Raw genomic sequence first — 572,310 nt, 5'->3', positions numbered from 1 at the left:
TTTTTTAAAAAACAATTTTAGCTCCTCACTGCCCGTCCCTGAAATATCAGCCACGAGCAGGTAGCTCAGATTGTCACTGAACAAAGTTAATTATCACCTGCACTTTGCTAATTGTGGGGCTTTGTCTTTCAGGCACAAAAAGAAATTAATTACTCCATTTAACTTTCTGACTCAAAGAAGTGAGTTGACGTAAAATCCTGCCACGAGTGGAGATGCACACAAAGCCTTTTCCAAAGTACACATTCCCTCAGTGCTCTTGGAATAAAGCTATTTATATGCAATGCATGTGATATATGTTAGCTCACTGATCTTTTGTAGTGTATGAAGGGATGTACTTTAAAGGCAGAGTTTAATTAAGTTTCTTAACACTCCTTTGTGAGGATAAAATAATCATTCCCGTTTTGCAGGCAAATGCTAAAAAGTTAATTAAATTACAAGATCCAGACAGTGACTTAGAAGCAGAGGCAGGAAAAGAGGTTGGAAGATTCAGTTCCAGTCCCAGCTGACAGGAAACTCTCCCCAAAGATGTTCTTGACCAGAACAAATTTCACCTGACTTCAGATCACACCACAAGCCTCATATTTTACTGAAGAGACAACTTGAACTGTGAGAAATGTTGCTTTCCTACAGAAAGCACAAAATAATCTGGGTATTGCAGAATGGTAACAATGATAAAGGAATACTTTGGATTCCAGATCTCAAAAGCTCAGGGAAAAACCCCAAAATTAAAACTTCAATCAAAACTGCAAGAACCTGACAAAAGGCAATACAACACCTGATTTCTTTGGGTTCTGTAGTTTCTGAAGGGTTCTGTCCTGTTTGCTATCTTCATCAAGTCCAAGATAATCCGAATTAAATGAACAAATAATTATTACTGGATGCAAAGATGCTGTTTGAGAAAAAAAATGAGCTGGAGGGCAATCATTAAAATAATCCAGGTAGAAAGTCCCATGATTTCCATAGAAATGATTTGTTATTATTGTATTAATGATGTCATTTCTTTATCAAGTCACGATACAAACCAAGTCAAGTGCTTGGCAGGGGAATAAAGGAAAGCTGCAACCCAATGAACATGCACAGCTTCATTCTTGTAGAAGAAAGCCTGAATATTCAGTTCATTGCACCATCACTCCTTTGATTGGGCTAATTAAGTCAATTATGTAAAAATATTCTGGTTTGCCAGGGTAGGCAAGACTTGAAGAACAGTGGAAAAGAACAGAGGGAAGGAGGGTGCCCCAAAACTCTGGAGGAGCTCCAGCCAAGAAGGGAGATGGGAAAGCAAAGGCAGCAATTTGGGAACACAGGAATTAGGGAAAGCTGGATGGGGCTGGGTTTGAGACATGGTGATGCCTCAGTCCTGTGTGGATTCTGGGATGTTTAACAAGATGTGAGATCTTGTCAAAGCCAAAATATTCACGGCATGTCCCTTGGCAGGGCAGCTTCTCTGTATCACAGAACGTGGGGAGCGTTCAGTTCCTACAGCTTCAGCTCTATCTGTCTGTAGGTGCACAAACAAAACAACTTTTCCTTGGAAAAGCAGCTCCCAAATACACAGAGCAGCAGAGAGCAGCTGTGGGGAGAGTGAAGGGACTCTGCATCCTGCAGTCACCACTGGAATGGCTGGGAAAGCTGCAGGGCTCTGGAGACACCAGAAACCCTCCTGGATTTAGGGCTCTGGGCAGACACTCAGGGTATTTTGCTGCTTTTTGTGAAGACCCTGCAGAACTTCCTCTAAATTCAGCAAGTCTCATAGCCTGACCTGGTTTCCTGCTGCTTCTGACATCACCCAGCTCAAAATGCCCTGTAAAAATGGAGCAGATAAAAATGAAGAGTGGTCCTCATCACAGATCAACTTTCTGTTCCATAGGAGAGTAGTCATGGCTTTGCCTTTCACTGCTTAGGTACAGTGGAGAAAATAAGTTTTACTTAATGAAAGGAAAATGCAATCTTGGTTTTTTGGGTTTTTTTGGGGGGTTTTTTGGTTTTTTTTTTTTGGTTTTGATTTTTGGGATTTTTTAAAAGATTATTCTGATTTAAAATCAACCAATTTTAACACAAACAAAAAAATGACTCTGAAAACCCTGCTTGGGCCAAAAAGGTCATTCTTGTGACTAACAAAGCTGGCTTGATCTGGTTGGGATTGTCTCTGAGCACCTGCTGCCCTTCCCTGCAGCAAAGCTCCTGTTTTGTCCCTGCTGTGACCAGGACTCTGCACGGGCAGGTGACAGAGCCTGGACACCCCCACAGCAGCACACAACAAAGTGCCAGCGCTGGAACACGAGGTTTGTCCTGGAATCAGGGACACCCCAGGGACTGTCCCCTTTGGGCAGAGCTCGCTCTGGGCAGCCTGACCTGCACCAACCCAAAGCAGAGCTGACACCGAGGTGCCCCTGCCCTGAACTCGTGCCCTGCACACACTGAGGCAGCCAGGAGCAGCAGCTCTGCTGGCTCTGCCTCTCTGCTGGCCTCCAGTGCTCCCCAGGTGCAGAGGTGAGCATGAGGTAATCACACCTCCTGAATGGGAGGTTTAGTCTATAGGAAACCAGCGGAATTTATGTAATTCTGGCACGCAGGGTGTTTCTTCTCTGTAAATTTAGCAGCCAGTAGCACACTGAGCTGCAGAACAGTGTGTGCACTATGCTGCACATGGATCCCCCAAAGCAGTGCTCTGTGACCTGGGGCAGCACACCCTCCTCACATCCTCCTCACCACCCACTCACTGTGGCCTCCCCATCCCTGGAAGTGTCCAGGGCCAGGCTGGGAGCTGGGACAGTGGAAGGTGTCCCTGCCCATGGCAGGGGTGGGATCAGAGGAACTTTAAGGTCTCTTCCAACTCAAACCACTCTGGGATCTACAGTGCACACTGGAAAGTGCCTGTGTTTGTTCCCAGAATCTAAACTCTCTCTTAGGGGTGCATATTCCAAATGATGCAGCAGGTCGCTGCATTTTCAGCCTTTTATTGATTGCAAAATTCTTTGTACATACAGCTCCTTTACCAAGTTTAAAGTTTGAATTCCAGTTTGACTCCCTGCCTTAGAAACGAGCAGAGCCCTTTCAATGGATCAAAGGCTTGCCCTTAGAGGAACAAAACATATTGTTCTAAAGGTAAATACATTTCAGTTTATTAGGTATTCATCCTCACGATCCCAGACAATGAGTTTTTAAGGTTTTTCAAAGTCATTGAGCTGTCCTGTTATTAGACTTTTAAAATGTATTAAGTTCCTCATTAGGTGGCCACACTGTGCTATGACACATGTACTGTATTAAAAACTGTGAACTTCTGCATGCCAGTGCTTCTGAGTTCTTTATTTTGTTTTACCAATGAGAAACATTTTATATGAATACAAGACTTTATTGTAAAAAAAATTATATTTCCCCAGTGCCTTTTTGTGTCAACAAAGGACTTTCCTGGAGAGTAATGAGTTTGCACTAAGCAGGCAAACACAAATAAACCGAGTCTATGTGGATAACCAAGTGTGGTGTATGTATATATTGTATCTCCAAGGATTTAAAAACCCAACAGCCCAAGGAATCTGCTCCTTTTGGAAAACAATAGCCATTTATGAAACATTTTTGGCAATTAAATTGCCAGAGAAAAAAAATTAACCCTTATCACTGCAGACACTCCCAAAGAGATCCTAGCTAATCTCTCTGCACTTTGCAGAGGGAAGAGGGTCTGGAGCTGCCTTGGGCTCGAGCTTGGCCTGCAGTGACTGCAGTGCTGGAATCCCCAAAGCCACTGAGAGGTTTAGGGGCAAACATCCCCCTGATCTCAGTGGAGACAAAGGGTTAAACTCCTCCCAAAGTTTAAAAACCCCAGCACAGACCAGGACTGGCTTCACCACCACTGTGCTGGAACTTGGCAGTGGGTTAGGAGGACACATCAGCACTAAACAACAGTTTGGAACAGGAAGAGAAGATGAATATCTAATCCAACTGAAACTCCAGAGGAAATATCACGCAGGCTGCCTGGAAGGGACCCAGCAGGCTCAGCCTAATGGCTCTGGGCTTAGGAAAAGCTCTGCTCTGCTCAGGGTCTCACCACCAGCCATCCCTACCCCACGTCAGCAGCTGGATTTGGAGTAGCCAGAACCTGCCTCTTACAACACAACTGAAAAAATCACTCATGTATCTTCTAAAACCCAAACCAGTCCATTAATATGGATGTACTGATGGCCAGGGGTGTCTGGGAGAAGGTGAAGGATCAAATTCACCCTTGTGTTTCTTCTATACAGAATACATGAAAAAAAGTCTTCCAAAACATAAACACTTCCTATTTAGGATACAAGTAGGAGGAGCATTGCCTTGTTGCTTCAAATGGAAAAAATAAATAAATATCTCAAATTTTTCACCCAGGAGTCCCAGAAGACTCCAAAATTTCCTGGTTATCTAGGAAACCCCATTTACACAAGTGCAGTTTCCCAACACACCAGCTATAAATCACCTCCAACCCCTGCTCAGGGACATCCCAAGAACTGAAACTCCCGAGAGCTGGGACAGCAGCCAGAACCTTCGGGAGCTGCTCGGGGCTCCCTCAGCAGAGCTGCTCCTGTGCTGTCTCAGGCTCTTCCTCAAGGCTGTTCTCATGCAGATCCAGGAGAATGTGAAGGAACCTGTCTGTCCCAGGCTGAGCCCATGGAAAAAAATGTTAATGCAGGGCAGCTCCCACGTGGAGGAACCGCTCTGGTGAGCGGCTGTGGCCACCTTGGCCAGGGGAGCAGGGCAGGGAGCAGCTCCTTTGGGAAAGAAGCCAAAATTCCAGTGATCCATTCCTTAGCATGGCTCCCTCCTGCATCTTTGTGAGTAAAATTTAAATTAAATTTTAATTTGTGCTGCTGCAAGTTGTAGAGGCTTCAGCCTGGTCTAAAAGCAACTTGGGAACTTATTTATTTATCTATCTATCTATCTATCTATCTATCTATCTATCTATCTATCTATCTATCTATCTATCCATCTATTTATTGATCTATCTATCTATAGTCTGGCTAGCTCTTAGCTGGATCAGTCTTTCAGTCTTCATTGCCCTGAAGCCTGATGCTAGAGCAAGGGAGGCAGCAGCAACAAACATCTGGAAGATGAAGAGATTGGGATGGGATTTCAGGATGAAGTGACACCTAACAGCAGCCTCACTTGTTTTTGGGAATATCTTCTGGACACACCACCACAAACTGCACTCTGGGCATTTTTCCAATGGGATACATCTTTTTAAGGAAGAGAATATTCCAAAGGAGAAATGGATTCACATGAGAAATTTGGGGATTGAAAAGAAGATGATTGCTGGTGCTCAGGAGTGCTCTAGAGAATACTCCTGTATTCCTTTCTCTGAGATTCCCATTGGTTCACTGTGCTCTATCAGCTCATGCTGCACTTTAGAAGTCCCATTTAAAGCTCATGAATGGTTTTCCAGGATGAAGCAGGGAACAAAGCCTTGGCAGCACTCGCAGGCACAGCTCAGTGCCGCTGCCACTCGCTGCTGCACGGCTCCCCCTCGTGCCTCTCCCAACAGGAGATTCCCTCCCACCCCACATGGACACTGCACACGTGTGAGGAATCCCTGATGTGCAAGGATGGCATTTCACACGGGACACTGAAATCTCAGCTCCTTATCAACACGTAGTTCATTATTAGAATCACGTTAAATGTGGTTTGAGCGAGGTGGTCCCGTCAGGGTGAGGCCTCACATGGTTGTGGTTTTGATTTACTGGACACAGTAATTGCTTTCTGAGATGAAAGAACCAAAATATGTGTCAAAATATTAATGGCCACTGTCTAAGGAGGCAGAAGGCTTGTGCTGGCTCTTGGGTGATGTGATGAGTGTTAACTCTGTCAGTCCAGCTGAGCAGCTGCCCCTGAGGCAACACAAACATCACCCTTCACTCATTTCCCATCTCACTCCTTGCACAAACATCCCCCAATGGGAACCTGTTTGCCCTCAAGATTTCAGGGGTCCATGAATGCAAAAATAAATTAATCAGAGGGAATAGATGTGTGCTCAATCTGGATATCCCTACAGAGGAGCTGTTTGTGCAATGATTTCATCCCGAGCCTGCACGTGGCAATTCTGCACACAGAAAATCCCTAAGAAAGGGGTCTGCTTTAAACCAGAGACCTGGGCAGCTCCCTGAACAGAAAGAGCTGGCCCAAGTCATGTTTGGATTATTCCAAAAATGATCCATCCCAGCAGGACTTCACTGAGCTTAGCTGGGCACTTTCTATTTGGATCCCAGTGTCAAGGTCCAAAAAAAGATCTGCACTTAATAAACCTTCTTTATGCTGAGGGTTCAAACCCTGGGATTTCACTTCTCCCTCTCCACACACACATCACTGTGACCCACAGGACAAGTTTTATGCAGCCTGCAGTAGAGCACAAACTCAATACTCCTGACAAATCCATTTTTTGCCTAACCCACTTTCTCCTCAATCCCACTTGAAAACACTTTGAACTGGACACCTACTAATTAACAGCCCCACAGAAATCTGAATAACTGAAGATCTGCAAAACTGAAGCATCTAAAATGAAATGGAAAAAGTCCTGTCTTTGAAAGACCCTCAGTCTCCAGATCCAGCTTTATTGCCAAAACCTGCCACACTCAGGAAAGGGAAGAAATAAGGATATTGCAGCCTAATTCACTTTTTAAACATTGCCACTGGTATTATTTCATGAAGTTTTGTCGAGGATTTAACTTCTCCCTAGGTCTCTATCAGCACTTTTTCAAGTAATGACAAATCTGATTTGTTACAGGAAAAAGCTGAGTGTATCTCAAGCCCTGAAGTACAGCTTAGGACCAAAGAACATCGACTTCCCAGCTTCCAGATCCCTTTGGAAACACTGAATCCATTGTACAGGACTTTTTCACCTCCACTGCACGGAGCCTGTGGAGGCTGAAATGGGCTCAGTGGGATTTGTGATGGAATCCTGACTGCCCTGAGGTGAGAGAGACTTGTGTCAGGGATGTCAGGGAAGTTGTATTTCACTGCTGGAATGTTCCTTGTCTCCAGGTACATGCACAGGGTCCTTCCATGGGCTCACACGGGATGGGCCCTCCACAGGCATGGCTTTCAAAAGTTTTGATGGCTTTAATTGCTATTTTTTTACACAAATTTCACCATCTATCCCAGAATTTCTCATTTCACCCCCTAGTCTGGTAGATTTACACAAGCAAACCAGTACAACTGGTTTGGATATAAATTCCAAATTCTTTGGGATTTTATTTGCTATTGTACACAGGCTCCAGAAGGTACAGACTGCATCCTATGTGTGTGAACACAGGGCTGTGGCCTTGGGAAATTCAGAATATAAGGAACTCTGCACCAGTCCCCAGTTCACAACCTGCAAACACAGGAAGCCCAGCTGAGGAAAGATCTGAGACATGTGGGACTCCTCACCAAGGTACTGACAGCAAGTTTAACCCCAGAGCCCTCACAGGGACTTCAAAATGAAACCAATAGGAAAGGCAAAACACCTTTTTCCATTCAACTTTCCCAGGGAATCTAATCTTTCTGCTTTTAATCCACTTCAGTTGCTCAGCTGATGCAGAGGGATTTCAGTTTTTTTGCTACACTTTGGACACCAGCATCAAAGGGAGAACTTGACTTTCTGGATGAAAAGATGTGGATGGAAAGAGTGCAACACTGAACCCCAGGCTCTAAGGGGAGAAAATTTCCTCCCTCTGCTCTCCTCAGCAGTACTGTAGCTGGTGTCTGTTCTCCCAGTCAGGTGGGGAATACTCTGTGGAGAAAAAAAGCCTTTTTTCTTACACCAGGAGATAAAAATCTGATAGATTTAAGCCACCCTGGTGTGCAAAGTAATACCTGAAACAGAATTTCAGCTACCAAGTCTCCCTCTTGCTTTCTCCTGGCTGTTATCACTTCCCTGCACAGTTCCTTCCCATAAAGATGCAGCCAGAGGGACACAGGTGACTCCATGGCCACCAAGTTGTCAGGATAAAACCAGCTCCCACTAACTCCACAGGCCATAAATCAGCCCAGACCTTACCCAGGGATTTTAGGTGGCACCTGAGTGCAAATGACAACCCATGGCAATAATGGCCATTAGCACTTTTCCTGGGCACTGCCCAAATTCCCATTTCCTTGAAGGAGATGATAATTATGGACAGGAGCCTGCCAAGGCCCTTTTGTGCCATAACTATTCTGTTTGCTCACTCCCAGTCAGATGGTGGGAGATTTTTTTTTTGAGTGCCCCTACTGTAAATTGCCAAGAATAACTGTTGCCTCCCCTAAAATGGGAGTGAAAACAGCCCTGCGGGTTCCCTCTGAAGTGACAGCAGCTCTGACCGACTTCAAAGGAGACTCGAGGTTTTTAGTGAGGGCTGTTTGTTGATTTTTTCTCCAGTGAAGTGATATTACATGGCATTTCCAACCCTCAATCCTATTAAGTGACAGAACTACCTAATAGCACTCATTAAATAACATAACTCGGTGTCAGAAATTCACTGACAGGTTCCTGCAATTGAAGTGGTAGATTTATGCCCTAAAAAAAATACAGGTTTGGTGTTATTGTGACTGGGGTTTTTAATAAATGTCATTTATTTTAACAGGTGAGAGTGTAAGAGCCAGGACAGTTCATGAAAAGGTTATCACAGCTCAGAAGCTGCTGTCTGAATTTTATATTTAGAGGGAAGAAAGCACTAAGAAAATGTTCATTGCTGCTGAACTCCTGCAGCTCTGGGAGATCATTTCTTGGGTGACATCACCCTTGTCTGAAGTGTTGTCACAAAGCACTCAGATGCTCCAGCACTGTTCAGGAACTTTCCATCCTTCTGCCCAAGGAAATGCTCAAAGTACAGGTGAAGTATAAGATAACCAAACAAATATAACAAATAACCACCTGAAGCTCTCAGGGGGCAGAACCAGAACTCAGAAGGATCTGTGCTCTCAACACTACAGAACTCAGAAGGATCTCTGTTCTCAGCACTACAGAACTCAGAAGGATCTCTGTTCTCAACACTACAGAACTCAGAAGGATCTCTGCTCTCAGCACTACAGAACTCAGAAGGATCTCTGCTCTCAGCACTACAGAACTCAGAAGGATCTCTGTTCTCAACACTACAGAACTCAGAAGGATCTCTGTTCTCAGCACTACAGCTCAAGGACCGTGTCCATCCATCCTGCACAGGACAGGGGAGGTTTGGCACAGCCAAACCCAGAACAGGGGCAGAGCTGAGCTGCTCTGGCAGCTGATGCTGCTGGAAGCTCTGTCCCACAACCTTCTCTCCTTTTTTTTCCCACCAGCACCTCCCATCACCCAATCACTCCTTTCCACCAGTTTGAACTCTTACCAGCCCTTCACTGCTAACTCCACAAATCCTCAGGTGTTTTTCCTCATTTTCTGCAGGTGCAGTGAGATGAGTCTGCTCAGACAGGAGCCCAAGTGCCAGAGCAGCACAGGGAACCCTCCAGGACCATGAAATAATTTAGGTGTAAAGGGACCTCTGCAGGTCACCAAGTCCAGGACAGTGAATCTGTCTTGGCTCTGCTGGATCAGAACCATCCTGCAGCCTTCTGCATCTGGCACCAAAATCCCAACTCTCACAATCATCCAAATAGATTTAAAGCTTTTTTTCATGCAACATGAATGTTGTTGCAAAAAACGACTTCTTTTTGTACTCTAAAACAACAATAAAAAGAAATCTTCCTGGAAATAACAATTACCAGTTAAATCCCTGACTACAACATTTTGACCAAAGGCAGAATGCTCTAAGGAATACCAAAACAATGCAGTGAATATTTGTGCAGCAGGAAGAGTTTGGAGGTCTTTGTTTATCATAGTTTGTTCCTACTAGACAGAAAGGTTCCTAAAAAACTCATATAAAGAGCTCTGATTATTAATAGAGTCATGAAATGGTATTTCTAACCTGTTTATAAATGGTTTAAAGGAAATCACAAATACATAAAAAACAAACCCAAGTTTACAGTAAAAGGGCAGAGAACTAAATTGGTTGTTCCAGTAAGCAGTATGTTATATGGGACTGAGCTGAGCATGTCTGCCATCATTTTACCTGGAAAAAAACCAAAATGGGGAGAGGAGGAAAGATTTTTAATTTGCCCTTTTTTTTTGTAGAAGCCAAACAAAAGGGAAAAGCCCAAATATTGTATTACCCTACTGTACATATGGACAAGCAGTTTGAGTAATGCACACAAAGATTTCACAACGTGCTATGAAAAGATTCAATAATGGTTTTGGAAATATGGGAAAGCAATTTTTAACACCACATAAAAAAGTAATAGAGGGCCCAATCCTGTCACCACTAACTTAAACTGGGGAGAGCTGAACTTTCAGGATCTTCTGGTGGATTCAGAACATTTTTCAACAGCCTAATTCAGATATTAGCAAAGCCCAGCTTGGCTGGCTCCCATCACATCCCCACTTTCGAAATTATTCCCTTCCTCACTATAATTTAAAACAAAGATATTTTGAATGTGTTGAGTCTTTGTGTGTTTGGACAGTGCCTTTCCCTGTCACTGTGAGTGCCCTGAGCACTGCCTGAGCATGGAGAGCTGCAGCCCACCCTCAACAGCAGCCCTGAAACCACCAGGGTCTGGTGAACTTCTGATTTTCTGCACAATACTGCCACAAAAACCAATGCCTCCCACCCAGTCAGAGGGCAATCCTGGAAATGCAAAAGGAGTTCAGTTTCCAGAGATCTTTAGGTTTGAAATCAATATTTTAACGTTGCCTACACAGTAAGGAAAATGCCAAGCAGGAATGTAAGGACTGAGGTTGTGTTAGGGACCAGCCACCCTCCCCATCAATAACATCAGAATATTGCACATTTCACAAGGTGAACTTGCACCCAAGAGCCTTCCCTTCCTCACCCATCCCCTCTGCACTGTGAGGTGGTGCTGGAAATCCAAACCTCTGCACGTGGCACAAGAGATTTCAACCATTGTCTGCAAACCTGTTGCACTTCCCAAGATGCAGCTGGATCAGATCAAAATCCTGATGCAAGTTATTTTAAAAGGGAAAAAACCCAAACAAATGAATATTTAGTTACTCCTTCTCATGCAATCTCACTGGCCAAGTCTGTGCTACAGGGCTCATCCATTTCTGCTCCTCTGGCTCCCACCCCGGACACACCCGGCACGCTCTGATCCAAAAGCATCCTGTCATGCACCAGGGAGTTTGTGCAGCAAATACAAGGGCAATGACCCAGAGTTCTCACTCACCCTCTGCTTGTCTCACAGTGTTTCCAGTAGAATTTCTGCTTTAAGCATCTAAAACCTTTCAGTTTCTGTCAACCTTGAAGCTGCACAAACACAGAAGGGCCCTGCCCACAACATGCACCAGGACTCAGGAATGCTCTGGGGTGCCTCAGAGCCAACTTCCCCTTCAGTTCCAATTTTTTAAACCCTACAATTCAGCCCAGATAACCCACAGACTCTAAAAGATCCAGTGGTTCCTTCTAGCCCCCTAATTTGAGTTTATATGCAGTGCTGGCTTTAAGTTCAGCTCTGCTGTGAACGCCTCCATCAGTGCCTGGCAGCTCTTCACATCTCCAAGACAGCTCATCAGCTTCATCCAGGCTGTTTTGTCTTTTCCTTCCAGTTTGGTGTCACCCACAAACAGTAAAACTTTTCCTATTCAATTCTCTTGCTGCTCTTGAAGGGCTGAAACAACATGGTAAGAAATTCTACCACGGTAAAGTTGGTCTTGAGAAGGAAAGTTCATTTCTCGTGCTTTTTATGACCTTGCTGACATTTCCTAGCCCTAAGCTGGAAATGTGAAATGATAAAAAATACAATATTAATCAACCAATTGAGTTGCCAGTTCTAATTTTGGATAGAAAACTGGACAGAGAAATAATCAAAGACTCACCAGAAAAGCAGATGGCTGCAGAGTGCTTCTGGCAGTCATGCTACTCACACATGGGACCACTTGTGTTTAACAAATTGGACAACAGAGAGAGAACTGCAATGGAAATTGGGGCTCTACTCCATTCAAATTCTTCAGAATGTTTGTTTTGGATTTGTACCTCTGCTGCAATTTACAACTCTAGATTAGATAGAGCAAGAGTAATATTCTTGACTAGAAGAAAACCAGAATGGCTGAGCTGTTTGCCAACTCACACACATTGTCTCCCTGTGTACAAATAATACCAACATATAAATGGGTCTAAATAAAACCCAGTACTAAACGTGTCTTTTACTACACAGCAATAAAGTTGCATGAGACATTTCCCTGAGTCAAACTGCAGGGCCCATATCAGTATGGAAAGAGGATGGAAGGAAAACCCAGAGCAACCTGAGATGTCACAGCTGTCCCCATGCAGCAGGGACTTCCTATTGCAACTGAGAATCCATCCCAAAACACACTGCTCAGGAGTTAAAGGGGCATTTGTTCCCAGCATGAACCACTTTTGAGACACAAGGCAGAATTCAATGCTCCTTAATTGATCAGGAAGGTAACAAACCACAAAACCAATGTCATCTGCATCAATACCAAGGCACACAGGTAGCAGATGACACCAAAAAAGGAAGAAAAAAGATTCATTCTGGCAATCTTCCTGTCAGAAATCAGTTGCCTCAGTGTTTAACAGGCAAACATGAAGGTTTTTCTCAGTGAGATGCCAGTTGCAGCTTAAGGAAACGTATGGCCAAATATGACATCACCTACCACAACCAAAAATTCAGATGAAAGTTGTGCTGGTCTCAGGGACCAGTCACTCACCAGGGAACCGCTGGTTTTATGTGCACGCCTTCCTGAGGAATCCAAAAATAACATTTTTCCATGGAGCAGAAATTCCTGCAGCGTTCACGCTTTTCCTTTCAGCAATGTTGCAATCCAACGTGCCAGCCCTGTGCAGTGAGGTCATTAGACAGGGTAATTTGTAGTATTTCAGTCTGTCAAAATTGATCCTAGTGTTTCTATGGCAACTAGATCCAAACAAAAGATGGAGCAGACAGAATCTGTCTCTCCCTGCCACCACCCAGATTTTTATATAAATATACATGTGTATATATATAAAGCATTACACATATATAAAGTTAATGTTCATGATTCATCATTAAGCAGAGCTAGAAAACTGGCACTGGAGAAATAGCAACACACAAGGCTGACATTAAAAAAAGGTAATAAATGTATAAACTGACATCAATAAAATACATTAAAAAAGGGTAATTCTTCAATTCTCAAACACCTGGGAACACAACATGCTTTTCCCCTAAAACCCAGTCAGGAAAAGGTATTATCCATTTCTGGTTGGGAGAGATGGAAGGGGATCCTGGCTCTGCTGCCATGAGGTGAGGAACATGACACCTTCCCCCCAAAAAAACCACCCTTCAACCATTACTGTTAACATGGTCATGCTTAGGAAAGCTTGACTGTTATCAGCTTCCTAAGCTTGGGTTTGGAAGTTCTTCTGCAAATCTTGTATGTCTGTCAAGTTATTTTAGTGCCCTTGAGGAGCTGAGCTGGGTCCAGTTGTTGGATGTGGAACCCAAAGTCATTTCCAGCCAAATAATATGATTAAGATCAACACCAGCCTGTCTCTTCCTTTTGAAATAAAAAGGTGGCATGAAAAGCTTGATTGTCCTTCTAGGAAAGGAAAGATCACTTCTTGACATTGGAGGAGCTTCTGAACACTCCTCAGGAGATCTCATCTGGGTCCTGAACACAGATTGCCAACACACACTGTGTTCCTGACTCAATTCCTGACCAACCATGCAAATCCCAGAACAGCCACAGGGGTCCTGACTTGGCTTTACAGAGAGGATGAATCTCCCCTAAGAGGTGACATGTACCTGCCTCCAGAAATCTGTGTGCAGTCCATGAGTGATCTCCTGACTCCTGTGCAGTGTCACTTTTGGAGTAACAACATGGGACAGTTTGAGCGGATCCCTGAAAAGGGTGGGAGGGAGTTTCTGAGAGCTGATGACAGGAGGGTGATATATTGATTTTTGTTGTGCTGTGGGTTTGCTGCTGGCTGCCATCTCTGGAGGTCACCATGTGCCTGATTCCCAAGGCTCTGGATCAGCCATGGGATGGGATTGTGGCTGCAGGGCAGCTTGTCCTCTAGGCCAACTGCTGCTCCTGTCAGGAAAATGAGAGAATGTACAGTTAGAGAAAAATTGGCCATTTAAAAGAAACAAACACACACAAAAGCAGTGATCCCAAATTAATCCCAAATTCTCCTCCTGGAAAACAGAATTTCCCCATCAGTTTATATCTGATGGACCAAAAATTAATGATGAATACAGGAATAAAATGGTGTGCACGCATAACTTGAAGCACAGGAATATTTCCACAGTTTACCCTTCTAAAATTAAACACACTCAAGCAAAGACCCTGACCCCACAAAGCTCATCCACTCCATGGCAATTCTCTTGAGTAATGAAAAGTGAAGAATCCAACCCTGGCAGAAACTGAACTATGTATTATACTGAATTACAGATGCTTCTTCAACAACTTTTGTCTTTACAGAATATTGGCATTTCACAGTTTATCTTACAGCTGACCCAGACATGTCTTCAGGTGAATATATTTATAAAAATGTACACAATGAGCTGTAACCTCTTCATAACTTAAAAAAAAATCATTGCTCTGCTACTGCAGCAGAAAATGTAAAATGCTTGTTTGGGCAGGAGTGTTTAAAAAGTATAAAAATAAATGAAACCGTGAATTTCTTCGTAATTATCACCAGTTTATGACTGTCAGAGAAGATGAACCTTTTCCATGTGAAACCCCTCATTACCCCTCCTTCCAATAAAGGCAACCAACATTGAACTTAAAAGTTCCCGTCTGCATCCACTTTACTGGCTGCACCATCCTGCCCTTTGAAATGGAGTCGTGTACGAGGCCCATCAGAAAAACTGGAGGAAATTGGAGATAAAAAAGATTTTAAAATAAACCCAGTATTTATGTCTCCCAAATGGGAAGCTGGGAGCAGCGAGGGCAGGAAACGCGCCGCTATTTAAGCTGATTACCCAAGCAAAGTCCTCTGCCTTTTCAGCAGAGCCACGTCCCTCAGTAAAACCCCTTCAACTAATTGGAGTTTGGGGCAGGGGGAGCGGGGGGAAGATGTCAGGTTTGATCGGGAGTGTTAGTGATGGCTGGCTGGAGAGGGGCTTGCAGGGATGTTAATTGGGCGGCTTTGCTGGGCCAGGCCCGGGCGCTAACGAGGCCTGGGCGCTAACGAGGCCTGGGCGCAGGTGGCCGCGGTGGCCGCGCTGTCGCAGCCGCTCAGGGCCCGCTCGGCTGCGCCCGCCGGTGAAGGCCCAAAGGTCCTCCCTGCAGAGGCAGCCACAGCCCTCCCGTTTGGAGCAGGAATTCGCACAAATCAAAGTCTTTCGGGCCACGCTGGCCCCGCGGACATGGATCTTATGATGCGTTTTACCTAATTATCCGGCGGGGTTTTCTCCCCGCGGGCCGCGCTTCCCCGGGTGTTTGCACACATGTGAAAACTCCATCTCCTCATTCACACTTGCACATAACTGACGAGACAAATAATATTATCCTAGTGGGAAGAGCCAGAATTAGAAAGGAAATACTGCAACGTTTAGATTTAATCTGGTGAGCGTTAGATCATGATTCACTCTGACATAAAAGCTCAAGAGCACATTTAGCCAGGGTGAAACGCATTACTGTGTTTTACATGAGAAGGAAATAAGTCTGATGTTTCATGGGCTGCATTATTTGCTGTTGAAATCCTAATGACTGCCCACGCTCTACACCTACGTTGTACCTAATGAATTGGGTTTAAATTTCAGAAAGCTCCAGCAACAAATTGGACGGTCGTATTTGCTTCTGGCTCTCCACCACAGAGGAGTCTTTTAGTAGAAGAGTACAGAAAAATGACAATAAATTAAAAAATAAAAGAGGTTTCAAATGTAACACTTCATTTATCTTCCCCATATTTCACAGCAGCGTTTTTAAAATAAGCATCTTTTTTGATAAAATATTTTTTTAACAGGTTTGTCTGACTCAAACAACGTAAGCAGGATTGGTATCCCTGGTTTTCAGCATCCACAGTTAAATATCCTGCTCAAGGCTCAGGAAGTTTTGCTTTATCAAATAAAACACTGAATTAATGCTCCATATGAAACAGTGCCTGCATCAACACAAGTTTTAAAATATCCTTCACCCAACCTTCTGCTGTCTTCTCACCCACATCCACAAGAGTCCATTGCTTCCCTCCCATCGTGTCCTGCTTTTTGGTGGCCACAGGAAAGAACAAATCCCTGCAGCCTCCTCCCTGCTCATTCTGTCTCACATCAGTGGCAGAGCCATCACTTTGGATGCAATCACCTGCAGCACAGCCCAGGACTGGCAGGTTCCAGGACATATATCCTTTTTCCTGGGACGTATCCAGGCCCAGCTGTTTCCCAACCAAGGCTCTCCATCAGAACTCCCAGCACTCTCTCAAGAGGACAGAATAGAGTTCACTTCACAGAATCATGGAGTAGTTTGAGTTGGAAGGCACCTTCTAAAGGCCATGAGCAGGGGCACCTTCCCCTAATTCCCATCCAACAAGGTCCTGGACTCTTCCAGGGAAGGGGCATCCACCACCCCTCTGGGCAACTTGTGCCAGTGATTTAGCACCCCCATTGTAAAAACTCCTCTCTTATGTCTAATCTAAGAATTTCACCTCTCTGCTGTTTATGGGAGGAATTTATAGTTGAGGTGTGAGCCACAAGGGGTGCAGTGCCTTCCTCAGCCTTTGCCATCCCAGTCTGGGTTTCCAGTATAATCTGGGTTTTACTTGGGCCTGTGTTCATCTCAACACATTTCCTTCATGTAGCAACAGGAATGAATAAATCCAAAAATCCCAGGTACACAGAATGAGCTGCTGATTCTTTCTCACAAATGCCAACTCCAGGAGCTGCTGTGACTCCATGAACACCATTCTCCTGCAAACCCAGCTGAGGGTTGCAGGGCTCTCCAAATATCTGCAATTTCAAGGCAGATAAATGTTATGTAAACTTAAATTTTGCAACTTTATTGCTGTGTATTTCTCCACGCCAAGTCACGCTTTACGTAGAAAGCAAACATCATTGCATTTATTTTCTGAAAAAAGCAAAATAAAGTTTACAGTTCTGCCTGGCCTCGAGTTTGTTTATAAACACAGGAGCAGACTGGCCTTATTACAATGGGGATGGCAGAAAAAAACCTTCTTCAAGCTGAACATGAGCCAAGAGTGCTCTCAGCAAGTGAGGGCTCCATCTGAGCGTGGCCTTGGCCTCTTGGGCCTGATGAAGAGATGGTGATTTAATAACAGGTTATCTGAGAGGAGATAGATACAACTCCCTCACTTGGAGAGAAATTATAGTGATGACAGAGCCAAACTTCTTGTTTGAGACAGATGCTGGAATAAGGGGCAACATCAAAAACTGCGCCTTGGCGGGCTCAGATTGGAGATTAGCAAAAAGGTTTTTCAGCAGAAAGCTGGTGCAGCCCCCAGACAGGTGCTCAGAGAGCCACAAGATGGTGATTCTTGGAGATATTTCATGCTAAATATGTGCCCTTTGACAAAATATGTTGCAAAAAATTCTTCTTGATGAGGTATTGGAGGAACCTGGGATGTTTGGCACTTCTCAGAAGCACCTGTCCCTCTTTTTTTAATCAACAACCACCTTCAGGAGCCTTATCATAAAATGCCTGATGAATTTTGCTCCATGCCCTGTCTCCCCAGAATACCAGAGCATCTGGGGCTTCCAAGACATGCAAACCTCCTTATGATGGACCTTTCCCTAGAAACACAGACTTAGGAGTAACAGTGCAGGATCTGTTCATGCCAGTTGTGTCACGAGAGCAAACTCCACATATTTGAGAAGATTATCAGTCAACTACAGTTCTTTCCACTGGAGAAACAGTTACTCAGTTAAGATAAACAAAGAAATTCCCATGCACTGAAAAGGAAAACCTATTAACTGATTAAACATGTGAATCAGTTGATAAACTGGTTATCAAAGTTCTGAAAACATTTTTAACAATGACCCTTCCTGCCATGTTTAACAATGACCCATAAAAGCTAGAATAATTCAGCCCTTTACAGGAAACCAGCTGGAGAGAAAACAGAAAGTATTTCTGATCTAAAAGCTGCAGCTATGCCATATGAGCTGACAAATTTAGACACTAATTATGAGTAAAGTAGCAATAAACATTTTAAATGCCAATTAAAAGCTTTGCACAAAGTATTTTCAAAGGTTTTTAACTCTTTCCAGCACACATCAAAATTGGATGGATAAACATCAATTCTCATTCCTCATTTCAGGTTTTTCAGGTAACTATAACAATGCTTATTAAAAACCAAACTAAAACACCCCTTAATTTTTAGGACAAGTAGAAGATCTGGAAGTGGAATAGGAATGTAAATACTTTTGTTTTTCCTGTAACTGACCATGCAAATCTCATCTCAGAAAAAAATCTCCACCTCAGAAGTATTTGCAGACATCTGCAAAAGCAGACTGTAGCATGTCTCACTTGATAGAGAATATAATTTTACTTCTCAGTACATTTTAAAAAAGGTAAATTGGAAAAACTGTTAGACCTGGCCCTTGGGAGAGTTGAAAGATCCTGTCAGACAAGTCCAGATCCACAGAAGAGCAAAAATTTGGGTGCTGGCTAACCAACAATTGTTCACATGCAAAGCATGGACAGAACCTGCTCCATATCAGGTGGAGATTTACATTTGCCAAAAATCAGAGAAATATTCAGACCTAAGACACTTTTCAGAGCATTCTATTCCAGTGCTTATTATTCATTCCCTTTCCTCCTAACCTTTTATCAGACACATAAAACAAAAAGCAGCCAAACCCTATTTCTGCATGGCTTCATGGCAAGCAAATTGCCTACAGGTTTATTTTTCACTATCAGAAAAGTCAGTCCAGCTAAAAGGCAACACCACAAATCAGAGAAACCCCAAATTGCAAGAGATTTTCAGCAGGGTCTTGTAAACCAAGTTAGCCAAGACTTTGACAAAAAACTTTTCAATCAACTAGGAACTTTTTAAGAAGTCACAGAAAAAAGATTCAGGCTTTCTACCAATTACTGGAGAGTATTGGAAGTAAGTTAAAACAGTCAGTATTTAAACATTTGGCTTTAAAATGATCTTAAAACAATCCAGTCTTTTAAAAAAAACATCTCCCTGCCTTCTCCTAAGCTGAAATAATAACACATACAGAATTAAATGCCAGTATTCTATTTTCATTCCAGAAACACAACATTTAAAAGCAATCAAACGAGGCATTTGTTAACAGAGGAGCATAAATAAAATGTCCAGAGGTTTTCAATTTTGAAAAGCCTGCTACCATTTCTGGGAACATCATATCTCAAGAGTGTGGCTTGCTCACTGTATAGAAAGACCATATTTATTTGGCTACAGCCCTGATGGCTCTGCTTTTGGAAGGGGAAGAAAACGAGAAGTTCAGAGTGTTATTTTGAAGTGTATTCCAAGTCTATAATGGATTTGGAACGTGGCTGAGCCCCATGCAGACCCAGGATGTGGAAGGAGCATCTCTGTGAAGAGCTCCTCAGTTCACCAAATTTAAAAAGAGATGAATACACCAAGGATTTGAGAGTTTCAGTTCTGTAATTTGAAAAAGATGTCAAAACTGCCCACTTCACATAATTAAGGTCATGCTGCACTTCCCTGGTGTCCAGAAACAAAGCAGGGGCAGAACAGTCTGTCCTGCCCATCATCTCCCTCTCAACAGAGCTGCTCCCAGTGGGAGCTGCTGCCTTGCAGAGCTTTAATTGTGTGTGAACAGAAAGTCAGAACAAGTTTCCCCACAACCCCTGGCTCAGGCAGTGTCTCCTCAGAGCTGGACTTTGTGTAAAGCAGAAATGCATCTTCCCCTTTGCCAATAATCTGAAATATTCCTTCAAACAAGATGAAGCAGAGAAATGTGCAGCCAGGTTTGCAACCTTTCCTTTCTCCTGCTTATCTCTTGCTTTGGAGCAGCCACGCTGACATCAGCACTGCCATTTTGTCAAACCAAACCCTACATCTTTACAGAAACTGCTTGATTCCAAATGTTTCAGTTGCCAAGTACTCAGCTTGGATACCTTGAAGAATCTATAAATGTTCAGGTGGTGAGAACACAGAACTTCCAAGTTGCCTTTCTGCAGTCCAGAACCACAAAGCCCCCAGTGATCATCAAACACTTGCAGTGTCTGTTGAAGTTTGGTTACCTGTAAATACATTTACAGCTATGGCTACTTCAGACATCCCAGTTATGTCAGCATTCAATTCAATGGTTTTTCCCATTCTACTTGGATATTTTTGCAGTTACAGTGACATGCAATGCTTGATCTTCTTCTGGGGTGAAATTTGAGTTGTAAAAGCACAACAAAGTGATGTTGAGATTCATGGCACTGCTTTCAAAGGAATCTCCTTTGGAACCTGTGATACAATGGAGCATCATTTTCATGACCAGGTTTCAAGCTTTGCAGATGAAGGCAAAAGTGTCAGACAAATAAAACTCAGGTCTGGTGTGCCAGGCTTCCTGCAGCTCTTCTGTCCCACTGGAATTCCTGCCAGCTCCAGGGAAGGTGTTTTATTGCTCACACTCAGCCTGACTCATCGCTTGATGCTGCATCAGGCATCCCTGTGAGTGTCTCAGCACAGCAGCTGGGGATGTGTCCCACGGAGTGCTGGGGTGTGAGGGCACATCACCATGTCTATGGGTGGGATATGCTCAAGGCCCAGCAGTTCAGCCCCTTTTGTGCCTTTCCTAAGTGGGGGATGAAGGGAAGAGAAGGCTTTGGGACCATTCCTTGGCTGCCAGGCAGTGATTCCCATGGCAGAATCCCCTCCCTGACATGGATGCTGTCTCCTGTCCCATGTGTGCCACTCATTTCCAGCTCCAGAAGGGAGCATGATGGGAGCAGGTTGGATCAGAAATTAAAACAAAATATTTCCTGATGCAAAGTGTGACTGCAAATCCTCAGTTAGAACAAGCACATCACTACAGTACCAATAAAAGGGGACTGAGCAATCTCAGACTAGCACAGCCCTGGCCAGGCAGGAACTGTGCTCAGTGGAGGGAATGACAGCAAAACTTCTTCAGTTCACTATGAAATATTTCTACTCTCTGCACTGTTGACGCAATTTTTCAAATTGAGTAATTCAATGAAATTGCCACACACTGATAAAACAAAGCAACTGTGTCAAATCTGCAGTTTCCTTGAAAGACCTGAGGGAGAAAAAGAGTTAACAACGACCCTGAAGGGCTTTATTTCAAAATAAACCACATGTTAAAAAAAAATAAAAGAAAGAAAAGAAAAGGAAAAAAAATCACTGTCTGTAATATTATAGTTTTCAAAGACTGTGCAGCCAGGAATTACAGATAAGCCCTCTTAAGACCATAAAGAAAAATCTTTTGATAGTGCTCAGCTTATTGAACTGGCTCCTCGGTGTATTCACAGCAATAAAGCTGTCAGGCACACAGAAGAGGAGAGCTAAGTGTTTCAAGCCTCAGCCACATGAACTCCTATTAACCTGCATTACCATGCAATTGGGCTGTGAGCAGAGTGTTCCCTGTGTCAAGTGCTTGTAAAGGACACAGGGAAAATCTCCCAGTGACAGACAAGGTGACTGCTCTGTCCCACAGAGCTCAGAGCAGAGCCTGCCTGGCAAGCACCACACTGAGCTGGGAGTTATTCCTGGAAACTTCCTGCCTGCTGAGCAAATTTCAGGATGGGAAGAGATGTGATTTCACTGTAATAACTTCCATGTTTTACATCCCACCAAGGCCTTGGTGGTTTGCAGGAGTCTGAGGGCTGAATGAACTGAAGCTCTGAGACACCCTGACAAATCCAAGGTGAGGAGACAGGAGCACATCCAGGATACAATCCCAACATTTTCATCTTCGCTGCAGCTGCTGTGTCTGAGCTGAATGGGAACACACCTGGAATTTCCCTGGACACAAACCCGAGCTATGAAGCATGGACAGATTTTTGGACCTGGCTGCAAAGCACATTCCCCATCACCTGGAAGCAGTAGCTTGGAATTGTCTGCACCACTCCCTCAGGCACTGCAAAGATGCACCTTTAGGATGCTCCAGAAGTGGGGCTGAGAGGAGACACCCAGGGCTCTCTGCAGATAAATCAGAAAGGCAATCAGCAGGAAGAACCCATCCAATCTGAAGGAAAACATTTGCACAACAAGCAATGGCTACAAGCCAGCCCTTAATAAATTTCTGCTAGAAATGAGAAAAAGGTGCAGAAAGAGTCTGGCACAGCCTTCCAACAGGATGGGAGAAACCACACAAAAAATGTTGCTGTGGTTTAAAATGGTTGTTTATAAATTCACAGAGAAGATGAGAGGCCATAGTGACCTGTGACTGCAGGGACTGAATTTTCCCAGTTCTTAGCTTGCATTTGTGCTTCATGGTCTCCTAAATTCCCCTCCTTTTCAGCCAGGGTGACATCCTGATATTTGATTAATGCTTGTGAACTTCAAGGGTGTCACTAAAAAGGTGATGTGGGAATATTCTCAGAGGGAATGTAAGTGCAGAGATGGATGTGCTTGTGCTGGCTGATGGTTTGCTGTGAGCATTGCTGGTGCAGGTGAGGAGGTTGCTGTGTCCATTGGGCTGCTCATGAAGGTCTCTGCCCTTCTCTGAAGCCTCACCAGACTCATTTACAGGATTACAGATGCCCTGATGGATCAAATGGGGGAAGGAAGGGTGATGGCCCTCACCCAGTGCAGGGGTGCCAGAATAGGGGTGGTTTGCTGAGGTAACAGAGTGGTGATAACATCACTGCACTGCCCTCCTGAAATATTCTGTGGAATTGCTTCTGTGAGTCCTGCTGTGCTTCCCTGAAGAGGTTGCTCCTGGACAGGCCTCTCTGATTAAATTTCAGTGTGTGGAAGTGAAGGGCAGCACACCAGCACACACTGAGTAGGTAATTACGGAGCTGACTCCGTAGTTTCATAAAAGCACAGAGGATGTTTAAGGTCCATTTACTCCCCTGGGTTTCATTCCAGGCATTGCAATGTGCCTCCCTCACCTGTCACCATCCTGCTTTAACAAAAGTAGCCTGGGGGGATTTCAGAGCCTGGATCCTCAGCCCGGGTTAAAGTGGCTGCTGCTGACAGACAGAGCTGAGCAGCGCACGCAGAACCTGAGCTCGCAGGCAAGCAGCACGTAGCTAAACTTTGCCAAATTACTTCAGAAAAGCCCTGGTTGAAAGGAATCTTCATTGTAAAATGCTGAAAGACACAGACACACGTGGAAAGCCCTGAAAGCACTGAAGAGATGAGCAGAAGGCAGGAAGCAGCCTGGGTTTTCTGACTCTCATGGACCTGCTGGTGTTCACCACATCAGATTAAGGCATGCTAGAGAAAATGCCCTTCACACACAATCCTACCCAAGGCCAGCCGAATTTCCACTGCAGTTAAATGGCTGAAGACCCTTTAGAGCTGGAGGAAGCTTAGCTTTGCTGAAATCCATGCCAGCAGTATCCATGGAATTCCATTGAACCAGTTTTGCTCTCCCATTTTTTCTCCTGTCTAAGCACAACTGCTGAACAGAGATTCACTCTTCAGGCTTGTTATAAATCTGGTTGTCCAAAGATCTCCCATTTCCTGCTTCATACCATCCTCATCATGGGACACTTGTGGAGATGCTCTGGAGATGTGGTTAACAACCAAGAAATAAAACACACACCTCCCCACATCCAGCAGGGCTCTCCTCAAGGCACTGGCAGGCTGGGGGCTGTGGCAGCTCCCTGCTCTCCTGGTAGCCACAGCAACCACCAAACATTTTGTAAGAGAGTCTCACTCCTGCCTCTGTCAAGTGCAGATCCAGGTGCCTTTTCCACTCTGGTTCCAGCATCCCTGCTGAGTGAGAGCTGCAGGAGCCTTGGCTGGGCACACAGGGCACAGAGCACGTCGAGTGGTGTACACCCAACTGGTTTCACCTTCATTCCCAAGACATGTTTCAGCCTGACTGACCTACTTCTCCAAATCCTCTGAGAAAAAGGACAGAACAGGGCTCCTTCCACACAGTAGCCACTGGAATTCACCATCCAACAGTTCCCTTTTGTAATGCATGAGCTGTAACCACGACAGCAAACACGATTTAGGATACGGCAGCGTTCACCAACCATTTCATGGAATTGAATGTGTATGAGCAGCAAAAGGAAACATCAACAAATTCCAGATGCAGAATGTAATTATGTTTGGATGGCAGAATGTTTCATATTGTTTTCTATAGGAAAAAAAAAAGTCATCATTAAAGCAGTGGAATTTCAGTAAACTATGTTTTGGGTTACAGCCCAGAATAGTTCCACTTGGCAGTTCAGAGGCTTGGGTAAAATATTCCAAAGTTCATAAATCCTTGACTTTAATTTGTAGATATAGGTTACAGCTTTAGTATCACTGCAAGGGGGTAAATCATGCTCCCACCTCAGCAGCTGCCAAAGGGCACTGGACCAAGCCTTGGGCTTGGTTGGGCAGGGTTTAGGAAAACCACACATCAATGTCTTTGCCTTTCCCATGGCACTCAGATCCTCTGTGCTCCCTGAAGGTTCTTTGGCTGCAACAGGCTCTGCAGCACCTATTTTTAAGTCACACTTTAGATGCTGGTGTCCTGTGAGGGAAAATGATACCTGGAGGTGGGCTGGACATGGACTGGGTGATTTCTCTCTCACATCAGCTTAAATCAAGTGTCTTAGTACTGCAGGCAGTTTGGAACTGGGAGGAATTAATTTGTAAACCCAAAAATCCAGCAGCATTCCACAGCCAATAAATAATTGCATTTACCTTGCATTCTCTGAAACAGGCTAAAGAGTTCCAGCAGTATTGGTTTCTTCAAAACATTCAAAGTGACACCTGAGTTAACCTGGCTCTCACACAGTGCCAAATTTCTGGAGAAAGGGAGTCCTTTATAATCTGGCCAGACTTGCTTTGTTCTTTGAATTCCTGCTCACCCACAGCAGTCTGCAAATACAGTCTGAGGCTGAGCCAGACTCCTCCAAGCCACCAGTCCTGCCATTGTCCCAAAGAGCACCAGGAATTTGGGTGGCTGACCCAGGGACTCTGTCTCCCTGCTGCTTGTTTTCCCTGGCAGCCTCCTATTAAACTACAGCAACATGTCCACACAGCAAACATTCAATAACCAGGTCACCATCTAACATCCAGAAATTAGAGAGCAGCTCCATTTCCACTGCTGAGCCAAACCCCAAAATGAAGTGCTGGCCCAGATTAAAAATTCTCCCAGAAAGGAGAAAATTGTGGCCTTGTGTCTTAGAGTCTCACCATGGCTCCATTTTGGAGGGTTTGGAGGCTTGGACTGGGCTGTGCCAGACACTAAATCTTCAGTGGAGACAGTCCTGCTTCTCCAGAGACATCTCCTCTCCTGAAAGCAAACCCCAGTTGTCCTGCATCCCAGCCTTACCTCCCAGGCCAAATGCATCTTCTCCAATAAAAGTCCCAAAAGAAGTTGAAAAATAAGCAAAGACATTTCCCATAAATCTAGATTTATATATAATATATATTAAACTGCAGATGGCAGAGGAATGTAAAATGCTTTGCTAATGGAAGAATTCAAGGAAAAAGCCAGAGTTTTAACATGCAAAGAATGCAAATATCCAGCAAAGTCTGCAGATCCATGGCCTGAGGAGTGGACAACCCCAACTGGGTGTGCAAAGAACGTGTGGAAACCCAAGAGCTGTCTGCACTTTTATGTTACTGACTCCCTCAGTGACTATAATGTCTCACTCTGGGTTTTCCCAGACCCAGATTCTCCAGCATATTCAAATCTGGGAGGCTTGGGACTCATCTTGATGATGCACAGCACTGCTGGTCATAAACCAGGCACTGAAACTGTGCTTTCCAAAATGACAGCTCTGGCTCCAAAGGCTGTGTTTGGAACAGGAACAGAGATGGATACAAACAGGCAGGAGAAGGCAGGGGAGTGCTTCCAGCTCAGGAGGATGGGCAATGTTGGCAACTCAGCTTTATAAACCCATGCCAAGCAAGTCCACAGCCAAGGGGAGCTGAGCCAGGGAGCTCTGAGCTCAGCCCAGAGCACCATCCTGAGAAGGTGCCTCAGCTTCAGCGATTGTGATGATTCCAGAATTACAGAGTGCTTAGGGACCTTGCAGACCATGTCACCCCTCCCTCTGCCATGGGCAGGGACATCTTCCACCACCCCAGGGTGCTCCAAGCCCCTCCAACCTGGACATTCCAGGGATGGGACAGCCTCAGCTCTCTGGATATTCAACCATGAAGAGCAGAAATTGTACATGACACACATTCCAGGGATGGGACAGCCACAGCTCTCTCATATTCAACAACCATGAAGAGCAGAAATTGTACATGACACAAGGAGGGAGGTTTGGGTGATTTGCCTGCAAATCCAGGCAGGCATTTGCACAAGCAAAGGTCAGAAGCAGGACACAAAGCACTGGAAAAGGTCTGGGCATCTCAGCTCACATCCTGCCTACAACAATTTCTGGTTTGTATCTTATTTACATCTTCATCTGAATAGAACCAGTGAATGAGGTGAAGCTAAAATGGTAAACAAGAATTTCAGCTTTAAGCTTTGGTTTAGATGATCTGCTTTCTGATAGTGCTGATGTGAATTGTGCCCCTCAGTTATTTCTGGAGGCTGAGTTTATAAACAGGTAACCTACAACAATGTTTCTTAATCCCCCACCCTTAATAAAGTGAAGGATCACCTAAATTTAAAACAATATATTTAAAACACCAAGAACCATTTCCTGGAGTGTTGCCTAGTTTGTTTGAAACTTTTTTTAACAAAAATAAAAGAGAAGTCCAAGCTGTGAATGTTTGTTTATTGCTTTTATGTTTCAATTGTACTTATTTCTGTGCTCCTACAAGTGGAAGAACATAACTTTTATTTTTACAGCAGCCTTTTTAAAAAAGGGAAGTCACTTCTGCTCCCAATTGTGTGTGTTTTCAACTAAGGACCATAAGATATGAGAAAATGGACCACAGAATGATAACAAAGATTAATTTTAAAGGGTTTTTTGATACATCCTAATGAGTAACTTGCAATCATGCTTGATTATGGGAAGCACGTGATGCCTGTTCCAATTATTTAAAAAATTTCAGACTTCCCTAAATTCTTAAATCCCCTAATCTAAATCTCTGGGGAGTTGAGAGTCTCCCTCCCACAGCTTCCCCAGGGATATTTCCTAAAGCTGAGAATGGAAAGATAAGCATTCCTCAGTGTTCACACTGTTTGCTGCATTGTTTCATTTCCCCCCAATTTTCAAAGAAATCGATATGATAATGGCAGCACCGGTCTTTCTGAGTTCTCATGGCCATGGATGGCAAAACAGGCAAGGAAATGATTCCTGGAGTGTCTGTGCAGGGCCAAGCAATGCCTGAGGGTCCCTTTCAGCTCAGGATATTCCACATAAAACACCCAAAGCACAGCATTCCCAAACCGTGTTCAGGGTGCAATCCTAAATGTTATGATTTTCAAAGTATTTACAGTTTGTTGCTAGAATAGAACCCCAAAATTTCTGCAATACCTTCACCTCAGACTGAAATGATTTTTTAGAAGGTTTTTCTTCAGGATTTGGTAACAGATACAAAGCTGCACAGTGGAATCAAGAGGAGAGGAACAGGGATTGTCTCTCCCTTATGATTCCTTCAGCAGATGTTCCTTCCCTGGCATGGAGGACTCTGTGCTAAGCTCCATGAAGACTCTCCTTCCTTTAAAAGCTGTCAAAAAGCAGCTGTGGTTGGGCCACCTCTACCATGAGATTGACCCCTGGCCCTGCTCTATCCAGGCTCTGCTCCCCAGGGACACGCAGGGCAGGCTTGAGTTTCCCGGCTGCCATTCCAAAGCAAAAGCCAGAAATCCAAGAGTCTTTGCTTAATAAATAAAATTCCAGCACTATTCACAGCACTGGTGGCTCAGTTTACAGGGAGAGTTGACAGAGTTTTCTCCTTGCTTGGGTTTGAGTGAGTTACAGCGATGAAGGAAGACCCAAGAATGTTGATTAATAGATACTGGAATCACCAAAAAGGAGGCCCAAAATCCACAGCTGGAAGAGCAGAAGAGCAGGGCTGAGAGGCAACCAGAGCTGCAGGAGGATGGGGCAGCAGTGACACTCTGGCCAGATCAAGCAACACTTTGTTCTTTGCAAATCCAGGGACGACTCATGGTAGAAAAATTCTAAATATCAGCACTTCCAACTGCTCAGAGCCAACTTCCAACTGCACAGAGCCAACTTCCAACTGCTCAGAGCCAACTTCCAACTGCACAGAGCCAACTTCCAACTGCACAGAGCCAACTTCCAACTGCACAGAGCCAACTTCCAACTGCACAGAGCCAACTTCCAACTGCTCAGAGCCAACTTCCAACTGCACAGAGCCAACTTCCAACTGCACGAGCTGCAGGGCACGTGCTGGATTTGAGGCACTGACCAGAAGCAAGATGCACATTGCTCATTGTTCCATATTTTTTCTCTCAAACCCATTGGCAGGAGCACTGGTTAGGCTTCTCATGGGTTTGGTTCCCAGAGTTTCAGGGCTAAAATAAAAAAAAAAATGAATAATAAAATTCTGCTGGCTGCCAGGAAGCTGCTGGGTGAAAGTCTGGCTTGATCCAGCTGGGGAAGCCTTGAGCTGTAACCATGGGAGGTTTGAGAATGACAAACAGCTGTCAAGAGTGATGTTGGTGATCATGGCAAGGCACTGGGAGATCTTCTGAGGTCCTTCCCAAGCCTCTCTTCAGTTGCTGAGCACTTCCACATCACCAGCTGTTGTAAAGCCTTGGAACAAACTGCCCAGGGAAGTGGTGGATGGTGGTGGATGAGGATTGGTTTAATGGTGGATTTGGGGGTGCTGCTGGGTCACAAACTTAATGATCTTAAAGGTCTTTTCCAACCTTAATGATTCTGTGATTCATTTGATTGCTATTCCTAGCTAATTTTACAACAAATTTCTATCCAACACCCACACCTTCACTGATTACTGACACACTTGCTAATAAATCTTCTAAAATCCAGGTTTCTCTCAGGTGCACTCCCAGTGAAGGAGGAGCAGGACACACATCTCACCCTGTCAGAAATCAGCTGTCAGCCTCAGCCAGCCCAGCACAGATCACTCTCCACAATCTCAGACAGGAGTATGAGGAGCAGTTTTACAAATTCCAGACAAATGGCTCGTTCTGGCATCATGACAATGCAATAAACACATTTCAAAGCCACTTCTGTCAGGTTCCTCTGTTGTTCACTGGACAGTTGCCAAAAGGAATGAAAATGTTACTCAGGGGTGAGCTCTCTGAAGGCACTGGAGCTGGGGCTGATGGATCTTACAGAATCTCAGTTAGGAGGATGCTGGATATTCTGAATTCCTTGTTAGATTTATGGAAAACAAGGTGATACTTAAAAAAAATTTACTAGATAAAGCAAAACACAACTAATGCTGTGATACTGTGATGGGAGATTTCTCAAAAGGGTGGGGAAAAAAAAAAAAACAGAACTAAACCAAACCCCACACTCATGGGGAAGAGAGTAACCATCAGTTACTGTTAAATGAAACCTGTTCTTTCTTTCAGATTAGCTACTGTCTAGTGGTCCATAATTAATATTGATTTGAAGGCAGCCTGCCCAGGGGACCCAGAACAAGTGAGCACAGCACATGCTGACAAATGAAATATCATAATGGTCACTCTGCAGCATGCCTTGAATGAGCATCTATCAGGAGGAGGGGGATTTCCCCTCCCAGACTTCCAAAAGGCAAAATTCTAATTTGACCAGATCTCAGACACTGGAAAATGGAACTGATACTTGAGGAAACTGGAAAGTACTGTTCTATTTTTTCAGCTACTTTAATCAGTTTTTCATGTCAAGCCCAGACTGTGTGTCTGGGGGAAGGAATTCCTCAGTGAAAGTCCATGGCCTCAACGATGGCATTAAAATCTGCATTCCTGGGTGGGTTTGGGGTGAGCAGGGACCTCCCCACGAGTCAGGGGAAGGAGGGGGAGAGATCAGAGTTTCAGCAACCTGAATTTCATTTCTTGCCCTGCCACAGACTTTCTATAAAACAGGGGGTAATTCTCTCAATTTTTCTTGGGTTTATTCCACACCTGTGATAAGGGAGTAACAGGATCACCTCACAGAGGCACAGAAAGGATTAAACCAAAGAGCTGAGGAAAGTCAGGCCTCTGATAAAAGTGTTATTCCCAAAGGTTTAGGAGACCATCACCTTCTGCACACAGCTGATAAAAGTGTTATTCCCAAAGGTTTAGGAGACACCTTCTGCACACAGTATTTCCTGAGAGATGCAGTGGAGGGACCAAAATTCAATAAACTGAGGGGGTTTTGAGCAGTATTTTGATTTATAAATGCAAACAGTAATCTCCCCAGAGGTAAAACATGAGGGAGGGAAAAGGGTTTTGAAGTCTTTCCCTCAGAGGCACACCAAGGGGACTCTGGAGGGAGGATGCAGTGAGTCCTTGCTGCCTTCTGCCTCTCTGCAGGTGGAGGACTCGGGGAAAGGGTGGGAGCAGCCTCAATGATCATTAAAAGGATAAAGCAAAAATTGGGAAAGCAGCTGCTGTGTGAGAGCTCTCTACACCTTGCACTGGGCTTGCTTTCATCTCTGCAATGACCTGTGCAAGGACCAGGGCTCAGTGCAATTCCTGCCCACAGCAGAACATCAAATCCTGACATGCAGCCACTCTGAGGATGCAAGACCCAGTAAACATTACATAATTCAGTAAAAGCTCTGCTCATGACCAGGACAGGAGCTGGAAAGGTTTCCTATGTTTCCATAAAACATCCCATTTCCCTCTATACAATCCTATCTCAGGAAACAAACACAACAAAACAAAATCTATTAATTCTAGCTTCTAAGACTAAAGAAGGAAATGACAAGTTATATTAAGAAAAAACAGGGTGGCACTTAAAAGAAAAACCAAGATGTCCCCAATTGCTAAAAGCAGATTTGTGTGTCTCCTTTGATACTGAAGCAAAACTGAAACAATTCTAAAATTACTCCTTTTCTTTCATTTATTTTTAAACAAGGATGCTGACTGGTAGATAGCACTTAATTTAAAAAATAAGGAATCATTAATATATTTCAGTAAGATTATTCAAACTCCTTAAACTGTTTGTTTCCAAGTCCAAAAGAATTGAAAGCTCACTGTGTCAATACTGGGCTCCTGAAATAATTCAACAGCACAGAAAAACCTTCAGCATCATTAGAAATAACACATTGTTTGCATTTTTCATAAAGACATCAAGTGTATTTCATCCCTCTGAAACACAATCTCCCCCGGGGAATTATGGATGAGCAAAACCAGAACAAGTGGAAGTTTAATTTTTTTTTAAATGCCAAGAAGCCAATGGGTTAAGCTCTCAATTTATCTTTGTTTCTCCAAAGATACAACACTCTCACAGAGACATTAAGAGCGAGACCACACCTGTGTTTCTTTAGCGGTGGCCTGCTGAAAATATTTGTCAGGCATTGTGTCAGGAGCCAGAGCACATTCCTTCACTTTATGATTAACCTTTGCAGAGATTACGCTGGGAAAGGCTCAAAGTGACATTCAGAGTGAATTAAGGGCGCTCAGGCTCAAGGCTCTGCCCTTGAAGCTGCCGTTTCAAACAAAGCCCAGGGCAGACGTGCAGTGAGTGTCCAGAGGAAACAGAATCCACACTCGAGTGCTGAAAACGAGCCAGGGATTTTGGTATTTGGGCAGTGGTAAATTCAATACTCCATAGGAAAAGAAAAAAAAAAAGAGACAGATGAGAGAAAACTGACCCTTCTAATCAGATCTGGTCACAGGGATGAGCAGATCAGCTTCAGTGGAGTAAAAACCCAGCAGATCCCTCAGCCCACATCCCACACCAGCCCAAACATCTGTAACAGGTTCTGCCACCTCTGCTGGGCTTGGCACTGCTCCCAGCCCTTCCTCCTGACTGGGTTTGCTCCCTGGATCTGTGTCAGCTGGGGCAGCTCCAGCCTTGTTTCATTGAGAGTTTATCTCGAGACTAAAGCAAAAGTCAGAGGCTGCCTGAGTCTGGGCACTCAGCCAAATCTCCAAAGACAAAGAACTTTGTCCAGCACAATGCTAATAAATGATTACACCCTCCTTTTACAAAACATTAATTCACTTGACTCGGGGCACAGGATCCCTTTTCCAAGTGTACAGTAGGGGTTGAAAGAAAAAACAAACCCGTGGCAAAGCAACAGCAACCAGCCCTGAGCAGAGGGATTTTCCTGCTGTACACTGAGCAGGCTCTTGGTCCCACAGCAGTGATTTGAAGCAGGAATGAAGTGGCAGGAGCGAAACAGGAGTGAATGGAATGGGTGTTCCGGAGGTGTCAGGAGCACAAGGCTCTGGTCAGCAGGAGAAGGGGATCCCTGAACACCCAGCTTCAATTATTGTGCTGGGGCTGTGCCTGGGGACCGTCCTGTCTCAGCTCAGAGCCACGTTTGTCCCATCAAAGCCTGGATGCAGAAGAGCAGCGAGTGCCCCCAGGAGAGCCAGCCCAGCCCTGCAGTGCCCGGGGTGACAGAGCTGGACCCGGCATCCCAAGGCTCTGAGAGGAGAACATTCCGTGTTGTTGAGCACCATCTGCTGGTACCCTGGCCATGGACACAGGGGCAGCCACCTCCACCTGGAGCTCCCTTACCCAGCTGCTCATCTTCCCTTTATTTGTTATTCTTACAGCAGTGCTGCGATGTCAGAGCCTGACTTGGTTTTTCAGGGTGGCTGGGGTTGGTAAAAGTGTTTCTGCATCGGTCAATACCTGTCTGAATGCAGCTTCACCTTCATTTGATATTTATTCCATCAGCTAAAAATCCTTTTCATCACTTGAGGATGAATAGTTAGCAGCCTAATGTCACACAAAAAACAGATGACACCCCTCCTGAGAACTGAAAAACTCCTGGCAAAGGACCTCAGGACAACCAGAGCATGGTTTCATCTCCACCCCTCTGTATAATTCCTGTTGCTTCCTCATGAAAGGCATGAGGAGGACAAGAGAAATTGTTCACTAAGTAAATTTTCAATACTACTTTGATAAAAGCTTTTCCCACGTGATTGAGAATAAATGTCTTACATTATGAAAAGACCTGTGATGGGGTGGTTTGAGTGCTCCAGCCTCTGCAGTCTGTCCCTCCCAGTGTGCTCCCCTTTTCCACACTGCTCCACAGCAGTTTGCTTCTGCCCTTGGAATGCAGCGAGCTGGCAGCTACACCCATGCATTCATCAGGAGTCTGCAAAGCCCAGATGGGAGCACAGGATTAATCCCTGCACGTTCCTAAAGCAGCTGATATTCAGGAACATCTGGGATTTCTGCAGTGTCCCACAGAACAGACCTTTCCTAGCACCACAGCATGAAACTCAGCTTTCCCAGGTGGAAAAGAAACAGCTAGGACACTGGGTCTGTCCCCAAACCCAAGGATAAGCCTGGAAGTTGTGGGGTTTGGGAGAGTTGTGGGGTTTCAGTTAATCAGAAGGACTTGATATCAAGTAAATAATGAGGTTTGCAGACATTCTTTCCTTGTTAAGGAACTTCTCAATACTTGGACTTTGAGGCTGTTCTGTCAACATCAAGGATTTCTGTTTTTTTCTTTCTTTAATAAATTCCAAAAATCCTTGAAAAACACTAAGACAAAGGCATGACTCACATTCAGAATTTCCTGTTGATTTTTTTTTTTTAATGACCAGGATGTCATTGGACAGCTTGTCCTAAAATAAACTGATTACAATGATTTTAAGAGACATGGGATATAGAAAGTTTAAAGTAGCAATTCTGCATTATGAGCATTATGAGTGCTGTGAGTGAAGCCCCCAGGGAATCTCTGGGATTTTTGCAGGTACAACATCCCCCAAAAGAGGTTTTAGAGGTCCAGTTCTCACCCAAGACTGACAAAGCTCTTCCTGTAAACTGAGACTCAACAGAAACCAAACCCAAAACCATCTCCAAAATCAGAAATGCACTTCCAGGTTTGTCCTCCTGAGGCTGACAGGGACACCAAGGGCTGCAAAGCTCCTCTCCCCCTGGAGCAGCAGGGAATGGGGAGGAATGCCCAGCCTGGAGCACTTTTCCCCATGCTCCAGGTCAGACACAGCTCTGTCTCCCTGAGCTGTTTTCTCTCCTGAGCTGCCAGCAGCAGGGAGATGAAGATAAATGGGAAGGAAGTGTGCTAGCAAAACATTAAACAGAGAGGAAGTGGCTTGGGATGGCACTTGGAAGTGACCCAGGAGCTCCAGCCTGGCCATGGGTCCTGCTGGAGCCTCTGGAAGTTGAGGTGATTATGTTCCTTACATGAACCAGAAAAGGCAATTTTGGGGTTTTCTCAGGCTCTTGCATCCACCCAAAGCATTGCTGTCTTGGAAAAGCATTCTGTTTGCTGCTGACCAGAATCTGAATGCCACATGCTCCATAAATCCAGCCAGACAACGCTGATGAGCTGGGAGTTATTTCATTAGCATCATGCAGCTCCAAAGGGGGAGAGACCACTCCATAAAACTTTTAGAATTTTTTTAACTCCATAAAACTTTTAGAATCCCATGGAGGAGGGGTGGTGGGGAGAGAAGGAGACTCTCATAATCCAAATAACACGTTATGAAAGTCAGTTTTGGTCAGGCTGACAGGGTTTGGTGGTGAGCAAAGCCTTCACACGTGCAGATTTTGTAACTGCAGAGAAAAACCTTGGAAAAATTAAAGATTTAAAGGTAAGAGAGACTGTTCCTTGATCCATTCTGAAGTGGGGCTGATCCCAGAGTGGGAATCACAGAGGCAGCTGAGCCCAGGATGCTCAAAGACAGGAGCAGGCTCCTGATGTCAGAGCAACAACAAACCAGGGTGGGAGGTGGCAAAGCCCGGCCTGGGAGCACAGCCTGCATGACTCATTCCCCAAAAAACATCTTTGAAAGCCTCACAGCTGAGCAGCAGCCAGCCAAGAGACTCTTGCTCTCCAGAAATTTAGTATACAAGGAATAAAAATTTGTTATGGAGTTACATATGGCACCGCATCTGCAAATATTTTACATTTTCAAATGTTTAGAGAATTACAGAAATACTAACTCCTCCAGCCTCCCTGTAAATGTTCTGAACACATTTTATAGGAGCAGCAGAAGCAGGAAAGTAACTTTCTCCAAAGCCAGACAGTCAGTAGGAGTTTTGAGGAGATCCAGAGCTAAAATATTTAATATGCAGAATATTTAAGAATGCTCATTTCATGGCACACAGATTTACTACAACAGCATTCACCCTCACTTTTATTCTTACAGTTTGGGGATCATCATAAAACTTTAATTAAAATTCCATCACATATTTATGGAAAGGAGATTGGTGGCACCACCACTTTTACACCAGCTATGATAAAGCAAATAAAGGGAATCTTTTAGTTAATTTTAGTTCCTTATTTTCTCTGCATACATTTTGTGATATTAATGAATATTGACAGATGTTATGTTAAAAAAAACCCTAAGGACTATGTGGAGGATTGACAACGAAACATCCAGAGCAAAGGTTCCTTTTGAAATCCTGATTTAACTTTTTCTGCTTATAAATTCCCAGCCAGCCTTTCAGGATGCAGAATCATCACCGGACAATTTAGTTGCTCAATCAAGTACCGCACATAAAAAATGATGGAAGAGAAAACAAAAAGTTTAGGAATATCTTATGAGCTCAAATCTGCTCCAAGGAAATCAGATTATTCAAGTGAACCAAGAAAAATGAAATCCTGGTAAAAAATAGTCAATGAAGAGGAGGAAAAGTCAGTAAATTACTGACTGCAGGCTCTGCTCAGGAGCCCAGCTCTGTCTCCTAACCCACACTGGTTCGTGCCACACAAGCTCCAGCTGGAAAAGGCTCAGTTTTGGGAGTGCTGGTTCAACAAAAGGCTGCAGCCAGGGCCTGGCTCCATCCCAGCTGGGGATTTTGGCATCCAGGGCGTGCAGCTCTCTGCTCCCCGCGCTCCAGCGTGTGCGCAGCCCCATTAATAAACACGGGATGTGCCCTCCAGGGAGCAGCCAGAACACTCCAAAGTGGTGACCTGCTGTTAGTGCAGCCCAGCTGGGATGGACCTTTCCTCCTCCTCCTCCTCCCTTTCACTCTCCTCACACACTCTGAGCCCAGCTGGCCAAAGCCAGGCGTGGTTTGGGGACTGCCACGGCCGCGCTCCGATGGAAGCCGGTGTTTGTGTGTTTGCTGAGGACACAGGAACTGATACAACACATCTGCTCCCACAACACTATTTCTTTCATCTGTTGGAGTTTTGGCTTCTCCGAGAGGAAGTAATTGGCTGTTAATTATGGGGGCTGAGAACTGGTCACATCACAGAGCTGTGTTTGCAAGCGTGATTCATGACAGCATCATTTCTCAGCAGCTGTCAGCAGTAAAGGCTTCAGCACTTACAAGAAACTATTATAATATTATACCAGCAAAGGATGAAGACAAATGCTGTGCACAGCTGAGAAAGCAGCAAACAAAATATTTTTCTTAAACCTTTATTCGATAGAGAATCAACTTGAAACATGCTGTTTCTCAGGAGAGATAAACAACAATGCTGCCAGCACGGCTTCCCAGACCGTGAAACTGAAATCCAAACTCTTCAGATGTCCTCCCCAGAGCTGGATGAAAAATGAAAGGCCTTTTCTCATTAATAGCTGGAAATTTTAAACTTGTTCTTAATACTCCCCAGACTGTCTCTGTTCCTGTGTCTTTCTTGTCTTGTGCTTAAATTGTTTGCTCCTTGGGGAAGGGATTTTGATTTGTTATCTTCATATAGGCCCCAGGAGATCTGGCCAAAATCCAGTTCTAAAGTATTTAAAAGCAGAAAAACAATCGACCTGCATCAGATCAGAAGTCCATATAGAACAGCATCCTGTCTCCAGTGACTCCCAGTAGCAAACACTTTGGGGGAGAAAATGCAAATATCAGAGCATTGTGGACTGTACTTCTTCCTGACTGTATTTTCCCTGCTCCCTGCAGTTAGTAAGAAACAAACAATAAGAAATAAAATGGCAATTATGGCTCTGGTGCAGAACAGAGATCTAAATGTCATTTATTGTTGTTTTCTCTGTGCTTTCTTTCTGGGGGAGCTTTGGCAAGCCAGGGGAAATTTGTCCTGTCAAGTGTTGCCTCATCCTTGCAGATCCCATCAGCTGAGGCAGCTCCAGACCTGGGGCAGGTGGGCTGTGCCCATCCCATTCCACAGCCCTGTGCAGTGAGGAGCTGAAACCAGGGGCACTTCAGGTGAAAATGCTGGGCTGCACCCTGAGGTGATTTAGCCATCCCTGCTAAATCTGCCCACACAGCACACAAACACTTTTATCCCTTCACACCAAGTCCAGTCTTGAAAAAATTTCTTCCTAGAAACTAACCTTTAGTACACTGATCACTGGAAGGGAGATTTGAACACAAACAGTTTGTCATCTCAGTTCTAGGTTGGGTTTTTATGGCATAAATAAAAAAGAGAAACTCCACAGAAGCTGTGGAGAACTCTTTTCTCCAACAACCAAAACTCTCCTGTTTGCCAGTGCAACCACCATGAGGAAGAAGATGGTAAAATGAGCAGCACCTCTGCCCCAGCATAGTCATCATCATTGAAAAACAAGGTGGCCCAAAGACAACACACACTGAGGAACAGGGGCTTTTACAACAAACTCCAAATTTCTGTATGGGCTCCCAAACTTTTGGTGTGGTTTCACATGCGCAGTTCCCTTCCGGATAATTGATGCTGGGGAAAAGTCTGGTTTGCAGTAGGCAGGAAAAATTAAGGCTTCATGTTGTTTGTGGGCAAAACCAAAATACCAGGACTTGTATGTAAAACACAAATGAGAAGAAAGGAAAAACAATGTTATAAAAATCCCTCAAAGGAGTTTAAAGAGAGCTGACAGATAACGACATCGCCACAAAGCGGGGCTGAGCCTTTTTCCCACTGAATTCCTGAGACTTTGGGGGAGAAACTGAGCAAAATGTTTGTTTCTTAATACTCAGGAAACTTTCAATTCAGGACTACTTATACCAGGAAAAGGGAAGCTCTAGGAATTTGAAGATAATGATATACTGCCCTCAAAAGTCTGATTTTTCACATCCGAGAAAAGCAAGACATTTCCTTAATTCCATGAAAACCGGCTCTCCCTGGGATTAGAAACAAAATACTGCAGTTTTATTGATGGGCAAGTGGCTGCCAGAAAACAAATCCTTTGTCCAAAACAGAGAGTGAGCATCAATAAGAATTTCTTAAATGTGTTTTAAGGTTACACAGGGGCAGAGCTGTGGTTTCACATGCAATGATTGTATGGACAACACACAGGAACGTGAGCAGCTCTGCAGTTCAGGTTTGGTGTCTTGCTGAGTAGGAGCTGGAAAAACTGAAGGTGCTCTCAGCCCCAAAGAGTCAGGGTGACTGAGCTAAATCCAACAGTGACCAGTTCCTGATTCATAAATCTTTGTGTAACTTTTCAGGTTGAGTTACTCAGCTCCAAACCCAGTCCCTCTGCACCATCCTCCAGTCTGGCCAAGACACTGAGCACAGACACAGAAAGAAATAAAAAACCACCTCAGACACCCCATCCTCACACCTGCTCAACACTCCCAGTCCCAAGATAAATTAAGCCAGGCCCTGTTGCCAATGTTAACAAAAGTTGTTCAAAGAAAAACAGTAGGTAAGTCCTGAATTTAGAAGTTTGGAGGGCACCAGTCTCTGTTTCTTCAAGTTTTGCAGAGCAGAGCAATAGTTGTGATGAGAGTTGAGAATTTAGTCTGCAATAAATGTGCCACAGACCATAGAACACAAGCACCTGAGCCAAAGGCAGTGTTACCTGACTGATCAAAGCTCAGTGGTGAAGCTTTTCAGAATCCACACACTTATCCAGTTTGTCTTCCTAATTCCTGCACCTCAGAAACATCCAGAACAGGGTGAGCTACCCAAACTTATCACCCACACAAAGGATCCCAAGCTACTTCTGCCTTTTGATAAAAGCTCATCAGCTCTTTAAACACTTTCTGGTGGTACCTATGGACTAAAAACGGTTCTGCCCACATTGGCATCACCTGTGAGGGTTTGAGTCCCAGCCTGCCCAGCCCAGAGCTCACAGCTCACAGCTGTGTGTGGCTGCTCCTCTTCTCACCAGGTCCCTCCCAAGCACTGGCAGAGTTGGTGGCTTTTGTTCCACCACAACTGGAGCCATTCACCCTCATGTGACTGCAATCAGAGAGCCAAAAATCTGCCTGGGAACGGCCCCACCTTCCAGAGCTGCAATCCTGGCCAAAATCCCCTGCTGATGTCTGTGCCAGGAGGGTTCTGATGGGGTGGGGAGTGTGGGAACTGCACCCCAGGAGCAGAGCAGCTCTGAGGGTGGATCAGCTGATTCCCTGAGTCATTCCTTGCATTTCTCCTCGGGACACCCTGAGCTGGCTTTGCCATCCAGGATGGGGATTTGAGGGTTGCAGTCAGAAAGGTGCAGGGGTCCTGCCCATCCAATGTCCATTGCTACTCCACTTCTGGAGAAATGTTAAAGATTCACCTAAAAACTAAATATCTCAGCTGGGTAATCTTTAACCAACTCATCACAAAGAAAAACAGCATCTTTTGCAGGACTCAGAGGAAATGTGGACAGTTCCCTTCTGCACAGATTTATTGGAAAGGTTTTCATAAACACAGATGTTGGGAACGGATGGCTACTGTGTAATCATGTGTAGAAAAAGCCAAAGGACAAAATATCCCTTAATGAAGACCCACATACCATGCAATACTCCAAAACAAGGGAGGAAGAAATATGGGTGGTGTTACAAACACACAAATTGCAAGAATCCAGATGCCAATATTTATTTCTTTTTTAAATTATTTATTCTCCCACTCTATTTGTAAGCAAAAGAACCTAAAAAGACCTTGCTCTGAGCAACACACAAGGCAGCTTAAAAGACCTATGTGGCATTTGAGTCAGATTTTAGAGAATTAATCCCAGTTTAAAACCACAGCATTGAGATGAGAAATAACTATCAATATTTCTGATATCCTGATTTAATGCTTGCAAGGATTGCACATATATTGAAATTGATATTTTAATGTAAGGATTTATTGGAAGAGCTTTTTCTGGATTTTATAGAATCACAGAATGCCCTGGGTTGGGAGGGTTAAAGCCCATCCCACTCCACTATCCCAGGCTGCTCCAACCTGGCCTTGGGCACTTTCAGGGATGGGGAAGCCACAGCTTCTCTGGGCAATTTAACATTTTAGTCTGTTCTGTTTTGGTTTTTAGAGGTATAAAATGGATTAAAAATCTTCATGAAATTTGCTTCCTGATCCTGCTGTGACCAGGAATAAACCTGCATTAGCACAATGAATTCCCAAAGAAGAGAAGAAAAAATAGCTGGACACTGAAGCAAATAGAAAGCCCAAATTTCTGGTTTTTAGCAGTTATTAGTGCAAAAATATGTCTTTTAATTTTTCCAGAATATCTCCACAGCATTTTTTAGGGAATTTCACTCTCCCTTCCCCCTCTTTCATTTGTGACTTTCATTCACTAGTCACAGCAAACTAATAACCAAGGAGAAAAAGTTATTTTTGCCAGTCCAATATCCCTGCTATGCCAGTGAACTTTGCAGAAGAACCCCAAACTCAGGCAACTTAAGAATATATTTGTAATATTCAACAAAATAATAAATTCTGCACATGACACAGGAAATAATAATCAGATGATCTCAGCCCCAGAAGCATTTCACTGCTGTGGAAATGCCAGGTTGGAGAGTTCATGTGGAAAAGGAAAAGCCTTGTAACTTCTCCAAACATCAGTCATCACTTCCAGATACCTCTAAATACATCCATTCATTTCACACTGCAGGATATTGTATTGAAAAGCAAGGCAGGGCCAACACAGCACCTTCTACCACTAAATATGCACTGCACAAACCTTAGCTAAGTGTGTTTTTCCTATTTGGAATAGGGCTCTTTCATTTCTAAAAAAGAGCTTCATGCTTCTCACAGAGAAAAAATATTTATAGCCACATGCAGGAAAAAAAAAAATACAAAAGAGCTTGAAAAGGCAAAGCCAGAGGTATTCCAAGATAGCTCCGTGTCAGAGTGACTCATGCACCTCTTTCAATGAAAATGTTCATCCCAGATAGATCAAAGGCCCTGAGTACACCAAGCCCTTTTTGCTAAACCTGGCAGGAGAGTAAAAAGGTTTTCAATCAGCAGCCACTTGGTGGGAGGTCTGGGAACAAATGAAAGCCAGAAGACGCTGGCATTTGAGAGAGACCATCCCCTACAATGCACAATAGGGACAATGTATAGAATGTGAGCACAGTTTGTAAGAACAGAGGAAAGCCTGGCTGGATGTTTCTGTGCAGCTCTACCAGATGGATCTGATACGAGCAGTTCTGCCTTATTTTTGTACAGATTTCAGATCCTCCCCAGTGCCCATCACCCACGTGCTTTCACAGCCACGGCTTTGAAGGCTGGGCTCTTCACTGAGGATTTATCTGGAGCCTGGATGGATGCTGCCAGCCTGCCCAGCTCCGGGGATGCTGTGCAGTGGAGGAGCCTCTGCACACTGAAATATTCCTGTGAGCTCCCATTTTACCGCTTGGGCTTCCACCTCTTCCACCACCCCCACAAAGGTTGGGCTGCGGGGGAAGGGAAACCACAAAACACAGGAAAGCAAAATGTCAAAGTCTAATTTAAAATAACCCTGACCTGCTGCAGCGGCTGCTTGCAGCGGGAGAACACAAGGCTAAAGATTATCTTGCACAGTGGCGTTTTGTGCTGAGCTGCGGCTGCAGCCTCTCCCTGCCGGAACCCCCGGGATGGTCCCGGCACGGCCCTGGGTCTCCCCGATCCTGGAGATTCCCTGGTTCCCCCGGGATGCTCCTCAATCCCCATCCCAGAGGTTCCTGGTACCATCGGGACGGTCCCGAATCCCCATCCCGGGTGTTCCCGGTCCCCTCGGGATGCTCCTCAATCCCCATCCCGGTGTTCCCGGTCCCCTCGGGATGCTCCTCAATCCCCATCCCGGGTGTTCCCGGTCCCCTCGGGATGCTCCTCAATCCCCATCCCGGTGTTCCCGGTCCTCTCCTCAATCCCATCCCGGTGTTCCCGTCCCCTCCCCAATCCCCATCCCGGTGTTCCCGTCCCCTCCCCAATCCCCATCCCGGTGTTCCCGTCCCCTCCTCAATCCCCATCCCGGTGTTCCCGTCCCCATGGGATGCTCCTCAATCCCCATCCCGGTGTTCCCGTCCCCTCCCCAATCCCCATCCCGGTGTTCCCGTCCCCTCCTCAATCCCCATCCCGCTGTTCCCGTCCCCATCCCTGTGTTCCCGTCCCCTCGGGACTCTCTCCAATCCCCATCCCTGTGTTCCCGTCCCCTCGGGGCTCTCCCCAATCCCCATCCCGGTGTTCCCGTCCCCTCCTCAATCCCCATCCCGGTGTTCCCGTCCCCTCCTCAATCCCCATCCCGGTGTTCCCGTCCCCTCGGGGCTCTCCCCAATCCCATCCCGGTGTTCCCGTCCCCTCCTCAATCCCATCCCGGTGTTCCCGTCCCCTCGGGGCTCTCCCCAATCCCATCCCGGTGTTCCCGTCCCCTCCCCAATCCCATCCCGGTGTTCCCGTCCCCTCCGGACTCTCCCCAATCCCCATCCCGGTGTTCCCGTCCCCTCGGGGCTCTCCCTGCCCCGCTCCCGCAGTGCCGATCCCACGCTGCCATCGTGCGGTCGCTGCCGCTCCGCTCGCACCGCTCGTTCGCCTCCGAGCCGGAATTACGGAATGGTTTGGGCTGGAAAGAACATTGAACATCATCTGGTTCCACGGGCACGGACACCTTCCCCTATCCGGGGTGCTCCAAGCCTGGCTTTGGACACTGCCAGGGATGCGGGGGGCTCACCCTCCCAGTCAGGAATTCCTTCCCAATTTCCCATCCGACCCTTCCCTCTGGCACTTGAAAGTCATGATCCCCTCTGCCAAACACTGCTGGGGCTTGGGCAGACCCGATTTCCTCGGGATTAATTTTGGGGACCGTGAGCTCTCACAGGCAGGACACAGTGCCCCTCTGCGAGGGTTAAATAAGAATGAACATTTCTGGGTGTGCTGCATGCCCAAAGCCATCATCCCATATTCCTCTCACTGTGGCAAATGGACAGAACTGTAAATGCTCCTTAACTCCTTCCCAATTTCCTTTGTCCCTGCTTTCCTGGCTGTTGTTTCCCAGCAGCAGAGACCAATTTCCATGCTGCAGCCATGGCCAACAAACGGCCAGAGGGACCAGGAACACACAGACTGCCCAAATCATCCCTGGGGAAGGGAAGGCAGCACTGCCAGACCACAAGGCACAAACTGCAGCTCACTCCACACTGGGATACTCCAAACACGAGCACAGGGATGGCACAGGCTGTGTTAGCACCACACTGAGCAGGGCATGGGCTGCTCCAGCTGCCTCAACTTCCCATGCTCAGGAATCATCCGAGCCACCTCCAGCCCTGCCCTGCAGTTCAACACGGTTTTTAGCAAGCCATGACAGTGAGAAAAGCTAAGTTGCAAGTTCCTTGAGTTTTTCTGCAATATTTTTGTAACTCTTTTTAAATATTAACTGTGCAGAATTGACGATTCCTAGAGAAGGGAAAATCCTGACACTAATATGCTTCTCAGTCATAAAGAATTCATGCATTTTACCCTGGTTTGAAACTCATTAACCAAGCTTCTGGAAGCAATTTTTCCATGACCCAAAGTAACAAACAGTTTGAAAATTTCTCTGGGTAACAGTTGCCTACAAAGCACTTAAAATTTATAAACTTCTCGTGCAGTTTGTGCCATTTATCATTGCTAAAGTAAATGGAAGCAGTGGAATCGACTATGCATCATGAGTAATATAATGCAATATTAAAGGACACCCAGTGGAGCACTTTGGAGGCTGAAGGATCTAAATCATACACTCAGTGCTGGGAAACCAGAAGGAAAATGTGCAGCACCATTTGTTGGTGGTGGAGCTGTCAGTGCTCAGGGTTCTGTGAGCACAGGGGTGCAGGAGTGACAGCAGAAATTTACTGTTTGTGTGACTGAGGAGAGAAGGGAGCACGGCAGAGAATTCCTGAGGAGTGATCACAAGCATTTCCATGCTGCTCAGGCTACACAAAAGCTTGCAGGGAGAGATGGGAAAGGAAAAGCACAACTCTTAGAAGTGGAATTACACTTTGGAATTATTTTCTTTCATCCTCTGTTTTTTAATGTGTTTTGTTTTTTTATCTTTCACTCATTTTCTTTCACTTTTTTTGATTTTTCCTTCAGTCCCACTGAAGATGCACAGAATCATGATGTAAGAAATAAGTCACCTTTGCCATTCCTCTGTTCCTCCTGCAATAATCTGCAAATTCCATCAGCTGGAGGATGTGGGACAGGGGTGGATTGGGGCAGACAGGGAGGCACAGACACAAATCCTGCCTGGTGCAGGGCTGTGCTGATACTGGGGAAGAGTTTTAGCAGAAGGATCAGGACAAACCATAATCATCTTACAGAAACTGTGAGATGAAAATGAAAGTTTAAATTCCTTAAGTGTTTATCTTCATTTGTCCATTTTTGGCTCTTCAGATGGACACATGGATATTGCTATCCCCAGCCAAATGATGAGAGGATTTATGAAAGATGAAGCAATACAAACTTCATCTCAAAAGTCTCAAAATGCTATTTAATTCATGTTTGTGTCCTTAATATCAAAATATTCATTATTTTTCTGGTATGAGGGTCAAACAGTTCTACTGCTCTTCTGAGATAATTACTTGTATTATGAGCAAATGAGCAGCTTCTGAAACCATAAAAGTGATTTTCAGAGTGCTCTGTTTTCAGAGTTTTTAATAGGAAACTTCTCTCCATCATAATTACAGAAAAAATTTGGAAGAAAATAGATACAAATATCCCAATGACTCAAAAATACCCAGGAAACAATTCATTTTGAAAGCTTCAAGCTTATGGTCTTTAACAAAATCTCCTGACCTTAGAAAGCATTTTTGCCTTTTGAAAGCTACCACTTGGATCTACAAAGCTGCTCTCACAGCCACTTCCTTCAAATCTTTGCAGAAAACATCTGGGGCTGACACAGGGAGCAAACAAGGCAGCAGGAGTCACATCACAAGTGCTTTGTGCTTCCCTGCCCTGATAAAGGCACAAATCAAGCACCTTTATTTGTAAAACCAGCAATGTTTTATCAGCTACCCAAAACCAGGGATCACACTGTGCAGCCAGTGAGCAAACCTGCCCCAGGAAAACCTGGGATGATTATTTACACCCAGGAGTCCCTGGAATCTCGATCTCCAGTGACAGCTGGGCCTGGCTGGGCTGGGGGGCTCTGGTGGGAACATCCCAGGCAGGATGGATGTGCCAAGAGGACATTGCCCCTGCCAGGACATTTTCAGGCTCCCACTTACCCAGACTGATGCTACCAAGAGTAAACTTGGGCTGGGGGCACGTGGCACCCTCACCAGCATCCCCAGTTTAGTCTGGAAGGAACAGATTTAATTCCCAGCTCTACCTGACATCCTGGCCAGCTCATCTCCACCTCCAGATTCAACAAAGCCCCACTGCATTGTCCTCCCATAAAACCCCACCCTGTCCTACACGGGGAGCTCATAGAATTGTAAATCAGGCTCTGGGCTTCCTGAGGATCCTTTGGGAAAGCCTTAAAAGGGAGGCCATGTTCATATTCTAATATTGCAGCTATATTCAGTGCAATATCAAAGTCTAGTCCCCATGGCTCTGATTTCCAAAATGCCAAGTCCCTGCAGGACACACACACACACTTCAGAAACAAAACACCATAAAAAGATCAAAGATCCCTCTGGGAATACATTCTCTGCACTCTTCAAAGCCAAATGTCCCCTCACTTGCCCCCTTGTAAACTGATTAATTTCAGTGGGAAGAGTGCTCACAAAATCAGCAGATCCACGCAGTGAGGAGAAGTGTTTGTACATGTTAACTCCGCCAGAAAACCCTCAGTGCTCTCCTCTGCTCAACAGAAACAACAGGATTTACACTAATTCTCATTTCCAAGCTGCAGTTGGTGTTTCATTTGTTAGCAGGCAGCTTTTCCTTGAGTGGTTTTGCACATGGATGGGATGCAGCCCCTTTCCCTGGATAAATGAGAGCACCATCTGGCCAGCCCTGCCTGCTCCAGCCCAGCGCCTGCGGTGCAATTCCAAAATGTGAGGAATGCTCACCCAGAAGACTCCGTTCACATCCTCCCTCCTATTGACTGAGGCTGCTCTGTCCCTTCTGGGCTGCTTCAGAGAAGAATTTGGTGGGAAGACGAAGGCTCTGAAATCCAAACCATCCTCAAACGTGCCTGTGTGTGGTCTGAGCAGGCAGCTTATGCAAGGAGAAATGGGAAGCCACTAAAATGATTCTGCTTCTAAATATTTTGACCTTTATTGACATTTATAAGTAGCAGGCAGCTTAATTACCAATTAAAGGAAGTTATTAGCTACAAAAGGAGCCTGTTCTTTTTTTTTCCCCCTCATGGCTCCTTTCCCAAAGCAGGGCTGTTAGATGAGATGTCTGTGGCAGGACAAGGCTCAGGAGCCCAGGAGACCTCGGCTACTTTATGGCAAATCCGAAGAGAAATCCTGAAAAACCTTCCTAAAGGGGATATCCATGCAGAACAACAGCCTCTCCACTGCTGCTGGGGTTCAAGCCTTGTTTTACAGAACTGTCCCATTTTCCTACATGGAATTGCTTGATGGACATTATTTCTGGCTGATTTTCTTTCAAGCACACCCATAAAAAGGCTTTTTCAAACTGGTGTTTTGTGGGGTTTTTTCCTCTTTTATTTTTTTTTTTTCCATCACAATATGCATTAGGGGTTGGCCTGAGGAGCTGAGAATATTCAGGACTTGACTGCTAATCCTGACACACACTGTTAAAACAACTGGAAGTCCTGCCCCAGAGATGGATGAATTCCTAGAGCAAACAAAGCAGTTCCTTTAAAATCACCCAACTCTTCATACAGGATTACAAGGGCTGGGAGCTCTACACATATTTATTGTCCCACTAGAGCACTGGGATTGTTTGCTGGGTGATGGCACTCGTGAGAACATCTTAATTAAAAATATATATTGGAATGATCAATGCTCTCCTATAATTTTAGAGTAAAAATAAAAATTAGGTCCAACAAATACCAAACCTGTAGGATGAGCAGAGCTCTGATACTGACAGATGCAGGTATGAATTTTAAAGTAAATTAGTGCTAATATGAATTTTAAAATAGCCTTGTGGAATAATTATCCTACACTTGTATTATTTTCAGTTCTGTAACACACATTAATGTTGTTTTAAGAGTCTTTATGTATGAAGGGAGACACAATGTAGAGAAGACATGGAAACCCAAAGATACTTTAAACATTATTTCCTCCCTGGGTGGATAACCCCAAGGTGTGAATTCCCCAGTAGCTGGGAAGGTGGATGAGTGGTCCAAACCTCATTTTGGAGTATGATGTGGAAGATATGAAAGTCCCAGGCACAGTGATTTAGCTTTTCCTCAATTCTTCTGCTTTTATCCAAAGAACTCTCACAATCCTTTCCACCAACCTCAGCTTCTGGTTTTCTGACAAACTTCTGGACTCCCAAGCAAGACTTTCAATGCTGGTTTTTTCTTTCCCTGAATTTTTGCTCCAGATCTTCATGACTTTTTCTGCTCTGTATTCTTTTTTTTAAGTTGGTTATTCACCCTCAATTTCAGAGGGAAAAGAAATTTTACTTTCAAAATATTTGAACTTTAGGGTTTGATCCTACAAGCACTGAAGTCTAAGGCAACAAGGGTGTTCTGTCCAGAGGGACAGAACAGCCCCAGCTCCCTGGATGTTGTGTTTTCAGTCAGGGAGCCTTCACATTTAAAAAGAAATCATTTGCATTGTGCTCATACTCATTGTCCACCTACCCAGATGGGAAATGTGCAGGACTGGAAGGTGAAATGTGCTGATGGCAGGAGGGCAGAGCTGGACCTGCTGCAGGAAATGCCATCACACCCCTCTGCAGCCCCAGCTCAGGGGAACCAGCCCTGCAAGGTCAGCTGAGATCCTGGGTGGGGATTCCAGCCCAGAACAGAACCAGAACCAAAGCTCCAGGGAAAGGAGGCACCACAGGGCAGCTGCTGCAGCCTGGCACAGACACCCAGGTATCAAATACCTGAGAAGAAATTCTGCTCACATATATTTAATTTTCCTGCAGTTTAATACCAAGGAAAGCTTGTGCAAATATCAGCTGCAAAGTCTTGGGAAAGCAAATCCAACCCAAGCCTGCAGCAGGGAACAGGTATCAGTAATAATGAAATATTTGCCTGGATTTTGACAACCTTGAACAATTCAGTAAATCCTAGCACTCCACATGCACAGCCTGATAATAATAATAATTATTATTATCAGGCAGCTGCACTGCCCTTGAGAACTGGGCAGTGGGTTCTGGGAGGAAGGAAATTGCTGCCACATGCAGTAAATAAAAAGAAGTTTAAAAAAAAAAGAAATACACCCAGAGTTGTGCTGCAGAATCATTCCATTGAGCCTGGCTAGAAACAGGCAGCTACAAACCAATCATTCATCTCCAACATAAACACAGATTGGGCTCAACTTGCAGTAACATAGGTTGAGATTTTTAGTAGATGACATAAATAAATGTATTTTTATATTTCCTGACCACATTAAGCTTGAAATCAAGAGTTCTAAAATGTGAGCCATGCACTGTAAGGCTTCTAATAGCCAATAAATTCAGACAGTCACACTGCAGCAATGTTTTCTCCTTAAAGGTACATTTTGCTGCAGTGTACACAAATGTAAGGGGACTTGGTTTTTTATGGATTTGTAATTCTGTGTAGCTGAACATGATCATCCAATAAAGGTTAAAGTTCTCTTAGGAGGACAGCAAGATGGAAACCACTTCAGAAGGCACAATCTGTGATCCCAAATATTATTTCTGGATGGAAAGGCATTAGTAAGGAGATGGGGAAGGCTGAGGAAAAATTGCCTTCTCCCAAAAGAAAGACCAGTTGAGGAAAGGTAAAACAGTGGCTCAAGAACATCAATGTATTCCTCTGCTCCTGCCCCACTTACACTAAGAAAGAACAAAACCCATTCTTATCCTACTCAGTACATCCACTTCCCATGTGTAAAGTAGGGATCAGAGTGCTGGAATTCCTTCAGGTGGTGTTAAAGGGATGAACAATCCTAGAGAACCACCAGTAATACTTAAGAGCTAAAATACTCCCTAATCAAAAATCATTTTTCATCTCCAGCCCTTCAAAGTGGAGCTCAGCACTGTGGAATACAACTGAGCAAGGGATTTTTCAGCTTCTCAGGAAGGGCCAGCAGCAATGGCAGGAGTGATTCCAGCTGACAGAAAAGGTGAGATGCACCGAGGCTGATGCCCAGCAGTGAGAGAGCTCAGGGAGCTCAAGGCTGAATTTCAGCTTTGCTCCCCACACAAGCTGTGGCTGAAGGACACAGTCACTGCCCAGGCTTGGAAGGCAAACCTGGTTGTGTTTTGGACCCAGAACTTTCAGTGGGTCCCTCCCAGAGACGTGTTCCCAGTGGGGGAGCCATAAAGAGTCAGTGTGTGCTGGCTGCAGAGCCCCTCATTGCCTGCATGGGCTGGAAAAGCCAAGTGGAAATGTCTGAGTGCTGATGTCACTGCAGCACAATCGCTCGGGAGGCTGCTCAGCTTTCCTTGCAGGAGCCTCGCTGAGCTTTGTCTCCTGCCCGGGGGTTTGTGAGCAGACAGAAGTGAAGGTGGCAGCTGAAAGTCTCACTTCACAACGAGGCAAATCATCCTTTTCAGGGAGAATTTGTCATTCCCAGCCCAGTTTAAAAAGCAGCAGTTGAGACTGAGTAAATGGAATGGATGAGCAGAATAAAGCTGAAATCACCAATGCTTTCAAGGGGCATTGAGACAATTATTAAGAACCTCCCCACCCACCTAAGTCAAGGTTGAAAAGTCAAGTGTTCAAGGGCTGGAAACTAATTCACATCTCCTGTGTGACACAATTAAAAGCTACTTTTCCCCATGTCCTCACCCCATTTAGTGGGCAGGATGAACAGAGCTATTCAGTATTTCTGGTTGGGTTTTTTTTTTACCTTTTTGAGTCCATGTGTGGCCTTGGCTTTATTTATAGCATGCCATTTAAACTCTTCACTGAAAACACGATTATTCACATCCTTGTGGGTTTTAATATAACACTTATCACAGAAATATTTGCTTCAAAAACATAACAAATGTCTCATGACAAAACCCCTGCCAGTGAGGTAGGATGGTAGCACAGTCCCTTGAGCCCAAATGCTTAATCAGAATCAGAGGTCCCACAAGCTTGTTTTGCTTAGGATGAGATCATCTGAATGTAATCCAGTGTATAATATATTCTTGGGTTTTAGCAAAGCAATGGGAACAAAAACCCCATTTCTCTGGGACAGAGCTCCAAACCTTGCAGTGCCCTGAGTTCTGGCTTTGGGAAAGCATCTGTTTCCTCTCAGCAGTGCCCACAGCAATTGCAAACCTTGTTCTCTGTGGTTTAAAGCACCTCCTTCTAAGACCACGGGGCAAACAAGGCCTGGTCTGAAGCAAAGTAGCATAGTAAAGTAAAGCTGGAGTGAAATTGTTCCTGGCTCACTTGGTTCTGGAGGACTCACACTGAAATTTGCCACTTAAAAGGCAAATTAATTACTCCTACCTCTGTCTGCAGGCCTCTGTACATGCACGTGGTTATGTAATATACCTAAACACAAAAAAATTGTCATATCTGATTGCAAAAATCCTGAAACATCTTAGAATGTGCAGCACACAGTGCTAATGTCCTTTTTCAGCAGTTAATCAAGCATCAGCAAAGGTTTAACAGACTTCAGGCACTACACAACCATTCCTCTCACACAGTTCACATTTGCCCTTTTAATTTGGATCTGGGTTACAAATCAAGTAACTTTTCTTTTGAGACATTGTAGAAAAAAATGTTGCTTCAGGTTCTTCCACAAGTGTGAAACCATTTGATAAACACAATTTTCAAGTTCCTACAAGTCTGCAGTCCCACCTGCACATCCTGTCAGGGAAATCAATCCATGATCCCCTGTCCTGCTGCTTGTTTTACAGCACAGGCTCAGAGACAAATGCTTGTTAGAAACATTTTTAAAACATTTACTCATTGTTCTGACAGCCCTTAGGATCTTTTTTCCTTCTTCTGGTCTGTGGTGCTTATCTCCACTGTTCCTCCCTGATGCTGTCTTCAGAGGCCAGCTGAAAGAAAAATCACAATGCCAACAGTTTATATCCACCAGACTGGAGACCTGGCATATCTGGAGCATTGTTATTATTATTTTTATTACAAATATGTTTTGGAATTTGTATTTTTGGCATAATGGGAAGATTCATCCTAAAGAATGTAGCTTAGCTTTTTAAAAACATGCTAAATCAGTTTGGATCATATCAAATTGAACTATTTCAGAGATGACTGGGACTAAGATTATTTCCTGATTTGTTGTAGCAAAAAGAAAGTTCACAAATACAATCTCAAGTACCACTTAGCAGCATCATAAATACTGCTGTTAAAATACTGCTATTATTATTGTGTTCAGACTGTATTTAACCCTTCCCATGGCTCTCAGAACTCACTAAGCCAGGCTGTAATTTGCTGCACTTTTAACTGATTTACCTTCAGCTCATTCCCCAAAACCATCAGGAGGCTGTGATGGAGCAAAGCACTGGGACAGATATTTCATTTTAAGAACACATTAAATCTCTAAATCATTGGTTTAGGACTTGAGCTGAAGTTGCTAAGGAGCATTAATGAGGCCTTGTGTCTGAATTTATCCCTGAGAAAGCAAAAGTAAATGGTTTTTAATTTTTTTTTCTTTTTGCTGGTTTTGTTTGTTTGATTTGATAAAGCTAAAAGAAGGTCAGGCCATGACACCAAACAACTGTCACTGTAAGAGCTGTGAAAGAATTTAGATTATCCCAGTTCTTATTCAGTTTCTCCATTAAATTTTAAATTTTATTTAGGAAATAAGGAGCCTGGCAGTTTAGAAAGGAGCTTTCTCAGGCTGTGCTTATGTGAGCAGAGCCCTCCTGTCCCTGGCAGCCCTGACACTGCAGCTCCTGAGGCTGCACAGACCCTTCTGCTCCCTTTGCTGCCCTGGCCAGGCAGAGATCCCTGGATGTTCAGCCAGAAATCAGAGTTCCCAGCTCCCTGGTGCCCTGTGCAGAACCTTTCAGTGGCATTTTTCCAAGCTGCTCCCAGCTGAAGGGCAGAGGAAGCCAGGGAGTGCCCAGGCTGTCCCAGGCTCCCAGTGCTGCCTCTCCCTGCGGCACAGCTCCGTGCTCTGCAAGGCTCCAAACTCTCCTCTCCAGCCCAAACCTCCAGCCCTGGGCAGAGGCAAAATTAGTCTGAATGTCTTTAGTTATTAAAGTGTTTTATCTGTTCACTCCCTGACAATTTGTGCCTGTCTGGTGCATGAGCAAGGGCCCTTCTGGGGCAAAACCACAGATAAAATGTGTTTTAAAACTGAATTTAAAGCCCTGAATGTGGATGTTTCATAATCTAAGCTGAATATCCATAGAAAGAACAATTGTATGTTTTCAGTAATGACCTAATTCAACTAATTCAATAATGAACTAATTCAACCCCTTCCAAAACAATTCATGAACTCTTACTCATTATCAACTGACAGTGCTTGGGGACCTCCACTAATTACCACTATTCTTTGGTGCTGGATGTATTTATGTCACTGGTGCAGGGTAAAGATGGACATGGAAAGAAAATAAAACTGTTTCTTTCTGACAAACAGTGATGGGAAAACCTCCAAAAGCTTCCTTGCTGTTTGGTGGTTGTCAGGACACTTCATTTTCTCTCATTCCCAAGCTTCAGAAGCTTCCTCTTTGTGATTGCAAACAGATGATGGCAGAGGCAGCAATTAGAGTAATCCAAGTAAATTCCAATCACTGGTAGCCTGCAGCAGCTTGCAGGGCTCACATCAAATGCAGGCCCACCCTTAGCACCAAGCTGTCAGCAGGAAAAGAGAAATTAAAATTGATTTTTAGAAGCAAATTTCTGTGACCTCCCTCCTTGCACCCAGGAGTATCTGGAACATCTGTCATTTATTAGATATCATGGCTGGGATTTTTAACCAGCCACTGAGCTTGGGCATTCCAAATCCAGTGTGCACCTTTGACTGTATCAGTGCAAAGTCTCAGGAGTTTTGTCCATCTGGGAGTTCCACAAAAGGAGGAAGTGTCTGCACCTCTCTGCACACAACAAGAAATTAAAAATATCCAATTTAGGAGCTTGTTTGCAAGTGACACCTTTAAAATTGGAGCTTTTAGTACAACCAGAATAGATCCTGCAGATTTATCCTGTCCTTGCCAATCTTTACAATCTTTCTATGCAAAACAGAGGTGGCAGGTTCCTAAACAGTTTAATTTATTTTAAATAATGACCTCAATAAAACCAGTGGTTAGTGATAGCAGCTACTCAGTGAGCTCAATGAGCATAAAATATGAGAGCAGGGTTTTTCATCACAGTGCAGGAGCTGCTAAGGAAATTTAGTGTAAATTTGAGAGTCACATCTCCATCTTCTCCCAGGAGTCCCAGGTCAAACACAAGCTCTCCCAGACTCTGGAGGTTTCCTTGCAATGGAGACTCTCAGAAGCTGCCCACAGATTTCCCAGGATACCAGGCTGGTGCTCCCCACAGTAAAGCAAAGCATCCTCATTTCTCTTCCTTCCAATGTTCTTCCATAATTCCAACGTTTTTCTCTGAAAAGCAAAACCAGGTCATAAACCCAGTTGAGCTTTAGACAAAAACTTTCCAAAAGCAGCAAATATAATGCAAGGAAAGTCATTTTGTAACACAGAAAAATACAAGCACAGTTATACAAGTGTTCTTGTTCCAAGAACAATTGTGAGAGGGTTTTGTTTTGATTTGGAAAAAACTCCAATATCTCAGTGTAGTTGCAGCAGACCACACACTGGAAAAATTACGTGGTTTTCTGGTGGCTGTATAATAAGAAAGGATTTTTCTCTCTGAGACAGAAAAGGCCTATTCAAGGTTGGGAAGGGAGTGTAGCTTGGAAGGATGAAGAATCAGGAAGCTGAGGAGATCAGAATTGTGTGAGGATGATGTGGTCTCGTTGTCTGAACAGCTGCCAGGGAATTAGGAAGGACAGCTTCTCCTTTTCCATCAAAACATAAGGGCTAAAGGCAGAAACCCAATAAAGAGCAGTTTTGGGTGTTTGCTGCTGGGGGTGGCTCCATCCCTGGTGTCCAGCTGGAGATAAGAGGTTTTGCAACACAAAGTGGCACAGATAGAAAATAAAGTGGGAGGATGAGTGTGATGGTTTTTGTGGTGTGCTCACATAGAATCCTGCAGCAAGAGAAGCCAGAAATGTGTCCAGCATTTATGGGTGAAGATCCACTCCAGACATGTGAACAGCAGATAAAGCACTCCCAGAGTCAGGCCCTGACTTCACACTCATGGAGTGAGCCCACTGCAGAAGCTGCTTTCCAGGTTATTTTACTGCATTTTACTTCATTGGACAATTTTGGATGGACTCCAATGAGTAGATTTTTTAAAAAACATTCTTTTTACCAATAAAACACAATAAAAGATTTTATAGCCTTGATGTGTTTCTGGCATGGTTTAAAAACTGCTGCTAATAAAACTTTTCCAAGAGGAAAAAATGACCAAGCTGTCACAATGTAAATATGATCTTTTAATTTATTTTTTTTTTAAATTTGGGGTTTTATGCAGGAAACTGGGAAACAACATCACAGGAAAAGATTATGTTAAGAGAAGAAAACCTATGCAAGCAGAGCTTAGCATGGAACAGTGTCATGTTCCTGGCAGCCCATGCTCAATGCACTTGGAAAGAATTGTGTTTTCATGCACACCAAGGGCTGGCTCCTCCTGACCACTGAGTCAGTGACAATTCACCAAGTGACTTCAGAGATGCCCTAAAGCAGCAGCCTGGAACATGAACATGGCAGCAGGCAGAGCTCTGAGCTCAGTCCTGGCCTGATCCAGGCTCCCTGTGGGAGATCCAAGCAGCTTTCACATGGAGAGGGAGGTGATCTGTCAGGCTGCTCCCCCTGCAGCTCTCTGAGCAGTGCCAGCCCCTCCTGGCACACCAAAGCCTTTGTTCTTGAGGTGTTTTTAGGTGTAATTGTGATTTAACAAGGGATGAGTAATGCCCACCCTTAATCATCACAGCTCTGGCATCGTTCAGAGCTGTGGTGACTCTGGTTCTCTGCCCTACCTGGTTCTGCAGCAGACAAAATGTGTCAAATGCCAAAAGAAGTGATAAAAATGTGCTTCAGCACCCAAGTCCCCTGCAGCAGGAGCTGTGCAAACAGCACTGCCCTTTGTGTGCAGAAGCTGCTGGATTTTCAAGGACCATCCCCTCTGTCCCTGAAAATGAGGAGCAGGAGGGCAGAGAGACCTGCAGGGATGAACAAGGAGCTCCTGGTGACATTCCTGCTCTCATTTCAGTGCACTTCTAACCTCTGAGATCTCTGTAAGATCTCTGAGATCTCTCTTCTGTGAGCCTCTGGAAGAACTGCAATGTTGATGTTTATTTTATGCTACCAGGCAAATTCTCAGTTATGAAATTGGCCACGCGAGGGCACCAGCGCTGCTCAGGAAAGAAAAAAAAAAAAAAAAGGCTGAAAAAGACAAAAGTGAGCAGCCAAAAGAATAAATAGGAGTTTGTTTACAAGCTGTACAGCTGCAAAAGCACAGTGTCCAGGCAGGAGTGACCCACCCAGAGCATCCAGAGCTGCAGGGTGCACAGCAGGGAGGAGGAAACCCCCCAGCACCAAAAGCCAAGGGAGCTGAGCTGCTGCTGCTGCCCCTGCCGGGCTCCCCTGCCCAGAGATGCTTTTCCTCAGGGGGAGTGTAGGAAAAGCTCCCACACCTTGGTTCTGTTCAGTGCCCAGAGCCTCCCTCTGCCCTGGCCCAGGGGCAGCAGTGACCTCCAGCTCCTCCCCCTCTCCCTCAGCACAGAGGTTTTCTCACCTCCCTCAGAGCCAGGTGAGCAGAGATGTCTGAATTCACAATTTCAGCCCAGCAGTGACCTCGTTTGGTGCCTTTTCAATGGACATTATCTGGGAGAAGGACTGAATGTAACTCCAGAAGTAAAAGAAATGAGGAGTTGTTGTTTGAGCTGAACATGCAGACTGGGTGAGTCCTTTTTCCACAAAGACACTCTAAGGAATTCCTTTAGAAAGAAAAGAAGCAGCAGGTGATTTTTCAGGCTAGCATCTTAATTATCTGATTTTAAATGATGCCATGTACAGACAAACCCTCACCAAATCTGTCTCTGAGTTCTCCCTGCCAAACTCCATCAGGACACAGACATTTGCACCAAGAGAAAATCACAGAATTCAGAATTCCAGGATGCTTTGAGTTGGAAGGGACATTAAAGATTATCTGAGTCCATCCCTGCCATGGCAGGGACACCTCCCACTGTCCCAGGCTCCTCCAAGCCCCATCCAGCCTGGCCTTGGACACTTCCAGGGACCCAGGGGCAGCCACAGCTGCTCTTGGAAACTGCTCCAGGGCTTCCCCACCCTTACAGGGAACAATTCCTTCCATATTTCTCACCCAAATTTCCCCTTTCAGTTTGAACCCATCCTTGGCCCATCACTGCAATTCCTGATGAAAAACACCCAGTCCAAGAGGCAGTGCTGTATGGATGTATAGATGAGTGCAAAGCTGATTTTGCTTACAAAGGAAAATCCTCATTGCTAACAGATTCTGTGTTAAGCTAAAGCTTGTCCTGCAGCATTGACTGTGGATACAAAAGGATTGTTCTTTTTTGTTTTGACTGTAAGTGAACAAAATGCTGTTTGCAACTAGATGTTTCTCCCGAGGTTTTGTGATAGCCTGGATTAATTCCATGCAATTATTCTGGGAAAGTAAATTTATTCTGAATGCCCTGGTAGTTTGTGGCAGTTCAGAGGAATCTCCCAGATAGGACACATCTGTTGTGAAGAACACCAGGTAAGGCAGGAATGGGGGGAAATTAAAAAACAATCAGGGCAGAAGGGTCACAGCTGCCAGACAAGGGGGTGAAAAGGATTTTACAGTCTGAACTTATTAATCCTTTTTGCTATTATTAAACTATTTGAAAAACTGATTCTTCTGCTGTGTTTGTAGAGGGACATGCCAGAAATCCAGAGCAATGAAGAGCTGCAAAATGCACATATGAATTTGAAAAGTGTTTGACTGAATACTCCACAGCAAGCTGTGTATGATTGTTTTATTCAATACAGGGTGCTGTAAAATCCTCAAGTGTTTCATTGTGCTTGAGCAGTTCTTGAGGTACTGAAATTGTTTCTAATTCTACTGCTAAGAATAATCAATCCCAAGGTGCCAGACCCCATGGAAGATTTCCTGCTCTCCTGGCTCCTTTTCCTGGGGCTGTTGGTCAGTGCTAACAAGAAGATGAAGGGCAATGCTAAATTTAAATTTACTGACTAAGCCAGAGAGCTACTGGAAATGTCTAAGATAAACTCACAACCTTTTATATTCAAAATAAAAGCAATTCTAGAGTATTTAGACCTGATTTGAAATGTTTGTAGTCTGCTACAAGGTTTTTTTAACCCTGTAATCTCAATGTTCCCATTTGGAATGCTGAGGTGGAGATGTCTTTAATCCAGGACTGAAGCCTTTAATGCTGAAATAATTACATTTTCCCAGCTGTGTTAATTAGGAGCTATGGGATGGTCATTAATAAACACAGGAACAAGAGGTCTCTGAGGTTGTACATTTCTGTTCTGAAAAGGGGGTCAGTTCTTTGCCTTTTGTTTTTTGCCAAATCTGGGAGCTCATTTTGGTGAGGAGCCAACCTGCAAAGCAGCTCAGGTTCTCCAGTGCAAAACATGATTATTTAAAATATTTGTTCTACTTTTCCTCATGGTCCAACCCCATCTTCAGATTCACCAACAGATGCTCAGGAATGTAAAACATCCTTTGGGGACTGAATCAATTTGGGGAAAACTGCTTTTCTGAAAAGCTCTTCTGAAACTTTATTTAACTCTGCTAAAATGTCTCTCTAATAGTTTAACTTGATGTCACAGTTTTAAATTGATGTCAGGACTGGATAAAAGCTGCAATTAATTAAAACTGCAATAATTGCAAGTATTACTTTTCCTTTTCAACTTCCACAGGGTTTGTTGCCATGACAGGTGGGACGAGGCTAGCAGCAGAATCACTTTTCTTGTCATGTTTGGAGGGTTTTACTTACTGAGATTTGTGGGACAGTTTGAAATTCAGAACAAAATAGGTGCCAATAAAGGGACCTTTAGGATAAAGTAACATTATAGAAAATATGTGGCTTCTAATAATGCTAATTTTGCACCTTAATCTTCCCTCATTTTCCCCACCCTGTCAGAAATTTTAACTGCTCCTCCCAATCAGCCCAAGCTTTCAGCAGAAAAAAAATCAGCTTTTCCCTTTGGAGCCCTGATGCCATCGGTGGAGCAGCAAGCCCTGACAGAGCTCTTGTGTTTTCCCTGGCAGAGAGCAGCTGCTGGGCATGAGGAGGCACATCCTGAGGTGCTGGGCTGTGCTGCTGGCACTGCTGGGACTCAGCGTGGCCGAGGATTTCCCCTGGACCAAGAACAACCCAGGCTCCTTCTACTACGGCACCTTCCCAGCTGGTACCTCCCAGCCCGGCCCTGGGGCTTGGAATGTTCTAGAGCTGCTCCCAAAGGTTCTCCTTGTCCTTCCAGGGAAATGGCAGGAACAGAAATGAGGTGGCTGCAGAACAGGAACACTTTGGGATGCACTTCAACAGGAAATCAGAGCACAGGCTCACACATTATCAGCTCACACCCCTGATTAAAATCAGTGTAACACCTGAGAACTCTTCTCCTTTTTTATAAATTACCTACAAGTGATGGAATAAACTAAAATACCCCTTTTATCATACAGCTAATTTAAGAAATTAGTGTAATAACTGCACTGAGTTTGTTTGAATTTCATTATCCAATCCATTCTTCAGTATGGATTTCTGAACCTTATCCTTTCTTAAACACATATTTAAACACATTTCATCCAAGCAAAATCAAAACTAGAAAGATGAAACCACTGATTGGTTTTCATGCTCAAGTTTTTAAGTCATTTATGATATGGTATTTTGTGTAACAATAGGAAAATAATCCACAATATTTCTGTATATTTTACATAACATCTAAAGTTGTAATTGCTAAAACTACCATGGACACCAGCAGGGAGAAATGATGTGGAAATCTAATTTGTTTTTTTCAGTAAGACATTTCTGCCACACTATCCATGCCCTGCCTTATCCCTGTAAAATGCAGATTTTTCAGGTTTAATAAATGAATCAAATCCTTTCTCAGTGCATCACAACAGGACACCTTCAGTTTATTACCCATTTTCAGACCAATTCAGACACATTTGGAATGTAGAAAAGCTCAGCCCCTCCAGCAGTGCTGACTGTCACCCCCAGTTCCTTCCTGCCATGAACATTTAGCACCAAGACCAATCAGCAGGAAAATGTTTCAATAACTCCCCTGGTTTCACCTTCAGGTTTCCTGTGGGGTGTTGGAAGTTCTGCCTACCAGACTGAGGGGGCCTGGGACAAGGATGGGAAAGGACCAAGCATCTGGGATGTTTTCACTCACAGGAAAGGGAAAGTGCTCAGGAATGAGACGGGAGATTCTGCCTGTGATGGCTACTACAGAGTCAAGGTATTGCTCAGCAGGAATTCATTACTCTGCAAAACTTCTGGGGCCATTCCTTGATGGTTTCCCATTTTGGAGGACCAGCTTTAGCTGCTCTAAAGGCTTATTTAACTTAGGAATTCAAGACTGATATTTTTAATCAGTAAAGTCTTCTTTCCCTATAATCTCATAGAACCAATAAGCCCACAGTGGTTCCCAAACACATCTCAGCTTTTCAGGAATTTTGTGTCCAAAAATATTCTAGATGGTTTAGGAAGTCCAAGTGCTTAGTTAGTAATACAATAAACACATTTGAGCTTTAAATAAAATTAACTTTTAGTGTGTGTGTGCGTGTGTGAGGTTTTCTATTTGAAAACCTCCATTTTCTATTCCATGAGGTATTTTTAAGAGGCTTTAAAATTCAGTCTGGATGTTCCCCAGTTTTTGAAAGGGTAACAAACAAATAATTAATGCAGATCTGGTCACAACTTGTTGCCAAGCCTAAAACCATCAAAACCAATTGTCAAATTACTGTGCTGGAGGAAAGACAGGTACACAGCAAGAGGAATCCAAAGGGCTGTGAGAAGCCAGGGTTATGTAACTGGAATTGCACCTAATTTAATAAAACTTATATTCCACTGAGGTTTCTCCACATACATGAAGTCCAAGGGAGAACCAGAGGTCTCAAGAAGAACTAAGAGAAAAGAAACTAATTCTGCATTACTCTTCTGAAATGGGAAAATGCAGGAGAGGTCTCATTTGAGCTCTCAAACCAGAAGTTTGAAAGAATTTGTATTTGTCCAGTTACCTGGTCCTCTTTATGTCAGAGCACTCTGCATTCATCATCAGAATTCTCTTTGCATTGGCACAAATACCACCAATTTCTCATTCCATTTAACACTGAAGAAATGCAATTTCTTATTAAAAGAACATATGTTCAAATGGGATTTTTTTCTCATTCCAGTATAAGAGTGTGAAGGAAAGTCCAAGTAATTGTTGTTGAGCCTGAGCTGAAATGCTTGAGGTCAAGATTTACAGGTTTCTGTTATTTTCTAATACAAATTCTGACATAAATATAATTGTGTTGCAAAACCTCAGCTGATTTTTCTGCAGTGCAAATCTTCAGTTTCCACAGTTACACAAAACATTACAGGAGTTCTTTGGACTGTCAAAAAAAAAAAAAAAAAAAGGGGTTAAAGAGGAAGGCTTCAAAGATCAGAAAAGAACAGATGGAACCCTCTTTTGTGCAAATCTTCCCAAGATTATCTGCATTCAGAATTATTTAAGACAGGTGAGGAACTGAAGTTATTCTGCTTGGCCTCAGGATGTGTTAATTGGATTTTCTTCTCACAGGATGACATTCAGTTGCTGAAGGAGCTGAAGGTGAATCACTACCTCTTGTCTATCTCATGGCCCAGGATTATGCCCACAGGCATCAAAGGTGAGCTCAGTTTCACCACAATTCCTCCCAATATTCTCATCTGTAAGGAATTGTACTCCTGATTAACCCACAGCTGTTCAACATTCCTGTTAAACAGATTTCTGTGTGTCTGCATTGAACACTGCAGAATTCACAACACTGTAATGTAAAATTTTAGTTAGTATTTTCAGATTTCTGTTCTTCCAGTTATTTGGGAACCAATGCAGGTAATTCCTTGTCTGTGCTTTTTATCAGCTGAGCAACTGAATGAGAAGGGAATCCAGTTCTACAATGACACAATTAACAGTCTTCTGGAAAACAACATCACCCCTATTGTGAGCCTCTACCACTGGGATCTGCCACAGGTCAGACAAGATTTAAATCAGTGAAACACCTCAAAAAAAGCCTGAGAGAAATAATTTCCTAACTTAAAAAATTAGAGAAGCCTGCATGATTTTAAGAACTTGTGAATATTTCCTATTCATTTGCATTTTGTATGCATTGAAGTCTTGAAAAATCTCTGAGCTAGAAGTAGAAATAGAATGAAATAGAAATAAATCTTTTTTTAAGCAGCAGATGACCTTCAAGTACAATTAGTGACTCTTGAAATTCTTATTTCCAAAGGTTCTCCAAGAAAAGTATGGTGGCTGGCAGAATATAAGCATGATTAATTATTTTAATGATTATGCAAATCTGTGTTTTGAGAAGTTTGGCGATCGTGTGAAACACTGGATTACATTCAGCAATCCTTGGGTAAGTCATCAATGCTTTCCTTCCACACACTCCCACTGCACTGCTCTGTTCCCAGAATTCTGTGGAAGTGACACTAGAGGAGAGTAGGTGAAAAAAACGGGGAGAGAGAGGGAAGAGGAAACATTTAAACCATTCATCTTTGTGGCCAAAAATCTCAGCAGGCAGATTTTGCACAAGAGCAGTTTTAAGACGTGAAATTAGAGGAAAATTTTGAAAATTCCTCAGCTGGAGAGACACCAGGAATTGGAAAGGCAGCTGTTATTGACCCTTCCCTGCTCCTCAGCTCACCCCACCAACCCTGCTCACCAACACCCTGCTCCCAACAGGGCACAGCTCAGAACCAGCCAGGCAGGAAATGGGAGCCAAGGAAGGGAAAAGGGGATTGGAGAGGGACAGCCAGGCAGGAGAGCACAGGATGCAGAGGATGGAGCACATTCCCTGCTCTGGAGCCCAGAGGATGGAGCACATTCCCTGCTCTGGAGCCCAGAGGATGGAGCACATTCCCTGCTCTGCAGCCCAGAGGATGGAGCACATTCCCTGCTCTGGAGTTCAGAGGATGGAGCACATTCCCTGGGGATGGAGCCCAGAGGATGGAGCACATTCCCTGCTCTGGAGCCCAGAGGATGGAGCACATTCCCTGGCTCTGGAGGTGAGGATGGAGCACATTCCCTGCTCTGGAGCTCAGAGGATGGAGCACATTCCCTGCTCTGGAGCACAGAGGATGGAGCACATTCCCTGCTCTGGAGCCCAGAGATGGAGCACATTCCCTGGGGATGGAGCCCAGAGGATGGAGCACATTCCCTGCTCTGGAGCTCAGAGGATGGAGCACATTCCCTGCTCTGGAGCACAGAGGATGGAGCACATTCCCTGGCTCTGGAGCCCAGAGATGGAGCACATTCCCTGGCTCTGGAGCTCAGAGGATGGAGCACATTCCCTGGGGATGGAGCTCAGAGGATGGAGCACATTCCCTGGGGATGGAGCCCAGAGGATGGAGCACATTCCCTGCTCTGGAGCCCAGAGGATGGAGCACATTCCCTGGCTCTGGAGCCCAGAGGATGGAGCACATTCCCTGCTCTGGAGCCCAGAGGATGGAGCACATTCCCTGGGGATGGAGCCCAGAGGATGGAGCACATTCCCTGCTCTGGAGCCCAGAGATGGAGCACATTCCCTGGCTCTGGAGCTCAGAGGATGGAGCACATTCCCTGCTCTGGAGCTCAGAGGATGGAGCACATTCCCTGGCTCTGGAGCAGAGAGGATGGAGCACATTCCCTGCTCTGGAGCCCAGAGGATGGAGCACATTCCCTGGCTCTGGAGCCCAGAGGATGGAGCACATTCCCTGCTCTGGAGCCCAGTGGATGGAGCACATTCCCTGGGGATGGAGCCCAGAGGATGGAGCACATTCCCTGCTCTGGAGCTCAGAGGATGGAGCACATTCCCTGCTCTGGAGTACAGAGGATGGAGCACATTCCCTGCTCTGGAGGTGAGGATGGAGCACATTCCCTGCTCTGGAGCTCAGAGGATGGAGCACATTCCCTGCTCTGGAGCTCAGAGGATGGAGCACATTCCCTGCTCTGGAGCTCAGAGGATGGAGCACATTCCCTGCTCTGGAGGTGAGGATGGAGCACATTCCCTGCTCTGGAGCTCAGAGGATGGAGCACATTCCCTGCTCTGGAGCTCAGAGGATGGAGCACATTCCCTGGGGATGGAGCTCAGAGGATAAAGCACATTCCCTGGGGATGGAGCCCAGAGGATGGAGCACATTCCCTGGCTCTGGAGCCCAGAGGATGGAGCACATTCCCTGGCTCTGGAGGTGAGGATGGAGCACATTCCCTGGCTCTGGAGCTGAGGATGGAGCACATTCCCTGGCTCTGGAGGTGAGGATGGAGCACATTCCCTGGCTCTGGAGCTGAGGATGGAGCACATTCCCTGGGGATGGAGCCCAGAGGATGGAGCCCAGAGGATGGAGCACATTCCCTGGCTCTGCAGGTCAGAAGATGGAGCACATTCCCTGGCTCTGGAGCCCATTCCCTGGCTCTGGAGGTGAGGATTGAGCACATTCCCTGCTCTGGAGCCCAGAGAGCTGACTCTGTGTGTGTGTTTGCAGGCAGTGGCTGAGAAGGGCTATGAAACAGGAGAACACGCGCCAGGACTGAAGCTCGGCGGCTGCGGCGCCTACAAGGCTGCTCATCACATCATCAAAGTAAAAAACCTCCTGGAATTGTGCTTGAAATCATGGGGCAATTAAGGGGTTTTATCAGATTTCACTCTTTAAACAGAAATATAATCTCACAACCGTGTAATTTCCAAGTAAAACACTGAAATTATCATCTGGCTTTAAAATTCCAGAGCATAATCCAAGGCAATCCCACTGTTTGGAGCTTGATTTAACACTTGCAACAATTTGAATTTTCCTTATAACATAAATGTCTCTTATGGTGTTTCAAGCTCGTTGAAAAGAAATCATCCAGGTTAGTTTAGAAACAAGCAGTAACATCCTGGCCTGTTGAAATGAACCTGAATGTTCTAAGTGACTTCAGGAAGTCTCTGGTAAAAATTAACTTTCACCTGCCTGAATAAATTGGGGAAAGACATCCAAAGAGCAGAGCCATGGGACAGAACCCTGGCCTGGGTCAGCTCCAGGTGGATGTCCTGGAATTTAGGGAAGGAATCTTGCAGAAAGGCTTTTGTGATGACTTCCCTGAAATGGAAGTTTCTGTAATAAACACAACAGAAATTCTGTGAGATTTTCAGACAGATCTCACCAGCTTTCCATGGCACAAGAGATGAAAATGTGCAGATGATTTATTCTATTTTTACATTATTTTTACAGACTCATGCCAAGGTTTGGCACTCCTACAACAACACCTGGCGCAGGGAGCAGAGAGGTAAGCAGGATTCATCCTGTGGTTGTGCTGTTTCTGTTAAGGGTTTAACCAACTGCAGAATTGTCCCTTTGTTTTAAGGCATGGTTGGAATTTCCCTAACGAGTGGCTGGGGGGAACCTGTTGATCCACACAGCCCAACAGACAGAGATGCTGCTGAGAGGTACATCCAGTTCCACCTGGGATGGTTTGCAAACCCCATTTACAGAGGGGACTACCCAGAAGTTATGAAGAATTATGTAGGTGAGTCCCTGCAACTCTGACATGAACAGATCCACACTTCCAGCACAGCACAAGGGAATAACTCCTGACCCAATGTGTGAGGGCACAGGTGGGACACAGCTGCTAAAGCAGTTTGGGGACACACCAGAACACTTTAAATTGCTGATTCTCCATGTATTAATTCTCCAAACCAAATGGATGAAAGATTAAAAAACATTTAAGCTCAGGTGTCCTCAACATGAACACCAAATTCAGGAAAACCATATTTGGGCCCAGCACAGGTGCCCAGAGAAGCTGTGGCTGCCCCTGGATTCCTGAAGTATCCAAGGCCAGCTTGGATGGGGCTGGGAGCAGCCTGGGACAGTGGAAGATGGAATGAAATGATCTTCAAGTTCCCTTCCAACCCAAAGCATCCAGGATTTTGTATGATTTATTGTTGGTGAGATAAAGAAAAGTTGTTTCCTGTAATTATTTTTGCTAGGTAGGAAGAGTGCCCAGCAGGGCCTGGGGACATCCAGGTTACCAAGCTTCTCAGTGCAAGAGAAAACTTACATCAAAGGCACCTCGGATTTCCTGGGGATTGGACACTTCACCACTCGTTATGTCCTGCAGAAGAACTTTCCCTTCCTCCAGGTGTCCAGTTACCACACTGACCCTGACCTGGCTGAGCTGGTGGACCCCAACTGGCCAGCTCCAGGCCCTAAGTGGCTCTACTCTGTGCCCTGGGGGTTCAGAAGGTTACTCAACTTTATTAAGGTGAGTAGAGCAGATCTTTAATGATAAAGGAAGCAAAAAAATGCTTGGTTTAGATTTTCAACAGTTGCAGCTATTGGTCTTGTCATAGTTGGAATTTTCTTTGTTAAAAAAACCTTAATTTCAGCTCAGAAAACTACAGAATTCAATTTTAAAATAAACCCCACAGTTGACTTAAATTCCTACTACATTTTTCTTACTTAGGTAAGTAAATGCAGAAATTTGCTTTTAATGCACTTTGCTAATTCTCATATTCTGCCAAAACAAAATGATTTTATGTGAGCCAATTGGAACATTTCTGTTTGCAGACCCAGTATGGGAACCCCCTGATTTATGTGACAGAGAATGGAGTGTCTGAAACACTGCAGTGCCCTCAGCTGTGTGATGAGTGGAGGATCCAGTACCTGAAGGGATACATCAATGAGATACTCAAAGGTCACTTAAAAACAGCTCTGTAGGATTGGACTTTGGAGTTTTTTTCACCTTCTGATTGTTTTTTGCTTTGTCATTTCTATCAGAGAAGTAACTATTCACAAGTCAAAATGGACAGCAAACCACTCTCAAATTTTCACCAAAATGTTAAGCAAAGCAATCATATTAACACTAAAAAGTACAATAATCTACCTGAGATTTAATACTAAATAGTTTATAATTATTATATTAAATTATTTTAATAATAAATAATCAGTTTCCACTTTCAGAAAGAAGAAATTGCTATGTCCATAGAGCTCTAGTATCTTTAAGCTAAAAATAATTTCAAAGAATCTGAATTAAATTAATTTGTGCTTCATTTTTCTGTCCTCCTCCCCATCTCCTCCTGCTACAAACCAAAACATTTACAGAACCACACTTTAAGGACAAAAGCCACCTTTATCAGGGATTTGTGTTCTGTTTCCAGCTCTGAATGATGGTGTGAATGTCAAAGGTTACACTGCCTGGTCACTGCTGGATAAATTTGAATGGAACAAAGGCTTCTCTGAAAGATTTGGGCTCTACCACATTGACTTCAAACACAAGAACAAACCTCGGTACCCAAAGGCATCTGTTGACTACTACAAAAAGATCATCAGTGCAAATGGATTCCCAAATCCAAGAGAGGTGATGGCAGCTGCTCATTTTCTTTTTTTTTCCTTTTTCTTTATTCATAATATCACATTGAATTTCAGGAAAGAACTTGGATGAAGATGGTACAGAAGGGACACTTTGGTTCTGTGAATTAGGGATCTGTTTAATACAGAGATATTCACTGAAAGTGGGAACAGCCTCAATTACTGTTTCTAAAGCTTTCCACAAACTCCCAGCTGGACTTACTGATGCAATTAAAAATTCTCCAGAAGTTATTTAGCAGTGCTGACAGATTTCTAGGCTGAAAACTCCACACATGTATTACCCTACTGGAAAAGATCCTGTTAAAAAATTCATTCAACAATTAACTCAGAGAAATACACTGCAATAAAACCCACAAGGAAACTTCCAGAAAATCATGTTTTGGTAGGATAAAGTAGTTTCAGGTTAATTGTAGGGACAAGGGTTGAGGGGCAGGGAGGGAGCTGTGGGAGTGAGGAGGATCTCACAGAGCTGTGTCCCTCCCCCAGGTGGAAAATTGGCATCGCAAGGCCATGGACAGCTGCTCTGCCACACACCAACACCTTGCTGCAGGTAAGGGGGGCTCTGCTTCCTTCCAGAACAGCACATTCTGTAAAGCTCACATATTTAACTGCTCTCTGAATACTGCTAAAAGGAATTTTCTACCCAAAAGCATTACAAGCCTCTAAAGAAAAATGTCTTTATTTTCTGTCTCCAAGTAAAACCCACTGTAGCTAAATGGATCAGCTGTGGATGGGACAGGAATACAGCAACTGGAAGAGCTATAAAAATTGAGGTTGGGGATGAGAGCATTCTCATTAAAATTAAACTGCTGAATGCTTTTTCAAACACAAATCAGACCCAGACAAATCATGACAACCACACAGAAAAGGTCTAAATGTTTGATTTTTGCATTAAGTGGAATTATAAAAATAAATAAAAGGGCCAAGGACAGGCTTAAGATTAAGTTTAGGCTCTGATGCTCCTGGTGACAAAGGAACTCCACAACCTAAAAAACCTCCTGGTGTAATTCAGAACCTTCCAGAATTCCTGAAGTAGGAATTTTTAAAGAAGGCTCAAATAAGCCCTATAGTTCTTAGAAGAGGATGAGCTAAATCCCACATGGGAGGAAACATCCCAGCAGTCAGCCTAAATTAATCCTGCTCAGTCTCTCTTCCAAGTCATGTTCAGCATGAACTGGGTTTACTGAACTCTTCCAGGCTTCTCTGTGGAATAAAGGCCTACAAAATAAAACCCATTTAATTTTTCAAACTGATACAGAACAATCATAAAAAGGCCAAAGCTTCCCAAGGATTTCTCTTTGACAACTTTCTTTCACCTTGGTGTGAGGGGAATAAAAATCAAAGGACCAATAAAATATTGTTAATGCACTGCAGCTAATTCAGAGCAAGGACAATTTCTGCAGCCCTTTGAGCACTGGCCTGTCTTCAGAAATTTAACTTAAAAAGAAAAAGAGAGGGAAAACTAAAGCTCCTGTTTGCTTGCTTTGCTCTTTAAGCCAATGTTAACATTTTTATGTTCAAAAAACTCTTGATGTTAACTCTAAGTTAGGTATTACTGTACTCCAGAGGATCAGATCTCTCACATATTCCTCATTTCTCAAATTTTAGATTCCCTGATTACTCACATGGAAATGGTGACAGAGATTGTTCTTCCTACAGTTTTCACACTCTGCATTCTCATCAGTATTGTCCTCCTCATATTCTACCTCCGAAACCACAGCTCAAATTGATGTTTGCACACATCTTCATTTGCCAAAAGGACTAAGCTACAACTGTTTTATTTGAGAGGTTAAAATTTACCACAAATGCCTCTTTTTATACCCCTGTAACAAAGTATTATTTATCAATCCACCTAGAGCATTTATAATTCTATTCAATTCCCAAAACATCTTTTTGTTTTCACCAAAATACAAAATACATTCTCTTTCCACTGATTCTAAGTAGTAGGTTTTACAATCATTTTTATTTTGGAAACTATGACACATTTTGTTCACCAGAAAAATACTTAAGAGTAAAGTGATCTAAATCTTGTCAGTACAAATTTCAAGTGATTAAAAGCTGCTTGCAAATTCTGATTTCAGTCTGTTCATCAACAGCATTTTGATTACCATGCAATTGCTATTTGAAGAAAGACAGACACATGATTTTAAAATATAAAAGGACTTAAATATTCCAAGAGCACTGCTTAAATATGAAGCTATTCATGTCCAAAAGTTAGGATAATATATACCTTGCTATTTAGGTGTGGAGAAGAGTTGTTTGAAGTGAGTAATCCGAGGTGACAACTTCTGAATCAGATTTAAACCACATCCCTGCAGTTTGGTTTACAGGAACCAGACTTACCTTACACAATTTTATCATATATTCCACACAAAAATGTGGATTTTAAGTAATCCAGGCACTTCCAAAATTAGTATTTCACCTTAAATTCCCTTCTACTGCAGGTAGAAACAAGTATTATAAAAACACAATTCAGCTGGCTGTATTTGAAATACAACTTCCTGTGCTTGAAACCAGAAGTTATAAAAATTATAACAATTATCTATAATTTATAGTTTGTAAAAGCATGAATATTAGGGGTTTTCCTTATTCTTACTTACCCATAGCTAAGTTTTTCATGCAAAATATTTCTGTGTCAGATTATTTAGTCAGCATGTACAAAACTATGGAATTGTTTAAATTAGACCACCAAAATGTTACCTCACTGATGAATCAACATAACACATGCAACTGCCAAAATATTTAAATGATTATGGCCAGCCAATTATACTGCTTTTGTTTTTCAAAAAATTATGCAAAAGATACAAGACAACACTGTTAAAATAACTCACTTCACATTGAAGGAATTAAATAATTTGAAGAGGAGAGAGAAGTATTTCCAAGAATACTCCAAAATATAAATACAGGGACAAAGAAACCCAAAGTAGCTGAAGATGCCAGGCCCTGGATGAAGAGCTTTCCAAATCCTTCAGGATGATGAAGCATCACTTGATCCCAGGAGAACTTGAGAATATTGTTTGGTTTGTTGGTTAAGAGAATTCACACTTTGAATGGTGTCTGATTGCATTTTTAATGGTCAAAAAATAAAATGTGAAAGCCCAAAGTGCACAACTTTGTTGAATGCCTGTAAATATATGAAAAATATCCACCATATTTACAAAATATTTATACTGTACAGTCATAATTGCACTGCATTTTTAACAAATGAGGTGCTACAGGTGAATTGTGGCTGTGGAGGTCCCACTTAAGTGTAATAAAGCAAATAAATCAGTGAAAATGAGCTGTTTGAAGCCCAGAGTGTTCTACTGGGACAGAAAACACTGAGTTTTCTCCCTTTTTGTACCTTTCCAGTCCTGTCTGCTCAGTAACATCAACTTAAGAGAAGTGCACCTGACTGCACTGGGTTGTGGTAATAAAATACAGCCTTTCTTCACTGCTTCCATTTACTGTGGAGTCAGAAAAGAAACCTGCAAGGAAAGAGCAAAGTTGGGATTAGGAGCAGCTTCCAGAACTTTTACTGAAGTACTTCATGACAAAAATCAGTGACAGGAAAGATTCACCAAATCCTCACACCAAACCTCATTCCAAAAAGGCAAATCATTTCTGTACCAGTGTCTCTGCTTAATTTTTCCCCATTCTGATGCTTTTCCTCTTGTTCTACATTTGCTTGCAGCAAGGCAAATCTTCCCTTTGCACCTTCTCTGACTTGAGACCAGCATTAACAACAGGGAAATTCTCTTCAAAACTCCTCTCAGATTCATTGGCAAATATTTTAGAAACAAGGTGCAAGATTCTGGGGTGTCAATCATCCCATATTTGGAACTATTCTGTCATTTTATCTCTAAAAACATAACTCAGCCAAGGTGAACAGGCAAGAAGTCACCACTTTCTGAATATCCTGATTTCTGTAAATACCACCTCACTCTTTTAGCAGAAGGCAGAATATTATTTTGCTTTTGCTATAAAATAAATATAAAGCTCAGACCTACTGAACTCAGGATAAAAACTGGATTTGTTTGAAGTTTGTGCTTTGATTATTCCATTTCACACCAACATTCCCCACCTGAATTATTTGCTGTCCCATGTTCAACTGGAGCACTGGTACTGACTTGCCACGTTGTTTTAACCTCCTTCTGTCCATGGCCACTACTTATCTCCACCTTCCAGACTTCAGGGTTATCACTGAGAGAATAATCAAAAAACATCAGAATTCAGTCAGGTATTCAGTCACATCTGAATTTTATGCTGCAAATGCTGAAGTTTCTCTTACTCTTGATAGAATTTCTTCACCAGAGCTGGTGTGATGGGCAGCTGAAACACATGCTTCTCATCCAGAGGGTTCTCCTTGTAGTACTTCATGCAAATCCTACAAGAGAGATCAGTTACTTTTTTAAAGAAATGCTTGTACAACAGAGCATAAACTTTGTGCAAAATTAGTCTCACATTTTATTATTTCCTTCAGATTTCAGTTTTAGTCCCAAAGCAAAATTTGGCAGGAAGATCCAGTGCTCCTTCTGCACCAGCATTAAGGTGTTTCTTTAAAACTGTCCAACAAACTCTATTTGTGATTGCCATTTAAAGAGCAGAAGTAAAAATGAAATAATTACTGTGTCAAAGGGAAGAGGTTCTCATGTCTGAACTGCAGCAAGCCTGTACAGCTGACCATGATTTCCAGCATATGGTGAAGCTTTTGAACACGGTGCACTTGTTCCTGCAGATCCACTGATGTGGAAATGAAGTAATCCTGGAAGAGCAAAGAGTTTCTGCTCCTACCTGAGCACTCCTTTGCTCCAGACACACAACACACCCTCAGGAAATAAAATCATCTTCCTGCTTCTTTGGAGAAGCCAAGATTTTGAGAGTGTGGGCCCAGCAGAGTCAGAACAAAGCCCCTCAAAATGTGACAAAGGTTCATTGCTTTGACAGTGACCCAGATCAGACATCAAAGGAATTATCTGGGAATAAGGAAACAAAGCAATGACATTTCTGCAGTGTTTGTTCAGGCCTCATGATCTGCAGTTCAGTTTCTCAGCTCATGATTTGTATCCCACCATCAGCTAAGCATGCTCTGCTCTATAAAATAAAAATAAAGCATCTCACCAAGTAAGTTACTGTTGCAAGTTCCTGACCTGTAAAAGAAACAGAAGGAAAAAAATAATTAAAACTTAATACATGGTATCAGAGGAAATATAAGCAATATTCAGGTGATCAAACAGGAAATTCTACTTAAGTACAAAGTCATCAGGAGTGTGGTTATTTATTGATATGATCACTCATTCCAAACAAGAAAACCCCTCCAAAGTGGTATGGTCAAGGAATGGTTTTATTTACCACCAAGGCTGCACAAACTCACCATCCTCAGGACATAGAAGTGTACAAAAGTAGTGAAAATAAAAAAGCAAATAAACAAAGAATTAAAATAGGATGGCAGATGCCAAAACTAAATGAAGGGGTAACAACAATGGTAAAACACAGAGCTATGCTTCTTTTGAAACAAATAAGTTTTTAAAATTTTGAAATTTAAAAGCTGAAAAGCTCCATTATTAAGGAAGCTGGAAACTGCACCTCAGCAGATGGGAAGGGAGAGATGGAGGTTACCCAAGGAGTTCATTATTTCCTGCCTGGAACATGGAACACCTTCTCTCTTGAATTCCTAATGCTGTCACCACCTGTCAGGCTCACCTATGAAAAAACTGACATAATCCTTCTTCATCTTCTCCAAGCCAATCTCCAGGAGCATCTGAATGGGAGTGATGGCACTGAAGGAAACATCCTCCATCTTTCCATGGTAGGACTGCTGGATCAACTGACTCAAGAAACTGCTACTCCCCTGATGAATCTAAAAAGAAACAAATCTTTTTGTGATGGAACTGTGCATGAAACATCATCAATATTCTTCAAATTTCAACACACAATTTAAAAACACCACAAATGAGGGGTAGGGAAGGGACAAGAACTGTATTTTACTTGAAACTATCCCAAATTTTAACATCTAATGTGAAATAGAAATACATACCCATGGCTGTATCTCACCATGTTCCAGGCATTTTATGACCAGTGTGAAACAGTCTATTAACTCCTGATAGGAACTGACACCTGGAAATTAAAACACAATATTTTAATTATCAATCCAGGCTCTTTCTCTGGCTGTGAAGTCAATAACAACAGGCCAACACACCTTGCATGAACAAAACCCCTCAATTAAAGAATGAGAGCTGAAATCACAGCTTTTTGGCACTTTGTCATATGACTTTTAAAAAAGGTTATTCTAAAAAACACAATGATCAACAGAGACCACTGAACTCTATATGCACTGAAAACTATCCCTCAGATCTGGAGAAAAAATAATTATAAAGTTGGGGTTTAGCTTTAGAGCAACTACCAGTGGTTCAGTGCCATTTGTAGTCAAATAAAATGAAATTTTCTTCTGCTAGATGCTGGTCTGCCATTGGAAGGTTGTAAAAGACATTATCCTACACCCCTAAAATGGTTTTTTTTAGGAAGAGACTGCTGGTACCAATTTTCTGAAGAGCTGATGAGTCCTTAAAACTCAGCAATGGACAGAAATTTCCCTGAAAAGGTAACACTGTGTAGCAGATAAAGAAAGGAAAACAGATGAGGTAAATACACTTACTTTTCATTCTGCACCATAATTGCTCAGTAAAATCCAGGTCTCCTCGCTCACCAAAGATTGATTTTATGCAACTGTCCACAGCAGCTGTGTCACACTTGATTTTCTGAAAGAATATATTGGTCTCCAATGAAAAATGGTGCCTGAGAGTCAAAAACCTTCCACATCTGAATTTCCAGAGATTAAAGCTGGCTGTATCACTCATTTTCACCCTTTTCCAGGGGAACTACCAAAATCCAGACACACAAACTCTCAGAGCAGAGAACAACTTCCCTGTAAACCTGACACAGAATAGTTCTGTTGACACAGAAATCAATATATTCTTAGATTATTAACAAAATTCTGCTTCTCTCTCAATAGAAAATAGACCTAAACCTTTCCTTGTAGGCTGAGAGGGGAAAAAAAATCTTTATATAACCAAAAACATTTTTTATAATTTGCATTTGCCCGTTGTTTTACAATATAATAAACCTCTAGATAAAGAGGACACATATTTAGCTGATCACTAAATTAGGCAAAAAAGCAAATTAATGCTAGAATGTAAAGGCACACAGGTCAGAATTCCTGGAAGAAATCAGATCTTCTCTCATTATTTTTACACAGCAGAGACAGAAAGCAAGAGATCCATGCTCCTTTACATCACTATTTACACATATAAACAAGATTTGGTCAAAATCTGAAATAACTGCAGTTAAAAGGGAAGCAAAATGACAAAGCAGCTGTTAGGAAATTGCACACACCTCTGTTTCATTCTTGTTGCCATATATATAATCTCCATCCAGCTTCTTCTTTAAATCTAGTAGAGTTAAAAAAACCACAAGTTCCACCACTATGAAAAGTGTCATCAAATCCATCATTAATCCTCAGGCACATCATAACTAACAAATACACTGAATAACAGAATGGTTTTATTGGGTATAATAGAATTGATTCATTTAAGAAATGGTTTTATGGGGTAAGGATATAGTCTGAAAAGACTTTTAAAAATTTGTTTTATTATCATTATTATTTTGATCCATGACAGTAGGACAAAGGAAAATGAGAAATATGTATTAACCTGTTTAACTACTCTGTGCAGTGGTTACAGCACAGAAATGAACATTTCCAGTTCTGATGTTTTAAAGTTGTGTGTGGAATCCCCTGTCACTCCTGTGAGCCCTCCCTCCCCATGGGACAAGCAGCATTTACCAGTCAGAAATTCCTGGACCAGTTTAAGAGCTGATTCAGACTCTGGTGGCTCAGGCCACTCAGTCACACCCATCCTCAGACCTTCAGCCAAAGCCTAAAGGCAGCAGGAAAATGAGAATAGAAATCAGATCTTCTTGGGACTCCTGCATGTGTCAACTTTCACAGAGAACTTCAGCAAGAATCACAGATCTCTGCACAGCTAACCAGGAGTTACAAATCCTCAGAATTTCCTGGATGATTTCTAAAACTGAACCAAAATTTCAGCTAAAATAAATTCTTGAAGTTATCTTTGGAACACCTGAAGTTTTCAATAAAGCAAATTATTAGCACAAAGAGTCCCCCTGCCATGCAAAAGTGAAATTGGGATTTCTGCCCTGACTCACCAGCAGGAACTGCAGCTCTCTGTACAGAGGGAACACAGGACTTCTGGGGTCCCCTGGCTCCAGGGCAATATTCTGAAAGTTCCACAAGTTTATCTCAGTTTCAGATTTTAGAAATCAAGTGTCCTAAAATTTTCATCAGTGAAAAGCATGTCAGCATAACTTATAATTCAGCTTATGAACAGGTTTCATTGCTTTTATCTTCCATCCTTTATGCTACTCATGATGTGAATTGTGCCAAGAGCTGGGATTTGTCTGTTTTTTCCATCCTGACTTACCAGGGTGGCAGCAGAGATCAGTGGGGGAGTCTCCAGAATCTTTTCCACACCATTCCATATGATATCCACACAGATGTTGCTCCCAGATTCTGCAATGGTGTCCTCTATTGCAGCAGCTGCAATCAGCTCATACTGAGCAAATCCTTTTGTTGTCACCTAAAATGAACAGGTTTCAAAAATAAAAACAGGCAAAGTAATTTTAAAAACATTTCACAAACATGTTAAAAAAAGTTAATATCAGACAAATGCATTATAAACATGACCTGAAATCAGACTGTTATACTATAGGGTGAGTTTCCATAGAGGATTTAAAAAGTTACCCCCAACCAGCATCATAAATCCCAAAATAGAGTTTTTAAACTTCAACTGAAGCCATGACAGAGCACAAAAACCTACAACAGATGAATGATGTCTTATTTTATGTTCCATTTTGAGCTCTTCCAGGTTTGCAAAACGGGTTTTATCAGCTGTGGGACCTAGGAAAGGAAAAAAGTGAGAATCAAAAAACCCCATTTGAAACAATTGAAATGTGGCACTTCAAATTCATTCCCAAAAACTCAATTTAGTGAAGCACAGCTCATGCTGTCCTTTAGAAAGCTGGAACTGTCCCTGCATTTCTGTTATTGATTATAAGAGCTGGAATGAACATAAATAAATGGTTAGGGTGAGTCAGAGGCTGTGTAAGATGCTGAATGGCATCACTTTACATTTCCTGCTGTTGCACCTGAGTTAAGATAGGCCTGCACAACTACAAGAGCATCAAGTAGATTAAAAAGCCATTTCCCTCACACAGCTTTGGTTAAAAACATCTTTTATTTTAACCCCTTCTTGTTCATTAAAACCAGGAACACAGAGCATTTCCAAAGAACAAAGACAGCATTGTGACACTCCACATTTTCTAGCCCTCCTCAATTAATTTTCTGTGCTCCATGATCACCTTACCCTCACATGAAACCGTGTAAATATTGAGTGCTGTGACTTTGTTCCCAGCCTTGAGAGGCTCAGCTCCAATCCAGAGGGTGTGCTGAGGGTCACACCCATCACACCTGGCCCAGAGGGGAGCAAGCACCAGCAGCTCACTCATCCCCACATAGGTCATGTTTGGGTTTTGCACCATGCTGTACAAGGAAATCAACTGCCTAGAAATAGGAACAGGGAGAAAGAAAGATGGCAGCAAATAACAAAATATATTAATGTAGACTGAAGATTCTAAAATTATAGTTGAATATTACATTCTGAGCTAATTAAAGGAATAGATTAGTTAGGTAAACCACATTTGGTACCATCTTTGGTATTTTAGATGCAAATCAGATTCTTAGGGCTTTTTTTAACAGGAGCTTTACCAAAAAAAAATGAGCACTGTAGTCTCAGTGAGCCTTTTTTTGCTCATCTACACCCAGTGAATCCAATTAACCCAACAGCACAGCTCACAAGTGCTTTTCCAATACCTGGATTTTAGCTACTTTTTAAACAATTTTAGCCATTAAAAGTAGGGAGGCCCTTTTGCAGGATGGAAAAGAGTCACAAGTCCTTATAAACTAATGAATAATTTTATTTAGGGGATTGAAAATACAGGTGCTGAATATTAGAAAATGCCTCAAAAGAGGAGGGAAAGCTTTCACACTTACTTGGCTCTTCCAACAGAAAGAGCCAGGGCTCCAGGACTCTCCTTTGGCAAAACCTCAGAGGTATAAAGACCATCATCTGTTCTTGATTCCTCCATGGAGTCACTTTCTTTATTGTGTGTCTTTAAGAGAAATGTGAATGCAAGTCAAAAACTGCAAGGTGTGTGAAAAGAATCTGATGGGAATTCAAAAATCTGGGTTACATTTAACATCTACCATGCACACTTACAGCTTTCTGCAAAATATACACTGCACTGCTTCCATTCCAAAACTTTTCAACAGGATTTTTGCAACTGCCACCAACCAATGAGATCTCCACGTCAGTCTGCAAAAAAAGAGCAACAAAACTTTTTAATACGTTGCACAGAGATGCTGCATTTCAGCATTTTTTATACCAGAAATTGCAAAATTAAATAATTCCACGGACTGTTTTCCAATCCCCTTGCATCCATTCGTGAGTCACTTGCAGCTTTCCTGCAGTACCTGAAGGGAGCCCACAGGAAAGATGGAGAGACATTTAAGAGGATGGAGTGACAGGACAAGGTAGAACTGCTTCACACTGACAGAGTAGGTTTAGATTGGAAATTAGGAAGAAATCCTTCCTGTGAGGGTGAGAAATCTCTGGCACAGATGCCCAGAGAAGCTGTGGCTGCCCCTGGATCCCTGGAAGTGTCCAAGGCCAGGTTGATTTTACCTCATAGATATAGGGATGCTCAGTGATACTGTCCTTTCCTTCTTCATGTACCCTGAAAGAAAAGAAAACGTCGAGATACACGACCTTTCCCCTCAGCATTCCTCATTAAACAACATTACCCACAAACAATAAACACTCCAAGGCTACAACCGGAGTAGCAGCCTCCCCACAAGCCGGGCCGGACCCCCCTGAGCAGAGCAGCGGAGACTCCCAGGCACTGACCCCGGTCCCCACAGGAGCGAGAACAGCCCCGGGAACAGCCCCGGGAACAGCCCCGATCCCCACCGGAGCAGAAGCCCGGACAGCCCCGGGAACAGCCCCGATCCCCACCGGAGCAGAAGCCCGGACAGCCCCGGGAACAGTCCCGACCCTCACCGGAGCAGAAGCTCGCCCAGGCCGCCGCCCGCCCGGCGCCGCCGCTCCGCCGCCATCGCCCCCGCCACAGTCGAACCTCCCGCCCGCCGGCACTAGGCGAGTCCCTGAGGGGAGGGTGACGCGTCACGCGGATCCCTCCGCCAGAACAGAGTCCCCTGCTTTGGCGGGGAACTGAGCGGGACAGAGGCGCCCGGAGGGCTCGGGATGGACACGGCGGGACAGAAGAGCCTCGGATGGGGAGTGGGACCGGGGCTGGAGCTTGGTCCCGAATTTGGGCTGGTGTCGGGGATTGAGCGCCCGGCGCGGCAGAAGCGGCGGTCAGTGGGCGGAGGCACATCCACGTAGTGACGGGAGGGTGACGAGTCCTTCCTTTTCCGGTCGGGGCGCGGTGCGGGCGGGTGGCCGCACGAGCAGCTCCGCCGCCATGGTGAGGGCAGCGCCGGGCCCGGCCTGAGGCAGCGGAGGGCCGGGGAGGGAGCGGGGCGGGCAGCGGAGCCGGCCTAGGAGAGCCGGGCCCAGCGGGCAGGGCCGAGCCAGGCGCAGCTCGGGGGCCGCGCTGGCGGCGTGGGCCGCGCCGCCGCCATTTTGGGCCCGGCAAGGCTCGGCGGCCGCGTGGAGCCCGTGAGGGACCGAGCGGGGCCGGGCTGGGGAGGCCGCGGGCGGGAGCTCGGCGCAGTCCGGCCGAAATCCTCTTTGGCATGGGAAGGGATGGGATAGGTTTCCATCGCCATCTGGCTTTGTAATTTCCTCATGTATTTATATTAAGTAAAACAGGCCCTACCGGGAGCGTGTGCGCCTATGTAGAAGTGGGAAGAGCGGCTTTTATGTATCTCTTAACCTATTTTTTTTTGCCAAGGCTTTAAGAGGCCTTGGTCTAGAATCAGGTTGTAAATGAACAACTTTTATCACCAGTACAGCTCGGATTGTGCTCTGATGCCTTCACCCTGATTAAGTTTGCTGTTTGTGTTGGGGTCTCTGGGTTAAGACCAGGGGCCAGAGCCCTGCTCGTGACCAGTGTTCCGTGCAGAAATGGCCCTTCCATTGCTATTAGCTGGTCACTTTGGCGTTATAAAGTATTTTAATGCCTCTAAAATAAGCTGCACATGGGAAAGGGAAGTAAGATGCTTTGCCTATACTGTTACTATGACATTAATGAACAACCAATACAATATAATGCTTAAATATTGTTTTTAAAGTGTTCATCCTCCGAGTATAAAATCCTTTCATCCTTTTGACAGGCAACTGGTGCTGAGAGCAGCTTAATTTTTCACTGCACAAATTTTGAAGCACCAAAGATTGTTGAGAGGGTCCACACTTCGATGAGCTGTAGAGAAGTTGGTACAGCATTTCCAAATTCAAATTACTTGTTTAGCACCGGTAGGCTTTTTTTAACAGTAGATGAGAAGTAGTTTTGAAGGGGTTTATTCTAGAGCCCAGAGGCTGAATTGTAGAAACAGTTTGGAAATCGAGGTGTAGTTTTAGCAGCACAACTCTGAGTGAAACATTGCTGTGATGACGTAATTTGCGTCTTATCCAGTGCTCAGCGACAGTTGCCTGCTGTCAGCGTGCTGGCACTGCTGAGCTGACGACTCCTTCCTTCTGAGCAATGAGTTAAAAACTCAGCACTTCAATTGTCAGAACCTCCCCTTGCTACCCAAAGCTCTGTGCTCCCCCAGGCTTGCGCTCGGCCGCTGATCTCCGTGTACTCCGAGAAGGGCGAGGCGTCGGGGAAGAACGTGACGCTGCCCGCCGTGTTCAAGGCTCCCATCCGGCCCGACGTGGTGAACTTCGTGCACACCAACCTGCGCAAGAACAACCGGCAGCCCTACGCCGTCAGCGAGCTCGCAGGTACGCCTGGGCTGTGCTCCAGGAATGGCACATCCAGCTGGGGCAGTGCTCAGCAGGGCTATGAAACACTCACCTTAAAGAAATTAAAAGAAACTGGGCTTGAGATAGTTACCTGAAACTTCAATAATTGATTGCCTGTCAGTTTGTGTTTGTTCAGCTGTGCTTGCAATGGGAAAGGATGAAACTGGTAGTTAGGGCCAAAGAACACAAACAATTGCAAGCAGAAACTCATTCCTTGCAAAACTGGAGTTGTCCCAAAAGCCATTTGTATTGTCATTAATAAAAAGGTCAGGGTGAGGAAGACTCGTCTTACTTCCTCCTTTTAAGACCCCTCCCCACAAAAACGACCCCACACTTAATTCAAGGAGCCAACCACACATGCTTAATTGCCATTCCAGCTAATTACCATGGGAAGCAGGGATGGGAGGGGCTGGTATAAATTATGAATATGGATTTATTTAAACCTTTTGTCAATAAATAGACTCTGTGACCACCTGTGATTTCGCAGTGTGTATTAGGGGTTACCCCACGCTGCTGCCCAGTGCTGAATAAACATTCACTCACTAACTTTAAATTGTTAGAGAGTCTTTTGTCCTCACAGTTGAGTATTGGTATTAGACCAATACTCATATTTTGGTATATCACATAGAAGGCAAGGCTTGTTGTTAGAACCATAAAATTGGGAGTTGTGAACTTTCTGTGCTAACAGGCACTGATCCCCAGGAAAGCCTTACTTTGGAGCTGAAGCCATAAAAAAAAATTTACAAAATTAGGTAATAAAATTAAAATCACAAGTGTCTAGTTGGAATAAAAGTGTGTAATTCAGCTGGTGAAAAATTTGAAATTTAAAGGCTTAAAATACAGCAAAATAAAATATAGAACATTAAAAAATAGATCATATGTATCCCATGTGAAGAAAAGTGTATAATGTGAAATTTGAAATTTAGTCTTAAAATATAACAATATAAAAAACTAGATCAGAAATATGTAGTGTGAAGAAAAATGTATAATATGTGGTGAAAAACTGAAGATTTAAAGGCTTAAAATACAGCAATATAAAATATAAAACAGAAGCATCCAGTTTGAGTAAAAGTGTGTAATATCACCTGGTGGAAAACTTAAAATTTAAAGGCTTAAAATATAGCAATATAAAAAAATAAAACACAAGTATCTAGTTTGAGTAAAATTGTATAATAATACATGGTTAACAATTTAAAATTTAAAGGCTTAAATATAGCAATATAAAATATATAGCAATATAAAAAATAGATCATAAGTATCTAGTTTGAATAAAAGTGTATAATATCACCTGGTGGAAAATTTAAAATCGAAAGGCTTAAAATGTAGCAATATAAAAAAATTGATCATAAATATCTAGTTTTAATAAATACCTGATGAAAATCTCTGTTCCTCCTGGACCTCATAAGACTTTCCTGAGGGATTCACCAAGGAAAAACTCTGCAAATGGGCATTTGTTGGATTTTTTATTGTTGTTGGTGCAGATACCTGCTGCTTCCCAAGAAGTCTGTGCTAGGAATGTGCCTTTTTAACCTTATTTCCAAGTGTCACACAAACATTTTAACAAATAAATATGCTAGGTATAGCAGTGCCAAGTCAGACCTCCAAATTGAACATCAAGCTTAAAGTGTCTTAAAGATCTGAGGTGAGAATTAAGTACAGTTTTAGACAAGGATTAAGTTTCCTGATTGAGATTGGTTATGCCGAAATGATGAGATTCCACTTCATTGGTCCGTGTTTCTGAAACACATGATTGTGTGGAAGTTCTGATTGGTCCCTGAGCTGAGCATCCCTCCTGGGAGCACTGCAGTGATGTCACTCTGTGCATGGGATGTCCCTCTCTGCATGACCCTGTCTCTGTTGCAGGTCACCAGACCAGTGCTGAGTCATGGGGTACCGGCAGAGCCGTCGCTCGAATCCCGCGAGTCCGGGGCGGTGGCACTCACCGCTCTGGCCAGGGTGCCTTTGGCAATGTATCCTTCCATGGCAGTGCTGCCTTCAGAAACTCAGCCAGCAGGAAAGCTTTTAATATCTAACTGTGAGATGGGATCTTTTTCTGCAGCTCAGACTCTATTTGATGTGATTCCCACTCTCCAACCACCATGACCCGTTCTGTCTTGCCATGATGTCGTAATTTGCGCCTTACCCTGTGCCCAGGGACAGTTGCCTGCTGTCAGAGTCCTGGCACAGGTGGTTGACGACTCATTAATGCTGAGCAAGCAATAAAAAGTCACTTTGGGATAAGAAAATTCTACCAAGTTGTTCTTAACTGCCCCTCCCAGATGTGTCGTGGCGGCCGCATGTTCGCCCCGACCAAGACCTGGCGGCGCTGGCACCGCAGAGTGAACATCATGCAGAAGCGTTATGCCATCTGCTCTGCTCTGGCTGCCTCTGCCCTCCCAGCTCTGGTCATGTCTAAAGGTGAGAATTCTGCCTCTGCAGTTGTTGTCTGAGCCAGCATTGGGTACTTTGTGGTGATTTAAATGGAGTTTTGCAGTGTAGTTTGATGTCTGTTCATGGAGGCAAAGATTTACTCAACACTCAGGTACACAAAGTCCTGGGTGAGAAAGGCCTGTAAGACACCACGGGAGCTTCACTGCTCTGGTTACTGTTCCTGACTTATTTCATTAATTTCTATCATTTATGAATATATACAAGGCAATAACCTTGAGGAATGGGTCAGTGAGCAACACTGAGTGTCTTGTGAAATCCTCTCTAGGCCACCGCATTGAGGAGATTCCAGAACTTCCTCTGGTTGTTGAGGACAAGGTTGAGGGCTACAAGAAAACCAAGGAAGCTGTCCTCCTCCTGAAGAAGCTTAAAGCTTGGAATGACATCAAAAAGGTGAGCTGGGAAGGTGTGATCTGAATGGCAAAGTACAGGTGATTGAACTCTGCAGCTATCAGAGCAAGAATTCCAAATATTTGTGTATTTTGACTCTGGAGAATGATGAACTTCTCACTGGTCCGTGTTGCAGATCTGCAGTGATGATGGTGAAGTTCTGACTGCAGCAGGGTGCTGGGTCTGCCTGGTGGGCTGGGGGCTGTGGGGATATTCAGGATCTGCTTTTCCCAGGTGGGCTGGGGGGATATTCAGGATCTGCTTTTCCCAGGTGGGCTGGGGAGATATTCAGGATCTGCTTTTCCCAGGTGGGCTCTGGGTATACTCAGGATCTGCTTTTCCCAGGTTTATGCCTCCCAGCGCATGAGGGCTGGGAAGGGCAAGATGAGGAATCGCCGCCGCATCCAGCGCAGGGGACCCTGCATCATCTACAACGAGGACAACGGCATCATCAGAGCCTTCCGGAACATCCCAGGTGTGAACCCAGCACACACTCACTCCTGTGTTGGGAGACTGCCTGGGATGATGAGATTCCACTTCATTGGTCCGTGTTTCTGAAACACATGATTGAGTGGAAGTTCTGACTTGCTGCAGCAGAACCTGTTGGGGTGATGTTTAGAGTGTTTGTGACAAATGTTGCAGCTGTTCCTAACCCTGAACTGTGTTTGGGGCACAAATGAGGCTGCTGAGTTTGCCACTGGAAAAAGGTTGATGATTATTATTATTCATTTTAAAATTCAATCGATCCTCATGCAGAGGTGTGCGTAGCTCTGCAGTGTCAAACCCAAAAACCCCCAATCTCTTTCTGCATCTTGCCCATTATCCTCACATTCCTCCATTTGAATTCCAAACTGAAGGGATTGCTTTGCCTGGTTTCCTGCAGGAATCACTCTGCTGAACGTGAACAAGCTGAACCTGCTGCGCCTGGCTCCCGGCGGCCACGTGGGGCGGTTCTGCATCTGGACTGAGAGCGCCTTCCGCAAGCTGGACGATCTGTACGGCACCTGGCGCAAGGCTGCCACGCTCAAGAGCGACTACAAGTGAGTGCAGCCAGGCTGGGACAGCAGCCCCTCTTTCCCAGGAAAGGGGATACTGGATTTACTCCTGGGTATGGTGAGTTAGCCGTGGTTTTATCACCCACTCACACTCTGAACGTTGGTTTCACAGCCTGCCAATGCACAAGATGACCAATACAGATATTGGAAGAATCATGAGAAGCCAGGAAATCCAGAAGGCCCTGCGTGCTCCAAAGTAAGTGATTTTATTTAATGAGCAAAAGCTTTGTAGGGAAGTTTAAAGTTGGTTTCAGGCTGGGTTGTTTTTTTTAATTTCTGGGTATAAAAACAAGGAATTGCAGTTGTCCAGATTTCAGGGATAATTTAGCCAAACTGAGATTGTAATACAAACATGGCTGTACTTTTCAGGAAGAAGATTCAGCGCAGGGTCCTGAAGAAGAACCCACTGAAGAACCTGAGGATCATGATCAAGTTGAACCCGTACGCCAAAACCATGCGGCGCAACACCATCCTGCGGCACGCGCAGAACGTGAGTGGGGCTGTGACCACTGGGGCTGGGGCTCCTGCTTCAGATGGTGCCCTGACTGATGATCTCTCTCTGTTTCAGCACAAACTCAAGGAAGAGAAGAAAGCCAAGGCTCAGGCCAAGCTGGCAGACCTGGCTGCATCCAAGGCAGAACCTGCTGCCAAGAAGGCCAAGACAGCCAAGCCTGCAGCGAAGGCCAAGGCTGAGGCGTAACCTGCCTGTGCTGCCCTGGGGTCCCTGCAGGGGCTGTGCCCGGGCTCTGTCCCTAATAAACGCTGTTGGAACACAGAAAGCTGAGTGGGGTGTGTGTGTCTGAGCGGGCATTCAAACAGAAACTGCTGGAGGGGAGAGGAGGGAGGAGTGGCTGAGGCAATGGGGAGCTGTTCCTGCTGCAAGGGCCACGAGTGCTGTGGCCAGTGGCAGCTGCATGGTGGCGGGGGGTGCTGTCACCAAGGAGTGGCCAGGGATGTGGTGGCCAGAAGTGACCGCATGTACTGTGACCAGCGGTAGCCATGTGGTGACTGCGGGTACTGTAGTGGGTGCTGTGACCAGAAGTGGCCGTGCAGTGGCCAGGGGTGCTGTGACCGGCGGTGGCCGCAGGTGCTATGACTGGGAGTGGCCATGGGTACCGTGACCGTGTCCAGTAGGTGCTGTGAGCAGAAGCAGCCGCGGGTGCTGTGACCGTGTCCGGTGGGTGCTGTGACCGGCAGTAGCCACACGGTGGCCGCAGGTGCTGTGACCGTGTCCGGTGGGTGCTGTGACCGGCAGTAGCCACACGGTGGCCCCGGTTGCTGTGACCGTGTCCGCCGGGTGCTGTTACCAGGAGCGGCCGCGCGGTGTCGCTGCGGCGCCGCAGTCGCGCTGTGACGTCAGGCGCGCTCCGGTGACGTCACGGGGCGGGCCCGGCCGGACGATGCTGAGCCGGCTGCAGGAGCTGCGCCGGGAGGAGGAGACGCTGCTGCGGGTCAAGGCGGCGCTGCACGATCAGCTCCGGCGGCTGCGGGTGCGCGGGGACAGCCTGGGGCTGGGGACAGCGAGGGGACAGCACAGGGCCGGGCCGGGCCTGCCCCTCAGCCCTGCCCCGCTCCGGCACAGAACGGGCCCGGTTTGGGGGAGCAGAGCTGGGGCTGCTCGGGGTGGGGCTGCTCTGTGACAGGGGGACCCCCCTGCGGGGTGTGACAGCTACAGGTGATTGTGTGCAGCATCTCAAACGGGAAATGGAATTGCGAGGGTGTGCAGGAGCCTGTCAGAGGTACCCGTGATTGTGAGCGTGTGTGTACAGTGAGAGAGAAATGTGTGATGTACACAGGATACAGGGCTGAGAGGTGAATGTGATGTGAGTGTGTGTAGGATGGATCTCCAAGAGGTAAATGTATGTGTACGTTAAGGGAGAAATAGAACTGTGAGTGTATGGAGGATATAAGAGGTAAATGTGACTGTAGCTAGGGCACATTAAGAGATAAATGTAATTGTGAGTGCACATAGGGTACATCTCTAAAAGGTAAATGTATCTTAATATATTAAGAGATAAATATGAGTATGAAGCTACATCTCTGAGAGATAAATGTGAGCATATGTAGGACACATTTACCTTTTAGAGATGTACCCTGTGTACACTCACAATCAAATTTATCTCTTAATGTATCTTAATACATTAAGAGATAAATATGAGTATGAAGCTACATCTCTGAGAGATAAATGTGAGTGTATGTAAGATACATTAAGAGATAAATACAAGTATGTAAGCTACATCTCTTAAGAGGTAAAGTGAGTGTATATAAGATATATTAAATGTTAAATATAGTTGTGAGTATGAATAGGATACATCTCTAAGAGGTAAACTGAGTGTGTGGTTTGCCCTAGCTGATGGATGGAGCAGGGATAGTCTGAGGAGTGGAACTGAGGATTACTTGGGTTTAGGCACTCTGCATATTGCAATAAAGGAGCTTAGAACAGAATTGCAGAAGGTGTGACAAAGCTTTTCCAAGACTGGCAGGTAAAACCCCCAAAGCTGTGAGTCAGACATTCAGCAGTGCCAGCAGGCTGGGGCTGGCAGCTGTGATGTGTCCATGATGTGTTCAGGAGTGCCAGCAGCTCTGTGGCTCCCTGCAGGTGGAGGAGCTGGCGCTGCAGTCCATGATCGGGGCCAGCGAGGAGAAGGTCCCTGTGCCCCTGGCAGCCCTGGCTGAGGACACTCAGCAGGTGAGGGGGTCCCTGGGGGTCCCTGGGGTGGGAGGTGCCAGCATGGGCACAGCTGGCTCTGGGTGGTTTTCCTCCTGTCACCTCACTGATGTTCTCATCCCTGCAAAGCTCACCTGTAAAATGTCCGGTTTGATTCAAGGGTTTCACCTTTTGCCATCCCCAAAAGCAGCACAGTGTTTCCAGGGGGTTGGGAAATACCTGTGTGGTGTGGCTTCAGTTCACCATTCATGAAATATTGTTTTTAATACTTGTGACACTGGTGCACAGGTGCTGCAGCTTTTCACTCAATACCTGAGCCAGCTGCAGCTTTTCCATGGGCTCAGGGCCTTGTTGCTGCCATGGGCTCTCAGATCTTGAATTAACAGCTCTAACAATGATTAGGAGTGTTTGGTGTCTCTGCTCAGTTTGGTAATCAGCCCTTTTCTTGTGACAGGCCCTGGGGCAGATGGACAACGAGGCTGCCATCAATCAAACTGAGTTACACCTCAGTCTTCAGGACAATAAAGAGGAGGAAGAGGAGGAGGAGGAATCTGATTCTTGAGAGAGGAAAAAAAACCAGAGATGGTTTTTAATGCAGACTCAGGAATTTCTTCTTCTTTCATCTGAAACTCACCAAGTGATTTCCATTTTGTGCTGTGTGGATATGAACTATTTGATATATCAGAGTCAAGGGCAGTGACACTGAACACATGAATTTCACAGGCTGGGCACATCTTGACTCAGATGTTGAAAGAATGAAAATCTGCTGCACAAATATGTAGCATAATCCATTCCACATTTCAAACCTATAATGTAGCTCTTAAAACATCTTTGTGTGTGGAAGGGAGAAGTAATTGATCAGCCAGACTAATTAACACATGCACTAAAAGCAATAACTTGTCTGTTCTCACTTCCTGATGTGAGAAACAAATCCAGGTCCTGGAGGCTGGAGCTGCCCCAGGGATGACATTGTAACCTCATTTGCCTAAATGGGAATTTAAGATGCAGGGTGAGAAAAGATGTGTCCAGGGCTGTCTCCAGCCTTCAGCGGCTGTCCTCTCAGTTCCATGGAAAGCTGGAGTTACTCCCAGAGCCCTCCCAGTGTCAGCCCAGTTCTGAGCACAGCAGGGAGGTCTCTCTGTCCCCCTGGTGCTCTTCAGTTCTGTCAGTCTGTCCTAGAGAAGGACTTTCTACTTCTGCTCCTTCAGAGCAGCAGCCAAGGAGCCTTTTATTTCTCCAGAAATTGTAGAGCAAGAAATGATCCATGGTGCTTGTAACAATTGGTGTTATTTCCTTTTTCTCTCATTGTAACCTCATAAATCAAGGCAAGGTCGCCTGCCTTCATGTGATTCTCAAGGAGGAGCATGAGGAGTTTATAAACTTGGTTATAAATGGAAAGTGATGTGAAATCTCCACAATTTTTGGATTTGGAAAAGTGTCTGGTATCCTGGGGGGGGTCAGAACTGACATTCAGGCTCCAGTGAATTCCTGCCACTGTTTAATGAGTGTTAATTTGGCTCTTGTTTGGTTTGTACCAATGGAAACTGTTGGGCTGTAAATGTGGATTCATCCTCTATTAAAGACTATTTGGGTTGTGAGGATCCTGGATGTCTTAATGAAGGAATTTAGAACTGGATTGAATGATTGTTTAACAAAGCTTTCCCAAGCCTGACAGGTAAAAAAGTCTGAGCCAGAAATGTTCTGGTCAAATAAACCTTTCAGGGATGTGTGTGAAGAGCTGGTTTGGGAGGAGCTCAGGAGCCACCCTGGCCTTTCTTGGCACATTTAAGTATTTTAAGTATTGAAATTTTAACTTTGAAAAATGTTATTTGTGCCCAGCATGGTCCAGGGTAGTTTTCATGGACAAAATTGCTGCTGCTTCTGTGAACGAGTCCCTTGCTTTTGGATTTGAACAGCCCAGTTCTAGTGCATGCTGCAATAAAGTTCTTTTCCTGCTGTCCTTACACACAGCTGTGCTTGCAGTGCCCAAATCGTTCCTGCATTGTCTGGGGGAACATCCCAAAGTGGGAGTTCAGCCTCCCCACCCTTGCTGTGCATTTCTTTTAGCAAACAGCAAACGGCTCTGCTGTGGCTGTGTTTGCTGGGTGTGTAAAGCTCAGGGAAGAGTTTAATTTAAACCCTCCCAGCTGTCACTCGGGTCTCATTCCTGCCAGGCCAGGCTGCAGGAAGCCCTGGAGGTGTCAATGAGTCATTTCCTGCCTGCTGGCCCGGGCTGTGCCAGCCCTTTGATACCCGAGCCTTTGGCCATGTGGAAGTTCATGTCCCGCTGCTGGGGATTCCTTTCGGGGAAGAATTTCAGGCATTTCCTCATCCAAAGCATCCTTTCAAAGAGCTGAAATTTATAGTGCAGTGACCAGATTAAAGCTTCGGTCAAGTTTTAAAAAAAGCTTCAAGGAGTTACTTGATAATATATTTATTAAGAGAACCCATTGCTAAACATCTGAGAGAATAAAACAATAAAGGATTTTCATACACTTTTAGACACTAAACACAGTTGTCATGACTCTTTAGGTTAAAAGAAAGCAAAGTGCTTGGATCATTGTCTCGATTCCATAGGACACTTCCAAGAACTAACTTTAAAAAATCAATTAGAAAGACATACATCACTAAATCCAAGGATGATGATATGTTCGAAAAATAAATATAGAAATATGAACAAGTTCTACAATTAGAATATTGCCCTGTGCATTCCAAGAAATGCAGAGCTCTTGCCTTCTTCACCTGCAAAGAGAGAGATCTCTAGACAACAGCAAAATTGGAGCCTAACTTTTGGGAACAGCTGGGCAGCAGCAAAGCATGCTCACAGACAGGCTCGGAGCATCCCGATCCCGAGCCCGGGGAGCTCAGGGAAAGCATGATTGAAGTACCAACGATTTACAAAGTCTTGATAAAGTTCAAACAAGCCAGGGGCCAACCCCTAAGCCCCAGTGATATTTTCATTAAGAAAGAATATCCATAATCACCTAAGATCAGCAAGCACTGGAACTTACACAGCTTACATTTGGTCAGTGAACGACGGAACCCGGAACGATACCAATTAGTTTAGGACGAGATTTAAAACCGTTTTGGCACATGCTATCGAGACATTCTTCCTTAAGAGGTGAAATACATGTTTGAACAGGTACAAGCTGAGGAGAGAGGACCAGGAGAGCATGGTTGTCACCAGAGGTACAGTCCAGGAGCTGCCCCCGGGCTCAGACGCCGGCGGCGTGCGTGGGGGTGCTGGGCTGGTTAAGGCCGATGGTGGAGCAGAGCCACCCCGCAAAATCCACCTCCTCTGCCTCGGATCTCTTGATGAAAGCATGGATCTGGGCACAGGAGAACAGGGTCAGTGTGCCAGCTCCCAGTCTGCTCAAGGAACAGCCCTCAGGAGCACCAATCCCCTTGGAGAAGCGAGCTGTAAAACTTTACAAACCACGTGGAGTGTGTGGTGGTTTGTAAAGGTTTTCTGAAATCTTTTTACACCACAAAGTGTCAAAACCACGTGGAGAGTTTTGCACAGAACTGCCAAACACCCAGCACATGGCAGAGTGTCCCAGAGGAATCCTGGAAGATCCTGCTGCAGAGCTCTTGCACCACAGCAATGATAAGGATGTGACTCAGCCACTCCAGGTAATGCTCTGGAAAATGTCTGCCTGGCACTAAAAGCCTTTTCTTGTAATTAAAAGTCTCTTTGCATTTTGCACCATTATTGTGCAGCAGGGTCAGGGCAGGGAAAACCTGATTTTCTGCAGTACATCTGAAGTCCTGGCATTGCACTTAAAGCCATGAAAAGATGCACTGAGACTGATATGGTTATTCCACACAGGGAAAAATGCAGGATTTGTGTTGAGTTCTACAGACTTTGCAAGACAAAGCTGGTAAAAAAGTTAAATTTTGTGTTTCCACAACAGATGATTAAAATGTATTTAATTAGTCTGTATGGCATGTGGAGCTTTGTTCTTTTGTCCTCCTAAAAGCATTAATCAATACTTTATTATTAACTAATAAACTCAAGAGAGAATTCTCTTGTTACTTAACTGAATCACCCATTATTATCAAATGTCAGACTCCACAACCCACCAGAGTTTTGGTCTCCTTGGCTGTAGGAGGGTGTGGAACCTGCAGCCCTTGATCTGTAGCTCAGAAAAGCTGAGCTGCTCAGGGGCCACCAGCAACCCTGCCTGGGAAAGGGCTCTGAGACCAAATTCCAAACCTTCACTTACCATCAGCTGCTTCAAGTCGGCTCTCTCAGCAGGATTTTTAATTAAACTGGGAAAACACAAAGTGGTGCACAGGTTACACTCTGTTATCTCTTAAAATAAAAGCAGCAGGTGTCTCTCAGGCAGAGATGGGAGCCTGCAATTCCCTTCTGTGGCTTCCACAGCTCCAGGTAAGAAATCCTGAGGAGTCTGAGACTGATGAGTGTCTAAACCAAGTGGGGACACAAATCCCATTCCAACTAAAACAACATGAACCACTTTATCCCTCACGTTTCTTTGCCCCAAGTCCCTTCAAGCTCAGTATCAAGTAGGGCTATCCATGACTTTTGGAAGCTGTAAATAGAGATATTTGATAAAAAAATTGTTCAACTCCCTTAGCACTGGCTCAGTGAGGACCAACTGGGAAAGTGAAGAGGTGGGGAATGGCTGCTGGGATAAAGGTGTTGGTTCAAGGAAAAAGCATCTGGAGGCTGCAGATGGTGCAGCCCATGGCACAGGCACTGCAGGATGAGGTGCCTGAGCCCTGCAGGAGCTCTCTGAGCCTGGGAAAGGACTGCTCTGAGCTGCACACAGCAGCACAAATTCAGTGCCAAAGAAGGGAATTTCCCTGAGCCTTGGGGTTCCTCTGGATGCACATGTTGCCTGTGAGATGAATTTTAGACAATTAACACCCAAAGAGGATTTTGCTGATTGCAATCCTTACATTTGCCCTGGCCTGGAGCAGGGACTGGGATTGCCAAGTGCCTGACAGACAAAGCAGGGCTGAGCCCAGCCTGTCCCTCTGCCACTCAGCCACAGAGAAAACACTCACCATTTGTTAACAAAATCTTGAAATTCAGAACCAAAGACACCATTGGGCAGTTTTGGAGGTGGCTGTAAATAAATAAATAGATAAATAAATAAATGCAATTTTAAAATCAGCAATCAATCATTCAGCATAACTAATACATGATGATGCACAACCTGCCCAGTTACATGTCCCACATCTGAGCAAAGCTGGAAAACCCTGGGTTATTACTCTCAGCTTCAGGAATTCAGGTGTTTCTGTCATAAATCAGACTTTCCCAGGGGTGGGAGGGATTTTGGTTGGTTGGTTGTTCTGTTTTCTCCACACACACACCTGAATGAGGTGAGCACAGCCCCAGCTCTCATTAAGGAAGGCTCAGAGCACTAATTAGCACCTGTCATTCTCCACACTGCTGAGGGGAGATGCCCTGCACATCTTCAGTTCCATAATCCTTTTGATGTAAATTTTCTGTCCCTGGGAATGGGTTTTTCAGGCTCTGAATTCAGAAAGAATTCTGACAAATAAAGAAGGGGAATAAACCTGTATAAATCTGCACATTATTCCCTCATCCTCCAGGACTTTACTACAGGATCAGGGTGAAGTTTCCATCCTTGCACTTTTGTGCCCAGAGCAGAGACAAGGCCTGGACTCCTCCCTGCACAGCCTGTGCTGGATTTGTGCTAAATCAAGATAATAGTGCCAAACTCTCACCTACTGCAGCTTTTCAGCCCAAACTGACCCCCTCCTGATGCTGCAGGACCACAGCAGCTGAAGGAATTCACTGCTAACTCTATTCCCAGAGATAGTGCTGGCAGATTGGGGTGTTATATAATATGCAAAATAGATTTGTAATCTGAGAGAACTGTGCAAGCAGATGAGTTACAGAAGCAATTTATCAATTTATCAGTGGCACAGGCAATGCAGGGACCCAGACACCAACTGTGCCTTTTAAATGGTGAGTTGGACAGTTTTCAGTAATTCATCCAGCTGGAAGAATTGTTATAAATGACAGCTAACATGAGCATGTTTGTTTTGCTTTTTGTTAAGATATAAGCAGTGAAATCCCACAAGTTTCAGTGGTACTTGTGAAAATACTGGAAACCCATTCTAAAATGTGAATCTCTAGCCCTGCAGCTTGGCTATTTGAAAGATAAGAGAATTGTGGCGCAGTCAAAATGCTAAACAGCATTAACCCCACAGTCCCCCAAATTCCAGGATGCTTTAAAAGTTTACAGCTGTAAAGAGCAGACTTTTAAGTTTATAAATTACCTCATTGACGATGTAATCCAGAAGTTCAAAGATTGCCATTGGGGGTCTGCTGTCTGATCCATAGGCTGGGAAGAAAAGGGAGAGCTGGGATCAGTGTCGCCTTCTTGGAGAAAAGCAAGATGGGAAGCTGGGATCTATCCCAGAGCAAGATTGGGATCTCTCCCAGAGCAGAGGCTGGGATCTGTCCCAGAACAGGGGCTGGAATCTATCCCAGATCTATCCCAGAGCAGGGGGCTGGGATCTATCCTAGAGCAGGGGCTGGGATCTATCCCAGAGCAGGGAGCTGGGATCTATCCCAGAGCAAGACTGGGATCTCTCCCAAAACAGGGAGCTGGGATCTATCCCAGAGCAGGAGGATGGGATCTATCCCAGAAGAGGGGCTGGGATCTATCCCAGAGCAGAGGCTGGGATCTATCCCAGAGCAGAGGCTGGGATCTATCCCAGAGCAGGGAGCTGGGATCTATCCCAAAACAGGGAGCTGGGATCTATCCCAAAACAGGGAGCTGGGATCTATCCCAAAACAGGGAGCTGGGATCTATCCCAAAACAGGGAGCTGGGATCTATCCCAGAGCAGGGAGCTGGGATCTATCCCAGAAGAGGGGCTGGGATCTATCCCAGAGCAGGGGCTGGGATCTATCCCAGAGCAGGGAGCTGGGATCTATCCCAGAGCAGGGGACTGGGATCTATCCCAGATCTATCCCAGAGCACAGGACTGGGATCTATCCCAGATCTATCCCAGAGCACAGGGCTGGGATCTCTCAGCACTGGAGCTGCTCTCAAGAACCACCAACAAAGGCTCTCTGATGCTCTACTCTCACAGGGCTCCTCACAGTGAAGCTGAGCCTGGTGCCCAATACAACCCTGATTTTTCAGAACTGAAAGCCCCACTGTGCAGACCAGGACCTTGAAGCAGGGAAGGAAATCAGAGTTGGAACTCACAGCTCATGGGTCGGCCGGGCGCTCTTTGCCTGGGTGAGGTCTCTGTCACTGGAGAATCTCCCTCCACGGGGCAGCCAAACATCAACTCCAGCTCCTTGGAGTCAGGAGGGGGAATGGGGTACCTGCCAATGGCCATCTCCACCAGGGACAGCCCCATGCTCCAGATATCTGACTGCACTGAGTAGTGAGTGCCCTGCAGCCTCTCAGGCTGCAAAACACAAGGGAGGGGAAGAAAAGACAGGTTTGTAACAAGAAATTACCCAAAAAAATTACATTCTGCAATAACCTGGATAAATTAGAGGATGAAACCACAATTTATTAATACAGCATGCCCAAATGAGTGACTTCTTGCTATTTTCCTGGAAATCTGTATTTGCTGAAGTTCCCCAAACATTCCATCACTGTGAGACTCTTCAGAAAGGCTTCTCATATGTGCTGTTTTATTTCTTTATTTCTTCCATTTCTAATGGAATATTACACAAGGCTCTGCAGGCAAGATCAGACTCAGCCAAAAATCTGGTTTGTATTGTCTTTAAGAGATTCACACACTGTAAAGATATTTAAGTATGGGATTTTTTTTGGTCAGTTGAATCATGATCAGTATCTGACTATTCCAGTCCCACTGCTTCACAGATCCTCAGTTTTGAGCAGTGCATCCACCTCCTGCTTCTGCCAAACCAGCAGATGAGTGCTGCACCAACTCCTTCTGCACCTTCATTTCTGCACCTGCTTTGCCAGTCTGTGTTCAGTGCTGAATGTGGCTCCTGAAATTATTAATACATTGATCTGCTGCACCCTTAAATCCATTTTTAACTAAGAAAACATCCACTTTTCTGTCATCTTTTTAAAATCAAGCTCATATTTTACCAAAATAGTGCAGATTCTTTGATTACATGCACATATTGGAAAAATACATATGTAATTTGAAACTCCCTCTCAGAGAATGTGAAAAATGCAGCAAAGCCTCTTCCTTCTGCCATAAGGGGGTGATAGTTTTGTTTAATTAGTTTTGTAGCATTTACTGAGATTACATTTGAGTTTTCTCCAGTGTCCCACCTCAGTCAGCTCCAAACTCCTCTGGACAAACTTCACAACTGCTGGACAGCAAAAGAAATATCCTAATCCCAAGATTTTCAAAAAATGTAAGTGTAAAGGAAGGTGGGTGGATGAGAAAGAGCAGCAAACAGAGACTTGTTATATAATTAAAATCTAGAAATCTGTTCAAATGAAACTATTGTTTTTACACACCTTCATGTGGTAAAAAGGAATGCTTGCATGTAATAATTCTGTTTGTTTTTGCAGGTATAGAAGTGTGCAAAGGGAGCTACTGCAAGAGAAGATCCTTCAGACTCTACCAAGACAAAATCCCCCTCGTGGCTTGGTCTGTGATGCCAGAGAGCAAAGCCAACCCTGAGCAAAAACAACAAATTGAAGAAAACTGAAGGCAGACAGCTCTTGGCTCTCACCCCTTCTCCTGTAGAGCCAGGGAAAGGCAGGAGCTGTGGGTTTGGGTTTGCTCATTAGCAACACCCCCCAGATGTGGGAACTTCAAGGCCAGCCTGGTTTCAGGTGTGTCACCAAGGCAAAGTGACACAAAGCCAGTGCAGCTCTCCTGCTGAAGCTTTTTCCCTCTAAGTCTAAACCCACACATTGTTAATGGCACAGCCAGAGCTGGGAACGAGTGCAGCAGTTAATTGTGTGCTGAACAAGGTGTGTGAGAACAGAGAGCTCATCTGGGAAGTTCCAAGGTGTTCCTCACCCCCAGCACACCCTGGAAACAGCCCCACATTAATCCCTGGCTCACTCCCAGGATTTCCCCTGTTGCTGCAGCCATGCAGGGATGTGGGATCAATCCCAAATCCTACAGAGCAACCCCAGCAAATGCTGCAGTGGGAAGAGAACCACACTTCCCAAGGAAAACAAACCATAAACACTGAGATTTTTTGGGGGACACACATGTACAACCCCCAAAGGCAAGGTCTGACTGGGCTCTGCAGTGCAGACACAGCCCCAGCTCTTCTGGAATGTCACAAATATTCCAAGTTTTTGCTTTTTCTTGCAGCAGTTCTCACCCCACACACACAATCTGATATGACAGCAGAATATTCCTGGAATGCAGGAAGAGCTGAACCAGGAACAGCAACAGCTGGTTCTTGTTTGATCTCCAGAACTGAGAAAACTCAAGCCTAACAAAGTCAGAGCTGTAGAATCTGGATTTAAACCTGTACTTACAGACATGTAGGAGCGTGTGCCAACAAAGGAGTTTGCCATAGAATCTATCAGCTGCCCACTCACACCAAAGTCACAGAGCTTGATTTCACCTCTGGAGTTTACCAAAATGTTGGATGGTTTAACATCTGGAAAAAAAAACAAATGGATGATTTAGGGGATAAACAGGAAATCTGACAATGCAAGGTGAGAATTCTCAGGTGCCTCCTTTTGTTTCCCTTCTGTGACACAATTCTGTCCCTTCTCTGGGAATAATCAGAGATTTGGGTCCTTCCCAGGTCCATCTCACAGCCTCCCTATTTAACTGCAAATAAGTAATATTTGAAATTACACATGCAAAAAAGTTTTTGATTTCACCCTATTTCCTGGCTTTTAAATAACACCCACATCCTCCTTGCAGATAAATGGTCTCCTTTGAGATAAATAAGTGTACAACAGCATAACTCCTCCTGAATGATGATACTTTGCCTGGAAATGATCAATAAAGAGGCCCTACATATTTCTTTTACAAAGGTCAATTAATTACAGCAGCCACATTATCATTCCTTCATATCTACATAGGCATAAATCATCCTAAGGCCAAACACTCCCTGCAGTGGGTTCTTGCTATCTGGGTTTGGGCTTGCTGGGGTTTTTTGGGGTGATGGTCTTGTTGGGGTTTTTTGTTGGTTTAGATTTGGGGTTTTTTGTTTTGGTTTTTTTTTCAGGCTCTGAAAAAATTATTCTCCTATAATTGAAAATGTGTATTTAAAATAATTTGAGGTTGTTTTTTTCCTGTGACAGAGCCCCCATCACGATTTTGAATTCATCACTTTTCCTAAATGGAAATTTAATAAGGGTCACTGGTAGCTTAGCAACTAATAACAGCTCTTTGTGAATGCAAAGGTACAGGGAACAAGTGTTCAGTGTTTCTTTTATGGCTGTAAGGAGGTTTTTCACTCTATCTCACTGCTTAGCTGGTCATTACCAACACATTATCAAAATAAGCAACCAACAGCCCACATTGGCAGAGAAATCCTGCAGAAAAAAGGGAACTGGAAAATCGTTTGGAAGAAAGAGAATCATAATTTCAGAGCAGACTCAGAAGTCTACAGGCTGTCACATTTTCATTTGCTCTTCACTTTTAAGCACAGATCTATTCCAGGAGCTGCCCTTTGGTTGGGATGTCCCTGGGAACAGGACACTGATGTGACAAAGAGCTCCATGCAGGAGTTTATGCCTCCCTGAGCCAGATCCATGGGGACAGGAAAATAAAACATTTTCAGCTGTTTCCCCCCCAGCTCCCTTTTGAGGAGTAACACAAAGTTTGGATAATTCTCTGCTTTGGGAAATTGTGGTTCCATTTTTTTTGTCCCTGCCATCCCTTTCCAGGTAACTGAAAGTGTCCAGGCACATTTTCCTGCTCTGATTTGTGTATGGAAAATCCAGGCAGGAATTTTGTGTGTGCTGTTTTCAATCCCCCAGCCCTGGGAGAGGATCTGGGCACACAGCTGGACCTTCTGCAAGCTCTGCAGATATTATGAAGCTTCTGCCTCCTCTGGGCAAGCCCTGCCTGCTGGGACCTCACCACAAGCACATTTCACTGTGCAAAGGAAAAATCCAGGCTGGGAGCTTGACCTACCAGTTTCAAACTCCAGCAGGAGCTGAAAAACAACCAAACCCAAAGCCCAAGCAGCTGGAGCAGGGAAGCAGAGGGCAGAATGAGAGATTCCCAGCTGCACAGGAATCTGCACCCAAAGCTCTGTGCAAAAGCAAGGTGGGGAAAAACAGTGTTTGCAAAACACACTGGAAACACAGCAGAGCCTGCACAAACCACAGACACCCAGATTTGTGCTGCTCATCAATGCACAGCTACAAATTCAGCTCAGAACAAAGATCTAAATCCCCACTTTCATCTCCAGAGTTCGTTGATACTTCATAATTAAATGGCAAAGAAAATATCATTACCATTCCACTGTCAGTGCACCAAACACAATTCTCTTGGTGAGCATCCTGAAGTTTCAGAATCCCCCCTGGTCTCCTGAAGGTTTCCCTTTTCCCCTCAGTGGTTTTGCAGGTGGCAATGCCAGCTCTCAGTCCAGCACAGCAACCCCATCTCCTCTCTGGATTTCTGCACAAAGCTTCTCCTCCCTGGAGTATCTTCATTTTCCACACAAGGCACCCCATGTGATCAGTGTGATGTTTGGAAGGCTGCTGCCTTTCCACCCCTCTAAATGTAGCACCTATTCTATTTTCACTCCAGAGCCTCTGAGCACTTGAGCAGTTTCTCTGGAAACCAGAGATTTGTACTGCCAGAAGAACAGGAATGCCAAGGCATCCTGCAAAATGTATGCTGGAACTTGCAAGGAACAGACAAAAGGAACACAAAACGTGTTATGTAAGCATTTCAGTTTTAAAGAAGGTGGAAGATATTTTATGTACCATCCCAGAGAAGCCAGGAAGAAAATTCTAGAGAAATTCTGTGCCAGGGGGATGGATTTATGACACTGCAGAGGGAGCTGGGAACACAGAGAAGTTTACAGAATGTCTGAAAATCTCTGTAAGAGGTTCCTTCCTCTGCTCTGCCCCACAGGTTCATTCTGAGAGGCCCTGGATGTTTCATAACACCTTCAGCCCAGAATTGACTCTGTACCTGAGCACACAGGTGAGGACATAAACCAGAGATGTGTCTGCAGCACATTATTGGGATCTCCCAATAAATTCCCATTTCCCAAGGCAGGATCTCACAGGAATCCTCTGGAACAGACCAGAGACACTTCCCTGCTGCCTCCAGCTGGGGCTCAAAACCTTACAAAGCTTGCAAGGAGAGACTTTCCAGAGAGGATTAAACTTCAGACAGCACCACAGATATCTTTATTTAACAGAAAATATTGTTAAAATATCCAGCACAGTTGTGCTCCTCACCCCTTCCCTTCCTGTGCCTGCCTTGGATCCCACCAGCTGAATTTCCAGAGGTTTTGTGATTTCATTTGTCTGTTCAGAGAGGACCAGAACACAAAGCACAGTGCTCCACATGTGCAAACCCTCTAAAAAAGAATTGTATTTTCCTTTCCTGCTCTAACCAGCCCCAGGAACTCCTTCCTTGAGCTGGCTGGAATGACAAGTCAACACTTTTCCTGTCAGTCCAGGACATGGAAGCAGTCTAGGTTAAATATTCCAAACTTGCTGATATTGCCACACAAGTAAGAAAACACAGCAGTGGAATAAATTCCTTCCTGCAAATGAGTTCTCACAAGCCTGGCTGTCTTTAGAGTCAAGAACAGATTTTTTGGCCCTTTGTTGCTATGTTCTCATGTTTACCAGGGATGTCTCTTCATTTTTAAGTCACCCACTCTCCCCACAGCACAACTCCAAGAAATCCTGCTGAAAACAAACCCACCAAGTGCACACATTTTCCCCAGGGATGGCAGAGTGAGAACAAACAGCCCATGTGAGATGCTGTTCTCACCTTGTCAGTGCACTAGAGAAAGCAAAGCACAGAAATCTCCAATTATTAGAGCTGTGTATAAAATAATGCTGACACAGTTGCAGGGAAAGTGCTTTTACCAGCACTGTTTATTTCAGCAGGGATTCAGGGAGGAGGCAGTTTGGAAAAACTGCCAGAAGCAGCTTCACCTGCACTCCAACCTTCCTAAGGGGTGTCCAGAAAATGCACAAAGTCTGTGGCACAGACAGAGCCATGGGCAGCAGCAAGGACAGGAGCTGCAACTTTGGCTCTGCCTGTCCAGAGATGAGAAAACCACTCACTGCTCTGACTGATTCTCCTTTCAGCTGCCAGCACTGGCCATGATCAGCTCCCAAAATGTCATTTTGGCTCCCTCTTTATCAGACATCACAGATGTGATGTGATCACAGAGCAGCTTCTGCAAGAAGTGCACAAGGTCAGGAATTCCTGCTGCTGTCAGAGCACACAGGATGGAAACTGAGCTGAAAAATAAAAACCACAATGTGGACATGGAATTTTACACTGCAGGGCACACTCAAGCCAGTTAAATTGGAAGCAATGTAGAAGAGGAATTTTTGTTGTAGAAGAGAAATTTGTGTTGGTCCATGGACCTGCAGTGTAATCTCTGATGTAGCAAATACCATGGGGTTAAGCTGCACTTAAACAAGATCAGGAAGGTTTCATTTTGGATTTATCAGATTTACAGGTTGTAAAACTGAAAACAAATAAATAAAAACTGCTGTCTCAGCTGAGCAAGATCAACCTTAAAAAAAAACCCCAAGCAACCAACATAGTAACAACCCACTGCTGTGCTGACCTGAGATGAGCAGGAACTCTTCCAGGATGCCCTAAAATAAGGTGATTTCTTTCCCTGGAGTCCTTATGCTCTGAACAGAGACAAATGACTTTGAAATTGTCACCAGGAATGTTTAGAGTCTCCCTCCAACCTCCTTGCTCCACAAGAGAGCTATATTTGTCCATAAAAACCCCACAAGGCAGGGATGTGTGATAAACACAACTCCATGTGTAAGGTGATGCTACAACAGCTTGTGCAAGCTGGGATTGCTGATTCCTCCTGCTGGTCTGGCCACTGAATGTAAATTTAGAGATTTATTCCTGTCTGCTGCAGATATTTTATAATGTGAATATTCTGCTGTGGTTCAAAGCTCCCCAGCAGCTGCTCCAGCTCCACCTTCACATCACACCCACAGCAGCAATAATGGATTTATTACTGTACCAAGGGTCATTCTTCTTCAGTGGAACATGCAGCAGATTAATGGAGGAGCTGGATTTTAAAAAGGGCAACTAAAAGCAAAAAATAATCCAATAATTTATTCTAAGCAACAGGAGAAGCAACATTCTCATTTTACACAGCTTCACCATGGTTTTTCAATTGTTTTAAAGTATAAAAAGGATGCAGGTCTGCATGACAGAGCTCAGAAAACAGCATGTGAAGGTAAGACAGATGGGAAAAAAAAGGTTTTCTTTTAAAAGTTTTAATGGCAATGACTATTGAACAGTCACATGGAATTTAGGTCAGAGGTTTTAATTGCAATCAGACTCAAACACAGAGAAGTTCTGTGTGCACATAAAATGCAAGAACAGCAGTTCAAGCATGGGTTATAAACCCAGATAAGCAGCAGGAAGACAGAAGTTGAAGACACCTGATAGTCATGGTAAGAGATTTGGATTTCAAACAAACAGTTTGCCTTACACTGCCCAAGAAAAACCCTTTGAACCAAAGTCACCAGGAACCATGAAGAACCAAGCATAGAAAAAAAAGAAGTATTTTAGTGTGAATAAAAATTATACTCAAGGAAAGTTACAACACAAACTTTCATCTTACCTCTGTGCATTATTTTATGCTTTTCTCTCAGATATGTGAGTCCTTTTATTACCTAGAGACAAATGGAAAAGAAATGAATTTAGGAAGCAGAAGAGAGAGTTGAATGTTTTGTACAAGAAATCCCAAAATGTAATCACAGCCATCAACACTGAGTTCTCATTTGTACCTCCAGCTCAGACTAGAAAAATGAAAAACAAACCCAACTCCTTCCTGGAAGTTCTGCACACAGATCCTGCTGCAGAATGGGGAGGAAAAGGCAATATTAAAAAATAAGGAAGAGTTAATTCAGCTCTCATCCAGAAGCACCAAGTGCTCCAAAAGCAGCAACTCCAAGCACACACACACACACAGCAGAATGTGTTACTCATCCCAGTGCCCACAGCACAAAGATGTTGAAAAAGGAAACTGAAAAATGAAGAAAGCACACTGAAAACTCTGGGAACATTCCCCTGTCCCTCCTGCTTAGCCCTGGATATGGCAGTGCCACCCCTGTGCCCCCACTCACCGCGATGCTAACTTTGCCCAGGATCTGCTCTGGAATTCTCCCAGCCTTTTTCAGCACTTGATCCAAGGAGCCACCATCCTAGAAATATTATAGAAATATATAGAAATATTTCAATAGTCAAACTTGAATCAAATTGCTCTGGGATGTACACCAAAGCCCAAATTTGTTTTTAAAAAATAAAGTTGCTCTTCGTGTTTGCTTTAACACTGTTGTGGTGTAAATGTGGAACAAGGAGGAATCAGTTGGGTTTGTGTTTCTTTAAACAAACATTTGGCCACTAACAACATCCACTCAAATAAACACTGCACACAATGCTCTTCCAGAGCAGCACTTCCATGGCTTGGATCTCCTTAAGGAAGCACTGACCACAAACAGTGACAAGCAAGCAGGAAGGACTTCACAGCTTTCAGCCCAAAGCATTTTTTTCTTGTCACAGTCATCCATGATAATCCTCCTCCTCCAAAGACAGAAAGAAAAAACATTATTGATCCTGATTATGGGGCTGAAAACTCATCATACTGGAAGAGACATTGAAAATCCCAGAGTGATGGGGCTGGGACAGTTCCCCTATCCCAGATTGTTCAATCCTCATCCAGCCTGGCCTTGGACATTCCAGGGATCCAGGGGCACCCCAGGATCATGAGAGAACCCAAATCCCTGCCCCACTCCTCTCCCAGAGCAGACCCTGCCCAGCAGGAGCTGCCTCTGTCAGTTCTGCAGCTCCAGGGTGACCCTTCCAAGGATGCAAAGTTGGTTTGGCACAGAAAGAACCAAAATAGGGAGAAAATGTTTTGAAGGTTCCCTGGTAAGCCATGGCCTTGTTTATTAGATTAAATAAACTGCCTGCATGCACACACACCCCCAGCAAAGGCAAATATATCCCACTGTTGCTAAGAGCTTTTCAAAAGGAAAACTGGGAAAAATGCTCTTTATTTTTAGCAACTGATTCAACAATAGATTTGTGCATAAGGCCTGGATTCTCTGGAGCAAAGAATATACAACCAAAGAAGAAATGGAGAAGTTATTTTTCAAATTTAAAACCATATCCTGTTGTCTGGATCAGCACTGGGTAACTCCCAACACTTGACATCAAGATCCAACTGCAGTAATTAATTGCATTCTGCCTCAGCCTCCCCTTTGGAAGTTTTCTTCAACATTTACACATGGTGAAAGCAAAAAAACTGGAACACAAAGGAGTAAAATCTACAACTCTTATGAGAAGGGAAGTATATAAATACTTATCTGAGCAGGTATTTTTGTAAAAAACACCCACACTTTGTAAAAATACTCCACACTTGATTAAAAATACACCAATAGAAAAAAAAAATTTCTAGAAATCTCTTGTTAAAGCAGTGTGAATTTCTGGACAGCTGTATCTGCTGAGACACTGCTATATTAACCATAATTTTGTTACAGAAAACCCTTTTTTCCCCTTCCCTGAGGACCAGCTCTGATCCTGGACAAGGCTGGACACAATTCAGCTGCAGGAGCTGCCTCCAATCCTTCTGCCTGTAAAATACCTGCTGCCAAGCAAAGTTAGGCATTGATCTTGAATTTAGGGACCTAAAAATATCAAACACTCAAGTTCCATTCCTCCATTCCTCCTCCAACTTTTTGTTCGTAATCCTACTTAGGTTTTGTAACCCACTGCTAAAAATAAGATTTCTGAGTGGTAACAACTGAAAAAAAAAAGAGACCACAATGGAGATTTTCATCCAATCTTTTATCCAAAAGGAGACCAAAAACTTGCACCAAAGATCTGCATTAATTTAATGCTAAATTAAGGCAATAATTTAAATAATCCACCTCTCTTTTGATTTCATAACTTACTGATCAGCTGTTCTATGTGTAAATTGTTGTATCCAGTGTGGCTTGGAGCACATTCAGCACTGATTTCTCCCTGCCTTCTCCTAAATTGAAAATATTTCCTGTCACACACAATATTCCCTGTCAGATATATTATTCCCTGCTTAGGAACCTACAAACCCTAAGTGCTGCTGGTGATTTTCTCACTGACAAATCAACTGAGACTCTTTAGACCTTTTATTCTCCAGGTGATCTCTTGGAATGTGGTAACACACAGCTGGGCACACCTGTGACATTTAGCAGTGGTTTTTCACCACCTACTTTCCTATTTTTCACTCCTCTTTTCCATTCTGAGAGCTCAACTCTGGAATTCCCAGCAGGAATTTGTGTTTTGGGGGGTGCACCCCTTCCCCTCAGCTCTCACACGCCTCAAACTCGGATCGTGAGCGCTCGTTCCTAAGCAACCATCGATTCCTTCTAAAAATTCTGAGGGACCAGAGAAGCATTAAAACAATCACATGCACTTTCCAGAAAAAATACAGCTTCTCTCCAAAGAAACAGGGGAAAAAATAAAGAGGTCTTCAGCTCTATTGTGGTTTGTGTTGTTAAAAGTGAGGCAACAAATTTGACTGTCCTTTAATTACAGAAAATTCACTTTTCATGTTTGGAGTCCATATGGCTGGAGAAAGGCAAACAGATGTCGAGAAGAATGTGTACTTTGTATTCAAATCAAACACAGTTAAAAATATTTTTTTGGCATTAAAAAAGTTGTGTAAGATCCCTCTGGGCTTGCTCACTATTCTTCATGGTTGCATTTTTCAGTAAAAATTTTAGAAAGGGACAAAATATGGATTTATACAAATAAGAAAAAAATAGAATCTACACAGGTGCAGTGTCAGTGGTCTGGTCCGTTCTGCAAAGCTGAACTCGAATCAGAACAAATGTTTAAGAAGCAGAACTGGGTAAATATTTTGAAATATAAGAAAAGGAAAAAAGAGAAGCAATTGGGGAGCTACATTTGCACAGGGAGAAGGGGATAAAACATCTCCTATCAAACCCCAACCAAGGATCTGCAGAGGAAAATCTGTGGAGTTTCCAAACCGCATCTTCAGCCGAGCACAGCACTTTGGTCAGGGCAGTGCTGGTGGCACTGAGGGCTTGCAGGGAGGCTGAGGGAATAAGTGCCAGGGAATAAATCAGCAGTGAGCCCTCACCATGTGCTCCATGCAGATGGAGATCTCCCCATCGCTGTAGAAGGCTCCATAGAAGCCCACGATGTAGGGGGAGTTGCACTCGTGCAGCACCTGCAGCTCCCGGATGATCTGGTTGCGGATGGCTGGCTTGATCTCCAGGTGGATCAGCTAAACAAATCAAATAAACAAAACAATAAAACCAAATCCACTCTTCAGGATTGATTTGTGCCATTCAGAGAGGTTTTCAGTACCTGGCAGAGCTGATCTCAGAGCTGGCTCTGCTTTGAGCGTCTCCAACCTGAATTATTCACAATTTAACTGTAAAATGATCCACCCTTGTTCTCCTAAAAACACCACAACACAGCACCCATGACAAGGCAGGAATTCCATCCTCTTTTCACAAAATACTACTCCAGCAGAAAGTTTTTGTTCCAGCATATTTCCTTATGGAAATGTGTCAAAGATGCCCTGACTCAAAAATATCTGTGCAGGTGTTTGGAAAGCATTAGTGGAAGGAATGAGCTGAATCTCCAATTAAAAACTCCCCAATAATTTTTCCCCACTAGACTGTTTACCCCATACAAGTGTGTTCCTTATGTGAAAGGAAAGATTATGGAAAGAGAATTACAGAAATTAAATTTTGCTTAATAAAGAGAAGAAAAATGGCAATTCAGCAAACATCTCAGTTGCATCAAATATTAATGAATTGGGTCAAAATTTCCTGTTAAACCCACAGCAGGTGAAAAAACCAAAAATCAATTGAATTGATTTAGTTCAAGAAAACCTCAGTGAATTGTGCATTTTGTAATTCTCACATCTCAGATTTAGGTCTTTGCTTCTCCCCAAACTGCCAATGTCCCCAGCACAGTTTATTCTTAGCACAGGCACATTTCCCTTTACAAAGGAAATTTCCTTTTTCCTTTCTCCTCCTTTCCCCTTTCATTTTTCCTTTCTCCTTTTTCCCTTTTCCTTTCCTTTTTCCTTCCCCCTTTCCTTTCCCCTTTCCTTTTTCCTTTCTCCTTTCCTCCAGTTTTGCTGCAGATTATGCCGTCCCCTTCTTAAAAATAAAACCACCTGAAGAGTTCAACTTCTCAATCAAAAAAAGGGAAGTTCCCAGTGTAGTAAAACAATGGGAGCTGGGATGAGTGTTCAGTTCCCAGGGATTTTGACAGGAAGTGAAACCTTCTCATGCAAACAAAATGAGAATTAGACCACCCAGTTATTTCAGTCCAAAAAAAAAATAAAAATAAAAATCTCAGTTCTCTTGCAAACTAGGTCTCAACTGCTCCAGGTATTAAGCATAAAAAATACTCCCACAGAAAGATGAATTCCTTCCTCCCTAGGATGGACCTACAGAGCAGGAGATGTCACTGAACTCCAAGGTATTCCCTCATTCCCATTTTCTGGAGTTCTTTTCTTCTCCAGTCTCATCCAGAGCCCCTTTGCTGCTGTGTGCCTGTGAAGGAAGCTCTTAAGACAGGTGACACCTTTTCCATTCCTTTAAACTTATTGCCCAGAATACAGAATATTACCACTTTTGTCTAATTTATAATTTCCACTCATTTTTTTAGGCCTCCTACTCCTGAGTGAGAGGGAAAAAGGAGAAACAAATGCCAACCCTTTCATTAGGAACACACTAATTCTGAAAAATTGGGAAGCTCATGTAGGATGAGGAAATGCAACCTTTCCTACTTTTGGAAACACACCCCCTTCTCTGAAAGCTGGCATTAAATGGCAATTTTTGTGTGTCAACAGCAATTATTTCTCTAAACAAAGAGACAAATCCTCTATAAACACCATCCCCAAGTTGCTCTTTCTGACCCCCTCACCTTTCTTGCCATGATGAGGCCAGAGGGTTTGTGGGACACTTTGAAGACCACACCACCATTGCCTGCTCCCAGCTCACTGATCTTCTCAAAGTCATCATCCTTCAGCTCCCCAACCTTCTGTTTCTGGGTGAGGAACGCTTCCAGGCGCTTTCTCTGCTGCTCATCCAGCTCCAGCTCCTCCAGCTTCTTCTGAAGGGCTTCCAGATTCGTCCTGCATGAGCAAGAAGAGCAGGATTGAGCAGTGCAGTGAGCAGAGGTCACAGTTAAATCACTCCATTTTTACACCTGCATTGTTATTTTTTAGTCACCCCCATGAGAAGTGCTGCTGCAGCTCTGATTTCAGTGAATTGTGTTTGATCCCAGATAAAACAGTGACAAACCCACAAGACCAGCTTCCCATGAGTGTGAGGTCCTGCCCAAAGCCATGCTGAGCCTCTCCTCCTCCAGGAGTGGTTCATGACTCTGCACTTCTGCTCAGAGAGCTCCTGAATCACAGCACAGCACTCCACGCTATTTTTAGTTGTGTGTTTTCAAGGTTGTGTTGTAATTTCCTACAGAGTTTGCCTAAATGTTTTATTGACTGATTTTCACAGGGCTGGATAACCAACAATTCATTCAGAAGTTTCTTGTTTAGGTGCAGTAAAAAGTCACCAAGCCCAGACAAACACACATTCAAAACACAGCCACTGGAAATGGGAAAGTCCTTGGCCTAAAGGACTTATTTTTAATTTTTAAGCTTATTTTTAATTTTGTTTAAGGACACATCTGCTGGAAACTCATTTTAACATCTTTAATCAACACAAAATAGAGAAACAAAACTTTCTAAAGGAGTTAAGTTTGGAACTCCAGACACAAGTTCACTTCTCCCAGGAATGTTTTAACAACTCCAGTTCCTATGGAAACATTTCATTCCAATATGACAACTTAAAGCCTCCTTTAAAATTTCCTGCTTCCAACTGCAACAATAATTGCTGCAAGAGTAAATATTTAACAGCAAATACCTGTTTTGGTTCACCAAATGTAATGCAATGTTCCCAGGGAATAGAGTGTTGCTAGGATGAAGATTTTAAGGAAGAGAATCTATTTCTTCAGAAGTATGAAGAACAGAACTACCTTCCATTAAAAAAAAATGTTAAATTTCACCAATAATCAAAATTATTTCTGTTAATCACTTCATAAAATGTTCACTTTGAAAATATGTTGTACAAAGGGACATCCTCACACCCAGTGAGGAGCTGAGAGGATGCATGGCTATCACAACTGTCTCTATCTTACCTTAAAAATGAAGTATTTGCACCAAAACAAAATTATTTTCATACTAACTTTTAAAGAGAAACATCATTTCTGTCCTCAGACCATGTTTTGCACCTGTATAATCACACACCAATAATTCTGGAGCATCCCCACTGAAAAATCCCCCACACAGATAAAAGTGGCTTGCAAGAACACCCAAGTTAATCTGTTTTACTGACTCTGTTTTAAAGATGAACCATTAACAAACACATTTTTTTAATTCAGAAATGCAAAACGGAATGATTAATCACTGGATTAATTTTTTCCCTATCAAATGCACCCAGTGAAGCAAACAAATTCCAGGCTGAAGTCAAAGTGAGGTGTGTCTCCTAGGATATGCCTGAGCCAGCTTTTCTTACACCTTGAGAAAAGCTGAGGCACAGTTCAGCACCCTTTACTTCCCTGCAATAAACTCCAGAGCAACTCAAGGACACAAAATCCAAATGTTTTACCCTGGAAAATCACTGCTGTGAAAAGACAGAACTCAAGTCTTCATTAGCATTTACAAGCTTTGAGAAGAAACTTGCTGTCATTTCAAGGATTACTGAATAAGGCAGGGCTGTCCATTTGGAATTTAAAAAAAAAACCAAACTAGAGACACAGAAACAGGATGCAACAAGGCTTTCCTTGCTGTGCTTTGAAGAAAACAACTATTCAGTTTTTCTCTTTTGAGCACATGACTGCTGGTGTGATGGAACAAACAACTGTCCTGCTGATGCTTTAGGAACAAAAAAACTTGCTAGGATAGCACTTATTACATTTATTTAATGTTTGTCTGGATATAGCTTTTTTTTTATTATTAAGTTGCCTGTTTCAATCTAAATAAACTTGGCATTCACTTAAAACAAGCATTTCCTTGCTTCAAACTATGAATTATTGCTGGGGTCCCTGCCTGAATACAAGTCAGGAGATTCCAAAGGTCTCACACATGATCTTATGAATTTCAGCACCTCAAGTTTCTCCAGTGTGGTCACCAATAAAATCACCAGAATGTTCTAAGCTCTAATGGTAAAACTTGCATTATTTTCAGTGATGAGCAATGAAGTTCTCAGACTTTCAGGACCAATTCTTTAATTGTAAAGTGAATTAATCTGAAAGATATGAACCCCACAAATGCATTGCCAGAATGACTATTCAGAGTGTAACTACCCACATCTCCAATTAGTTTTATGATAAAAATAGAGCTATAATAACTGAATGTCAGGCATCAGGAAAGAATTGATTTTTTTGTTCTGGTCCTTTGCTTGAAGGACTGGACATTAATCAATTTAAAATGCAGATAGGTAAATAAAAGGTGTATTTTTGTCATCAAAATTGGTGATGTAACCTACTCAGATTATTTCCAGGAGGCAGGACTTTGGAAGTTTCAGTTTTTAATTCCAACTGTAAGAACCCTCCCCTGACTGGGAGCTGAGATTGTTACCTGGACCCTCCCCAGGTAAAAGCAAATTGCAAAGCACAGAGAAACAGGTGGGAAATAAATCATTACACAGGAAGCTTTACAAATTGAATGGAACCAGCACACACAGAAAACAGAGGAGGGAATACTTCAGACAATTCAGCACCAGGCACCACAAAAAGGTTCAGGAACTTTGGCAGCTGAAACAGCAACATGCTACTGTGCAAGTGTCTGCCTCCAGGAGCACTGGTACTTACTTAATCTTCTATAAAACTTTTATTCAGAGACAAAGATTCCTATTAAAATTCATCACCATTACCTGCTGCAGTCTTGGAGTTGTGTTTTTCCCTGTCAAGGCACCATGGCTTTGCCAGGGATCCATCAAAGCAGGAAATCATCAAATCAGCTCAGGGCTCCACGGTGCCAAGCACTAATCTAAAGCAATAGGTTATCATTTAATTTATTGCAGCAGTTTGAAAGCCAAGCACACACTAAACTGCACCAGGGATGGGATCCAGCTCTCACAGGGTGATCCTTGGGATGAAGCCACAGGGAGGTCAGTGCTGCTTCCTCCATTTATAAAACCAGAGGAATCCCAGAGAACAGCAGCAGTGAGCACCTTCCCCTCCAGCTCAGAAGGATGAACACCCTGCCCAGCCAGCAAACACCTCTGCACTCAGTCACAACTACTGTGGCATCTCTCTCTTCCTGACTGAATGGAAAATTTTAAAAATACACTCAGGGCAAGTTTTGGGGGAGCTGGTTGTTTCTTCCTCCCCTCCAAGTGCAGCACAAAGTACTAGGTGCCCTAAAGGAGGAATTCTCTGCACCCACATTTGATCAGGGAGGATCTTTCCTATTAACTCACATTGTTTCTTTCCTATTTACCTATTTGTTTCTTCCTTTCTGTGCTCAAGGAAGTGTTCTGACAGGGCAGCATCCCCCTGGCCACGTGGCATCTCTGACCTCCCAAGCTCAAAAAGAATGCAGAAAGAACTCAAACACAGCCCACCTTCCCCAAACAACGACCTCTGATGGGTGTGGAGGAGCCTCATCTCCATCCCTGTCCAGCTGAGACCCTGGGGGAACATCCAGCCCTTCTGCTGCCACCTTGTGCAGGTGGGAAAGCTTTTCCAAGGACAATCACAGTGTGGGAATGTGGGAGCTTTTCAGACTCAGGGACACCTCACCCTGGGCAAGCTCATCTGGGATCTTGAAATCCTCACCTCCCCCCAGTCCCTCACCTTCTGCCAAGGGCCTGGGTGGACACAACAAGCCCAAATAAATGCCCAGCAACACCTGGAGCCACTGCTGCACTGAACATCCTGTTCCTGCTTCCCAGACATGCACAGGATCCAATCCACAAAGCCCTGGGCAGACAAATGTGTCACAAACACCATCCCACCTCCAGGGCACTTTCTGAGCCCATCTCACTGCTCCTTTAAGGGCTGGCTGGAGAGTTTCTTTTCACATTTTCTTTTTGAACATCCAGCCCCCCATGATTTCTGCACAGGAAAGGTGTGCACAGCACACACACACAGCTGGGCACTGCAGGGACAGAGCAGTGACTTAGGGGACAAGGAGCAAACCTGAATTTTCTACGTGCAGATTGTGCACAGTGAGAGCACTCAGCACCCAGAGATGGACAGAAGGCAAGGGGAGATTCTCAGTTCCTGGTTTTTTGGACACCTCAGCATTAAGGAAAGCACTCCTGGAGGAGATACATGAACATTTTAGAACACACCTGTTCTCCTGGAAGTAGCAACAGGAAGAGAAATGCTGCTTTTAGTCTGCTAGCACATAATGACATAACAAAAACCAGAAAATAAGTCCTTAATTAATACCAGTACTCCAAATCCCTGGGAGCTTTTTTTTCCAATTCATGGTAGTGCTAAGTTAATCATACACTCAACCCTAAAGGCTACAGTAAAGTTGTTACTCAACTCTAAAGTCTGCTTCAGAGAGAGAAGGAAAAAAATGTGGCAGGGGAAAAAGAAAAAAAAAATCTGAGTCTTCACCAGTAATTTGTCAAATATCTGTTCAAAGGCATTACTATCAGTGCTGCAAGCTGAACAATTAGCATGAGTGAAAGCATCAAGAAGCACTTTCACTTTCAGATCTCCTGTCGCATGAGGATACAAAGCTTGGGGGTTGTTTTCCAGAACAGTGACATTAATGCTTTCCCCAAGCCCACACAACTGTCAATTTGGAGAAGGAAGTAGGCAGTTCACTACATAATTTCCATGAACAACCTCAATCAGGGAGCTGAAATTAAGTGTTAGGAACATGAAGACATTCTGTGGTTTTGAGAAGACAGACTACTATGTTGTGTGACTCTGCCAAACCTGGGCAACAAGACAAATTCCTCTGAAACTTTTCCTGTAACAAAGAGCAGTTCACAGAATAACATGGGAGATAAATGCAATTCCACAAGTCTCTCAGCTTAGAGCACAGGTGTCTGTCTGAGCTAACTGCAGTGCAGCCTCATGAAACTTGGAGTCAGAGCAACAACTCAAAAAAATCCAAATTTCCCATAAATGCAAAGGAATCTGTTTTGGGAAATACACTGATTTTCAACCCTTGTTGATTTTCAATCCTTGCAATGTGTTAGAGGATCTTTAAAAATTTCCCTTGTACTTATATGGGATTTCTGGGTGAATTTATCACCTGAACATCACAGGCTGGTTTCTTAAAGTTCATCTTGTCCCATTCCTGCTGTGGGACACCTTCCACCACCCCAGGCTGCTCCAAACCCTGTCCAACCTGACCTTGGACATTCCAGGGATGCAGGGGCAGCCACAGCTCCTGTGCCAGGCCTTACCATCCTCACAGAGAAGAATTTGTCCCTAATATCTAACACACCATCCACTTCCACACAGCAGTGACATTGCATGGCATAAGAGTGAGGTTTAATAGTGCCAGGAAAAAATAAATCCAGTAAGAGGCAGACATTTGATTAAAATCCATTTCTCAGTAAAAGGCATGCAAAACAAAACTATCAGAAAAGCACTGCTCTGTCCAAAAGAGCATCCTGCTACCCTAATTTAATGTAAATTGTCATTTTTCTCAGGCTGAAAAGCATGTTTTAAAGTTTTAAAGAAGAAAACAGACAACACAACTTCAAATCTCCTGTTGAGCCTCCCACCAGCTGCAGAGCTGAACTTCCCAAACTCCCTCTGGGCTGAGCTGCTGAGGGCAATCTTTGCTTTAAACTCCTCTTCTTTCTCTTTAGCTCACCCCCATCCCATTAAACATTGCATTTTCCTCACTAAGCCAAAGGCAGAGCTCACCAGGCAGAAAAGGCAGCAGTGGCACAGAGATTCCAGATTCCTGCCCTGGCTCTTCCCAGCAGATTTTCTGCAGCTGTTCCCATCCCTTGGTGTTCCAGCCAGCAAGGCTCAGGCACCCCTTGGGCATATTGAGCTCAGCAATCCACAGAGAGGGACTTTGGGGGTTTTTCTGAGTTAAGAGGTGTCCTCAGAACTTACTGTACCACTGCATCCAAAATTTGCCCTAAATCAATTTGATAATCTCAAGTTAAGAAATTCTACAGAACCAGAAATCCAAGCTCTCAATCTCCCTTTCCTGTCTGTGCACCACTGACTTTTCCCAGCCAACACTACACTTAATCAGGAAAAAAAGGAACCACAGAGCAACTTCCTTATGGACAGAAAAATGAACTTATTGATTGGATATTTAAAGCACAACACAGAGTATACACAGAATTATAAATTCTGATCATCAGCTGACACATTTATTTACCCAAGGCGTGCATTTGCATTGTTTTATGTCTCTAAGTATGAGCTAAACAGAATGACAAAAAGAAAGGATGAACATGCAGTAGTTAGAGTAACAGGATCTTCCCAACTCTCTCATGTGGTAGCTACACAGCCTTTGAGGGACACTACAATAATAAAAAAGATGAAGTTACAGGATCAGCTTCCTGAGCAGAACTGAGACTCCTCTGTGCAAGGGCTGAGCCTGGAGCACAGCAGGACAAACCATCCAGAGCCACAGGGACCACCCCAGGGACCAGGAAAAGAAAGTGCCAGAAACTGCCTGAAAACAGACAAAAAAAAAACATAACTGGGATGCTGAGAAAGCCAGGGATGGAAGGTCTGCCTGTATTTCAAATGCATGGATTGCATAACACTGAACATTTGTCAGCACAGCCATGTAGAAAAAGAAATTAATAACTTAATACATGAATCGAGTGTACCAATACATACAGAAATATTCAGACATCTACATCCAAAGAGAACATTTCTTTTCTCAAAAGAATGTGTTCTGCAATCTGCTGACTCATCTTCCCACCACACTGGGGAAAAAAAAAGTTCTGGAAATGCACAGAACAATGCTGAGTTGTACAAAACCCTGCAAGAAAGGGAGAAGAGTTGCCAGGAAGTTTCAAGGGTTTGTTAGAAAAACCCTAAGGAGGATTTTAAGAAGATTCTTGTTCATCCAAAGCATCCCACACTGTTGGAATATCTCCATGCTGGTGCTCAGGATGCAAAGTGAAATAATCTGAGAGATTGCTGAGCACTGAATGAGCCTTTCCCAGTCCTGTTCCAAAGTTCAAAGCAGGAATCATCTGATTGCTAATTTCTAGTGATTAGAAAAAGAAATCCACTGCTTCCTAAAAAAAATAAAAATTAGGAAGTCTTCAGAAGAAAGAAAATTATTGCCCAAAAAATTCCCCAAAAATATTAGCATTTCTTCCTCCAAGAGACATCCCTGTGCTCAGGCAGTGGAATTTGCACACTTTGCACAGCCCAGCCAACCCCCAGGGCAATGGTGGGAGAACAAATGCAGCTGGAAAAAAAGGTAAAAAGGGGGAGGAGTTTTTTTACTAGAAAATTTATTACTTAGTAATTGAAAGGGAACAAACTACCTAAAGGTGAGATGGAAAGGTTTATCAGACCTCATAGAAAATTCCTTCCTCAGCTCATTTCAGAATGTTTTTCCTGTATACAGTGAAATAAAAACTGGTTGGTGCATTTCCTGCCTCAGGTAAATCCCCCACAGCTTTCATGTTTGGGTTTTTTAAAGTCAGTGCTAACACAAAACCCCTTTTTTCCAGGTCAACAACAGCAGCACTGTTGTTATACCAATAAATAATTCAACTACATGTTGGGTTTACCTCTCAATCCTTTTTTTGGCTATGAGATAACACTGGAAGGTCTTGCAGGTGATTTGTTCCTCTTGAGACAGAGACCTGAGACTACCCAATTAAAATGTGTGCCACTCAGAACTGCTGTAATTCCTGAATTCCAGCATCCCCCTGTGCTCTGCCACTCGACCTTGCCAAGGCAGGAGGTGATGGTTTCATTCTGCCCCAAGCCATGCCCAAATAACCCATTAATAAATTAACTAAAAATACTGCATGTAACCAAGTAACCCATTAATAAATTAACTAAAAATACTGCATGTAAACCAAGTAACCCATTAATAAATGAACTAAAAACACTGCATGTTTTCAGTGGGATTATTTCCCTAAGCTGACCCTGGGGCTGGCCCAGTGCTGGTGGACAGAGCTCTGAAATCTCCTTGGGGCTCCTCTGGTGGGTTCTGAGTTCTCAGGCACAGCCAGGAGAGGAGAGACTTCTGCAGGAGGAGCAGGATCTTGCACAAGCTCTGTTGTGAAATCACACCTCTGTGACTGTCTGCAGTCAGGCTAAAGGACAGGAAAAGCAGCTGGATCCATCAGCACAGCTGCACTTCCCTCACCACTCATTCTCCTCACATTTCCTCAGCAATGTTTATTTTTAACTCCCCTAAACCATTTAAGCTTTGGGGAAAAAAGACACCTCATATAAAATAAAGTATTCCTCCATTACCACCATTATATTTAAAACTGCCAGAACATAATAAAACAGTGTTAAATATCTTAAAATCCCTCCTACATCCATAATTGTCAACAAAAAGCTGCCCAGGTCAATGTGCCCCTTGCTAGTGGTGTACACTTGAGTAATTTTTTTTTTTTTTTCAGCACAAGTCTTTGAGGTGCTGCAGGCTCTGACTTTTCATTATTTTATTAGAACAGATCACATGTTCTATTAGAGTACTTAAGTAACATTAAAATGGTATTTCTAATTCAGTGAAGGGCTATGCCAGGCTCAAGCACATTCAAAGAGAAAGCTGTGCATGAGTATATTTTAATTCAAAATGCACTCTCTCATATCACATGAATTTGGAAGCTTGATTAATCCCTCATTAGCAGGGGATTAAAAAAAAAGTTTCTCTCCTTTTTTTTTTTAAAGTATTTACAAGCTTGCAATAATTCTACATGTATATTGAATGCAACTGCAATCCAACCAGATCAGTCATAAAATTCCAGGGTCTAATCTTCCAGAACACTGCACACAGGCAAAAAAAAGCTCCCTTGATGAAGCCCAAGGAACTCCAAAGGAAAAAAAAATTAAAATTAAAAAAAAAATAAATAAAAAAAAATCCCCCCCAAGCAAGGCAGAAATGACCCTGCAAGCATTAAAGTGAACAACTCTGTAAAAAAATCTTCCTTTCCTTTTATCTAATCTCACATCCAAGAAAACTGATAAAAACCTACTCCATAGAGGACAAATCCTCTTGGAACAGGCTCCACAGTGGAAACTTAGAGCCAAAAACCCAAAGCCCCACAAGCCCATCCCTCTGGTGGGACACAGCCTGCCCTTCTACTCCTCAAAAACCCAAACTGAAGCTCCCTTGAAAAACACAAACATTGCAGGGAGCACAGTAAGTAAGCAATTGTTTACTCTCAAAATTGTAATATATTTTGAAGTGCAAACCAGTTCTGCACAATCCCCAAAGTTTTCTTTGCCAAGCAAACCCAGGGAGTTGCACCAGCCACTCAGGAACTGCCTTAAATGCAATTTAACCAGAATAAACAGCAATAAGAAAGGGCTGATTAATTAATACTCAAACTATGACTGGAATTTGCAGTCACCCATTTTTACAAAATTACTCTCTGGTTTGAACAGTTCTAAGGCACAGATTTACTATAATTAAGGCTTTAAAAAGAGAAAACCCTATAAAAACACTTTGTGCCTGATGACTTGGTTCTACTCCCAGATTGCTTTGGATTTTCTTTCTTTTTTAAAAAGAAATACAGTTGCTAAGGTGGTAAAGACCTATGGACAGCATCTTAAATCCCTCTCAAGGGCCCATTTCTTTTCAGCACATCAGAGAAGATGCAAATTCTGTTGTCTACTCTTTTTTTGCTCTCACTTTTATCTAATCAAACACAAACCTCCTATTGTAGCTGACACTTTACATCTGAGATTTGCAGAGGTCACAGCTCAGGCTTGATCTGGAAGACACCAGTTGTTGCTAAGACACATATACAGTTATATTTTGAAAAGAAAAAAAAATACACTTCAATCCCATTGTGTCAAAGCTCATAAACTACAAAAAAGTCAGTGGTACTCAATTTTTAAAGAGAATTGTTTTCATTTTTGTATTTAATCAAATCCCAGGCACTTCTGGAAGGTTTATGTTTTAACACCAGAGCTGGGAAAGTTGGTTGGATTTACTGAGACAAGGTAAAAAGCAAGGCTTCAGAGCAGTTAGCTTGACCCTTCTCTCTGCCTTTTTTTTAACTTAAAGATGCATTTTAAGAACTTCATAAAGTACCTTTCTTTTCATGTGAACCAAAAACTTATTCTAATACAGAAAGTGGCGTTATCTCAAAACTTGCTTTTTTTTTTTCCTACTTCATGTTCTGAGGTTGGGGTGGCTTTAGAGAAACAAGAATTGGGTGAAAACTGTCAGATATTCAAAACAGCAGGGAGTCAGAAGTTTGAAAGGAATGTAAATCCATAAATTGGAGATTTGTTCTTGTTTCTTTTGGCTATTAAGACACTAAAGCACCCCAGAACGTTCAGCCAGAACAGTTTTCCTTCCATTAATTTTCATTCAGGTTTTCTCGGTTGGGTTTTTTCCCTTTCTCTGCAGAAGCTTTGCACAATTATATCTGTGCAGCTCCAAAAAATGAAATTAAATCTACAGCTGGCCAGTGTCATCCTGGTTTCAGCCTGAGGAGCTGAGGCAGCTCCCAGCAGCAGAAAGGTTCAGCCCTCGCCCTGAAACCGCGACTCCGCGGGAAGTGTCAAAAACAGAAGTGAAGCTCAGGGCACAGGAAAACCTTTCATGAAATTGTCTCTATTGTCCAACTAGGCAGAGCCAGGGATTGGGAAGGCGCTGGAGAAAAATTGGTACAGGATGTTGTGGTTAAATAATTGCTGCAAGTAATAAAATCTGCTGTTGGAGAGAAACATTGTAAAATTTTCCTTTAAATATTTGGGATACGTGTATTTAAATTGTAAGTGCATTTACTCCTCTTTATACCACTTTGCCAGGAAAAATAAACGGATAAAAAAGAGAAATTGAAAGGGAAAAAAAAAAGAAAATAATCATGCACATGAGACCCAGGCCTCCTGAAAGACCTCCTAAAGCCCTACACCATGTGCTGAAAGCTTTCCCTTGCTCCAGTCAATGAGCTCCCATCACCAAATAAGGATGAAGACAGAGGACAGGACACAAATGCAAAGCAGGACATCCTGAATCATCCAGCCCCTTCTTTCATTTCCTCCCTTTCAGCCAGGAAGTCAGGGTGTCAGAAGTGCTCATTCCTAAAAGCATTAATGAGTTACAGAACCTTCCCCCTCTGACAGGGAGAAAGTCTCGGTATTCCAGCACTCAGCTCCCCATGGCCCTGCACATCCGTTTGGGTTGGTGCCAAAATGGCCTTGGGGCCTAAATAACTTCCTTCCTCTGGATGATGGGTCCTTCATGCACTCCCAGACAGGAATTTCATCGCCTCGCTCGGAATCTTCCCTTCTGCTTTGCCAAGTCACCGGAGCTCCGAGCTCCTTCCACGCTCCGCCGCCGCTGCAGAGCAGGGAGGCACTGGCACAAGGACAGGTTTGAGTGTGCACCGAGGAACTGGAGCCTCACACAGCCAGAATTCCAGGAGAGCAGGCTCAGGGTTTTAGGAAGTGTTAATATGGCAGGGCAGGGATGCACGGCATACTTGGAACGCCTGGGATGCACAGCAGCCTCACAAACACCTGACTGGGGAATACAGGCAGTGACCAAAGGGGGAAAAAAACCCAGAGCAGGAGAGGGAGGAATAAACAACCTTACAGATTAAGGAAATGAAAAACAAAACTGTTCTCAACTCAATTCCAAAAACACTTCCAAGTTCTGATGCAAATGTTCTTTGCTGTTTGAAATCTTTCACAACAAGGGGTTAAAATTAGCAGGATGAGGGGATATTTCCATGATTAATTAATCCTGGCTGTATATAGGACAACTGGTTGCTGAATTTACTTTCACTAAGCTACTTCTTTTAAAAATACTTCTTTTAAAAGCTGGGTATAAGGTCCTGTGTGTGACACAATCAGAAGTCTGGGAAACACACACACACAAACCCCAGCCAAATCAACACACAGAGCAGAAAATGAAGCAAGGCAGTTCATCAGTGCAGAAAAGATTCAGCACACCCAGGAGTCCCCAAAGGCTTCCAACAAGTAAATGAGTACCATACATGTAAAAGCAATTTAAAATTAATGACACTTCTTGAGGGAAGAGATACGATATTGAGTATATTGGGAGCGAGGTGATTTACATCAGGTACTACAAGCAGCAAGTGATTGGTGTATCAGATTTATTCTGTAGAACAAGACTAAAATGCAAAGAGATCCCTGAAGACTAAATCAACATATTCCCAACTGCCTTGAGAAAATCGACTGGAAAGTGCTACCCAAGCAAATATAAAAACACAGTATTTTCCCCCTGTCAATCCAGAACAAAAGCTCTGTAATATTCAGATCATAATGCTTAGATACAATCAGTAACTCCTGCCAAAGAACAGTTTTTAAACAGCTCATCGCTCAGTTAATCATCAAAAGAGTTTGCTAGAAATGTCACAGCTGGAGCTGCTAGATGCTGAATTTTTTATTTTTCGGGAGGTATTTGCTTGGTTTCGGGGTTACATTTCTTTTGTGGTTGATTTGGTTTTGGTTGTTTGATTTTTTTTTTAGCTGTTTGGGTGGTTCAAGGAGATGTGAGCCTGTGTGAAAATGTAGCATGGTGAATACAGAGCACTTTAAAGCCCAGGACTCGCACATGTCACTGCAAGGCTGCCTCCCATCCTCTGTGCCACAGCAGCTCCGTTTACATCTCCCAGAGCACCGAGCTGCCCATACAGGGGCAGGAATCTGCTCCTCCAAGCCGCACCTTCATTTCAAAGCTCAATTAAGGGCTAACTCTACACCACCGTCTAAAAATCAAGGTGTGAACACTGACCCGTGAACCTCAAATGAAAACCTTCCGTAAAAATTTCATCACTTGGAGGTGCTGCTGTGGTGTCTGCCTGACCAAGGCCACCGTGCCCACCCACATCCGTGAGAAACGTGCAGCACAGGCTCCATCAGCGACACGCAAACATCCAACATTCTGGGCTTTTTTCCCCAGAAGTGTCCCCGTGATTAGCTCAGCCCTTCCCACATTTACAGAGTCGTGTTTGTGTTGCACACAGAGCAGCTCCGAAGCTGCTGCTCCACACACGCTCCTGCCGTACCCAGCACAACACGTCAATTAGCCAAAACCAGATTTGCTCAAACTAACGATTGTTTGGGTTAAAGCCAAGGACGAGGCAAATCAAAACAAAACACCTTTTCTACAAATCTGCGGCTTCCAGCACAAATTCTCCCACACACACGTTTATGAAATATGCCATCGGAAACGTGTAATTTGGCATTACTAGATAATTATATAAGCTAAGCACCCAGCAGACACCATTACGGACTAGGAGAAAGGAGTTATACAAGTTTCCCCCGATTTTTTCACCAGGTTTTTTTTTCCCCCTCGCGGACATGACAGAAGTTTGTTTATCACCCCCTTGCAGAGCCGAGGAGGCTCCGAGCATCCCCAGCCCGCACCCCGGGAGCGCCGCCCGGTGCTGGCGGAGCCGGGCCGGGAGCGGGGCAGGACGGGCTGGGGAGCACCGCACCCGCGGACAGCGCCCGGCCCGGGCCGGCCCGCAGCCCCCACCGCCCGCACTCACTCTGCCGAGCTCGTCCCGTTCACGGCGGATCCATCCGGAGCGGGGTTCAGCTGGATCGGCCCGGGCTTCTTCTTCGGCATCTTCGCCCGCACACGGCGCGCAGGGGGAGCGGACGGAGCGGCCGCGGCCCCACTTCGGACAGGTCTGAGGGACTTCCTGCGGCGCGGCAAACTCGGCGGGGAGCTCCCCTGTGCGGCGGTGCCCCCGCGGGCTGTGGGCAGGCGGCCGTGAAGCTGCCGGACCCCGCTCCGAGCGCTCCGAGCTCCGGCGGGCACTGCCCGGGATCGGGATGTGCCCGGCCGGGACCGCGCCGGCGCGCGCCGCCCGCACCCGCCGCGCGCATGCGTGGGGAGCGCGCGCACGCGCACGGCGGGGAGCGAGGCCGCGGGGCAGCGCTGCCCTCAGAGCGCGACTGCCTTCAGAGCGGGGCTGCCCTCAGAGCGCGGCTGCCTTAAGAACGCTCCTGTTGCCCTCAGAGCAGAGCGCGGCTTCCCTCAGAGAGCTCCTTGTTGCCCTCAGAGCAAAGCCCGGCTGCCGCCCTCAGAACGCATCTGTTGCCCTCAGAGCAGAGCGGGGCTGCCCTCAGAACAGAGTGCAGCTTCCCTCAGCGCGGGGCTGCCCTCAGAACGTTCCTGTTGCCCTCAGAGCAGAGCGTGGCTGCCCTCAGAGTGCCCTGCCAGCCCGCAGAGCTCCCCTGCCTGCCCTCAGAGCGCCCTGCCCCACGGTCAGGGGCCACAGCCGCAATTTTCCTTCCCTGTCACTGTAGGGAGGGCCTGGCACAGAGCAGCTGTGGCTGCCCCATCCCGTGGAAGTGTCCAAGGCCGGGCTGGACAAGGCTTGGAGCACCCTAGGAAGGTGTTCCTGCTCATGGCAGGGCGTGGAATGGGATGGGCTTTGAGGTCCCTTCCGACCCAACCTATTCTGTGATAACTGAAACAGAACCTTGCTTTAACACCAACTTGCTGCTTCCACAAATCGATAAAGGACTTTTTTTTTAAGAGTCTACCACTTAAGGATGTGCGAGCTGCAGTATGGAAAGCAGTGGGAGCAGAGGGATCGCAGAGGAGAAGCAAGGCAGAGGCAGGACCATGGTGACCTGTGAGAGCTCGGCTGGGCCTGGGCAGGTGAGACAGCACGGGTCACTCAGGACAGGACACAGAGGTGTCACTCAGGACAGGACACAGGGCTGTCACTCAGGACAGGACACAGAGGTGTCATTCAGCCCAGGACACAGGACTGTCACTCAGGCCAGGACACGGAGCTGTCACCCAGGCCAGGACACAGGGCTGTTACTTACCCCAGGACACAGGGCTGTCACCATCCCAGGACACAGCGGTGTCACTCAGGACAGGACACGGGGCTGTCACTCAGGCCAGGACACGGGGCTGTCACCATCCCAGGACACAGGGGTGTCACTCAGGACAGGACACGGGGCTGTCACTCAGCCCAGGACACAGGGCTGTCACCATCCCAGGACACAGGGCTGTCACTCAGCCCAGTACACAGGGGTATATATCAGCCCAGGACACAGGGCTGTCACCATCCCAGGACACAGGGGTGTCACTCAGCCCAGGACACAGAGGTGTCACCAGCCAGGTACCACCATGGCACGTCACCCCTTGGGCAGCAATTCTGGGTGTCCGTGCTCTGCTGGGCTCTTCTGGGGTAGCAAAATTGCTTTTAAAGCAATTTATATCCTTGCTGTGGTCAGTAGAACGTGTTCTTCCATACCAGTTCTCTCTCCACGAGGGAGAGTTGAAATGTAAAGATTCTGTTGTTCAGCTGTGGATCTTGCCGAGGGTTGAGGGCAGGATATGGGATATTAAAGCACCCAGTGACCCTGTTTGGATAACCAAGGCAATCTGCACACACGTGTGCAGTTAGCTATGCAGCTATGACACATACACTACTCATATGATAAGATTCAGGAGATAAAAAGGAGTTCCGTGCATTTGACTTCCGTGAACAGAGTGCACTACAATCCTGCTGCTGAGATCTGGAAAGAACTTTGTTAAAGTTTGAGTTGCTTTATAAGATTAATTTCTTGTTGTGTGAATCCAGCAGAAGTCAGCTGAAAACTCCCTTAAGGCCTGTAGGAGTTACACAGTGAGAAGGGCTTGGCTTTCTTCTCATTCCTGACAAAGGTGAGAAATTCTTTCCATTGCTGCTGTACATTTCTGTGCCACACAATGCTCCACCTGTCAACAAACACGTCGAGCAGAAAACACTGCAGTTACTCATAATTTGGCTTAAGTGGTAAAAGAAACCTCTCAAAGATGTGTGAGCCGAGGAGTGAAGCAGCAGGGAGGAGGAACTCAGCACTAAGGTGGAGCAGAGACTTGGTACTGGTAAAAGAGTGAAAAACAGTTTCTTTGGCAGTTCCATTTTTTCCTGAGATTCCCAAATTATCTTTTGCATATACAAGACATGTGAATACACCACCTGAATGAATAACATCTTTCCTGCAGTGAACTTCCTGCAGCTTTTATAGTCCAATGAGTTGATTCAGACAGAAAAAGAAGTGCAGAGTTAATTCCATAATGAAATTTCTGCTGTGAATACTTTGGATAAAGAACCAGTCTGAAATCTGTATGATTTAAATTGTTGTGGTTTGCAAAAGTACAATTATGTTTTAATTGAACCAATCATTAAAGTTTTTATAGGAACTGAAATGAGGAACAAAGTTCCCCATATATATTGCAAAAATGCTGAGTAGTTCCTATCTTCTTCTCCATTTCTTAAGTTAAAAAATTTTTTTTTTTTTACAGCTTTGCCATGAAAGACATATTCCCTCCATCCAATTCCAGGTATTAAGGGACAGCTCCCTCCTCTGGAGCCCTTTATCCTTGCACTGAGAACACTGGACTGTGAAATTACTGATTTCATCAATCTCTTTTAAAATCCCTTTGACCAAAGCACAAACCCAAAAATATCTTGGATTGGTTGCACCTAGAAATAAATTCACGGGCATATGGATTGATGCTACTGCAGAAATAATTTCTGTACTGTTCTCTGTAAAACAAGTAGGTTTAACTTAAGGGCATTTGTTGCTAAAAATTAAATACATTTCCCCAACCAAAACAGAACACATGATTTGGAAATTTGAATATTCTCCGTGGAAGGAACTGTGTTTTGCTTTACAGGTGTTTGTGGAGGTGAATCACAGAGGAAAAGATGAAAAACAAATGAAGGTACTGTAATTTCAGCAAGAGGCTTCTGAGCGGGGAGACTTTCTGATTTATTGATTTCACCACTGCTTGGAAAAATAGAAATCATTTGTCTCTGTAAATAGAAGTGGAACAAAGCTTGTCTTCATTACCACTTTTTTTCCCCTTATAGAAACCGAAATTTTGCCTAATTTCTTGCATGAAAAGAGAACCACAATTACTATATAGATCAATTGCTTCTAAATTAAACCAACTTTTCAAACTTGATTGCCACATAGAGCTGCACATTTTACTGCCAAAACATGTGCACACAAACTTCTGTTTGCAAGATTTAATACTTCTTAATCTAGTGGTTAGCAAAGCAAGTTAGAGAAATAATTAGTCCCATAAAGCAATGGAATTTAAGAAGTCTGGTTTGAATTTGAATAAAATTGGCCAAGATGATCAAAAATGATTTGAAGGGAGCTGACAGAGAGCCTGATAGAGATGACAACCTGCCTTGCACCTTATTTTCCTCAAGAAACAGAGATTTAAAAGAGCACTGTGGATCACTGCACTATTTTAATGCTTTGTGATATCCTAAAAGCTTAGAAATGAACGTTGAAGTTGGCTGCATAATATCAAACTTAGAGCAGATCAGCAAGGTATAAATGTAAATAAGTATAAATCACAAATAACTGAAATTTGCTTAATCCTTACGATGTTACTTCCCACTAATGCAGCTGCAATGGGAGCAGTTGTGCTGAGGGTTTATGGCATGAACAGCTTTGCCAAGATAATATTTGAATATTTGAATTCTGCTCCCTTAGGAATAAAGCCCTTGGAGCGTGGAAGCAGGCAATTATCCGTCTGACAGATTTGCTTTGCCGTATATTACGTGTAACAAAGCAGGAAATGAGACTGAAATATAAAATAAGGTGCTAATTTTCTGCAGTTTTTCTAATGAAATTACAGTAATCAAACAGAAACAAGCAGTAATATTTCCTTTTCACCTAAACGAGAAACCAGGAGTGTTTTCTAGAATAGAGGCAACCTGTGGGGGGTTTTTTGTTTGTTTTTTCCTGACTTATTATTTTAGCAGCATGTGGCTGGTTATTCATTTCCTGAGGAAAAACCAATAATCAATGCCTGCCAGCATTTGCTTTTTATTTAATTAGGAACATAGGACTGGAAAGAACCACCTAGGTCATCAAGTCCAGCTTCTAATTAAACACTCTTCAAAAATATTGATTAATCAAAGTTGCATAAATGTGGTGGGTTTTATAACCCTGTGTCCTCTGCAGAGATTGTAAGTGATCTTCTGCTTTTTTTTTTTTTTGTTTGTAAGGATTTTTCAGTTCAAAGAGTGACTATTATTTTCAAGGCAAAGAGCTCATCATGTAGATATTTGATTTTCACTAATTTTATATGACAATTGTAATATTTTATGCTGGAAATTAGCAGCGCTTGATCTATGATTATTGTTAAATCTCTGTGTTAATTTTCATACTTCAACTGCCTCAATCGATTGTAGAAATTTACCATATCTAAAAAGATAAGATAAATTAATTCAGTACTAAAAAATCCATTAGTGTGTTCACCCAATATTTAATATATTCTTGACTATAAAAGATGCTGCAGCAATTGGGAATGCACACTTTAAACATTAACTGTTAAAATAATTTTAACCAGAAAGTAACTGCAATTGATTTTGTCGTACTAGAAGGAATACATTAAATTACCAGAAACACTGTTTGTCAGATTTGAATTTATAGAGAAATAAGGGAAAACCAATTCCTTTAATGGATTAATATTTTACATTAATTTATATAGTTTTATTTAAACAAAGAGACTGTAATTTAAGTCAGATACACTTCTATGGATTGAGCTGTAAAAACATGAGAACAATTTACAGCTCCAGCTGCATTGGAGACGGGAGCCTGGAGCCTCTCCTGCTGTCCCTGCAGCCCAGATCCTTTCTTGGCATTTTCTGTGCACAGCTGCCAAACCTCCCAGGGCTCAGCACATTTATTCCAGCCTGGACAACTGCAAACTGCTCAGTTTGAAATTCCCAGAAGGTTCTGTCTGGAGAAGAGCTCAGGATCACTCGCTGTCCTGCTCCTTTCCTCTGAGACAGGGTGGGAATCCCTGGGGAGGAACTGCTCGAGTCCTGGAAGGACACTGAGCTGTCCAGGGAAGGGAACAGAGCTGGGGCAGCTGCAGGAGCTCAGCCTGGAGAAAAGGAGGCTCAGGGGGGATCCCTGCCAGGAGGGGCAGGGAGGGCAGGTCGGGCTCTGCTCCAGGAACAGGGACAGCAGGAGGACACGGCCATGAACTGCACCAGGGGAGGCTCAGGCTGGACAGCACAGGAATTCCCTCCTAGGAATGGTGGCCAGGCATTGGGAATGTTTACCAGGGAGGTTTGGAGAGCCCATCCCTGGAGGAATTCCCTCCCAGGCATTGGGAAGGGTTCCCAGGGAGGTTTGGAGAGCCCATCCCTGGAGGAATTCCTGCCCGTGCACTCTGCTCTGGGCATTGGTCACAGGTTGGACTCCGTGGTCTTGGAGGGCTTTTCCAGTCTCAGGGATTCTGTGATTCCGTGAAGTGACATGGGCTCAATAGTGACCATTTTAAATCCCATTCCTGGAAGTGACTCATTGTGGGGCTTTGCAACATTGGATATTTCAAATTAAATACTAATCCCCAGCACGATTTCCCTGACAAGGTGACACTACAGGCAGCTAGAGGTGCTGGTGGGTGAGACATTGGACATGTCCCAGAAAGCCAAGTGTACCCCGAGCTGATCCCACAGGAAAGGCAGCAGGAAAGGGGCAATTCTACCACTCTGCCCTGCTCAGGTGAGACCCCACGTGCAGAGCTGCCCCAGCCTGGGGGCCCAGCACAGGAAGGGGGTGAGTGCAGAGGGTTCCCCCTCTCCTGTGGGGAAAGGCTGAGAGAACTGGGAGTGCTCAGCCTGGAAAAGCTTTGGGGTGACCAACTGTGACCTTCCAGTTCGTGAGGTGACCTTACAGCACGGATGGAGAGGGACTATTTACAAGGTTCTGGAGAGACAGGCCAAGGGGGAATGGCTTCCAAGTGACAGAGTAGGTTTAGATGGGATATTAGGATGAAATTCCTCCTTGTGACAATGGTGCAACCTTGGTACAGAGCAGCTGTTCCATCCCTGGAAGTGTCCAAAGCCGGGCTGGACGGGGCTCGGAGGAAGCTGGAGTAGTGGAAAGTGTCCCTGAGGACAGCAGCGGGATTGGAATGAGAATGAGATGATCTGAGATGTCCCTTGTCACCCTGAGCACTCCCGGACTCCACAGCCCCGAGACCGCCTCACCCTCCGCTCCTCGCCCCGCCCCGCCCGCCGCGTTTTGGCGCCAAAAGCCCCGAGCGGCGCTCGGGATCTCGCGAGACTCGCGGCTCTCGCGGGACTCGGCGCGCGCGGGGGCGGCCGCGGCCCCTCAGCCCAGCCCGGCCCGGCCCGGCCCGGCCCGCGCTCCCTCACGGCCGGAGCCGCCCGGGAAAGGCTCCCGGAGCCGAGCTGTGCTGCCAGGGCTGTGCTGACCGCGGCTGTGCTGACTGACCGCGGCTGTGCTGACTGACTGCGGCTGTGCTGACCGCGGCTGTGCTGACTGACTGCGGCTGTGCTCTGCGATCAGCCGGGAAAGGGGAATCCTCCTCCAGGCTGGGTGAGCTGTACTTTCGGGGAATTGCCTCTCCACCCCCGAAAGCTTTGCTCAGGGATGTGAGGGGCACGCGGCTCCTTGGATAAGCGCTGTGTTCAGGGATCCGCTTATTTTCGTTAATTCCTGCCACTCCCGAGTAACTTTGAAGAGTTGAAGCAAAGCAAACCCTTATTTTATTCGGGTTGTGTCATCCTGTGTATGGTACTTGCTGTTTAATTTGCCTGATGATCTGGTTGGCAGTTTTCCTAGAAAAGCTGTAAATATTGTATAGAGTTGATGTTTATGTGCTTCTGTAGGAGCCTCGCTGCTTCTCTTTAAATGCTTTTGGTGTTTTGTGCAGGAGGGGAAAAAAGGCTTCTTTGTGGCAATGCTAGATCCTTTAGAGAACAACTTGTTTGATCTTCCTGACTATGAGAACACAGAAGATGAAACATTCCCACCTCTTCCACCTCCTGCCTCTCCGGGAAGAGACGATGCAGAATGGGCTCAGGCCAACGGAGGTGAGCACCCTAAAATTCACATTTTCGTGCTGTGCAGTCGAAATCGGTGGTGTTGGACTTCAGTGCATAAAAATAGGCAGAAAACACACTGTAAATTTAAATTGTTAATCAAGGTTATTTTTGTAGAATCTGTGAGAGTATGTGCACAAAGGAATCTTTATAAAACTCAAACTCTTCTGACAAAATGTTGCTACAAATAATTATACAGCAGTGGTTTGTAGTTACTCTTTATGACTTGGCTTTCAGAAGAGATAAGAGTGTTAGATGCATTCTCAATGCACTTATTAGAAATACAAGTAGAAAATTAAAATGTACACAATTCAATCCTGGGTGATAGCAATTGCTTTGGATAATTAATTTGCTATTTTCTTCCCCAGATCCAGATGGAAACCAGCAGTCCCAAACAAAGGATTCTGCTGTGACCACACAGAAAGCAGTTAAAAGACCAAGGCCTAAATTAGATGCCCAGAGGTAACTTTATAGAGAATATTTCTTTGTGTGCTCAGTTTGGTGCAGGGCTGTGGGAGAATGATTAAAGTGCCTCTAAAACTGGTGTGAGTTCTTTATAATCAACAGAAGGAATCCAAGCTTGAGGCTGTTTCATGTAATGTGAGAGTTTTTTCTTTGTTTGTTTTTTTTTAAAAACTTGTTAATTGAAAGAAGAAAGTGTGAGTTTCAAATAACTCACAAACAAATTTCCTATTCCCAGGTTAATTTCAGAAAGAGGGCTCCCAGCTCTGAGAAGCATGTTTGACAATGTGAAATTCAAGGGTAAAGGGCACGAGGTAAGACCTGGTGGGCTTTGCTTTTGTTTCTTGGGAGGTTAATGTAGATTTGATGGAGTGCTGCCTGTCTGATATTGGGAGAATTGATAGTGCTGTGTCTGAGCAAACCCTGAAGGTGTTGGGAGCAAATTTTAAAACAAACATGAACTGTTTTAACAAAATCCATCTTTTGATCATAAAATTATTTTCCTCAACTCTAAAAGTAGAATATCACATCTGTGATTCTTGTAGTGTCCAAACAAGCAGGGTTTTGAATGCCAAGGTTTTTAAAATAAATTGTGACATAGCACTTGAGCACAGAGAAAGCAGGGCTTACTGTTTTGGATGTGCTTAAACATGCAGAGCCTGTTTTCCTTTGCATGATAGAGTTGGTTGTAGACAGGGGAGTGTCAGTCTCTTCTCCCAAGCAACAAACAATAGGACAAGAGGAAACAGCCTCAGGTGTGCCAGGGAGGTTTGGATTGGTTACTAGGGAAGATTTCTTCACCAGGAGTGTTGTCCAGCCCTGTGTCATCATCCCCAGAGGGATTTAAAAGACATCCAGATGTGACACTTGGGGACATGTTTTAGTGGTGGCCTTGGCACTGCTGGGGTAGTGGACTCTGACCTTTGAGCACTTTTCCAACCCAAACAATTCCATGATTCTCCTGGCACTTGCAAGGACACCTGTGCATCTCTGGTTTACAGAGAGCATCCATGGTGTGAATGTTCTCACTAGCACTGGAGGCACAAAGGAACTGGGCAGTAGTGCTGAAAGGTGCAAAAACCTTTCCTAGATCAGCTTATTTTGATGTATCTGCATTCTGAGCATCAGGATCAATGACAGCTGTGCCCCTGTGGATTTATTTCAGTTCTGGTTGTTGAAGGACAGATGTTTTACAGGGTATGCAAACACTCCCCTACACTTGGTGTTCACAGCCTGAGATTGCACTGACCCTGCACTGTGGGAGGAGGAAGGAAAGGTTACACACATCTGTACTGCTGACATTTTCCAGACACTGTCAAGCTGCAGGTGCTCCATATTTTCAGGAATTACTGTCCTGTTTTCAGGAATTACTGTCCTGTTTCCTCTGCAGTCTCCCTCCTCTGTCAGCTTTAGTAGCTGGGTGTTGTCTTTCCTTGCCTAGGCAGAGGACCTGAAGACACTGATACAACACATGGAGCACTGGGCTCACAGGCTGTTCCCAAAACTGCAGTTTGAGGATTTTATTGACAAAGTGGAGTCTTTGGGAAACAAAAAGGAAGTTCAGGTATGTATTCCTGTCAGTTCCTCTTCATGCTGTTTGGAACAGTGCAATAGGAACATCTAGGGGATTAATTATGCAGCAGAAGAAGAGTTAGGTTGTGCATACTGCTCTAAAGTATATTGTTACTAAATTAATTTCCCTCAGTTTAGAGCTCTGTCTGGTATTTATATTTAGATACATCCTTTCTTTATTTGAAATAATCCTCCAGAGAATTGGCTTCAGCATCTGCAGGACATCTTTACAGAATACTGGTTCAGAGTGCTGGAACTGGTTGGGGATTTGGGGTTTGTTTGGTTGATATTTAATGTTTGAACCTGCAAAAGAAGTCTGATAAAAAATTCAGCTTCACCTGGCTGGGTGACAGAGGAAGGACAGGGAAGATGATCCAGCATTGAAGGTCTGTGTGTCAAATGGACATGAAGTGAAAGGAGTAATAAAGTGTAAAGTGAAATTGCTGTGGTTTTCCAAAGTTAAACATAAAAACTTGCTGCAGATGAATTACCAGAGTTTTAATCTCCCACCTGCAGACCTGCCTCAAGAGGATTAGACTTGATCTTCCTGTTTTACATGATGACTACAAAAACAACGAAGGTATGCTCTCTCTGCTATTTGTTCAGTATTTCAGTGTTAATTTACTTCAGATACTACTCAGAGATTATTTGCTTCCCTTCCTACTGACCAGAACTGAATGATCATGATAGGCTTTTCTAGTGTAGAAGAAATTGTTGATAGGTCTCTGCTTTAAAACCAGGCTTCTGTGAGTCTTATGATGACAAAACTCAACTGGTACTTGCACATATGTGTGTAAAAATAAATAAATTTGTGGGGTCTGCTGAAAGGAGATGGAAAACTGATGTTAACCAGCATTGTTAGAAATAGTCTTCCAAAAAAATCCTAGAAGTGCAATTATTGAGCACACAGGTTTGTGTTGCAGTCTCACAGGAGTGCAGTCTGGGGAACTCTTGGATCCCATTGAAGCAGGAATCACCAACTCATCCTGGTTATTCTCTGAGGGCTGCACTGCAGTCGGGGTGTGGTGCCCTTCACAGGCAGAGTGCTGGGGCTGTGCTGTGTCTGTCAGTGCAGGCACACAGCTGCTGGAGAATTCCTGCTGCCAGGATCAAATCCCAGCACTTACTGAGGACAGGAGTCAGAAATTGGGCATTAACAGCTCTCTAATCCAAGAGGAAGTAGAGTTCACAGGGTAGTTTGAAAGAAACTTCAGCAGCTGAAAGGAGGGAATTTCATTGTCATTCCTAAGGATCCTGCAGGGTTTTGCATTCCTGCATTATCTACCCATTGTCCCATTTGTCCCCACATGAGCCTCCAGCCCAGCCAGTGCTTGGGAACGGTGTGTGCTGGATGAGCTCAGAGTGGTGGCACTGGCCTGAGCTTTGGGGCACCCCTGGGGCAGTTGGTGACACGTGGCTGCCTTCACTGCTGCTGCAGTGTGAGAAGTGCACTGCAGCCAGAGGCAGGCACGGACAGCAACACCAGTGGTTCCTGCCGACAGGGTCTGCAGAGAGATCAGATGTTCTGTGCGATGGTTCCACACAGCAGCCTGTACACGTGCTGCTGAGCTCAGGCTGAGGGCACTGCTGCAGCCTTCAGGGGAAAAACTGGGCTAGGGTCTCACAGGGGTGAAATAAAAACTCAGCATGGGCTGTTGTATGAGCAGCCCAACCTTGTCAGCTCACAGGCTTAAAGTGGGGCAGAGGCCTTGGGCTCTTTCAGGGGTGCTCTGCTGATCTCTGGGTGGGGGAAGTTTGACTGAACTGCCTCCACTTTGCACATTTCAGTGCTGGCAGATGAGTAAATATCTCTGTATTAGAGCACACTGAATTCAGAACTGAGTACTCATGTATGTGTTCAAACTTGTGATTCACAGAATCCTGGAATGGTTTGGGTGGAAGGGACGTTAAAACCCATCCTGTTCTGTCCCCTGCCATGGACAGGGACACCTTCAATTAGTGCCACACAGCCTGGCCTTGAGAGGTTGGAATTGCTGTAGTGACTCCTGCACTTTGTAAAGGACAGTGTTTCACTGGTAGGGTTGGGAGGAAAATTACCTGGCCCTAAGGATTGCCTGGATTTCCTGTCCCTTCTGACCCTTCAAGCACAGCTGTTGCTAACTCAGTACCCAGAGCTGTGCCTCTGCTCTCAGGCATTGATTGGTGTGTGTGTGTGAGCTCTGAGCACTTGCTGAGTCCTTTCAATATTGGGGATGTGGGCCTAGGCAGAAAACTGCCCATTGAAGTGAAGTTATGGAATGAGCTTCAGCTGTCAGTACAAAATGTAGAACACAGAAATGCTTTCAGAATGTTCTCTTGCCTGATGTGTAGTGGATCTCTGTGGGTTGAAAATGCTGATTCTGCCCCTCTTGCCCCTTTTTAAGCAGAAGAAGGGGAAAGCAATGGGCTGGATGCAGCTGCTGAAGATGCACCTCCCCACCCTGGCAGTGCAGAGGAGCTGGACTCCCTGCCTGGGGCCGCTCTGACAGAGGAGCAGCAGGAGCGCATGAAGAGGAACCGGCAGCTGGCCCTGGAGCGGAGGCAGGCGCGGCTGCAGGGCCTCAGCCAGTCCCAGCACCAGGGTAAGGACCCCAGTTCCAGTGGTGACAGTGAGGGCAGGGCCTGGGCTGCAGGGTCACAGCCCTGAGGGCTTTCTTCACTTCGTTGTTTTCCTGTAAACTCTCTGGTGCTTGTACCAAGCTGTGACAGCTTTTTCAAACTCTTCTGTCTGAGCTGCCTTTGCCACAGATTGGCATTCTGGTGATGCAAACATCAGTTAAACACACAACTGTCTGCTCATGGTTTGTGTTTCTCTCAGCAGAGCTCCCCAGTAGTTACCCAGAAGAGGAGTTTGACAGCCCAGTTGCTCAGGATCCCACTGACCTTGCTGAAGACACTCAGGTTCCTGCAGCCAAGGATGGTCCCTCAGAAGATGGAGAGGATGAATTGGAATGTGCCAGGGAAGAACAGTAACTCACACTGTGAATGCCTTTCTTGACCAAAACACCCCCCTGCTCTGAGTACTGCCATTCTACTGAAATGCTGCTGCTCTTGGCACTCCAGGAGCTTCAGGGAAGGTTCCCATGGCATCACTGAAGGACAGAACTCTTCCCTGACAGCTGCAGAGGAGCAGCTCCATACACCAGGAAACAGAACAAAGTTCTTCAGCTGCACTGGAGACATCTTTTCCACCTCCTCAAACGTTTTTTAGGAAATGTTTATGGGTTTTTGGACCTGTTTGCAATACAGTTTATAATTTATGTTAAACTGAATTAACTGGGATGTTGATGGATTAAGTTGCTATTAAAGGTGTCTTGTTTGGGGTTTTTTTAACAGGGGAGCTGGATTTTTTTTTAACCTCTTATCCATTACTTATATATTTTTCATATAAAATGGAAGCTGTTAAATTTCAGAAGTGAAACCTGAGGCTGTTCCAAGGCCAGGGCTCCCACAGGGCTCCCACAGTTCCCATCCCCTGGGTCAGACATCTCTCCCCAGACAAGCAGCTCCCTTCAGGGAATGAGACCTCCCTGCTCCTGCTCCCTGCTTCAGGTTCTGCTTCATCCTCTTCTTAGAGTCCTGCTTTCCTTACACAACAGCTTTTCCCTTTTGTGGAATGAAGAGGAATCACCCAACAGTCAAAAATACTGAATTTCTACACACTAATTAAGCCACTACCCTCAGGGCAACAGGTGTTATTTTATGAAGGAATTTGCTTTCTGTATCCTTGTAAGGAAGAAGGAAGTATTTAGGCCTTTATGGACTACATGAGCAAAGTAATTTTTAGAATTATTTTTAAAAGAATTCACAGCACAGTGTCTCTAGTCTGAAATATGAGCTTTTATCAGGTATAAAATATTTTCATAACTCATCCATACTCAATCAGATAAAAATAATTCTTATTTAAAATAGACATTTAGCTTCTTATCGAAAGGACTCTTGAACATTTAAATAAACTGCTTTTTTTACAAGATCCCCAAGCACTTTGCACAGCCCCAGGAGCTGGTGGCAGCTCCCAGTTCAAGTCCTGATGTCCTGAGTGACATCCAGCAGCGCCAGCTCCCGGATCTCCTCCAGCAGCTGGTACAGGCTCGGCCCCTTGGTCTGGCAGAACTCCTGGGACTCCTCATCCATCACTTCCACCCTGGCTCTCTCTTGGGCACGCTGGGCCTCCTCTGCAGACTGGCTGACTTCTTTCACCAAGTCAGACCTGACCCCGTGGGAGCTCCTGTGGGCAGCCTCTGTGTCCGCGGTGTGGTGCGGCGCGTTCCTGATGATCTCCAGCTTGATCCTCTCGGCGTGGCAGCGGGAGCTCTGCACCAGGATTCTCACCTGCAAAAACACTGTGTTTACAGTTCTGATGGTGCCATGTCCTTTTCCTCCCCTCAGCTGAGATACTCACTGTGATGTGATCGAAAAGGCTCAGGGTCACTGAGTCCCCAGTAGCTGTAGTGGAGGTGATTTTATGCTGAGAGCGATGGAGGGATCCAGGCTTCCACTGGCAGCTCCCAGCCCCTTGACAGGAGATGACCAAGCCCTCTTTGTTTTTCATGTAGGCTGCACCTTTGATTCCATACCTACAAAAGAGCAGAGAGAAGCTGTTCTAACCATTTTCAGGTCTCTTAGTTTCAAAACCCACAGGCTGGCTGGGATTGTAGAAAAGCAACAGGCAGGGGCAGGCACGGCAGCCTGATAATCCTGCCTCAGGAACACTGATAAGTGTTGGCAGAGAAACCCAGACACGAAACAGCATGGAGACAGTGACTGAAGTGTTTTGAGAGCAGTGAAGCAAAAGTGAAATGTCAGTGATCCATTATCTTAGTGCTGGGTGGGGCCTGGAATGGCTCTGATGGGGGAAGAGCAGCTTTACAGGTTTTTCCAGACAGACAGTGAGGAGAGTTCTCCATTAAAACAAAGCTCCTTGAAGAGCAGCAGCGTTTGCCTGTGGGTTCTCTGTGAGGTTCTCCTGGCTGGGGAGGCTCTGGCTCCTGAGCCTCAGAGCCAACCCTCTGGACTGCTGGAGCTGGCAGATGTGACCTGAGCAGTGCAGGTGCCATTCCCAGCCCGGGCTCACCGGGGCACGAAGACGAGCACGCCGTTGGTGCGGATGGAGTAGATGACGCCGTCGGCCACGCAGCGCTCGTCGCTCTCGGCGCTCCTGTCCCGGAAGTACATGCACTGGAAGAGCTCTGTGGATTGCTTCTGAGCACGCTGGGCTGCCTGTGAGCACCCACACACACAGAGACAAAAACCTTGTCAATATTCCAACAAGCAACTCCAGCTTTGATTTCCACAGCTGCTTTTACTCCCTTGCCTGTGCCCAAGAAAAATTAAATCTAAAACAAAATCCTAAAACAAAAATCTAAATCTAAAAATCTAAAACAAAAAAATGTTCAGTACAAGTAAAGTATGAAGAAACTTTTACTACCACTCTCAGAAGAAAATTTGTATTTTAAAAACACCCCAAAGCACTACAAATAAAAGTAAAGTGATACTCTTTACAAAAGCCTCAGTCAGGAGTGGTATCCCGTTCCCCAGGATTCCCACAAGGATGCCTTACCCTGTTCCTGTTATTGATGTGTCTGCACAGCTCCTCCAGGTCCTTGTTACTGGTGATGTTGTCCTTTACATCCCCTGTGGTTCCCCTCAGGGTCGCTGCCATCAGGAGCCTGTGCACAACGATGTCAGCGTATCTCCTGATGGGAGAAGTGAAGTGAGTGTACTTCTCCAGGGCCAGCCCTGCCAACAGAGAGGAACAGACATGAGCAAAGCCATCACCTGCCTCCCCAACAGCTCAGAAATGACAGAAAGGCACAAAAGTGACCAGGTACCATAATGATGGAACTGCTCCTCAGGACAGGAGCCAGTTGAGAAGTAGAGGGCGTTGGACATGGCGTGGGTGGCCATGGAGCGCAGCAGTTTGTTCACAATGGGATCCAAGGGGTCGTTTGCTCTGTCCAGAGACTCAGCCAAAGCCTTGTTGGACCTGGCAAAAAGGTGTTAATTCCAAAGAAAATGGTATTATCACTGGTTATAATGGCTCACAGTTAACAACAGCATAAAACCCACACAGAAGTTAATAGTTATCAAAAATGGCAGAGCGATATTGAAACTTTCAGTGCATTTAGTAACAGCTCACGTCTAAGAAAATGTTTAGAAAAATCACAGTTTTCACCCTGCTGTAACCTGGATATTCAGGAACTGCAGCAAACTTCATCCTGTGCAGTACAAAAGAGTGAGCTGGTCCAAACCTTTGTGTCCAGCACAAATGGGACAAGGTGACACCCAGGTCACAGAGGCTCTACTGCTGCCCTTCACCATGGCCAAGAAATTCTGAGTTATTTTGAGTCATTTAAAAAGACTACAGAATTCACCTAATTTGAACCAGTAAATACAGTGCAAACGAGGTCACTGCAGCACAGAGACCACTGTGCAGTGACTGAACAAATCTTTTATCTGGTTATGTCTAAAATTACTCAGCCATTGCCATGTGCAGTACAGACAGCAGAATGCAGGCAGCTTCTCCTGGTCAGAACATCATCAGAAAGATTCTGATAAAACTCTTTTTAAGAACTGCTATGCAGTGTCACCATTGATACTCACAGCTGGAATTGTTTAACAATAACACAGCCAAACAGTTAATTGCCTAACTTTAATTACAGAACTTTAGTACTAAAAGCTACCGTGTGTCGATGGAGAAGCCTTTGGCACTGGCACACTCCCGAAGCTCGGTGAAGAATTCCTGCCGTGGCGGAGGGTGCTGCCGCAGCAGAGCTTGGTGGGGGAAATCCTCGGAAATCCTTTTCGCCACCCAGTGGTTGGCCAGGATCATGCACTCCGCCACGGTCTCGTGCACTTCCAGCGGCTGCTTGGGGATGAGGTCATGGATGTTCCGTTTGTCGTCCAGCTGCACGCGGATCTCGATCCCCTCCAGCTCCAGCGCGCCGCACCTGTCCCGCTTGGCCCGGACGTGTCGCGCTATGTCGGTGAGCTTGGATATGGCCCAAACCAGCTCAGCCACCTTCTGCTGCCTCGTTCCTTCATCCAGGCCTTGCAGTTCCAGGATGTTCCCCACCACACTGGTGTCCCCATCCAGCAGTGCCTGGGCTGTCTCGTACTCCAGCTTGTAGGCGGAGCGGATCAGGGTTCTGCGGTACTGAACCCTCAGCGTCTCCAAGGATTCCTTCTCCAGCTCCCACAAGACGCTCACAGCGTACCTGAAAGACAAAACCACACTTCTGCAATAGTTCTGGTAGACTTCAACTCCCATTTCAAGCACATTTATAGAAATTTATAGATTCAATTCTGGTTGTGGAAGCATATTTTTCTTCACTAAATAATGCACTTGCCTTTCAGTCTCATGCACAACAAATGAGGACCAGCTACACAGCAGCATTTTCAATTCATCTGCTGCAGCAGAGTAGCCCTAAGGTATAAGGTCTCCTTTATGCTGTGATAGTTATTTTTACACATTTTTATTTTATTAGTCAGCTGCATCCACAAAGACCATCTCTGTACCCTCAAAATCCTCATGCCAGCCTTGCACATCCTCACACCAGCAGCCAGCTGAGCCTGTAAACTGATATAAACTGGTCTATAAAATTCACCCCACCTGTGGTAGAACTGCAGGGTAATTTTTAATGCACACAATTCTTGCAGTAATAATGCAGGATGGCTTGTAAAAGTCTCCCTGGCCAGAAAAATTGCCAAGCCTCACCTGTCCACTCCGCTGAGGAGGGAGCACAGGTCAGCGCTGAGCACCGCGGGCAGCATGTCATAGCGCCGGTCTGCCAGGTAATACGTGGTGGCCCTGCAACAAAACACAGCCAAACACAGTCACTGCTCTGCCCAGCAGCTCTCCTGGGGCTGGGCTGGAAGCACTGCTCCACAGAAATTTGATTTGGAAAGGTTATTCCCACAGAACACTCAGGTGTGATACCAAAGTCAAATTATTTAAACAGTGATTTGTGCAGTACAACCCTAATTTTGTCTTCCTTGGTATTTCAGCTGCCATTAAGGGCAGAACCAGGGCTGGACAAAATTTGCTCACTGATTAAAGTCTACATCAAACATCTCTGCTACCTACACCTTATACTTCTTTGAATCTACAAAGAATACAGTACATTAAGTGATTCAGCAGTTTAAGTTCAAAACAGCAGCAATAAAAGAAAAAAGAGAATTAAATATTTGCACATTAAAAGACAAGATTGAATATTAAAACATAAGCCTGACAAATACCTCTGGAATTCAATTCATGTGAGACTTAATTCAATTTTGTGGGTGTTCATCTCCCTTGGAATGCAAACAAGTGGTTTTTAAAAATACTTTAAGTCACAGATGTTAAATTAAACTATAAAGCAGAGAGGAGTGATTAGGGGAAAATAAACTTGTATAGCTTTCTGGAAAATGTGTCCAAATAAAAGCTTAATTAGCTATAAGAAGTCTTTAGTAAGACATGAAAGTAAAAGGATTTTTCTTTCCTTCCAAAGTTTCCTTAAGGTAACGTCACAAACTTCTGAGCTCCATAAATTTTCTAATTTCCAGAAAATAACTTGCCTTGCTCTGGCCTCGACATCCGTGTAGGAATTGGCTGCCACGAAGTGAGTGACATCTGCAATGTGCACCCCCAGCTCCAGGTTCCCATTGGGCAGAGTCCTGACAGACAGAGCATCATCCACATCCTCACAGCCCTTGGGGTCAATGCTGAATATCAGGTGGCTGTCTCTCAGGTCAAGGCGTTTCTTTGCCTCCTCTGGACTCACTTTCCATGGATTCTTTGGAGAACTCACTGGCATTTCACTCATCTATACAGAAATATTGTTGATGAACACAGATTTTATATATTTTCTACAAAAAGATGCAAATAAATTAGATTTAATTATTTTTTCAAAGAGTTATTTTGTTTCATTTTCCAATCCATTACATTTATTTTATGGAAAATTATATTAAATAATTCTATGTGTATTAGTAACCACTGTTATTACTGTGGTGATACTGCAGCCCTGGCAAATATAACCACAATATATTGGCTTTTTAGTCTTCTTTCAATTAACTGTAGGTATAATCAAAATAGTTATTTATGAAAGCTGGTTCCTCTCCCAGTTGAAAACAAAGTATTTAAGACAATGATTTCAGTAGGATGAGGCTTTTAGGATCAGTAGGACAACCACATACTAAAGAGAGAAAAGTCTTAAAAGTCTAACTCAAATTTGAATTAAGAGTTTGTAATCTTCTCCTCACAGTGAAAGGATTATCTTAAAATCACTCTTGAGTTGAAAATCCATAGTATCAATAGAATCACTGATCCAAGAGATTCCAGAACAATAAAGTAAAACAATAATAAATTTTCAGCTTTCAGAATGGGCTTTCAGAAACCCACTGGCAAGAAAGATGTTGAGCTGTAAGAAAGTCCCTCTCTTTGAGAAACAAGACCCTGGAAATGAACAGAAAAGACTGGATGTGATCACTGAGACCCACCTGGATTTCTGAGAAAGGGGCAGCACAGATGCTGTTCTCCACCAGGATAGCTGCAATCTCCCCCTCCAGGTCTCCAATCCTCCCCAGCACTCTGACAAAGTGTCCGTTCGGGTAGAGCGACGTCGACTCCCAGGAATCGATGCGCACGACAACTCTGTACTCCTGCAGCAAGGAGCTCTGTCAGAACTGCTCTGTGCCCCTGGAAAGCACCACTGACACCCCCAGCACAACTGGCATTTAGCAGAAAAAACCCAAAGCAAGTGCTGTGTAACTGCTAGGGCAGCTGGACTGTGGCTCAAATTCAGAACTCAAATAAGCTTTGTTATCTGAAGTGGTTCTCACAGGAATTGAACACAATCCTTCAAGGCAGGAATTGAACCCTCACAGACTTTAATAGTTTTACCATGTTTTTGTCAAGGAAAACATCATTAGAGCCTGTAACACCCACACAGCTTTGCAGGAACACAGAACAGAAAACCACTTCAGTTAAATTACCTGTAAAGCCTCAGCCTGCTGAGTGCTGATGCGGATTTTGGGGATTCGGTAATCCCAAGGTGTTACAAGGACTTTCTGAGCATTTCTGCCCTGGGACTGGATCTCTTCTTTAGAGGGGAAGGTGACCACATAATCCCTCCAGTTCTTCTGGGTGATTCCAACCACTTTACCTTTAAATAAGGAACATTGTGCATTAAAGAGTTTAACAGAACCAAGAAAGGAGATGTAGGAGATTCATTGCTTTGTAAAATAAACTGATGTGTCCCCAAATCTGTCACAACTGCCAACAGCATATGGTGTGCAGACAATACAAATGTGGTATAAACTACAGTTTAAAATCTGCACAGGCAGATTTTAATCAGCTTTTATTTATGTGGAGACTAACTCATTGTATAGATTTCAATTGATACATGACATAAATGATTCAGAGATTCCCACTGCTGCTGAAATGTGGCCAATTCTAGTAACAGAGAATTTTTAATAGCAAAAAGCAAAATAAAACAAGATTTCCCTACAAAAAGAGAATTAATCTCTTCAAACTTCTAGCTCTGACCTCAAAATTTAAGATGCAGCTACAGAGTAATAATTTCAAACAAGACTCTAAGTTCCCATGGTACCCAGGGATACTTTTTCACCTAACTTTTTTTTTTTTCATTATTTATCAGCAGGGAATTAAAAGGATGCTTCTCCTTACCTGTGGGCATAGGGTCACCTGTGGTGTCTGCAGGTGCTTTGTCCTCAGTCTCATTTTCACAGAGAGCAACAGTCCTTCCCTTCCATTCATGCACAGGGAGCAGCTCAACCACCACCACATCCCCGTGGATTGCACGATTCCGAGCCTTGGTCCCATAAATAAGGATGTCACTTTGAAGTTCTGTATTTAAAATAAAAGGAAACAGAACTATAATCTGCTAAAAAAATTCAAATCCCTCCATTCTTGGCAGCATTCTGCTGAAATAACAGAAAATTACTTTTCCAATGTGATTTCTTCCAAAAAGGACTACTGGCAAGAAATTAATATTGCAAGGAAATGAAAACCTTTTCCTCTTTTTTGTCTTTTTTTTTTTTTAAGGATCTATTAAGGAATTCTGTAAGTGAACTTTTGGCTAAAAAGCAGCATAGGCTGGGATGAGTTCATTGTTCTTAGGCAGCAGCTATAAAAAAACCACAGCATAGTTAAATTGTGAAAGCCCCAGGATTCTGGGGAGGGTTCAGAATAAAACAAGCTTTTAAAAAATAATGAGTATATTGAGTACTGGTTTGACTGCAGGGTCTGTCACAGAATGTTTGAAAGGAGTTTTTAGTGAGAGCTGGGCCAATGTGTCTGTGCAAGGGCAATGGACTGCCCCCTCAAAGGTGCTGGTTAGTCACTCATGCCAGAGACACAACCCTGCATCACTCTGGATCAGTGTGACCCAAAAGACAATTTTCCAGTTCTGTTCACAAAGACCAGATTCCTAAGCCTGCCAACATCTATCAGACTCTTATTGCACTCAAAGGAGTGCTCACCTGAGGTCAGAGCACAGCACAGGGACAATCTGCACCAGCATTTCCCTTCAGAGAGGTGCAGGAAACAGGACAAGAGGCCAGAAAGGTGGTAAGAAAGAGGAAGGAGCTCTCCTCACAAGTTCCACCTTCTGGTTAATCTTCAGCCTCCTTTCTGGCCCATGAAAACCACACAGGCACTGCAGTGTCCCAGCCTTCATCCTGTTTGAAAACTGAAAACTCCTCACCTAAACTTCTCACCTGTGTTTTTGCTGCCAAAGCCCTGAAGCCGCACAAAAGCTTCCAGCTGTGCTCGATGCTTGTTGACATTCAGGGTACCCTGGAAGAGACCAACAACCAAGAGAATGAAAGTGTCACCCTGAAAATACACAACCTGAAAGGATAACTTGGGGGGGTACAATTATTTTTACATGAATTAGTTTTTACTGATCTGTAGGTTATTTTGAACACAATTGTTCCTCTATAGGGGGCAATGCAGGGTGTAGGACTTTTAACTATTAACTTCTGGAAAAGAATGGTAAATTCTTTTAAATGCTGAATTTATTTCTAAGATGGTGAATGACATTTTATTCCAAACACAGGCAGTGGAAGATTACCTTTGCTGCCTGCTTTAGCACAGAATCTGGCATAATTCCAACAGGAAAGAAAAACCTCAGTCTTTCTGTTCATATTTTATTTCTGCCTCACTGCTGGAATTGCCAAGAATGGAACAAATTACTCCTTCTAATTTTTTAAATTATTTTTAAAAGAAGGACACTTGTCTACCAACAATCCATACTAAGGCCCTGAACAGCCATAAACCTGTAAATTCATTGATTGGGAGATCTCTTGCAAATGAAGTTAGAAGTGCTGCCTTTGTGCAGCATTATTTATATTTAAGAATGAGGTCTCACTGCTTCAAATCACACCTGGTCTCTCAATTTACAGGTACATCACATATCAACCTGAAGAAAAATCCATAGTAATCAAATCCTCAACAGCCAATTCTTACTTTAACTTCTCCAAGACAAATAAAAAAAAATCCATAACACAGTGTAGGGGAAATATTTTGAGAATCCTAAGAATCCTAATCCTTTCCATCCTCTTATTTTTTGTTTTCATTCCCTGTTCTCACCATAGCCATATTTCTTTCTCTAATCACTCTAATTCAGGCAACTCAAGGGACCAAGCACATTGCTGTGAGTATGTTCTCTACATAACAAATACCTGCAGGTATCTTCCAGATTTGATCCCAGCCTCCAGTATTTCCACAGGTAAGTGCTCAGGATATTCTTTTCCATGGTTCTCTTGGCTTTCACTCTCCCGCTCCCGCCGAGCTTGGACTATGGAGTCAAAGAGCTCATGGGCAGCCTTCAGGTCAGGCCAGAAGTTATCCAAGTAATTCTGTATGCACAAATAGAAATCAACAGAAAAGTATTCTGAGATCTCTGTTCTTTCAATAATGCATTTGGAAACCCCATAATGAACAAGAGCTGTGTCACACTTAAATAACACAGTGGTAATGATGAGTTTATTCTAAACCAAACAGATGTGTCCCAGGTTCAGCCTAAAGACAACAAAGCTCAATCAGTTTGGTGCTATTTTTACTCTACATCCTTCCATGGATGAACACAAACATGCCATCCCCAGATCCCACTGAGCAGCAGTGGTGTCAGAGATGGACACCAAAAAGAAGAATGGATTATCTTCCCAGACATCCCTGTACCCTCAGCAGTCCAGGCAAAGTCACTGGCACAACATCCCTGATGGGTGTTTAGGTTACAGCTGCTTCTGGACTGCTTGCACTCCAGGTTTAGGCAGCTGCCTGAGGGAACTGATCACTGCTCATCAATGCCAAATTCCTTAAAAACAAGGAAAACAAGGAAAAGGTCTGCTAAGAAAGATGACTTCTATCCTTAGAGCTGCTGTTTATCTTCCCAGCTCTCTGCTTTGCTCACTGCCATTGGTTTTTCTGACACTCCCATAAGTGACATATTTGCTTGCTTTGATAAATGGAGACACGAGTTACCATCAGAATTTTTGTGAATTAAACTCTGACATGATTTGCAATATACTTTAATGCACTTGCTTCATCATTTTGATACAGCATAAAGGAAAGCTTTTATTTTTCTGGCATGTTACCTTGAAGGAAATCACAAACACTCCTTCTGTTTCATTTCCATACTGCCTGATGGCATCTTCATCTTCTGTTACCATAACAACTGGCATCTGACCCAGGCAGTGGTTGTGATACCAGGCTGCTGCATTGTAAATATTCCTAGAAAAGCAAAGTTTGAAATAAGATTTCTGGCATAGCTCATTTGCTACTTGCAAGATTCTGCTGGCTTCGTAAAAACGAGATTTTGATTTAACACTCAAACTTTTGAGAGATGTACACCAAGCTACAGAAACATTTTTCTGCAAAAATGTTCCTGTGCCATTCTCAAGCATCACAAAAAGAAGGAAGAACAAAATGTTTCCTCCCCAGTACATCCACTTGTGGCCTGGCAGCAACACAACATGAAGTTCCTTGAGTGAAAGGTTGTAAAATGCAGGCTGCAGGTGCCAAGACTCTGACGCTATGGTGTGACTTTAAACTGGTCCAGTTTTCTCTTTAGCATGATTGCATTTAATTTAGTGCATTCTGCCTATTTCCCTAAGAAAGCTATGCTGATACTTTTATAATCATAAAGCACAGTGCAGACTTCCAGTGACTGTGAACTGCTGCAGAGCTCAGCAGAGCAAGAGCATGAACTCCCAGCAGCTGGTGCATTCTCACTTTTCTAAACACAAAGTCCTGGTGCTGTGCCCTAGGACACTGCAGAGGTTCAAACAAACCTGGTCTGCCACTTCTCCATGGACTCTCCCTTCTCCCTGGGCAGGTAGCAGTGCTGGTGGAATTCATTAGCAAACACAGTGCAGTCGTGACGGGGATCCTTCAGTAGATTTCGGAGCTTGTTGTACTGTCTGGAATGAAAAAAGAGGAATTTATTCTTGTGCTTTCTTTTGATAATACTGTTTTAACTCCATGTGAAAATACAGCTGAAAAACTCCAGGAAAATTACAGTTATGCACAGAGAAATGCACCCATTAAATTACACCACTGATGATAAATCCTAAACCATCACCTGCAAGCAAACTTCTTTAAGTTCCATTGTGAACACTTCTGATTTTAAACATTCTTGTTTTCCAATGAGCCCCACAAAACATCCTAAGTGTTCAGGAACTTGTTTTGTTTGTCACTTTTGGGGCAAGGGCTATTTCTTCAAAAGCATTTGTGCTTTAGAAATATGGGAAGGCCCTGAGAGCAAATTTAACTCTGAAATGCCATGGCAATGCCCAGGTTAATGTCTGGTGAAATAACTATCACACAAAAATATTAATTGCTCCCCAAAGACAAATGCTCAAACCAAAACCTGTCCATAATCCAGCTGTGGGCACATGACAGATCATTACTGCAAAGTCTAATTCATTCCTGACACCAGCCACTTGATTAGTTAATAATGCTACAGGTTTCATACTGTTCTATCAAGTGAAAACCATGCCAGGCATTGATAGCCATGACCACAAAGGATCCCAGTCCTTCCCCTTCTGTAAAACTACATTTAGCCCTTGAAAACAAATTACACATTTTACAAATTGGTATTTTTACTTCAATCTAAATAAAACCCAAGTTCTTCTGGGATAAATACCTGCGTCCTTTCTGATGCTGCACAGCCTGACAAGCTGTATGCATGAAAATAATTCCTTTCAGCTCTGGAAATTCCAGGATCTCCAGGTACTCCTGAACAACCTTGCAGTCAGGGACAACGTAGTGGGTGACATCATCTGATAACAATTTGCCATCTAGAAGATAATTCAGAGTTTCAAGGTTCAAACTTTCAGTTGCAATATTTGCTTCTTGAAAATATTTCCCAATGTAAGAAAATTAGAGTTGTGTCTCCTGAAATGGGTACATTTCTTTTTCTGATGAACAAAATTAGGGATGTTATGGTTTAATTCTGGTTTAACTCTGTGGTACAGTCCACAAACATGTGGATTTTTGCATCCAAAATGTAGTGCAAATTCTATCCAAAGGAGGAGTGAAGAAGATCCATTTTCATTATGAAAAGGTTATAACTTAAAAGAGTGAAGGTTACAGTTCTTCCTTCTCTGCTTCCATATGAAAAAAGGACCATACATCTGGCACAGAAAATCTTTTCATGGAATTTCCAAAGGCTGTAGAATTATGAGCAGTTCCTCCCACAGCTCTCTCTGTTCAAACACATTTACAGCAGGCTCTTTACATAAAAGAGCACAGGTAAGGTGCACATAGAGAAAACCACTTCTACTGCAAAGAAAAGATGTTTTAAAATCTAAACTATTAACCATCAGTGTTAATTTTCTTTATAGAGACTCTATCCCTTAGGAATATGCCATCAAAATATCACACACAACACATCACAGATGACATCTTAAAATGTACCTCAAAATAAAGAGTTTAACAGCTTTTGGTATTTCAAAGAGCTTTCAGATGGGAGAGGATCTTCATTGTATTTTCTCTTAATACCTATTTATTCTTTATTATAAACACTGAACTGCTGAACTAACCACAGTGCAGGGAAATTACACAGAATGCAATATATAGATAGTGGCAGGTCAGGTTATTTTCATGTATTTCTTTGACAATCTTTGAGCTGTGAGTGTGAATCCAGCCAGCACAGTTGTGCACACAGTAACTTGGCCTCATCTCCCACGGAAGGCTTAGAATGGATGATGGCAGCAGGTGTGCAAGAAAGCTAATATTTATTAATAATTCTGAAGAGCATTAGAAGTGAAGTGTCACTGGAAGATTTATGAGAAGCTCTCCTTGCCTAACCCATCCATCCAGAGCAGGATGACTCCCAGGCAGGCACAGCTCACCCTCACAAGCACCTGCTGATGTGATTTTTGCAGGCAGCCTCTCACAGGGCATGAAATAGATTTGCTCAGCACACTGTGTAAAGTCAGGAAGGAAAACAAATATTTCCCTCACATCTGGGTTACCTTGAGTAATCACACGGGGACACATTCTGACAGTCACCTGTAGCACAATTTACATTTAAGTACAAAAGAGGGGAGTTAGGCACAGCAGGAGAGGTTAGACTCTTTTCTGATACGTGCCTTTAATTCATTCTTGAGGAATTCATAACCAAATGCACCATTTTAAGGAGCAGTAACTATCACAAGTCCTGATCTCCTAGATAACAGCAATACACTGTAATAGTGTAAGTAATACACCTGCCCTCGATTGCAACCTAAATCAAAAGTGAAAACATCTACGCCAATCATAGTTCCAAAGGAAAAAAAAAAAAGAGTTACAATTCTCAACTTTTTCTTTCAGGCAAGTCATTTGGTCGATTTAAACAGGTTGCATATTATGTTTGTTATTTGCCAGTCACTTTCCTGCATCAAATAAATTGTGATATTGAACAACAACAACAACAAACCCAACTGAAACATCAACCACAGCTCGGGTGATGATCTATGATGCACATAACAGCACCACAGTACATAAAAACAACAACAAATGCAGACATCAGAGCCTGGCAGCCTTCCCGTGTCTGAAATGCCCTGATATAACACAGGCAATTACATTTAATTACTGAACAGAAATAGCTGCTGATGGAGAATTACAATGGCTTCAAGATAATGGCTTGGCCCCATTGTAATACTTAACAGGTAAGTATAGAATTCAACTCATGCTATAAACCAGCACCCTGCAGAAATTAATGCATGTTAAAGAATCTTTTAAAACAAGGGAAGTGTAAAAACGGAACAATCCTTTAGCCTTTTATCACTGCCTGTAAACTGTTCACAGTTACACTCGAACAATCAACTCCTCGAGTCCTTCCGCTCTTACCGCCTCGTTGATTTCTAAAAGATCTTGCTTTAAAGGAAAACTATTGCCCTGATTTGTGCAGCACGGTCTGGACACCCCAGGACGGGAATCATCCCTTCTCCTTCAGGAATAACCCTAGAGCGGGGATCGTCCTCTGTCCTCGGGGATCCCCCGGCTGAGAGATCACCCCAGCTCGGGGATCACCCCAGCTGAGAGATCATCCTCTGTCCTCGGGGATCCCCCAGCTGAGAGATCATCCTCTGTCCTCGGGGATCACCTCAGTTCAGGGATCACCCTCTGTCCTCAGGGATACCCCAGCTCAGAGATCACCCTCTGCCCTCAGGGATCACCTCAGTTCAGGATCCCCCCAGCTCAGGGATCACTTTGCCCCCAGCTCTGCCCCCAGCCGCCCGCTCCCCCCATTCCCCTCACGGGCGATCCCGGCTGTGCCAGCGCTCCCGCCCCGCTCCCCCCATTCCCCTCACGGCGATCCCGGCTGTGCCAGCGCTCCCGCCCCGCTCTCCCCATTCCCTCACGGCGGAGCCTCACCGCGGGCGCAGGCGGCGCGGCACTGGGCGCTGCGGCACAGAGCGCTGCGGCACGGCACGTCGGGGCGCAGGTAATGCTCCCGCACCACCCGCACGGCGCGGCCCTGCTGCCCCCGCAGCTGCAGCACCTTCTCCGTGCGGAGCATCGAGGCGCCGAGTACCGGCCCGCAATGGCGGGGACCGGCAGGGACCGGCGGCCCCGAGGCCGCGACTGCCGGGGCGCCTGCGCGGGGCGGGGCGCGGGGTCACGGCGGGGGGAACGGCCCCAACAGAGGGGCGGGAAGAGAGCGGGTGGGGCGGGCTGAGGGAACCGGGGCGGTTGAGAGAACCGGGCAGGAACGAGCTGAGGGGACCGGAGCGGGCTGCGGGAACCGGGGCGAGCTGAGGGAACAGGGACGAGCTGAGGGGAACAGGGACGAGCTGAGGGAACAGGAGCGGTTAAGGGAACCGAGCAGGAACGAGCTGAGGGGACTGGGGCGAGCTGAGGGAACAGGGGCGAGCTGAGGGAACAGGAGCGGGCTGAGGGAACAGGGGCGAGCTGAGGGGACCGAGGTGGCCTGAGGGGACTCGGGCGAGCTGAGGGAACAGGGACGAACTAAGGGAACCAGGCGGAAACGAGCTGAGGGAACAGGGACGGGCTGAGGGAACAGGGATGGGATGAGGGGACCGGGCAGGAATTGAGCTGAGGGGACGCGAGCTGAGGGACGGGCGAGAGCGAGTTGACGGGACTGGAACTGGAGCTGAGGGACAGCAGGGACAAGGTGAGGGAACCGGGGAGGCGTGAGAAGCTCAGGCAGGAATTGAGCTGAGGGAGCTGGAACTGGAGCTGAGGGAGCAGGGACGAGCTGAGGGAACCGGGCGGCCCTGAGGGGGAGCTGGCTGAGGGGGAGCCCGGCCAGTGCAAGCCCTGAAGGAGCCCAGGCTTGTGTGGCTGGGCGAGCACAGAGAGCACATTCCCTTAAAGCGAGGGATGCATTTGTGTCCTCACGGCATCTTCCAGGAGAAATTCCGGGTCCATTCCTCACCCCTCATTTTTTGTGATCACATGCCAGAGCACTCCAGGAGTGGGGGATCAGGGCAAGAGTGCATGAGGAGAGTAAGCAAGCCCTAATGACAACTAATTTTACAGTAATCACCAACAGTGTCCTTCACATTTAGGAGATGATAAAGGCACTGACAGATGAAGTCTAGCCCAAGATGAAACAGAAAAGCAGTGGAAGGTCAGGAGTCCAAAGCAGTATCTCTGGGTCTGAGTTGCTGCTCTCTCTCTGTAATGCTGCAAGTGTGGCATTTTGGGGATGATTTGTTTGACTCTTAGAAAAGCATTCATAGTTTCTTAAATAATAATTGCCTACACCATAACTTCACTTGAACATAAATACATGGTGAGAGCTGTGTAGTGTTTGTCCTTAGGAGGGAAAAATACACTGGGAAAGAGCCAAGGCAGTGTCACTGTATGTTCCTGTTTATTCTACTTCTTATTTTTCACATATTTTATAAAATGTGTGTCTCCAATGACTAATAGTTCTAAGTACCCAATTTGTGCCAGTAAATGGAAGCACCATCTGTAAGGAGCTGATTTGCAGAAGCCAAGTTCTCAAACATCTGAGGAGGAGGAGGTGTTATAACTTAGTGAGAGACGACCAAAGTGTAGACTTGGGTTTGGGAGTCAGGATGATTTCAGATGTATTATGTAAGCAGGATGTGAGAGGAAAAGGGAAATGGAGAGCAAAATGATGGAGCTCTTGTTCAGCAGGAGCAAACATGAAGTAACCCATGCTGATAGAAAGGGTAAGAAAAACACAACATTTGGGGAAAAAGGACATTTAATTGAGTTTGAAATGTAGCAGATGCTGATTGCTGACACAGTGAGGAACACAGACCAGTGTGCTTACTCAGTGACATTCAATGGCTGTAATAAAATGAAGGTTAATTAAATAAAAGTAGCTGAGATCACTGCTCTCACTTGTGCACTGTTTCACAGAGGAAAATGGAAGACCTTTGGGCCAAGTTCACACCCTGCTGAAACTGTGGAGTAGCTGCACGTGTATTTCTAACATCCTCCTCTGAACAGTTTTATCATTCTTGAGTCTCCCCCTTTCCTTCCTCTCTTGGAAGAAACCTCAACTGATTGCAAAATGCCAAGGTGGAGTCACTAGAGCCAAAGAGAACTCTTGACACTTTATCTGACAGCTGAGTTTGTCCCTGTGAGATCAGAGATCAACTTTCATGCTGATCTGGTAACTGTTTTTACACAAAGCAAGAATTTAGTGCAGGGACAGCCAAAGCCAATGGGATAATGTGATGTTTAATTGTTTTAAAATAAAAGTTGCAAAAATGTTGGCCTATCAACAGAAGTAGAATTATTAGAAGTTTTTACACAACGTTGAAGAATAAAGATGGACTGCAGTGGTCTTGCAGAACTATGGGACGTGCATTGCTACATAAAGTACTTTGTAAAGAAAAAAATCCATGGTAGAACACAAAGCCATCAATACAAGTGTTATTTTTATGGAGTATTCCTCACTTTGTGCAGTGCTCCTGTGAATAACAGCAGTGAGTGCTAGATAAACTTTGTTTTACATGGGCAGCAGAAGTCTTTAAAGTTCAATCCCATGTCTGTGCCTGACTGGGATGGGAGATGAGAACCTCTCAGGAGCTCTCCCTGCCTGGAGAAACCTGCCAGGAGATGAAGGACAGAATTTCAGTGTGTCACCTTCTGACAGAAGTGTTTGGGCGAAGAAATTTGAGATCCCTGGAGAACACCAGCACTTGGCTCAAGTTTCCCAAGCCTGAAGCCTGACTCATCTGACAAATGCCACAAACAAGAGGCAGAAAATAAATCTGCGATCCACACAGTCCTGGAATTAATAGAAATTGTATCTTACCATTTGAAAAAGGCCTTTTTATATTTTTCCCCTCCAAGTACTGTATCACTGAGGTAGAGGATGGAAGGTTTTATTATCTTCTAGCATATTTTTGGAGTTGGTTCTCCCATTCTTAAAGCAATTGTGGAGCAGTTGGCAATTCAGCATCTCCTTCTAACTCACCCTAAACTGGATAAATGCTCTCTTCTCTTGTAGATTCCTTCTCCTGCATTGCTGGCTCAGTAGAAACCAAGTATTGTAAAAATTGCACCCACATCTAGAAAGGTCTCAGGATTAATAGCCATTCCTTGCACTCATAAAAAAGAAAGATATCAGATGATTTTAACAATGTCTGTTTTATGTAATCCACTGTGTCCACTGGCATTAATTATGTCACCCTCATTTAATTATTTTTTGTCAGATCTCATGTTAATTAGACTCTGTTATTTTGCTTAGGATTGCACTTTGATCATTATCTCATTTATCCCTTAAAATCATTTATACAGCGTTACAAAGAGAATGCTAATTTTCTTATTTTAGCGAAAAGAAAATTGTTTTATATTCGTGAATTTTTGGGCTTCCGAAAATTCTCTGTGGATTTTGTGTTCGTTCAAACCCACCGCGGTCCTTTGGGTTTGCAGTGCCGGACACCCCCGCTGGGGGACGCTCTGTAATCGATTTTGGGTTGAAATCGGAACTTTCTCTTCCCTGCCCGTGTCTAATGGGCTAAAATTCCACCTTTCAGCTTCCCCGAACAAACTGCTCGGAGTTGTTTATGGCATAAAGAGACAATTTTCTCCACAAAATAAACTAGAAAGCGGTGCTGCTCTGTAATAAAATAATAATAAAAAAAAAGGCTTGCACATCTCTTCAAGCATGTCAGGAATATGAAACTACACGATGTTTACAATTATTGGAAGCATAAAAGCAATTTATCACAATACCTGATATTTACTACAGCATGCATTTGATCTTCTTCCCCCCACCCTTTTCTTCCACGGATGCAGTTCAAAAGTTTACAGCACAGGAATGCAAAGCTGTGTGCTGTTTTGTTTCACTTATTTTCTGTACCTTGGCTTAGTTTATCCAGGGTTTCCCGCTGTAGTTACTGATGAGAAATCCTAAATATTATTTAAAGGCAAACTTTATGCTGAGATAATTAGAATGTTATTCTATGTCTGATCAGGGTTGTTTGCAGCTGATAATAACCTGGTGTAGTCCAGAATTTCTGCTTTCATAGAATTTTATGCTAAAAATTATGAAAACAATTTGGATCAGAGGAGAAGGGCAGTGTCAATCTTTTTGCCATCAAAATGCGTTTGGTTTGGTGGGAGCCCTTGCACTGAATGATGTCAGGGCTGTCTTGGCTCCAGAGCAGCTCCTGCAGGGTTCAGAGGATAATGGTGGTCAGGATGGAGAGACCCAACAGGTCAGGTTTTCCACCCACTTCCAGATTGGGAGTGCTCCCTGTGGTACATCTCGCTCAAGTCTGGGGTCAGTGCTGCACAATATCATGCTCTAAGCTTTATTTATTTATATCCCCCAGTAAATAGAAAACACAATAGCAAGGGTGACTTTTTACCCCCCTGCTTTCCAAATAACAAGAAGTTTCTAGGTGAAGCTGATTAATTCCCTCCTAGGCTCCTATCATCAGGAATTAAATGGGGTTGACTCATGGGGAACTCTGCAGTTGTGATTTGCTCTACAAATGAGATATAAGAGGTTTTCCTTGAGAGCTCAATGATGTATAAAAGGAAACGAAAGGAAAATGTATCACACTGCATTTCTGGGCTGCAGCTGTGCATCTTAGGTGCCTTAAATTCTTCTTAATAAAAGCCCTTGAGAAAAGATTTTATGCCCATAACTGCTGTGTCCTCTGGCAAATCATATTGCCTGGCAGGGCTGGGTAAATAACAGGTTACTCTTTAAAAAAAAAAAAAATTACAGAGGCAAGAATACAATATTTCAAGATACATTCTTTTTTCAGAATTATTGTCAAGAATGAAGTCTCAACCAGCAAGTAAATCAGGAATACCTAATTGTACATAATAATACTTTCATCTGTGCTGCCCAGTTCTGTATGTAGATATTATTTGGGTTTCTTTGATGTCCCTGTGTGATAACTGACCAACAATGAATATTTTTAATTGAATGTAAAAGTCATAAAATGACATATGTACTGCTAACCACTTATTGTGCAATTGGAGGTTTTCATTTGGCAAATGTTCAAGCTTAAAATGTGTTTTTTGTGATTATTCCCCTTATTAAAGCTCATTTGCTATGCATGGAAAGTGAGCACAAAAGAGATGTGAACAGTCAAAAAACGCATTTAAAAATTCAAATGAGTATCCAAGGGAAATGGATTTCAGTGTTTGCCCAACTCTACTGGGACCCTCAGCTGCTGAACGTCTCCTTAATGGGTGCCTTTGTCATTGTCCTCAAGGCTTCCATCACAAATGCTGCATGGTTCCTTACAGCTTCATATCAGTCATTATGCAAAATTCCTTCTTGATATGGTTAAAGTGGTTCACTAGAGAGAGGCAAGGTGAGAGTGTGTTCACCGTGTGCCTGCTGCTTTTGCAAATGAGGTAAAAACGAATTTGTTGTGATACTGGTGACTGAGTTGAGTGTGGAGTCAAAGAAACTCATGGTCCTTGCTAGGAGCTGGGACATCCAATGCTCATCCTGGCCTCAGGGATTCCAGTCATCCCTCTGTGTGATGGGAAGGATCTGATCATCAACTGTGGGAAAAAAAAAACCAGTAACTGATGTTTATTTTCTACTTAGGTTGAGCTCCTGCAATCTAAATTCCACCTTTATTGTTCCCTTGCTTTCCTGGCAGCAGGATCTGCTCCTTCCTCTCCACTGCTTCTCACCCACAAGGTCTAATTGAGGTAAGTCAAGAACTGTCCTCCAGGACCCAAACACTTGATAGAACCACCAAAGTGCTGCTTGTTCTAAATGATGAAGTTCAATTTTAAGCTGAAAATACAAAGTGATGTCAGCAACCACATAGTTTCTAGGGATAGAGGACTGAAAAAAAATAATGTTGCATCATTCAGTCTGAGAGTTTGGAGGTGCATTTACTCATACAAGCTGAGGTCAAAGGCTGATGCTTTTCAGAAGGGTCTTGATTCTCAGCCAAATTTTTAACTGCTTCAATTAAAGAAGATCAGATTCTTTGCCTGGGGTCACATGGCAACTCAGTGGCTCAGCCAAGGTTTGAGCCAAAGATCCATTCTCTTGGTTTGTCACCCTTGAATATAAATAGGAAATTTAATTCTGCTTTATGAAGATATTAGGCAGGTTTTATATGTTTTATAATTTTCTGAAAGAAACAGAGCTGCCATTACAATGAGGAAACAGTCCTATGGGTAATAAAATTTAAGAAAAACAAGACACAAAAAATATTTCTAGAGGAAGAAATTAAACCTTGAATTAGTAGTTTGTGGCAGCTGATAACATGTAGGAGTTTCTGGGGATGTGAAGGACATTAGAATGCCAATCAAATACCAAAATGCTCATTTAACTTAGTGAGAGAATGCCTGGTTTTTTACACTGATCCTTATTTTAGGTATTTTTCTGCTCTTTCCCCAGCTGCACGTTGCAGAATGCAGTGTGTGGAGGGAGTGCACAGCAGCACTGGGAGCAGGTGTCCCCCATGCTGGATGAGCTGGTGCAGCTGCAGGTGAGGAAAAGGTTTTCTGCTGGTGCCACAGGAAAGCCAAAGAGCAGCTCCAGCTGAGGGACAGAGCTGTTCTGGGTGCCAGCCCATACCTGCAGAAGCGTGGGAAAAGTCTCAGATTATTTCTGTCTAATATTTTTGCTTAAAATTGAGTAAATTGAGCTCACCATGTTATTTTCAAGCTTATCTCAGCACCTTTCCTTTTTTTTCTTTCTAGAATGTCCCATCCCTTCAAGTTCCAATTTTGGAATTTAATATCTCCTGTTGATGACTTCTGCTCCTTATCTTCTCTTGATCCATTTCTGCTTCTCTTTTAGATTCTGTCTCCTTCAGTCTCCAACTAATGTCTCCCCATATGTCAGATTAAAAAAAAATAAAAATTTACAAGATGCTGGGCTGTGAAAGGAACTGGGGAATGTTTATGTGGTTGCAGCAGGCTGACCATTAAAGTGACTTTATTTCTACAGCATTTCAGATGCTGGGCTTGACAGTTTCATTTCCGAAACTATTTATACTCACAAAAATCCATAACAGCATTTCCATTATTTCCTTATATGATTTTTTGCCTATATTTTATCAAGTCATCTTCTTCTATTCAGGCCTGATTTCAGACAATAGGAATACAAAGTGGAAAAATCCTTTCTAAAAGAGACTGTAGCTTTTTATCTATTGAAGCATCTTTCTGTGTCCCAACACATTTTTATCTCAGCCTGCTTTTCAGCTTCTCCTGTTGATTTGATCCAATGGAATGACATGCAGGGGAGGCTTAGATGGAAGTTACACCTGAAGAGGGTGTGTGCTCAGAGCTGCACACCTTACCACATCTGCCCTCCTCATTATCCACCAAAGTCCTCTTGCAGCTCTGGATCCTGATTCCAGACCTTGCCATATTAAAGCAAAGGCCAGCTACAGCTGCTGCCTCCCACTGGAAACACAGGAGGAGTCGATGTTTTGCTAAGCTGTCACCACTGGACATCACAACAGGCTAGGATGGATAAAAATGATAGATTTTGTATTCTTGCTTCTCTAAATATAATGCTATCTCAAGCCTTTATATACGTGATGTTCTATTTTTATGTCATTGCAAGAAAAAACAACCAAACCATAACTTGCAGTTTTGAAAAGGAAACTACAGCTAGCATTAAATATTCCTGAACAACATCAGTGCATTAAATTCTGGCACAGTTTGCATAAAGAGACTGTGTGGCAATTTGTAAGAACACGTGAAAAAATACATGTTAAGAGCAGTCAGGTGTAACTTGTTCCTTGCCACAGCAGTAAAATCAGTGATTCCCAGGCTTTCTGCTCTGGCAAACCCTTGCCAGGCCTCAGGACTCCTGCACACACCCCAGACCCCCTCAGTGTCAGTGGCTGCTGCAAACAGAATAAAGACAATGCTTGTTATGATCTCACAAATAAAGTTTGGAAACCACTGGACATAACCATGGCTTTGGTTCCCTCCAGCTCTACACTCCTGTGCCTCTGGACTGTTGCTGTGACTCCAGGGAATGGCAGGGTGAGTTTGTGATGGAATATGATGATAACAACAGTCTGAGCTGCAGAGCACAGCCCCTTCTGCTCGCCTTGGAGAGACGCTGGCCCAGGAAGGTCAGCAGGTTGTTTGCTTCCTGCTGAGCTAATTGGCAGGGTGACAGCCACTGCCTGCCAAACACAGGCATTTGTTTAATCTCTGCTGGCTGGGCATGAAAACCACCAATAGTCAAAAGAGGCCTTCTTTAAAAGAGCTGATTTAGAGCTGGGTGAGGATGGGTTCTCCCCTTAAACCCCAGAGTGTCAGTGCTGGCTGCTCTGTGTGCACAAATAACACACACCCACGCTCACTTTGGATCCCCTTCTGCCCTGACAGTGCAGTAGGAGGAGAGGGGAACTATTGATCTTGGTGTAAAATGAAAAGTTACCAGAACAGGTGGATTTGACATGCAAAGTTATGTATTTAAAAGCTGATGCCAATTGTGAGTGCAAGACTGAATGGATTGCAGGAGAGATGAGGAGCTTCCTGAACTGATTTAAGATGCACGAAGCCGCTGGATAAAGGACACGTGCAAGACCCAAGGGAGTCAGTGAGAACAATCTTGTTCATGTTTATGGGCTTTTGATCAAGGCCTGAAGACTGACTCAAGAGCTGAGATGTTTTGACTTTGAAACAAAGGCCCTGCTGCAATTATATAATTTCTATTATTCTCTTTAAACTGCTATGTGTTATTCATCATCCTGATCAGAACACACTTTGCATCTCTGTCCTATTTCTGGTTTGATGATTGTGATAAACTTGGTAACCTTTTGCAGGCTGTGAAGTTGTACACTTCCTTCAGATCCTCTGTTTGGCTTGTGAAAGTGCTTTTTAAATTTTAAAGGACAAAATTTATGTTTGTTTTTGCCAATTAAGGATTACTAGGGGCTAATCATATTCTAAAACTATAGGAATGATTGTGATAAACTAAGTGACCCTTTTCAGCCTGAAAGCTGTACACTCCTTCATTTAGATTGTAAAAGTGCTATTTAAGTTTCAAATTTAAGAGTTTTTTTATTTCACCAGTTTGAGATTACTAGGGTCTAGTGAAATTCTAAAAATATAACTTCCAGTACAGCTTCATCTTTGCCTGTTGCAGAGATTTGCAGCCTCTGTTTGTATGGAATGTACCTGTTGCTACCATTTCCCTATAACAGAGGGCTATCTCTTTGGAATCCTCAGGATTTGCAGGTTTTAATTAGAATGGATTTATGTTGATTAGAGTTGATGGGATTGAAATGCCATGTAGTTATTAATTTCCTAGTTTTAATTTTGCTACTTAGTCATACGTTACCAAAAATATCTTGGAAATGTGGTTTTTTTTCCCTTGTAAAGTGGCAAACCAGAGAAATAAATGCATCACAGCAGGCTGTCATTTTGAGTACAACTCCTGCTAGATCCTGACTTAGAATTCTGTGAATGACTATGGGGCTGGATGAAAATGAAAAGAAATACGTGCAGCCAAGTTTTATTTGATTTTCTTTGAAAACAGAAATGAACTTTGGAGAATTTCAGCTAGGATTTGCTTGGTTTCTTTTTTACATGTGAACATCAATGAACATTATTCCTGGAAATTCCAAAATTTCAAAATGTCCATTTCAATTTTCATCTCTGTAGCATATGCAAGACAGTTTATGGGCAGAAGTCAATATTATCCAGCACATGGAATGCTGTTTCCACTTTTGCAGGGAGCAAAGTGAGGCAAAAAATAATGTGTGGTCCAGTCCAAGAGTCATTAAAATCAGTGTAAGGTGCATCTCCAGATCTCACTGCAGTGGGATAAGGTGTTGTGCAGGTGGGCTGGCATTGCAGGCTGCTCATCTCTGCAGTGATGAATAAAAACAGTAACAAAATTTCTAGAGCAGATAAAAATTCAAATGATTCTCTTTCCAAAAGTCTCATGCTGAGCCCATTGTAGCAGAAGGGAGAGGACCACAGAACTGAGATACACGAGTGGCAGAGTTTTGGGCTGGGAATGAGGACTCTGGGTTTTGTAGAGAAGGGGTTCAGTGCAGAGAATGTTTATATTCAGTGCTGGCATTCCACTCGTTCCTGAAACTTCAGGGTAAAAATTCCTGCAGAAATCGATCCTAAAGATAAATTCACAGCTTCTTTCAGCTTCTCTCTTCTTTCTGTAATCAAACCCATTCCTCACTGAGTACCAGAGCAGTGAACTCAAAATTTCTTTTGATAAGAGCACAGCTGAGCAGCATCGTTCCACAATGTGTCCAAATAATGCCAATTGCTGTAACACTACATTTCCTGCAGATTTAAGTTCTCTCCTTAATATTCTGTCTATCTGCAGACAGCTGTTTGAAGAAAACAGCTAAGCTTGATCATAAATTTGCCCAGCCTATTTAGAAGTATTTGTAAATAAGATCTGAAGGAATATATCCTATGGGGTTCTTTCAGAATACCAACCACCAACTTTGGTCTGCTCCAGTCTGTATTTTAACTCTGTTTCTGCTATCTCTTGGAAGTCTGGTCAGCTTTCTCCAAATGGGAATTTCCTAAGGTTTGGTTTTCTTTATGAAGGAGCAGAACTTTGGGAAATGTCACTGCATTGATGTAGGCAGGTGGAGAGAATCAGGATTCTTCAGTTCCTGGGTCTGTGCCCCTTTTCTGGTCTGTCCTTGCTCATGGCTGTCCCTGCCTTTGGGTTTAGGTGGAGGTGAAAGAGAAATTCAGAGTTACAAACTCAGGAGATGGGGAATATTCAAATAATTGGCTCAATCACAAATATAGCTGATAATGTTCAACCTGTGAATGCCTGTTTGGTGTTGGAAAGTTGGGAATTGGTTGGGTTTCTCCACAGCCTTAATTCCAGCCCAGGCAGTACTGGAGGGATGTCCTGTAGACACACAGGAACATGACAGGTAAATTGTCCTTTTGCCTCAGAACCAGGTAAAGATGTGCTTGGAAGCAATTGGTTTCTTGCTTCAGTTGCCGTGTGAATTTTTTGAACAAAAGAAAAACATCTCATCTTACAGTTATCCACATAGGAATTTGCACTAAAAAGCCAACACTTGCAGTCTGACCTATATGACATTGCTGTTAATTATGCATTAGAAATGCTGCTTTTCCTATTTCTTCATTGTGAGGGGCCTCTTGGCTTCTCAGTTCATCCACATCACTCTCATTAACATTAATAAGAGTTTAGGTGTTGCAGAGTGATTGTCAATCCATTTGAATATCATTCCCCAATACTCAACCAGGGTCATGTGCTCCAAAAAAAGGCAGAATTTCATTCTGGATACCAGGGTGTACTTGGGATCCTGTTTCCTGCAGAATTCCACCTTGAAGCTCCCAGAGCAGCTGTGGATTCCATGGAGCTCTGTTACCTGCCCAGGCCATTCTGATCCACCCAAAGATCTGATGTGTTCATACAGCAAAGCTGTCCCAGCCATCCTGCAGCACAGTTCCACTCACCCCTTTTGTGGGAGGCTGGTCTCTTTACTCAATTTCCTTTACAATAAAAGCAGTAATAGCTGTGTACAACTGAATTTCTCTGCTGGTTTTGTTGGTGGATCAAATTCCTCCCTGAAATAACCAGCTACAGTTCAGCTGAATGAAGGCTGTGACTTCATTTGCATCATTGCATAATTATTTGCAAATCCTTTGTTTATTTTTAAATTTACATCATACTAAGCAGAATATAATGTCATGCCCTGGAGCAGTGCAGAAACCATGATTAAGAGAAATTGCAGGCACTAAGAATGATGGTCACATACACAGGATTAAGAGCAGAATTTGACCTCCTTGGGTCAAGATTTACACAAACTTGATCACTGGCCAGTTCTTAACTCATTCTTTTTATTATCATTGGGGAGCAGACTTAAAAGCTGTGTTAATGAAAAAAACAATTGATATGATTGAACCAGACCCTAAATACTTAGTGTCTGTTTGAATTAGATGAACAATTCTGTATATTTTGCTACTGTAATGCAGGATGAATATTTTCTGATCATATTTTCATTACTTGTTCTTTAAGAGCACTGGGACAATTTGAGTGAATCTTCATATTTGTAATGGGTCCTTCATGTGGGAAAATATAAATTAATGTGATTCTTGCTATCCTTATTTGGAGAGATCAGGGATGGACTGGGAAAGTCAAACAAAACCTGTGCAGAACTGGCTCTAGTTCAGATTGTGTTTTCTACACTGCCTACAACTAATATGTTTGTATTTGATTTGGACACTTTGTATTGGTAGAAGGGAATCAGGCATAAATGAGGCCAACACTATTATTCAGTGTTATTAATGATGTTGTCTACTCTTAGTTCCTCAAAAACTAGAAAACTAATAAATTTTACATATTGGAAAAAAATCACAGATAAATCAAACAAATACATAAATTCTTTAAAGTATTTAATATGTGTTAAGAGGACAGGATGATGAATTCAATATTGAAAACCAATATCAAGTTTACAATTATGTACCATTTATCATCACTGATTGCACAGACAGAGTATTATTGTGGGGAACAGAATGATGCATAAACTAAAACCCTGATTGGTTTTCTAAAAAAAAAGCAAGTTAAAATTCATGTTATGTCTGAAAAGCTTTGTTTTTCTCTTTCAAGCATTATTTTCAATAGTAATTGTTCATTCAGACACAAATGATGCATATTTAATTTCTCAGGCTTTAATATTAACAGTATAATAATTTTCCAGTGTTGCTAACTTGTGCCTTTACAACACTAGCAGGATTCAGTTTGCTGTTGTTTTCTAAGGCCCAATTTCCCCTTAAAGCAAAAAGAGCATATGGAAAATGAAAAAGTGGAGAAGAACTAGTTTTGAATTGGGCATGTAAAAGCAAACAAATGAAAGCAGCAAAATGCTCTTGAAAGGTGAATGGACTTTGAAGAGAAAACACATACAGGTGGCTGGTTTCATTCAGCAGATCTTTTCAAAGGGTAAAACTCTGCCTCCCCAAAAGTCAACAGCAAAGCCTGCAGTTGTTTCAGTGTTTTCAAGCTCCTGTTGGCTGGGTGAAGGACATACCTGCTCACCTTTATGAAAGAGCTGCTCTTCTTTAAACTCCTGTCACCCCAGCTGAGCTCTGGGAGAGGGAAATGAATTCTCCTCTGGCTCACACTTTATCAGCAGAATTATTAAGCAGTTTTCTGTGCAGAGTCACTCTTGTAATACACTCCTGCCTTTTTTTTCCCTTTTTTTCCCTTTTTTTTTTCAAATTCTTTTCTCATTTTCATGTTGGTGCTCAGGTTTCCTGGGGATAACCAGATATCATTTCACCAAACTGAAGCTGTGCACTCATAACAGAGAGTTATTTTGTCCTTCAGAATTTCAACAACTCATTCTGATTTATGAAAGAATCTGGCTAAGCTTGAAGATTCAGCTGGAGTTTACAGAGTTATAACTCTAGTCTAGACTCATTGAGTCAACAATAATAAGAAAGAAGCCAAACTGTCTTTTTATATCTTTTTTTGTAAACTACATATTTTAAAAACAGAAGCACTGGACTAGAACCAGTGTGCTGCAATCTAGTGCTGTTTGTACTGAATGTCTTTTCCAAGGGGCTTGCATTTAAATAGACACCAAGAAGAAATGAGTATTCCAGTAGTCACCCTCAGATGGAGAAACATCCACAGCCACATTCATTGGCATTTGCTGACATCTACACCCCTGCAAGCAGACAACCAGAGTGCAGAGAATGCCAGAACTTTCCATGGGAAATTACTGAGCTGGATGGGATTTTATATGAGCAAGAAGAGTGGGGCTGAATGCTTTGCCTCAAATATCTGTCAAAAGTCACGCAGCAGAATGGAATATCTTGGGTTTCATTGGTGTCCAGAGCACTCATGGTTTGACAGGCCACTTCTTTGGAAAGTTTTACAGAGAACACTGAAAGACAAAGGGGAAAAAATTGTCGCAGCAGGCTTGCCTAATTCATTTTAAGCAGTCTGGTTTAGCCTCTGTGCATTTCTTACCATTTAAAAAGGAAAATCAGGGATGCTAAATAGTTCCCCAAATGGAAACTGGTGACAAAACTGAGTTCTAAACAATGCCATCAGTGTAGAGCAACTGGTGGTTTTTAATATTCTTAGACAAAGAACAAAACCTAATTATCTTTATTTATTCAATAAATCAAGTTCAAATTTGATCTATTGAATTATATTAAATATTGAAAATAATTTGATAAATAAACACGATCACTAATTTATTATTGATATTCATCATTAGGATTTTGGTAAAAAAATATTTAAAACAACTGGAGAAAAATAGTGAGGAATTCACCTCAGGCACCAGTATTGCTGCAAAACCTGCTTAGGTTGCCTTAGCCATGGGTAATGAAGAAAAATAGCTTGTGGAGCCAGGGAGGGAGCAGAACTGGGCCTGGGAAAGAGGTGGGGAAGGAGGAATCTGCTCCAGCACCCAGGGGTTCTCCCCTGCCCCGTGCTGCTGGCTCAGGGCTGGGGCAGGGTCTCGGGAATGCTGCAAACCTGCACAGCCAGGCAAGGTAGGGCTGGGAACCTGGGGGCACAGAGGCACTGCTGGAGCGAAGGAGTGTTCTGGGAGGCTGGGAGGTGCAGGGAGTCCCTTACAGAGCCAGTGCATGAATCCTGGCCCAAATGATGTCCTTTTTGAAACACTGCCATCACCTGCAGTCATGCACTGGCTCGTGACCAAGAAACACACAGTGCAGGACAAAGGATTTTGGCAGCCTCGTATGGACATAAAATACTGTACAATGTGGGGATTCATCGTGTGGCTACACTGACAAAAAAAGTTCTGTTAATCATTTGGGTCTGATATCAAAAAGGGACTTGCTCTTGGGTTTCTTACACACTGAGATGTTTAAAAAGCAGGATCACAGCCAACGCTGTTATTCTAATTAGAATATAATCAGTAATAGTACATAACACAAGTAGAGCGTTTCATCTTGTGCAAGCATAAGATTGCTGGCTAAGAGCTAAGTTAGTGCAGCTGTTCAAATCACCTGTCATAAGCCTTTTGGTCTAATGATTTTAATCATTATGCGTTTGTAACTTCTGGTACATCTTTCAGGAGGAAAATGACAACCGCGGGGTGCGATTCGTTCCCTGGCTGATGCCTCTCTGAGCATGCAGTGGCACTGAGCCACCCGAAAGCAGCAGCGATGCAGTCGATGTGACAGTGCAAGGGCAGATGCTCTGGACGGTAGAGGATGCTAGAGAAGAGGTAAATTTTCCACGGCGCTTTTCCCCTCTAGCATCCCCTGAACCTCTCGTGGTATCAGCCCGAGCCAGCGTCTCCCGTTCAGGAGCTGCTTTGGGCACTGCGAGCTGCGTGTGCTGCCCGTGTGTGCCCGCTCCTCCAGCTGCGTGCGTGCCTCTACTCGCAAACCCGGCACCTTGAAATGGCTCCAGAAGTTTGCACCATCTCCCTGTGAGCACATCCGCGGGGTCTGAGGGGTCTGTGCTCGGGGGATCGCGGTGTTTGAGGCGCAGGAGGCAGGGAGCCGTGCTTCCCCCATCTCCTGCCTCTGCACAGCCACCAAGTGTTTCTGCCTCTCCTATAGTTTGCTTCCTCATTCCCACACGCTCGGGCGGCAACCTTGGGATGCCGGGGTGGCAGTCTGATTCTTTGTCCTTCTAGGCTATTGAATGTATTTTAATTGAATCGGGCAGAGAAAAACCCCCAAAACACATACACACACAAAGCCCAAGGCATCAGGACTAGATCCCCCTTCCCCGCAACAACAAACGGTTAAATAAATAACGAGATGCCAAACCAGCCATCACCAAACGAACAAGCCAAAAATCGGCGTCAGCGCCGCAGGAAACGGGAAAGTTTCTGCGCTCTGAAGCTGGTACCGCACGTCAAAGCGAGAATCCAGGGGGAGGGGAGCGGAGCGCGGCCTCAGCCCAGCGCCTGCGAGAGCCGGGGATGCGCTGCTGAGCCCAGCCCTGCATCCCGGAGCGACTGCCCGAGAGATGCTGCTGTGACTTGGTTCTGCGCCGCGAAAAGAACGGCTCCGAGCCCCCACCCCCGTCTCCTCCCGCCCTCCTCTTCCTTCCCCCTCCCCCGGGTCCTGCGGGGAGGCGGGTTTAAGGTGGGTCGTGTGGCCGCGGTAACTTTCCGAACAGAGCCAAAGAGGCGCCCGAAGTCCCCCGCAGCAGCATCGCCCGCCCGTCCTGGGCAGCGGCACCGGCGCGGTGCCCCCGTGCGAGCGGCCCCGGCTCGGCCGAGGCTGCCCGGGCTCCGCTCGCCGCCTCCCGCCGCCGCCGCTCGCCGCAGCCCCGCGGAGCCGGCCCCGGGTCCCGCCGAGGTAGGTGCGAGTCGGGACAAGCGCTGGGCGCTGCCGGGGACGCGGCAGCGGAGCCCCGTGCCCGCAGCTGCCGCCCCCCACGCCCCGTGTGTTCCTGGCGCTGCTGCAGGGCAGGAGCATCCTCTGCACCCCCGGCTGCGGGGCACGAAACCCCTGCCCTGCTCCTCCTGGAACTGAACCGGCCAGGCAGCCAGGACGAGCCGGGGGGAGGCAGTCTCTCTCCAGTCCCTTCCCTCAATCTTTGCCTTCTCGTTGGTGCTTTTGGAAGTGCTGAGCTAGGAGATGTGCGCGTGGGTGAGATCTTACGGCTTTATTAGGACTCTCCCCTATCAGCGCTTCTCTCAAAAGCCGCTTCCTCCCCCCCGCGTGGTTTACTGGGGTGTTGTATGGGCACGAACTTTCTTCTGGCTGCAGGAGACGGGTTTGGTCCCCTCGTGTCCCCGCGTGTCCCTGTCCTCGGGCGAGTGGACTCGGGCTGGAGCCTCGCTGCTCGGGTTTTAGTGGCTTCCCTTGTCTGTACCTGCCGGGGCTCCTGGTGGGAGAAGGTGTTTGGGGTAGGGAGAAGTTGTAGGATGCAGTGTGTACGCGACACCTGCGTTTCTGGAGCCTGGGAAGGGGGTGGAATCTCACTCTCACTCTCGCTGGTGCTACTCGCTGCTGCCAAACATTGCCTTCTTTTGCCTAGGCAGGACTCTAGCCACGCTGGCAGATGGTTCCTAACAAAGAGAGAAGTTTGGGAGTGTCAGGACATCAGCCCCCAAATGCAGCGCTCGGCTGAGGTCCGCAGGGACAGCGCACAGCTCTGCCGGCCGTGTTTATCTGATCCGGTTACTCGGTGCAGGCGCGGGGCTCCTGATTGATCCACAGGGGTGGGCACAGCACCCATAGCTGGAAACCACGGCAGCCGTCGCTCCTTTTATTGAAATCTCCAGCCCCTGGGATCACTGCACACTGGGCTTAGCCCAAAGCAGGGAGAAAGTCTGGAGTTAACTAAAAGGAAGGCTTTATTACATGTCTTTATTACTGACTTGGAACAGGAGTATGTAACACATAAACTAGCTAGGATGGAGCAGCCTGTCTGCCTTCCAGACCTGTCAGCTGGGGGAGATCCCTCCCCCTGTCATGCTCAGTCCTGTATTTTGGTGATAGAAATCCCGAGTGAGGTGACTGGACGTTATGTCTCAATTTCACATCACTGGGCTAAGGAATTCTGAGATTTATCCTGGGGTATCCAAATCTCAGTCAGAACCCTTTCCATGCTTAGACATCTCCTAGAGTCAATCCAGAGCTTTGCTGTCCCTCTTGCTGTTTGGACCTTCCTGCCGTGTCTACTTTGTTATTAAATCCCACAAATTTTGCTTCTCAGAGCAGTGCCTGCTGCATGGATCCTCTCAGGTGTATTGTCTTGGTTGTAGTGCTGCTAAATAAGGGTGGCCAAAGGGACTGAACAGCCTCATCTCAGGGCTGGGTTTTAGCCAATCTTTGACAGAGCACAGATCTGTTCTTGTTTATGAACAACTTCATGGGCCCTGCTCTTAAAGTTGGCGTGGGACACCTGAAATTGTCTTTGATGAAGTTAAGAAGTGCTAATAAGCATGTGGGAAATATGTTTGCAACATCAGTTTCAAGGCAAGTGCACGAGTTCTTATTTGTCAGTCACAGCCTCTGGAGGCTTCGATGTTCAAACTCTGAGTTCAGTTTTTTTGTTGCTTCTTGTTGATACCTGGGTGAACTTGTTACAGAATTGAAAAGTTTTATGGTGAAAGTGTTTCAACATATGAAACATTGAAAATGGTCATGATCTGTTTTTCAAAACAGGGTCTCAGCATTGTCTTTATTTCCAGTCACTCCCAGATATCTACTTCATAAAATTTTGTAATTTTAGTTGAAAAATCCAAATTGGCTGATGTTAGATACACAATATTAGGTTGCATTACGTTGCTCCAGCTTTTTACTTAGGAGAAAGGCCTGATTTGATCTCTTGTTTTTTAGAATTAAATAGAAATGAATTGCCCAAAGAATCAAACAGAAGCCAACAGTCCCTCTTTAAGAAGTCCCATATTTACTGTGAATGGGGCACTCAGCCATTTTCACTTTGAACAATCCATCGTGCTTTAAACACCAGGCAGCAGAATTAATATTTAAGCAAATGCATACAGCAAAACTATAAATCACTGAAAACAGTTAATTATATTGGAACTGTGAAAATACCTTCGAGTACAGCCTGCATAAACTATTTCTCTCTAGCATGATCACAATTCTTGCAAACCTTTTATCCTTGTATATGAAATCATTTCTAATTCTGTGTTCCTGCAAAGCATGTGCTTGGTTATTGTTTTCAAAACCATGTGGTTTGGGTTACTATTTAAATATAATATTTATGATACTGCTTTGGTTGTTCAGCTTAAAAAGGGAAGTGCTGCATACCATTGCATATTAAAAAGCTTCTGTGTAATTACTACTTTTTGCAGTACTGCTGTGCCAATCTCTGGGTCGGGAATTTAAATGGAGACTTTACAGAGTTCACAGCTACTTTATATAAAAGCCATAAGTCTTCTTCTTGTAACATGGGGGCTGCAGGCACTGGGGAGTGTTGAGTGTGGTGCCTGCACTGATTTTTACCTTTTTATAATTGCAGATGTATGCTTGCAATAAGGAGATTTGCCTTTGTGCACTCCCAGGTGCATTGAGTGTGGTGGGCTCCCCAAACCATCATCTGTTGGGCCCTTTTGGGTCTGAATTACCTGTTTACACATTCATTGTCATATTGTCATCTTATCCAAATCTGTCTTTTCTGGTTGCACCTTGCAGAGGAGTGCTGGGAGACATGGGAAGCACTTCCCCTGCCCCTCTCTACCTTGCCTATCCATGCAAAGGAGCCTGTGAGGCTGCAAGGGGCAGAGTCTGCTGCCAATTCAAAGCCAAAGTCCCTGGGATTTCTTCAGGGATGGTGTAGAGTTAAGACCATGATGTAGGATTCAGGTCTCACAGTCTCCTTGCATTCCACAAGCTATCCTGTCTGGTCTCCAGTTGCTGCTCCACCAGAACTGTGTTGTCCTGGGAGACACACATTGGATCTGGTGCCCAGTGCAGATATCTTGGTTTTCCTCATGGGTCTCAAACAGAATTTGGGATCCCTGTTAAACTACAGGGTTCTGCCCTATCTCACACATTACCAAAAAAGCTAATATGTAAAACCCTGTATCAAAGAAATAGTTACAATTACCATTGGGAATAAATTAGTTTCCTCCAGAAAGGTTTGTTCAGATGTTAATGGAAAAGATAGAAAAAAATTCCCCCTCATTGTTCTGTGCCCTGCAGACTGACCATGCTGCCAGAGCCACTCGTACATTCCTTTGCACAGAACTGATTGAAACCTCAGTGGAGAAGTTTTGTGTGTTAAGGGGTGAGAGATGAAAAAGCTTGTAGAAAATTAAAAGGACCAGTCTCAAAGGAGACAAATCCCAGACAGAATCAGTTTGAGATTGCCAGAAGAATTCAGCCATATGATACTTCTGTGTGAATCCTGTGAGTGATGTACAATCGATGTGTGCAGGTAGAGAGGAGGAATTTTGTTTAAGAGTTTGAAGAACATGACCCTTACCTTATGAATTACAGATAGAGTACCAAATTAATGAAGACACAATATCCCTCAGTGCTGTGAAGATCTGACTCAGTAGTGTGAGAGTGGGCTGCAGCCCAGACAATCTGAGGCGCTCAGTCAAGATGACCAAAAACAAGTGCAGAATTCTCCAGGATGAGTGTGTTTACAAACACTTGTGTCTGACCAATAGAACTCAGCTCTCCAGGCAGTTTCTCTAGTCTGGCTGCTGCTCTAAAGAGAAACTACTGAAATTTGTATGAAAGCTCCTTTCTGAGCTTGGCAGAGAGGTACAAGATGGTCACCACTTAGCCCGCTCACAGAAACGCAGCAATGAAGAGCTCACCCAACTCACACCACATTGCAAACAAGAGCAGAACTTTAGGACTCACTTTTCCCTGTGCAGTAAGAACCAGCACTGAGAATTTCTCCTGGTCCCAGCCTGAGAACAAAAGCTAATGAATGAATGAATGGGCACGAGGCTGAAGTGAGAGTCACTGCTAAACATCAGCTCTGACTGAGGGAGGAGCAAGAGAGAGTAGCACAGTGATAATAATTCTGTGCACTAACTTCACATAGTTCATTTTCTCTTCTTTTTCCACCAAAAACATTTTCTAAGAGTAGAAGTCAGTCTGAAAAATATTTTAAAGGGTCAAACGACACCATAAAACTTGCCAGAATATGACAGCTGAAAGGTTGCCCAAGTGAGGAATTTGAGAACAAGTTTGTGGATTTTTTTTTTTTTTTTTTTTTTTTTTTTTTTTGCTTGGCTTGTTTTGGTTTTTATTCTTTTGATATTTAACTGGTAGATATGAGTGGAAATAGGTCCAGGTTTTCCTAAGTTCAGATATGCAGCTGAAGTTTTACTTAGCCTTTTATCTTGGATTCCTTGTTAAGATCTAGACTTTTGCTAACCTCCTGCTTTATCACAGGTCTTACAGAACATCATTTTGTGCAAGGTTTATGGAGTGTTGTGAACACATGAAAATCAGATTTCTCTGGAACACAGATACTGGGAAAAAAACTATAGAGAAATGATCATGTGGAGTATTGGAATTCACAGTGGCCTCCTAAAGGGGCCAAACCAGGAAGGTAAATGAAGAGCTTTAAAGCTCTTTAGTTAAAGGCTATAACCCATTTCTCTAGATTGTAGGGGTGGATAAGGTGTTTTGGGAGCATATCTTACTTTTTTATATGCTTGAGTCTTTAACACTCACATCTGGTTTTGAGACAATTACCTGAATAGTAAAAACTATTGTTTGGACATTGCTGTTTTAAGAGCCTTTAAACCTTTGTAGAGGTTTTGATACAAATATTTTTTTGCCAGTATAAAACATGGAGGTGCACTGATATAAATCCAGTGCAAGCATGAGGAGAATCAAGTTCTTTATCATGCTTTTAAAATCTACCAAGTGAGGGAAGCATGGATGATTTGTAAGTAGTCAACTGGCATATGGTACCATTATGATAACATCGTGTTCACAGCACTTTCCAGATTGATATACAACCTTTCTAAAATAAGCTCTGCAGAAAAATAAAGAAGAATGTAAAGTCATTTAGCAGCCAACACGCTGTTGGCACAGCACAGGACACTGGGAGGTGACTTCTGTGACACTCATGTGTCACATGAGTTGTGCATCACAGTGTGGTACCTACAGACAGGCAGTGACTCCAGAGCAGTGTCCCTGCCCCTGGGTGCTGATTCCTGCTCTCTGAATGCTCCAGGAAATGCTGTTTTTATTCCCATTGCACAGCCCTGGCCAAGCGTGGGGCGAGCACAAGGGATGGAATTTGGTTCTCAGAAGGAAGTCCAGTGTTAAACCCTTTGTTAGCAGTGGAAAGAGAGAGGCTGGGGTTACCTGGGGATGGAGACTGAATTATCCTCTAGTTCTGAGTGGAAATATCCAGACTGAGATTGAAACTGTCTTGTTGACCTGCTGTGTCATTTATGGTTCTCGAGGAACAGGAAAATCATAAATATTCTTAGAAGCAGGAGCCCTGACAAGACAAACTGCAGTAATGTTTCACTATTCAAAGGGCTTTTATCTACTTGCCACAGCTAGCCTAATTTTATTAATGAATTAAAACAATGATACTTTATTATAACATAAATTTTACCTTTGTTTGCCTTCATTTAAATGCACAAGTTCTAAATACAATTTTAAAGGAGCACTGGCTGATGAATTTGAACCTGCATTAACTTCTGGGTATTAAAATGGATATGGCAAATCAAAACCATTAAAGTCATAACATCTACCATTCCTCAAAGTGAGGAAAAATGTCTGATGTAGCAATATTCTTCACCTCTTCTCCTCTTCCAATTTCCTTTTCCCTGCATATTCCACACAGGCGTTTTAGCAACCAAACAGGGCAAGTCAGTTATTTTGTAGATACAACTGAAGCATCAGAAAATGAAATTCTTGGTGTTATTAAGCAATGTTTTCTCCAAACACCGTGTGACCAGTCAGCATGCCCTGAAATTCCAAGGAGAGAGGAGTTCCATGCTTGTGTTTATTTGCACAGGATTGGCTTTTGGAGGCTGGTTTTGGCAGGGGATGTCACCTTTAGGAGGAGTTACCTTCTGGATAAGACACCTGCCCATTTCCTCCATGGAGCTCAAGGCAGTCCTTGGCAGTCTGCTGGTCCTGACCAACCAGGCCAGGCATCCAACTTTTGTACTTCAGTGTGGAGAGATGGATGCCATCCTTTCATAATAATGCCTAGTTTTCATTTGATTTGTAATGAAAGATGAAAAACCTAATGGTAGATGAATGAATGAACAAATTTGAAAATTACCATTTGTAACTCTGTGCTTCAGTTTAGACATGAAGGGTTTTGATAGCTGCAGTTACAGAATTACAGAGCTGAGCATGTAGCAAGTAGGAATGATGGTTTTACTGTTTTCTTTAAGCTGTCCCTGATGATTTTTGGATGTAACCCTAACTAATCAAGGTAATCTGTCAGCTGGAAATGTCATTGCATGAGTTATGCAGAACTTGTTTTGAGGGGCAAAGTACAGGAACTGCAGTCACTGACCAGAACTGCTGGTAATAACTTTGCCAGAACACTGCAAAATACTTGAAAATCAAATACACCAACAAATCAGTTTTCTTTGGTGGTGATGAGTGTAAATTACCTCAGGAAGTCCTTTTGGGTTGGATTCTTTAGTGCCTTTATAGTGTGTTAAATTATGTGGACAGGGAAGATATCAGTAGCCTATGGAATTGTTAATAGTAATTGAGGATTGATTAGATGGAGTCTGTGCAGTGAGGGCTACTGGGAATGTCACCAAAACAACAAGAGTGGTGAATTGCATTTACAAAATATTCATTTATATTAAATACTGGAGGTCAGATATTCACAAAGACCTGTGGGCTGCACATGGAAGGAGACTCATTTGCAGTGCCTGTTGCAGGAGGGGACCCATCCACTTGTTACCCAGCACTGGGTTATGAATTCTGCAGGGCAGAAATTGTGATTTATGGCAACTGAGGTCTGTGCAGTGACAAAATACCATCTGCTGCTGTGGTCAGAAGGTAACAAATGAGTGAATGCAGTAGGTGTTCTTAACAGTTGAGGCAGATGCTACATCCATTCCAATCCACAGGAATCTGGAAAAGTTTTATTTCTCTTACTCTATTTTGATTTATATTTTATCACTCTGGCTCATGAAGATGTAAGTGAAATTTATTTCTCAAAATATGTTCCGTGGGATTGTTTGTGGATGATCTGAGCCCAGCCTGGAAACTGAGCTTGTTCCTCTTGCTCTGATCTGTAAGATGCAAAAAAATGTGGGAACTCTGAATAAGGGGCAAACAATGTTAAACAGAAAGGCAATGGGAAATAGCTTGGCAGGCAGAGGTGTGTGGGAAGGAAGGACATAGAAAGTCACTTATATATAGAAAAAAGCGAGAAAAAGAACCACAATAAAGAAAATAAACAAGAAGGGACAACGAGACAACTAAATAAAATTCAGCAACAGATTAAAGGGTCCCTCAGAAATCACAGAGTTGAGAATGTGGAGTGAGGAACCAGATCTGGGTATGGTGTGCAAAAGCCTTGTTCTTGACAGAGATAAATAATGAGCAGGATGCTTCTGCACTGAGTAATGTCCAACATCTCACACTGATGGTTTCTAGATAACCCAAACATCCTCCCAGATTTTTGCAACTGGGTTTTCCCCCTTCTCTCCTATTGTCCTGCAGGTTTTTGCCTTATCCTCCCCAGCCTTCTTTTAGGCTTTCTTAAGGATTAGGTTTCCATTTGAGGGACAGCCTGGTAGAGCATTAATCAGAGGAGAATTTTAGGGTCTGTGTTCCCCTTGTAGTACAGAGCTAAGGTTGGGGTTTTCTTTTGCATGCAGGCATTGAAAGGCAGGAAATCTACTTAAAATAAAGTGCACTGGAAGCTGAATATAAACTCGTAGTTCTGTTGACTTTTGTAAGAGAAACATGTTTGCACAGGTGCTCCAATGAAATAGGCTCTGGTGTTCACACACAGCCCAGCAGTGAGCAGACTGCTGAAGGGGAAAATCCTGGGCTTGCAGCAGTGCTGCTGGGATGGAAATGTTGGTGACATAGCCTGGTGGATTTAGCCAAAGGGATATGGAAATGTCAGGCTCTGATTGCTCTGTGCTGCTGAGCCATGCTCAAAGCAGGACCAGAGAGGGAAGGACTGGTGTGCCCATGCTGCTTTTCCTGCTGCTGATGGAACATGGGCTCACTTTGGCCATTGCTTGGTTTTGCCATTGCCAACAGGCAGCACCATGCCTGGATTAATGCTGGGTTTACTTCAGTGAACCCATTTGAGAACCATAGAATATCCTGAAGTAGAAGGGACCCACAAGGATAATTCAAGTCTGACTCCTGGTCCTGCACAGGGCACCCCAAGAATCCCCCCATGTTCCTGAGAACTTTGACTGTGTTTACAGAAAAGTTACTTTTTTGAATTTAAAAGCATCTCCTTCCATAGTGCTTGCATACCACTTATTTATTCCATTGGATGGCAAAAATCAAAAGTGCTGTCAAGTCTCCAGTCCTGCATTAGAGCTCAGGAGAAGAAATGGTGCAAGTCAGTGTGCATAAAAATAGCCCTGTTAGGAGGGAGGGATGAGCTTGACTCGTTGTGTGTGAGGGTGAGCACATCTGCTCTCCTGAATCATCCTGGTGAGCAGTGTGAGGAATGCAGCTTTAAAAAGTTGTGTCACTTCAGGTAAACGCTCCAGCCACAGGGAGAAAGATGTTTGAGCAGATGTGGTCCCTGCTCAGGCCATCTGACCCAGGCAGGAGAGAGCAGTGCTGGAGTGCTTGTGTTTCACACTGAACCCCCAGCTGCCACTTGGACATCTGGGTAGGAATTCAGACAAGTCTGGTGTTGCATGTTGCTTGTAGTGCAAGGAAAAAATACTTTGATAGAAGTATTTTCTTACATTAGCATAGTAGCTCGTCACTCATTGTGTAGGAATTAATAAGGAAAAAAAACTCTTCTTGCTAAAGCTAATTAGGGTGAGGTGGTCTTCGTGCCATTCCCCTTCCTGCTGTGATATTTTCAGTTGCACACAAGGCTTCAATCTATACATTGCAAGCCAGCAATATATCCTGTGCTGCTCACTGGTGTGATTAACACACCTTATCAATTTGCTGTTGGTTGTTTAAAACCCTCTCAAAGGGAGTTTCAAACCAAGTCCATGATGGTGGGAAGTGCTGGCAGCTGGAAGATTCAACTGCACTGAAGCCCTGTGTTCTTTGAAGATGAGACTTTTCAGAGATATGGAGCACAGTGAGTGTTTAAGGACACACAGTTTCTTTGGGTGTCTTTACATAAAATATAGAGGCCTTCATTCTGCTTGAGACCCTTGAGCACTTTAGTAAATTTGATATTAAGCAATAAACGTTCTGGTGAATGTTGTTTATTTGATAAATCTACTGCCAGAAAAGGTGATGTATTATAGGATCAGGAGAGGAGAAACCTGTTCTTGGCTTTGTCAAAAGCTGCCTCTAATACCAGAGCCTTCTATTTTCTGAGCATACTAATGCTCCTGATATTTTTAAAAATCTTAACGTATTTGTAGAGTGCTCCAAGATCCAGTGCAAAGTTCTTGGGAGCACTGTAGGCATCCCTAGGCAAATTAGTCCTGCATTAGCTATAGATCAGTCTGCTCTGCTCATTCCTCTTAATTTTATGGAGGTGACTGCTGCCAGTTGCTGCTAAATCCAAAGCCAAGTAGTTCTGTTCCAGTTTTTTGCTGTATTTTGTGCAATTGGATGATCATGGTTTCATTCCAGAAGATCTGATTGTTTTCTCAGCTATCTGAAGTCTGCTTGGAAATAGAAATGGATGTGTAAACAAACTTTTCTTCTCTGATAAAATCATATTGGGTTTCCCTACTAATTTCTAATCGAGCAGAAGCTTTCATAAAAAAATGTGAGCAGGAGAAACACTGTTTCATGAAACTAGTGTTAGGTCATCTGTGGCAGCATTGATTCTACTCAAAATGCCTCAGAAGATGAACACAAACACAAAATAATTCTAATTATTTAAAATATTACCTACTAAGATAGAACTGTGTGATAAACACTCCTCTTTTCTTCAGCTGGGACAGGATTGTGTTTGATATCAGCTGTCCAGGTGTCTGTTGCTTCAGCTTTTCTAACACTTGTAAGTCATTAACAGCCTCACTGAAAACCAGCTGAAGTTAATGAGTGTATTTCAAACACTCAGAATTTGGACCTAAATAAAGAGGCACTATGCTGGTAAATGCTACTCAGTGCCATTAAAATATATTTAAATTAAATAAGATCCTGTTGCCTAATTTAGAAACCAAAACAAAACCCAAACTATCCCCTCAAAATGAAACAACTTGTTTCAAAAAGCAGCATCTAATGGAACTCCTAAATGCATTTCTAAATATGTAAATTGTGTTAAAGTCACATTTATGTCCCCTTAGTCAGGCACTTCCTCGTGACATGTGCTGTGCTAATCAATATCCAAATAGAAAGAAATTGAACTTGCAAATGATGAGGCACTGCTTGGGTTTCTCCACTTGCTCCCTAAAGCTTCACGTCAAACACAGCAGACAAATCTTCACATCTAAATAATTCATCTGCAAATGGTGGGAACAAGAGGAGAGGAATAAAAAGACAACATTGTTCCATGCTAAAATACAATAATGCATTAAAATTAATCAATTTCCTCCTGCTGGGGAACAATCATTTAGAAAACATTTTAATTACCAAAACTGAATAATGGGATCAGTGTTTTTGAGAAGGTTGGATTCACCCTACTGAGCACTGGAGAATCCTCTTCACAGGAGCCCATAAAAATATTGCTGTTTTCAAGTTGCTGCTTTCAATCATGGTATTTCTGGGGAGAAATCAGATTTTTTCACAGCAGCTTTTAAGGAAAATGTGGAGTGGGCAGCAGGCCTGTGTTAACTGTTCTGTACCCAGAGCTTGCCTTGCCTGTACTTCTGTATTTCTCTTCCTTTTGGATGAGAATTTATTGTGCATTGCTTAACACATATCTAAAGTCAAATGTTGAAGCCAAAGTGTTTGGCTGCAGCAACAGTGTTGGAAAGTGTTAAAAATAACATTCTTGTATCTATATCCAGCCTCACAAGGAATGGAAATGTGCAGGAATCAACCTGCCCAGTCCCTTGTCTTGGCTGACTCTGGTGTTCCAGGGGAATGGTTGTGGTTGTTCCATCAGAGATAATGACTTTGGCTTTCAGAATTTGCCATGGAAGAACCTGCCTTTCCCTCTGATGCAGGAGGGTCTTGCTCTCCAGCTCTGGGCATTTTTCAGAGGTCAGAATGTTCGTCAGAGATGTGAGTCACTGATTTTAGAGCATATGGTGACTCCCAAGGAATAGCCACTACCTGGCCTTCTGGGAAAGCTGGAGGAGACTGTAACAAAAAATGTGTTTGTAGCAGTAGTTTCTGCCCTTAGATGGGGTATTTTTGACTAATACAGTTTATGTCACTTCTAATTTTTTGTCTATCAAACTGTGGAAGTTTTGCTTTGCCATAAACGTGGCATGGTAGGCACAGAGTCACATTTACAAACAGGTGCCCAGAGAAGCTGTGGCTGCCCCTGGATCCCTGGAAGTGTCCCAGGCCAGGCTGGACAGGGCTTGGAGCACCCTGGGATGGTGGAAGGTGTCCCTGGGATGGGGTGGAATTTAAGGTCCCTTCTCACCCAGATCACTCCAGGATTCTCTGATCTGATTCTATGAGATCCCACAGCTGAGGGGATGGGAAGGGGCTCCTGAGGAATCCATTCCACAGGAAGATGACAGAGAATTTTGCATGGGGTGTTTGTACTGAGGGTGGGTGACAATTGGGATTAGAGTCAATGCCAGTCATGGGGAGGGCACAGGGCTTGGCAGGGGTGTCCTGGAGCTTTTATTCCACAATTGAGGAATTGGTCATCAGCAAAATGATTAAATAAAGCAATTGAGGAATTGGTCATCAGCAAAATGATTAAATAAAGCAATTGAGGAATTGGTCATCAGCAAAATGATTAAATAAAGCATACCTGGGTACCTGCTGAAGACTGAGTCACCTGGAAGATGAGTTTGCTGAAGCTGCCCTGCACGAATTTCAGGGACATTTACACTGGCTGGGGTCTTCAGTGTGTGCTCTGGGTAAACTTCCATCTCAATACTTTGCTGAATCAGGATATTAAGTTTGCAAAGAAAATTAAAATAGATTCACTGAGAATGATGTAAATCTTTATGCTCACAGTAGGGCACAGAAGCAAAGTGAATATCCTGGTAATAAAAGTACCTTGTAACTCATGGAATGAACAAAGTTCCCAGAATGGTTATTACATGCTGTATTTTCTGTTTTTGATTATTGAAATAGAATTACTGAGAATTAAATTGTATAAAAGGCATTTTCTTTTTTATTTTCATAATTATTCTTTCATCCACATAAAACTTTTTTCTATCTTGAAATAGTCTTGGTTGGTACTGAAAATTGCTGTAGCATAAGTAAAACCAGTCTAATTGAGATTCATAAATCCACTTTTTAACAAGTACAATTAGGAATAGTTATTAGAGACCAGCTGGAAAACATTAGGGATGAAAATTTACCATAGGAGGTTTTTTATGTGTTTGAGACATTGTTTGATACCAAAACCTAAATTAGATCACCAGAGAAATGAACCTGCTATTAGAAATCTAATTTGTACACAGAAAGTTAATTCTGAATATTCCTATTGATAAAAATTTTTTATTAGTTCTTGTTAAACTGCCTGTTTTTAATGGAAGTCTGACTTTCACAATGCTTTTCCTATAATTAAAATATGAGAAGTACCAACTTGATTATATTGAGTGCATTTGTGTCCAGTGGCTGTGTAATAAACTTTGGTGCAAGTCAATTCTATTATCTATTATGATTTTTGAAAGTAGAAGAGAAGTTTATTGGGATTAATTCCAACCCAACTCAATTCAAAGGAATTGTTCAGTTGGTGTGGCTGGGATGAACATTTTAGGAACTCAAGCAATAATATAATTAATTAATTAAATATATATAATAATAAATAGAAATATATAAATATATTAATTAAATATATTCACCTACAGCCACTTCAGTATCTCAGACTCACATTTTAAAATCCTATGAAGTAAAAGAGCTTTTGAGAAAATATATTTATTTCTCAAGGATTTAACAAATAATTCATGTTGGTTATGTATAATATTCAATAACAATCAATAGAGGAAATTATGGAAAATCCATTCTCAACTTTTGGTCGAGTTTTCATTTGCCTCCTGTTGCAATTCAGGTTTTATTTGGAAAGTGCTGTTGCCACAAAGAAAGAATGCTTTTAGCCTAATTGAGCTGAGTGTCTTTAAACAACTTCTCATCAGTCAACTTTGAGGCATTTTTTTCTTATTTGTGGTTAATTGTATTTCCCTCCTGGAAAATTGGACAAATCAATGTAAAAGCAAGAAGATAATTATTAATTTTTTAGGATAAATAGGTAAGCCATGTTAGCTATAATAAGGCATTTGTGAACAATCCAAATCAAGGGTGTAAATTCACTGCAGTCAAATGTTTTACACCATTGATAAATTTGACACGTTTATTACTCATCTAATTAAATTGTGCATGCAGAGCAGGCAGGAACCAACAATGTATGCAGATGTCACGTGGATATTTAGTACACTGCTGATTAAGATCAGCTCGTTTACATCACACTGGGCTGATTTGTTATGATCAAACAAAACATGTTCAACAGAAAAGAAAATGATTGAGCCAAATTCCATTCTCTGGAAGTTGGAGACTCAGCGCTTTTTCCCAGGATCATGTGGGTGAAATGAGCAGGAGAGGGCAGGAGCAGGCAGATGTTATCTGCAGCCAGATGTTCTCTTGCAGCCAGATGTTGGCTGGGCATGCTCTGGGAGCACACAGGAGGTGTGGCTGTGCCTGGGGGACACCCCACACTGGGCTGGGGACAGCTCTGATCAGAGGCACTGGGGTGTGGGACTCCTGTGGCCACAGTGCCCCAGGATTTGGAGATGAGAGCTCAGGGGAGCTGGTGAGGAAAGCCAAACCAGCCATGGATTGACACTTGGTGTTTAAATATCTTTGTAACAACAAACCTATTGAGACACACAGCAGAACTCTCTCCATTCCTGTGTGATTTGCACAGATCCCAGTCCCCACAGGCTCCTTGCTCATCTGCTCTCCCAATACCTGCACCAACAATCCAATCAGTCCCTCAGCAGCACCAGCTGGGCTTTCCCTTTCTGTCAGCCCTCTCCCATACCCCATTCCATTGTGAGGTACAAGTGAAGGCAGGGAGCATCTCTGCCTCCTCCTTGAAAAGCTCGAGGCTTCCCAGGTTTGCTGGCAGCACAGGTGGGTGTTCTTTGGCTGGGTTTTATTTCTCTGACTGTACAACTCAGCTCAAGCCATGGCCTGAGTGACATCCAGCTGTCAGCAAAGAAGGTGCACCACAGCAAGGACTTTGTCATCAGTATTTTTCTGCCCAACTTTATGAACTGAGTTATCACCTCAAAAGTGATTTTATTTGTTAGGTAATCAAACTGGCTTGTATTCATTCCAGAGCCATTTATACTGGGCAATTAATTATCATTTTTTATTCCTTCCAAATTCACTTTTTAAAGAATTGCATTGCCAGGGGCTTTCTATTTCTGGCAAGACTAGAGTAGTGCCAGGATTGGGGTGCACACATCCATATGTGTCAAATCCCTGCAGTAGCCTACTTGTTTTATCATGGAATCCTGTGAAGGCAGTTAGCACAAGGATAAATACCAGGGAAAACCTGGGCTTGCCAATAATGGAAAGCAGAGATGTAAAGACTGTGCTCATCATCTGGCTGCAACTCCAGAAAGAGGAATTCTAAATGTGGAGATTTGCTGATTCCCAGCCCTCGAGTCTGTAGTTTTTGGCACTGCCTGAATCAGAGAGAGTTTCAGACCTGGACTGGGACTGTTGAGGGTTTGTAACACAAAATGTGGCATTTGGGAATTCCAAATTTAAATGGACAGATCCAAGGTGCTTTCCAGGGATCTCCCAGCTCAGCACCACCAGAGCTAAAGGCCAGAAAATTGGATGGAAATGATCTAGATGACAGATCTATGTTTAGGAAGAATAATCACAGGTTTCAGAACATTTAGAGATAAAAGCAATCATTTCTGGGGACTTTTGTTTCCTACTTTCAGAACAGCCAAGGAATCTAGCAGGATTTCAAACCTTTTTATTACTTTGAGCTTTGACTTCTTGAGAGTGTAGGGGTGTGCTTGGTTCACTGGGCTGTGTCTAAAACAAGAATCTTCCTTTGTGGCCCTGCAGCCAGGAGGAGACAAGGAGATTGCTGATAAGAACTTGATAATGCTTTAGTTTATGCTAGTATGTTCTTTTAGAGCTAAAAAGCTGATGTAATTCAGCAGAGACACCATTAACTTCAGCAAATTTAAAGCACTTCTGTAAGAGAGCATGAAACTCATCCCATGATTTGATTTTGCTGCTGTATTTTCAATCTGGTTAGGAGATAACTCAATAACATTTTCCAGTCAGCTCCAAATTAAATGCAAAATCTTTGTTCTTCAACTGAATAACTTCTAACTTGGAAATAGCCAGAATTATCCTTTCCTGAACATCCTGTACCTGGAGGAAATGCTGTGCCTCACACAAGGATCATGGTTTTGGCCACTGGTAAAAGCATGTCCTATGGCTTTGTCTCAGAAAATCCACTCATTTTAATCTGAAACTCTGCCACTACCCCTCTGAATTCACTTCCTTACAGAACTTACAAAGCACTTCAGGTGTTTCTGGTTTTTAGCTTCTATTTTAATCTCTTTTTAGTGCCAATTCCCATCCTATTACTGTAAATTTATCAAAAGAAGTTGTACAAATTCCTATACTGTTTGTGTTTCCAGGTACTCCTCCTTCCTTGTGCCCCACACACTCTGAGCCTTCCCAGGCTTTACAGGGCTCTTTAAAATTTACATTTTTGTCTGGTGATTTTATTGCCTCACTGAATTCTTCAGTGGTGCAGAGGAAATGAGCATTTAGAACAAAAAATAAAGAAGGAGCCTTAAAGGAACCATTCCAGTTGCTTTAGGTGTGAGATTTTAAGTGGAAACATGTCATTGCTGAAGGTCTTCCTCTTCTCTGGAGTTACAGTTTTTTTCCCCTGACACTGCTTTCATTTTGTTACAAACTTTATCTTGGTAGTCAAATCCAGCCCAGTACAAGACAGGAGGTTTCTTCTTGCTGTGGCCAAGTTCACATTCATAATTCCTTTTAATACAGCAGCACATCAAGAGGAAAAGACACCACTTGGTGCTCTCAAAAACTCAGCTTCAATATTAAAAACCACATTCCTGGAGCACCTGTACATGGATCTGCCTGGTGTCAGAACATGGAAAAGCAAATTTTTCAGTCATTTAAAATACATCAGTCAAACCAGATCTGATGTACCTGCTGGCTTCATTGACCCTCATGTTTTTAAGAAACAAATGGTTATTTGGATATAAATGTAAAACTGACTGAAGATGAGCACTTCTGATTTACATCATTTACAATTTCCTTTGAAAATGAGGACATACTTTGTAGGGATAACTTGCAGTGAATTATCTTTGAACCATCCACCAGAACCTTGGAATACTCTGAGTGATGCTTTTCTGGTCATCATTAGGAAATATTTCAAATTGAAATCCTCTGTTATGGGAGAGAAATCTTCAGGAAAATTACAGTCTGTAATTAGAAGGACTGTTCTCAGGTCTGTGAACAGGGGAGCTTAGGGAGAAAATAAGAGATGGATACACACCTACAGATATATATATATGTATATGTATACAAAAGAAATTCTATGTGTGTGTAAATATACAAACATTTGATTATTCAATTGATTTTATTTTCTGGAGTTTTGATTCCATGGCACTTCCTATATTTGGTTAAAGAAAAGCCATTTTTTCCATATTGCTGACAAAACTCTTCATGGCAGGTATCAGTTTAGGTATGGATGGTACAATGCACACAACAGCAATGGGAATATCAGCAGCTTCCTGTAGATTTTGGGGTCAATATTCAGTTGTAGGACTAATGTAAAATCATGTCTTTTTTCCTAAGCATATAACAGAATAAAAAAACCCAAATTACACCAGTACCTAAATGTTATAATTTCTACATGAGACCTTACCATCAGCAGCAGGAATTTTCTGGGTTTTGAAGGCTTCTAAACTTCAGTGTGAGGAGCTGGTGACCTTTGCAGTGTGCTTTTCTCAAGCAGCACAGAAAGGTAAATTTGCCCATGACAGCTTTAAGTCATTTCAGATCACAGGGAGAATATTTCTCAAATTTATATGACAAAGATGTGCTGAGATCTTGAAAATGTTTCTCTGGTTACCAAAAGCTCCCTGTTTGAAGCTGCTAATGGTGCTGTGCTAAAGTCTCAAGTTCTCTCTGTGTCCCCTGCACACCCAGGTGGTTTTGTAGAGCCTCAAACAGTTCCATGAAGAATGTGACAGCCAGGGCTGCACAGACCAGCTCAGGGGAACTCTCTGGAACTCTTCAGATTCAGCTGATGGGCTTGTGTTGCTCTGAAGCTTCCTCCTCCTCCTCCTCCTCCTTAATCACCACAAGATGTTTGGTGCTTCCAAAGAAGGCTGAGTGGCCCTGCCTGGTTCACTCAGCTCTTTGCTTCTCCTGCTTTTGATGAAATGTCATTCAATATCAGATCTCGATTCAGCTCACTGCACAGCAAACATTGCACTGCCTTGTTTGGGAGCATCTTTTTTTCCTGGGGCAAATGCACCACATTGTGCAGGATTGGCAGAAGCTCCTGGGTTTTGTCTCTCTCTAGCTCACAGGCATGGTTCATCCCACCCTCTGCTGCTTTCCAGTCTGTCAGAGGCACCATTGTCCCATTTTTTACAGTGGAAGCCACCTCAAAATGCCTTTGATGAGAACAAAGGAAGAGGCAAAGCCACGTGGCTGGGTTAGAGCAGGCTGGATGCAACACAAACCTCTGAGATTGGGATGAGATTTCAGGTGGGATGTCCCATGAGGTCTTTTTGTCATGGAACAGGGATAGAAAAAATTTGGTGAGTCTTCACTGGGGCACAAAACTTGCACTGAGGCAACAGCTTAGGGGAAGGAATGTAACTGAGAAAAAACAGAATAGAGTGTGTTGGTGTCTATTTTGTTTTATCTTCTTCAGCTGATGTACTCAGTGTTATTCCCCATTCAAAATGGGGAATATTTTATATTATTTATATCTATTATATTATTCCCCATTCCAGAATGGGGAATACTCAGTCACTCCCAGATTAGTCCTTACAGGTTCTGAGGAGAGTCCAGACTGAATGAATAACACAGGAGTGTGAACCTGGCAAAGGGGCTCTCCTGGGGTGGATTCTTGGCAATGCTTTGTAATTTTGTAGGTCTACAGGAAAGCTCTTCAATATGTGTTTATTTTTGATAGCTCCATAAGTCAGTTAATGTCAAAGGGAACAGTGTTGTGAACTCCTGAACTGAGCTCTGATCCACACAAAATCTGCCTTGAGAGAGTTCTTTGCAAACTGAGCCATCCAAAATCATAAAGAAATCCCAAGGCCACAACAAAAGATTTGCAAAAGATGTAACTTTAAAATCACAATGTCTTAATCTTAACTGAATGATGGCAACTGTGTCACCAAGCTGCTTGAAGTTTGTTTATCCTTTGTTTCACACGCCCTATCCAAAAAATGTGTGCTCAGGATCTGATCTACCCTTGGCTTGCCTGAGCACTCTATGATAAAAAGCAGCTTCCTGCAAAATCTCTCCATCTCTGTATGTTGAAAGGACATGAATTTATGAGTTCACATTTCTCTTTCTGTCACACATTCCCTGCTTTGTGAAGAACTCCTCTCCATCCTTCATATCCCAGCCTGGAGGCAGCAACTCCCCGGGCCTCTCCAGCAGGGAATTCTGGAGCCTGTGCTGGGAAAAGGGCAGGTTGGGACTGACACAGCTCTTGGACACTAAAGAAATTAATCCTGAACTTATGCACCAAGTGATCCTAGACCAAAGCCTTTCTGTTCCATGCCTTATAATGGTTTGAATGATCAGAATATAATGGAAACTCTGTGATGTATTTATGAATATCTTCCCCCTAATTAATTCTCTTTTAAATATTACTGCCTCCCTTTTTTCAGGCCTGTTTGTGGATGACCTTGCCTTTCTTCTTTTCAGCTGTGCCCATACACATCACTTGTAGCTTCCACTGTAGGGCTGGAAATCCTCAGCACCACTCACAGACAAGAACAGATGATTCAGTCCTAGCTGGTGCATTAATGTACAATCAAGCAGAATTTAAACCACAAAGGAAGCCTTGTTGATTGTGTCATCCCAAGGCATGAGGCAGGAAGTGGAGAGACAATACTGGGCATTTACTTCACAGATGAACAACTTTTGATCTTGCAAATCTTCATGGCTTTGCTTTTGTGTAATTCTTCCATAAAATCTTGCATGGCTGCTGCAGCATCACTGAGTTGCTCTGTATGCTGCACATCTTCTTTCTGTGTTCCCTGTTTAGAAAGCTAAGCACAGCCTTCATGGGAGATTTGGAAGAGCTTCAGTGACTCCTGTGCACCATGAATTTGCTACTTTTTCAGCTTGTATTTTAAGCTGAAATTCAGGAGAAAATATCTTCTTTTATGTGCTCTGTGGTGTCACCTTCAAACCATCTGCAACTGGCCTGTGGAAAAGGATCTACAAGTTTGCAGATACAAAACTTTTCCTCCCCCAATTTCTTTTTTGCTTTTATTGATGATTTATTATGCTGTAAAATGTCCTCATTTGCACCCAGAAATATTCTCCTCCCTTCTCATAAAAAGAAAAATCTTCAAGAGCAGTTTTTAAAATTTATAAGTGGAGGAAAGCCTGAGACTTGTGGGGAACAGGATTTGCTCAAGTTTATACAGTAAATCAGTGTCAAGTGACAAGCAGGACCACTCTAATCCACTAGAATCAGTCCAGATCATTAGTTTATTACAAACACTCTAAAGAAATAAGCAGGATATTTTTCCCTTCAGTTCTTTGCTCTATAATGGCTTATATTTTATTGAGAATATCCAGCTCAATGAAACCATGTGCTTTTAGTGGACATTCCTGGCATAGAAATATGTTGTCAATGCCCTATTGACTGCACAAGCCAGTCCAACAATGCAGTGCAACTTGAATTTCTTTTGATAGTTTGTTCTTTCTTGACTGGCTCTGCATCTTCAGTCTCCATGCCTGATTAGTATTGTAATTCCTATATTAACTTCTGATATGGTGGAAAGTTCAGATACCTGTTAGAGAAACTATGTAAAATCTTTATCTCTCCCTCCATTCCTACAGATCTGACCAATGCAGAACCTTTACACCTTTTAAATCCTTTCTTAAAGACATTATTTACCTTCTCCTGCCTTTCCAATACAGGAACTGTGGGGATTTCAGGTTGTATTGAAGTGATTTAGTTCATGCAAGAGCAAAAGCAACTTTGCAGTCCATTCATTAAACTTTCTTTTTTTTTGTCTCACGTCTATGTAACAAATAGTTGCCATTTCCTTTTCAAGAGAGCAGATGGTTAAAATAAAAGCCATTGAAGATCAATGTGCAATTTTTGGTGTAACTTCACATCCTGACCTAAATGGTGGTTTTGTCTCCTGACACAGCACTTCTTTTATTTCATTTCCTCTGAATATCATGTCATAACAAATGTGATGCTTCTTGCTGCATGCTTTAATGTGGAAATCCCAGTGTTAAAAATCAATGAAGTTAATTAGTGGTGATGAATGAGAGAACATTAATTGCCAGACTGGCCATTAGGATTGCGGGCGGTCAGAGCTGTCAGAGGGCTTTAACTGCTCAGCCCCAGCTCAGATTGTTTGCTGCACTGTAGGCAGTTTGCTTAGTTTTATTATAATGCTAATTAAATGCCTTGAATAGAAACTATTAATGAAGGATGTAAGTTACCTATCACCAGATCTGCAAAAACATACCAGTGTATCTTTTGTCTTTGTTAAATGAACACGGTGATTGTCCCGCTCTGTGTGATGATGGGTCAGTCTGGAGCAGCACAGTTGACTTCATTAGAATTATTTGAATTTACCACAGTGTGACTGAAATAAAAAACCTGTCAGTTGTGATTTATTTGCTGACTTGCTGCGCCTCAGATTCTTCTTACTATTCACTGAGTAACTCTGGAGAGTAAACAAGCAGGGTATGAAAGTCACTTTTCCCCTGCTCCAGCAGCACAGGCAATGAGGCAGAGCTGTGCAGTTGTTTGTACACGGGGATGGAACAGATCCTGGCTCTGCCAGCAATTAATACTGATTTTTTCATGATCATTTCCTGCCTGTCCTTAGCATGGCTGGTGTGCAGGGCTTTCACCCAGCGTGACTGTGGTGAAGTTTGATAATGTCACAGAGCTTTAAAAGGCTCCCCTTGCCTTTCATTATGTCATGAAAGAAGAAGAATGCCCAATCCCAAAGAAAACCCTTTTCTTTTTGCATGACATAACCTCTTTCGTATCTGAAAGTGTAGTGCCAGAAGTTGAATTGCTTGCTATTTAATCTTTACAAGAAGCAGCACAATTTAGCCTTTGGAGGGGAGGAATTGGAGAACAGAAACAAACAGAAATACACGACTGTCTTTCTGCTACAGATAGCTATTAATGGACTCTGAGGCAGGCCAAGCTCTTGCTCAGAGCACAGCAGTTTTTTATAAACCAACAGAGGGCTTTTGGTCTTTGTGGCATTACGCTTTCCTGCTTCTAAACAAAAAAGAAATAAAGCTTGTGTTCAGTTGATGAAATGTAAACTGACTTTCTCTAAAAGGAAAACTCTTGCCCTCACAGTGGGTTGTGCAGTTTCCAAACTGAGTCGAGGTTACCAATTTGAGAGTCAGACAAATTATCAAATATTCTGAGAATTCTGATTTATCCTTTTTTTTTCTTTTTTTGTCTTGTAGCTCCACTTGCCTGATATTTTCCAGCCAATATGTTTGAGTAGAAGGGCATATTTATACTCTGTAAATGAGCCCTCCCCATGTCAGCAGTGGGGCTGGGTGGGCTGTGACTCAGAGCCAGAATTAAGTGTTTGTTCTGAGAAGCTCAGCTCAGTGTGGTCAGGTCACAGCTGGAGCATGTAAATTCTAAATGCAGAAATTATAACTTATTCTTGTGGCCTAAATTAGTTGGCAAAGTATCCAAAAATTAAGAAATCAACACACTTGAATCACTTGCTGGGTTGGAAAATCTTTCTCTGGCTACTGCCTGTGTCCAAACTCTCACCTCACAGAAGAGCTGTCCTTCCACAGCCTGGATAAACAGGGAAATCCCTAGCCAGGGTTTCCCATCAGACTGAAAAAAAGGAGGTTATGAGCTGAGATTTCAGAGATCTCTCATCTTTCCCTTTCCTTGTTTAAAAAGATAAAAAAGGAGAAAGTTAAATATAAAAAATGTTCACATAATACTAAGAGCAAAGAAAATTAAGATTGGGAAATAAAAAAGTTAAACCTATTCCTTGGGTTGGAATTACATGATCTTTGAGGTCCCTTCAAGACAAGCCTTTCTGTGATGATTTCTATGATTCTGATTTTTAATTCCTGATTTGGATTTTAATTTCCATTCTCTACACATGGGTGTGTATGCAACCTCCTGGGCACTGTAAGTGAATGACATTTAATCCTTGGTGCACTAGAGCTTGTCTGAAACTGTCCTATAAGTATTATAATAAATTAATTAGAGTAGACATTTTTAAACCAATCAATTTTGATGTAATTATCATGTTGGTGTTCATTACTCAGCAGACAGAACAATGAATCCTGAACAGCTTTTGTTTTATTTATATCAAATGCCAATATGTTAAAATAGATTCTCTGAGCAGCAGAAAGATTCCCTGTGGTTTCCTTCTGCACGGGGAATTATCTTGGGATGAGTTTTGTTCAGTTCCTTTTGGGCTGGAAATGCACCAGACCCAGCAGTGGCTGTGACAGCAATGAGGGGACCAAGGTGTGAGAGGTGCCATGAACTTCTTCCATCTCCTCCTCCTGAAAGCAAACCCAACTTCTCTGGTCCTTGGCACTCAGCTCTTCTGCTAATGCTGCCACAAGCTCATTTTGAGTAGGATGACCTGGTAACCACACATGTACAGCATTAAAGGACCGAGGAAAAATGTTTTGGAGATGACAAAAACACCTCAGTGTGCTGTGTGTAAGAAAAAGGCATGAAAAGATAAATTTCCCAGTTTAGGGCTTGGAGCAAATCTTTGGTTTGGATGTGTTTGGCTTTAGGATTGTGAGCTGCCAGGGAACAGAGCCAGCAAATTCCTGCCCCAGCCATGGTCTCTGGCTGCAGGAGGGATTACCTGGAGCACATCTGGGCAGTGGCCAAAATGCAGATTTACTGCAACCACAGCATCTTGTCCTGCAAAACCAATCACTCTGTGGGGCCTCATTTCCTCTCCAGTTCTTTGATCTGTCTTGTGCTTGGAGGGAAGGTGAAATGTGTGGTTTAGCACAGACCACAGGAGAGAGCAGCTTCCTCAGCTTTGTCTGGAATGTCTGGGACACAAAGACAAGCAGGTGTGCTCTGTGCCCAAAGAGGATCAGCACTGGTGTCCCTGAAGCCTTCTGCACTTTTTTTTCCTTTATACACAGAAATTGCCTTAAATTGTCCCCCACCAGTGAGAGCCAAAGGGCAAATGTCACAGATTTCAGTGGGGGTGGACAACACTCCTAAAACATCCAGTACTTTTCACCTCCAAGCTTTGGAAACATGGGATGCTTTTGTGGAGCTCTTTTGTCTAATGGCAGCTGGCCAGACTTGCTCAGAAAAAGTTACAGATTCTAAGTTTCTCAGCAGTGAATTGTGCTGACATAAGTAGGCAGTGTAAAAACATGTGAAAGACAAGGCTTTGCTTTTTTTTTTTTTTTCCTTCCTAAGACTGGAGAAAAAACTACAAAAGGATTTCCTACAGCCCTGAGCTAAACTGGGTACTGTGGGTCCTGTGCTGGTTGAGTTGCTGCCCAGAGTTCTCCATCTGTGCCACTGGCATCTACCTGAAAGGAATGAAAAGAGCTGTGAAGGACACAGGAAAGAAAAGCAACCAAGGAGCAATAAAAAGAAAAAAGAGAAATCTGGCATTATGCTAAGAAATATTTTTACAACTCCCACCTGAAAATCTATTCAATGATTTTTCATCTAATTCATCTAATTAAGCATCTAATTAATATATTCTGTATTTAGAGGATTTGCATGTTGCTAAACAGCAAGATTTTGAATAATTTGGGTTTAAAATATGATTGTGCTGGTCAATAATGAATGGAAAGTAGGCAACATGATTAAAGGAATGCGTTTCTTGAGCAAAGGTTGTTTCCCATTCTCAGAATGATTGAGCAGTGCACAATCACAGACATAATTCCAATAATAAACTGCCAATGGAGCTCACACTGTGTGGATATTGCAGTGTGCTTGGCAAAGCCTTCAGATGAGAAAACAGATTACAATCTCAGGTTTGAACGTTTCAGTGGGAAACCTAAATTTTTTTCCCAGAAAAAAAGTGCTGTTGATTTTGGTTTGTGTTTTCACCCCAGGTTTGCACTGAACAGAGTGAACAGTTGGGTGGTTGAGGATGGCCACAGCTTCGTTCTCTTTTGCTGGGTTGAAACTGAGAGCAGGTGCTGGAGGTTCAGCTTTTCTCCTGGGGTAGCCCTGCTGTCCTTTCCCCACAGCTGTCCATGAGTCTCACCCCTCACTGGGTCATGTCCTTATGAGGACAGAGCAGAGCTCTGGAACACAGAGCTCTGGTGTTTGGTGAGGCTCAGTTTGGAGAAATGCCTTTAGGACCAGGGTGTCAGTGCAGCCTCCCTCACTCCCTGAGTGATGGCACCCACTGAGCTCAGGTCCTGGAGACTCTTTCTGGGTGTGCTCAATGTACCTGAGCATGTCACAGCTCCAGGACACTGCCCCCCTCCAGCACAGCTGGGTGAATTGATGCTTTTTAGTGTTAACTTGGTATGGGCTCTACAGAAAGCTGGATGGCTTTGCTGGTGTTTCAGTTTTAGTCTTGCAGTCAAGCACAGAAACACACTCACCTGCTCCATTTGCCTGGTTCCATCAATTAGACAGTGATTGGCAGGTGAGGAAGTCACAAAAACAACCTTTTCAACCTCCTCATTACTTCAGTGTGAAATTGTTGTTGTGGAATGTGTCATTCCTCCTGTGGGGACTCTGGGAAGGAGTCTTTCCACACCAAGCTGTGTTGGGGGTTTGAATATTCTTACACACTTGGCTTAAAGTGATGGATAATTTAAAAAATGGCTTAAAAGTATATTTTTCTTTAAAGCAGCTCCTAATCAATAAGGTTTTGTTTTGCCAAGTGATTCAATATTCAAATAGCATTATTACAAAAACCACACCACTGCTTGAAGTGTCTGTTCCTTGTCGTGTCGAGAACCTCCTGGATGTTTGTTTTGATCATTTTCTTAGTAAAAAGTACTTCTGCTACTTCAGTTTTCCCATACAACACTTCAGTGAGATATTCCATGAGGTAGAAAAGACATCTGTCCATGCAGATTTGAAAGGAGATGAGGTTGCACCTTAAACTTCCAGAAGCTAAACACCATAATTAAATTACAGCATCTGTGCTGTGGAAATATAGATTTATGATAACACAGCAGTAAAGTCTTTTCTTCTGGAAACTAATTCATTTAAAGAGCTCACTCATCTCATCTGGAACAATACTTATTGAAAGATTTGGACCTCAGTTCATACATCATCTTTAATGCATTCTTATCTAAAGTCTGCCACGTTCTGTGGGATAAGGACAGGGAGAATTGGAATGCACGATGCTCCTTCAAGGGTTTGGGGTTTCCTGGGAACCATCACCCACCTGAGCTCCAGATTACAGATGTGTTGTCTGAAGAGCATTGCAACAGCAGCAGAAGAACAGAACTGAGGAACATGTGGGATGTGTCAAAAAAAAAAGAAAAATAGAAAAAATATTCTTGATATTCAGGAGTCTGAAGAATCAAAGAAATATTTGGAGCAGATTTCACAACACAGGAACTCTCCTAAAAAGTATTAAAAATGTATGATTGAAAAGTGGAATGTCAAATAATGAGTCTGTTTACAGCAGGGGAGGAACAAAGCCTGACAAGGAAAGTTGATGAGTCAGCACTTGCTGGTGTTCCACGAGGGGCTTTGGGAGCTGAGTTTCCAGGGCTGAGGAGCTCTGTTGTCAGTGCTGGCACTCGGGGCTGGGTAACAAAGGCACCAGAAAGGCTGATTCAGGTTCCTGCTCCCTACTTTGAAGGGCAAAATGCCTTTATTTTCCTTTTTTTTTTTTTTAATTATTTTTTTTCCCCCAGGACTCCTTTAAACCTCAGATTTTGCAGACAGTGTGAACAGGGTGATAAAATCCCACCAGCAGATCATCATTTATGGATCAGGGAATGATTTCTCTCGTTCCCTATTGACATTTTTTCACTTAAGGGAGGCCAGGCACTTCTGTCCAATACTGATAACCCCAGTGTGGCTGCCAATGGTTTTTGTAAGCAAGGGAAGGAGTGAAGGCTTCATTTACAACAACCTGTGAGGAAGTTCCTTGGCACCTTTGTTGTCAGCAAAAATTACTTGAGCAGGAATGTACATTCTGAAAAGGAGCAAATTCATATCTGGATTTTACTCCTACAGACAGATAATACTAAAGTATCCATTTTTACATAATGATTTTTTGAAATGCCAATTTTTCTTTTTGTTTCTTTGGGGGAAACCTCCTGGAAAGTGTTGTGCACCATTTGAAGCTTCTGCATAAGAGATCCTGGAGGTGTTGCTGTTAAGGGAATTTTAATTTAATTAAAATGTAATTTTGTGATGCTATAGTTTTGATAATAATTTACAATGAAATGTTAGTCTTATAAACCACTAATAAAATCTACCTTTTTATCCCAGAAAGTTCTATTTGTATATGATACAGCCAAATTATATGTTTATTTAGCTGTAAATGTATCTTGCTGTATCTTAGAATGAAAAAATAAATGGAATTAAATTTTAGCCAGTCTAACAAGCTTAACTAGAGCATCTTCCAGCAACATGCTCTAGAGTTTAGTTTTCCAAATAAACTCAGTGTGTCACTGATGTCCAGAGAGGACCAATAGAATGGGAATTGCACTTTCCCTCCAAGTGCTGCCACGTTTTATTGCTCACCCATTTCCAGCCACCCCTCTCCCTGCCAGATGGGGCCCATGGCCATGCCAAGGGAACACAAGGAAACAGAGAGAACATCTACAAATGATGCACAGTTCATGTTCCTTCTCCTTTCTGTCTTCCCCATCCCACCCTGGCAAGGTCCTGAGCTGCTTTGTCTCCCCAGGGAGCAGCAATTTCCCTAAGGGTGCTCAGTGCAAGGTTTGGACTCAGACTTTGAGCTCCTCTTCAAGAGGATGTGATATCATCCCCAGCCCTGCACTCTGTGCCTGCTGCTGCCTGCTGGGAGAAGGCAGGGATGCAATTCCAGCACGGGGGAAATGCTCTGCTGGACCAGGGATGGGATTTGTTGATTTGTCTCCTGAATTCATCACATTTCTTTAAGCTGCAAGTTGTGGCCCAGAGTGCTCTAACCTTGAAGTGCATCTGAATATTTGTGTGTGTTTCTCACCCAGTGGTGCCAAGCTCACCCTCAGCCAGTTTTGGCACAGGGATCAGGAGTTAAATCTGGAGAAGCAGCTGGCAGGAGCTGCTCTGTGGCAGCACAGGCTGCAGAGCAGGGCTGGAAGGGCCCAGACTGCCACTTTGGGGCTGCAGTCTCTTTTTGGTGTGATATTGCTGGATTTCACATTAATGGGAGCAACTTGTGTGCATCAAACACAGATTAGACTTTACAAATTCGTTTGCTGTCTCTCCAGCTTTCCCTCCCCCAGGTCATATTCCATATGCTGGGAGAATTTTGTTTGATTTGTCCCCACACAAACAGAGTGGAGCAATCTCTGCAAGGCTGGGACCAGTGAGGCTGTGCTCATTTGAGGCTTGGTTTCTGGTCTAAAGCAAGTGGATCACATTTCCAGTGCTGAGGCTCTCAGGGTATTCACAGAGTGTTAATGATTTCACATGAAGTTCAATGCAGTCTGAGGGGAGGCTGGGCTCTAATTATTCAATCCCTGCCCAGATGCATATTGAGCATTGTACCAAACCCAGGGAAACCTTCCACTACTGTTAGCTACTCTATTTAGTCTAAATTAATTTGAAGTTGAAGTCAATGCCAAGATTTGAGTTCACTGGAGTTTTTCCCAAACAGAATGAAAATTAAGACAATCACACAGAAATTCTTTTTTTCCCAAGGCCTGTATTTATCATGCATTTTTCCAGGTTCCCCATTGCTCTTGTTGAGATCCAAGCTCTTTCACCTGCCAGCTGCAGTGACTTATTGGAAGAGCACATTCCTGAGCCTTTATCCAATCCTTACTTCAATCTGACATTTATTTATTTCTAGTTTGAAATTGATAGACTTTGGCTTCTCCTTCTAATGAATATTGGATGGGGGGTGGTGTTATTTATAAACCCTTCTGTTTGTTCCAAACTGGGGCCATCTCTCCTGTACTCTGGTGAAAAGAATGTTCCCTTGCATTTTAAGGAATAAGAGTCCCACTGGGAACTCTCCTTAGCTTGGATCCTCCAACCCTTCCTGTGATTCCTTGGGGAACAGCAGCACAGAGGAAAACTGCACATTCCTGTGGCATACAGTGGGTCCAATCCATTTGGAACTTCCCAGAGACCAGGATACATTTTTGTGCTGTGCATTTCTCCTGCAAACTGTGAGATTTATTCCTCAGCTTTGAAAAGCACTCCAGGATTTTGGGAAGTTGGTGAGCTCTGTGTCTGTGCCCCAAGAGTTGCACACCAGCCCTCAGACCCGAGCTGGGAGCCTGACAGGACACCCCTCCAGTGATGGGGAGTCACACTCACCAAAAAACATTTCAAATGTTAGAGATAGGTGGGAGTAGAGGGGGAGAGGCTGCCAGCCAGCACTGTCCTCATTCTTTATGCTGACCAGTGTTTGCATTTTTCATTCAGGAAGAAGGGAGATGTTTAATCAAGTACTGTGCACTTGCTTTCCCTCACTTTTTCTCTGTGTCTTTGAAAAAGTATGAAAAATGCATAAGTTGGACAGTGATGTTTGACAGATTATCTCTGGTATCTCCTGGGAATGAAGAGATTTTGCAGTTGGGCTTCCTGACATGTTATTTAGCAGAACAGACAGACCTTGAGTCGTTTGGTTTTCCACTTCCCAGGCTCCTGGAGTACAATTGAAGCACGTGCTGGAGCAACATTGTTCTCCTCTACATGGGAAAAAGCATTATCAGATAATTAGACTGTGTCATGAAGATGTAATAAAAATCCTTAGGAAATTAATTAATGCACATGTACAATAGCTACTTTACACCACAACACTTGAGCCATTTAAAATGAGGTTCTTTTTAAATAGCAAAAGCAATTAGTCTGCTCGGACTGATTGCTGGCCAATTTTTGTAATGCAAGACTTTTTTGATTTATGGGACTAAAAAATTGAGAAGGGGAAGGGTAAAATTCCATCGTGGCTGTTCCTAGCAAGGAAACTATCTAGCTCTGTAGCTGTTTTTTTTTTTTTTTTTCTGAGCTGAAGCTCTCTCTTGCTTCCTACAGTCCTGAGTTTGAAACTTTTAGTGCATTATCTTCACAAGTATTAGCTCACTGGTGCAATAATGTTTACTAATATCTGCTATGTTCAGACACAGAGTTGGATGATATTTTTTATGGTAAATCTCTTCCTCCTTAAGGAAAAATTATTCAGGCTGAAATATCCACATTCTTTTCAACAGCATCTTGAAATAAAACCTCCTTTAAAGCCCCTGGTGCCATAACTTTTACTTTAATAACAATAAGCCAGAATATCAGCAGTGGAAGTAAAGCAGGAAATGCAGCGTGTCCCTGGAATGGCCACAACCTCCTGGGCTGAAATAAAATTTCTGCTCTGGGGCTGGCTGCAGCACAAATCTCCACACCTGACTTAAAACAGCTCCACTGCTTCTGCTGAAGAGCTTGTACCTGGGTGTGTATTTCAGCATCTGATTGAATCCCAGCTGATCTTGGCAGTCAGGAAGTATTGACAATGTTTTTTGGGGGTTACAAATAACTACAAAAATTCCCTGCATCAGCTGCTGCCTCTCCACAGGTTGGTGTTGTAGTGAGACCTCAAGGAGCTGAAGGGAGTTGTGGTCACAAATGAGGCAGAATTTTAGACAAGTGAGGAGCAGTGAATGCATCATAACTTTGATGTGGTGTCAGGCAGCTTCAGCTGGGCTTCATTCCCCTGCAATGCTCTCCCCTCCCAGCCCACCACGACCTCCCCTGTCCCTCCCTCCGTGGGTGCTCTGCTTGCCTGGGCTCCTTCAGGAGAGAACACATTGACTTGGCTTCCCTCCTCCCTGCCTGCACGACCTGCAGCAAGATTAGGGCTTCACATGTCTTTTCTTTGGTAGAAAAGGAAAAAAATATTGAGTAAGTGACACAGAAGAGGAATTGCTACGCATATTAAGCAGAGAGTGATTGCTGACAGCATGCATTATGTAAAAGGGGAACCTGCACAAAATGAAATACAAACCTTGCTGCAATTTAGCTGTTAATTTAATGTATATTATGGGATTTTCAGGTATTACATTGTCTAGGGACAACCCAGCTTAAATTTTCTAACAGTTCCCAGTATGTACTTGTGGTCTTTCTATTTCAGCTGCATCTAAGAGTGACTTTTTAAAAGCCTGTAGTGACAAGACAAGGGGGAATGGCTTCAAAGTGGATGAGAATAGGCTCAGATGAGATACTGGGGATGTGAGGTAGAGAGGGCCTGGCACAGGGTGTCCCTGGATCCCTGGCAGTGTCCAAGGCCAGGCTGGATGAGCTTGGAGCACCCTGGGGTAGTGGAAAGTGTCCCTGCCCATGGCAAGGGTGGCACTGGATGGGCTTTAATGTCCCTTCCCACCCAGACCATTCTGGGATTCTGTGCTGAACTTTTGCTTGTCTTATTCCTGGTATGGATTGAGAGAGAACTATTCCAGGAAAAAACACTAAACTTTTTTTCAAGGAAAACACGATGAACCTTGTGAATTCTGCAGTTTTCTTTCAGTCCCATGATTTTCTCACTGCTTGTGAAGAGCTCCTGAGCTGCTCTGTCATAGCATGTGACAGGCTGAACTGCTCAGCTCCCTGTAATTTATCCCCTCTTGGAGAACTGTGTTTGATAAGTTTATTAATGCTTTCTGTGCCCACACTGTGCTCAGCAGTGAGCACGTCCTGCTTCAGTGCCTGGTTCCCACTGCTCCCCTGGGGAAGGGAATGCAGAGTCCTTGGGCAGTGCAGGGCTGTGTACAGGAGCCTGTGCATGACAGAGCACCGAGAAATCCTCTGTGCCAGGAAACAAAAAATGTGTCTGGTTTGCTGGGAGGTTAACGAGTCAAAGAGGCTGCAAGGCAGGGAGCAGAACTGAGCCAGGGCTGGGGAGCTGAAAATGGGAAATAACAAAAAACAAGAAGAGAGATGGAGGCAGAAGCTGTTCCATGAGGAGAGGGTGAGAAGGAACAGGTTCTCTGAGCACCCTGATCTGTGTTGTACCAGAGAAACTTGAGATTTGCATCACTGCAGAGCATTGTTGCTGTGACCTGATAGATCTTGGTGCTCCCTATCTGTTATTGGGAAGTCTCCTGTGTGTCACTTTGGGAACACAGGGGCTTATTCAGCAGGAACACTTGACCCAAAATCAATGGCTCGGACTTGAGATTGTAAATTAAACAGCTTTTGACCAGAGCTGAAGATTTTGTGCTGCAGAAGTGAAAATTCAGATAATGGCTATTCTATGAATAATATAAAAATCAGATCTCAACAGACAAGCTGGGGTGGAGGAAATGTAGGGATCATTTCACTGTCACTCCATTCACAGGTATTTGGTTGTGCTGCCTGTCAGGTGAGATATTCCCTGAACACTTTTACTTGGACATTAACATTGTGTATTTGAATTGGTAACAGGGGTGGTGCAACATGTTTAAAAAAAAAAAAAGAAGATTTTTTTTTTTTAGTCTGTGTGGTTGAGGTGAAGCTGAAGGAAGCTGCTGACATATTTGCTGCTATGGATTTTGACAGAAAATTTGCAGGTTCACAGTCTTGGAAAGTGTTAAGTACTCAGATTGTCTCAGCTCCATGAATCTTCCCAGGAACTCAGTGTGCTGCAAGACAACTGTAAACAGCTTCAAGAAACCTTCAAGCCATCAGCTGGGGCATGTTTGAAACCACACAGTGTTTTTAAAGATATTATTTAGTGATGCCAAAATTTAAAAGGCTTAAGTCAGTAATTTAGCTGTAATATTTCACCTGGTGCAGTTCTGTTAGGAGCCATTGGGAAATATCCCACAGAATGAAGCTGTGGGTTGCTTATATGAACTCTCAAAGAAAATCCCATTTGGGTGCTGGGCTTTCCACACCTGTCCTTAGGGTTTGGTTGAAATCCATTAAACTCAAGGAGTGATCACCATGGGATGCTGCAGATGTGCACAAGTGCAGAGCTCTGGGAGAAGCAGAGGGTGAACAGCTCCAGGGCTCTGTCTACCAGGATATTCTTTCCTAAATCTCTTGTTCCAAGAGAAATTCACATTCTATCAAAATGAGGGTGGATTGTCTGCTTGATGCCACTGTCCTACTGTTTCTACTGGGTAAAGGAAAACTCTTTCTTCCCACCCTAAATAAGAGCCTGGATCTTTGGCCTGTAAGAGCTGTCTTCCTCTTGATCTCAAATGATGGATAATGATGTATCTTCAAAGTGGGTCAGCTTCATCTTTTCCTTTCTCCCTCTCAATAGTGTCTAGATATTATTCAAACCTTCAAAATTTTTTTCCATAAAGAAAAAAAAGCCCACCTATTCTCCCTTCCTATACAGAGAAGTAGGAGACTTCATTTTGGTGAAAAAGGTCCCTTTTTTAGGAGTTATTTGCCAGATTCTGAGCTTTCAGGGCAAACTGCCAACCCCACACTTTCTGCAGGCATCTGGGAGGTCACTGAACTGGTTTATAAGGAGTTATCATATAGTGATTACTTAGATGGCTTGTGGTAATGCTATAATGGCAGTTCAATTAATATGATAAGATCTTAATTGGTTGTGTAGAATATTGTCGTTTAATCTATGCAAAGAGCCAAGGGTACAGCAGAGGTGCACATAAATCTGAGTAAAGCCAGAGTCTCTGCCTCTCACTTGCTTAACCCCAGCTTTTAGACCACTGCAGGCAGTGCAGGACACTCGTTTGTACCACTGGTGATAAAAGTGTTGGGGAAAATTCTGCCCACAGAGGGGATAGAGAAAGGACCTGTCTCCAAAAATAGAGGCCTCAGCTCCTGCTGAGAGAAAGGAGATGCTTGATCAGCAAAGGAGTGTCTGACAGGCATATCAAAGGCCAAAAGAGTGACCTGTGGGCTGAAAAACATTTCAGGAGTTTCAGCTAAAAAGTTGGGCTTTTCACATAGAAGCTTTAACTAGTCTGCTTTATTTGTGACTCCTGGACATGTTCACATTTAGGGATGGCTCTCTTTCTCTCTTTATAGCAAATAAAAGTCAAATGCCAGCAGCCTTGTTTTTCTCACTTAGCTTTCACTGGCCCATTAGAAGTGTCTTCAGCCCCTGAGAATTCCCAGACCAGTTTCAAACCTGGGAAGAGTCAGAGTTAGAAACTGCTAAGGGACCTTCCAGCTCTACTGCACACAAATTAACTTGGGCTAAGAGAAGGCACCAATCCTCATCTGTACCCAAGTGGGGTTATTGTAGGAACATGGCATTAAGTAAGACTTGCTTGCCCAGTTTATATTACAATTATTTCCATTGAAGTTTGTATCATCTGGGTGCAATGGTGCATGGGAATGTCTCAGCCAGCAGGGCTGTCAAATCTGAGTTTTTTTCCAGTTTTCACAGAATCAGTTAGGTTGGAAAAGCCCTCTAAGACCATCAAACCCAACCATTCCCCCAACACTGCCAAGGGACACTGACCCATGTCCCCAAGTGCCACATCCACAGAGCTTTTAAATCCCTCAAGGACGGGGCCTCCAGCACTGCCAGGGCTTGACAACCCTTTTGTTAAAGAAATTTTCCCCAATATGGGACTAAACTTGGAATTTTTCTTTGCTACTGGAGATTAATGTAAAGGAGCTGTGGTAGAAAACTTCCTGCAGGATCTGGGAGGGATCAGTTGTGACAGTTTTACACAGGGGAAGGGTATGGAGGAAATACAGGAGATGGGAACCCACAGGGATGAAAAGAGCAGTAACTGCTTGATTCAGACCCTGAAGGCAAGAACAACCTTCCTGTGCTGAGAGGAGGGGATGGCTGGGAAGACTCAAAGGTTTGGACATGGTTTAATAATTCAGAGTTTCTTGACTCTGAAAGTCAGACATTTCTTCAGTGAGAGCCAGAACCATCCTGTCCTCAATGAAATGAGTTCCACAGATGCAGTGCAGGCTGGGGGGACGTGATGGCTGCAGGATGTCCAGGCTATCACAGCAGGGTTTCTTACCCTTCTGAGTAATTCTGCTGTGCAAAAAGGTGATGCTGAGCTTAGGCAGATGTTTTGCTGCTCCTCCTCTTCAGTGGTCAGGTTGTTGATTCCCCACCTTGCACCTTGCAGCCTGCAGTTCTCAGAGGGCAAGGGAGCATTTCCTCAATGGTTCTGAGCACGTTCCTTCATCTAGAGAAACATGCTGTCTTTATTCTCTTTTTCCACCTCTGCCTTTTTATTAGGAAAGAGGACTGCATCTTTAATGCACTACTTTACAACCTTTTATGTAGAAAGATTAACAAAAAGGAACCACACTTAATTTAAGATGACAACTTAGGTTTGCCTCTGGATTCTTTTTTGGCAGACGTTCTCTCAGTAAATTACATTTGACAACCTGAAATAAATTCAAACCAAAATTTATGCCTGCATTTGCTCACAGGGCTGTGGTTCATCAGACTGTGTGGTTAAAAAATCTATGAAAAGTAACAACTAATTTAAAAATTTATTTTTAGACAACCTACACGGGCTACCAATGCTAAAACTTTATTTAAGTAAAATCAGGTTTCTGAACATGTGAAGGTAATTTTTCAGGTGATAATTCAGTTGGTAAGAGTTACTTATAGATGTTTGTGCAAGAAAAAAGAAAACAACATTATGAAACAAGAAGAAATGAGTCATGATGATACACTTTCAGTTGCAATTTAACACAAAAAAGGTTTTAGAAACATAACCAAGGACATGGCATCATTGAAAATTTTCCCAAAGGAGAAGTCAATGTTAGCCGAGATTGCCAGAATTTACTTTAGCTATTACTATGGATGAATAATTATGCTCAATTCAGCCAGTGATATGGGTTCACAGCAGGTTAATTGGTAATAATGGGTTTCATTCCAAACAGTGAGGAATGATTTTTCAACAAAAAAAGTGCTTTCACTGAGAGCTGGAGATGTCCTTGCTTTCTGTGCTCCACAGACACCACAGCACACGTAGGACACCAGGCTCTGGGTTCAGGGAGCTGCCCTTGCTTGCTCGTGGCTATTGACAGGGGATGGAGCAGGCTGAAGCATCATCTCAGCTGGGCAACCTTGGCCTGCTTTTTAAAAAGGATTCTCCTTCCCTTTGGCTAAAATTTGTGTCTGGACCAAGGAGAACAGAAGGATCTTGTTGAAATCCCTGATGCAGACAGACCTTTATCTCTGTTGCAGAGGTGTAAACACAGAGGGAGTGATTTGAAGGAAAGCAACTTGATATAAAGTGGTCTAAGAAGAATTTTCTGTGCTTACAGAATAGCATGGGAGTTCTCCATCCCTTCCTCACTGCACCATATAAATAATAATGAAGCAGGAATAAGTCTATTGATTGTGAGCTGGCTGAGCACAGGATCTGAGCTCTCAATTCAGAATCTTCACCTCCTCCTGAGACAGGGCTATCATTTGTCATGTTCACACATGGCCAGGAATGAGGAATATCAGGGTGTAGGACAGATGAGCACAGTTCACCTTGGATAAGCCTCCTCACCTGGGTTACACCCCAAGGCATCTCCCTTGAAGGTTTTATCAAATTCCTCCATCCTTCACCTTCTGTGGATGATTTCCTGGCTCAGCATTCAAGCCCTTGTTTTTCCTTTGCTTCCTAAATTGTAGTTTCTGCATTTGAGGATCCCAATGACTTTATCAGAAGCTCTCCAGACAGCAGGGAGTAAATCTCAATTTAAAAAAGAAAAAAGAAAATCCTCAATATTTAGTCCTTTCATTAGTTCAAAAAGAAGGAAAAAACCCCAAACCTCTGTATGCATGTTCAGAAGCTGCTGTGTCTATTCCTGTTGGATTTGCATGCAAGTCATTCCATACAAAGAGAAGTTGGAAATACATTAATAGGACACTTCCAAGGTTGAAATATTTGGGCTGTTATTTTCTCCTCTGCCCTAACTGATGTTTCTTTGTAAAGTTCCCCAGAGAGAAAAATGCTATTAAAGTGTTTGGATTCTTCCCCACTTTGATGAGTCAATGCCCCACACTCTGCCTTGGGATCTGTTCAAGCTGAAGCACACAGAGAGTCCATGGAGACGAGCACTGAATTAATGTTTCCCTCTCAGCCCCCTGAATCTGGAATCACAGATCCCACTGTGTGACTGAGCAGTCCTGAGCCAGGCCTGGCCACTCAGCACTGCCCCTCAGCCCTTCCTGCCAAAATATCCCAACATTTCTGCACATTTCCTGGGAGCAGTGGCTGCAAAAAGGCCTGGCAACAGAGATAAAATGTCCAAAATCAGGATGTTTAGACATAACAAGAGAATCAGCAATGGATTGGAAATGGAACACACTGGGATTCCCAGTGTCCTTCCAAACACGAGGTGGGGAAGGAATGTTGTGGGTTTGGTCCTCACATGGGCCATTCACTCAAGAGCTGGAATCAATGATCCTTCTGAGTCCCTCCAACTCATTCTGTGATCCTGTGATTCTTTGATCCTGTGATTCTGTGATTCTATGATTCTGTGATCCTGTGATTCTCTGATTCTGTGATTCTCTGATCCTGTGATCCTGTGATTCTGTGATTCTGTGATCCTGTGATCCTGTGATTCTGTGATTCCATGATCCTGTGATCCTGTGATTCTGTGATCCTGTGATTCTGTGATTCCATGATCCTGTGATTCTATGATTCTGTGATTCTGTGATCCTGTGATTCTGTGATCCTGTGATTCTGTGATTCTGTGATTCTGTGATTCTGTGATTCTGTGATCCTGTGATCCTGTGATTCTGTGATTCCATGATCCTGTGATCCTGTGATTCTGTGATTCTATGATCCTGTGATTATCCAGCTGGACTTTTTATGCACAGTCTGGGTCTTTGCTGAATTTTCTACTGTTCTGTCTTTTGACTGTGCTGCTTATATTATATTAACTTTCCATACATTTTGTAGATTTTCTTCTTGAAAATTCTCCACTGTGTTTATATTTATTTTAATTTCTTCTTGATTTAGTCCTGTGTGATCCTTTTCCTTCCTTGCTGTTTGAGACCTCCAAGCAGAAGGAGGTGTTTGTTACCTGTCCTGAGGAAGGCTGGAGCCTGTGCTAAAAGTCATCCCCATTTATGTTGACACAGGCAACCCTGAAATACTGACCAGCACTTGGCCCTTCCTCTCCCCAGAGGGGCTGATTGCTTTGCCTACCATTAATTACACCACCTGCAATCTCACCTTGGACTTTTAAAACCTTATGTGGTGTTTTTACTCCAAGATTGTCTCAGATACAAATTGCAGGTAATTATCTACATCCATCATCCTTCCCTGTGTTTCATTAAACATGGAATGGTTCTGCACTGCTGTCTTGACTTCTCTGTTCCCTTTCCCTCTCTGCCCATCAGTGTCATTAAGGAAGTTTTGCTTCCAAGGTCTTCAAAGGGCAGGTAGGATGAAGTCTCAGGAATTGGAACACCACATATTAGAGCAGCACCACTGCATCCCCCCCAAAATAATAAACCATCCAGCATCTGTCTTGGGTAGAATAACCTTTTGCTTCAGGCTTTCTCACTCCTGGGAGCTGTATTTTACCCTGAGGAAATATTTTACTGCTTTTGTTCCCTGAGTCTGCCAGCAGAGTGATATATGTATATGTATTTAATATGCTCTCCATGCAAAATCCGAGGTGACCTATCCATCCTGAGCTCAGATTCAGGAGCCTGGCTCTGATTTCACTAACCAGGAAGGAGCTCTCCTCCAGTCAGGGAGGCAATTCCAGTATGAAGATGGTGAAAGTAATGAATTAAACCATGAGATTGTTCTGTGACTACAGGAGTGGAGCTTTTCCAAGTGCTTTCCTTGCAGTGTAAATCACTTGGATTCAGATCCTGAGCTTAACTGAATCACTCATTCCACTGGAGCTTTGAAACAATCCAAGGAATCTGCTCACTTCCTCAGGCAAGTGAGAAGGATACCATGTGATGCTCTGATTTAGGATCAGATCTAACGCTTTTAAAAGTCCAATTAGAATCACAAAATTCTTTGCATTTGAATGCATTTTGAACAACACAATTTGTATAGGAAATAAATCTACTTTTCAAATAAAGTTTCAAAATGTTGTTGCTCTAGGAGCTGAATGAGTCTTACAGATGTGACAGGAATGCTTTGAAATGTAGCAAAACACTTTTTAGCCTGTTGAAGAGATAGAAATTGCTCACATTAGAATAGAAATGGGGAGTAAATTTATATAATAAATGATGAGCAGTCTGGAGTGCGTGGATCAGACATTCAAATTAGTTTCTCTCGTAACTCCAATGAAATTGAAGTTACACAAAGATGAAAAGGGAAGATGTGAAGCAGCACTTGACCAAGCTGCAAGGTCCTGCACTCAGCTCAGGGAAGGGGAACTGTCCTAGTTTGGAGGACAGGTGTCTCCTGAGAAAGGCAGGAGCCTCTCTTTAGAACGGAGCATGTAAACCCCCTCCCTCCAAATTATTATAATTCTGAAATCAAGGGGCTCTCAGGCAAAGATATGGGAATTAGGAATAACAGTTCTTTACTAGGGAAATTAAAATAGAAATACAGCACTACAAAGAACAAACCCCAAACCCTGATACAGTCAGAGTACAGCCTGACACCCGTCAGGCAGGGTGTTGGCAGCAGTCCCATCCCATGGTGGCTGCATCCTCCTGCAGTGACAGATGTGGCTCAGTTGGAGCAGTGCTCCTGTACAAGGTGCAGTTTCCCTCCGGAGCTCCAGTGGGGATGTGGAGAAATCCAGATTTTTTTCTGGAGTCCAGATGGAAAAAAGGGCTACCTCAGTGTCCCAAAATCTCAGTTTTTATTTTGGTAGGAAAGGCTTGGCTCTTCTCCCTTGGCTGGAGCATCTCCCAATGGGATGCAGTAATTTTATCAGTGCCACAGTGGGACTCAATGGCCATGAGCAGAAAATGACTGGCTGGAGGAAGGATGGGTTGTGAAAAGATAAAGAACACCGCCCCACCTGGTTATAAACATGGCCATGAACAGGAGATATCCCATGGAGATAAAGAACACTGCCCTGCCTGGTTTATAAACATGGCCATGAACAGGAGATATCCCATGAGATAAAGAACACTGCCCCAGCTGGTTTATAAACATGGCCATGAACAGGAGATGTCTCCCATGGAGATAAAGAACACTGCCCCAGCTGGTTTCATCAGATGGTGATAGAACAGATACTTTGATCACATCCTGCATTGTAACCCAAGACAGGAATCTCCAAGGCCAGGCTGGGCAAGGCTTGAAGCACCCTGGGACAGTGGGAGGTGTCCCTGCCCATGGCAGGGTGGCACTGCATGGCCTGAAAGGTCCCTTCCCACCCAGCCCAGTCTGGGATTCTGGGAATATTTCATAGGTGAGGTTCAGTGGGATGCTGTGAATACCTCATTTGGCAGAATTCATATGAAAAATCAGGCATTCATGCAAATGAGAAAAAATACCCACTGTTTGCTAGTCCAGATTCACTTGCATGCCTCCAGCACGTGGATAGTAAGGAATCTGAGCTACTTGGACTGCTGTTTTGACTAAATGTAGCATTTTTAAAATCTCCTTTTATTTCTATAATATTTTCAACTTTGCAGGTGCTCTGAACCATCAGTGATAGTGACAATATGGTGATTTTATCTGCTGAAGAAGTGCTCCAATTCTGCATTTCTCTATCAGGATGTGAATTCCTTCAGCCATAAACCAGAATCCTAATTATTTATATATTGATTATATATATATATAAATTATTTCTGACCCACACTCTAGGAAATTTATTGGTGTAAAATCCACTTGTTGATTTTTATTATGCTCTAGGTGGTGAGAATGGTTATGATTGATATCCCACAATGATATTAATAATATTGTTTGTGTATTTTAATGATTGTAACTCAGCTAAATGAGGATATAGATCTGCAATGCCAACATATTAATTTGGTAGTGGTACAAACATCTATTCTTCGTTAATGCAACTTTTATGTTCCCTTTTAATTTCATCAGCTGATCCTTGTGTTAGAGTGCAGGGGCAGGCAGAAGCAGCTCCAGAATCATCCATCACAATTTATAAAAACTTTTTAGCAGTGTGTGGGTTGTCTCATGCTTGCAGAGAGGATATAATTCACTGCCTGTTTTCTGCTGCTGAGGAAACTGAGCCTTTCTCTGAGAGCAGCAGGAATTGGGCTCCATTTATTCTTTTACCTCCTGATGATCACAGAGTCCATGGAATGGTTTGGGTTGGAAGGGACCTTCAACACCACCCTGCTCCAATCCCAGTTTCCTCTAGACCAGGCTGCTCCAAGCTCCATCCAGCCTGGCCTTGATGCTCACATCCCTTCACTCTGACAGTACAGTACAGCCTTATCTCACTAGGGAAGTTTAAATTATTTTCCCTCACTATTAAACAGATGCCCTGGAAACATTTCTGAACAAAACTGGTCAGAATAGAAAAGGTTCAGTTACAGTCAGGGCCTTTCCATTGCAACACTCGTGTGCCAGTGAGGTTCTTTGTCATCTTCTCAGTAAATAACTGGCCCAGTTGAACAATTCCACTGATATCAATCAGAAAGAAGTGTTTTTTTCATGTTCATGTTTGTGTTTATTCATTACATGTGTGTATAATGTTCATGTAATGCTGTACACACAAGGTTGGACGGCCCAGATCTAAAACCAAATTTCAGTGTCTGCCACTGCTACCAGGTAGAAATCACTGAAGCAGAACCACAAGGAAAATAAAAAACAAACTCAGACATGGAGGTATTTTACTGGTACAAGTGTTGTTGATGGACATTCAGGTGTATCCTGTACAGCTCTGGAAAAAATCAATAGCTAAGTTCTTTCAGTGCTGCTTGAAAAATTGTAGAGTGGCTTACAGTGACTGTTCACAAACAGCTTTGGAGGGCTGTGAGTCCATGTGTGCTGCTGATTTAGAGCTGTGGGCTCACTTTTTAAAAGTTAGTGGACAGAAAGCAATCAGTGAATTAAATTGTGAAAAAGTAAAAGGTTTGTGGTTCGTTTGCTGCAGAACTCTCCTTGGTCCTGATTTACCAACCTTCCTAAATTCTTGTGAGGGCTCTGTGTCAGCTGATCTTTGGAGTAGACACTTGAGCCAGCAATAAGAGCAGACACTTTTGTGATAGGGTGCTGTTAATCAGAAAACAATTTTGGCTTTTGGAAAAAGCAAGTCCCCTGTGGTGTCAGCTGGGCAGTGGCTGCAGTGGGGTGTGAACAGAAAGGTGAAACATTTGGGAAGTGCTGCTGGATCTCTCAATCCTCAGAATGGCTCCAAGGAATTCACTTTTAAGAGAGTGATGGTTTAGGAGTAAACCCAGAGATTTTATACATACTGAAATGTAATAAATGATAGCTTACTTTCAAAAAACTGATCAAATAATTGGTCATTACTTGCATTTGTCTTCTGGGTACTAGTTAAGTAAATGTACATGAATGATCCCACTGTTTCCATACTAAAGAAGCAGGAGCTGAATACTTGTTGAAAAAGAAATCAAATTGATGGTTTAAGAACCACTGATCTGTAAAAATGAAATTTAAATTATATTCTACTGCATTTTTCACATTCAAGACATGAAAAACATATCTAGTACATTTCCAGTTATTTGTGGCATTATAGGAACTTTCATCCCTGAAATGCTAGGACATATCCTTCACTGGAAAAATCAGTGTTAACCCAGTAATGACTTCGTTAAATACAGTGTACAATGCTCTTGCACAGGAATCCTCCTTTTATCCAAAGGTCTCAGAACTTGATAGCTCTGCCCATTAAAAAAGTAAACAAAACTTTAACCTTCCTTCAGAGATTCATCAGAAAGGTCAGTGCTCAGTTCCCTCCAATTTCCCAGGCTCAGCTGGGAGCTGATTAAAGCTGCCAGCTACAACTTGTCAGTTTTGTCAGAGACAACTTTATAAACCCTTTGTTATTCACTTTGCTGTGTGTTATAAATATATTTATCTTCCTCTGTCAGGCGTGGACTGGACAGGTGCTAAAGGAGCAGCTAAGCTCTAACATTAATCTCTCTAACAATGTCATTACTTAGTAACTCAAACCAAAAACATGGGCAGAATATTCAGGAACTTTCTCTAGTTCTTCTCACCGGTGACTTTAGTGCTTAGGGGGAAATGTTTGTTATTCCAGATCTCCAGCAAGGCTATGTCTGTAAAATCAGACTCTGTGACTGGCTGTTCTTCTGTGTCCCTGGAGAAATTTTCCTGAGCTTTCCTGGGTGTATTTGGGGCCCAAATATCACCTGAAATCAGCTCTCTCTCTCCCTTTCTGTAGTTGCTGAAGCTTGGCAGGTGTCTCCTACTGAACACAGAGATCACATTCTGCAGCTACAGGTTTAGGCATAACACTGTTAATCCTGTTTTATCCAAATCAAGTAGAACTGGTGAGTAAAACCCATATAAAATTAATTTAATCTAAGTAGAACTGTTCAGTTGAATGTCTTCAGTGAGGTTCTTTGAGTTTGGTCTGAAAGATTTTTACTTCCAGGGGTACAGGTAAAGCAATAAAAGGCTGCAGGACATGACCTGCAGGATGCAGAGCAGTGCCAGAAGGGGCAGTGCAGGTGTCTCTGGAGCACACACACCCCTGACACCACAGCTCTGAGCAGTCACAGCAAACTTCAAGTTATCTTTGTGTCAGAGCTTGTGCACTGCACTGAGGAGGGAGAATTCCTGCTCAGAGGAGGGCTGCTCATCTCCAGCCAGAATTTGGGTGAGAACTGACTCATTTCACAAGCCTGTTCTTCATTTGGTCCAGGGGGTTGAGCTTGTGCCTCTCTAAATGAGTTTAGGGGTACAGTACAACACAAACTATTACAGGCAGGTGTGTGGTAAAGCATTCACTGTTACTTCTCCTCCAAAATGTCTGAATTAATTTCAAATCTTTTCTCAAGGACTTGAAACTACATATTGCCTTTAATACTGAAATGTGTAAAAATCAAAATGTGCCATCAGTGTGAGTCTGGAATGGACAAAAGAGCAAAGGGCAGAGTGTGGCCTGGGTGGGCAGGTGGAGAAGTAGCAGAGGGTCATTTTTAGAATCTTCCATCCATTAATTTCCTGTTCCTGCTTTGCAGTCTAATGCATTGTGACTGTGTGTCACTTATTTCTTTCATTTCTCAAGGGTCAGGAACAAACAGCACCATTTTAGGATTTTCACAGCGTTTCTGACAAATTCTCTGACTTTTGGACTTGACTGGAATATTATTTCAAACTGCAATAAATTGAAATCTGTGTTGATATGCAGCACTTCCTCAGAGGCTTTTTTGTGTCCTGCTCTCAGAGCTGGAAGATGTGTCTTTTGCTTACACTGAGAATCACAAGCAACGTAAATTTAGTGGTTTAACAAATTCCCTCCTGGACTTTTCATCACCCAAACTGATGTTTGTAAGTTAGAACATGCTGTTCCCTGTAAGACAGTCTGTTCAGGAATCAGGATGAAGAAAAGACAAACAGAGGATTTCTTCCAGGTCATGTCTGAGTGAAAGTGTTAATGCGAACATGCTTGTAGTAGACTGTAGTTTCTAGTTATAATCAATACTTGACATATTTTTCCCATGATTAAATTAAAGCTGGGAAAGTGAGATTTCCCTGAGGAGAAAACAAGTGGCAAAAGAGTTCATTGGTGATCTGCACCTAATCGAAATAAGTGTTATAATTACCTCTTCTCTCATTCATTTCTTTGTCCCTGCTCCCTCCCCCTGGCCTGGTGCCCAACAACTTCCTGGCTTTTCACCCACATCAGAGAAACAAAGAGTTCACACACTTGGATTTGCTTTTTCAGGACTCTGCAGGATTCCTTAGGAGTCAGGTAAAGGAAAATTGTATTAGAGCTGTGTTTCTTCTGCATAGTATTTCCCAACAAAATGAACTGAACATCCTTAAGGCTCCATGTCAGCCTCCACATGGAGTGAGGCATTTTCCTCAGCAGGAATGAGGACAGACTGGGTTCCCACCAGCACAGACTGGCTCCTGGAAGGATTTTTTTCCCCCAGAGATTGGTGCTTTCTTTGCCTTGTGTTGCCTGGATTTTACCCTGCTGGGCTTGAGCAAGGTGTGGGATGTGGATGTTCACTCACTGGGGCTGACTCTGCAGAGGGGTCAGGAATCCTCTTCCTGCACACCCATCCCTCCCTGGCACTGGGCTTGCTGCTGCAGGGACTGACTCACTTGGTTCTCTGAGGGCAGCTCCAGGAAAATGAAAACAGGAATCCAAATAGCTTGAAGAAAGACATCAAGTAGAAAAATGTAACTGGAATCATTTAAAGAGTATTTGCTAGAAAATTATACTCAAGCCTTATCTTCCCCACACCAGCAGTTTGATTAGATTCTGAATGAGCCTTTTCAGAGGCCTCCTGGCAGGTCAGCCAGAACTCACCTGCCTCTGGGAGCCAGCTCTAGCCTTATTTCTTTGTTTCTAGGAATAGAACTCAGCAATCGCTCCACCATTAATGATTTCTGCATCCTGAGACTCTTTCCCTATGGCTTTTTGAAGGATTAGCCATTGGGAACAAATTATTCTTTTATACCTCGTATTTTTTTAAAGATTTCTTCTAGACCATGAAAATAATTAAACTGTTTTGAATCTGGAAAATTGATATATTAGATAAGTTGTCTGGGTTTTTATTTTGAAATCAAACTTTCTTTGTGCACTGCTGCTGAACTAGGAAAATCCTTTAACAATACCTGACAAATATAGATGTTTACTCAGTTTTTCCTGTGGAAAGTGTAGAATGTTATAATTTGTGCTACATTTCTGAGGTACCTGCTAACACACTGTAAGATTATGTTCCCATGCAAACTGAAAATTATGGTGGTTTTAAATTAAAATTAAGAACTCAATCTTTATGACGTGAAGTCAGAGGCAGTCTAATGCTATCCTGCCTACAGTTATTTACAACCCAGATGTTTACAGAAAATGAAGCAAGCTCTTTATTTTTATTTTTTTATGGAACTACTGTCTCCTCATTAAGTCCCTCCTCGGCACTGGCCCACGTGGCTCTTTGAGGCAAACATTGTTTATGACACATCTCTGAGCTGATTCAGAGCTGAGCAGGGAGAAAGTGGGAATAATTCCACTGCAAAAAACAAGCAATAGTTCAGGTGTTCAACTACCAAGGTGGAAAATTGCTCTGACAGTTATGATGCTGTTCCATCTTTTCCTAAGACTTCAACATCATTTCCTTCTGAGGCATCACTGCTGCCATGGTTGCCAGCACTCACCAGCCTGCCCTGTACTGGTCACACTGGTCATACTGGTCATACTGGTCATACTGGTCACACTGGTCACACTGGCACTGAGCACAGGGACCCACTGCAGACTGAGCCAAAAATCCCCTCTAAAAATTTCCACAGCTTGTTTACCAAGCAGGAGTTCTTCCCTGTTGTTTATGCTTGTACAACTTGCACTGAAGCAAAATGCAAATAAAGAAATACAGGGAGCAGGTTCATCAAGCTGAGTTTCACTTTTATATACTGAATTCTGAGCATCCAGCTATTTCTTCATGAAATTCTCTTTAGCCTCTAATTAATATGAATGCAGAACCAGGAGGTTGTACTTCTGTTTTCTAGATGTAAAGTTTTGATGATAAAAGGCAACTTGATGGGGTTAAGAATTTGGAAACTTGATTGCTTGACTCTAGAATCCTTTGTATTTTTTTCTCTTATTTATTATGTTTTGAGGATTTCAGCTGGGGAAGCTATGAGATATTGGAGTTCTTGGTTGTTTATTGCTTGCTCAAATGGCACTCCATGATTAATCTGGGGGACTAATGAGCTCCTCAGTATCAGTGGGTTTTAATAGAGGAAGAGCTGGATGACCTTGTGCACTGTAAAAACAGCAAGAAATGTAATAAAGCAGCTACAAAGATTGACTGCAATTAACTAAAATAATGTGAATCTTTGCTGGGAGGTAGAGGCTCCTCATTTGGATGTGCCAGAGAAGAGAGATCTGGTTGCAGTCAGGGGTTCCAGGACTGATTCCATGAGGTATTTTCGTGCAGAAATGTCAGAACCTTTGTACAAAGCAGTGTTCCTACAAGGTAGAGTGGGGATGGGAGAGGTCATGAGTGAACAGAAAAATAAATCTGGCAGAAAAAAATAGAAACCTCTCTCATGTGAAAACTTGTTTATTCATGAACATCATAAGGGCCATAATTTTTCTGAGCTCGCTCCCAGTGCCAGAAATGGCAGCACGAGGAGCAACGTGGCCGAGAACAAGCATCAGATGTGAGGCTGTGTGATGTCACAGAATCATTCTGTCACTCAATGCCAATGATTTCCAGGGCTGATTGCAAGCAATCATTAATCACTTTGTATTGAGAGCAACCAGCTCCTTCACATCTGGGACAAGAACAAGTGGCACCTGTTTAGGCAGTGTTCTGCTCTCAGCAATTTCACACGTTGTCTTTCAAAATAAACCAAACTGGGAGAGGTGAAGCAAGATTTCTTTTTTCCCCCAGAAATTCAGATCATTGAAAACTTTGATTTGCTTCTAAATTCAATGTTCCCCACTCACAGTGACAAGAGTGTGCCAGTGAACAACAGGCAATGTCCTATGTGGAATTAATGGAGCTGCTGTAAGAATATTGGCAATTTCAGAGTGCTATTATACTTCTCTGTATGGTTATCAGAGAGAAGAGTGAGATCATTTGGCAGCTGTTCCTTTTGTACTCACCTGCACTGCAAAGCTGCTGCAAATCAGATGTGTGCTCAGATTATGGGATTAGAATAATCTCACCAAACCCAGGGGTCAGTTACCATACATGGGTGGTATAAAGCAAGAATATTAGGATATGTATTCCCAATTTATATATATTTATCCCCAAAGCCAAAATGTCTTGGGAAATGGGCCCTAAGTGGCACATTAGCCATAGAATCTGCCCTGTGGTGTTAACACAATACCACCCTTCCTTTCTAGTTTAGAACCAGATTTATTAAACCTGTTACGATGTTTCTGGTGAATCCCACAGTGTTTCATAATAATGAAAAATTTCCCTTTGCCTTTCTCCTGCGCCTGACAATCATGAGAAGCTACTTAGACATGTTACATCAAATTGGAATAATTTTAAATGTAAATGTTTCTCAGTAGCTGGGGTCTCAGGCAGCCAAAGTGCTGCATTTCTATGAGTTAATGAAAAACTTTGCCTTTCTGTAATCGTTGTTCCCTAAGGACTGCAGTCGTTCCTTTGAAATCCTGCTTAATCTCCAGTTATTTATTTTGTCAGTACCTTCAGTCATGATGGTTTGCTGTCAGTCATCCATTGTCAAAAGAGAAGTGAATTTCATCAGATGTTCTGTAGGTGCTGTCCCAGAGCTGAGGAAGGATTTACCTGCAGCCCTTGGTGTTGTAAATGAGGCAGAACTCATTAATGACGTGGCTCTTCTGCTCTAAGTGGCTCTGTCAGGCAGGAGAAAGTGGAGCTAAAGATAACTCATAACCCCAATGACTTCTCAGAGTGCCTAAACAATAGTCATTGATCTAAACATAAATTGCAGTTATTACAGACTTCATTTTTTTATGCTACATAATTAGATAATTCTCCAAAGAACTTTTTATCACATGCATTTTCGTTAATTAATATTAAAAGTCACTAGCAGTCAACTCGGCTTGATCAAAGGCAGATAAGTTGCAGCAAGATTCTGAGAAATAACAGACCATTTACTAATTATATTATTGATTTTGTGGTCTGAAGAATCCTCATTACAAGTGATCCAAAGTGGACCTTGCTGAGCCTGCTGGGGGTGCTTTGAACATGAGCAGTCGCTGGCAGTTCTGAGCCTCCTGCTTGCATAAATCACTCCTGGGCCTGCTTGTGCATCTGTTTTCAAAGGTGATGCTTTAATGGACCCTGAAAGCTGCAAAAGTGTGTTCTGTGTGGCTCCACATGAAAGAGGAAAGAGATTTGGGGTTTTTTACTCCTGATTTTAATCATTCAGAAAAGATTTTAGATCTGTAGGCGGATACTTTTGAACAGTGGAAATAATGTGACATAGTTGATTTTAATTAGTAGGCCAGCCTAAGACAGAATTTCCCATAGCTCCCTGTGAGTTTTTATTTTTAAATGAGTTTTTAGTACTTTTTTCAAAGTTAATGATACATTCAGACTTTCTAAATTTTAATTTCATGTGAAGGCAAAAACTAAAAAAAAATCCCAAACCCAAAACAAGCCATGAGGTGAATATTTGATTAGAACAAATGTGATCTGAGCAACAGGAGCAACCTCAGATGTGTCTTATGTAAGTTTAGTGCTTTCATAGGAAAATCAAAAGGAATTGAGATCAATGACATAATTATGAAACATTACTCTTACCCTTAATTGCTTATACTTAGGAACATGAAAAGCCTGGATTTTAAAGTATGTGTCTGTGTATGTGATTAGCCTATTCAGTTGCATGAAATTTCAATTTACTTTCAATTCATGATAATAAGGTGAGATATTACTAGTAAATATTTTGTTTAGATTGTGAAATTTGAACATCTTTTAGAGCTAAACCTCTATCCAGACACCAGCTGGCCTTTTTGTTCCTGTTTTCATTGAGCTGTTAAAGGTTGGAGGATTTTGACTAAATCCCTCAAGAAGTAACTTACAGATAAAAATCTTGGTAAGAGTTGGTATTCTAAAATAGAAAGTGTCTGAAAAATGAGAAATTAATTGTAATTTTTAAAAATCAACTTCCGATTTTCAGATTTTTAAGATCTTAGAATAACATTCCAAAAACTTCTGACTGCTCTGGTTCCCACCTACTCATTCCTACTCCCACCTTCTGTTTGATTTCCTAGTTAGCAAATCAAAGAATTGAAACAGGCTGAGAAATGAATGTCTGGGCTGGTGGGTGGGCTCCAAGCTTAAACAAATAAACAGATGAGCAAAACACATCCTATAAAACACATCCTATCCCCAGATCTGTGTGTGCCTGAGTCTGCTTTGGCAGAGGATGAGGAGGACACACTGTGGTGTCTTTCCTGCCTGGCAGAAAACCCAAAGGATATTTCAAGGTGTATCAACAGCACATTCCTCAAAAATCAGTGTAAGGAGCAGTTTGGGAGTTCTTTGAATAGCCCAGGTAATCAATTATTTATTCAGGTATTTTGGTGTTGTGTTTTTCTATTTACCCCTCGTGGCAGTTTTTAAATTGGACAGTGATTTCTGTGGCTCATACACACTTATTAAACATCTCCAGCTTTGTGTGGCCCAGCTATAGCAGCAGTAAATCATGTGAAATGCTGGGCTAGGAGGAGATGAGCTGGAGTTTAGCTTCTCTGTATCTGAAGAAAGGAATTCCATGAAAAGGAAGCAATGCCATGGGAGAAGGAAGGAGGAAGAAGAGGTGGTGAGACACAAGAGTGGTGTGCAGGCTACTGAGATTCTAATGAGTTTATGATCACCTGTCCTGCTTCCACTCAAACATTTTTGTGCACAGAGAAAACTTGTTTGATCTGTGACAAATGAGGGATCACTAAATTATAAATCTTGACCCTTCACCCTGCAGCTCTTGGCACTCCTGGGGTCCCAGCAGGGGCTGGAATTCATAGCTGAGAGAACAGAAACTGCACAGGTTCCCTTGGAGACCGAGTGAGTTGGGCTGAAGTTTAAATAAATAGAGATAAATTGGCTGTAGTGAGCTCTGTGGAGGGGAGGTGGCAAGTGCTGGTGATCTGGGAAGAAGCTCCCATAGAATTCTAAGTGGAATTCTCCAGAGGGGTTTTGGACAGCAGTGTGTGAGATAACAGCACCTAGAAGAGAATGGTCAGAGACAATGGCTGAGGAGGGAAACAAAACTCACAGTATGTGCCTAAAGAACTGGGGCAGGTGGAAGGAGGGGAATAATCTGTGGGGAGCTTAGAACCCCTTCATTACTGCTGTGCTCTGCAAGGGAGATCAACATCACCTCACACAAACAGCAGTTTTCCACAGTGTGGGGCTAACAGAACCAAGTCTCAAGGCTTGTGCTTTTTTTCTGACTGTGCTGAAGTTTGCTGTCTGATGGCAGAGGGAAATGGGAGCTGCCTTGTTTCTTGCCAGCACCCCATGTGCCCAGTTTGTGGAGGGGAGGACTTGGGTTTGGTTTTGTTTAGCAGGGTGAGTGGTGTTTGCTCAGAGAGCCTCAACACACAGTAAGCTATGTCAAACTTTATACTAAGTTCAAAGGTATATAAGCAGCTTGTAAGCTCTGATTTTTTGGCCTCTGCAGAGAGATTGATAAAGGACTGGTAATGAATTATCCTTGGTCATCTGAGAGCAGTGGAGCTGAGAACAAGCTACAGAGAGGGCTCAGTAAGAGAGGGCTCAGCAGATGGTGAATGCATGATGTGAAAAGAGCACAGGGAGAAAACTGTGCTTGTCTTACCTGGTGTAAAAAAACCCCTTAATTAATACATCTGAAAATGAAGGAAATGAAGTCCTAAAATTCCCCCATAAACTCTCTCTTTTATAATTTTCATTAACCTTTTTTTCTCAAAGCAGTTAAATAAGTTTTTAGTGTCAAATTTAGGAAGAGGGGGAAGAGGAAGCCAAGGCAGTTGCATGCACCAGTTGTTCAGGTCTGGTTTTGTCCATAGTGGTTTTTCTGCTCCTGTTTTCCTGCCAGAAAACAGACTCTGGCTCTAACCTGAGCAGCTCCAGTGCCATCTGCATCAGACTGAGCTGGCACATCCAAATCCTCCCCAGATTCAAACTGGCACAGTGAGCTCAGTGGACTTGAGCCATTTTTGCCAGCAGAGACTCTGGCCTGTGCATCTTCTTTGCCTTTCTTCTACCTAAGTTACTCCCTTGCAATCCCACAGTTCTCTCTGGGTTTGCTCTTTCTGATGTGTTTATGAGTGTTCCTTGACTTTTTGACAGACATTTTGCACAGTACTCTGTTACTGTAAGCCAGGTGCTTTTATCCCTAATGAAGAGTTTCCTGGAAAAAGAAAAAAAATAAACAATAGATAAAGTAGGTCATGGAGACAGCAGAGTCAAGAGCTTTGCATAGTGATGTGAAATTAAATAAGGCTGGGGTCATGTTCTCGTTTATCTCTGCAGTTATTGCTCTAACAGGGTGATGGTTCCCAGAAAGGTGAGGACATTTTGGAGGACTGTTCAGATCTGCTGGGAGGTTTGGGCACAGTCTCTGTTTTTCTGCTCTGCTCAAAGGAGAAAGCAGAGCCAGAGCTGTAGGACCTGGCTGTTAGCACAGAGCATTTGCAGCTCTCCTTGCCCATCTCAACCACTGAGAGCCCTCTCAGAGAAGGTGAAACTGCTCAGGGATCTCTGTGGTGGTGTAGCCTGAGGCCACCCTCAGTGCTGGGTGGTTCAGAGAGCCAAATTTAAATCTGGATTGCAGAGATATTTACTTCTTGCAGAGATTTTCCCAGCTCAGATCCAGCCCCTGATGCCCAGCACTCCTCTTACCTGGTCCACAGGGAAATCCAGGATATTCACACACCCTGTCCATGGCATCAGCTTTGTGTCCTAGCAAAGGGCACATCTGTGCAGCCTGTTTTCCATGTTGGATGTCCAAATCTGGCAGTTTATAGCCAGGCACCTGAGTAACCAGCCTGATTCCCAGACAGATTTGTGCATGCTCTGAAAACCAAATAAATATTGAGGCTTTGATTGAACCAAATATCAATCCTCCAGTATTGACAGTATTCCAGATGTGTCTGTAAGAAACACAGGAAAGCACAAAGGATTATTGCAGCTTCTGAGGAAACCTCTTGTATTTCAGGTAAAATTGGCAGTTTTTACGTGGCCACTCTAATTCTTAAGCCATTAGAAATCTAAAAATTGATTGAACGTTTATCTTACACTTAGCAGACATCCACAGAAAAAGTTATGTTCTGTCTGGGATATCAATGTCTTTAATAGCTATGAAATTAAAAACTCTTAGCTTAAGGTTTCAGGAGGCTGAGAGGGGAATGGAATGCAGGAGGAGGAAACCTGTGTGCTGCTGTAGGAGGGAATGCCAGGGAAGATGAAGCTCTGGGAAAAGCCCCAGGAGAAGAGCTGAGGATAACATTGGACCAGTGGGGTCAGTAAAGGTGCAGATGCAGAGGTAGCAAACATTATTTCCTTTCTGCCTGGTGAAGATACTGAAGATAAAAAGCTTCTCCCTGTCTGCAGCATTTTTCAAAAATACATGTTTAGTTTCAGTGTTCATTTCATTCCAGTGTTTGGTTTTGTTTTAGCTGGATTGGTACCTCAAAAGTCCAAGGAATTCACCAACTTTAAATCCTAATTGGAAAAACTGAATGTGGATTCTCAGTGATGCTCCATGCTTGCAAATCAGCCTTCTCCCATAAATACTGCACTGTTTCTGAAAAAGAAGAGATGGGTCTTTAAATGAAATATGAGCTGTAGCATTGATGTGATGGTGCTGCTGTAGATCAACAGCCATCAATCTGTGTTACTTAATTTGTTCCTGGCTCAGCTGTTCACTGTACTTGGGACTTTTTTCTGTTTGTTTCATTTTATTTTCCTCTGAGATAAATGAAGACAAAAAGAAAGGGTCAATTGTTCTTGACAAATTGATGTAATTTTTGAAAATATATAAGTGTAAAGGATATTTTACATTTTCAAATGGCTTTTTTTTTTTTCTGACTTTCCCAGCACTTTCACAGATCACAATTAATTTATTTCACGGTGTGTCTATTGACCATCCTTTTATTTTATTGCTTGTTACTCTCATTTTCAGGTCAACTTTCTGTGCACTCTTTAAATGCTGTAAAGAAGTCTGTTGGAATAAATAGTTGAGATTTTTAAACTAAATATTTAGAAACATTATTCCTCATCTGGGCATGGCTGTAACACTCGAGTTGCTTTATTTATCCTGGGTGCTCTGGGGATATGAGGCCTTTGTTGCTCCAAGTGTCTAAGGAAGCATATGCTGGAATTGTTTGCCATCTTGCACATGGGCTGGGTGGGTGGCTGGGTGTGAGCTCAATTTGGGCTCATTTGCTTCTCAGAGATGAGCTTTTGATGAGTGTCAGCCACTTTCTCTCCTGATGGAATGAATGTCTGTGGAGGCATCTCTGAAAAGGCATGGGAAGGGGAATATAAATACCCTGTTCAATCAGGAGTTCCCACACAGATCCCAGCACTTTAATTCCATGAGTGAGAGTTGTGGGAGCAGCTCAGAGGACACCGAGCCTGAGTCCCTGCAGCTCTCAGGTGAAGGAGCAGCACAGAGGCACAAAGTCACCTCTTCCTGCCTTTCCTTGTTCTCCATGTTTTAATGGAGAGAGTTCAGATCCCAGGAGGATCTCCCAGCCTGTGTTGAAATCCTTCAGGGCCCAGGGTTTTGCCTTTGTTGCCTTCCAGCACCCAGCTGCTGGTGGGATGTCACCCCTGTCCTGGTTGGCAGGGCTTGGAAGGACAGCCCAGGCTTAGAAACACAAACATTTCAGCTTGAGTTTGGATTGATAACTTCAAGGGCCAAATGCTCAGAGGGCTGGGTTCCAGTTTTACACTGGTACTCAAGTACACAAGTACAAAATTATGGGCAGAAAATCACAGAAAATCTTTTTCCAAGCTGACCTTTCTGAAAATGAGCCAGCAATTATGTGGATTTGGGCACTGGTTCAGCAATGTTTTTAGGTGTTGTTAATGCAGTATTTTCATTATATTTCTGCTGGACTATTGATTAAGTGTTCAATTATTTAAGAAAATGAAGGTTAGCCTTGTAGTGAGTAACAGCTTTTTGGTGGGTAGTTGTGCTTTGCACAAGTGTTCATGGAGTTTGTGCAAGAACTGACAAAATCCAGTCTGCACCTTTTTTATGCTGATAATAATCTCATGGAGTGCATGGGGAATGCCAAACATGTTTGCACGTTGTTGCTTCAGTGTATTAACACTTTTCAGTTTGTAACAAGCTTATTTCCAAAGCACCTGGCAGGTTGGCCAGTCCTCTTCCCCTGGGGAAGATACTGAGACTTGGAGAACTTGCATGTCCTTAATTCCACCTGAATTTCCAGAGCCTGGTGCTGTGTGTGGGCTCTGATGGAAAACACTGGGTGCAGAACCTGGGGGGAATTTGAGCCACCTCAGCCCAGCCCACTCTGCTAAGCCAGTGTCAGGCTGAAATCTTTGCCAGTGTGATTTAAACAGGGGCCCAGACACATCCACCAGCCTTTGTCTTGATAAACATATTTCATTAGCCATAACTGAAGTAATTGCCCAGATTCCTTCCCTCTGACACATCTCTGTGGTATTTTGACCCAGTTTTCCTCTGAGAGCACTGAAGGAACAGTCTTGAGCTTCCAAAAATAACATTTGATAGATTAAGCAGCACTTACTTCATTATTTATTCTCACTTAGCTGTGGCCAAGCTCCTGATGACTCCAGAAGTCAGCTCAGAGAAGTGTTAGCACTGAAGCAGATCTGCAGACTTCATAACTTATCCCTGGAACTGGTACAATGTCCTCTCTAACATGTACAACTCATGCTGATGTATTTTAGAGCTTAGAAATGTAAAGCAACTCAAGAGTTTGGGATGTTCAGATCTCACTGAAATCAGCCCCTCAACCCAGTTTTGGAAAACTGAGCAACTGTGGTTCAGAGTATGAGGGCACTGCAGCAATTATGACCCTGCTGTGTTTGTTCAGGCTTTCAAGTAGAGCCTCGAAAATGGGACCTTGAAATGAAATTGGTTCCTTTGTTGGTGCTGAACAGCACCCACTTCACAGGGTGATGGAGCAGAGGTGGTGGAGACTGAGCACCCAGGACTCAGGATGCAGGATTTCCCTGTAAACTGTGAAAATCTCAGACTTCTGCATTCATTCTTTAATTTCCCAAGTTGTGTTAATTAATTACATGTTAATTCTTGTCTCCTGTCTCCTGCATTAATCGTGCAAGGTGCCAGTGGAAGGAACACAGCAGCCCAGGGCACAATCTGCTGTTTCTGCTACTTCTTCCATCACTTGAATTTCTCTGTGCTCACATGATAAGAATCACATTGTCAGTGCTTTTGTATTCAGTACCTGATCCTTCCTGGAAGTGTTTATCTGTTTAAAACAGCTTTAAATTTTCATTTAAAAACAAACAAAACCACAACCTGTCACTGGCAATATTTCTGTTGGTCACGACAACAACTTTTAGAGGTGACTGGTGAGGTTGAATGGATTTGTTCTTGACTGCCCAGATTAAAGCAAGCTGTTCTGAACAGGTATCCTGAGCTCTGCAAATTATCCAGTCCTTTCATGGTATCTCAAGTTATTAATCATAAATGGAGGCATCCAAAAAACCCTGATCAGTTTTGAAACTCATGGCCTCATTTAGCTTTCATAACAGCTTGTTTCGAACAAAATCTGATGTGGAGCCAAATGAAGTGTGTGTTTAAATGATCCCTTGCCTAAACTATCATGAAAATTTCAGATGGGATGAGGAGAAGGAATGCCACCAAGGGCAGCTCGTTGGAAGCTTGCTACTACTTAGAGACTAAAATAGTGTAATCAGCAAACACTCCGTCACTTTAATGCTTCTCCAGTGAAATCCAACTTTTGGTTTCCTGGCTCAACCACTCTCTTGCATTTTCCTCAATAGCTCCCACACAAATACTAGGATCCATTTTAATTTTGGCACACCTCATTTTCCTGTTTGGTAGAAACTAGAGTAAAGAACAGAATTATTTATCTCGATGCATATAATACATTTTTGAAGACTCAACATGGCTTTGTGAAAGTGAAAGCTCTTCAAAGTGAACACGTCCATGAAGAAGGTGCAGTTGGATTTCCAGAAGGCTTTGCCAGGTCTTGAATCCAACTTTGAAGGAACTGGACCTTCTTGTTAGGGCATTAAAGAAGGAAAAGTCTATATGGAAACAAAGTTAGGTAGGAAATGATAGGAAACAAATTTCTGGAGGCTGGGAGGGTGTAAGAGGGATGTGCTCCATCCCCTCTGTTCTTTTCACTCTTTCCAAGTTCCCTGCTCTTGCCTGAAAGCAGGATAGAGGTTTTGGTCTGAAATAACACAATTATGTTCTGTTATCTAATTATTTGTCTCATTTATGCCTTGATTTGTTCCCATGCCCCCAAACACATTTCCCCTGACCCAGTTTTCTGCTTTTCCTGATCGCTCACAGGGCCAGGGAACTTCCCAAGAGTTTTCTCCCACTCTCCTGTTGATGTGCCCTGTGTCTCCATGTGCTGGGGATCTGTAAAAATAGGATCCACTGGGAATTTTTACCACTTTAAGGTAAGACTTTTTAACATGGCTCTTAGATAATTGCATCACTTGGAAATTTGTGGGGAAATTTCAGCCTAGGTTAGCTGACTGCAAAAACATTTAGAGTTTATGATCTTCAAAAGTATATAAGGATTTAAGAATGGTTCTGCTAGTGAAAAACACCTCTGCTTACAGCTAGACACAAAATTAGGGGAGTTTTTTGCTTGGTTTTAGAGCTCACTTTATCCCAAATTGAGGGGAAAACATTCAATTTAAAACTCTGTCATGGACTGGAAATTCTGTTTGAATTTCATGTCAAAGTCATGTTATGAAATATTTTATGACAGAGATGTCAAAATGAAATGTTTCAGCACTTCTGGCCCTGAACAGGAAAGTCTCCAATGGTCATTTTTAGTTAGATTTTCTAGCCTGTCAGCCAAGGAAGCAGAGGAGAAATTGAACCTGTATTTTTGGGTTCTCTTTTTTTTCCTCAGCCATTTAAAGTACATGCTGGTCTTTTTTTTTTCCCCCACAAGAATGTTGTCAAAACCAAGTCTTCAACATCTAGAAAAAGCTTTATAGGATATTTATTTCACCAGCAAAGATCCTTGAGATCTTATTTTATTTTCAGGTAGGTCCTACCCCCAGGGTAATGCAGGACATTTTCAGGGCTGCTTTTTCCACACTCTGATGTTCATGAAGTTTAAAGGATCATCTGCATCTTGAGGTCTCTTTGCAAAGCCCAGCACAGCTTCCTCAAAGAAGGGGTTTTTTTTAAAGAGACTCCACAGACAAATAAATTAATGATTGGCCACCTGCTAGTTTTTCTGTAGCTGGGTTTGGAACTTTCCTTCCTTTTGTGATGGAACCAATGGTTTGTATCAATACTATTGGTTAAATACTGACATTTTTGAAAAAAGAGGAAGATAGGAGAAAATGGCCTAAGGAGTAGCAGATACCTAATTAGGATTGAAAAACTCTTGCCAAATTTTACCTAAATTGACTTCTTTCACTCCTGAAAAGAAAAATCAGGCCTGGAGAGACAAAAAGTTAAGAGTCATGTGGGGATTGCACAGATGACCTTTGTGTCATTTATTTTGGTGTTTAGCCCCCAGGCTGCCTGTCCTGGGAGCGTGGCAGGCACTGGAAATGTTGGAATAATTTGGCTGCAGCTTTAATCAAGTTACAGCCACTGTCCCCCTCAAGGCTGGTGCTGCCTCCTTGGAGAATCTGTGCCAAACACTGGATTTGAGGCAGGAATTTCCTGTGTGCTGTGGTGAGCAGTGAAAGCTCAAAGCCCAGTATTAGATGTCATCACTGGATTCTTTTTTGATATTGGTTTTTAATATGTGTGCTCCTATTTTTAGAATTTTATTCTGACTCCTTTAATAGCAACCATTCCATTTTGGTGCGAGGGCTTTTCTATTAACAGTGATCAAAGTGAAATATTTCATTTGAGTTACAAAAAGAGACACTTGAGATGAATGAGGTTGTGCTGGATTTGGGGAGTTGGATGGTTCTGATCCTCGATCTGACTTAGAAAGTTGGGAAATTAATGACACAAAGCAGCTCCCTCACAAACAGATAATAACAGCATTAGCATTAAAAGTTTAGAAAACAATTGGAGCCTCTTTCTAATACACTGCAAAAAATATTCTGGGTGCTATTAGGGTTTATAAATAATTCTCTGACATTTGGTTTAAAACCTAAACGGAGGCATAATTTTCTTAAGAACAAATTGAGGTCTCTGAGAACTACAGAATTCAAGGCTGCTTTAGACCTCATTCTCTTTAGAGTGAGTGAGGCAGCAGGGCTCTATTCTCATTTATTTTTATTTTGTAGGGAGTACTTTAATATAAAGGATATATAAAATCCAATATAAAGAATGGGTAATTTTCAGCAAGAATGAGTGATCTTATGAGCCTCTTTCTTGGCATCTGGTGTATTCTAAGCAAATCTTTCTTGGAAGTTTGCTTTCTCCTGAACTCAAGGGCACTGGCTTCAGTTGGTACTGAAGGAGAAGAAGTTGGAGTGGGGGAGAAGTTTGATTTCTACCTTGAATTAATTATTATTTACCTTTCAGTTTCTGATAAGTGATGGAAAGCAAATGCAGGCAATGAATTACTGATTTAAAGTCAGGCTGCCTTTCTGTCTGTAATTAATGTAGCACAGAGCCAGGCTGTTGATGCTCTCCAGAAGTTAACAACCTGAGCACAGAACTGTGTTTAGATTTAAGCCCTCTCTGAAGATTTGCATTTCCTGGAGCAGGTTTGCCCTGCTCCTGCTTTGCCCACACCTGCCCATCAGAAGCTTTCCTTTAATCCCATTTGCTCAGCCCTGCCCTGTTCCAAAGGTGCAGGGGATGAAGGAGGAGGGTAAATGACACCCTGGCAATCCAGAGGCAGGAAACACTTATCCCCAGTGCTTTGGCATTATTGCAGTGCTGCCCAGTGCCACAGTTAAAGGCATTTTTGGGAGGGATTTGTGTTGAAGGGCTGCCAGTTTGTGGAGCCTCATCCTTGGGTTGTTCACATCCATTGTCCATGCTGTGCTCAGGGAATGTCCAGCTCTGCTCTCCCACAGCTCTGGCTGTTTGAACATTGGCACTTTTGGCAGTTCAGCCCCTCCAGACACTTTTCCTCCATGGAGAAGCAGTGCCCAGGACAAGAACAGGCAGTGGCTTTTCCATGAATACATCCTTGCCTTGTCAGCCCTCTGGATTTCCAGACTAAGCTTTTGCATTGTTGCTGTGGGACTTGGGAAAAGCCCACAGGTAAAAAATGGTCACTCCTTGACTTAAACCCATTTCATGAGGAGCATTAGCATTAAATCATGTTAATTAACATTAATATGACTTACATGGCTTAAGACCTATCTTTGGGTTTAGCAGTGCCCTAGGAATAATTTAAAAGATGAGCTATTGCTCCCATTGGGATTTTGACTTGAATCCACTAAAGGCAATGGGTGTCCTTGAACGGGCTAAGAAGGCTCTGGGTCAGGAGGTAATTTCTGAGCACTTTTCCTGGCTCTTCATTTTGCTTTGTGATGGCTTCTTTATGCTGGGCTGTATATCAGGGCCCTGCAGAGCAAACCTCTTAACGTCCCTTTGCTGTTCTGGACCCTGAGGCAATGAGCCATGTGTTTTTTTGATGATCATATGAAGATCCAATTTATTTTTAGGGCAATCTTGTTGCCAGGAATAATTTCTAGGACTTCTGATTTGAATGGTGAATTATGTGTCCGTGTAAATGCCTGAAATGGATATTTAAAAATACTTTTTCCTGACTTAATGTTTTACAGATTAACACCCCTAATGCTGTTACAAAAAAAGCAATTTTATTTTCTATCTATTTTAAATTTTTGACTGGTGTAATTAAAGACTTGTAGGCCAACACCACCACTTTGGTTTCAAAGCCTCATGCAGGTGTAAGTCAGTACATTTAACAGATGAACAGATGAAGAGACCACACCCAGTGAATTTTGTACAACCTCTAGCCACCTTCAATGCAAATATTTTTATTTCATGTCCAGTGCTCTGTGTAATGTGCCCCAATGCACTGACCTCTGTAATTCTCAGTGGTTCTCTATCCAAGGATTGAGGAGTGCATTGATTTTCCTTCCATCATGCAATAAGCACGAGTCTCACATCCAGCCCATATTGACACCTGTAAACCCCATTTAAATAAATCAAAGGGGGCATTTGGGTATTCTCCCAAATGTAGGTTGATGGAACAATAGATTGCTTTAATACCTCAGTGATTTATTTGTCAGTACAGACAGCCTGTCATAAAAATAATCAGTATCAGAAATGTTCTTTGGAAGAATCATTGGGGCCATCAATATCTTGGGTGGCTTAATCATCAAATTCATTGCTTTTATTAGGTTTAAATGTAAAAATTCCTTTCAGAATGGATTTGAACTTTTTAAGCATTTTACTGTTTAGTTGATTGCTTTTTCAAGTATTTCAGTTTCTGAATAGCTCCACAGCATTTGGATTTGCACAAAAGTAAGGAGGAAAAGGCCTAGAAGGATATTTTCTTCAAAATTGTCTTTAATGGCTCTACTTTCTTCTCTTTATCTAGGTACAACAATGGGGGCACGTGTGCTGTTCCAGTGGACTCTGGAAGGGCTTATTCTGACTTTTCTGCTCAAAACTACTCTGTCCCTAAATCCAGATGATCCAAATGTTTGTAGCCACTGGGAAAGGTAATGTGTGACCTGCCAATTTCTACTTTTTTACCATCCATTTCAGATTTTTACATTTAGAAGGCAAGCTGAGAGCCATAATTTGCTAAATACCACCACATCTCAGAAAAGAGCACAGATTTGCTTTGCAGAAATAGTACTTGTGAGTGCCTTGGAGGGTTTGGATCATCCCAAGGAATTGGTTCTAAGGCTGCAGCTATTGAGCACATCCCCCTGTGCCCTTTGGGGAGCTCCCCCAGAGTCGGAGCACAGGAGTGCACTGAAGTGTTTGCATTTATCATGGAGAGACCCACAGAAATGCTGGCCTTGTTCTAGCCTGCATTTTTCTGCTTGTTGTCCAGCAAGAAAGTTTGAAGCTTTTCCTGCTACAACATCCAGGCTGTTTTTGTCTGGCCAGAACTTTGGGGCTCTTCCTGCAAAATTCGTGTCGGCATCAAAGAGCGAGCGAAAGCACTGAACATGAAAGGCCCTGGAATTTCTTGTTCTCTCTATTGTTCCAGTGTCCTGGTCCTGAAAGTGGATCTGAGCAGGCCAGTTCCTGTGAGCACAGAGAAACCCACAGCCTTTGATGGGGTTCACACTCATGTAGGGACTGTTTGCAGAGGCTAAAGGTCCTGGACTTCTCAGCTGAACTTGCTGAATTTCCAGTTCTGCTCTCTGGTTCAATTCCACACAAATCTGAATTTCTATACACTTCAGCAAAATACACCCCTTAACAAAGGTAAAAATAGAATCATAGTTAGTGACTGTGTTTTGAGGCCTTAATTAGAGAATTAACTCTTTGTAGATAATGCAAGTGCAAAGCAAAGACTGTACAGGAAAAGGGTTTTGCAGTCTGCGTGCTGGAAGTGCATTCAGAGCACAGGAATAAAATATTGATTTTGTCTGAAGAAAGTCAGCAACCTAGAGACCCAATCAAGGAGAAACAAAAATTAAATACCAAAATTGATTGGTTGTACTGACCAAGATGACTTTGTTAGTTAGATGTTAATAAATCAAAGGGAAAAGATTGTTAGGGGCTATTGCTGGATAATAAACGGGATCGTAAAATAATAATTGAGACTTGCAAGTGTTACTGTCTTACATTAATAATGGGCAATGTAAATATTTCATATTTTGGCATTAGCAGAAATAAAAACATTATTGTCAAACCCAGCAAACAGTGACAGAGGGCAAAGCAGCATCCAGGGGAACCTTGGCTTGTCTAGAAGGGACACGACAAGCAGGGCAGGAACAGCCCAATCTTCAATTCCAAGCCAGTCAGCCCCTCCAAGCAAATATCTTGGTATTACCTTGGGTGCAATCTCCCAGGGCTTAAAAACATCTGCAGTCCTGCTGATGAGAGAGAAATCAGCTGCAGAATTGAGACAATCAATATAATGAGTGACCTAGAGGATCTAACTCCTGGGTCTTGACCTGCCTAGGGTGATTTGTGTATTGCTCTCCAAAGTTATTGCAGATCTGATAAAGTGGGTTTGTGTCCAGATCAGAATCTGAGACAGGAGCTCCTTGAGCAGTGCACACACCTGCTGTGACTGACCCCAGCATGAGATTTGGGTTCCTCCATCATGTGAGAGGCCCAAACAACAACGAGCACAGAACCTCTTGCATGGCTGAGTGGTGTTTTGGGAAGATTGCTCAGTTCTTGCTATTGTTGGAGCTCTGTGATTTCTCATCAAATTGCCCAGGTTTTGACTTATCATTCACCTTTTCACCTTCTAAATTTTAGTAATATTTACTTTGTTCCTGAAAGAGAATGTTTTATTGCTCACAGTGATATCCCTATGCCCACATCAATCATGAAGTATTTCCAAACTTTTCAGGAAGGGATCTAACTGAAGGAAGTGCCTTTCTGCTCTTTGCTAACACCCAAAGTTTTTATGGTTCTTGGTGTAAATATGTTTCATGCTGGAGTTCCATGAGCAGCAGGTACAGGGAACTGCAGCTTTTCATTTTCAGCCTCTCACCTCCCTCCTTGTCCCTGGCAGCTACGCCGTGACCGTGCAGGAATCCTACGCTCACCCCTTTGACCAGATCTATTACACACGATGCACAGACATCCTCAACTGGTTCAAGTGCACCAGGCACAGGTAAGGGCTAATCCTCAGAAACCTGAGCTTCCTTCTGCCTTTTCATTTCCTCACACCCCTCTTGTTTATCCAAATGTTTGTGGTGCTCCACTATAGATGTGTGCACAAAGATGTGTTTTAGGACAGGGTGTTTGGAATCCCAGGGCATTGAATAGAAATACAGAGAATTTTCCCTGAATTTTGAGTGAGATAAGTGATAGTCAGTCCCTCATGGGGCCATCCAGGAGAATGTCTCATTCCATTGGTGCTGCCATGGGATTGGAAGGGTTTATTCCCTGACTAGACATGACCAACTCTCTTTTCCAAGTGATGGGTGCATGTCCAGGTTTGTAAAAGGAAGTCCATGCACCTCCTAAATTGTGACTAATCAGGCAATTGAGGGTTAGTGATAATTAGACATGGATCTGTGTTAGAATTAGTGCACCCAAATCTGCAGTGAAGATCAGGTAAAATGAAGATGGGTCCATTTCTATGAATGAATTCTTGTACCAAAGAGTTAAATTTTCCCAGGCTGCAGGATTTTGCTTTTATATTCATTCTGCTTCCAAACTATCCTAATAAATACCCACTAATATTCACAATATTTCAAGGGGGTTTTAGAAGCTAATTTGTATCTCAGCTCTGATGCATTCAGTTGCAAGTTGGCTGTTCAGCACCATCCCAGTGGGACTGTGGCACTTGGTTTTCAGCTCCTATTTGGAAGGGAACAGAGCTGCAGAGCTTTCTGGAATATTCTATAGATTGGAATGCAGCAGAGTAAATTCGATCAGTTTATCTAACATGAGGGACAATAGATTTTGTTCTATTGAGGTAATTTCCATAAACTAGCAAAGCTGTTTTGAACTGTTTGCTGTTAAATATGCAGTTAAATATTACCTTTCTAATGTGGTATCCTTGCTAATGCTATGAATAAATGTAGGAATGCTTCAGAATGCTAAACACCTTTTAATTTCTGTGGACTACAGTATTGTGGTGGGGAAAAAAGGCTTTAAATACTGAACTGGGACTGTGCTGACACTTTGCAAGGTATGAGTGCCTTGGAGGGGCTAGCAAGCAGGAACAAATCACTTGGGGTTAACTTCTCCAGTTGTGTATTGAGAGCAGTTGACACTGTGGTAAGGTTTTGTGTAGCAGCTGACACAGTGGTCTCTGCAGAAGTCTCTGCTCCTTCCACTTATGAGAGCTGACCTTGCTGATGTGCAAAAATAAATAATTTATTCTTGAAGAAACTCCTTGCCCTTGCAGCAGGACTGGGAAAATGTTTGAAGACAGCAGCTGCCCCAGGAAGAGCTCCAGTGCCTGTCACCAGCACTGTGTTTATAACACAAGTCATATTTCAAACTTCAAAACAAGTATTGATTCCTTCCTTATTGCGGCTTTTATTATCAAAAACCTTTCATGCATTTAAAAATAATTATCGAATGCTACCCTTTCTACAATTTAACCCAAATATTATTGCAGCAGGAGGCATTGATTTTCCATGCTTTTGTGTCTCGTGGTGCAGGATCAGCTACAAGACCGCGTACCGCAGGGGGCTGCGCACGATGTACCGGCGGCGCTCGCAGTGCTGCCCCGGCTACTACGAGAGTGGGGACTACTGCATACGTACGTACCCGAGCCACGTGGCACAGTCAGAGGGGTTGGAGCAGCTGGAGAGAAATTAAAGAGCTGGTGCATTGGGGTTGGTTTTCAGAGCTTGCAGCAGGCAGGCAGAATGGCGGGTACAGAGTATCTCGGGGTGTTTCGGGTTTGTGCGTCTCGAGTAGGGAAAACTTGGCTGAAGTCATTGGGGAGGGAGTTCATGATGTTCCTCGGTGCCTTCTTGAATCAGAGCTTACTTTGGGGAGTAATTAATGCAAGTATTCACCAATGATAAGGAATTAGGGGGACTGAGCACACTCAGGAATAAACTACCACATAATTGAAGCAGCAGTGTAAAGTTTCTGCCTCTTACCTTTGAAAGTTCTTACTTCAAGAGTCAAATGAGTTAAAATCTCATTTTTTTTCACAATGGTTCCCATCAACAATTTAACTTTTTAAAGCTTCTCAGATGTCAGAAGAACTTTCCCCCAACTGCACTGTATAAATAAATACAGAGCTCTGGGGTGTTTCAGGTCAATGTGAAGGGGGACAAAAATCAAAATGGATCTTTCAGCAATGCCTAAGAGCTTTGTTAATTAAAAATACCCTGTGCATTAGTGTCAAATGTTTTCAGTATTGCAGCTTTCTGAGTGTTCTGCATCTGCTCAAAAGGAGAGTGGAGATGGGATTTCTTTTCTAGCTCTTGTGTCATGAGGTTATGACACAAGAAAAACACAAAGGTTTTGATCGGCATCAGATCCAAATTTTATTAACAGGTTTGTAATGCCATGGAATAATTGTGAAAATCATGCAAGTTCAAATATCTTGGCTTGCTTTACAGCTATTTCTTTTTAGCTCTGTTGATGTTTTTGTCTGAGTTGCTGTGTTGGACTCCTATTGTAACACATGAGCAGCTGAAAACCATGAATGGACCTGATCTCATTTTCAATGACCTTTACGCCAAACAGTTACATTAAAGGGGTTTGGACTGTGAAAAATCACCAGCCCTTTGAGATAAGGCATTAGAATTATTTTACAGAAAGTGTAATAATTTGATCTTTTGAAGTGCAAAATGCTGTTAGCCAAGTCCTGAAAAACATTTATTGTAACCTATTGTCTTTGCTGGAATCCTTCCTATGATAAGTATGTACTTACCTTCAAATATCTCAGTGTCAACACCATGTCAGCAGTTGTTCCACATGCTTTTATTACAGTCCTGAATTTCATGACTCAGAATCCTGTCTAGCACAGAGCACATTTATTCTCACTTTTCTCCCTGCAATCTATTGATTTTTTTATTTTTAATTATTTTTTAATTGCCATACTGTCACAACAATAAATCTCTCCAGACTTTCTGATTCTTTGAGGATATTAACATTTGTTTTGAAGTGGGGTTTTTTTGTTAGTATTAATACTTAGTGTTGTGCTGCTGCCAGGCAAATTTTATCTTTCTGTGGTGGAGAAAGAGCAGCATACACTGAAATGTTGCTAATACAGAGCAGGCAGCAGGTATCTGGTCAGCCCAAGAGCCCTGTGCTTGACACAGAGCAGATAATAGTTACACTCTCTTGCTGTTTACATGTGCAGGAGTCAGGTTCTTGTATTTCATTATCAGCCTGGTGTGTGCTCAGGGACATCTGCTCTGCGTCCTTCCCGGAGATCAGAGCAGCGCCAGCAGCCGGCAGGGAAATGATGTCAGGGAAGAAGTTCTCCATCATGATGGATTCCAGATGCTTGGACTTATTATTTTGCTACTACAAGTAGCCACACAGCAAAAAAAAAAAAAAAAACCCAAACCAAACAGAAAACCTCCTTGAAATTCTCTGAGCCCTCGAGGAACAGTTTGGAGGCACAATATTTTGCTAATGGGATCCTTTTCGTGTCACTCCTTTTGTTTGTAACACATCAAGCCCTGATCCCATTTGTTTTGTTTTGTTTGGTTCTGTTTTTCCACAATACATTCCTGTGCCAACAAGCAAATTCTCTCATTCATCATTCTTTGCAGTCAGCAGTGAATTCCATTTTCATTCCTGGAGGCACTTTCTCTGCTTTTGCCTTTTTCCATCCCATTTCTTACTTCTCTTTAAACTGGTATATTTTTTTTTTTTTTTTGCTGCTTCCTAACAAGGTTGTCCAGTACTCTTGTCCCACGTTCCTCTACACACATTCAGAGCTACTCCTCTAAAGACAGCTGCTCCAAGAGTGGTCAGGACACAAAATTCCACTTTCCTGAGCTGTCCCTGGCAGGAAGGGAGGGAAGCTCCAGCCCTGCAGAGAGGGCTCTCCCTGCTCAGCCAGCCCTTTAAAATCCATTCCATTAGCAATCATGGAAGCCTCTACAACATGGGGAGGAGGCAAACATCCTGCAGTGAGTCTGATGATCAAAAGAAAGTTTGATTAAAAAACAGTGTGTAGATTAAAGGCTAATTGGTTCTTCTTTCATTAATAGCAGTCTTTGTTTCTTGCAAAAGTTAAATAGCTTTGTAATTAACAGTGACATGTTTAGACTAGAGAGGGCTGAGTTTAAATCTCTGTTAATGACTGTTTCTTGGATTTTAAAGCAGAAGTGAAGGCTTTCAGCTACTGTTTTGATCTTTTCCCTTCTCATTTACTAACTTTTAAAAGGATGTCAGATATATGGTTTTATCTTTGTCCTCCTGTTGGGGCTTACTAAATAGATTAAGTCTAATAAAATCTACCCTCAGTTCTAACTAATGTTGATCCAGAGCTTCTTGCTCTGCCACTTCTCTGGTGTCTTCTTTGCCTTTTTGGCATCAGTATGCGCTGCTGCCCCATAAAATGGGGAATTCAGGCACCAAGTCCAATAATTTAACTGGTTCCCAGGTAAATCATACAACTAGCCAGCCCATTGATACTTAGGTTAAACAGTTTTGGGGTATGAAATTGTTATTGTGCCTCCAAAAGGCTTGAAATATTTTGAGGTTGCAGTGGTATTCAAAACCCCCCCCCTGAAAAATGCTGCAAATGCACATCTGCATTTTTTTCCCCTTCACTGATATCTTAGAAATGTTGTTACCATTGTGGGAGCTTTGCAAAACGATTCCCCTTCTCTGAATGTTCTTACACTTGACAGAGCTTTTCCCTGAGCTGTCCCTGAAAACAAACAGCACAGTCTGGGCAGTAAATCAGAGCAGCTATGATTTACTGTACTTTGTATGCTAAGGTAAGCTTTTGGCAGAGCAAATGCATAAACTGCAGAAAATCTTTTTTTAAACAACCACAGGGTTCAACTGTCCTTCAAGGTTTTTGTAAGGATGTTTTAAAATTATATTGCTTAGATTAGTATCTGTGGTAGATAAAGCAGCTCTGAATACTTTGCTGCTCAAAAAAAAAAAAGAGAAAAAGAATATTACATGGCTCTTTTGTGCTCTTTAGGCTGTGAGGAGATGGTAATTGAATAGTTCTCTTTAAGAATATGTCAGGTGGAAAGATGCCCTGTGTGCTAAATGGATGCATTTTTGTCTGAGAGACCCATGCTTTGTTCAATCTGTCCATTTTAATCTTATTCTTGCACAACAGATTTGTACAGAGGAGACACTTCTTGTGGGGAACAAAGGGTCAGAGACCTGACATCACAGGGAAGGCAGATGGGACTCTGAGCAGCAGCTACTGCCAGCTGACTTGTGGGCAGAAAAGCACCAACCATGAAACAAAAACTTGGGAATTCACCTTTTCTCCACAGATTGAGTTGAGCTTTTAAGTGTTTTCCTCACTCTCCTACCTTACACTCTTTTTCTAATGTCTAAATCTATGCAATGTGACAGGATGTAATAATGACAGGATTAGTGATTTAACAATCTGATTTGCTGCCATTTATCTGTCTTTCAAACCTGCCAAAATTCAGTAGAGTTATGGATGGACCATTTCATGGTGCTTTCCTTTCTTGGCCAAGATATTATTGATCTCAGATTGTTTCTCAGCATTCAGCTTTCCACATTACAATTGTCACAAGCATCAGCAGGGCTCCCTGGCTTTGACAAATCTTTTTCTAGAGAAATTGTTGGTCTTACTGGTTGAATTTCAGTTTTTACCTACAGTGCTATTTCCCTCAGGCCAGAGTTTGGGGACATTATTGTATTTACATGTATTTATTTACCCAGCTTTTCAATTCACCTTTGTTTGATGCCTTTAATGAATTTCAAAAACAAATGAGGAATGTTCTTTTAATAGCTGACTTGGGGAAATTATGCAAATAGGAGGCCTGATTGTTTTCAGGAGTTTAAATAATGTTTCATAAATTCTCTAATTGCAATAGCCACTCCAACTTCCCGGTGTGATGTGTGCATTTCTAGTGCAGCCATATGAACATTCCCACCTCAGGACTGCATTCCCATTTGCAGGGCTCTGTGTCTAGTGCAGTTTTTGTATTCTTTGACAAGGCTGCCTTATTGGAGCCATATGGTTGGATTGTTAAACATCTGTAGCATAGGAGTAACAATTCCAGAGCTTCCTGCCATCTGGATGAATTACAATCCCTGCAATTCCACGCATATGTTCCAGCAGCACACCGACACCACAGTGGAGTGAGCTCATGATGAGAAGAAAAAGAATGGCTTGTGTGATCAGTGCAAAAGTTGGACACTCCTAGAAAACGTTGAATCAGCGCCTTAAACTTCCTGAATATTCATAATGTTTGTTCATACATCAGATTTGTTGATTTTTTTTCACTTTTTAAGGCAGTGGCTCATTAGCATTTTAGAAGAAATGTTGCCCCCCTCTTCTCACCTCAATTTTAAATTCCTTGTGGTGAGCATTCCTGTAACTTGGAAATATATTGTTTGAAAGCTGCTGGACTTTTAAAATACATTTTTCTTATCTTTATAGACACACATTAAAGCCAGAGCTGGTGCTTTCTGTGAGAGCCTTACTGTTACATTATTCAAGTACAGAGTTCTGTACATCAATAATGCAACCTAAATTAGGGGAAATGCTATAGCAGGACATAGATACTTCCTATCAGGGGACATTCTTTTTCTCTGTCTGATTTGGGATGTGTGACAGCAAGAAAATGGTGTGGAAGGCCTTTCTGCATATAGTTATTAATTATAGAATTGAAATGACAGTAGGAGACACTTTGAAATTTCTCCCTTTATATGCATTGGAGATGACTCCATACATCTTTTCCAAGTGAAGAACATAGGGAAAATTATCTGAATCCTTTGTTCCCATCTGAAAGGAAACTGAGAGGAAAAGGGCCTGTGCTTGTTCATTCAGCACCTCTTGGGGCACAGGAGTTGAGGGCAGAGGGACACCAGCCCTAAAAGCAGCTCAGCTCAGCTGGTGTCACAGATGGAGCTGGTGACACAGAAGTGGGTGGCTGTTTAGAGAGAGACCCCCTGGATGGGAAGGTGGAAAGGTCAGTTCTCATCTCCCAACCATCATTTTATGTTTGCCCTCAGCCTCTGGATGCTGAGGGATTTGTAAAGATGCTGGTGGGGAGCAGTAATGAAATAAGGGAAGGACTTCTGGAAGCAGTGCAGGAGAAGGAGGAGAAACAAAATGCTCACATAAAGGAGTGAAAATATCAGAAAGTTAAAAAGGAGGGAATGCTGAAGCTATATAATGTCTCAAGGGGCTTAATAAATATCAGAGGAAAAATTATGCAGGCATTATGGTTGGAAAAAGATTTAGACTGTTGCTAGTGTAGCAGAAAAAGCTTTTCTGTCTGTTTAAGGCAGTCTCTGTTGGATCAGTATAAAAGCACTCTGGGATTGCAGACACAGAAGGAGGCACTGGATCCAGAGCTCCTCATGGTGCTCATGCTAATGGCCTGGATGGCTGGGAGCTTCAGCAGGATCAGAAAAAAGCAAAGAACCATAGATGTGATTCATTGTTGAGTTCAAAGAAAGAGCCATGCAAAGTTTAGTCCATTAATTTGCCCTCTTTTAGCAGAGTCAGGCTGGTCCCCAGCTGCTCTAAATCAGCACAGATCCAGCAGGATGTGTCTGGAAGCCCTTTGAAATCCTGCTCCTGCTGGGATGCACCTCAGAGTGGTTCATGGCACTGATCCTGCATGGCCTGGAGGCACCAGGGCTGTTCCATAATGGCTTTGTGTCCCAACCCTCCCGTGTGCTGGGATCCATTCACTTGCACAGAATAAAAACAGGGTCCTGTGCATCCCAGGGACGAGAGCATTTGCTGTTTATGGAGTTATGAAGACACAAAATTCCAGAAGATTTTCCCCTCCAAAACAGTTTGCAGTTCATAAGTAGTCCAGACATGTGGTGAGCCAGGTTAACTCATGGAAATCAATAGGGTCAGAAGGAAGAAAAATGTGTGAAATGAAACAGGTTTAAAATTGAAATTGGAATCATAGAATGGTTTGGGTTGGAAAAGACCTTAAAGGTCAGCTTGTTCCAACCCATAAGTTGTTTTCTTGATCTCTCCTTTACATTCTTTTCCCATTAATAGATTTCTCTTGTGCTCTGGAGAAGTTTTAAAGCCTAGGAGAAAAGGAAGGAAAAGCAGAGAGAGGAAAAGAAGTTACCTAAATGGAGATGGCTTTTAAAAAGAGCTCCTGATGTACATACAAGATCTGAGACAGCATCTCTTTCTGCTTCCTTCCTGTATTCCTCTGGCTTTGACCTTCCCTGAGCAGCTCCCACACGAACTCTGGGTGTCTGAGAAACCACCAGTCAGATGTGGGGGATCACTACCAGGCAGATTCCTTCTTAAAAAACCCTACAAAAAACCCTACTGCAGCCTCCTGCCAGGTGTCAGTGCCACGAGCCCCTTCCTCCTTTCCAGGCATCTTATAGACTGAAAATGTAAATAAAACAGAATCACTGACACTGCAGGAATGGCTGAAGTGCTACAATGGAATGGGAGCATGTGATAACATGTGAATAACACATTACTAACACAATCTAACATATTAGAACATCTGATAACATGAATAATATATGATAACACACTATAAGTTGTGATAACACATGATAACACAATAACATGTGATAACACATAGTAACACATGATGACATAGCAAGGGTGAGGGTTAACCCAGCTCCTCCTCCCTCACTGATCCCTGCAGCCGCTCCCATTCCCTTTGCTCGATGGGATGGGAGAAGAGGGAAGAAGAGTCAAAGACAGAACTTGTGGATTGAGACAAAACAAACGTGAGTGATCCTGAGGAGCAGAGAAGGCCTGGCTGCTGTGCCTGCCCAGTTCAGCTGCAGCTGAAATGTCAGCAGGGTCAGCACTGGTTTGGTCACCAACCCAAACCAAGCATGATCCAAGCTGAGAGGAGTTAACCCCATCCCAGCCAGCCATGCTGCAGGTGATAAAGCACTCATCAGTATGATCCTCAGGAAATCTCCTCGTGGTTTTTCTTTGTTTTTCCACCTCTTGGTTTCAGTGGTGGCAGGGGAGCACTTTGGGAGCTGGAGTGAACCACTCTTTTCAATGTTTTGGTCTCTGTTCAGAACAGAAGGACGAGCTGGGGCTGGCAGTTGTCTGGGCTTTGTGGGCCTTGCTCCTGCCACCCTCTGCTCTCCCAGCCTTTTATAGCAACAGCGAGGATGCCCTAAATACGGCAACCTGGGCAAGCAGGAGGAGGCATTTGGCTACCTGGGTGCACTTACTTACAGCTCAGCTGCTCCCCATCTCCTCTAGCACAGGAATGAGAGTGGCTGGAAGCATTTGGCTGATGGAATTTGGCCCAGAGCATGCAGTGCTTTCAGCATCTTCCTGTGCATAATGTGCATTTCTTTTATGTGAACTTTTGGAAGGCCTGTCTGTAATTATTCCATCCTTTTAGCCGTGCTTCTGAACAATACCAATGGCATTCAGACAGGGAATACCACGTGAGCCTGACATAAGAAATACCATTCCAGGCACATGGTGTGATCCTGTGCAGGGCCAGGAGCTGGAATGCAATGATCCTTGTGGGTCCTTTCCAGCTCTGAGCTTCTGTGATTCTGTTAATCTACTTGTGTTTATTAATGTTGGTTTCTCAAACGCTGGGTGATTCCTGGGAGTGGGTTTGCTGGGTGGGAATTTAAAGAAGTTGTCATTCCCTTTATTCCCAATTAACTTTGGGTTTTGTGCCACGTATTCTACATCTCATAGTAAGATAAAAATACATGGATTTTTTGCAACTGCATCCATTTCTGATGGAGACTATAAAAAAAAAGATTCTTACTCTGGAGCTTAATGCAAACTGACAGTGCTGTTATGGAAGAAGTCTTGAAAATTTGTAGAAAGCAATCACTTATGGTAAAATATAAAATACTTACGACTCTAAAGCATAAATCATTTAGACCAAAGAGTAAAAATATTAAGATGCCAAATTGTGCAGAAAATCACTCTGAGACTTTGGAAAAGAAGTCATTTCTTCCTATTGAACCTACAATGCTTCCCACTTCCTCCTTTGCAGCAGGAGCCTGGGTATCAAACAGGGTGAGTGCTCCAATTTCCATCACCTTGGGTGAGAGCTGTGGCTGTGCACCATTTCTGAGTGGTGTTAACATCCCACACTAATAAATGATCTGCAGGGTGAGTTCATGGAATCCTGGAATGCTTTGAGTTGGAAAGGACCTTAAATGCCATCCCATTCCATCCCTGCCATGGCAGGGACACCTCCCACTGTCCCAGGGTGCTCCAAGTCCTGTCCAGCCTGGCCTTGGGCACTGCCAGGGATCCAGGGACAGCCACAGCAAATCTGGGCACCTGTGCCAGGGCTTCACCCTCCCAGGGAACAATTCCTGCCCAAAACCCCACCCAACCCTGCCCTCTGGCAGTCGAAGTTGCTGATAGTGAAGGGAAATTCTTCATGGGAAGAGGGAAACAAAAGCGTGTGGGAAGGCACAATGGGCAATACGAGAGAACTGAAGGTGCCCACAGGACACACTATGGAAATTTAATGTTTGCAGTAGAGGCAGTTGGCAAATCGGTTTTCATTTCTGGTTCCCTAATTGTTCTGAGGGAAAGAAGAGGATGTCGGCTGGAAAAGCATCTGTTAACACTCGATACTTAGTACAGGGAAGGGGATTAATCAGATGTCACAAAGCTAATCAGGGACAGAGCTCCTCTAAGCAGCCATGGAGGTGTCCTTTAGAACCTGGAGTGCTTGGAACTGTGTCTACAGACATTCCCAGCTCCTCCCTGTCAGGATTACAGCATTCCCCTTCACATTCTGTGGTGTTGCACTTACTTTCCATTTTAATAGAGGGGTTTTAAGGCTCCCAAGGGAGATTTTTCATGCAGCTTCAGTCCATTTCAGATTTCATCACAAAATGTTTTTGAATAGTTTATCTTAAGCTCAGTATTTCTAACACAGGTATTCACTTTTGGAAACCTCACTTTCTCTGATGCAGTAAGTCAAGAGAAACTATTTAATCAATCTACCTAACCCCAAACCTTTCCTTCTTTTTATCAAGATTTTTCCCTTCTGAATGCTATGGTTTATTACTGTGATGTTCAGAAATCCATGTGCAAAACTAGAAGATGGCCTTGCTTCACAAGGCTTACACTGTAAATTGAGTCAACTAAAGAAATATTTTTCTGATTAAAAATAAAAGAATGTGTATGAAACATGTTATAAGGAACCTTTTCAGGTACAGCAGTGCTGTGCACAGGAGCTCTGCTGAAGCAGCTCTCTGGTACAGATCTTGGATCTGATGTCTCCACACCTGCATTCACAGGTGTCATGTTTTGACAAATGTCCAGCTTAAATAGAATTCCCTTTAAAAGCATTACTAAAAGCATCTAAAATTATCTTTTCAACAACTACTGCCAATGCTATGCCATATTTACCTGATTATAAATGGTAGCCCTCTTCAGTAGTTTCTGATAATGTAGGGAAAAGTTCTTGTTTCCTGCTCCCATCCTTTATATCCAGGCCACACTGTGAATCCCAGGAACTGGAAAGTGCATTTTACTGTGTGTCATTAATAGGAAGTTTCTCTGGACATTTGACATCCCAAAATTGGGCCTGATCCTAAATCAGCTGAACTTCTGCAATCAAGAATTGGTGACAGGAAGTTTAAACAAGTGGCTTGAGATGAGAATCAGCCCCCATCGTTACATGAAAAGTTTCCTGTGTTGTTTTTTTTTTTTTTGGCTGTTCTTTTCAGAAAGCTGCTGTGATACACATTGCTGTGATTCCTTTTGAAATGTGAGAAAAGTGAAAGGAGCCTGCATTTAAATATTCCATCCCCAGGAACAGTGCAGCTTATACACGAGCGTGATCTTCAAACAGAGCACAGTCTGTCCTTGATTCCAGCAGGGTCACCTTCACTTGCATTGTGGGCTTGGTTTCAAATGAAATCTGAAATATGTTGGCCCTCTGGGGCCTGGGCCTGGCCTCAAGGAAAGGTTTGCCTTCAGAAATTTGTCCATATTCATCCTGGTTTGGTAAGAAACAAAGAAAGGATTGTTAGATTGACTTGATAAATTTTGGAATAAGAATGAAGAAAGATTTTGTTTGAAACATCAATAGTTTATTCAATTTGCTACAGGACCAAAAGTTTTTTGGGAACATCTGTGTAATTTGGTTTTATTAAGTGTTGCATTGCCTAGCAAAGAAGCCAGAAGTGTCATGCAGTCCAGATGCCTTCATCCATCTACTTCTGATCTTTTAGGAGCAACATTTTGATGCCTCCATCCTCACTGTAACACACAGCACACACTCTGTACCTATGAAAATCAATCAGCAGTGGAGCTGTGTCATTTGCTGTCAGAAAATAGAATTTTCTTGGCATGAGACCCACAATTCAGGGCAAGTCAGTAATCAGAGAACTACGGACATGTAGCAAGGCTACCAGATTTAAAAATAAATATATCACAGGCTGATAGAATTTGTACACAAAGAAATTCACTCAATGCCCTGAGTGGGTAACCTGTAGCAAAATATTCAAGTGCTGTGATATTGAGGTGATTTCCAGATATAAATGTTTCCAATTATAAATGTGTGAGGGTTTTTTTCTGATAATGGCTCATTTTCTTTGACATTTTCCCATGTGCTTCCTGTCTTACTGTTTAAATCAAACAGCTCCTCAGCCAATGTTGGAACCTGTAAATCCCTGGTCTCTTGGGTTGCTACAGTCACAGGAGGAAAGCAGATGTGGCTGTGGCATGAAGCAGAGCAGTGGTACTGAACTGTTGGAGTTTCTGTGGTGAGGCTGGAAATCTCCCCCAGCAGTTGAGTTTCACCCAGTTCTGCCACACCTCTCATCTCTCCATCTGTCATTTACTTCTCACCTTCCTCACCTGCAGAGTGCTGTGTGCTCCTCCACTCTTTCTATGATGGAAATGTTTGTGATTTATCACTTTCAGCTAATTTGCAGCTCTGTATTTCACAACAGGCAGCTCATTTTCCATTCCAGCACAACTCCCAGGAGAGCCAAGTTACCCAGGAGTGGAGAATGGGTATTCCTGCCTCTGTGCTGGGTGTGTTTGGTGCCCCCTGCCCCCACAGGTAGTTTGATAGGCCAGGTTATGCTTTACTTCTTCTGGTAGGTTTGGCTGCTGCTCCACAGATTGGCAGGAAAGCTGGAAGGACCAGGGGTCTTTGGTACAAGCTTCTCCTTTATTCCCAACCTGTTAAGAATTTAATTTCCTCAGGCAACAACAAAGAAATCCCATGAAGCTAAGAACGGAATGACTGGGGAAAACTTTCACTAGTTTTGGCACTTCTGTCCTCAAAAAACCTGGAGCTTCCTGCAGGCAAAGCCAATTTGACTGCATTTGGCTTTGTTGGAGTGAGGTCTCCTAGGCTGTGTGCGGAGAATGAAGGACCGTGCCAAGAGTAAATGTTAATATTTCTGCCTTGCTTAGAAAAAGATAGTGCTGCTCTTTCTGAGGGTGCCACACAGAGCACAATTTGCAGACAAATTAAGTTTGTTGGTTGGATGAATCAAGTTCCAGTGGAAAATTAACAAGTGAAAATGTATTTCCTACAAATTGCTGGGAAGAGTTGGTCAATTTACCACAATGGAAGCAGTAGACAGAGGGCACAGAAGGGGGAAAGCTTTCCAGGGTCACAGATTCTGCTCTGCTGATTCAGGATCTCCCTTAACCTCATTAACAGTTTGAACTAGTGCTAATGATTGTTTTGAACCCTGAGTGAGGCAATGGGAAATCATTTACCAGAAAATGTTAAATGCTGAAATTGTCCCACAGAATAATATTGTATTAGAACATTGATCAGCAGAATTGATCTCACTGTAACTCTTTCCTCTCAACATGGCAGAACACAATGATTGTTTCTACTTGAAGCAATGACAGAAAATGATAAAATCCGTTGCAGGCCTCAAAGGATCAACAATCATCAATATTTAGCTGATCCCTGTTGAGTTCTCTCTGGGCTCCAGTTCACTTTCTGTGAAGACAACGAGAAAGACTCAGCCTTAAAACTGTGTCTTGGTTTGAAAGATTGGTGTCTGCCAAGCAAGGCAGGAACCTCCCTTGGAACTGAGAACCTGACCCCTTTCACTCTGAATTATTATAACTTTGAAATCATGGGACTTTCAGGCAAAGATCTGGGAAAAGAAATAACTGATTTCTCAGTATGTACAGCAAGTCAAACAAACAGCACCAACCAGAACAGAAACCCAGGGGCCTTCTCCGCCCTGTGCTGCAGTTCCGCTCACAGCCACAGGGGGCGCTGCTGGCTCCCGGCCGGGCAGGGGCTGTGCTGACTCCTCCAAGCCAGCAGGGGGTGCTGCTGGCTCCCGGCTGGGCAGGGGCAGCGCTGACTCCTCCAAGCCAGCAGGGGGCGCTGCTGGCTCCCGGCCGGGCAGGGGCTGTGCTGACTCCTCCAATCCAGCAGGGGGCGCTGCTGGCTCCCGGCCGGGCAGGGGCAGCGCTGACTCCTCCAAGCCAGCAGGGGGCGCTGTGGCGCGGGGCTCAGCCGCGTTTCTCCCTCACGCAGCAATGGCGGGCAGGCTGCAGCAGGAATGTCGGAGCGGTGGCTGGGAGGGTGGGGATGAGCAGAACCCAGAGTAGCAAAGGAAATGTAGCAGAAACTCTGCTGTAGCAGGAACTGCAGAGTGTCCAGCAGGCAGCATAGCAAAAAACCCAGAGTGGTGGCAGAGAAATGGAGGGGCTGGGCAGCGGCGGCCCAGCTCCTGAACATGGCCGAGAGAGGCTCCTCTGGAGGCAGAAAGGGCTCAGAGTCCCAGGGCTGTCCCTGAGACATCTAAGTGGATGGTGAGAGTCCTTTTTTAGTGAGTAGGGTGTTAATAAGGTTGCAGTGCAATGGCTGCTCCCACAAGCACAGCTTCACTCGTGGTAGGAGCAGACAGCAGGGATGGAGCCTTGCAGTGGTGGTGAATTCTCCCCACAGCAATCACAGCCTATCTCCCCATCAATGCCGACAGCGACAGAGAGTGAGGAGCTACACCCAGCCCCTTCCCCCAGCTCGGAATCTCAGCAGTACCTCTGCCCTTCCAAAGAGAAAACCCTCCAGGTAAGAGAGCAGCCAGCTGCACGCTTCTTCCACCTTGGCCATTTCTTTCATTTCTCTTAAATATTGGTCGCTATTGTCTCTTAGCAACAGGTGGGACAAAATTCCATGAGAGAAAGAAACAAACAAAAAAAAATCCTAACCCCCAATAAGCTGGTAAGGGATTTGGGAGTGTGAGTCACCTTAGAGGGTCAGGATTTTACCAGAAGGAGGAATTTCTCTCTGCCCCAAGATCAAGCCCAAGCTCTGATGTTCCTTATTTCTCCAGAGCCCTGGGGCTGCGCAGGAATCCCTGTGTGGATGTCTCTGACCTTGGTCTGAGGTGTGAGTTAGTCAGGAGCTTTTTGGATCAGACATTGTCTTTTTTGCAGGATTTGCCTCCTTTATCACTTAACCCCCAGCTGCCTTTGCACCCATTCTGCTGGCTGCAGCTGAGTTGCGACTTTATCTCCAGACTAAGAGATCAGTGCTGCTCTTACCCAGCCCTATAACCAGGGCAGATGCACTCAAATGCTCAGAGTCCCTCAATGCCTCTCCTCCATCCCTTTTTGTGCCTTCAACTCCTGCACTTGTTATTAAAACAGCCAAAGGTACAACAGAGTTCAGCTTCCTGACCCCAGTCCTGCTCTCTGACATTTGCTGCTATGAGGAGATTGCTCTGCAGTTCTCTCTCAGACAGCACTAAATGGTGAGTGTTATCTCCCATTCCCTCTCTCCACCAGAGCAGATGAAACCAATGGGGCATCAAAATGCCACAAAGACTCTGTTAAATGTGTGATTCCCCCGACCTCTCCTTTTGCAGGCTCTAAACTTCTCTGTCACTGTCACTATTTTATGGTCAGTGATGCGATGCCATTCCTATCTCAGGGATGTGCTGCTCCAGCTCAGCTGTTCCTCAGAACTAACCAGACTGGGATTCCAAACCGTGCTCCACCAGTCTCAGGGCACACAGAACAAGTGAAAGGCTCTTCCCTACCCTGCCCTTCCCCTGGCACAGTTTACTCACCTGTTCACTCCCTAGAGTAAGGCCTAAAGCAACAGATTGCAGCATGGACTCAAGGAGGTTCTCATCAGTGCCAGCTTTTCAAGTGACAGTAAACTGTGAGCATTCCTCCTGAAGGGCCTTTGGAGTCTGAAACATTGAGATATGGCTGGAATTATTCCAGGACCCCTAAACTAGTCCATGCCACAAGCCTGGGACACTCAGGAATGTGGAAGGCTCTGTGTTCACCTCAACAGTGAACCCCAGGTTGCCATTTACTCACTGACAGAAAGGGTAAAAAACTACCATGGAGTTTATGCTTATTAACAAATCTTCATGTCCCAGCAAATGGATACAGGGATTTACTGATTTGTTGTCAGTGACAACAATGACACATGTCAGATTCTGCTCTTGGGAAAAGACAAAACCCTCAAAATGGATCTCCACAGCTCTTTTACTTCAGACATTCACAAGTCATGTCTGGCCTAATCCCTGAGCTTTGGCCGGATGTCAAGACTGAGGATAACACAACCTGGAACAGATCAATACCTCACTGAAGCAATGGCCAGAGATCCCCCTGTCTCAGACAACAAAAAGACCATTGATTCTGTTCTGATTGCATTGATGCAGAGTGTCTAATTCCAAATCTGCAAAAGAAGTGCTGGAATTGCACCTACAGGAAAAGAGCTGATCTTGTGACCCACTGATGTTATCTGCTCTGCATCAGTCTCGTCTTTCCTTTGCTCACATTGATCTCCTTGGGTTTGTGTTTTTCACTGGTACTTTCATGGGAAGATGAAAAAGAGGGTTGCCATGCACTGAAACAATAAATTCCTCAAAACCTGAGCAGGCTTTGAAATCTCTTCATCTTTGGAAGTTGCTAAACCTTGCATGAAAGTGCTTTCCAAGGTGATAAATTAATGGATGTATCCTCAGTGATGACCACAGAAACAGACATTAAGCAATGCAAAGAGCTATAATCCCACTTCATTGAAGCAATTATCCAGGAAACCAGCTTGATTCCTGATGGAAAGTCAGTGATTTAGGGAGGAAATCACCCATTCCACAAATAAGCAATAATCTAAGAATGAGGAAAACCTACCTGGATGCATTAGCTGAAGTCATCTTTCTTGTGCTATCAAACCTCCCTTTCCTGAGCACAGGCAAGGAGAATCCAGCCAAAAGCTGACTACAGGCTTATCTAATGAAGCTGATATTGTAGACTCAGCACAAGCTGGACCCAGGCCAGTACATTAAGATGGAAGAACCAGAGAGGCCCTGAGTGAAAAGAGTCCTAGCAGATAAAGATAATCTTTTTCATCTTTCCTCATCTTTGACCTCTCTGCATTATCTGAAACCACTGGGCATGGGATAGCAGCTATTTAACCTGACAAAATCATTCTTTACCCTAAAAGTGGCACGAGGGAATGGAGGAATGGGCTAAAATGGCCCAAATTATTTCAGGGACACATATTAAATATTGAAGGAAAACCAAACTTTTCCCATTAAATTTCTGCTTTGTTTAGTCCAACAACAACCAAGCATGGAGCGAACTGGTTAAATAATCTGAAGTTAAAATACAAGCAACATAAAAGAAAAAATGCAGGTTTATCGTTGGTTCACAGAAAATAAATGAAATTGGTCAGAGTTTGGGCAAGATCAGTGTAGAGTGAGGAAAAGCTGGCAGAGGTAAGACAGAGAGAAGATATTTTGAGGCAATGACCTTGTGCCATGTGTGCAGTCCAAATAAACCAGTTCATTCTGTGCAGTTCCAGGCGAGTGCCCGAATTCCTCATTGTGTCTCATAGCAGCATCCATATCTCCATTTAGCAATGTTTTCCATTATCATAATGTATCTAGAATTATTTATGCTTTCTGTCACCTCCTGGCTGCTCTATGATCCTGGGCAGGAATCCCACAAGAGCCCAGGAAATTCCGGCGTGGACGGAATGCTCCAGCACGGCTCTCCAGCAGCACGCGCTGCCGCGAGCCAGCACAGCTCACAGAGCCTGCTCTCTGTTCTGCTCTGGGTCCTTCACACTTTGTAATTACCCTGCTCTTTCTTTTGGAGATATTTTGCTTGTCTGGCACAGCAAAGTGGGACAATGGCAGATGGAAGTTGCTGGGTCGGTAGTCGTGAACTCCCACAGGTTCTTAGGACCACCACAAATGTTACCACACTCCAGTGCAAGCACAAATTAGGTTGTTTGTGACTCTGTCTTTTGTGAAATAAATGCACAGGTTATATTTTTATTTCTGGACCACAAAAATGTTTTCAAGTTAATCACTTCAAATTTGTTCCCCTAGGATGAAACTCTTCCCTAAATGCACCTCGACCTCTGGGAAAGAGGCTGATTGTGGAGCTCAGTGGGTGCCAGCAGTCAGTGGGTGGATGATGTGATGAGCAGGGTAACAACAAAGTTAAACCCTGCAACATCATCATTTGGGTCCCTACAGAGGAATGCAGCATGAAGGAAGACAGAGCAACTCTCCATCCCTGCTTTTGTCTGGGATGAGCTCCCTGTGGTTCCCCTCAGCTGAAGGAACTCTGCAGTGAAAATATTCTGCAGTCTGCTCCACTGAGCTCTTCTCCTCATTGCAATATTCTGGCCACTTCAACCTTTGTGGAGAGGAGACACAGACAAACCACTTATCATATCTGAATTCAAATTCTGGGCAACAATTAAAGAATAAGTACTAGTGTTAGAGGAATCCATTTCTCTAACATCCATTCCTCAGTGCAGCCGTTTCAGGTGGGAAAAAAGAGTTTAATCTTTAGGTCTCTTTCCCTGAGGACTGACCTTATATGTTAAAAAAAGCCCAGTCTGTAATTATAAAGTAAGTGATAAGCATCAAATGGATTGTTACAGAATCCTTTTGTTGCCTTTATTGCATGATAAGGAGCAGTTGCTGTGTAACCTTGAATGTGGGCAAATAACTCATGCTAAACACATTGCGACAAAGATGGCATTTTGGCAGGGCTTTGATGTAGGTCATTTTATTACCAGGCTGAATCAAACTACAAACTGATGTCAAACTCATGCCAAGAATGCTAATAATACACTGATCAATGAGGTGCTGGATTGCTCAAGTGAAGTGGTCGAGGGAAATGCAGACATAAAAAGTCTGGAATTCCAAAGGTTGAAGTGCTTGGGCTGTTACACCGGGAGGAATTATATGCCTTGCATTAGGACAAGTTTTCTTTACTCCAGGGGCCTTTAGCTGAGTGTTGAACAGGACAGTGTCAGAAAGTATGTACTTATCTTTATTTTTCTTGACCTTTATGTGCAAGTAATTTTTATAGTTCCATTAACTAGTAAGATCATTTGCAAACCACTGTACAAAGTGTATTATGAAGAATGCCTTGGGGACCATTGTATCCTATTATGTTGAATGTTAATAGAATGAAAAATTAATTTAAACTCTAAAGACTTGAGCAAGGCAAGACTTCCCTTTTATAGGAGAAATTCAAAATTTTATTTGCCATGGTAAAACTTTAGAGCTGTACCCTAATATGACCTTTATAAGCCTAATTTGAGTCAGTCAGTGCAGGAGTCTGATTTAAATGAAATTACTTCTGTCAAAGCTTCTCTGTTTTAAAAAGGGGGTTTTCTGAGACCCCCACATTTGGGATTAGTCACTAGTGAGCTCTGAGCTCACAGCTACTTGTTCAGCAATTAATCAACCAGAGATGAGAGAACCCACGGTTCCAAGAAGCATCTTCACCTTACTTGAATCTTTAATTGCTCATTAAACATTGTCATCTTCAGCAATGTGGGACTTCAGAACACCTGAAAACAAGGATATAGTTCTTTAGATTTTTTTTTAGTAATTTTTCATGTGACTGAGTGCTTTAGAATGAGGAGTTATCTCTTGAGTCTTGCTGCCAAGTCCCACAGTGCAGTCTTCCCATAGGACTGCAGCTAGACAAGTGATTAAGGAAACTGTAATGCTTAATTAGTTACTATTACAGTAGTTTCACGAATACAAGCCGCACGGATTATAAGCCGCACCCCCGGTGCCTCGACAATGTTGCTGTCTTTGTCAATAGATAAGCCGCACCCCGAATATTAGCCGCACTTTCGTTCGTCGCGAGAATCCGTGCGCAGCTTTCACAAATTGGCCAATTAGTAACAGGATCGCGGCATAGCGGGCTTTACTGGCTCGGGGCGGGGCCAGGCAGGCTCGGCCCGCTCATGGTTGCCGACGGGGCCGGGTGGCCCAGCTCAGCGCCACGGCTCGGCGGGGCTGGCCGGGTGGTGCTGCTGCCGCCGCCGCCGGGCTCGCTGGCCCCCCTCTCCCGTCAGCACCGCCCCGCTGCCGCGTTCGCTCGCCCGGCTGGCAGGGCTGCCGCCGCCGGGCACGCCGTCCGCCCCGCGCCTCGCGAGCGCCGCGCCCGCCCCGCGGCGCTTTCGCGGCTCGCGGCTCGCGGCTCGCGGTTCGCGGCTCGCGGCTCGCGGCTCGCGGCTCGCGGCGGCGCTTTCGCGGCTCGCGGCTCGCGGTTCGCGGCTCGCGGCTCGCGGCTCGCGGCTCGCGGTTCGCGGCTCGCGGTTCGCGGCTCGCGGTTCGCGGCTCGCGGCGGCGCTTTCGCGGCTCGCGGCTCGCGGCTCGCGGTTCGCGGCTCGCGGCTCGCGGTTCGCGGCTCGCGGCTCGCGGCTCGCGGCTCGCGGCTCGCGGCGGCGCTTTCGCGGCTCGCGGTTCGCGGCTCGCGGCTCGCGGCTCGCGGCTCGCGGCGGCGCTTTCGCGGCTCGCGGTTCGCGGCTCGCGGCTCGCGGCTCGCGGCTCGCAGCTCGCGGCTCGCGGCTCGCGGCTCGCGGTTCGCGGCTCGCGGCTCGCGGCGGCGCTTTCGCTCGCCCCGCCGGCAGGGCTGCCGCCGCCGCCACCAGGCTCGCCGGCCGCCCCCTCCCGTCTGCACCGCCGCCGCGTTTCCTCGCCCTGGCCGGCACTGCAGGCCCCCGCACCGCCGGGCTCCCCCACGCTGCTGGCCCCGATTATGCTGGGCTTCCCCCGCTGCCAGGCAGCCCCACCCGCCGGCCTTCCTGCTTCTGCCATGCTCCCCTGCACTGCTAGCCCCAGTTCTCCCGGGCTCCCCCGCCCTGCTGGCTCAGGCTCAGCCGCCCGCCCCCCACACTGCTGGCCCCGCCTCTGCCAGGCTTTCCCACCTCTGCCGGGGCCGGCCGGGCTCCAGCTTGGCTTGGGGCTGCCGCGGGCTCTCACTTCCGTGTTGGCAGCTTTTAGAATTTTGTTAATAGATTAGCCGCCCCGGAATATTAGCCGCACTTCCGGGTTTCCACCAAAATTTTGGTCAAATTGGTGCGGCTTGTATTCGTGAAATTACTGTATTTCATATTTATATTAGCATAGTTAAGGTGTGATAAATTTGTGTGGAAATCAACTGAATTTAGAGCAATAATGTGTGGGAGTTTTGTTATTTGGAAGAGTAAAGAACCAGTCCCCCATCAACCTTCTTGTTCACAATATTTGCCTTGAGGTGAGAATGTGGCCCAGTTAAAAAGGTAAAAAATGCTACACATTTTACATGTTAGAGTGATTTATTATTGCAAATGTCCATACAGGCAACAGCAAAATCTCAGTTTTGACTTCCACATCTCTTACAAAACTAGGATGTCACATCAATGAGAAATGTACTCTCAGCTAAAGCTGTGCAGGGCACAATTCCTGAGGTATCCCTATCCCAGTGTATTCTGTATCTTTTAGCACACTGTAGTTTGAATAAAAACCTATAAGTCTGTGGCTATTCTATATGTGAACTACTCCTTGTTCTGGATAACCAGCCATTTTTAAATGATTGCATGAAGGTGTGTACATTTTTATTGGAAAATCCTGTTTATTGAATATCCTGAATGTCCTGAATTTCATCCTACAGCTGTAGAGTAGGATGCTTCACTGTCTCCAGAAAGCCTAACTTGAGTAAAATAAATGCACTAAAGATTAGGACAATTAGTGACTAGAGATTAGCTATGAATATTTCATGCCCACTGCAATACTGTCTAAACACAAGATATGGAATAAGAATAAATTGCATTTTTGACATGCAGCAAACGTAGAAAGGAAATGATTAATTTAGAAAGATTTTGCAGTCGTTTTAACGAGGCACTGTTCTAATCACTGGTCACATGGGATCTGCTGGATAAAGAGCAGGAAAGTTTGTCCCACAGGATTGTTCTCAGTTCACTTGCATTTTGAAGTTGGATTTAAACATTTTGTGAACAGCTTAGTGTGTTTGGTCTGCAATGACCCAGCCACAGAATAGGCAGCAAAATGTTTCCATGAGCTCTGATGGTGGCCTGGGTGTGGGTCCAAGGTGTGATCCAGTCTGGGAGTCCAAGCTGAATGTCAGGTGCAGCAGGAGTCCCTCAAAGCTGCAAGGCAGTGGTGGAGAATTCTGGCACAGGAGGTATCTGGGAACTGAAAAGGGTTCCAGCTTTCATTTCACCTGATCAGGGAAACTTCCAGAAGCTTTGCTGGCTGATTTCAAAGGAATTGGGTGGTTCAGCTCCATGTCCACTACAGCAACCCAAAGCTACTTCCCAAATGAGCTTTGCTTGGTTTAAACAGAAAGGAATTATCTTTGTCTTGGGATAAGTCCTTTGTAGTTCCGCTTCAGGCAGTTCTTGGTTAAGTAAACTCAATACCCACATTTCCCATCTGATGTAAAAACACAGGATATCCAACCACAGGTTATGTATGGTCTAGATCATGTATTTTATATGTATGTCTATACTGTTTAATACAGTGACCTCACTGCCACTGCATCATATTTATTAATAACTCATACATGTTGGTCTAGATGGAAATTATGTGTTCCAGCTTAACCATCCAATTTGAATCTCTGACATATGGAGTTTTGGCAGTGTCCTAAGTGGTAAAATGGAAACAGGACAGTCAACAATAAAGTTCAGTCTTTAAAGCAGTTATTCAGTGCTCTGTGTGATGGGCAGACACTGGAAACTGTCAGACACTGAAACTGCACAGGAAAAGAAAATCCTAAAAGCTGCGAGCTGTTCCTCAGCCAACCTGTTTGTCTTGGTTTGAGCTTGATTATATTGAACTTCCAATATTCCACCAGTGAAAACTGGAAAACTGATTGACCTTGAAAAGACACAAATGCACTTGCAGCCACTGCATCACAGAGTAAAATTATTTATTTTCCTAGAGCTGTTTTTTACAAATCTATTTTGGATCTTAATACACTTTCAATACTGAGCTCCATTTTGTCTTATGAGCAGTTGCAATTTGAGTGTGATACAAGAAGCTGCTGTTCTGTAATATAATAATAATAATAAATATCAGTTTGGTAAAAACTTTATTACAAAACAAAACTGCTAACCAAAGGAATTTCTGGTGTGCAGGTTTTTCATTACAGGGCTGAAGTGACAAATGAATTTATTGCTGTCAAGAGACCTATATTTTATTTTGGTTACTTAGCAATAATTAAATCTAGCGAGTAATTATTTTTTTGTGTGTTTGCTTTGTTTAATATTTTAAAACAAAACATTGCACTCTCAGGCATTGCTTAGGGTATGTTTAGCAACCACTTAATATGTTTACAATGCTGTGTGTTGTTTCCTCTCCACAGCACTGTGCACAGAGGAGTGTGTGCATGGAAGATGTGTCTCTCCTGACACGTGTCACTGTGAACCAGGCTGGGGAGGGACTGATTGCTCAAGTGGTGAGTAAAGATACCAAAATATGATAAAAACATGTGTTGCTATTAAAAACCAGGCCTTATAAAGCAGTGGCCTTAGAGCTTGGATGCTTTGAATAGAAAAATGAGGGTTGTCTGCTGGTTATTTTGTGAGAATTCATATGGGGTTGGAACAAAATGACCTTTAAGGTCCCTTCCAACCCCAATCATTCTGTGCTTCTATGAATATGTGAGAATACCTTCTTCTAGGAAAATGACATTGGACTTTTTTGGTTGTATTTTGCAAAGAAATGTGAAATGTAGTGGAGGATGCTGTTAAAGCTTTTTGGTTCTGTTATTAGGATACCAGTGCAGATAATAGAGCTCTATAAAGAATTTTTTCTCTCTCAAATCTTTAATACAGCACATTCTTAAGGAAATACTGTGTGGAGTGTGGGAGCTGTTTGGAAAGGACTCTCTCCAGATAGAATTCTTGTCCTGTTTGAGCCAGTGGGAGTTTTACCATTGACTTTTCAGGCAGCCCAGATTCTCTCCTCTGACTTACAATCCATTCCTTAAATCCATACTGCCAGAGTTAGGGAAATGGGAGTTGGGAGTTCTGCACCTTTTGCTAGGGAATTAATCCACACTGGAGACTTTCACTTCTTTCAGCTGGCAAGGCTGTGTTTGTTAAACTCTCTTAATTGGGAACGGTGAGTTTGAGTGGTTGGTTCATGCTGGAATGGAACCGGCAGCACAAACATCAGGGTGTGATGTAACACAGGCCTGAGACATTATTGACATAACAGGAATAAGCTTGTTAAATGGAGTCAATTTGTGCATCAGGCAAGTAAATAAAGCTGCATGGGGAGAGATGCTGTGAAATGAAACTGAATGGACGTTTTGTTTTGTGTTGGCTTCCTCCCTTTCTCCCAAATTGATTGGGATCTTAAGAAAGAAACACCCTTACCAGGCAAGAAGGTAACAGAGAAGGGGTCTGTAGAGGGAGGAGTTAGAAGGGGATGGGAGGTAAATGTGCCTGAGGATGGACACAACCAGAGGCTGAAGGCAGAGGGGCACATTCCTGGATGGATTCCTGGAGTTCTGTCTGCAGCTCTGCTCAATATCCCCTTGATTCCAGCAGAAAAGGGAATGGGAAGGGAGCAGGGAGGAAGGAGTTCAATCCAGAGGGGATGTGGATGCTCCAGCCCTGGGAATGTTCAAGGCCAGCTTGGACAGAGCCCTGAGTAACCTGGTGTGGGAATGGCATCCCTGTGATGGCAGGGGTTGGGATTGGATGATCAGTGAGGTCCCTTCAACCCAAAACATTCTGGGATCCCCTGATTCCAAGGATGGAAACAAAGGCCATGCTGTGGGGTTTGAAGCAACATTATGGGATTACCTGGAATGTAGACAAGGGAAAAACTGGGAATCATGACTTATTGAATATCTGTCTTTAAAAATATTTTTAGAAGAAAAATAATACCATCAATTGTGAGATATTGTATAGATTCTCAGGAACTCATTTAATGTTTTGATTATTCTTAGTACTAGATTTACTTTAACCTACCAGTGAGTATTTGCACAGTGCATGTGCACTAACAGAAATGAAAAATAATTATAATAATAAAAAAATACTAGGACAATAAGGACATACAGATATAGATTATACATTTTTACACATGTGCACTCACAGAGTAAAAAGCACTTCATTCTGTGTAAAAATGGCCAGGAAAGGATAAGATGTCAAAATACAGAATGGTCTTGTGGACTAAAACTACCCAGTGACTCTTATTAAATTGCTCTAATCTTGCAAGTGGAGATAAAAGAAAAAGAAGGTTTTTCCTATATTGAATATTTAGCTTTTTAAAGTAATTAGGAATATTAAAGCACTGACAATGATTGAGATAGAAACATTATTCATAACTTTTATTTCCGCACTGGGCAGGGATCCAGTATATTTCATTTATGAGGTTTCAGCGGTGGAAAGAGAAGTGTTAGCCAATTCCTAAATTAAATATGCCCTGTTAACTTTTATAAATGATAGCCCAGGATTAGCTTCAAAATTTAAGCTTTCATTTTATTAATATAATTAGTGTGTTTGCTGGCCTTAGTGCCCATTGTCTTTCATTCCACTTGTTACATGCTGGGTAACACGTGTTCCTGCCCTAAGGTCTGATCCCACCAGCTCTGCCCAGTGGAATGTTCCTAGGAGGGAAAGTCACTTTTACTGCACCTGGGGGCAGCTCACCTTTGTGCTTGACACTAGAAATTTGGGTGACTGGAGTCTTCATTGTTAGGAGACCTTGTTTAAATTCAGAAGTTTAAAGGAACACTGTTACTCCCAATATTTCCAAGAAAAGAGGAATGTGGAAGCTTTGCCTAACTGAGGTTAACCAAGTTTTTCTGATACATGATCCATGTGTTAAATCATATTTTACTGTTATCCAGTTATAATGTGGAAAACAATTTTCACTTCTACTAAATAATGTGTTGCCTGTACCTGTTTTCTTTCTGTTCTTTCATGACTGTTGGGTAACCAATGGAGGTCACATGTTTGCAGTGACAAAAGCTGTTTGGGATGCTCCTGCAGGGTGTGCTCAGGAGAAACCAAGCCTGGTGGTGAATGGTGCCATCCCAAACCTGTGGGGCTTGAGAACTTCCCAGTGCATTCCTCAGGATCAGGGATTTGATGCAGACACAGGCATATTGCTTTTCATGCTGGCTGTTTGAAGTGCTTTCACTGGGAGAGGGATTGCCAGCCAAAACACTCCCTTTAAATTTAGCAAAGGAGCTGGAATGGTTTCCTGAATGATCCCTCCTGAAAGCACCACTGAGAAGTGGGGCCTCCCTGACACTGGGGTTTGTGTGTTGTCATTTACTTGGGGAACATCTAAAGATGCTCACTCTGAGATACAATTTCAACACCCTGCAGGCATAGCCATTATAATTTTCAAAAAGTTATTTCTAACTTTCACTTGATTTTATGGGTGAAATTCAACCATAAGCAAAGCTCCAGCACAAGGTCCAAGTGTCACTTCAGAACCAGAAGCCAGACCCAAATATTCTTCTGTTTTGGTGTGCCTATGCCTGGGGAGGGTCTGAATTCTGGCACTGAGCCCCAGTTTCCCATGGAGAGGGAAATGCAGTGCCCCAGTGTTACCATTCTCCCTTGGCTAAAATATTCTCAAGTAAATGTTTTGAATAGTTACAGCTACAGCCTGTAGTCATGCAAACAATTCAATCATCTTGCTCAGACTTGGTTTCATGCTTTCCTAGAACCCAGCCTGTAAGACAACAGTTACAAAACTTGCTTTTCAGTGCAGCTTTCCAGTGTCTGATCATGGTATATGTTAGAGTTCATCTGTTGTCAAGGTTAAAATAACTTCAGATGAATTGCTAAACAATTATAAAAAACCCCAGTGCCATATTCAGCTCTGCATGTCTCTGTACCTGTGTTTTACTGCATGCTGTTGTACATCTGTCCATGCCCACAGGCCTAGCCTTGATTTCATGCTATAAAGCTGCAATATATTAAGGCTTGATTACCATAACAATAAAAAGAGAAGTAATGAGGTATTAACTAAAGAAGCTCTTGAGCAAAATGTTTTCAGCATTTTAATGATGCTAAAAATTAAAAGGAAAATCCTTTTATAAAACCACTGCATACCTTTCCCTTCCCTTTTAACTTATTTTATTGAATCATGCCTGTTTTGTCCATGCAATCTGGACTGTTGGTTTTTTAAATACAAAGCAAGATTGCAAATGCTCTGTGTGAACTTACCTGCTCACCTTTCCAATTATTTCAAAGCAATTAGCTTCAAACAGTATGGCTTGAAGTTGTGGTGGGGATATAATTGCCTGTTGGTGGTTACCTGGCCTCTTCTGGATCTTGCTCACAGCCATCTGTATTTAAAGGCCCTTAGGCCCCATCCAGCAAAGAATTTAAGCTTATCCTTACACAAATAGGACTTCTCATCTTCTCTTCATGCTTTAAGTGTTTAGGTGGTTGTTAAGTTAGTTTTGAAGAAACAGCTAAAAAACCTTCAGTGAAATCTATACAAAGCTCTAATTGAAATCATCAGACATGTGGGGAAGAAGGTGATCTTTCTTTCTAGATGTTAATCAGGTAATTTTATTGACAACCATTTTGACTCTCCTGAACATGATTTATTGTGAGGAAGGTCACAGAAGTCTCTCTCATTAATAGGGCCTTCTCAAAAAAGGGGCAACAGGTAGGAAAAAGAAAGTTCAGGGCAAGAACCCTGAATTAAAAGCAAAAATCTTTCAAAATTGTGTGTGTCAAGTTGAGAAATTTTCAAGTAAACAAACACAGAGGTTGTAGTGAAAAAATAAAGCGGTTTTCAAAGTGTTTGATTTGTTATTAGTTTTGAGGAAAACACAGTACTTGCCCAAAGTGTAATTAAAGAGATATTGGTGTAATAACACCAAACCATCTTTCTTGCTGTGTCACCTGGGGGAGAGACATTATAGTGCTGCTGTCTGGCATAGCCTGATCCATAACTGTACATATGGATAACACAGTTTTCCTTCAAAAGGATGTTTTGTACAAGCTGTCATTAGGAACAAGAACCTATTTCATCTTTATCTCTTTGTCAAAAATAGCCAAGGTCATAACAACAGGCTGTTGTAACATCACAGCAAGATCACTTTTAAGGGTCTAGCCCTGGAGCAGCTGCAGTGCCTCAGTCCTGAGACTCGTGATGAATGGGAACAGCAGATCCTGTGCTAAATCTGAACGGGGTTGTTTGACAAGCCATGGAAAGCAACAGCAGAATTCTCAGGAGAAAAATGAAGTGTTTTAAAGTGAGGCTGTGGTGGTTTTCAGGCTTGATTTTGGCATTCATGTTCTCCAACTGCTTTGAACTATTTCTGAAGAGGAAATGAAGTTCAAAGGAAAGATCCCTGGTTCATGAATTCAGACTCAAACAAAATTCATGTGGGAGGCTGATCTGCCAGAATCATTAGCTGATTTTTCATCCTCAGATTTTTAGGATATGGGTGGCCAGGAAACCACTAGAGCACACCAAAGAGGGACAAAGATGCAAGACCACAGCTCTTCCAAGCTGTTAGTGGGCTACTGCTTAGATCCAGAGCCTGTCCCTGAGGGACACCTGCTCCTGGCTCTTGGCTGGGAATTTGTCTGTGGGGTTTGTACCTCAGTCACTGCTGTACCCAAGCGCCAGATGAGGTCACAGAGCCACAATGTTCCACCACAGCCCAAGTGCTTCATTTGCCATTCCAGCTGGGTTTAGAGGCAGTTTCTAAAGATCTGTTTGAAGTTGTTAAACTGCAATTGCGATCCAGTCTTAATTATTGCTTTACTGAAACAGGATTTCATACCCATAGCATGTGGACTTCAAAGTTTTAGCACACTTTTCATTTAAGCCAAGCTCAAATTACAGCTTAATTTTGATGTGATTTGCAGACTCAGTGACAACTGCATCATGCAAAGAGATGCAAATGTACAAAATCAAACTCCAGTGAGGCTCATACGAGGATCTTTCCATAGCAATTACAGAGTGGAATTGATTTCTGTCTCTCAGTTCTAACAATTTGCTCTTCCTTAAACTTAAAAAACACCCATCTCCCTTCAATCACTGCTGAACTGGTGTAATCAGGTAAACAGCTTGTGTTTAATTTTTGCCTCTGCTGGATGTTGGGCCCACGCACCAGGGCTCAGGCCCTGGGTTTTGTGTGTTCCAGGCTCTGTGGCAGCAGCTCTTCCCGGGCCAGCCCACGCAGGACAGCCTGTGACAGGGAATGAGATGTAAACACAAGCTGCTGTGCAGTGCCGTTGGTGGCACAGCAGCATGTCCTGCATGTATTTTTACACAGATAATTTGGCTGCATTAAACCAGGCTAATCCATCACTTTTCATTTGGTGGGAATATTTTGTCTCTTGCTGAAGCTGTTGATATCTGCCCAGTCATTTGTGGCAGTTTTTCCTCGTTTTGTGAGGGATGTGTATCCTGTATCCTCTCAGCTTCTATGAACTAACTACTTGGGAGGTGCTGCAAGCTTATGGAAAAGTGCTGGAGTCACATGAACCTGGGCTTCTCCCACAGTAAGAGGGCTGGGCAAAGGGCAAGAGTTGATTCTGGAAAAGGAAAAGTAGATCCAAGATTTACTCTGGGAAGGAACTGCTTTCTGTACTTCTGTGTGATTCATTGGTGATGAATAGATCAGCTGCCAGTTGTTCTGAGTCTTGTACTAAAGTGAGTGAAAAATAGAAATTCAGCACCCTGTGTCCTTTTACTTTTCACCTTCATCTTCCCTGTCAGAGTCTGGGAGAGTTCCTCCTTCCCTAAATCAGCTGGTTGTGTCTAAAGCCAAGGCAGTGACAGATCATTTCCCCAGCACTCCCAGCCCTCCTCTGAGACTCCCTCTTTTGGATGATTTGAGGAGTCAATTGAGCTGACCTGACTCTGTCTCTTCCAGTCCCTGGAGTTCTGTCTTCCAGCTCGTACCTTGCTCTCAAGGCTTGATCCAGCCTTGTACCTCATACATATGAATAATCCTTTTAAAGTCAATAAGGAACAATCTTAACTTCTTTAAGTTAGATAAATGCTTAAGCCATTACCTGAATGGGAACTCATGAGATGAGGTGGAAATCAGGTTGGTGAGGATCTCTTTTATAGGGGCCAATAGTTACTGAGTGTCACCCAGGATGAGCAAGGGCATGAACATTGCTTGGGTCTCACAGCTGACAAATGGGAAGTGAGAGGACAGGTAAGACCCAGTGACCACCTGGGCACAGCCCCTGGTGAGCAATCCTTGAGCAAGATGGAAATTCTCTCTTCCATGGAACTGAACTGCAATTCTTTATGATGGGTATCTCTGCAAAATCAGTTTGAATCCAACACTGAATTCCTGCTGAAAACCATAAAGGGAAGCTGTGAGCAAATTGTATTTTGTAAAGCCTTACTGATTGCCTGCCAGTAGGGCAGTATGTCAGGGACAAAAAGGGAGTGAGGGAAGGCATTTAGGTGTTGGAGCAGAGAGCTGGATGTAAAGTTTTGGGAGCAGACAAGGTTATCCAGGGAAGTTGTGACCCAGAGCATCCAACTGAGGTGTTTGTAACAGAGCCACAGTGAAGCCCTCCCAAAGCACAGCCCCTCTGAACCTGGAGCACAGCTGAGCTGGGTGGCTGCTCTCTGATCTGGGGATGGCTTGATGATTGGCTAAAACTTTGAATTTTCAGGGTAACTTTCAGTAAATGAAACCATGGTTACAAGCACTGAATGGGCTAAACGCATTCCCGTGCAGGTTTGTGTGGTTATGCAAGAGGGAATTTGGCTCCCATACATCTTTCCTTGGCTGCCAAACTGGTGAGAGCAGAGCAGACTTCAGAGAGAGGCAGTGTGTGTGTGACGAGTTGTTAGTTTTATTAATTTCACTGAGGTTTTTCTCACTTTAGACAGAGTAATAGCTATAAAAGAAAGAACCTACTAAAATATCCTCTTTAATGAACTGAATTGCTAATGCTGAATTTCATTGCTGGAGCATCTTACAATAATGTGGCTTTAAATGTGCACTACACAAATGAACAGACTTTAGATCAATTTAAAAGTACCATTGGTATAATTTTATGGCCTGGTCACTAAGAGCTGTCACTCAGAGAAAAGAGCAAAATTTCCTTCTGCAAAACGTAGGCAAAAATTTCAGCTGTGGACACCCACTCAAAAGTATTCCTGGGTTTTTTGCTTGCTAAAAAATACACACAAAAAATTAGTGGCCCTTGGGAAAGCTTCTAAACTACTTTTCCCTGTGTTAGACATGATGAGTGATTCGAAGGCATGCTTGGAGAGGGCAGAGCTCTGCTCACTGTCCAACACTAAGGAATCAGAAAATCCCTCAGAAGCTATTTCAGGCATCTGAAGCTTCAGAAGCCTCAGGCCTGTCCTGACTTTTTCTGGTTTATGAATTACTGTCCCTAAAGACAAGTGCTATAACTGGGAAAGGCCCTTCTTTTCCATCCCATGCTCTTAGGATTTTTTAAAAGCTGCTGTTCTTCTTAGTTAAAATAATATTTTCTGGGTAGACTTTAAAGATTGAAATCAAAAAGGGAAACCAAAGATTTTATTCAAAAGTTAGACATGAAATTTACCTCGGTCCTCCAGCAGCTAAAGTTTGCTGTAAACTGGCACATATTCATCACACAATGCCAGACACCAGCCTGCCTGTGTGTGGACACCCAAGAGTGTAAATCATTCCAAGAGCACCAGGGAGTGTGCCCAGGCATGGCAGGCAGGCACATGAACACACAGCTTCCCCTGCCACTGAGGGTTTCTTTGTTTTGCTGAAATTTCTGCGTCTACATACCAAGATACTAAACCACTTTATTTCAGGAAACAGCAGCTGGGTATATTTTAGCTGCTCTTTGGCTGCTGCACCGAGCAGTCCCCATGGTCCCTGTCCCCTCCCACTGACCTGGTGTTCAACGTGGGCAGTGTCTGCTCCAAGGAAAAGTGTTACACGCTGAGATTTGTCCTCAGGCTTCACCCTCATTTTGTGTGAACTTAGCTCAGCCTCCTCGGGGCGGGAAGTCCTCATTTATCCTTGATTTCAGTGGGAGTGGAGTATATTTGTCTGGATTGACTGGGCCCATGTTGGAGCTGAAGAGGGATTGCAGTAGTGGGCTGGGAAGAACTCAGACACACTTAATATCTGTGCTAAAGAGGAGGGAGGATCTAATGTACAGCTGGCCTTGGTGTCTTGGGTGGGTTGCATTTAAAATACAGCCTGGAGGCAGCTTTGCTAACTTTAGAGACGTGTGATGATGGGATCTGCTGCAGTGATGCAACACCACGGTTTAAAGTGAGAGTGAGAGCAGCGAGCTCCTCCCTCACCTAATGGGGACACGGCAGCAGAACGGATTATTCTGCTATTTATTTGTTTTAAAGTTCTTTCCTTCTCAATAAAATAAGGAATTAGAGAATTGTAGGAATAAGAGACCTCTTTAGAGATGTATCTGCCATTGTACAGGTGACACTCTTTAGCCTTGAAATCACTTGCATTTCTGGTAGCTTCTCCATGCAGGGGGAGGTCATGGTGGTCTTAAATCACTCTGCATAAAATGAGAAAGTTTCAGGGAGTTTTCTCTGTTTTACCCAGTGTTTGTGCCATTGTGAGTTTGATAGCAAGGTTCTGAAGTGAAATATTTTCAGAAGTTTCTCTGAAAAATCCCGTTCTCCTAAATTACACTCACAAAAATCCCCCTTAAGCGCCTCAAATAATACTCTGATACTTATTTGTATCGTTTACAAAACCCTGAAAAAATGTTTGCCATAGGAGCAAATACCTCGTGTCCCCAATGAAATGAGTGTTTGTTGACAGCTTGTCTGCCTTGGTGTTGGGGAGAGAAATAATGAGAGAGCAGAGGACTTTAACAAGTGCAAACGTGGCTGTAAATGCAGGGCTGGCAGATCAGAGCCCTCGCAGGTGAGCGTTTTGTTCTCACTGCCGCTCGAGCCGGGCAGGGACAGGAGCAGGCCTGCAGCTCTCCACACGGGAAAACGTGGAAAATGAGGGAATGTGTCATGACCTAAAGAAATAAATGAGCAGATGGTGTGCCAGCATCATACCTGACACTCCTGAGGAGGTGCTTGTAGCATAACCACCGACTGCAAACAGAGTTGTGAACAGAGCCCAAAGCCAAAAAACGCAGGGGAAGGTGATATGCATGGAGGCATGGAATAAAAAAACAGGGCAAAATAAAGATTGAGACGTGACACAGAAGGAATTTTAGGGAAAAGCTGGGAAAATAATCAAGGTGAGACAAGAGGCAGAAGCAGGTGGGGATAGGAAAGGAGGTCAGTGTGCAGATAACTGACTTGAGACAATACATAGCTGAGTTTGGATGTTTTACAAGTGAACACTGTGGTGTGTGTGAGGTACCTGCAATTTCAGCCTTGGGAGCAGAGACAGTTACTGGCTGATTCTACCAAGGAGAAATCACAGATTTTGTAAAAATAAGAACATGAAGTGGAAGGACTGAGGATAGAATGGTGATGGGAGATGCCACAGGCAGGTTAATCAGGTGAAGATTTTTCTGGTTCCAGCTGGAATAGTTATTTCCCTTCCTAGCTGTTGATCCAGTTCTGTGGTTTCCATTTTCCCCTGCTCTTCCAGGGAAGAGCTGCACAAAAAATCAGGAGGGACCATGGCCAGGACAGCTGACCAGAACTGGGCTAAGGGAGATTCCATACCATGGAATGCTGTGCTCAGTGAATAAACTGGGAGGCAGCAGTTGCTGTCCTGGGATGGGCTGGGCATCCATCAGTGGCTGGTGAGCAATTGTGGAGTGCAATCTTACCTTCCTTTGGTTTTATTCTTCTCCTTCTTCTTCCTTATCATCTTCTTTTTATTATTATTATTACTGTTCTTATCTCACCCAGTGGGTTTTACCCTTTTCCAGTTCTCCACATCCCACTGGTGAGCAGAGTGAGCAAAGGCTCTGTGGGATTTCATTGCCATCTGAGCTTCAACCAGGACAAGAATCCAAACCAGGTGATACCCAGAGAGAAGAAGGATGAGTTTAGAGATGAAGTGCTCAGGTTTAAGTGGCATTTGTCTTTTTATGGTGCTGGCAAAGAAACCTGTTGAAGTGTTTATGAAAGGATGTAAATGTCTTTTACAGCACTACAGCTTCAATAAACACTATGTAATGTTTAAACACAATGTATTGAAGTGGGATGCTGGAAGTTATAACACATTCAACTGCCAAAAATGCCTTTTCCTGGCCTGCAAGGATCATGTAAGCAAAGAAAGTGCAGTTTTCAATAGACAGGGTTTATTTTGTTACTGACAAAAGCAGAGGTGAAATACCAGGAATTTTGCACATTAGGGAAAATTTATACAGTCAAAAGTTCACTTGTATTTCTGTACTCATGAAAATACTTTACACCTTTAGTCTTGACCCTTCCTTATACCATTTGATTGCCTTAAATGTGTGCTATATAACAAGCACATCTTCCAGTCATTTCCTTACAGCTCCAAAAGACCTGATTCAGGTCAGAAAAACTGCAGGATTTTATTTATTAAACAAGCCTGTGTTAGCCCAGGAGAATATCTGGATGTTTGGGAGTGAAAATGAGAGTTCTGAAGACCTCAATCTTGTCCAAGAAAGCCCAGTGAAGGCCATTTGTCAGAAAAGCTGGGAAGAGACCCAAGTGTCACAGATATGGGTGTCACTGTCTTTGTAACAGCAAGAACTTGTGAAATACGATCAGTGACCTACAAGATGAGTAAAGTCAGAGAATAACAATGCACGATGAGTTTCTGGGCTGTGCAGGGAAATCAAAAGGGACCTACTGCTACACAGAGACTTCTGCTTAAAGAACTACTGGGGAGAAAGAAAGTGTGAGAAAGGCTCCCATCCACAACCACTTTGTAGCAGTAGGTTTTATCCACTTTCATGGCTCTGGGCAGTGCTGTGCAAGAAGGATTTAGGCCCCATTAGGAGTAACAGTAAATGCCAGATGGAAATGATGTGTGTATTGTTACTGAGATTATTTTTTATCAGGAAGAGCTTTATGGGCATCAACCAGGAAAAAAGAGAGATAAAACACTCATTCTTTGATCTTGGAGGGTGGTCATTCAACAGGAAAAGTCTCTGCTGTTCATCATTTTCATTTTCAGTAACTTCTCTGCCTATCACACAGTGCCTGCCCATGTGAAGGCCAGAGACTGCCAGGTTTTATAACTCTGACCAGGATGCTTAAAAATATGTGCATCAAATTTAGGGTAGAGGGTAAAATTAGACAGCAAAATTCAAAATTTAACAGAAGCAGCTAAAAAATGAAACAGCAGACACTTGGGGTGGTTTAGAGGTAAGGATTTCTCAACCTTCCTACTGCCTGTTTAAAGCTCACCTTTCTGAACCCCATGTACAGAGCTGCAGTGTTCTAATTATGCAGCTTTGTGAGTAAATCATAAAAATTGATTACAGGAGAATTTTTAGCCAAGGCTCAAAATCTGATGCCCTCTCTGACTTATCTACATTGCAGTGATAATTTCCTAAATAAAGATCAAATCCTGGAAACAAACTGCAGAAGGAGGCAGGTTTGCAGGAAGATATGAGGATTCATATGGAAGATCAATTTTCCATAGAGATTGCACACTTTGCTGCTAGGGTGGGAGATAGAAAGACAGCTGGAAGTTTGAGGAATTCTTGGGAATCCAGAATAACTTTTGCTTCATCATCAACTTTAGCCTGTTAGTGCTTCCCAATTAAATGACATCCACTTCAGCTGGGATAATAAGAAAATACATGCATTCAGCATACATGTATTCAGCAAAAAGAGAATACATGCATTTCTGCAAATATTGTCTCTATTTTCTAGGATAAATTCCAGCCACTGGAATTGCCCAGATTCCAGTTTGGGAATACCAGTAGAGTGTGGTACCTCTCCCTTGCAGATTTGGTGGGGCTATGGGCCATAGGAGCTGCAGGACAAAGCCCAGTGAATTTGTTTTCAACATTAGGCAAAGGATTCTTTTCATCAGAGCTTATTCAGAAATCCTTGGGGAACAGGGTATGTTACTTGTGTGATCCCATTCATGGAATCTGAATGTGGCAGCCCAGGTCTGGGTTTCTTTCTCATTTTCTGGTCCATGACATTTTCCCTCCATGACATTGGTAAGAGTCTCACCACCCTTCCTCCTCAGCTTCTGGCTCCAGGGCTTTTTGGAGTGCTCAGGTTCACAGCTTAGAGCTCAATCAAATACAAGGAGTACCATTTAGCCATTAAAAAACTCCTCTACTGGAAGGGTGATTAAAGACTGGAATAGGCTGCTCAAAGAGATTATGGAGTCTGCCCTTGGAGATATTCAAAACTCAACTTGATCCAGTCCTTGACAGCTTGGACTAGATGATCTCCAGGGGTCCTTTCTACCTCAGCTGTTCTACAATTCTATGATTCTATGAATTATTTTATTCCTGTAACTTTAGTGATCTCTGAATCAGAGCAGGAGGCTTAGTGAATTGCTGGATATGGTAGAAAACATAGAATATCTAAGCAGCAGGTCAGAGCATTCTGAAAACCCCTGGGAATCTCCTGTGTCTGAGAGCACAACTCTATTACAGTGAGCCTGTCCAAAGAATTATGTGGTTATTCTCACTCCAAAATCCTGAAATGCCATGGAAATTCTTATGACAGGATGGATTTTCATCAGTAAATTCAACAGTACTGGAATTCCTTGCTGATATTCAGGAATTCAGGCTCTGTTCCCATCTCTGTTTCTGGACTGCTGCATCATTCTGGACACGTCCTTTCCCTCTATTTCTGGTTTATGGAATGGTGAGCCTGGCCACATTTGGGTGGAGTACTAGAGTTTCTAGATAAAAACTGCTCCAGAAGAAATAGATGTTTGTCCTCAAATGTGTGAGACCCTGGGCTGTGTGTTGTGTGGAGGATGCATGTGTTCTGTCTGACAGCAAGAAATGACATTAATTAATTAATTACTCTGACATGCAGTCATGATGCTGCAGTCAGTACTGAGATGTGCAGATGTTGGGCTGTTCTTCCAGGATGCAACATGTTGGAATGCATTAGGAGGTGCATTTTTGCTCTGTGGATGACTATGACAAATTGAGGCACAGCCAAGCTGTTAAGTTGCTCCCAGGCATCTTTCACGCTTCATCCATTCCATGAGTGATAGATGGAATTAAACCTCTCCCTTTTTTTTTTCTGTTTTTGGGGGGTGAGGGGGGAAAAAACACATTGTGGATAATGGAAAGGAAATCATCAGCACTAATATTTATCCCAACTTTGTTTTGTATCTGCAAGATCAATGTTTTTATAATTCACTTTTCATTCTCTTTTGCTTCATTTGCTTTGTTGTTGTAAAGGACATGGTGCATCTCGGGATCACATTTGGAGTGCAGTTTTATTAATACAGAGCTACACAAGTGGAATTGTTCTGGGTTTGTAGAAATGATAACAGAAACTCAACCATTGTCAGGAGTTTAAACTCAATATTTAACATTTCTGAGTGCTTTCTTTATAGCAGGTACAGCTCCTCTCACCTGAAATTCCTTCTAGAAGACTTAGGGAAACCTCAGGTGTGACCTTTGGGGGTTGGATATCCCAGGAAGGGTCTGTTAACCCTGAACAGGTGTGAAAGGGACAACATGGACAGGAGGAACATCAGATATTGAGGAATGAAATTGCAGGGAATTCTCTGGGTATTGCCATAACAGGAGAGCAGGGAAACACAACCCAGACCCCTCTGCAGGGAAACATTACTCTCTACTGAGTAAACTAAAATGTACATCTTGATTGTAGTTCTCAGGATCTTTGCAAATGCCATTTCATCTGCATTTTGGAAATCCCAGTGATGGGACTGTGGCCAATGTGCTGCCAAATGAGGAGGCTGCTTCCAGGAGGCTGCTTCCCCTCCAAGTTACATGGTTCTTCTAATATTTTTTTTTCTAATGCAGATCAAAATCCAAATTCTCCTTTTTCTCTAAGCCTTTCACACTTTAAAAGCCAGCAATAACAGCAGAGCATGTTAAAGTAAAACAGAAATGATGGATCAGGGTCCAGTCTTGACCAGTTCTGACTCTGTCAGTAGCAGTTTCCATAACATCTCCTGTGCTTCTTGCACAACACAGACTTTCCCCATTTTTTAACTGAAATCGAATAGTTTCTTTAATAAAATAAGCAATGATCAGGATTGGGACATGGGTCATGCAGTTTGTATAGGAAATTGAGGATTTCATAACATCCAAGAAAGGCAAGTTAAAATTCTAGTAAATTAGGTTTAAAATTCTCTTTTTTCTTCATAACTGAGAATTTCTTCTTAGACTTCCATTATAGTGGGATTCAGGAGAGAAGCAAGGTTTGAAGTTTTCTATTTGGGATAAATCACATTTGTGACAAAATTCCTTTGCCAGTGGAAGTCTGTCCACTGAGCAGTTACAGTGCTGCTCTGGGAGCAGAATGATGAGCTTCCTCTGCCACTTACATTTCAGTGAAGATCTCAGATCCAGCTCCTTTCCCTCCTAAAGGGGTTTTCAGAAGTTAATTGATCTTGTGTGAGCTCTCTGCACAGAAACTGAACTTTTCTTTCCCTGGACACCACATAACAAACATTTTCATCACCACCCCCAACTCCATGAATGGTTACAGTTTATATTTGCTTCTCTCAGTGTCTTCCTCTAGAGCCACATATTTTCCTGGTTTCAATACAGAAATGGAAATTAAATATCAAACTAGGCTCTGATATTTCAAAAGAGACAGACTTGAAAAACAGAAACATGACCAGAAGAAATATTTAAAATGTTATCATGGCCCAGTGCTCAGATGTCCAGCAGCAGATCCAATCTGAGCAGGGGCTGTGTGTAATTGCATCTTAAGGAAGTGAACAGAGCAGCCTCAGTTGCAGGATTGTTTGGTTTACTGTAATTAGATAAATTAATTAGTACATTAACTTCTAATGCAGAGCACATTTCTGAAATGAGTTGCAGATATTTGTTATTTTGTTAGGATTTAAAGAACAAACTCTTCCATGGCAGGTCAGTTGCACAAAGCTACCAGAGCTCTGTGAGTGTTTAAGAGGTTTTAGACTCCATAAAAATAAAGTATAGCACAGAGAAAGTTACAATTGGGTTACTTGTTATTTTTAAGAGGAAGAAAGAGCTTTGTGTGAGTTAGTTATTGCACTTCCATCTAAGTAGGTAAGCATCAATACATGGCTGGCTTGGCCTAACCTATAGATAGTGAAACAATACTTCAAAGCCAGGAAGCAAAAAGCTTCCTCCCTGTCCTTTGCTGTAGTGCTCCCACTGACATCACCTGTATGATCCCTGAAATTGTTTTTCTGTGTGCTTGGGGTGGTTTCATGTATTAGGTACAACCTGGATGCTGGTGCTGCCAGACTTCTCAAGGTCCAAAATCCAAAATCTCCCTGACCAGAGCACTTTATACACAGCCCCCTGTTAGCAAAGGGACATCTGACAGATTATGGTAAATGTAAACCAGCACATTCAATGAGGCTTTCTGCTGCCTCCTCACCCATCCAACCATTCATGTCAGGCTTTCAACACAGGGATTCTCTGGGCACATTAAACATGAATTTTGGTTTAGTATTGAGCGCAGTCCCGTATCTTATTAAAAAGCTTACTCACAGTGAACAATGTCACATTACTAAAACATGTTTGTCTCTCAAACAAACACAGGCCAGAAAGCAGGTACAGGATTTTCCTTGTCGAAGAGGGAGCTGGGATTCATACAGAGGCATGGCTGGCATCACCAGCCTAGAACAGCCTGGTCCTGAGGTGCTACTGCCACAGCAGGCTGAAGTGGAGAGATGATCCTTTGTGCTGCACCCAGACCTGAGGCTGTTTGTCCTCATGTCCCCCCTTCTGTCTCTTACCATCCCCCTCCTGTGTCATTTTGCTCTTGCTTTCTGCTTTTATCCATTCTTTTCCATGCTCCCCTCCCTTGTTGCCCTTAATTCCTCCTCATTCCTGGGTGGGAAGGGCTCAGATCCCCCTGCTCCCCCCAGCACTCAGAGCCCACAGGCTGGGCTGATTGCCTTCTCCAGCAGGCAGGGAGTCAAGTGGGATTCAAGGAGCTGCCTATGGCTTCACCCACAGTGGGATGTTGGAATAGAGCAAGGAAATGGCTCTCAAGCAGAGCAGGGGCAGGATTTTAGTGCCTTGAGTTCTTTGCTGTTCCTTGGCTCCCCTAGATTGCCCTGATGCTGCTTGGGTAGCCTGGCTAAGAATCTACAACATTGTTCTGTATCACAGAAAGATTCCTTTAATGTGTTTCAAAATGCCAGCCGGCCTTTCAGCCAAACACCAGCTATTCTGTGGGGTTACTGTCTGAACCAGTCACTCATTTAAGTGGAAACTGCCAAATGTGCCACTGCTATCACATTGGGGTCTCCCTCTCACAAACAGAGAAAGGCAATCACAAACACTTATTTAATGTAATTTGTGATTCTGTGAATTCGGCGTTTGCAGAAGCTGCCAGGCTGCCACCCCAGGAGACTTCAGCAATGTAGTTCTATATTTGAACTTTAAGTGGGGGGAGGAGAAGAGAGGAATGAAAAGAGACATACATAAAGGCTTATGAGACATTTTCTAAAATTTAGGAAATAAGAGTCTATAAAACACACTTTAGTTCTAGTAATGGGGATAGAATTGTTTCTGCAAAAGCAATGATTGCTGCTGAAAAACATCAGAGTCACCATCTGAGCTTGCTCTCAGATGGCTTTTCAGTTCAGGTGTCCCTGCTCCAAAAGTCTAATTAGAATGAACAGAGTCTCCATTTCTTCAGAAATTGAACCCAAACCAATCTTTGATGCTGGCAGGTTTGGAAGCAGGTGGGCATGATTAGATTTCTGACTCTGACCAGACCCTGCACTGAATCTCCTGGCACATGGCACCTACCTCATGTCTTTTGTTTGCTTATGATCATTAAAAAGTAATTAGTGAAATTAAGGACTTCTGACTGTAATACACTGTCTGTTTGAGAACAAGATGGATTTTGGTGAAGGATCTCAATTTAATTCCTGGCATAACAGTTTGTGTTCCACGCCAGGGATCAAAACATGCACGGCCAGGTCCCTGTGTTTGTGTCCAGGTTTGTGCCTTGGGGAAGAGCCTGTGGATTCTCAACCTACTTTGTGTAACAATGCAAGGTGGGGGGGGGCTGCTCCCTCTGCCCTTCCAGGACACAAACATTTCATAAATCACAGCCACTCTCAGGCAGCTCTGACTATTGTGCAGCTGAGGGAGAGGCTGCAGCAGCCCAGGAGCACCAGGGCATTTTTTGAGTAGGTGAGGAGTCCCAGGGAGCCTGGATGGCAGCAGCAGCATCCCTTGATAGAATTCCTTCCCTACCAGCCCAAAAAATCCTAACCACACACTGGTCTCAGGCTGAAACCTCTGGAATTGTTGAGGGCCACTGCTTAAATGGCTGTTTCAAGGCCATGTGTGATGTTTTGGCTGTGCTCACCACCTTCACTTGGATCTGTGAGTCGAATGCTGATGCAGTTGTGCCTCCACTCTGGTAGAAATGACCATCAAACTCCTCCCAGCCCATCCAGAGTGAGATCCTTACCTGTGGCTTGAGACAGGGTGAATATGCAAATATTCTTTCTAGTTGTAGGGAGTTGAATTATTTGTATTCCACATAATTTTTTAATGCACACTTTTGTTCAGCAATTAATATTTAATGGTCTCAAATAAAACTGTCAAACAATATGGTTTTCACAATACAGTTTTAAAATATCTACCAATTCTTCATCCTCTATTATAATAAAAGACTGGAATGGCTAATGTGAGTGGTGATTTAATTTGGTTATGGTTAGCACAAAGATGAGCTTTAATATTTCTCTTCATTTTACTTGGAAACATAAAATCATAGAATGATTTGTGTTGGAAAGGACCTTAAAGACCATCCAGTTCCAACCCTCTGCCATGGCTCAGGATGACATTCACTATCCCAGTTTGCTCCAAGCCCTGTCCAGCCTGGCCTTGAACAATTCCAGGGATGGGGCAGCCACAGCTTCTCTGTGCTCCTTATTTCCCACAGGGATTTTTGTCTGTGGATGTAAAAGAAAAACAAGAAAATGTGAGTGCACAGGACGTTGGTGATTGCCAGGTGTCCATTTGGTGACTTTTCCACCCATTTCTGGTCTGCCTGGAAATTTATCTCAGCTTAATTCTCTGGTTGTAAGCAATTTGCAAGTTGAGCAATAATCCTCATAACCTTTGCTACAGTTGTGTCCTTGATGTAATAGGGAAGGTAACGCATTAGTAGGCACACGCTGAGCTCGGGCTGTACCTGAGATTTAATGATATTTAACTCTGGACCTAATTTCAGTTTACAAGCGATTACACGCTGTCCTCTGGGACATTGCTGCAAAGAATTTTCAAATAAGTTGCAAAATAGTGACGAATTAACTTGTAGTTGTGTCAAAATCAATTATCTTACATGGCAGCTCAACTACACTTTTCTGTTTGCTGCACTGCAGCATGCTAAACATCAGCATAAGCATAAACATAAAGTCCTTGTATGTCAGACTCTGGAGCAGATTGATCCTCTATTTCACGGGCATGCAAATCTCCCAGAGGCTCAGTAGAAATGTTTTGCTTACATTCACAAAACCAGAATATTCTTTATAAACTGTTGCACTATTCAATCCTATAAATTTGGTATAATTTGATCAAAATATTCTCGTGGATGTTGTCTTGGGTTGATCAAAGTTAAAAACCTTCTCTCAGATCAGTTCTGCCAAGGCAATGCCACATGAAATCCCAGCCAGGGGCTTTCTGCAAGGGGGTGAGTGAGGGGGTGCCCTGCTGCCTTCACAGCAGTGTTGGGATCAGTCCCAGGCAGGGCAGGTACCTGGGGAAATGAGCACTGGGTCTAAATGTCAACAATAAGTCAAATCCAGCAAGCACCCTCAGTGGAGTTTGGAGAGGAAACAGGAGCTGGAAGAATCCAGAGTGAAATCACTTTTTCTGTATGAGGAATTGAGAGTTCAGTTTTCCATCCTGGAGAACCTGGTGTAATTCAGCTGCACCCACAGGTCTGATTGGTCCCTTCTGTTTCTGAGACACTCTGCACAGAGCTGGCCTTTCAAGCCCTGAACATCTAGGAAGGCAAAACCTCTCAGTTTGTAGCTGTAAAGGTTTCATCACATGCTGAGTGCAGAGATGTTATCTGTGAAAGCATAAACTGCACAAAATCCTGTAATTATATGATTATAAAAATGCACAGAGCCACTTTATCATGGTTTATGTACAAAAGACACTTAAGCTGACAGAATAACATTATTCTGTAGGGCTGTGATCAACTTAAGAGAAATAAAAGATAGTAAAGATCCATCAACATCTGTTTAGGTCAGAATCACTGCAGGAGAGGCTGCTGAAAGTTTGGAGTGGTGTAGTGCTGGAAATGTGTTTTGCAGGTTTAGCACTTGAGCTGGCTCCGTGTAGAGGCCTGTCAAATGTTACTACAGAGAGAAATACGTCGAGGACTTGTATCGCTTCCAAGCTTTAATTCCTCTGATATATTTCAGAGAACAAGTGTTACTGAAATAGTAGATATTCCTGCCAACAGATTACTGAAGCAGGAAAATACTATTTCAGATGTAGTATTGTAGGTAATGAAGATAGAATAAATGACCCGGCCGTAGAAAATAACATCAGTCATTTATGAATTGTACAGCTATAAAACAAACATTCAAAGCTAAGGAAATCCATTTGGAATGTGTTCTGGCTTGGAACACCCAGAAAATTTTGTGTGATAAATACCCCGAAGTCCAGGTCCTAAGAAAACTGCCAGGAATCAGCAATTTAAACTTAAGAGGCATAAACTTGTAGCTGGAGACATTAGAGCCAATTTTATATGTTATCAAAAGGGAAGATAGTTGGAATAAGTCGAGAGAGTAAAGATAGGCAGTAAGGAATCGAAAGCAGAACTGCAGACAAAACTATTTTGACTAAGAAGTCAAAATACATTGGGGATGAAGTGAGATTTGCCAAAAGTCAAGCTATGCCTATTAACAAAAAGCTATGTGAGTAAAAACAGACAAGAAAAGGATGGGGGAGTCCTGGTTTAGGGAAAATGGAGTAGGACAGTGGTGTCACCAAAACCAGACAGATGTTTCTGCAGATTTCTGCAAGGATGAATGTGGGGTCAGGAAGATGATGAGTGAAGGGGAAAGAAACAGCCACAGTGAGGCAGGAGCCCAAGCTGAAGGCATTCATGTGCTCCTGGAAGAGAAGGAGGCTGAGCTGCCAGCCAGGCTCTGAACAGGGCACAGGAAACGTGAGCTGATAGCAGGGACAGGTTAATGAATCCTGCCAAGGTGAAAGGGGGTCTTGTCAGAGCCCAGAATGTGCTGCCCAGCTTCTTGCAGGTGCTGCACGTGGAGGAGGTCAATGCTTCATACAAAGTTTACTTATTTGAAGTTACTCAGGGTCAGGATTGTGCAGAGTGAGGCAGCAGTGCACACAAACTCCACACAAATCACAGCAGAGTTCAATGACAGTTACACAGCTGAACCACAACCCAAGCACACATTTCACCCCTGCTCTCCATCAATGTCTTCACCATCCTGACACTGTCCCAGGTGCTGAGAAGGACCTGGGGGGTTGAAACCCACTCAAGCCCACTGCTCCCTTCAAATTATCTTCTTTATCCATGTTTTATTTCCATGTTTGGCTGAGCCAGGTTTAAACTCCCCATGAGGGTCTAGAGAACTCAGAAAGACATATATTCCTTCCTTGGTGACAGTATTGTGTAGCTGAAGAAAATAAAACATTTACATTTAACAGAGTGGGAAAATAATGTGTGTAGCTAGAGGCCTGTTTTTCCACTCCCAATAATATAAACATCATGGAATACATTTCGAAGGAAGTAAGAGAATCAATTGCCTAGAAGTAAATGAAAAATAGATTTTAAAAGAACATATATTTATCTAAGGTAGATAGTACAAAAGGCAGCTAATAGCTTTCTTTGATAACATAACCAATTTTCCAGGCAAAGAAAACAGTGCAAAATTCTTTGTAAACATAAACAAGTGAAGGCAAATTGCTGGCTGTTGGGTTGCCTGTAAATGTTGCCTTGCCAGGAATTCTGCAGCTTGTGGGAAGTCAGAAAAAAAAAAAGATGTATGAAAATACCAGCATGAAGCAGGTGACACTCACTGGGAATCCACACAGCGTGTGTGTGCTGCTCCAGAGCTGCATCCTTGCCAAGTTTGGGCAAGTTTGGAGGAGCCCTGGTTCCTGGGGCTGGCCCTGGGGTGAGCCTCACCCTCCAGGCAGTGGGGCTGCTCTGGAGTTCCTGGGCTGGGTGGGAGCTCAGGGGCAGGGCAGAGGTGCTGCTGGGGGGATGTGTGTATTTAACTGTGAGAGCAGGACAGAGCCTTCAGTCTTCCCAAGAGGATGTTGCAGAAGTTTGAAATGTGCCATTGGCACAGATTTTGTGAAAGAACATTTGTTTCTTGATGAAAGCCCCTATTTAGGAGTTCACAGTTATTTTTTAACTATTAACTCTGCACAGACTTGACCTCTCTGGGCAGTTTGAGAGCCTGCAGCTCACAGCCAGGAGAGCCCATTGTGGAACCTCTTCCCATGAATGTAAAGATTGTTCTCCTACTGGGTGCATCCAATTCCTCATCTTGTTGACACTTCCCCAGTTGCCCTGATAGGCCTCCCTGTCTGACAACATTTCAGCTTAAAATCCTCTCCTGTTGGCCCCTGCATGTTGGACAAAGCAGTTTCCAGCCTTTGAAGGTACAAAACACTTTTATTAAAGCACTAATTTATCTTTTTGTAGAACTGAATTTATCTGTTAGCCTTATAAAACATTGTTATTTATAGCTGGTGGCAGTGGGAGGGATGCCTCAGAAAATACGAGCTGACTTGTGACAACCATTTAGATATTTGGAGTGACCCCACAGAAGTGTCTGGCTGCTCTAATGCTGATGTAAATACCTGACCAGAAGAATAAATCCCCATAACTTTGTAAGGATCCTGGGATCCCAAAATGTGGCATGATACACCTATAGACACCAAACTGGAGCATGGAATGGAACCTGTGGAACCTCTGCCATCAGAGTTCATGTCTGAATTCAACTCTCCTCTGATCTCCAGGCACTTTCTGTCCTTCTCCTTTGGTATTTTTTACCTTGGAAAGAGTCTGAGCCTTTCCTCCATTGAAGTCCCTTTGCTGGCTCCATTTTTCACTCTTATTTAATAAGCAGCAGGAAAGGGATTACTTAACATACTGCATTAAAGAGAGGGTGACATTCTAGTCCTGGCAGGCAAAGGGACTTTTGGAATTGACTTCAGTGGGGTTTGGATTTTATGCACAATATTCATTTCCTTTTTCAGGAATACTCACGTCTGCCCTAATGTAAATAAATATTACCATGGAAAGTTATCCAACTGCAATTACTTTTTGCATTACATCCTAAATATCTACTTGTACATGACATTTACTAAAGAAAAACACTTGCAAATTACATGTTTGATTAACATTACATCTTTCCCAGTTTAAAAAGGGTATGGTAATTGAAAGCTGCATTACTTAGAAACCATGAACTTTATTTGAGCTCTTCTCTATAACTGCAAATCTTCCCTTTTTTATTGAATATTTCACTGAACATTTATAATAGGTGGAAGGAAAGTCCCGTTAAAGCAAACATCCCAGAACATGAAGGTAATGAACAGTTCCTGCTTTGTCACTGAACAAACAAAGGTGCACATGGAAGGAGACTTGGGTACAACGAGGGCTCAGCTTTGGCACCATTGGTCCCTTCCAGAACCTTCCTTGGCTCTCTCAGTCTCTGAGACCCCCCAGCCCCACTGAGAGATTCTCCCAGCACCTGCCCAGTGTGAAAACAGACATTGCCTTTGAGAACAGCACCCTTGAAAAGAGATGACAATAAAATTCTCTGCTAGCAAGATTCTGCCCAAGCAGAACAACGTCCTGTGGAGTTATTCTCACAAAATGCCCTCTGGAATGTTGTTACTCCAGCCCTGGTGTCCAGATGCCACCCTGCTGCTGTTCCAAGGAGTTCAGTGCATTGCTGATCCCTCCCAGAGTCAGTGCTGGTTTCTCTCAGTGCTGCTGGATGAACTCCTCTGTGGGAAGCTCAAAGGAGATGTCACATGTGCTGCATTTTGTGTTAGAAATGAGCTCCTCAGTTTGGGGAGTGAAATTCTGGGACTGCAGCAGTGCTCCTGGGGGAATTTATTTGTGCTCTTTCTGACTTCTGTATCAGCTCTAAGCCCAGAGCTGGTCAGACAGTTCCAGAGCAATTCCTGCTTGTCTTGCTGGGAGTGTCAGGTCCTTGGGCTTTGGGAAGCAGAGCTGATTACGGGAACAGGGTTAGTGGGAAAATGAATATGAAGAACACTGGCTCTAAACCTAAATAAATTTTACCTGTGCTCTTTTGTCGCCTTCTTATGATGCATGTATGATATAAATTTTCAGAATCTATTTTTATGCTATTGCCAACAGCCTGCAAGTTGAGTAAGTAAGAATTATGGCTGTCATAACAGCATCGCTTAGGAGGAAATAAAGGAAAAGACAAACATGTCCATACAGTACTTATAAATCTATTATAAACTGTGCTCTGTGCTTTGCTACAACATTGCTAATTTAATCTCCATTGCACTGTACAGTTGGTACAGTAAAGAAATTTACTGTGTATGGAACTTGAGACCTAATTAACTCATCTAAATATTGGAGCCAATTCTTGTATGTGTGTGTGTACAAACCTGCAGGAGCTTTGGGATGGGTGAGGCTCTTGTAGGGATCACATTAATTGGCTGCAAATTTGAAAATGCAGTTCATCTCTAATTGCAGCTGATGTTTAGAGATTTCTTCCCCAGCAGGTGAGGCAGGGCCATGTTCCAGCCCTGCTCACACCTTGGGACTCATGCTGGAGACAATCCCTGCCCTGGTGGGCACCTCATGGCAGGAACAGTCACTTGTCCTGCCCAAGGCATGGTGTGCTCCTAAAACCAGCCATGCATGGGCAGGCACAGCCCAGGTTGTTTTTTGTGAGTTAAATGTCCTGCCACAGGGTCATTTCACCACATGGGCTGGTCAAGTGGGGGATTCCTCCCATCTCACCCAGTTTGCTGCTCTGGGAATGGAATTCCTCGCCAGCCCTCTCAGGGACAGTGCTTTGATGACCCTGGAATTCACTTTTTGGGTGTGACTTCTCCCTGCAGCTCATTTGGGATGCTCTGGAGTTTTGCTTCCACCCTTCTGTCTGGCACATGGTGTGTCCTGGGATGTTGCTCTAGAAAAGATCTAACTGGAAGAAAAAACAGAATGAAATGAGAACAGGGGCTTTGTGAGAATACCTTTAAAACATGAACACACAGTGAAGTCCTGTGGAAGTTTCTGCTCTCAGCCAGGGGTTTATAACCCCTCAGGCCACCCAACTACATCCATTTTACCTTCTCATCTCATTATTCAGAGGTTGGCCACACTGCTCCCAATGGCATTCCTAGAAATGTCATGACTTTTTTCCTTTCCTTGGGGCTTGGCCTGTGCAGAATACTCATTTTCTGTAAGCTGTGCTGATTAATAACTGTATTTCTCTCCATTTTATTTCTGAAATGCCCTTTGCACTCACCAGACCAGCCAGGTCACCAAGCAGGAGAATGAAAACTGGAAGGAAGCACAGTCTGAGCACTCAGGTGGAAAACAAATAAATAAATATCCCACACCATTTTTATGGAAAACTTTAAATAAACTGAATGTGAGGAAGGTACTGCACTTGCACTACTCAGGCCTTTGAAGTCCAGGTCTATAATGTATTATTTGTTGTGCATCTGCCACTGCTGCAGTATCAGCTAATGGGGGAAAGATGCTTTAGATGTCACTTTAGAGAGTAAAAGCACCAGACTTAGTGAGTCCTGGGCTGCAGGAGGGGATGGTTTGCTGCTCCCTCTGTGGCTGCAGGCAGCAGAACTCCCTGCTTGTCCTGAGGAGTGGTGATGGAGTGCATCCTGTTCATGGAGAGGGTTCTGTAGGTGAGGTAACAGCTGGAACAGAGGGATGCAGGGAAACACCCACGTCCCTCATCAGCCCAGGCATCCCTGGGAAAGGCTGGCTGGGTGCCCACTCACAGCTGCTCTGAGGGGCTGGACAGAGGGGCACTTCTGGGGCCCTGATCCACTGGGCACAGACAAGAGTGGAAATCCCACTGAGATCCCTGGGACATGCCATCCCAACCCTCTTCCAGCCTGCCCCACAAATGCCCCTTTGCAGGGACAAGGGGCACTGGCCGTGCCACATTTGCATCTCCTGGTGTCATCACCCATCACAAAGTATCCGGTAGAGATCTTCAAACAGTTTTTTATTCCCATTGTTCCTACAGAACTGTAATGGGGTATAGGTCAAAGAGAAAAATCCACCTTTTAACTCTGCTTCTAAATCAGCATCCCAAGAAGGAAGCAGACATGATGATCCAGTGCTCTGTGATGATCCAGTGCTCTGTGATGATCCAGTGCTCTGTGATGATCCCTGTGATGATCCAGTGCTCTGTGATGATCCAGTGCTCCTGTGATTATCCAGTGCTCTGTGATTATCCAGTGCTCCTCTGATGATCCATGGCTGCTCTCCTCCATGGCTGGTGGAGAGGATGTGATGAGTCCTGAGGAACTTCCACACAGCGCCTTGGTTTGGGAGGGAATGTCTCTGGGAGTTGGAGCAAATGATTGACTGGGACAAACCTCCCCCCACTCCAGCAGCTCCTTCTGACCATGGACCTGGTGTGGGAGCAGTGACCATTAATACACTCACTCTCCTCACTCAGATAAAAAATGTCCATGTAAAATTTAATCCTAAAGCACCCCAGGTTTTTCTAAAAGGAAGTCTGTGTCTGAGAGGAAAGAATCACTGTATCTCTCCAACACGTGGCTCAGCTGGAACTGGTTTAAATATTTGTAAAAAACATTTATTTAGAAGTTACATAAGCTCCCACTTACTCCTGTACATGAATTAGGGAGGATTCTCTTTCAGTGTTACTGTACTTCTCATATTTGCCACTGACAGCCTATCTACATCATATAAATAATCTCTAGAGCACCTAATTTAGTACTATTACAGTCCAGATGAAATGTTTATGTAATTTCCCTTCTTTTGAGATAAACTTCAGATACAGAGAGAAAATTGACTGTAAAAATGACATTGTAGGACTCTATATTTATCTTCTCTCAGTGATTTCCATAGCAAATTTACTCCATTTACCATTTGAAGGCTTTTTTTCCTGTTGCCTTATTGTAAGCATGGCAAACTGAGCATGAAATTGTACCATCATGGTGTGTTTCTCCAAATCACACTTGTCACACTTGTAATCTCAGCAGAGGCAAAAGACAGATTTGGTGTCTGGGCTGCACTTGTAGCAGTGATCCCTCTGTAATTACAAAAAGGCTGTTTCATTAAATACCACACCTCTGCTATCCCTAGGCTGGAGCAGGGAGGGGCATGTTGGGATTAATATTTACAGAGGTGTTCTGCAGCCCCAGCCAGGAGCAGCACTTTGGTGTGATAGGCAGTGTCAGGAGACAAAATTTAAAAGCCTTTGCATCCAACTGATTAGTCCCATATGCATCCTTTGATGCTTAAAAAAAGGGTTCTTTTCCTCAGGGCAGTAATAAAATCATCCTTTTCTGTCTCATTGTCTAACTGCAGCCAGAGAACTGCAGTATTTTTGGATATTCTACCAGTCTGCCAAAGGCTGTTGGTGGGTTAAAACAAGTTCCTAGTGAGAAGAGGGAGACAGTCAGGCAGAAACAGACACACAGAGAGACAATATAAATCTTATTTAAAGAAGGAAACAAAAGGGATCTTTTACACCAGATTTTTTTTTTTATTACTTTTTACTTTCCTGATCTTTTTACTTTTATGTCTCACATTAGTAGTGCCTTCAATCCAGTATCTTTTCAGCTCAGATTCTGGTCTGAATGCCCAGGGTCTGTGGTAAAACAAGGTAAAACTTGCTAGAGTTGTAGAAGGTGACTCAAACCTCTGATGTCAATCAAAGTCAGGAAAACATCAGCAAATCCACTGAAACCAGAGAGCAAACTGTCAAAACTCCCAACCCCACAGGATCTAATATTGGAGAACACCTAGGGAGGTGGGTGTTTGTGTGCAGAGATCATGGGACAAGGGATCTGATGGATGTGGAGTTGTGTAGTGTAGATGCTTTTAAATATCACACAGATTTCATGAGGTTCAGAGTTGTGCTCGAGATGAGATTAGGCAGCATATGGTCCTGGTATCTGTGACTGTCAACACATCCCTTCTCCCTTCATCCATAGAAAACTGTCTTCAAGAGGTAGCCTGCTGGTGGGAAAAAATCACTTATTTATTGGCAGTCTACTCCAAAAGCCAAACTTAAAAAGGAAGAATGGCATATTAGAAAATATTAAAGATCCAATATTAATTTCAATAAATATCCTTGTGAAATGTTTTGATAGATGGTTATATTTAAAGGGAGTGGCAGAGAGTCATTTTGGAGAAAAAGCAGTGCCCTTTGGTGCTTTTGCTTTGTCCACAGAGGCACAGGTGTCACTGAGTGGGAACCCAACTGCCAACCTTTGAACTGCTCCTTCCACTGCATGCTCTTGGTGCCAAGGAAATTCAGTGTTCAGCTTTCCCTGGCTTTGGATGGGGGAGGGAGTTTCTGACTAACATCCATTTTTGATGTGCAACAAAAATGCCATATGGAGTCAAATTGGTGATCAGGGCTGCTTCAAATAGAGTGTTATTTCTTATTTGTGACATCTTAACAAAAAAAATCCCTTCAAGCTTGTCTTTTAGTGCTGAGCTCTCACATCTCATTGGCCAAGTCCTTGATGAAAACAGGGAACGATCTGGAGAAGTCAGTTTGACTCAGGCATTTTTCTGTGTTTTATTTCAAAGGCTCCTATTATTAATAAATTGTAAAGAACATTCTTTTAATCTACTGCTGTACCTTCTCGTTGCCATGAATTCATTTCCTGTGATGATCATGGCAACACAAAGGGTGGCTCTGTAAATTCTGAGACCTGACAGTGCAGGGTCCCTGCAGCACAAGGCGTGGAGCGTTCCCAACTCCCAGTCTCGGGTGGCAATTAGCTCCCTAATGCTCCCAACCTTCCCACTTCCCACCTCCTCTCACTGGGGATAATATTGACATTTAGAAGCTGCAGACAAATGCTGCAGTAAGGAAGGGAATGCTTTTTTAATGGAGGCTTCTGCCATAGCTGGGAGAGAGCAAATGTGTGTACACAATTTGCATGCATTTCAATGTGGATCTCCTGATGAATTCCAGGGCACTGTTTGTTTCAGGAGGAAAACAGCTGATGTAGTCACCATAATTGAACAAATTCTATTTTAAATATTCAAATGTGGGAGAAAACAATTCTCTGCAGAAGGCCAAAGTGAGCCTGTGTACCTATGAAATTACATTTCAGTCCTCAAAATAGTCCTAGATTAATACATAGACTTTATTTTTTCTCCTGGCACAGACAAAAGTCCCTCAAAAGGCTTGGTGGCAGTGATGGATCCAGGACACTGCTCAGCCTGTCACTGACTGAGCCATCTCCTTGGTCCCTTTTGTCCTTTGGCTTTAGCTCCTGCCTCAGCCCCAGCTCTGGCTGCCCTGGGGACGGTATGGACCTGCCCCTCAACACTTCCCCTGGACCTGCCCCTCAACATTTCCCCCTGGACCTGGCCCTCAACACTTCCCCCTGGACCTGCAGGCTTTTAGCACAGACCCCATGAACCCACCCAGGACTCTGGCTAAATAATATTAATAATAACTAAATACCAGGTGCAGCAGTGCTGTTGATGTCTGAGTTCTGGGACCTCACTTGTCCAGATCAGGACAGGTTGCCCCCACAGCTCAGGGTCACCCCTGTGTCTCTCTGGTGCCAGGATCAGCCCACAGGCACTGATGGGGTGAAATTCCTCTGAAAAGCTGCTCCCCACCTTACCCTTTCCTCATTAGTGACTTGGACTCTCAGCATTTCACACTTTGAGCAAAGGCTTGTCTACCCCAAGCCAAATCTTTCAGGAATTGCTTCCCCCTCATATTCTGTTACAAACCAGCTTTAACCGTGTCTTTTCCTTCAATAACTTTGTTTTTAGGGTAAAGAATGTAGAAGATGTTTAGGAAATGGAATGTAGTCGTGTTCCATCCCATGAACACAGCAGACACTCTTGTCTGTACATGTGTTTGGTTACTCCTCATGGTCTTGGGTTGAAGACTTCCAGCAAAAACCATCCAGCACCTTCCAAATTTGACATTGGGGATGGTTCTGTGCAGGGCCAGGAGCTGGACTCGATGGTCCTTGTGGGTCCCTTCCAACTCTGCATATTTTATGATTATATATACACATATATCCATAATATATAATTTTATATATTCATAAGATTTTAAAAAATTGTTCTTTACCCTTTTTTGGGGGTGTGAGCTGGGAAGTTTTTGGTTTAGTGGAATTTGATTTTTAAAGAAGTCAAGACACCCAGGAAAATGGCAGAAGTGGTGCAGGGTGGAGCAGGGGCAGGCAGGCAGCAGGGATTCCTGAAACAGCAGCTGGAATAATCCAGATTTGGCACTGAGCTTCCCTCCATTTGTACCATGGCACTGGTGACTCTGAGGTGAATTAGGGAATGATGGAAACAGGAGCCCAGATAAAATATGCATTGTTATCCATCCATTATCCATGGCAAATTTTACAAAAGTGACAAATTCCATTTATTTTCATTAAATTTTCCAGTTGCCTGGAATACCAGGAAACAATGTGATCCACCTGGATTTTTTTGCCTTGTCTCGGACTTGAAAGGAAAGCTCTAGTCCACAAATGATCAAGATTAGTATTTGCTTTGCTTTCATGAAAGGTTACCTGTAGAGTGCCTCACATTCATTGGGAAATTTATTTCCTGATGAATCCAATTTACATTAATGTGGGCTCATTAAAAGATAATTATTGTGCTGAGAAGAGGACCACAGCATCCATCAATAGAACATCTGTAATTGTTTTAGTCGTATGATAAAGAGATAATTCTGAGTTCAGCTTTTCATAATGCCACTCTTATAAATGTCAAAACTGGATCCTTATTGTAACAGCTATGGCAAAACTTAATTACTCTGATAATTATTATCAAGAAGCAGATGTCTCGCACCAGCTCACCTTCTCTCCATTAGCACAGTATAGAAACCTTTAATGTTTTAACAATCAGGCCTTTGAAAGAGACTACAAGGGTCATAAATGTTAAAATATCTGGATCAGCCAAGCTTTGCTTGGAGGAAATTAGCACTTTTGAAGGCAGTATTTGGAAATTGTTAAACAGTGGTCCAGCTGCAAAACTCTTCTGTACAGTCTCCCAACATTGGAATAGATTTAGTGAAGATACTAAAGAGAACATTTGGTTTTATCTGATGAATTTTTCACATTGAAGTTCTGGTTGTGTTAGCAAGCTCACCCCCTGATTAACATTATATAATAATAAATATAAGATCCTTGCATTTGTAGAGCTCTATACTTCTTGTTCCAAGTATTTAATAAAGTAACTAATTAAGCATCAGAGCACCTGAATTAACTGGGAAGATGCCCTCTACAATAGAGTTCATGGGTTGTAGCCTTGATAATTTCTTCTTGGTGTAGGCAAACACACACCTGATAACAAGGAGGAGAAAGTAAAGGAAATGAAGAGTCAGGAAGAAGCAGAAGGGCAGCTAAAGGATCCAGTCCAGTGCTGGAAATCAGTGGAATGATGTGTGAGGTGCTGGGGACGTCCATGGGTGCTGCTGGCAGAACAGGAAATTCTCTCACCTGTCAGGAAGAGTGCAACAGGCAGCCAGCAGAAAATTCACTACAGGGACACCCTGGGGACTGCAATTCCATAGCTGGGAGTGGAACTAAAGGGACAAACAGACCTCACACTGTCCCTTCCACCCAAGGGACATCCATCCTGGAATCCCTGGGAGTGGAACTAAAGGGACAAACAGACTTCACACTGTCCCTTCCACCCAAGGGACATCCATCCTGGAATCCCTGGGAGTGGAACTAAAGGGACAAACAGACCTCACACTGTCCCTTCCACCCAAGGGACATCCACCCTGGGATTCTGTGGTGCCACAAAAGTGGCTCCATGGCAGCAGCAGCTCTGCCTTTCCATGTGCATCTCTCTAGTGAACACTTTTCCTTGTTGGAAAATTTATACAGGAAAAAAATATTTACTGATGCCTCTGACAGTCAGAAAACCCAAACAGTCAAGAGTGAATTCATAAACAAACTGACTACAGGGGCTCTAAATGTCCAGCAAAACAAAGAGAACTAAAAAGAAGGGAAAAAACTCAGCACCATTTTATTCAAAGGATATGCGTTAAATTCTCATTCCTAGGGTTTCCTTTCTAGTTTGTACTTGCAGAAGGCACTTGCAATTGTAAGGACATTTTTCAGCCTGAAACTTTGCTCATCTGTTTGAAGAATCCCCTCACTAGGAACCGAGTCACGCACCCAGGTTTGGAGTAGCTGCTGCAATCTACCACTTTGATTAAAAAGTCTAATTTAAAATTACAAATGCATTTTTCAAACCATTCTTTCAGCTCTGTAAATGCTCGGATTCTTTGTGAAGTGTAATACAGTTACTTTTATGTAGTAATACAGTTCTCAGTGTGTCTCAGATAACATCAGGCTCTTACATATTCTGAGTAGGCAATGAATTTCAGTTAATAATGATGTTTGGGACATTAGCACCTTTCATCTGGAAATACTGACGAGATACAAAAACAATACAGAAACCTCAGAGCAGGATTTCTGATGGGCTGACCAAGGATGAAATGTGGGCCATGATTCATGTCTCACAGTGGGTCAGGCTCTTCTCTTTCCACCCCAGGCTCTCAGATCATTCCCTGTACAATGGGCTCGGAGCCAGATCTAACATTGTATTTTTATGGCACTGCAAAGCACAAACCACCTCCCACTGCTTCTTACATTTCACAAAGGTGGGAATACGACTGTGATCCGGCTCGGCTCAGGAGTTCATCCATATTTAGAAAGGCATTTAGCACATCCCAGGCCAAGTTTACATATGCATATGCATGGCTTGGAGCAAAGCAAAGACCAAACCCAGCTCGCATGAAGGAACATCCAGTGCTGTGACACGACTGCAGGGTGAGTCTGGCATGAACCAGGCCCCTGGCTGCCCCAGCTGAGTGCTTTCACACTTCCCTGCTGTTCTGCCCCACAGCCCCCCTGTGCCACGTGCTCTGCACAAAAATTGTTTCCCAAAGATAATCCAAAGGCACATGGCATCATTTTACTGGAATTACCCAGAGACCAAAGTTGTCATGAATCCACCAGTGCAGATCACCGAGATAGCAATGCTGTTCCTACACAGGGCTTTTTATCTGAAACCATCCCATGATTAGAAGAAAGTTCTGTATATCACAGTGGAAAGCAGGGATCCTTGAGTTCCCTCCAATATTTTTAAAGGCTATCACTACCACAGATAGGGTAGAGGAAATATATCTGTCTGTGGAAAGTTCGATGGAAATAGATACAGGCTGTACCTGCAGCTGAAATAATGACTGAAGGAGCTGTCTTCAGATGAAGAGCACACTTCTGAAATACCCTGTCACTGAGCATTTTTTTCTGAAGTTAAACCTAGACAGAGCCTCTCCTAGGAATAGGGAAAATTGATTTGCTTACTGAATTGCTCACAGGAAAAGCTGATGTTGAAAGCTAAAGTAATTACAAAGAATGGAAAACAATTGGGTCCAAATCAGAAGGTTTTTAAAAATCACTGCTCCTGCCTTTGACTTAGGCAGTATTGCAGGGGTCTGCTCCCACCACAGTGAGGATTTGGAATGCATAAATACACGAGCACTCATTGAGCAAATGCAGCAATAGCTGAAAAACAGATCTATAATTTCTTTCTTCTCCCTCTTGCTCGGTTTACCGAGGTGTCCCCGGGGTGCTCATTGTTAAACATATTCATAAAAGTCCTCCAACTCCAAGAGAAGTGAAAGATACAGAGAAAAATTCTGCTTTAGTTAGAGCTGAGCAGCACCAGTAGAATTTGCCAGTGGCTCAGCTCCTCCCTCAGTGTAAATTAGCACTTACCACTCCAAATGGAGTTTTGTGGTTTCCACCAGCTTGTTCTGCTTGCAGCATTACAAGTGACAGCTGAGTTTGGCTCGTCCTGCTAGAACAAATAGGAAAAGGAGAGAACAAAATATCCTTTGCCAGCACTTTCCAGATGATCTTTCTTTGTGGTAGAAGTGTTTGTATTTTAATAAGTGCCTTTTTCACACACTCCAGCTACTTTTTCTTGAGCCTACAGAGGGATGACACAAGCAGATCCTCAGTGGGGGCCAATTGATGGAGCCTCAGCAGTGAAATGGGCAAATTTTTACAGCACAAAATTATAACTCCTACCTGTAGCCAAGAGCATCTTTACTGTGAGGTGGGGCTGGTGGAGCAGCTGTGAAAGGCACCTGAATTATGCAGTGATCTGACACAGACTGGAATTTTCCCACTGAGGAAGTCCCTCCTTGCTTTAGTGGTGGTTATGCAACACCAGCTCTGGTTTGTTGCTCTTTGCTTTTCCTTGTGTTAGAAAATAGCACGTGTACTCTGCAAATCTGCACTTTCCTTATGAGATCTCCATCTTGTGCTTTAAAATCTATATTACATGAAATGTCAATCTGTCCACTTTTGTCACTCTGAATACAATAAGTATCAGGTTAATAACAATGACTGCTGAAAAACCAGCTCCATGGGAATTGGGATGGGTTAGCTGAGAAACTCCACTGATTGAAAAAGAGATAAAAGCCATGTCATCCTGTCACCTTGCAGGGTGACACTGCTCCCTGCTCAGCCTTCACTCCCCTTCCATCAACACCAACTCCTGCTCTGACAGCTCCCACAAGGATCCAAAGGCTGGAGAGGGCTTGGCCAGGCAGCTCATCCATTCCCTGAGCTGCAGCACATGGGGGTCAGCACACTCCCACTTTTCTGGAACATTCTCCTTAGGAATCTCTGCCTGTGAGACACTCAGCAGAGCCCAGATAAGCCAGCAGAAACATCAGTGCTATTTTTAAAATGGCTCTAACCTTCTGTTGTCCTCATCATTGATCTGTGATTGGAAAAGAAAAGCAGAGTAGGATTTGATAGGTGACCTCTGACATGAAAGAATGCAGCAGTGCACAGCCAGAAAGGAAAGAAAGAGGGAAAAAAGATAAAGGGGAAAGTTTTAGGTACCTATAATGCATCACATGCACGTATATGACTGAGAAAGTATAAGAAACCATATGTTTCTTATTCCAATTGTCCTCTGCACCCTTCTCTCTGAAGAAGGGATAGTAATGAAGTTTTATTACACATAAAATTAGCTTCTCTAAGTGCTACCATTAACTAGATAATAAAAAGAGTTGCCTGAATCTTGCAAAAGAATTGTTTTTTAAAATGTCAGTTAATTGCTAAATGACTCCAGCTCCTTTCCAACTATTTTATCTTTGCAACAGTGAAGACTTCAGCAACTGACTGAAAGGTTTTATGTCCCTCTTCTTCATTCCCTGCAAGGAAAGGCAAGAGACAGAGGGAGCCTCTTACACATTGCAGCAACTTTTTGTGTTGGAGCATCCAGGCTCTCCCTGGTCCCTTCAGTGTCCCCAGGACAGACTGACCCCAAACAAAAACTCCTTGGGGTGTTCAGGGCTCTCCCAGGCCCTGGCTCAGCCCTGGTGTCACCTGGATGTTCCAGAAAGAAAAACTACCAAAAAAAATATCACAAACATGTTTTCAAACATAACTGAACATCAAAAGGAATCTTCTTTGGATTGATGGGGATGGGTCTGTAAGCCCTGAGTTGGGGTTTAAAGCTGTTTCAGGTGAGGTTTTGCTCCCTGGAGCCAGGGATGAGCCATCAGGGAACAAACACAGGAAGTGGAACAAGGCAGGGATGAGGAGAAGGTTCACACCAGCAGAGCAAAGCCCTGTTTGGATGCCCTTTCAGGCTGTTCATTACTTGTTCTTGGGGATGTTCTGTGTGAGGCTGGGATCCCATCCCTGCAGCCCCTGGGACCTGACTCTGCCTGGCTTTTCCCAGCTCCAGTTCTGTGGATTCCTTTACATCTGCTCTCCTTGCTCATGGTATCTACTCATTTAAACCTAGTTCAACAAAGCTTTTCAGAGCAGTTTTAACACTGATCTCATGCTTTGTTGAATAGAAATGGTTTCAGTTGAAGCCTATGGGTAAGTGCCTGGCTGGGGTAAGTTGTTGCTATGTGCAGCTTTGGAAAAGCCCTTTGGAAAAGTTGTGTGCCTAATGCCTGAGCATCCCCATGCAGAGCACTCTGATTTGAGGCACAGGATCCCAGGGACATGGCAGAAGGATTTCTGAGAGCAAAGGATCCCAGGGATATGGCAGAAGGATTTCTGGGAGCAAAGGATCCCAGGAGCATGGGCAGAAGGATTTCTGGGAGCAAAGGATCTCAGGGATATGGCAGAAGGATTTCTGGGCTTTCTGGCTTTATCCACAGCCTAAAGCATCATCAGCAATAGAGAACTGCATCACTGTCTCTTCCACATCTCCTTTTTCTTCAAGAGTTCTGTTTAGATTATTGTATAAATCAGTATGAATCAAAGTTGACTTCATTTTTATCCAAAGATGCTGTCTAAGCTCTTCTCATACTGAACAGAAAAAAACACTTCTAGCCACCAAATCCTGTCATCTTTATCCAGTTTTTCTTGGATGAAATGTGGGAATCAAATGTCAAGGTTAGTTCAAATTTTCTTAGAATCTTACAGGATCTCATATCCAACAGGTGGAATTTTCTCCAGGAAAATGGCCACCTCTAGGCTGTGGCCAAACTCTGCACCAAGTTTTAATTGGGAGCTCAGAGAATTAATTAGGTGTGTAAAAACTGTTGGCAGTAATGAGAACTCATGTCCATCACCAAAGCTGGAACCTGTGGTTGCAGAGACGAATTGCTTGGGAACACATCCAGCACTGAATGTTTTATTTGAGATCCCAGAAATTTCCATAGGAATTCCTTTATGGAAAGTCAGTGGAGTGTGGCACCCTGGTCATTGCTCCTTGAGAGACGTGAATGACTTCAAAGATTTCTATGACTTCAGCTGCCCCACAAGACAGGGAGATGGTCTGAGCCATGTGATGTGGTTCTGGGGTGAATGTGTGGCTGATGCAGGAAAGCCAGGTGAGAATTAAGGAAGTTATCTGAACTACTTGTGAACAAACTCCTCACCCTACACTGTCAAATTGTCTCTTCTAGATAGATCTGCAGAAAAAAATATTTGACTCAAGTTTGCAGAGTTATATCATATTCCTGAGACAATTTTCCATATCCTGGCACATGAAAATGTAAATTTCTTTAGGTGTGCTGACGGTCCTTCTGAGGAGAGATCAGAGGAATCTTAAATGTCTTAAAGCAAATCAGCTCTCCAGATATGGTTGTGCTTTTGAATATGCAAAATATCATGACTGGAAGGTCTTTTAGCCAGGAGCTCTGAGCTGATGTTGTTCAGGCCATTGACAATTCCAGTTTCTCTTCCCACAGTGCAGATGTTCACAGTGCTGAAATGCTATTTATGGGTAAAGAAAGATGCTATTACAATACTCTGGTAATGAAGGGAGAGTTCTGTGGGTTCATTGCTTCTTTGTTAAATACAAAACCCAATAAAGGGATTTGGAAGATGTCTGGGAGGGATAACTAGCAGAGAGTGAAAAAATGGGGGAAAGGAGAGACTGATTGAATGGTATAGATGAGAACACACACAGGCAATTCCCTCTGGTTTATATTCTGATCACACAACTGTGTTACTCTGCAGTAACTCCTTGAAGCTAATAGTTTATAAAACAAAATTAGTCTGGAGAGAAAAGTAGGTATTACACATTTGTAAAAGGGGAAGTGGAATTTGACCTCATGGAGAGACATTAGTGAGGAATTACTGGGGGGAAATTCTCAAAAGTCTCCAATTGCACTTTGAAATGGATGCAGGATCTGTGTACCTGTGATGACAGAACGTGCACAGCACAAGGAGCTTCGTGCAGCTGCTCTTCAAGAGCCAGGGCTGGCTTTGGTGTGTCTCTGTGTCCGTGCCACAAGTGTGCTCCAGCAAAGCCAGAACCACCTCAAACAGCACACAGAAACCTGAAGCAGCATCAACATCTTGCACACTTAAACCCAGTCACACATCAGCTTTTAAACTCTCCATCACTTCTGAAAGTACAGCTTAGATTCCTGCTATGAAGAATTTTTGAGGATTTTCTTCTGCAGCTGAAGCAAGTCAGCAATTTCTGTTTCCTGGGCTATGTGGATCCTGCCTTTGGCTGCTGGGGCCAGTTTAGAAAGTGGCAGTCACTGCACTGGGTTTGCAGGGCCAGGTTTTGTTGTGGGGGACCACAGGGGTGAGAAGATTCTGTGAGAATTCTGTGAGATTCTGTGTCCCATGGGGCCAACACCAGCCAGCTCCAAAACAGACCCAACACTGGCCAAGGCTGAGCCTGTCAGGGGTTCACTGGAATTAAGAGTTAAGGTGGGGAAAAGCCAAACCTGTGCATTTGCTGTTGGTGGGATGACTGAGAGCAAGAGAGGAAGAGCTCTGCAGACCCCAGGGTTGTATTTTCTGTCTGTTCAGGTGAGGAGGGGTGACAGAGTGGCTTTGGAGGGCACCTGGTACCACCAGGGACACCCCACCCAGGCACTGCCAAGGCAGCACATTCAGACTCTGTTTGCCAAGCTGTCATGTTAGTGTGGGCTCTGGAATGATTGGTGATTTCAGGATGTTGTTTCCTAAAGAAATTGGAAACGCTGGGAAATGAACTCCTAAAATACTGTGTAACGTGTGTAACTCCTTTGAAAAGTGTTTTGGAGTATCAGCTCTTTGAGGAGGTGAGCACTGTGCATATTAAAATGATGCCTTTTCAAAGCTCTGAGCTGTTGCAAAAATGTTACAATAAAAAAGTCATTCCCTTCCAAACACATTACCAGTTAATGCAAACACAGGATTTTTTAAAAAGCCATTCCATTCCTTGGTGCTGAGGGCAAGGGAACAACCCAGAGGCTGCAGCCTCCTGCCAGTGACCTCCTGTGGGACTCAGTGTCCCTCTGCACAAGAGCATCACGCTGGGGTTGGGGCTCTAATTAGGGGACAATAGGCAGGAAGAGCTCCAGAACTTTTGAATGGGATCAAGAACACCTTTTGATCAGCTAACAGGGGCATCTTAGGATGAAAGTCATGAATGCTAAAAACCATTTCAAAACAGCATTGGAACAGGATTAGCAACACTTCAAGCACCTGAGATCAAATAAGCAATTGTTTTGTGGAAATTCTTGATCAAAGAGACAGCAGTTCCCTGCCTGCTGCATCACCAGGCTGTGAGAGGGGGAAGTAAGCACCAAAATTCAGGTGTATCTCAGCTAAAAACACTGTACAGACATGGGCAGCTGCACCCTGCAGGAGCTGGGGATGCATCCCTACCTCCAGCACTACAGGAAACAACAGAAGTATTTTCCTACTTGAGTTCCAGATGCAGGGAGAAAAAAGGATGTTACCAAGGGGAAAATGCAATATGCTGACCATCTGGTGAGGCACTTGCAGGCAGGGTGAGATCTCAGCTACAGGAATGGAACCCCCACATCTCTCTTAGCCAGACTGCCAGGCAGCAGAGATGCAGAAAAAGATTTGGCTATTAAGAGGTGCTGTGAAATACCATGGTACTTGAGAGGATTAACATAACCAAGTGCAGGCTTCAGCTGCTTGACTCTTTGTATGTTTTGCACTTATGTAACATAACGTAGCAATAAATAATGTAGCACTGCATTAGACCATATGTTAAACATTAGCGGGAGTGATGTCACACACTAATTACCGTGAACAAATGACCTATGATTGCAAATCCATTATTTCAGAAATGTGTGAATTTAACCCTGCTTGAAGTGAGAAGGACCAGGCAGGTCCTTGCTGAGGAGGCTGCTGTGAGGTCAGGCTGGGGTCTCAGTCCATGGCCCTGGGATCAGCAGCTCCCTGGGCAGGCTGGGACAGAGCTGGAGACAAACACAGCTCCAGCTGAGCTCAGGCAGCGCCTGAGGCTCCAGGGCTGAGCTGAAATGCAGCCTCAGGTCCTTGGGCTGTGGGTGGTGGTCCCAAGGGGGGCTGGGCAGGGCTGTGCTGTGCACCCAGGACCCTGAAAGAACAAACAGCCCAGGGCAGAGAGCAGGACTGCAGTGGCACTGCTGGGGGCTCTCCAGTCAGGCTCTTCCCCATTGTCCAGGAGATTTGGGGGTGGCTCCCAGCTGTGCCACCCTCTGCAGAGGCTCTGGTGTGTCAGGTCCTGCAGAATCAATGCTGGAAAAGCACAAGATCATCCAGTGCAACTGTGGGCTTTTCATTGCTTCAGTTTGACCAGAGCTTGACTTCTGCTTACCAAATGGAACTTCTTTCCAAGCTAACTTCTTAACCATCCCATCTTTGAGAACCTTTCTTAGAGGGATGGGTCAAATTTGGAACACACTGTCAATGCCAAATTCTCTCCCTTGTGCAATGCAGAGGTTACACTGGTGTTCAGCCTTTAGCTTCTGAAAGCTTTGTAACAAACTAATGTTTACAGACTATGATTCCCTATTTCTCTCCTTGGAATCAGGCACAGCATAGATATTTTTGATAAATTATTAAATATATCCACCAGGTAGTCAGATTGAGCAGTGTTCATCCTAAAGGCTCAAAAAATAGCACATTGCAAGAGCAGTTTTTACATATTATGCAAGACTTCTGCAAGCAGAAGTGAAGAGTGGGAGAGGTGGAGATACAATTCCATGTGTTGATGGAGTGATTACTTCAGGAATTCATTTATGTTTGCTAAAAAACTTTATGCAGAGTTGTCCAGGTCATTTGGAGCTCTGCCTCTCAACTGTGCACATGCTGAGGATTATGAAACCCCACAGAGTTCTCATCTCCTGAATTCCTTTTATCTTGTTTTCACTTTGGACTGCATCACACTGAAATTTAGTGGGAATATGTTACTTCCCTAACTGCAGAGTTACCATAATGCATTTAACATGGCCTGCATATCAATTACATTCCTATAATCACGGATTAAAGAGTCTGGAACAGTGCATATAAAGAAATCAAGAATTTAGTTAGGTTTTATAACTGTGGGCTTAGAGTCAGTGGGAAATAAAAATGCATGCAGACTTGGTTTTCCTTCTCTTCCCTTCCTTGGGCAGCTGCCCAAATGTTGCATCTCTGAGTTAGAGAAAGGAGTTGGGTTTGGCTCCTGTACAGATTCCACATTCACTGAGCTGCTTTCTTCATTTAGTGAGCGCTCTCTCTGAGCAACACTGGCCACATTCATCTTTATTAGGCTGTAATGGGAGTCACTGCACGGGAAGCCTTGATCCTGAGCTCTGCATAAAACTGCAGCTTGCAGATGCTCTAATCCTACCAGCTATTAGCACAATAAATTTATAATTGATATATAGGTGTAAGTCTTCCACATCACCTACCTGAAAGCAAGAGTAATGAAATTTAATAAACTGCCTGTGTCCTTGGAGCTGTGATCTCTCTTCATGGAGGAGAACAGAATGTCCATCAGTGCTCCTGACAATTATTGGAATCATTGTTAATGTACTATGAGGAGTAATTCACCATCAGGGCAAGCTCTGAGACACAGTAGGCAAATTTAAAATATTTTATTGTGCTAATATTACAGTTACAAGTGATATTTTACAGCAATTTGCCATGATAATGTCAATGCAGTGCTAAGTAGTTCTTTTAATGCTGTTCACAGAGAAGCTGATATCCACACAGATGTAGCAGAGCTTCCCTGGCTCTGGCTTAATAGAAGGGAAAAAGCAAAATCAGAGTGATCCAGGAGAGTTGTGAGGAGAAGGATGCTGGGTGGGTTTCTGGAAGGATGTGAGTGCCTGACACAAAGCAGAGCTGAGTAACAGATTGCAGCCAGGACACTCCAGTGACTCCACCATGGAACTGCTGCAGTGCCATTTACATCTTTTTCTTTCTAAGAAAAACAGAAACATTATAAACATATGCAAAAATAGTTAACTGTTACCTCCAAGGCACTATTTCACCACATTTCTAGAATATTAACACAAACTAATCACATCTCTAATAAAGAAATGCTGTTTTTCCTCAGCACTATGCAAGGGAAGCAGCATCTTCCTGGAGGTGTTTATTTGATGAACTGCAGCACTGATTATTTGATTGATTTAACTATCAGAGAGGTTATAATAATAATAAACCAATTCAAGACATCATTAACTAGCAGAGTATTTGAAATAATACAAATGAGACAATGATTCATGGGCATGTTCAGATTTATTTTTGTGGACTTTTTGGGGTCCTTGGGTATTTAGAGCCAGTTTACACAGAATTATGAATACTTTTGTAATGCTGTTTTCTGAGATATGTTCTTGATCATAACTAGCTTGGAACCAAGCAGAAAACAAAAAGAGCATCTAGAATATCCCAAAGAAAGAAACAACATCTCCAGAAGGAGATAGAAAAGTGCAGACATTCACAGAGGGCTCAGCATGGGATAAGAGTGGGAAGGACCCCCAGCCACCAGATTTTGGACAATTAGTTATCTCAGATTTGGCTTGGGAGACTTTGGAAAACAAATATGGGGGATATTTGTGAGTGCTGGGGATGCCTGGGGTGGCTTTTGAAACATATGTGAAATGTAATTTATAAATGTATTAAGATTAAAGAAATGCAATTTATAAATGCATTCATTTGATTGGTGAGACTTCTGAGTTTCCATGTCTCCTGTAGTCCATACGAGTTTGCCTCCCCACACTGATGGTTTGAGGATCTTTAGCACAAACAAAGGGTTTGTAATAATGGCTTCCCCATCTCTCCTTCCTTCTGACACCGTGCTCATCCTTTCCATCCAATGGGGAAACTGATCTCCTGCAGAGCCTTTGGAAGGCACAGAAGAGGCTCCTCTTCCCCTCCTGAGCCTCACCTGAGACCAGGTGGCATTAACGTGGCTGTTGGAGGTTTCATTCACATTTTCTACAGCTCTTCTTTTTTACTGCAACAAAGGACTTTCTTTAACTAGGCCACCCATTAATGATCAGATACTTTTATCCTTTCTTGCCAGACCCAAACTCTTTTCTCCTATCCATGATATTCTTCACCTGTTTCTGCTTCATAATCAATGTAGGCAGTTTTATTAATTCCAGGATCTAATTTAACATCAAAAGAATCAGACCACCTCTCTGGTGTGTGAATGACTGGCAGACCTGATTCAGGGAGGACACAAGGCACGTTTAGTATTTTACAGAACCAAGTTTTCTGTGTTCCAGCATTGCTGCCTTAAATGCAGGGAGAGCTGAGGGAAACCATGGTGGGTACAAAAGCAGCAGTAAAGAGTTTTTTGTGCCAGATCCCCAAAGTGTGCCTGTAAAAATATTTCCTAAGGCAGCTCTCCATCACTGCTCATGTTAAACCTTTTAAGTCCATGTGTAATCTGGTAAATCTTATTCATCCAGATAGATGGATTTGAATGAGAGCTCACCCTGCGAGGAAAGACTGGCCCGGAGAAGATAACAGTTCTTATTTGTCATCCTCTGTTATTGTAACCATATTACAGAGGATAATGAAGTGCAAGGGACAGCAATTAGTTGGTGGCAGCACAAGTGATAAGCACAGCACCAGGACTTTCATATACTGTGGTGTGCAACGCAGCCTATTGATTTAACAGCAGCTTTTCTCCCTTTCACTCTCCAGTAAAAAACAGCACCGAGATTTATGTGAGCAGCACTGCTTTGGAATACAGATCAGGCTGGAGAAACGCTGGTGTGGATCTTTGGATGCTCTCAGTTTAAAAAAGCCCAGCCTAGGTTAATTCACAAAGTGCTTTGCAAACAGGCTGGATGCCGTGTGCTCCCCAGTAGGGCTCCTTGGCTTTGTTCCTCACACCTGACTGCCCATTAATCTGCCTTTTAACTGTGCCACACATGCTTGGAGCCACCAGCAATGTGTCTCTCTCCAGGCCTCTCCGAACTGGGTCACCCTTCAGCTATTGCTTAGTGGGAAATGATTCCCTTTGAGATTCCCAAGGCACTCCGTGGGGCTGTCTATTGTCATGTTCTGGCACTGAGATGGTGGAACAGATTATGGGCAATCTGTCAGTTCAGGCTGTTCAAGGAGAGATGAAAAATCAGACACGTGTTGCTCTCACACACTGAGCAATTCGAACAAAGACAACAGAAAAAATATTTTTCTCCATTTCTTATTCTATTATTATTTCCCATTATAGTATGGCAAGTAAAGCATGAAGTGCACCTTGAATAAAGAGCTCTAATGATGTATTGCCCTTGGCATTATGAAAATGTTCCTGTGGATCTCAATGGAGAATAATTTCAGGTGTCTTGAGTTGGTTTTGATGTTCAGCAGCTTCCACAGACCCTGCAGAGGCTGAACCCACCCCAAAAGTCACCTTTGGTTGCACCTAAGAACACACCTCACTTGTCAGGGATGAGGCCAACCAACTATGAGATGATGATGCATTTAGATTAATTTGTAATTCATGTTTCCTGACACAACTTTAAACTTGAAAATGAGAATCCAGAAGAATTTATTGTTGATCTTGGAGGGGATTTTAAGATCAGTTGAAATCATGACCTTTGAATACAACCAGGCCACCAACAATGTAGGAATTCTTGTATGAACTTCCAGAAATGTCCAAGGCCAGGTTGGATGGGGCTTGGAGCAACCTGGGATGGTGGAAGGTGGAATGAGATGGTCCTGAAGTTCCCTTCCCATCCAAAGCATTCTCTATTCCTCCTTCTCTAACCTTGAATTATGTAATTAATGAGTTGCAGGCTCTGCCTTGAGCAGGGTATGGCTGTTTTTGGCTTTGTCTCTGATAAATAATCATCTGCCAGTGAACATGTTTAATATTTTCACCTAATATTGTAGGTTAAAAAGAGAATTGTGTTGGAAATTTCATTCTGGTAAACAAGCAGTGAGATGACAAATGCCACAAAAACCAGCTCCAATCACTGTAAAGCTTCATGGTTTCTAGTCTTGGTTTTATATCAGCTTCCAATTACAACTACACAGGCAGAACCCCAATGCTGATGTAATTAGAAGACATATAAGCAAATCAAGAATTGAACACATATTTCAAACCTTAGAATAAACAATCCTAATAACTTTTTAAGCCATTAAAGAAGCCTATTTATTATTCTAAATAAAGGACATTCTGGCAATGGCTGAACAAGGATGAGATAGTTGTGGGGAATTTGAGTGCATGGGATGATTTATTGTGGGGCAAGAACTCCCTCCCAGCCCTGGCCCTGGTTTAGATGGTTCCTCATGCTGTCTGTGGGCCAGGGCAATCACTGGATCCTCAGCTCTAGGATTAAAGCAGAAAACAGCCCCATGGCTGCTGCACCCCCTGTGCCCTCAGGCAAGCTGTAGGAGTAATGATCCAAAAGGGTTTAGGAGTTTTATTGCGGCGGGGAGGCAGCAGGGGTCAAATCTGCACCAGAAAACCTATAACTGAGTCTGTAATTCTTTTATGGGCAAAGCTGCAGGGATTTCTGCTTGATTAAGGATTGCATGATTGAGGCCAGTGACATTAACAGGCACAATGTCCCCTCTGCATCTAAAACAGTGATCAAACATGACAGGAAAAGCCATGTAAGAGCGAAATCCCAACACTTCCTTGCTGGTAAGAGGGGCTGCAGGCTTCCTGTGCTTCCCAGGTCTATAAATGGGATTTATTTGTCTTTTTTTTCTGCCATTAAAAGCAATTTTTGGAACTTCTCTGTTGGATTTAATACATACCTTTTGCCTATCCAGGCTCTGCACTTCCCCAACTTTGTTTTGAGGCTCCATGATCAATAAATGTCACTGCTGAAGTGCTTTGCCAGTTCAGGTATCAGAAATGAAAACAGAAGCTCCAGCTCTCTTTTACTGGTTGTGACAAATTGATTCTTTTTGGTCTACCTTGCATTTCTCTCACTTCATGTGTCTGAAGAGAGGGGGATTTCCCACAGCACCCACTGCTGGGCCAGCCTGAATTCCAAGATCCTTTAAAGATTTGTTATTAAATTTGTTTTGTGCTCATGTAAAATGGGAACCAATGGGATTCCTATAATTTGAAATCATTTGTGTTTTGGTAGTTAAAAATACTGAAACAGAGACTGTCCATGCAGAATGAACCTGCACTCGTAATTACAATTTGTCCATGAGTACTCAGGGCTGTGCAATTAGGGAGGAATTATATGCTTAAAGGACCACTTGGGCACTTTATGGCCAAATAAAAACAGAACTATTCATAGGTACAGGTGCATATATGCTTGTTTAAAAAGAAACAACAAACAATTATTGGATCCCCAGAGGAACTATTTGTTCCCTTCCCTAGGAAATAAGAGGACTGACTTGTGCTGAAGGAAGGATTTTTATCCTTGCTCCACAAAACCTTACCAGGATTGTTTTCCAATTACTGTTTTGAGCAACAGCACAACTTCAGGAATGGATTAATCTGAAACTTTTCTTGTAGCTCCCTAAAAAACATCCACAGTTTACTCTATTTTGCAGCCAGTTTTGCTGAGGCACAGAAGTGCACAGAGCTTTGCCACTCGGTTTGGTTTTTTTCCCCAGAAGTCCATTGATGAACACTCACTGTTCTTAAGAGTTTGTGACACATATGAAATGTAGAACTTCCATTTCTTCAGAGTCAGTTAATAAACTGAGTGGGCATTTTTGTCTGCTGGAATCTGTCCCTGAGATTTCCAATTCCTTTTGCTTAATTTCTGTGTTCTGGAAGTTTTTAAACTGCCAGCAAAAATGTTTTACCAGTTCTTCACATAATGGCAGGAACTGAACCCTACTTTCATTAAGGGGTGGAAAGGGATGCCAGTTGGATTCTTTTTTCCTCAGGAGGAAGTACAGGTGAGCAAAAGCTGCCATTGCAAAAAAAGAGAGCAGGTGAAATATGTACCTATCAAAAAAAAAAAAACCAAAACCACAGAAGAGCTTTAGTCATCTATGCAGAACACATACGACACCTAATTAAATCAGGTTTCATTGAAATGAAAATAAACGGCCTGAATTAATGAATGCAGCTTGTGAGGAGCACTCAGCTCCCATTGTGCAGGCAGGCTTTCCACCAGGCATTCTTGAGAAGACATTTTGGGGGACAGAAGCTGTCCCTGCGTGTTTGCACCAGGGGGAAGGGCAGAGCACAGGACAGAGATGTCAGCTCTGGCACCTGGATGTGTCCCAGCTCCTCTGCTCCCTGCTGGGTGACCTCTGGCAGGTCACATCCCATTTCTGACAGTCTCTGAAGCACTTTGTCTCTCCTCAGGAGCAGCAATATTTAGGAACAAAGCACTGTTGTCCCAGTAATGTGTGATTTGCGTGCTGCTTTATTCCACAGGATGGGGCTTCTACAAAATTTATTGGAAATGCTGCCTTGTGCTGGATCTCTGCACAGGAGTGAATCTTACCCAAGATCAATAGAGTCATTCCCCAGTCCTCTGGGTTTTGTGAGTGCCACAGCAGAAAGGAATCAGGTCCCTCCCCAACAAAAGCACTATGCCTCTGCTGGAATTGCTAAGCTTGGGAATTGGATAAATACTAAATTTTGGTTTTCCATTGTTTTCCATTTCTTTGTGACCATTAATGAAATTACAGCCCTGTTAATAACAAAGTGACATCCTGGCTGTGGGAAAGGTATGTGGGGATTGTCAGCAACTGCAACTTTGAGTGAAAAAGGTGCAAGTCCTCACCTGCTGTTATCCTGCTGACTTCATCAAGGTTATACAGTGTTTTCAGAAATGCATGGGAAGTGGTATTTTAAGTTATTATTTTGATTTTCCATAAGATTTGGCCACCTCTGATGGGCTGGGGGAGTCCAGCACCTCTTCGGCAGAGACTGGTGAGAACAGCAGCTCCAACAGTGAGTGGTTTCCAACAAATGCAGTGGCTCATGTAGGGTGGTGGGGTCTGAGGGAGCTGCTTCCAGCCTGGCCCTGGCTGTGGTTTCTCTCTTGAATGGCACATAATCCTCTGGACCCCAAACCTGAGGGATGCTGAGGCAGAAACTCAAGGGAATTGAGTAGTTTCATGCAGTGTTTCAGTTAACTGGGTTGGATTTTTAAATTCATCCCAAATCTGTGCTTTAGGCAGCTGGATGGATGCAATTTATAGTTCCATGTCCTTCAATGTGATGTTGTACCACAGACCTGCCTGGTGCTCAGCTGGGCTGTTGGACACCTCCAAACACCCACTGGAGACACAAGACTCCTTCTGCTTCTCCCTTAAAATGGTATTGTGAGGTTAAAGACATGTTAAAACTTCTTCTATCACTAAAGACCTTGTGGAGTTTTACAATAAACTCTAGGTCAGTATGTTCTGGCCACTTTTCTACTTGGGTAAATCACAGGGCACAAGATTGGATGTTCTGGCTCATTTCATGCTTCATCCCCTTCGTTCTGTTGTGTATCAGTAACACCCTGAGGAGCAAATCTTCTGGCATCAGCTGCCTATGGTAGAACTGCATCCACTTCTACCCAGAACCACTTTGATCTCATTTCCTTATGCAAAACATCTACTGAGAGCACTCAGAGCAGGCAGGGAAAAGAGAACCTCAACTGTGTCGGTATTTGCTCCTTTAATATATTTTGGGATGTGCGTGGGTTTATTTACAAAGCACGTGTAGTTAAATGTCATTGAAAAATATAATTAAAAATCAATTAAGAGACCATTTTAAAAACAAGAGGTTGTAAAAATGGAATTTACAATAATAACCAGACTAAGCATTTGGCATTTACATGTCTACACCAAATAGCAATTCCCTTGTTAGTTGTGCTTGAGTGACAAGGTACTCGCTTATCTCCTGGATATAAATTCCAATATTCTTGTTATTGCTGGGACAAATAAATTCCTGCATAAAGACTTCTTGCACTGCCAAGTAACACCAACTGATTAAATTCAGACAATTGTTTTTTTGTTCTTGTCTGGGCCCAGTGCCAAAATTATCCCATTGTATGAAGGGCCAGATTTTGCACTCAGCTTATGCTCAGTTAATGCAAGGTAAATACTCTGCTACCAATACAAATCTAAGCACAGAGAGACATTCTGAAATGTTTTTATTTCCTGCATAAAACCTGAACATGCAGAACACATAGAGGCAAAAATGGAGGAGTATTTGGCCTGTAACACAACATGGTGCAGGCAATTGTTGTAGACCTCTGCCAGAGGGAGGACGTGAGTTGTGCTTGCAGCCTGTGAGGTGCAGAAGTCCTTGAGACATTTTGGCTTTCAGAGAAATAACTCCAATGTCTCCATAAATGCTCTAGAATGCCTATATGTACATGTGGAACTCATGCCTGCACACTCTGGATCTGGCTTTAAATGGTGAGAGCTCAAGGACTGTCTTGCTTTGTGTTGTGGGATCAAATATTCCAGATTTACAACCAAGCCTGAAGTCTTTTCCTTTGTTAACACTCATCCCCATCCTCTCCCATCTTCATCATGAGCACTTGAGGATATTCCTGAGTTCCTGTAAAAGAGGTGGAGATTAAATACCTAAAAAGCATTTTAAGCCCATGGGAAAGGCTGGAATCAGTGGTAGTGTCCATCTGTGATGGTTCATATTGAAGGGGATGGGGCAGGATTACCCTTGGAAAGTTTCTGCCTGTGCCTGTGTCTACATCCCTTCTCCTCCTGGCAATACTCAGGTGAGTGGTTGGCTCTTCCTGAGTTTTGGAGTCAGCCTGGAGAGCAGGGAGTTGTGCTGGAGAGCAAAGTGCCTGTTCCTGGGATAGTGGAAGGTTGGTGGTAGCTGCTTCACTGGGCATTTCTCTCAGGTGATGGATTCAAGTGAAACATCCCACACCCTCCTGTTTGATTCTGTGCTGATTGGGTTCTCTCCTGTGCCTGCCTTTGGCTTCTACAATTTAGTTCTCATTCCTCATTACATGCACAGACCAAAATGAATCAAAACCCTCTTGAAAATCTGACATTGCAGCCCTTTAGAGTCTGGATGATATGGAGAGTGTGTTTCCCCTATTTATGACTAATCAGAGGTCTCGTATGTGCCACCCCACGCTCTCATCAGTTCAAGCTGCAGAAATCAACCCCTTTCTTTTACCATTGAATCCTTCTTTGTCTCTGAAGATCTCTATTAAAATCTTACTGTAATACTCAATCTGCATTTTTCCCAGTTTTCAGACCTGTGGATACACTGCCATGACACACACTTGTTTTATGAGGTGGGCTTACTGCAAGTCTTTTATTCTATTTTAAGGATTTCTTCCCTCATTTTTTGGTCCCACAGTTCAGAGGGTCGTTGCCTGTGCCATCCCTGCACCCCTCCCAGCAGGCAGCACCCTCATGTATCCCTCTCCAGACATCTTCCCTCTGATCCAGGCAATTTGTGCTCAGACTTGGATGGAATATGGGTTTTCTGTGTTCGCATATGAACATCTGCTTCAAATTCCCAAGCCAAGAAAGACAAGAAGCAAATTAAACTATTTGTTCTTCTTTCTTTCTCTTTAATATCAAAGTCATTCCTTACATGCTCCTTAAGCTTCCACTTTTGATCAGGAGATATTAAAAATGGATCTAAACAACTCACATCTTAATCACATTCCTTTGTGAGCAGGGTAAGAGTGAGAGGAGCAGCGGGGAGAAGCCAGAGCTGCTTTGCTGCTCATGCTCAGAGTCCAACCAGCATCCAACACTGAATTCCCTGCCCTGCCCTGGGAGCAGAGGGGAGTCCCTGTCCCTCCTGAGGTGCCCTGTGCAGAGCACGAGGCCTCTGGAACATCCTGCAGCTTCCAATCAATCTCTGCCTGCGCTGGAGCAGCCTGCAACAATTCCCTGCTGCTCTCTGATTTTTGCTGGAGACCTGGAAAAGGGAGTTTTGAGGATGACTCAGACATTCCTTCTTCCCCCTGGGCTTTCCTGCTGTGCCAGCCCAGCAGCCAAGCCTCTCTTCTGGGTGCCTCAGTTGCAAGTTCTCAAAAATCTCTTGAAGAAAATTCTATAAAATGTCTTTTAAGAAAACCCAAAGAGAAAGCCGAATGTTTTCACAATGCTGTGCAGATTTTGGAAAAGATGTCGTTGACTTCTGAGGATAACCAATAAGTTATGGTGCTATTTGGAGTCAGGCAATGAAAAACCAAAAGAATAAAATAATGTTTAGCGTTTCACAAGAAGCAAACCGGATTTCATTCTTTGATGAGATCACAGATTTAGTTGCAAGTTTTAATAGAGTAGCTGTGCAAATAAAATAAATTCCTGTGACATGTTTGATTCAGTACTGAAGGATATTCTGATTAAAAAATCAGCACTATACAATTATCAACAACATGCATTAATAATTGAATAAAAACTAAATGACAGATCTCAAAAAGCAGCTGTCAATGTGGAATAAATATCAAATATATTTCTGGTGGGTTTCTGCTATTCCACTTATTCCTATCAATATTTACATTACTGATCTAGGAGTAAATATGGAATCACTGCAGCAAAAATTTGTGAATGACAGAAGAACTGGCAGAGTGGTGAGTGCTGATGGGCACAGTGTTCACACAGAACCATCTAAACCAACTGATAAATTATTTTTGCATTTCTAGAGGAGGACTGAAATTTATCTCCATATTATTGACATCCTGCCCATGGCAGGGGTTGGAAGGAGACAATGTTTAAGGTCCCTGTGAACCCAAACCACTCTGTCCTTTCCAGCCCAAGCCTTTCTATAATTTCTGGGATTCTCTTCTTCCCTGCAAGGAGCTGTGCTTGTTTTTGTAGGCTCTGGGAACTGGAAGATCTGCATGTCAGGCAGGAGCTGACAGAGTTTGCCAAGCAAAGGATCCAAGGAAACAGGAGCTTTGTCCTTGGGCCAGGTGATTTTCTGCCCGAGGTTTACTGGAAATTCCACATCCCTGGAATGCAGTGCTCCCACATTCCTGCTGGGATGAGCCCAGGGCGACAGCAGAGCAGTGTGACACCAGCACCAGGCTGACCCTGCCCCTTCCCCGGGGTTTTTCTCCTGTAGCTGGAGTAATGAGGCAGAGGAGGATGATGAGAGCAGCACTCCCACACCTGCTGCCTCCCCCTGCCAAGAGCCTCTGCTGCTGCACAGCTCATCTCACAGCACACAACTGAGCAGGAACAAATGCCATCCCTTTTCTGCTGATGAGGTATCTCAGAGGTGAGAGGGCAGCATTAGAGGAGCCTCAAGTGCTTGAAGACCCCAGAAGTGCAGAAGGGAGCCCTGGCTTATTTCCAGAAAGAAAAAGAATTGGCATCTCATTTCCATGTATCTGAATTCAGTTCAGTGTTTTAGTTTTAACAGAGTCATCTTAGGTCAGAGAGAAGATTTTGATTTATTTGGTGAGGTTTATACTGGGCTTTGCAGCCTTGCTTGCCATAAACTCTTCCCTTTCCCTGTGGCTTAAGGACACTGAGGAATGGAGACCTTCATCCTTTAGGGAGACATGTAACTATGAGGATTTTTTATACATCCCCTTGTGCCAGCTCAAACTTTATGGATAAGTTAAGAGCTGCTCTTCCTTGTGCTCTCAGTTGGCCATCTGTCACTGACACTAAAAACCCTTGGAACTGGAATGTTACAAAGCTTTGGGAAAGATCTCAGCATGCCCTTAAAGGAGTGTGAGGTTTAGTGGGCAGCTGTAGAAATGGCTTTGCTTTATGGACTTCACATGCTATAAAAAGGCAACTCACTACCCACAGTCTTAATTAGAGTGCTCTGGACTATTAAGGGGGATGTGGGAGCTTTGTCCAAGCCAGAAAGAAATCAGCCAGTGTGAATCTTATCTAGGATGCAATTTTGGGAATAAAGTCTCTCTATTTGGACCTTGTATTCCAAAAACATCTACTTGCAGTAAAGTATCAAAACAAGACATTTTGAGTCTCACACACAACTCATACTTTTTCAGAATAGTGCAGATCTGGGAGTCTTTGAGCTCCCACAGGAGCTAAATAATGATATTTATAATCATTTGTAAAGCCATTCCCTTGGAGGTGTGACAGGAATGAGCCTCACATCTCTTACAGCACAAACTTCCTAAGTGAGGAATGAAGGAAGTTCACATCTTCTCATGATTTATACCCTGATTTCTGATTCCAGAGTCACATTGCTGTAGCTTGCAAGCCAGGGGATGGTGACAGCAGCTCAGGCCTCTTCTTTCTGAGGACTCTGTGGGCACTTAATGAATTCACTGTGAATCTCCCACTGTCTGTTTAAGGTTTGACTCTAAATGGCAAGATCAGTCTCCTTCTACTGAGGGAGCTTAAAGTAAAGTTCCCTGAACAGTGAGGACTAAAATAGCTGAACACAGCAAGGAAACCTGAGTGAGCTGGGTGACATCCATCCCTCTTCACAGGTACTCTGCAGGTCAAGAATACCTCCATGAGCCCAGAAACCAGCCAGGCAGCTTCATCCTTACAGCCCCTGATCCCTCAGTGCCTTTTGGCTTTGGATTGCTGTGATTCCAGTCGGGCTCTCCTTCCTCTAATAGGCAGACATGAAGTTGTCATCTAGAAAACAGGAGTTACAGGGAAAATCTGCATCTTTGAGTCACACAAACCCATTCAAATCTTTCCAAGCTCATCCACTTCCAGTGTTAATGAGCTGCTGTGTTACACCTCGTGGGTACAACACCCTACAACATGGGGGAAGAACTTCCTGCAGCCCAGGAAAAGCCCCTGGGAGCAGGCAGAGAGAAGGAGCTGCTCAGCCTGTGGGCCACAGCAAGGCTGCAGAGGCTGCAGTTCCACTTTGCCTTGTAATATTGTTAAGATTTATTTTCAGATCTTATCAGCAATTCACTGTGGGCTGTTCTCTGCTGAGCAAAATTCATCCATCAATCTTCAGGTATGGCCACATTCCAGCCTACTCTGAGGTGACAGTTCAGTTGTGCTAATGATCAGCCTCACATCCACATCCGCATTCCCCCTTGGTCTGATTCTTCTTCTCTTATGATAATTTCATTGATTGAGCACACTGGCTTCTAGTCAAGAAGCTCTTCTCAGCTTAACTCTCAGTTTAAAAAAATCACTGCTCAACATCTCTATAATTAGAGTTAGTTGCTAAACCCTGTATCCAGGTGATTACTGGTATGTGAGAGGGACATATCTTGAACTGATCAAATCAGGGATTTAAGCAAAATGCCCTTGATCCATGTTTCACAATTTCTTAATGTCTTCTACTTTGGGTATTTTCCCCCTTTTTTAAGGGTGTTAAATATAGCTGGGTTAGGAAGGTTCATGTAGAATCAGGACAGTTAGGGGTAATTTTTTATTCATATCCCTGTTATTGTTTGGGGAAGCTCAGTAGGGTTCATTAATATTGCATTCCCAATGAAAAGGCACTCAAAAGCCAAAGAGTTCAATTATATTCTGAAGCTGCAATGCGATACAGAAATGAGCAGTGCAGTGATGCTGTTGTGGTTTAATCCAACTGCTCCTGTCTGTAGTCAGCAGCACCTTCATCCACAGGGCACTGCTCCACTCTACAAACAAACCAAATGCCATGAGCTCAGGGGGTCATTTGGGGTTTTGTACTTGAGTCAGGTTCACTGAGAGGCTCAGGAGACAAAAGAAAACTTTGGAGTGACAGGGGCTGACTGATCCTATGTGCTGACCCCACTTCCATGAAGGTGTTTATTTGCTCCCAGTGCAGGGATGGAGCTGCAGCTGCTGGAGTGGGGGAGGATGTGCCAAGCTCCCTGTTCTGCTTTGCATTTGCTTGGTCCGGTAGAAGCATCCAGAATGTGATAATCTGCATCCAGAACTACACAGAATTATGAAATATCCCCTTCTGAACCTGACTGCTCTCTTTCAGCCTGGAGGGGAGAAGGCTCTGAAGAGACCCCAGTGAAGCCTTAAAGAGGGTTGTAAAAAAGAGAAAAAGTCGGTTTTCACACTGATAGATGGTGATAGGACCAGGGACACTAGTTTTAAACTAAAAATGAGAGAGATTTAGATTGGGTGTTAGGAAGGAATTGTTCCCTGTGAGGGTGAGACCCTGGCACAGGTGCCCAGAGCAGCTGTGGCTGCCCCTGGATCCCTGGCAGTGCCCAAGGCCAGGCTGGATATTGGGGCTTGGAGCAGCCTGGGACAGTGGGAGGTGCCCCTGCCATGGCAGGGGTGGGATGGGATGATCTCCAAGCTCCCTTCCAACCCAAACCATTTGTGATTCTGTCATTATCCCCTACTTCTCTGAGAGTGAGAACTTGGGATTTATTCCAGTGAAAGTGAGATCATGCTTTATATGCAGAGGCCTCTGATTTTCCTGATGCAATGGGATCTGGTTGTTCAAAATGATATATAAAAATTTAATGTTTTGGAAGTTTTATTATTTTTCTTTATAGGAAACACCAAAGTAAAATTTGATTTTGCTGGATTTATGGCTTGATCACTCACCCTATTAAGAGTAATGATTCCACTCTCTGACCTTGTAGGGCACCAGCTATGAAATTTGAGATGATGGCCCAAACATTTTTGCAATACAACGCTTGGCTAGTGCATGACAAGCTATTGACTGAAATACTGTCAATGCACAAATGAGATTATAACCAGAGAAGGTCTTGATTGCTTTGGTCTGTTATTCAATACCCTCTTCTCCTATCAGCAGCTTCTTGGCATTTTTTTCAGGCTAATGTAGACCTTCCTTCCCTGACAAATGACACATGAGTTGATTGTATAGACAGACTCTTTGCTGCAGTTTTTTTTATCTGCAGAAGACTTATCTCTAACAGGACTCCTGCACTTGGTGTCTGCACTGCTGGAGTGCTGTGCTCTGTAAGAGCCTCTTTGAGCCTTGCTGGCTGTTCAGGATTCCAGAAAGTCTGATCAGGCCATGATGGAGAGGGCAGGAGCAGCCTCACATCTGCTGGGGCAGTGTTCCATGGCTGGAGAGGGAAAGGATGGCTGCAGCACTCAGCTTTCATTTCATTTAAATGAGCAGAATTGCTTTACTTCCCCCCTAGGTATAACAATTATTAAGAATTTATATTGCTATTCATGCTGTATAATAATGAACAGAAACTGGGTTTGCACTCTTAACCTTTGCTGTTAGGTAGAAGTGGAGAAGCAGCAACAGTGACTCTTCTGAGACCAGATCTATCTGCACCATCACACTCCCTGCCTCCTTTCACACTTTGGGAGACAGAGAGTTTGTGCTGTGTCATCTTTGGATGTCCCCAGTGTGAAAAATAACTAGTTTTACTTTCTTCTGTATGTTTCCAAAATAAATCTATTCATCATTTAAACAAATCCACCCAGCATTTCTCATATTTTCTGATTTTTCAGTTAAATATTGTTTGTATTTAAAGATAAATATAGTTCAAAATGTAGCATTAATAGTTTGCCTACTGACAAGCAGTTCTGTGTCTTATTAAAATTTAAACAGCCATTATGTACATTAAAGGTTTTTTTTGTTGTAGTTTGCAAGGTGCTATAACAATAATTACCAGAGTGCATCAATCATTTTTCATTGCCTCATTTGTATCATGGGGATAAGTAGCTCCAATTAAAATCCCATTTTACATAAATAGATATGGTTTGTATCAAACCACAGACTGTTTCCACTTCTGAAATGCTGGCCATAGGAAATCTTTTTCATTATTCAAAGTGTATGATGTGTACTGCTTATCTTTTTGTGCTTAAAAAGGCATAAGTCTGCAGGCAGACATGCCTTAGTGCAGGTTTGGCAGGGAACAAATAATTGTTACTGTAATTATCTATCAATTTTACTGTTCCAAATATTTTAGCCAAAAAGCTAACTAGTATAATCACATGTTTATTCCTGACACATTATAGTTTGAGTAAGCAGAACTGAAAATGTTTAATATGAATTAACAGCTTCAGGAAAAATTATAATTTTTCTATTACTCGTGATTTCCCCTCCACCACGGCAGCTTTTCTGCTAAGTGTGCTGGTATTGTCAGCTATTGTGGAAAACCAAATGAGGGGAAACTTGGGGAATTATCTGCAAGGAAACAAATCAGACTTTCCCTTTCCTACCTCTGCCAGAGGCTGCTTCCATTCCCAGGCTACCCCTACAGGAATGCTCTGCCCTCTGTTCCCTCTGGGAATGCTGAGGTGTCTCTGCCTTCCCACACTGAGGCACTCACATCCACCTTGGTTTTTCTCCTCCCCTCTGTACAGGTTTGGCCCAGCCTTCAGAGCTCATCATTTTTCCTTCCAAACCTGGGAACATCTTGGTTCCACAGGGTCAGTTCAAACCCACCTTATCCTGCAAAGCCTTTGTACACTTTCAAAGTTGGAGTGTTCAAATTGCAAATGGATCAAAATTCTCTGTGCTGCTCCAAGGGGCTTTTAATATAATCTCTGCAGAATCTGGAACTCGATGAGCAGAAAATTGCAGAAATCTCAATGACTCCAGAAAAAGGGCTAAACAGCAGTTTAGGTTACACTGTGCCTTCTCTGTAAATTCCCTTTCTTATCTCAGCCCAATGCTCTGCTTTTGGAGAAGCTGGGGACAGCAGTGACATTCAACAGAGCCCAGGTCTTGATGACCTGGACACTCTAGAGCCTCTGGGAGCACCATCAACGGGGAGACAGGGAGAAAAAATAGGGGGAATAATGAAACAAGACTGGAAATTCATACTGAGGAGGTTTGGATTAGATATTAGGAGGAAATTGTTCCCTGGGAGGGTGCTGAGGCCCTGGCACAGTTTCCAAGAGCAGCTGTGGCTGCCCCTGGATCCCTGGGATTTAAGGTCCCTTCCCACCCAAACCATTCCCCAGTTCTGTGGAGCTACAAAAAATGTGAGACTCAGGCTCAAGAATATCCTGAAGTCTTTATCCCAGGTATTTAAGCATGTGCTTGAAGAGATGTTTTGGGGCTGTCCAAAATGAGGACAAATTAGGAACTTACACCAAATGATTTAGCTCAGTTTTACAAGGACACTTTTAACTGCTGCCTTTTTGCCTCAAATTAGTGTCTCTCACCTTCACGTTCCTGCTGCTGCTGCTATGACAAAACCCTTTATTTGTGCCATGCCTTTAGCACCAGATTCCTCCCCTGGAGTGCTGAAGCAGTAGATAATGTCTGTGTTTTTATTTGTGGGGTCAGGAGCACCAATTCATAGCTCAGGGATCATCAGCACCGTGAGCTGACACCAGAGTCTGTCCAGCTGCTGTTTTCTTACAGTCACACAACAGAAAATCAATGGTGTCAGGAGCACTGGGATAATTCTACTGTTACAATCAATACATGCTGATTAAACCAGTTGTGTCTGTTGGGTAAATTTGCTGCATCATAATTAGAATTATTAATTAAAAATAGGAAATCAATTGACACAAATTAAGCAAAAAAAGAAATTTGCTTTATTTCTTTGACACTTTCTCCAGAGGCCTCAATAACTGTGACAACAGGGACGTGACCAAGTGGCATTTGTCAGTTTTTTAATGCTGTCCTGAGTTTTAAAAATTGACTTATAAACCGTGCTAATGCAGCTCCCAGGAAATCAGACAGGAGATGTGGTGTGTGCAAGCAGCAGCTATTTATTTTATTACATCCAGTCATTATTCCCTGCCTATCCAGGAGTAACAGGCAGGAGTCGTGTGTGGCACTGGGGAGGGGAAGCAGCTGGGGAACGAAAGCCTTGGGGAGTAAGATGAACTCATCCCCTTCCCACATTGTTTTCTGTTTTCAGATAACAAGGATAAACAAATTGATCATTTCTGGGCTGGTTCTAATGGGCTTCTCATTGCTGGCTACTTCCTCTAATGTGCTGGTGACCTTCATTATTTTCAGGGACACATTATGTGGGGCACTAAGGCAGGGACAGCAGGAATTCACGTGGTCTTCATTCAGCTCTTTCTTTTCCTCTCTGTTTTTTAGGATTTTATGTAGTTGGGGATTTTTTTACTTCTTTTAACCCATCTCAGTGCTCTTTTCCTACATACTCTTTCTCCTGGTTTCCTCCTACTCTTAGTGATTTTCCTTTTTCTGTCTAATACTTTCCATGCCTTGTTGTCTTCCCACTGTTCAGCTTTCACACATGAAAGCAGGAAAGTGCAGGATTACTTTGGGTCTTCATACTCCTGTGTTTTGCTCACCTACAGCTAAATATTTTCTCTGAGCTTTCAGAAAGGACAGCATTGGGTAAATGTGTGAGTGGTCACTGCTGGTGCTGGTTAATAAAATGTTTTTGTAGTAATCACTGGTGGTAAACTGGGACTGTGTTGTTCAGCCTGGAGAGGAGAAGCTCCAGGGAGAGTTCAGAGCCCCATCCAGGGCCTGAAGGGGCTCCAGGAGAGCTGGAGAGGGGACAAGGCATGGAGGGACAGGACACAGGGAATGGCTCCACTGCCACAGGGCAGGGATGGGTGGGATATTGGGAAGGAATTCCTGGCTGGGCTGGAATTCCCAGAGCAGCTGTGGCTGCCCCTGGATCCCTGGGAGTGTCCATGGCCAGGCTGGATGGGACTTGGAGCAACCTGGGATAGTGGAGGTGTCCCTGCCCATTGCCTGGGGATGGATGATCTTCCAGCTCCCTCCCAACCCAAACCATTCCAGGAGTTTATGATCTCATTCATACAGCTTTTCTAGTCCTAAACCTGTTTTTTAAGGTGTTTTACAATAACAGTATTTCATTGATGTGTATTTCCAAGACCAGTCAAAAGTAAGAGCAAATAAAAATGTCTTTAGCTTAAAAGCCAGGACAGATTGAGTGGTTTGCACAAGAATCAGGAAAAGCAGAGTTGTTAGAAGTCCCAATTCCAAAGACTTATGGCCATGTCTCAGGCAGGCTCAGCAAGCTGCCAGTTTGGACCTCCCTGACAAAGGAGAACATATGGAAGCAGGAGGATCCATCCTCTATAGCTGAGCACAACTGTTGAGTACCTTAAAATGAAGCTGTAAAACCTGGGCATCAATAAAGAACTTTACAGCACTCGTGTAAATAGTGTGAAATAAGGTGGATGTACTGGAGCAGTCAGAACCTGAGAGGGGAATTCTGGCAGCCACACTCAGGGTGAGTTGTGTCCCAGTGGGAAGTAATAAAGAGCTCCCACAAGGAAAATGGTCCCGTAATTGAGACTTGAGAAAACAAGGACTTGGATCGACAGCTTCAAATCTTTTTTTCCTAAGATTGCACCTGGCAGTGTTTTGTGGGCAGCAGCTCAGTGCTCTGCTGCCAGGACAGATCTGAGGATAAATCAGGCTGTAAGGCTACACTGGGAAAACCAGAAAAAACTTTGGCTTTCCTTTCAGTGGGCTGTGGATCAGGGCTGTAATTAGAGCTTTCTAAATCTTTGTCTCTGCAGCATTTGCCACGTGTCACAGCTGTGGCCCTGCTCCACCACGGGTCCTGTTCCATAAGTGAGGTGTAAACAGCCAGCAGTGGTTCCTCTGAAAGCACAGGGCAGGCAGGAGCAAGTGCAAGGTTATGTCTCAAGGTGTAGCCATGATGAGCTACAATTACTGTTTTTTCAGAAGCTTTGAAGATGGAATTAGTCAGCTTATGCATAAAAGTGCTTGTTGTTTCTTGGCAGTCAAGTGGTGTTTTGATTTTTAATGAAATTCACTGTATTTGCATTATGAGGTTTTAATTATTTTTAAGTCTGTGGGTCGAAGAATAAGCCTGAAGTCTTTTGGCTGATTCGAGGAAAAGCAACACCTAGAAATCTGTGTTCACCTCTGACATGCTTAAAAACTTGAAAAAAAATAGTTACCACCTGTAAATTATTGATTCTAGAGCCTGATTTTAAAAATGTACAGAAACTGATACCAAAGTTGGGAAAATGGAATCCTTTATAAAGTTGGTTTGAGCTCTTTACACAGCTCTTCCTGCATTCCCAGGCAGGAGCAGGGAACAGGACACTGGTTTCAGCAATGACCATTGGTGGCCAGAATTAAGAGATTTTAAGAATTAAGAGATTTTTTTATGCACTTGCTAAAAAAGTGTTGCTGTGTTGCTCCCCATCCATTCAGGAGTGGTTCCATGAGCCACTGACCTGCTGGGCTCAGGAATCACCAAGTTGGGAGACAGACCCTGGAAGGAGCTGACTGAATTGCCATGTTTACTGCAGCTTCTCAACAACTTCCTTGCTTTGCTAGCAAATGGAAAAGGTTAAAAATGCAGATTTTGAAAATTATGTGCACCTGTGTTCTCAAGTCTCAGTGGGAAGTCACCTTCTTCAGCTTTTAAGTGCACAGACCCAATAATTTCCACTGCCTTGATCCTGATCCCCCAGTTTATTTTTTTGTGTGCCTTTCAAGAGTCAAGGATAATTTTTGGGTTTATAATGTTGCTTTCAATCTTCCTTCTCTCAGATCTGCCTAGGAATGAGTGAAATGAGTCAACAGTAGAGGGTTTTTTTAAGCTTTCTTCAAGTTTTACACCAGCTCCCTGACAGAAAATGTTAGAATTCTTTTAGTTTGACAGGAATTAAGGATGTGCCAAACAGAGCAGTCTGCATAGATGGAGTTGCAGAACAATAAAGAATTTACAATTGCTGGCTGGGAGGTCTTTAAAAGGGCAAGTCCTTCTGGTGCAATATGAACTGAACTCATTTACTTTTAACAATTTTAATTAACAAATACTTGAAGAAGCTCCAGCAATCTCTGTCTGTGGAGTTTTACTGCCTTTTGGATCCCTTGCCTTGCAAAAATTCCAATTGTGCAACCCTGGCAATCAGCAGGGAAACAAAACCTACCAGGTCCCAGCACAGTATGGAAAATTTTGCAGCAAATATTGTGTAACTTGGGTTTGGTTTGGTAGAGAGTGAGTGAGGGAGAAGATCAGCACAGCTCTGTCAGAAACTCTGTCAGGGTTAATGGGGATGGAAGCAAATGGAGAGAAACAAACCTGGAGAATCCCAGATTTTCTTAAAAACAGTGGTGGAGCTGGGAAACCAGGAGGGAGGATCCCAGAAGTGTCTCAGTGTCCCAGCACTGGCTGAGCAGGATGAGGGGCTGGGTCCCTTCCCCAGGATGTTCACATCCTGCACCAGCCACATCCCACTGCAGTTTGCATCCCAGGGATGCTCTTTGTACCAACTGTCCACTTTGAAAACACTGCTATTGATGAGAAACAGAAAAAATACTTTATGAATTAATCTCTGAGTCATTTTTCATCTGTTTAATTCAGCAGAGGATTATAAATGTGGTGAAAAAATATACTATAAGGTACTTATGGCATAAATTTACACTGTAGATCTTGGAGCTGTCCTATCCCAGTGCTATCACTTCCTTTCTGGGGAGTTTTGTAGTTTAATGTAATTTGACTGTCTCAGTTTCCCTTCCATGAAATAGTGATTAAATACATTTTCCAGCTCATAGATGGACCCTGAGAATTAATCAGTGTTTGCATGGGACTCTGGTGATGAGATAATTCTGTTCAATGTGCAAAACCACATTTCCATACCTAGAGACCCCACATGTTCTGATCTTATTGTACAGTTTAGAACCCAAATAGTTGCACATTGTCACTTTTTTATTACACCAGCATACTTTGAATTTTGTTTAGTAATGTACTCTGAATAATTAATCACTCAACTAATAATTATCCATTCCAAATAAAACAACTTGATTACTAAGCCTGATGAGGAAAATCCAGTCAGGAAAGAACCCTTTCAAAAACAACAACATTCTGCAGATATCCTTAATATTTAAAGAGTGAGCTATATTTAGTAAATTCTTCTGAAGCAGGGGGAGAGGAACGGATGCTAATTTCCTGTGTCATCAGATTTGTGCATGTGTGTCAGCAGCATTCCTAAATCACCACCTACCCCACAGTGCCCATCCTCACAGGCACCAGGAATATCCAGCATTTCCCTGGGTGGTTCCTGCTGGGGGCTCCTGCCTCCTTCTGCTCATTGATTATTTAATATTTGGGGGCTTTGGTGTGCTCAGGTTCTGCAGGGAGCAGAGCACCTTTCTTAGCCAAGGGAACAGCAAAGCTGTGGAATCAGTGTCATTTTCCAGATGGCACTCACTTAACCCCCAGAGGCCAGCCCTTATCAGAGCTGATTAGAGATGATGGAAAGAAATTCCCTGGCTGCAAAGGGCACTGGGGTGAACCCAAGGTGCTGCTGATGGCACTGTGCAGCATGGCCAGTGACAATGTCAGTGATGGTCTCATCAGACATCCTCTTTTCTCTGTGATTTTTTTAAGGTCTATCTCTGCTGCCACTAGGAGAATGTAGAGATCTGAACCTTAAAGGGAGTCTGGCATTGAAAACCTGTCATGCCCAGGTGCTGTGCTCTCTTCAAGCAAAATCCCATTTGCTTCCCTGCTGCCATCCAGCCAGGAAGTCACATGGGCCCTGTTTTGCTTTGTCCTTGGCAGTTGTCATGAAAAAAGAGAGAAATTAAATCAGTGCAGGGGTGAAGCTGTTGCACAGCTCCTGGGGGTGCAGCTGAACCTCCAGGAACCGGCACCTCCACTGGGAAGTGGAGCTGCTGTGGATTTTCCTGCTTTCTGGGAGGCTGACCCACAGATAATGCTGCAGGCACAAACAGGTTGTTTGTAAACAATGAGGAAAGAACATGTGGAGTGATGATTTAGTGTTTCTCTCTGCCTGACACTTGATGACTTAATGCAGGAATCCACAATGGGGAAACTGTTCCGAAAGCAGCGGCTTCCATATGGCTGGGATTTTGTCAAAACATTTCAGCTCAGTACACCCCTAACTGATTGTGAGCAGGAACAGTTTTGATCAGCCTGTTTTTCAGAATGTAAAACAGTTTAAGAATTGTCTGTTTTTAACATCATAACAAAAAAGTTTCACTTCCCAGTTTGGAGCAACTTCTGCTTTAGAAATTGGCATTAATTTACGCTTCTGTGAACAACATTGGAACATGTTGGGAAGTCAAAATAAAATATCAAGGTTTAGACATCCAATCTCAATAATTTATGAGACAAGACTTTCTCCTCCTGCCTGGCTCTCCAGAAGGAAACCCAAGCCCCCTTGGTGGGCAGAGGAAGCTGAAGGGACACAGGCAGAGGTGCCTGAATGTTCTGCTCAGCACTCGGGGCTGGAGCTCTGCTGGCTGAGGCTGCTCTGCTCTCTCAGCATTTGCATCCTAAAGAAGTGCTGCAGGAGAGCTGCAGCAGTGGTGCAGTCTAAGGAGCTGCTCTAGGGACACTGGAATTTTTCTGGCATAAACTTTTCCTGATGCTGGGCTCTGTGTCCTCTGCCTTTCCCAACACACCCAGGGACATGCAGGCTTTGGCTCCTGGTATTTTAGCTATGCAGTATTTGTCTGCCTCATGATTATCTCTTTATTAAAAGCACATCCCACATCTCCATGCCTGAGTGATGTGAAAAGAGAATGTAATAATCTGGTATTTAAGTATTTTTGCTTTTTTTTCCATCAGTAGTTTCAGACTTGTTATTTTCTATTGGTAAATATCAGAAAGGTTTTGCAGAGACTTGAGTCCTGCAGTGTGTTTAGATGAGTGAACGTTCCAGTTTTTACTGGGTCACACAGGGCAAGACTTTTTTATAAAACTGTTTCTTTTTCTGTGCCTGAAAGGGACATCACTATTAATGGTTTATAAGAGAAAGACAGCAGTGTATTTAAGATACCTTGAAGACATTAGGTAACATTAAAGAGCCATGTGAAGGTTCAAGTATGCCTAGAAGAAAAGAGAACAGCAAGCAGCTGGTGTGGATACCTGCACACAGCTTTTTGCAAGCCTTTGAACTGTTTTAGATATAAAAGACACCCCCTTTTCAAAGGCCATTGGGCTTTCTGCTGCTCTAATTCTCTCTGAATGTACGTATCAGAATTCACACCAGAAAGGGTAAGATTTTTCCTAAATTCAGTTGCTGGGGCAGAACATTCTTTAGCTGATATTGTTTGGCTGAAGAGCAGTGCACTGGTGACCCAGTGATAGGACAAGGGGGAGATGTTTTACACTAAAAGAGGAGAGATTTTTCTTAGCTAGGAGGAAGGAATTGTGACCTGGGAGGGTGGGGAGACCCTGGCACAGGTGCCCAGAGAGGCTGTGGCTGCCCCTGGAACCCTGGCAGTGTCCCAGCAAGGTTTTGGAGCACCCTGGGACAGTGGGAGGTGTCCTAGCCCATGGCAGGGGTGGAACAAGTTCTTTAAGGTCCCCTCCTACCCAAACCGTTCCAGGATTCTGTGAATAGTCATTAGCAGGGTATTGTAGCAAAGACAATAAACGGCTCTTTTTACTCTCCAGCTACACTGTTGGAAATAAAAGCAAACACCACAATCCACAGTGTTTACTTCATGTTTCAATATCAACACAATAAAACAAATTGCTTATTGACCATCCTAAAAATGACTGATGAGTCAGGGCTGTGAGTTATGTTATGCATGAAGGATGTGTTTACCCATCCCCTTGAAGGGGAAACTTTATGGTACAATTTGAAGCTGCTGAGGTAGATACAGCATTTCTTCCATATCCATGTCTTGATTTTCCCTCATCCTGATCAGCAAATCCAGATCTCAATTCTACTCCCTTTGCTCAGCAGCTGCAAGAGAAGGGACACATCCCTGCGTGGGAAGGACAAGGAGAAGGAACATCCTCTACCCCTTGTTGTTGTGACAAGAAGCTTTTCTCCTTTAAGCACTGCTTTAACTGCAAATAAAGAGATATTGCCTACCTGGCAGAACATCAGCAGGGTGACCTTCCACAGGGCTGGGTTTGTGCCTGTCAGAAACAAGGAGCTGAGCACATCCCCAGAGCTTGGCCAGGCAGGGCTGGTCCTGCTCGATCCTCTGCAGTCTCACAGGGTGGGAAGGTGACTCCAGGGGTTGGATCAGGGTGCTTTCCACATGCTGGGTTCCCCAGGTGAAGGACAAAATTGTCCTGCCCAGCTGCAGGAGCTGCAGAGGATGTGACTGAAGGGCAGCCAGCCTGGGCAGCCTCAGCAGCTCCTGGTGGCCCTGTGGGTCTGCTCCAAACTGCATCAAAGTCAGATGCAATTACTGAACCCAGGGGGGGTTGCTTCTGCTCCCACAACTGCCTGGGTTGATTATTTAGATTATTTGAAGTAGGAAGAAGCCCACGTGGATATTGCATGTGGCTTTTTCACACCAGGCACTGCTGTTGTGTAACCAGCTCTGAATCTCTGGGGACAGAGCCCTCTCTGAGCAGCCCTGCTGCCACCACCCCTGAGCCCCTCCAACACTCATTTCTTGAAGGCTGCATCTCCTCCCTACCCCTCTCCTGCAGTGTTTCAGGCATATCCAGTGTATTTCTACCCCTTCTTGCAGGCAAAACTGGTTTTACTTCTGAGCAGAGGCATTACCAGAAAATTTCATTACCTAGTCAATGAAAACATCTAAAGTCCATTACAGATGTTGAGAGAATGTTTTACCCAGTTGGAAGACTAAATCTGGAAGTAAGTTACTTGCAGATATTATTATTACAAGCCTGTCCAAGACAATAATAATGAAGTATTGATGGAAGTTTTGCCAGAGCAAAGACTGCTGGGTTTCATGCAGAGGAAAGATAGTGTCTTCATTTAGTTTTATTAGACTCTTGATACTCTGCCCATGTATTTTTTAATTCACCACAGTAAAATTCTAATTAAAGAACAGACTTTGCCTCCCATTAATATGACGCTAAAAAAAAAACATTTTAAAGAATGCAGCATCTTCTCCACAAAAATTATAATGAGAAGACAAGCTGCCAGTGTTGTATAGAATGTTGTCGCTCCCTTATGAAGCGTTTCATGATTTTAAACTCCTTGTAAGATCCAGAGTGTCAGTAGAGTTAAAGGCTCATTAAACAGAGCAGTAATTTCTACAAAAAGAAATAGGAAATATTCTCAGGTTTTTTAATGTTCTAATTTTCACTTCTTTTGAAACGTCTGTCAAAATAGCTCATAGTAGAAATTCTGTAAGCGGAGCTCTTTGATATCTGTCAGGAGTAGAAGTTGCTTCTTCCTTTTTGCTGCTTCCAAAATATATTGAGTTCATTACAGGATTTGATGAGGCTGACATCCAAATACTTAACTTTTCTTTGACTTGGAGTGATTTTGTTTTCATTTCTCCAAAAGACAAACCTCCAGCTAGGTAACGGTTGTAAGCATTCTACAGAATACCGTAGGAAGGTTCTTTAAACAAGAATCACTTTGGAAAGCAAATGTTTCCTCAGAGGATACTAAATAAACTGCAGGCTCTGTAAAGTGCTGAGCCTGAGTTAGGTACCACATGTTGGAGAGTCAGTGACTAATGAGATCATCATCCAAGATTAAATCAGGGCCCAAATCAGCCACATGTTCCGAATCTGATTCAGAGCAGGAGCTTCAGGGAGAATCAGCAAAATCTTTCTTGAAGGATGAAAATCTGTTCCTCTGTCCTTAAGAAGGGAAAAAAACCCTAAACACAAGATGAGATTGATTTCCTCCTGTGAGTAATAATTGATTCATTTTGGGAAAAATCAGCTGATGTTCCCTTCCCAGCTTTCCATTTCTACCTGATGAAGGCTGGTCCATAAACTGGGAGGGTGAGATTGATTGCAAGTCCTGCCAGCCTCAGATTAACCCCAGGGTTTTTCCTTTTGGGTGGATACACAAATGCATATTTACATATGCTAAATACATTCTCTGGGCAGTCTTAGAGTTGTAAACACTGGGGCTGGCATTTTCTTAATTATAATTCTTTGAGCTGTGACTGAAAGTCTGGCTTTGGAGATAAAAGGAATCCAGGTTTGGGAACCTTAAGGCTGCAAAGCTAAAAGCTCAGAAGTCAGCAAGTGCCAGGGTACCCTGTGCTCACATAATTACAGAAAATATCATCATTCATGGGCTCAAGAACTGAATTACTGCTGTCTTTCCAACCTTTAATCTGACATTTTATTTCTGTGACACCAACTCCATAAGTCAAATCTCTTATTTACATGGGAAGCTCCCTGTTTGCTTTGGGCAATCAAATGAAAGCAAATGAAGAATAAGAAAAATCTCTTCAAGATTGTCACCAGGGTGATGTTCAGGTGGTTCATCAGCAGGGACAGAGCAAAGCCCTGACATGTGGGTGATGGACTGAGAGCACAGGGCTGCCACCCTCCCCATGGGCCACTTACTGCACAGAATTAAACAGCTTATGGCCCTTGGCTGCTCCCAGGAAAAATTGTGAGAGGAGTCCTGCTAAGGCCCTGAAGTCTTTAATTTCAGCTTGCTTTTAATACAGTTGGAATCTTTGAGGAAGGTAGGTAATGAGTTATCCAGGGGTGGCACTGAGTGTCTGCAAATTGCATTTTTACAGTTTGATTGAGTACAGGTGAATTTTCACTGGGAATGCCTGAGCACACCCCTGGGTGTGGGACAGTGGAAGGTGTCCCAGCTGGTGAAATCACGGAATTAGAATGTTGGTCCCCAAGCATTTGAAAGAACATTTTTAAAGGGCACTTCTGAAAATCTGGGCTATTTTGAATATTATTAACATGTGTTAGACCTTCCAAGGGTGATCAGCCTCCTGAGACAGAGGTTTTTGGGTTAGAATCAAGCAGATGAGCAGGTGATTTGTCAGTGACCTGGCTCATGCCTTTAGCAGTGTGTGGGTGTCACTTGAGGGGCTCAGTGCTGCTCAGAGGTCAGGGTCAATGTAGGGGAATTCCCTCTTCATGGACCCTGTTCCAAACTTATTGCTTGGCCTCTGTTTGCAAAGGTGCTGAACTGTCCCAAAGGAGTGGTGTTTGTGCAGGGATCAGACAAAGCTCCACTCAGGGCTGTGATTCTCCTGTGGAATAAAGTGCAAGGCATAAAAACCTAATTGATAATCTTTAATTTTCCTTCATTACATTCAGATATATGTGTTACTTTTAGCTGTTTCTTTGCCTGTTTTGCGTTAGCTGGGTCACCCATCTGATTCCAAAACTGAATTAGACAAAAAACCCCACCCTGAGCTAAGTCCACATTTCACTTCAATTTGTATGCATAGAATCGTTTTACAACAGAACAGTTACATTAAGAGCAGAATCTAGTCCTAATTTCAAAGTAAATTCTAAAATAATCTCTCTTAAACCATGTCCTCCTAGATTTAATAAGTTAATTTTATTTCCTGTTTGCATTTTTAAGGGCTAGTATCTCATTTAAACATTACAAACTGAATCTGGAAATATTCCAAAATATTGGTTATTGAATACGAGCACGTTCTGTGCTTTAGCAAATTTGCAGAAAGCTTCTTTAAAGTGTGGATTAATTGAAGTTTCCCATCAGCCCAATATGGTCCTGAGTCCTTGGGCCAGGGAAATCAGACCCTGGGGTTTTTTCAGCTGTGCCTTGTGCACGATGTGAGCACCCCACTGACTGCAGACCTGCAGTACAGAACTGGGCTCTGGCTATAAAAGAGCCACAGGGAGGCTGATGCTGATGAGAACAGAATAAACTCAGACCTTGAGAGCACAGGTTGTGGTGCTGCTGTGATAAAAGGTGCTGTTTCCATATTAATGGTGTGTGTGCAGTGATGGAAAAGCTCTGCAATAGCGCTTTTGACTCTCTCTCGTTGGGATAAGTCACTCCATAAATGTCACCCTTTCCTTGGGAGTCCTTTTATTCCTTTTCAAACTCCTGTGTTTGGTTCATTGTGTCTGACTTGTGCTGCTGCACCGGGTGCTGGGTGTCTCTATTGACCCAGAGCACAGCAATTCCCTAATCATTCCTACAGGGATAATCAGCCCTTGGGGAGCAGAGCAGCACTTCCCCTGTGTCCTCAGTGTGTATTTACCAGGACACAACTGCTGACAGGATGCCAGGCACACCCACAGCAGGAACATTTCTTCACTGAAGCAGTGGTTAAACCCTGGAACAGGCTCCCCAGGGAGGTGATGGAGTCACCATCCCTGGCAGGGTTCACGAATACACAGATGTGGCACTTCATGGTATGGTTTAGGAGGCACAGGGGTGTTCAGCTGAGAGCTGCACTTGGTGATCTTGGAGGTCTTTTCCAATCTTAAGGATTCTAGGGTTTGATGATTCTATTTGCAGAACCTGCAGGAATTAGCCCTCACTTCAGGAAGGAATTGAGGTTTCAGTGTGGGAGTGGGGGTGAACAGGAGGAAAACCCTTGGTGCAGCTCCAAGGGGAGAATCCCTCCCCTGTCACAGCACCCTGTGCACACCAGTGTGATTGTGCTTAGGCACCCAGCCTCATCCCTTCCAGAACCACATTCATTCTCACTGCTGACAGTTCATCTCCATCCATATTTCCAAAGGTGAAAAAGTGAGGAAGTTAGCACATTTGCCAGGGACTGTGGGCACGTACCTGAAATATGGCAGCTCCCTTCAATGTAGCATCTCCCAGGAGAACAGGGGCTGCTTCACACTCATCCCTCACTGTATTGACATCCCCACATGCAGTTAAGGGAAGCATTTGTACCTCCCTGACATCACCTCTCTCAGGTTGCTTTCCTTATTGATGGCCTGGTTAAAGTCTCTGTATCATTTTGACATTTTTAATGGCATCTGCATTTACAGCGGAGCGCTCGTGTGAGCTTTAATCAGCTCTCTGTTCACACGTTGTTGCTGTTATTATTTATCTCTATTACAGTAACACACTGAGGCAATCAACAAGAGCAGGATCAGACTGTGCTAGGCTGGGGCTGGGGTTTAAAATGGTCTCTCCTTGCCCATGGGAGAACTTGTTGATGATCCCAAGGTGGAGCAGGATCCCGTGGCTCTGAGGCTGCTCTGCCCTCTGTCTCCATCCCACAACCTGGAGTCACTGTCACACACCAGGCAGGATTTGCCACAGTCATGTACAGAGAAAAAATACCTTTTGGTTGCTGAAGTATTTTGTTTCTTCTGTTTTATAATTTTCTAGCAGGAGCTACTGGATCCCAGTCCCAGTTTTACACACTCAAGTAGTCTCACACCTGAGTGAGCTTGATGAGCTCAGTGGAGTTAATTGTATGAATAAGTACTTGGATTTTAGCTTATCATCCCTGTATCTACCTAGGTAAATGTACAGTCCAGCTCTCAGAGTTATCATTATATAATTATATGAATATCACATCGTGTTCCAGTGAAATGACTCCACAGTCATTGGAGTCACTGCAATATGGGACTTAGAGGAAAGGGGAAAAGAAAACTAACAGGAACTGATAAACTTTGAGCAGCAAAGATCTTATTTTCATGTGAGGTTACTGCAGTGTAAAATCAGGTGAGGATGAACTTCCATTATCCAAATTTTACACTGACACATTGCTAACAAATTTCACTCAATTCCCTTCGGTGAGACTGTGGGATGGAATTTGCTACAGAGAGGAAGCAAGCATGTGACCAAATACTGATTGTAAATAAGTGTTCAAACAGGATGGATTTACAGAAAAGGAGCTGTGTTTTGAGCAGGCACTGTACAGTTGAAACAAGATGCTTGAACTAATGGTGGGAAATGGTTTCCCTTCCTAGAAATGGTTTTCTTTTTCCTTCACTTTCTTTCAAAGTGAAAAACACAAACCCAGCAGACAAATCGGATGCTTGGAGCACCCACCTGAGACATGAAAGAACAAGGATAGAATCATATCTTCTAATGAGTGTTATTTATTCATATTAGAGAAATTAATTGCAACTGGAGCTGTACCAGCTCAGAACAAGCACAGCCTGCAGTTGGAGCTCTGATGTGAGGTGTGGGAAGGCAGGAATACATCCCCAGAGCACACAGGGTGCAGTTTGACTCCTGAACTCCACTGTCCTATGCTGAGGGACATCAGCTGGGCTTGTGTGGCTCAGATCTGTGTCCTTTGTGGAGCTGCAGAACTGCATCCTTTGATGTTCAAGTTGTGCAGAAAACAAATGAGTGTTTCTGGAATGGAAATTGCCGGGGAACTCCAGCAGCTGCAGCAGCTCTGCACCCTGCCCCAGAAGGCTCACGCAGCCTTAGCAAGTGTCTGTGTGAAATAAAGATAGATCATCTCTTCCCACAGATTCTCAGTAATAATTTAAGTCTTATAAAGAGTAAGATTTTGTTTGCTTGGCTCCCAGTGGAGTTAGAGAGGAACTATCATCCCTGTTTCCAGCTGTGGGGGAAGTGAGGCAAAGCAATAAATGATCTGGGGTGAGGCACGGGTGGGGTACATGGTGAGCTCTGCTCCCTGCAGGACATGGATCCTCTGCACCTGCGGCCTCCAACACCCTGCAGATCTTTTGGAGACCTTGAAATTGTCTTCTGAGGGTTTATTTCAGCTTTTAACACAGATTTGTAAACTGGTAATCAGCACTGCAAATTAAGTAAGAGTTGTCTTCTTTTTCTGCTGGACATCCTCACACTGACCAATGAGTACCCTCCTTCTCAAAATGGAGGATAATAAATAAAAATATTGCCAAAATTAATGGGTAGAGGCAGTTTTCCAGTGTGGGTTTGTAGCCAGTGCTGTAGAAGGAGAGGGCTATGAAAATTCTAGGACAAAAGCACCAGGCTTAAGTGAGCTTTACATTTGCCTCACTAATCCTGGAAACAGATCCAGGGCTGAGAAGCAGCGCGTGTCACCTGGGATTAGTTTCCATGTTTGCAAATAAAAGAGTTTGTGAAGACAGCCCTGTTGCTGGGATTCCACCCTCCTCCCCTGCCTGGCAGTGGGATTTGCACCACGAGCAGGAGGGCTGGTGGTGAAATTGAAACCAGCTCTGAGCACAGCCAGCAGCACCTGCAAAGCAAACAGTAACTGTGTCCTTCCCAGAAACCTGCTCTGAATAGGATGAGGATTTTCTTCATCCTGGCCACAGCTATGGGGAAAGGCTGCTAAGAGGAGGGTAGGGCTGCTGAAGAAATCCTTATTTTCCTGCTGGCGTTTTGCTGAGGAAACCTTGACCTCAGGTGTTTGCTTGAGCTCTGTTCAGTGCATGCAGCCCAGAGATGTTGTACAGGTGCTGTACAGGATAAACTCTTCCTGTAAGGCTCAGGAACAGTTCTCTCTCCCATCCTTCACATGGTATCAAAAGAGAAGGGATCAGGCAGGATTGTCACGTGAAGGGTTCTCCCTGTGCCTTAGTGCATTCCACAGGGAACCTCCTGTGTGGATCAGTGGCCAGAAGGCTTGGGGTCCTTCTGTGCTGCTGTTATTAGCACAGGAATGACCTGATCCATTCACTCCATGCCTTCACCCCTGAGCCTGGGCAGCCTCAGGACGTCCTGTCTCCAGTGCTATTTTCTTTCCACCCATTTATTTAGTCCAGACTACAAAAGTAAATAAATAAATAAATCAGAAAAAAACCAACTCCAAGGAGAAAGCTTTCTTTAGATTATCTTGTATGTTATCTTATGGGAACATAACAAAGAAGCAATATTTGATGACATTATTAAATCGACAGGATTTACTTGCCATTAAGTGCACTGCAGGCAGGATGTGACCCTCTGCATCTAATTCCACTATAAATTCATTCCTTCCAGCAATCTAAAAGCACTAAGAAACAGGATATTAAAAGATTTCGGGCCTGATCCAATAAAATGTTAAACAAGTCCTCAACTTTAGGTGTAACAGTGATGCCATTGTGTCCTTGCACCCTAAAGCTGGGTTGGGGGAGAAGATGCTGAACCTGGGTTTGTGGGGGGAAATGCTGAACCTGGGTCTAGGGGGCAGATGGTGGAGCTGGGTTTGGGGGATGCTGAAGCTGGATTTGAGGGGATGTTGAAGCTGGGTTTGGGGGCAGATGCTGAAACTGGATTTGGGGGCAGATGCTGAAGCTGGGTTTGGTGGGATGCTGGAGCTGAGTTTGGGGGGATGCTGGAGCTGGGTTTGGGGGCAGATGCTGGAGCTGGGTTTGGGGGCAGATGCTGGAGCTGGGTTTGGGGGATGCTGAAGTTGGGTTTGGGGGGAAGATGCTGAAGCCGGGTTTGGGGGGATGCTGAAGTTGGGTTTGGGGGGATGCTGGAGCTGGGTTTGGGGGCAGATGCTGGAGCTGGGTTTGGGGGGATGCTGAAGCTGGGTTTGGGGGGGAAATGCTGAAGATGGGTCTAGGGGGAAGATGCTGGAACTGGGTTTGGGGGGATGCTGAAGCTGGGTTTGGGGGGATGCTGGAGCTGGGTTTAGGGGGAAGGTGCTGAAGCTGGGTTTGGGGGCAGATGCTGGAGCTGGGGCAGGATGCGGGCAGATGTTAAATCCAGGTCGGGAGGGCAGTTTGGGAATGGGGGTTCCTTTGGAGGCTCTGGCCGAGGGACATGCGGGGCTGTGGGGTGAGGCAGCCCCGTGTCCCCCCTCGGGTAACTCCGTGTGTGTCCGCAGGCTGTGACAGCGAGCACTGGGGACCCCACTGCAGCAACCGCTGCCAGTGCCAGAACGAAGCGCTCTGCAACCCCATCACGGGCGCCTGCGTGTGCGCCGACGGCTTCCGCGGCTGGCGCTGCGAGGAGCTCTGCGAGCCGGGCACCTACGGCAAGGGCTGCCACCTCCAGTGCCAGTGCCACCACGGCGCCACCTGCGACCACCAGACCGGCGAGTGCCACTGCGCGCCCGGCTACACCGGCGTCTTGTAAGTGATTTATCAAAATATGAGTGTTGGTCTAATACCGGTACTCAACTGGGACGGACAGAGCTGGGCAGCAGCGTGGAGTAGCCCCCTAATACTCACTACAAAATCACAGATGATCACAGAGTCTATTTATTGACAAAAGATTCAGACAAATACATATTCATAATACCAGCCCCTCCCATCCCTGCTTCCCATGGTAATTAGCTTGAATGGCTATTAAGCATGCGTAAATGGCTTCTTAAATTAAGTCTGGGGTCGTTTTTGTGAGGAGGGGTCCAAAAAGGAGGAAGTAAGGCGAGTCTTCCTCGCCCTGAACTCTCGACCCTTTTCTATTAATGACAATATAAATGATTTCTGGGGATAGTCCAATTTTCAAAGGATGGGTTTCTGGTTACAATTGTTTATGTTTCTTCAGGCCTGCTTACCAGTTTCATCTTTTCCCATTGTAAGCACAGCTGAGCAAACATAAGATCACAGACAAACAATTATTTAAGTTCCAGATAACCACTTCAAGCTCAGTTCTCATTTTAATTTCTAACTTTTAACTAAAATCCTAATTTTCTAAGATTAGTTTCATAAGTGCAGCAGGAGCGCGCCGGGGCTCCCTGAACTGCAGCCATCAGCTGAACGCACACCCTGCTATACCCTGGGCTTTGTACAAATCAGGGAACGAGATTTAGACAGAATGGATACAGGGAACCTCTGTTCTTGCTGCTGGTTTTACCTTGTCCCTGAAGGGAGCCTTCAAGAGAGCCGCAGAGGGACTCAGGACAAGGATGTGCAGAGGGAGAACAAAGAGGAGCGGTTTTAATGTGCCAGAGGGCAGGGATGGTTGGGATATTGGGAAGGAATTGTTCCTGTGAGGGTGGGGAGGCCCTGGCACAGGTACCCAGAGATGCTGGGGCTGCCCCTGAATCCCTGGAAGTGTCCAAGGCCAGGTTGGAAACAGCCCGGGATAGTGGAACGTGTCCCTGTGTCCCTGCCCATGTCCCTTCCAACCTAAACCATTCTGGACTTCTATGATTCCATGTTGTTAAAATAAAATATTGTGCTAAAATAAGCTTTAAAAACATTTATATTTTCCAATTTGTGCAGCAAGTTTACCTGTTCCTAATTTCAGAATATGAATACAATCCAAACTGCAGTAGAGTTTTGATAAGCAGTTGGACTCTCTCCTCATTAGCAGTCCAGTGCAGCATCAAATGGGACTTTTCCATCCCCAATTTATTTGACTTTCAATCTAACTGAGAAAGCATTGCTGTTAACTATATCAGCTTAGTATCTAGGGGGTAAGTTTTAAGTACAGAGAGCAGGGATTTAGCAGTGTGACTCCTATTAACTTTAACGAGAATCATGTAGCTAAATCCCCATCCACCACACGGAAAGTTTACCAGTAGGATTCACAAAATCTGCATATTAATTTTAGGACAGCAAGCAATAGTTTCTTGTTTAAAATTGCCCACAGTGTATCATCAGTTCTCATTAGAGATCTTTCAGTAGTTTCAGAAGTAATTAAGTTTTTCAGAATTATTTAAGGGGAAAAGAGAATTTAGTCCCTGAATTTGGTTGGAGATCTATTGCAGGTGAGTTAATACTTTTGCAGTCTTTTATTATTTGTTGACCTGCATGAAGGGGAAGGTAAAAAGATAAGGACAGAGTTAACCCTCATAAATAAGTGATAGGCCTTGTGAATATTTTATTTAGTACCTGATTTCCTCCTAGACTTGTGACCTCAGTTGTGGAAGCACTCACTGCTAAGGACTCTGTTTACTCTTGGGAGGGCTCCCCTTGACATCAGTGTGTCAGCTCTCAGCAGGGCCAGCCCCTGATGTTGTAGGAACATCCTCCTCAGAGGACAGTCAATTAAGGGGACTCCATCCTGTGGTTTCAGACCCTTGATGCTGAAAGCTCTGATGTGCAGATGTAGGGGACACTGGGTTTTGCAGGGATTACCCTCACATTGCCCCCCACGAGTACTGAGAGAGACTCAGTGAGCTTAAATAACCTTTGAATGATGTTGAGTCCTTGCCAGTCCATTATACACTGCAAATGTTAATATTCAGCAGTGACTGGAGAAATTTCAAGCGTTTTAATCCCATCCTTTTATTCTGTTTGCAGTTTCTTTTATTGTCATGTCATATAATTCACATTGAAGGCTTCATCCTGCAACTCGTATTTTCCTGTGCTATTTTAATGGTTATGGGCTGTCCTGTTGAGATGGGTGGGATTTGGTTCATGCATAAAGGTTACACACATGCATCAGCCTTACAGGGCTGGATCCATGGCACATAAACAACCCCAGCAGAAATAAAAGGAGTCTCAGCTAATTGGCAGTGCCAGCTGAGCCTCACCGAGGTTTCATCATTTGCATGAGGGCTCCCATGATGACCTGTGTTGTGGGTTTTCCTCATTTACTGTTTCCTCTAAGTCCTGTAAAATGATCTCTTTGTTTTCTGTTGTGTTTTCTGTCGTTCTCTCTGCCCAAAGCTGCGAGGAGCTGTGTCCCCCCGGCAGCCACGGAGCCCAGTGCGAGCTGCGCTGCCCCTGCCAGAACGGGGGAGTTTGTCACCACATCACTGGGGAGTGCTCCTGTCCTGCTGGATGGATGGTGGGTGCTGCTCCTTGATGTTCCTTCTTCACTCTCAGCTGATGTGTGTCAGCCAGGCTCTAACAATTCCCACATTTGCTGGCTGTGCACAGTACCTGCACAGACAGGCCACCGGTGTGGGACCTGCCACCTTCCCTGGAAGTGTTCCAAAAACGTGTGGGTGTGGCACCTGGGGACAGGGGTTACTGGTGGGCTTGGCAGTGCAGGGGGAATGGTTGGACTTGATCATCTTGGAGGGCTTTTCCAGCCTGTGATTCTCTGACTGGTAGGTGCCATCACAGAGTTTAAATACAGCAGCGTGCCATGAGACAAGAGAGCTGTCTGTGAGCTCCTGTTACTCAGAATATTCCCTGCAGCCTTTGACAGTGCCCTCACACAGGACAGAGAGCTCAAAGCCCAGCTCAGCATTGGCAGAGGCACAAAGTTCCTGTGACCCTTCAGGGCAGAGGAAGAAGCCAGGGGGAATGTGTGGCTCAGGCAGGCAGCAGAGCTGAGCCCAGGGCACAGAGGCAGGTTCAGTGTCCTTGCTCAGGAACCTCTGGCATTGATTGCCAGAGATTTGCTTGTGTCAGGGCTTGCACTGCAGGGAGACAACTGCCCTAACCTTTAATCCTTTGTGTCAGGAAAGCAAGGCCAAGCATTTTCAAAGTCCTCAACTTTATCAATAATGTAATAATGAACTCTCTTGGGGCATGCCAAGTCTCACAGGCCTTCATCCCATTTAGCTGTACTAAACTTCTGGCATTTTTCCTGTATCTGACAATTAGTCTCTTGGCAAAGTTGCTGGATTTTAAAGCATGCAAGTACTCAGAATTTTTATTTTTACATGTAAGGCCCTGCAGATCATCACACAACTGTGACTTCTGATGGTGACCTTTGTCCGTTCAAACATACAAAAGCTGAGAGAGAGGTTTATGTTCCTTTACATTTGTGCATCAACTTATTTGAGTTCAAGAGTACCAGCTATGAGATTTTCTGTACATCAGCAATGAGAACATTGCTGTCCATAAGTTTTGGTGGAAAATATCTCCAACAGGAGAGCTGGAATCTCTCTGACACCACCAGCCATGGCAAGGGTGCTGATGAGATTATTCCATTTCAAATGACAAAGGCAAAACTTGTCAGAAGTATGAATATGGCCCCTTGCCCTCGCCTGGCAATCAGTGGTGCAAAGAAAAGTCTCTTTCCTTGAGTGCTGGAGCATTAGGAAAGCAATTCACATATTTTTGAGGGCCTATCAGTCCATTCTGGCACTGCCCCATAAGAAGTGATCAATAAAGTGATTCACATAAAAATATTGCTTTTTTTCATCTCTCCTCCTGCATGCCAAGATTTTTCAGCATCTGAGTTGTTTTGCTGTATTCTTCCTTACTTGTATTTTATCAGAAGTTTTCTTTTTCAAAGTTGGAACATCACTAAAAAAATAAGAATATCAGAATAGAACAGGAATTTTTAGATGTCTTTTAGGATGCAGCACAGACCCTAAGAAGAGCCAGAGCACTGCACAGAAGCTGTAGTTATATTCTGGCCCAGTCCTGCCCAATTCTTTACAGCCTGGAATTCCTTTTAAGCATTTTTAGGAGCCCGGAGAGACTTTTCTGAAAACGGTGTTGTTGCCTGCTCTGTCCCTGGAGGAACCCTAGAGTTAACAATTGATGTTTGAAACAAGCATAACTGAAAATTGAAGAGAGAGATCAAGTATTCTGCAGAAAGAAACTGAAATTATAAGTAAAAGCACTCAGCTTGTAAATGTTGCGATTTTAAGTATAAAGGGTCTCTCCAGGGTTTTAATGAAAAGCTGGTAATTCAGTGTACAGAGAGGGATAAAAAGTATGTTTTCATGCTATATTTTTAACTCTTGGTGGTTGGAAGGTTTGGGAAGTGAGACATGAGGGGGCTGTAAAGGAGCAGGCGAGATGGGATTGCTAGACAGCATTCATTTTATTTCACACCACGGATTTCTGTGACACCAGGAATTTTACTTGCTGATTTTGAGGCTTGAGACTGCACATATATATTGAATATACCATCATTTTGGAAGGAAAGAATTCTCCCTAGATTTATACAAGTGCAAATCCACTTGGACTTTATTGCTGCTGCATGAGCTGCAACTTTTATCCTTTCCTAGGTTGGCTTATTAACAGGAGCTCAGGTCCCTTGGGGTTTGGTGAGATGGGGAAGGGGAGGCAGTGACTTTAAAATAAGAAGTCCTGGGGTTCTGAGGTTCTGCCATCTTCAAAGCCTGGTTCTTTTATGACTTGTAATCTTTTCCTCCCACCAGTGCCAAATCTCCCAGCAGCACAAGTTCCATGGACTCCAAGTTCCTGTGGGATTTTACTGCCCCATGGGTTCTTCACTAGGAGGATGGTGGCCAAAATCCTCCATTGTTGAACAGTCAACAGAACGTGGCTTCCAGCATCCCACAGTGTTGGGCTTTTCCACTTCTGTGCCTTTGTGACTCTGCAGTTTAGTGGGTGGTTGCTTTAGGGCCTCATTAACAATTTATGGGTTTAATTCTATACATCTTTCTCATTTGCAAAATTAAATTCTCCAAGCGCTCTCAGGAAGTGGGGAGAGAAGTTAATTTAGATTTACAACGCTTCTCAGAAGCCCTTTTGGAGGACTGGATCTCTGTGCTCAGGAAAGCAGCAATATTTCTGATGTGACAGAACATTTGTCAACATCTGGCAACGCCCCCTGTTTGGCCCCAGACCCCTTCCCAAAGCTGTGGTTATACAGCACATTCTGCTCATCACTCCTTTTATTGATTCTGGCCATTGTGAAGCATCATTTGTATTTTTGTCTATTTTTCTTTCCATTGTGTATTTTAAATGTGGGGGTGTCTGAGAAAATGGAGAAGAAAAAAAAATCTTTTCTGTTCTTCAAAATACAGCAAACAATGTCAAAAGCAGAAGCTGATGAGATCACGGCCTTAAAAAAGGTGCTGATGGGGTGAACTTTGCTGATTAGGTGTATAAGCAGCAGGAAATGTTGATCTGACATTTGATCCTCTAGAGAGGGATGTTCTGAATTCCCTTAGTACATATTAATGCAAAAAGTACAGCTAAAGATTCTCTTGGCTCCTGGGGGATGCATCCCAAAGTATTGCTTCCTCATCATTTGTTGATAGAAATCCTGTTCCTTTTGAGACATGAAGGGAGAAAGTATTTATTATCAAGATAAATGGACACTTAGGTTTTCAGATATATAGTGTTGTGTATTACTCAAGTCCAGAGACACCAGTTTTTAACACTGTAATCTGAAAGTTCTTGAACTGAGGCCAACCTGTCTGTTTTACAGCCAAGGAGCCAAATAGCCCTGGTTGGGAAAGGCTCAAAGTATCTGTTTTATGGTGACATTGAAGAGCAGCCTCTTCACTTTGGGGCTGTTGATGCAGCTAAACTTCCCAAGCCCCAAGGAGTGAAAGCAGCCATTATATTCCTGGTTTATATTTTGAATAAGTTGTGTTTGATACGTGCTTTGTTCAGAACCCAGAGCCCCCAGGGTTTGGTTAGGAAAACAGAGAAATTAAACCCAAATAATCCTGTGGCCAGACACTGTTTGTCTCACACTGGGCACTCTGGTGGCACTGGCAGCAGAACCACTTGCTGCAGATGCCAAACATTTTCCATTATAGGACCACAACTTCAGATCCCAGCACTGCCAGACTTGTTTTGGCTGAAGTTCCTCAGCTGGATGCCAGCCTCAGGCTTTCTATTTGCTCACAGGGAGAAAAACATTCATACAACTTCTAAGAAAGTCTGGGAAAATCCTTGTAAGGCCTTGATACTTGGCAGGGACATTATGGGATACCTGGGGGAAAACCAGCTGAGTCTGGCAGGTAAATTCTCCAGAGACAGGACCCCACAGCAGGCTGAGCATTCCCTGCCTTGGGGCTGAGCAGCTGGAGCAGGAATCACCTGGGAGCTGCTTTAGTCCAGAGCAGTGCCAGGGGGCACAGCAGGGACAGTGGGGCTGTGCTTCACTCCCAGGGCTGGCTTAGCAGGGAGGGGAAGGAGGGAACATCTCAGAGAGGAGCAGTTGGGTCTGCATGGAGGAGAGGGTTTAAAGGGAGGCTGCAAGAAGGAATTGGAATAGGCTGGGATAAAGGGGCAGGAAAGCAGAGAGCTGGGAGCATAAAATGGGGTGTGGAGTTGAGGCAGGGCAGGGACTGAGATGTGGCTCCAAGGTTGGGATAAGGAGCTGGGAGGATGCTGGATGCTGCATCCTGTCACTGTTCAGGGATTAGGCAGATATTCCACTGCAAAATTCCTTCTTCTGGCCAGAAGGCTGCTGCAGTGCTCATGTGGGGACTCACATTGCTTCTGTGCCATCACTGGGGGCTTTCTGCAGCTGTCCTAATCCTCATTCCCATCCTGCCCCTCCATGGCTTTCCCCAGGCTCTGGCAGATCCATCCTGTGCTGCTCTGAGAGGTGGATGAGGGCTGGAGAGGGCAGAGGGGACAGAGTGCAGGGTGTGAAGGGCAGCAGAGGAGTCTCAGCTGCTGTGTTGGATGAGTGAGGCTGGCAGAGCAGGAGAGATCATCACAGACCATCAGCACCAGCACAGCTCCACCCTCCCAGTGCAGCCTTTGCAGCAATCCCTTCCTTCCCAAACCTTCTCTGTGCAGCTTCTCAGTCTCTCCATTCCACAAAAACCCAGGAGCAGCTGTCCACAAAGAGCCTTGGAGACTTCTCTGGCTGCCTTTAACTTCTCCCAATCTTCATGTGGCTGTTCAAGGGGCAGTGCAAGCCCAGCTGCAGTTTGTGGGGGAGATCCAAGGAAGAGAATTATCCCTGAGTGTGCAGTGGTGAGAAAAATCCCTTCTGGAGTCAGGCCAGGCAGGCATTTACTGTGGCAGTGGAGTTTTCAGACTGTCTTTAGCACATCTTATGCAGATAAAATATTGCTGCTACACTTACATCTAGTTTTAGCAAGAAGGACAATAAAATTCCAAGCTGCATAGAGAAATTTATTGCATTATGAATGTTGACTGAAATATTGTTCTTTCTGCAACCTTACCAGGGGCTGGTGTGTGCCCAGCCGTGTCCTCCTGGAACCTTTGGAATTAACTGCAGCCAGGACTGTCCATGCCACAACGGAGGACACTGTGACCCTGTGACAGGAAAATGCCTGTGTACAGCTGGCTATATAGGAGACAGGTAAAAATCAACTCCCAAAGCCTTTCATTTTCACCATGGACTGTCAATATTTATATCCCTTCTAGGACAATCTTCCTCCCTGAAAAATGGTGTTATGTTTCTATTGCTCCAATTAGGTTCATCCTTCTGAAGCACTTCAAGCAATATAAATGTGGCAATGTTATTACTTTTTATTGGCAATGCTCTCCATTTACAGAGGTTTTTAATATAACTTTTAAAATTTAATGGATTAAATTTAATTTAGATATTTACAGTGATAAATTTAATAGAGAGCATTACATGTTTACAAGATATGTAAATGAACTATCTTTATACAAATTAATATCCTCAAGAGTAAGTAATGCAGCAGTTTAATGTCTCCTTCATTCCTCTGTGCTGCTGTAGCACTGATCCATCTCAGCCACCAGCAAAAGGTGATAAATCCTCAAAATTTATAAACGAGAGCCTTCACCCATGAATCGATCAGAGCAGATGATAATATTGTTTTACCAAGGTGTCATGGATTCAGCAAAATGACTACACAGCAAAGTCAATGAGGGATTGCAGCACGTGCTGCCTTAGCCCCCAGCTAGTCCTGCCTAACAAAGGTGGGGAAGTGCAGTTAAAGCAGCTCTCAGGAGCACCTTGCTTGGAGCCTGTGGCACCAGGGTTTGCACAGCTCCCCAGTGGATGTTGTGCTAAAACACTTTCTCCTCTATTCCCTTTTTTATTAGCTCTGTACTGACATATGCCACATTTATATTTTTATCCAAGAAAGCTCACTGGAATTTCTCATCTCTGCCTTCACTGAATAATCAGCAGGTCATGGTAGCACAAACATCCAACCCTTAGCCTTGGGGGATGGTCAGAAGGCTGCTCCTTCCCATTGCACATGGAGCTCCCCCATTTCCATTTCATGGACAGTTATAATTGGAGAGGGCTCTGGAGTTTATGTCAGGGTTTGCATGGGGTTGAATATTGAGGAAATACTAATTATTTCCAAGTAATTTAGAGGAGAAGACATCAGTGTGCCACTCCTCCTCATTCTCCATCTGGAGACTTGTTTCCAGACATGTGGTACTGTGTAATTCCTGTTTCTCTTTCTTTCTTTGTGGAGACTTTTCCTCTAAAGGAGGCAACTGTGCAGCCTGGGCCCTTACAGTGGTGTCCACACTTAAATCCCAGGCTGGTCCCAGTGCTGGGGAAGGCTGACAGAGCCTCTCTTGCTCTCCTCATGTGGTTGTTGCACACCCTGATGGATTCCTGGCTGTAGATGAATCAATCCAATAAAGTGTTGGAGCTCCCAGGCAGCAGCCTGCACCCTGTGGGGCGTGAGGAGAGGAGATGGGAAGAGGATTTACTGCTGATTGCCTTGGAAAGGCTGGAGAGGCAACTCAGGGAGAGACTGAGCAGAGGAGGAACCTCAGGGAAGGCATTGCAGGAGCTCACAGGGATTGTCCTTGAGCAAAGGGAGTGTGGACTAACGAGATCTGTACTTGGAGAAAAGTGAGAGAGATTTGGATTCCAGAGAGAGATGTAACTTGGGAAAGGGGACAGATAAAAAGCAAGGCAGAATTAGCTGGGAGAAGTGGAAAAGAAGTGAGGGAAGGTCACATTCTGGACCTGCATCCAAGCAAAACCGTTAGGAATGGCTCACCTTCCCCTCCCCAGAGCAGGGAAGTAAAAGACACTGAGGGAGAGGCAGGAGAGCAGAAATGAGAATGAAAACAGGATTGAAAAGGGCAGTTAGGAAAGCTGTGCTGCAGCAGGGTGAAATTGGATTAGCCTAGAAATTCCTACATTTCCAACAGGTTCCTGAGAGGTTAAACATGTTCATCTCTCAGCCTTTAATCCCCTTTCCATAAGGGAAGGGGAACCTTAGGCTGTTGTATCCAGCTGCAGCCCTGCTCTGTACTGGTTGTACTGGTTTGTTCTGAGCACAGCCCTGCCCTCACCTGCCTGGGGACCCACTGGTTTCAGTGAGGTTTTTAAAGAGTCTGAATGGCTTTCCTTGGTTTTGTGCTCACACCACAGGGACAATGGGACAGAGCAGGCAGCTCCAGTTTAGCTCAGAGTCTGTTTTACCCTCTGCACCTCCTGCAGTGTCACAGCAAAAAGGAGAGCAGGAGAATCTGCTGCACAACAAAACACTGCTTGCTTTAACATTTTACAAGGCATTGAGAAAAGTCTTGTTAATAATGACAGATAGAGTGAATAACAGCAATAAAGACATAAATACATTTTACTTACTATCACCTTAAAATTGTCAATAAGTACTATATAATGCTACAGTTCATCATCATGTGCAGAAGATAATAACACAGAGTTAGATAAATTTCTGTGGAGATGAAATGGTCATAAAGGTCTGTGTGAGTGTAATTGCCACACTTTTGTTCCCTACCTGTTTTCCAAGAGTGGCACTGCACTAAATCTCTAGGAAATTGGCAGCACTGTTAATAACTGCAGGATGCTTTGTGCTCACTGAAATGACTGGATCTGTCATGGAAATGTGTGTTTTACAAACTGGAAAGGAATAATAGCAGGGGCACAGTTAGAAGCTGAGAATGGAGTGTTTCAGAATTCCGTGAAAAGTGAACATGCTGGTTTAGCTTTGTTTTCCATATTGCCCTTAAATAGAAAGATTGAATCTTAACAGAATAAATCTCACATTTATTAGAGCAATATGGGCAGATTTACTCTCCTGTTGTTGTGTTCATACCTGTGTCTCTTATCTCCAGGTTAGTGCATTTTGGATGGCTTTTCATATTTGTCTGTGCTACATAAACGCGTCTGTGCTACATAAACTGTTTCAAAACAAAGAGAACAGCCTAAAAAACTTTGTAGCATTATTCTTTAAAAAAAGAAAATTGTGGGGAAAATGTAGGAGCATGTACTAAGTTCATCTGTTAAGCAGGCTGTCTTCTGTTTAATATTTTGTGAAATTGCTTCCATTAATTCTACAGGTGACAGCCATATTATCCTATCCCAACCCAAATAATTATGGTACATATTAAAGTTCAGTGGATATTATAATACGAATCTCCCCAGATAGGCAGAAAGCAATGTAAATTAAACAAGAAACATAACTAGGGCTTAGCAGCTCATTTTGTAATTTAATTGAACAATGTATCTGGTTGTTAATGGTGCTATGGACACATTAGATTGATATGTTGCAAAGGAAAGATGTTTAAGTAGAAAGCTAATTCCTGCTGTGATTATTCTCATGTTCCAGAGGAGTCATTATTAGTATTCTTTGTATAAAATTCATTAGCAGTAGCTGCTTGATCTCCAAATAAATAAGTTGGTTAAATTGTTAGTAGAAAAAGGCTAATTATGTAAATGGATTAGGTCGTCAATATTTCATTTCCAGATGCTTTTCTCCCTGCTAGGTAGTGCTTCATCTTCTATAAATATAGAATGATACAGTGCACTATTGACTAAGAATTCACCCCGTGGAGCTCAGAGCTCTCCTGCTCGCTCAGGGTCTGTGCAGCACTGGGGACATGAGGAGCTTCATTGTTCCTCCTGCATTTCATTTGCTTGGAGTGTTCCAGCCCCACTGTTCCCATTCTTTGCTGGCTCTTTCCTTTGCAGCTGAACCCCCTGAGAACAGCAGGGCTCTCTCTCTCTCTGCCTCTCCAGACTCTTTCCTTCTTTGTCCCAAACTCTCTCACTTTGGGTCTTGTATGAACTCCTCAACTCAGATTTGCAACCAGCAGCTGCGTTGGTGCCTGCTGGAATTAAATCAGCAGCCAGGCCCTTTGCTGTGTTCATTTCTTTTTAGTAAAACGTGATAATCTGAAGCTGCAAAAGTAATGCCCTTCTTATATACTGCCTGTGTTCATTGCAGTTTTGCCTGGCTTGCATCACACATTAATCTTTTATTACTGATCATTATATTAACTCTCACCTGCCAGCTGTGAAATGACCTGCAGAAAGACATTTAACAATTGCCTCCATCCACTGAGTTTACAGTATACACTTTAATCAATGCTCAGGCTTAAATTAATGCTGATAGGCAATTTCCAATGTCTGGCATCCATGTGATAAGGGAATTGGGCTTTTCTGGGCTTCTTTTTCTGTTTTTATTAACTGAAAAGGCCTATCTGTATTTCACGGTGGATCATGTAAACTGTGCTACTGACTCATTGCAGAATTTTGAAACCACTGAATTATGTCAAGCACAAAATCAGTTGCTTTCTTCAGGACCTTAGCTGAGCTTTTGCAAGTAGGGAATAATCTGAACTCTTAAATTGGTTGTGTAGGACAAGGAAGCAGACTTTTTGGCAGATCTCAGAACATATCCAAGTAGGGAGATATTTTTAACAGTGCATGGAAGGTGCAATTTAAAACAATCTGTGTAAAGTGTTTGCAGGTTCCAATCTTATGTGCATCAAATATTAAAAATGTTGGCAATTTTAAAGAAGATTCTCCACTAAGGAGCATGAAAGTGATTTTTATTGAGATTTTATACTACTGAGCTACCCTAGAGTAGGAGAAGAAAAGCAAATTTAAGCTTTCAGTTACTCGGAACACACACAAAACACAAAGGGGTTTTTTCTCCTTGTTGGTATGAAACTGGTGCTATGACAGCAAAGAGGACAAGTAAAACTAAAACACTGCTGAAGAACATTTTGCACATTCAATATTGCAAAATGCACTTTCCTTTTTAACCCTCCCCATCAGTGAGAGGGCCATATGCTTTCAAGGGAGGTGCACAGTCCTCCTGTGATGAAGAGAAGTCAAACAGGTGAGGGGGTTTATAATAAAATAATTTATTGCCTATCAGTTTCTTACAACTGATGCTCACAATTGTCAAGGTCCAGGAAGGAAGAATGCATTTTGTGAATGAAGGTAATATGAACTTGTGGCTGTATGTGGTTCTGGAGCAATAAAAGACCCAGTAACATGGCTGCTTTCTTGCAGGAACAGGAAAGAATAATTTTATTCAAGGAAATCATGGGTTTAAATAATATACATCGTGCAAAACAAATTAGAGACAATTCATTGGGCAGAGGAGCAACACTCCTTTAGAAACACACTCTGTGAAAAACAACAAGTCCTCTAGCAGGTGTTTATCTGTGTTATTGAATTCTCTGAAACCTTTCTCCTGGGAAAGAGTCAGAACTAATAGCAGCCTGGGAAAAATCCTGGCTGGATTTTCCATAGGCCTCTGACTTACCCACATGAACTACTGCAAATTTAGCAGGATACAACTGGGCATGGATGAATGCAGTTTCTCTTAGTAGCGATTTGATGCCCAAGCTATCCCATCACTCCAGTGGTACCAGCAGTTCAGTTACTTCAATAAACGAGCCATGATTGCTGTGTTTTGCATTTGATTGATGAACAAGAAGGCTGCTGTGCACCAGCCATGTCCTGCTGAGGTGTGGCTGTGACTGGGTGCCTGTCCCATCCCTGGCAGGTGTCAGGAGGAGTGTCCCATCGGCACCTACGGCTTCCAGTGCACGCAGAGCTGCGAGTGCCAGAACGGCGCCAAGTGCTACCACGTCAGCGGAGCCTGCATCTGTGAGCCTGGCTTCAAGGGCACCCACTGCCAGGAGAGGATGTGTCCTGAAGGCTTTTATGGCCTCAAATGCAACAAGAGATGTCCTTGCAATGTTACCAACACCCTCAGGTATGTACATCATTTAATATTCTAGTGCAGGGACTGGTCCAGTGAAAGCATTGGGGAAAAAAATTGGCTACATCTACTGGCCTTTTCTCTGTGGTTTTAAGTATAAGCACAGAGAGGTTCTCTGGTTTGCAAATTTGACCTCAGGTTTGGAACCAGAAGCCTCAGTCCAGCCAGATACTAAGCATATATCTGTTCCAGTTCTGGTTCCACCTGAAACAGCCTGACAGCTTTATCCTGTAAATCCTCTAGGCATAAGAACCACCAGATGATGCTCATATGTGTGGATAATAACTCACTGAAGTTTAAAAAATAGCTACATATTTACTCAAATCCATCACCTTCCCTCTCTTTTATGACATGGGTTTGCTTGTTAGATCTATAGACAGCAAGGGGACTTTCAACATGAAACCTAATTTGCTTCAACTGATGTCTCATGGCAAATTACCTTGTTGGAAACACTTGAGGCAGATGTATAAATAGACTGAAATCAATATTCCTGAGTCAGTCTGTGGAACTGTAACATGGTTGACATTGTCAAAATAGACTCCTCATGTGAGCCTATTTTTGCTCTTCATTCTCTCTTTGTGTATGAAGAAAATATTCAGGAAAATAAATATCAGGGAATTATACCTACAATGGAATGAGCCTTGCTTGAAAGGTCAGGGTTTGATGTTTTATTCCCTTTTTTGCTTTTTTAAAGATCTGATTCTTGAGGTTCTCTTTACCATGAGACAGAGCCACAGACAGACTTGAGCACTTTGAATTTGCTTTCCAATTGCAGGCTTGAATAATTTTTCCAAACCTTGAAAAGAAGGAAGAATTTAAGACTCTTCCTTATTATCCTCTTTGTTACCTTAAGTAACTCCTTGCTTTGCTTACTGACTGCTGGAATTGCTGTTTGGTGAATCCTCACTCCCTGTCTCACAGTAAAGGGAGCCTGGACAGCCAAACCCCCGTGGCTGAGCTGGGGCCACATTTCCTCACCTGCACAATGCTGAGATCCTCAGCTCCCACTGGATTCCCTCCTTTTTCTGCCCAGGCAGAGCCACTTTAGGGTTGTGTAGGCTTCATGGGGAGGTGGAGATAATTGATGCCCAGGCAAAAAATGCCCTTGATACAGACATTCTTCAATTTGGAAGCAGACAGGTGGGGACCTGACTGTCCTGCTGATGCTGACAAACACACCTTGCCATCTTGCTGCTGCTGAAATATAAACACACTCAATTATGTATGCAAGAAATGGCACCTCATTTGTGTGCACACACAGACACACACACACATATAAACACTTCAGGCAATTCTGTCTGTGCACTTGAGATAGACCCTATTTGTCTCAGTCTTGGAAATAAACAGGTGATTTTCCTTGTGAATTCAGCTGTGAGTGGTGAGGCTTTGCTTAACTGAAAGGCAGAGCTCACAATGGATTATTTAAAAACTTGTAATTGTGGTGATACAACTCCTGTGCAGCAAGAGAGCTCCAGCTCAGTGTGACAGCCAGGATCCAAAGGGTCTGAGGCTCCCAGGGAGCTCTGTACAAGAGTCTCCCATCGCTTCTGATTATGTTGTGTATCATGAAATCACTGCAAAAATACCATCCCTGAGGCATGGGCTGCACATTATGCACAAAAGGTTAGTGCTGTGCTGAGGATGGGGGATACCTCAGGAGTTACTGCAGACTGAGCTGGGAGAGAATTCCTACATGTCCCATCAGTGTGGTAAATCCAGGCTGAATTGCTCCTCAGTGTACTCTGTTCTTCAGGTGTGCAGAAGGGTGAGATTCTGCTCGTGGTCAGCAGCTGACATTTGTGTCTTCACCCCTCCTGAGCCTGCAGAAACCTCTTTGTTTCCATAAAGGTAGAAATAGAGTGGAAGGACTGCAGGCCACAGGCAAGGCTGGGCTTGGCTGCAGTTTCTCAGCTATGTGCTCAATTCATTAAGAGTCTTTTAGGTGGGATAAGACTGTGGGTTGGAGAGTCAAAGCATTCACCCTGTGTTACTCAGAACTACCTGGGAGGTGCTGAGAGTTTGGCAGAGAGAACAGGCTTTCACCTTCCAGCTGTGAGAAAAGAAGAGGTCTCAGAGAGGTTTGAGAGAGCTCAGAAAGGGGGAGGATTGAATCCTCTCCCAGCTTTTTTCTGGGCATGTGGTCATTCCTACACACCCTGCCTGTTCCTGGTTGCTGTGTGATGGGAACATTTTATTCCTTCCCTCCAACACTGCTCTGTCAGCGTCCCTTGCAGCATCCTCTGCTGAGATGGTATCTCAGGTTCCTTAATAAATGAGTCTGGTCTCTCTGTTGATAAAATCTCCCTTTTTCCTACATCTTATCGCTGCTGTTATGGAACAAAGAGATACCAGCAAGCTGTAGATGGGTAAATGTTCTTTCATTCTTCCCTGGAATTTCAGCTCTCCACTTTCCCACCAGCTCTGCAGTGTGCTGTCAATTGCTGAGCCAAGGAGCGTCAGAGCTGATGGAAAATGACCTTTTCCAAAGGCACTCTGTATTCTGAACAAATCTTTGTGCTCATTGTTTAAGCAGTCCCATACAGTGCACTTCTCTTCCCACCCACCTCTTCCAATTCCTCCCTGAGTGTTTGTCTCTACTGAAACTGGGCTCTTCCGAAGTGACTCATTTGCCCACAGCCAGCTATTTTCCCCAAGAGCAGTTTAAGCTGTTGGCTTCTTGATCCACAAGTGTGGAGGATAATTATTAAACACTTGTGGAAGGCAAAGGAAACTCCTGTCCCTGGATTTGTCTCATTTGATCTGTTTAGTGGAGAGTTGACTGAAATGGAAAGTTCTGAGGGCTTTGAGGAATAAGTGAGGAGGAACTGTGGGAAATACACAATCAGCTTTTCCATTTTCATAGATCTATCTATTTTAATGTCTGAAGAGATCAGAGTGATCATCTAGTCTAACCTCCAGCATGGTAATGACTGAAGGACACCATCCAATAATTTCTGCATCAAAGCACACAGAAAGGCACTTTGTACAGGACTTTGAACAGCCCCACAATTAGGTGATTTAAAATGTGGTGGTGACTTGGACTGTCCTTCCACAGGAAAGGGTACACCTGTAAAATTCTTCCCTCTGTAAAAAGTCCATGTTGAGACAGCCTGCAATAGCTGGAAGGGAAAAATCCTGGCTTGTTCTTCTGTCAGGCAGGGAGGGAAATGAAGAGCTGGAATTGTACTGGCCCCCCACCTTTCCTGAGCACTGCTGTGGAGCCAGCCTGGGGAGCCACGTGCCCTTGGTAATGTCTTTCCCAGGGCAGAGATGTGAGAAGGAAGGAAGCCACCAGGACAAAGTCAAATGGAATGGGCAGATCTCCAGAGGCTCCAGTTACTGCCTCAACAGCAGCAGGTTGGGGAGGACCAAACCCCACAGAGCTTCCATTGAGTTCTGCCTTGGTCTGAGTCAATAATGTGCTGGACAAGGCTGGCTTTGAAGATGTGCTGGACTGAAGGAGCCCTGCAGTCTCACTGTGGCCACTGCTTTGAGGCAAGAAGCATTTTAGTAAGGGAGACTGGATGTGGTGTGGACACCATAAAACAGAAGATAAGCATTAGGCTGCTGATAGCAAAAATGAGATGGCTGGTGCTGCTGCATAAACAAAAAATCAGAAAATTCACTGGGAAGGTGTTGCTTTGGCTGAAAGATGTGTGGAGAACAAATTCAGAATTTGGAACAGACAGTGCTGTCTAAAACACTTCTCATTTGCCTTGAGAAGTTTACCTGGTTTTCTCAGATTTCCTTAAAATCAGACACTTAAAAAAATTTAAAGGTCAAAAATGCCTCTATGCTTTTCAGTTCAGCTAATAAAATGTTAAAAAATAAATCTTCTGTTGCTGTAAATGTGGCTCAAAAGCCAGGGATTGTACAGTAGCCTTCAAAGTGCAGCAGGAGCCCTGGAACCCTTTCCTTGTCAGCCCTGAAGTGTGTGTGGACAGCTCTGTTCCACCTCTGCTTGGCCTGGAGCCACAGGAACACTTGGCTGCCTGTGTTCACTCCTGGTTTCTACTCTGCTTCTTCCTGAGATGCAGGAGAGTTGAAGAAATAAAAGTTGTTAAGATTCAATGCACACTATGAAGGATAAACTGCCAAACTCTTTGAAGAGTGTGAGGTTCCCTTGCTGCTCCCAGCCAGGGTTGGAAAACAGATGTTGGTGGGTTTGCCTTTGGGATCCTTTTGGAACCTTCCCATTCTTCACCCATCCTTCAGTGATCCTTCTGCAGAGGAATTGTTTGTGTTCACTCATTTCAGTTTATTGGGGACTGCAGAAATGCCTCACATGCACTGTGACCCTGCTGGCAAAATGTTACATGGACCATGGCCTGGGAAGGTGCACTCAGAGCAGGAGAGGAGGAATTATACAGATATTTATAAAAAATTTCTAGCTGTATTTCCAATTCAAACTTTATTCTGCCTCAAACGTTTCAGCTTCAGTCCAAATAACATTCAATTCACTGAGTAGTCTGGATTGCATGGATGTTTGGATGGGTGATAGATGAATTTCCTGGCTCTGTTCTGTATCTAGGTACATAATTTGACCAGAATGTGGTTGTACAAAATCCCAACAGAAGAAAAGCCTTCCTAAGACACACACATCCACACATCCACCATTCCTACCTCATGAGCTTCAATATATTCAGTATGCAACTCTGCTCACTTTAATTAGTGGAATAGTTCATACAAACCAGAGACAAAAAAGAATTAATGTAAAAACTTTATACTATTTAGTGATATCAGCTGTAGATCTTGAAAGGGTTTCCAAAGGAAGAAAGGCATCATTTTTGAAATGGAAAAAATGAAGACAAGTCAATAAGGTGGCCAAGATTCCCTGGCAGGACTGGGAAGAGAACAGCTGCCTTGTGCATTTTGGGAAAGCATCAAAATTTCAACCCTCCTCAAGTTAACACTGCATCAGGCATCTGGATTGTCAAACAAGTGCTTTGGAGTGGGAGAAAAACAAAACTGATCTGCTCAGGCTGACAGCAAAATTATCCTTTCTTCAATGGGAAGATGAAATGGATGCAGAGACCCAAACATCTGCATGGGATTTTCCTGGCTCACAGTGCCATGAAACGAGGACAAGGCTTGGGTGGGTCAGAATATGTCCTCAAACTTCTACTGGCCTTTGTTTTGGAGTCCAGGTTCCCTGTCTCCAGTAGATTCTTCTGGGAAGCCTGTTTGGTTTTGATTCTTGTTTTAGTGCATGTCAGGAAGAGTTTTAGCCCTTAATACATAGCTTATATCCCATGCAAAAAAACTGTCCATGCTGATGGAGGAGCCAACCTTGGAGTAAAAATTTGAAGTGAATTGTCATAGAATGATTCAAACTGCCCTTTGAAATATTTAATTGACCCACCAGATGCAGTTCTCATGGAAGGACATGATACATGTAGTAGTAGAGGAAAGAGAGAAACACAAAATTCATTTCAAAATCTTTAATGTTGAGCTTTCTGCTCCTATTAGGTAATGATTAATAGACACAAGGGGCAAACCCGAGCTTTTATTATTTTCATCTGAATGTTAAGAGGTGCTTTGTGAAAACCATTATTTCAGGGGCTGCTTTGTCATGGATGGTAGTTTGTTATGCTGATGAATTGTTTTAATTAGTCAGTAAAACACTATTTATGATGAAACATTTGACACTTTGAAAATTTGATCCTTTTTAGTTGCAACACTATATGACCAACTTCTCCTACCAGAAATTGCCTGAAACATAGTTGGAAATTACATTTTATGAGGTTACCTTGAAAATTAACATATACAATATTAATTTTATAGGTGTAAAGAAACCCATTCAGCCATGTCTACATTCTTAAACTGTAGCAATAAATAATCGTAAAGGAAAAGAAATTGTTTCTGGGATGCAAAAAACCAGGAGACAGGCCCAGAGAGAGATCCCACCCTGCAGAAGTCCATTCTTCCTGTTCTGAGAGTAAGGAAAACAGGATTTCTGGCATTCTCATCTCTCCCACTGAGCACTGAACATGCCATTACTGTGCAGTGCTGTGGTGCAGAGACCACAGAGCCCACTGAGCTCTCAGGTGCAGCCTCACACTCCCAGCTGGCCTCAGACAACATCCCCAAAACCTCCATCCCTTCAAACCAGGACTTACCACATCTCCAGCCTTCCTTCCCCTCCTGTCCCAGCCACAGCCTCCTGCTGTGGGAAGGTGGTGCCCTGAGGAGAAGGAAAAATGCCCAATACAGATAAACTCTTTGATGCAGAGGGAACAGAGGGATGAGTGTTCCACTGTGGGTGCAGAAGGACCAGGCATTGTCCAGTCTTTTGAGCTCAATTCTCTTTTCTCCTTTCTCCTTTTCCCTCCACGTGCTGTCACATCAGTGTGGAATCAACTGAAAGAGATGAAAGCCAGAGGACTAATGTTGTTCATTGTGCAGAAAAAAGGAACTTGACTCATTTTCCTGTGACTTAGTCCCAGGGCTCCTGTTAACTCCTGTCCCAAGTAAATCCCAAGGTTTCAGGTGCTGATCAGTTCTGGTCACTATGACTGAATATTCCCTGCAAAGCTCTTCTTCCAAGGAGAGGTTTCCCTCCCAAAGCACTTTCCTTTCTACCTGTGCCTGCTGGAAACTTCTGCTGAGGTGGCACTCACTTTTAGAACTCAAATGAGAGTGAGATGGGATGGGATGGGATGGGATGGGATGGGATGGGATGGGATGGGATGGGATGGGATGGAATAGGAATCCTGTAACCTTGAACTCAGGTTTATCTTCACAGCTCTCTTGGTTGCATTCCTCCACTCACTGGAGTTCCTCCTATCCCTGAACATCCTTAGCTGGCTGCATTACAGCCAAATAGTGCAGCAATACCTGTCCTGCAGCTTGTAAGGATTAATGGTGTGGTTGATGTCAGTAATCCAAGTCACACTGATTTGAGAATGGAAGAGCATAAACTTCAAGGTGTAAACTACCCAGTGCTGTGGCAGTTCCCAGGTGTTTGGAAATGCTCGTCTATTTAGCAGCAGATTCTCTATGCACTTCCCAAATTATACAGCTGCTCATATCCACCACCCTAAAGAGTTTCCAGGCTTGTCCTGTTCTTAGCCTGACACGTGGAATGTTCTGGGCTGTGCTTTTCCTTCCTGCCCACATCTCATTAACATCTGTCTCTTCTTTAGCTGCCATCCTCTGTCTGGGGAGTGCAGCTGCAAGGCTGGCTGGGCTGGGCTCTACTGCAACGAGACGTGTCCCGTGGGCTACTACGGCGAGGGCTGCCAGGTGCCCTGTCCCTGCCACAACGGGGCCGACTGTGACAGCATCACTGGCAGCTGCATCTGCGCCCCAGGCTTCATGGTGAGTGGGGCTGGGTGTGGGGAGGGCTTTCACAAAGTGCCTGCAAAAGTACTAGAGGGTTTTAATCTGATCTGAAATAATATTTGTATAAGAGCAGCCAAACGTGGGTCATTTTCGCTCAGTCTGCGCTAAGTCCACGTGGCTGTCCTTTGAGCAGTGACTGTGACTGCTGCTTGTTTAGTTAACATCACTGTTCTAAGTTTATTACTGTTATAAAGATATGGTTTCCCATAGTACATTCTAAGTGAAGTCATAACAAAAAAGGTGTCAGATTATTGTCTGCCTGAAGAGCAGAGAAAGAATTCTCATGGCCGTTCAGCATGTTCCTTGTCAGTCACACTGGGATTTTAATAGATGAAGATATTTTAAAATGTTACAAATGATAGAGCAATTTATGTCTTTTCTGAGCCTGTGTGGCAGGTGTCTTTTACCTGAGCATCAGAAAGAGCTTCAGACATTCTGAGGTAAACAAGCATTGCATTTTATAGGTGAGACATAAAATGGCTGAAGAAACCTGCCAAGATGAAAACATCAAAAATTCAGAGTTAACAATTGCCAGGCTGCAGCAGAGTATTGGGACATGGATCCAGGTGTCCAATCCTGCTAAGGCTGGGCAGAATGGAATTCTTGCCAGTAAATTCCCTGGTTATCTGTAGATGAAGCTCCTCCCCTTCAGGAGCACACCGTGGAGGAGAAGTCCAGGCTGTGTTTAAGGAACAATACTTCTTAAAGGAAAAAAAATACTTAAAGAGAGAATTCCACCAAACTTTACAAAATGTTGACTTTCTCTGTCCTTCATTTTACATTATCTGTCCCCACAGGACCATCTATGTTTTCTGTACTATTATAACGAGTTATAATTAGTAACTTTACTAGAAACCAAAGGACAGGCTGCACAGCTGGGACAGATCCACAGTGGGGAGGTCCTGTGTGAAATTAGTGGGATGCCAAAGACTTTTTTGCTTCCCTTCTTTCTAATTCCACACCTGAGTTTGTGATCCCCAGCTGGCATCTGCAGAGTTGTGAAATTGGAGTTATGGGTTAAACACACATTTTTTCTCTGCCTCATGTCAGCAGCTGAAGCTGCAAGTTGGAGCTTTCACTGATTCCAGGGGTTGTCTCAATGCCAGGTATTAAAAGATTTATTTAGGTGTGAGGGGCTGGACTCAAAAGCATCTGTGCAAGATAATGGTACTTAGAGATGGTGGGGGGGGGAAGAAAAGCTCTTTGAGGTTTGATTCCCAACTCCACAAACAGAACACAAGAATTTATCTTCTCTATACAGTGGTTGATACACAAGTGGAGGAAGGATGAAGGCAGCAGTGTGTTAGTAACAACTACAAAATAAAAAGATGCCAAGATTCTCCTTTTTCTTAGGAATGCTGCCCAAATCTGCAGCACAAAAGTGTTTAGGGACCCTTTACTGTACACATTTTTAAAAAGCATACCTTGTCCAATATACATTGCCCCAAGGCAGCATTAGTGCAGGCAGAAAGCCTGGGAAGTTCCTATTGCATTGCTTCAAAATAGTATTTAATCTCATAATAAAGAGCTTTCTTGCATTGACATTTAAACAGCTTGGTTATTGAGGATAGCTCTATAATCACTGAAGCATATTTAGGCATTAGTATCATTGCTCTCACATAATATACTATAATCTCTGGCAATTAGTCCATGAGGGGAAGTAAAGCCTTGAAATTGCTAATTTATTGCCTCTGAAGCATATTTGTCATTCGTGTGCATGCCAGATGAGCTGCAATGGTTCTTTCAAGTGCTGCAGAACACAAGCTGTGCAGAAAAGTTGCCGGGGACCTTTTCCTCCCAGCCCGGGGTGCTGTCCTGCCGGGATGCTCCGGGCAGGGAGGAAGGAGCTGGAAAAGGCTGGAAGGGCCTTATCCCAGTGACACACTCCAAGCCAAGCTTTCCCTTCAGATATTGGTGCCTGGCTCTTGCTGAGGCAGCAGGGGAGCTCTGCCTGGGGGTAGAGCTGTGCCCTTGAATTGGGCGAGTCCGCGAGCGCCGGTTCCCAGCTCAGGATGTGTCCTCTGGCAGAGCTGGCACTGGAGTCTGCTAACACAGAGCTGGGCACAGCTAATTATTCACAAAAGCCATAAATGGATCCCTCTTGCTTTTTCGAGTATCAGGCTTGGCTGAGGCAGCCACGCTGGCAGGAATTTTGCCACATGATTGGAAAGAATAAAACCAGGAGGAACATCTTACATTTGACAGCAGTGTTTGATCTGCACATGATCCCAGGGCAGAGCAGTCTGAGGGGCTTCTCAGGAAGGGGGGAAGGAGGAGAAAATGCTGGGAGATGGGAGATAACTGCAGAATTTATCTGCAAAGGCAGAGGGGTTGGACCCACAGGACTTGGGGATTACTGGCTGCCTGGAATACGCAGTGCCCAAGGAAGGACAGTGTTTTCCTGACAAAGCACTCCTCCTGCCCACTCCTCCAGCACAGATGGTGGGTTTTTAACTCACCCTGCCTGTGTCAGGGCGGCTGGGCTGCCTTTCAGGATGAATCATCTGCTCTTGCAGCCAAAACAGGGACATTTTGTTGGGATGCAGAACAAGCCATTAAAAACACAAAGCATCTGGTCACCTTTATTAAATGTATTAAGTGAAAAAGCAGCCATCTCATAGGCTGCCATGTACGTGAGCAGAGCACTTAATGTTTGGAAATTTAAGAAAATTCAAGTTGTAAAATAAAAATGTATATGATAGCTTAAAGAAAATACATTATTTATTAGCTATGATAGTTCCAAAAATTAAAATGCCCAGGCTAAATAGTGTTGAGCTTGCAGTTTAGGACAGAGTTTCAAAACATCTTTGGTCTTATTTTTTTCTGAGAATGTGTTGGGTCAGACTCAAGAGCCAGATTTGCATATGTCTGGCTCTGAACCCAAATGAGTTTTACAATGTTGTGAAGCTGTTATTGGGTATCAGGGTATTTGTGTGAGGCACTGCTGTGACTGTGATCCCAAGGGGGGATGGCTCTGTTTTACCTCTGTGGGTTCTGAACCACCCTGCAGAGCTGGGTCTGGATTTAACTGAGGGATCCACAGCCCAAACCAGCATGGAGGGCAATGAGAACAGGATAATAGCAGAGGAGACACAATAAAATCCTCCCCAAAATCACAGACTCCTCATTGCTCCACAGGCCTGGTGCTTCCTGCATCCACCTGTAAAGGAGGATAAAGGCTGTACCAGTTTAACTCAGATGATTACAGGGAATCATCATTACAAGCACGTCAAGAGGGCACTTCCCTCCAACTGGGACTTTTAACATATTTGAGGGTTTCCTCTTAGCACTGAAGTGCTGAATTGCCAGCATGCTCTTCTGAAGAATGGTTTTGTAAAGCTGTTCTGCTGCCCTCTCGTTTGGGACCAGAAGGAACCTGGCAAACACACACAGGGAGTGCACAGATCAGCCCTAAAAAGCACCAGGGGAGAGGCTTGACTGGTAGAAATTGGATCCAAACTCCCACGTGGAAATGGCCCCTGCTTGCAATAAATTATCTGGATGCAATTATGGGGATGGTGAGAGGGGTTATACTAACTTGTACCTCCCCCTCCTTCCAAATCCTGCTCCAACATGTTCTCCTGTAAGTCCACTGAACTCAGGTGTGCAGGAGGGACATAAAAGAAAGTGGGACTTGCCATGTGCTCTCTCTCCTTTTGTTTTTGGTTCATTGAATTTTATTCCTGTAATTCAATAAACATGGTGGAGAAGGCCAGAGGATATGAATTAAATATGACAGGAGACCACAGGAATCCTGACCTTGTGTCTCACAAGGAAATCTTGAAACCAACCCCCTGCACGTACCTATCAGCATTTTAGCTGCTGAAATCATTATAAATGCTACTGAGCTACAATTAAGTTCACCTTCTCCATTGCACAGCTAATTGCAGCTTCCCTGAAAGCAGTGACTATCTAGAGACCTCAGCCCGTGCTATGCCTTTGTTTTTTATGGATGCTTTGTTTTCTTCTTTTGAAAAATGGGTTTAACTTCAAATGCTTCCATTCTGTGTGTTGTGGCAAGGAGAAATGTAGTTAAAACATTTCTCAGCCCAAGACACTCTGAGAAAACTTTTAACACTTCTCTGTGGAATGTGTGGTCAGCTTTTACTTCGGTGGGCATTTAGGTCTATATTTCACATCCAGATGACAGAACTTATATTACTTTAAAGAGTTCATCTATTTATGCTGCTATTTTTTGAAGACCTGTCTGCTTTTATTGAACCCTGCGTGCTGGCAAGCAGAGCAAGCACTTCATCACCAAAATGAAAGAATCCATTTTGACATTTCTCTATTTCTTCGCTATATTGGTAGATCCCACACAAGCCAATCACATGCTGCAAAGTATGGAAACTACAGCAGTGATCTCTCACTAGAAGATTATTCAGCTTTTGGAATGGCTCTTGGATTTGCTAAAGCTTTCCAAGATTTACCCAGTGCTGTGCACCTATAGCTATTTACATCTTCTCTTGGCATTGTATCAAAACTGCATTTTAAAAGCACAATTAATGCCTTTCAAATTCATCCTTATATTTGCTTAGGTGTATGGATCTCTGGCTGGGCTCAGTGGGAATGCAGGCACTTAAACACTGAAACACAGATTTCATTTGGGTCTGTAAGTCCATAATTTTGTCTGGCATGCCTGAATTTCTCAACATAATGCTTTCTGTACCACAGGGGTACAAATTGCTCCCAGGGTTTACGTCAGAGTAAAACTTTACAACCTACCTGCACATTGAGTAAAAGTCAGCCCTTGTAGCACACGATGAACAGTAGCTCGAGCACTTAGTGAAAATAAGTATAAATTATAGTGCTCTAAAGCTATTCAAATGTACAGCAAATGCTCACCAAATTTCCCAATGGATAACCTGTTGGTCAGTACAAGCACCCACACACAGACTAGGGCCTGCTCTGTGCCTACTCACTGAGTAAAATGACCAATTTACTGTTCCATAGAACGAGAAGGACCATGATTATGGTCTTTTAGAGGTCACAAACACTTAAAGGTCCAGCCTGTTGAATATTCCAGCCATAACAGGCTTCCTTCTGGCACACACCATATCTCTTGTTCTGTGAAAAAAACATACAGGAGAGAAAAAACAATCTTTATATTAAGAAAAGTGGAAGCCTGTTCTTCTGTCCTACACCTTTAAAATTCTCTCTGTTGTCTAAAAGAAAAAAACAGAGTAAATAGAGAGGAGCACCTTATCTTATCTTCAATTGAATTTTCCCTGGAGGACCCAAGTCCCAGGTAGGTCTGGAGAAATTTGAAGCATCATTGCCTGTAGGTGTTTTCTAAACACACAAGGTACAAATTTATCAGAGTATTCCCACTCTTCTACATATTAACTTTCATCTTTATTCTAAATGTATCACTCTTCACCATTTCACAAGGAAGCAGGAGAAAAAATAGATGAGACTTCTTTGTGTTACGAGCCCGTGGATCGGTAGTAAAATTATTTTATAAATTTCACAAAATTCTGAATATAAAAAATGAAGGTAAGGCTGGAGATAGTGGATCTGGTTTGGGGGCTTTAACTCATTTAAATGATCCATTTCTCTTTGAGATAATTCCAAAAGTACTTCAGTGGAAGCTCATCGCAGAGCAACAGGGCACCTCATCAAAAGGTTTAAAAAGAAAAGACGAGGGGAAAAAATCTTCAATAGAGCTTGTGTCCTTTTATCCTTGATTTACCGAGCATATCAGTTACCCCCCTTTGTTAAGAGCTCTTTTCATTTCTAGGTATAAAATAAATTCAACCATTTTATCAAGATGTTCTTGTTACCAGCCACCAGTATAAATTTTACTTGCTGTAGGTGGGGGAGAGGTTTCCTGGCACAGCAGTTGTCCAATTAACTGGAGTATCACAGGCAACAGGAATGGTTTGCAGGGTCTGGTTTCATGAATTACCTGGGTGCAGGGGGAAGATTCATTTTCTCCTCACTGGTTTCCCATTTGTGTCCATGACCCAATGTCTGAAACCCACAGAGAAGGGCGAGGAGCAGAGGCAGAGGGGCCAAGGAGAGGCCCCCTCACTGTGGGTCTGAGCCTGGCCTCAGCTGGCAGGCCATGAATTATTAATTGATCATAAAAGTAAAACGAGTTGTCCTAGAAGTTGTGGAGCTACAAGAGCCTTGTTTGCCACTGATTTCTATCCTCAGTCCTCCAGCCTCTCCTGCCCTGCTGCAGTAATGCTGTCAGGTCTCCTTTGATGATTTACCTGGCAAAGGACACTCAGGTGGCTCAGGGACCTCAGGCTCACTTGATCCTCTGACTGCAAACCAGGTTCAAAGTACCATGGATCACATTCCCTAAAAAACAAAAGGGTTTGCCTGAGCAAAGGTTGAATATTAAGTCAAGACACAGAAGACTTTGATTCCCATTCTCCCAGCCTTTGAACTCTTCCTGGTTATTGTTTTTTCCTTTGTTTCACCTCAGTTATCTCAGAGTTAATTTTAGCAAAGTTAATTTTAAGAATTTTGGGGATATCCCACTGTAGCCCTGACTGATTCCTCAGCTACCCCTGAAGTAAAGAAACAAAGACAGGGGAAAGGGCAGAGAGGACTGTCCTGGTGATCCCAGAAACAGCTCCAGAGGGAAAGTCCCTGCTTGGATGCAGGGAGCAGTGAGATGCAGCTGAAGAATCACCAAAAAGACCTGGCAGATCCCAAGTGTTCTGAGCAGGTTTGAGAGGCTCATTTTGTCAAAGCCAGCAAGAAGGAAATGCAGTCTCTTTGATAACAGATATCAATGTCAGTTTTATGTCTGGAGGTGATGTGAAAGGCAGAGATACGGGAAATTCAACTAAAATAACCTTAAAAAATGGAAGGTGTAGCTGTGCCCTGGGAAACCATGATGGAAGTCAAAAAATTATATTCACCTGGTATTTAAAAAGTGAAGAAAGATAAAAATCAATCAGTCAGAACAATACAACCAAGCCCCCCACACTAACTGTAGCTGCATCCCAGATCCTTCTTTCCTGGTTTTGGTCTCTGAGGAATGCACTCTCCTTTGAATTTGCATTTTCTTGGTATCTTCTAGATAGAGATAAAAGCTCAGCTGATTCTTTTTTGAAGCTTACAAATTACTTCACAAGTGGATGTGGAACAAGAAGTGGATCTCAAGCAGGCAACAAAACCTCTCTGTTCCATACAGCCTAAGAGTGAGCTGGGAAAATGTTTTTCAAATGAAGGAACTGACAATTTCCTGTTGGACAGAAGTTTTCTTGTCATCTGGGCTGAAAGTTGGAAGTTTACAAACAGAAATCAAAACATCTCACACATGTTTTGGTGTATTTTCCACATAAATGGAGCTGATCACAGATCATTTACATTTATCAAGATTTTTGCACAGTCACAGAGCAGATGAAAACTGCCTCTGAATCCCATCTCGATGTCCCTTTTCATTGATGACATCTGAATTTTCTTACCCTCTTCTCAGTGCATACAAAAGAACATATTTGTGTGTATGCAATGGCCATGCTTTGATTCTTTGTAATCTATTTGGGCTAATAACAGACTATAAAATTTTTTCATCCCCAAGCTACTCTGTGTGATCAGTTCAGACTGAGAATGATCTTCCCTTGGCTGTGCAGTGCCCTGCATGGAATGACTTGGTCTCAGTCCAGCTCCCTGTGGATCAGTGTGTGCATCACAATCCCCATTTCCATCAGCAGCCACCAGCAAATTTGCTGGCACATTGAGCCTTTTTACCATTTTCCCTTCACAAACCATTGCTTCAGGTCAAGCCTGGTGATGTGGCTGTGTGATCCATCTCAAGGTCCCTGTAGGGCTTTTTCTGGGGACAAAGAGCACTGAGAGCTTTTGGAGCAGCACTCCTCAGGAGCACTGTGAGCCACCCAGCTTGTCCTGTACCTTTCCCAAATGGCAGGTGGAGCTGGAAAATCAGTCCAGCTGTGAGGTGACACTGCCACACATCATTCAGGGGACAATGGACATCACCTCAGTGCAAGGGAGCTGGATGTGGGCTAAGTCAGGATTTCAGTAACAACTCACAAATGGATTCTTGTGGCTCTGCTGAATTACAGGAGCAGATAATCTCCATTCCATACCAACGGGGAAGATCATTATGGGGAGGCCACCTGTGTATTCCAGCCTTTCAGACCGAGCTGCTCCCCCATTGATTTTGATATCAGTGTTTTCTATCAGTTTTATGGAGGGTTTTTATATCAGTGCTGTCAGTCAGGCCTGGTGCTGCTCTTCCCCCAAGCTCCTGTGCAGCAATTCGGGATTTCTGCGGGAGCTGCCGAGCCCAAAGGCTGCGGTGCCGCGGCAGCACCGGCTGCAGCAGTGGGACAGGGGTGGGACAGAGTGGGACAGAGGTGGGACAGCAGTGGGACAAAGACTCTGCTGGCACCTCCATCTCTGGCTGCTTTAGAGCTGAGCTCTCGTGCTGAGTGTTGGACAAGGTCACGGAACGCACAGGACACAGCAGCAAACTGCCGCCCTTTCTGTGAATTCAGTGGAACTTTTCAGAGCCCTTTATGAGCTATTCCATTTCATTTCTCTCTGCTCAGTCTCTTGTCAATGCACAAGCTCCAGAAATTGTCTGTGACAGCTCCAATTCTACTTTACCAGAGCACAACTTTTGCCTTCAGTGGGGTTGTCTGAGATACACACGAGTGGGGCTTGCCTCAGTGTCTGCCTCTACTAATGAGAGCTCATTGTCTCACACCCAGAGTTTATAATTTGATAAGAACTCTGAGCAAGTCCCAGGTCTTCTCTTTCTTCTTGTATTTACTTTCACTGGGCTTTGCTGCAGTTTTATTTACCCAAAGAACTCCAAAGTTTTCCTAAGTGGGTCCAAAGGAGCCAACTTGGTACAGAAGGCTGAAAGGCTCTGCCTTTGTTGCTAGTTGACATATTTCATGTGTTTTATCCTTAATTGGCAATGTGGCTGTGTCAAATTGCATTTCCCTTCCTGTAGCCTCATTCAGAACCAGTAGAGCTCAATATTCTGCTCAGACTGAGTTATTTGATCTGAATTTTGCAGAGGGATGAACTGCTTGCCAATAGCAGTGCCTCCTTTCATCTGTTAGGCTTGCAGATGTATATATCTTTATCCACACTATCTATGGTTCTGTGCATGAAAGTGTTGGTTGCTGTCTCTCTGGGTAGTTCAAATTGCAAACTGACTTCATTAAAACCTCCTAAGGACAGGATTTAAGTCACAGGTTAGTTTTGTATTTTATTTTCTGTGCAGCTGTGCTGTCAAAGACTTTGTCTTTCACAATCAGACATGTATAAATGAAAAATCCTGGGTTTGTTTTCTTATGCCAAAAAGCAAATGAAATTTTACCAGATCTCAAACTCTTTTGTCACAGGGTTTTGATTTAGGAATATCTGTGAGAGTTTGAAGGGGATATCTCTTATCTGCCTGTGTGTGGTCATGTGGTTATTTAGCAGCTTTTCAGAACTGCATCACAAAACCCATTAGCTTAGAGTTGACATATTTTCCTTTTTGGATGCTTTTTTTTGCTTTGATCCTCTCACCTATGGACCCTGCAGCTCAGCACCAAGATCCACCACAGCTGTTTGCAGCCTCAGCCCTGTTCCTTTGTGTTTCCATCCACATTTCTGCTTCCATGGCTCCAGTGCTCATAGCAAGGGACCACTTGAGAATTCCTGCTATTTGCAGCACCTTTACCCCTCCTGGACTCAGTCCTTCGGGGTGTGGACACGAGTTCAGGTGTGCTTGGACATTGTCCTTGATTGCACAACATAGCTGTGGAAGAAATCTAAAAGAAAGTTTGCAAATAATGCAGAACTATTGGGATTGTCAAGGCAGTAGCAAATTTGGGGAAAGATTCCTGTTCCTGAATGACTGGGTATGTTGAAATTCAGCGTTTAACAATGCACAGTAACAGATGATAGGAAAATAATGTTAAATAAATACACAAAGGATGAGTTCTAATTTAATTCCTGCTATTCAGGGAAGGAGATCAGGCAATCACTGTGGGTAGTTTTCTGAAAAACTCAACCCCTCAATGAGTCTGAAAAACTCAAATGAATCCAGAGTGCCTGACAGAATAGTTAGAATGATCAGGATGAGAATAAAACAGAATGGAAAAGCCATTTTTTTAGTATTGTGTAAATCCATAATATATCCAATTCTCAAATTACTGCACACAGCTTGGCTGATTCCTGCTTACAAAGGATAGAATGGAAATGGTGACAAAGATCATCTTTTATATGGAATGATTTCTATAGAGAGTCACTCGATAAGCGAGAACTCGGCTCCAAAAACAGATGGCTGAGGAGGGACACGATAGGGATCTGTGGAACTGGGGATGGTGCACAGAACATGAACAAGGAATGGTTATTTACTATTTCTAATAACACAGGAACAAGGGCCAGCCAATTAAATGATTGCACAGCAGGTTAAAAACAAAGAGAGTGCTTTTCACAGAATGCATAATGAAGTTGTGAAATGGTTCCCATAAAATGGGAATAACAGTGGGATGATTTTGCTTAGAGAAGGGGTCACCAAGGGTAGGGATGTGAGAGGTCTCACTCCATGGGGGAAGGGGAGGAAGGAATGCATTCTTGCTACTTATCACAGTGTAAGAAGTTTCCCAATTAAAAAACAGGCAGTGGGTTTGAAGCAAGCAGATAAAGATGTTTCTTCTCTGTATTTATAATTAAACTGTGGATCTTCGTGCCAGGAAACATCATAGAGGCTGAAGGTATAAATGATGCCTTTTATTTCCTGTTTTAGCTGATGTCCTTTTTGCAGGACTGTTCAGACTTGACAGCCAGAAGCCACATTTATTATTGCACAAAAGTCAGGAGGCCACAACTGTTTTACGGGGTGGATCTTGGACTGTGGCACTCAGGCTGTGTGGGTAGAGCAGAAACCATCTCCAATTTCCAGGCAAAGGTATTTCCATTAAAGAGCTGGGGTAGAACTGACAGGCAGCTCTGGGTTCCCACTCTGAAGGTCACTGCCTGGCCCTGAAATGCTAATCTGGATTTCCAAAAGGCTTCTGTTAGCCTCTGCTCTGCCCAAATCTGGGGAAGGACACGATGGAACTGCACACAGTGTGTCAAAATCTTTCCTTTGCCACAGTGGCAACCCTGATTTTGATGCCTTCATTTAAAAAATTAAAAAAACACCCAGCTTTATTTTTTGTTTGGGTTTTTTTGTAAATCTTTACCAGTATATTCAAGGACTGTGGTTTGGTATTCTGACATTTAACCACCTCCCATCCCCAGTTTGGACACAAGTAGTTTGTTGGGCACATGTGCTAGAGATTTGCTTCTCAGGGATGTAAATAATTCCCTCCAGCTTGAAATAATGCACAGGGTGACTGGGCCATTTTACTTTTGAGGATATTTAATTGTGATCTGGCCATGTGTCTTGGAGCATTTTAAAACAGCAGCTGATCAAAGCTGGTTATGGTGACAGCAATGATCCCCACAGATGTTTGACTCTTTACAGCTTCCCCAGAATTAAATTTAAAATATTCTGAGAGTTTGCTCCCTGCCTCACCTGTATAAATCTGCAGTGGCCTTTTTCCAGGTCTAAATTCTGGGTTTAAATTGCTTTAACTAGAAAGGACTTGGTTTCCCAGCTGGCCCCACACTGGACACAAGAAATCCCTCTGGTACAGATGTGATTTACCTGCCTTGATAATCTAAATCTACCCAGTCTAAATCCAATCCCCTGTTTTTTGAGAGGTCCCTCCTGGATAAATGTGTTTTGTGATATTCTATTAGGTGAAAAGTGCTGACTGCATAAAAAAATATTCTTGTTCAGAGGTTGATGATCATCTTTTGTACTCTCCACACCACTTTCCTTCTGAATACATTTAATTATATGATGCTGTATTCATTGCCTTGCTGACACTAAAGGGCTCTGCAGTTAAGCCTAAATACTAAACCAGGCAGATATTCAAGTGTTGTAAAGTCAGTCTAGATTTTTTTTTGCCAGCAAGTGCTGCCCTGATTTATGGGAAGTGGGAGGGAGAGTGAGATCTCTTGCCTGCTTTCTTTATTGAATTCTCTTTCCTTTCTTTAATAACCATGTTTAGGTAACTGGTACTGTAGGAATGGATTTTTTAAATTGCAGATAACTGACTGGTATTGGGCATACTTTTAGTGCAAACTAGAAAACTGGTCCCTGGTGGTGAGGGGGATTATAATGATTGCTGACAGAAATCCAGCTCAGGTTTGCTGACTTTTAGTATGCAAAAATCCATTTTTTTTTAATGAAGGTTTTATTTGTGTTTGTTTTCACTGGATTTCATGAAGGGGAAAAAAAACCCTCCCAAAGCTAGGATTTGCTGCTTTGATTCATCAGTTTTATTGTGCCAGGGCATTGTTCCTTTTGGCTGTATGGAGCCAAGCTGCTGGAGGGCAGGAGAGTGGTGAGATCCTGTGCACCCTCCACTGGAAAAGATGAATTTCCAGTGTGAGAGAGCCCTGAGCCAACAGGCAGTGCCTGACTCCTGAGATGCACAGATCCTTCCATCCTCCACAAGAAATCCCTCTCAACTGGGATTTGCTGGGCTGCAAACCATGAGCCCTGTCCAGTTAATTCCAGTTTTCCACATGCACAGTGTCCAGAGTGGGAGCCACACATGTTCTCCCATCTTGGTAGGTTCAAATTATTCCCCAGGCAGCCAAATCCTATCCAAAGGCTCTCCTAAGCTGTGACAAAGGATTCCCAACCAAATCCTATCCAAATTCTCTCCTAAGCTGTGACAAAGGATTCCCAACCAAATCCTATCCAAATTCTCTCCTAAGCTGTGACAAAGGATTCCCAAGGTGCAGCCCTGGGACCATAGTCTGAGTACTCTCTTTCTCTCTTTTCTTCTTCTTCTTTTTTTTTTTTCCCCTTTTCTTTTCCCCAGTAACTTTTATCCCTCTTCACTCAGAGCTCAGAGTTTTGCTAGCAAAGACTATGATCAGTGAAATAAAATTAAATTGTATCTAATAAAGTACTGTAGGTACTTAAAGTTGACATTATTTATAATATTTTCCTTACTCTCTCTTTATAACAAATGAAGTTTCCATTTTGTTTGTGTGCATGTTCTGCTGAATACTTCTGATCCATCATCAAATTTAAGAATTAGTATCAGGCTGAGTGATTCTGAACTTGGCATTTACTGTGAAATTTACTGTATGAATTAGCATATTAGCACAAATTCAGAGGTGAAATAAAATGCTGACATCCATTTGTAAAGGTTTGTAAATCCTTGTAAGGTTAAAGGAAGCAAAGGGAAAGTTCTGCTCATTCCCAGAGGGAGCCGTGCTTGGCATCTCCCTGCTCAGAGAACTGCAGTGTCACGGGGTGCAGGCTGGGGAAAGCTTTGCAGATGGCTCTTGGAGGGCTTGATGATTCCATGGAAGACTCTGGCATTCAGGCTGCCAATGCTTCTGTCTTTGGATGAGTCATGGGCTGTAAAGTCACTTTTTGAAGTGCAAGAAAACTCTTTGCCATCCTTTCTGCCTTCCCCTCTTTCCCATGGAAAGGGCACAGGGAAGAGGAGGCTGAATAAGGTCATTGGTGGTTTCATTTTGTCCTTTTAGATGTGCATCAAACCCCAGCACAGCCACATCACATCGTGTTACAAGGTGGGTAAAGGAACTTTTGTCAGTGCTCAGTCACAGCAATCACCTGCACACGGAACACTTGGCACAGGAGCCTTGGAGCTTTTTATGGCATTTTATCATTAGCACCAATAATAGCCTCTGCAGGGAGTAATTAGTAACACCCAGAGGGGAAAGGAATTCTGCCAGAGGACATCATTATGTCTGGAAAACTAAAGATGCTGTGTAGTAAGGTCATGAATAAATTGTTTGAGTCCAGGGTGGAGGACAAGCCCGGTGTAAGTACAAAGTTTCCCCCTGCTGTTGATCTGCTGATGAAGAGCACAATAATTTCCACTGAACACCATTAAGGAAATTAGTTTGTTCTGACAGTTTGTGTTGCTGGATACCATATGTTTACCTTGAGGGAATGTTTGTGGAGAACCACTTTGGGTTAATTGTAAATGTCACAATTAAATAAGTAAATATACAGGAGTGTGTCTGAGATCTGCATCGGTGCACAGACTCGGTGTCCCAGCACACGGGTGTCCCACGTGCTGTGTGTACACAGAAATGCACATTTGCAGGTGCTAAATCCGTGCTGAGCAGCTTATCTGGACACACAGGCCTCAGGTACAAACAGCAGCAGCGTTTGGTCTCCCTGATCAGCTCACACAGGGTCTCTGCCCGTGCCCTTCTCCCCACCCAGGGTCTGGGCACCGAGTGTGGAGCATCCCTGGGCTGGTGCCAGGGGCTGCACCTGAGATTCACCTGCACAGCCTGGCCAGGAGGGGATCACATGTGGGCTTGGAAACCTCTGGTTAGTTGGAATCCCACTGCAGATTACCTAAGGTTCGATGTTTTGCCTTTCAGTGCTGTCAGTCACCCCCAGTAGCCTGTGGGAGTTGAGGAATTGGAGCACCTCAGATTAAACCTCGAGAGCAAAGCTGTCACCCAGGTCTTTGTCATGCAAACTTGAGGGCAGGTTCAATAACATCCTGTTCCTCTTCTGCATTGCGGAAGCCTTGAAAAATTGATTTTCTGTTTTGCCACCGAGTTCAGTGGAACCAGACTTCAGCCCTCTGAGGGAATTGTATTCCTGTAGATTGTAGCTACTTCTGAAATCCTTAATGGCACATCCTTAAACAGCAAACTTTGTGACAGAGCAGGCGTGGGTGCAGACTTTGCTGAATATTGTTGACTGGGTTATTAACTCTCTTTATGCTCTGGGATACCCTTTTTTTCCCCTTTCTAAATGCATTTCACAGACTTAAAGGTCTGATCCAAAATGCACAGGAATAAACACAAATTTGTGTATTGATCACCAGAAAAGGATTTTTAAGGGAGTAGATCACTGCTTATAGCAGGAATGCATTTTTAAAAGAAACAAGAAATGCAACATTAATCCAGGGAAAACACTTTCTGAAGCAGCCAGAGCTTGTTAACACAGCCAACACCTAAGGCAGCATTGTGTCTTTAAGCTCTACTAATATTGAACAATAATAATTTTGGTGGAAGAAAATCTTCCCCTCTCCCTGAACAGAAACAAGACTGCCATGCAGAAAGATGAATGCTGTGGCCCTCAGAGTCTATTAATATTTGATGCTGATGGATGTGGGCTGGCAGCCTGAGTTATTAATGGAGTTTTGTTCCTTGGACCTCACCCTCAGTCCATGGGGGAGAATTAACCATAACAAGAACTGGATGCCCAAAGCTCTGGGGGTGCTGGCAAGGGCTGTCAGTTCCAGCAAAAATGGGAATTTCTGAAGTGTTTACAGGCATGGAGAGTCATAGGTGGGGCTGCTTAGGTCACTGCCACCATTCACCCTGATTCAAAGGGGACTTTTAGGGTCCCAGGAACTGTAGATTCCCTCTTCTATCTTTGCCATGTTGGGGTGCTCCCACCAGGTCTGGATTTCAAACAAGAAGCAGCTGAGTGGTGCTAATTTGTGAGCAGGGTGAGGTGTGGGACACCCTGTCCTTGGTGACACTGAGGTGGCCTCTCCCAGGCTGGGGGGTCTGAGATGGAGAGCAGAGAGCAGGAATGTGCTGCTCCACACAGAGCAGAGCATTTCCCACAGCTGGCCCTGACCCCACATCCCATAAAGAGAGTTTTCCCATTCTTTCTGTCAAATTCCAATTTGATCCCTGAAATCAGGAATAATCCAGTGCATAGATTTGGGGGTATAATTTGATAAGCTGGCCCTTCTAAGTGAAAATATTGAAAATGAAGCACCTTTGGAAGTTTGTGATGTCCATATGGGTCATTCTGATTTGGAACACAGAGATGGGAAATACCAAGTTATTTATAGCCCAATTTCTTTATATGGCTTTAACATTTCCAGGGGTATGTGTTTGATTGAATTAGCTACTCCTTCCTAGCATGGAAACCACATCCAGGCATTGCACTACCCTCATTAACCTCCCCATCTTCATAGAAAAAAAAAAGAATAATCAACATAAGGAGCACAGCTGTTGATTAATTGTACTAAATAGGATAGAAATATAAAGTACCATATTGCAAGAGTGAAGATTCAATACACACAATTTAGAATCAGTTTATTAGAATACATAAGTCATTAACAGCTGGATGCATAGACTGCAGCATTATCCACTCGGGCAGGTGGGGAGAGGGAGGTGGAATTTACATCTCTTTAACAGTACCTGAATGCATTTCATTTCGGAGGTCATTCTCCCAAATCAAGTTCAAAATGTTAATAACAAGGTGTGCATTTATAATTAATAAAATCTTAGAGCCAGTGCTATAGTTCAAGTGCATTTTCCTCTTATGTAATTAAGAAGTTAAGTGTATTTGGCAGTTGTCACTCAGAGAGCTCTGAAGGTCTCGCTTGCCAAACCTGGGGATGGAAATCTCATTAAACCAGGTATTTTTTTTTTTCAGTTAAGGTTTGTTTGCAAAGCACGTGAGTGGATGGTGGGCAGCCAGAATGCCCAGCTCTGTCAGTCCATAAAGCCAAGTCCATTAAAGTAAATGCCAAAACTCAAAGGCTTGGGATAAACAGCCTGATGTTCAGCTTGTGAGAATCACAGAATCACAGAATCACAGAATCTTTAAGGCTGGAAAGGGCCTCAAGACCACAAAGTCCAACCATCAACCAGCACCAGCACTGTGTTCACCACTAAACCATGTCCTCAAGTGACACATCCACATGTTTTTTAAAGATTTCAGGAATGGTGATTCCACCACTTCCCTGGGCAGCCTGTTCCAATGCTGCCAGCCCTTCCTGGGAAGAAGTTTTCCCTAATATCCAATCTAAACCTCCCCTGGTACAACTTGAGGCCATTTCCTCACCTTATTGTCCTGTCAGTTGTTACCTGAGAGAAGAGACTGCACCCACCTCACTACAACCCTTTTTCAGGGAGCTGTCCCCTTTTCTTTGGGATAATCTGAAGAGATTACAGAAAAGCAGTGAATCCACTCCAGTTGTGCCTGGCAGGGAGCACTGCCCCTAACACCAGCTGCTCTGTGGTCACAGAACCTCAGCTGAGACATTGGAAATCCTCCTGCTGCCTCCAGCCCTGGCCCAGATGGTGTTTTAGAGGTGTCAGGATGTGGGGATGTGGTTTTGGGGTGATTGATGGTTGGACTGGATGATCTTAAAGGTCTTTCCTAACCCTGATGATTCTGTGGTTGGTTAATGTGATTCCCAAAGGGGTATTTTAACTCCACATCACTCTGCTCCCCTTTCCTTTTCAAAGGAATTTTCTTTTCCTTCTGGATCACTAGTTCAAATCCACATAAGGTCAGTTGTCATAGAAATTATTAGCAGTACCAGCAGTTCTGTGTAGTACATGAAATGAGTTGGGAGTTTCATTCACACAGGATAAGGGCTCCTAAGTGGCACTAATTGGCTGTCTAATTGTCACACACAGGAGAAAGGCAGAGGATTGATTAGGCGTGGAGGCTGAATGCCCCTCTGCCAGCCCGGGCTCCTGGAGCTCATTCCATAGGCATGCTGGCAGGGTAATGAGGGGCAGCCTGCTTTGGATTTTCTGGCTGTCAAGGCAGCATCTTTTCCTGCCAGGCCTTTTCAGGGGCACTTGTTTTACTCCACCAAGGTCAAAGATAGCATCTTTTACAAATAGTGCCTTCACTCAAAAATCAGAGACTTGCAGGATTTACTTGTGAGCAGTATATTTTAACCATTTCCTTTCCTTCCCCCTTAAACAAAGCTTTTGGTCTAAAATAGGATGAGTCACACTGGCAGAACTGCTCCAGCAAAGCAGATGGGAGTTTATGGTGCTCAGAAATCTGTTCATATTTCCTTGTGCTGTCTGGGTGTCTGCTGTGTGATATACAGGCTCCTGCAGGTACTTGTCACAGCATAGGGAAGCTGACATGGTGCACATTTCACACCTGATAAATGGATCCTCCTATCAAACAGTGAAGCCTCTTACCTACAAAAATACATTTTGACCAATATCTTTTCCCCTGAGCTACGGCACAGGTCACACTGTGCAATGGAGTTACTTTTAACTTGTACTAGGTTCACTTTCCCTGGCATAGAACTAAATTATTTAAGTTTGACTCACTGAAGTAGTAAATTTAGGAGCTAATTTGCAATGTGAAAGTCAGGATTACACACAGAGGAAAAGGAAGCAAAAAATACCTTGTATATGTTAATGTGTAGACCCAGCTATGGGACTCAGTAAGTTTACTAAGGCTTAAACCTCAATTAGTGAGGTTAAACCACAATTGCTTTAAACCTTATTGTGCTTACATTTTAATTCCCTTGTTGTATCAAATGAACAGTATTAGTAAGAACTGTGTCTATCTTTCAACCACACAATCAGTGCAATACAACACACCAGAATGTAGTTAGAGCATTCTATATTTCTGTAAAATATAAGTATTTATTCTCCGTCCCCCCTTTTTCCACACCTAGAGCAGAAATGGGACAGAGACCATGTTTCTGTGTTCTGCTGTGTGCCTCCTGTCTCTGACATACACATCACTCCTGTTCTGCCTTCTTCCTACAGTCACAATCTCATGCAAATTAATTGAAAACAAATGCAGGTACCAGCTACGCATCAAAAAGGTCTGATGCACCTGCCATGTCATTTTCCTCTCTGCCAAGTGGAAGACGAGCATGTATGAGATCTGTTAGGTTTTTAACAACCCTATTCTTAGAATATATTTTCCAGGAAGCACAGAGCAATCTCTGCACGGTTTCAGACTGTATATTTTGTGATTAGTGGTTCGTAAGTGATGTTTTGCTTAATGATCTAACATCTGCTCTAGGAGGTTTGTTTTTGTAACTTCCCCACCTCCTGCTGAATGAATGCCAGAAACTTGTCCCTTCCCTCCAAGTCAATCAAAGCACTAATTGCATCATAATCATGGGAAGCAGCGGTGACTGCTCAAGTGCTGTAGACTCAGCAATCAACTCACAACACTCTGCTCTGTTCGGAGAGAGAAAGCTTCCCTGTGCCGAGCTGGGAATTTCCTGCATGCCAGGTTTCTTTAGCTGACTCTGACTTTGCTGGGTTGCAGGGAGATGACTGCACCATTCCCTGCATGGCAGGGACCTACGGCACCAATTGCTCCTCGGTTTGTAACTGCAAGAACGACGGCGCTTGTTCCCCTGTGGACGGGCTGTGCTACTGCAAAGAAGGTAACAAAATTCACATTTAACATCCTGCCATCAATGCCTGTCCCCTTGGAAAGTGGCACAGCTGTGCAGTCAGGAACTCCACTATTTCCTTGTCCTCCCAAGTATCCCACTCAACAGGGACTGTAAGTTCAGTCTCTGCCCTGAGCAGGGGCCAGGCTTCCCTGCTCTGCTGCAGAAATGTCACAGAATTGAGTGTGGGGGCAGGAACACTGCTCCTCTTCAGGGAAAATGCAGAACGACCTGGCTTGTTTTTTTTTTTTTTAATCCCTTTGCTGCCCTATTTCTCCCAGATTCCAAAGCCACTGGGCACAGGAGTGGACGCAGCTTCCTGCCTGTGTGTCCTGCTGCCCTGGCACTGGGCTGTGCCTGGCCTTGGCCACCCCCTCCTGCCCTGCCCTGACTCCTGCCTGCCCATCCCTACCTTGGGCTGGTCTCACTCCTGCTGCCCCTGGCTCATCCCAGCTGCCAGCCCTGCCCTTGGGGTGGCCCTGGCTCTCTGTCCTTGCTGCCATCCTCAGCTGCTCATCCTCCTGTACCCCCATGTGGTGACATCCCAGCCTTGTGCAGGTGTCCTCTGTCGCCTGAGCCAGCATGGGGTTTAGGATGTGGCTCTCATTTATTTGGGAAAATAAGAAGTCTTGCCTGCTCCAGGGTGACTGACATCTTTCCTTCCCACGTGTCTGTAATTCCCTCATGGATCTGGTGGTGAGCACATCCCATGGGTCCAGAAACCACCTGAGAATTCCTCCACTGCTCCATGGCACAGTGTCTCTTCTGTTCCCCAAAATCCCAATGTGAGCTATGCCTGTATGACATACATAAGCCCTAAAACAGAAGTGAGGCAAATAACAATAAAACCTGGCATTTCAAACATGAATTAATGGATCACTGTAGAACCCCATTTAATGAGGGTGTATAAACCATGAGTTACTGCTCAACTCCATGACACAGAGCTGCAGTGGAATGAAAGTCATTGTGCTCCTGGTAGTTAAGGTTTGAGCCTTAATGGCTAGAAATGATAGCCTTGGTCCTTTTTTAGGTGTAATAGCTGCTTTATATTAAATAGCATTAAAAAAAAAAAAAAAGGAAAAAAAAAAGGAGAGAGGTAAGACACAGGAATCATGGCAGCATCACATGAAAAGTTCTTGCAGTCCTGTAGGTCAGAAGGTCTCCAGCCTGACAGACAGGGACTGTCCCAACAGCTCCCAGAAAGGCATCAGACACCTAAATCTGGTTACAGCCAGGACTGTGATACCTCCATCTGTGTGCAGAGATGCTGGGAGATGGAGCTGGGAGGTGACAATAGAAGGGTCAGTCTTTCACCCAAGTTAGTTTTCATTTCCACCAAGAAACTGGTCCTAGAAACAAAGAGCTGCAGCTTGCCAGCTGCCTGTCTGGCTGTTTTCATGGAAACATCCCAGATGCTGTTTGTCTCCCTGTTTCCTTAGGGTGGCAAGGAGTGGATTGCTCCATCCCATGTTCAAGTGGAAGTTGGGGTCTGAACTGTAACCAGACGTGTTCCTGCAGCAACGGAGCGTCCTGCAGGCCGGCCGATGGCTTCTGCCTCTGCTCCCCAGGGTGGCAGGGGGACTTCTGTGACCAACCTTGTCCTGTGAGTGCAAATAACAGCTTGGGGTTAAATTGTTAAATAAATTAAATAGCCGTTTGTTATTTAATTCATAATAATTAAATAACAATTGTTGCAAATAACCATTTGGGTTAAATCACGGTCCCCATAGCTCTGCTGAACAGAGAGCAGGGCAGGATCTCAATTTGTCTGTGATGTCTGAAGGAAATCAAATGTAAATAACAGATTGGGGTTCTAGCAGTCAACTGGATGTATTATACTTTGCATTGTATTTTATCAGAGCTATTGCTGTGTTATCTGCATTTTCTTGAATGTAATTTTTTAAAGTGATTCCTCATTTAGTTCTGTATAGAAACATTAGGCACTGAGTTTCTATCTTCTCTGTATGCTAATTTAAAAAATGCAACTCAGCATGAAGAGGGACGTGATAGATGATTTTGCACATTTCAGAACAAAAAGCTGATCACTGAGAGGCTTTTTTTATTTATATTTTTGAAGGATGGAACATATGGCCTTAATTGCAGTGAGCGTTGTGACTGCAACCACGCGGACGGGTGTGATCCTGTCACTGGGTACTGCTGCTGCCTTGCAGGCTGGACAGGTAAAATCAGCAATCTCCTCTGGAAACCTTGGGGCTTGGCTTGATTTTGGAGTTTGGAGGGGTTTGTTAATTTGCTTTGCTTTGATATTGCATCAGTTATAGCCCTGGACTTGTGACTGCAAACTTCTAAATAATGGATTGAGACAAGATCAGCTGAACTTGCCCATATTTAAATCACTTGTGATGGTGACAATAATTGGCATTCATTAAATTTGTATTCAGATGAGTTTGAAGATGGCTCCAAACCTGCAGCCAGATGTTAGCCTTCTGTAAGAGCATCCTCAGGAGGGATGCAGATCATCCATAATCCTGCAGAGTTTTTCTCCTTGAACTGCCCTTTCCACAGGGGTGCAGCTGTGGGACGGTGACTCCAGGACCATCATAGCTGGGATGCAGACAGGGCATTTCTGATGAGCCATTACAGCTGCTCCATCATACAAAGCTCCCATTTTCCCCATTACCAGTGGTTCTTGTCTCAGGGTAGTTGCAGAGAGCATGTTAATGCTGGTTTGACAGAGCTCTTGTGATAACACAGCAACAGAGAGGAATATTCAGTGAAGTTGGAGAGTCCAGGGTGGAGTTCTCAGTACAATTACACCTGCACTTGACTCCACACTGATGTTCTCTTTGCCAGCTTTTGACAGCAGTAGGGGGCAAGTTATTGACCCAACCATTTCACACTTTGCTGCCTAAAATGCTGGTTAATCTCTCTCTGCTCTCTGTTGAGGCCCTGGGTGGAAATAAAGTTATGTTCCATATACTGCAGAACCAGCAGTGGTGCTGACAGTCAGAATGCATTTATATTAACAGCGAGTCATTTGGAAAATTTGATTGTTTTTCAAACAAGTACAAGTTGGAAGGATGCATGGAGCAAGGCAGGCTGATTAGGCAGCCAGCATTAGGGATACTGTCACCTTTCCCATTGATTTATGCCTTAAACCAGCACATGCCTTCTGTTTCTAATGGAGAGGACACTCCACAGCAGCCCAGCTCTCAGGAGCATGAAGCAAAAGCAGTGAAATTATGCCTAAAGCAACAATGGAAATAATCTTTAGAGAATTAAATAAAATGTAAAAATAATAAGTTCTACATATTGTGTACAATGAAGCTACTTTTGGAAGGTACTAGGCATGTATCCCTGAAAAGGACATTTTCCCCCCAAGAAAATCCATTTTATAAGCTCAGTTGCATCCCCTCCTTCATTCTCTTGCTTTCCTCAGTGGCTGGGCTGCATTTATCTTTCCCTGAGCCTCCTTGCCATCAATATATCCATCTATCAGGCTTTAAAACTCTACTGTTCATTATTGATGATCAGCAGAGAAACATCTGGTGGGTTTTCCTGTAGTCACTGTGAGCCTCTTCAAGGAAAAAAAATGGCTTTTAAAAGTACAGTAATTTGAAGAGAGATATTTATATACACCTACTCTAAAAGTTTATTACACATCTTCTGGATGTAGCATTCCAGAGGAAACTGCAGGGGCTGACCTTTGCAGCACTGCAGATTGAAGGTGTGGCTTTTTCTCAAAGGCATTTGCAGCAAAAAATTTGTGCTACTCCCATGCACATCTGTAAATGGATATTAAATGCAGATACTAATTAATTAAAGGTAAGAATAATCCCTGATGTCCTTCTTTTGATTTCCATATTGTGCAAGTTAATTCTGTATTAACTTGGAGGGGATTTGCTGCAGCCTAAGCACTTTATCCATCAGTGTGCTCCTACAGTTCTGGAATTCTTCTCTTCAGGATCACATTTCAGAGAGGAAAATGCTATATCCATATTTGAGACCAGGTTGGAGTTGAAATGTTGACAGGGCCCTGTAAGGTGGAAATGTTGATAGACAGAACCAACATGTGTTTTGTCAATTCTGTTCCAATGTTTTTTCCATTTGGCTTGGCACCAGACACAAGGATAAATTCTGCTCATACTGGTTTGAAAGTATGTAATTTAAGAAACTCTTCAGCTAGATAATTATATTTTTTCATATTAAGGAGTGTGGCATCAGTGAAAGATTAATCTTATCTGCAGTTGTTGTGAACTGGGCCATGATGTGTATTGCGGTGCATTTTATTAATATCAGGCCATAAATAATTCAGGCTGAAATTTTTGCTTTCTGATTTTGGTACTAATTAGGCATGGCCTGAAAAAGATCAGAAAAGTTCAGGATCATGGAACTTCTGAAGGTTCTCCTGCCCACTCACAGCAAACAGAGAATTCACGTGGCTTTCTGATCCTAATAGCCACAAAACTTCATCTGAAACAGCATATTCTGTATGTTCATCCCAGACATGGGACTCCCTCTTGATGTCTCTGTTTTATGTAAAGATCAAGGGGGAGATTGAACCCATTTTCTTTAAAGTGGTTTCAAGATGTTACTGATATAAACCTTCAGGGACTGATGGATGGTGAGAGCATGGAGGAGGACTGGCTAAAGAAGGAACACGTCATGTCCAGAGTAGCATGCAATGTAAGGTAACAGCACTCTGCCATCCTTTTATTATGTCATGACTGCCCAAGACTATTATTCAGGATGATGACCTTCTGTGGATACCAGCTGGGGGAAGGTAATTTTCAGGAGCTGAGTGTCCCTGGCAGATGGGAAGATGATGAAGAGATCCCCACGTCTGAAGCAGGAGATCACAAAGCTGTGCAAACCAGCTGGATGCGTTAATAAGCACAGAGGCAGCAAGCTGCTCTGAGATCTGCACATCCCCTTCCCCCAGCTTCTGGGGGGAATTGCACTCCTGCAGCCACAGGCAGGAACAGACCAGCCCTGGAGGGCTGATCACCTGTGTTAGGGCTCCAAATCACCCAGCCAAGTGCTCAGCAAACACAGGGCACGTGGTGTCACCAATGGCTTTGGAGGTAGCAAAATGGTCTCACATGGTACCAAGGAAGTGCAAGTTGGTGAAATGTTGGCCAAAATCAGCTCTGTGACCTGCTGATGCCATGCAGAGCTGCATTTTCCTCCACAGGAAGGGGTGCAGTGACACTGAGGGCTCAGCCTTGCACTCCAGTTCTCCAGGCTGGACATGTGGAACCTCATGTACACAAACAGTACCTTGGGAATCCAAACAAGAGATGCTCATATCTAGTGCTGGCTTAAAAAGGAAAAGTCTTGCTCTCAGAGGACCAAGTCTTGATTGCTTAGGCTGTTTTTTAAGGATTAATAAGGATCTCTTTCTCCACCTTTGCTGTGCATTTTAGGTACAGACACTTCTGTGCTTGCAGCTCTGTGTGTGCACAGGTCCCTTAGAGCTCCCAACACAACAGACATTTGTGGAAGAGGTGCTACTTTAGGTACACTCAGGTTGAAGTGAAAATGCCCAGTGCTAATTACATTTGGTTAATTCGAGGTCCTACACACCCTGAATCCACAGAGGGAATGGAAACACAGAAATGCTGCAGGACAGAGCAGCTCCTGGCCAGAGCAGGTCCTGGAGAAGCAGGACGAGTCTCATCTGTCCCAGGTGCAGCCTCCTCTCCTGGATGCTCCAGTGACAATGACAAGGTTCTAAATTTCAGTGTTAAATTTCCACACAGTCTGAAAGTGGACAGGGGAGCAGCAGCTGCCCTGGTGGCCTTGCTGGCTGAGCAGGATGCCAGTGCTCCTGTGCCAGGTGCAGTGCTGTTCCTCTGGAGATGGCAGCTCCAGCCAGCCCCTGGGGGATGCAGGATGAGCTTCAAACCCCCCCAGCTCAGTCCCACCTCAGGCAGCTGCTGGCAGCAGGTTCTGTGGCAGAAATGGTTTTCTCACAGATTCCAACTGGTTAGAGATGTGTAGCCTTTATCTGCTTCTCTCAGTAATCCCTCAATAATTAAATTAGAGCTGCTGGCCTGTCCTTTAATTTCTGGAGATGCTTGACCAGAGCCAGGTAAGATTGCCTGGGAAGACAGAGCCAGGTATTTCCCATCCTGCCCCAAGACCTGAGTCCATCCCAGCCTGATCCCAGGAGAGCCTAGGCCTGGCTGCTCCTCGTGCTGAGCTCTGCTCCTCCCTGGGCTGAGCCCATGAGCTCAGGTTCATTGTGGCAGTTTGTGCTTTGTTACCCTTGCAGCTCTTGCACTGGGATTAAATGGGAAGTGATCTGCAGGGGGATAGATTCCACTCCTCTAAATGCTAAGGTCAGTTAAAATCCTGGTTATCTGAATTCCTTTAATCTGAAATGCTGTCTTATCTGCATCTTGTTCTGCCTTTTTTTCTTGTGTGGTGCTCTGGTTTTGCAGAGCTGCTGTGGCGATGGTATCTCAGCTCCCCACTGAGCTGGGCTGCCCAGAGGCTTCTCTCAGTATCCAAAGCCAAAGTTTATTCACTTATTTTAACATCCCAAAGATGTATGGGGAAAATTAGCCTGGTGCTGTAGATATGAGATGGAAAACATAAAAGTGTGCATCCCATAGTTAATCACAAAAGAAGCCCATATAGATTTTCCTTAATTAATCAGGATGGCCAACACAGGTATGCAAATGATGCATGCTGCTGAGGAACAAACATCTTGTTATTGGTGCTTTACACCTTCAGGTTTCATTCCTGCCTCATAAGAGCAGCCTCCCTCTTTGCTGGGAAATCAAAACACACATTTCACTGTCCTTTACAACCTCAATAACTTTCACACAGTGCCAGCAACAGAACCCTGATGGTCTCTGCCCTGTGCAGAGCTCAGAGCCCAGCAGAGGCTGTGGGAGTGTGGAGCTGCAGGATTTCACTCTGGGCTCCCAGGGAGGGATGGGGTCAGCAGGTGCTGCTGGGCACAGACCAGGGCAGCTCCCAGGGATGAGGCTGCAGGGCTGGGAGCATTTGCAGGCTGGCAGTGACATCTGCACTGTCACTCAAACACAGAAACACGTTTCTTGCCTCCTGTGGACACATTAATTCAGGAAAACTGATAAGCCTGTTACTCAAGGGAAAGCCTTTTTGAATTTTAAAGGAACAGTGGCCACTTTGACAGGGAGCTCTAAGGTATTTTTAACTTCACTTTCCCTGAGTTCTTTGCAAGGAGGTGAAAAATCCTTGAAGGAAGAAACCCACCCTTCCCATAAAATGCATGTTGTTTGTACTAATATGACTTTTCTGCCATTGCTGCTGTATCAAATTGATAATCTTAGGGCCAAATCCTGTCCTCAGCTATACTGGTTTGAAGCCTAAATAATTCTCTTGTCATTAGTAGATCAACCTCACCTATGTGATGATAAAACTGGGAGCTGGTTTTCCATTCCTATTTAAAACCAGAAAAAACTCTAGGAGTTTCTTCATGCACCTGCAGCTTTTCAGCTAAAGATCCAGAGTGTTTTAGAATTCACAATGTCATGGGTTGACTTCTTTTTTTCCCATCAGATTGTTTCATACCATTGGTTTGTAAGACAGAGCCTAAAATACCAGAATGGAGCAATAGTGAACTCCTATTAAACATGCATTTTCTAGATGTCTAATCCCATTATCTACACCATGTTTTGCATTTATCACTTCTGGCAGTCTTATCCCAGATTTTTAAATTAATAATTTATTTCTGTGATTATTCTGTATCCTTGCATTAGCTTTAAATGGACAGGAAAACTAGAAATTTCTAGAGTCAGTCTAAAATGGTGCATTTTAGCCTCTCTCCTGGCCTCTGCCTTTCCAGTGTGAAAATCTTTTCCATATGAAAGGTGTGCTTACTCTCTGGATTCGACAAGTGCCCTTTAGTCTATGAATGTAAGATAAGCTTATTAGAAATTAGCTTTAATTTTTCATTGACTTAATTTCAAGTGAGTTGATAAGATTTTAATGTCAGGCTGTGCTTAAAAATTCTCTCTTTGACAGGAACCTTTAAGGATGGTTCCTGCTGATATAGGGCTAATTTTCAAAAATATGAATTATGAAGTTATATCAAAGACTTCATTGATGTCCTGACATTAATTATGTCTGTGTCTTCCTTGGCAGATATCTGGGGGGCTCCTGGTTTTCATCTGAGTGAGGATCAGTTGTGTTTGTCCTGTGCCAGATTTTGTATATATTTCACCTTTTGTGAAATCAGTTGGATTTTTGCCACTCCTTCAGTGGGAGTTGGATCAGACCCTCAGACTATAATTAGCAGCTGCAGTAAGGCTACTGCTAAACTTCAGCATCTATGCAAATCATTGCAGTAATAGTCTTAGAAACACAGAAGATACACAGGTTTGTTTATCTTTGTACTTATTTTTGGGTTTAATTTTGCTTAATAAAGGACAGCTTTTAAATTTCTGAGAGAAGACAGAGCTTGGATGGCATCCTGGGTGATGCTAATTTAATGGGCTCTAAAAACATGAGACTTGACTAGAGGTACCCAACCCTTTTCCATTTTAATATGGAGACATTCTATATTTAAGCCTGGCTGTGTGTACAATAGTCACCTATAAATAAATGTGGGCGAGAAGCGGGGAAAAAATTATTTGTGCACATTTCAGCAGCCTAAATCCTGGCTGCTGGCATGCTGAGTGTGAAAGGAGGAGAGGGAAGAGTGCTCAGCAAACAACCTGCAAGCTAAAATGAGGTGTGTATCTCCATTTATATATTTATATAGTGGAGAGACTGTTTACAAGAGCAGGTAGTGACAGGTCAGGGGGGAATGGCTTCACACTGCCAGACAGCAGGGTTGGATTGGATATTAAAAAAAGCAGAAATATTCTGAGGGTGAGGCCCTGGCACAGAGTGCCCAGAGAAGCTGGGGGTTGCCCCTGGATCCCTGGAATGTCCAAGGCCAGGTTGGATGTGATTTGGAGCAGCCTGGGATGGAGGAAGGTGTCCCTGCCATGGCAGGGGTGGGATGGATGATCTTTAATGTCCCTTCTAGCCCAAACCATCCCACAATTCTGTGTTAAATTATATTGTTCATTAAAGAGTTTGCAGTGAAAGATGCTGTAAACACCTTCCTTCCCCTCTCACACCAAGGAGCAAGGGTGGGATTTCAACATCACTGACCACAAAAGGCTTTGGTTGTGCCCCAGCCCTTGCTCAGCTGTTCTTCATCATGGTTTAGTTCAGGACTTGAACATTTCCAGCAGGAGAACAATGCAGGTTTTCCCAGTTCCTGCTGCTTCCTGATGGTCTGCTTGGACCTTTCCCAGCTTTCTCTTCCCTCCTGGCCTGAAACTTCCCAGCATCAGAGGAATGGGAAAGCTCTAAAGATGAAGCAGGGCTGGGTAGGGCTTGACTCCTTTTAGCCCCATTTTCTGCAGGTCTGCCCTGCCTGCTCAGGGCAGCTCTTCCCTGCCAGAGAGCACCCTGGAGAATACCCTGGAGCACAGGGAACCGCATCATCCTTCATTTCAGCAAACATTTTGACTTACCTAATTCCTTGTGAGGTAGATCTCTTGCCTCAAAAGCTTTTATTGCATCAATTCCCCCTGGTTGGGTGATTCATACCTGGAGATTTCTCTAGATAATTAAAAATAGGGGTAGGATTAGAGCTCCACAGAGGTGCATTAGGCTTTAAATGTATTACTTGCAGAAAAACACTTACATTAATGGGTGCATAAATCGCCCCTGCACAGATGAGAGAAGGGACAATTTAGAATTTTTCACTGGCTGCAGGGAAGGGCTTGTTCTTCATTATTTAGGACCAGATCATGGAGCTTTCATGTAGACTGATGGGCTGTTACACTCAGGAGTTGCCCCTCTGAATCCACTGGTGAACAGTGCTCAGCAAGAGAAGGAAGGGCTCCAAGCCACCAATTTGGGGAAAAAATGAGTGAAAAAAAGCTTTTGAGAACACCACAGAAGTTCATAGATAATGTGAGTGTGGCTGCTGTTCTCTGCTGAGTAGTTTCACTATATAAAAACAAAAATAGCTTATTTGCAGACTAGATGAGCAGCCATCAATTCTTAATGTTTCCATTTAATTTTATGAGAGATCCCTTTATGTTTTCTTTTATCTGCTGCCCTCCCCACACTGATTTTCTCATTCTTCAGCATTCTTAAATGCTGAGCTGTCAGGAATTGTGCTGTGGTGCTTCTGACTGGCTCTGAATCAAATACTTCAGGGTTTGCCTCAGGTAGGAATAAATACAAAGATGCAAAAAGTGATAGAAAAGCATCAAGAATTCTTTGTGAACTCTTGTTCATGCTCTAGGATAACCCCTCTGAGCAGCTGATCCACAGCTTGGACAGCTCCTTCTTGTGCTCTTACTGAATTCTCTTCTACCTTTTAGAGACTGAAGCAGCAGAAGGGTCTCAGCTTAGGAAAGCACATGGACCTAATTAATCTCAAATACAACTTAAATAGAATTTATAGGGACAACAGAAGTGCAACAGCAATAAGAGTATCAGGGAAAGACAAGAGAATAAGGTTAAAGAAAACATGAATGTGTGAGTATAGAAATCATTATCAGAAATAAATGTACAAAGCAGGAGGCCAAGGCAGGATTCAGGGTGACCTGGGGGGACTCTGGGCTGGGTGTGAGGTGCTTCCAGTGGGGTCACTGCAGGTGGGACAGAGAGCAGAGGGAGGGAGCAGCCATTCCACAGGTCCCATCCTCTGAGACATCCCCAGACCTGTTCCCAGCTCCTTCATCTCCCTGCTGACCCTGCCCACTCCCAGCCACCCCCAGCCCAGCAGCAGCAGCTGGAGGGAGTTTGCTGTGTTGTGGGGACCCTGGCAGCAGGTCCACACCACCTCTGAGGATCCATCCTGCCACAGACACGAGCCACCAACATTCCACATCAAAGCCAAGCGTGACTCACCAAACCTCAGGCCTCCACAGCACTGCCTGCATAAATCCAGTGCCTATTTTTGCATAAAAAGCAGTTCTTTCCAAAGCTATTCAAATGCCAGAAATAAGAGATTATTATGACTTCATGTCATGTTGAAAGACAGGTGGAGGAGAGCACAATGTTTGTGTTCGATTCAAATGTCTGATGAAATCATTCCTGTCATTCCTAATTGATGTTGCATCTGTCTTTAGATTGGAACTGTTGAGGGGAAAAAAAAAAGCTGAAGATCTTATTCAGAGAAATAATTACAGTTATACACTGGTAGATGTAAAATTAAAGTATGTGGGGGGAAGGGAACTACATCCTATAATTTATCAAATTCCTACATCCCTGAAAAATAATTAGATGCTGGGCAGTGTGCGGGCACTGCTGCAGAGGCTACTGTCAGGGGGATAGCAGTGGTCAAAACCAGGCCACTGCTTCTCATTTATTCCATCCATTTTTGCTTCTTCTATTGTGTTTGGAGTATTAGTTTCCAACTATCCAGAGACACAGCAGAGAAACAATGGCAGCTTTATTAAGAGCCAGAGACGTAATCCCCAAGCACGAGTGCAATTGCAGAAGCTGGGGAGGAAAAAAGGGAGCTCTGCTCATGTCTGGCTTTCAGGAATTTTACCCTCCAAAGTCCTTCAGCATGATGCAGTTACAGGCAGCACTAAATCTGCATTACTTTGACAAACTTTCTTGAAGCTACTGAAGATTATTAATGGAAGCAGCTTGTGAAGGAGCTCTTCAATAGATGCCTCACATCCCAGTTGTATGGCCTGGGGGTTTTTTCCCTCTTTTTTTTCTTGCTCCTTTTCCTGATGCTTGTGTGGATGTTGGATTAATCCATCACAGCTTGATTTGTAAATTTGAATACAAGGACTGATTTCATCTGGTCAAACGTGAAGCTGCTCCATGTAGAACAGACACAGGTTTCTCTCAACAGCTTCCCACTGCCAGAGGGCAGGGCTAGGTGGGATCTTGGGAAGAAATTCTTCCCTGTGAGGATGGTGAGACCCTGGCACAGGGTGCCCAGAGAAGCTGTGGCTGCCCCTGGATCTCTGGAAGTGTCCAAGGCCAGGCTGGACAGGGTTTGCAGCAGCCTGGGGCAGTGGAAGGTGTCCCATGGACAGTGGAAGAAAGGCCCCCATGGCAGAGGCAGGGACAAGATGAGCTTTAAGGTCCCTTCCCAGTCAAACCATTCTGGGATTCTGGGATTCTCTTCCTCCCCTCTCTCTCCCTGCTGCTTTCCTTCATCAGGATTATCTGCAGCTCCACCTTGGAAGATCCCTGCCCAACCAAATGGCTTCACCCTTGGGAAGTCTGGGCTGAGTTACCCCTGATACTCCCAGTGCAGACAGCAGCTGCTTGGTCACTGGGTGGGACACTGTCCTGGAGGGGCAGTTTGTGTTTTCCACAATAATTCAGGCCCTTGGGGCTGCTTTTCCTCCCCACCATGTGTGCAAAGGAGATTGGTGTGGGGAAAAGGGACTGAAGCCACTCCTGGGACTGCCAGCTAAGGGCCATGTACAGAGCAGTGCAAAGGGAATCCACTGGAGAGCAGCCAGGGTTTGCAGCAATCCAACACCCAAATCCCTGCTGGGCCATGGAGAGTTTGTGGCTGCTGTTCCACAGAATGAATTAAAGCCTCAGTGGGCTCTGCTCTTACCTGGGCTCTGCCTTACTGCAAAAGTGCAGCTCTTTTGCCCATGTCCAGGGGATAACTACAATTTTATATAAGTTATGTGGATTTCATTTACAATTCACCCCCAGAACATTGTTTAAAAAGGTCTTGGAAGTGTAATTTTATACCAGTGTCTGCAATTGTGAACCACAGCCTCGGGCTGGCAGATAATTCCCTGGTATCCAAGCAATAGTTTATGTATAGAACTGCTTCCTGCAGCTTCAAGGACTTCTGATAGTTGTCTTTTTAATTTCTACACCACACATGTGAAAGCAGGACTTTGTTCATAAATGAGGAATCTCTGGTTGGAACATGAGGGCATACAGAAGTGTGTCAACTTCAGCAGGTTTTGTAGTTCTGGAAACTGAAAACTAATTGCTTATCAGAAATGTTCATCAGTAAGTTCCTAAATAAATATTAAAGTTTTACATTGCAGAATCTTGCTGCTTCACTGACTCTGACTATAAAGCAGCTGGAAGGAATGGACTCCCCCTTTACAGGCTGTCAGGTTAGGGAATTGTAAAATTAAGGTGCTTTTTCCTGCACAATTCCATAAGACTTGCATGTCCAGATGCAATTTTCACTTCTCATTTATATTTGCAATTCAATGCGTGTAGGAGCCTTCAAAAATGAAGTCTTCCATGAGAATTAACTTAGAGTAATAAAAAGTAATAAAACCTGATTGCAGCACCATCTCAGTTGTCTTCTGGAAATGTAGAAATAAATAAGGGCTGGAATGGGTGGCAGTGGCTTCTGGAAAGTTTTCTTTTCCCCACTTTCCATTTTGCTCCAACAATCAGCTCCACAATGACTCATTGCCTTCGTTAGGAGAGGGAAGACATCCCTCATTACTCATTACCACAGCAAGGATTGGCTGCTGCAAGGAGCTGCCCTGGCATTCTAATTCAGGTGCCTTCCACAGGAAAAGAGTCAGTGTCATTCTTCCCCAAACTTTGTCAAAAGAGACAAGAAATAATGCAGTTTAATTGTCCCCGTTTATAATATCCCATCCACAATGACAGAACTGCAATTTTAATGCTGCAATCAGGAGGAAAAATGCACTTTTTTTCTATGTTTGTGTCTGAATTTTAGTTCAAGGAGCTCACACTGAGACTCAAGGCTCTAAATGTTCATATATATGTGTTTATAAATACAAAACACAGTTATTTGTTTACAATTTATTGTGTGACTTTTTAATTACAGAGCATTGTGGATACAATACATAAATGCACTTGTTTAAGTAATGCAAGGATATATTTGATTTCAAAGGGAGCAGGGAAGAATGTTTAAAATAATTGTTTTTCTTGATTTTACTGGTACAAATGTTCCTTGTCTCTTTTCACAGTCCCTTTTTTCAGATTGATTTACTTGGCTATGAAGAAATTGAGCTTGGTTTAAGTTTTTACTGTATTTTAATGTGGTTTTTATTAAGCTGTACAGAATGGTCCATACCTCTTTATAAATAAAGCTAAGATCATGTATTACTAGAAATCACATTTCAAACTGTACTTTTGCCAGACTTGGTTAAGATTTTCTAGGAAGGGACATTATAATTGTGTGATTAATCTTCAGAAAAGGGAAATTTTGGCTCTGCAGTATTTCTTACTGTGTTAACTTCAGAGATTTATAAAACCAACTTGAAAGTGCACTGTAAGTGTGTTTATAATGACTTTTAGCTGATTCAATAATCCTCAGAGTTTGGTGACTGTACAGATCCCAGCTCCCCAAATGCAGTGCATTACCTCCAGCACCCTGATGAAGTTAGCAGAGGTGGAGGAGATTATTGGGATTGTGTTTCTGTGGAGCCCTGCACTAATCCAACCCCTGGGCTGCTTTCATCCCATTGTGCAGTGGGACATGTGCAGGGGTGATAAAGAACATCTCAGGCTGGGGATGGTAAAGAACATCTCAGGCTGGGGATGGCAAAGAGCATCTCAGGGTTGGAAGCCCAGCTGGGGTGTGTGGGTACCCCCAGATCTCAGGCCAGGCCCCCACTGGGGCCCTGTTCTTAGGAAAATTTCCAAGCCAGTTTCTGATCCATTTTTGCTGTTGTTATCTGTGCTCCTGGCACTGCTCAATGTCCCTCTCAGTTCAGGCAAAGCCATCCAAGGAGTCCTTGATGGTGCAAACAGCCCTGCTAATTGCAGGTTTTGGTACTGCCTTGTCCCAGTGAGTCAGAGCCTCTCAGACACGGTGTGCAGGATCAGCTCCTTCAATCACATTTATATGTGACAAGCCATGGCACAAGGTTGTTTGTAAAAGTCACCAGTTTAAACAAAACCTGTTGAAACCATGCCAGAAACCTTAAGTTTCCTATGTGCTCTTTTGTTCTTCATAATAATAAATAATTACCAATAAATAATAATAATAATTATGAAACAAGCCCCCTGGGAAGCACTGGGAGCTGCATTGGCAGGTCTCAGTCTCCATTTAACATGCAAATGCTCAGCCTGGTCTCACATTTGGCCACTTGCTGGATCAGAACACAGTTCATTCACACAGAACTGGGGAGCTTTGGGTGGATGTGGACACAAAACACCAGAGCACAGGGGTTTTAGCCAGGAAGGGAACAGAACACAAAATAGAGCTGAATTTACTTGTGTTCAAGAATCCAAATACTGAACATGTTTTTGCAAAATCCTGATTTTTCTTTTATGGTCTTCCAATTCTCAACAGGTAAGTAATCAGGCTTCAATCAACTGCCTATTTCCAGGCCAGTTATTTGAGTTATTTTGTGACTTTAAAGCAATTCCTGACCTTCATCTCTTGGATGACATGCAGAGTTTCTTTAATGGTGCTGAGGACTGAACAGGAGCCTACTAATACCTGCAGAATTCACCTCTCTGGCATTTTCCTAATTTTCACTTTATTAAGCAGATGAAAGTGGAGCTGTTTCCTTCTCAGACTCCCTCTCTGGCTCTGAGGGACTGTGAGGCATCAGTCCAGCCAAGCATTTCTTTGATCAGTGAGCAGAGTAAAAGTTGTGAGAAGCCTAACGTGTGGCTTTATGTCCTTAGGCATCCACTGTGACAACATCTGCACCCAGGGCCGCTGGGGACCCAACTGCTCCATCTCCTGCAGCTGTGAGAATGGGGGATCCTGCTCCCCTGAGGATGGAACCTGTGACTGTGCACCAGGATACAGAGGACCCTTGTGCCAGAGAAGTAAGATTTTCCATAGCTGGCAGGTGGGAGTGCTCCTTTATGGCACCAGACAGACAAACCCAGTTCCTGAGCTGCTTTAGCTCATGAAATCCTAAGGGCAAAAGAGTCTGGAAAATGCTCCTTCATCAAGAAGTCAAGGCACTGAGCTGTGCCTTGTGTTTCTTCTGATCTGCACCTGGAGGTCACAGGTGACCTGAGAGGAGAAGCAGGACCTTTACAAACCAAAGCTGGCAGGACACAGATTGGCAGTGAAGTCAGACCTGTTAAACAGAGTCATTCACCACCCATCCCATAATGACAAGTGGATGAGCATTGCCATCAAAATAACAAGGCAATGTTTTCTTGTATGCCAGAAAAAGAAACACAGCAGCCTGAAATAGCTCCTGTTTGATGCTCTGCTGCTACAAATTAAAATGTACCAAGCAGATAAAATCCTCTCATTTGCTTTGTCTAGGAGCTGCATTTGCCCCACAGGGACTCTAATTGATCCAAACTACACCAACCATCTTCCCATGTAAACACAAAGTGGATTTGTCTTTCTTTTCTGCTCAGCATTCCTTCTTCCTGTAAGACATTCTGCATGCCCAGTTCATATATCCCCTTTGATTTCACCAGTTACACTTGACACTAGAACACACTCATCTCTAGAAATAATTTGTAGCTGACAGTTTTTATTTAAAGCCATTATAACAATGACCTCTAGCACTGCTGTAGTTAATGGCCTATAAGCATTTCCATTATAAACCCCAATTTCCAGGTGCTTCAGCATATCTGTGTAGCTGTAAAACCTCTCTCCAAGGCTAAAATCTGGTGCTCAGAGCTTCGGGGAGATGAGGAAGAAAATGTTTTACAAATTCAAAACCTTAAGAGTGCAAAACTTCCAGAAGTTAATAGTTTCTGACCTTTCTGAGATGAAAAAACCCCAGCTTAGTTCTATCAGCTGAGCAAACCTTGTGCCCAGTTTGCAGGCTCAGGAGTCAGGCTGCCCCCTGAGGATGTTTGCTAAGGATCTAATGGGGAGAAATTTTCCTCCCCACTGGGCTGGCAGCAGAGAGATCCTGTGATGCTTCTGCTATTGCCTCTGTGAGCACATGGCCTGGGAATCCAGCTTGCTTCCACCTCTTCTGTGGGATTCAAGAATACCTGGTGAACAGGAGACCTTGCTAAGCTTGTTCTCAAAATCATCCACATTTTTCTTTTAGAAATCAATTTAGAAACAGAATTTAGGCTGTACAAGGAGAGCTGAGGATGATACTGAAGATGATACTCAGCCAACTTGTTCTGTCCATGTAATCAGGATTACATGAGACACTGGGATGGTTTAGTGCTCTTAAGCCTGCAGAAATGTCTCCAGGAGTGATCCAGGTTGTTTTATAGCTACTGCATCATCAACCAACCTGTCAGCTAAGCTCCAGCTGGAAATGTGCAGTGGGGTAAGAGCCTGACACCCTCTGAGAACATACAGTCCAAGAGAAAATTCTCATTTGCTGGAAAAATAGAACAGACATGATTTAGTAACCACTGAGCCAGAACTACAGAACAGAGAATCACAGGAGTAAAAATAAAAACATATAAAGTTATTTTTACTGTCACTTACTGCAATTTAACATTTCTTTGTGTTATCTATTGCAATGAATGTTTGGACAGTGGATGCTTTTTCACTCTACATGCTCTTAGAAGCAAAAATCTGCTGTTAGAAGAGATGCTGAGCCATAATCCTGACTCTATACCTGATGTACAAATTCTGTAACAATTTCAATCCAGGTTTTATCTAGTGTGATTACTGATGCAAATCAGGTGGTTTTGCATGGTGTTACATAATTAACATTATTGGATTCTGTTCATCACTTGGTGGCTGTTGTTCCTGCCATGAAATGTATAAATGACTGCCCCAGTTTAGCACAGGCATTGCACCAGACAGCTTTTGGCATAGTTGTTTTGACATAAAATATTGTTTCCTAAAACACCTTCTCTGATTTCTTGACTCAATTTCCATTTCCTTCTGAGTTTCTGTTGTCTGTACCCCTGTGCCAGTGTTTCTTTGCCTGGTTATTAACCCTGTCTGCAGTAGGCTGGGAGGTCTCAAACATCTCAAACTCCTGTTTTGTCAAAGAGTTCAGGTTAAAGAGACTCAAATGAGTGTCCTGAGAGAGAGAGGCTGCTGAGAACTCCACTGTGGTATTCAATAAAAGATTTCCATTAAATGAAGGATTTCCATGAGGAGGGAAGGTGGGAATGTTGGAACACAGGAGCAGTTTTACCCAGAGCCTGCACTTGATAAGACATGGAACAATCCAACGGGCTTCATCATTTCACAAAATTGTGGTTGATAAATTAAGAAATATAGGTTTTGGTTTAAGACAGACAGAGAATTCTTGAGCTCTCAGTGATGAGAAAACATTGGAAAACCTGTGACAGCTTGGTTTGTTGTGTTTTCAGTTTGCCCCCCTGGGTTTTACGGCCACCACTGCAGCCAGCCGTGTCCCCAGTGCGTGCACAGCAATGGTCCCTGTCACCACGTGTCCGGACACTGCGACTGCCTGCCTGGCTTCTCCGGCCCTCTCTGCAACCAAGGTACCCCCAGAGCCCCCTCCCTTCCTGTCTGTGACTGCAGCAAGCCCCATCCCATGCTTCCTGCCTTCTTCCCTTGTTTCAGCAGTTTAGATCCCAAAAAATCTTCACTTCCGAGGGAAAATGCGAACAGGTACTCACTCAGTCACCCTCTTGTAAATATGATGTGCTCCTGGTTTCATAAATAAACCAGCTCTGCCACACTGGATGGAAATGACTGTGGAATGAGACACCTGCTGTAAATACATCAGCACCCAATGGCTTCATTTTTCTTGCTGCTCAGCCTGTCCTCACCTGAATGTTGATAGCACCTTCCTGTGATCTTTGCAGCAGGACAGGGAGGTGCTGGTGAAGGTAAAGCCAGCTCAGGTGAACAATCCCAGGACAGGGAGGTGCTGGTGAAGGTAAAGCCAGCTCAGGTGAACATTCCCAGCTCAGGTGAACAATCCCAAACACCCAGATGTGCACAAAACCTCCTTTACACTGTGCAGGACTGGCTGGGAAGAGCTAAAACCTTGGACACAAGTGCAGGAGACAGGAAAGTTGGCAGAGTTCATTTTCACAGGTGAAGAGGAACTTCAGCTCCCCCAAACACCCATCACCTTTCTGTACCTTTGAAAGTTCCACATTTAACTCCAGGGTTCATTTTCATCCTAAAAATATCCACAAAATAACTCAGCCTTCTGCACTTTCAGTTCTGCATATTGCAGTGGACATTTTCTGCAAAGATATTTAAAAGAAGTGATTTGTAGTGGCCACTGCCCCTGTGAAGTCACCATCCCTGCCAAAATTGAATGACACTTTCAATGACCTGCCTTCAGTAAGTTGGGATTGCAGGCAGCAGTTAAACATAGATTAAGTATAACCATGGTTTTTTGGGTTTTTTTTTTTCCTGTGCTGTATAGTCAACTAAACATTACACCAATTAATTTATTAAAATGAACGTATTTCAGTGAATTTGTCCATTTTATGTGAAACATTAGCCAGATTTCAAAGCGTAAGCAGGTCTAATTATCCTCTTAAGAAAACTATTTTATTTTTGCTCAGATGTTCAGCACTTCTGGTTTTACTTTGAAATGTTGATCTATCCAGCAAATTAATCTTAAAATATTCATGTCCTAATTAAAATCAATTTGTGTTGCAGTTTGTCATAATGAGTTAACATGTAACTTTATTTTGTAGAAAGAAAAATGCTAATTAATTTTCCATTAGAAAAACGTGAAATGAAGATTTCACTTTGGAATTTTCATCTCCTTATGCCATTGGCAGCAGGAACATTCTTCCACCAGCAGTATGTGCATGTGAGGAGCTGTGTAACCCCCAGAACTGCACAGGTTGTACCAGGGATTCTGAGCTGCAAACAACTAAACAGCTGTTTTATGAATACCTTTCCCACTCACGGAGCAAGATGGGTTGATAATAATTTGTTATCACTGCTAGAACACACCTGACATCCCACAGGGCCTTTAGGAGTCCCTCCTCAGAGCTTTCCCAGCTAATTAACATCCCAATCTGTGTTGTACAGTCAGGTTGCTGCTGAAGAAAGCAGCTTTAGGCCTTGTTTTACAGCTCTCTAAAAATGATTGAGGCATTTTAAAAGTGCTTGGATTTGGATCTCACATCTTCACAAGAGTCACTCTTCAGTCCACAACCAGGCAGTTTAAATTAGGGAGAGCCAACCATTCTGTCATCCCTCTGTGCTGCCATTGCAGAGGGCATCCTCCCATTGCCCAGAGACAAGAGGAGCTCCTGGGGAGGGATCCCCTCTGCCAGCTCTGCCTGTGTGCACCCAAGCACCCCAGGGTGTCCTGCTCCCTTTGCCAGCAGCTCTGTTTGGATCACAGACCTTGCCCTGCTCCATCAGTACTCCTTAGTGCAGAACAAATCAGCTCCTCTTCTAAGGAAGTCCTTTGAGAATTCCATTTTTTGTACATACAAACCCCAGCCTTCACTGAGGTGGTGTTGCCTGTTCTGTTTGGCACAGTGTGAAAGCCAAACCCAACTTTATCCACTCCATAGTCTACAGAAACACAAGCAGAAAACAATACTCAGCTATAGTAAGAGCAGAAGATGGCATATTATATAAAAGCCAATGAATCACAGCTCAGGATTTCAATCTGTGGCTGATTCACAGTCAGGATAGATTGAGGTCACCTGCAGAGACTACTTTTGAGAAAGTGAGAGAGGCTGAAGTGGTAAAACAGCTGCATAATTCAGGGAAGTGCCTTAATCACTTTTTTGACATGGCTATTATTTACCAGGATACAAGTCCAGTTCCATTTGTTACACTCTTTGCAAAGATGGACTGTATGTTTTATCTTGTTTTGAAAATACATCTGTTTTTGTCAGGGAACACAGCCAATAAGAGCCCAGAAATGAAACATTTCATTCGTTACTGAGCAGAGCTTTCCATCAACTTTAACGTTAAAGATTTCCAATAATTTGGTGGGAGGTTGAAGATCTACATGTCTATTAGTTTCCTGTCACTGTGCTTAGGATGTGAGAAGATGACTCTGGAAAAAAATTTAGAGTTTCTTTTCTTCCAACTTCACTTAGGTGGGCACACAGGGAAAGGTGCTGATTTTGTTGGGATGCAGCAGGTCTGTTAAACAGCTCTCAGTCAAACAGATACATAACACACATAAATATATATATATACATATATGTAAAATCTTTGGAAGCCAGATCAAACCCAGCCACTCACTTGTGGCTGCTACTCACTGAATTCTCCTAAATTTTTCTTGCTCTCTTCCTCTCCTTATGACCCCTTTTCTCTGTTTTGTCTCTCCTCTTGTCATCTTTCCATTCTGCCCCACAATAATTGCAATCTTCTGGCTATATTAGCTTCATTTAACAGCAGAAAAATAGATTTTGATATGACTTTTTCCCATTGCTTTTACTCCTGGGATGCAAGCAAAATGGACTCAAACCCTTTCTGCCTTTTCCTGATTTCCAGAGGAATTGTGCTTCATCAAAGTAAAAACGTTGTAATTAATTTTATCTCTAATTGCTAAATATTGAATCCTCTGACTTCCTCACATTCCTTTTGAAGATCCTGCAGTAAACTCTTTGTGTTTCAGTGTGTCCCAGTGGGAAATTCGGGAAGGACTGTGCTGAGCTGTGCCAGTGCACCGAGAACGGGACCTGCAACCCCATCGATGGATCGTGCCAGTGCTTCCCGGGCTGGATAGGCATGGACTGCTCCCAGAGTAAGCACAGCCTCATTTCTGCACCTCTGCCTTCAAATGTCCTGCTCTTGTGTTTGTTTAATGCTTTCTGAAAGTTAAAGATTCTGGGGAAATCTCTGTTGTATTACAGCTCTCTTTAAAGCTGATTTCTTTTAATTAATCTAAGTTAGCTTTGGATTGAATTAGTTTCTGCATTTAGAGTTTGCAGAAGCCCTGACTGGCTTTTATTCCAGGAAAGCGAGGTCACAAGCTCTTATCAGAAAAGAAAGCTCCATGCTCCCTTTTAATTTCTAGCTGGATTCCTTTTTATTTATTTTTTTGAAATCATTTCCTTTCAGCTATTACATTTAGCCATTATTAACCAGTAAATGTTTTCATGTACCAAATCCCTAGAATTGAGAAATTAGGCAGCTGAAATATTTCTATTAAATGTAATTTAATTGTAAAAGTCAATGTGGCCTTGTAGGGATGAAGGATTTCTTTCTGAAAATTGCCCAGGTAGAAGATTGGCATTTGCTGATCCCGAAGTGTCATTTCCTGAGAGCATCCCTTAATTGAAGCTAGATCACAGAGGGAGGCAATATCCGATCATTCAGAAATGTTACTTCATATTCAGGATACAACTAACATATTAGACAGCATTCCAGAGTAAAATATATTAAACTCCCAGTGATAAAGCAGGAATGGGATAAAAACAGACGGCTGTAATTTTGCTTTTATTGTGCGTCTTCCACAGGCAGAATATTGCTGTCACTCAAAAACACAGAAAAAAAATGGAAAAAAAGACAGAAAGCTGCACACATTCCTCATTATATTTAGCTATCTAATTGGGAAATGTCTGTTAGTGTCTGTTAACCTTGAAGGAAGATGGTTTTCTTGCAGAGTGAGGCAGGCCAGGTCAGCAGGAGCAGTTCAGGAGGCAGGACCTGGCTGGGGGCGCTCAGGGCTCTGCGTGAGCAGGGGGGGACGTGGCTCTGCTCAGTCACTCCTTGCACACAAAGGGAGCTCTCCCAAGGTGACCCTGGCCCACTCCAGGCTCTGTGGGCACCTGGCTCCCCTCCTGGGCTATTTCCAGCCCTGCTCTCCCATTAACCTGGGATGACCTGGACTTGGAGCTGCACAGAGATAATTTTAGCTCCAACTCCAGAGCCAGTTCTGGGTTCACTAACAGCCCCTGCAGCTCAGCCTTAGAAAGGCATTGAGAAAGTATTTCTGGTTGCTTACAGCACAACCACTTCAGGCCAAATCCTGCTCAGCTTTACATTGTGTGAGTCCAGTGACCTTTTGTTGGATTTACGTCATGGCAGGGGATTTTTGGCCCTTCATTTCTGTCAAATGCCAGAAACTTCCATTTATCATCCATGGAGCCATTGGCATCCATGAAAATAGGCCTGGTGTCTGTACTTTCAGGTTTCCTGGGAACTTTGCCTTATTAATTCATGTCTTTAGCAGGAAGCAATGGAAAGTGCTTTTTAAAGCAAAAATATAGTTGTTATATTGAAGGGCTATCATAATTTTGGATCTTTTAGTCTGGCACTAATAACTGTAACTTACTGCATTCATTTTTGGAGGGAGGCTTAAAATAACTTTTTTTAATGTATTAATATTGTACTTGTTGAAATATAAAATAGACCCAGAGATTTTAATTTATTATTAGCCCCCAACAACAAAAGCAATCTGAATTTGTGGATGGGAATTCATACTGGAAGAAGTTTTCTTTACATTTTTACATGATTGGAGTAGCACTCTGTGCTTCAAATGAATGTGGTAATTTTAGTGGTTGATTGCATAGCAAAGTAAACCTGAATAGCTGAGCTTTATTATGCAAGAATTCCAGCATGTCAAAAAGAAAATTAAATTACCTTCATATCTTGCAACGCTGCCCAAATTGTCCTCACAGCCAATGCCAGGGAGGCAGGGAGAGAGGTCACAGCACAGACAGGGTCCTGTCCAGGGTCACTGCTTCACTGCAGCCAGCACCTGATCCTGCCTCCCTGCAGAGGATCATGGAATCACAAAATCCTGGAATGGAAGGGACCTTGAAGGACATCCCATCCCCCCTGCCATGGCAGGGACACCTTCCACCATCCCAGGCTGCTCCAAGCCCTGTCCAACCTGGCCTTGGACACTTCAGGGATCCAGGGGCAGCCACAGCTTCTCTGGGCACCTGTGCCAGGGCCTCACCCTCCAGGGAACAATTCCTGCCCAATATCCCACCCATCCCTGCCCTCTGGCAGTGGAAACCACTCCCTGTGTCCTGTCCCTCCATCCCTTGTCCCAGTCCCTCTCCAGCTCTCCTGGAGCCCTTTAGGTCCTGGAAGGGGCTCTGAGCTCTCCCTGGACCCCTCCCTTCTCCAGGTGAACATTCCCAGCTCTCCCAGCCTGGCTCCAGAGGAGCTCCAGCCCTCAGAGCATCTCTGTGGCCTCCTCTGGACTTGCTCCAGCAGCCCCAAATCCTTCTGCTGTTGTTCCCCAGGGCTGGAGGCAGGTGAGGTGTCACCTGAACAGGGCAGAGGGGCAGAATCCCGTCCATCAACCTGCTGGGAGCAATCCCTGTGCCAGGGAGAGGTCACAGGGTGGCACCAGGGCTTGGAGAGCCATTGGGGGCTTGGAAGGACTGGTCACTGTGTTACTGTCCAGGAAGGACTGGTCAGTGCCCAGGGGTCACTGCCCAGGAGTCCCTGCCAAGCCCAGCAGTGCAGGGCTCTGCCTTTGCTGATGTCTCCCAGGTTCTCCCTTTATTGTCACCCCTCCACAGCACTAACACAGTATCATTGCTGCTTTTTTTTTTTCTTTTGTCAGCTGACAAATGTTTTTTATTTTCATAGCTTGTCCCACTGGGTTTTGGGGCCCTGATTGCTTTCATTCATGCAACTGCCACAACGGAGCACTGTGCAGCCCCTACGATGGAGAATGTAGATGCACCCATGGTTGGACGGGGCTCTACTGCACTCAGCGTAAGCCTTTCAGAGACAGGGAATCTGTCAAAGTATGTGCTGCTACCTCGTGTCTCTTCCAAGTATTGCAGTTTTCCCTGGAAAACCACATGCTCCTTACTCCTGATAACCTCACATCACCCCTAAGAAAACACTCCTGAAGCTTTCCAAGGTTTTTATGCCTTTGGCACTCAGTAAAGGAGAGGAAAATCATTTAGATTAGAGATTCACTGTTAGAATTTGCATAGTCAGTGTCCCTGCTTGTTAATGCCCCAGTATTTTGTGGTCTGATTTAGGAAAATGTTAGAGATTTCTCACCCTAGTGCCAAATTACTGATATGAAAGAGGAGATCCAATTCTGGTGAGCCTTTTAAGAAGGTTCTTTACTTGCAAGTAATTGATTGATCCCTTGTCTTCCAGAGAGTTTCTGTTTAGCATCTTCTTTCACTTCTTGAAAATGTAGTTTGTATAGATGGGTCAAGTTTTCATTCTTCTGAAACACTTAAGAGGCAATTCTGTAAAGATGAGAAACATTACTTCAAGAAAATTGGCTGTCACAGTATCTCTGCATTTAGACCATCAAATAAATGTCATTAAATATACAGAGGCTGAAAATCCATAGATTTATACACCCACATTCTTTGTGTGATAACACATCTGACTTTGGCTTTCAGCTTATTTCTTACTCTTGCCTTGTTTTGATTGCTGAAAGGTTGCCCAGCTGCTTTTTATGGAAAGAACTGTGCCAATGTGTGCCAGTGCCAGAACGGAGCCGACTGTGACCACATCACTGGGCAGTGCACGTGCAGGACAGGATTCACAGGCAAACAGTGTGAGCAGAGTAAGTACCCGTGCCCTCAGCCCTCTCCTTCTCCAGAGAGGATTCTGTGTTTCAGAATTCTTGCACAAACAGGTCTTAAATGAGGTGTTACTGTCAGCAGGACAATGACCATTATATAATATATATAATCCATAGGGAGGAGAGGGCACCTCTGGAAAACTGGGCAGTCTAAGCATAAAGAAATTCAGTGAATCCCTGCAAATTGGGCTTTTCATTCCCAGGCTAAAGTTGGGTGAGAGAAAGCAAATCACTGCACTCAGTGCTGCCTGGATGGGCCCTTCCCCAACAACTTGTACTGATCCATACACACCAGCCCTGAAGCTGCCTCAGGCCTTGGTAATCTGCTGAGAGCCCCAGGATTCCCAGTGCATGCTCACAGAAGGGTTCAAAGGAATAAGTTCTCTCAATAAGTCCTATCTGCTCTCTGCCTTCCAAGGAATATTGGGGATATGGAGCTTTCCCACAGAAATTATGATGTAGACATGGACAAAATAAAGATTCATCATGAAAGCAGATCAAGGGAAACAAGGTTGAATCCCATTTTGGGAAGGGTCTGAGTTTAGCCTGAGCAGTGGGTAAATGTTTCCCAGTGAACCTCAATTCCCTTGCAAGGGATCTGGAATATCTTACTGGGATTGCTGTCCATGTCCCACTGGAATATTTAGCAGGCTGTACCACATGGCTTCTTTAAAGAACACAGAATGAGCAAAGTGGATGTGCTGTAACTGGATCATTACTTGTTTGTCCAGTTCTCACACATTTACTGTGATTCCATACATAAATCCACCTCATCTTCCCAAGCATTAATTCCACAGGGTTCTCTCACATTTTTTGGCAGTGAGGTAATTCAGTGACATTCCTGCCAGATTTGCAAGGGAAGGCTTCTTAACTGCAGCTTGCTACATGGATCTTTATGGAAGTATTTGTGCATGTAACTTAATTCATAAATATGTTTTTGCACACACTTGCATTCAGCAGAGTGAATTTCTCAGAGCCAAATTTGTGTGATCATGGGGGATTGCACATGGCACCACTGTAACTCTGTAAGTGCCCAACTTTCTGGAATTTGGGGACACTCTTCCCTGCAGCCACAATCAAAATAAGAAACTAAAGAATCCCACAAAGAACTGCACAATAGCAGGTTTTATACAAGGACCTGCTTTATTATTTGACCCCTGTATAAAGCCTGAGGCTTTCTTTTCTATCCAAACTACAAATGTATTTATTTACTTGTTTTTCTACTGTTTAATCTAAAAGAATCTCTTCATTAAGGCTCCTTCCTTCTCCAAATCCTGCTGAATGGGCAGTCACACTGCATTGCAGATGAAATGCTTAATTGCAGGCATCATTTCTGTGGTGCAGTCCCAAAATTTAGGCCTTATTCATTTTAAGTAGGCTGCAGGCTAATAAAAGAATAAGCATTAATTGTAATAATTTTAATTTTTTCATTATTTGAGTACAAACAGATTAAAGATACAATTTTAATACACACTGCAGATCAATAAACAGATACTGGCTATGGTTCTCTATTTAATATTACGTTTTGGCTGCCAGAAGCTACTTTGAGTCTGACATTGGGGAGGTGTTGTCATGCAATGAAAAACATTTGCAGTGACACACAAGGAGTCTCATCCTGAACAATATATTCCACAGGATCATAGCAAGGGTGCATGTTTCCAGTAATGCAGCTTCTCCATGGAAATCAGTGGGATGTGACAGACATTGTTTCTTTCAATTTATTCTTGAATAGTGCCTCCAGAAGTACAGTAAGCTGCCTACAGATTTATTGTAATAGCCCATCATGGTAATTGTATGAATAAATTTCTCAGCTGGACATTCAATCATTTTGTCTTTGATAGAAACACAAAGACAGGATAGAAAATCCTTCTGTATTAGGAATCCTGATACTAAAGCAGAGCAAATCCAACCATTCAGATGCTCAGTTCTGAAATTCCACCTGCAATGTTCTATTCATCTCCTGGCACTGGCAGGGATGAGTAGGAAGGCATGTGGGGTTTGTTTGGTAAAGGCTGTTGGGTTCATGTAAAGGTTCATTAAAACTTGTCTTTGCAACTCCCCCCATGAGATAAAATACAAGTAGGTTGCTGAAGAATGCTGAGCTCTGCTGTCTGCAGCTTCTGAGATCAAGCTCTGTTAAACTCTGAACATTTGTAATACGCATCAAATCTTCTAAAGCCTTTGATTTCATTCTAGGAATTTTCCAGAAGGTTGCAGCTTAATAAATAACAAACTGCACATAGAATACATTTAGCTCCTGCTTTAGACTAATAATCATTTCATATCAGGGTTTTATCCTGGAGATCCTAAAATCAGGGAGACTTCTCTACCGAATTTCCCATGGCATGTGTTGTGCCCATTCCCCAACACAGTAGAATTCTTTTCAATGTTTTTCTTTGGCTCCCCAGAGTGCTCTCCAGGAACATTTGGTTATGGTTGCAAACAATTGTGTGAGTGCATGAACAATGCAACGTGTGACCACGTCACAGGCACCTGCTACTGCAGCCCAGGCTTCAAAGGAATCCGATGTGACCAAGGTACAGTGGAATTCTCTCTGTGAAATCCCTCTCTCCCTCTCTCTCTCCTCCTCTCCAATGATGCACTTGCCTTAAAAACAACAGTGTTTCCAAAATGAAATGCACGATTCAATTTACAGTGTGTTATGAATTACTTTTAACAGCGGCTCTTATGATGGAAGAATTAAACCCCTATACTAAAATTAGCCCTGCTCTTGGATCAGAGAGGCACTCAGTGGGAGCAATCATTGGAATTATTATTCTCCTTCTAATTATTATGGTCTTGCTGGCACTCTTTGTGTGGTATCGACGGAAACAGAAGGAGAAGGGCCATGACATGCCAAGTGTATCTTACACTCCAGCCATGAGGATGACTAATACAGATTACTCACTTTCTGGTAAGGGTCTTTTTATGTTAATCAAATCCAGACTCATATTCCTGTCTGTTGGGGAAATACAAGTTTCTGTGATGTGTAACATGTGTTATTGAGCCTCAAAAATAACGACACTTCCGTTCTTCCTCAGAATACCCTGATCTTTAGACACATAAATGGGACAGGAGAGTAAATGTAAAACTGATTTAAGCTGCTTTCTGTGTGGAAGTTGATATGGGATATGCCTAGGCAGGAAATATGCTGCACGGAATTTTGAGTTATGTGCATCCTGTTGTGGTGCAGAGATGCTTCCCTTTGTGAAACCTTGGGAAGTCTTTTTTTGTTTGAGGAATGGGATTGGCTGGGTCAGTCATAAGGTTTTGGTTATGTCTGTGTTGCAGTTTGGGATTTGAGGTGTCTGTTTGGTGTCTGTCTCTGCTGTGTGCAGAGCAGTCCTTGTCACATAGACAGCTGGTGGGAATCATCCTCCCAGGAGCTGAGGAAAGCAGGAGAGAGGAAGAGGAAGGCTCTTCAGGATCAAAGCATTCTTCCTTCTTTCTATCCTCTGCCACTGCTGTGGAGAACAACTTCTCTTGACAGATTGTCTAAATTTTGGAGGATGTGATCTCCTTTTCAATGCTGTCATTCTTATTCATTCCTCTCTGGCCAATATCAAGGCCAGTGCCAGGCAGGAGATGGTTTTACTTCCTTCTGCTTTCTCCATTGTCTCTCTGCCCTCTGACTTCTTTTTAAATGGCCAAAACTCCAAGTAAATACAATCCCCTGGGGCAGGCAGAGGTTGGCCCAGCAGCTCTGCTTGCCCAGGCCTGCAGTGTCTTTTCCTTTCTGCTTTCTACTCAAATGTATGAGGCCCCTTGGTTACTCTGCTGTCTCAGAAGCTTTTTATGGACTCCCCTGCCAAGGATGTGCCTGGAAGGAGCCTCTCCCATTAAGCCAATGACAGAAATGCCTGGCTACACCTGGAACTTAATCATGGAGCTTCTCATGGCAAGGTGACTTCAGTCCTCGTGCCAGGGACACAGTCCTGCCGCGGCGTGTCCCACATCATGGGCTCTCTGCTGAACACCATGGACTAGATTCATACCTGGACCATTCAGCAGAGCATTCCTTCTTCTGACAGCTACAAATGGGGGGAAATCATGGATGTCCTTTCATTCCTTCTCATATTTGAAATTTAGCTTTTCTGGCTCTTGCTTAAGCTGCCCATTTGGGTAAGACACAGATGTTCTTCACGTTCCTCTCAGGTACAGCCACCTTTCCCAGAGCTCCTGATGCCATGTGATACTTAAGTACATGGGGAACAAAAGTATTTTGGAGATGGCTGAATTCCTGGATACATCCTAAATAGCTGAGGGATCACATCCTTTATCTGCACTGAACCTGGAGTGTCTTTTGGTCCTTGTGCTGGGAGTTTAGTTCTGGCCCTTGTGGCATTGCTGCTCTGTGCCAGGTCAGTTTGTAAAAACCCTGAATACCTGGTCCTCAAAATCAAACAGCACCAGCTCAGGGGGGTTTCAAGGGCATCTCTAGAAAGAAATGGGATAATGGTTCTTTCCTGCTCATCTCAGTCAGTGGTGGGGATGCAGAGACTGGACCTTTTCTTTCCTCTTACTTTCTTTGTGCAGTCCTTCTAGCAATAGAAATTGTATCACTCAGGAAGCTGCAGCAGAGTGGGGTCAGGCATCTCTTTCTGGAGGTCACAAGGACAGTTTTCTTCCTCCTTCCTCTTGGAAAACTCTGCCATCTGAACCTGCAGAGGAAGATTAAGAAAATAGAAACACACTGCTCCATCTTCAGCTCATTATAAATTGCCTGCAGGTACCAGAATTGTTTCAAGTTTTGGGTTTTGCCCTTTTTAGAAGGGCATTTAGCAATTCTAGACAAGAGTTTTTGAAAACTCCTTGCCAAATCCAGTACATTCCCCTACTGAGACTTGCAGTAACTGCCCCAATTTGGCCTCACCAATGTTCTTCTCTTCCATGGAGCAGAGAGGCAGGAAAAGGTGCTGATGTTCACCCTCCTCAGCAGAAAGGGGAGAGGTGGATGCTGAGACAAGCTCACAGAAAAGGAACATGTGGCTGGCAAGACAACACCTGTGTGTCTCAGGGCAGGTGTGCATGGGTGTGTTACAGACATGCTGAAGGAGAGCAGCAATATTCACAGGGGAACAGGGATTGCAACCTTCACCTGCAGGTTTGCCTGTGGATTAAAGGCACAATCCCATGTACTTTACTTGTCCAATGGATATAATCCCATGTAAACCCGTGTACTTTGGCAGCAATTCCACCTGGATGGCTGCAGCATCCAGCCCTCTGTGGGTTGTAACATTATGGCTCTGCTGAATCACCAGCTGGTATTTTGCCTGTTTACTCTTATTTGGGTAATGGGGGTGTTGTTTCTGAACAGAGTCACATTCACAGATCCTTAGCTCCTGGAGGCAGCAATTTCTTCCAGCACATTTATTTCTGGAGGATGTTTTTGGTCTTTGCATCCTCAGCTCTTGTGAGGCTGATAATCCGTGCATATGTGTGAGAGAGATTATGAGCAAGGGGAGCCCCTGGGCAGCCCTTGGACTCTTTTGCATTTGGGGATGAAAGATGTGGCAGCAAAACACACACTTTGCCCAGCACCAGAGGAGACAAAACCACCCGTGCTGGGAGGGCTTATCCACAGCACATGCATCTAAGGGCAAACTTTGCCAAATAAGCCTGAAATCAAAATGGTGCTCCCCAGCATGAGAGCAGTGCACTGCATCCAAAAAGATTTTAAAGTACAATTTGTTTAGTTCAAGGAGATGGGACCAGAAGGGAAAACTGTGTGGTAGTGCTGGAGAGCAGCAGAGATTTCTTAGTGATACTTTGACAAAGACTTGGCTGAAGTGAAGTTTGAGATCTTATCAAGATCTTAGCAAACTTTCTGGTATGGGTGAATCCTCTGCTGAGAGCCAAGTGCTAAGCAAGGCTTGACACAAATAAAACATCGTGGATCCTGAAGCCCAGACACTTCCAGAAATGATCTGCAGATGATGGGAGGTGGGAGGTGGCAGAGTGAACCCTCCTGTTTGGAGCCTTCAGCCGTCTCACTGACACTGTGTGGGCAGAGAAGACCCACACAGAGAGAAGGAAGCTCCATTTAGGAGTTGAGAAGTCTGGGTTTGTATTCACTGCAGAGTGCTCATTTATTCCCTTTTTTGTGGCTGGGCTGGTGCCAAGTTTCCACAATACTGTCCTGCAGGATGGGGACTGATGCTCTCTGTGGCACCCCACAGCCCAGGCTCAGAGCAGGAGCTCAGTCTAATTCCCTTCCTTTAGGCATTTAAGTCTTTCCTTACTGTTCAGACCAGAAAAAAATTCTCACCTTTGGGAAGAGAGAGATTATTTGTGGGTTGGGGTTTTTTTTGTTGGGTTTTTTTAAACAGGGATTGCATTAGATTTGAATTTGATGTATTTCCAGCCAGCAGTTACACGAGCTTCATGAATAAATGTGTAGAAAATGGACTGTGGTATCAAGGTAAATCAGCCTGGGTGGCTACTTAAGTACTGAGCAAAGGGAACTGTGTAGAAAGAGCAATTCTGAGTTCAGGGTGCTGCATGCAAGGGGGGGAAGAAAAGGGTTTGGGGGGATGTGTACAAGCTCAGGGTCATTAATTCAACACTGCTAAGTAGTGGAGCACTCTGGTAGAGTTTTATTTCGGCTCATTTTGGGTGCAAAGAAAAAACTGAGCTGGGTGAGAGCTCTCATTGTCTCAGGTGGCTCCTGGTGACATTGGTGTGCTCAAATCCCACAGCAGAGCCAGAGGGTCCTGGCTCTTCTCCCAGCCAGGATAAGGGAATAAGGGAAGGGGGAGGGCAGAGCTGACTCCCCCAACACTTTCAGGGCAGAAAGACCCAGACCCAGTGGCTGTGTTTGTCTGGGCCATGGGCTGTGGGGAGGGAGGATGAGCCCTCCAGCCAAGCCTCCTGAGCAGGCTCAAGGCTGTGTGAGAGCAGCTGTACTGGGGGGCACACAGTGACATGAGGGGTGGGTTCCAGCCCCAGTTCCCTCTGGCAGACCCCAGGAGAGATGTGTTTCCTGCTGGTTTGAGTGTCAATGTCACGGAGCTGTAGCGGGGGGAGATGGCAGAGCCCCGGCAGCCTGGCTGGCAGATGTTCAATGCAAAGGCTTCAGCTCTGGAATCACATCCTGATCTGAGATAATTTGTTAGCAGCAACTCAGGAAAACAGCTGAGACTCAAAGGCTCTGCACTTACCACAAAATAGAGCTGACCTCGAAAATCCCTCTGCGTGTTTCAGCAGAAAAGAAGAGCTGGCTCAGAGCTCACCTGCAGGAGCAGCTCCCCCCAGCCCTGAGCCACAGCCCTTATGTAAGAGACACCCTGCAGATAAACCCACTTCTTGGAAACAGGATATTGTGCACTAAATTAAGCTCCATCTCGATCTCCACAAGATGTCAGCAAAGCAAAGTGCATGTTCAGAGTGAGGAGAGCACAGAGGGCAGGGAGAGGAGGGTGATGGTGGCTGGGACCCCAGGGCCAGCAGGTCCTGCAGTGAAGGTGGTGATGGGCTCAAGCAGCCAGCCCAGCCTTTATTACCCTTTGACATGGATGTGCCCCCCACAACCAACCTCTCTGCCTGCAGTCTGAGCCCCTGCTTTAGTAAAACCCCTTCATTTGCTCCTTACAGGGTTTTGTTGTTTAAATGATGCTGCTCCAATTGAAATGTTCCATCCCCTCTCCTGATGGTACTTTGAAATATGTATTCATTTGTTATGCAGCTGGAACCAGATTGGGATTGATGTTTTCATTAGAACTGCCAGTATAAATGTGATGCCTTTCTTGGTAAATTATTCTGTTTGGTAAATGTGTTTATAACTTAAATTAAGGACATAGATAAAATGTCTCTGAGCATGCAATGTAACTGCCCAGGTTTGCCTTTCAGGGCTGCAGCTTTGATTTTTCAAAAACCTTTGCACACAATGTAAAAAAAAATGTTTTGGATTCGTTGGTACAGTTACAGCACCTTGATTTCTAACATTACTCCTGCTTTTGTAGCAAAAAGGTTTCATTTGTTTCGACTGCTCAGGGGCTCTTCCATAGGTTAAACTAAGGAGGCAGCAGGGTTGCAGCCTGAGTTTTGCCTCCCTCCCCTCACCTGCAAAGCAGCTGGACTGTCAGGAATTACTTTATTAACATCTTCAAGAAGATAACACTGTATTATTTAAATTACTTTATTAACATCTTCAAGAAGATAACACTGTATTATTAAAATATTTTGCTTTTTTTTCCTCTTATGTTTAATGCTAATAGTCAAGAGCTTCACACCACAATGCAGCATAGATTGCCTCTGCAGATGTTTTAGAACACCCAGTACTCCAACAAAGATTTCTAAACTAGATTGTCTCTACCATGTTTTCAGTTTCTTAAGAACTGTTGTGGCTTCCAAAGTATCTTGTGATGACTTGTTTTCTTCCCAGATATATCCCAAGGTAGCAGCAGTGTTCATTGTTTTTCCAATCCAAGCTACCACACTCTCTCATGTGGGGTGACTTCACGCTTCTTTCCCACTAATCTGGATGGAAACAGCTCCTGTAAGGTAGATATTACCCCACCCCACTGCAGCAATGTTCTTATCAGTTCAAGGAAATCAACTCCAGCAATGTCTCTCGGGCCCTGTTGTCTGCCAGCGTTATTTCAAACTCCAGGGCAGCATTCCTGACACCCAGACACTGAAAGCTTGGCTTTCCCCTCCCTGGATCATCCCAGTCTGGCAATGGGAACTGAGTCTCATGCCTGTCTGGGTCAGCAAGGCTTGGTGTCTTAGCAACTCTGAGGTATGTTTGCTTCTCAGAAGAGATAAATAACTCAATAAATACAATTATCCATTAACACAACACCAGTAAATCAATGCAGCATTAATCAGTAATCTCACTTTGCTGTTTCATTGTTCCCCACATCAGACACACAAATTCCCTGCTGACACAGACAAGCAGGAAGGTGCAAGAAGGTGCCTGGGGTGCTTTTGAGGACTGTCCTGCCTCAGCCAGGGACATTCTGGGAGCTCTGCTGTCACTCCTGGCTCTCCAGCAGAGCTGTTCCCACCCTAGCACTGGAACATCCATCCAGGAGCACCTTCCTTATCATTTGTTGCAACTGATTCCCTCAGACCATTCATGAACAAGACATGAATGAATTCATGACTCAATTCAGCACTTTAGCAGTAAATTTAGATATGGCAAATGGTAAAACAGCTCTTCCTTTGGAGCTTTAATAAGCTCAGATGGGGCAAAGCAGAGGGAGCAGGGGGAAAAGGAAATGCAGTTGATTTCATCAAGGATGTCAGCTTTAAAAATGATGGTATTTCAGGCTGTGGCACCTTAATCCAAATGTAACTATTCACTGGAATGCCATATGAACAAGATTAATGGAAAAAAAGACAGTATTGTACAGGACAGGCAAAAATATCTCTACATGTGCTCCTGTAAGTAATTTCTTGGTTGTTAAAAGAAAATCTCATTAAGTTGTAATAAAAAGGCTGGCTCTAGAGATCTCTCAGGGAAATGTTTAGACAGATGTGTAAATATGTTTTTTGATGTACATGGTCCCCTTGCATCATGAATTTTTGCTCCCCAAATTGAAAGTGCAAACGCTCATAATGTCAAATTTAGGATGAGTGTCCATCTGGACCACTAATCCTTTTGCAGAAATTTAAATGAATTCAGAGAAGGTCAAAGCCAGCACCTCTCCTGGATTCCCAGCCTGCAGTGCCATCTTCTCACAGAACTACTTCAGAAATTAACTGCTGGGAAGGTTTAATCCCCACGTGGTTCTTTGGGACTCGCCTGGAAGCTGCTCCCCCTGCTGCAGCTCTGGCCATTGCAGTCAGTCAGGTTGTCCTGGTAATCACTGAAAGACCAATAGAACTGGTATTTCCAGGGTATTTATCAAAATATATGGCCTGATATTTCCTTTAGATCTCCCACCATCTCACTTATTAATGAGATGCTTTGCAGTGCTGAATAGCTGAGGATGGCCAAAAATACACTTTGTCTGTCTGCAGCTCTGCAGCCAAGTAAGACAAAGGAGCATATAAAGCCCTAATAGCTGCCTTAACGAGTTCATTTCCAAATCACTTTGCCTGCTGCCATTCTCACTTTCTGCAGAGAAATGTGCACAAGTTGTACTTGGAGGATTCATTTCTTTATAGTGCCAGCTGGGGTCACAGAGGAACCAGCACAGATGCAAAATGAAAAAAGAATGCAGAGAACTCTCTGAAGTGCTGAGCCAGAGCCTGGGATGTGTTACTGTCCCTGTGCTCCAAGGAGAGCAGGGCTGGGGGCTCTGGGCTGGAGCTTTTCCTGTCCCAGAGCCTGGGATGTGTTACTGTCCCTGTGCTCCAAGGAGAGCAGGGCTGGGGCTCTGGGCTGGAGCTTTTCCTGTCCCAGAGCCTGGGCAGGGCACACAGGCAGGGCAGCTGGGAGCCCTGCTGCAGTTTGAGGAGGGTTGAGGAAAGTTTTCCCTCCTGTGATTCCCTGCCCTTCTCTCTTTTCTTCCCATGCCTTTTGCCTTTTCTCCCCTCTTTCCTTAGTGATCTCTCTACTCTTTTTTATTTCCATGTCCCTTTTCCTATTCTCTTTTCTGCCCCAACTCTACACATGTAATTCCTATTTCCTTCCTGCTCTCTTGTCCCATCTCTCTCCCATCTCCAGGATCCCTGGCTGGGGACTCCCAGCACTGTGTACTGACCCTGCTGCAGTTCCCAGGGTGGCAGCTCTGGAGGGAAGGAGGTGGGTGAGGTTTAGCAGGAGCTAAAGGGCCCAGCACTGCACTGGGGACAGTTTGTGACATGGATCTGTCTGCAGGGGATGGGAGCAGGGCCAGGCTTCAGCAGGGGGAAGGACTCACCTCCTCATTCTCCCTCTGCCAGACAGACATTTGGCCACTGCTCAGGTCCTGGAGGTGAACCACTGAAGCTGCTGAGAGACAAGCACCAGCATTAAACCCTCCCCAGTGTGTTTGGGGCCGGGTGGTTGTGCCAGTGGAGCACAGACTGGAACACAGGCAGGAGGAAAACAAGTGGGAGGGTGAGGGGGAGCCTATGAGAAGAGACTGAAAAAAGGCTTGGCTGCTTTTATCTGGCAAAATGAGCACTGAGGGGGAGCATGATTGCCATGTATAAATACAGCAAGGTAAACACCAGGAGGGAGGAGAGCTATTGAAGTGAGATGACAGAGCTGGCTCGAGAACAAATGAGGATGAACTGGCCATGAATGCATCGAAGCTGGAAATTAGATTTCCACCATCAGATCAGTGAGATTTTGGAATAGCTTCCCAGGAAGACTAATGGGACAAAGAAATCTGATTATGGTCAAATGGAGCTTGATCAGCTCTCTGAGGGATGATGTGCCTGGGTGTTTGCAGTAAAAGGCAGCTGGACACAGGGACTGGGGGATCCAAGCCCTCCCAGTCCTGTCCCCAAGCCTGTGCCAGGTGCCAGCAGGAGCTTGTAGGGCTGAGCTCCATCTCTGTGCAAGCTCCCTGGGAATGCATCTGCAGCTCTGAGGTTCAGGAGGAGGCTCCAGCATCTCAGTGCAGGTTTTACCTCCCAGCACTTTGTCACAAGTAACTGCTCTTCCCACAGGACAGAGCTTGGCAAGTCAGCTCAGGGGAAATTTTGGAACCATTGGAGTCAGGAGATACTTTACTGTGAGCTCCTACAAATAGGTTTGGCCTTTTTTCTCATGACATGTGCAGCACCAACTAGTAATGATACTGCAAGTTACTGAGGAGTTTCAGACATGAACTCAGGTGAACTTTTGCCACAGAATTACTGCACCAAAATTTTCAAAGCAGATAACAGAGATCACACACCTCCATACTTGTATCTTCACATCAGAGCTCTCATTGCTGAGCCACAGACCAGATTTCAGATGCTGAGGACCTGTTTTGCTCAGAGGGTGTCTGGCAGGAACACTCACAGAACCTCTCTCAGGGTTTCAAGGCCAGCTTTGTGTCTGAGTTTTTGAATTGTGAGTGAAGCAAAAGCAGATCTCACTTCTACCAAGTGCTGCAAAGTTTGTGAAGAATCCTCAGTGTAAAGGATGAGGTTGCTGTACTGGTCACAAGCAGATGGAGGATTCTCACCTTGAGCTTTTGCAAAGCTCATAATTCCACCCTCATCCTTCACAGCAAAAGTCCAGGTGTTGGTTTCTACAGACATCATAAAAATCAATTGCTATTAGATGTCCTGATTTTTTAAAGCCTGCAGTTTCACATCTATTAAAGGAAGTTCTAAATTCTACCTAAGACTTCACATAAAATTCGAAAATGCAAAACAGAGGTCACTGGAAATGGTCTGACTGGATGTCACCCAGCTAATAAAAAGGAATTCAGTACAGAAAGCAGCAGTTAAGTACCTTTGACTAAAACTTGTCCAAGAAAAAGGAGGACTGCAAATACAGAATGGCTGCAGAACATTCAGGATGGACATCTAAAACTGAGCAGCACAAGCTTGGACCAGGGAGAGCTGAAGTCAGTAGTTAAGGGAAGCAAATGTCAAATTATTGATTGCTCTCCTGGAGGATAAAGGTATGATGGAATTCCTGCCAGCACTTCTTTGCCTAATCACCATGGATTAAAAACCTGGGCATTGACAAATGGCTGGAGGTGATCAAGTGGCCACTGTCATCTATCCAGCTGTTTCAGACAGGCAGATAATGACTTTGCTTTACTCAGGCTGGTATCTCGTTGATCTTCAAGGAAAAATTGCCAGATATGAGGTAGTTTTAACCAAATTGCTAAAATTACCAGCCTGGAATTTTAATGGATAAATTTACTATGAAAGATTTCTTCCTCCAGAAAAGCAATTTCGCTTCACAGCAAAAAATTGAAGTATTTTCTGTCTTTAAAAGAAAAAAAATTTAACAAATTATAGTGTGTTAAGAACTGATAGTAGCACAAAAAGACAGCTATAATCACATTCAGAAAAACTGCATTCAGAAAAACTTAGAAATGTCCCAAAATCATTTCATTAAAAAAAATCAATTCTAGCCTGTAGCTCTTCATGCCAAATTTTAGGTTTGTGAGCTGATTTATAAACCCTGCAAACCTACAGCTTTTAATAGAAACCTCAAGACTTTAACAAATGTGCTCTTAGTGGTGCAGCTGGGTTGAAAAATCAGCATTTGTGTCCTGGCTGCAAGTTTTGAAGAGAAGAACGAAGCTGTGGGCTCTGCTGAGGAGAACTGGTGATGTCAAAGCTCGAATTCCTCCCAGTGACCTCATCCAAATGGATCTGCTCTTCATCCCCCTGCTACTGCTGGGCTGTCCAACTGCCCCTTCCCTCCATCCATCCATCTCTTCATCCATCTATCCCATTATCCATCCATCCATCCATCATCCATCAATCATTCATCCATCCATCCATCATCCATCCATCTCTTCATCATCCATCCATCTCTTAATCCATCATCCATCCATCCATCCATCATCCATCCATCATCCATCCATCCATCCATCCATCCATCCATCATCCATCCATCCATCCATCCATCCATCATCCATCCATCATCCATCCATCCATCATCCATCCATCCATCCATCATCCATCCATCCATCCATCCATCATCCATCCATTCATCCATCCATCCATCCATCATCCATCATCCATCCATCCATCATCCATCCATCATCCATCCATCATCCATCCATTCATCCATCCATCCATCCATCATCCATCCATCATCCATCCATCATCCATCCATCCATCATCCATCCATCCATCCATCCATCCATCATCCATCATCCATCCATCCATCCATCCATCCATCCATCCATCCATCCATCATCCATCCATCATCCATCCATCCATCCATCCATCCATCCATCCATCCATCCATCCATCATCCATCCATCATCCATCATCCATCCATTGACATCTATCTCTTCATCCATCCATCCATCCATCCCTCCATCCATCCACCCTCTGCTGTCTCTGTTTCATTCCCAGTTTGGGGAAGCACAGGGAGCTGCTGGATGATCCAGAAATGATTCCTGGGCTCTCCAGGCTTCCTGCAGAGCTTCCTCAGTGCCCAAGGACAGTGGGAGCACTGTGGGCACAGGGACACACAGGATGCTGTACCCCAGGGTGGGGTGGCAGAGCACTGAGGGCTGGTGGAAAGGACTGTGGAGGGCTGAAAATGCCTTTGGAATGTGGCTGTAGGTGCTGGGCCCCAGCTGGGATTTAATATCCCAATAGGTTTCAATACATCAGTGGGGGATTTGTTGCAGGTCTGAAAACCTGTTAAGACAGCGAAGCAAAAAGGAATGATAGATCAGGAAAAATGAAAGGTTGTAATTTTGAATATTCTCTTTCAATTTCAACCTCCTTTTTGTTCAGCATTTTCCTGTAAATACAGTAATATAGCAGAGCTGATTGCTTCCAAACACAGCAGGAGCTTCCCAGTCTGAAAGCAGACACAGGAGGGCAGTGATGGCTTCACAACTTCTCAGAAACAAGGTTGGGATTTGCTCTTGAATTGACAGCTCCTCAGGACCAGCTGTATTCCAGCAGCTGTGGCTTTCAAGGGAATAATGTGAGGAGCAAAACTCAGCAGTTTTAGCACCTACAGCAATTCCCAGACCCTCCCTGCAGGGCTCAGCTGGTGACTGCTCTTCTGTGGAGCCCCTTCTGCTCTGTCCCAGCCCAGTGGGGACATGCACCCCAAACAGAGGCCCCTCTCCTGTCACTGCACGCTCTGGGAGGTGCTGTCCCAGCAGCAGCACCTGGAGGGCAGCCCTGAACTCTCCTCTTGGCTGGCAGATCCACAGGAGCCTCTGTGCTCCATCATTGCCGAAGTTATTTTCCTTGAATTGAGAGAACTCGTGTTCCCCTGCATCTCCTCAGTGCACCCAGAGCTCAGCAGACCCTGGAGCTCCAGGCAGCCCCTCTGTGCATGCTGCTGGAGGGGCTTTGATCCATCCACCTCCATGGGTTAGTCTGGAGCATCACCCCACGTCCAAGGCATCGAGTCGTGGTTCCAAAGGAAATCCTGTGTTTCCCAGCATGTTTGTGTTCATGGCTTGGTGAAGTGCCTTTCCTTTGTGATTTTCCCTAATGCTAATAACAGCTGTCCAACTCACACAGATAAAGGGCTGAGATGGTGAGGCCAAGGCAGGAATCACCTCCCATTTTTATTCCTGGCATCCTTGGGCTGTAGACTGGGGTGGGAACTGTCTGTCTCTTCCAGCATTAACCCATTATCATACTTTTTGAACAGCTCAGTAACAAAATCCTTGACAGAGAAACTGCAGACTGGAGACCCTACAGCTATCTGAATGAACTAGGTCAGTAATTTTTAAACACTTTAATCACTTTAGTAGACTTTAGAGCAATTCCAAATCCAAATCAGCCTTTCATAAAGGCATTAACAATAATGAGGAATATTTGTGTTGTCTTTATTTCACAATCAGAATTGCCAGTAGTGAAAGATGGAGAATTAAAAATTGTTTCCTTTACCACAAACCACAGACTGGCAAAGCAAAGTCAATATTCATTTTAGTCTCCCTTCCAAGGTTGCTCTGTTGAATCACTATCATCTACTCTATAAATGTTTTTTTAAGGACTAACTCAGGACATTAAAAATTCAAATTTGGCTTTTTTTTTCCTTTTTCTTTCATGCTTAATAAAACTTAGCACTAAATACTGGCATCTTGATGAAGGTGTGGAGCCTCTGTGGGAGCTGGGGTGTGCAATGCTCCATTATCTCCCAGTAAATCATTCCGTGGCAATTCTGAACCAGCAGCCAGTGCAGCCAAGCCAAGAGTGAAGTTTAATTGCCTGTTCTGAGCTTATTCTTCCTGGCTTCCTGGCTTGAGTTTTAACAGGGTTTTTAGCAGCTCTTAGCTCAAATCCTGCCCAGATTTAGTGCTTTGGATGTTATTTGTTTTCCTATCTGAGCACTCAGAGTTTGGCTCGTCTGTGGCCAAAAGCATTTGCCCTTTCCTGTCCTGGGATTAGTAACATCTCACTGAAAACATGCAGGAGGAGGGAAAGTGCAACATTAAGGGATATTATGGGATTTCTGAGGTCGATTTTCTCACAGCTCACATGGCAAAGGAATGAACACAGGGCAGCAGCAGCATCCCATCCTGCCATGCCCCTGGGCCCACTCCAAAGAGGAGCATCCCTGCATCAGGAAAATCACAAACCTGTCAAGCTTCAGCGCCAAATCTTTTCATCCTGAACACCATCGATGTTTTCTGTGTAAAAAGCTGCAGAACCACTCTTGTGCTTCTTTGTATGGGGACATGGAGGGGGCTGTGTGTGAGGCTATCCACATTAATTTTCCTTTTACCATTTTGCTGCTTCTTTTGCACACTATTTGCTTTATTTGTGTTTAATTTGTGCTGTCCTGAGCTCCCCATATGCCACCTCTGTTCTGCATTCATGCATTTTATTTTACCAGCAGAAATGATGCTAAATGCCTCTGCAGCAAGAATGATCTAGAAGTGATAAATACTTTAGCTAAGGGGCCTCCAGCAAAACACTCAATTATTTCCCCATGGCATTTTGCATCCAAGATAACTTTTTCTTTCTTTTTTCAAACTAATTGAGGAAAATTAGATTGGTTTTCTTTCTCTTCAGTACCAGAATTAATGCCTGCTCATGCTAACTTTCATAATGTTGACTCCTTGCTCAGATCAAGGCCATTTTTACAAGAAAATAAAAAGTTTTCAGTTCCTGGTATTACTGTTGTGCAGTAAAAGCTACAGGTTCCTCTCATGGAAATTTCAGAAGAGAGTTAAAATCTTCAACTTTGAATTATAAACATAAAATAAAAGTCTAATAAGGTCACACAGGGAATCCTGACTTTCAAACTTCATCAAGCATGGAAGAGCCACAGTTAAAAATGTGTTCCCCCTTCTGATCCCATGATCAGCCCTGGTTTTATAACACTGATGCTGTTGGAAGAGCAGCCAAGCCTTGGGCAGGGCTGGATTCAGTTCAAAAGTTAAAACAGCAGAGGACAACTGCCCAGCTCCTCTGCTGTGACCCCAGGAATTGTCACAGACTGCAGATGGGAGTGAGCCAAGAAAAGAGGGAAATGGAAGAGAAATGGAAGAGAAATTTGGAATGGATGGAAACTCTCCAGTGGTTCCTGAGCCAGCGACACCTCCTGTGATCCCAAAGGATGGGAGCCAGAGATGAGCACCAGGCTCCCAGATGTGTCTGGAGCCCTGTTAGAAACTGCAGGTGTCCCAAACATGAATTATAGCGGGGGAAAGGAAATTTTAAGAATAGCCACGCCAAAATTAACTTGAACACTCATCTCCTAAAACCTGCAGTGATAAGGATTTTCTTAATTGCAGTGGATCTCATCAGAGCAGGTGGTTCACCTGCTTTGCAGGACTTTGTTTGCCAGGTTCATGTTCTTCCCAAGAAATGCAAGGACAAAGCCTGTACTTTTACTGCTGCACTTGCTTGTGAGCTTCAAACTCCAGTTTTTCAGAGATTGTGTTCAGTGCAGTCTGGGGAGGAGCACAGACAATTCCCATGAACGTGGGCTCCAGACACCAGAGTCTGGGGACTCTGTGGTGCCAAGAAGAGGTGGCTTTGTCACCCTCCTGTGTCACTGCCTGCCCAAGGCAGCCTGGTCCTTGTTTTGGGGAATGGCTTCTCCTTGCATTTCCTGTGTCATGTTGCAGAACTGGAATTGTTTGCCCTGTGAGTAATCCCTCTTGCAGTGGCAGAGCCCAGCTCCCAGCTCCCATCCTAGCAGGTGAAACTGCCCAGCCACTGAGCTGAGCTCAGGAAAGGTTCTTGTCTCATTATCTGGAGCACTGGGCACAGTGGCTGCAGGCAGGGCTGGGTTTTTCTGTGGTGGCTTTTTAGCAGACACTAAAGTGGGACTTGCAGCACATTATGAGTGACTCAAAGCTGCATTTATTCCAGAGGACCAAAGGCTATAAGTTTGATTCATAACTGACTCCATTTCTTTCTCAAAGCCAAAAGATGTGGAAAACTATTTCCAGCTGAAACTCTGATTTCACCAGAGATAATTTAGCTTCAACTTAAACCTGGACTTTAGTAAAATGCCAGATCCCTGGCCTGTTTAGGACTTTTCCACATTAACTACTTTTGCAGTTTAAAAAATAATGTGTCCATTATTCATTTCACCTCCCTGAAAGTCAGTGAATACAAAACAATGGGTCATAAACCCACAGTATTATAACAGATAAAAGAAAAAAACTCAAATTACAGGGAATTTTGGTTTGGGAAGGGGTTGTGTGGCCCTCCCAAGGGCAATGCACCTCCCCTTTGTTCCCTGCCACTGCTTCTGTGTGGGTACAGCCCCTTCCCCTGAGATCTCTCCAGTGCTCCTCTCAGCCTTGCTCCATGGGGTGAGCCCCAGATATTGCTTGGACATTGCTGCCCCTGGAGATTTGCTCAGCCCAGGCAGGAGCATCCCCAGGGGTGGCCTTGGGGAGCCCCAGCCCCGTGGCCATGGGCCAGGGGATGAATTGATTCCATCCTCACTCTGAGCAGAACACAGCAGGGAAAGAGCACAGAGCTCATCCTGCCCAAAGCCCCAGCCTGCCCTGCCCTCTGCAGCAGGGTGAGTCTGGGAGCTCCTGGTGCAAAACAGAGCAGAAGGTGCTGGAATGGACTGGGGTTATCATGGCCAGAAGAGCCCTGTCACAGAGAGCCAGTCAGTGCCCCCAGCCCCTTCCCTGTGCTCAGGGGAGGGCACTGGGAACCAGAGCAGAGGGTTGGTTTGTCTTTGATGTGCCAGTAACACATTTATTGTCTAATTTAGTCATTTCCCTTATTTAGCAAAAGAAGAATGAAGCTGTCATGAAAAAGGGGCTGGTACAGCATTGCCCATGGCCATGACAATTTTCCTGCAGAGGTCTGAGGACACACAAGGACAAATAGCTGGGAGACCTCTGTACACACTGTTTGCAGGGCTCTTTTCCCAGTGTAACTGAGTTACTTGACTGGGAATCCCATAAGCCACAAGGACATTTCTCAGTAACCAAATTTGTATTGATTGTCCCAGTCAATAGGAAATACCAGACTCTATAGCTAAAGAGATTTAAAGGCTTACATTAGATTTTCCTTTTGATTGATATCTAGGGTAATTTGCAGGAGTTAAAATGGAAAAGGTCCCCTTGCCCTTCTGTCTCAGCTTCTGTGAGGAACAGCAAGTTCCTCTGGAGCTGCACAAGGCAGAATTGCAGACAGAATTTGCTGTCAGCTCTGCTGCTGGTGCTGTGCTGTCACAGCACAGTGGTCACTCAGGGACTGTTGTCACATCAGTCACTGAACTGTGCAAATTCACGAGCAAAGTGATAGTAGCTGATTTAAGAAGATTGTACACAGCTTAGAGTCTAAGGCTGTGAGTTAAATAACACACTCTCCACAAACAAAACGAAGCCTAAAATTAGTCACAGAGTGCTGCAACACAACCTGCAGACCCAGATTGGGAAGGGCGTGGTTTAGGCTTCCTTCACACCATTCCAGTAATGAATGTCTCAGCAGAAGGTTTTTATCCTGATCTCCTGATGGATGGCAGTTCTTGGTAACCCTGCTGCAGAGAGCTCTCCCTTCCAGGGAAACTCTTAAGCACATGCATAATTCCAGGCTCCCTGCTGGAGCTGAGTGTGTGCTTACAGCTGAGGATGTGCTTAAGAGCCTTCCTAAATGAGGGCCTTGATGTACAATTTAGAGGGAAGAATATATGCTGCTCAGTAGTCAAAGCAATCCAATTTGCATAAATATTTATTTGTTTTCCATTATATATCATTTTTATGCAGGTGCTTGTGGGATGGATAGACGTCAGAACACATACATAATGGAAAAAAGCTTCAAAGGTATGGTATCCAGAGCTGCAGAACCCTGCCCAGGTGTGAGGAGGGTGTCCTAGAAGAGGTGAGATAGGAGCCTGGCAGGGAGGGACAGAGCCAGCACCACACCAGCTGCCTGCCTGGCTCCCAGCACTCCTGGGCCACCAAGTCTGGATGCAAAGCTCTGCAGGGCCACGGGCTCTGCAGCACAGGGTGAAAGGGAGGGCTCAGCTCAGGGCAGGAGGGGCAGCTGGAGCTGGCCAGGGCACACTCAGGTAGGACCCACTGGCCACCAGCAAGGGCTCTGGGGGAGCTGCTGGTGGCAGAGTGCTCTGCTGCCCTGCTCTTGGCTCCTGGCCATGCTGAGCTCACTGAAAGCCCCTAGGAAAGAAACTGCCCCTGCTCGTGCCCTTTGCTGAGAGGGATTTAGAGCAGAGCTGGAGAAGAGCCTTCCCTGAGGTGGAGGTCCCCTCACACTGGCACCAGCAGCTGTGGGCACTGACTCCAGGGCAGGGCTAAAACAGGATCTCAGATCAGTCAGGAGCACAGGGCTCAGAGGTTTTTGTTTCACTTTTCCTCCACGTTTACACTCGAGATACCCCAGTGAGTCTGGGCCACAGGAACACTTGGCACGGTGGTTCCCACTGCCCCTGGCTGGGGTTTGGCACACTCAGCTTGTGCTCCAGAAGATTGAGCAATCAATCTGTCTCCTGAGGAATAGGGAGCTGTCAGGCTGAGGTCCTGGATCAGAATCCAAGGGAATGTCCCTCAGTGACCCAGGAGGGAAACACCCCACAGCCTGTCCCTGCAGTGCCCTCGGGCTGGTGCTGGCTCAGTGTGGGGACAGCAGCTGCTGCCAGACCCCCCTGCTCTGCCATGGCCACACCTCTGTCCCAGCTAACAGGGAATATCGAAAGCTATTCCACATAAAAAGCATTAACCAACTTATAGCCAGGCCTAGAGATCAATATTCACTTTGTAGCTGCTGTTCTCTAAAGACAGGGATGCAATATGTGCTAGAACATCACCTTACCACACAGAATAACCAAAGGAAACCAAGCATCCATGACCAACTCTTTGTTGATAAAGCTAAAGCAAAAATATCAAATGGATTATGTATTTATATGATATATATGATTTATGATCTACAAAATACTCAATCCACTGGTTTCAGCTACTTCAATGATTTCCTTTTTCAAAATAGAAAATCTTATTATAATAGAGTTAGTTGTTCTCTTTACATGGAGCTATTAACTTCATTAGTTTAAACTAAATTACTGTGTTTACAAAGTTTAAAGGTGCCTTAAGCACATGCAGCAGGAACTCCCATCCACAGGCACAGTCACACAGAGGGGGACCAGTGGGGGCAGAGAGAAAGAATCACAGTCACAGCAAACTGTGAAATGCATTTTCAGATGCTACATATTTTCTTAATTTTTAGGATCTGAACCATTTCCTTTACATGTTTATCCCTTTATAATTGAAAAATCAGGCTCAGAAGGCAGAGCTGGAATTCTCTGTGGCTGCTCAGCTGCCTCAGATTGGCAGGGCTGGCACTGGCAGGGGCGGGGTGCTGGGACATGGGGACACACCTGCCTTCCCAGGTGTGTTTGGGAGCTCACCTGCAGGCACTCAGGAGCTGAGGGCTCACAGGAGCAGCTGCCTGAAGGTTCCCAAGGCCCCTCTGAAGGCAATTCCTGGGCTCAGGCAGCCCCAGGGCTCCGTGGCAGCTCCAGTCCCAGGGGAGTCTCCTCCCAGGAGGAGCTGGGAATGTGCCCAATGCTCAGTGAGCTCTCCTTGCCCTGCCAGGCCCTGACTCACCACATTCCTCAGAAAATGGAGAGGAAGAAACTCCCAGTCCCAAACAATTGGATTCTGTCAGCAAAAAGACTTGGCAGGCAGGTGCCCAGTTTTTGTCTGCTTTCATCCACATTGAAACCATATCTTTTCCCACCAGTGTGGTCTCACTGGGGACAGCCTGGCCTGCAGTTGGTCTCACACAGAGCCTTGCAGGGAGAGGGCACAGGGGGCTTGAGGCTGTGTTGAACCTGGGCCACCTCCTGCTCCCCCAGCTCTCTGAGCAGAGCAGGGCTGGGGCTGTGCCCAGGGCAGGCACCAGCAGAGGGGTGGCCCCTGGCACCAGGGGTGTGGTGGCTGAGCTGCTCTGGAGCTCCAGGGGTCAGGCACAGAGATCTGGGACTGCCAGGTGTAAAACTCAGTGTCTGACAGCAGCAGAGAGGGGCTGGCAGTCCAGTGCCCTGTGGCACCTGGTGACAGGGGCTCAACAGGCACCAGGGTTTTCAGAGCAGGCTTCTGAGCAGTTCCTTCCCTGTGCATGGTGCTCAGTGATACCATTCCTGAGCCTCTCCTTTCAGCTGAGTCCTTTGGTTTTTAGAGGTTTGGTTGTTTCAATGAATATTGCTGTACCTATGGAATGATGTGACCTCAGGCATGATCATTTTAAGGAAAAAACACCCACACTTTGCAGAAGAGCCAGGAAAATCCCAGCAGAGAGAAGCACTGGTGCCAGGGATGCAGGGCTGGGCTCAGAGTGGTTCCCCTGGTTGTTGTACAGGATGTTGTACAGGCTGTGTCCCCACTCCTGTGTCCCCCAGAGAAGCAGCAATGGGCCCTCACTGTGTCACTGTCCCTGCAGCAGCCAAGGCTGGCTTAGGGACAGCAGGCAGCACAGACACTCCATCCCAGCAAGGGTTAACCAGCAGGAGAGCACCTTCTGCAGGGCACAGCACCTCCCCTCAGCACTTCACCTGGCCTGGGGGATCCAAGGCCTGGCAGCAGGATGCTGGGGGAAATTCAGGGCAGAAGAGAGGAACTCAAAGTGTGGGAGGGACATTTCCAGTCCCTGCTAACAAAAATAAACCCTCCAAAGGTCTGGTGATCGGTATCCAGGCAACACACAAGGCAGGGACTTCAAAATTAGAGCATATTCCCAATATTTCTCTGGAAGTCCAGTTGATTGAGTGCTTCCAGTGAGTCCCAGAACTGTGTGGCAGAGCTTTCACCTCCATGGGAACTGGACCTTGTGGCAGGGAGGGATGAGGGGGCAGCACAGCCAGGGCTCACACATGGCTGCAGCACCATGGGCTGAGAATCTCTAAATACGTTTGTTCTGCTTAAATTAATCCATGAAACAAAATTTGACAGTTGATGCCAGACTTTTAATTGTCCCCAGATTACCTTAATAACAAAGTAACTCAGCTGCTGCTGCAGCCTTTAGAGTTAAATCCCCATGATCTTGCACATAATGTTTCTTGAGGGCTAATGACTCCCTGGTGAAACCCAGAATTCCAAACATCCACTGGTGCTCCATAAAATATATTGTGTCCAAAGCAAAGGTCTGATCCCAGGCAGACACAGAGCTCCTGTTTACGTCAGGGCTCTCAGGCACGTTGTTTCTCAACATCTCCTGGGAAAAGGCAATTCCTGGGAGAGGCCAAACAAGTCTGGGCAGCCTGAGTGGTATTCACTGGTCTCTTCCAACTGGTCCTGGGAAGGGAAGGGCTGAGGGACACCTGCCTGGGAGGTAATGTCAGCCCTGACTGCAGTACAGGTGAATTTTAGCTTAGGGAGATAAAGGTAGCTGAGCTGGATGAAATAAAACAGCTGATGTGCTGGGATTTTTGCCTTTGCCAGCTCCAATTTGCCCAATTCCATAAACAAACCACACAGCTATTCACCTGCAGCTGCAGCTCTGCAGGAGGAATTCTCACTCTGCTCTGCTGTAGCAGCCAGCAGCCCTTTATCATCAACATTTCCTGAATGTACACCCAGCTCTGGTTTGATTTGCTCCCTCCCAGCCGTGGTGCTGACAGGGAATGGTTTGCAGGGGAGTCTTGGGGCACAGAGGGAATCCTGCCTTTTGCCCTGTGGGTATCTGCTCAGCAGCACTGCTTGAGATGCAAGTTTATGATAATCTTCATGTCCCTCTCTCAAAGTGCAGAGCTGGCTCGTTCAAGGCTGCCCAGGCTCTCCTAACGAGCTCTGGGTTCCTACAGTAGGTACCAGGAGCTGTAACTTGCTGGCAGGTGGAGCTGAGCTTTCATTTGTCTGTCTATGGCTTCCTCACCTCTAACACCAGCAGATCCCAGACTCTGGCACCTGGATTCAAGTCACACACACAGCAAAAGCCAACACTGAGCTCACTCATGTGCAGAAACCTCTGGTCTCACAGGGTTGCTCCATCTCTCTGTAGAAGGATGGGATGGGGCAGTTTTCCACGGGCTTGTACTGGGCTGGGCTTGGTGACACTGGAGGGACAAACCCTGCAGCCAACAGCCAGGGAATGTTGGTGTTGCTTTGGTTCCCATCTCCTGTCATGTACCAAACCAGGCGTGTTTCACTTGGAACCAAAGGCACTGCTCATCCCACCCAGGCTGATGTCAGACAAGGAGTTTCTAACTAAATAAAGGTTGCCAGGCCTCTGCCATCCCTGATGGTGCCAGCCATTTGTGTGCAGTGGAGCTTCCCAGCAAGCTGCTCTCACTGACCCTGGGAGCTGAGGCCTCCCCACACTTGTTGGTGCCACTGAAATCAGAGCCCAGAAAGGCAACACCTGGCTGCAGCTGGCAGAGCACGACCTGGCACCTCCCTCAGGGCTGAACCAGGACCTGGGGAGCTGGACACACAGACACACAGACACACAGACACACACACAGAAACAAGGCCAGAGCTTGAGGAGGGACAATCAGTGACAGAGCTGGCAGTGAGGGAGCAGGACGGGGCTGGCAGGCTCAGAGCCGAGGTTTGGAGCGGAGAAGCGATGTCGTGTTGTCTGTCTATTTCTTAACCTGAATTTCTCTTTTTGTCTCCCATACTAGACAGCGGGGGCAGCTGGGATTGCAGCTATTTTGCAAGTCCCCCTATTTCACCGGGAGTATTTCATATATACCAGGATCTGCCTTTGTACTGTAACCCAGCACAAGAAAATGCCTCATCTTTCATTGCATCGCTCTAATTCTAAATTACTGGCACTGCCCAGCAGGATGCACACAGCAGCAATGGCACGTTCTTGAATGTCAATGTTAAGACCTATTTATTCTCTATTGTTTTTTATTTTTAAAGCAAGACTGGCACTGTACCTTGCAGCAGGCTGGCCTATCCCAGCCAGGGTCACCGACAGGGCAGCTCTCATGCCAACCTTGTTCTCCCCATGTAGTGCCTCTGTCACCTCCTCTCCAGCCCAGGGGAGAGGAGCAGGAGATGTCTACAGCAAAGGGGGGAAAAAAGCAGAGCAAAAGTCAGGCTCAGATGGAGGCTTGTCCCCCTCTGTGGAAACCCAAGGGTTCCCAATTGTAGGATGTTGGATAACCCCGAAACCGGCAGGGGCTGCACATGCAGAGGCTGCACTGGTGCAGTTCAGAGCCTGTGGCAACGTTGTGCACTCCAGCTCAGGGCACTGGATGTGACCAAGGCCCCAGGACTCACCCTGCAGCTGGCTGAGCACCCCAGGCCCCAGCAGCAGGTCCTGCCTGCAGAGCCACTGCTCACAGCCACGCCTGGCTCTGCGGGGCAGGCGGAGCGGGGTAAACGGCTCCACAGGAATTAGGGGGAGGGAGGGAAAGGATTGCCACCTCAAACTGAATATTGCACTAAATGACAGCTAGAACCTTCCACAGGAAAACCTTCAGTACTGAGCAGGTTTTCATTTCTTTCCTGCTAGTGAGTGATGGATGCAATGGTCTGGAACACCCAGAGCACAAGCACCGGGTGTCTGTGCTGGAGGCTTCAAGGATCTTCCTTATTCCCTGTCCCCTTGTCCCCCCCAGCCTTCCTGCAGAGGCTCAGTTGTAATTAACCTAATTAAGCTAATGACCCTAACGCACCCACTCCACTCTTGTTTTGCAGATTATATGAAAGAATCCGTGTGCAGCTCCAGCACTTGTTCCCTGAACAGCAGTGAAAACCCATACGCCACCATTAAAGACCCCCCCATTCTAACCTGCAAACACTCTGAGAGCAGCTACGTGGAAATGAAATCACCTGGTCACAGGGAGTCCCCCTATTCCGAAATGCCAACTTCATCAACAGCCAACAAAAACATCTACGAAGTTGGTAAGCAGTGGGTGGCACAGGGGGTTGGTGGAGGTGCTGGTTTGAGAAAGGATCCTGGGCTTGGTGTGGCACAGGGACAAACTGGCAGGGGGAAGGCCTGAGTGTTGGTGTGTTGGTTTGGGGAATGAGCCACACTGGGGGATGTCCTGAGCTGGAAAGGACCCACAGCATCAGGAGTTTTGGGACTGCTGCTGGTCATCACAACCCAGTTGTCCTTGCTCCCCCAGAGCCCACAGTCAGCATAGTCCAAGACGGCCGCAGTCGGAGCGCCAGCTACCTGCAGAACCCGTACGACCTGCCCAGGAACAGCCACATTCCCGGGCACTACGACCTGCTGCCCGTCCGGCACAGCCCCACCCACGGCCCTTCCTGGGACAAGCAGTCCTAGAGGCACGGACCTCACTGGGCACTGCTGCCAACACTGACTGGGAGGAAGCAGAGGAGAAGCTGCTCCTTCCTTTCCTGCGGACTGGCAAGGACCTGACACGACATCAGCTTGGGCCAACTGCTGCTGCATGATGTTATTTATAAAGACATTTTTGTATGGGTACCTGGAACTAATGAGAGCCTCCTCCATGTGGGACTGGAGCACAGCACCCCAGGAAGGTCTTCATGCTCCAGGCAAAAACTCTCCCTGGCGTGTTCTAACCCTGGCTTTGCTGTAAAATAAACCACAAAAACATGCTAAGTAGAAGGACTTCAGGATGTACATTTCTACCAACTGCATCGAGAAACCTTGTACTGTTAGGAACAAGGTGACGAGGAATACGCTGGAATTTATTTTCATCTTTGTCATGGGAATGGACATTTTTCTGAATGAGAGCAGGGAAATCTGTCATTTCACTGTCTGCAATACTCATTTACTGCCATCACCATGTGCAACCTGTGCAGATCATGCTTGGTAATTAGCATTGAGATTGTTATCTCTATATTCAGTACCAGAGGATTTGAGCTGGGGAATATTAACACAGACACTTTCTGTGTGGTTTTTAATATCCTTCCAAACGTCCCCTGATCTTTGCTAACGAATGGAGTTTCCACAATGAGTCTCACACCCATCTCACCACACTTTTAACGCTGATTGGCACAGGTAGGCTTTGATTTTCCTTATGCAGCTTCTCTTTTGGTAGATAAGTCCAGCAGATCTGTCAGGCAGTTTAAGCTGCTGCCCCTCCAATTCCTGCCCTGGGACACTGCGGGTTTGCACAGACCAGCTCTGGTTTCATTTCCTTTCTCAAAGCTGAGCCACACCGGCTTCTCTCTCCCATCTTCCCAAACCATCTCCTCATCATTCACTGTCAGCATGCCACTGATGACACCTCTTAATCTGATGTGCATTACCATGTAGTGCCACTTTATCCGTTGATGATTCTACCTGAAATGTCATTAAATGGAGCTGAAACTGGGTTTTCTTTTTCAGCAGCTGTTTGTGAAGTAATTATCAAGGGTCTGACCTATGGTAAAATTTTGGACTGAGCCACCATGATATTTTTTTTAATTTATAATCTCTATTGACCTAGAAAGTAGAGTACTTGCCGTTAGTTCCTTGTAGATTTTGAGCATGAAGTAGTATTGACTCTAAGTATGTAATTTTATTAGGCAAACGTGGAAGTAGCAAGTTGATTGCCTTTTAAATATAAAACTATTCTGTTGCACATTGCCAGTCTGATGGAAGCAGAAGAGGATGACACCAGCCCCGTGGGTTTGCTCACAGCACAGTCCCAGTGTGACCTGCTGGGCTCAGGGACTGGCAAGAGGAGCCCTGGGGGCAGGGCTGGATCCAGCTCTGGGAATGCTCCCGGATCCTTGGGGCACCGTGGTGGGGTGTGCCCACATGCCTGGGATCACAGCTCCTGGCTCTGGGAATTCTGCCCCTGGAGCCAGGACTCTCCAGGTGGTCAGGCTGGCTCTGAACCCCCAGTCTGAGCCTGGACACCCCCAGCTCTGGGAGCAGGAGCTGGCTGAGCTGCAGGATCCTGCCCACGAGGTTTCCTGAGTGCTGCATGTGTGCATGGGGCCGTGGCTGAGCAGCAATAGCAGTTTTGTTTTCCAGGAAAGCCTTATTTGAGATGTAAGGAAGCAATTCTTTTGTAGGCCCAGTAGGAATATATTTTACATTCATGAATGGAAGGACTTACCTCAAAAATATCAAGAGAAAGGCAGTTGGATAAGAAATATTCTCATTATGACCCACCTTGGCACCCAGCACAAGCAGCCTGAGCTGCTGGCCTGACCCACGTTTGTGTGTTGCTGTAGTTTGCAATGAGACTCCAAAGAGCAGAGATGTGCTCAATTGTTTGGTTTGTTTTTTTCAAAGCAGGATTTTGAAACCAAATGCAATGATGTGCATAGAGCCTAACAGGAAAAAAAAAAAACAACAAAACCAACAAAAAAATACCTTCTTGTATATCAGCGTTAGCTTAGGAAACAGGCACCAAAATGGCAATACTTTTTTAAGGCAAGACAGATTTGTAATATATTTGTTCACTGTGCAAAGGTATCCTACCTTGTACAAAATAAATTGAATTTCTCTCAATGTGTAGTTCTCCAACATACTCATTTGCAGAGCAAAACTTCCAGCCCTGCACAGATCCAAGCTCTCCAGGTGATGTGGCTGCTCCCCTCAGCCAAAGCTCCCCAGGCACCAGGCTGGGACAGAACTGGCTCAGAAAACCCAGTGCTGCCATTCCAAGTTGGAGTAAACCACAGGTAAGTGGCTCTGCTCACTCTTCTCCCAGTTCCTCAGCAGTTTGAGCTCAGTGAGACTCCTGGGAATGCCCAGTCCCAGCTGGAAGTGTGTGACAATGTGTGGTGACACTGCCCTGGGCCACTCACAGCTTCCCAGAGCTTTGCAGGAGCCATGGTCACCCAGCAGCTCCCAGGGAGCCCAGTGAATAAATTACAAACACAGATTTGCAGCAGAAACACCTTCAGAATTAGTGAGTGCCAGGCAACACAGCCACTGCTGCGTGCTGAAGCTTTTCAATATTTGTGCTTCATATTTCTAAAAATCTTGTTAACTAAAGCCCAGCATGTAATCTTCTTATTTGACAAGCCACACTCAATAAGCTATTTAAGGCTGGAAATTCATCAGGTCTGAATTTATAGAATAAGTAATTCTAGCTTATTAAAAATGTCTTTAAATCAGAACAATTCCATGTCCTTTCTGCTTAAGAGTCAGAATCTCAACTCCCATCAAAGACAGGAACCACTGATGCTTGCTGAATAATTGTTAGAAGTTGGGGCTTTCAAATGTAAAGATGACAGCAAAAATTTTTGGCAAGCAAAGCCCATTTTGAAGCATTCTATGGAATTCCCAGAATCTCAGAAAGCTCCTTCCAGGGCCCAAAGCAGTGTCTGTTTCCATCAGCTGTCTCCCATTAGCAGGGAGGAGCTGCACACAAGTAGTGCCAATTATGGAACAGAATGATTAATCAGCAGCTGAACGGGACAATCCCCCATTGGAAAGCATTCAGATGGAATAATGACTTGCATTGTCTCTCCCAAAACACCTTGGGAAGCACCTTCCTGTCCCAGGAGTGCCACCCAGCCCAGGCCAGCATGTGCTGCCAGGGCCCTGCAATCCTTAGGAAAACACAGCACAGACCCCCAGAAGAGGGGGCAAAGGATTTCCCAGGTGAGCAGATCCTTTTCTGTACCCCACTGGGTTTTGCTTTAGAAGTCCTCAGCTTCTCACAGTGGTTTGTGCTCCCACCATCTGCACTGCAATTCCATCTGCTGCAGGAGGAAGAGTTTTGCCTAAAACCCACAAAATCCAGACTGATGTGACAGCAGAGTCGAGTCACCTGCTTATAGGAATGAGAAAAGGAAGCAGAGTGAAACTCATCCTGCATTTCCAGCTGACAAATTTAGAACTTGGCTGCCACAGGAAATCGATTCATTCCAAAATCTGCTCCAGTAGGGGCAGAGAATGTGCTGCAAGAGCAGCTCCTGCAGTGAGTGAGGGGCTGGGCTCACACCTCACCCTCAGAGCTGTCCCCAGGGCCACCAGTGCTGCCCTGTTGGGCTCTTCATCAGGACACCCCAGCAGGATCCAAAGCTGTAGAAAGAAGGAGTTCATCTCCCTCCAGATTTTCTTCCTCATGGTAACATGGGGGGGAAAAAAACAGGTTTGTAAAAGTTATTCAGAGGTTTGAGTGGAGTGAACCCACAGAATTTTCTAAGCTTCAGAGCTTCCTGAAGCTGCCAAAGTGCCCTGGCTGTGAACTGCAGCAGCCCCAGGAAGCTCAGAGCTGCTCTCAGGGAAGGACAAATCCCAATTCTCCCAAGAAGTGCACCCAACAACACAGTGAGTTGTCCCCTGTAATTCTTTATTAGAATCATGGATGAATATATTTTAAATCAATCTAAAAAAATAATGAATCAAAGTACAGTACATGCATAAAATACAAAGTAATTTACAAACAGATCAAAATAGCATCTTCAGAACTAATATCAGGAGGAGAAATGGAGTAAAAAACAAGAAGTGACCGACTACAGCAATGCCTTCCGTGTGCCTCACACATCATGAGCACCGCAGACAGAAAGGTTGGGAACAGAACACAGCTGGAAGTGCCGACCACATCTGGATCTTCCAAGTGGGTCATATCAGAGTTTGAGAAACATCCCCTACAATCAATTACTTCCCTGTGATTGTATAAATAGCTGCAGGCATTTACACAACAGAGTTCCTTGAAATCCTGTGGGAATGCAGTGCTGTGGCCCCAGTGCAGCGTCAGGCTGTGCAGAACAGCGCAGAGCGAGGGACGTGCAGTGACAGAAGGCACAGTTCATGAATCCCTGAACAAGCAGATTGGGCTGGACTGGTACAGAGCAAGAACCACAGCAGCAACACATCCAGCCAGCAGACTACTCCAGAGGGTTTTGTTGAAGAACACACAGCAAACCTCTGGAATAATTTTTAAATACTGGATCAACCAGAACTGAAAACTAAGGCCAGGTAGTGGAAGTTATTCATTCATCAACTCAAGCACTTGAATATATTAGCATATGTGGCATGCATTAATAGATGTGATATGTAATATGTGCCAACACCCTTCGAGTCTGTGTCCCAGGAAAGAAAAACAGGCATGCTCAAATCTGATAGCAGCAGCTCTGTGGAGGTCAAGCCTCCAGCAGCACAAAGATGCTGCAAGTTCCAGAGCTGGGGTGACCCTTCCTCAGGGACATGGCTCTGCATTCACTTCCTTCACAAGGGGCACCTCCATGGGGTCCCAGCAGCTCTGCCTCACACCAACCTCCTCTGCAGCAGGTGCCAAACACAGCACCTCACTCACAGGTAGCCAGAACTGCTGCTAACTGCTGCTTGTTCACAAAAAACTCTCTTTTCTCCCCCATAATATCCTACAAAACTTCACTTGACAATCTGAAGATGTAGCCAAAAACATTTAACTTACAATAAAATTGCACTTCAGAACTTCACCGAGCTTTAGATGCAGAATACACCACCTTAAGACAAGGAGAGATTATCCTGCCCAGAGAGATTTTCTTCGTTAAGCTGACAGTAATTGCTTTGTGAGGAGCAGGACAACGTCTCCAAGTGCTCTCCAAAGGTGTCAGTGCTCTGACTAGTGGGCATCATGTTGGGAAGGGATCAGTTGAGTTCCAAACAATTTACTGAGCCCAAACCGACAGGTCGGTGTTGGGAAAATACTGCAGCCACATCCAAGTAAGAGATTGACAAACACTGAAATCAAAGTGTTTAAGAAATTCATGGAGAAGGAAGAAGCAGTAACTAAACACAAGAATGTAACCACGAGAATTACAAATATATTTAAATCTTGGACCTGGGGAATATACACAGCCTTTTAGGAAAGAATGGACAATTTATATATTCTGACAGCACTGCATCTTTGGTTTGTTTTCAGTGGTTGGAGGGACGTGGATGGGAACCACGTTGTTGCTTGGGGACATGTCATTCTCACGTCTGTCAGACATCTGCTTCTGGGAAACAATGCGATAGATCTCTGCAAGAGGAGAAAGAGCTGATCAATAAGTGCACAGCAAGGAGTTAAACCTGGGGGAAACCAGGCACAGCTTTGGAATTACATAAGTAATGCAATGAAGCTTCCACACAAAGTTCAGTTGTGGTGATTTCTAGATACAGAAAATAAAATCTATTTTTGCAACAGAAATTACTTTTTTAACAACTGTTTTACTTCCCTTGAGATAAGAGTCAGTAAATGGACAGAATTCACAAATCTCCATTAATCTCTATGAATGAGAAACTATGTGCCCATCCACTCCTCCTGAAGGTTCTGAAGGCTCCAAGGACAGTGGTCACATCTTTGCTGAGGTATCCACAAACAGAATTAAAGGGAACCATTCCAGATTTCTCTCCCTGATAGGACTGCAAGGGCAATTTCTTCTTGCTGAGCACATCTATTATCCAAGCAGTGTTAAATCTTCAGAAGAGGTTGATTTGGGCCCAAAAGGGGAGACTTGGCCCCTTTAGCAGCACAGAAACCCTTTACAAAATGTGCTGTGTGAGAAATACAGGCTCCAGATGAAGAGATTGTGAACAAAGAGGAATCAGAGAGCATGGGATAAACACCTGCACCGAGAGCCTTGCCCTGTTCCTGATGGTGCTGCACAAAATCTCAGAGCAGCAACAGCAGCACTTCAGCTGCACAGAGAGTAAAGCATGTGTAGCACTTCACCCCCAGAAAGGAAATACAGGACACCAAAAATAGAATGTGGGGAACTCACTTGCAAATTTGAATTTGGAAACCATTAAAAAAAATAAAAGCTTGCTAAAGCTCAGTTTTACAAAAAGCCTCACACTCAGACAGGGACAAACTGTACATTAAAATGGATTTTTCATATGCAGTCAGTTCATTGAGGCAACCAAACAAAAGCTGAACAGGTTAAAGGATTTTCTAATTTCACCCTTTCTCAAGCTTGCTCTTCTTTCCAATCATCTTACACATAAACAACCTCACAAGTGAAGTGAAACCCATGAAACCAGACCTTTAAAGCCACCTTCAGCCTGGTGTGTGAATGTGCTGTCAGGGTTTGGCCCCGTGGCAGCACTCAGCAGGGCCTGTGTGTGGGGTGGGAGGAGCAGAGCTGGAGAAATCTGCTCTGCACCTTGAGGACTGCTCAGGGCTGGCAGCCAGTTCAGTCCCAGTGCAGAACAATGCCTGTCCCCATCAACAGGAAAGGCCTCTGGCCACCTTTGCTACTGAATTCTCCCACAGCACCTTCAGCAGAAGCAATTCTGAGTTCCACAGAGAATTTCCTGAACAAGTTCATGCAAGTCCTGCCATATCACACATTTCCTCCTCCCCATCAGCCAGGACTCACACAGGGTGCCCTCTGTGTAACAGCCTCACCTGACAGCAAGATCTTCAGCAAACAGCCCCAAAGCTTAAAATAATCTTAACAGCACCAATTCCCTTCCTGATAATGAATCTACTCCTCCTGACTCTGGGACTCATGATCCTCACTTCCACAATCTCCCCAGCAGCCCTGCAAGTGAATCCCCTGTCCAAGTCCCAAATCTGCTGCTTCTCCCTCCTCTGCAGAGCAAAGCTTGGTGCAGCCACAGCCTAAATGCTAAAACCTGCCCTTCCCTGGTGAGCTGCACACTCATCACACAGGGCTGTGAGCTGTGCCAGGGCAGGGGGAACAGCCCAAACCTGTCTCACTGGGGCAAAATGCCCAGCAGCCAGGCCTGCACTGGAACTGCTGTGCCCAGAGAGCTCTGGGCTAATGAAGATGTGCCCTTTGTAATGAAGAAACAGCACTCTGGGCTCTGCTCAGGAGATGAATGAGACCTTATTAAGGGCACATTCAGCAGAATGCATCACTGCATAATGGGGAACTGTGAGAGACAGGCCTTGCACTGTGAGAGCTGGGAAAAGGTGACACTGCTGCCCAGGAGGAGCTGGGCAGGCCTTGGCTGCTCAGCTGCACTGGGTTCCATTCATTTTCAGGTGTACAGAGACAACAAAAGAGGAAATCCCTCGATTTTTTGATGTTAATTCTCTGATGTTGTTTCCTTGGTGATGGGATTCCTTAGAGATGAAACCACGGCAGAATGTGGTGTGGGAACAGAGACAGCACAGAGCCAGGCAGGGAAGGGAGGCAGACTCCAGTTTACTTTAAGGATGCTTTATCCTGCTGTGAATGCTCAGGGTGCCTGGGATCATAATACCAGGCTCTCTTATTTGCCAGATGGTACAAAGCAGCTTTGTGTGCACAACAATCAGCCCTGGCAGTCTAGACATCTTGGAACTGAAGAATTTGGATAGGGACCATCGCTCCAAGTCACAGATGGGAAAGGTCCTCAAAACCTCATCTGGAATCCACAGCAGGACAGGAAGCCCACCACATGTATGATACATTCCCTCTAAAAGTCCTCTGTAATATGGGAGAAAAAAGAAGAGCTTTTATCCCTTATTCCATCTGTAGGAACAGATCACATACTTAGGCTGTGCTAACTACACTGGATTCCTATTTCCCACAGCCAAAGCCATCTATTCAAAGTTCTTGGTCTGAGAATCCAGGTGTGGATAAGCTTAACAGGGACCCTGCTACACCTCCAAGGGAAGCATCTTCAGCAACTTCCATCACTGTCCCAATCAGACCAGCTTCAGGAGGGCTGGGAAGAAAGGGGGCTGCAACAGACCTTGGTCACAACACCCTGCTCAGGAGAGATCCCAGGAAGGCTCTGAGCAGCCTGGGGTGTCTGTGGTGCAGCTCCCAGCACTGCACATACCAGCAGGGCTGGTGCAGCAGCTCGTCCTGCCCCTTCTGTCAGCCAGCTCTGCTCACAGCTGCTGGCAAAGCCTGCTGGCTTCCCCAGCTTCCTGCTCCCAGGGACAGCCAGCATTCCACCCACAGGCACTGGGCTGGGAGGCAGCCCTGCCAAACACACAGCAGCCAGGATTCTGCAGGGTGACTCCAAAAACCACATTCCTCAGATGACCGCCCCCCTCTTTCCTCCAAAGAAGTCATTAAGAGAAAAAGCCAGCTGTGAAGTGAGCTCCAGAGCAGCCCTCCTTAGCGTGCCAGTCACAGCCCAGCTGGAGCCAACCTGCTGCTCAGGCTCTGTTTACTGCACCTTTATCTCCCCCAAACAGGAGTTCCAGTCTGGAGAGAGCACATGCCCCCTAAGCACAAGTGTTCCTTGCAGCACAGCTGAACTGACCTCTCCTGAACAGGGATCACAAGGATCCTGTTCACAAACTCAAGAGCTCTTCACCCCAAATATTGTCACAGCAACGTGGAGACACTGACATCTATAGAAAAGCAACAGCCTCAAGAACCTGTCAGAGCCCACCAAGAGCAAGTTTTATCATCTATTTACCCATTACAGACAGTTCTGCTTACAGAATATTAAACCAGAAAAAAAATCAAACCTCCACAGATTAGAATCCAAACTCACTTCTGGGATAAAATGTACTGTGGGAAGCATGTGAGGAGAGACACAGAAAGCCCAGCCCGTGCCCAAGAGGTGAGGTTCTTCCCAGTGCATCCTCTGAGCACCACACAGCTCTGAAGGAAGCCCAGGGCACACAGGAAACTTCCCACCCCTCCAGTGTCACCTAGAGAACACAACAGGCCAGCAGGACATGGGGACTGTGAGGTGACCAGTCTGTACTGGCTGTGACAGCCTGACAGCCACCTCAGGAGGGAATAAACACTGCCTGATCTACCTGATGTTGTTTTATTAGTGCTGGTGTATGAAAGTTCAGTCACTAACCTGCATCTGAGAGCCCTGAGCCCCCTGCAAACAGAAAATGGGAGCAGCAAGGCTGCTTGTTCTGCACGACACAGCACATCTGGCCAAATCTGACCCCAAAGTCGAGGTGCCCCTGAGAGAAGGGCTGCCAAGGACATGGGCATAAAGGGAAGAAGTCTCAGGTTTTGGCACTGACAAGTGAGCAATGTCTTTCTCCTGAGAAATCCATGCCCAAATTCATGGACATTTTTGACAGGACTGCCTTTAGGCATGTGAAGAAAACAGGAAATGCAGCAGGCAACCCAACACCTCTGCATTCAGCCACTCCTTAGTCATCCACCCTCTGATGGCACTGGCACTTTGTCATGTAGGAAACAAATGTGTGAGCTAGCAGAACTTCTTTCTTTTTGAAACAAATTTGTGCAATGCTGGAATTACAACTGAATGACTACACTGAAATTAAAAGGGAACCCCATGGTTCAATTAAAAAGGAAAAAATGTTCTTTATTCATCTATCACAAACACAATTTTAGCACAGGAGCACTACTGCTTAGGAACCCAGTGTAAGAACACAACAGAGTCAGAACTGTCAGAGGCCTCACAACTCAGGATGAGACAAGAAACAGATGGACACAGGCAGCTAATACCCAGCAGCCTCACACCTCTCTCCACTGCCAGGCTGTCCATAAAGCATTTCAATCAACTGGAGAAATGCTACAGGATTTATACTTTTACTACAGTAAATAACCTCCTAGTTCTATCCTGACATGCATGTTCCAGTATGGCTACCAGGACCTTTCTGGTGTGTTTTTAAAGGAATGTCTAAATTAGGTGGCAGAGAGGAAAAAACAACTCAGAACTAACTAGGTGTCAATGTCACAGCAACCAGATGTGATTTACAGACAGTTTAGAAGTTAAGCCACTGCTCATACCAAGCACATCAAGTAGCCTGGCACAGCTACACTGGGAAGGAGGGACTTTAAATTTGCAACTGGAAAACATGTTGGAGGCAGTTGGAGAAAACAAGACACTGCCTGGCACACCTAGAACAGAGACACAGCAAACAGAGGAGCATCTCAGATGTTTTGAAAACTCACACTAGAGCATTTGCCAAAGGTGGGAATGATGAAAGCTCCAAAACCAGAGGCCACAGTGTCCCACTGTGCCCTGGCTGCAGCTGACAGGGTGCACAGAAATGCAGGAACCTCACGAGAGTAAGTGACTTCCACACCAGTTTGTGAATTCCTACCCCACCTTTACAAGCCAGGGCTAAGTTAAGGTTCCCCAAATTGAGTGTCTCAGCTTCAAAAGCTTTGCCTACCTAAACAAGGCTTTAAACAAAAAGTACTTTATCCACAGAGCATAAAAATGCAGCACTGACTGCTGTCACATGTTACACAGGCCAAAAGTCCAGGCAGGACAATTAAACAGCTCCTGCAGCTCAGGAGTCACTGTGTCTCAAAGGAAGGATCTCTGCTCTTTCATCCCTTTTTCCTTGGCAACTTCTATGGTCACCATTAAAGATGGAAACAAACTGGGCTGACTTCTCCTTGATAAACAATAGCTGCTCTCACTTGATGCCAGCATGAGACAATTCCCTCCCGTGGGCACTCCCTGTAATGGGAGATGGAAACTGAAACATGAACCAGGCTGACAAGAAACCCCGGGCAGATCAAAGTGAACAAGGATTCATTCCCCAGTTCAAGGCTGGCCTTTCAACTTGTGACACTTTGAAACTGGACTGCAAATCTTACAGCTAATGAAGAATGATTAAATAGCAACATTTTAAACACTTTATAGGCAAAGAAATGCCTATTTGCATCATATCTGAGCAGCCTTCTGCCCTTCCCCCTTGAAGCACAAAGCCCTGCATGACTCACCTGTCAGAATAGTCTGGAAAGCTGCTTCCACATTTGTAGAGTCTAAAGCAGATGTCTCAATAAATGACAAACCATTCTTCTCTGTGTGGACAGAAATACTATAATTAGAGAGGTACAGCACATATCTGTTTCCCATCTGGAAAAGCTTCTGTACCAGATAATATTTGTAGGGTTACTGTTGAGTCACCCAGGTATCAAGAGAAAGTAAAACAAGTTGTCGGGTTTTCCCCCTTAAGTGATGGGGAAGTGACACCACCCAACACCAACATCAGAATTCACACCCACTCCCAAGCACAAGTATCAGCCCAGAGCTGTGTTACTTTAAGGCACATTTTCCTGCCTCACTGAAGGGATATCTGTTGCAGTTTCTCCCTGTGAGAAAGCTTCCAAGATTTTCTTCGACCTCATCAAGTTTCTCCACCTCCCACCTGCTAATACATCACAGCAGCTTATTTAACAGGAATAGAGCAGCAGGGGCTATGACACTCCAGCTGCAGGCAGGGATCCTCACTGGCCATAAACTCTGCCAGTGGAGCTAACAGTGAACTTTAATGTGAGGAGCTGAGCTACACTCCTGCATGAAAGATACTGGGTCTAAAACAAGGCTTACAGAAACCAGAACTACTGTTCACAGATCTTAATTACATAACAAAAGTCAGAAAGCCAGTTTGATGAAAGTGTTCAGCCACAGGCACCTGTGTAAGGCTGCAGATCAGTTGGGACAGAGAGGGCAAAGCTGCCACCACACAACAAAATCAACCCTAAAGCCATAGGCAGTTTCTGCAAGACAAACAGTGCCCAGGCAAGAGAATAAATCGGGTTTTGAATGTCCAGGTGCCTCTGGCTGATTCATGTGCTACAGAAATGTCTCCTCACTGACTGAATGTGACATGTGACACTGAGGGACATGACCAGCCCCAGGTTTTTCCTCCCCTTGCTAGGTGGGCACATCCCCAGACAGCAGCAGGACATTGCTGAGCCCCTGACCTGCGAAAGCTCGGGCCTCGTCCGTGGGGACGGCTCGCAGGTGGCGCAGGTCGCTCTTGTTGCCCACGAGCATGATGACGATGTTGCTGTCGGCGTGGTCCCGCAGCTCCTTCAGCCACCGCTCCACGTTCTCGTACGTCAGGTGCTTGGCGATGTCGTACACCAGCAGTGCCCCCACGGCTCCGCGGTAGTACCTGGGGACAGGGGACAGCCGAGCAGGCACAGTGAGCCCCCAGCAGTGGGGAACAGCTCTGGCTAGGCCAGCTGTGCAAACAATGCCCAGGGCAATTCCCCAGTGCTGTGGGACTGGACACAGGGAAGTGCAGCAGCCGGACGAGGTTGTGCCACAGGGCCAGCTCAGAGTCTGGGAGCAAGGCAAGCCCCATGTCTGTGGGGAAAACCTGCATGCCAGACATGAAACTCTGGGCTCTGTGGGAAGCTGCTGCCACTTTCCACCTCTGATCCACTCCTGAAAATTCTCCCCCGCCCAACACTGTGGGCACAGCACAGGCACGGCCCAGAGTGATAAGCAGACTGTAGAGTGACTCATAGAAATGTCAGGGTGATCTGCTCTCTTTACCAAAGGCCACAGCTCCTTTCAAGTGAGAGCCACAGCCATGCATTCAAAAGGAAACAGGCTGTGTTCTCCCACCCCATAACTCTCTCCAGCTCTACTGAAATCCAGCTTTTGCTATGCTGGTTTTTAACAATTAAGCACACAAGTGAGCAGTCTTTCCTGGCTGCTACAGGAAGGTTTCAGCTCTTAGGTTACCACTGATAAAACAACCAGGAACACTGATATTCCTTTATCATTCACTTCCATGGAAATGAGTCTCTCAAAGCTCTTGCATTCTAAACTTGAAATGCCCCCAGTTACGTGTCATGAGAGCACTGCAAAGTAAATCAGTCTGTGCACGAACACACCAGATCGAGTTTCTGGGCTGAATAATATTTAACCTTCCCGCCACCAAAGGTTGTAGGTATTACCTAACAAAACACAAACACCCCTCTTTAGCTGGTGAGGAACTGGAAGGGCTCAAAATTGCCCTCCTCAGCCAAATCTTGTCCTCAGGCACCCCAGCTCCACTTACGCTGAGGTTATGGCTCGGTATCGCTCCTGCCCCGCCGTGTCCCAGATCTGAGCCTTTATTGTCTTCCCATCCACCTGGATGCTCCTCGTTGCAAACTCCACTCCAATGGTGCTTTTGCTTTCCAAGTTAAACTCATTGCGAGTGAATCGAGACAGAAGGTTGCTCTTGCCTACTCCAGAGTCTCCAATAAGTACAACTGCAAGACAAAAATGAATTCAGAATCAGACTCCAGGTGTAGATGACACACTGAAAATCACATGCAAGGAATATTTCTTTTAAAGAATGAAGCATGAAGGACAAGAATGGCAACAGCACCACCCTTGTCATGGATTTGCTGTCCAAGTCTCAATATTTCTGGAAAACCAGAGCTGCCACATTCACCAGCATTTTGAACAGATGTTAGACTTGACTTTTACTGGTTATATTTCAGCCTCCTTTGCCCAGCATGGAAGAACTTTCCTCTTTTAGGAAGACTATACATGTCTGTCACAGCAAACATAGGTGACCAGTTGAATTTCCTTGAACAACACTAGAATTAAAAAACAAAACACAAACCCTACAACCACACAACTGAAATCTGCTTTGCTGAAGAAATCCAAAACACAGGGCAAGCAGAAGACTCTGCTTTCATTCACACTCCTCCTAAGTGTAAACTTTGGAGAAGAGAGGTTATCCACTGGGATAAGAAAACTTGTGAATGAAAACATAACCAAACCAAAGCACCCCCAAGGCCACCATCACCCTGCCAGCCAGTTTGCAATGTTTGCTGAGCCACAGCTCTCTGCCGTGCTGCAGTCCCCACTGCTGCTGTGGCTCCTGGACACAGCAGGCCAGAGCCTGAATCTGCTCAAAAATGCTGCCAAGGGATCGCTGAGCCTCAGAACTGGATCCACCATTCCCTGGCTCAGTTTGACTCATCCCAGCACCAGTGCCAAGCAAACTAATTGGAAGGATTCAGTTATGCCTGACAAGGGACTGACAGAAGGTTCAAAGTCCAGTTCCTGCAGGAAAAACAGCATCACGAGGATTCACTGCAATATCTTGTAATGCTGAGTTGAAAGGTGCAGGTTTAAGTGTAATTTAAAACTCAGTACCAAGAGGCAGAGCAGTGGATGAAATGTGTTCACAACCAGAGTCACTTGAACAGGAGCCTCTTGGGGTGATCCTATGGTCTTAAGGATGATAAGGTTCTAAACCTTACAGTAGTGAAGGAAAGGGAAGAAAAATAAGATAAAATCTTTGGGAAGAAAGGCAAATAAAGAAGTTCAGTAGTGAATAAACGCCAGTCCAAGCAAAAAGAGCACACTCAGGTGACAAAAAACCATTGTGTCTTTGTTTATTTAGGAAGAAACAATTACTTGCTCAGTAACACACATCATTAACCATTAAGACACCACAACACAGCATTAAAGATTCTGCAAGGTACAACAAAGCAATGAGGGCACCAAGCACACTCAATGACCCAAACTCTCCGTGGAGCTCAGTCTAGCAGCAGAAACACTCCCATCTGCAGCCCTCTGCAGCTTCTGTTTAAATAATGCAGAGCAATCCTGGCAGATGGGACTTTGCTCTGACTGGAAGGGCAGAGCAGCACCTCCCTCCATAAATGAAAATTGCTGTAAATGTTGGCTTCAAGCACGGCCTTGTGCAGAATACTTCATCAAAATAAACATCTTCCCAGCTGCCCGTGCCAGCTGACTCAGCACACAGCCGGCCAAGCACACGAGAAAGCAAACTCTGTTAACCTCTCCTGTGTAGGAAGATCACAAGTGCAGGTAGGTGGCAAGGCCCCATGCTGAATGCAAACAAAAGTCTGCTTTCCTACGTGCCAGGTCACTGCTGAACAGCTCTGCTGGCACAGAGATGCTACATCCTGATAAACCCAGTGCAGGGGACAGGGCACCACTTGCATCACCACCCCTGGCAAACAGCCACAGCTCTCCTCTGCCACTGGCAAGTCACTTCAACATTGTTTTGGCAGGTTTGGACCATGAGTTTAGATGACATCATGTTTGTATTTACTGGGACACACAACAAGTTCCTAGGAAGGAAAAGTTGACACAGCTCAGTCCTGCTATCACCCAGCAGTGGCCAGAAGCTTCTCCAAGCAAGAACAGCAATCCACATTCACCATTTCCTTTTCCCAACAGGATGCATGATATACCTGTCAGGTATTCCCTCAAACCTGTTCTTGTAGTACAGTGCAATGCCCACCTTTAAGTCATTTAACAACAGAGGGATCCCTTTAATTTCTCTGCCAAGTTTTTTTTGTTACCTTCTCTGAATCCCACACTGCTTATGTTCTGAATGGTTTCCAGCACCAGATTAATGTGTCCCAATTATAAGGGGAAAATAATACCTTCCTCCTTGAAGGCAGCTATTTCCTCTACTTAATTGGGCCACTGCAGCTCCTCTTGAGCACGGACATGAGGACAGCTTGGAATGTCAGCAGGCGCCTAAGACTCCTCACACCTTCTGCATTTCTGCCAGTCTGGGCAACTATCACTCTTTAAATGAAATTATGAACTGAAACAGCTTTAACAGCCACTCAGGTTGTGTTATTAATATCAGTTTTGCTTTTCTTATCAAGCCACCATATTTTGATATTTTATACTATGCAGTGTTCCCATGTATTGCATTCTTAGCATAGAAACACAGTAGGAATGACCCTGGATGGCCAAGTCCCACACTAAACACCCCAAGCAAACAATTTCTAGGAGGGAAATGATGTTATCTATCTGATAAAGCTAATTGCTCCTGCACATTGTCCCTTTCATCGGGCTTTTCTTCCAGAAACTCACTCCTAATGGTTACAAATTGCCTTCTGATTTTCAGCAGGAATTAGTGGCCAGCTGGCAGTGGTGTCCATGTGCCAGCATTCTCCATTAGCTTATTAGTGTCTGCTCCCAGTGGTGCTCAGGCTGGGGTATTTACAGAAAGCAACCACATCTTGTCTGGGCTTTGCTGCATTTGCTAAATACAAAAACTTGTCAAATGGCTCCATATAAACACGTTGCTCGTTTCCCCAAACACCTTCCCTGCAAGGTTTTCAGTTTCTTTTCACAGTGAGAACTGCACACCTCATTCTAAGCGAGATCTCCCTGTGATGCAGACAAGAATTTTAGTATTTCCATCTCTGCTAGGCACACCTGGGGCTGGAATTATTTCTCCTGGCCGTTTCACCTTGACAGCTCAGTTTGCCTGTCATCAGATCTAATTGTTCAGCTTTAGCTTGGCAAACTTTTACTTTACCAGAGTCCAAGTCCTCAGGGATAAACCCTTACATCCCAAATCCCAACTCATCTGGAGGACCACAGTCCTCACCAGCACACAGCTCTTTGAGTGCCACACTCCCACTTCCCCTGTCCCACCCAACTTGCATCATCCACAAATTCCTTTTCTACATCAGCACTGGAAGGAGGAAGGTCTGGAGGAAACATTTCAGCAAGCTCAGCCACAAGACCCAGAGCAGATTTAATCAATAACCAGCTGTGGAGCAGCACCTCCCTCACAGGAGTAGCACCTTAGGAAGTTGCACAACCAAGGAAAATTGGATTGGCACATTTGAAAGTCAGGGAAATGATCTCCCAGCCCCAAGTGACTGATTTAGTGCTGGGACAATTCAATACTTGCAACCACGTGCTTCCAATCGATGCATTTGACTTTCTATGGCATTTACTACCCCAAACATCTAAGATAAATATACAAGCATTCAGTGGAGAGAGGGGAAAAATAATATGAAGTCCATAGTACTGTATAAATTTCTTTCTGTAATTCCAGATTCATTTCTGTAGAAGACCAAAATAAGAATTCAATTTCCTAAGCTGCATGAGAAGCAATTTAGAGAACTATGTCAAGAAAGGATTATTAATTTTTCACCAACATTCCAGCTCACTCACACAATTTTTATTTCTGTAAAACCTCTTAGTTTAAGATTTCAGAAAATATTTTATTTATCTCATTAAATATGAGATCAGCCTGAAAATAGAGTCCAGCACCGCTAGCTTGTGTTGTCTGTGGCAAAAGTTATTCCACAAGTCACATATGACAGGATCTAGGACAAGTACACCAGCACAAGGAGATCATCATGTCTAAAACTTGTCTCTGCACTGAGCTCTGCTATAAGAGACATCAATAAAAAGCTTGGACATGTCATCATGACCCCCAGAAGAACCTGCTGATGAATACCTCCCCCTGCCCACTTCAGCTGGAGTTTGAAGGGCATGTGAAAAAAATTACTTGATCCTACATGTCATAGCTGGTGATAAAGCCAACATGGCCATGACTTACTGCAATCTCCCTCCTCAGCTGTGCCCCATTTTATTCACTCTTTCTGTCACAAAGTGGCACTCCTGAGGCCTTTGGGGCAGGGATCACCTGTCCATACCATCAGTAACATTTCCCAACACCCCTGCAGTAAATGGCTGGACCAGCAGATTTGTCCCAGCACCAAAGTGCCTCCACATCTGAGGCAGTGAAAGCCAAGGACTTCTACCACTGCCAAACTGAGAGATGTCATGCAACCACACATTAATCTAAACACACAAGTAAAAATGTGTCCTCAAACCCCAAACCAGCAAGCTGGTTCAGTTTTAGAGCATTTCCTCAATACCAAAGGGAGAAGTTGGAGAAATGAACGTGATGCAAAGAAGCAGAGAGCTGAAACTGGAGTTTTTCAGTAAGCTGAATGTGACAAGTCAGGCCCAAGACACGAGTCTGCCCCAAATCCAGAGTCCCAGATGGTCAAGGTGCAGACACAACCTTCCTGAGCTTTGTCCATGGGAATCTTAATAAGTGAGGGTTCCTTTGATAACTGCTCTTCTACTGCACGCACACTGATCAAAAAGAGCAAAAGGTTCCTGTACCAAAGCCAGATTTAATTTATTAACTAATAAAGCAATATCTTTATATCATCATAATATTTTCCTCCTACTAAAATTAGAGCAAGATTCCCATGAACTGGACTTCATAGGGCTTGTATTTCCTCAGAGGCCATTCTGGGAACAGCAGGCATTGCTCTCAGCCAGACCCCAGTGTAGAAGAATACAAAGACTGGAAGCTGGACAAGAAGAGTTTAAAAGAAACTGGATTTTTCCAAGCTAAGTTTAGTCTTTCCTATATGCTGAAGTGTTGCTACATAGTCAGAAGTGTATTTTGTAACAGGTCTCTGGATTTTATTGTACAGCAGCACAGGTGGGCTCAGCTTACACCCAGCAGCAGAGTCAGCCAGATTCCAACACACAGCTGCTGTCAGGGGCTGACAGGACAAAACCAGAGGTCTCACAAACAGAAACGTGGCAGTTCAGCCCAGGAGCAGTAAAAGACAGCCAGACTAGAGAGCATCACATGATTGTTTTAACCAGGTCAAACTCTGAACTCAGTCCCACCAACCTCCCCACACAGTCCCTTCACAAAGCCAGGAATGTCCTGCTGGATGCAGTGTCCTGACAGATCAACACCCAGAGTCTGACTCCAAATAACTGCTGTCCTAAAACCATGACATATATCACAACAAACAGCTAATCTCCATCCTGGCCAGCCCCTACATCTTCAAATAAGCAATGCCTTCAGACTTGCCATTGAAACCGTCACACTGATGTGCCCCAAACAAGAATTTTTTGTTTCTGTGAATTCCTGCAAGCTTTCAAATCTATTTATAATATGCATGGCAATGCACCACTCCAAAATTTGCATACACACCTGAGGGACTTTGTCCTTTTGCTTTCATCCACTGCCCAATAAAAGAAGCATTACAGATATCCAGAGAAATTATGACAAACAGGAGATACTTCCCCTATTTGCCCTTATTGCTCACTGTTTAAATTTTAATCAAGCTGTACATCAGTTCAGTGTAAGGGCCATGAATCCATTAGGTCTCTTTTCTGATTATTTTAATACCTTTCTCCACCTTTTTAATTCTACAACATCCCTTTCAAAATGGATATGTCTGTCATACCTACATTTCACCTCAATTCCCAAGATGCTCATGTCTCAAATTCAAACTGAACATTGTCCCCAAGTTCCCATTTTCTTCCCCAAAAGATTTACCTACCCCTTGCCTTTTTTGACCAGTGCCTAGCAAGGAGACATTTGGTTCAGAGACCTCCTTGCAGTAATTTCCAGATCATTCCAGAGTGCTGACAGCTTGTTTAGAACCATCGTCACCTCTGGGAAGTTACAGAAGTTTCCACGATTTTATTACTCTGCATTTTTGTGTTATTTCAGCTGCCACATCAATCCCAGTTAAGTGACATTGCATCAACTTCCTGCAGTCAACTTCAGCCTGGAAAAACTCAAATCATTTATCTTCACAACAGCATCTTCACAGCATTCCCTGCACTCACAACAGCTTCTACAAACCAAGCTAAACACAAAAAGCTTCACCAAGGGCAATCAATTAAATCAGCTTTGCACTATAACTGGATCCCAACTTTATTTTTCCCAACTATAAAAGGAAGCAGGCCAAATGAAAGATAGGAGCTCTCCCAGCAAACTCTCTCACTGATATTCCCAGGCTTTCACAGCTAAACCATTAATTACAAGCCCACTGACAGAACTGCATGAACAAGGGTGATTCAATGGCTTTGATAACCTGCACACAAGTACCTACAACAACATTGCCTGATGCCATTAAACCAGGGGTCAGCAAGGTCCTTGCCAGTACTGCAAGCTGAGAAAAGAGCCCATTCTGGAACTTCCTGATTTGATTTCCATAGCAGTACAGATGAGTGATTCATAGGTAGAAATAGAGCCACTTTCCACACACAATTGGATAAAACAGCCAACAACAAAAATAATGTAATTCCTCAAAGTTATTACAGGAGTTTAAAGATACTGGAAAAAAAATCAATGTTTTCCTTTACCTTCATGACGACAAGCACAGGGTCTCTCACCATTACAAAACAACAAGCAATGCTCTTAATCCTAAATTCAAATTTACAATACCACATCAAGAAAAACAACTACATTTTTACTTTGCTTGCTTTTTCCGTGGGATTTAAAAAACTGGACAGTGAACTTTCAAAACATCAGCACTTCTGTACACATTTCACAGCGGGCTACATGAACCTGTCCAGCAGGCCGGTGTTTTACTCTGCAGGGAGTGAAAATTGAGTATTTAATCACAACCTGGAACGTTTTAACCCAACCTGGCACCGTATCGCAGGCTGGAGAGGTGAACAAAGTATTCCTGCCCTTCCCTGTGGGAGCCAGGACAGATCAAGGCCAGGCTGGACAGGGCTTGGATAACCTGGGATAGTGGAAGGTGTCCCATGGCAGGGGGTGGAATGCGGTGATCTTTAAGGTCCCTTCCCACCCAAACCATTCCATGACTCCATGAGGATTTTATGGTCTCTGGGTGTGGAGCAGCAGGGACATTCCACTGCTCTCCAAGGGCTCTGAACACAGAAGGCAGCAATCCGTAGTACTTGATGAAATGAGTGCATCATCTACCCCTGCTGAGCGTATCTCACCCACTCTATGGCTCTATTTAACAGCTGGAGAGGGTTCTTATCAGCCTCGAGAGTCCTTATCAACCCAGGGCATCTTCCCTGGCGATCTTTGCTCGCCACCCCGCAGACCGGCCGCCGCCTCAGCCTGTGCCCGGGGCAGCCTCGGACCGGCACTGACAGCGAACCCCCGGTGCCAAACCCTGCCCGGAGCCGGCGTTTTGGGGGGAAGGAGGGACACCCGAGCGGGGCCCGGCCGTGCCCGGAGGGCTCCCCCCGCCCGCCGGGCCCCGCGTCAGGGAGCGGCCCCGGCCCCGCCCGCGGGCCCCGCCGCTCTCCTGCCCGCCCGCCGGGCCCTGCCCGCCTCACCTTTGAAGAGATAATCGTACTCGTCGTCGCGGGTGCCCATGGCGGGTGGCGAGGAGCAGGAACGGGACCGGGAGCGGAGCGGAGCGGGGCCGGACCCTCCCTGCAGCCGCCGCAGCGCTTCCGCCCTCCGCGCTCCGCCCGCCCGCCCACAGGCGCTTCCGGGGCAGCGGCGCCGCCACTCGACCGCGCCCGGGGCAGCCCCGCGGCCGCGCCCTCACCGCGGTTACCGCGGGCAGAGTCCCGCCCGGCCCCCGCGACCCCCGAGCACCGAGCCCACCCCCGGCACCTCCTGAGGAGAGCGGTCGGGGCGCGGCGGGGGCGTGATGGAAGGGACTAGAGGCGGCCGGGAGGGGGTGGTGGCAGAGCGGTTCCATGGTGTAATGGTTAGCACTCTGGACTCTGAATCCAGCGATCCGAGTTCAAATCTCGGTGGAACCTGAATCTTTTCGTCCTTTATTTCGTTTTTTTTTTTCTTTTCGGCTTTGTGTATCCAAACGATGCCCGGCATTCTCTGAGCTGTCCGAGTGAGTCCGTGTGCCCCAACCATGCATGGACACACTGAGCTCCCAAATTCCTGCACCCAAACCATGCATGGGCACACTGAGCTCCCCGTACTCCTGTACCCAATCCATGCATGGGCACACTGAGCTCCCCTGACTCTGTGCCCAAACCATGCATGGGCACACTGAGCTCCCCAGACTCTGTACCCAAACCATGGATGGGCACACTGAGCTCCCCGAATTCCTGTACCCAAACCATGCACGGGCACACTGAGCTCCTCAGACTCCTGTACCCAATCCATGCATGGGCACACTGAGCTCCCCTGACTCCTGTACCCAATCCATGCATGGGCACACTGAGCTCCCCAGACTCTGTGCCCAAACTATGGATGGGCACACTGAGCTCCTCAGACTCCTGTACCCAATCCATGCATGGGCACACTGAGCTCCCCTGACTCCTGTACCCAATCCATGCATGGGCACACTGAGCTCCCCTGACTCCTGTACCCAAACTATGGATGGGCACACTGAGCTCCTCAGACTCCTGTACCCAATCCATGCATGGGCACACTGAGCTCCCCAAATTCCTGTACCCAATCCATGCATGGGCACACTGAGCTCCCCAGACTCTGTACACAATCCATGGATGGGCACACTGAGCTCCCCAGACTCTGTACACAATCCATGCACGGGCACACTGAGCTCCCCAGACTCTGTGCCCCAGTGACCCATGGACATGCTCCAAGCTCCCCAAGCCTCTTCACACACTGTGATAATCTCACCTCACTCTTGCCTGGTGCCCACCCCAACCTTAACCCCCATCACAGGGTGGGTGCTCTTCTGCCTCCATGGGGAGGCACTGGCCTCACCCCAAAGCACAGGGGAGCTTAGGGTGGGTTGGTGGGAAGCCCCCAAAGGTCTCAGAGATCCCTCCTGTGAACTGAGCTGAGAGCATGTGAGCTTTTGGTGGAGGTATCACAGATACCAAGGAGCTCTTCCAGCTCATGAGCACAGGCCCCTTTTCCAGTGCCATCACTGCCCACCCTGCTTCTCTCTTCCCAAAAGATGCCCCTGTGCCATGGGAGACACCAACTTTGTCATCAGATTCTCCTTTGCAGGCTTGAGATCTAAACAACAGAGGATAAAAATAGCACTTGTGTGCAGATGATTAAACTGAATCCCTTACAACTGCTCCAGCCTGCCCTCAGCAGCAGCGTTTGCCATCACTGCAGTCAGTGGCTGTGTCATCATTCCTGTGTGCACAGTAACCCCCGGGCATCAGCAGCAGTGCTGAGCATCAGTTACCGTCTGCTGGCACCATAACGAGCCAGAACGTGATCCTCTGCTTTTAAAAATAAATCGTTCATGCTGCCTCAGAGCTTCCAAGAGAGGAAAACAAAGCATTAATAACAAAGACACCTGATGTGTGAGAGCAGTGTGTCCCACCACAGGAGTACAGAGGCTCTCCAGGAGCATCATGTGAGACTGGAGCATGGGGAGCATCAGGTCTGGGCTCACCCACATCCTGCTGCCAGCCTCTGATGTGCCCTGCACCTCCAGCTCCTCACAGGGGTAGTGTAGTGATGGGGTTTGTAGGAATCTGTGTTGTCTTTGGATTCATCCTTTTTATCTCCAGACAAATCCAGAATGCACAAAATCTAGAGCCTGAAATGCTCATCCTGCTCCTCCCCTTCCACCTTTCTCAATCCTCTGGCATTGAGTAGTAAGTACATCAGATGGATAACAGATACTTGTCTGTGTAGAGGCTGGGTGTATTTATAATTCAGGAGCTCAGGTTTCCATCTCACATCCTATTTGCACTTGTCCATTGAGTTTTGCTGTTAAAAAGCTATTAATTTTCACTTGATGTTTCTTGGACCTGGTTTCATCCTCCAGAACTGCTGCTAGTGCTAAAAACCCTTAAAATAACACAGATGAAGTACTTTTAGTTATCCTCCTGTGAGAGCTGTTCTCCTTTTCATGCTTTGGATTGTGTTTATGAGCCTAGAAACACCCCTTATTTACATACTTCGTGTGTGCAAGCATTACTTCCTCTTGCACCACACTGCAGATGTTCCTCATCTGGAACAGACTCACCCTATGCAAGACTTCAGGGCACAGGGAGAGGACAGTGGCTCTTCTGGCTGAGGTAAAAATCACAGTTCCCACATTGCTGCACCACTGTCACTTGTTGAACTTCAGCCATTATAAAGGAAAGGCATTTTTAGCAATTATTTTTACCTGAAAAGTTGTGCAGATTGCTATGGAGTTGAGCAGCAGCAGGGACTGCTTATAGATAAACCTGCTTAAATGCAATTGATCATTTAAAATCAGATTATTCATTGTGAAAACTGAAACAGTAGAAAGGGCTCTGTGTCTAAATAGGAATCAACAAAACAAGACATGAGGAGAGCATTGAACTAGCAAGGAGTTCCAGAAATTAAAGTTTTACATCCTGTTCAGCCCTGGGTTAATTTTGTTGCTGTTCAAGCCCCAGAGGAAAAATCCAAACCCTCAGGAAATGTCACTGTCAGCACAGGCTGGTTTGCTGCTCTGCTCTTTCCCTGTGTCCCCTCCCAGAGCGAATTTCTGCAGTGATGGGATGGCCTGGGACACCTGCTGTGTGCAGGAAAAGCAGAGGTCAGGCCTGGAATAACAGAGACTGTGTGCTCTCCAATGAATGGCTTTTAATGTGAGAACAGTCACTCAGCACTGGCATTTCTGCTGCATTAATTGCCATTAGTGTCATCCTTGCGGGAACACTAAATTCATGGCAAACCTTGAATTAGCGCGCTCTCGTAATTCCTGACTTAGGCAGAACCATTTGCAGAGGCAGCACGTCCCAAGCAACTGGAGCAGAGACAAGGAATGACACTCAGCTGGGCCTTGGATGTTCAATTTAGCGAAGAAAAGAAGCAGAGGTCACACTCATAACTGTGTATTTATGGGTCTGTTCTGGAAATCCACAGAGCAGCTGCCAAAAAGAGCCCAGCCCCATTAACGTGCAGATGTGTGCCAGGGCTCCAGGCTCAGCCACCCAGCCCCAGGCACTGCATCCAGCTCCCTCTGCACCCAATTCTCACTTCATTCTCCACTCCCCTCTTCCCACCAGCTCCTGAGATGCCCCAGAGTAATCCTGGCCTAATAAAGTGGAAAATTTACCACCCTCTTTGATGGTTGTGGCATTCCCACAACAAGGTCAAGGAGTCTTTGCAGAGCACACTGGTGGTATTTGGACATGGAAAGGCAGAATGTGAAACAGGGATGGCCTGTTTGCTGCTGGTCCCAGTAAAAACAAAAAAAAAACCAAAAAAAAAGAGCTTTTCTGGTTCTGAAATCGCTGTTCACATTCTGCAAGTCCATCTCTTTGCAAAGCTCAAAGAAGATTTGGAATTGGAAATCACAATAATTTAAAACTGTCCTTGAAGGGCTGTTGACCCAAATTCCCATTTCCCAGATAAAAGCAGCCCCCGGCTTCCCCAGGGCAGAAAGCAGGAAGGACGAAAACAAAGCCCCAGAACTGTGTTTTATCAGAGGAGAAATATTTCCTAAGGGGAAAATTCAATCAATACTTTGCAATTTCCTAACAATCCATGAATCATTGCAATTATGCAGAGATAATTCAAGCTTTCCAATCCAGCTGCTAAATTAGACAAAAACGTACTCTTAGCACACACTATCCCCAGTCTGACATGTCAGTCAGAAAAAAACTCCTTCAAATATAAAATACATCCACTGAAACTAAAAAAAAATCTATTTTAAAACTCTATACCAATTTAAAGGGTTTGCAATGTACAAGGATTCTATTTTTCAGGTAATTCTATGCCACAGGTAGGAATAATGAAAATACATGGAGTTCTGAATTTTTCTGTTGATAACTCATTTGCATTCCATCACCTGCTGTGTCCTTTCTGCTTTCTGCAGCTCTAAGAAGAAAAGATTTAAGAAGAAATAGACCAAATTAAAATTAATTTATAAATTAGCCTTTACTTTTCTAACCTTGAACTTGGAATTTTAAAAAAGACCTGCATCTGAAGAGATTTTTTTGTCCAAAATCAAATCTCATTCTGGTTTTGCTGTTTTTTAGGAATCCCTGCAGTGCTGCAGTGGGATGGGAACAGAAAAATTAACCATTTTCTGGAGACATTTTTCACTAGGACAATATTAGGGTAAGCAGAAAGGAAGGAAAGTTTTCAGTGTGTTTTGGGAACAGGAATTGAGTGCAAGACTCAATGACTTGGTGTTCCTTGTGATGACTGTCAAAATGAAGTCATCAGTTTCCTGAATCCATTTTGAACTCAACACTCATCTCTTTGTCTGTGTCTGCTGCCTCTAGAGACACCAGCAAGATAACCCTGGCAGCCCCAGGATAATTGCTGGCCAAGATATAATTTCATAGAATCATCACTCAAAATCTTCCTCCTCTTACACACCCTGCCAGAGGGGTTTGTTCCTATCTAGGGTCACAATTTGCTTGATGTTGGAGTTGGTACCAGGCAAATGCAGCGACAGCAGCGCAGGCGTTATCACGTGGCCCATCATCTTCTAATTTGGATTCAAAAGATCAGCCCTGGGGAATGAAGAAGCACTTTGGGTTCTGTGGCCAAGTCATTCTGTGCTGAAACAACCGGCAGGGCCGGCTGGCTGTGCTCAGCACGGCCGCGTTGTCGTGGAGCTGCACCATTGGACCGCAAGCCAGGCTCACACTGTAAAACTTTGCTCATTAAGATCATTAGAGAGCTGTCAGATGGAACAACTGGGATGGCTTTGATCTGGCAGAATATCCTTCCTCCTGTTCCCAGACCTTGGGAAGCATCCAGTTTTCCATAATTCTTTTTTCAAGTCATTCAAACAATGCTCTTTGGGTTTTCTATAGGTGGCAATAATTTCTTCAGGCAAACTGGAGGCTGTAACAGCTATAACAAGATTAATGTATTAAATAGAAACACTGATATTTCAGTGATTCCTCTATAAATATATTCACAGCTGGTTTTGCCAAGAAAATGACAAAATGTTGCTGATAATCCCAAAGATATTCCCTATAAATCCACTAGGTGTCCCACTGTTTTCAAGCAATTAGGCTCAAGGTTTGTTTGGGTTTTTCCCTAGTTTTGCCAGTGAGGAATTAGTTAGAGGCTTTAGTGGAATTAGGTCTGGGTTTGCAGGTTGAAGGGACGTGTTTGTGTGGTTTGTGTGACACAGCAGGACATCGGCTCCCAGCGGCGGCGCTTTTGGCAAATGCCACTAATGTTTCCCACAGAGACCAACTCAAGGTTACAGGCTGGAAGAGAAAAAGGGAAAAGAATCTGCCTTCCTCCCCTGGGAATGCTAAACAAGATCCAGCCGAGCCAAATCCTCTTTTCAGTCAACCTTGGGCATCTATTTATAGGAGTGCTAAAGCGAGGCCAACGCTGACCTCAGAGGTGGTGGCAGCACGCGTTAACCTTCACGGGAGCTGCTGTGCAGGCTGTGGCTGTGCCATTCCTGGTCACTGTCCCCATCCCTGATGGGTGTTCCCTGATTGCCTGTCAGCAAAGGCCAGCACAGCACACGCTCACAAGGTGCCCTGTCACTCCCGACTCGGGGACATGAAAATATGTGCTAAGAAAAGCAAGCTGAGAAACAGCCAAAGGGGAATTTTGTCATCTCAGAAGATGCTCGGGGTGGAGTGTGGCCATTGGACAGGCTCCAGCTGCTTGGCTGTCCCTTCATGGTGTGACCTGCAGTGCACACACCATATCAATTGTGCTATCCAGGACATCCCTCCTCTGCCTCCTCATTTGTTACTTGCACTGAGCCCCAGATATCTCTTAGGTATTGAAAAAGCCTCTTTCATTATTCCAGTGGTTTTCAGTGCTCAGAAATGCAGTATTTCAGTGACAGGGTGATTTTTATGGTTTTGTAACTGAAGTACAAATCACATTCTGTGTAATCCTCCAGTCTTGCCCTCCCAACAGGGGCTATTGCATTTGCAAATACCCCTCCTGTTCACTCTCATTTCACAGAGCTGTCACAGCTTAAATCCACCCCAGATCCATGCAGGCTAAGTGAGGAGAAAATCAGTTTTGTTTTTCTATTTAACAAATGCCAGAGGCAGAGATACTCTCAAACAATGAAATTGTCTCTTTTTCCAGTAGGTGCTTCATGGCCAGAAGTCCTGCCCAGGGCTATTGGCTCTGCAAACAGGCACTGGGCAAGGTGTCAGCACCAGTTTAATCACAAACTGCAAGGGAAAATCAGAGGGGGAACAAGAGCCTCCTGTCCTTGGCCCACCAGGACTCCTTGCCATCAGGCATTGAGCTTCATGGGAAGTGCAGAGCATCTGTCCTCTGCCATGTGTCACTGCACTGCCTCTCTTCCCTGCTAGCTGTGCTCAGGCTATGGCAGCCACTTCCCTGCAAGAAGAAAAGGATCCTCAAATCTTGCACAGTGTGGATCTGGAGGTACCTGCTGCAGTCTCACCCCTGTGCAGGGTGCACCATATGCTGGCTGTGAGGGAGCTTAACCTGGTCTGTGTTTGCTGTGACACACAACAAACACCTCGAGCCTTGCCATGATTCAGAGCATAATGTGTGGGAGCCATCTGGTCCCCTAGCTGAAGGAGCAAATGGAAAATCTGATGAAAGCACAAACAGTCACAATGAGAGACTGAAAAGATGTGTTGATATTCCAAGCAGAAGTCTCCTTCTGTGGGGGGTAATCTCATCACCCATCGCCTCTTTCCTGCTCCTTCCTCTGGAAACCTGCTGTCAGCCAGGTTGCATTCTCAGCTCTGGGAGTTCTCACACCTTAGGGATGCTAAAAATATGTTTCATGAGCTTGAGCAAACCTCCTGAGACAAGAATTTGCTCAGCAGCCAGCTGTGCAGTGAGCAAGATGTGCAAGATGCTTGCAGCACAGCATATTTTATGGAGGATTTATCTTGGATTGATCCAGAACCTTGGCTGGTTTAACATGCACTCTTGAATGGGATTAGTCACTAATATTGTCTCACTGCTGAGCAGAATTACAGCTTATGGCTGGGACAGACTGAATGGAATTTCACCTCAGCTTGCCTAGATATTCCCATCCCTGGAATGGAGATGTAATTGGGAGGGACTGGAGCATCAGGGGAGAAATAAGGAACTCAGTGCAGGGGATGGGGTAGAGCTTGGGATGGCTTCAATGTGGCAGAGTTTGTGCATAACTTGTCCAGGACACTGGGCTGATAAAAGTGGTTTTGTTGTATTTTGCAGCCAGTTTGGGTTTCCCTCATTCTGACCCTGGTTTCTGACGTTTGGAGAGCACAGGAAAGTCAGGGAGACAGAAGATGCTTATTTTAGTACTTCTCTGCAGGGAATGCACACGTTTCAGACAGGTACATTTGTTTCCTCTGACACCAAATTAATAGGAATTGATGTATTGATTCTACAATTCTTCTAAAAATTGCTTCAAGTTTTGGCTTGCTTTCAAGCTGGTTAAATGCAATATGCACACAGTTCAAGACAGCTATTTAATTATTCTAATATTAATATAGTTTAAAAAAATTGGTTCCCTGTGAACTGCAGAAGGTAAAAAGCAGAGAGAGCAGCCCAGAAGGGCACTGTATCCTGGGCTCATCCCCCAGTGAGGGCTGCAGGTGAGGGGGGATTCTGCCCTTCTCAGGTGAGACCCCACCTGCAGAGCTGCCTCCAGCCCTGGGGAACAACAGCAGAAGGATTTGGGGCTGCTGGAGCAAGTCCAGAGGAGGCCACAGAGATGCTGCAAAGGCTGGATCCCCTCTGCTCTGGAGCCAGGCTGGGAGAGATGGGGATGCTCAGTTTGGAGAAGAAAAGGCCCTGGGGAGGCCCTAGATACCATTCCAGTGTCTGAAGGGTCTCCAAGAGAGCTGGAGAAGGACTTTGGATCAGAACCTGGAGAGAGAGGACAAGAGGGAATGGCTTCCCACTGCCAGAGGGCAGGGATGGATGGGATATAGGGAAGGAATTGTTCCCTGTGAGGATGGTGAGACCCTGGCACAGGGTGCCCAGAGAAGCTGTGGCTGCCCTTGGATCCCTGGGAGGCCAAGGCCAGGCTGGATGAGGTTTGGAGCTACCTGGGATAATGCAAGATAGGGGGTAGGATCTGGATGATCTTTAAGGTCCCTTCCAACCCAAACCATTGTGGGGTTCTATGATTCCATTATACAATAATAACCTGAGTTAGTAATTTGTCAGTCTCAAGGGTTAAATTCACTGTCTTTATGACTATTGCTATACTTAACTAAATAAATACTGGCAAAGTATTCACCTCACACTCAGCTACTGTATTTGTAGAATATGGGAACATCTCTGTGCCAGGCTCCTGGACCTAAAAAGAGAAATAGCTTGTATTAGGAATGGAGTAAGAGTCCTCTATTTTCTTCTTTGATCACTCTGCTTTATGATCTCACTAGGACAGTTACTTGATGCTTCTGTATTTTGAGTGGCAACATGACTTCTCCACATATTTGAAGTCATCTTTGTGTTTCATTTATTTTCTGGCAAAACAGCATCCATCTGCAGTTTAAGAATAGAACATATTAAAAAAAGTATAGAACTCCAAAGCACAAAACAGAATTTCTGGGCAAGATTCTCTTCTCAGTTACACTTACATAACTCTGGAGTAGTGTCTTCCTCTTTCTAGTTGTTACTCTGAGTCCCTTTTCATCTCATTGTGTCAGAGCCATAGGATCTACCATACATGGCTAAATCCGATTTCGTCACGACTGTTGCAATCTCCTAGACAAAATTACAATCTCAGAGGAAGTACATAAAGATGCTTGGGCCTCAATATCCTAAAAATATGCTGCTGTCAGTTGTTCCCTGTTAGTAGTTTTCCATGCAAATGAACATACCATGGTGGTGGAGAACTGCTGAAGTATCTGGAGCAGAGATTTTCTCTCCACACACAAGCAGAGAATCTGCATTATTTGGCTGAGCTCCTTTATAAAACATCATGTTCAACAGCTCTTTCTTTAAACAAAGAAAGGGTTTGCAATAAATTGTTTGATATTTATTTTATGTAACTCTGTTCCTTGGCTGTCCATGGTATAGAAATGCTGTTATGCTCCAAGAAGACAGATTGCCTGGGCTAGAAGCCCCAGCCCTGATCCAGGGAAGCACATGGCTTCCTTACAATGATTAGGATGAATATAATTACTATTCAGTATATGGGGCAATTGTTTTTGGTGCTTAAAACAGGACAAAACAAAACAGGACAAAACAAAGCAGGTTTGGAAAGGAAAACAGAGCATTAGAAAAAAATAATAGTTAAATAGGAAGTGGTTGACTTTGAGGAAGTAACTCCATATGCAGATTCTGCTATCCAGAGTTTCCAGTCCTCAGAGAATGGAAAGGAAAAGATGCTATTAAATATCCCAGTGGTCCTTTAGAAAATAATGCACCTCCCTTTCTGTAGGTAGAACATTTGACTTCTCCTGTCCAACAGCTGGTGGTGTCAAAGGCCAAGCCAGCAGGACGTGGAATGCAGAGCCTGACGTTTTTCAGTGGTTGCTGAAGGCAAAACCATCTAAAGCTGTAGCAGATGTTCACTTGCTTCCTGTCTGCTTATCAGCCCTGCAAAGGCACTTGGGTTTTGTGCTTGTTGTGCCAAGGGTAGCTATGGAGATCTCCTACAAGCTGTGCAATAGTGATACGCTGAAGAGTTCTTTATGTATTTATGAATGATCAAGAAAATATTATGGTTTCTAAGAACTTGCTCAAAATTTTCCATATGTGTATCAGTCCTTCCCCTTGCACAACATGAAAATGACAGTGTATAAAATAACTTCAGAAATATATTTCTGCAGTGAAGATATTCATTTGGCCTGGGTGTGCTCATGTTTCATACATTGTTTCTAGTACATAGTGCAATAAAAAATTGTATTTCCAACCACCGGATTTCTCCAAGGTCTTGTAAATGCTCCAGAAGAGTTTTTAACTGTCAATTTAAACATCACTGCCACTAATCCTTTTTCCTGCACCTCACCTCAGTTTTAGTTCCTGTTTATATTAATTATGAGCTCCTGTAAACTATAACTTTAATATGAATGACTACATGCAAGTGTTAATGCAGTGCTCCATCTATTCTAGAGCTTTAAGATAGTTTAATGAGACTGATTTTTACACTGATGCATTTAAATTAATATGCACTCCCAATACAGTCATGACCCAGGGCAGATAAGTTCATTACTTATCAGATGAGAGTTCTTTTTCTCCATGAAATAGAAGAAATAAAAGAATTTATTTTATGTAAATTCTCGCCCAGATGTTTTGCTTTAAAGGGCAGCAGAAAAGGATGGATTTGGAGTGGTTCCTTTGCCCATGTTGAAACTGGAAACCAAAAGTGACAGCTTTGACTTATCACTGGTAGACGTGGTTACACATATTCCTGTGGGATACAAAGAGGAAGAGTGGCTCTGCTGGTGTTTGCCACATTTCATGTAACACTAGCCAGCAAAAAGAGTTCTAGGTAACCATTATTGCACTTCTAAATTGTTGATAGCAAATTCGTGTTGACCTGGAACTCTGTGGGCACAGAGTATTCCTTCTAGGGGTGATATCCAGTGAATTACACCATGGCCCATAGTCCTGGAGGAACTGAAGCCCTTTGGGACAGATGGCTCCAGGGGAAGTAGGTGTGGACATTCTTTGGAGAAAATGAGCTTCCATATGGAAGCTGGAGACCTAAAACTCAGTCACCTTCCTGTCCCCAAAGGCAGGCAAGGACAAGGCAATGCATGAAACAAAGGAGGAAAGTTGTTGAAATTAAGATATCAGGACTTCATGCAAAGGGCAGACTTGCAGGCAAAAGATGATCTCAAGGATGGCAGTGATAGAAACTGTCTGGAGCATCTGGGAAAACACAACAAGAACAAAGATGAAAGAGGAAAAGAGGGAAAAAGGGGATCCAGAAGTCAAATTTGTGTAAGTTGGGAATGTGGAGAAGATGAGCACAGTTCTATGGGTGAGTTCCTGGAAGAGATGCAGTAAATATATTTAAAAAGCAACATATTGGTATGATTGGGTAAGAGAGTTTGAAGTGTTGGAAAATTGAGGTCACAGTATTTAGACTTAGACTGTAAGGGGTAGCACAGTTGGAAGCAGGATGGATGAGATGGTTTAACAGGGCTTCATTGTAGTCACATTAATTCAGTTTAAATAATTAATTCTCTTTTAAATTGACTCTATTCTGCACACTTGACATTTTGGAAAAGCTGCCATTGCCTGGCCTTCTGGTAAATGCTTTTGCATTTGTTTTCCATTGTTTCCTTCTTGAAAAAAAATCCTTGTCACTAACAGGAACCATCAGCAGCATGGAACAAATTGACTTGCCAAGGACATTTCCTCCCATCTCATTATTTATACTGGAAGTATTCTTTATTTTGTATCAAGAGCCAGAGTGTGATTTTTAAAAATTGCCATTTATTAAGGCAGTTTTGTATTTATTATTACTATGAGTCAAATTCAAACTTGGTTATGTAAATTACTTTCTGTGCATCAACATTTGGTCATATATTTTCCAAGGAGTTTAATTAATAATCAATTCACAGTTCTCTCTGCCTACCTCATTATGTAGAGCCCCTGACTGTTGCAGGAGAGGGTCTCCCCCAGGTACAAATCAGAGCAGATACATCACCCTCCTTCTTCTGCTCTTAGCACATTGATTTTGAGCCTCAAGTGGCTGAGATTGAGTGGATCTCTAATGTAATTTGGCACAAATTGGGTTAAACAAACAGGTTGTGTATTTTACTCTCAAGGTGATTTGGTTTGTATTTTCTCTCCTATCCTTTCTCAGCTCTTGGTTGTGGCCCAGCTGCTAAGAAAGTGTTCATCTGCTCTGAACTCCCCCATGGAAGTGGCAGTGCTGTATGCCAAAGGAACACAAACATAATTTTGGGGGCTCTGTTGAGGTTGGGGCTCCTTCAGGTAACCTGGAGCCAACCCTGTGAGAGCTCAGCAAAGGGCAGAGCCTGGGCTGACCTATATTCACAGTGACTCACCATGAGATTTAATGTTGTTCCTCTGTTTTGTTGGTTTCTCAGCAGTTGCTGAGGCTTTAAACAGGGGCACTCTTACCTAACCCAATCGATGGATGAGCAGTTAGGACCCAGTCTAATGCAGCCAGTATTTGTAATCATAGAAGGGCACATTCCAAAGCTGTTACAGAGGAAAAGAATTTCAGATGATTAGGAGAGGAGTTGGGCAGTGATACAGATTTTAAAAGTACCCAAGATAAAATAACAGATACTAAAAATATCTGTATTGAGATGAAATCCTCATGACTCAGTACTCAGGCCAACTTCCATTCTCTAGGAATCATCCAAACATAGGTGGTGTATTGCCTTACTCTGGGCTTACACTTACACTTCAAAGGGGTCTCACAGGAAAAGGTGAGACTCAGCTCTGACTTCTCAGGGCAATTCCAAATTTTTCAAAATATGTTCTGTAGTTGTTGCTTTTTTTAAAAATGGTGAGTTTATTTCTATCTAGAAAAAATCGAATAGAGAGGTGGACCTTGAAAGGCAAAAGTACTGACAGCAGGACCAGAGATGCATTCTGTGTAACAAGCAGGACATCATTTTAAATACCTCTGACCCTCTAGCTAATAACTGAGGAGTGGTCAATCCAGCTTGCAAATAGAAACACAAGAGTGTTATTTATCTCTTTTTTTCTGCATGTAATGTTCCCTGACTAGATGCAAAACTTTGAAGGTACTGAAGATACTGTAAGCATTAAAAGTATTTTGAAAGAAATTAGTATTTTGAAAAGTATTTTGACGTGCTGTAGAATCTCAGCAAAGCAGAAATCTGTGTTAGGAGAACTTCAGCTACAATCTGGGTCAGATTTCCAGTGCAGATGTGTCAGGTGCAGTTCCTTGGAATCTCTCCATGGCAGTTGGTGAGAAGAGGACCCAATGTTTTCTCACCGTACAAAATAACTGCTCTGTTTGGTGATGTCATGTGCATGAAGCACTGCTTGCATTTCCACAGCAGAGTCCTGTTTCAGCTTGTTTGGAAAAAGAGATTTCATCTCAGAACAGTTTCAAACAGGGAGTTCAGCAAATCTCTTTGGTACATCTTGACTGATCTCAATCAGTTTTCAGAATTTTAATGATCTGGTTTTATTTCCAGATAATGACTATTTGTGTAAATGAGATTCCTTATAAATAAATATGGAAATTATTCCATAATATTAATAACAGGCTTTATGGTTCAAACACTTATTATACTAAAAGCAAATGATGGTGGGGATTGTCTTTGAGTTTATTAATTTAGTTACTTTGTTAGTTTTATTTTAACTTGACTTACATGTGTTGAGCAGTATTTTCTAAACTAAAACAAGGTGTACTGTGTGCCTGGATATATCAAAGGGTATTGAAGGATAATAAAAATCAAAATGCATCATACAGTGGTAGCAGTTAATGGAACCCAGACTTCAGAATGTTTTTGTCTAATAATCTAATAAATGACTTTTACTTGGGGAATCTCAGCTTAAGTGTTGTTAGCAGTTTACTGAAAAATTAGTTTTAAATTAATTATAATCCTTTGCACTTCTATAGCTGCTTCTCTTGAGAATCTCAGTAGTGTTCTACAAACATTAATTAAGCCTAATAGTACTCCTGAGAAGTGGTTAAGTGATAGATATACTTCACCCACTATGATATAAGCAATCTCTAGAACAAAATACAAAAACTTTAAACAGCAGGACTGCACAGGAGTTTAGAGCCTGAAGTATTCCTGTCAGGCAAAACCGTGGGGAAGGTTTAGCTACGTGAAATACAATTGCTTGGCCTGGGCACAACTCAAAAGTGAATAAAAGTGCAAATAATAAAGAACTCTTCACTAGAGCTCTCTAGTGAAGGAAAGTGGTTTTCTATGGCCCCACATTATCATGTGGTGTGGCTCTCGTGATGAATTGAATACTGATTCAGAGGAAAACTGCTCTTTGCAGAAATCACCCCCAGATGGGCCAAAGAGCAGGCATCCACATGGAACCTTTAAGGCTGATGCATGAACAGCAGGGATAGCAGTTAAGTCCTCTCATCCCTGAGGGAACAGGAGCTGCTGAAAATAGCAACAAACCAGCAGTATCAGTGTGTACATTTACAGCCCCAGACTGTTATTTTTGCTGGCGAATCTGCATGCACAATTTCCTTCCTGATATTACTCCACAAAGGGCAGCTTTTGTTATCTGGCATTACTGATGACAGCAATACTTAAACCAGGTTAGTGCTGGCACAGACAGCAAGCTGGCTTTGGTAGATGCATTAGGATTTGGGCCATCCTCAAGCAACCCTTCTGCTGTCCCTTGCTCACAAAATGGGCTGCAAATATTTGTCTGGGAGCTTCCAGTGTCTATGGAAGAGCCATTCCAGAAATGTGCTCCAGCTGTACACGCTGATTGCCCGCTAAGGACAGGACAAGAGGTATGGATGGCATCACTTGCTTGACAGCCCAGCCCTCAGCCAAGCACAACTTCACTGGTTTTTCCCTGTCTAACACCTCTCTCACCAATCCAAAGCTGATAGCTGCTGCCATGCTGCAGTGCCTTGGGAATAATTTTAGCAGTTGCCGAGGGAAACTTTACGAAGCGCAGCCCAAGTCCTCAGATGCACATTCTGAAATCTTGAGGAAGCAAATCGGGGCTGGAAAGGGAAATGATAATGAGTTTGCATCAGATTTTTATTTATAGAAATGACTTGGAAGAAGCTGGATCTCCTCCTTGGGTACATTTTCTTTCCTTTTTGTTTCCCAGCATTTCTGTACTTTTGGGACCACAACTCTCCCATAAATATTGGCAATACATGCTTGCTGAGAAACTCTACCTGCTGGAGAAAAAAAATCTCCTCATTTTATCCAAGTGGAATGCCTAGATACTGCTACTAGACAATTAGACTTTATCCATACACATATACACTAACATTCTTGCATTTGTGAATTGTAATTCATGACACACGAGACTCAAGGCCTCTGCTGAGTTCATTGGTTTTTGGATCAGAGCCTGTATTTGCTTTATTTCCCCTTATTTTTAGCTGCTTCAGTAACTACCTAGAGAAAGTTCTGAGAAATCTTTTTTTTTTTAATATACACACATATATTTTATTTCCTCTTTTATAATGTATAGTCAGAAGTTTCTCTGGAGTGCAAAAAGCTTTTCAGAGACACTACACTTGAAACAGTAAAAGGGTGACTGCGCTGTTGTACTGCTGCACCATAATATTTAAATGCTTTATTATTTCATAATCTGTCCTAGAATTTAATCATTCCAAGCAGGGACGGTCTCTTTATGTCAAAAGGGATAAATCCCAGATTTACAAACATACATGCTTGAAAAAACCCATGAAGATGTTGCTTTGTTTCCAGTGTGATTCCAGCTTGCCAAAGGCTCCATTTCATTGCATAACCCTCCGGATGCAGATCCATTACTGCACCGTAAAGTGGGTTACTGGACAGGCTAAGGCAATTCATCTTCTGAAATGCACAGCCTTGTTTTGCCAGTTATGGAGTTTATAATTATCCAGTATCATTATCTCCATAGTTATTTTTACCAAGGTTACAGATAGGTCTATTTGAAAGGTATTCTGTTGGGTTCTCTTGGAAGTTCATCCTTCCCCTGTAGAGGTAAATGAGCAGTGCACACAGCACAGCCAAGAGAGTTCAAAAGGCATAAAACTGGTGAGAAAATGAACAGATTAAGTCCCAAATTGCACACTTAAGAAACTGAGCTAAAATTGTTTTGTTTATGAAGCTAGTCTCTGCCAGGAAAAACTGGGAATAGTGATAGCTGCATTTTTATTTTTTTTTCCTTAAAGCACTTTTGAAGTCCCATGAATTATAAATTGTCAAGCTCGTAATCCTGGGACAAAGTTTCTTAAAATCATGTCCTGGGACATCAGAGTTCTCCATTCTATTCCTGGCACTGTCACTGACCATCTGCCACTTGTCCTCTGCCTTGCATGAGTTTACCCATGTGTAAAATGCACTTAAAATAAGCTAAACCAGACTTTGAAAATTACTTCAGTGCCACAAGCTAGAAATTTGGGGTTGTAACATGGAAAAAAATCGTTCTGTGGTTCCTGGTCCGTAGAAAGCCTGCGTGTCTCTCTGGCTGCACTACGGGGGAGGCTAAATCTGGCTGCCAGGGCTCCACCCTGCACTTGAGAGGCAGCAGAATCCCACATTAAGCGTGCCTGGTGCCTGCCCACCTGCACTACATGCAGTTGTTACCTTGGGTAATTAGCTCACTATGCACAACAAGAATCTGATCCAACACTGACTGGAATTAATAAGTAGATTTCAGTGACTTAATGATCTTGGGCTCAGGTCTTCATGTGTGAGTAGAGATCCTTGCTCAGAGATCCCGAAAACGCCAGGGAGGGGAAAGGCTTTGTCTGAGTGACACATAGACACATCTCTGTGCAATGAGCCTGGCAGGAGCTGGGCACACAGTAAATCTGTCTCTGCCTGTACAGTAGCACTATTCACTGATGCTGCTCTTTATTCACCAATAAATACAGAACTACAGTCACGATTTTTCATAGGCCCTTCCGCACGTGGCTCTAGAAGAGCCTTAGAGTGGAAAATTGATGACGAAAGCTTCGCAGGGAGATCTGTTAGGAAAGGTGACTTGATAAAGGTGGTGACAAGCTAATAATGAAATGGAACATTGCAATTAAATGTGCTGGTGGGGAAGAAAGTGTGCCACAGCCAAGAGCACGAGCAGCAGGTAGGTCAGGGAGAGAATGCAGCAGAGGCTTGATGGAGCAGGGTGGGAAGGAGGGGGAGATGTAAGAACAAGAAAGACAGGACAGAGATAAGCACTGTTAGCTGTGATAGCAGTGTGGGGCAGAAACTACTTTGGTGTTCATATCAGACCGTGCAGAGAGAGAACCCCATCCCTGACCGCAATTTGTTGACATTGAGACAACGTGTAATTAAATGCAGATAGTCCTAGAAGGACAGAAATGGGGGAGGGAAACAAATTAACAGCAAAACACAGACATCTACATAATGTTTTACTTGTAAAAGAGCTGAAAAGTATGAAAACTGCCAGAGAATATTTAAGAATTCTGTTTCTCTAAAATGAGTTTCCCTTAGAAATAGTCCAGAATATTTTAATGGTTATGAACTTAAAGCCTGCAAAGCCAGCTATTCATACATCAGTTCAGGGATTTTGCTCAGTATACAGGCAGCTGTAACAATACTCTTAGAAGCAGGAACAGATCCATTAATCTTGGATGTTAAACTGAAGCCTAAAATTTATGCCTACCTGAAAAATGAGCAAGGGCAGAGAGCACAGAACAGTTTGCATATCAAAAACTACCAACACTAGCCAGAAGATGGACCAGCATTGCTATTTATTTGAGAAGCATTTCCAGGATTAAAATATATAGGAAATTGATTTAGAAAGTCTCTACCAGCACACCAAATAATTTAAGGACACACTACTGAACACAGAGCATCTTGCTGGAGTGAACAGTGACATTCTATGTTCTTGGTATCTCACTTACCCCACTGTGTATTGTCAGGAGAGACAACTTCTTTAGGGGTGTGGCTAGAAATGCTTTTCACGAAGGAACACAAGCAATGGGCAACGTTCTCTAAATCCCTGACACATTCCTTACTCGGTTTGCTGCCTGTTGAGAAAAAACAAAACAAGACAGACTCAGCTCCCAAATACCAACCCTGGCAGCACAGAGCTGTTCCTGCATGTGCAGGCTTGCACATGGGTGCTCCTGCCCAGGTACACACCGATTTGTGTCAGCCACCACATTTCCTACAAGGGTGGGGTATGAGGAGCAGCATTTCTGCTATTAATAATTTAATAAAAGCGTGTAGGGGAAAACTGTTATTTCATAGTTTTTTGCTTTTATATTCTCCTATTTGGTCAGATTTTCAGAGAGATGAAGTAAATCAAGCGAGTAGGTCTGAACAGAGTAATTTGATAAATTCACAGTACTTACAAATTCAGAACTTCATATGAATTTTATGTCTTTCATAACGAGCCACATCTAAACTCTCAAGACAAAAACTGAGGTAAGCCTGAATTCAAATTCAAAATTGTATGGTTGGAACCTACCCCTAAACAGCACTTTGGTATAAAATTTGGAAACTCGGGGTTGCAGTGGACAAGGTGCCAGAACAGTAGTATTTATTTCTGTGTGGGTACAGGACTCGTTCTGTTGCGCTCAGCAACATCTTGACACGCTGCACTAATCTTAGCCGCACGCTCTTAAAAGATTATTTTTGTCTCGGGTTCTTTTTCTAGTCTTTGATGCAACAGCCTGCTGCGGGTTACATCAAGCCTGCAGAAAATCCCTCGGTTTTCTCATCCCTTGTTTTCCAGACAGCCGGCACCTCCTCCGGGTCCAGGCGACGGGCGCTGCAGGTGAGCCAAACCCCGGCCTATTTGGGCCGGAGATTCATTTCTGTTTAAACTAAAGATGCTGTCTGGGTTAAAAGGCTGAGGTGGGGGGGAGGCAGAGTCGAGCCCATGCTCTGCACGCTGCGTTTTAGGCGCTTTCGCTTAAGGCACCCCGCTCCCCCTTCACGGCTCGGAGCCGCCGGCGCCGCGCTCCGTGAGGGGGAAGGCGGGAGCGGAGGGGCCGCGCTCCGTGAGGGGGAAGGCGGGAGCGGCGGGGCCGCGGTGCGCTCAGAAGGGACCCGGGGGGCGGCGGGGCACGGCCGCCTCCCCCTCAGGAGCCGCGGGACCCGGCGGGCTCCGTCCCGCGCCCGCCCCGCCGCGATCACGGGTCGCCGCCCGCCTCCCCCGCCCCGTGACAGCCAAGATGGCGGCGGAGGGGAGGGGGGATCCCGCCTGAGCCGCCCACACGGCGGGAGGCGGCGGGGGCGAGCCGGGCTCCGCTGGGATGAGATAAGGGCGCGGGCACCGAGCGCGCTGCCCCCCCTCCCCGAACCCCTTCACCGCCCGCTCCTCGCTCGGGGAGCGCGGCCCCTGCCTGAGGTGAGGGCGGCGGGGCTGTCACCGCCGCGGGGCGCGGGCCGGGGGTTTCTCCGAGGCGGTGCCGCGGGTCGGGCGCTGCCGCGTTCCGGGGCCGGCGGGGAAGGGGCGCGGGGCTGTCAGCGGGGGCGGGGAGGCCGGCGCTGGCGGGCCGGGGGCTGAGGCGGCGCGGGGGCGGCGGTAACTTTCCGCTGGGCCGCGGTGGGAGGGGGAAAACTTTCTCCTTTCTCCTTGTCCCCGCCGGCTCGAGGCTCCCGCCAGCCCCGGCCGGGCCCGAGGGGCTCCGCGGGCGGCGGGGCCGACCTGCCATGTTGTACGGGCTGCACGCCGGCGGGCCGGGGTGTGTGCGCTCCCCGAATCGCGGTGTGTGCGCTCCCCAAATCCCTGTGTGTGCGCTCCCCAAATCGCGGTGTGTGCGCTCCCCAAACCCCTGTGTGTGCATCCCCCAAATTCCTCTATGTGCGCTCCCTGGATTCCCGTCTGTGCTTTGCCCAGGCCCCGCGTGTGCTCGTTCCCCCGATCCGCGTGTGTGTGTGTGCGTGTCCCCAAGCCCATGTGCGGGTTTTCCGCGCAGCTCCGCTGCGTCAGCCGGAATTGCCCGCTGCTGCTCAGCCCCACGGTGCGTGTTTCTGGTGTTTCTGTCCCGGCTTTCCCTTCGGCAGCCTGGGTTACCCTGCACCTGGATTATTGCGACGCTCTGGACGCGCTGGTAGAAATTAGCCCTGGCATTTTTATCGTCGTTCTGTCATGAGGTCTGCGTGTAGCACAAGTTGCTGGCCAGGGGATGATGGTATTCAATAACTTCTCAGTGATGGTTGGTATTCCGAAGTTATTTCAAACAGGCTGCGTTTAAAAATGTGCCGCTTCTTTGCTAAAAATGAGGTCTTGACTTTCTGCCTAGTTCTGAAACTTCATTTTTTTGAATTAATTGAGTGGAAGTGTAGTGTTCTGGACAGCTTTTTACTTCATTTCACAATTTTTTCTGGAACTGTTGCTCAACTGGAGGTTTCCGTAAAAAGTGTTACATTACAGTACATAATATTTCACTTTTTGAATGATTAAGCACAAATATGTTATCTTGGCAAGTGCCTGGTGGTTTAGGGAAACTAATTGAGTTAGTCTAGCCAAGGAAGGTCGAGGGGGAGTAAATGGATTATTTCTGGTTTGTCTAGAATGCAGGTCTTACTTTGTAAGAGTCTCTTGCTTTTCTCATCTTTTATTTTTTTTAAAGTCATGTATTTAGAGTACTGGAGAAACTTCATCTTGCTTTTAAAGTATTGAGGAGTCTAAGTTTATTTAAAGTGAACATTAAAGTGGAACTCTGGTAAAGGGAGCTGGTTTTTAGGGGCTATCATGACTTAGCATTGAAATAGTTTAATTATCAAAATAGGGCATTAGAGTTTCTGTGGTTAGCTGGAGGAAGGGGAAAATTGCATGGGGCCTTAAAAACAGAACAAAAATATTAAGCTTCTCTGCAGCCTTAAGAGCTTCTGTGATGTACATGTTTTACTTCTGGAAATGTTGGGCTCCAGCTGGGTGAGTGTTTTCCTCAAGTTTGAGTGGCTTCTGCTCCTTTGGAACAGGCTTTACTCAATGGCCTCTTCTAAAAAGTGAATTTATTAGAAAACAGCACAAAATAGAAGATCTGCTTCTGCATGCAGTAAGACAAAAAGCACCAGGACTATTTTCTTTAAACAGTGACTTACTTAAAAATCCTTTACCAGTATTTGAGATTTTCATTCCTCTGAGTATTCATAATTTTGTAGCCATATGGTTGCAGGTTTCTGGTGAGCAGCTTGTTCTACATAACATAACCCCAGTATGGTGCCTAATGGAATTACTATATGTGTTAATGGCAATATTAGTAGTTATCTAGTTAATATAGCCAGAGTTAATTATTAGTTAGAAAAAGCACAAATATTGACATAGCCTGGCACACACTCTAGGTGAACGGAGCTGATGCAGGTCAAGCCTTAGAAACAATGTCAATAACCTGCTTCTATTTCAAATATGTGCTTGAAAGGGAAAGTGGAAAGGTAGAGAGTGAAGCCAGCTGGTCCCTAAAGGAGTGAGGCTGTAACTAACTCAGCTGTTCTGTGTGACTCCTGAAGGAGAATTGTGGGCACCACCACTGCCAGAAGCCAGTCTGTCAGTTTTTAATCTGCAGGATTTTGCATTGAGGGTTTACTAATTTCTAGGTTAATTCCTGCTGTAGTGTGTGATAGCTGGAGAAAACTGTCTTGTGACTCCTCAGAGAGGAAGGCAATTCCTAGGCCAAGCTGAGTGATAAAGGGGTTTGGTAACCTTGAGGTTTTAACACGGGAACAAGAAATTTGCAGCGTCACTTAAATATTCAACATCCTTTTTTATTTCCATCATGCTCCCTAGCAGCTGAGTTGCTGTTAGTTTTGCAAGTCATAGTAGGCTGAAATGCTTTTTATAACAGTGGCTGCAGAAACATTTGTGCTTCCTGGCCAAACACAGGCAGGTTGGAATGGGAATAGTACAATAGGTACTTAGGCAAAAGCTTTCTCAATCTTAAATTTATCTCCTGAAATAAAGACTTGCTGGAAGCCTCCTTTCTGATTTTTGTCCTTTAATCATCTTTGACCTGAGTTTTTAAGTATGGTGTTGGCATGACCAGAAATTTGGAGGCCACATGTTGCCCAGTTTATGTTGGATTAAGAAATAAAAGGTCAGTAGAGCCTTGTAATGTTGTTCAAATGTATGTTTGGGTTATTGGTAATTTCAGCCATGTTGCTGTGTCACAGGGTTACAGCAGTAAAGGTTTTGATACATGTGTGGCTGTAAAACCAAGGTATTTTTTCTGAAGTTTCCTGGAAAGAGCTGCATAATAAGACTAATAATGAAAGAATGATTAATACTAATACACATAATGAAAGAACCAAAAATAAAAAGAAGACACCAAAATATATTCTTTACAAGTGCCTTAACAAAGCATCATGCAGTTTATGGTGATTGGTGTATTTCCAGTATGTTTATCTTGCCTGTTACAGTATTTTAGTCAAGCTTCTCTGGGATGTGTTCAAATGTCAAACTTTTGTCAAACTGACTCATAAAAAGCCCCAAATCCAAATCAGGCTATTCCTTCCCCACTCTGCAATTCCCCTCCAAAACCAAACCTGTAAAAATGTAAGACCTTTGAAGGAAGTTAGACTGAGCTTGCCCTGATGCAAGGTGCAGGTGTGATGTGGTGGGCTGAGGTTACCTGTCCCTTGTCCTTCTGCTGTGGCTTCACTGGGTGGTGACAAGAGCACAGAAAAGTCCCTTGGTCTCTTCACTTAAATGTCAGCTCTTATGTAAATCATGTCTGCTGCTGCACACACCAATCCTGCTGTAATTTTTTAGCCGTACTAAGAGCAGCAGATCCTGTGGAAGCTCAAGGCAGCTATGCCTCATCTGAATTGAGGGACAGCCAACAGGTAGGGGATGAATAAATATTTGAATGCTGTGAATGCATCACCGCTGTTTTGCTGCTGTGAAAAATCAGCTGTTTCTAACACTGGTACTGATCAATTAATTACTTGAAGTGAATGAGGTTCTTTGCTAAATGGCATGATAGTCCTTGGATGTTTTCTGCTGTCCTTCAGTTCAGGTTTAGTCTGTACCTGCTCTGGAAGTTTGGTCTGTGGCTGCTCTGGAAATAAGCTGCTGATGCTTATTAAGTGCTCCCACAGACTCCAGAGTCAAAATTAAACCGTGCAGGGAAGGCTGTGTGGGGCAGTGATGCCCAGAGGTTTGTTTGATCTATAACACTCATTTCAGTAGCAGTCTGTGATGCAGAACTAGTCACTGGTAGTTCCCTAAAGAGCTCAGAAACAGTACCAGGAGGAAATTGAGAAGTGGAAATGAAAGACTTCAGAAAGTGTTGGCTGGCCTGACTATTTTAAATGGTGTATTTTTACCTTTTCCATATATTAGATGTAAGATATATTGCTTTATCTAATATATATATGAAAAATGTATAGGTGTCTAATGGATATTTTAGATAATGGTTGCTGTAGAGGCTGAAATAGAGTGAACTAAGTAATAATGGGAGGAGAGGGAAAGGAGGAGGAACTGTGGTCTAAAAATGGGATGAGAAGATAAGGAATGTGTCAGAAGTAAGTTAGCCAGTTATATCCTCTGTGTTTAATATTTACTCTAAATCTTCACTTTTAAAAATCTGGGTCAGGAAAATCATTAATGCTAATTAATAAAATTATTTCAGTTTGGCCATCTGAAATGAAAGTGAGCAGGCAGTAAGTGTGATGTATTAAGTACATGTATGTAAATAAAAAAAATCCCAAGAGAAAGCCCCCACCTTGTGTGCAAGCTTTATGCAAACACAGAGAAGGGTTTTGTGGGCTGGACTCTTGAGTTTTGGTTTTGACTTGAGCTTCAGAAGAAACCTGTGGCTGTAAGGAATTATTCTCAAAATTCCTAACTCTTCAGGATCAGCAGAGCTACCTTGGCATAGCATTGCTTTTCAGCTAATTTATGGTGATTTTCAGGAGAACCTGATGTGGTTTTCTGTTGCTTTGATGGCTGGGAAACTATCCCAGCAATACTTGGTAGTTGATTGATGTATTTGTAGCTGAGCTGGTAGTGGTACTTGCACACTTATTTTTCTGTGGAGTAGATGTTGAATGTTTTGGTGAGTGATGTAGAGATTTGGTGAATGAGGGAGGTATTAGTGAGTGTTAGCCCTGCATTAAACCCTCCCAGTGGGGTGTGGATGGTCTGCAGGCAGCAGTTCCAGCCCTGCAGATGCAGTCTGTGCATGGCTGGTCCCTCTCTATAATTTGCAGTGTGGTTGGGTCCCATTTTCTCATGTTATGGAACATTTTTACTGGCTGAAGGGAAAAAAATCATATAAAATGTTCTAAGTCTCAAAATGTGTTTTTAAATGTAGCAAAAAGTGTTAGAAGAATCCCCACCTATCCTTTCTTCTATCACACCATGAATTCAAAATTTAATTTGGGTAGAGGATGGTTTCAAAACAAAACTGAGGTTGGCATCTGAGTCTAAATGTGGCAGGGTGAAAGCAGGTCACTTCTGTCACTCTGGGTTGGTGCACTTTGACGTTTTCAGTGACAGATTTTGAAGGGTTTGAAGCTCAGTATTGGAAGATTTTCTGTTTTCATTTCCCTTTATCTACTGTGCCAAGAAAAATAGAACATTCAGTTTGGGGGACTTCTTTTAAAATGTTGTTGTATAGTAAATAGTTGTACAGTAAAAACATGGACAAGCTGCCCTTCTGAACTGTGTTTTGGATGAAGTAATATTTACATTTTCTAGTGCTTATTTTGGCTTTCCTCCCCCTGATTTGCTACAATTTGTTTCCTGCATCCCTCCCTACAAACACAGTTGTATTTCAGAAATCCTTTCCATTCCTTGGTGGTGCCTTTTGGCCATAAATACTGTAATCTAGAAGGAAAAGTGGGAGTTTTCAAACTGGCCCAGAGATTTGTCTCTGTCATGAGTCTTGTGGGATACTTGAACATCCCTTTCCTGAATTTTTGTAGGCAGGGTTGAATTTTATGGGATTTTGCTGTGGCACAATGGGAATGATCAGCAGAGCAGCCTGGGCTTTGTTAGACGCTCTTAGTAAATGCTTTGATTTTATTGAAACTACAAAAAACACTGAAAAAAGAAACAAATAGAGCACTTGGTGAGTGAGGGAGAAATGTGTGGAAAATGTGGGATATGCCTGATCTCACCCTCAGGGTGAAGTTTATTCCTTCCTGCCTTCTCTCTGCCACTTATTCTGCTTCCTCCTGTAAGCTTTGATGCTGTGATGACCAGTTCCTGCTCGCTTTGCTCTTTTCCTCCTGCTGGATCCAGATTAGCCTCTGAATTTTGGCCTCATCTTTCTTCCTCATCATTGCTGAACAAGTCTGCTTGTCCCTCAATTCTTGGCTACACTCCTGTTTTCTTCTCCCAAATTCACTGTCTTGTTTTGTCCCTGTGTTTTTCTGCAGCACTTTCCTGTTTCCCAGCACCTCTTACAGATCCTTCATTGCCAAGTTTTCTGAGCTCTCTTGATTATCTCCTCAGCTGTTTGTATCACACATGTAAACCATGACTTGGTACAGATGATTGTGACTGGGCCTGCAAAATGCTTGGTGGCATTTCCAGTCCAGTGATGCAAGGCAGAAAAATCTCAGGTTTTCTCTTGGGTTATTGTTGATTTTCTTCTTTTTTAATAAAAATTGATGCAGCGTCAAAGGGAGCTTAGTGGAGGCTGGTGAGTCCTTGTGAATTATTGTGTTGTCTAACATCACTGAGCGCAGATGTGTGCAGTAGGGTCTGGAAAGTAATGCCATTTATCACTTTAGCCCTGTTTTCTCTGTTGCTGTTGTTTGTGTAGCTGTAGTAGGAAATGGGAAGGAGTGCAAGCGATGTCCTACTAAAACTGAAAATACCGTGAGAAGTTCTGTTTATATTTGGGTAATGATGTAAGCCCTTTGCATTCTTGTTTCTTGAAGTAGATCCTTTACTTGATACATAGAGGACAAGAAACTAGTTGTAAATAAGTTGTGCAAGTAATACAAAATAGAGCTGCTAGTACACTGGCAGCAGTTCTGGCTGTGTTCCTTGCAATGCCTAAATCTGTATTTTTTGCTTTCATTTAAGCCTCCTCACTGGTTTTCCAGAGAGTTGAAGTTTTTCAAACTGTCCATGGGGAATTAATCATGTGTTCATGCTGTCTAGTTCTTAGACTTCTTTCAGCTGTGCTTGAGGTCTGCAGGTGATCCCAAAATTTATAATTTCAGGGGTTCCTGGAAGATTGATATCGTGTAGGTTGGAGAAAATGATGTTGTGCTGCTGCTGCATTCTCTTTGTAGTCTTGTGTGAAAATGTTCAAAGTCAGATACTGTCAACTGGCTGTAAGTGGTGCAGGTCCATGGTGCTGTGTGGGTTTCAGAGATCTCTGGGGCTGGATTCTGGGCTGTCAGAGTAATGAACTAACAGTGCTGATTGCTCCTGTGAGCTCTCCAAAAAATGACCTTGTAGATTGGGGTTATGAACAGAACCTTGAACTTTGGGATCCCAAAAATACAGTTCTGGTACTCTAATTCCCCAGATTTTTCCACTTCAGGAATGGAAGCAAATCTTTCATGGTTTGCATCAACCCTCCTGAGATGTTTCTTCCCAGCCTCTCTTATGTTACACTTTGTTTGCTGCAGTTTTCTCACAGTAATCTTCTGAGAGTGTTCTACAAGTTTTGGGGAATGGAAGCTTCCTTTAAACCAAGTTCACTTCTGATACAGCCTTGCTGATGCTAATGAGCTCTTCTGGGAGCCCGGAGCCTCAGTGTCTGCAGTGAGGTGCTATCCTCAGTCCCGTGGTACAAAACTGCTTCAAAATGCTCAGTGTAGCACGGGCTCCTGGGCTTGCAAGTTCCTCTGTGTAAAACAGCAGCTCAAGCTGTGCTGATACCAGTGTTTAAAAGTGGTCAATGCTGGTGTTCACCACATCTGAAGGAAAATGATGAACTGTGGCAGTAAAGGGCAAGAAGACTCCTGTGTCACCCACTGCAGGAGGAGTTGGGGTGACTCGGTGAAAGATGCTGATTGTGGAGTAAGAAGGTTCTGCTTACATATCCAAATCTTGCAAAGAAAAATGGTTTGAAGTAGATTCTGAAAGGTTCTTGGGCTGAGAGAGGACTTTGATAGCTGGCTAACACCTAGGAATGGACACAAGGTCACAAAATAATGGAAGAGGTGAAGTAGTTTGAAGTGGCTGGCTTGTCTCTTCTTTGATTTATTTGGTTTAAAGCATTAAGTGTTGTTTGCATTTTTAAAATATCAATGCAGCATAAAACTTGATATTTTGTTTCTTAGCTTAAAAGTTGGTTTCATTTACTTTTGTAGTGAAGTGATATGTAACCTTACCTTAGCAATGCATCCTACAGCAACCCACAGCGTTCATTTCATGCGACTGGTGCAGTGAAGTGTGAACAAAGTTTCGACAAATGTGTTCATTGTTTGATTCTTATTTTTACTGTTTCTGTAGGGAATGAAACTTTAACAAGAAGTCTGTGTTAAAGCCTGGCTGACAGCAAGAGAGGAAAAGTGTAGAAGCAATGCCCTGATGAAAAGGTAGGGAACACTTGGGCAGAGTGGGCAAAAGGCTCATGTTCTGCCTTGGGAATTCCTGTGAAATTAGAGGGGTTCTGCTTTGTACCCAGGATTGTTTGCTTGCTCTGAAGAAAATACTGAGGGGAGAAAGACTTGTCTGACAATTTTGCCAGGCAATTTTGGCAGTACAGAGAAGGGGTGAAGTTTTTTCCTTGTGTAACTGCAGTTACTCCCATGTCTTGGGACTGTGCAACTCCCATGTGATTTGTGTGGTGTGAAGTCTGAGAAGTGGTTCTGAGTAGCCAGAGCAGAACTGACTGATCCAGTTAACTTCACTTGGCTCTTGCATGCCCAGCTGACACATCTCTGTGGGTTGGTTACTTCAGCAGCTAATGTAGCAATACAAGTATGAGATGCTGGGGGCTGTTAGAACTTTACTGGCAATTTTTAATAATTAGCCTCTGATTTGTGTCTCTGTTCTTCTGCTCCTCATGTTCCTTCAAAGGAAGTAAGTTCTTGGAATGTTATTGTATGATTAATATTTTAAAAAATAAATCACAAGCTTTGAATTCTTTAAAAAAAAAGGTTGCCCTGCACTGGTTTCCAGCCTACTCTAGGAGAGATTCATTGCTTGTTTACACATGGAACATCTTTGGAGTCAGGCTAACAAAGTGAAATATCACCTGGTTCAGACAGCAAATGGATCTAATAAGGAACTCAAATTAATAAGCAATTTAGTATTCTCAAAGAAAAATGCAGGAAGGAATGAGAATGACAACAAGGCAGATTAAAAGATTAGAAGGCAGTTGTTGTATTTGTCTGCCAGAAGTGGACTGGCAGAAACTCTTTTATTGGAGTCAGATGGTCCTCACTGCTGTCTGGGAAAGTTGGCTCCTGGAAAGAAGCTGGCATGGCTGGAGCAGTTCTTCTGGTCTGCAACCACTCCTGAGTTATCCCTGCAAGATCCTGTGGCTAGGAGCAGGTTGTAGGGATCAGATCAGTATTTTTTCCTTGTAAATGTTGTAGTGCATCCGTAGTAAACTGTACTTTGTGAAGCATGATGCCTGTTCCTGCTGCACAGATGGAGTGTGTGGCTCATCCACATCAGTTCTGCTCATGTGATGGGGAAAAGCTGATGTGTGCTTTCCTCTTATAGTCTTTGAATGAGGAATGTGATCTGTTCAAAAAACTTGGACACTGAATGAATTGCAACAGTGGTGACAAGCAGTAAAAATCTTTTAGTATTTCCTAAATGTTTATGAACAAATAGGATGTTAGAAAATGACATTGAATAAACAGTGAAACTGTGTTTACCCTTTGTCTTTCAGCAAAGTAATCAAGCTAATAGTTTGTGGATCTGAGAGATTATCTGCTTGTTTCCTCTGCTCCTACATTCTTAGAAATAACAAAAAGCTCTCATCTATATAGTAATTATCTAGAGTGTGTGTGTTTAATATTTTTTACATGACTTTGTTATTCTTTCTGATCCTTATGGTGTTTCATTTATAGTTGTATTAATTATATGACATCCATTAAAAATCATTATCATGGGGTGGCTCAAAGAACATATATTGCAATTATTTCCAGGGACTTCTGTAAGAGGTGATGGTTATGATCCCATGGCATTGCCCTCAAAGTGCAACCTCTTGTCCCCAGGTTACAGAAATGTGGAGAAGCAGTGAAAGTTTCTCAGTGTGGCACTCCTAATGTTGAATTTCATCTGGAACTAGCTGCCTTGAGCAACTCTCTTGTACAGTGTGACTTTTTCTGCTGTGTTTTCCAAGTTTGTTTGGTTTGGGGGTTTTTTTGCCTTCAAAGATGACTTGCAGTATGGTGAGATGTTGTAGGGAGATGAGTGAGGGTAAAAAGATTACAGTATAGGAGTTTTAGGGAAAAATCTGCTACTCCCTGGATGGAACATGAGCAGCATTCCTGAACTCCCACTCAGCACAATCCAAGGGGTGGAGTGGAGACCCCATGGCCAGGCTGTGTTGAAACCCTTGCAGAGGAGGCAAGTCTGGGACTTTCTAGCTGATAGAGCCACACAGGGAGATAAGGGAAGAGATCCTGCTGTGGAATCAGCAGCTGTGGAGAAATCTCTGTGCTTGGAGTGATGCATGTCCCCATCCCAGGGTTATCTCAGGTGCTGTCCTGAGATTTACACCAGCAAGGGACAACCAGGACTTGCTGAGTAAGATGTGGGACTGAAGTCACTGTGGAATGGCTTCATGATCTGAGCTTGTACAGAAATTCTTCACCAGTTTATGTGAAATGCTCTTCACAGAATGATTTTTTTTCACTGAGTTAGCTCACAATTTATACCTTCTTTCTGGGGTTCATTAACAAAGTTTGCACAGATCTGCTCTGCCAGTAACCCCATGTTGAAAATTTGAGTATAACAGTAGCTCTAGTAAAGTCTAAGTCAGCCTTAGACTAAAATACCACTGAAGTTTATCTTTTTTATCCCATTTTTAAGCTGTAAGCCAAAAGACAAAAATCATAAGACCCTTGTAGAGTTCCTGAATGGTTTGGGTTGGAAGGGACCTTAAAGATTATCATAGGCAGGGACACCTTCCACTTTCCAGGCTGCTCCAAGTCTGTCCAGCCTGGTCTTGGACACTGCAGGGATGGGGTAAATATGAAGGGATAATGCATCATCAGCCAGGCCTTTATTTCTCCTCTCTTCTGTAAAATCTGCATTAAATTATGAAAGTCTTGCTGACTTGTGTATTACATGCAATAACCTTAGGAAGCAAATTTGTGTGATAGCAGGTGTTTGTATGTAGGGGATTCTAATTTTAACTGCCTCTAAATGAGGAGAGCTTGTCCCAGTTTTTCTTGAAAGTGCTTTTGGGAATAAATGAATGTTTGAATTTAAGACTCTTGGTATAAACTTTATATGGAATGATGGTGAGGTTTAAATGGTGTAAAGGTATGATTCTTCAATATAATACATATATATATACACACATCATTCTGTTTATTTGTAATGCTGTCTTGGCTGATTAAACTGGAGATTAACTGCTGTTAATACACTGGAGTTACAAATCTTGCTTGCAGTTTTAACAGCCATCATTTGTGTAATTTTTGATTGCTGAAGTTTCATTTAATCCTAAAAGGCATGGTGAATCTCTCCAGCAATCAGTGTAGTTCTGTGAAATGATGCTGGTGAGAAAAGGAAAAAAACCTCAATGTTACAATAGCTATAAAGTAGTTTCACAGAGAATTGTAAATGTAACAAAATACCTAAACTTCAGTTATGTTAGCTAAAAAATGTCATTGTTTGGTCTTGTGCCAGAGTTTAAGGATATTTTGTTAAACATCTCTGCGTGCATTTGTTCCCAGCCCGCCTGGGTTTGCTGGAGCCAGATGGACAGAGAGATAATAGGCAGCATATGCAGAGGTTGGGTTTGTGTCTTTGAATATATCACTCAGGGAGGAGTTTGAATTTGTAGTTATTACTTTCATATATATATGCTGAGTAACATATTCCAGATGTTTTTGAAATAACTGAATGTAGGTTAAGCCAAGCTCAGTTTGGTAACTGCATTCTCTTCAAACCCAGGCTGAAGTTACTTTCAAACTCTCACTCTCCTGTATGTGGATGATTGCTTGCCAGTCCTCTGGTTTGCCATAAAGAAAAATAAAAGATAATTTGGGGTTTCTTCTTGGCATTTCCTAGAGCAACAGAAATAAGCATAAAATAAAAAGCTATACTCATTTCCTTGCAACTTTAGAAGCTTCTCAAGCCAGCAAAACACAACCGACCTACAAGACAGGAGCAAGAAGAGGGAATTGCCTCCCTTGTGCTGGTGGATGAGGTTGGTAGGGGTGTCCAGGCAGAGCCTGACATTCTTCCTGCTTGAGCAGGGCCTGGTGCTGGGGGTCTGAGAGCAGCTTGGAACAATTTGATTAAATGCACATTATCAAATTGAACCATAATTTACCAAATTACCTGTAAGAAATGTCTGAATTTGTTATGTTTTAACAAAAATCTTGATCCAATCCAAGAATCCTGATGGCATGATGTTTGATAAGGATTAATACTTGCTACCTAGAGCAAGAAATAAAGGGAGATAAAGCAATGGGAATAAAACCTGAAGTCTTGTGCCACTCATTCAAACTGTTCTAAATTCTGGTTGTTCAGTTTCAGAATGTCAGCAAGCTCTTGAAACTCCTGTGTGGTAACAGTTTCTGTTGCAATAAAATTTTGCACCCAAACAAAATTATTTCAACAAAAGGGAGTCTTAAATAGCTTGTCTGGTTTAAAGAGTCTGGAACTTGATGACAGTAAACTTCCTGAAGCTACTCTAGCAAGATTCCAGTGCATATGAGTGACTCGGAAAAACTTTTTTAGCCCATTTCTCAATGTTCTATTGCAAGCAGAAAGTATTTTATTTATTTTCAGGCTATGAATTTAAAAAAATTACCATTTCTGACCTATATTTCTTTCTTAGAAGCTGTAACAGCCTGTGATGGAAGATGGAAGACAAAGGGGCCCGTGTTGCTGATTACTTCGTTGTGGCAGGACTGACGGACATCTCGAAGCCGCTGGAGGAGGAGATCCACTTCAACGATGCCTGCCATAAAATGGCCAAACCCAAAGAGCCCATCACAGATGTGACAGTGCTTAATAAAACCCTGGGGGAGGAGGTTCCCCAGGGCTATAAATGCATAGATGTCACTCCCTCGGGCCTGTCTGCAGATCTCAATAACGGCAGCCTGGTGGGACCGCAGATGTACCTTTGTTATCGGCGAGGGAGGGACAAACCTCCACTTACTGATTTGGGGTGAGTGCTTTCCCTCTTCCAGTAAGTGTTTTTCACAGTTCTCTTGAGCTAAGGAGCAGATAAGGCAGGTTTAAGGAAATGCCATACTTTTTAAATACAAGGCAAAACTCTAAACAGGAAGGTATTTGTTGACTTGAGTGTACTGTAACCCAGCATGAAAGGGAAAATGCGTGCTGAGTGGATTTGAGTGATGAGATTAATCCTTCCCATTCTGGAGTTTTCAAAGCCATTTATAATTTTTAATGTATATGTTTGGATTGGGATAAGATGCTTAACCTATTTAATACAGATTGGAATGAGATAAGTTATATGACATTCTTAGGATCAGGCAATGAATCTTTAATAGAACTGAAAATAACACTATTTTGTAGTAAACAAAATGCTTAAAGCAATTATATACAAGGAAAACCAGTAGTTTCATCATGAAGCTTTTCTGTTAGAATACAGTGAGAGATAACATGACCTGAACTTGTTGGTGAAAATGTTTTGCTCAGAGAGGAGGTGAGATCTGTGATTAAAACTGAGTGTTTCAAAAACGTGCCTTCTGACTTTTCTCCATCCCCTTTTAACTAGAGTTTTATATGATGGGAAAGAAAGAGTCAAGCAAGGCTGTGAAATCATTCAGAGCACCCCGTACGGGCGGCTCGCCAACATCAGCGGCAGCGCCTCGTCACAGCGGGTGTACATCACCTACCGCAGGGCCTCCGAGAACATGAGCCAGAACACCCTGGCTGTCACTGACATCTGCATCATCATCCCCAGCAAAGGAGAGACTCCTCCACACACCTTCTGCAAGGTGGACAAGAATCTGAATAACAGCATGGTGAGGTTCAAAAGCTGGGCTTTGAGCACTTGGTACTCGTTGATGTGATGTTTGTGGAGTACTTGCTGCAGCTCTTGGAGTACCTGGTGAAAAATGTTCATAAGAGGTCTCCAAAGATAAATATTGGAAGAGTTGGAGGATTGCATTCCTTTCCTCCTACTTGGAACAAAGTCTTTCTGGAAGCCTTGGAGCAAATGTTTGGGTTTTTTTAGTGCTGACTCCAGCATCTGAGGATGGGTCCTGTTGTGTATGTGTGTGTAACTGGAGGTTTTACACATGTGGCTGTTTCTGACACTGCTTTTACTGTTGTGGTGGGAATTCCATATCTAGCAACCAGTTTTGTTTTCCAACTCCTCCCTTTACCTACAATGCTATTTTATAAACGTTTTTCTCAAACTTCTTATTTAAAACAAGTTGTATGTGAGTGATGTTGGAAGCTGTTGACTGTAAGCACATTTAAATGTTTAATATATTCCAAAGCCTGACCTGCTAAAATACACAGGTTTCACAGCACTTTGATTTGCAGAGCTGAGTATTTAGGTGTTTCTTGGTTCAATCTGCAGCCCCATGTGCTGACTCTTGCAGGGTCCTCAGAAGTCTGTGCTGAGGAGGATGCTGACTGCTCTGCAAGTGGGATCATGTAAAAAAGATCATGGGAATTGATTTGTGCTTGTTTTTAAGTAAATGCTGTAGGCATTAACCAACGGATTTTTCAGTTCTGCTAGTCCCCATATTGACTGGTTTATGGAAGTGCTGTCTTATGGTAGTTGTTACACCTTTCTCCCTTCTGTAAAAGCTCTGTGTTCCCCCTATGGGTGCTGCTCTTTTCTGTTCCATGGCTTTCCCTGTTCTTTATTCTCATCTCCAGAAACTGAGAATTTGAATACTTAAAGTTATCAACATTATTATTAATTATACTCTTATGTCTATTTGTTATAATTAATCACTTAATCCAATAATTTTTATTTTACAGTGGGGCTCAGCAGTATATTTATGTTATAAAAAGTCTGTGGCAAAAACCAACACCATATCATACAAAGCTGGTATGTAACTATTGTGTAGCTTTTTTTATCTTCAATGTACTACTTGCCATTATCCAAAAGGGAATGCTTTCTTAAAGAATTCTTTTAAAACCATGTCAAAAAAGAGGCCTTAGAACTGGGTATCATGATCATGCTGTTTTAAAATTGATGTTTAATTGGGAAGCTCAGCTATGTTTTGATAGGTTTTTACAAACCTGGGTGTCTCTGTTTGTGTTACTGGTAGCTGTCTCCTAAGGATGTGTGTGTGTAGAAAATACCACAGAAAGTATTTGATGCACTTTCATGATCACTGTCTTTAAGAAACATTTTGAAGAATCCTGCAAACTTGTACACTGCCTGGAGCATCATTGGCACTGAGCTCTCAGAGTATTTTTGGATCGTGTATCATCTTTATTTTATTGTTTTATTTATAAGACAGAATTAGATTTGCTGCTACTGATGAAACGTGTTGGCTTTGCATTTGTTGTTGGGTTTTTTTTAAACCCTGATTTTGTTTGGCATACAAGTCATGAACATGATTCACACTCAAGCTTTAATCCACTTACAGAGAGCAGCCTCTAAAAGGGATGTAAGCAGGAGTTCAGGACGTACTAAAAGGTGGACAGTACATTTGTAAACAAATAAAAATTTTAAAAGGCCCCACATCTGGTGGTAGCTTGTACAAAATTTGGTATGAGGGGATCCACTGCCTTTTTTGTTTACAAGTTTTTTATTGCTTATTAATAGTTCCCTTTTTGTTAGAGAAGTACACAGTGATTGTGCTGTCTAACAGAGAAATCCTAAATCCTTTCATGCAGTATCTGTTCTCAGTGTGGAGTCCCCTGGGCTGGCAGTCAGACAGGATGGATTGCTACAGCCTCTGGTGTAACTGAGGACTTGTGTGCTAAAAGCCTCTGCTTCAGATCTTCATGTTTTACAGCTGTGTTTTAAATCTTTGCTCATTCTCGTGATGAATGTGAACTATTATATAATAATAGGTGAGATGCACACAGGCTGAAAACAGGAAAAGATAAATCAGTTATTAATAGTTTCTAGAATGGAAAGTGGGATTTCAGTGTATTGCTTTAGTCAGGTGATTTCTCCTTAGGCCATGGGAGCATCTGCCCCTTGCAACTATTCACTGTGCCTGATTATTTACACCTTCACTCATCCTCTGAAGTTAGGGTGCTCATACATGAATTTTCTGGCAATTATTTTATGGAATTAGCTATTACAAACCTGTTTCTGCTGGCTTTTCTATAACTGCCTCTTTGCTCATTCTATTTATAGGTTTAATATGCAGATATCCTGAAGAAGATTATGAATCATTCCCATTACCAGAATCTGTGCCTCTTTTTTGTCTCCCTATGGGTGCAACAATTGAATGTTGGCCATCTAACAGTAAATACCCTCTCCCAGTTTTTTCTACATTTGTACTAACTGGAGCTTCTGCAGAAAAGGTATTTGAAAACATTAAAAAAAGTTATTAATTTAATTGAAAAAAAAATTGTTGTTTATCTGTTCAGGGTGATGATAATGATTTTTTTCGTAGATAAGTTTGAATCTGTTCTTTTGGGCTTGATTCCAAGACTGCTTTGAAGAGACTTGCAGTAGTTTCAGTTGATCATAAACCTGAGCTCCTCTGCTTTCCTGTTAGCCTGGGAAACTGGAGAGCTCTAAAATTGGGCTGCATATACATGCAAGTAATGCTATTTTTATTGCAAGCATGGAAACGACCTTGCATGCACATACTTGTTCTAAAAAGTAAATTGGATGTCAGGGGATATGGCTTTGAGTTGTGTATAAAGGATTTCTAAAATAGCTTTAAAGGCAGTTGGAGGAGCAGTTGGGTGCAGTTATACTCTTTAAAATCATTATTTTTCTCTCAAATAAATTGTTTTGTAAATTACTCTTTCTCATATGACATTAAATGTTTTAAATAAATAATAGACAGTCTGGATTTTCACAGCCATAAGAATATTCCAGAATGGATTCCTTCAAAAAAAATGATGCATTAATTTACCTTTTCAAACAGTAGCACAGACTTGATTTTCTGTGTGTTTGGGGTTTGTTGGATTGCTCTGAAGATGGAGGCAGAGTTACTGACCCCACACCCACATGTGTCTGCAGGTGTATGGTGCTGCTATTCAGTTTTATGAACTGTATCCTGAGGAGAACCTCACAGAGAAACAGAAGTCTCAGCTGGGATTAGCAGCTGCTGCAGAGGGAAAGGACACGTGCAGAACAGTGCAGACCAATAAATGCATCTGCCTGCTCTCTCACTGGCCTTTCTTTGATGCTTTCAAGAAGTTTCTGACCTTTCTGTACCGTTACTCCATTTCTGGGCCACATGTCCTCCCCATTGAGAAGTAAGTAACTTCCAAAATTCAGAATGCTCATTTCAGTTGTGTTCTAAATTTCCTGTAATCTCCTTTTTACTTTACTCATCAAACATTAAATATAATGGCTGCACTTTTCTCCTCTGATGAATGTATCTTTACCTAATTCCTGAAAAAGTCTAGATTTTTATTTGTGATTTAAGTGCCTGCAAAGGTCTCTGAAAGCTGTTTTAATTAGCTTTGCACCCTTTAGCCATAGTGATTAAAAAGAGCAAGATTATAAATCCTTTCTTAATCTTACACACATCAAGTTAGGAGAATTAAATGAGTAGATTTGCATTTTTTTCAAATGCCTATTTGTAATGTAATGAGAGATGATAAAGCAGATTGAATATTTTGCACTAGTAATTATTTTCTATTTGTGATAAATAAACTTAATTTTTTTCTCACATAAAGGATTTCACATTATGAAATGCAGAGAAAATCCTTACACCAAGAAATGGTCAATACCTGTAATTGATATGTAACACCATGTAACATTTCTAGGATAATGTAATCTTCTAATGCAGATTCCAAATACACTATTTACTTCTCTATTTTATTACACATCAGGGTTTTTTCTGCTTCAACTTAAATATTAACTTTCAGGATACTTTGTGGATTAAGTATTTCTTGTGGTTTTTTATCCCCTTCATTATTGCAGTTCCCATCAATGAACTTGTTTGAAAATTCTGATAGTGTAAACTTCGAGTGATAAATATATATACAAATATATATATTTATTTTGTTTTTAATCTCAGGGGTTTGGTGCTTTCACTTTTGATGATGTATAAAATAAGTAGATATGAGAAATGCTTTATCAGTTTGGATTTATGGATTTATTCTAATTTCTCTGATTTGTAAACTAGTCAGTTTACTGTGGATAATTTAAATAAAGGCTTCTAATGTAATATCCAGCCTATTTCCTTTGGCTGTTTTAAAGAGGATAAAAGTTTGTCTGTGCCATGCATGCATCTGAACATTTTCAGCTGTTTCCCTTGTGGGACACATTCCATACTTTGGGCACTATCTTCATAATAAAATAAAATAAAACCCAAATCAATGCTTATTTGTGGGTTTGTCTGAATTGCTTCCAAGTGTAGTTGCCTGTGTCATGCTGGTAACATTTGTAGAAATCCTGCTGAAGTATGTGCCATAGGGTGGAGTTTAGGATGGAATTCCTGTTGCCATGGGTTCTTACTGACCCCATGTAGCTTCTTTTAAATGCAAGTGTCTCTTGTGTAGAATTACACTTCTAGAACATGTGGAAGTTTAATCAATTCACAAAACTGAGAACTTTGTCAAATTCTATAAAAATCTTTCTGTATTTGTAGTATGTGAAAAAACTTAAAAGTTTTTTCATCAGCAATTTTGTATAACTTTTTCTATTTAGAACTGAGGAAAATGGATGAGCTAATGATTCTCCTTGGTATTCAGCCATGAATATTTTTTTTGCAAGTCACCAGTTCTACTCTCTGAGGTTTAGTGCTATTTCAAACTCTGGTCAGAAGCAAGATTTTAAAATGGAATTGTGATGTTCAAACATCAATATTTCTACTTTGCAAGTGAAAAAAAAAATCTTCTTGTAATTTTTCAATCTCACAAAGAGAGTTTGTATTCTGAAAGAGAATTTCCCCTCCCATTTTCTTGTGACCAGTAGAAAAATCAGTTTTCAAGACCAGAATATCCCAATAGGGTTTAAGTGCTGGGATTTTTTGTCTGTTTTCTGAATAAGTATGTGCCATTTTTATATAATAATTTCTCTTATTGTCAAAATTGTCTTGAGGTGAAGTAGTTTAAGCTTAATTTCTACTAAATCAGTATTTTTCTTTTTCTGTAGACACATTTCCCATTTCATGCATAAAGTACCTTTTCCATCCCCTCAGAGGCCAAGAATCCTTGTGCAGGTAAGCATAATTTTCTTTAATAACTGTGTCTAAGGTGAAGATAAAGCAGGCTAATAAATGGAAAATGTAACTTTTGTGCTCAAATTATTTTTGCTCAGGATTTCTTTTTCCTAAATTAATGAATGTAATGTGGAAAATCTGTAAAAATGGTTTCCAGTTTAGCTAAGTTAGTTCAGTAAGTTATTTCAAGAAGCTGTTTAGTGAGCTTAGAAATTTTTTTCAGAGTATATAGAAATTAATGAGAAACTACTCTGAGTCAGCATGTGGTCTGACTTTTGCAATAGCTTTTGTACTGGTTTTTGCTACTGTATAAAGGCTGAGTGTAAAATAAATCAATAAAACTAAAACCAGATGTGAAATGGATATCCATGACTGCCCCTCTTCCCAAAGGCCTTTGGCTCTCAGTGAGAAGTGCAAGAGCCACACCCAGTAACTGCCCCTTTATCAAATGTGGCCCTTGCTCTGTCTGCCTGCAGGACTGTGAGTGAAATCATTCCAGGAATTGCTACCTGCTCTTTGAAATTTCACTGTTGGTAGGAGAGGAGAAATCCTGGTCTTGAGGCTTCTCAAGTGTTAATAAATCTTTTTATTTCCTCCTAAAGAAGTGAAATAGGTAGAGACATGTTAAAATTTTTATTGCAGAAAAAAGAGAGCTCTGTGCATACTATTCTAGCAATCATGGCTTTTATTAAATAGTTACAAAATTATGCTATTCTGTGTTATTACTTGTATAACATAAAATGTGGAGAGCCCTGTACATTTCTGAGCCTAAATTGTGTAGCCCATGTGGTAGTGAAGTCTTTCAGAGCAAATACAATCCTGAGTTATGTCTTTATAGCATGGACTGAATATTGAAATCTTCTTTAGTGTATTCTAAAGGAGTGATATTTATCACTGTTACTGAAATGGATTAGAGAGCAGTTATACTGAAACTGTGTCTGGCATTTCTCCCCCTGTTCTTTGGATTTTAAAGTTCAAAACACAGCATTTTTACTTCTTGTTTGGGCTTTTTATTCATAGTCAGTAAAATATTTGTGCTAGGAAACATTAAACACTTATTTAGAGAGATAGTAATTGAGTTCAGAAAAAAACATTTAATGTTCTTAGTCTGAAATCTTAGGGAATTTTGTCAAAGTATGTGTGGATTTATATCCTGGAATGTAGTCTGAAAATCAAGATATGAAAATTATGTCTGTTATACCTTATTTTCAAAATGTTTTGTGCATTAAATTAGTACAGCTTTAGGAGCTGATAGTACAGAGGGAGAAAACACTGCTTTTACAGTAGGCACTGGTAATTGAGAACTGTGAATAAATTCTTCCTTGCAGCTACTTCCAGAGACTTAAGTTGTGTTTGAAACTGCACTGAATAAAATCACAAGTGATTCCTCAAAATTAGTGTGGGAAATGCCTGCATTGAAAATGGTAAACTTTCAGGATTCCATTTCTCTCTGAAGGCTGTTAATGGAAAATGTGGTAATCTTTTGCTAAGCAATTAAACTTAAGTCTCAAAGAAATGATAGGCATTAGTAAAACAGTCTGGAATGTTCCCATTTCCCAGCTGCCAGTGTTGATGGGTTCCTTCTGACCTGAGATCTGCTGGACCCTGTGTCCTACATCCCCTCATTGCACACAGCTCGCTGTGCTAATGTATCACAACCTGCAAACTTCAGGAGCACGTGGAGTGATGTTTCTCCCTCTGGGGACTGGGGCAATAAGTGCCCCTTCTGCCTGAGGGGGATGTACCCCTTGAATAGATGCTTGATTGTCTTTGTGTGCTTTTGCTGAAGCACAGAAGTCAGGGGACGTCAGGCTGATGCTTCAGAGGGTGGTTTGTGAAAGTTTGCCCCAGGCTGAAAAAATGAGTCCTCTGAATTGTTCCACTGAATAAGCTAATGGTGCTGGGGGTCCCAAGGTGACTTACTTAACAAATCCAGCCTGGTGTGGCCATCCACATTTGTCAGGGAAGTGGGATGTGAGGCATGCAGGGAAAACAGCTTTGCAGGCTCTCCTTAATTCCCTGAGTTTGGTTGGGTCTCCAGGCACAGCATTAGGTGACTTTGTGTTTCTAAGTCATCAATCTTGTTATCTGGCCTCTATTACCTGGTCACCTGCAGTGGATTTAAGGTGAAACACACTCAAACCTGAAATGTTACTGAAAACAGTCTGAACCTGCAGCTGAGTTGTACAAGTTCCTGTGGCTGAGTTACTGCTGCTTTTATACAGCAGAAAATGCAGGCAGGATTATGCCAGCTTCTTTTTTGTTACCCTGGATTTAGCATGGCTGAAAACATCAGCTGGGCTTTGATAAACTGATTGTCTATTGCTATTCTTGTACTCACCTGAGTCTTCCTGTTCATGCTGATGTGTGAATGATCTGCTTGATGCCATGTCACTGTAAGAAAGAAATGTGATTTAATAGGATCTTCTTGCATCTTCAGCTCATGCAAATTTTAAAGATTTTTATCAGAGCTGAGCAGTTTCTACCAGCCAAGAGCCTAATTCTCATGTGTCTTCTGAGGAAAATATGACTTTACATTATCACCTGCCATCTCTCCCCTTTATGAAATTTTATCTTTTTTTTTACCCCTAAATCCAGAAAGAATTCCCCCCAACTCCTGAAAGCTGTGCATGAACTATGGGTTCTCAAAGCCCTTAAAGTACAGAAGGCTTCATTTTTCAGCAGTTAATATATTCAAATTTTTGCAGCATTAGCTAGTTTAAAGTCTTCTTTATGAATATGCAATGTATTCAGTTCTGGCCAAGAAAGGAAGATCATGCTTTGCCCAGTTTTTGCTGAAAGATCCTGGTGCATGTCATTGCACAGCACTTCTCAGAGTGATACACAACTGGGGTATACAAGATTCAGCTTCATTTGAATTATTTTTAAGTGTTCTTTGTTATAGTTTGGAAATATTTATTAGAAATTCCACAAGTTCAGATTAAAAATAATGTAATTTAAAATCTTTTTCCAGTTATCTCCACATGATAACCTGATTCTTAGCCAACCTGTGTCATCACCACTCCCACTGAGGCAAGTAACAATATCTTGTTAATTGTGAGATTATTCTGATTTTTATTATGCAAAAAATTTGGTATTTTGAGTTGCAATTGTGTAAATAACTTAGCTTGTCTGGTGCCTTTGGAAGCTGGTGGATCTAAAGTTTATTGATGTGATTAGACCTGCACTCTGACAAGGATACACATTTAATTAAACAATGCATGTGGGGGTTTTTAAATCATTTTAGTGGTTCTTGAGGAAGAATATAGATTATTAAATCCCCTTTCTAGAGTTGATCCCTGGGCTCCCAAGGTAGTTTGGGTTTTTGTTTTGAAAGGAAATTGAAGGATTTCTATTACTGTCTTGACTTCCCTGTCTCAGTGCAGGAGGCTGATTAAAGAAACACATGTTGTCTCCCTGTAAATTGCTTCTCAGAAAGAAAAATTGTCATGCCTGTGTCTTGAAAATAGTCTAGACTGAGTCAAGCCTCAAGGAATCATGGTTACTGTTGGGAAATAACCATTCCTCACTGGACAGTGAAGTGTGCCAAGTATTCTACCAAGTAATCTCCAAAAGAAAGATTTGCAGATTTCCATTTATTTTATTATTGAACATTTCATTTTTTTACTGTCCCTTGTAATTCACCAGTGTGTTTATGCCCTGTAAACAGTGGTGGCAAGTTTTCTACACTACTTCAGAATTTAGGACCTGAAAATGCAGTGACTCTGCTGGTGTTTGCTGTGACAGAACATAAAATCCTCATCCACTCCTTGCGACCTTCTGTCCTCACCAGTGTGACAGAGGCACTGGTGTCTGTAAGTACCAGCTTTTAGTCATGCACCTGCAAAAGGACTGAGAGAATGCTTCTGAGATTAAATCTAGGTTTAGTATTAGTGCTGTTCAACTTAAAAGTTACTTAAAAATAAGAATTAAAGATCACTAGAGAGAAAAATATTACTGTTGTAATGGTATTCTATGAAGATAGAAGATAAATTGCTGTTGATTCTTTGTGGAAATATTGTAAATAAGTGTTTGATCATCACAGTGCTTTTAAGATAAGAGTTTCTGATTTTCCAACTAGCACTGTATCTATTCCTATGGAATTTTAAATGCATGATTTTCCCTGCCTGTCATCACAAAGCATTGTTTGCTGCCTCTGCTGTGTGCAATCTGTGATTCTGAAGAGTTTTTCCCTACAAATTGAACATTAGAAAAATTAATGCAGTTTTTAATTAACAATCCACATCTAGAATCTCAGTAACAACAATCTGCCATGTTAAATAATTGTGAAGTTAGCACAGTGTGATTCATTCTTGCATGGGCTGTATTGCACATGTCTAAGCTGTGTTTTTGTCTCTGCACATTTTCCAAGATGATCTTCCCTTTCCACTGGCCTTGCCCGTATATTCCTCTGTGTCCCCTGGCCCTGGCAGATGTGCTGAGTGCCCCCTGCCCGTTCATAGTGGGAATTGATTCCAGATACTTTGATCTCTATGACCCCCCACCTGATGTCAGCTGTGTTGACCTGGATACCAACACAATTTCTCAGTAAGTTTTTTATCAACAGTTTTTCTTCTCTGTTAATTTTTTTCTGCTTCCTATTTTCAAAAGCAAAAACTGGCTTTTGGCAGAACTTGGAAGGTTATTTTAGTTTTTCTTTGAATTTCTTTCTGTCCATGCCAGTTTAAGTAATTAGAGCTCAGAACATGGTATGGTGGTTGCTGGTGCAGTAACAGGTGCTTAATACCATTAATCCATCTCTGGTGAGTTGTAACTGGATTGATTTCAGTGCTGAAGAGTGTGGCAGTGTAATCATCACACTGAAATATGGGGCATTGCTTGGGTGCCTCTGATCACATCTCCACACAGTAAATCAAATTTGACTTTGTTACTTGGTTTGCAATCCTTCTCAGTCCAGTTTTAATGGAGTGAAACCTTTCTCTGGTGGGATGGAACATCCTCTGAACACATTCCAGTGTATGATTTTTTTTTTTTTTCCTTTCCAGAACTGGAGACAAGAAAACTATTGCATGGAAGATCTTACCAAAGAAACCTTGTAAAAATCTGATGAACACGTTAAATACTTTATATCAGCAACTGGCAGAATGTGAGTGGGAAAGTACATAGTACATAGTAAACTTTACACTGGGCACAGTGTGCCACAAAACCACATAAATCTAGCTAATTAATTATGTTCCAAAGTTATCAGTTCCACTAAACATTTATTTTCACAGAAAGGGAAAATCTGTGCTCTAAATCCAGAGATTAAAAACTATTTGGGGACTTTTGGGACAGAGGAGACTTCACATATATATGAGGGCAGTGTTTAATAGTCCTGTCCTATTGATGTTAGCCTCATACAAAAAAAGAGCAGAACCTCTATGAGAAGGGAATAGGAAAGCAAAGCAAAGAATAGACCAGGACCTAATAATGACTTTTTTTTTTTCCCATCTTCAAAGTCTGCTCAAAGTTTGCTGATGTCTTCACAATTGAAATTGGAGTAACTTTGATACTCAAGCTAATAGTACCTCACCTAACAATTTAAGATGGAAATGACAAGTGTTTTTTAAACATTAGGGGTTTAAATGTAAGGCACAATTACTGGGCATCTCAAAGTAAAAATTGGTGGTTGATAGAATCCTTGAATATTGCAGAGCAAGGTATTTTGAACCTTGATGTGAGAAAAATGGATGGGGTGGTTTTAGTGAAATTCATTAAAACTAAGCTGATTTTTTTTAAAGGCTGTTTACAAATTCCTAGCTATTGAGGTCCCAAGAATTTGTGTCCTGATTAGAACGTATAGAAACACAAAGTTATTGGGATGTGCTGCACAAAGAAGTGTGTAGCTGATGGATGATGAGAGTTATCTGATGCTTCAGAATTTTGATACATTTTTCTGCAAGGGCTTTTTTAGAAAATATTCTAAGCCTTATGTTCTGTATGTAAAAATAGAGTGGTAGTGAACTTAAATCTTATTACAGAGTAGGTTGCTTAAAAATGATATTGAGGTAAAGTTGGCTGTAATTATATGATGTGGAAAGACAGTGATGAAACCATCCTTTCACTTTCCTGAGACATTATTAGAATGTTATCAAACTGTGTGCAGCAGTGAAGTCTCAGCTGGAGTTCTGATGCCTTTAAAATGTTGGTACACACACTTCATTAAAGAATACAGGTTTTACTGGAGCCACATTTTGTCTCTAGTAGCATTTTGCAGTGTTGTGTTTTAATGGCTCCACTTGGCCTCTGAGTGATGATTTTTCTGTGTATGTTAATGTTTAGTGTGCATTGTCTGCTTTTTGAAATAAAAAGCACAATCAAAAAAAAATACATCCCATCCATGTATTTGTCCTGAAAATATGCTTCTTTAATTAGCTCCTGTCTAAATTTTCACATGGTTTTACAAACCTTTGAGGGCTTTTTAAAGCTCTTTCCACACTGGTTCTGTTGCTGTAGTAACTCCTGTGTTGGCCAGGTCAGTGCATCCTGCTTTGGGTGTTATCCACAAATACATGGGTACAGAAGGTCAAACTGAATCCATTGTCTCATATCCTGATTGAATTTGGGTATATTTTAACCTATTTCAAATGTAATGGAGTTCAGTAATCACTGAATCTAGTAAGAGAAGATTTTTGGCCAATATTGAGGGGGAAACAAAAGACTGTAATATTGTTTTGTTCACAGTGCAACAGCGACCAAGAGAAGATGCATTCATGGAATTTGCAATGAATGATTATGATTTTAATTCTGGGAAGAAATTGCATTTGGAGAAATTGGATTTGGAGATCCAGGAAGCATTTCTCTGTTTCATGGCTTCAATCCTAAAAGGTTACAGGTCTTATCTCAGGCCAATAACAGAGGCACCCTCTGAAACAGCCACAGATGCAAGTTCTCTCTTTGAACTACAAGGTGAAAAGTTATAAACTTGTGTTGTGTGTATTGATTTTTTTTTTTAATCTGTAGAATTAGGAATATTTGCTTGTTAGTGTTGTAAATGGTGGGGGAAATGTAAGTACAGATGAAATTGCACAATAGTGGCAGAGATGACAGGAAGCTTTTTGCACATAAGGAGAACTTACACTGAGTTCTGGTCAGGGCTTTTTATTCTGGGCACTCTGACAACGCTGCTGATTGCACTTTGCAGGCTTCCTGAAGAGCAGGGACCGTTCCCATCAGAAGTTCTACACCCTGATGACCAAAACCCAGATGTTCATTCGCTTCATTGAGGAATGCTCTTTTGTCAGTGACAAGGATGCCAGCCTTGCCTTCTTTGATGACTGTGTGGATAAAGTAAGCAAGTCTTGGGGTGCATACAGTGTTTAACATCTACTGTTGTCTACTTCCTCTGAAAAAGTACAACCAGAATATATTTGAAATGCAAGTTTGGTTTTGCTTTCCCTGTTTTCTCATTATTGTAGCCTTCCATTTTCCTTTTTTGTTTGGCTTCATTCCCTTTTTTGCTTCAAATTCTTGGATGTAAATAAAACATCATGAGAACAAATTAGAGGTGTTAATTTTCACTGTAAACTTCTGTAATACTGGCCTGTTGCAAGAAGTGCAGGAAGGAGGACTGAACTGATAACCAAGAATCTTATATCCCTTTTCCTGTGAGTATTATAAGAAATTCCACACCTTGGTGTCATCTTATTGGCTGCCTGTCCCACTCTGTTCTGGGACACTGCTGTTTTAGCAGGGTGCAGTTGTCTGGGATTTCCTGGAAAGCAGGTCACCTGCTGCTTGTTCCATGTAACTGCTATTTGCAATTCCTATTTATGACTGGTTTTTCCATGGAAGTGCAGAAGAGCTAAAAGGAGATGTTTTGAAAAGAAGTCTGAAAACAGTGAAGTTTGAGAGAAGTATAAAAGCATAGTATAATATTGAATACTTTTTATAGCTTTTGCTGGTCTCAATATTTTAGTAGTAGCAGTTTTCAAAACTCTGTTTTCCAGTTCTATAGCATGACTTGCAGGTATTCATGGCTTGTGAATTGAATTAATTACAAACATTTCTGTAATGTTGAGTCAATCCCATAGCTGTGTTAGAAACCCTTCAACAGGCAGTTCTTGCTTTGCCATGTGCCAGCTTGTGCATGAAACAGGAGCTCTGCTAGACAGAAATAGACCCCAGTGAGTGACCTGCTGAGCTGCACTTGGCTTCCTCTGTGCTGCACTTTAGTTCTCTGGCTGCTGTTAAAAAGGATGTTTATTCAGAATGCAGTGACTGTGTAAGTGTCAAATTCTATCTGTTGCATTTCATTTTACAGAATGGTTTATGAGGGTGCTGAAGTTGATGCCCTAAACTAAAGTGATCTTGTCTGGGAACTCAGACATCTCTTTCAAAAAAGTCATGCTTAGGTTGCTGATGTTACTGTGAGACTGCAAATAATCTGTGGAGCTGTTGGAGCTCTCACCTTTTAGAAAAGGTTAAGTAGCCATTTGTACAGATGAAACAGAGACTTGTCTGTTCTAGTGCCAGGTATTTACTGCTTGATGCCCTGGACAGCTTCTTTCCACTATAAAAAATGCTCATGACTGTTTGGTGAGAACAAATTTTCCAGAATGCACGTACACTTCTCCAGCTTCCATTACTGGCAGTGAGGATTTTATTCAGTTTATTAATGGGACAGTGAATTCTGTGCCAGGGATAACTGTGGGGAAACTGAGGCACTGGCATTGCAATGCTTTTAGGATTTGCCATGGCTTTAGAATTGCTTGTGAAACTGGGTATTCACTGACGTGAGGGAGCAGGTTCCGTGCAGGATTTCTTTGAACAATTACATATTTGTTTTATCTCTTTCCTACTTCCCCTCCCTGATTTCCCCTAATTTGTTCTTACCAGTAACATACAGAGTCAAAATATGGAAGTATACCAAAGACTGCTGTACCAACTAGAGCTGTAACCAAGACCAGATATCAAAATGGAATTATTCCAGTAAAACCAATATTTATATTTTAATCCTTTATTGGGTGAACCAGTACCTGACAGGGTTTTGGATGAGTGATGTCATGAGTTGAAAGGTGATACAGTGTTTTCTTCTGGGTAGTTAGAGCCTACTGGCTTGAGACAAAATTTATGTACTGTGAAATTAGTTATCTATAAAATATCAACTAATCCCTGCCTTGAATAATTTGTGAGAATAGTTTAAGATGAAGAGCAATCTCTTTTATGTTATTTGCTCACAGACAGCAGCAGCAGATTGTAATTGATTGCCCATTTTGTCAACTGAAAGATACAGTGTAATTGTCTCACAAGTTTTCATTTTTCAAGGAATTCAGAAATTACCTCAATTCAACACACATTTAAACTACTGGCTTTATTATATTTCACTGGTAAAACTTGTAGCTGTGGGATTTTTACATCCTTAGAAGTATTTAAATTGCAAGTAAGGTTTCGTTTACTGCTGCTTCTCAGGAGCCATATGTTCTTGCTACTTGGCTGGTTCAATTTGCTAATGCTTTCCATCTGTCTCATGCAGCAAAATGTGTAATTAAGGACACCTCTTTGTATGTTTATCAAACTTTAAATATTCAAGAATTTTACTGAAACTACTTGATATATTTGCACCTCACTGGAGGGGGAGAGAACTGTGGAATGTGCTTCTTTTTATACATGAACTCTGTTGCCAAACTCTTAAGGCATAAAAAACATGCATTTTTGGGTTCCACAGGTTGCTTATTCATTTCTTTGAAGTATTCTACCATTTGGTTGCCATTTAAACCATTTAAGTAATTAATATTAAAAAAACAAAGCTATGCCTGTCTCCCTTTAACTTCAGTAAGGTCACACATTTATACTCCATTCTCTGGGAGTGCAGGTGTGTTCCTGCAGTCTCTGCAAACTATCAAGGCATTAAGTACTGTGTAAGTGACTGCAATTGGGGATAGTGCTGGTATGCATCAGTCAATTTGATAAAGCTTGGTATTGTTTTCAGTGGTTAAAAGAGGGGGAAAATAGCTCTTATTTTTATATTTAAAAATAAATTTCAAGTTACTGCTGCAGTAGGAAACATAGTTCTGGAAATGGTTGTGTCCAGAAAGATTAATCTCTACATATGTCTTAAAATATTTACCTGAAAACAGACAATTCACACTGTACCATTAAACACTGATTATTGGCTTGGGGTGAAGTTCACAAAACAGTTACTGTTATTATAGATTTGCAAGGTGTCCTTGCATTTAAGATGCTGTTCCTTGAAGCTAATACAGACTCTGTCCTGTTGATCACACAGCTGTTAACAGCAGAAAATACAATGCCCCTGGTAACTACTTTTTCTTTTAACTTCTTCCTCCAGGTAGATATGGACAAAACTGGGGAAACAAGACTTATTGAGCTGGATGAGTCCTACAAGAGTGAGCACACAGTTTTCATAACACCCCCTGAGATCCCTCATCTGCCAAATGGGGAAGAGCACCCTCTACAATACAGGTAGCCTAACACAGCAGGATGCCAACCAAAATCCTAACAGCTGCCCTTGTAGAGTTGAATTTCTAGGTTCTTGTGAGGGTCAGGAAGAAGAGATTTTTCCTGTCCCTTTAGGTTGCTTAAGTAAAAGGTGTGTGTGAAATGGCCAGTTCTTTTGAAGTTTTAATTTTGTGTGTGTACACAGAAGCAGTAATACTTGATAAAGCTGGTAGTGATCACATTACATTGTGCTGGCTGTTGACACTTTTTAATATTAGTGGACCCAGTCTGTTGTCCTGCTGCTGTTACTGATAATGATACAAACTGCAGATACACTTTGGAAAGAGAGAGTGCATGTCAAAGAGTCATTGAAAACTAATTTAGTAATTATCTCAGATGAGTTTGTTGGGTTCTTCATTAATTCTGATAAAAATTTTTATATCTGATCTGATTTAATCTTTTAGATGGTTTGATATTGTTCCTATTGATTTTCACAAACCTCAGTCATGTGATGCTCACTGGGGACTAAGCCACACAGATTATTCTTTTATTAACTAGAATCAATACTAATGCATTTGACACATTAATTAAAGAAAATGCTGTGACAGTAAATACATTTATCAATTGAAGTTGCTTACCTGAATAGCAAGTTGAGACTGTTTGTGCAAGCACATGAACCCATGCTGAGGGATTAGTGAGCCACTTTATCAGCCATGTTGTTAAAGGTTTACTTTTGTGTCTTTGCTATCATGTGATGTGTTTGCTTTGGAGCTAACTTACCAGAATTGACACATTTCTCTTCCAGCTATAATGGATTTCCAGTATTAAAACTAGAATTGTTTGAACGACCTGAAGGATTTCTCAGAGCACCAAATAACAAACTGTCCTCAAAAGCCAGTAGCCCCAACAACCCATCACCAATGTTCAGAAGAACCAAACAGGTACTTGCTGCTGTTCCTGGAGTGTGAGGTGCTTGGGAAGGGGACAGCTTGAGTTTGGCTGTGAAGCCTGACTGGCAGTGGCTGCAGCCTGATGGTTCTTCACAGATCTGGTGGCTGCAGGGTCACTGTGCAGTTCTTTGGATGTGCTTCTTGCCTGCACCATATCCTACAAAGGCCCCTGTACAGGTTGTTGCTTGCTGTGCTGTCCCTGTCCCTTCTTCTTTCTTCACACTGTCCTCCATGAATTTTCCACATCCACTTCTTGATTGCTTTTCACTGGCCAGGGCTTTGGGAAACTGTAACTTTCAAAGTAAAAGAGACTTCAAGAAATGCAAGGTTTTAGCAGTGGAATATTGCACAGTGACTGTTTTTGGTATCACTGTCACTGCTTTCATGTCCTTTCCCACTTTATAATATTGTTAATATTATTGTTGCAGTTTCCATAGATATAATGATGCATGTTCAGCTTTGTGTGATGTAGATATAAACACAAATAATCTCCATGTTTCTTTCCAGGAAATAAAATCTGCCCACAAAATTGCAAAGAAGTACTCCTCCATCCCCCAGATGTGGTCCAGGTGTTTGCTCCGCCACTGCTACGGCCTCTGGTTCATCTGCCTCCCTGCCTATGTGAAAGTCTGCCACTCCAAAGTCAGGGCTCTGAGAACTGCCTATGATGTGCTACAGAAAATGCACACCAAAAAAATAGATCCACCTGATGAGGTAAGAGAGCCCCCAAGTGCAGAAGGAGCCGTGGGTGTGAGGGTGGGGCAGTGCTGGCAGCCCAGGGCTCACTGGTGTGTGTTTGTTCTCAGGTGTGCTACAGGGTGCTCATGCAGCTGTGTGGGCAGTATGGGCAGCCTGTGCTGGCTGTCAGGGTGCTCTTTGAGATGCAGAAGGCTGGCATCGACCCCAATGCCATCACCTATGGCTACTACAACAAGGTATGCTTTAAAGAGGTGGGGGAGACAAAAGTGCTTTTTTTATCCGGGCAAACAGGAGGGAGAAAAATAACAGAGCAGTTCAGGTGTGATTCAGTCATTTCTTGTAAGCTGAAGAAACAAGACAGAATCATTTTGTGTGTTTTGGAGGTTTAGAAATCTACTGTGTTACTGCCAATGTAACTCAGTCTGAGATTTAAGCTCCTGTTTTCACACCTGACTGTTCCTGAAGATGAGTACCTGATTGTGATATTTCCAAACCAGGCTGTTCTGGAAAGCACCTGGCCTTCGAGCAATCGAGGTGGCTACTTCCTCTGGATGAAAATACGGAATGTTGTCCTGGGAATAGCACAGTTTAAAAAAGCTTTGAAAAAACCACCAGCAAGCACTGCACATACATCTGTTCCTGGTAAAGTATTCACATCCTTCTGGTTTTGTTTTCATGCCAATGAGAAAGTTTATTTCAAAAATCTTTCTTTTGTGAGTTTGGTAAATCTGTTTTAGAGAAAAAAACCCAATAGTTCCTGCATAAATTTTAAAAACCAGTCTTTTCTTTTTGCCTATCAGTCTGAAATAGTGTCCTATTTATTTATTGTATCAGCTATTCATGAGTCTGAAATTTGTAATAATTATCCTAGTTAATCCAGTAACCAGTCTTATAATTGGCAGAAACTTCTGTCCAGCCTTGCCTTTATTTTCCCCTTTTTTATTTGATGTTAGCTGAGAGGCAACCAGAACTAATCCTTGAGTTTGCAGTACTGATTGCAGGTTCTGCATACCACCTGCAGTGATCATGTTTGTTTTTATCTAGAATATAAGTACAATATGTTAGGCTGTGAATTTCTTTCCTTTTATTTCCAGTAAAAACATCAAATGGTCATATGGCCATGCCTGTAATTGATATTTTTTAAAGGTACTGCTTTCCATGGTGTTTATAATTTCCTGGTAGTAAAGCACAATAGTGCATTGTAAAGTAGCAGCAATCCATTGAGTTCAGTTCAGGCTGACCTTGGGAGACCTTTACAACATACTTTTATAAATGTATGTGGGTCATCTGACTCAGCTTTCAAAGTCCTTCCATCCAGGGCTGTTCTGTGATTCCAAATGTGTAGAAATAAATCTTTGCCCTGACAAACAACACATATGATGACCTTATGGCTAGATTATTTCTGGACCCCAGAGACTCCAGGCCTACTTCTGGCTCTGTCATTAACCTTATGGATGGCCTTGAACAATTCTTCTTTATTTCTGCCTGTTCTTCATGAAGCTGGGCTTCCTGATAAACCACTTTATTGAAAGCCAGCCATGCAAAGCACTGTACAAGAGCTTAGCAATGTTGGTTGCAACTCAGACCATGTAAATAATCCTTAATGAAATAGCTGTCACTTATATAATTAATAGTATTTGACATAATCTGATTTTTCAAGATTGCTTTGTAGGAAATCTCATAGCTGGAATATGTGCTGAGTCCTCAGGAAATCCAAAAAATGTCTTCCATAAATTCCAGAATATTTTCTTATCTTTACCATAGCAACAAGGTTTTTACCCTGTTTGTAGCCATTCAGTGCAGCCTCTTTAGGGAAAACAGGGAAACAAATTTTAGTTATGTTGGGCCCTCTTGGTCCTGGAGAGGGACCATATTCATTAAACCTGGGCAGTGTTTTGGCTTGAGAATGACCAGATGAGTGGCTTGTATGTTTGCAGGGGGGGTTGGGATGAAGGTTATTGTTATTTTAAGCTAGTTTTGCAGATTAACTCATGTTTGCCACTGCATTGTTTAATTTTTTTTTACTCTCTAGAGTAAAACCATGAGAATCACAAGCATTAACATGTCTGTTAATATTAATGTTTTTGAGAAACATTTTACAGTAAAATGAAACCATGTTTAGATGCCTCTTGGAGTTCTTGAAAAGATGTGACCTTTTGATCAAATAATCCAGAAAACAGAATTAAGTCAAACAGTGCTTTAGTTGAATATTTAAAAAGAAATGTTGCCCATTACCTCTTTAATTTCATCCTCTAAAGCATCACTTCAGTGTTTGTACTATAATAAGCCAATCCTTTTTATCCTTTTTTTTTGGTGGTAAAATGTTCACTGTTAATTAGAATGTTCTTGATAAGAGGCCTTTGAATTACTGTTGGTATTCAATTTATTCCCCTGAACAGTGTCACACTATTAAATACCTTAACTGTCTTCATTCTGATGTTGCTCTGCACTGATAGGGGGACTTTCAGACACTGCCAACAACACATCACTCAAAGAAGAAGCCAAGCAAGGGAAAACTTGTCTTCAAGACATCCAAGAACAAAAGGAGGACAAGAGAGAGAGTGACTCCAGTTCTTGTACGTATCTCATGAGCACAGATCTCTGCTTCTGTGGGGATAAATAAGGATTTCAGCAAAAGCTAAGTGGGACAGCTGAATCCTCAGTGACTGTGTGTGATAATGCCAGTTTATGCCACTGCCTAAAGTTCTTTCTCTAAGTGTAATTTTCTGGATGTCTAATGGTTTCACTTGGAAAATTACAGTTCTTTTTTCTCTGCTGTTTCAAATAAGTGATAATGGGAGTATAAAGGCTTAATGATAATTATAGCCTAATGTTTTTGTCTTTTAAAAAAATGAAATTGCCTCATAGGCATAATCTACAGAAAAGCATTTTCTACCAGTCTGGTTTCTTTATAAATCCTGTAAGAGGAGAGCAGCTGAAATTTTGCAAGTCTGAGAGGTCTAAATTACCCAGCTTCTTGGAATTCTCATAGTTTGGGAGATGCATCAGAATGGGAAGGGTTTTTTCTTCAGGTTTTACATCTGCTGCTCTTGTTTCCTTCAACTGCAGTTGAGCAGCATCAACTTCATGGAAAAACATAGAAGATCAGATTGTGTAGTAAAATTATATAAGCTCTACAGATTCCCATGTATATTCATGGAAAATACCCTTCTTAGTAAATGTTTCCCTAGTAATATGAATTTTTTATATTTAAATTTTTCAGTGGGATTTCTCCTACTATTTGGGTCAACTATCCCATTGTGAAGTGATATGAAAGTCTGGGAAAATATGGGATTAGATAATTTGCTTCAGTGTTTTCACCACAATCTTCCTTCTAGCACTAGTAATTTTTTCTTCAATTTGCTTGAAAAGGTGTCTTGCTCATGATTACAAGAACATACATGTAAGAAATTATTTAGGTTTAATAAAACTTCTGAGGATGCAAAAAATGTGAATTCTACCTAATTTAATATTTTTGGCCATGATTAAGACATTTGTGGTGCTCTATAATAATGATGTGCTAAAACATTTTGCACTTTTGGAAACAACTGGATAATACTGAAGTTGCCTGAAATCCCTGAGAGAAGTAATTCTCTGGTTTGGGTGGTCACCTGCAATGGAATTTGTGTCATATCTAAAAGACTTGAATATGAATATTCACATTTGCTTCATTTCTCCTGTGTAGTTCTGGAGGAAATGAGATCTGTGGGAAGCTGAGCTCTTGCAAAGGCAGGGGAAAAATGCTCTTGCATCTCTTCTATGCAAATGAACAACAGTGGTCTTAATCTTCAAAAATACCATGTGTTTTGGAATGATTTTTGGGCTCTGTAAGAAGGTTATAGAACTTCTGGGAACTAAATTTCCATAGTGCAAACCTCTGCCCAGGCAGATGTCAGCCAGTGTGCATCATGGGAGGGGTGCAGCAAGGGGTCACCTAATCCTGTCTGAGGTGTCCAGCACGTAATGGGGACTTGATTTATGGGTTGTTCTTGGATTCTACAGAACTCTGTCCTTTTCTGTCTGCAGTGTCTGAAGTGGAGAGCACCAAAGGGAGTGGGGACTGCCTGCCCAAGCTGAATTACCAAAACTCCAGGAGTGACAAAGCCACGTCCAGCATCGTGCGCCTCAACGGCACCGTTGACAATTCCGTGGCAGAAGGGAGCAGGGGTGAGTCAGGGAAAATACATTTGTGTCTGATTTGTTATTAATTAGTTCTGAGCACTGTTCCCAAGTTGTGTTGTCCACTAAACTTGCAGTATTTTATTGCTGTAACAGCAGTGGCTGATGAAAGGTGGGGGAGGGAGTTTAGGTTGGAGCAGCATATGCTGTGTCAGGAAGATGCATGGGAATATTCTGCTTTTCCAGATTTTTTTTGCTGTAGGTAACATCTGCTTACAAAACACCAAAATCTTGGTTTTTTTCTTATAGTCTCCAGCAAGTAATTAATTCCTCCAGGATAGACAAGGAGTGAAATTAAAAAGACACTTTCAGTCATTTTCATGAGTCTTTAGTAATGTCAGATCTGGTCATTGCTTGAAATATTGCAATATACTTTAAAGTCTGCATCTTTGTGCTCTGGCAAAACAATGGAGATTTCTCTGACAATAATTCCTTTTATTGGCTCTGTTTCTAAATCATTAAGTTAGAAAGTGATGCTTCTTTTGCAATTTCCTTGATACCTGTGCTATCCTTAGCTTTCAAACCTTGTAGCAATGTCTCCTAAAGAGGGAAGTAAATACAGCTGAGACTTGATGTCTCTCAAAATGCTCTTTAGGTTGTATGATTTTACTCTCTTTTAAGTGTTTTATTCTCCATCCCTTCCTAAAAGTTATGACCATAGTCAGCTCAACATTTCAGCCTCTAGCACAACACAGTGAATCCCAGCTCTGTGTTGTAAAATGTTTGAAAGATGAGACAAATTTCCATTCTTTTGTGCTTTCATTTAGTTTTCTTCTACAGCAACAATTTAAGCACCTTGTTCCATCTGTTTTTCAGAGAGTTCTGTAGGATTGCTGTTTACATCATCTTTTGAGGATGCCAATGAAGCAGAAGTTATAAAAAGTAAATCCTTAAGAAAGAGACATAAAAGTGCAGTGGAAGCTGACTTAAGGGAGATGCCATGGGACACCAGGAGCAGGAACCTGAGTGGAGATGGCTTAGTGGGACTCATGATGAACAGAATCAACCAGGAGGCAAACCCTGGAGAAATAGTTGAAAAACTGGGAGCTGATGCCAAAATTCTCTCTAGTGCATTACAGAAAAGCATAAGGCCAAAAACTCTTAATATCAGATCTTCCTCTTTAGACTCTAAGAGAGAAAGCCTGGAGAAAGAATCCAGTGATGAAGATGCAGCTTTTGATTGCAGTTTTACAGATAAAACAGAGTCTCCTGTTATCTTTGATCTGGAAGACCTGGATGCAGAACCTGAAACACCTACAGCAGTGAAAACTTCCAGTGAAAAGTCTAAAAGGTTGCAAAGAAAGAGCAGCTTTCCAGTAAAGCCAGTTGAAAAAACAGATGTTGAAACTGGATTTGATCCATTGTCTCTGCTGGTTGCTGAGACAGAGCAGCAGAAAGAGGAGGAGGAGGAGGATGATGACAGAAGTGTTTCAACTCCATCTGCAAGAAGAGATTTAGCTGAAGAAATAGTCATGTACATGAACAACATGAGCAGCCCTTTGTCCAGTCGTGCCCCAAGCATTGAGCTGCAAAAACCCTTTGATGACAGAAATGCCAATAAAAGGAGCCCAACCATTATCCAGCCTTGTAGGAGGTCCAGCCTTCCCCCAAACTCCCCAAGGCCACCCAGTCTTACCAAATCCAAGAGCTACCACTCAAAAAATGAGGAAAGGCCAAGGGACAGGCTTTGGTCTTCCCCAGCTTATTCCCCAAACAGCCCAGCCAAGGAGCAGCCCCAGGACACAAGCAGTGCATTGACACTTGTGTCATCACCATCCTTCAACTTGGACACCCTGCTCACTCCCAAGTTTGATGTTCTGAAGAGCAGCATGTTCTCTGCTGGGAAAGGGGTTGCAGAGAAAGCAAGCAAGTGGTACTCCAAATTTGCAATGTATGCTGCATCTGCAAAGGTAAATGTTTCTTAAGATCCTATACATTAGGGAAAGACTTTGTAAAAGTTTAATTACTGACTCACATGTGATGAATCTATTTCATTGTGGACCATGAACATTAAATTGTTTTAATCATGTTTGATATACCAGAATCCTAATTCTATTATCCTGAATAAATTTTTAGTCTGGCTGGGTTCTGAATATATTTAATGGGAGAAAAGAAGTGTGTTGACAGAACAAAGACTGCTCTGGCTTCCCTTTTTAACCTAAAGAAGAAACACTTAAATAAACAAATACTGGTTTAGAGTCTTTATTGCTTTTATGAGTAAGGGGAAATCTGGTTGTATCAGTTGCCAAAATAATTTAAAGCTAGTTTTGATCTGAGCTCATTTGTTAGAATGTTGTTTGCTGCTACCAATTCAGACCAAAACTACTTTTGTTCCCAGACCTTGGGTTTGAAGAGAGACACTTGCCTTGTCCATCCTAATGTATTCCTGCAGCTTCTGATAATTCTGGTAGCAATGGGGTGAAAAGTTACAGGATTAAAATGGTTATGGGTTATATATGGTTGTGGTTATAATGGTTATGATTTCACTTAATTATTTTTGCTAAGAGAATCTTTAAAAAAGAATCCTGGTGTAGTTGATTAACCCAGAGTGAGACTTGCCTTTCTTGCATCAGTTCTGAACACAGGTCTGTGATCCTCCAAGCAGGGAGGGTCATCCCTGGAATTTACTGTGTAAAACAAGGCTGCCCCTTTATTTTTTTTAATATTTTTGCTTTCCTTTCATTTTCTCACTTGAACTGCTTTTCTTTTCTCAGGATCAAAATTCAGACCGAGCAAGTGTTTCATCTCTTGGAGCTCTGGACTCAGAATCTACTTCTCTCACTGATGAAGATGTCTGCAATGATTTTGAAAGTGCTTCTCCTCAGGAGAACACCACATCAGAAATTAAGGGAATTAGCATCAGCAAGACAAGCCTGGAAAGCTCAGCTTCCCATGACAGCTCAGCTAAGCAATTTGACCAGTGTGGTAAGAGACAATTTTTGCATGGCATTCATCAATCTGAACAAAAACATTCCAGTTTTACAAGTTGTTCTTTCATAATTCTCAGTTTAGGATCACCCTAGTCATTAGTCCTTTTTGTGGAAGAAATAAATTTTTCTTTTGCTACCGGAAAACTCCTACTCAAATAGGAAACTCTTTGAGTCTTTGAGTATTCATGTGAACACCTTAATTCACATTAAGGTTCTATTTTCTAAAAGTAGTAAAAGTACTTTTTAAAAACCTGTTATAATTTTTCTAGAAGACACTGTTGAAGTTGATTACCAGACAGAGTGTAGAATTTTTTTTCTACTCTGTGCTGGATAATTGGTCATGACTGTGTCACTTTCTGCTGTCATTTGGGTTACAAACAGCACCTCTTGTCCTTCTCTAGTTTTTGTTCACACAGAAGGTGTGTGGCTATGAATTGCTTAAAATTTGTTTCCAAGCTACCAGCTTGGAAACATATGGAACATATGGAAATTGTTTGTTGGTAGCTTTTATTTTTGCCTTGGTTGGTGCTGGGCAGATGGCAGCCTCACACTCCACAGTTCTGTACCAGTGTCTCTCATTTGTTGCATCTTCCATCACACATTTTATTATAACTGCAGTATTGTTTGAGCAGGGAAGCAGGGTGTTAAAAATGCATTTTCTGAATAACTTGTACTTTGGGTTTTTTCTGTTAACAGGTTCTCTTTCCAAGTTCCCTTTACCTGACAAATCAGAGTTGGTGTCTTCCTGCAGCACCAGCAGTACCAGTGTGTTCCAGAACTATGCCATGGAGGTACAGGATGATTTAATTGATGGACTTGGAGCATGTGTCTTTAAACCTGAATATTATCTGTATCTCTGGGAAAGTTCAAAGCTTTAAACTAAAATACTGAAAGATGGATATTTTTGTCACAAAGTAGATTTAATTTCAAATCCTGCTCTAGAAAGGTCTTTTAGTCACATCTTTTGGGCCTCAAAGCTTCAGTTCTCAGGAGTTTGCTATTGGATGCAATTGAATTGAGGCATATAAATCCCTTGTGGAGATAAATTTGTTCTAAGTGAAAATACCAAGTCTGAAGTAGCACTGGATGTTTAAAAGCACAGAAGAGAGAATTATTTCTTGGTGTAACTTCTGTAAGATCACTTTTCTTTTCACTGTTAGGCTGGTTTGGGTGGCTCTTTGTTCCACACCCCCCCCCTGGATTTAGGTTAATGACTGCTCATTTGCATCTTTTTTTCCATTTTTATAATACTGACAGTGACTACAAAAGTGTGTTAAATTCTAATCATAATTTATGATAAATTAGCTACATAAATATTCCTTTACTTTTACTCTTGCAAATTACCGATAACGTGTTCTTGTTAATAGAAACATTATTAAACAACTGGCTGATTTTAATCTGAGCAGCAATAAGAGGATGAACTTGTCTGCAGGTGGGAGGAATATTCATCAAAGGGCTGAGATTTTGGCTGTAGTTTTAGGTGCTTTGTGACACAGAAGTTTTGTGTGTTCTAGTGGGTTCTGTTCTGCCCTGTGCAGGTCCTCATCTCCAGCTGCTCTCGGTGTCGCACTTGTGACTGTTTGGTTCACGATGAAGAAATCATGGCAGGCTGGACAGCAGATGATTCAAACCTCAACACCACCTGTCCCTTCTGTGGCAATTTATTTCTGCCTTTTTTAAGCATAGAAATCCGAGATCTCCGGCGGCCTGGGCGGTAATCACAGTATTTGACTTTACCTCCATTTAAATGCTCCTGTTGGGAAGTGCTTTTGTTTGGGATTTAGCTATTTTGGAGGGTTTTTTGGATAATGCTAAGCTTTTACTTTTCTTTCAGGTATTTTCTGAAGTCCAGCCCTTCTACAGAAAATATGCAGTTGCCATCCCTTTCCTCCAATCAGAGTGGGAAGTCCTGTAACACCACAGGCACTGTTGGCCTCACTACATCCCTGATGTCTGTCCAAGAAGATATCAATTCAAATAGGTAAATGTGCATTTCCTGCCTGGAAATTCTCAGCTTTTCTGTGTATATGTGTATTTTAATCAACTGAAATAAATTTATATTCTAATCTTCAAAGAGGAGAGCTTGCTTTGAGAGAGGATCTCTCTGCTGCCTCTCCCTTTTCTCTCAGCTGACCACATCATGCTTTCTCTGCCTGATATGCAGCATTTCATCCCTAATATAAAAATTCATGTTGGTATTTGTAATTCTGCAAGTTTTATGAACTGAGGACATGTGTTCATCATCAGTGCAGGAGGGAATAAAACTTGTACTGTAACATGAATGAGTGTGGTGACCATCAAGGCAGAATTCAGACTGTCAGGTCCATTATTTCCAGTTTATTTCTGTGTACATGTTGGAGCACTCAGAGTAAAACAAAAAACTGAGACTCTTTCTTCTTTTTTTCCTCTCCTCTAGCAAATCTAAGCAGCATGACAATGTTTATGCCAGAAGTATCCAGATCCCCTCAGGAAGAAGGCAAAATGCCTCTGGGTCAGAATGTACAAGTCACCCTGTAGCAAGGAGCATCAGTACATTTGGTCCTTTGGAAGAAGATGAGAAGGAAAGCCAGAAGATCAGCCATATCATTCCTACTGGTAGCCTGCCTGCTACTTTGCAAGGACCAACAGTGTGTAGTTTTTCTACCTTAAAAGTCATTTTTTCATGTTTGCCATAGATTAGAGGAACGTGTAACATCATTAACCTTCCTAGATTACAGTAAAGGCTAGGTTGTGTTATTTGAACTAATGCTAGTTGGAGCTTTTAGATGTTGCTGTGTGTCATAGGGAACAAAAGCATTTCTAAGACCTTGTAAAGACAGTTACATTCATTCCATTAGTTACAATTAATGGCATTTTTTCTATTGCTGCAGGACTCCTTGGGCCTGGAATGGCGCTTGCCTAGTCCTGATCCTATAACAGTTCCTTACCTCAGTCCTCTTGTGGTGTGGAAAGAGCTTGAAAGCTTACTTGAAAATGAAGGGGATCATGCCATAACAGTAGCAGACTTTGTAGATCATCATCCCATCGTGTTCTGGAATTTGGTGTGGTATTTCAGGCGTTTGGACTTGCCCAGCAACTTACCAGGATTAATTCTTTCTTCTGAGCACTGCAATAAGAACTCCAAGGTATGGGATTGGATAGGAAACACTGGCACATGGGGAATGGCTGTTTGCCCATAGAGGAAATCATTGCATGATTCAGTAACTCTTAGAAATGTGTCTTGCACTATGCTGAGCTCAGTCCTGAATTGGTAAAGAATGTGTTAGCTGAGGGAAGATATTCAAAATTCTGAAAGATGTGCTCTGCAGTCCTTGTGGGGGGCTGGTGCTTAGCTCTTACTCATCCCACTGCAGTTTGTGATCCTCACTTTCAAGGAGGATAAGTTGCTAGTCACTTTTGTTGCTGTTTGAGTAGCTGAGCAGTAGAATGAAGAAGTTTAGATTTCAGGATTGTGTCATTGAAAGTTCAGATCACAGTCTGTACATAGTTTTAATAGCAAAGCTTTTTACCATGAGACCTAGAGATGTGCAGATACATGTTAAATACAGAGCTCCTTTGTCATGACTATTTATTGAAATGCCTTTGTGCATTCTCCTGTTCAGATTCCACGGAGCTGTATGTCAGAGGACAGTAAATATGTTCTTATTCAGATGCTCTGGGACAACATGAAATTGCATCAGGATCCAAGGCAGCCTCTGTATATTCTGTGGAATGCTCAGAGTAAGTTCTGTTTCTTGTGGATTTTGGTGGAATTTTTTAAGAACAATTCTCATTTGGAGCAACTGAAGTATGTGTGTTGAGAAAAGATGTCTCTGTGGATAGTTCACATGAGCTGCAATACTGATTGTTGATCATGCTACTTTTTGTCTTGCAGGTCAAAATCGCACTCTTTTGTTTGAGAGTGAGTGTTAAGTTTGGTGTTGCTCTTCTCAGTTTGGGTGATTGTTTTGGGAGGGAGGTTGTTTCTGTGCTGAGCAGAAACTGCTTGAACAAATTTTAGTTTTCCAGCATTTCTGTTTCAAATCATTGGCTGGTGTTGCCAGTGGCCTTTTCTTCACTGGGATGGGAGGAATGAGAGGGAATGCATTTCATTGATGCTGCTCATCCACTTAGCTCATGTTCTTATTTTTAGCATTTGCTTACTCAGAGTTTTGTTGCTGGTGTTGGATCACACACCTGAAAATAGCTCATGGCCCATTGCATCTGTTGAGTTTTCTTATGTGCTTTTTGTGTTCTACATTGATAATTTTTGACTTGATGTTTTATTTACTGCATACATGTCAATATTTTCACAGATCCTGTAGCCTCTTTTTAACAACTGTACTTGCTACAAAGAACCTGTTTATTCTTACAGCTTTTCTAATGTTTTCCAGCCCAGAAGTACCCAATGGTCCAGTTATTGCAAAAAGATGATGACTCCTTTAACCAGGAGCTCTTGAGGAGCATGGTGAAAAGTATTAAGATGAATGATGTGTATGGACCAATGAGTCAGATACTGGAGAGGCTCAACAAGTGGCCACATATTAAAAGACAGAGGTGAGACCACCAGTGTGGTGTTTCTAGGGTGTATAGGTAGCTTTGGGGGTTTATTTTTAAGTCTTTGGTAGAGGACAGAAAAGGAGCTAGGAGAGGTTTTGTCTCATATTTAGGCAGAGGTTTTTTTCATTAGCAGTGGACTTGGTGATCATTAATTCCTGTGAATTTTCATTTCTTGCCTGGATTTACTAATTTATGCTGGGATATACAACAGGCTTGTCAACAGCTGGAGCATTGACAAGGTGTTTATTTGCTTGTCTGCCTGCTTGTTCTAATGTGAAAGTGCAGAAAAGCAAATTCCTTGCCTGGTTAAATTTCCTGGGATTTGGTTGAGTGTTTAAGTGTGTGTTTCTCTCTGCATGCACTTGGTGCAGCTCCCAGGGCACCTACCATGGGTGATGTCCTTATGTGGGGAATCCAGAGCTCAGAAGTGACAATATTTTGGAGACACAATCAGGAATTATGTTCAAAATGCATCTGTTTAATAAGTTGTCTTTAAATGCTTCAATCTATTTTTAATGGAGATTTTGTGCTATGTCAGTGCAGTATGTAACTTGGGGTTTTTACCATTTCAGGAGCCTTTACAGAGAAATACTGTTCCTTTCACTTGTTGCCCTGGGAAGAGATAACATTGATATAGGTGAGTTCTGCCAACTATTCAAATGAGCACAGATGATGAATTTATGCAAACTTACTTGTTCAGCTTCCAGAAAAAAATTATCTGTAGATTAGATGTGTGCCACTCTGTGCTGAGTGCCAAATAAAAAGGACTTTACAGATATTTTGTGCTGATAAATGCAGCTGTTGTGGCATTTGGGTGGTGGTTTTGAGCTGGGTATGTGAAGTTGTTTTTCCCTTGCTGCAGATGCTTTTGACAGAGAGTACAAAATGGCCTATGACCGTCTGACCGCTAACCAGGTGAAGAACACTCATAACTGCGACAGACCGCCCAGCACCGGAGTCATGGAATGCAGAAAGATTTTTGGAGAACCATATCTTTAAATATACCTGGCTAAAGAGGTGATATCTATGAGTATCCCTGTGTAAAATAACCACTTCAGTCACAAGGAACAGTGTTCAGTGTTCAGGAAGGTGCGTGCGATGGACTGTGGCAGGAGGCCTCGGGAAATTCGGCCTGGCTGCGCTTGTGGAGATGGACAGAGAGCAAAATGGGCCAAATATTATTTCCCTGTCCCTTGTCCTTTCTGCAAATCAGTGTGTGGAGAGGCAGGTTCTAAACAAAATCAGTTCTCTGTCTTGGGACATATTACAGCTCCCTTAAAAAAAAAATGTAAGTAACAGGTGGACAGAAACAATGCACTGAAACGAATGTGAGCGAAGGAAATTCTTCAGAATCTATTGTTTACATAGAATATTCATGATGTTATGAAGAGCATACAAAGTTGTATTATACATATTTTAAATTGTTTATAGTAAGTTGATATTTTTTTAATTTTTTTAAATTACTGGAGTGAATTTTAAATGGACTTGCTGCAGAAGCAATACAGTGCTTATTTTTTTTGCAGTACACTGCTATTTATAGTAACTTGTCCAGTTACTTTTTGAAGAGTGATTTGTTTTTAAAGCAGAATAGAAAATGTTAACCTTCACCTAGACAGTACTGGAGATCCAGGATTTCTCTCATGCACACTTGGAAAACGTGTTACCACAGCAATCAGAAGGAAGGTATGGTAAATTTTACAAAACTCTAATGAATTCACCAATGTCTCTGTGAAACACTTCTGTAGAAATCTCCTCTTCCTCTCGTGTTCCCTTCCCTCCCCACTCCCTAGGAAAGGGAAGGCACATTGAAGAGTGCTCTGGATTTTCTGGAGTAGCCCATCTCAGCTGTTGGCATTTGTTAGTGGCCTCATTCCAGGTGTGACAGGGAGCAAATGCCAGCCTGCAGTGAGTTCTCCATCAACACACAGTGGTTGTGTTTCAGACACTCAGTACAACACCACATCATGCCCATCCAAAGCTTTGAACTCAAGTACATCCAGCAAACTTGCTACAGGGAATTATAGGGAATATAACTTACTGGGGCATATTGTGCTTCGTTAAATGTACTTGGAATGTTCTGTCTCTATTTCACAGGCAAAACAATTTTTTTTTCTCTGAAGAAAACTTCTATATCAGTCCTTGTGGTGGAGTCATGGCTTTTGCCTCATGTTTTCTTGTTCCAGACATTTAAAAAAATGTTCTGTGCTCTCAGTCACATAGCAACCCTCACCAGAAGGTAGGCTACAGGGAAAATATCAGAAGTCTTGCATGGAGGTGGGAAAACAGACATTGAACTGTATAAAACAACCTAAACAAATTTAAATCATGCTTTAACAAATAGCTGTATTTTAAGTAATATTAATAATTTTCCACTTCTAATTTCTTTTAGTTGTTGCTGTTATAATACTTCAAAATATTCAACTGTTACATTAGATTCTATATTACAGTCTGCCTACCAGTAGGTAGGTGTTTTTAAAAACATCTTTAGTTTGCAAGTATAATAAACCAGCAATATTCAGTTAAGCAGAAAGGTGATAAACTTTAAAGCTCACATTTACTTTATTAAGTGAAATAGAGCGAGCCTCAGAGGCTTAAATGAAAAGTAATGCTGCTATGAAGCTCTGTAACCTCCTCCCAGACCTCTGTAAAGTTCTAAGAAGAAGCTGCCCTAAGAAGAAAGGATTTCAAACCTGTAGAGCTGCAGGAATGTGCTGATAATTGCAGGATGTGGTCTTGGCTACAGCTTCCATCGGGTAATGCCTCTTCTCTAATGTGCTGCTAATTATGTAGCTGACCTTTTTGAAAGTATCCCCCCACCTGAGGTGGAGCTAGCAATGCTACACTTTTAACATCTTTCACATTTAATTTATTTTAACAAGTTGTGATGCTCTTTTGTGCTGCCACGCTTGTACAGTATCCTTGTGCATGAAATGGAGCTCCTTTTTCACCCAGGTAGAGATATCCTCTTCATTCCTCTGAGCTGTTGTGAAGTAAACAGGCTATTTTTGATCCCAGTCCCTGTAAGTAGCCCTCAGAGTGCATGGCTGCTCTGCTCTGTACAGTAGGAATGTGCATTACCATGGAAATGTTGCCTCCAGTAGTTGCTGTTCTGAAGCTCCGAGCTGGATGTGCAGGGCAGCTCGTGTTCCCAGCTCCCTGCAGTTCTGTTTCCATTTGCCACTGGGGCAGCCACGGTTCTACAGGACCTTCTAGCCATGAAAGGAGAGAGAGAAAATGCTTTTTCCAGAGCTGCTGTGGGGTGTTCGAGGGGCTGAGCTATGACCCAGCTTCCCACCCCCATTGTGGGGTGGCCGAAGAGCCGAGCCCAGTCCCCATCCCCAGACACGGCGCAGGTGTGGGGGCAACACGAGGCCCTTCCTCCATCCCAGCCCCAGCCTCCTTGTAAGGACTTCAGCTGTCCCCAGGCTTATCAACCCAACAGTTCTGCTTCCCCCAGCCCTGTCAGGGAGTGTCAGGTTTGTCCCTGCAGCCTTCACACAGTCCCTGTCCCTGCATCCCCGGCGTGGCTCTCCTGAAGCGTTGCCGATGTTAATTTGGGTGTGCTTTTAAATTACTCTGTCATATTGTAGCTCATCAAGTGAAATCATTACACTTAATGAATTGTTTTATAAAGTCTGTTGCAAGTCAGTCCACTGTAGAAATATATAAAAATAGGGTTGGAATAACAACATACTATAAGTGGGAAATTTTCCTCATTCGAGTCATAATGTTCCAAATGTATCCTGAGGTCGATAATTTTTAAGCATCATCCAATTCAGTGTTGAAACAGTTTTCAAATCTCACTGTCCTTTATTAGAAAAGCAATTTGCCTATATTTTCCAATACCACAAAGATGAATAAATGAAATATTTGAGACATATTTTCAATTTAAAATTTTGTATGAACAGAATTTTCTCCTTTTGTGTACTAAATAATGCTTATGTCCAAAACCTTAAACAAAGGTTTTACATTTGCAGTGCAATATATATTTTGCTTTACTTATGGTTCCACTGGAATACTTATTGGAGATGAAATACTGAAATGTGAATAGAAATTGTGCTGTTTCTCTGACACTGCTGTGTCCCATTTGAGGAGGTTTGCTGTTGGTACAGTTAGAGCCTGATGAATTTGACTTCCATTGGCAAATTAAATGATTTGTATCCCAAGAAAGAGAAAATTCCTGCATGTAAAATCTTGATGTAACAAATGGGAGATGCAAATAGTGATAATAGAGAGGAGTATTTCTGGATATTATCTCATTGGGATTTTAAAATGGTACCTTGTTAGTCTGCAAGCAGCACTTTTTAAATGAATGGTTGTAGATTTGTAAATATGTAATGTTTAAATTTTATTTACCAAAAAAACAGTATGTTGGATGTTTGCTTTGGTTTGTAGTTCCTTTAAAATATGCAAAGTCAATGTTCACAATGTTAAGGTTTTTTTCCTGTCTCATCCAAAAAAAAAAAGTTTTACAGTGAGTCAATAAAAAGCTTAAAATCTTTCTGGTTATTTTCATTAACACTTTATTAGATTATTAGAGTGACAGAAATGTCTGCAGCTCTTTTGTGTGCTCCCATGAGGTGTTAACAATAAACCTCAACTCTGGTGATGTCAGTAGCATTTTTTCATCTCTTCTATGTAGAAGTCAGTTCTAACAAGAGGAATTAGTGCTGGTTAAATAATGTGAAACTGTCAGAGATTAGTGTCAGGATGAAAACAAACCCCCAGCATTAACTCCTTGTTGTATTTGATTCCTGGCTTTAGTTCTGATTGGAGGTAATGTGTTCTTCTAACCCCTGAGCCTTTTAGTCTTGTTGCAGCAAGATCAACCAGGTGACATCACCCTTGTGCTTGTGGGCACCTTACATGAATTTTAGGGGCTGCATTGCAAGATCAGGTTCAGATCTGAAGGGAGCTCAGTGCAGTTGCGGCAGTTCTGTGCTGAGCTGCTGCCTGTGTCTCCACACAGGGATTTTAAGCAGAGCAGTTCTGAAAAGGCCCAGCCACATCAGCCTGATTCTCTTCCCACTGAAGTAAAATTCATTGATTTCAAGGAGTTTGAGCAGCTCACTGGCTAATTCAGAGCATGTTCCTGAAAATTTCCCATAATGAGTAAATATTCTGTGGTGAAAATCAGCTCCTTTACCTTGAGGGGATCAGCCATAGTGACAATTTGATGCATCTAAATGGTATCACCCTTTCCCCAAGTGCCTAAATCTGTGTTATTTAAAATTGGTTATTTCAGTATCTGTTGTGATCCTAAAGAAAAACAGCAGAGGCTGACATACCACTTAAGATTGATTTATTTTTTAGCATGTTAAAGATATCTTATTTTCAGTAAGTTTATTACAATTCTTATTGGTTTTTTTTCAGTAGAACAACTGCTACTTCAACCCCTTTTGATGCTGCTGGATCCTCACTCACATCTTTAAGTGTCCACATGTCACACAGATACTGGGCAGGATATTATCTTGTCCTCTAACAGCACACTGATGATCAGGAACACAAAGTAAAGAGCAAACATGGTGAGCCCCAGTAGTTTGTTCATTTTCCATTTACAGACAGCAATAGAAATAATCACAAACAGGAGCATGAGGAAAAGGAGGACAATTGCACAAAACAAACCATTGCTGCTGACTGCTACAGGGCTGAGGCCATTGAAGATAGAAAAAAGGAACCAGGGAACTGGCAGCCTGCAAGGAAAGGACAAGTAATTGAAATAAATGTTTTAAGGCAGTTCATTTGCTGCATCATAACTAAGCAATTTTTCCAAACTTCTACAGGGAAAAAAATGTGCCATTGTATTCAACATAGCTCAGTATAAATCTAAACTGGATGTTGTTCTGTCAAAACTGCATTTGGATAATGCTTGCACTATCATAATACAATCCAAGAGTAAAATGGTTTGAAAATAATGCCTAAGAATGAAGAGCCTTGGTGTGCTATAATACAGAAATGTCCTGATGGTTCAGGATGGGAGATTCAGGCACTGATACTGCCCTGCACCAGGAGCTGAATGTCTGTGAGTGACCAGGTCAGGTCCTGCCTCTATAGCTTGGACATGAGCTAAAGGTCTCTTACATTTTTGTCTTGAAAAATTGGTAATTTTGTGTTGATTCAGAATTGGGTGCAGATAGTGGGCTGAGTTATAACAGCTTGTCCTTCCTGGTGAGTTTGGGTTTCTTCAAAAGAAAAAGGGTGCTGAGCTGCCTTTCACTTAACTACAGCTGAAATGAAATTACCTGAGGCATGTTTGCTTTCAAAGCAGGAAATTCAGAAGAAATGCTCCTCTAAGCATGGGCTGGTACTCACCCAACAGTGATGTCAAAGATGTTGCTGCCCACAGAACTGGACACAGCCATGTCCCCCAGGCCCTTCCTGGCCACGATGACACTGGTGATGAGGTCAGGGATGGAGGTGCCTGCTGCCAGTATGGTTAACCCCATAATTTCCTCTGATATCCCAATTGTTTCACCAACCTAATCAACACAACGTTGGGTAGGGCTGTTAGCAATGGAACAGGCACTGTAATTTATCTGTACAGGGTTAGGGTTTGTGCCATATTTGAGTTCAAATATTCCAAGTCCCATAAATGTGGCAGCACTTTCCTGCTTTATAGGATGAAAAAGTTCCATTTTACTGTGTCTGTTATTCTGGATTTGTAGTGTAGGAAATCTGACCACAGTGATGCCAGAACTGAGACAAGGTCAATTCAGCTACAGCACAATTTTCCTGTCCTCAGTCCTCTTCTGGATGTTGTCTACCTTTGCAAATTTAGTATCAGCTGTGCAAGAGCCAAGGGCCTTTGGAGATGACAGCCCTTGGATTTGTGGCATGAACAGATCTTGCCTGTGCAATATATCACTCAATACAGACTGGGGGGCTGATCCTACAAGCTGGAAGTATTATTTCCCAGAATACCAGGTGAACATTAAGATGGGGGAGTGAAGATCATTTAGCAGCTTCCAGAATCAGAACCTATATTTTCCTAGAATTTTAATTAGGTAATGGATAATTATGTTCTGCACAGAAACATTCATCAGTGAAAAGTCAGAATTAAGATAAATCTTGATGGTTCTTCTCCTTTTACTGATGCACAAACTCCCTTGGAAGTTCACAGTAATGAATGAATCTTTGTCAAATAAAAAAAAAAAGGATATGAAAAATTCCCTTTTGGATTCTAACAAAACAAAGTTTCTACTGTTGTGATGGATGACTGCAGCTGTCATTTATCAGATGAAATGCCACAGTAACACTGTCCCCTCTCCATCTGCTTGTTCTGAAATGGGGATTTGCCATTTCAGAAAGAACAAAACCTCTCACCTGGTGAGCCCACCACACCATCAGATAGGAGAATGCAGCAATCCAGAGGATGGATCCAAAAAATGTGATGACAAAGAATTTTTTTGACTCCTGTTGAAATCAAGTTTGGAAAGAAGAAAGAGAAGTTTCAAGGAAGTTAATAGTCCCCATTGAAAACTATCCACCTGAAATATTTCACTGCAATTGATGCTTTAACTTGTACCCTGGTCTCTGTTTGCTGTTTTTCAGCTTGACCTGTAGTTGCTAGAATTTGTGGTTTATTAAATTAAGTCTCTGGAATGACATTACATGCAGCTGAGGCTCCTGTCCCACTCCCTGCAGCAGTAACAGCCCTTCAACTGTGCAAAGACTCCAGACATGGAGAAATGGACCCAGGGACTGTTGCCCAGAGGAAATCTGTAGCTCAGTTAATGACTCCAGTAGCAGAAGGAAGATAGATTCTTACCGGGTTTCTGACGTCAGGCAGAGTGCTCCAGAGAGGAAAGACAATGGGAAAGAGGAAAAGGTAAATTGCTTGTTTTGTCCTTGATTCTGGCCATTGCAGAGACAAAGGCTCATCGTTTTCATCACCCTCTGAGCTGTCACTGTCACTGTCCTGGCTCTCAGAGCTGCTGTCGTCTGAGCTGTCGCTGCTTGACGGGGGCTGTGCCTCAGGATACAAAAACAACAAGCCAATGTATTTTCACACTAACAAGAGCTGCAGGTACTCACTGTGGCCTCACCTGAGCAGAGCTGGCATTTGTAACTGCTGAGGGCAGCCACAGCTCTTGTGGGACAGGATCCAGGCACACACCCCCAGCACCTGTGCATTGATAACTAATGGGCATCCATTAACCACAGCCACCCTTTAGGCACAAATTAAATATTTTATGAACTTGAAAAACCTTTTTCCATTGGAACTGCCAAATAACATCACCCAAAAGGGATTTGGGGAGCCAAGCAGGACAGTCTGCTGCTGAGCATGGGACAGGCAGGTGCTCCTACCTCCCCTTACCCTGGAGTACCCTCTGAGCTCAGGAGAGTCATTTCAGGGGACAGGACTATCCAGTATCACTTCGTGTCATAATTTGGAGCCAGTCTGTGTTTGTAAGCCAAAGTGTTTCAGCCAGCATCTTAAATCACTACACACAGAGCCTATTTATAGATGCCAGTGACATGGGCTGGGTCCTGTCCCAGCAGCTCTGGAGAGGGAAGAAGGAAAGCACACATGAAGGTCAGCCTGGGTGGGCACTCTTGATTTTGGTACCTGTCCATCCTGTGGCACATCATCCTTCTGTGTGTCCTTGCTGGGCTCAGAGTCACTGGCAGGGATTACCTTGAGTGTGCTTGCTTTCTTTTCCTCTTCTGCAAAAGTAATAAGAAGGAATGCTGGTTTCAGTCATCTCCACCATATCAGGGCATCACCTTCCCTGTGACCAGCAGGAGCTCTGAGCTGCCTGCCACAGTGGTGGCATTTCAGGTGAAATACCCTCAGATTGCTTAGGTTTGTTGTGTCCCTGACTGCTGTGGTTGTGTTTGGTAAATCTGGGCAGAATTTGGCCCACTTGGAGTAGAATGAGACCTTGGTGCTCCTCTGCCCTTCCATGCAGAACTGCTGTGGCACAAGGAGAATGCAATTTCACCTACAGCTGATTGGCATTTCTCAGTTTGTTTCTGGATTCTGAAGATTGTATTAAAGCCATCCTTAAAACCCAGAACGGGATGTCAAGCTTTACTTCTCAGGTTTCCCCCCAGCTCCCCCTTCCCTCCATAGACCAAGGCATTCTCCAGGGACTTGATACTCTTCAAGGCTTCTGAGAAATGACCGGGATGTGCTGCCAGACTTTAATCCCTGATCGCTTGGTGGGTATTCAAAAGCAAATAGGAAAGTGCTGACATGTACAAGGAAATAACTGCAATGTCCTGCTGCTCCTGCATTAACCTGCAGAGCCAAGAGGAACATGGAAACCTCTGTGGGAACAGCAGAAATCTGGATAACATGGAGCAGGGCTGAGGGAGGGAAGTCAGTGTGGTGTTTGAAGCACACACCAAGAATTTACTCAGGTTTTAAACAGTGGTTTTCTCAAGTTTGGGCTCATTCACCTCTGTGAGGCCCAGCACTGGGAGGTATTCAGGTGCCTGTGTTGTCCACACAAAAGTTTCCTGGTGTTCAAAATCTCCAGCCTTGCTGGCAGCACAAATCTGTGTTGCAGCACAGGTCAGCTCTGGCTCCAAGGCAGCCTTTGTGTCAGGAGTGACAGAGAAAACCAAAAATAAATTAAACTGACAGAGGGCAGATCTAGGTTAAATGTTAGATTAGAAATTGTTCCCTGTGAGGGTGGTGAGGCCCTGGCACAGGGTGCCCAGAGAAGCTGTGGCTGCTCCATTCCTGGAAGTGTCCAAGGCCAGGCTGGACAGGGCTTGGAGCACCCTGGGATAGTGGAAATCCCTCTCCACAGCAGGGGTGGAATGGGATGGTCTCTAAGGTTCCTTCCAACCCAAACCATTATATGATTCTGTGATTCTGTTAAAGGAAGGGTGCACAGGTCCTTGGAATTGATACAGACAGTGTCAATTAATCCCTCTGGAGGAACCTTCTGTGCCCTTCTGCAAGTGTGTGAAGGAGCTTTGTTTCAACAAACACCTCATTTGCAGGATCTACCAAGGACCAGAAGCACCCAAGGGCTGTCTGCAATGCTCTGAATTCCCTCCTGCACTGTTCCATGGCCATTTCCAGTCCACCCTTGTAGCTCTCCCTGCCCTGCCTCACTAACAGCTCCTCTGGGGATGCTCCTGCCCCTGTGCATCGATTGATTTCTGCTGCCTTGTTACAGCAGCCATCTGTGCCCAGTATCAGCACAACATTTGTGACAGACCCCAGGGTTTCTTTGCCAGCCCTTGGGCTTTTCATGCTGCAAAGGTGAAAGCTTGCAGTGCACAAGGCAAACAGTGCTGGCTCTTCCTGCACTCACCTGGCTGGGAGCCTTGTCCTTCCAGGGTCTCAGCCTTGGCCTTGGCCATGTTGCTCAGGATGTCAACCCTGTCTTTAAATTTTGCTGTGGGTGAGAAGGACATGGTCATCAGGGGCTGTCACTGCAGAGCCCCCTGGACCTGCATCCCCCAGCTCACACCTGCTCCTGCCCCCCTCCTCCTGCAGCTGCTGCCCCAGGGGTTGTTCTGCCTGGGACCCCAGGTTTTGGCTGCTGGTCAGAGCTGTTGTATTTAACTGCTTAGTGCTACAGAAATTGCACCAGCAGTTTGACATGGAACTGTTTAAGGAGAATCTAGAGGAATGAGAAATCCTTCCCAGATCAGTAATACAGAGGATATCTGTACTTCATAGGAAGAAAATGCAGAAAGAACAGAGGGGGCGTTTTGGTGCAATATCATCTTGTTCCAAATGGACTATTGATTTTTTTCTAGGCTAGATTATGAGCAAACTAAAAATGACACCTTCCTCCTGCTATGTGGCTGTTGAAGAGGCTTTAGGGTGCTACTTACAGCTTGGGGACCTGATGGGAATGGAGAATAAACATCTTTTATGTTCCAGTTCCCTGGAAAATGATTGATTTTTCTAAGTATACAAAAGTGTCTCCTGCTGGAGCTGATCTAAATTCCTGGTATCCAGGTTCAGCATGGTCCAGGCTGTCACCAGCACAGGTCTGGTGATCTCTTTCTGGCACTGCTGAGGGCTTCTTCAACTGTAAACCAAGCTCTGCTTTACTCAGCTGAGCTGCTTTTTTACTGGTTTACAGTGAACTGTGAAACTGTGTGTCTCTGTAGTTGTTTTTTTGCTCAAACATCTTACTGACTCTCAGTGAAAGTGATGAAATGGGCTCAAAAAAAGCCCCATTTTGCTCTAATCTCTGTCCTCTGTTGAGCTGCACTCCCAGTGACTGAGGGTCTCTGCACATGGGCAGTAACCAAATGGAATCTGGCAGTGCTGGGTTTGGCTTGTGTGCAGGGCTGTAAATTAATTTCCTCTGAATGTTTTATCACACTGATTTAATCTGCTGTGTTGTTGACTATGCACCCAGAAGGTGCTGTTGTCATATGCCTCAAGGGCAGGGCCCTGCCACTTTATTAATCACAGTGACATTGAGATAATAGAAATAGGAGGTCCAGCCATGTGGGCAGAACTATTGTTCTGAGCTGAACCTTGTGGAAATCAGTAAATTCTGCTGTATGTCCAATAACTGGGCCCAGCTCAGACATTCAGACCTCAGGGGATAAGTCCTGCTCTGGTGAGATTCCTGCTATTGTCTGACAAAAACATCTTTCACCAGCTGGGATTTCCACTGAGCACTGGAATGGCTGGACTGAGATGAGATGATCATGGAGTACCAGAATGGTTTGTGTTGGAAGGGACCTTAAAAACCATCCAGTCCATCCCCTGCCATGGACAGGGACACTTCCACTGTCCCAGGCTGCTCCAAGCCCCATCCAACCTGGCCTTGGACACTTCCAGGGATTCAGGGGCAGCCACAGCTTCTCCAGGCAACTGTGCCAAGGCATCACCACCCTTACAGGTAAGAATTTTGTATCTAAATGATAATTTCTTTTCTTTTGAAAAGATGGTTGGGACTCAGGAGCCTGACTCTTCCACACTCCTGGTCAATACTGAAGTTCACTGAGGGGATGTGAAGTGTTGGATTCCTTTCCCCCATGCTCATGCACAAGTACATCCCTCAGTGCAGGGCAGAGCTTTTGCTCCCAGTCTCCTCTAACCACTGGGCAATGCATCCTTCTGTTTGGCTTTTCCCTGAAGCTGCTGCAAAAGCTCCTGTCAGCAGGGTCAGGGCGGTCAGGCTCAGCCTGAGATTATGGAAATTCAAGCTCCTGGCTCGCTGCCCTCAGCCAGGCCAGGGGCTGGGAGGGTGAGTGCAGTCCAGGAGCATCTCTGGCAGGATAAACAGATTAGGCCCAGGCCACTGTTCACTTCTCATGAGATCAGCCTCGTTTAAAAGGGTTTTAATTCCTCTGACACACAATTCCTGCAGAAGGGACTGAGACTGGAGGCAGAGCTGGCTCTAAGCTGGCTCAGCACAGGGAGGAAGGATGTGCATGAGCTCAGTCTGGGCTGTGCTGGATCAGCTGTACAGGGCAGTGTCCCTCAGCCCTCTGGGGCAGTCACTGCTGGCAACTCTGTCCCCAGGGCTGAGAACCCTTCACACAGGACATGTCTGTGTCCAGTGGCACTGAGATACTCTTCAGGAGAATGAACTGACAGCATCCAGGGTGGACTTCAGGTGGCAGCTGAGCTTCTGCCTTGAATGTGGCTCTTACATTTAATTCACTCTTTGGCTCTAATATTCAATCTAACAGGATTGACAAAACAACCAGCAGGGAGGATTTTTTCCTGTATAATTCAGCATGAACCTGGAGGATTTGGAGATTATGCTGTATAAAAGTGCAAGTATAAAAAAAAGTCTTGTGATTCCTTTTGCCCCTCTGTATCATGGTTCTCTTACAAAAAAATGATGGAATGCTAATGAAGCAAGGAGAAGCTGAAGCTGCCTTCAGCCTTCTCCAGCCTGCAACAGTGCCCACTGCTCTGGTCTAATTTCCAAAATCATTACCTTGCTAACTGGGGCATAGTGAGGGCAGACAGCTCTGACAACCTCTCTGCTGGAGTCTTTTGCTTTGTTCAAAAAGAAATATAGGCTTCTGCCTTGTTCCCTGTGTGACTAGAGTTTAAAGAGTCTGATGGTATGGCTAGAGGTTCAGAAATTAGAGGGTTCCTGAGCATTTCCAAAATCCTTGCTCCCTTTAATTCCCCAACAGTTCCCTCTGGTGTTGAATGGGATGCTCAGGAAAAGATCTCATGTTCTTCTTCTACTCACTTTCAAAGGAAGTGGGGAAAAGGACAAAAGAGTAAACTTGCTAGAGATTCCTAATTTTAAAAAGGCACATTGAAAGTAAAAAGATCTATCAAAAATATAATTCAGGATGTCATGTAAATATCAGAACTTCTAAAGTAAACACACAATCTCCTTGAGACAAAGACTTAAGTAATGATACCTCCCTAGTACAAAAAGAAAAAAACTCACATTGAGAACTCAATCCACTCTTCAAAAGAGAAATTTTGTTGCAGCTTTGTGTTTCACATTTCTTCTGTATTTCCTGTATTTCCAAGATCTCTGCCCCTGAAATTTGGGGTTGGAGGCCCAGTGCTGGCAGCTTTTCTGTTTTGGACCTTGCTGCCCTGAAACCACTTCTGTGCTGCCCAAATAAAAAGTGAGGGCAGCAGAAAGAAGGAAACCCTACCCTGATTGCAGCAGGTCCAGTGAGGAACTGCTGAGCAACTGTTGGCAACTTTTTCCTTCTGTTGAGTGTTCATTTCCACAGCCTGTAAGTGCTGATGCTACAGCCCTTGGCAAGAAGGAACAAGGGCCCTTGAGGAAATATAAATTGCTTTGGGATCATCTTCTATGTGTCAGCCTAATTACAGAAATGTGCCTGGTACAGAGAGTGCAGCACACACAGCAAAGGGAGGTGCTGGTGATCCATGGCAAGCAGGCACAGCTGTCCCAGGGTCCCACAGGGCTGCAGGGCTGTTAGCTCAGTACTAGGAACTATTAACATGTCAGAACACAAGTCCTTGTATGCCTTGGCAGGCTCAAATCCTTTTCCACATCCTTCCTTGGCATGTCATTCCATCACTTTGGCCAAACTCCTCATGGCATTTAGGGATAAATTCCTTTTCTCCAGACTCACTTTTCTTCAGGTAGGAATTGATGAGATTAAGGCAAATCTCCTACAGGGCACACAGGACTTGGCACATGGGCTCCTTGATTGTGGCTGCTGAGCTGTTGTAATATCAGTAATTTTATTGTTATATTTTATAAGGTGCTGTTTCTTTTCTCACAGCCTTGAGTGGAGCAGGCACGTACCTGGGGCAGAGTTTGTGCCATTAACTCAGTGACATTAGCGAGGTAAAGGGTCTGGGAAATCAAACCCTTGTGGAGAGGCTGTGGCAGCCCATGCCCGCAGCCCGCACGGTCCCGGCGGTGCCAGCCCCACAAACACACGGTCACACTCCCATCTAGCGGCTGCCGCACTCACACGGGAGCCGGCAGAGGCTGAGCTTGAATGTCAGGAGCAATTTCTGCACCCAAAGGATTCTCAAGCCCTGGCACAGGGAGTCACCATCCCCATCAGGATTTATAGGATGTGTAGAAGGGACACTGGGGACACATCACCTTGGCAGTGCTGGATGGACTTGACTTGATGATCTTAAAGGTCAAGCTAAATGAGTCTGTGATTCTGTTTAATGAGTAGGGAAAGATCTCTCTGAGAGAAAATCCAAACTGCTCTCCCAGTCCTGTTTATTCCATATTCTCCAGCAAGGACAGTGAACTGCATGGAAAGCTCCCAGCAGCTCATTCTGGGCTGAACTGCCTGGGGCTCTCCTTGGCTGGGCTGCCAACCTCAGGCCCCCACAACTCTCCTACTGAGGGGTCCCAGAGTTTCACCAGGGTCACCAAATCTGGACCAGAAAGCCAAGCCTGTGGTGGCCTAGGGTGGGCAGATACTTGCACTGAGACATTTAGAGGTGTGGGAAGGATGAGGAGGTGCTGGGAGGTCTCTGAGTGGCAGCAGCCCCTCAATTCTGGCACTTTCTGATGCCCAAGGTATGGCACATCCTCTTGGAAGGTTTTGGGTCTGTCCTGGTGTTGTTTACAAAACCTTTTGGAGGCACAGGAGGCAAGGAGCAAACCATGATGAGTCTGGCTTTTGTTAGGCTACTGTTCATAACACACTGGGTATGGTGACTGGAATCTGTCAAAGCAGACACTGATCTGCCTTGCTGCCCTCCTCCAACCTCCTTTGTTCCCTCCTCAGTTTGTGCAGCTGGGATTCTCATCTGGAGAGTCCTTTTTGTAACCTCTGTGAGGGACACGAGAGGTGTTTATCTGCTTAGCTTCAATCTCTCTTTGAATGGGCAGCAGATAATCTCTTTAGAACAAGTAGGGCAGTGGAGGGGTGGGGCATATACCGAGCTAGGAAAGATTTTTTTTTTTTTAAATGTGTTTCTCTATTTCTTTGAAAAGAAACCTCCACAGTTTGATTTGATTAAAGTTAATATAAAGCAACATGTTAAAAGGCTGTGTACAAAGACCCCTGGTCTGTCTGGGGATGAGGTTTCTCACCACCCTGGGCAGCTTAAAAGAGGTTTTGGACCTGAGCTGGTCCATCCCTGGCCCTGGGGAGCCTCCCATTGCCTGCACAGGGCTGTGGGGATACTTTGCCATGGCAGTGATGATACCATGGTGCAGGTGGGATTTTAAATGTGTCAGTCTGAACCACATAGAATTGGCCTCACCATCATGATTAGAATCTCAGCTGGGATTTTAACCAATGTCAAAAAGAAAATTCTGCAAGGGTTTTAACGTCTTCTTGTGCTGCTGTTTTGGGGCTGGGATGAGGTCTGAGCTAAGAGGAGGATGGGATGTGCCATGGAATAGAGGAAGTCTGTAACTCATGTTTGCTGCCCCTGTAGTCAGAGAGACAGCAGAGATGGAGGATGTCACCACTTCCAGGGAATCCCAGCAGCAGCAGTTGCCACCACAGCAGCAACCAGCTTGGCACAGGAAATGTAGATATGGCAGGACCAGAACATGAGGTGCTTGTCCTTGCCAGCCATGTGATCAGAAGGGGCACATCCCACTGCACCTGACACCATCTGTGGTACTCAGCTGACCCCAAAATACTGATTGTATTCCCAGTGAAACCACTCAGGGCTGTGAATTCACAGCTCTCTGGTGTGGAGCATGCACTCACCTTCTGCCAGGGGGTCCAGGGTGTGGATCATGAGCTGCACGATGGTGCCACGCATCTGAGAGTTGTGCAGGGAGGCCGAGCTGCTGCCCCGCTGCAGGACTGGCCCAGGCTGTGGGAAGGCACAAAGCCAGTCAGTTCCAGCTTCCTTGTCCTCTACAGCAGACAAGGCCTCTCCAGGCCATGGGGCAGCAATTCAACAGCAGCAGAGCAATCAGCTGTTCAGTGTTTGCCATGGGAAAGGACAGACCCTGCCAGCCTCTGCTGTGAGAGCCCAGGAAGAAATTTGGCCACAAAACCCGGTAAGAAGAGTCACTTTCTGAACTTCTATATGCCTGTTTTATAGCAGAGAATGAGCAGCACTCTTCTAGTTAAACCCACCTGGGAAGCCTGAGTTGTGTCTTAAATTTTACAGAAATTCCTTTAAGGCCAGGAATCAGCCAGGTGTCCTCTTAATCAACTGTGGCCATTGTGCCTGACATGATACAGGTTTTGGTCCAGGTTTCTTGACATGGGAGTTGACACTTTTATTTATGACCTGACATGGGAAGAGATTCAAAATACCATAATTTCAGATCCCTGTAAAGTTGCTCAGACCTACCTGCAGCTTCCTCACTCCTGGTGGCTTCATTGTTGTTCCATCATCTACAACTGCCCCGGTGCTTGTCTGCAAGCAATGAAGAACAGAAATGACCAATCACCTCTGCTGCTTCAGGATCTAATGATCCTTCAGGCTGCTGCCTCTGGAGAAGTGGCACAGTGACACAAATGTCCATGGATGCTACTGAAAGAGCCAGAGCCATGAGCCTCCTCAAACCACTGGCTTCTGAGAAAAACAGGATTCTATCTCAGGCCTCCCAGTGAGGATGCAAGCACCTGGGGCAGATTCCTGTGGCTACAAACAGTGCCAGACTTCATCCTCAAACATCTGTATCCTTACTCATTTTCCAGCAGAGTGAAGGTGCAAAGGGGATTTTTTTTTTTTACAGTGATTAGCATTACTTTCCATCATTTATAATTTCTGTGATTATTTTTTCCCAAGGGATAGGTTCAGCAGCTCTCTGTCATGCTACTAAACATTAGTGAGAGTTCTCTGGAAACTTCTAGTTGCAGGGCTGGGTTCAGTTTGTGATGCTTGGTGATGTCCACAGTGATGTGTGTGTGTCGCTACAGCAGGTGTATCCCACTGGAATGTAACCCAGGAGCTTTCAGGACTCCCAGTTGAGAGCACTGGCTGAACAACAAACCAGCAGTAGGAAAGAGAAGCAGTTTCTCAATTCTGCACCACTTCAACTATCCTCACTCTCCTTTATCTGCTTCCTTCCTTTCCTTAAATGCAGTACCAGGATCAGAAGGCAAAGCATGCTTGAGGGCCAGGGACTCTGACTAGCAGAGCATGCAGTGCCAGGGGACAGTTTGAAATGTGCTGGCATGGAATTGGGTTTGGGCACTTCAATCTGGCTGTCCAATGCTGCCCAGGAGAGCAGGAATGGTTGCTAAAGCTGCCAGATGCCTTTCTGTGCTGCTGATCAGGTAATGAGTGACACCTATCAGCATCCCAGAAACACATCCTAGCTTCAGAGAGGGAAAAGAGAATTTCCTCCAACATCTCTCAGCTTGCAAGAGGCTGGGACAGAAGCCTTTTACCAGAATTGTCTAATCTTATTCCCAGACCAAAAATGTGTTCCTGCAACTTCTGAAACTTCTTTACAACAACCAAGTAAGCAAAACTACCACATCCCATCTTTGAAAGCAGCTAAGAGACAGGTAGAACTCCCTTTTAGTCATGTTCTCTAATTTCTTAGAATCTCTCTAGTTTGCATTTCCCTCATTCTAAACCCATAATTATTGACCAGTACCTGTATTCTGAGGTTCAAATATGTGCTTTGTGAAGGAGATGCAGTTTTTCTTTGTGGTTTACACTATAAAGTTATTTCCAACTTGCCCTCTGAACTCTAAAAACACCAACCTTCTGCATATGCTCTGGTGATGCTGCCTGCACAGCATTTAGCTTCTTTTTCAGCTCCTGCTTCACCCATTGCTCTAGGAACACGTTCTGTTTCATGGTGAACACGTATGTGGCATAGGCAGTCAGTAAAAGGAGGCTTTCCCACCAATCTATGACACTGTCTAGGAAAAACAGGATGAGCATCAGTAAGTCTACAATGTAGAATGAGATGTCTCTAAATAAGGGCCACCATGTCAGGTGGAGTATCTGCCTGGAGAAGAGGGCACAGGTGCCAATGACAAAGAGGATATTAAACACTGCTGAGCCCACAATGGTACCGATGCCAACATTGCTGTGGGAGATGAAGACACCTATGAGGGACGTGAAGAGTTCTGGTGCTGATCCACCTGCTGCCATGAAGGTGGCTCCAGCCACATCTTCAGAGATCTGCAACTTCTCAGTGATCACTCCCAAAGCAGGGACAAAATACTCATCACACACTATGGCCAAGGCCACAAAAACATACATCATGCCAAAGATGTGAAGTACAACCCACCCTTGCCTGCGTTCTTCCACACTGAACAGGTCCTGGGGGTATTCTCCTTTGGACTCATAGGGTGGTTTTTCATCTGGGGAGCTTTCAGTGGCATTTTCTGGCTGTGGTGTTGTGCCCACTGACGTAGTGACGGGCACGGTTGGCTCAGGATCCACATAGATACAGTGCCTTATTTTGGGTGCTGTGGCATTGCCTCTTACAGCAGTCTTGTTGCTGGGGAGGTCCCTGGAAGTCACTCTGACAGGGTCCATGGATTGGGGGGCTCTGTGTGATGCTGGAAGGGCAGAGGGGCTGAGCTGGAGCTGGTAGAAAGAGAAGACCAACACTATGGAAAGCAAGAAGAGGATTCGGTTCCTCCGTAGCCGCCTCCTCCGTGGTAAATGCATTTCCTAAAGGTGTCCAGAAGCCACTGAAGACTTCACTTGGTCAGCAGTTTGCTGAGCTGGAACATCAGGAATGGAACTGCACAGCACAAAATGGGAAATCCTGCAAAAGAAAATCTGGTATGAAAAACAAAGTACTGAACTTTCCACCATTTGAGCAGCAACGCTTCACTGACTGCTTATCTGTTTTTCAATAAAAAATGGACTTAGATGAGTAAAGACAGGTCTAGATCCAGGTTTCAGTCTATTTTTTAATATGACTGTAGGCTATGCTGATTAATAATCAAAGGTTAGGGTTAATAGAGAGGAGTTGGCTGAGGCAGTCCAATCCAAGCTGAATTCTGATTCCACCAAATTCCTATCCAGGAGCTGTTAGGGACTGTATTTACCAGAGTCCAGTTGTTATTCTGTAATATTGCCAATTGGATCAGTGTTCTGCAGGAGAAGTGGGGATGGTTTCTGTCGAGGAACCAACTTTAAATTGCTAAAAATGATGCTCTGAGGACAAGGTCAAGCTGTTCAAACCTCCCTCCTAAGCCAGTTATTCACCAAAATAACCTCAGGAGGACAGAAACTGGTTTAGAGTTCTCAGTGATGCTGCTCCATGGCTTTCCAGCCTTTCACTCCCCAGGAAACCATTCAAGCAAAGGTGAGATTTTTCCTTCAGTTTGAGCAGAGGTGAGGAAGATGTGGTTCTAGTAAAACTGAAGGTGCTGAGCAGCCATTTGTTTCTATGACTACAGCATTCCAGGGCTTTCTGTAGAAATCAGAACTGGCAAAGTGGAATTGTAATCATACCTTTTATTAGGGGGTAATTAGCATATCTTGCATAATAATAGAAAGGGAGAGAAACTGCAAATGCTAGAGTGCCAGTGCCTGCAGCTGTGACAGCACAGGGACAGGGATTTGGGGCTGGACAGAATTTACCCTTCAGCACAGCTTGAATGTTTTATCTTAGAATGACACTCTTCATGGATTATTTTTTTCCCCAGAGTGGGCATGTTACATTATTCCTTAGCTATGAATTATTCTTTAGATGTGAATCATAGTTTTCTAAACCGTTCTCAGATAAGCTCTTCATGCAAGTTATCACACATTTACCCTCTTGCATAACACCCAGGGAAGTTATCAGCCTAAATTTCTTGCAAAACAGGCAGTGTTAATTTAAATAGTTGGGAGGATCACTAAGGCAACAGTAGGAAAGGGTCATGGGAGTACCTAGATAAATAGATGATACAAGCTTTGCTTTTCAGGCATAAAAAGAAAATAAATATACATGTGGCAGAACTGCACAAAAGGTATAACAAATTGCATGTTATGAGAAAATAACTCTCCCTAACAAAGACAGGAGAGTTCAAAGGATGGCACAGAGAGAACACAGCTATGCACACACTCCTATTTAAACACTGGTTTTACTTCTCCTCTCCAAATCAAGCTGCTTCACTTTTTGCAAGCAGAAGGACATCCAAAGCTAGGATCAGTTCTAAGAGCTCTCCAGCCTTTCACAATTCCTGACCAGAGGAATTGTTTCTCTACTCTTGTAAGTTTAGGTCAACTCCTGATAAACTCCTTTTCTCACCTGCAGTCTCAGTAACACGAGATCCAAAATAATCCCACAAACCTCCCCAGCCTACCTTCCAAAGGTGTGTCCAGGAGGAAGGGCAGTTCCAGGGGTTGGATGTAGTGCTGGAAGCTTCTTTGGTACTCAACAGGCAGATGGGAGATGCTGTTGCAGAGACAGGCAGGTGAAAATGATCCCATTTTCAGGATGTCTCCTCTGCTGGCAGAGTCCTAAAACAAGAGCGGGTCAGCTGTGAAGGACATGTTAGTGGAGGGATTCCCAATCCAGTTTAATACCCACAGGCCCTAAGAAGATTAAATAGTATTGTATAGATTTGGGTCCATCTCTGAAGCCAATACCTTTGTCTGCTACCACAGGTTGTTCTCAGTGTGAGGGCAGGTGATTATCCCCTTCACAAACTCCTGGATTGAAGCACCAGCCATGGACACGGCTCACCCTCACGGCACTGGCAGCGGTAAATCACGTTTATAAAAACTTCTAAACAAGGCAAATGGAGCTGCATTTTGAGGCATCTCCTATGGCTGACAGGCCAGATGCCAGACAAACAGCTCTGCTGGGCTTTGCCACAGTATGTGTCTACTTTGCAATCCCAGAGGGAGGGTTAAAACCCATTGACTCCTGGAAAAATCCCTCAGGGCTTGTGCCAGCATCACTGATGCAGAGGGAGGGAGCAGGGACCTGGGGATGTGCAGTTCCACAACATCCCTGGCCAAGGATTTAACAGCCACAACAATCTAATCATCTGATTTATCGCAGGGGAATTATAGAATGATTATTTGATTTTGGGTCTCTCATGCCAAGAAGCACATAGAGGTGCTGGAGCATGTCCAGGGAAGGGAACAGAGCTGGGGAAGGCTCTGGAGCAGCTCAGGGGGTTTAGCTTGGAGAAAAGGAGCTCAGGAGGGACCTTGTGGCTCTGCACAACTCCCTGCCAGGAGGGGACAGAGGGAGGGGATTTGGGATCTGCTCCCAGGGAACAGGGACAGGAGGAGAGGGACCGGCTCAGGTTGTGCCAGGGGAGATTTAGGTTGGATATTGGGAAAAAATTTCTCTACTGAAAGGTTCTCTACTGAATTTACTGAAAATTCCCTACTGTTCAGAATTGGAACAGGCTGCCCAGGGCAGTGGTGGAGTCCCCATCGCTGGAGAAATTTAAAAGCTTTATAGATCTGGCACCATCCCTCGTGGCTTATGGTGGCCTTGGCAATGCTGGGGGAACAGTGGGACTTGATGACCTTGGAGGGCTTTTCCAGCTAAACTATTCTGTGACTCCGATAATTTTAAAGCAAACTGTTATTGAACACACAATTTCAGGAGTACATCCAGTTTTGCACTGGAGTTTATTGCCTCCTGCCCCCTACTCCCACGTAGAACCAGGAGAAGGAGGTGCACTGCCCAGCCGGGATGCTTATCCATAAACCCTTCTCCACACATAACGGTTATTTGCGGTCATATTTGATGTGGGCCCCACATTCCCCCAGCACGGACATCCCACATTCCCGCTTCCCTCACGGTGTCAGCCCTCAGGGGCTGCGTGAGGCGCTGGGGCCCGGCCCTTCCCGCTCGGGCCGCGCGTTCCGGGGGGCCGCTTTCCGTGTCGCACGCATGGCGGCGCGGCGGGCCGTGCTGTGCAGCACCATTTCCCTTCCGCCGCCCCGCTCCGTGCCCGCCGCCGCCGCCCGGCCCGGGCCGCTCTGGGGACAGCCCCGCTGAGGGCGAAGACTTGTAGGGAGGGCTGGATCCCTGCCCGACCGCCCTCGGAGCGCCCTTTCCCCAGCGAGGCGCAGTTCGTGCCGTCTCCAGGCCTTGCTGGAAATGCTGTGTGGGGTTCAGCGTGCATTCACTGAATCCGTGCTCAGTCCCTCGTTTTGAGGGGGAAAAGGGTAATTGTCGCTTCTCCCCGGGGTCAGCGTGAGGGGGCGAGACGCGTGGCTCCACGAGTGCAGTTTGATAATGATTTGTGCCTTTCGGTCCCGCTGCTGGCAGGTGATCCCGGCCCACCCCGTCCGTGAGGAGCAGCTCGCCATGCCCACGGTGGTGGTGGTGGACGTGTCGCTGTCCATGACGCGGCCGGTGTCGGTGGAGGGCTCCGAGGAGTACCAGCGCAAGCACCTGGCTGCCCACGGGCTCACCATGCTCTTCGAGCACATGGCCACCAACTACAAGCTGGAGTTCACGGCCTTGGTGGTGTTTTCATCCCTCTGGGAGCTGATGGTGCCCTTCACGAGAGACTACAACACACTCCAGGTAGGGGGTGTGAATACTTACACCAATAAACCGTCGATATTTGTAAAAAATCAGCCAGTTGCACCACTAAAACACAGTGATATTGTGAGATTTGGTATCATCCTGTGCACAACGTATTGAATTGTCCTTATTTTAAAGGTAGGTGAAATCAGTGTGTTTGAAACATTGAACTTTGCCTGTTGCACCTTTGCAGGTGAGCACTAGGGTATGATTGATTGACTCTAAAATGGGATGGAGTTAAAAATGGGATTGAGGAACGGGCTCCATCCATAAGTGGTTCTGTGATGTTCCTGTTTTTATGTGTAGTTGTTGGTTTGCTCTTGATAAAGGATGCAGCCAGCAGGACCATTTAAAAAGGCTTTGGGTCAAGAGATTTGGTAGAGAGAAGCTGCTGTTGAGACTGTAGAAGTCAAAACAGTGCAAGAGTGAGAATAAGTGATTTTAGACCTCACAGATGTGGTGGGAAGTTGGGAGGAGGAAATGGAAAGGAGAACATCCAAGAGGGAAATTTCACATCAATGCAGCAAAGGCACTGGAGCCTCTGAATGCAGCAAAAATGGCACATTTGTGTCTGACCCTCACATGCAGGAGGAAAGGACACATTGCTGTCACAGGGCACCATGGTTTAGGTTTGTCCAGGGGGCAGAGAGATTTTGAAAGCTGTTCTCTGTTATGTTTGCAGTTTAGCAGGTGAGTGCCTGAGTGTCCTCTCTGATTACTTTTTCACTTCCCTAAGAGTTCATTTGAGGAATTTTGCAAGCCAAGAGCCCAACCAGGCTCCTCTACCAAGTTCACCTCACAGCTGCACCCTGGTGATGCTGTGTTAAGTGTGAGGTTTTCACTTTTAGGAGAAAAGCTGGTTTGTGGATGCAGATGCAAGTTTTGGGTTTGTTATTCTCTCTCTGCCAAAGAGTTTTTGTGAGACAAACTCCTTGTGATCTCTGTGAATCTCTAAGAAGTTTGAGCTGCTCTGACACCTTCAAGGATTTTCTCAGCTAAATGTTTCCCACTAGATGTTGCCTCAGGTTTCCACTTTTTTAAGACATGCAGAGGTGTTTTTTCACTCTGATTATTACAGTTCCTTCAAAGCTATGAGTGACTGCTGGGTGTCTCCTGGCAGGGATATTCCCCCAGCAATGACTGTGGTGTTTGTCTTTGCAGGAAGCCCTGAGTAACATGGATGATTATGACAAAACCTGTTTGGAGTCGGCGCTGCTGGGGGTTTGCAATATTGTCCAGCAGGAATGGGGGGCAGCAATTCCTTGCCAGGTATGGCTGATTTCACTGGTCTAAATTCACTGCTGATTTCACTAGTTTAATTTTAGTTATCCCTGGCAGGGAGATTGGAACTTGGTGATCTTTAAAGCCCCTTCCAACCCAAATTATCCTGTGATTCTGTGATTGATTGTATTCCTGAGAGTTGCACATAGAAATGTAAATGTAATTTGAAAATTTGGAATGCTCTCAGGCATGCTGGTGCTGCAAAAACACAAAGAATTAGTGTTTTGGCTAAACCTGCAGTATGAACAGAAGGTGATCTTTAGAAAAATATTCAGCAGCAAAAAAAAATGAGACTGTTTCCTGCCCAATGTGTTATTGTAGTGCAGTGGATTATAAAATGTGGCTCAGGAGCACTGTTGTGCAGCCCTGATGTTTGATCTGGATGCAGTCTGCTGTCCCAGGAACCTCACTCCATTTGGAAAGGGTGTAGTCCCAAATTCAGGAGCCTCTCCCCTCCAGTCCCTGATGGTTTCCAGGGCTTACAACAATTCCAGCTCTGAACCAGCAGCGCGGGGCTGCAGCCGAGTGTGTTTTGATCTGAGTTCTCTCCCAAATGAGTCATTTGCCATGCAGCTGCTCACACACCCCATTCAGCCCTCCAAGCTCTCAGCCTTCCAAATCTGCTGCCTCTTATGGCAGAGTTTGCTTTTAACCCTCAGTTTTCTGAGACACTTGATTGAAGTTCAGTAATTTTGCAGCTCAGTGAACTGGGAAGATGCTTGAGCAAATATCTTTAAGGAGAAAAAGGATAGTGCTTCATCATCCAACACAAAGGCACCTTGGGACAGCAAAAAACATTCAAAGCAAAGAACAAGAAAGATGTGAAAACCAAGCAGAGATTAGACCTCAACTGTTTTGTCTCTCATTTGTGTCATAGCTCATTTTACTGGCACTGCAGGTGCTGGGGTGGTGGAGGGCACTGGGGAATGTACTGTGCAGCCTTGGAGTAGTGGAAAACATCACTGGTGAGCAGCAGTTCTGAGGAGACTGCAGGAGAGACTGAGGATGAAGGGAGAATACAGAACTGGATGTAGCAATTACACATGGAGTTTCAATTGGATTTGATTTTCCTTACCTACCAGCCAGAAATCATGCCTGCTGTTGCCATGCAGCATTGAAGGAGCAGCTCTTTTATTTCTCTGATCACAGCTGAGTGTAAATAATCCCATTATTCAGTGTAATTAGTGCAGGTTTCCACAAGGATTGACTCTGGATGTTCAATTGAATAGAAAAGTGTGTGTATAATAGTTCTGCTGCAAAATGTGAGCATACTGTAGCTGTATTTGCAAAGAATTAAGATCACTAATATTACCCATTTTTGAGGTTTCTGTGGCTTGTAGTGGAAGCTGAGTTGGTATCCAGATTCTGCAGAAAAAAATGGGCTTTATCATCCATCTGAAAATAAACCTGGAATCCTTGAGTCCAACAGTAACAGGCAGTTTTTTGTGCTTCTAGTGTACACTTAAAAATGAAATGTATGAGATTGAAATTTTAGTGCAATTACCTAATGCCAAGAAAACATTTATTTCCCATGTCCGCCATGTAAATCATGAGGGTTCAATCTTCAATTTCTCCTCTATATGGGGCTTTTTCTGGAAACTCTGCTTGCAGTTCTTTGGCTGTCTGGGTGGAGGAAAATCCAGTGGGAGCAGAGAGTGTTCAGGTGCCCAGCTGTCCTAGTTCAGGGCAAATTTGGGGAAAAACTCCGGAAGGAGCCCCCAGAAAACAAAACCCCCACAACTCCTCCTCCCACCACCGGGCTCGGGAAGAATTTCCTCAGAGGAAAAGTGGAAAAAAACTGTTTATTAATCAAACAAAACACTGCCCAATACAAGAAAAGAAAATGAACAGCCCCAGATGACAAACTCAGAAAATCTCTCCTGTGAGTGGTATCAGTCTCTGGCTCTGGGGATGACTGCAGATCACAAATTGCAGCTCCCGGTGTTCCTTGGTGTTTCCCAGGTCCAGAACAGGTTCAGATGGCACACAGAAAGGGAAAGAAAGAAAGAACAAAAAAAAACAGTCCAGGGAACTAAACTAACTCAAAAGCAAAAGCCAGCAAAGCAAAAGCCAGCCTGAGGCAGCAAACCTGGCCTCCCCTAAGCACAGACAGTGGAGGAGGGGACAAAACAAACCTTCACCTAAACAAACACACGATTGGGGATACAAGCGCCATAGCATCACCCCAGGACACCGGTGCAGCTGAATTCTCACGTGTCCCCGCTCCCTGCAGGTTGTCCTGGTCACCGACGGCTGCCTGGGCATCGGCAGAGGCTCCCTGCGCCACTCCCTGGCCACGCACAGCCAGCGCAGCGAAAGCAACAGGTTCCCCCTGCCCTTCCCGTTCCCGTCCAAGCTCTATGTCATGTGCATGGCCAACCTGGAAGAGGTGATGTCTTATTCTTTGTTGCATTGGATAATTGTTGGTCTTCTCTGAACTAATGACCATTGTGTTGATGTTCTTGTGCTTAAGGTTTTGTTGATGTTCTGGGTGAAGGGGAGTTCAGGGTTTATTGCATTACCATAATCTTTATAAGTCATGGCACTTTGTCCCTGGGGAATATTGTGGAATTTTAATTTCTCTGTTTGTATTACTACTGCATTAATTGCATTGAATGTTTTTGGGGCTCTTCTTAATCTGCAGTTAAATTCTTGAATAAATGATTGTGCTGCAGAGATGCTCAACACTTATAAACAGTAGCTGTGTGTAGAAATGTGAGAGGGGAAAACTGAAGTCTCCAAGCCAGTGCTCAAACCAACTTCCCTTAGTTCTGAAGGAAAGATGCCAATTTTCTTCCTCCTTTCTCCTTCTCTTGCAAATTTCAATCACAGCTTTAAAGATTTTCACAGTGGTTAGAATTCTGCTGCATAAACAGTTTAAAGAGCAGCCTACTTGACTAATATTCCTTAGATTCATTTTATTAATAGCATTGCTTTTGATTTGACATCTGTATTCTTGTGTCCTTTACAGATGCTTAGGCATCAATTAGATATCTCAGCTTCATGATCTCTGTCAAGGATGATCCTTTTGATTAAGCTGGTGGATTGAAGCACTGTTTACATCTCAAAATAACTGGGAAAATATTTAAAATAAATCATCTATTTCTGATAAGTAATAAGAGAACATTGCCTGCGAGACAAAGAATGTTGGTTTATTTGGAAAGGAGAGAGAGAACAAAAAATCATGGGAGCATCCAGTCAGATGCTTTTTGCTGTGTTATGTTTATTTTCTTTTAAAATACTGGTTAGTACAAAAGAGAATAAAAAGAACACTCAACAAAAATATTTCCCTTTATTTTTCTGCAGCTTCAAAGCACAGATTCCTTAGACTGCCTGGAACGACTCATTGATTTAAACAATGGGGAAGGGCAGATTTTCACCATTGATGGCCCCCTGTGCCTGAAGAATGTGCAGTCCATGTTTGGGTGAGCACACTTGTAGATAACAGAACTCTGGGAAGGTCCCCAGTTGGTATCTTGAAAGGAAAAACAAATACAATAAGAAATCTGGTGATATGAGATATTCTAATTAAACTCTTTTTTTATTATTGTTTTATAATCTTGTTAACTGTAATTTCATCTTGGCCTTCACTGGTTCTGGTCAATATTTATTTTAGTCTTTGTAACCAAACCATAGCATCTGCTTATGCTTGGCAGATAGAAGACTGTAATTTCCATAATTATTGTTCATTTACCATGGATGGGATAATGCTGCTTTGTTTCATCATTTAGCAACACTAGAACTATTGAATTAACTGTAGTTAAAAAAGGTTTGGGAGCTAAATTAGTGTGCTTTAGACAAACTATTTTCATTTGATATGTTTTCCTTAATAACTGTGTTCTAGAAAGCTAATAGACCTGGCTTATACACCATTCCATGCTGTCCTCAAGTGTGGCCACTTAACATCTGATGTGCAAGTGTTTCCCAGACCAGAGCCTTTCATTATAGATGAGGAAATAGACCCCATTCCTAAAGCAATTAATACAGGTAACAAATCTTTGATGGCTTCTTCACTAAAATCCATTTGATTTCTGCCCTTTCACTACCACCTCTCTTCCTGTGTAGTTATTGCTTTGTCTCTGCAAGGATCAGTCTCTGTGTAATTTTTTGATGTATGTGTGACACCAGGGGACAAAAATATCATCCTAATTCATCCATGGATACATGGCTAAAGGGCTGGAGTAGGGTGGAGGCACTTTGAGAGCTCAGGGTGCCAATTTCTAGGGGTAGAGACTGGAAGACAGTCACAGGCTGCTTTCCATAAACACCCTCCTAAGCTTCAGGGAGGATAAATTATTTTTAAAAACAACTGTGCAAAGAAAAACCTTCCCAGCCCTGCTGTTAGTGGACACAGCTCCCATGAGCAGCAGGTATTTGGGTTTTCTCTTTTGGAATTTGTAAATTATGTACAGTGTAAATATCAAGGTGCCCAGTTGTGTAACTGTCCAGCAGCACAGCTCAGTCTGTGTGTGTATTAAGTCATCTTCAAAAGTTCTGTGTTTTATGTATTTCTAACTTACTAAGACCTTTACACTCCAGTTGAGTTTGGGTTCTCTTGTGCTACCTTTAGTCATTGCTTCAGAAAAAACCTGGTGGTGTAAGAAGTGGTGATGTTAAATTGGTTTTGACTATATTTCAGTTATTTCCAAATGTGACTTAAACTGTCTTAAATCTAATTTAAATCTGTTGTCTCCCTGCAGATCTAGAAATTGTTGGGTTTGTAGATATTGCTGACATTTCCAGCCCTCCTGTCTTGTCCAGACATTTGGTACTGCCCATTGCACTTAACAGAGGTGAGCAAGTTGGGTTTATTTCAGCAAAAACTACTTCACGCTTCCCTTGTAATGTGCTTTAGACTGGAAGCACAGTTTCTTTTTGCTTTATCAAAATACCAGATGTCATATTTGTGTGATTGCATTAAAATTAAAACCTTGGCCACAAGCTCTCTTATTTTGCATACTGTGTTCTTTGTGAAGTTCATAGAGGGACCAGGGTCCTTACAACATCATTATTAATAGAACATGCTAAATTTCCTGTTCAGAATAATAATGAACCATGAAATATGTGGTGCAAGATGAATATTTAATGCCCCTGAGTACAATGCAGTGGAATATTTATGTATCATTATTGTGCCACTTTGCCCAAGCAGTTCTTTCTGCAGCTGTTTGTTCTACAAAAGTATTAATTAACTCTTGCAGGCAGACAGTAAAGGGTGGTGTCATGGAAACAGAACTCTTGTCTTTGAATTTATACTCATGTTTTCTCTTTGTTTGCTTTGATTCTTCCCCAGAGGGGGATGAGGTGGGACCTGGGATCACAGATGACACTGAAGATGAGAATTCAGCTAATCAGATTGCTGGGAAAATCCCCAACTTCTGTGTTTTATTACATGGCAGCCTGAAGGTGGAAGGCATGGTGGCTCTCGTCCAGTTGGGGTATGGAGCTGGATGTCTGCCTGAAAAATCTCTTACTTTGCTCTTTTAGGCTTTATTTATAAATTATGTTTATTTATATCTGTATTCTATGCAGAACTCTGCACTGCTAGACTAAGCTGTGGATTTTTAATTGCAGATTTGTTTCTGTCAGTACAAATTGCAAACATTGAGCCTCCACACAGTGAGAGGGAGGCACATTCTAGGCAGAGGGTGGAAGATTTTCAGTGTTTGAGGGTTTGCTCTTTTCCACAGGCCAGAGTGGTATGGAATGCTTTATTCACAAGCTGATAGCAAGAAGAAGTCAAACCTCATGATGTCACTCTTTGAACCTGGTCCTGAGCCCCTCCCATGGCTGGGGAAGATGGCACAGCTTGGCCCCATTTCAGGTACTGGTCACACTCCTCTGAGTAACTCTTACACATTCACTGTTGTGTGAATGGTCTTGACAATTTTTAGTTGCTAAGTCTGTAATTTCTTCTTTCTCCCAGATGCAAAAGAAAATCCTTATGGGGAGGATGACAATAAGAGCCCTTTCCCTTTGCAGCCCAAGAACAAGCGCAGCTATGCTCAGAATGTCACTGTCTGGATCAAACCCAGTGGCCTCCAGGTAATGATCCAGGTTGTGCTGCTTTACCTGGAGCAGCAGGAGCCATCTCAGCAGGAGCTGCAGTCTGTGCAGGTCTTGCCTATTTAATGTGATTGCTTTATTGCTTTTCTTTCATTTTTCTAAACACTGAGAATTTACAATGTCATGATTAAAATGCAATCAGAAAGCATAGCTTGTTTAATGGGAGCTGTGTCTCCAGTGGAGCATCTGGCTTGGTTTATTGAATTTAGTATAATTACCAGTTATGTTTCAGTCTTTGTGAGCTGCAGTCTTGTCAATGGTCAGGATAATTTATCCATAAAGAGTTGGGGGTTGTTCTACAGCTTCCCCCAGAAGCTGCCAAGATTTTTTTTTCTCTTTTCTGCAGACAGATGTACAGAAGATCTTGAGAAATGCAAGGAAACTTCCTGAAAAAACACAGACCTTCTATAAAGTGAGTAACATTCCAGGCTGGCCTAGGTTTGATCCATAGTGGTGGTGGTGCATTAGACAGAGGAACCACACTGTGTGTTCTGTGCAGGCTCTGCAAAAACTTAAGAGTGGTTAGGTGGGACAGGGGGTGTCATTGCAATGGTCTGGCACTACATTTTCAGGCACAGATGTGTCATGTCTACAAGTGCCCCTCATGACCTCTGCTACTTCCATGGTGAAATTTTATACTGTTGTCCAGGCAGAAATTACCAGAAATAATCATAGAGGAATAGGATGTCATTCTGAGTCTGGAAAATGTCTCTTCCATTTTATCTACAACTGGAGCAGATAAAGACAAAGTTCCAGGCACATTTGGCCACGCCAGAATGATCCATAAGCTGACTGTAGCTGGAGGTAATTATTGCTCTTGCAAGCTCAGTGCTGAAAGCAGTTTGGTACTGCAGCCTCCAGAGACTTGAAGAATGAATACCCTGCCTAAGTGCACATAAGCATTGTTCAGTTTATAGGGAAGAAAAATCAATGTATCTACATTTTACTGGACACTGTGGTTAAAGGCAGCAGTCAGTGACTGAAGCCTCAGCTGGAGCCCTGCTGGGACACAGACAAAGCAGGCAGGTACAATAGCTGAGTGCACAAAAGGAAGAAGTGGAGGTTTATAGGAAAGGATCAAGGGAAGATCACTGTTATCTTCAGCCCTGATTTTCTATCCACGAGCAGCTGGGCAGTTTCCAGCAGCTGCACTGTGAGTATCATCACCTTTACAAACAGACACAAGAAACCCACGTTTGATGTGGAGGCTTGGAGTGGCTTTAAGAGGGGTTTTGTGTCTTTGCAGGAGCTGAACCGTTTGCGAAAGGCAGCTCTGGCCTTTGGCTTCCTGGAGCTGCTGAAGGGCGTGGCAGACATGCTGGAGAGGGAGTGCACCCTGCTCCCCGACACCGCCCACCCCGACGCCGCCTTCCAGCTCACACACGCAGCCCAGCAGCTCAAAGTGGCGAGTACGGGAGCCTCGGAGTACGCTGCCTACGAGCACAACATTGCTCCTCTGCAGACTGACTTTTCTGGTAGCAGCACCGAGAGAATGTGAAGTCTCCGTTTTGGGAGCTTCTCTAGATTAAGGCTGGAGTGGTTCAAAATTTATTGTTTACTTTTTAGGGCCTGTTCAATTGCTGTTTGAAGAACTTCCTGTCCAAATGGGGAAGTTTTGCATCAGTGCTCTCTAAACAAACATAGCTCGTTTGTGGTGGCTTTTAGTCAGACCTGGAAACTGTGGAAAGTGTCCCAGACCCAGTGATGGTGTTGGATGATTGGTGGAAGTTATTTGGTACATGTGAGGAGAGAAAAAAATGGCATTGGAGGCACTTCTTGGGTTTTGGCCTTCCCAGAATGCAGTTATTACATAACTGAACTGGTGAAAGTATCCTAAAAGGCAGCTACTACACTTTAAACATCAACTTGATTAGTCCAAAGAAAGGTGTGAGAAGCACCCTGCAAGATCAGATGGAGCTGATTTTGGGGTGTTGGCCCTGACTTTATGTCCAACTGGACAGACAGTCTGTACTGAGCATTATCACTTGCACTGCAGTGCTTCTGAAAGTAACTTGATCTTGGGACAAATGGTTTTTTATTTGCATAATACAAATAAAGAGTAATTCTTCATGAAAATTTAAGTTGGATTTGTTCCATTTTCATAGAACCAGGCTGTGTGGCCCAAAACACTGACCTGGTGAAGGCTCAGGTCCCAGCTGTTTATCTCTTATACAACTTCTCAGAAAGTTGTGTAATTTGAAAGAACAAACAACTGAACTAAAGCAAAATTTGGTTGTAAATCTTTATTAATAGAAACACATTCTTTCTGAAGGACTAAAATTCAGTAGTGTAAGATCTGTGACAGCTAGCACTAGGTACCACAATTTCACTGATGAATACATACAGATTTCATAACAGAGGTTTAAATGCCCAGCAGAAAAATTAAAGTATGAAAGTGATCCTTGCTGTTCAGCTAATTCAACCCTTTCACATACTTCAAACACATAGGTACAGTGTGTGCTAAGTGAAATATTGTGTAAATAGTGCTCAACTCTCCTGAGTAAAGTAGGCTGTGCTTCTCCCAAAGAGAAGTTGTACCACGCCTCGTGTTGACAGAACACAATTTGTGAAATGCAGCATGGAGCTTGTACTGCTTCTCTGTTAAAGTCTCCTTATAACACTATTTCATTTACAGTAACAAGCACTGGGTCCATATCACAAACCTTCTGCTGTTTGTTAATTTTTATATATATATAAAATAATTTTTCTGGAGGGTTTATATTGTTTTACAGTAGAAAAAGATAAATAGTAACATGGCACGAAGCTAATCTCGGCTTCAGTGTCTGTTCTGGATTGCTGGCATTGCTCTGCAGTGCCCTGGGGCAGTGGCAGTTGGGAAACAACCTGTTCATAACCACAGTACAGTTTAGAGTAAACTGTCTGTACATTTCTAAACTGGGTTAAGGAGGCCAGAGGAATCTGGGATTCACTACAGGTGGCTCAGTGTGAAGAAGGACAGGCTGAAATAAAGTCAGCTGAGCCAGAGGTTTCCAGGTGAGACAGCAGATGTGTCTGAAATGTGGGGGCAGCTTTGCTTTGTTTTGGTGTAGTGGTGGTGGTAAGAGCAAACAAAGAGAAATGGGTCCTTCAAACCCTGTGTGGGACCTCCCTTACTAAGATGTGATATGTGCTATCTAAATAACACAGGTTATTTGACCCTCTGTTCCATCCCCCCTGGGGCTAGTCAAACCAGATACACCAACTTCTCTGCTGCACCCCTAAATGCAGGCAGAAAAGTGACTTTGCTGCCTTGCTGAAAGCTGGAAATACAGGAACCACAGCCCCAGCAGGATGGATCAGAGGGGCCCCATCTCCCATGAGAATTCCACATTCTCCCTCTGCATGGCTTGGATGCAGTTCTGTTGGGGTTCACGTGCCAGGGGAAAGCTGGTACCTGTGTTCCCTTGCTTTGTTACATTTCAGTGCTTGCTCTACCGACCAGGAAAGCATTTCTGCCCTCAGTGGCAGCTTCCTTTCCTTAATGATTGGATAGGATGTGTTGTTAGAGAACTACACATTGCTGTGGTCCACACAGAGCTCCTATTCTGTTAAGGCTCAACTAGAAACAGACTTAAGTTGGTAGCATTTAAATCAGCATTAGCTACTTCCAGTTTTAATTCTGCACCATCAATAATGCTGCAGAAGAAAAGGGGGGGTATGTGCTGAGTAACTTTATCCCAGTGGTTGATAAACACCCAAACACTGCACAGTGGCCTCAGACTGTGCCTCCTCCTGCCATCAGGATGCCTCCCAGAAACAGCACAGGCCAGCTAAGAGCATATCCCACATCAGAAGCCCTATCTGCATGCAATATTGAAAGAGCAAATCTCCAATTAAAAGATAAACACTATTTCTAGTTAGTGCTGCTCCACTGATTATAAGCATATCATATGCAGATAATAGGATTTCTTTCTAATATGCTGGTTGACAGGATACACATTTAAATGTTCAGTGGTAAATGCCATGCATAGATGATGGAAAGGGAACAAAATCCAGTATAAGGGAATGTTACCTGAATTCACTATGAAATCATGAAATCTAGCGTGGTCATTTCATTTTACAAAATTCTTTGCATTACAGTGGGTAAAACCGTAAGAATTAGAGGCTTATCTTGTCCCCAGGTGAGATAAAAGCTTTGCAGTCCTGCTTCACTTCATCTTCCTCTTCTTTGGTCCAAGGTGTTGTTTCCTTTGCTTGTAGAGGTGGCGGAAGTTTACAAATACCCCTGGAAAAGAATGAAGCCTTTAGGTAGGACATTATTGCATCTTTTTTATGCTAAATGGCTGTACCAGATGTAAAAGAAAAAATAGCAGATCCCAACCCCCACACAACAAAATAAATTATTTAGGGCTGTGTAGAGCAGGGAAAGCTATGGAAAGGTTTTGTCCTGCTGAGGCAGGAGTTGCTGTTTGGTAAAGGGCTCCTTGGAAGGTTGGTCTGTCACCTTTAAGAAGTTGTGACACCAGCTGGGCAGAGCTAAGGAGGATGAACCAGGTATTTCAGAGTGAAACTCAACTGAAGGGTGGCTTTAAGCAATGTCTGTGAGCAGGAGGAATCTAGTGAAAGTTCAGTTTAAAATTCTGTTAGATTGTGGTGAGTTGTGCATCCCCAGTGTGGGTGTGGGTACAAGGAAGTTAAGTTGTGTAAACCAAGTATGTCTCAAGCAGGTTTTCTTCTTTAAATGTACTAGGTAAAGAGAATTCTAGATTGTTTCCTGGAAAAACATGTTGCATTTGTGATTATACTGCAACATTTAACTAAACTACTTCAATTTGAAAGTATGTTCAGATGGCCACTACATCATTCCAAAGTTCAAATGCCCCATAAAAGGTGAAACTAAGTATACTGTGGTTGTAAATACATGTAAAAAATACTCCTTTAAGTCAAGTTTATGCTGCTAATTTGTTACCAAGATCACCTTTTTGGTGGCTAATCAGAGCTCATTGGAGGTGGATTCCTCTCTATCACTGACAAACTTCCATGAAAAATCCACAAGGATAATGCTTAAACTGAAGCAATTTTGTGTTGCCATGGTCCCCAAGATGCAGGAATTTCATTTTCTTTGAAAAATCAAGTTATTCAGGGGGAAACTAGCCTTTTTATTTCAATATTGAGAAATATAATTAAATACTTACCTAAAAACAAGGCTATAAGATATATTTGAAGCACAAATGGAAACTGGATTGTGACGTTCAGTGGATTTGGCAATCCCAGGCTAAATTTCCCTGTTTCACTGAAGATTGGAATGGATTGAACAATACAGACAGCTGAAAGCAGAAGGTCACATCATTACCAAGTACAGATAAAATATGTAATTACCCAGCCCACACCAGCTATTTCAGCATAGTCCCTTCTCATTTGCCAGCACTGATTAATGACAGCAGTTGTGAAGGTGTGGGACATGCAGTAGGGAGGGGGGTGCAGCAGTGAACCTTCCTGGTGAGACTCTGTTCTCACACACAGCTGCAGCCCCAGGGCCTGTGCCAGCAGGATCTGCCATCCAGAAATACCCCCAGCAATGAAACAGGCACACTCCTCCTCCTCCTGCTCAGTGTTGGGCAATGCCCAAAGCTCCTCCTGGCTCACAGGTTTGCAACACAGGAATGAGCCCCTGCCTGTCCTCTGCAGTGATTTACAAGGTAATATCAAACCTGGGAGCTGGTGTGAACCCAGGCCAGGCTGAGCAAGTCAGGCCAGCAGACAAAGCTTTGGGTCAGCAGAGCTTGTCCCTTCACTGCCTTTACTTCCCCCTCCAGAAAGGGAGTCTTTCCTCCAAAAGGAAGAGTTCTTCTCACATCAAATTGAAAAGAATATTTGATTCAGCATGAAAGACAAAATGCTTATATTTGGCTCACCTCAAAGAAAAATCTATTTATCTGTTGTTCTATTTTACTGTTGTAAGTTCAGCTACCAAAAAAGAGATTTGAGTTATTTTCCCAGCCTCCAATTCAGTATTTAGTGAACTGTTTTAAGGAGGTACCTTCTGCCAAGCCCCCTAAGGGGTAGAGAGGGATCCAGACAGTGTAACGGAGCCAGGTGAGTGGTTTCCATTCAATTCCAATGCAGGAAAGCATGTAATAGGGATACCTACAGTGTGAGGGGAAACAAACACCTTAACATGGAAACTACTGCTAGAATTATCTTCTGTATAAACACTGTGTGCTCAACACAGTTCCCAGATGACACAAGGACATTCAAAGCATTGTCCCTGGGGATGGTGATGGACACAAAGTTTTTGGGCAGTTTGCAGAGCTCAAGTCATTCTGAACACAGGGATGAACTGCCTGGCTGCCTAATAAACCTTTCAAAAGAACTTCTTTTCAAAGATAAAGACCTCAATTGAAAAATGGAAATTCAAAGCAACAAAGAAATAAAGAAACAGGGCAGTATCACTTTCAGACTCCAACCCTGCCTCAGTTTTTGGCAGGTGAAGGAAGGCTGTGAACAATCCATGACTCAAGGAGCTTTTACCCTTTGGAGCTAATTCTTCCAAAAAATACAGTGATCAAAATCTTCTTTACAGAGTTCTTGGGAACAACCACTTTGTTCTGTGCACACTTGGTAGGAGGAAAATCCCACCAACCTGAACAGCTCACTGATACTCCAGAAATAAAATATGAAGAACACCACAGGTTTGCTCTGCATTTCCTCCAAGCTTCCAAGGATAACAAACAAAACGAAGTTTCTTCCAAATATCTATTAAAGAAAAACATATTAAGGAACATTCACTCTTCATCAAAAGAAAGGGCAAGTCCTTGCTGTCAGAAACACAAGATACCTACTCCTCACACAGCTGAGCACACACCTAACTCACAGCTGAGCTGTGACCTGCTGCTCACAAGTGGCATCTTGCTCTGTATTTAGGTACAGTGCAAGGGATCCAGTCTTAAATCCCCCATGCTCATTTTTATGCACAACAACCACAACCAGGATAAAAAGGGCACCAAATCAAAGTCATGTACTTTTTATCAGCTTCTTGCTTTTGCTGTCCTGCACTCCCTTACCCAGGGGATGGCAGGAGACAGACAGCCTGTCACAGCCAAGACTGGGAACATGGATTCCTGCCTTGTGAATAAGAAATCCTCTAGTCCAGTGCCAGTGAGGTTGCATCACTTACTTAAGGAGTCTCAACACTTATGTAAAATAAATATTTACTTTAAAGATAAGATGAAGGAGAAGAATTTAGAAATATTACCTGCATTACAGAAGGTAACACTGGTGATCTGACCAGTCCTATTAGTGAATTCATGATCTCCATTAATGCCAGGGTCTGACAGAAATACATCATATCAGAAATAGTGTGAAATGTGTCATAGAAGGAATCTGTAAGACACAGGAAACCAACCATTTTAGGGAACAAGTGAATTTCCATGCTCAGGAAGCTGGTGCAGCAGCACAGCTTGTGATAACAGGATTCTGGTTGTATTTGAGAAAAACATGATGCATAATTACATAAGTTCTTCATAGGCCTTATCTTGAACTCACAGCAGTTGGGTCAGAAACACTGCTCCATTTCACACACAGAAGGATCAAGAGCTATTTCAGTAATTGCTTAACAAAAAAGGCAATAGTGCTGTACTTCAACAGAATGGATTGTTCCTGCTTCAAAAACAAAATATTCTATCCAGATCATTTTCAAAAACATTAACATTGCAGTGAGCAAGACATTTTGCTTCAGCTGATTTTGTTAGAAGTGATCCTGGCTGAGCACAAGTATCATTCACAAAGTACACAGCTGTGATTTACAAGGGGACAGTATTTTCCTGCCCTTGACATTTTGATGACCTTTGAAAGGCTTTCATTGTGCTCTTTGGCAATGCATTCATGGTTTTGTTCCTAAATATGTCTCCCTTTAGATTTTGCTATTTAAAATATCTTAAAACAACACTGAAAGTCAACTCAGACCCTCCAATATAAATAAAACAGTGCATTACTTGCCTTTTCCTAAGATGAACAGTCGTACTGTCATGTTCACAAAAATCCAAGAGAATCCCAAAAACTGTACAAGATTATACATGATTAGGTATCCCTTCTTCAGGTGTTTGAAGGCTAAAATCAATAATAAACACATCAGGTGAGCAGAGTGCAATGGTAATAGAGCTGCAAACCAAGCTTTCTGAGAATAAAGCTTGTCAGGAAAAGTGAAGTTATTGATTGTAATAAAAGCCTTGTTGGGTGCCCTGGGGGGTTCTGCTTTTGCCACCATCTGCCAGAACTCAATTCTTGGTAGTCAGACTTTTGATATTCCCAGGAAACTTCAGTCCATTTTTATTAAATTTCTAATAGCTCACAATTCAAAGATCCCACTCTAAGACACACCAAGCCACTGAAAACTGCTCCTTAAGAGTGGAGGTTCACAAAGTGTGAACAAACTTTCTAAATCCCACTTTACCCACAAAAAAATGCAGTTACTTACGGTCTTTTGGGACTCTGGATTCTATTTTCATTTTGTTAATCTTTTCTTCTTCCTTAAGATGAAGGATAAGGTTTTAAAGACTTACTGTAATTAGCAAGTGATTTGTTAACTATACTACTGCAAAGCTAGTGGGTTTAAAATTCAGCCAAGCACCCAGTAGCTAGAAGGTTTAAATTTTCACCAGCATAAAACAGCACATTAATCATCCAGAAATTATAGTACAGTAAAAGCCAGAGGGTGTTAACCAGTTATCCTGCCCTCACAGTGTGGCTTGTTCTAGTAATTAGATGGTTTGCTGAAAAAGCCTCTGCTTTCTGTGTTAATTCTCAGTTATGACTGTGCTGTTTCTTACATGACCCACCAGCAACCCGAAGAGAACAGAGAACATCCAGCCCAGGTTCTCTGCCTACCTTTCCCAAAGCTCCTGAGTCCTGGCACTGCAGTGCCCCTCTCTGCTCCGTGAGAGGAACAGGGCAGTGGATGTTGTAAAAGGGATTTGCAGCAATGTGGTCTGTTCAAGTCTTTTCCAAGTCCATCTTGCACCTGCCCACCTCAGTAAGCTGCTCAAGCTCACCAGCTGGTGGGAATGCACCAGCAGGGCCAGCCCTGGGGCTCAGGAAAGCCTCAGCAATCCCTGCTTCCCAGCCAGACAATGCCCAGGACTCACTGCTTTGGCTCCACATGGCAGAGTGACATGATCCTCTAGAGATCAGGACACTGGGCAAGGGGCACATGCAAGGAGCTAGCACACAGCCTCCAGTTCCAGTTCCAACCAGAAATGTGCCTATTTCCAAATTCCTGCTTACAATATGAACCAACTCTGTATAGAACAGCAATAACAATCAGCATGCCAGGCTGCTAAATGAAGAGTGCAGGTTCAGGCACAGGAGAACAGCTGTCCTTGCTTTGTAACTGGCAGCACAAGCTCCAGGTGCCCACGGGACTGACCTTCTCCTTCAGCTCCATTTCAGCATCCGACTCGTCCAACCAGCGGTCGAAGTCGGGTGCCAGGAAGAGCGGGCGCTTCTCCTGCTTGGTCAGCCTCTCCCACCAGTTACTCTCTTTCTTCTGCACAGTGATGTTCAGCTGCCTTTGGGTCATCCTGCACACAGGCTGGAGGTAGACACATCAGCAAAAGTCCAAAGAAACAAGCTCTGGGACTGAGTTGACAGCCAAGCTCCCCTTTTCAAGAAGGCAGGGATGACACAACTGCTGCAGCACAAATCTCTCTGCCACCCAAGGCACAGAAGCAAAGTCCAGTTGAAGATGGCAGCTTGATGAGCAGCCTGCCCATATCACAGCACCACTGCATCCCACCACAGAGCTAGCAGAGACCCCAGTGCCAGCCTTCTCAGAACCCCTGATCTTGGCTTTACACCTTCTTGCACTTACTACTGTGAGCCACCCACCTCCTCTAGCCAGCAGTAAAAATAACACTGCCAGCAGCCACAGGTACATGTCTAAACAGGGGACCCCATGTGACCCCTGCTGCAGCAAGAGAAGGAGCTAAGAGCCTTAGGGAACACCTGGAGGCAAGGTGAGCTCACAGACCAGGCAGTGTGGTCACTGCCACCCCACAAGGCCTCTCCACCTGCACAGTGGCAGCCCAGAACCTCTCCATCCTTACAGCCCATGGCACTGTCACCTTGGAGCCCATAGCACTGTCACTTGGAGCCCATAGCACTGTCACTTGGAGCCCACAGCACTGTCACTTGGAGCCCATGACACTGTCACTTGGAGCCCATGGCACTGTCACTTGGAGCCCATGGCACTGTCACCTTGGAGCCCACCCTCCTGACCACTGCAGTGCCTCTCACTCAGACCAGCTGGAACTGCTGCATGAGCTGCACTCCAAACTGAGCACATTACACCAGCTCTGCTCTGTCAAGGCTGGCTGGATGCTCCTCAGACATCTGAAGGCTGCAGCTGTAATTTACAGAATTTACAGCTACTAAACCTTGTCCTTGTCTGCCACAGGCTCCATTTCTCACTGCTGGCCAACGTGGCACCAGCAAGGGGAACTCACTGTGCACATCAAAACTAAAGGAGAAAACCCTGGACTGTGACACTTCCTGGTCCTGAGCATCTGTAGTTACACAGAGCAGTCTGTTCTCCATCCCTCCACAGTGACTCAGAGTGATGATTTTTGGAAGGAGGCTGCTCTGCAGAGGCAAGGACTTGCCTTCCAGGCCTGGCTCACAGCAGAGCCTGTGTCTGCCAGCACAGGAGACAGGCACAGGCAGAGACAGGCACCTCTCCCACACTGTACACCAGACAGATGAGAAGGCAGTGACCAGACCCTGGAACCAAGAGCTGTTCACTGTCTGCCACTCCACAGCTGGCAGGAGCCACACCAGAAATGTTCTTGCTGACAGAGCCTGGAAATTCACCCTCCCATGGTCTCCTTCCCTGCCAAAGAGCAGAGGTGAACAGTGGCTCCTGGTCTGACTGGAGTTATCCCAACTCAGCCAGGAATAAGCAGCACAAATCCTGCCCAGGAACAAAGCCCAAGTTCTCCTGTGCCCCTAACAGCTCTGAGAGGTAGGGACAGACCTCACAGCCATCTGTGAATAACACAGAGGGATGGCTCTTCAAGCCAAGCTCTTTCCACCCAGACTGCAACAGGAATTAAGGCAAGATTTCTGCAACAGGAGCCACAACATACCACAACCTAAGAAATCTGCTCAAGCCAGAAATATGAATTCTCCTGACTCTCTTCTTTTGTCCAGCTACAAAAGACACCATGAAACATCACAGTGACTGCACAATGTTCCCCTGACCTCCAGTCAAGGTTGCATCAGACAGCACATTGCCAGATTCTCCCATTATTTTGCTGCTTTACATCCTTTAAAAAAACTTACAACTGCTGTGTAACAAGTGAAACAAGAAAATGTCTACTGAAGCTGGTCCATGCAAGCACCAGCTCCAGCAAGGTGATTTGCATTAAAACAACACAATGGCACACAGGACTGCCACAGAGCTGGCTGTTAGAGAGTTATCAGAAAAATTTAAACAGTATATTGGGAACTTTATGCACAGCCATTTTCCTTTCAAGTCCTTCAAAATTTACTTTTTTCTTTGCAAGAATTAGAGAAGTAAAAATACCTACTTTAGGCTCAACTGGCTCGAGGAATTCGATCTCAAATTCATAGATGTTGTCTCCTTTGGCACCGTGACCCTGGGCTAAAAGACAAGAATTGACAGTCAGTGTGAGGTTCCACACACTCCACCTGCACAGGATACTTAGTACACAGAAATACTCAGCACTTATTCACAGCACTTTCCTCCTGCCTTCCTGAGAAGCAAGAGAAAACCACACAGTCACAGGGAAGACACCAAAACCTTGCCTGGAGGGGCAGACACAGGAGTCAGCAGCTAAAGCTGCTGCAAGTCTGCACCACACTGGAAAAGGGTCCCTGCTGCAGGAAGGCAGAGTGTCAGATTCCCAAAAGAGGGGATCAAAAGGCTGCTCATGGATAACTCAAATCCAGCTGAGAATCTCCTGCCTTTGGGAGGTCCAGCCTCACACAATGGAGCACCCAGGAGGATGGGTGCTGCTGGCTGTGTGGGAAGGTGCTGTGGGGAGTCCCTCCCAACAGCAGGGCACTTACCAGGCTTCATTTGTCATCTCCCACATTGATCCTGTCCCCAGAAGGGCTCCAAACTCTGCACTCTGTTTAATTCCCACCCTTCCACGCCGTAAACTGATCCCAAAGAGAACACGATGTGCAACACTCTCCTATCAAATGGCCTGGCTGCAGCTCACCAAGGAGACAGCAGCTCCTAATGAGACATCTTAAAAAACTCCGTGGTGCTGGAATGTGCAGCTGTCCAGCTGCAAAAAACCCATCTTTCAGGGCGAGATCTGCTTTAGTTTCCAAATGGAGCACTAGTTCCTGATGTGGAGGCTCGATAAGAATTGCACACAAGGTCTTTGTGAAAAGAAAAATTGCTGTGAGTTATCTCCGGGGTTTGGCTGGCCTGGGATGGGAAGGATATATGGAAATTCCACTGGTATTTAAATATGGGGAGGTTGGGGTTTTCTTGTTAGATAAGATAGGGCCTGTTGTGGTTACCAGGGCTGAACACAGAGGGCTGTGGGTGGGACTGTGGTGGATCTGAACGTGCCCAGCACGGTGGCTCCTGTACTGATGGGAACCCCACGATGGGGACAACGGGGACACCCCCGGGGTGCGGGCCAGGCTGAGACCCCCCGATAGAGCCCGTACCTCTGAAGTGCAGGACATTGTCGGTGATGGTGATGTCCGGGTTCTGCGGAGGGAGAACACGTATTAGCTGGCAGCTCACGAACCCGCGGGGGTCACTGCGCCCACCCGGGGGTCCCGCCTGCCCCACGCCGGCACAGCCCCCCCGGGCCCCGCTGCGAGACCCGCCCGGGGATCCGCAGGGGAGGCAGCCCTGGGGTCCCGCAGGTGTTCCCCGCCCGCCGCCGAGTCCGCCCCGAGGGTGTCCCCCAGCTCAGCCTTTCCAGGTGTCCTGCAGGTGATCTCCCCCCAGGGTCCCCCAGGTGAGTCCCCCCACCCTCGCACCCAATCCCCCACAGGTGTCCCTGCCCGGTGTCACCCAGGTGTCACTCCCCGGGTGTCCGCAGGTCAGCCTGCCCGCCACCCCCCGCAGGCGAGTCCCCCCGGGTGTCCCCACGTGTCGCGGCCGTACCCGGACGTCGCTGAGGTCCACGCGCAGGAAGAGCTCGCGGTGCCGCTGTGCCCAGTGCACGTGCGGCCGCAGGCTGGGCCCCGCCATCGTCCCGGCCCGCACCGGCCCGCGGCGCCCCCGCGCCTGCGCACCCCGAGCCCCGCCGGGCGGGCCCCGCGCCTGCGCACCGCGCGCGTTACCGGGGGCGGGCGGGGCCGCCATGGCCGCTGCCCTCAGCGATGGCTGCTGCCCTCAGCGGCTCCCGCGGGCTGTATGCTCGGAGTCATTGAGGCACAGCGCCGTGTGGGGCGGGTAAACCCTTCAAGGTCCGAACTAACCATTCCGACGCCGCCACTACGCCATGGTTTGAAATCCCTCCGGGTTGGGGACTCCACCGCTGCCCCGGGCAGCCTTTGCCAATGTTCAACAACCCTTTCTGTGAAGAAATTTTCAATGGTATCCAAACTAAAGCTCTCCTGGCGCAACTTAAGCCAGTCTCCCTTGTCCTGTAGCGTGTTATCTGGTAGAATACACTGACCTTCTCAGCCATGACAGGAGAGGCTGATGAGAATTTTGCAAATACCAATCCTGCAGTCTTGAGGCCCAACCTGTTAGAACTCTCAGCTCTGTCATTATTACATGCTCATTATTATAGACCTTCTGCTGGCCAAGCCCTGGCATAGGTTATCCAGAGAAGCTGTGGCTGCCTCATTTATGGAAGTGTCCAAGGCCAGGTTGGATGGGGCTTGGAGCAGCCTGATTTAGGTGTCCTTGCCTATGGCTGGAACTGGCTGAGATTTAAGGTCCCTTCCAACTCACACTATTCCATGATTCTGTGATAATAAGGCTAAAAAAGGACAGCATTGACTTGCTGTTTCCAAAAACTCACTCCCTCAGCAGCTCACATGAGGGCCTGTTTCCCACAGCCATCCTCATTCCAAGAGCAAATCCCTCCTCCTTCAGGCCCACCTTGGCATGGCCTCTCTCTCCCAGCCTCAGGGTTTCCGTGTGAATCTCTGCTGTGGAGATAGCAGCTCCATGGCCCATGCCCCTGGATGGAGGATTCCCACCCTCTGCCAGCCCTGGGGCTGTGAAGTGCCACAGAAGGTCGGGTGAGCTGCAGCAATGGTCCCCAGGATGGATTTTGGAGCACAAACCCCACAGACCCTTTGGGGCAGCGTGTGGGGAAAACCAACCCTCAGGTCCCGGTGTGACCCAGAGCCTCCACCTGCGTGTGCATTTCGAAGGGAGCACCTGCAGAAAAGTAATTTTTTCTGATTTATAGGGAGTCGGAAAATATTTTCCTTTGAAAATAGGGACTGTACTTTGCAAAGCAAAATTCAGGGGTATAGAAATGCTTGGCTGGGAGCTCACAGCTCTGGAGCTTGGGTTGTTTTGGAGGCTCACATTTCTGCACTGGAGCCTGGGTGTGCCCAGGGTTTAACACTCGTTATTACAGCTGGGAATTTCTTTCCCCTGTGGGAAGTGTGTCCCAGTCCCTGTGCAAGGTGTCCCGTGTCCCGGTTCCCGTGCCCGGGGGATGTCGCATCCCTGCCCTTGGTCCTCCCGGCCGGCAGGCGGCGCCCTCTCCGCTCGGCTCGGTTCCCGTGGCCGCTCCTGGAAGCGGAAGCGGAAGCGGCAGCAGCGGCCCGGCGGGGCGGCTCGGCAGCAGCGCCGCCGCGGAGCGCCGTGAGTACCGGGGGGAGCCTCGGGGGCCGGGCAGGGGGCTCCTCTCCGGAGAGGACCCCTGGGGGCCTTGGGACTCCTGAAGTGGGCGGGAGGACGGGGCTTGACCCAGAGTGGCCTGGCCTTCCGTCCCCGGCCAGGCCTGGCCGCCGCCCCGGCCGTGGAGAGACCCCCGGGGTCTGCTCGTCTCCACCCCGGGATGTGTCCCCGGCCTTGGGGGCGCCCTGGGATCTGCCTCTGGTCGTGGAGGCTCCCCCGGGACCTGCCCCTGGCCGTGGAGGGACCTCCTGGATCTGCCCCTGGCCGTGGAGGGACCTCCTGAGGTTCTCTCCCGGCTGTGGAGGGCTCCCCGGGATCTGTGTTCGGCCGGGGAGGGATCCCCACGATCTGCCCGCCGTCCCCCGGGACCTGCCCCCGGCCATGGAGGAACCCCGGGAGCATCACCCTGGGCTGACATTCCCGTGCCAGGTGGCCGTTCCCATTGGCTCGTTAACGTCTGCTGCTCTTCGGTTTTTATCCCTTTTCCTGCGAGAAGTAGGTCGGGTTAAGAAATAGCAGCATCTGGGGGTAGGTGGCGAAAGGACGTTTTTTCTTTGTTAGAATTCTTCAGATGAAACGAGATTTGCAATTCAGGTTTGAAGGTTCATTGTCAGTTCCTGATGCTGTCTTGAGCACGGCACTGCTCGGTGCATGCCTTGGACCCTCCTTCCAGTTGGACAGGGCTCTTTTGTTCTGGATTTTGGTGCTGTAAATAGCGTGAGCAGAAGAAAGACCCGTGTTTGTTTGGTTTGTGTTGCTGAAGGTGAAACTGAACTATTAATGTTAAAATGGGTTTGTGTCAAGGTGCAGATCATATCTTTTTCACTCCTTTGGGGAGATGTCTGTTCTGTTCTGGAGAGCCGTGGGAGAGCCAGTCCATCAGAGAGCTCTGGCAGCTGCTCAAGCCTGTGTCTTGAGCTCCAGCGATCCTTCAGTGCCTGTTTGCTCGAGGGAAATGCTTTATTTAGGCTGTATTAGTGTTTTGTCAGGCTCAGGCCAACGTGCTGTGCCCCACCAGTGTACACAACACTTGTGCAGTCTTTCCATGCTATATATAGGCACCCCCTTCCTCCCTCTGAGGACTGACAATCCTACACCTTGGGCTCTCCAGGAATGAGCTATGTGACAGCAGTTCATAGCTTGGATCCTTTTGGAGCTGCCCTCAGCTCTGGGATTTACAGTGGGAGGACTTGGTTTCCTCTTGCCAGATGTCTGGGCTGATAATTTCAGCTCAGATACACTTTGTAAAGCCCAGCTGACTGCAGGAAGAGATATCTCCTGAATTAACAGCCTGTTGGGCAGATAAGACTTGTGTTGCAAATAAATCCATTAAGGAAATGCTTTTTTCACTGTGTCCCCTTCTGGTATTAGTAATTGGGACCATGTAGTAGTGTTGATCACTGCTAGACCCTTCTGAGCTTAGTTTGAAAGGTGATACAGATAAACCCAAGAAGTTATGGGAGAATAATGGACATGAGCTACCTAAAGCTGCTGTGTGGGCTGATGGTTCCAGGACAGCTACCAGTGTTGTGTCTTCTGAGCAGTTGTTTGTCCCAGCTCTTGCTCCTCTGTTCCGATATCAGTGTAGGGAGGTGATTTGTTGAGGTCTTGGAGGGAAGGAAGCAAGTGTGAGCTTAAAGGGGAAGAATTTATCCACTTCACGACCTGAAATGAGTGGTTGGTATGTGTGGGCATGGGAAAAACAACAATAAATCTGTGGCTCTGTGAAGTCTTTAGTCCCTTCTGAAAGGCTGAGTGGTGCCAGCCTGTTTTCCAGAGCAGAAAAATATTTCCCAGTCCTCTTTCTTCTGCTGTGAGTTTTATTCCCCACATGAAAGGATGGTTTTCTTAAAGCATTTTTGCTGTGGGGTGTGTTGGGAGTGCGCAGTGGGGATTTGCTGGAGCTGAAGCTCTGCTGTTCTGTTTTTTCCAGAAACATGCAACATGGCAGCAGCCATGGAAACTGAACAGCCGGGCCTGGAAATCTTTGAGACTGCAGGTCATGAGGAGCAGGTCCCAAGAGAAGAGCAGCCAAAACTGGAACCTTTCTATGTAGAGAGGCATTCCTGGAGCCAGCTTCGGAAACTGCTCACAGATACACGGAAGTATCATGGATACATGATGGCAAAAGCTCCTCATGACTTCACATTTGTGAAGAAAAATGATCCTGAGGGACCTCATTCCGACAGGATCTACTACCTGGGTGAGCTGGCTGGGACAGTGTCACTGCAGGGCTGTTTGGCATTGACTGCTCCTGACAGCTGGGTGTTGCTGGCAGTTAAATCAAAAGGGATTCCAGGCCACACTGGCTGCTCAAAAGTCATGGTTGTGATCGTAATATCTTATTAAAACTTGTGAGGTAATCTCCCATGGGAGTGGCGTGCTTGGAGGTGACCCATTAGGCCTGGAAAAGAACTGGGAAGTGTCCTTTGGGCCATGATCCCAAGCTTGAAGTCTGTCCAGTCCCTTTTCTGTCACCCCAAGTAATACTCTCTCCAAAAGCCGTGCAGGTTTATCTCCTTTCTCTTATTACAGCTGTTGGGTGGAGCCTTGTTCTGTTTCAAAGTTTCCTTCCAAAGCTAAGATTTTAAGTGTAATTCTTTGTACCTCAGCTACCAATGGAGCAGGTTTTCCAGGAATCCTGTGGGGAATAAATAGCACAGGTCAGGGGCAGCTTAGGGAGTTAATACTTTTCTCAACATTTTGGTCTTATTAACAAAAGCTTCATGTAGTTTGTTGTTCTTGGATTCAGTGCCTCAGCTGTGCATTGTTTCACTAATTAATATTCACTTGGTGGAAGTGATTTGACCATAAGTGATACTGTGAGCAACCCTCTGAGTGGCTTTTTAGAGCAGGCCTTGTGGTGGAGGAGTGCTTTTGTCTGGAGCTGCAGTAGCTGAACATAAATCCATGAAAACCTGGATTAGAGGGAGAAACAATGGCTGAAGCAGAGGCCTAGGAGCCAGAGCCATGTTCTAGCCCCACTGCTTATCACTTAGGCTACTTGCTTAAGCTCAGGTTTTGATTCACAGTCTTTGCATGTGCTGTGCAGTGACACAGTCAGAACACTGCTGGTTTTTTTCCCTTTTCAGAAGATGGGAGTCATAATCCTTGGATGATGCTGAGTTCAAGCACATCACGGGTGGGTTGAGGTTGATTCCCCTGGGATGAGCTCTAGTTTTCCAAGTGCCCCTTCCTGGGTTATAGATCAGACTTGGCCTTCCCTGGAGCACACCTCTGGTCTGATCCCCATGTGCCCTGGCAGGAGCCTTCAGAAATCTGAATAGCACTGAGAGAGAGGAGCAGGACAGGGATGTTCAAACCTCCCTGAAGCTCAGTTACCTTTGAAACACAGGCTGTGTATCCCAGACAGGGGAATTGGCACAAAAGCCCTCCTTGATTTATAAAGCTTATGGAATTAAAGGGCAGTTAGGAGACACAGAGTGCTTTGAGCAGCATGGGGTAAGCCTGGGTGGTGTTGTTCTCTGCCTTCTCTGTGAAGCAGGGAATTCCTGCAGTGCAGAGACCATCAGTGCTTCCTCTGGTGGGAAGGGCCTGGGAAACTGTTCCTGGGCATCCTTTGAGATTGTTTGGATTATTTATACAAAGCTAATATACTTCTTTTTCACCTCACTTTCACAATAGCAATGTCTGGGGAGAACAGGGAGAACACACTCTTCTACTCTGAAATTCCCAAAACCATAAACAAAGCTGCTGTCCTGCTGCTTTCCTGGAAGCCTCTTCTGGATCTTTTTCCGGTGGGTCCTGATTTCTTTCTTGCTTCAAGCCTTTGGGATTCAGGGTTTTCATAGTGAAAATGTGAAGTTTATTGTCTTAAAAATGTAAAGATTCTCCTTGTACATGCCAACCCTGCAGCCATCCCAAAATGAAGCACAGTTTTCTCCTCAGTGTTTGGAGTTCCATCCTCTCTGTGTGCTGGATGACTCCTTTGCTGGCAGAGATGGCAAGTGCTAATTTGCATCAAATTCTGTGCTGTGATATCCTGGGGATTGCTGAAGGAGCCTGGAGTCTCCAATCACTTCCCTGCTGTCTTGCAGGCGAAGTGATGATTCCCCCGAGGATCAGTCAGTGGCTCTGTGACTCACACAGGAGCAGAGGATCCCTTTCCCACTCACTGGGATGTGGATTCCCTTTTCCCTGCTGCACAAGCAAGCCTGCACCATCCCATCCCATGCACCATGGCAGGCTGGAGGAGGTGGGACAAACCCCACATGGAATGAGGTGGATTTTTCCCCGTGTTATTTCTCGGGGCTGTCAGCCAGACATAAAACTCCGGCTGTGCTCTCCTCCCACCAGCCCAGTCACTGCATGTCTGTGAAAGTGAGCAAAGTCTCTTCTGCTCATTCTAGAAATAACAAACCCTCAGTCTGAGCTTTCTTATACCAGGGAGTATTGGGAATAATGCTGGCCTAGCTATGGGAGGAGTGGCTATCAGTTTACAGTTGTGTGGGATCTGATCGTGGCCTGCACCTACGAGCGCTGATGGCAGAGGCAAAGCAGGAGTGGGGTTCCAGCCGGCAGCAGGATTCTGGAGGAGGAGGATGTCTGCTCAGCCATCTGCTTCTAAGCAGGGTAAGGCATGCAGAGCAGAAGTGTTGATTTGGGTTCTCTGCCTGTTTTCAGGCCATCCTGGACTATGGGATGTACTCCCGGGAGGAGGAGTTGCTGCGGGAGAGGAAGCGGATCGGCACCGTCGGGATCGCCTCTTATGATTACCACAGAGAGAGCGGCACCTTCCTGTTCCAGGCAGGGAGTGGCATTTACCATGTGAAAGATGGAGGCCCCCATGGCTTCACCGTGAGTTTACTCATCCTCTCTGCAGGACTTTGCTCTGGCAAGGACCTCCTTTGGCTTGGAGTGAGGGCAAAGAGCAGATCAGCAATTACTGCACTGGCACAGGAAGTGACCTTGATAACCCTGGGAACAGGGTTCTGCACAGGCTAGGCTGTGTTTCCATGATTGTAGAAACTCAGTTGCAGGGCTATAAGAATGGTAAAATAGTGGCAGCAAGGCAGGACAACAGATTTGTTTGATTTTTCATGACTAGCAGTGTCCATAAAAAGCAGCAAAAGGCTCATTGCTCTTCCATGGAGTCAGGCATCACATCAGAGACAACTTTTGTCCCTGGGGCTGAATAATTTATTATTATTATTATTATTATTATTATTATTATTATTATTATTATTATTATTATTATTACCTGGTGTTTGTCTAGCCCTGCTGCCAGGGGTAATTTACTGTATCTTGAGTTGCTTTTGGAGGATAAGGTTGTGTGTTCTGCCAGCCCCTTTTGGGGTGCTGTCTTTAAGAGTGTGCCAGGCTTCTCTACACAAGCTGCCCTCTGATTTGGGGCTGATCCTCAGCTCTGGGAAAAGAGGCCTGATGAGACCATGGTAGAGGCACACCTTTCCCTATAAAATATCTGCATAGTATTTTCCTGTGTGTCAAGTGGGTAGATTCCTCTCTAAACATGTATTTGAAGTCAGTGCCCACACTACTGTGCTCTCCTGAAATCCAGGTTACTTGGTGGATATATTCCTGTGTTATCATATCTTACTGTGTTTCTTTTGTGTTTTTTAATTCCAAATAGCAACAGCCTTTAAGACCCATTCTGGTAGAGACCAGTTGTCCCAATATCCGGATGGATCCCAAGCTTTGCCCAGCTGATCCAAATTGGATTGCATTTATCCATTGCAATGACATCTGGATATCTAATATAGAATCCAGGGAAGAAAGGAGGCTGACGTTTGTGCACAATGGTAATGCATCCTGAATTCAATTCTCTACCTCCTCTGCACTTGTTCTTGCTAGACTGCACTGAGCAATGGCACTAAAGGTTCTCCTGAAATGGGGGTAATGGCCACCTTGTGCCACCTTGTTTGTCACATTTATAGACTTCCCCTAGTGCAGATACTGTGGGATGATTCTTTTCCCTGCACTGTGCAATCTGGCAGAATGAGTTGTTTGTTGGATACATATGGAGGGGCTCTTCTCCAGAAACACAGCACATTGCTTTTCACTGGAACAGCCTTTTTGGAGTGGAGGAGCTGTGGGTGGAATAGAGCTGGAGGAAAGTTTCTGCCAGTGAAATCAGGCTGCAGAGACTTTTGAAAGCAGTTAAGGCAGTTTCTGAATAGCTCTGGGGCTTCTGCTGGCCCCTCATACTCAATAACTTAGGTTTTCACTTCTTACCCTCTTCAACTCCGTTTTAGGCATTTGTTCTGGAAGAAAGAAAATGAGAAATTGTAGATAAAGCACTTTAAAAATCAATTTCATTTTGTATTTAAACTATATAATTTAAATTTTAGTCAATTGAAATTTCTGGCACTTCATAATAATGCTTTAGACTATTTAAATGCTTAATATTAAAATCTTATGTAAGTACAGTAAAAATAAACTGTAGCAGTGACTCCTTCTCAGATGATAATTATTTATGGAGCGCTGCTAAGTTACCTCCAGGGTAACAGGAAAAATATTGAAGCCCTATGGATATGTCATCATGTTGAGATGTTATGTAAGTCTGTTACTTTTGGTTCGTACAGTGAGTGAAATATTGATGCTTTCATTTTTCTGGATGTTCATATTTTCAGTTCTGTTGTTCAGAAAGGTTTGGGGTTTTGATTTTCTTAAAAGTTCCAATTCACTGAACTCAAGTAGAGAGAACATTTTCTTTCTTAGACTAATTGAGAACCTGATTAGGTAGAAGTAAGAAGAGAGAATGGCTTTCCTTTCCTAAAACAAGCTGCCATGTCAGAGAGGATTAAATCCTCCCTAAATATATGAACAGAGAAGGCTGGAAGCAGAAAACAAATCTGCTGAGAAGTCAGATTTATTATCTAGTAATTGTTCCCTGGGGGTGAACTTGGGCTGTGTTTGGGATAATGCAGAACTGCTTTGGTTCTGCAGCACATCATGAACTAATTCTTTTGGTGTCTTTTTTTAGAACTGGCCAATGTTGAGGAGGATCCCAAATCTGCTGGCGTGGCTACTTTTGTGCTGCAGGAGGAGTTTGACAGATACACTGGCTACTGGTGGTGCCCAAAGGCACAGCCCAGTAAGTGTGGGGATCCATCGTGTCTGACAGGCCCTGTCCAGTGCAGAGCTCTCTGTTCCTCCTGCTTTGTGCAATTTGGGAATGGCCTCCTTTGGAGCAGTCTGCAGCAGGGGGCAGGTTACAGGAGAGCACTGGGGGGAGAGACTTCCCTTCTCACAACAGTGGTGGGACTTGTAGGAGTCTCAGTGTTTTCCTTAATGAAACATGAATCACAGGCTTTATTGGATTTTTCTTCATCCTTCCAATCAGTTCAGGCTCCTGAGAGAATACTGATGCCTGCAATAACTGATAATTCTGTTCTGTAATTCTGTAATGTTAATTCATTTACAGCACTGGATGGGGGTAAAGTTCTTCAGATTCTTTATGAAGAAAACGATGAGTCAGAGGTGGAAATTATCCATGTCACATCACCCATGCTGGAGACAAGAAGAACAGATTCCTTCCGGTACCCCAAAACTGGTGAGACACTAAAACTTTACATCTCTGTTTCTGGAAGACATCAATTTTATTCCATGTGCCTGACAGCAGTGACTCCAAGACTGGAGCAGAGAGGTGTTGAGTAGTCTTTGAATTGGTGTAAAGTTGTGCAAATGTGTTTGGGGAAGCTGCTCTGGAGGCTGGGTGAGTCACTGTGGCTGTGCTGATACTGCAGCCTTGTGGTTACTGAGGGCTCTGGCTGTCAGGACTTGGCAGGAACTCTCTCTCATTGTCACTGTTTGAGCCACTCTCTGAGATCCTGGACATGAGTTGTTGAGGAGTTGATTCTCATTACATCCCTGTATTTCTGAGGGAACAGCTCCAGAATCACAGCCTTTTGGTGTTTTGGGAGCATTTCTGTTTAGCTGCTGGCAGTGCCCTGGCAGTTCAAGTTCTGGAGGACTCTGATCTCCAGGATTACTCTTGGACTTTGAACAGCAAACCTGTCCTGCTGCAGCCTGCCAGGAAAACCTCCTGTGGTCACATTTGCACACAGTGAATGATCTGGAGGCTTCAACAGTGAAGGGCTGAGGGCAGGCTTGAAGTGGAGTGCCACTGGAGGCAGGGAAGTGGGATTTTCGCAGAGCTGCTGAGGGCTGATTCACTGTCAGGTGTGGGGCAAGTTTGAACAGTTCATAGTTGTCTCTGCTGTCACAGCAGGACACATTGCTCAGGTAACAATGGTTTGCTCTTTTTCCTCACTCCTGAAATCTTCATTTTTTGGAGAAACATCTTTCTTTGGCTGACCTCTTCAAGCTGCAGAATTCATTCAGATCTTGTAGATTCCCCAATTCACTGGAAAGGCTTTCTGCTTTCCCTGATTTACTACTTGTGTCAATGATAGGGAAAGGCTCAGTGTGAGGCTGGGAAGTAAGAGGTGACACTGGTTTTTTGGTGCTTGTGAACACTCAGTTTTCTGAGAGTATTTTGCCATGGCTCTATTCAATGCAAAGAAAACAAACTAACAAAAACCCAAATCCCTTAAACAATATGTAGCTTTACTATCATAATGGCACCAGTAATGGCAGTAGGTTTTTAGTTATTTAATTTTCACAGATGCTCTTTAGCACTGGATCACGTTCTGTGTACCACCTTGGAATAACAACCTAACAACCTTTGCTATCCCAGTCACTCCTGAGCATTCACATCCACCATGTAAATGCATCCACTGATTTTGGGAGACAGGTCTGACTAGGACAATGGTGTGGCTCTTGATCTGTTTGCAGGATTACAGCCTATAAATCACTTCATGTTTGCAGTTTCTTTTTTCCCTGCCTGGTCCTGTGCTGTCTCTCAGGCTTGCAGGGAGGCTATTTGATCAAAGAGTATTCTGCTGTTTGCCTTTTCCAGTCCTGTGTGAATAACACCACAATAATGCACAACAAACAATTGATGCCTGACTGTTAACATCTCTTTTTTAGGTACAGCAAATCCAAAGGTCACTTTCAAGATCTCTGAAGTGACAATCAATGCAGAAGGCAGAGTAAGTCTATGTTCTGTTTGTGTGCCAAATACATTTAGTTGCTGTGATTTTTATTTTTATTTTGTCAAATTCATTTTCCAGTTCTGTACAAAGAAACTTTCCTGGTTGTGATGGCTTCCTGGCTTCTCTGGAGGCAGTGCCCTTGGCTCATTCCTGTGCAGATACTCAGTGTGCAGCAGTATTTCTCAAGGCTGTGCTTTTCTTTGCTAGCACTGGTGTGTGAGCTCAGCTGCAGAGCAGAGTATTGTAGGTGTGGATGGTTAGACCTTCTTATGTGACTGATCTCTTGATTGGCTTCAGATACTGGGAAAATTGGATTGCAAATACAGTATATCACCTTACAAAAGCATGAACATATGGAAAGAGATGAACTTTGCTTTTGCCCTGGGATTTTTTAAGCAGATGCAGAAATTTCCACAGCCCAGTCCAAGATCTTTGGACAGATGGGAAATTAATCTTATCAAACAGATACATTAACAGCCATAAATTACTGGAATTCTCCCAACTCTTGAGCTCCTTCAGCCATCAGCAGTCACCTGCTGGGATAGTGATGCTGGTGTCAGCCAGCAAAGGCAGGGAAAGCCTTCAGGACCCTTTGGGTACCACTGGGACTTGTTCCCAATCCCAGCAGGGACAGACTGCAGCCCTGCATTTCATGGATTAGAGCCACATTGGTGTCATGCAGGATGTTCAGCACCTATCCATGAAAATCCTACAAAAGAGCTCGGTACAAATCACCTCCCCTTTACAGGGGGAGAACTGAGAGTTCAAATGAGTTGTGCAAGATGAATGATGGGTTTGTGAGCAGCATCCTGATTTGTCTGTTCCCAGCCCTGGCTGTGCTGGCAGTGTGCTGCTCTCCTGCTGTGCTGGGATCTGGCTACAGACAGGGTTCAGTCCCCTGTGCTGCAAAGGCTGAACAATCTAAATTGCAAAAGCTGCACAGAAAAAGTCTTCTGTGTCCAGGCTCTCATCGTGCATGAAAATCTGGTTGTGGGGGTTCATCTCAGTGTCACTGAATTGCTGCTTTGTCAACAGATTGCAGATGTTGTGGATAAAGAGCTAGTTCAGCCCTTCGAGATCCTCTTTGAAGGAGTAGAGTACATTGCTAGAGCTGGGTGGACGCCAGAAGGAAAATAGTGCGTATGTTAATCCTGTCTCTGCTCAGAGGGTTTGGGGTCCTACAGTCAGAAGCAGATTGTAGTGGTCTTTGTCTCCTTCCAGCTTAAGCCTGCTTTCACTTTTACATTGCTACCAACTTGTTTGTGCAAAGGGGACCATTTTTCCAAAAGCCAAACCAGAGCCCTCCTTGTGTCTTTCTCTGCTCCCTGGCCCTACTGCTTTGGGTTTGGGCACTCGCAGCCTTTGATGTGTGTGTCCTCTCAGCATCCCTGTGAGAGAGAGTGCAGTGCTATTATCCCCATTTTACAGATGGGGAACTGAAGCCCAGAGAGGTTAAGTGCCTTGCCATGGTCACGCAGGAAGTCTGTGGCTGAGGAGAGAAATGAGCCCAGGTCCCCCAGGCCCTAGGCTAGCGCCCTAACCACTGGACCATCCTTGCTGACCAGACTTACTGATCAGAAAACCTGCTGTAAGTGCTACTTACATTTGCATGTCATTTTAACCCTGTAGATGATGTAGTACAGTGTTTCTAACTCACCAGAAGCTTTTCCCAAAGGGTATTTCACTGAAAGGGTTGTCCAGCCCTGGCACAGGCTGCCCAGGGCAGTGGTGGAATCACCATCCCTGGAGGGACTTTAAAGCTGTGTAGATGTGGCACTTGGGGACATGGTTAGTGGTGGGCTTGGCAGTGCTGGAGGAATGGTTGGACTCAATGATCTTAAGGGTCTTTTCCAACCCAAATGATCCCATGGTTTTCCAGAAGTGCACTCCTCCAGGTTTTGAATCTAAGGATGGCTTTCACCTTTTTAATTTCTTTCCCATCCAAATGTGGAAGAAATACAGGGACACATTTGCTGTATTATCCTGCTTTTTGCAGAATTACTGTTGGAGCTACATATAAAGCTGTCAGAATATGGCAGGGGCTGCTGCTGGTCCCTTTAGGTGCCAGTGTTATTCTCTGCCAGGTGTACATCTAACAGTAGCATTTCCACTAGCATCTTGAAATTTCAATTGAAATTTTTTCTGCTTCATTATTCCCTCTGATTTTTTTCTCTTCTCTTTCTCCCTTGAAGCACAATTCAAATCGGGGAGAACAGAATGAGTTAAACTTTTGAACTTGCAGTGCTTATGCAATATTAAAATGAAGCAAAATAGGTTTCTTGTGTTATGGAAGAGATTTGTTTATGTGGGTGAAATTTTGCACGTGACTTAATCTCCAATTGAATATTCTTGACTCCCTCAAAATGCCTAGTGCTACTGGGTGTCTGCTGAGATTTTCAGACTTGTGTCATACTCATGGTTGCATGTTATTTTCTCTAATATCTGTGTCCTCAACAGCATCTGGTCCATCTTGCTGGATCGCTCCCAAACTCGGCTTCAGATAGTCCTGATCCCTCCTGCATTATTCATCCCCACAGAAGATGATGCAATGGAAAGGCAGAAACTTATTGATGCTGTACCAGATTCTGTTACACCTTTCATTATTTATGAAGAAACGACAGACATCTGGATAAATGTAAGAATTTGAATTTCAGCCTTCTCTGACAGTTGGTAGCACTCAAACAATGTTTGTCACTGTCCTGCCAAGGGGAGTGATCCCATTATGCAAGTTCTGTGCATATTCAGTGCTTTCTGCTGTGAAAAACAGGATGTAGAGAAAAGATTTGGGATGTGAAAACAGACCTGCTTTGCTTGAGTGAATGCAGTTCTCAGAGCCAGGAGCAGAGCCTGGAGCTCTGGTGTTTCCAGGCAGCCCCTTGCCCACTGTGTCACTGGCACTCTCCAGCTTCTTGGTGCCAATTGTTAGTGCCAGCAGTGCCAGATAAAATATTCTCTGGGCAACAAAGACGTAGCAAGGTGACACTGGGTGAAAAGTCTTGAGACACAGCTAACAGGCACTGAACCCCTCCTGAGCTACATCTGCTCTGGTGAAACAGATTAAGGGTGTGATGTTCTGGGAGGTGAACTGCAGGGCCTGTGCTGAGAGCAGTCAGGGTGCCTGGTCACTGCTGTAAACTGTGCCTCTCCTCACACTGCTGCACATAAAGATAGATCCCTGTCTCTGCAGTGACATCCCATTGGAGGTGTGCCTGGGAGCATCAATCACTTGGCACATAGTTGGATCTTTCAGCAGAGAGTATTTGCACAAAGCCTTCCAGTGAATGGTCCCCATGCAGCAAGTGCTGTCTATGATAACACATTCTCTCCTTAGTGTTTGGTTTCAGGATGGTACAGTGAGTTCTCCTTTCTCCATTATTTTTACTGTCTGAAGTGGTTCTTGATTGGCGGCTCATATTGTGAAGATAAATGCTCCCCAGTCCTGCAAAGATTGTCCCTTGAAGCAAGAGCTGGCATGTTGATGAGTGGGAAGATGATGTCAGCTCATCCTTCTTTGAATAATCCTTCACTTGCAGGCAGCACAGGACAGAGGTCTGCAGAGCTGGACCCATTTCTGTGTTTAAGCCAGAAGGGCAGGTGCAGAAAAACTTCATGAGTTTGGTGACCAGGATACAGAGTTAGACTGGCAGAAGGCTGGAGCTGCAAGGAGGTGGCACTGGCTGCAGACTCCCCTTGCTCCAAGTGTAACTGGCTCTCCCAGGAAGGAGAGCTGCACCCAGTTAGCCTGAACTGTGTGGTCTGTGTAGAGCAGCAAGAGGAGCATAATTTGTGTGACTGCAGTGCCAGAATCCTGCTGCTAACAATAATCCACTGCTCTGTCTCCTCAGATCCATGATATCTTCCATGTCTTCCCTCAAACCCACGAAGATGAGATAGAGTTCATTTTTGCCTCCGAGTGCAAAACAGGCTTCCGGCACCTGTACAAGGTCACCTCAGTCCTGAAGGAGAGCAAGTACAAACGTTCCTGTGGAGGCCTCCCTGCCCCCAGTAAGGGCAACTGTTCTTGTGCTTTAACTGGTTATTTGTTGCTGACCAGTGAGGACATAAATGTCCTTCCAGATGGCAGGAATTAATGTCTTATTGGAAACTTCTACCGTTGTCCAGGAAAGCACTTCAGTGTAAAGTCATTCCTCTGGAAATTGTGCAGGGGTTATTCTGTTCTCAGCATGCCTTAGTTTTAACCCTGATCCTTCCTTATGGACTAGAGGGAAACGTTTCCAAAAGCCAGATGGGAAACAAGCTCCCTGTGATACTGAGACATAGTTGGCTTTTCTTCTTCACTGCTGGAACTCGGTCTTGCTCAGATGCAGAAAATCACTGTGTGCAGAGCTCCCAGAGTGGTTTTTCCACAGCATGTGTTCTTAAATTCACAGTTCCATGCTGTGATAATTTACTTAGTGTGTGTTGAAGGCACCTACTGAACTCTGTATGCACAAAAAATACTCAGAATTTTACTAGAGGTTTTCCTAGTTTCATGCAACTGTTGTGGGTCTTTTTCCCACATAGTATTATATCTTGGGCTGATTAGATTTCTCTGAATGCATCTGATTTCTTTTTCTTGCTAAATCTCCCTTATTCTAAGGGAAATGAAATGATCTTACAAAAACAGAGTTCTTGCAAAATGCTCTCTTTTTGACACTTCATATTTTCTTTGCCTGCCTGTTGTTCAGTATATAACCTTTATTTCTATGCAAGTGACAAAATATTTTTTAGAAATAAAAATCTCTGTACATTGAATATTTGCAGGTGACTTCAAGTGCCTCATCAAAGAGGAGATAGCAATTACCAGTGGGGAATGGGAAGTGCTTGGCAGACATGGATCCAATGTAAGTCTTGCTCTTGCTTTCTGGATATTCTGCCACACACTGCAGGGAGATGGTCCCTTGGAGGGATCAGCACAAATCTGTTAATCCAGTATGGTTTTAGCCAAAATACACAGTATTTCTGTCCTGTGTAACTTGTGAGCTTGCTCAAGGAGGGAAGGAATGGTCCCCAAACTGCTGCTCTTCCATCTCTGAGCTGGATGAATTCTTTGATCATTTGAATCAACCTGACAGAGTTGTAGACAGTGAGAGCAGTTGTTTGGTTTGTCCCTTGCAGATTGCTGGGCTCCAAATCAGCATTATGGAATTGGGACAGGAGGAACGTGGGGGAGAGATGGTAGAACTGGATAATGAGGGATGTGCTGTTTGTTTTGTTCCTGACAGATCTATGTGGATGAAGCCAAGAAACTGGTGTACTTTCAAGGCACAAAAGATTCTCCTCTGGAGCATCACTTGTACGTTGTTAACTACGAGAACCCGGGCGAGGTGAAGCGTCTGACGGAGCGCGGTTACTCACACGCCTGCTGTGTCAGCCAGGTACCTGTGCCTGTCACTCAGCAGGCAGGGCAGGATTGATGTACAGCAAAAGCAGATCTCAGGCTGTGTTGTGCCCTCCTGTATATTGTACAGTCAGTGTGTAAAACCACCCTGGAAACCAGGCTTGACCTCCTGGTTCCATTGCTGTCCAGCTCACTTCAGGCAAAAGGAGCCAGGATGAGTTGTTTGAAACTCTTTGAGCTCTCTGCCTGCAGTGGGCTAGAGAGCAATCACCAGAGGAGATGAGCCTGGGCAGCATTGGGTGGAGTTCCAGGAATCCAGCTGGGAATTCATGGCCCAGAAGAAGGTGTGTGACAAGCTCTTCATGCCACTCTTGCATTTGCAGGTGTATCTTTGGGTTTGGAGTGTTAAGGATTGTAGTAGTTCAGAAACAAAAGTGCTCAGATTTCTGTTTTAATTTGGTCCAAAGCACCTTCTGAAAGATGTAAATGCAAAAGAAATGATCACTTGCTTGTGACTCTGCACCAAGGAGTTCAAGGCATGTTCTTTTCCTCCCCAGGACTGTGACATGTTCATCAGCAAGTACAGTAATCAGAAGAGCCCTCACTGTGTGTCCCTGTACCGGCTGACAGGATCAGAAGATGATGCAGCTCATAGGACTAAGGAATTCTGGGCTACCATTTTAGATTCAGCAGGTAATGGCATGGGTGAGGAACAGGAAAAGGACAAGCAGGATCACAGGATAAAAGATATCCCAGCATATACTTGCTTGAGGTTTGCTGTTGTGGCTTGTCTCTGAAACTCAGGGTTGTGTGAGGAGTTCTGGGAAGTACAGGAGGGACATTTTCAGCTCAGCAACAAATGGATATAAACAGACCATGAAGGAATTTAGAGTGGAAATTACCAATTTTCTCCTGCCAGTTTTAGCTCAGGGAGGGATTTAAGTACATTTGCTTGCTCTGATGTGCCTGCCAAAGAGTGTGTTCCTGGGAAGGGAGGTGCACTTCTTAAATAGTGTGTGCTGCTGCCTACTTGTGTCTTCATGGGAGAGCTCTTGGGCTATAATCTTCCACTGGATTTCTGTTGCCTTTTATTTCTCCTTAGCTGGGGCATACTCCGTGTCCTGTGCTTTCCATGTGTTAATGTAGCCAGTCCTAAGTGGGATTACAAAGGGATGGAACATCTGTAATGGCTGTGTCAGGGGAGAAGAGTTACTCACAGGAGAGCAGGGATGGGAATGTGATAGAGCTCAGAAAGCTCACCTGGGGCTGGGGCATTGCCAGGCTCTGCCTGGATCCAGCCACACCCACTGGAGAGTGTGGGGGAGCTCCACTGGGATTGCAGTGAGACTGGTGACAGGACAGTGGTGCAGCAGAGCTGTTACTTGTCCATTCCTGTTAAAACCAGGCTCTCTGCTCCCTCCCATGGCAGGTCCTCTTCCTGATTACATTCCCCCTGAAGTATTCTCCTTTGAGAGCTCCACGGGGTTCACACTGTATGGAATGATGTACAAACCCCACAACCTGCAGCCTGGGAAGAAGTACCCCACAGTGCTCTTCATCTATGGAGGCCCTCAGGTGAGTTGGTGAGCAGTGGGATGGGCTGGCAGGGATCACTCCACTGCTCTCCTACAGGAACACTTCCTGCTCTGTGCTGAATCCAGCAGGTGTCATTTTGCCTGTTGGGTGAGTAGGTGCTTGGCCAAAGGTGCTGTAAGGATTCATTGTTCCCAGGTCATGGATCCAGGCACTGCCACTTGTCTGAGGACAGGTACACAATAGCAGAACTGGAACTGGGAGAAAAGGTAATCAGATAGTCCTTGTTCCCAGTTCTGTCTCCTGCTCCTCTCCAGTTGCCTCAGTTCAGCTCTTCATACGTGTGAGACAGAATGGCTTGTTTTATTAGGGGTAGAGTTTATTGCACAGCAGAGAGAGAGAATCCTGCAGCAGGGAGTAGGGATCTTGAAAACTTTGCATAATAAAATTGTATAAAGCATTTAAAGGAAGGTAAATATAAATAAAATCTGAAATTGGATTAAGAGGTGACCTCTGAATTCTGTGCTACTCTTGTATTCCAGGTACAGCTGGTGAACAACCGGTTTAAAGGAATCAAGTACTTCAGACTGAACACTTTGGCCTCTTTAGGCTATGTTGTTGTTGTCATTGACAACAGGGGCTCCTGCCACCGAGGGCTGAAGTTTGAAGGAGCCTTTAAATACAAAATGGTAAGTGGGCTCTGAGTCTGGCTCTGTTCTCAGCCAGAGATGGGTTTGAGTGCCAGTGTTACCAGCACTGGTTTGGCACAGGCGCCCAGCACTGCCTGTGTGACACTCCTGGGGTTTGGGGACAGGAAGTGTGTAGAGGGGAGTTGAAGGAAGAAAGGTAAAATGTCATGGTTTGAGGTTGTGAACCAGCTGCAACCTGACACAGGGTTCATAATGAGGCTGTGATTCCTCACAGATATAATTTGCAGCTCACATGAAGCAGGACAGTTGCGTTCTGAGCATGGATCACTCCTGAGCACCAAAGCTCTGAAGGTGGTTGTCTTGGGCAATGCTGAGAATGTAACTTGTGCCTGTAACTAACAGAACTTTGTCTCTGCCCTGCCAGGGACAGATAGAAATCGATGACCAGGTGGAAGGGCTGCAGTATTTGGCATCACAGCACGACTTCATCGACTTGGAGCGTGTGGGCATTCACGGCTGGTCCTACGGAGGCTACCTGTCCCTAATGGCTTTAACACAGAGGTCAGATATCTTCAGGGTATGTTCATGCATTGAGTACTTACTCTGGTGGTGCAGACAGAATCTTTCCTTTAATAGTGTGACTTCTGTGGGTGGTCACAGCACAAAGACCTTGGGGCTTGCTGTAGACAAGTTAGGACACAGTGCAATGGCTGCTTTCTTCAGGACTCTTCTATTTGGGTGACTTTGCTTTTCTAGCAGCTGTTGGACTGCTGAGCTTGCAATGACTTAGCTGTGCTGCTGTACCTCTACCTATCTGAGGTCCCCTGTGCTGAAGGTACCTTAGGTAGTGTCAGCTGCTGCCCACTTTGTGCCAGCTGAGCTCTTTGTGTTGTGAACCAGGTAAGGGAAACCATCCTGGTGTAAAACAACACCTCCTTCTCATCCTCCCTCTTTTTGGCCCTGAGAGAGTGGTTCCTTTGCAGGCTGTTGAATTCTCAGATCAAATTGCCCATGCTGCTGCAGAGCAGTGTGTTCTGAAGCAGCCAGGAGGATAGCCTGAGGATGGGGAGAGGTACTGGAAAGAGATTCTTGTGCCTACCTGATTTTAGACCACTATAATAAACAGATTGCCTTTTGGTAGAGGTGTGTGAAGAGCTGTTTATTGCCCTTGAGGTGTATTTTGTTCTTTGTGGCTGCTCTTGCTTTCTTTAAATCCAGTGTTAATATTACTGGAATGTTTAATAATTATTTGTCTCAATCCTTAACAATTGTTGTATTTTTACCTTTACAAACACCTGCCTTGCAAAGAGGTTTTAGATGGTTTTGTGGTGGTTTTTTGGTTTTTTCTGTGTCTTTTTTTTTCCCCACAAGCCTGTCTGCAAGCTGTTGGTAGCTGTGCCAGGGTAGTTTGCTGAGTCCTAGGGAGCTGTTTCTGTTAGACATGCAAATGGACCCAAACCCACAAAACCTCACAGAATGCACTTCCCTCAGCATCCCTTGCTAGGGGTATGTTTAGAGTCACTTCCAGTTTACCTGTAGGCTCTCACTGGTGTCCAGCACATGTGGATCATAGCTGAGCTGGGGCAGAGACAGCAAGGATTGCTTTGCTCCTTCCACAGTTACAGGAAGTTAACTGTGGATGAAGTTAACATGGGTGAAGCCATGGGAGGGAAGGACACTCCCAGGTCAGGGGCAATGTTGTCACTCCCAGGTCAGGGTCACTGCTGTCACTCCCAGGTCAGGGTCACTGCTGTCACTCCCAGGTCAGGGTCACTGTTGTCACTCCCAGGTCAGCTCAGTGTTGTCACTCCAGGTCAGGGTCACTGCTGTCACTCCCAGGTCAGGGTCACTGTTGCCATTGCCAGGTCAGGGTCACTGTTGTCACTCCCAGGTCAGGGTCACTGTTGTAATTCCCAGGTCATGGTGGCTGTTGTCACTCCCAGGTCAGGGTCACTGTTGTCATTCCCCTCTCTGTGGCACTGGCAGGTGGCAGTAGCTGGAGCCCCAGTCACACTGTGGATTTTCTATGACACGGGATACACGGAACGCTACATGGGGCACCCGGAGCACAACGAGCAGGGCTACTACCTGGGATCTGTGGCCATGCAGGCTGAGAAGTTTCCTTCTGAGTAAGTTTGCTTCTGGCTTTTGTCTTCTTTTTCCTACCAGGGAAGTTCAAGCCACATAGACACATTTTTATCTCCCTGTTATTGGTGTTTCTCTAATCACAAATGCTCACATTAAATAATACTAAAAAAACCCAAACCAATACTCAACACTAATAAACTTTTACATAATTACAGACCATTCCATGTAAGCCCTTTTATATTATATTTTGTGTCTAAAGAAATGACAAACATATCTTCAATTTGATTAGCACTTTAGATCCACATTAAGCTAAACAAAAATTAGTTGATTGGTATGTTTTTGTATTTTCTGAGGCTATCTCAGCACAGCAAGATGGAGCCGTGGACTTTCTTGCCAAAGAGCTGACAATCATCAAGGTTTAAGGCCTCATATTGTCCAAGCAGGGAAGCATTGCTGAGAAATAAATAAGATATTCAGATAAAAGGTCTGACTGTAACATGCATGTGCAGGAAGAACTTTCAGAGAAGGAAGGAACATGTTTGAGAAATGTGCCTATGCAGAGCAGTTTACAACTGTGCAATTACTGCTTTCAATGCAAATACTCTTTTCTGGGGAGTGTTTTTGTAGGACTGTGAAATGAGTGGGATGCTGTCTAGAACTGTTTGTCTCTTGCTTTTCCCAGACCAAACCGTTTGCTGCTGCTGCATGGATTCCTGGATGAGAACGTTCACTTTGCACACACCAGTATTTTACTCAGCTTTTTGGTGAGAGCTGGGAAACCCTATGACCTACAGGTGAGACCAGAACCAGGGTGTAAAGGTAATGTGTGTGTCTTGGAGGAGTCCAGAATTGGAGCTTGTGCCATGGCTGTGCTGGACACCTTGGAATTCCAGGATAAAATTGTAGCATTTGAGCCAAGCATTTTTTTAAACGTTAATATTTTATGAATTTACAGAAAGAAAAATTGGGCAAATAAGCAGTTAAGGCTGTTCCTGTGGAGATCTGCAGCTGAAAGGCAGTGCAGCAGTGTTCATGCAGCATGGAAAAGGGTTCTGCATTTAATTAAACTCTGCTGGCTCAGTGCAGGTGGAGCCCAGGGATCACACATCACACTGCAGAAGTGGGAATGTGCTCTGGCCAGGAGCTGCCTCTGCTCAGCCAGGCTGATCCCCTCCAGCACAGCTGGGTCCCAGTGGCTTCTCCTGGGTTCAGGCAGTGGAGGATGAGGTGTGTCAGTTCAGGTGCAGAGTCAATTCAGGGACATTCCATGTGGCTCTGGGACTGATTTAAATATTGGCACCTTCAACTCCCGTGGATATTCATGACTTTATTTTCCATTTCAGATCTACCCTCAGGAGAGACACAGCATCAGGGTCCCTGAGTCGGGGGAGCACTACGAACTGCACCTGCTCTATTACCTGCAGGAGAACCTGGGCTCTCACATTGCTGCCATGAAGGCCATGTGACTGACCTCAGAGCTCTGCTCCACGGCTGCTCTCTGCACAGGGAGGTGTAGAAAACTAGAGAAAACAGGATGGAACGTTGCTTTCTGGTGCCTGCCACACGTACACACCCTCACAGACACTTTTTTAAAAGTAAATTTGGTGCCATACGGGAAATTAAAGTACAGTGATCTAATAACTTTAGTTATTAAACTTCAAGTTTAAGTTGTAAATAAAATCCAATGTCTGTGGTATAATAAGTACCATGGGTGTTCTCTTGGGAGATGAGCTGAAACTGAAAATACTTCTACAGCACCAGATCTTCACTTTTTAAAAGCATTATGGCATAATTGATGTATTTTTACAGTGTGTTCCTTGATATCTTATGTTATACTGGATGATTTACTCACTACACAGCAAGAGTTTACCTGAATGGTTACAACTTTTATTAATTTCAAATGCTATCATATAGCTTTTATGCTTTGTGAAAGGGATGTGTCTCACTCCTTAGAAGGTGGTCACAAGTTGGACACATCCCCTGTCTAGATGTTAATTGTTTTTTAAGAAGAAAGACTTTTAAGCTGCCTCTTACTATATTTGAAGTTTGGCTTCAGATCAGTTGATGCCAGGTTCTTTGATTCCTTCTCCCTTAGGATAAATCATTCTTCTTCCAGCAGCTTGAGAACCTATCCTGATTGTACTTGATTTCAGTGGAGAAGTGAATTGATACTTTACTGTGATATGGGCATAACAATCTTATATTCTGAGGTGCAAACTAACATAAGTTAAAGAGCAGAAACTGTAAACTTTCAAACAAGCTTCAAAGTGCATCCCATTGAGATTTTTTTCCTGATGTTCACTCTGGAGCTGGGTTTGCAATACTCCTTCCTCACCCTCACATCAGCATGATATAAGCATATGCATCATGTTACAATTTAGAAATTCAATACTCTAATTCCAAGTTCTGCAGAGGATGTGTGAGGAGGCCTTACATGTGAGGCAATATGAACTGTTCTGTTGAATTTCCTCATGTATGAGGGGCTATTTCCCAGGCTCATGCCCTTTCCAGTCCCCTGTTCCTGGGTCCTTTCTAGCACTACTGTGCATGATGATGATGCTGTCTTTGAGAACCCCTTTCTGTACAGCTTCAGGTAACCCTCAAGGAGTTGCAGTCCCAGTTGTGTTTTTCCTACTGAGGTTTTAACTAAGCAGCAGGCTTGGCTGAAAAGCAGAAATATGTGAAGGCACTTTTAACTGGCAACAGGTAGGATAGAAATCCATAGAAAGTTATTCTCTTTAATGCAGAAAGTTCTCCCTTTGAGACTGGCCTCTGGGACTCTGATAAGTTTTAATGGTTTTCTTAGAAACCCAAGAACTTCCTTTCCTTTCTGTTTTGGTGCTAGAGAGAAGCAGAGCATGATTTTCTCTTCGTCTGCTGAAAATCTGGAATCACTCTTAGTGTTTACGCTCTTAGAACTCCACATGTTGTAACCTTGTACTTTCCTTGGTTTTGTACTGTTCAGCTTGATCCCAGAACTCTGGGATTTAACAGAGTCTGGCTGTATGGGATCAAACTGCATCTTTTGTCAGTTAAACTCCTGGGCACATGCACCAAAGCCAGGGCAGTTACAGGGTTGTGAGAACAGGATCCGGTTTTTGGGATACACAAAGGAGCCAAAGCCACCAGGGTGCAGGGAGTGGCTCCTCTGCACTGGGGAGCCTTGGTTCGGGCTGTTTGCTGGGTTTCAGATTGCAGTGATTACAAGTGGATCAGTTAAAACACCATTAGCAGGTCAATAAGGGGTTGATTTTGAGAAGGAGCCCAGCTCCAGGAATGTCCTCTCAGCCTTAATTGTGGCTGGAGCAAAGGCAGCATCCCTGGGGAGTGTGCTGCAGTCAGCACCCAAGAGAGGAGCACATGGGTAGAGATAAAAAAAGCTGTTCCTCTGGAATTCCATTGTGCTCCCAACTGTTTATGCTGTATTATATATACATATATCTATATCTGTTCATATATACATATATGTATAAAATTACCCATGGATAGTATTCACCTTTTCCAAGGTTGTTTATATTTTGTTCAATATTAAATTAACTTGCTTTTTTGGGGTGTTTTTGTTCTTTTTCTAGAGGTGATTACCCTTGAATGTAAATGTATATGATTTTTAAGATGAAATTAATCCTTTTGTTTAAAAAAACAGAACAAAAATGGCCTTCATCAAACAGTGCTTTTTTGGGGGACTGAAGAACTAAACATTTTGTGAGTAAACCAGGCTGGGTTTGGATTTGAGGCAGGATGTGATTCTAAGTGCTGACACAGAATTTTTAATAATGCATCCTTCCACTGTTTTAAATATATACTTCAAAAAGCTATTAAAGTACAATATACTGTAACTGCTCTGTTTTATAACATAAATTATGGATTCTTTCTTTCCTACCATTTTATTTTCTTTTTCTGTAGTTAAGCACTTTAAGACCCCGTGCTCTCTTATCCTGTGGAAGTGCTGGAAGGATTTACCACCAGAGTTTTGTAGTTCTTGCAAAAGAGATGCCTTAGATGAAGTCTGGTTCCATCTAAATTCCCAGTGAAGAAAGGCCCCATTGTGATCAAGACTGCAGAGGTAGGAAGGTGTTAGTGCTGAGGGATTTAGCATCTTTATTTTTGGGGGGGAGTGGCACTCCTGCACCTCAGAAGGTGAACTCCTGGTCTGGGCAAGGACCAGGACAAGGCTGAACCTCACAGTCCTGGAGATGGGAGTGTCACTCAAGGAGGTTTCCAGACTGGTTGAGATTTGGGATTGTATTTCATCACTTCCTGCATGTTAAAAAATCTCTTGGTTAACATGAGTTTTAAGCAGAGCTAGTGAGATCCTGGGCCAGCACATGCAAGGGAAGTTGTGGAGCAAAAAGGTGTGAGGAGGAGCCTTTGCTGTGGCCCCCAAAGCAGAGCTTGGCCCCTCTGCCTTCCAGGTGTGTCTGTCCTGCTCTGAGCAGGAGTGGGACTGAGCCTTCCTGGCATGGTGGATGTTTAGTTGCACAGGTGTCTTTGAGATGAATGTTTAAGAACATATATCAAATATGGGGATCTGAGTGCTGAGATACTGAAGTTGTTGTGTGTTGGTGCAGGCAGTTTCCTGTCTTTTGAGGTGCTTGGGTTTGGTTGTGTTTGTTCCTGGTGAAAGCATGTTCTTTCACCCCATTTTAGTGCAGCTTCCAGTGATGCCTTGTGAGTGTGGGATGTGCAAAGCTGTTGGGTTTCACCCCCACCTCCCTTTGTTCTCAATGATCTCTTTTTATTCAGAACACAGTAAAATTACACAGAACTGCTTAATTTTTACAAATTCAATGGAAAAATAAGCTCAAAGCACCAAGCAAAGCTTTGAAAATAGCTAACTTCATCATATTAGAATGGAAAATGCATTCCCTCCTTACTAGTGGCATTTGGAAATAGGCTATGGAAAAACTTTCTGAGTGGGATAATGTAGTAATGCTTTAACCCTGGAGCACCCGCACCTGAACCTGGGTAGGAAATTATGGAGAATTCTCATGCTCTGAGTTCCAGCCCATATTCCCTGCCAGGAGAAATGGGTTGTGCTCCTGCTGTGTGTGTCTGTTGTGTCCAGCTGTCCTGCTGCTGTGACACCCAGCCCCTGCCCAGGCAATAACAGAGCCTGAGTGAGCAAAACACAGGCCAGGTGAGGCCCTGCCTTGGGCTGCCTGTTTCCTTGGTGCCAGAACCCTGCAGAGACTTTCCACGTGCCCCTTTGGAGGGGCAGAGAGCTCTTCCTGCGGTTTTTCCTCGGCTGTTCTGCACAGTAGAAGTTCAGGTGTTTAATTTGAGAACATGAAGTGCCTGCTGTTTGCGTTAACAAAATTGCATGTCTCACTCCAGTGGGTTTATTGGGCTCCCTCCCTCCCCCCACCCAAGCTCCATGGCTTTTAATCATGTAAAGTGGAGACATTAGTTTTGCTGCGTTTTATTACAAAACCTTTGTTGCAATAAAGATGCTGCTAAATAAATTGAATTAAATGTTGGGTTTTTTTCCACCCTATTTTCAACTGTCTCTCTCCTTGATTTAGGAGAGCTGGTGTGTAATTAAATCAGTGGCCTCGTTGTGCTGTGGAGAGCAGCAGTGATGTGTGTTTGATGCACCTCGGGTGTTCCACAAAAGCAGCTGCCATGTTTCCTGTCCCTTGTGTTTGGGAGATACCATCAGGAAGATGAGGCATGTCCTTGGCACAGCCATGTTCCCTCTGCTGAGTGTTTCCATGTGAATGCTGTTCACAGCCCTCGGCAGCCACCAGCAGGAGCTGTCGCACCAGGGACTGCGGGACACAGTGGGAGGAGGTGGCTCTGTGCCCCGGCAGAGGAATTCACACATTGCTGTGTGAATGGAATGGGCAGTGCAAGAGAAGAGATGTCCCTTCATGCAGTCACCTTGTGCTCAGCCTCCTGTTCGTCTCTCTGAGCAGAATGGGCTGTGCAGGCACCCCAGTTCCATGTAGTGCTGTCCCAGAAGGTCTGGGTTCATGGTTTTACTCATTCCTGATTTTTCTCCCTCAGAGAAGCACCCCTGTTCAGGAGGAGGGGAAGCACTGGTGAGTACCTGTACAAGGTTCTGTATGCCCCATTCCTGTACAAGGTTCCCAGTTTGCAATCCTTAGTGTGCATCCATGGAGGCTTCTGAGACCTGAGGGAAAGGAGTGAAGATTTAGCTAAGTCCTTTTTCAGGCTAAAGTCGTGGGATATTTTTAGTGGTGGGGTCACAGTGCTGGTCTGGAATAGGATAACAGGAAACCTGAGCACAATTAACCCTCCGGTCATCCTATGGGATTAATAACAAAACTGCAAATGGCAGCTGGAATTAAAGAGCTGTGTTTTCCTCCCCAGCATCAAGTCTTCTCAGGATAATCATTTTCCAGACTGCTCCTGCCAAACAGACCTGTGGAGAACCAGTGCTGGTTCAGTCGAGCTCCTCAGCACAGGTACACAACACCACTGGGCTGGCCCTACAGGGTCTGCACGTTTCCCAGGGAATTCCCCAAATCAGGATTTCCTCTCATAAAAGCAAAGAGCAACAGACTGCTCCAAGGTGAAAACCAGCAGCAAGGAAATGATGACCCAAAAGCAGCAAGGTAGGGACCTGTGGGAGGAAGGGAGTGCATTCCCTCCTTCAGCTCTTGGAGCCATGCTGTTTGCTTCCTGCTGGAAGAAAAACCCTTTTGCTTTTCCAACAAAGATAGTTTGAACAATTTGCCTTCACCATTGCCCTCCCTCTTTTCCTTTCTATCCTACTTGCAATTTCGTTGGAAATAGATGAGTAAATACCGTGTACGTTTGTGTGGGAGCTGCGGTGCCTTGTGGTTTTATGATTTTCCCCCCAGCTGTGATTCATTGCTTTTTACATTTTTTAATCTATTCCCCCGCACCCCCTCCTGCTCTCCCTGTCTCCTTGCAGCCCAGCAGCTGTCGTTATCAGTGAAATGACTTGACATTATTTTGCTGTACTTTGTTTCTATTCATTGATTTGTTGAATGAAAACTATTTATCTGGCACTGACACGCGAGATTGGAGCCTTTCAAGAAGAGGCAACTCTGCAGTATAATTTTGCTCCAAAATGAGCAGAGCAAGAGCTCTGTGTTAAACCAGCCCAGCTGAAATCCCTGGCTCTGGGACGGAGCAGAAGCAGTGGCTGCACAGCCTAAAGAGGTGGTGTCTAGGAAAAGCACCTTTCCTTATCCTGCCTGCCCCTGGGAAGACCTGCAGGGCTCTTGCCAGAGGGATTTCTCTGGAGCTGGGGATGCAGGGAGGTGCAGGAGGGGAGGCAGGTACTGGGCAGCCGGTGTGCAGTGTCTGACTGGGGCTCCCAGCGTCAGGAGGATCTGGAGTGAGTCCACAGGAGGCCATGGAGATGCCCAGAGAAGCTGTGGCTGCCCCATCCTTGGAAGTGTTCAAGGCCAGGTTGGACAGACTTGGAGCAAGCTGGGATAGTGGAAGGTGTTCCTGCCCACGGCAGGGGGTGGAATGAGATAATATTCATCTGTTCCTTCCAAGTGAAGCAGTCTCTGAGTCTGTGATTCCATGATTTTGTCTGGGTGTAGATGAGTTGTTCCCCTTAGCACGATTTGCACCACAGTGCTGGAGCAAAATCCAGACTTGTTCCTTTGCCTTCTGTCTTCTCCATGTGAGTTCATCCCCATTTCTATACTGGGCATGCAGGGAAAACCACCTTCTGGATCGCTCCTGTGACCCAATAAACCTGGAGAGAGGGTTGCACATCTCCAAAAACAGGTGCCAGTGCCTGCTGTGACTTTAGTTTAAGAAAAACCTGGGCACTGCCACCTCAAATGCCAGAAGTTGGTTCCCTGCCAGCGCTGCTCAGAAAAATCCCGCCTCCTTGGCTCCATCAATACCATCCCACAGCTTGAAGGGCAGGTTTTGCCTAGGGAATACGCTCTTGTTGGAGGGATTCAGGATCCCTTTTTCCCACAGAGCCCTGGCTCCTTTCTTCCCGGCACAATCAGCCCTCTTGCCGCTTTTCTTGCCTTTTCTTCCACCGCTTTCCCACATTCTGTTCACACCTTCATGAATATTCAGAGGCCATTGGCCATATGAAGCTATTGAGAGCTCTTGTTAACACTCCTCCTAATGACATGCACCTTCAATAGAAAACAAAAACACAGATAAGAGCTTGTTAGCGCAGACCCTTGTTCCCCACCTAACAAGGTTTCCATTGACTCGGACACTTGTGGTGACACATTGCTTGCTCTCACTGTTGCCTCTTTTGATTTGCGACTGGCTTTTACCGAGGGGGTTTTTTTCCTTCTATTTTTTCCCTTCTTTTCTCCCCCCCTTTTTTTAGATTTTTTTTTTATTGTGCGGTTTTAAGCTAATTAAGAAGAAGGTCAGGCTCCCCGAACAATGCGGAGCGGCGTGCGCGCAGCCCCGAGCGGCGGGCGAGCCCCGGGCTGCGGCTCCGTGCGCTGGGAAAGTTGTGCCGGGAGTGGCACAGGAAGAGCCCAGCTTGGGTCAAGAGGTGATTAAAGCTCTGAAAAGGGGCTGGGACCACCCGCCGCGGTTCCCAAGGGCTCCCCGTGTCCCAGCGTGGCTGGACATCCGCGGTGGCCAAAGCACCGTCCCCAAGGCCAGGCACCACCGGGTTTCTGGGAGATGCTCCCAGTGACGCTACTCCCAATTTATGGTCAAAGTACACATCCCCCGTGGCACCGTGTGCCGAGGGGCTTTTCCCCCATCCGGCTTTGGCGATTCTTTTTTTCCCTGCCGCCGTCACGGAGATCTGCCAGGCTTTCATCAGCTGGACCCACCCATTCGATACCGTGAGATGCCGGGTTTGTTGTTGTTGGGTTTTTTTTGGCCACACCTCATTATTCCTCCTATTATTAGGCTCTCGCGGCGTTTGTCATCTTGTCAAGGCTCTGGAGTTTCTATGGATACTGGTCCCCTAAGTGGCCATGCTATCAATTAAGACAGCTCCATGACTGAACTCTTCCAGGGGACTTTGTGAAGATCCACAGATAATTTCCCTGATTTCCCTGCAGTTCTCTGTTCCTTATGTAACTGCCTTTTCCATAACAGCCGCCTGGTCAGAGCTCAGCATATTCAGGTTTTTCAAGCATCAAAAGGCAGGATTACCTGCTTGGCTAATAGAATTAGCTAGAGGGTGATGGGGTTAATAACAAACCACCAGATTATATATATATGTATTTATGACAGGCTGTAATAAATAAGCAATAATGAGATAACCATCATGGTGATGTAAGTAAAAGCACCAGCAACAAAACCCTGCCATGGAATAAAAAGATATATGCTTTATTATGCTTCTTTTGGACTCCCTGAGAAGAGGAAAAATCCTCTTTTTTTTCTTCTTCATATTCAGCTTAAGGACAGACAACTGTGCAAAGCTGAGAGGATGCTGAGCGGTTCTTCTGAAAATAAGACTGCTGAAAGTTTCCAAATACAGCAATTTAAACTTTGTTTCCTTATGAAAAGAAGCATAAGCAAGTGAAATAAAAAGCATAGCATTTCCAGTGTGAAAATAAGACAGAAGAAGATC

At 43.9% G+C, this 572,310-nt stretch overlaps 14 protein-coding genes and 6 non-coding genes across 38 annotated transcripts; 14 read left to right on the top strand and 6 right to left on the bottom strand.

Moving 5' to 3' along the window:
- The first annotated feature begins 58,459 nt into the window (after positions 1 to 58,459).
- LCTL (lactase like) lies at positions 58,460 to 68,489 on the top strand. Of its 3 annotated transcripts, XM_033070791.2 has the most exons (13): positions 58,460 to 58,583; positions 59,476 to 59,636; positions 60,963 to 61,050; positions 61,285 to 61,394; positions 61,654 to 61,782; positions 63,887 to 63,982; positions 64,613 to 64,667; positions 64,746 to 64,907; positions 65,368 to 65,642; positions 65,948 to 66,074; positions 66,538 to 66,737; positions 67,235 to 67,298; positions 68,357 to 68,489. In XM_033070791.2, exons 1-13 carry the CDS (start codon positions 58,460 to 58,462, stop codon positions 68,476 to 68,478), a joined length of 1,713 nt encoding a protein of 570 aa, XP_032926682.1. In that variant the 3' UTR covers positions 68,479 to 68,489. The 3 variants fall into 3 exon arrangements, with proteins under 3 accessions (XP_032926682.1, XP_042635604.1, XP_042635605.1); XM_042779670.1 differs by lacking the exons at positions 58,460 to 58,583; positions 59,476 to 59,636; positions 60,963 to 61,050; ... (1 more) ...; positions 66,538 to 66,737; positions 67,235 to 67,298 and having other exon boundaries at positions 61,678 to 61,782; XM_042779671.1 differs by lacking the exons at positions 58,460 to 58,583; positions 59,476 to 59,636; positions 60,963 to 61,050; ... (2 more) ...; positions 66,538 to 66,737; positions 67,235 to 67,298 and having other exon boundaries at positions 61,678 to 61,782.
- An 846-nt stretch (positions 68,490 to 69,335) lies between these two features.
- ZWILCH (zwilch kinetochore protein) lies at positions 69,336 to 78,133 on the bottom strand. Its single transcript, XM_033070882.2, has 18 exons — positions 77,920 to 78,133; positions 77,545 to 77,596; positions 77,080 to 77,175; positions 76,854 to 76,972; positions 76,168 to 76,364; positions 75,622 to 75,701; positions 75,226 to 75,381; positions 74,951 to 75,022; positions 74,568 to 74,661; positions 74,120 to 74,175; positions 73,383 to 73,485; positions 72,765 to 72,844; positions 72,431 to 72,587; positions 71,849 to 71,877; positions 71,356 to 71,492; positions 71,019 to 71,114; positions 70,812 to 70,930; positions 69,336 to 70,215 (listed from the first exon to the last, which is right to left on the bottom strand). The coding sequence occupies exons 1-18, from the start codon at positions 77,973 to 77,975 to the stop codon at positions 70,124 to 70,126; spliced, it is 1,791 nt and encodes a 596-aa protein (XP_032926773.1). The 5' UTR covers positions 77,976 to 78,133; the 3' UTR covers positions 69,336 to 70,123.
- Positions 78,134 to 78,273: 140 nt separating this feature from the next.
- RPL4 (ribosomal protein L4) lies at positions 78,274 to 84,460 on the top strand. Its single transcript, XM_033070884.2, has 10 exons — positions 78,274 to 78,346; positions 79,596 to 79,767; positions 81,652 to 81,758; positions 82,068 to 82,206; positions 82,505 to 82,629; positions 82,972 to 83,101; positions 83,510 to 83,666; positions 83,794 to 83,877; positions 84,051 to 84,171; positions 84,250 to 84,460. Exons 1-10 carry the CDS (start codon positions 78,344 to 78,346, stop codon positions 84,379 to 84,381), a joined length of 1,170 nt encoding a protein of 389 aa, XP_032926775.1. The 5' UTR covers positions 78,274 to 78,343; the 3' UTR covers positions 84,382 to 84,460.
- Positions 79,425 to 79,525, top strand: LOC117002257. Its single transcript, XR_004419252.1, has one exon. It is a non-coding gene; the product is annotated as a small nucleolar RNA SNORD16 (small nucleolar RNA).
- Positions 81,489 to 81,559, top strand: LOC117002254. Its single transcript, XR_004419249.1, has one exon. It is a non-coding gene; the product is annotated as a small nucleolar RNA SNORD18 (small nucleolar RNA).
- On the top strand, positions 81,904 to 82,003 carry LOC117002256. Its single transcript, XR_004419251.1, has one exon. It is a non-coding gene; the product is annotated as a small nucleolar RNA SNORD16 (small nucleolar RNA).
- Positions 83,144 to 83,214, top strand: LOC117002255. The gene has a single exon (XR_004419250.1). It is a non-coding gene; the product is annotated as a small nucleolar RNA SNORD18 (small nucleolar RNA).
- A 585-nt stretch (positions 84,461 to 85,045) lies between the features above and the next one.
- SNAPC5 (small nuclear RNA activating complex polypeptide 5) lies at positions 85,046 to 88,315 on the top strand. Its single transcript, XM_033070681.1, has 3 exons — positions 85,046 to 85,171; positions 86,281 to 86,370; positions 86,804 to 88,315. The coding sequence occupies exons 1-3, from the start codon at positions 85,082 to 85,084 to the stop codon at positions 86,909 to 86,911; spliced, it is 288 nt and encodes a 95-aa protein (XP_032926572.1). The 5' UTR covers positions 85,046 to 85,081; the 3' UTR covers positions 86,912 to 88,315.
- A 452-nt stretch (positions 88,316 to 88,767) lies between these two features.
- Positions 88,768 to 120,490, bottom strand: MAP2K1 (mitogen-activated protein kinase kinase 1). The gene is made up of 11 exons (XM_033070680.1): positions 120,178 to 120,490; positions 106,421 to 106,631; positions 104,613 to 104,759; positions 101,593 to 101,670; positions 101,088 to 101,139; positions 95,800 to 95,924; positions 93,568 to 93,775; positions 92,629 to 92,693; positions 91,384 to 91,445; positions 90,576 to 90,621; positions 88,768 to 89,678 (listed from the first exon to the last, which is right to left on the bottom strand). Exons 1-11 carry the CDS (start codon positions 120,255 to 120,257, stop codon positions 89,565 to 89,567), a joined length of 1,188 nt encoding a protein of 395 aa, XP_032926571.1. The 5' UTR covers positions 120,258 to 120,490; the 3' UTR covers positions 88,768 to 89,564.
- Positions 120,491 to 126,936: 6,446 nt separating this feature from the next.
- On the top strand, positions 126,937 to 132,894 carry TIPIN (TIMELESS interacting protein). 3 transcript variants are annotated; one of them, XM_033071153.2, is made up of 8 exons: positions 126,937 to 127,021; positions 127,359 to 127,518; positions 127,896 to 127,989; positions 128,228 to 128,303; positions 129,431 to 129,553; positions 130,078 to 130,141; positions 131,949 to 132,143; positions 132,380 to 132,894. In XM_033071153.2, the coding sequence occupies exons 2-8, from the start codon at positions 127,386 to 127,388 to the stop codon at positions 132,532 to 132,534; spliced, it is 840 nt and encodes a 279-aa protein (XP_032927044.1). In that variant the 5' UTR covers positions 126,937 to 127,021; positions 127,359 to 127,385; the 3' UTR covers positions 132,535 to 132,894. The 3 variants fall into 3 exon arrangements, with proteins under 3 accessions (XP_032927044.1, XP_032927043.1, XP_032927042.1); XM_033071152.2 differs by having other exon boundaries at positions 131,946 to 132,143; positions 132,383 to 132,894; XM_033071151.2 differs by having other exon boundaries at positions 131,946 to 132,143.
- LOC117002253 lies at positions 130,975 to 131,108 on the top strand. The gene has a single exon (XR_004419248.1).
- A 498-nt stretch (positions 132,895 to 133,392) lies between the features above and the next one.
- Positions 133,393 to 147,622, bottom strand: DIS3L (DIS3 like exosome 3'-5' exoribonuclease). Of its 2 annotated transcripts, XM_033071002.2 has the most exons (17): positions 147,428 to 147,622; positions 144,711 to 144,864; positions 143,857 to 143,985; positions 143,161 to 143,296; positions 142,246 to 142,422; positions 141,280 to 141,358; positions 140,228 to 140,407; positions 139,534 to 139,703; positions 139,039 to 139,200; positions 138,118 to 138,365; positions 137,279 to 137,371; positions 136,245 to 136,778; positions 135,393 to 135,547; positions 135,122 to 135,300; positions 134,636 to 134,781; positions 133,964 to 134,138; positions 133,393 to 133,893 (listed from the first exon to the last, which is right to left on the bottom strand). In XM_033071002.2, the coding sequence occupies exons 1-17, from the start codon at positions 147,570 to 147,572 to the stop codon at positions 133,582 to 133,584; spliced, it is 3,174 nt and encodes a 1,057-aa protein (XP_032926893.1). In that variant the 5' UTR covers positions 147,573 to 147,622; the 3' UTR covers positions 133,393 to 133,581. The 2 variants fall into 2 exon arrangements, with proteins under 2 accessions (XP_032926893.1, XP_032926895.1); XM_033071004.2 differs by lacking the exons at positions 139,534 to 139,703; positions 141,280 to 141,358; positions 142,246 to 142,422; ... (2 more) ...; positions 144,711 to 144,864; positions 147,428 to 147,622 and having other exon boundaries at positions 133,394 to 133,893; positions 140,228 to 140,281.
- A 15,865-nt stretch (positions 147,623 to 163,487) lies between these two features.
- On the top strand, positions 163,488 to 418,088 carry MEGF11 (multiple EGF like domains 11). Of its 11 annotated transcripts, none has more exons than XM_033070488.2 (27): positions 163,488 to 163,564; positions 220,505 to 220,617; positions 224,670 to 224,793; positions 226,782 to 226,883; positions 228,388 to 228,488; positions 250,473 to 250,565; positions 297,926 to 298,000; positions 324,251 to 324,497; positions 326,985 to 327,105; positions 332,132 to 332,268; positions 337,673 to 337,885; positions 345,037 to 345,211; positions 364,302 to 364,422; positions 365,871 to 366,034; positions 366,509 to 366,611; positions 380,026 to 380,172; positions 382,612 to 382,746; positions 385,824 to 385,952; positions 388,760 to 388,888; positions 389,580 to 389,708; positions 392,135 to 392,263; positions 392,407 to 392,640; positions 398,110 to 398,228; positions 404,911 to 404,977; positions 409,451 to 409,507; positions 415,346 to 415,552; positions 415,780 to 418,088. In XM_033070488.2, exons 3-27 carry the CDS (start codon positions 224,678 to 224,680, stop codon positions 415,938 to 415,940), a joined length of 3,411 nt encoding a protein of 1,136 aa, XP_032926379.1. In that variant the 5' UTR covers positions 163,488 to 163,564; positions 220,505 to 220,617; positions 224,670 to 224,677; the 3' UTR covers positions 415,941 to 418,088. The 11 variants fall into 11 exon arrangements, with proteins under 11 accessions (XP_032926379.1, XP_042635596.1, XP_032926382.1 ...); XM_042779662.1 differs by lacking the exon at positions 415,780 to 418,088 and adding an exon at positions 414,319 to 414,501 and having other exon boundaries at positions 415,346 to 415,429; XM_033070489.2 differs by lacking the exon at positions 163,488 to 163,564 and adding an exon at positions 163,738 to 163,780.
- Positions 418,089 to 419,862: 1,774 nt separating this feature from the next.
- LOC117002121 (ras-related protein Rab-11A) lies at positions 419,863 to 437,172 on the bottom strand. Its single transcript, XM_033070958.1, has 5 exons — positions 437,037 to 437,172; positions 429,220 to 429,415; positions 428,129 to 428,322; positions 427,142 to 427,222; positions 419,863 to 421,539 (listed from the first exon to the last, which is right to left on the bottom strand). The coding sequence occupies exons 1-5, from the start codon at positions 437,074 to 437,076 to the stop codon at positions 421,400 to 421,402; spliced, it is 651 nt and encodes a 216-aa protein (XP_032926849.1). The 5' UTR covers positions 437,077 to 437,172; the 3' UTR covers positions 419,863 to 421,399.
- A 230-nt stretch (positions 437,173 to 437,402) lies between these two features.
- Positions 437,403 to 437,474, top strand: TRNAQ-CUG. The gene has a single exon. It is a non-coding gene; the product is annotated as a tRNA-Gln (tRNA).
- Positions 437,475 to 456,314: 18,840 nt separating this feature from the next.
- DENND4A (DENN domain containing 4A) lies at positions 456,315 to 503,703 on the top strand. 3 transcript variants are annotated; one of them, XM_033070662.1, is made up of 33 exons: positions 456,315 to 456,501; positions 464,521 to 464,606; positions 469,046 to 469,375; positions 469,949 to 470,198; positions 471,172 to 471,241; positions 472,511 to 472,680; positions 473,351 to 473,589; positions 475,439 to 475,505; positions 478,480 to 478,538; positions 479,176 to 479,320; positions 479,878 to 480,053; positions 480,512 to 480,612; positions 482,190 to 482,414; positions 482,650 to 482,795; positions 485,797 to 485,930; positions 486,712 to 486,847; positions 487,364 to 487,570; positions 487,663 to 487,791; positions 488,053 to 488,197; positions 490,012 to 490,131; positions 491,582 to 491,722; positions 492,551 to 493,644; positions 494,449 to 494,659; positions 495,361 to 495,455; positions 496,203 to 496,378; positions 496,499 to 496,645; positions 497,081 to 497,291; positions 497,535 to 497,789; positions 498,267 to 498,384; positions 498,539 to 498,565; positions 499,038 to 499,200; positions 499,776 to 499,840; positions 500,066 to 503,703. In XM_033070662.1, exons 3-33 carry the CDS (start codon positions 469,068 to 469,070, stop codon positions 500,200 to 500,202), a joined length of 5,667 nt encoding a protein of 1,888 aa, XP_032926553.1. In that variant the 5' UTR covers positions 456,315 to 456,501; positions 464,521 to 464,606; positions 469,046 to 469,067; the 3' UTR covers positions 500,203 to 503,703. The 3 variants fall into 3 exon arrangements, with proteins under 3 accessions (XP_032926553.1, XP_032926552.1, XP_032926554.1); XM_033070661.1 differs by having other exon boundaries at positions 469,043 to 469,375; XM_033070663.1 differs by lacking the exon at positions 498,539 to 498,565 and having other exon boundaries at positions 469,043 to 469,375.
- Positions 503,704 to 504,581: 878 nt separating this feature from the next.
- SLC24A1 (solute carrier family 24 member 1) lies at positions 504,582 to 518,193 on the bottom strand. Its single transcript, XM_033070878.1, has 9 exons — positions 517,256 to 518,193; positions 515,888 to 515,953; positions 515,290 to 515,398; positions 509,478 to 509,561; positions 507,773 to 507,870; positions 506,972 to 507,169; positions 506,527 to 506,616; positions 505,516 to 505,682; positions 504,582 to 504,896 (listed from the first exon to the last, which is right to left on the bottom strand). The coding sequence occupies exons 1-9, from the start codon at positions 518,174 to 518,176 to the stop codon at positions 504,647 to 504,649; spliced, it is 1,983 nt and encodes a 660-aa protein (XP_032926769.1). The 5' UTR covers positions 518,177 to 518,193; the 3' UTR covers positions 504,582 to 504,646.
- Positions 518,194 to 521,411: 3,218 nt separating this feature from the next.
- Positions 521,412 to 531,427, top strand: LOC117001952 (integrator complex subunit 14). The gene is made up of 12 exons (XM_033070699.1): positions 521,412 to 521,638; positions 521,742 to 522,002; positions 523,164 to 523,271; positions 525,517 to 525,672; positions 526,590 to 526,708; positions 527,128 to 527,270; positions 527,984 to 528,076; positions 528,574 to 528,718; positions 528,971 to 529,104; positions 529,207 to 529,325; positions 529,693 to 529,758; positions 530,593 to 531,427. Exons 2-12 carry the CDS (start codon positions 521,781 to 521,783, stop codon positions 530,842 to 530,844), a joined length of 1,557 nt encoding a protein of 518 aa, XP_032926590.1. The 5' UTR covers positions 521,412 to 521,638; positions 521,742 to 521,780; the 3' UTR covers positions 530,845 to 531,427.
- Positions 531,428 to 531,574: 147 nt separating this feature from the next.
- Positions 531,575 to 542,567, bottom strand: LOC117001953 (very-long-chain (3R)-3-hydroxyacyl-CoA dehydratase-like). Its single transcript, XM_033070700.1, has 11 exons — positions 542,440 to 542,567; positions 541,992 to 542,034; positions 540,872 to 540,945; positions 538,711 to 538,875; positions 537,763 to 537,814; positions 537,285 to 537,395; positions 536,542 to 536,669; positions 535,930 to 536,042; positions 535,327 to 535,433; positions 534,482 to 534,613; positions 531,575 to 533,571 (listed from the first exon to the last, which is right to left on the bottom strand). Exons 1-11 carry the CDS (start codon positions 542,524 to 542,526, stop codon positions 533,495 to 533,497), a joined length of 1,089 nt encoding a protein of 362 aa, XP_032926591.1. The 5' UTR covers positions 542,527 to 542,567; the 3' UTR covers positions 531,575 to 533,494.
- A 1,493-nt stretch (positions 542,568 to 544,060) lies between these two features.
- LOC117002112 (dipeptidyl peptidase 8) lies at positions 544,061 to 568,260 on the top strand. Of its 2 annotated transcripts, XM_033070935.2 has the most exons (20): positions 544,061 to 544,107; positions 546,077 to 546,346; positions 547,789 to 547,901; positions 548,788 to 548,961; positions 549,755 to 549,923; positions 551,108 to 551,218; positions 551,549 to 551,677; positions 553,117 to 553,178; positions 554,217 to 554,317; positions 555,639 to 555,816; positions 557,027 to 557,186; positions 557,946 to 558,025; positions 558,407 to 558,559; positions 559,080 to 559,215; positions 559,952 to 560,097; positions 560,598 to 560,744; positions 561,130 to 561,282; positions 562,692 to 562,834; positions 563,476 to 563,587; positions 564,137 to 568,260. In XM_033070935.2, the coding sequence occupies exons 2-20, from the start codon at positions 546,088 to 546,090 to the stop codon at positions 564,257 to 564,259; spliced, it is 2,649 nt and encodes an 882-aa protein (XP_032926826.1). In that variant the 5' UTR covers positions 544,061 to 544,107; positions 546,077 to 546,087; the 3' UTR covers positions 564,260 to 568,260. The 2 variants fall into 2 exon arrangements, 1 of the variants encoding a protein (XP_032926826.1); XR_006163041.1 differs by lacking the exons at positions 557,027 to 557,186; positions 557,946 to 558,025; positions 558,407 to 558,559; ... (5 more) ...; positions 563,476 to 563,587; positions 564,137 to 568,260 and adding an exon at positions 554,610 to 554,769 and having other exon boundaries at positions 554,217 to 554,321; positions 555,639 to 555,726.
- Positions 568,261 to 572,310: the final 4,050 nt, after the last annotated feature.

The sequence above is a fragment of the Catharus ustulatus genome, chromosome 12, assembly GCF_009819885.2.
Source record: "Catharus ustulatus isolate bCatUst1 chromosome 12, bCatUst1.pri.v2, whole genome shotgun sequence".
In the NCBI taxonomy this organism is placed as follows: domain Eukaryota; kingdom Metazoa; phylum Chordata; class Aves; order Passeriformes; family Turdidae; genus Catharus; species Catharus ustulatus.
Note: the sequence above shows the minus strand (reverse complement) of the source record. Positions and strands in the feature narration are given on the sequence as shown.

Bases quoted from the DNA above. Each gene is read 5' to 3' on its own strand.
- LCTL (XM_033070791.2), top strand. From the start codon at position 58,460: ATGAGGAGGCACATCCTGAGGTGCTGGGCTGTGCTGCTGGCACTGCTG. The intron at 61,395-61,653 runs GTCAGACAAGAT...TTATTTCCAAAG, and splicing joins ACCACTGGGATCTGCCACAG to GTTCTCCAAGAAAAGTATGG. The intron at 65,643-65,947 runs GTGAGTAGAGCA...TTCTGTTTGCAG, and splicing joins GGTTACTCAACTTTATTAAG to ACCCAGTATGGGAACCCCCT.
- ZWILCH (XM_033070882.2), bottom strand. From the start codon at position 77,975: ATGGCGGCGGAGCGGCGGCGCCGGGCGGGCGGCGGCCTGGGCGAGCTT. The intron at 76,973-77,079 runs GTAAGTGTGCAT...TTTCTCTTAAAG, and splicing joins TGTATATTTTGCAGAAAGCT to ACACACAATAAAGAAAGTGA. The intron at 71,493-71,848 runs GTGAGATGCTTT...TTGCTCTTCCAG, and splicing joins TTGCAACAGTAACTTACTTG to GATTACTTCATTTCCACATC.
- RPL4 (XM_033070884.2), top strand. The intron at 83,878-84,050 runs GTAAGTGATTTT...TGTACTTTTCAG, and splicing joins AAGGCCCTGCGTGCTCCAAA to GAAGAAGATTCAGCGCAGGG. The intron at 84,172-84,249 runs GTGAGTGGGGCT...TCTCTGTTTCAG, and splicing joins TCCTGCGGCACGCGCAGAAC to CACAAACTCAAGGAAGAGAA.
- SNAPC5 (XM_033070681.1), top strand. From the start codon at position 85,082: ATGCTGAGCCGGCTGCAGGAGCTGCGCCGGGAGGAGGAGACGCTGCTG. The intron at 85,172-86,280 runs GTGCGCGGGGAC...GGCTCCCTGCAG, and splicing joins ATCAGCTCCGGCGGCTGCGG to GTGGAGGAGCTGGCGCTGCA. The intron at 86,371-86,803 runs GTGAGGGGGTCC...TTCTTGTGACAG, and splicing joins TGGCTGAGGACACTCAGCAG to GCCCTGGGGCAGATGGACAA.
- MAP2K1 (XM_033070680.1), bottom strand. From the start codon at position 120,257: ATGCCGAAGAAGAAGCCCGGGCCGATCCAGCTGAACCCCGCTCCGGAT. The intron at 104,760-106,420 runs GTGAGGGGGTCA...TGATTTGTTTAG, and splicing joins GCCTCATCATGGCAAGAAAG to CTGATCCACCTGGAGATCAA. The intron at 91,446-92,628 runs GTAATTTATAAA...ATTTATTTACAG, and splicing joins TGGATTACATCGTCAATGAG to CCACCTCCAAAACTGCCCAA.
- TIPIN (XM_033071151.2), top strand. From the start codon at position 127,386: ATGCTAGATCCTTTAGAGAACAACTTGTTTGATCTTCCTGACTATGAG. The intron at 128,304-129,430 runs GTAAGACCTGGT...TTCCTTGCCTAG, and splicing joins TCAAGGGTAAAGGGCACGAG to GCAGAGGACCTGAAGACACT. The intron at 129,554-130,077 runs GTATGTATTCCT...TCCCACCTGCAG, and splicing joins GAAACAAAAAGGAAGTTCAG to ACCTGCCTCAAGAGGATTAG.
- DIS3L (XM_033071002.2), bottom strand. From the start codon at position 147,572: ATGCTCCGCACGGAGAAGGTGCTGCAGCTGCGGGGGCAGCAGGGCCGC. The intron at 140,408-141,279 runs GTGAGAAGTTTA...TTTTAAATACAG, and splicing joins CTTTGGCAGCAAAAACACAG to AACTTCAAAGTGACATCCTT. The intron at 137,372-138,117 runs GCAAGTTATTTT...GTTTTGTTGCAG, and splicing joins GATGTCGAGGCCAGAGCAAG to GGCCACCACGTATTACCTGG.
- MEGF11 (XM_033070488.2), top strand. From the start codon at position 224,678: ATGGGGGCACGTGTGCTGTTCCAGTGGACTCTGGAAGGGCTTATTCTG. The intron at 382,747-385,823 runs GTACCCCCAGAG...TTTGTGTTTCAG, and splicing joins CGGCCCTCTCTGCAACCAAG to TGTGTCCCAGTGGGAAATTC. The intron at 398,229-404,910 runs GTAGATATTACC...CTTTTTGAACAG, and splicing joins ATGGAAACAGCTCCTGTAAG to CTCAGTAACAAAATCCTTGA.
- LOC117002121 (XM_033070958.1), bottom strand. From the start codon at position 437,076: ATGGGCACCCGCGACGACGAGTACGATTATCTCTTCAAAG. The intron at 427,223-428,128 runs GTCAGGGGCTCA...CTGTCCACACAG, and splicing joins CGAGGCCCGAGCTTTCGCAG to AGAAGAATGGTTTGTCATTT. The intron at 421,540-427,141 runs GTGAGTCATGCA...CTCCTCTTGCAG, and splicing joins TTTCCAGACTATTCTGACAG to AGATCTATCGCATTGTTTCC.
- DENND4A (XM_033070662.1), top strand. From the start codon at position 469,068: ATGGAAGACAAAGGGGCCCGTGTTGCTGATTACTTCGTTGTGGCAGGA. The intron at 493,645-494,448 runs GTAAATGTTTCT...TTCTTTTCTCAG, and splicing joins TGTATGCTGCATCTGCAAAG to GATCAAAATTCAGACCGAGC. The intron at 496,646-497,080 runs GTAAATGTGCAT...CCTCTCCTCTAG, and splicing joins GAAGATATCAATTCAAATAG to CAAATCTAAGCAGCATGACA.
- SLC24A1 (XM_033070878.1), bottom strand. From the start codon at position 518,176: ATGCATTTACCACGGAGGAGGCGGCTACGGAGGAACCGAATCCTCTTC. The intron at 515,954-517,255 runs GTTGGTGTTTTT...CATTGCTTGCAG, and splicing joins CACCAGAGCATATGCAGAAG to ACAAGCACCGGGGCAGTTGT. The intron at 507,170-507,772 runs GTACCAAAATCA...CCTGAGGCACAG, and splicing joins ATGTGCCACAGGATGGACAG to CCCCCGTCAAGCAGCGACAG.
- LOC117001952 (XM_033070699.1), top strand. From the start codon at position 521,781: ATGCCCACGGTGGTGGTGGTGGACGTGTCGCTGTCCATGACGCGGCCG. The intron at 525,673-526,589 runs GTGATGTCTTAT...ATTTTTCTGCAG, and splicing joins GCATGGCCAACCTGGAAGAG to CTTCAAAGCACAGATTCCTT. The intron at 528,077-528,573 runs GTGAGCAAGTTG...ATTCTTCCCCAG, and splicing joins GCCCATTGCACTTAACAGAG to AGGGGGATGAGGTGGGACCT.
- LOC117001953 (XM_033070700.1), bottom strand. From the start codon at position 542,526: ATGGCGGGGCCCAGCCTGCGGCCGCACGTGCACTGGGCACAGCGGCAC. The intron at 538,876-540,871 runs GTAGGTATTTTT...GTCTACCTCCAG, and splicing joins TCGAGCCAGTTGAGCCTAAA to CCTGTGTGCAGGATGACCCA. The intron at 536,670-537,284 runs GCAAGTAATGCA...TGTGTCTTACAG, and splicing joins ACTGTTCATCTTAGGAAAAG to ATTCCTTCTATGACACATTT.
- LOC117002112 (XM_033070935.2), top strand. From the start codon at position 546,088: ATGGCAGCAGCCATGGAAACTGAACAGCCGGGCCTGGAAATCTTTGAG. The intron at 551,219-551,548 runs GTAAGTGTGGGG...ATTCATTTACAG, and splicing joins GTGCCCAAAGGCACAGCCCA to CACTGGATGGGGGTAAAGTT. The intron at 559,216-559,951 runs GTAATGGCATGG...CTCCCATGGCAG, and splicing joins TACCATTTTAGATTCAGCAG to GTCCTCTTCCTGATTACATT.